Source organism: Schistocerca cancellata, chromosome 1, assembly GCF_023864275.1.
Source record: "Schistocerca cancellata isolate TAMUIC-IGC-003103 chromosome 1, iqSchCanc2.1, whole genome shotgun sequence".
NCBI classification, from domain to species: domain Eukaryota; kingdom Metazoa; phylum Arthropoda; class Insecta; order Orthoptera; family Acrididae; genus Schistocerca; species Schistocerca cancellata.
In genome coordinates, this window is record NC_064626.1 from 286,603,034 (window position 1) to 287,123,319 (window position 520,286).

General features: G+C 43.1%; 1 protein-coding gene, 1 non-coding gene and 1 pseudogene across 3 annotated transcripts; all 3 read left to right on the plus strand.

Moving 5' to 3' along the window:
* The first annotated feature begins 14,144 nt into the window (after positions 1–14,144).
* On the plus strand, positions 14,145–454,883 carry LOC126171414 (uncharacterized). Of its 2 annotated transcripts, none has more exons than XM_049920798.1 (4): positions 14,145–14,415; positions 439,333–439,500; positions 446,445–446,561; positions 453,766–454,883. In XM_049920798.1, exons 1-4 carry the CDS (start codon positions 14,269–14,271, stop codon positions 453,850–453,852), a joined length of 519 nt encoding a protein of 172 aa, XP_049776755.1. In that variant the 5' UTR covers positions 14,145–14,268; the 3' UTR covers positions 453,853–454,883. The 2 variants fall into 2 exon arrangements, with proteins under 2 accessions (XP_049776755.1, XP_049776754.1); XM_049920797.1 differs by lacking the exon at positions 14,145–14,415 and adding an exon at positions 172,866–173,116.
* On the plus strand, positions 225,447–225,521 carry Trnat-ugu (transfer RNA threonine (anticodon UGU)). The gene has a single exon. It is a non-coding gene; the product is annotated as a tRNA-Thr (tRNA).
* LOC126104865 (5S ribosomal RNA) lies at positions 447,498–447,615 on the plus strand (annotated as a pseudogene).
* Positions 454,884–520,286: the final 65,403 nt, after the last annotated feature.

The following is a 520,286-nucleotide window of genomic DNA, read 5'->3' on the forward strand; positions in this document are numbered from 1 at the left end:
TAACCTAAATTTGAACGATCACATAGATAATATTGTGGGAAGAGCAAACCAAAGACTGCGATTCATTGGCAGAACACTTAGAAGGTGCAACAGGTCTACTAAAGAGACTGCTTACACCACGCTTGTCCGCCCTAGTCTGGAGTACTGCTGTGCAGTGGGGGATCCGCATCAGGTGGGACTGTGGATGACATCCAAAAGTACAAAGAAGGGCAGCTCGTTTTGTATTATCGCGAAATAGGGGAGATAGTGTCACAGACATGATACATGAATTGGAGTAACAATCATTACAACAAGGGAGTTTTTCGTTGCGACGGGATCTTCTCATGAAATTTCAATCACAGTTTTCTCCTCAGATTGCGAAAACATTCTATTGGCACCCACCTACATAGGGAGAAATGATCATCACGATAAAATAAGAGAAATCAGGGCTCGCAGAGAGAAATTTAAGTGCTCGTTTTTCCCGCGTGCCTTTCGAGAGTGGACCGGTAGAGAGAGACAGCTTGAATGTGGTTCATTGAAACCTTTGCCAGGCACTTTATTTTGAATAGCAGAGTAATCACGTAGATGTAGATGTAGCGGTTGGAGCCAGTTTTATAATGCGGAGTTGTAACAATAAAATTATTTTGCGGCTCACTTCTGTTCCTGCCCACCCAGCTGGTCACACCTGCCGATGGTCTTGTCTTACCAGGGGTGGCGGGAGAGCATAGCCGGCACCACACCAAGCTTTGGGGAGGCAGCGCAAGACAGCAGTTGGCAGTTGGAAGTATGGAGCTGAATCTGGCACACCACCTGCATGCCAGCGCCGGAGACGAAGTGCAGAAGTGAGTGACAATACCGTGCTGCATCGCCGAGTGCAAGTCATTATCTTGGCAGCAGAAGTAGTTTGCAACAGGTGCGCTGGCCCACATTGTGCCGGGCCGAGGGATCCGCAGCTGTGGAGCGGAAACAGTGACACAGACTTGAGCCAGCACCGAAGGCCGAGGTGGGCAGCAACGGACAAGTCGTGGCTCACCAATGTAAGCTCCATCCGATACGTCATTGCTGAGCCTTTATCTGTGTCTCATAGGAAATGAGGTTTTCCCTTAATAGCTTAGGCCTGACTGGCTTCACATGACTACGAAGCTTGGCATGACTACTTGCTTGACGGTATTTACACAGCAGTAGCCGACTCTCCCCGCATTGCACATTGCTTTCCAATTTTAGTACACTTCTCGGATTCTTTTGTGAAAGGTTTCACTGAGAATATTAACAGCCGCTATAAAACGGTAATTGTCTCTCCAAGAGCTGTTGAACGCAGTTACAAAAAGTATACAGTTCCATTAAGAAATACACGTTTCGAGGACTCAATTGATACCAGAGCTAATAGCATTATGCGCACCTCAGCACAGTATCAATCGCAGAAAACCTCATTTCGATATCTGGAACAGTTCACTACCAATTGCGTTGACAATTGGTCACTAAAAACTTGATCGTTTACAGCCAAGTAATAAACTGCCAGATGTTCATAAACAGGTCACTGAGCCAGTACTTTGCAGAGCTATCGCAGTTTTATGTATTCTCAGCTACTCCAGTAAAGCAAACATATTTGTATTTAGAAGCACAACACGAAAATTTACTTGCTATGGAGATTCGTGCCAGGACCTAAGTGTAGGACACGCTGGCCAGACCTCTGTTGCTTTAGTGTGGCTGGCCCAAGGATTTATCATGGGTCGCATTTTGGAAACGGCAGAGTGGACTGGCGGTTCACTGAAGCCACCAGGAAAAACAGACACTGGGGAAACAGATTGCCATGGAGCCAAGACCTGCGTGAAAGTGCAGCAGTGGGCCGCAGTATTAGGCGTGGGATGTACCTGGCTGTAATGCAGACATCATCATGCTGTGGTAGAAGCCGGTGTCTTGCTTCTGATGTACAGAAGAAGATGGCAGCTCATAGACCGAAACCACACTACAATAATAAGTCGACGGATCTGAAAGAGAAGTAGTGATTGAGAAAGGAACGAGACGGACTTGTAGCCTACCCCCAATGTTTATTTAGTCTGTACTTTGAGCAAGCAGTAAAGAAAATAAAGTAGAAATTTGGAAGGGAAGTTAAAGTTCAGGGAGAAGAAACAAATAATTGCTAATTAGCCGATGACATTGTAATTCTGCCAAAGACGGAAAGTCTTGGATGAGCAGCTGGAAACAAAATTAATGGAATGTAGCTGAATTACACTACTGTCCATTAAAATTGCTACACCAAGAAGAAATGCAGATGATAAACGGGTATTCATTGGACAAATAATGTATACTAGAACTGACATGTGATTACATTTTCACGCAGTTTGGGTGCATAGATCCTGAGAAATCAGTACCCAGAACAACCACCTCGGGCCGTAATAACGGCCTTGATACGCCTGGGCGTTGAGTCAAACAGAGCTTGGATGGCGTGTACAGGTACAGCTGCCCATGAGGCCTCAAGACGATGCCACACTTCATCAACAGTAGTGACTGGCGTATTGTGACGAGCCAGTTGCTAGGCCACCATTGACCAGACGTTTTCAATTGGTGAGAGACTGGAGAATGTGCTGGCCAGGGCAGCAGTCGAACATTTTCTGTATCCAGAAAGGCCTGTCCACGACCTGCAACATGCGGTCGTGCATTATCCTGCTGAAATGTAGGGTTTCCCAGGGATCGAATGAAGGGTAGAGCCACGGGTCGTAACACATCTGAAATGTAACGTCCACTGTTCAAAGTGCCGTCAGTGCGAACAAGAGGTGACCGAGACGTGTAACCAATGGCACCCCATACCATCACGCCGGGTGATACGCCAATGTGGCGATGACGAATACACGCTTCCAATGTGCGTTCACCGCTATGTCGCCAAACACGGATGCGACCATCATGATGCTGTTAACACAACCTGGATTCATCCGAAAAAATGACGTTTTGCCAGGTTCGTCGTTGAGTACACCATCACAGGTGCTCCTGTCTGTGATGCAGCGTCAAGGGTAACCGCAGCCATGGTCTCCGAGCTGATAGTCCATGCTGCTGCAAACGTCGTCGAACTGTTCGTGCAGATGGTGATTGTCTTGCAAACGTCCCCATCTGTTGGCTCAGGGATCGAGACGTGGCTGCACGATCCGTTACAGCCATGCGGATAAGATGCCTGTCACCTCGACTGCTAGTGATACGAGGCCATTGGGATCCAGCACGGCGTTCCGTATTACCCTCCTGAACCCACCGATTCCATATTCTGCTAACAGTCAGTCATTGAATCTCGACCAACGCGAGCAGCAATGTCGCGATACGATAAACCGCAATCGCGATAGGCTACAATACGACCTTTATCAAAGTCGGAAACGTGATAGTACGCATTTCTCCTCCTTACATGAGGTACCACAACAATGTTTCACCAGGCAACGCCGGTTAACTGCCGTTTGTGTATGAGAAATCGGTTGGTAACTTTCCTCGTGTCAGCGCGTTGTAGGTGTCGCCACCGGTGCCAACCTTGTGTGACTGCTCTGAAAAGCTAATCATTTGCATATCACAGCATCCTCTTCCTGTCGGTTAAATGTTGCGTCTGTAGCACGTCATCTTCGTGGCGTAGCAATTTTAATAGCCAGTAGTGTAAGTAAGACGCTTCTTAGGGACTTAGTTTAGGAAATGAGACGCTAAAATCTGTCGATAATTTCTTCTGTTTGGGGAGAAAAATAATAGATTATGGCGGAAGTAGAGAGGATATAACATGTAGACTGCCGATAGCAAGGAAAACATTTCTATAAAAGACAAATTTGTTAATATTAAACATAAATTTAAGTGTCTGGAAGACTTTCTGAAGATATTAGTCTGAGTGTAGCCTTGTATGGAAGTGAAACGTGGACGATGAGCAATTCAGACAAGAAGAGAGTAGAAGCTTTTGAAATGTGGAAGTACAGAATAATGCTGAAGATTAGATGAGTAATTCGGATAAAAGAATTAGGAGGAAGTGAATAAAATTGGGAGAAAAAAATTAATTGCACAAATTGATTAAAAGAAGGGATCGGTTGACAGGACACATCTTGAGTCATCAAGAAATAGTCACTTTGGAAATGAAGCGAGGTATGGAGGGCAAAAGACAGTAAAGGAATACCTAGGCATGAAATAGGAAGGAGGTTCAAGTAGATGTAGGTTATTCAGAGATGAAGAGTCTTGCACAGGATAGAGTGGCGTGGAGAGCAGCAAAAAAAACAGTCTTTAGACTGAAGACCATGATAAAAACGACAACAATAACAACATTGTGTATTAAAATGTGGTAATGACAAGCTACTACGTTATTAGCCAAGGGAATTAAAATTGCGAAGTCCAATTGGTGAAGCGTAAATTTAGGCGAGAGACAGCCCAACAAACGAGTTAAAATGGTTTATAAAATTTTAATATCCAAGAGTAAGAGACTTGCGGATGCTGCGTGAATACGGGACCCTTTTCTTTTATCCACGTAAACATCCAATATAGATAACTACCCAAATAAAACAGCACAGACTTAAGTTAGTGATTTTAAGCTACAGTTAGGGATTTAGCAGCACACGTAAAACGCAGAAAGTCTCAAGCGCGCAGTTTCTCCCTGAACTCGATGACATCACGTCACGGACTAGGGGATCGCCTGGGAGCGGCTGTAATACGCCTAATGGCCTTCCCATCTCCCACCGGCTTGTCTCACAGTTACACAGCAGCACTGTGACGTGTTCGTGAAGGCTGGATCAATTAGACTGTAATAAACGAAAGGAACGCAAGGGATCCCGTTTCCGGTAAAGGCAGCAAATGTGATCACTTCTACAGGCTAGTCATTGTATCTAGAAGCCATTCGCATGCATTATAATGACTTTGGAAACCCAAGTTCCTCACCTCAAGATGCACCACAGTATTTGAAAGCAAAACTTTTCGTTCTTAAAATGTCCACGGCTATCGTTTGCGAGGGAACCTCTGATATTGTATGCAATGTGGCAACAGTGCAGGATTGGGAGCATGATTTGCGTGTATCCCACAGCTCACAAGCTTTCTGGGAACCTTGCTGCAGCAGCCGAATTGTAGAGTTGCAGTCGTGGTTGTCAATGCTTCAGAATTCGAAGTTTGCCAATTACAGTACTTTTATTTTTTAAGGATTTTCGTTGTAATTATGTTCAATACTACGTATGACTGGGTTTTGGCACAAGTCTGCCCATCGCGCTCTGCAGGATTTAACAAAAAGTTATGACCAAATTTTCAGGAAACATCCCTCATACATAGAGGAGTAAAGTGTGTTACATGGACTTGGGTCCGGAAACGCTTCTTTCCATGTCAGAACTAATTTTATACTTCTCATAATCGCACTGATCACGGAAACACACATAAACGGAACGTACCAGCACTGAGTGAAACGTTTTCTTACATTAAGTGCTCAAAATGCCTTCTGGCTTACGTTTGGTTGGATCACCGCTAGTGTTTGCAATTCCAACTGAACGAAGGTAATGTTGATATGTGACATACTTCTTTGATTGTGTTGACATGTGAATAACTTAATTGCTTGTGCTGACATGCGGCTAACATCATTGCTCTACTAGCATCATCCGTTTTAGCGCCCATCGCGAATTGTGCACGCCTGTAGCATCAGCTGTTTAGTGTTCATCAGCTGCTTGATTTCTGGTACATTGCAAAGCAAGTGTCCTCAAATGCGGTGTTCGCAGATGCTCATTTGCTCTACGGTTTAACTGAAGGGTTACGGCCGTGGCGTTCAACGTTTGTATCGAGATTTCCTGAGCTATGATGCCCCGAAGTGAGGACGTATGAAACAGTTGATCGTCGTCTTAGGGAGCATGGGACGTTTAAGCCTACTACTCGCGACTGGCCTAGGACGAGGACAACTCAGCTGGAGGAGGAAGTCCTTCAGTTGGCGACAGCCCTAGTGTCAGGGTAAGACAATTAGTTGCAGCAAGTAATGTTGACTACATGACTGTCTCGAGAGTGTTACACGAGAACAGCGTGAGCAGTCACTAGCATCAGCTGATTTTCCTGTACGAGTACATTTCTGCGAATTGTTCAGTCAACAATGTGCCAACCATTACGTCAGTGCAAATGTGCTGTTCGTGGACGGCCGGCCGTGCTGGCCGAGCGGTTCTAGGCGCTCAGTCCGGAACCGCGCGACTGCTACGGTCGCAGGTTCGAATCCTGCCTCGGGCATGGATGTGTGTGATGTCCTTAGGTTAGTTAGGTTCAAGTAGTTCTAAGTTCTGGGGGACTGATGACCTCAGAAGTTAAGTCCCATAGTGCTCAGAGCCATTTGAACCATTTGAAGCCTGTTCGTGGACGAAGCTGTGTTTCGTTGCTATCAGATTGTAAATTTTTACTTCCCCCATGTTTGAGCTGTCGAGAGTCCTCAAGAAATTGTGCAATCACCTGATCAACAAAGATATTCTGTCAACGTTTGGGCCAGAATTTTGAACCTTTCATTAGGTAAAGTGTTTCACACTGCGCTGATACTTTCTTTTCCACTGTGTTTCGCACAAATTAATGTGTTGAAGAGTTGTAGAAACTGAGCTTTAACATGGAAGTAATGCGTTTCCGTTTCATATAACTTATTTTGTTCCTCTACGTGTTTCCTGAAAGTTCGGTAATACCGTTTTGTTACACCCGGTACATGTGACACATAAAGATACTGTCCAAAACAAATTTCAACACAGTTGTAAGTATAACAGCATATTACAATGGAAAATACTGAAAGTAATGGGATCAATATTGAAACAAGAAAAATTACAGTTTAACGTTCCATCAGAGATGACGCTTTTAGAGACGGAGCGCATGTTCAGATTGGGGAAGAATTTAGACTGTGTTGTTTTGAAAGAAAGCCTCCCGGATAAGTCCTTGAGCAATTTACAAAAAACCACGCTAAACCTAAACCTCGATACGCAGACAGGCGTTTGAAGCGCCCTCCTCTATAATTTGCGTCCATTGCTTTCACAATGCGCCTCCTCGCCCGATATCGACTCACAATTAGCGTCCAGGATGATTTTCGTCAGTGTCAATAAATGCTAGTGAACGCTGAATCATGTATCTGCGAATATTGCGCGACGTGTCAGTGCCAAAGGCAGTCATGGCTACTTCAACGAGTACTGTTATCTCACATACAGTATCTGGTTGGTTTCTGACGAAAACTCAGAAATACTGGTAATGTTAAACATTACCGTAATGTGCTGCTAAACGAAGTTAAGAGTGCTATTTCAGTTTTTAAATATAATTTATTTTAGATATACTCGGCTCGACATCCAGCAGTTTTAGCAGACTATTATCAGAGGATTTCACGCAAACGAAAGGCCGTTAAATATTTAGAGGAAGAGTTCTTTTGTTTTAAAATTCTACGGCACATCGCATGGCAAGAACTTGCGAAAATTTCAGAACATTATGTATGTAATGACTGAAGCAGTGCTGTGCAAAACACTGGATTCATATTCTACAGAAATTGATCTCAAGTGCTTACCCAGCCTTCCTGATTTCTGTCCTGTTTTTCTCTAAATCAAATCTATTGAATACCGAGCTAATTGATTTCACCCAGTTTGTCGACATCACCAACCAGAAGATACGCGATCTGGTGTAAATCATTTTTTTTATGTTAGGGATTCAAATTCCATGAAGTCAAGATCGCACATAAAATTTTCTTTGTTTGGATTGATTACTAGTTTCGGCTAACAATCTAGCTGTCTGCAGATCATAAAACATTTTCGATTAGTGTTGGAACAATTACGGCTTCATATATCGTTAAAATCTTTCTTAAAATGACAAGACCCATACATCCTGTAATTAAAAACAGCTTTTCATCGTTCGTGGCCAGTGTAATTGAACGATAATCACAAAAACAATGGCGTCATGCCAGTACAACTTTGTACTTGACACAATCACTATTTATATCATTCCGTAATAGAGAACACCATATATACATTGCTGTAACGTGGAACATGTGAATGGCAGGGCAGCTGATGTCCATTACAAACTCCAAGAAACGCAGCGTTCGGCATATACATAGTATACACATGCGTGGGCAGCATTGTGGTGAAATGGGGATGCCACAATGAATAGGGGAGTTCTCCATTTCGCCACAGTAACCGGCCACATATGCGCATGCTATGTGTATGCCAAATGTTGCGTTTCTTGAACGTTGTAATGGGCATCAGCTGCCGTACTATTCACATGTACCATGTTACAGCAACATATATATTACGAAATGACGTAAATACTGACTGTGTCAGATCCGAAGTTGTAAAGTCATAACGCTTTCGCTTTATGACTATCGTTGAAGTGCACTTGCCACGAGCGATGAAAATCCGTTTGAATTATGTCATGTATGGATCTTGTCATTTTAAGAGGAATTAAACGATGTATGAAATCGTAGTCGCAGCAACACCAACCAAGAGTGTTTTACGATCTGAAGATTGCTAGATTGTTAGCCGAAACTAGTAATTCCAACCAATAAAGAAAATTTCATGTACGATCTTGACTCAATGGGTTTTCAGTTCTTAACATAAATAAAAAATAATTTATTTTACTTGAAAACCCCTCTAATTTCGGGTATCCCTCGGTACTGGGCTATTGTTTGCCACGAACATCTATATGCGGTAAGGTAAGAAAGAATACATATTACTGCCCCACATGCTTCGACTAACTGTAAGGGGTCTGGGTGATATCTGTGCAGCGCACTGGGACGCACTGGGTGGCACTGCGTGATAACTTATCAGCTCACGCAGTTCGAGCGACAAGGTGGTGTGGTACTTGCTATCCATAATAGCGTTTACGTGGGCACGCCTGTGTGCAGCGAAACCGCAACGGATAGCAGCTACTCGCAACGAAACTACAGAATTTTTCAAACAAGGTTCAACTAGCTTCTCTGGGTTATCTTACTGCTTGCAGTTATACTACAGTTACTTACCACTCACTTTCATGTTTTCTACTCTGTGCCCGTTAGCTCTTGTGTAGTCACTAGATTAACATAATATACAAGTTTACAATTGACTTGTATTGAGTTCATCATAAATGTTGAGTAATAATCTTATAACTGAAGATGACCCAAATTTATTCCCAGGAAACACTGCATGTTTCACAGTGAAATTTGTGTGGCCATACAATTATCATTTGCTTCACTGTAAATCTCAAATTGAATCCATATTTCTACATTTCCAAAAGGTTTTTGACACCTTTCTCCACATGCAGTTTCTAATCAGATTGCGTGACTATGGGGTATCGTCAAAGGTGTGCGGCTGGTTTCGCGATTTACATCTACATCTACATCCATACTCCGCAAGCCACCTGATGGTGTGTGGCGGAGGGTACCTTGAGTACCTCTATCGGTTCTCCCTTCTATTCCAGTCTCGTATTGTTCGTGGAAAGAAGGATTGTCGGTATGCTTCTGTGTGGGCTCTAATCTCTCTGATTTTATCCTCATGGTCTTTTCGCGAGATATACGTAGGAGGGAGCAATATACTGCTTGACTCTTCGGTGAAGGTATGTTCTCGAAACTTTGACAAAAGCCCGTACCGATTTCCTGTCATAAAGGACACAGTTCGTAATAACTAACGGAAAATCATCGACAAATAGTATCTGGCGTTTCCCAAGGACGTGTTACACGTCGTCTGTTGTTTATAATCTATATAAACGATTTAGGAGACAATCCGAGCAGCCATCTTACATTACTTGCAGATGATGCTGTCATCAATCGTCTAGTAAAGCCATGAGAAGATCAAAGTAAATTACAAAATGATTTAGGCAAGACACCTGCATGGTTCGAAAAGTGACAGTTGACTCTAATCAATAACAAGTGCGAGGTCATCCAAATGAGTACTTAAAGGAATTACCCTGCGAAACTCCACGTGTGAGTGAAGGTAACTGTACAAAACTAATCGTGATGCAGGCACACCCTTAAGACCGAATATTGGAATAAATATACCCGCCGGAATGATTAATGGTATGAAAGATCACGGCCATAGCAATGAATCTTAAGGTGGGAAATACGTATTCAGTCATTCATAAATATGAAATATGACCAAGGAGAAATTATCTACTCGAATCAAAGAGATGATTTAAATATACTCTTTAGTTTATTACAAAAGAGGCATCAGAATGAAGAAGAAACTAAATAAATCATTACATCACAAAAAATACAAACATTAACTAAGAGAAGTAGGTAAGTGAACTACCTGTTGGCAACGTTACGTGGTAGCGGTCGGAATTAGCTCTTTATCGTATACCTGAGTTTGTGAAATTTAATTTGACCTGCCTACGAACCATTTGCAGTGATTATTTTGTCTGACCGTAGAAAATCAAGCCAAGAAGAATGCGCTGACGAATGTGGGAAAGTGAATTCCAACATGATTCTGAATGTCTTGTTTGCGATGGCTCTAACATGCCGAAGCTGGAAGCTGTGCTCACCTTTATCGTCGGTGCGATATGGGCAGGTCAGTGTTACCGTGTCTGGTTGTCATCAAGTACGTCGCCAGAAACTCTGGACCCCACTCTGCTAATCGAGTCAGTTGTTCCAGTTGAGAGTGAAGGCTGTGGATCAACACGTTCAGTGTGAAGGCGAGAGACGAATTCCTTTTCTTCCAGTCAGCAAAGAACTGACCGCTCACTTACTCCCACCAAGAATCTCGGCTACTATATCAGTTATGCCAATGGCGTATTTATTTCCTTATAATGAAATCTCCCGCCAGAAGAGACGAAACGTCGAAATCCAGTTCTCTCGATTACCTCGCCACTTCTGCTAAAAATTTCGCACAGCGCGTTATGTTCTCCTGGTGTCACATCAATTTCACCATACGGTGCCTTCCCAAGCAGCAGTTAGCCTCGCATCACAGGCACAGGGAAAAGCTAGAGAACTGTGTTCAAGGTTGTCCGTCAACTCTGCTGTATCTTCTGAACCCGTAATACATCAGAGCTGTTTCGGCTTGTTTTTTCCGACAGACTGGAGAGTTTTATCAGCTGAATGTATTTTTCCTAGCGCAGCCTGGACGCGCTCTGCCTGCCACTCAGAGTTCTATACTCCGGAAGAACCGGTTTCAGCTAGGCCGACCAAAATGGACAGTGCAATAAACTGCGCAGTAGACTGGGCGCTAGTATGATGCTAACCTAGGCGACTTTGCCCAAGACAGCGGGAGGACAGCTTCTACTTGTCGATCCTCTTGCTTGTTACACACGCACCCTCGGAGCTCAAAATATGAATGAAAAGAGAGACGTAGCGAGTACCTTGGTGTTTGTCATCGTACAGAAAAGACTTCCTAACATAAAAGTTTGTATTCGATGTTAATAAATGCCTCTCTTTCAGAAACGATTTTGCCGGCCAGTGTGGCCGAGCGGTTCTAGGCACTTCAGTCTGGAACCACGCGACCGCTACGGTCGCAGGTTCGAATCCTGCCTCGGGCATGGATGTGTGTGATGTCCGTAGCTTAGTTAGGTTTAAGTAGTTCTAAGTTCTAGGGGACTGATGACCTCAGAAGTTAAGTTTCATAGTGCTCAGAGCCATTTGAACCATTTGTTCTAACACAGAGTATGTAATAGCGCTTGCCTCTATAACCACGTTTCATTAATAGCCTCGTATTTAATCACTGGTGTGAAACGGTGTGCTACATACATAAAATGTACCGACCGACCGCAGTACCATCCTTCGCCAATGACGTTACTGGATGCAGGGTGGAGGGGCGCGCGCTCAGCACACCGCTCTCCCGGCCGTTGTCAGTTTTCGTGACGGAGCCGTCACTTCTCTATCAAGCAGCTCCTCAATTGGCCTCCCGAGACTGAGTTCACCCTCTATTAGTCCTAACACGAAGGAAAAGTCCCCGGCAAAAAAATGGCTCTGAGCACTGTAGGACTTAACATCGGAGGTCATCAGTCCCCTAGAACTTAGAACTACTTAAACCTAGCTAACCTAAGGACATCACACACATCCATGCCCGAGGCAGGATTCGAACCTGCGCCCGTAGCTGTCGCGCGGTTCCAGACTGAAGCGCCTAGAACCGCTCGGCCACTTCGGCCGGCTAAAGTTCCCGGCAATGCAGGGTCCTCTGCACGGCAGTCAGCCACCTGACCACTTTTTTCCACTCTCTCTCTTTCGTTCTAATCGTCTGTGTCTTCGTCATATTTCGTCAGCAGTTCTGTGCGCATGTTGCGTGACACTTATAAAACACCATTAATGAAAACTTCACTCAGATTTTGCTATCGCAGAGGATGGCCAGTCCCTTGACCGAATGTGCTGACCTACCGTTCTGGCGACCTCTCAGCTACGGTGGCGGACTTATGTGCAGGCTACAAAAAAGTACACATACAAAATAGATTGTTTAGAAGAGATAAAAATAAACATTCTTTTCTATGTGACATAAATGTCGCAGATGCACCTTTTCGTGGCTTGTTCTGCGTGCTAATGATTGTCTGACATAATCGAATCAAATGTGTTTCACGGTTAATGGGTACAGATGAGCAACCAGCTCTTCTGGAAAGTGTATCGCTGTCCTGTAGATCGTATTTTGTTCCTAAAAAGCTCGATGGAGGAAGTTACCGTATCCTTCTCCGTGAAGTACTACCGGAAATGGCGGTAGGCAACGACTGTGATTCCGCCATGACGGGGGCGCACCACTCTTTCCATTGATGTGAGAGAACGTTTAATGTTTTGCCGAATTGTAGGACTGGGAGGGATGCAGCGCCGTGGCCGCCACCTTCCCCCAACCTTCCGCGCTGCAGAAAAGCTGGTTATCCTTTTGGCTGAAGCTCCAGCCGTTATTCGTGAAACGGCGGTTGTTTTCATCGTGTTAGGACGCAAATGCCAATTGTGCTTTATTGTAAACAGACGACGTTTTCAGGAACATCTCTGAAACTACACAGTCTCTGAACACCACTAATGTCACAATTTACGTGGGTGCGTGGTGGAAAAATGGTGCTCCTGTTGACATTTTTATCACATAAAAAACTTGATTTAATGGAATTTCATTTTCTTCGTTAAGGATAGAAACTGAAGTAATGAATTAAAATTTGTGCCTCGGCCAGAACTTGAACCTAAGTCTCGTGCTTACTAGGCAACATATTAAGCACTACACCACTGTAGCAAGAGACCCGGGTCCTGACTCTGGCACAAATTTTAATTCATTACTTCAGCTTATATCGTCCGCCCCGATAAATGCGTGGTCAGCGCGGCGGTCTGTCACGCCACGGGGCCCTGGTTGGATCACCGGCTGGGTCGGAGATTTTCTCCGCTCAGCGACTGGGTGTTGTGTTGTCCTCATCATCATTTCATCATCATCAGTGGAAAGCAACGGGAAACCACCACCGGAATATATCAGTTCATAACATCCAGTCTTACAAATTTACTGTCTCTGATGGACACACGTCCAGATCATCCGCTCTCAAAACTCCGCCATCTCTCTCCCCACATCCACCATTGGTGGCGGCTCACCTCCAACTGCGCAACGCTACGCGCTTTTAACAGCCAACTGCCCAACGCTACAATGGCGAATATTCGAACAATGCAAACCAGCCACAAACTGCACACAGCACAGTCAGTGATTTTCATATAGAGCGCTACATGGCGTTACCAACATAAAAACCTAAACAGCCTACTTACAAGGTGAAAGAAGTGGTTCATAACTTTCTGAACAACATGGCGGCGAGCTGGTTTGACATGGGCATGCAAAAACTGCCACAGCGTCTGCAAAAATGCATAGACAGAAATGGTAATTATGTCGAAAAATAGCTAAATGTTCAAGCTGTAAACTGATGTAAACCATTGTAGAAATAAACAGGTCTATGTACTGAAAAAAGTAGGAGACCTTACTTTTGGGATTGCCCTCGTAGTTTTGTACAAGCTTTACTTGATTTCGCCGCACTTCGCATCCCCTGCGGGAAAGAGGTGCAATATTGGTTGATTTTGAGCCGTAAGACGACACGAAACGCCGCAGATCACTTATTACTTGTTGCCCTCATAGCGCGCTGGTGTCGGTGCAGCGATGCCAACTGTACTACCTGGGTTGTGGCGGTGTCGGTCTGGTGGTCTCAGGAGGAAAACACTAACAACCGTGTCGGCTGCAGCGGGCGGTTGCGCAAAAGCTGCCCCCTCCCCTGCCTTCCCTGCTGCTGGCCTAGGCAGATCTGGCTCCCCCCGCTCGCAGTACCTCGCCTCCGCTGCTGCTGCTATCCTGCCCGCAGCGAAAAGCGTGGCCGCGAGCAGTGGGCCAGTAGAGGGCAGCCGCGCGCCGCGATAACCCATCCCGTCCGCTCGTCCCGCGTACTGCGTGTTGTAGTGTGCGCGCCATGATGGCCGAGACCAAAGTCACCGTCACGACGGGCACCGCCCAGGTGAACAGCGACCCGGGCCCGCAGGGCGCCAGCCGCCTGCCCTTCGGCATCAACGTGCCCTACTTCAAGACCACGCCCGGCATCATCAAGCTGGTGCAGCTGGTGAGTCCAACTCGTGCTGACGCCAGCGCAGCGGTCCCGAGAAATTCGCGCCTCAAATGTCGATATCGATTAGCTGTTATGTTACAAATCTCACAGCGCTATATTTCTGGGTGCCGAAGATGATCAGTGTGGGGGCAGCGTGAACAGTCCTCGGTCCAAAAGATTTTTTTCCGTGCCTAAATGCGCTTATTTCTTGACGTAGTTCTGCTTAGATCAATCGACGATGTATCACAGAATTCAAGGATTTTTGTATGTCCATCCTTTTAGCAGAAAGTCTCTGGGACGACGGCCGTTTACTATCGCGACAAGTAAATAAAAACACCTACAGCCGTCGTTATGAGTTTATTTTATTTTGTCGCTACCAGTTTCAACGCAAAAAGTGCGTCATCTTCAGGCTGTTTATGATGCGGTACAGGCTGATATGAGCCCCATGCACACCACATCCGTTGTCAGCATTACTGGATACACAGATAATGTGTGCAGTTGATGGTTGGAGTGCTGACACGTTATCTGCGTATCCAGTTATGTTGAAAACAGATGTGGTATGCATGGGGATTATATCAACCTGTATCGCATCATAAACAGCCTGAAGACGACGCATAGAAGCGTTGAAACTGGTAGGGACAAAATATAATAAAATCAAATCATAAGGACGGCTGCAGGTGTTTTTACTTACTTGTCACGACAGAGTTCAGCGGAGTGGACTCCATTCCTGAAGAGTGATTCCAGACGATAAACAAAATACTTATGAACCGCGCTTGTTTCTCAAATAACATTATAATAGATATGTATCTGTTACGTATCAAAGAACGTTGGTGGTTCACAACAGCAACTATTCGGTTTATTTTCTTAAAAAAAAAAAAAACAACGTTACAGTTTTCATCTTCAGATGGTTTACATGTTTTCATCAAAACGCGTGAACATCGGTTTAAAGATGAGCTGTCGTGAAATCACCACCAGGAACATTTATTTTTATCGTCTGTCTAGAAAGAATAATACTTATGATGTACTTCGTAATTACATAAACACACTGCCGCCTATACAACTATTTACTGGTCAACAACACTTGTTTTGACTGACTCATATCAGATGGGGAAATAATCTATGTTGTTGCCCAACGAACCTGAATCATAACGAAGAACATAGTGATTGTGTGCAAACATGAATAACAACAAAAATGTTTTTCTTACAAGACAGATGATAAAAGCAAATGTTCCTGGTGGTGAATCCAAGGCAACTCATCTTTAACCCAAGAACACCAAAGCGGGGAATGTGTTTCATTGCTACTAAAGCGTCGTAGAGTGTACTATTCAAAGTTTTATCCAAAGTAAGTCATAATTTGTACGTTTTGCATTGGCTAATTGCAATTATTATATCTGCAATGGTTTGTTACGTGCGAAATTAAGCACAAAATGCCCAGTTTTATGTCCTACAGCTATCATCAATTGTACGAGGGTTCAGTAACCTACAGTTAATTCAGTGTTCCCGTGTATTGATAAAAACATGTAGCCGTGTCAAGGTGAATGATCATTTAGAAAACGACAACTGTGTTTTTAATGAACAAACAAAATAAACTTTTGGTTGGTTGTTACTTATACAGTTAACATTCTGTACCTGCCACAGCATCTGAACTCAGACTCGGATTCTTAACTTTCGCAGGCAGTGCTTTTACCGACTAAGCTAATCTATGTGCCGGCCGCGGTGGACGAGCGGTTCTAAGCAATTCAGTCCGGAAACGCGCGGTTCCTACGGGTGCAGGTTCGAATCCTGCCTCGGGCATGAATGCCTATGATGTCCTTATGATAGTTAGGTTTAAGTAGTTCTAGGTTCTAGGGCACTGATGACCTCAGATGTTAAGTCCCACAGTGCTCAGAGCCATTTGCACCATTTTGTCTAATCTATGTGCTTGCTTTTTTGGACGGAGAGCCTCCTCCCGTCCAACACAACCCTTCCTCTCCCCAGGTTTACCAACAATGGTGCCATGCCACAGTTTAGTTCTCTCGAAGCACTAATCATCATTCCTTCTTTCCACACTGTTACTGTACATAAATTCCTTTATTTAGTAGCTCTCAGTTAAGCTGTCCTTTCCTGTTTTTAGATCTCAGAAGAGATAAACCGTTAAATGTTTTGCATATGTTCATTATTTTTGTCGTTATTGATGTACAAATATTAACATGCTACTCAGAGTATAAATTTTAGTGTTCCACAATTAATTAGTACACAGCATAGGAGTATATAGTTCGTTTGTATTACATCTATACAGGTGCAAATACAAAAATGGACTGAAAATGCAATAACATTCCCGGTAATGTAGCATCATCGATGAAGAAATCCAGATTGTCTGCAGGCAAGCTCCTCACGTGTTCGTAAACATAGGAATCACCCACGTCATTTTTATGACAACCATGAGCCGTCAGTTTCCGCATATATGTCTGTCCAACCATCGCTAAGAACTGCACATTTACAGATACACCAGTCCAAAAGACACGGGACTACAGTTCATAGTATCGTGCTTATCCATGTTGAGGAAACATTTTAGATTACCACTTGTCCAAGCCAGACTCCCTATCGTAAAGAGTAGTGCTTAATCTGAGAAACTTCTTCGACTGTCCAAGCAGTAGAGATGCAGTTGGCAACCTACGCACCCAACCAAGTTCCATGAAAAAGGCGACAGAGAACAGATTACAAGGTGACGAAAGCAGTGGTATGAACGATTGGCGTTGTGGAATACTCTTTCTATTAGTTTTTTAATTTGACGCTATGAAATGATTTCAGCAGGTTTTAACTACTATTTCGCCGACTTCCCCCCGCTCCCTTATTCCCTCTCACCGTATTCTCTCAAAAAATGGTTCAAATGGCTCTGAGCACTATGGAACTTGACTTCTGAGGCCATCAGTCCCCTAGAACTTAGAACTACTTAAACCTAACTAACCCAAGGACATCACACACACCCATGTCCGAGGCAGGATTCGAACCTGCGACCGTAGCGGTCGCGCGGCGCCAGACTGTAGCGCCTAGAACCGCTCGGCCACTCCGGCCGGCCGTATTCTCTACTCGAAATTGCTTTAGCATTATATAAAACAAATTATGGAATTGATTTTTGGTCGCTCACTGTCAAATTTCCCGTAAATTTATGATAACGATGAAAGCTATAATGAACTGTTTCTCTATCAGTCTCAGGACAGCAGATACTCTAAGGACAGGAGAAACACTAAGGACATAATAGAGTTTCCGCTGGTTGAGCAATCATGTTACTCTGACATTTCGACTACCTAGATGCGGTCGAGAATTTGTTTATACACCTTGTCAATCTTTACCTATTTCAGTATATGCTACAGCCAACTCACTTATCTACATTCTAAGAGTTCTGCTACTTTTAATGCCCTATAAATTGTATTAAACTGTCCCCTTTCTTTTAAACTTCCCAATGGATGTGCTCCAGAGACATATTTCTGCCATGTTCTATGTAACAGCTGTTCATGTCATCCTTCATCCAGCTTCCTAATTTTCAATATAACTCTGTATTCCCACATTCATGTGGCTTATTTTTCTTACGAGAGGTGTTTGAGGGATTACACGATTGAAAGCACCATTCAGTCACCCTGGTCTAGGTTTCCTGTGTCCATTACAACTTCAGGCGAATACTGGGCCGGTACTTGCAACAAGGCCATAGCCCATTTGTACCTAGGTGAACTGTTGCTCCTTAGCCTCAGCGAGACGTTAGCTCCAAAGCTGCCGTGTGCCACATTGTCTTCATTTGGAGTACAGGGCCGTAGGCTTGCTCCCGACATTCTATTTTACTGAGCTACCCGTTTTTTTAAGCTTTTTCCGTTGCACTGTAAAACGTGGGAATTTCCTTTTTCATTAACTGACTTATGAACTAATGCAGGAATCTCATAGGTCATTCTTTGTAAGACTTCAGTGGATACTGTATATTGATGAGTCTAGTTTGATGAAAGGTCTGCGTCTACACTGTTGTGGCCGAATTTGGGATAGTACGAAGGTTGAAGTTAAAATCAGTGCCAGCACGCAAGAACTGCCGATCTTGAAGTCCGCATTCAACAAATGGATCATCAGGAGCAATATCTAGTGACCTCTCTCGTTAAAATTCGGCTGGTAACTTTGACCCAGCTGACAGCAATTTGTGCAGACTGTGGTGGTGAGCGGCACTTTAGACTTCCAACCTGTTGCCTCTAGAACAATGAATATCTGAAGGCGCTCGCGTCTGATGAGTGAAAATAGTCAAATAAAATAATACACGCCCTCTGGCTGTTTATCTCTACAGTCTTGGCCGGATTCCCTTCATGACGTCACGACTACCCCCCCCCCCCCCCCCACACACACACACACACTACGGAATTCTTGTATTCCATCCGTCTGCATCGGGAGTAAATGGCAAGTTCAACTGGAGAATTCTAAGTGTTTGCGTGGCGTGTATCGTAGGCGAGCTATGTCGGCGATTGCTGTGCAAACACTTTCTCCGCGTACGTGTACACCATAATTACTCTACCACGCGAACTTGGGGTTACATACACTCGTCTGGTGCGAAACGTTCCCGGAAGGGGGGGGGGGGGGGGGGCACTGGGGGCCGAACCGTACGATAACCCTGGGTTCGGTGTGGGGCGGCGAAGGGGTGAGTGGACTGCTGCAGCATGTTTTGGGGTTGTGAACCACTGAGGCCTACGGCGGGAACGAAGCCTCTCCGTCGTTTCTAGGTCTCCAGTTCCATACAATACAAAACAAAACAATTGGAGGTGAGACGCGAATAACGGGCCGGTATTTACCTAGATAGACTTGCGAAACAACCCAAAAACAAAAGTCAGACCTGTCGGCTCACAATAGCGTTCGTCCTTAATCAACGAGTCGGATTTAATACGGGGCAGTCACGCCTCCCCGTAACCTGGAATCGACGCTGTGATCTGTTTTGTTCCTGTGCCGCTGAGATAACGCAGAAGAATCCCACACCGTAGTATTCACCCACCGTTTGCAAGATGGAGGGTATGAATGAAAAAAGAGAAAAGTACGGTCCCATGAGACACCAAACGAAATTTGTGACTGCACTGACGGTTTTTTTTTATAGGAAGGATGCAGTATGTTTTCTGAGATAGAGAGTAATCGTCAGATGTAGAAGTGGGTTGGGATCTTCGGAACAATGTTAATAGTAACCTCAGTCTTTTGCAGATTATGCGGTTATGTGTAATGAAGTATTGTCTAAAGGAAACTGCCTAAATATTCACTCAGATCTTGACAAGATTTCAAAGTGATGCAAAGATTGACAGTTTGCTTTAAATATCCAAAAATGTAAAACTGTGCTACTGTGCTCTTCACAAAACCCTATGAGTATTATGTCAATGAGTCACGATTGGAATCGTCCAAAATATACAATTATCTGGCTGTAGTACTTCGTAGGGATTTTTTTTCTTATTTCGGGTTATCAGTCTTCTGACTGGTTTGATGCGGCCCGCCACGAATTCCTCTCTTGTGCCAAACTCTTCATCTCAGAGTAGCGCTTCCGACCTACGACCCCAACTATCTACTGGATGTATTCCAATCTCTGCCTTTCTCTACAGTTTTTGCCTCTAGTGCCCCCTCTAGTACCATGGAAGTTATTCTCTGATGTCTTAACAGATGTCCTATCATGCTGTCCCTTCTTGTCACCGTTTCCCACATGCTCCTTTCCGATTCTGCGCAGAACCTCCTCATTCCTTACCTTATCAGTCCACCTAATTTTCAACATTCGCCTGTAGCACCACATCTCGAATGCTTCGATTCTCTTCTGTTCCGGTTTTCCTACAGTCCATGTCTCACTACCATACAGTGCTGTGCTACAGACGTACATTCTCAGAAATTTCTCCCACAGATTAGGGCCTATGTTTGATACCAGAAGACTTCTCTTGGCCAGGAATGTCCTTTTTGCCACTTCTAGTCTGCTTTTGATGTCCTCCTTGCTCCATCCGTCTTTCGCTATTTTGCTGCCTAGGTAGCAGAATTCCTTAACTTCATCTACTTCGTGACCATTAATCCTGATGTTAAGTTTCTCGCTGTTTTCATTTCTGCTACTTATCATTACTTTCGTCTTTCTTAGATTTACTCTGTCAATACGCTGTACTCATTAGAGCGTTCATTCCATTCAGCAGATCATGTAAATCTTCTTCGCTCTCACTCAGGATAGCAATGTTATCAGCGAATCGTATCACTGATATTTCACTTTCAATCTTAATTTCACTCCTGAAATTTTCATTTATTTCCATTTATTTCCATACATACTAAACAGTAGGCGGGGAAGATTACATCCCTGTCTTCTACGCTTTCTAATCCTAGCACTTCGTTCTTGGTCGTCCACTCTTATTAGTCCCTCTTGGCTCTTGTACATATTGTATATTATTTGCCTCACCCTATAACTAACCCCTATTTTTCTCAGAATTTCGAATATCTTGCACCATTTTACATAGTCGAACTCTTTTTCCAGGTCGACAAATCCTATGAACGTGTCTTGCTTTTTCTTCAGTGTTGCTTCCATTATCAACGGCAACGTCAGAATTGCCTCTCGGGTGCCTTTACCCTTTCTAGAGGCAAACTGATCGTCATCTAGCACATCCTCAGTTTTCTGTATATTATTCTTGCAAGCAACTTGGATGCATGAACTGTCAAGCTGATTGTGCGATAATTCTCGCACTTGTCAGCTCTTGCAGTCTTCGAAATTGTGAGGATGGTATTTTTCCGAAAGTCGGATGGTATGTTGCCAGACTCATACATTCTACACACCAACGTGAATAGTCGTTTCGTTGCCGCTTCCCTCAATGATTTTAGAAATTCTGATGGAATGTTATCTATCCCTTCTGCCTTATTATTTGACCTTAAGTTCTCCAAAGCTCTCCTAAATTATGATTCTAATAGTGGATCCCCTATCTTTTCTAAATCGACTCCTGTTACTTCTTCTATCACATCAGACAAATCTTCCCCCTCATAGAGGCCTTCAGTGTACTCTTTCTACCTATCCGCTCTCTCCTCTGCATTTAACAGTGCAATTCCCGTTGCAATCTTAATGCTACCACCCTTGCTTTTAACGTCACAGTCCTTCCGACAATCATTTCTTTTTCAATTCCTTCACATTTTTCCTGCAGCCATTTCTCTGAGCTTCCCTGCACTTACTATTTATTTCACTCCTCAGCGACGTGTATTTCTGTAATACTGAATTTCCCGGAACTCTTTTGTATTTCCTTGTTCCATCGATGAACTAAAGTATTTCTTCTCTTAGCTACGATTTCTTCGCAGTCACTTTCTTTGTACTTCCGTTTTTCTTTCCAACTTCTGTGATTACCTTTTTTTAGAGATGTCCATTCCACTTCAACTGTACTGCCTACGGAGATATTCCTTATTTTTGTATCTGTAGCGTGTCTTGTCATCCCTTAGTACTCCCGTATCCCCCTTTTTTGCGTATTGATTCTACCTGGCTAATGTCTTAAACTTCAGCTTCCTCTTCATCGCTACTACATTGTGATTTGAGTCTGTATCTGCTCCTGGGTACGCCTTAAGTCCAGAATCTTATTTCGGAATGTCTGTCTGACCATGATGTAATCTAAAAGAGCTCTTCCCGTATCAAGCGGTCTTTACCAAGCATACCGTCTCCTCTTGTGATTCTCGAACCGAGTATTCGCTATTACTAGCTGAAATTTGTTACAGACCTCAATTAGTCATTCTCCTCTCTCATTCTTTGTCCGAAGCCCACATTCTCCTGTAACCTTATCGTCTACTCCTTCTCGTACAACTGCATTCCAGTCCCCCATGCCTATTTGATTTTCATCTCCCTTTACGTACTGTACTACCTTTTCAATATCCTCATATACTTTCTCTATCTGTTCATCTTCAGCTTGCGACGCGGTGTGTATACCTGAACTTTCGTTGCCAGTGTTGGTTTGCTGTCTATTATCATAAGAACAGGCCTATAATAGAACTGTTCACTGTAACACACTCTTTGCCCTACCTTTCTATTGATAACGAATCCTACTCCCGTTATATCAGTCTATGCTGCTGTTGATATTAGCCTATACTCATCTGGCCAGAAATATTTGCCTGCTTTCCATTTCACTTCACTGACCCCCACTATATCTAGACTGAGTCTTTGCATTTCCCTTTGCAGATTTTGTAGCTTCCCTACCACATTCAAGCTTCTGACGTCCCACGCCCCGACTCGTAAAACGTTATCCTCTGATAGATTATTCAATCTGTTTCTCATGGTCATCTGCCCCTTGGCAGTCCTCGTCCGGAGATACGACTGGGACACTATTCCAGAATCTTTTGCCAGTGGAGAGATCATCATGACACTTTTGGAATTACAGGGCACATGTCCTATGGATACACGTTGTGTGTCTTTAATGCAGTGGTTTCCATTGCCTTCTGCTTCGTCATGCCGTAGATCATTGCTGATTCCTCGGTCTTTAGGGCAGTTTCCTACTCGAAGGGCAAGAGGATGCCCTGAACCTCTGTCCGCTCCTTCGCCCTCTTTGACAACGCCTTCGGCAGAACGAGGTTGACTGCTTATACCGGAAGTCTTCGGCCGCCAATGCTGTTTATTAATGAAAATGTGAGCAGTGGCGTGTTTCAAACCCAGGACCGAGGACGTTTTGATTACTGATCAAAGACGCTATACCTAGACCATGGTTAATGCAATGGAAAGATCAGATGGGCCCAGTCGTGGATAAAACAAGTGGTAGAATTCGGTTTATTGGTAGAATACTGGGGAAATGCAATTAGTCTACAAAGGAAGATTGCTTATAAATTCTAGAATATTGCTCAAGTGTGTGGGACCCGTATCAAATAGAACTAGCGAGGGATATTGAACGTAGACGGAGAAGTGCAGCACGAGTCGTCACAGGTTTTTTTGACCCATGAGATAGTGTCTCAAGATGCTGACAAAACTGAACTGGCAGACCCTTCAACATAGACGTAAACTATCCCTACACAAAGTACCAACAAAGTTTCAAGAACTGGCTTTAAATTATGTCTGTAGAAATATATAACCCCCTATGTATCGCTCACATAGGGTCGGAAGGACAAGACTGGATTAATTACAGGAAACACAGAGGCATTTAAACAATCTTTCTTCTCCGTAGGTGAATGGAACGAGAATAAACCCTAATAACTGGTACAATGGGACGTAACCTGTGCCATGCACTACACGGTGGAGTGCAGAGTATAGGTGTAAATAACAGTATTAGCAACGCGGTGCCAAGTAACACGTGTCCTGACTCAGTAGCAGAGTTGGCCGAGGCCAGCAGATGGCCCATACCGCGCCACTGTCGCATCGCCTGGATGCGCCGGACGCCTTCATCTCTGTTTGACAGACACCCCAGCCGTGCACAATTTGCGCCGCTGACACGCATTACAGAAGCAGAGGTGACGCGCCGCCCGGGATCGTTTGCCAGGTCCCTGAGGCAACGTTCCAACCAGCCCGCGGCTCTGACATCAGAAGCGGCTAGGCACACCTCTCCTCGTGGCGTCCTACTGCGTAAGACCGACACTCCCTCACTCGTTACCGTGTATTCTTGCGCGAAGCGGGGCCTGAAGACATGCAAAACGGTAAATTAACTAAACGGTGCAGCAAAGCCAATATCAAAAACATGGCTGATTATTATTTCTCAAGAAAGGGCCGCAGTCATCTTGCATTTCATTGAAACTTCAGTACCAATCTTTGTGCTCGAGCTCACCAAACCAAGCCACTGTAGTGATAACTGCCCAGGTGGTAACTGGGCCGATCCTCTTGGGAGAATAAATGTTAACCGTGTGAAACTTCAATTCCTCTCGGCTTATACAACGTTGAGGTAACTCACGGCAATTCAGCCGTATGGAGACGTAGACAACCGCCGAGGTTTCAACAGGTACACACCCTCTCATTTTCAAGACAAAACTGCAGCAAACAAGCGTTACGCAAGTGAATTTGAATCCTAGGTTTCCAGAGTAATTCCGGAGAGATAACTCAACTCAAACCCACACACACACACACACACACACACACACACACACACACACACACACACATACACACACCAAACGTTAACGCCACCACACAACCAAATATGACTGACGCCAGAAGTTATCGATAGTAAAAATTTCCAAACAACTCGTGGGACAGCATTAACTCTGTCCCTCTGTCTTTGGACAAGGGAAAGAGCAGGATTACACGAAGAATCTCTGCCTCTATTTACACGGTGACTTTCTAATTTGATCTCATCTGCTTCGGTAGCAGCCCTATCCAAATACCTAGAAGTGCATGCCAGAATCTCCGTGTTACGTTCCATTGGACAACCGGTACCAAGACAATGTTCTGCGTTTGCAGATTTGCTCGGCTGTTGTGTGAGTGACGCTTAAGCTCAGTGCACCGGTACTCCACTGCCCTGATAATCTGATCTGCAGTATATATGACATGCCAAAGCTGTAAGGAACACGATAGACGTCTGCCTTACGCCAACCAAGATCGTCCTTAACGGAACTTTATAGGACCCTAATCTTAAATGGAGCTCGGAAAACGCATTTCACGTCACATTTCCGCAAAATACGACCAGTCTTGTTAGACATCCTCCCTGCGTAAAGCAGGAAGGCACAGTCCTTGGTGCCAAATCGGTACTATCATCACTCATCCGACTGACAAACTGTCAGAGTCTGAAATGACGTGACCGAGGTACGAAGCACACCTTCACACTCAACCGGATTGTGACAGCTATCAGCCTGTAGATACAAATCAACGTGAGTAGGCGTCCTATAAACAGCATGTCCCAATGTACCATCAGCCTTTCACCTGACGAACACATCAAGGAAGGGAAGGCAACCGTTCTTTTCCATCTCCATCCTGAAACGAATATTCGGGTGTAGATGAATTCAGGTGTTCCAAGAAGGCGTTTAAGTACTTAACTGCCACGAGGCCAAACGACATATCCCCCACATATCTGAAAAAAAAAAAAAAACACTGAGGTTTCAAAGCCGCCGATTTCAAGACAGTTTCCTCGGAATCTTCCACAAACAAAATTGCAGTAGTAGGTGACAAGGGCTTCCCATCGCAAATGCATCTGTGTGCTCATGGTACTGGTCATTGATTAAAAAGTCAACACATGTCGAAATGTGTTCGTTAATTCAACACAAACTCTAACGTCGAGGAACAGAGTTAACGCTACGTCACTTGTTGTTTACAAATTTTTACTATCGATAACTTCTGGTGTCGGTTATCTTTGGTAGTGTGTATGACACTAGTCTTTACATTGTGTGTGTGTGTGTGTGTGTGTGTGTGTGTGTGTGTGTTACCTTGCGGAATTCACTTGCACATTACTCACTTGCTGGAGTTTTCATTGAAAATGATAGGTTGTGCACAGGGGGGAAGTAACGGCGGTCGTCGACTACGTCACCCAGCTGCATTCCCGTAATTTATTTGAAATGTTAATGGTGATGAGCTGTCAACGGAAAGCTTCTGAACATCGGACTGTTCACTGATGCCTTGGATCCAATCCTTAACATTTCCAATTTATCTTACAAAGAAAGGACATCAGGCATTTTCAATGATCATCCGTCTATTAAGATGTTCCACGCGAAATAGTTGCGTCAGATCTTCCAAGAGAAGGCTGTCTTGGCCTTTCGTTTACACAGAGTGATACGTTACGCAGATCATACAAGTAAAGGATGAGATATATCTCTGGCTGAGACAACCATGTCAACATGATCTGTAGGACTTTTGACTGCTGCATCCAAATTCCTCACGACGATGGTCTTTGAGAAAGAGGAAATGAAATCATGTCGCCACTGGCGGAGCAAGTAGTTATTCTGTTTTTGGCTCCAATAAGGGAACCAACTTATACCACAAATGACAGCAAAACCCATTGACGACACAGTCAGGAACTTAACCTCTGAGAAGCATTATAAATTAATAAGTGGACGTACATATAAAGTAATTAATTTCCACACTCAGTCCATTGATCTTGCATTTCGTCTCCCCCCACCTGTCGTTTGTTCTGACTCCAACAGAGTTCTATTTTTTTTTATTAAGTTACAACTGGTTGCTGAAGAAGTACAGGTAATGTAACTGATGATGATAAACAGAAGGCTGAAATTCTAAACCTAGCTTTCAAAAACTCGTTTGCGGTAGAGGACTGCAGCACCATTCCCCCTTTCAGTTATCGAACAAACGCAAGGATGGCTGACATAGTGTTTACTGTATCTGGGATTAGACCTCAGGAAGGCATCTGGCCCAGACGGTATGCCCGTAAGATTACATGTTGACTATACTACAAATATAGCACCATTCTTATCCATCATCTATTAGAGATGCGGAAAGTTCCACGGGACTGGAAGAAAGCCAAGGTCATAGCAATCTATAAAAAGGGGAGAAAATCGGCTGCACATAATTACCGGCCAATTTCACTGACATCGATTTCTTGTAGACTCACGGAACATATTTTGTGTTGAGACATAATGACCTCTCTATACTCTGAGAAGCTCATCTGCAGAAACCAGCACGATTTTAGGAAATAGCGGTCATACGAGACACAGCCGGCCCTCTTTGTGCATGATATACAACAAGCTCTAGACACCGGCTCCCAGGTTGATGCCATATTTCTCGACTTTCGAAAGGCGTTTTACTCAGTTCCGCACTGTCGCTTGCTCCAAAAAGTGCGCGCTTACGGTCTATCCGATGACATATGCGGTTGGGTAGAAAGTTTTCTAACAGACGGGGAGCAGTATGTCGCCCTGACCAGGGTGACTTCCACAGAAACAAGCGTAATTTCAGGTGTGCCCCAGGGCAGCGTAATAGGTCCGGTGCTTTTTACACTTGACATAAACGATCTGGTTGATGGTATTGACAGCGGCATTTGACTGTTTGCCGATGATGCTGCAGTGTACAGGAAAGTAGTATCACACGAAAGTTGTGAACAAATCAATGAGGATTTGCAGAAAATAAATGTGTGGTGTAATGACTAGCAGTTATCTCTCAATATTAGTATGTGTAACCTACTGCGTATAACAAGGCGAAAATCCCCATTAATGTAAAAAAAAATGGTTCAAATGGCTCTGAGCTCTATGGGACTTAACAGCTGTGGTCATCAGTCCCCTAGAACTTAGAACTACTTAAACCTAACTAACCTAAGGACATCACACACATCCATGCCCGAGGCAGGATTCGAACCTGCGACCGTAGCAGTCGCGCGGTTCCGGACTGCGCGCCTAGAACCGCGAGACCACCGCGGCCAGCCCCATTAATGTACGAGTACAAAATAAATGCCCAGTCTTTGGAAGCGGTAACATCCGTCAAGTATCTGGGTGTGACCATTCGAAATGATCTCAAATGGAATGATCAGATTACACAAGTAACGAGCAAGGTGAACTCTATATTGCGGTTTATTGGTAGAATCCTGTAGCGATGCAGTCCTTCAATAAAGGAAATAGCTTACAATGCGTTAGTTCGTCCAGTCTTAGAGTATTGTTCGTCTGTATGCGACCCTTACCAGTTGGGTCTGATTCAAGAGATTGAGAAGGTCCAAAGAAGAGCGGCAAGATTCGTGACTGGTACATTTAGCCATCACGAGAGCGTTGCAAATCTCATAGAAAGATTGACGTGGGATACACTTGCAGATAGACGACGCGCTAAACGGAAGGGGCTGCTCACTAAATTCCAAAATCCGATCTTCGCAGAGGATGTAGAGCATATATTATTACCACCAACTTCCAAATCGAGCAGTGATCACCATTCAAAGATAAGGGAAATTAGAGCTCGTACTGAGGCGTTCAGACAGTCGTTTTTCCCTCGCGTGATCCGCGAGTGGAATGAATAGAGGGGGGGAATAGGACTTTGGAGCGAATTGTGCCCTCCGCCACACACCGCTTGGTGGCTAGCGGAGAATATATGTAGATGTAGAATCGTGATCATTTCCTCACTTCCTTTTACCCCATTGTGATGAGATTTTTCTTTGGAAACTCCAAAAAGCAACTAGTGTTTGTACAAAATGTCTTGAGGGGGATGCTTTCCTCCCGGTTAATTCTACCGCGTGCACCAAGTGACAAGGTTAACACTGCGCGAAACGAGAGAAGCGAGGGAATTCTACACGCACCCAAAAACAGACTGTAGTCTGCCTCGTCATGAAACCGTCACGCTATACACGTTTCGCGGTGGGGATCGCGTTCGCAATACGCGAAACTGTTGCGCGAGACAGCTTCGTATGTTCTGAACGGACTTACAGCTCGAGAGAAGCAGGTTTTATGGCAGAACTGGGTTTCACTGTTTCCCTCCCATTTTTTTAGCACATCATCTTCACTTCAAGCATTAGGCCCGTTCTTGTTTTGCCTGTTACAGTTCCCATAGCTTCCCCGGTCCCAATCGATCTTTTGCCTTCTTCTCCCAACAGGCTTACACCATTCTTTCGAGGTGTTCGTTCCAGCTTCTAATATTTTCATGTATTTTATTGACGATATTAAATATATTCAGCTCTTACCTAGTTTCCAGATTTCAAAATGTGTTGGCTCTTGCGCATCCCTCTACTGCTCTTAGAAACATCTCTGTTGCTTGTATCGACTTTCTTGATGTTCACTTATAACCCATATTTCACTTATATAAACAAGCATTGAAACTGTCACTGTCTTGTAAAATTTCCTTTTTTTTATCTTTCTTCGTCTTATTTTTTAGACATCTGTTTATTGCTCCACTTATATTCCTGAACTTAGCTAATTTCCTCTGTCTTCGTCATACTCATTTGTGATGTCACAACCTAAAGCGTTAAAATGTTTGTCCTGTTCTATTAATTAACAATTTTTGTCCCTACAGGACGCTTTTCTTTAAAAGCGACTGATTTTGTCTTTTTTTCTGAAATCTTCAAATGGTACTCGTCAGAAATCTTACTTACTAAACGTAGTCCCCTTCCTAGGACATCTTTATTCTCCGCCAGCCGGCCGAAGTGGCCGTGCGGTTAAAGGCGCTGGTCTGGAACCGCAAGACCGCTACGGTCGCAGGTTCGAATCCTGCCTCGGGCATGGATGTTTGTGATGTCCTTAGGTTAGTTAGGTTTACCTAGTTCTAAGTTCTAGGGGATTAATGACCTCAGAAGTTGAGTCCCATAGTGCTCAGAACCATTTGAACCATTCTCCGCCAACAATGCGTAATTTTGAATGTAAATGGTGCTCTGACATAGCTTAAAGACAAAAACAAACAACTTACACAAGAATGCAGCATTTTCCCCCCACACTTCTTAACAATTATCAAGGTGGCGCGGTTCGATGATTGAAAGAGGTTTTTAACGAGGGAATTAAGATTAACGGCCGGCCGGAGTGGCCGTGCGGTTCTAGGCGCTACAGTCTGGTACCGCGAGACCGCTACGGTCGCAGGTTCGAATCCTGCCTCGGGCATTGATGTGTGTGATGTCCTTAGGTTACTTAGGTTTAAGTAGTTCTAAGTTCTAGGGGCCTGATGACCTCAGAAGTTGAGTCCCATAGTGCTCAGAGCCATTTGAACCATTTTAAGATTAACGGAAATTGGCGCTTGAACTGTCTTTATTTCACACACATATGTAAAACACAAACATAACTTTAAACCGTGTAGCTCCTCTAACGAGTATTGAGCGCTGAATACTGATATGCTGACGTAATAGCTCGACCAAGAAGAGGGTATTCCCGGTTTCAAAGCACTATTGACGCAGAATGAAATACCATATACCGTGCTTGTAAGTCACTAGCGTCAATGTTTTCTCACCAGTAGTCATTCTAATTTACCACTGTTCTACAATTACTCGCAGCAACAGTTCTGGTGTGCCGGACGAATACCGGCACTACATGCAGTCTACCTCTCTCCGTACTTAACGGGGTTGTAGGTAATATCCACATCGCGGCATTCGGCTATGGTTCGTCAGTCGAGCTATACAAAGCGCTCACTCGTATAACAGGCTTATAATTGAAGCAGATACACATTCGTCACCCTACACTGATGAAAGGAATGGCGGCCTACCAATGTACTTCAGTATCTCTCATTACCACCCGCGAATATTTGACGGAATTAGAGTTCGAGCCAATAATTAAAAATAACTGCAAGGGGAATACCTCACTCATATATAAAGAGATGTTGCACCATTGCTGCCATTCATACACTATTGTACATTTTACAATTACGTAGTTTACGGAAGGTGTTAGGTCTGATAAGAGAAGTGAAATATTCGGTTAAAGCTGAAGGATACGAAACTATTGTTAATGTGGCTTCGTTTCTCAGAAACGAAAAAAAGATGACACATCGGGTGTATGATTACGAGCGCAATCGAGCTGGATTTTTTCTGAGTGTTAAATGATTTTCATGACTAACATTAAAAACTAATTTCAAAGTTGTAACAATGTGAGAGTACCTGCTTCGAATGTACCAAACTGTGATCGAGAACATAAGGTATTCCCATCACGAAGAGGTCTCAAATTTGATCTCTCTAAATGTGTGGGTGGGAAATTAGGGAGACATTATTATAGCAATGAATCCCCATTATTGAGGTTTAATTTTTATATAACGATCTTTCCTGTGACTCAATAAACAGATTTTTAAATGGTAACTGTACACATCTAGTTTTTTTTCTTTCCTGCAGCATCTTCAGAGGCCTGCAACACATGATTTACTTATATAAGAGATGTGTCTACATAATTTTAAACATTTATTTAGTTTTTAGTGTCCGTCTCTTTTCATAAGCTACGCCACTTCTTTGACGAGTTTGAAATCTTATTAATTCTACTTACGACTTCTTACATCGTCTATTTACATCCGTGATGTAGTGCACTGTTTGTTGTTGGTTTGTTCAGTCTAGCAGAAAGTTCCTTGATCATTTGCCCAGTATTTTAAAAACTTTTGCATTCCACGTGCCACCAGCTATGTCTATGTCCGTGAGTTTCTTGTTATTTTGCTGGCAGTGCTGCCAACTGTCATATTTCGGTGCGCTGACGTCCATTGTTGTTTACGCGGAGCGAATTTTTTGAAAACTGGAAATTTGTGGTAAGGACTGTGGGACCGAATTGCTGTGGTCTTCGGTCCCTAGGCTTAGCCTATGAGCGCACGCGAATTTGTTGTTCGCATTACGTTGTGTGTGTGTGTGTGTGCTGGTGAGATATCTTTTTGTTTAGTAATTGTGTAGTAAGTGTATTGGTAAGAACTTTCTTTTACGATTTATTGTGGAAACTAATTGGAAGTACCCTACAATAAAGATAACTACAGTGTACTAATTTATGAACAAAGGTTAGACAACTTACAGAGCGCTGTGTGATTCAGTATAGCTGTGATGATTCCTCAAAATCTGATACTGGCACATCTTGTGTTTCTTGTTCATCTAATAAGTTGTTGGGCCATATACAGCATCGACGTCTGCATCAGCTACTCAGTTTTTATTCTCGAGATCGAAACTTCAGAGGGAATACGTTCTGTTTATTGCTACATTTCTGTCTCTGTATGGATTTTATCTTGTGGATTTTATTTTACATCCTTCAACTCTGTAATTTATTCGTGCATTTTCAGTAGATTTTACCTCCGTTTAAGGTATGGTAGCTGCTTGAACATATCGATAATATCAGTAATCAATTCAGTGGGAAGAGCAACGTTCGTTCGTTTATTTAAACATGTACAAAATGGTGCGACAATGCAACTTCAGTGACGTTTCCTTTGCTAAACTTCAGTCAGTTCGTTGTGCCATGATTCGCCAGTTGTGCTACCGTTCCGTCATTGATGATTTGATGTTGACAGATGCCTATGTTACATGGACAGGAAGGAAGACTCTAGGATGCACACTGATGCTTTTCGCGATCGTAAGTTTTGCTATACGGTCATCTAAGCGAGTCTCAGTCGTCCTATGAGGCTTGACAACAGCTGGCACTGCAGAACGGAGATAATGCATAAAAGTTGAGTGGGAGAAAGGAGGGGTGGGGGTGGCGGTAGGGATTATTCTAGGCTACGAGTGACTCACGACAGTACACGCGCCGGGTCTTCTCCCAGAACGACAGAACTCGTCACGAGGACGACCTTGCAGCAACACGGAGGCTTGGCGAAAGCTACTGCCTGTTGGCACCAGAGGTAGGAAGGGTCACGTGGCAGAGCTATCCCTGAACAATAATGACTGTATTTATAATCTCGTATCCGGTACAACATCACGCAGCAATGAAAATATTTCAACTTATGCCCCAGTCACAGCGTTCTTATTTTAACCATTACGGGTTTCAACGATTACGCCATCGTAATTACATGGAAAGCCTCGTTTACATAACTGTTGTTAGTGGAAATTCATCCCATCAGTATGTAGTATACGTCGTGTCTTACACTAGTAATTAGCACACCAGAAAGAAATATGGTTAGCGTCTTAAAGATGTGGTCGCAACGGAACTCTGTAGGTGGTGTAGCAGTGGTGCTAGAGGGTCTGGTGATCCTCCACCGCTGACAGTGATGGCAGCGACATGGATGTGTGTGTCAGTCAAAAAATGGTTCAAATGGCTCTAAGCACTATGGGACTTAACACCTGAGGTCATCAGTCCCCTAGACTTAGAACTACTTATACCTAACTAACCTAAGGACATCACACACATCCTCCCCGAGGCAGGATTCGAAACTGCGACCGTAGAAGCAGCGCGGTTCCGGACTGCAGCGCCTAGATCCGCTCGGCCACAGCGGCCGGACGTGTCAGTCGGTTGTGTGGAGTCAGCGTCACAATGCCGTTGACCGTCGAACGTACCGTGTTCAAAGATTTGGATGTCAGTACGCCGATGCTACATTAAGCTTTCTCACACCATAACACGTGCACCACCAATACGATCATGTTTGGTAATGTTCCTAGGTGCACACCTCTTGCCACGCGAGGGTAAATCCAGCATTGTGGAACTTGGTCGTTTTGGTGGTTCAGGTTGTTCTCGTATGGGGAAGCATAGTGTTACATGGAGGTACTGGTCTACAAATCATCCTCCTTTCCAATGTGCGTCTTTCAAGGGGTGCATTCGTCCCTGATCACATATTAACGGATGACAATGCGCGTCCTTGTAGGGCAACACAGTTGCAGGAGCTGTGGTAAAGCAACTACATTCGGTGAATGGGCTGACCTGCCCGTTCTTCCGCTTTAAAACCCATCGAGGACGTGTGGGATGCCTTGGGGAGACGTACAACAGCACGTCAAGATTTACCAACCAACAGTGGTCAACCGCGCTGGTGAAGGAATGGGACGCCCCACCAAAGAATCCCTTACCAACCTTATGGCCATCATGGGAGCACGTTGCAGCGTAAGTACTGCCATCCATGGTGATCACACGCCCAGTTAAGAACTACGCCCCGCCGTTTGTAATGTTCTTTGAATAAAAATGACGTTTATGCTCGTCTCATTGCGTAGTTCTTCGTTACCTTCTGTTCTATATTGCAGTAGCTCTTTCTATGTATGGCTCAAGTTTCATCGAGCTATTTTACCTGGCAGTGAAACATCAATCGGAAGTTAGTTTTGCCGTAAGTTGCACGCCAGGGTGCTTCTTGATATGAGACAAGCGAACCCGACCTTGGAACGACTTTCCCAAAAACCTCAGGATTTACATACCTTTTGGTCTTCAGAAGACGGTTAATGGTGCTCCCTCACATCACAGCAGCAACACTATCCTTTAATTTGACTGCAGCGCGTATAGCTTCCATTTCCACTTCTTCACAAAGCTCGCCACTGTTTTTCTTTGGCGAGAAAGCATTTGATATGATTGTTATTATTTCAACTTTGTTTTCTGTCATATTCCCTTCAATTCCTGCGAAGTGTAACAGGATTTCAGGAAACTAAATGTGCCAAGCAATGAACATTTGCTTGCTGTGGTCGAGCTACAACGTTTCTGTCTCAAAGCAGAGGTTCTAGGATCGAACTCAGCGACCAAACATTCCTTTAATATGTTTATTCGATGTAGTTACTGCAGTTTAACTCATGACTTGTGTTCACGCGACGTAGAGAAGACAAAAAAAAAAAAAAACACGAAATAAATTGGTGTAAGTAAATACAATGTGCGTGATGAGCGAATGTCTAGATGGCAGAGATACAAACACTGGTGTGCTGTCTATATGGTGAAGTGGTCAACTGACAATCTAAAAAAAATTGTGAAAATGTCAAGAATTTGCACCTGAATACAGAGAATTACATTTGTGTTTTTGGAAAAGCGTCGAGGAAATAGTGAGAGACCGAAAAGACTAGACGAGGACAAATAAGTGCTAAAGTTATAGTGAAGGAACTTGGTGACGCGTCACCATGTTGATGGGGCCTATGAATGATGCTAATATCATTTAATATGTGATAAAATACTACATTTTACTGTGATTCTATTCGATCGCGCCATACGGTGTTCTTCGAACAATAACACTTCATATTTTTAAGAATAGAATTCTATTTAATGTGTTATCAGGATCTGTGAAAAGCTTCCATCATGTATATGCTATATCAAGCGATGGAATCTATACTGCTTACTTCCCACGCCACAATTCGAAGTTTTTAGTTTTGATTTAACACCGACTAAACAATTAATATATTATTATGTAGCTGTTAGAGAGCCATTGTTACCTTAGAACAATTACAGTACATCGAGAACTGCTGGAATGATTGATAAGGGGTATACTAGCCGTAGTGCCGAATAATAAACGTGTCGTGTAAGAGCCAAGAACCGTCTGCTGCGAACAAAAGACACGAGGTAAATATTGTACTAACAAAGAAACATCACGAACTTGACCTCTATTTTTAAGAAGAAAAAAACACACTAGCAAGTTATTAGCCACAGAAATCGATCCCGCTCGAAAACTTGAGCCATAATTCTAATGGTACGCAACTGACCTTTTGAACGCACAGCTTTTTAACTTTCGCGTACCGTTTGGTTGTAACTCACTCCGCCCCACTGCAGCCGCCTAGCGCCCGAGCGCGAAGTACTGCACAGTGTAGTGAGGAGGTGGTTTGTGAACTACGGCTCTGACATTCGTAACATGCTTTGTTCACTTTGTCGAAGCGAGCGGTTTCTAACTTGTAGCTGGTGCCAGAGGTTTCTTTGCTTTGGACATTTTTATGTTGCAATTCACAAATGAAGTGTAAATATTCGGAACGAATGAGTGTGTAATTAAAGAAGTAGCGCACCACTGTTTAATTACTGACATAGCTGTTGTACGTTAACTTATTTGGCTTTTAAAGCTGGCACTGTCAAAATGAAGTACATCTGTAGTAAATGCGTTATTCTTCAACGTGATTATGATGATTAAATTGTAAATCGAAAATAATTGGCTTCATTTCACATTAATTCTTCAGATGCTTTATTCGTTTTGATTTTGAGGTATAGTACAGCTGCACAGTGTCAATACCTGAATATTGTAAAAAGTCTACTTAATATGCACTCTAAGAAAGAAAAAGAAGAAAGAACGTCGCACTACGAAGGAATTATCCGAATGGGACGTACAATCAAATAATTACAATGTCAGAAAAATTAGAAGATTTATTAAAGAGAAGAGCTTTACAAATTGAGTAAGCCAAGCACGCGTTGGTCCACCCTGGGCCTTATGCAAGGAGTTATTCGCTGGGCAAAGGCGCTCATTTCGAAGCGGAACTCATCACTGAAGACCTGCTTCGCTCAATCAGATTTCAGGCCGAAGATGTGTCTGGAGACGAGCCGGACACCGGTGGGCTGCCAGCTTGACTGCCGCCTGCCACGAGGCCCAGAAACCAGGAGTGACGGCTTAAGGCGGCACTTCCTTTCATGGCACGAACTCTCTGGTTGTATTCTGCGGCACCCTAGCAGCACAGCCCTTCGTGACAAGCCATCCTGGGCTTACATTTCAGCGCGGTAATGCACGCCCACACATGGCAAGAGTTTCTGCCGCTTGTCTTCGTGCTTGCCAAATCCCACCTTGGCCTGCAAGGTCACCCGATTTCTACCTATTTGAGAAGGTTTGGAGCATTACGGACAACCGACTCGGGATTTTGACGATCTAACGCGCCAGTTTGACAGAATTTGGCACGATATGCCTCACGAGGACATGCAACAACTCTGAATGAATGCCAACTGCTTGGATAAGGTCAAGAAGTGGACGGACGCGTTGTTGACTTGCTCAGTTTGTGCGGTTTTTCTCTTGAATAAACAATCCAAGTTTTTCTGAAATCGTAATCATTTGTTTGTCCGTACATGTACACCAAATTTACCGACTTCCGTCCCATGAGAATAATTCCTTCGTGGTGCGTCGTTCTTTCTTTCTTTCTTTCTTTCTTTCTCTCTCTCTTCCTTTTTTGTCTTAGTGTATATGTGCGTCATGTTGACGTATTATGTGCTCATATTACTATTTTTCGCCTAATAGCATTTGTTCCCGAATAAAATTCCAAAACGCGTTAGGCCGATGTGTCCCCCTCCTTTTCCCTAGGTTCCACCATCCCGCAAATGACAGAGTTCTGGTTGTCTCTCCAATGTACAGTACTTCACGCTCGGGCATTTGGCGGCTCGAGCGGGACAGTGACAAATAGTGTGCGCGAAGTGTAAATACTGTACATCCAGACGATCATAAATGCATACTGTCAGAATTGTAGCCCGGATTTTCGCACTGGGTAAATATCTGGGGCCGATATCTTGCTAGAGCGCTTCTTTCACCTTAAAGTACGAAGTCGTGTTGTAACTGAAGCGGAGTCAGTGGCCAGCATCCAAGATGTATCGAGCGCTGCAAAGTCCTGGAAATGTGAGGGTTCCTCGTGGAGGTCTGTTCTATAAGACCTGCTGTGGCCCTAGTATATTGTGCTTGAACTGTGCCACCAAGCGAGGTGTCGCAATGGTTAGCACACTAGGCTGACATTTAGGAGGACGACGGTTCAAACCCGCGCCCGGCAATCTTGATTTAGGTTTTCCGTGATTTCTCTAAATCGCTATAGGGGAATGCCGGGTCGGGCCTTTCGAAGGGCACGGCCAACTTCCTTCCCCATCCTTCCCTAATCCGAGCTTGTGCTCCGTCTCTACTGCTCTCTTCGTCGACGGGACAATAAACACTGACATTCTCCTCCCTCCTCCTTGAAATGTACCAATATAGTGTCTTGGATTTCAAGGGGAGCATATGTTGGTGGTGGTCGTAGTGTGTGTAAGAACTTCTGCTAAATCGCGGGATTGACGGGCAGTATCAGCACTTGAGTCAACCCCTGCGATGTAGTATATTTACGCTCTATTTTCAAGCAATGAGATGGCCATTAGAATCGGATGTGGGACAGACATATGTGGGATGATACTCCTACCTGTCTGAATACTAGTGGTTATTAATTCTAAACATAAGTTCTAGCCGCGTGGTCTAAGGGCGCCTTGTCACGGTTCGCGCGTCGGGTGTTCAAGTCCTCCCTCGGGCATGGGCGTGTTTGTTGTCCTTAAGTTAATTTAAATTAGATTACGTAGCGTGTAAGTTTAGGGACTGATGACCTCAGCAGTTTGGTCCCATACGATCTTACCACAAATATCCAAAAATATCCAGAATGCTTAAATAATTCCCGGGTTCGATTCCCGGCGGGGTCAGGAATTTTCTCTGCATCGTGATGACTGGGTGTTGTGTGATGTCCTTAGGTTAGTTAGGTTTAAGTAGTTCTAAGTTCTAGGGGACTGATGACCGTAGCTGTTAAGTCCCATAGTGCTCAGAGCCATTTGAACCATTTTTTGTTTAAATAAATAACAACAAAAACAACTGACATCGTGATAAGTATATTAATATTCTGATATTGTATACCACAGTAAAGCCTATTCAGTATAACCTGTAATGGGAAAAAACTAATTTCTCCTTTTTTAAAATCCGTCATAGTACAATTCACACTCTTGTTGCTTCTTCCAACAGTTTTCTCACGGTCCGCATTCCAAAACCATACAACGTTATGGTCCAGAGACTCGCTTTTATTTGCTTCTTTATCAGTCTCAAGTCAGTTTTTGGTACAACTAAATATGTATTTGTTCTGAGAAAGCTTTCTTTAGCTGCTTGACTTCAGGTTCTGTTTGGGCGCATTTTATAATTTTCATTCTTCAGTAGTAACTTAAGCATCATTTAAATTGACGTTCTGCCGCTGTAAAAGGTATTACACGTTCAAATGCGAAAGTTCGGTTACAAAAGTAAGCATCTTACGAAAAACCTTACGTAGTATGTCCACCGCTAAACAACGCAACAGAAATGATTTTGGCATGTTAACGAGATCCCTTCTTGCGTTGCACACCATTAAGTTAATTGTGCAGTCAAACTTTTAGGATAACAAATGATTGCTTCTTTTGGAGATCCCAATGTGACTCTTTCGTTGTTTCGTCATTTCATCTAGTTAAAGAGGAATCTCGTGTTTGCCATCATGCGCTATTTCGAAACTTTCGCGGAAGTGTGTAGCAGGCAGACGCTGAGAACACTGCAAGAAATACGATCATCTGCATTTAGACGACGTTTGTTTTCCTGTAGAGTGCACTGTGGCCTTGAGAAGGCACGTCCGAACTGTTTCTGCTAACAAATCCAGCTACGCTAGCCAAAGGCATTTCTTGCGGCTAGTTCGGCAAAATTAGACCCATTGTACTGATGCAGGAACGTAGCAAAATTGATAGCCTTGCGTAGTAGGAGAGCACTAATGCGTATCGGTAGTAGAAACGTGTAATTTGTTAGTTAAAATTCACAATGATTCAGTGTGACAAGGAGCTGTCTTTTGCTGGAAACATTTATCAGAGCGTCAGTAATGAAAAATGTGAGCTCCATCCCGCATGAATGACGAACTGCAGCTGACTGAGTTGAGGAAACATTCTCGTACTTGCCTTCTTGCCTTACAACGTGACCACTTAACGATTCTGCGACCAAATAAATCTATAACATCACACATTTCAGATTTCTGTGGTGGAGCAAAAGGAAGTTTTAAATGTAGCGGGAAATAAAAGAAAAAGAGGCGTCAGTTCTACTGTAAGATGTCAACAATTCGAATGTGCTCCGAACACCTTTTGGCTGATTGTAAGTTTGATTCTACTTTACTGCTTTATCACGCATTCCACTGTTGTTCGAAACAACGCCATGTGACGAAGGAGAAATTCGTTAGATACTACAGTAGCGAACGCGGCACTGCCACGCAATTGCTAAATACGTGTATGTCCTAATCTGTTTCTCCCACCCCTCACGCTTCTCTTTGCCCATCTTCTCCTCCCCCCTCTATCTGTCCACCTCCGCTTGCCACTTCTCTCGAACCTTCAGTCTTGTTTATTGGTATAGCAAACTGAACCTTGATTGGAAATTGAGGCCGTTTGAAATGAATGGGTAAATCATTTGGGATCGTTGGTATGTACGGTATGGGAGAGATTTCTCCAGCTGCTGGGCATGTGAGGATAGTACCTTCAACGACAGTAGTTCACATAATTTCATCTCCGAGCAGGTAGGATTAAATTTTTTTGGACAGTTCAGATTCCGTGGTAGCATTCTAATAAGCTGATAAGCCATAAATACAACTTTAGTATTTTGTGTTACAACTGATAGCGAGGAAGAAAATAAATATAGCACATTGTTATGTCCACAATTTTTGTTTAGATTATATATAAGGAGAAAGAATGTATATAGGAGAACAATTTGTCTAATGGTAAATGCCCTGATGTCGTAGTTAAACCTGTCTGCGAGAGAGACAGAATGAAACTGGAAGCCTCCCATTGTCGTTTAAAAAATTTTTAACCTATAACTTTAAACATAGCTGTGTGCAGCAACCGTGAAAATATTTTTTTCGGTAAAGGCAGACTATAAAATCCAGTGGGCTGTCTTTACTATGTAAAACAAAAAAAAAATTAACCTATGTCCATCCAAATGTTTCTTAGAGCATCTTGTAAAAATTTGAAATAAATCGATCAAGAACTTTCCTAGGTTTTTGGTAACAACGTTAAACGTAATCTTGTCCATAAACAGTAGTAGAGTCTAACCAAATATTTCAGTGCATGTAATTCATAAAATGAAATATCCCAACAGTGCAGAGGCCTCTTGAACTTGGCATCATTTGCTCAGACATGCCACTATGGATGATAAATGACGAATGATTATGTAAGTACTCCGAAAGTACAAACTGATGTTTCCGTGTACAAATGCACCTATTTATCAAATTACCGTTACACATTTTTTACGTGAAGCGAGGTATTGCTTACCAAAATTACTTGTAGCCACTCAGTGTTTGGAGACACTTGCTCTGAATATGACATTTTATTGCTCTCAACAGGGAATTAAACTTAGTGTTTTAACAAGATAGTATAAACTTCTGGATATTACATGCGTCTATTTTGACAACAGAAAGATGTGTACAACGTAAAGAATAAAATTACAAATACAATGTTGTTAATGATACTGCTTTTGTTGGAAGATATGTGTATACTAAATGCGCTTTCATTACTTTGATTTATTAAAACAATCAATATTATGTTACCACTGCAAGAACAAAATCACAAGAGAGATGGCCAAATTGGTAGTTTATGTGAACACATCTTTCGGTTACATCGGAGTTACCTAAAGATGTATTGCAGTTCTGTGTTGATCTGATAGATAGTTGCTTCAGAGACTGTTTGTGAATGACATAGAGTTCATAACCAGAAAAAATAAATACTGCTCGAATGACGTACAGATCAATGATACACCTAACTCCAATATGGCGCACAACGGAGACCTGCAGGCACGCTGATCAGAGGCCAGAGTTTTACATCCATATAGTATAGAGCAGGGATGGCGGTTATCGGTGAAACAACGTTTTTTTTTCAACGCCTGTTTAAAAACCGCACAAAATAACCAATTTATGAACTAACCGACTTTGGATTATTTATTCCCATTATTTCCTGTAATATACGTAGAAACCGAACAAAGACTGAAAAATTTTGACTTCCTCGGTTTCAAGATAAATAGAACGAGAATATTAAATTAAATACGCGAGTAAAAGTATTCTTAGTCCAACCACTGTTTGCAGCTTTTCGCTATAAGTGATAAGTGGCTGAATACCACGAATATGACCAGTATTTTGATTCTAATTTTTTGAAATTCTGCTCAAAATGGTGCTATAATCGAGGACCATAGCACTGTTTGGGTATTACGAATAGTCAGTGCTTAAGGATGAAAACAAGTCTGAAGAACTATATTTTTCATGATAATTCGTCCGTTTTCCAAAACAGCACAGACAGGCATATTATGTAGACACAGGGAAAAGATCAGCTACTTTCTATTTTAATTATAAGCTATGAATGAGCTGTTAAGTTTTTCTTCTGTTATGATGTCACAAGTTTATTGTGGCTCACACCGTTCTTAATTTTCTAAAGCAAATTTCCTTGATACCGCAGTTAGTAAAATACTGCCAGACAAGGGATGGTGCGACCCTGTAATAATGTCCGACTACGACAGCGAGAAACTACCATATAGACCAGATGGAACAAGTCTCACACATAACATGTAAATGCGTACCATTCATTAGACCACGTCACATGGTAACAGGTACATTACTGTCTTAGCATAGCTGTACCAATTCTTATGCCTTGTATTTGTTGCTCGTTTCTGTCAGAATTGTTATTAAAATGCCACTGGTCGCTTTTCCCATTTTCGATAATAACGTAATATTTCAAATCAGTGGAAATTTTCCGAATAAAAATTACTGGCCTTTTAAGTGTATCTAAAAACCAAAAATTTTAGTTCTTTTACCCGATGACACAAAAAATACATGTTATAACAGAGACCAAACAAATACCTAAAAATAACGATTATTCAAAACGAAAATACCGGTGTCGGATTTAACCAGTCGGTTTTTCCCAGCCGTAGTACAGAGATCACTGCCCACATACCATAGAGCGAGCAATTATTGCTTTACAATCGACATACAGAGAAAATTATCTTACATAACGTACTTTTATGGAAGTAGTGGAAATTAAAGTAAGTGAAGCAAAGCTATAAACTATCGTATGCACTGAAACTTCCTGACAGATTAAAATTGTCCCGAGTTCGAGTCTCGGTCCTGCACACAGTTTTAATGTCAGGAAGCTTCATATCAGCTCACACTCCGCTGCAGAGTGAAAATCTCATTCTGGGATCGTATGCACTGCCTTACAAAAAAGTAAAGTACCCAGAATGGCAAGAGGAAGCTAAATGAAACTTCACGGGCTGAGAGAATATGCGATGTTATCTATTAAAAATAGAGTTCAATTTACTAAGAGCTTGGCACTATGAACCATCCATTAGTATGGAGTTGCCATCCTTTCTGGTCTGCAAGCACACACTGATTCAGTTGGGAAGTCGTTACTGAAAATATTTGTATGGAGTGTAGCCATGTATGAAAGTGAATCATGGACAATAAATAGTTTGGACAAGAAGAGAATAGAAGCTTTCGAAATGTGGTGCTACAGAAGAATGCTGAAGAATATATGGGTAGATCAAATAACTAATGAAGAGGTAGTGAATAGAATTGAGGAGAAGAGGAGTTTGTGGCACAACTTGACTAAAAGAAGGGATCGGTTGGTAGGACATGTTCTGAGGCATCAAGGGATCGCCAACTTAGTATTGGAGGGCAGCGTGGAGGGTAAAAATCGTAGAGGGAGACCAAGAGATGAATACACTAAGCAGATTCAGAAGGATGTAGGTTGCAGTAGGTACTGGGAGCTGAAGAAGCTTGCACAGGATAGAGTAGCATGGAGAGCTGCATCAAACCAGTCTCAGGACTGAAGACCACAACAACAAACATCTTACTGCGCAGATTGCATACAACGGGCTGGCAAGATATACGCAATGAATGTGAACAAATAAAACACTAAAATTTAATATAACATATGTTTTGAGTGGGGTCCACCTTTGGCAAAACACAATTTTTTTATTTTGTCCCAGTCATGTTTCACTGCAGTTGCAGCATTAACAGTGATTGTTTTTTGCTAACGGCGGACTCCACTCAAAACATGTGTTATTGTTAAAGCAAACGCAGACAAAAGAGCTTCAACATCAAGATGATTATTTGTTATTATTGTTCGAGTTAAAGAGAAAATCGGCTAACTTGTTAGTAATAGAATGCTCTGTAATTAAAGAGTTATTTAGCTTTGTAATTTATGTATTCTTGTAAAACTATGTTTTCTGTGTTTTGGCAACGTTATAGCTATTCTTTCGACCTGTTTGGTATTCCGAAAAGTTTTCAATGATTTGTTAATCTAAATTCTGTAGCTTATCCTCTGAAACTGTTCAACTTTTAATTAAAATCATCAAAATTATTATGTTAAGCAATTTAAACAGCTATGTTACGACTGTTACGATCTATATAAGGCACTGCACCAAAAGCCGGAACCAGTCAGCTTTGTAACAGGTTTCGAAGCAGTCTTGGATCAGCTTTTGCAGCGTGTGTGCTACGCCATTTTGTGACACAGTAAACGTTTTATAAACAGATCGATATGTTTCGGTTACATCATTTCATAGAAGAAGATCAAATACGATATAGATGGCCTAACCGTACGGGAAATCCAGGATCTAATTTTCATATGGAGCAAGGTGCACCGAGCAGATGCACCCCGAATCTTTGGATATCGACAGTGAAATTGAGTGTTTTGAGCTGGGTTCCTAAATTAAACTGTTAAGGTATACGATGGACACGAGTACCTCGGAAAACGCCGTTGTTCACAGTGGCACATAAAACTGCGTGTATTCAATGGACGAAACAACTCAGAAATCGGACAGTGCAGTCGCCATTTTATCTCCTTCAAACGCTATAAGGCGTCGAGTGCGCCTTTGGCCCAATGATGAGATGTAATTCAGCCTGGACCTAGTTCTGGGAAGTTTAGCTTGTGTTTCCCGTACCGTGACTTGGTCGCACGCATTCACGTTACCATGAACATGAACCACGATATTTACTGCAACTTTATTGCTGGGCAAGTGTCGCTCTTTCTTTTACATCTTCAGTTCCTGGTTTGATCAACGCTTAGACAGCCTACCGTACCTCAGCAGGCCCACTAAATCACCCGATCTTAATCCCACAAAAGATATCTGGTACTGAAATTGAAGCTATGAGGACGGGTCGTGAGTCGTGCTTGGGTAGCTCAGTTGGTAGAGCACTTGTCCGCGAAAGACAAAGGACCGAGTTCGAGTCTCAGTCCAACACACAGTTTTAATCTGCCATCGCACACTCCACTGTGGAGTGAAAATCTCATTCTGGATATCTGGTACTGTTTGGAACAGGTAGTGAAACGTACAACCAACATCCAAGCAGTCTGATAGTTCCGCGGGATCTGAAGAACAATGAGTGGCTTCAGTTGGATATGGCATTCCTGAATAACCTGTGGACCCTCTTCCTTGGCGAACTGATTGTATACCCAATTCTACACCCTGTTCGCAGCTAAGTTCGTCCCTATGTTAACTAGAATCCATCATAGATCTCGCTAAGAAAACAAATGTGCCCAATTGTTGGAAGAAAGCACAGATAACACCTTCCTGCAAAAAGGGTAGCAGAAGTGAGCCACATAGCTACCATCCAATATCACTGACATCCTTTTGTTGTAGTATTTTCGAACATATTCTGAGCTCAACACGATGAGGAACGATCTCCTCCGTGCCAACCAGCATGGATTCCGAAAACATAGGTCATATTTCTCACATGACAGCCTGAAGCCATGGGTCAAGGCAGTCAGGCGATAGAGTATTTCTCAATTTACAGAAAGCATTTGACTTAGTACCACACACGCGCGTGTTACCAAAAGCACGATCATATGGCGTGTCAGACAAAATACACTCCTGGAAATGGAAAAAAGAACACATTGACACCGGTGTGTCAGGCCCACCATACTTGCTTCGGACACTGCGAGAGGGCTGTACAAGCAATGATCACACGCACGGCACAGCGGACACACCAGGAACCGCGGTGTTGGCCGTCGAATGGCGCTAGCTGCGCAGCATTTGTGCACCGCCGCCGTCAGTGTCAGCCAGTTTGCCGTGGCATACGGAGCTCCATCGCAGTCTTTAACACTGGTAGCATGCCGCGACAGCGTGGACGTGAACCGTATGTGCAGTTGACGGACTTTGAGCGAGGGCGTATAGTGGGCATGCGGGAGGCCGGGTGGACGTACCGCCGAATTGCTCAACACGTGGGGCGTGAGGTCTCCACAGTACATCGATGTTGTCGCCAGTGGTCGGCGGAAGGTGCACGTGCCCGTCGACCTGGGACCGGACCGCAGCGACGCACGGATGCACGCCAAGACCGTAGGATCCTACGCAGTGCCGTAGGGGACCGCACCGCCACTTCCCAGCAAATTAGGGACACTGTTGCTCCTGGGGTATCGGCGAGGACCATTCGCAACCGTCTCCATGAAGCTGGGCTACGGTCCCGCACACCGTTAGGCCGTCTTCCGCTCACGCCCCAACATCGTGCAGCCCGCCTCCAGTGGTGTCGCGACAGGCGTGAATGGAGGGACGAATGGAGACGTGTCGTCTTCAGCGATGAGAGTCGCTTCTGCCTTGGTGCCAATGATGGTCGTATGCGTGTTTGGCGCCGTGCAGGTGAGCGCCACAATCAGGACTTCATACGACCGAGGCACACAGGGCCAACACCCGGCATCATGGTGTGGGGAGCGATCTCCTACACTGGCCGTACACCACTGGTGATCGTCGAGGGGACACTGAATAGTGCACGGTACATCCAAACCGTCATCGAACCCATCGTTCTACCATTCCTAGACCGGCAAGGGAACTTGCTGTTCCAACAGGACAATGCACGTCCGCATGTATCCCGTGCCACCTAACGTGCTCTAGAAGGTGTAAGTCAACTACCCTGGCCAGCAAGATCTCCGGATCTGTCCCCCATTGAGCATGTTTGGGACTGGATGAAGCGTCGTCTCACGCGGTCTGCACGTCCAGCACGAACGCTGGTCCAACTGAGGCGCCAGGTGGAAATGGCATGGCAAGCCGTTCCACAGGACTACATCCAGCATCTCTACGATCGTCTCCATGGGAGAATAGCAGCCTGCATTGCTGCGAAAGGTGGATATACACTGTACTAGTGCCGACATTGTGCATGCTCTGTTGCCTGTGTCTATGTGCCTGTGGTTCTGTCAGTGTGATCATGTGATGTATCTGACCCCAGGAATGTGTCAATAAAGTTTCCCTTTCCTGGGACAATGAATTCACGGTGTTCTTATTTCAATTTCCAGGAGTGTATATGCCTCGGTTGAGGATTTCTTGGTAGGAAGGACGTAGCACGTTACCTCTTCTGGAGAGTCATGACAGATGCAGAAGTAACTTCGGGTGTACCCCAGAGAAGCGTGTTGTGTCCCTCTCTGTTCACGTTGAATATTAATGATATTGCGACAGTATTAACAGCAAACTCAGACTTTTCGCAGATGATGCAGTTATCTACAAAGCTGTACATATACTCAGTCAGACCTTCATAACTTTTCAAAGTGTTACAGTGAATGGCAGCCTACTTTAAATGTTCAAAAACGTAAAACTGCGCACTTCACAAAACAAAACCACATACTAATCCCATAAATATAATATTAGTGAGTCACAGATGGAAACTGTAAATTTATACAGATACTTGCTTGTAACAGTGCAGACTACGAGTTATTGTTAGAATACTAGTAAAATGCAGTCAGTCTAAAAGGAGACTTCTCTCAAATCACTCATGCGACCGATCCTAGAATACAGCTCAAGTGCGTGGCACCTGTATCAGATAGGACTGACAGGGGATACTGGACGTCTACAAACAAGGACAGCACGAATGGTCACAGGTTTGCTAGACGCGCGGGAGAGTGTCACTCAGGTGTTGAAACAACTGAACCGGGAGCCTCTTGAAGACAGTGGAAACTATCCCGAGAAGGTCTACTAACAAAGTTTAAAGAACCGGCTTTAATTGATCTGTATATGGACACATATACAGTTGGCGGTAGAATCGCATACACGAAGTATAAAAATGGCAGTGAACTGGCGGAGCTGTCCTTTGTACTCAGGTAATTAATGTGAAAAGGTTTCCGACTTTATTATGGCCGCACGAAGAGAATTAAGACTTTGAACACGGAATGGTAATTGGAGTTAGACGCATGGAACATTCCGTTTCGGAAATCGTTAGAGAATTCAATATTCCGAGGTCCACGGTGTCAAGATCGTGCCGAGAATACCAAATTTCAGTCATGTGCCCTCGGAGTCTTTCGCGACGGCATACATGAATAAAACGTTCTCGGTTTTCAAGCCGCGTCAATTCGAAAAAAATCCTCGAGCTTTCGATGACAATCTGCGCCATCGTCGTCAGGAGTTCACTGACTGCCGGGGCTGCTACGGTTTCTCGCTTATATAGGCATGATATCATCAGCAGCCAATCAGATAGACCCAAAGTGGCGCGCGCACGTAAGTCGACCCGGGCAGCAAGCGGAGCTATTGCCCGTGGCAGCACCGGTGACGTCAGGTGGCGCCAAGTGGAGGCGCCACGTTTGAAACTGCCGCTCCCGCGTCGCGTATCTGTCTTTGCTTTCTTTCGATGTCCAACGCCCGCCCCAATGCCCTGCTGAGTGTGTACCCCTGGTCTCTGTTGTTGTTTAAACGAATGTCGCCCACTTCTTTTATAACGGAGTCCCAATATGTAGATGCATGAGCCAACACTTTTGTATTTTCGAACTGTATTTTGTGTCCGTTTTCTAGGCAACCCTCCGCAATGACCGACTTGTCAAGCTCCCTTTGTTTTATGTGGCGCTTGTGCTCAGTACAACGCTCCGCAACCGTGCGAATTGTTTGTCCGATATACATGCTGCCACATTCACAGGGTACACCATACATATCTTGGGGGCGGGTCGGAATACTGGTCTCAGCCCATGTTTCTGCAGCAGACGTCCTAACTTGCTGCTAGTTGCTCCACAGTATGGCAGGAATGCAGTCCGTTTGGCCTACTGATTCACTAGGTGTCTTTCGTCGGCGGCCCTTGAAAGCGTTTGCGATGTCTCTTTTGCTGTATCCATTTTCTCCGAAAACACGTTTTAAGTTCTGCAGTTCAGACTGTAGGTGGTCGTCGTCAGAGATAATCTTGGCTCCAGACACCTTTCTTATGTACAGGTTGGTGGAAACTATTGGCATTCAAGTAGCGATAAGTGTGTGTTGGTTTCCGGTACACTGAATGACCAAGCTGGCCTCCTGCCTTCCGCTCAAACAAAACATCCAAGAGTGGTAGCTTGCCGTGCTTCTCCATCTCGACAGTAAATTTAATGTTGGAATGGACTCCATTCATGTGATCGACGAACTGCTGTAGTGTATCTTCACCATGAGGCCATATCAGGAAGGTGTCATCAACGTATCGTAGAAAGCAAGACGGCCATAATGTCGCAGTTTGCAGAGCCTGCTCTTCAAAGTGCTCCATGAAGAAATTTGCGACTACTGGAGACAGTGGTGATCCCATGGCTTTGCCGTCCGTCATCTCATAATATTCATCCCAGTACAAAAAGTACGTTGTTGTTAGGACGTGACGGAACAACTTAATGATTCCAGATGGAAAATGTTGGGCCAAAAGATCAGCCATTCTGTGTCAGCACGGACAACGCAGTGGCCGACGGACTTCACTTAACGACCGAGAGCAGCGGCATTTGCGTAGAGTTGTCAGTGCTAACAGGCAAGCAACACTGCGTGAAGTAAACGCAGAAGTCAATATGGACGTATGACGAACGCATCAGTTAGGAAAGCGTAGCGAAATTTGGTGTTAATGGGCTATGGCAGCAGATGACAGACGCCACTGCCTTTGGCATCACCTTCAGCGCTCTCCTGGGCTCGTGACCATATCGACTGAAAAACCGTGGCGTGGTCAGAAGTGTTCCAGGGAAAAAGCCTTAATAACCGATACAGTCGGACATTCCCACTGCCATGCACTTTCCGTTGGTTTACAGAGTATAGCTGTAGGCTTCATGCGCTATAGCGGTGATGCACGGTATTAGCATTATATCTCCTGGAGTGCTTTTGGTCTCTCCAGTGTGCTTAAATTTATAATGGCGGACGACAGCAATATGGGGGATTACTGGCTGAGTGTGGGAGAGGAAAGAGCGTCAGCTACCGATGAGCCACGGGTAGGTAGACTGTCGCCCACTCCACACAATCGGCGTGGCGGCAGCGGCAGCGGCAGCGGCCGGGTTTAGCTGTCTATTTATATCAGCGCTGACCACAGTCTGGATACACGCCCACCCGGCGCCACTCGCGGTTCAACGCCCCTTCTCTATTATCTCGTCGTCGATTCCTTATTTTCACGCGAGCAGTAGCTGGTTGCTAATACTTACATCTTCGCCAATACTTTCCTCTTATTAATAGATCCTGGCGACGAAAAGTTCTTCTACCAATTGGATTCGAACGGGTTACTCCAAGTCCAGCACCAACAACTTGCGGGACTAAGGCTGCTCATGCAGGTCCACATACTTACAGCTGCTCCGCATCCTTACATTTGTAACATCCTTCCAAAAAGACCATGTCGGCGGTTCATACGCTGCTACAAGACATATTATGTGCCACCCTACCGTATGCTTACTTCATGAACTCCTCTTGTCCACACAGCCCATTGCCTCACAACAGAGATTAAGTATTGTAATCGTGGTTGTTGTATGTCCCAGCCCAGTCAGTGTTCATTTGTACACCAGAGTTTGGCGCCAAATTTGAATATTGTTTACATTTGATCTGTGTGTGTGTGTGTGTGTGTGTGTGTGTGTGTGTGTGTGTGTGTTTTTCTATACGCTTCTGAGCTGTTTCTGTTGTCTTCTACGTGGTGTTCCTCTTTAGTGTGTAAAATGGATGAGCCCTTTGCAGAGTGTAGTGTATTCATTTACCTTGGGACACCACGTAAAAGACTACGCAAACGGTTAAGAAGCGTACGGAACACACACACACACACACACACACACACACACACACACACACACACACGCGCGCGCGCACAGAGAGAGAGAGAGAGAGAGAGAGAGAGAGAAACAAAATTCAAATTTGGCGCCAAACTCACTAGTGGACAAATGAACATTGACTGGACTGGGACACACAACAGCCACGATTACAGTGTGTGTTTGGTGAAGAGTTATGTGCTCTTTACGACCAAATTTCTGGAAATATGTATTATATTTACGTGTGCTTCACAACACGTCAGGATGCTGAGAAAAAAGGGCTTGCCACACAAAAACGCAAATAAAACCGAATATATGCGCGAAATATCACGACAAAAATGGCTCAAATGGCTCTGAGCACTATGGGATTTAACATCTGAGGTCATCAGTCCCCTAGAACTTAGAACTACTTAAACCTAACTAACCTAAGGACTTCACACACATACATGCCCGGGGCAGGATTCGAACCTGCGACCGTAGCGGTCGCGTGGTCCCAGACTGAAGCGCCTAGACCCCGCTCGGCCACTCCGGCCGGCAATATCACGACAAACTGATAGATTAACTCACAACAAAATTTCTCATCAACGTCGTTCGGTAGCAGATGACATACTACCAGTGCGAAATAATACACAAATGTTCTTGCAAAACCATGCAAACCGAATGTAAAGGTATTAACTAACAGAAACAAATAGTTGTTTGAATTAAATAGGTCTGTAATTTCGTAATCATTTAGTAAAAATGTTCACATTACAGATTAAGTAAAACAGAAAGCCACTGATGATGGCACAGAGGTGCTGAAACATGTTTGGGAACATTGAAAAAACTGTGTTTTGGATAACTGGCGAAGCTTACATCCAACAGTTTTAACTTCAAACACGAAAGATACTAGAGCTTTAAATCCAAATGATGAATAAAACAATTGCACTTCGATCCTCCGAAAGCTAACTGTTCGGTGGTGGGACCAATCGCAGTGACCACAGCAACAGTACATTAAAAACACTGATAATCAGAATTTCAACGTTAATTTGTGATAAGACTCCGACTAGGCCAAAGACGGCTCCATTAGCTGCTATCTTCAGATTTCTTTTAGAGTCAGGTGCAGAGTCGTCGTTGAGAAGCGGGAAAGCTTGGTGACAGTGGACCGTGGTAATATGAAGTATAATGGAACAAATGATTAGCTTACACAGAAACAGGTATCGTACTTCGTAATAAGAAATTTACAAGGTTCGACTTACAAAACGCAAATGTGCATTTGATGGCGTGATGACGATTTAGATAACATTATTACTGTAAGAAAAATTACAGAGAATAAGGAAATGCATCTTTACATGAAGACGTGAGACAAAAGGTTATGAGATCTTACGTGCATGAATTATATTGAAAAATATGAAAAACGAAATTACAAAAGCGATGCTAATCATCTGCAGCGATGTAGATTATAAATTGATCTCTGACACAATGAGATATATTAATTTGTTACAGTACTTGTCGATTCCTCGTAATCGAAACACAACGCCTAATTCACATATTACCCGTTCTGTGCCCTTCCATTAAACAAAAACATTTCTACTTTATTTTTACTTGTGCTGTACCCATCCATTCTACCGTCGTGAGAAACAACCCCACGTGACGAAGTAGAAAATTATGAATTAGATACTGTATTAGTGAAATATTTCAGTGCAAGTAATGCGTAAAATGAAGTTCCCTAAACAATAAAGTCGCCTCTCGAACAAAATTGGTAAGGTTTGCTCAGTCATGCTACTTTGAATGAGAGAATTACTAATGAATTATGCAAGTAGTCGTTAAATAAACTGCTTGACAATTGCTGAGCTACAACTGTAGATTGCTATGTGCCCATGTAAGGCGTGTCGTTCATACGCGTGTGTCCAAGCGTACCGCGGCGTGGTGGAGAGCGCTCTTGTGGATTAAATAAACCAGTAATTATCAGGTTTACTTCAGCATCGCCGGACAGTAAACATTTTTGTTTTATTTTTAGTCTTCCAGAAAAGTTTATACAATTTGTAATTTATTTGCTGCAGTGATTCATTAAATTTGTTTTTAGCAATATTTTTCACTAATATGGTTAATTACATTAATATTATTTAATAAAGCGTCATTTTTATTAAACCTATTCACAGAATTATAACATTTGCTAAATTCACCTAGAAAACACTGCGTAAAAGGTAGATTTACAGGAGGGAGGCAGGTGGTGTAGGGAATAGTAGCTTTCGCTGTTCAGCAAGGGACTCTGGTCTTAAGTGTGCGCCGGGGCGGCGTCAGGTGGCTTGCTCGAGTCGAGCACTTGCAAGAATTTCAGATTAAATTTCAACAGAGGATATAATGAAAGATCATTTGAACGTCACTCATTAAATTTTCCTATGCTCTCGCCTTGTTGTATAACTGAGAGCCGAGCAGCAGCCTGGAAGATGTGCAGTTCTAATTGTAGAGTGGGAGAAAAGGGTCTCATAAACTTTGTCGAAGGTTGCCTGAATCCCTATGTAGACTATGTGCGCTACATTCTACGACAAAACTGGACTTTGCCGGAGACATAAATTAACACGGAATTCTCCTAACAACGGCGGATCTCGTGCTGGGTTTGGCTCGGAAACAGACCGTTTACTGTCGTCCTTATATACCGTCGGTTCCGGATCAGTGTGGCTTATTGTGACACTTTGTACACTGATCAAATCGTAATATACAGGGTGATTCAAAAAGAATACCACAACTTTAGGAATTTAAAACTCTGCAACCAAAAGGCAGAGCTAAGCACTATCTGTCGGCGAATTAAGGGAGCTATAAAGTTTCATTTAGTTGTACATTTGTTCGCTTGAGGCGCTGTTGACTAGGCGTCAGCGTCAGTTGATGCTAAGATGGCGACCGCTCAACAGAAAGCTTTTTGTGTTATTGAGTACGGCAGAAGTGAATCGACGACAGTTGTTCAGCGTGCATTTCGAACGACGTATGGTGTTAAACCTCCTGATAGGTGGTGTATTAAACGTTGGTATAAACAGTCAACTACCCGAGGCGATGGATCGGCCGCCAGGCAGCCCGTGACAGAGCACTTCATCACTGGCCTCCAAGAAGCCCTGATCTTACCCCCTGCGATTTTTCTTATGGGGGTATGTTAAGGATATGGTGTTTCGGCCACCTCTCCCAGCCACCATTGATGATTTGAAACGAGAAATAACAGCAGCTATCCAAACTGTTACGCCTGATATGCTACAGAGAGTGTGGAACGAGTTGGAGTATCGGGTTGATATTGCTCGAGTGTCTGGAGGGGGCCATATTGAACATCTCTGAACTTGTTTTTGAGTGAAAAAAACCTTTTTAAATACTCTTTGTAATGATGTATAACAGAAGGTTATATTATGTTTCTTTCATTAAATACACATTTTTAAAGTTGTGGTATTCTTTTCGAATCACCTTGTATTTAACCGACAGCAGTGCTTAAGAAACGATATGCGAGCAGCTACTTCCCTCTGTAATTGTCGTCTTACGAAAATCTGCGCTCCCGCTAATTTACTAAAGAACACCACTCCGTGCTTTAGTATTAAAGAACGAGGAGTGTATGTCTCAGAAATCATCAACTAGGTGTGCTAAATGCTAAAGAATTTGCTGTAATTGAAACAGAGCAGCAGGTCTAATATTGCTAGGGCACTCAGCACCAACAACTGTGGCACATTGATTAGACTTGCTATCTGTCACTCGTTGTCGGAAACTGAAGAAATGAAGTTCTGCCGCGATGACGGGGTGACTATGTTCGAGGTGAGAGGCACGCTCCGCAAGGCACTTGTTCACCAATTACTGTGCGCTTCCGCAGCAGTCTCTCGTTATTCTTTACCGTATCAAATGCGCTTTGTGTTTAGATCACCAGCGTTAAATTTTATTGTTAAATTCAATGACTACGCTTTTTCTTTGAGGTCCACATGCGGTATCTAACATGCGTATCTGAGTCTACATCGAGCTCCATACTTCCGCCAAAAGCATCGTTAGTTTCAAGTGTACTTTACTTCCTGGTGGAAGGCCGCTTAGGAATGATGGGATGAGCAGCAGGTCTACAGCGAATCAATCATATGCTGACGTGACTCCAGTCTATTCACTACTGCAGCAGTTATGATTTTGAAGTAGAAGGCTCCAAAGACGTCTAAGTGAAACTTCCTGGCAGATTGAAACTCTGTGCCGGACCGAGGCTCGAACTCGGGACCTTTGCCTTTCGCGGGCAAGTGCTCGACCGACTGAGCTACCCAAGCACGACTCACGCCCCGTCCTCACAGCTTCAATTCCGCCAGTACCTCGTTTCCTACCTTCCAAACTTCACAGAAGCTCTCCTGGAAAACTTGCAGAACTAGCACTCCTGGAAGAAAGGATATTGCGGAGTCATGACTGGGAGATGTTTCCAGAATGAAATTTGCACTTTGTAGGAAGCTTCATATCAGCGTACACTCCGCTGTAGAGTGAAAATTTCATTCAGGAAAGTTGAGTGCTGTCGTCGGAATATAACTACGTAAATTGTTGGACTTTTCCTTAGCTCCTGTATGGAACAGTTTCGTGTATATATGAGTTCTTCCTCGTGATAAATAACTTGTAAAAGTGTAACATGCCTGATTAAATTTTTAGTTGATATTATCGCTCAGCACCCACCATTACGAACACGTTCGTCTCGCAGCGCACGTACCAAAGTAGGAAGTCACAAGAGTTAAGTAAAGGACACAGAGTCATGCGCGGGCATATGGAAGTGGAACATCATCATAAAAGGCAAAACCGCCTAAACGTGTGGCACCAGTAATCTAAATGGACTTGTGTCTGAGCTCCTATCTAGGTGTGTGATGTTATCGTGTGATGCAATAAAACTGTAATAACACAGATTTATGCATTCAGGCTACATCTTTTTATAGAAGAAAATTAACTAAGATATAGATTGCCTGACCATACTGGAAAACCAGGCTCTAGTTTTCAGGTGAGCAACCTGCAGCTACCTTCAAGAATCTACGTTCAGTATAATTTTACCTGATTCAACAAAATTCTTATTTTATAATGTCAAAAGACTAATTAATGCTCAATCATCATGAGACTGAGCCATGAAAATTCCCACTCAAAGCTATGTCTGTGTCCAGATGTACGAACATACCTTACGAAATGCCCTTATAAAAGAAATTTGTTGCTCGCAAGGAACAAAGTTACCATCCAAACGGCGATGCTTCTCCTGTAAACATCATAGTGAGCAGTGGTGGTAGAGCACATCCATAGACTAATAGTCGAATAACTGCTTCACTGAGGGAACAGAAATTGGTCAAAGGTAAATGCCAAAGGAAGGGAATACCACTACAGCCCAAATGCATATAAGTGATACGGAGGAAATCACACAACAGGATACAATTGTTGCAAAGACGTGCGAGATAGTATTGTTCAGACAAACATCAATAATTCGAAGAACAAAAAACTTTTCCTACTACGTGTATAAATACTGCATACAGTTCTTCCCCAAATGAAATCACAATGAAAATACAACAGTTGTGTAACATAGAGTGATATGAATATATTCAGTTGAGTACAATGAAATAAAATCTACATCTACATGATTACTCTGCTATTCACAATAAAGTGCCTGTCAGAGGGTTCAATGAACCACCTTCAAGCTGTCTCTCTACCGATCCACTCTCGAACGGCGCGAGGAAAAAACGAGCACTTAAATTTGTCTGTGCAAGCCCTGATTTCTCTCATTTTATCGTAATGATCATTTCTCCCTGTTTTCGCAATCGGAGGAGAAAACTAGTCATTGAAATTTCATGAGAAGATCCCGTCGCAACGAAAAACGTTTGGTTTAATGATTGCCACTCCACGTATCATGTCCGTGGCGCACCCTCCCATATTTCGCTATAATACAAAACGAGCCGCCCTTCATTGTACTTTTTCGATGTCATCCGTCAGTCCCACCTGATGCGGATCCCACACCGCACAGCAATACTCCAGAATAGGGCGGACAAGCGTGGTGTAAGCGGTCTCTTTAGTAGACCTGTTACACCTTCTAAGTGTTCTGCCAATGAGTCGCAGTCTTTGGTTTGCTGTACCCACAATAATGATAAATACACAGTGAATTAGCTGTTATGGACGTTGTAAGGTTCACCTGAGTGAGATATACTTTGAACCACAACGAGTGAGCTGTATTAACATTGCCGGAAGTTTATCATCAAAGTCACACTACAATGTATAAAACATCGGCATGTAAGCACGTTTATAAAGAGATAGTTCCATTGTGAATAGGCAATCTCTCATAAAGTTCGATCCCGCCATTTAGAATGAAAGAAACGTGTTACATTTACAAAGATATGGAAGTGCTAACAAAATAAACTGAAAATATTAGCCGATGTAAGAATCGATTTAGTATCAACCAAGAAACACAACTTGTAAGTAGGTTGTTTATGTTTTCTTTATGTAAGTAGGCTGTTTATGTTTTCTTATTGGCAACGTTACGTAGCGCTCTATATGAAAATCACTGGCTGTGCTGTGTACTGCCTGTGGCTAGTTTGCATTGTTGTCTGCCATTGTAGTGTTGGGCAGCGGCAGGTGGATGTGAACAGTGCGTAGCGTTGCGCAGTTGGAGGTGAGCCGCCAGCAGTGGTGGATGTGGGGAGAGAGATGGCGGAGTTTTGTAATTTGTCATGAACTGCTATATATATTATGACTATTAAGGTAAATACATTGTTTGTTCTCTATTAATATCTTTCATTTGCTAACTATCCCTATCAGTAGTTAGTGCCTTCTGTAGTTTGAATCTTTTATTTAGCTGGCAGTAGTGGCGCTCGCTGTATTGCAGTAGTTCGAGTAATGAAGATTTTTGTGAGGTAAGTGATTTCTGAAAGGTATAGTTTAATGTTACTCAGGGCCATTCTTTTGCAGGGATCTTTGATAGTCAGATTGCGTTGCGCGAAAAATATTGTGTGTCACTTTAGTGAATGTTTGAGTACGTTCAGTTTTGCTCAGCTGTTTGAAAAGCAAATAGTGTAAGAGGTTTATCAGCACAGTCGTGTATAATTGTTCTAAGGGAACGTTTCAAACTCTCATCATAAGAGTTATACGAGGATATAATCCAATACAGTTCATGACGTAGTAGAGAGACTGTGCTGCGGTTACAGGACCAATTATTATTGAGTCCATTCAGCCGGAACAAAAACACAGATATAGTTAATACTATAGATAATCAACACTCAATACAAGAAACAAGTGAGAATATAAAACAATGTAAAACATAAAATGAAGAACGCTACCACGACATCACGTAATACTGCTGGTTCTTTAGAGTTAATTTATATAAGATTTCCAGATATCGTATGTAACAGTAAAAACATTAGCTCTGAATGCTATTTTACATTATTAAAACGCATTTTCTATATTAGAGTTAAATACACCACTGGCCATTAAAATTGCTACACCACGAAGTGACGTGCTACAGACGCGAAATTAAACCGACAGGAAGAAGATGCTGTGATATGCAAATGATTGGCTTTTCAGAGCAGTCACACGATGTTGGCTCCGGTGGCGACACCTACAACGAGCTGACATGAGGAAAGTTTCCAACCTATTTCTCATACACAAACAGCAGTTCACCGGCGTTGCCTGGTGAAACGTTTGTTGTGATGCCTCGTGTAAGGAGAAGAAATGCGTACCAGCACGTTGCCGACTTTGATAAAGGTCGGATTGTAGCCTATCGCGATTGCGGTTTATCGTATCGCGACATTGCTGCTCGCGTTGGTCGAGATCCAATGACTGTTAGCAGACAGGCATCTTCCGCATGGCTGTAACGGATCGTGCAGCCACGTCTCGATCCCTGAGTCAACAGATGGGGACGTTTGCATGACAATAACCATCTGCACGAACTGTTCGAAGACGTTTGCAGCAGCATGGACTATGTAACGGATCGTGCAGCCACGTCTCGATCCCTGAGTCAACAGATGGGGACGTTTGCAAGACAATAACCATCTGCACGAACTGTTCGAAGACGTTTGCAGCAGCATGGACTATCAGCTCGGAGACCATGGCTGCGGTTACCCTTGACGCTGGCCGACCGGAGTGGCCGTGCAGTTCTAGGCGCTACAGTCTGGATCCGAGCGACCGCTCCGGTAGCAGGTTCGAATCCTGCCTCGGGCATGGATGTGTGTGATGTCCTTAGGTTAGTTAGGTTTAATTAGTTCTACGTTCTAGGCGACTGATGATCTCAGAAGTTAAGTCGCATAGTGCTCAGAGCAATTTGACCCATTTGAACCTTGACGCTGCATCACAGACAGGAACACCTGCGATGGTGTACTCAACGACAAACCTGGGTGCAAGAATGGCAAAACGTCATTTTTTCGTATGAATCCAGGTTCTGTTTACAGCATCATGATGGTCGCATCCGTTTTTGGCGACATCGCGGTGAACGCACATTGGAAGCGTGTATTCGTCATAGTCATACTGGCGTATCACCCGGCGTGATGGTATGGGGTGCCATTGGTTACACGTCTCGGTCACCTCTTGTTCGCATTGACGGCACTTTGAACAGTGGACGTTACATTGCAGATGTGTTACGACCCGTGGCTCCACCATTCATTCGATCCTTGCGAAACCCTACATTTCAGCAGGATAATGCACGACCGCATGTTGCAGGTCCTGTGCGGACCCTTCTGGATACAGAAAATGTTCGACTGCTCCCATGCCCAGCACATTCTCCAGATCTCTCACCAATTGAAAACGTCTGGTCAATGTTGGCCGAGTAACTGGCTCGTCACAATACGCCATTCACTATATTGAACTGGTATCGTGTTGAAGCTGCATGGGCAGCTGTACCTGTATATGCCATACAAGCTCTGTTTGACTCAATGCCCAGGCGTATCAAGGCCGTTATTACGGCCAGAGATGGTTGTTCTGGGCACTGATTTCTCAGGATCTATGCACCCAAATTGCGTGAGAATGTAATCACATGTCAGTTCTAGTTTCATATATTTGTCCAATGAATACCTGTTTATCATCTGCATTTCTTCTTGGTTTAGCAATTTTAATGGCCAGTAGTGTATATTATTCAAATAATTTTAATATTTTTAGTAAAATAGCTACTGAATAGCTCTTTGCAGTTCTTTGAGTTATTAGAATTACTAACCGTAAATTTATTTGCATCTTACAGACCTGCATGTTGTCGAATTTTTGTTTTTGCTGCGTGGGTTCTCGAGTGAAAGAGGTTGTGGTGCCACACACAGCATCCGACAACACCGCCGCTCGGCTACGTGAAGAGTGAATAACATTGATTCGTCAAACGTAGAAGTGCTTTATGTGCTGTGACAGCGAATTACGACTGGACGAAGAGACACGTGTGCATAACACAAAGAGTAATGCAGGCTCCTTACAACACTGTGCAGAGCATATTCTTTATTCGATGAGCAAGCAGCAAGAAATGGAAGCATCACACTTCCTACACGTGGTAACCCACCAAATAAATTAGGCATGTTGTCTATGCGTAAATCAAAGTTTAAATTCAACGTCGAGACGACGTGCACGTGGTTCCGCGCGTCTTCTAAATAGACAATTGGCAGTTCGAACGTTTTCAAGCCTTTGTAAAACCTAGCTTAGTATTCCCTCTTCGAAACTATCTTTGGTCGGTACACGTGTACAGTCGTTTAATGAGAACTACTTAAAACTGATTCCTCTACAGAGAATAACTTCTCCGAATCGCCCTATGATAATTTTTTTTTAATTGCTTCAGATAATTCGCCAACCAGGTAGAAAAATGAGGCAATAAGTGACCATATTTCGTTAAAACTTCTGTATGTGTAAGAAATAAAAAGCACAAAGAAGTTTAAACTTAATGGATGTAAAACTTCATGCCATGAATACATGATTTTATTCAACGTTGAACTATAAATTATGAACTAATCAATTGACTGAAGTAAGCATGTAAATCGCAAAACTTGAAGTTAAAAAAACTGGCTTTTGGATAATCTAATGGAATTTACAAATATATTTTAGACGATTGAAAGATCAGTCACATTAGAATTACCTGGAGTCAGAAATAAACAATAATTTTCAGCATTTTGTGTAATATTTTTGCTCTTTATTTCTTGTACCTTAATTATGTGGTCTCTTATTGCCCGTCGTGTGCGCTGTTGGGTAGCCCAGAACCGAGTTCATTTTACGCCATTGTCCTCAATAAATGGCGTTGAGCCGTCCGCTGTGGCCGTGCGGTTCCTGGCGCTTCAGTCTGCAACCGCGCGACCGCTACGGTCGCAGGTTCGAATCCTGCCTCGGGCATGGATGTGTGTCATGTCCTTAGGTTAGTTAGGTTTAAGTAGTTCCAAGTTCTAGGGGACTGATGACCTCATCTGTTAAGTCCCATAGTGCTCAGAGCCATTTGAAATGGCGTTGACGATTACGTTTTTGTTTTAACTGGAAATGGACAGAAATAGTCAACGGGCGAGAGTTTTTCCACGTTTTCAGCCAGCACTTGGATTGGTTCTTACGCTGATGTGGTCAGTACCCACTAGAAACATTTCGATTTATTGAGATCATTCGCTCTAATAATATTTCTTAGGATATCCTTCACCTGTAAGGAATTTTAGGGTATTCATAAAATCGGTACAGATGGCAACAGTGATAGTAACAGTAATTGTTAAAGTTTCTTCTTCCAAAATCAATCATTCTCCACAAGATTCCATAATCTAGGCATTTTACATTAATATGTATGTTAGAAGATTCCGCCTCACAGCAGTAGAGAAATAACAATTTTATCTACACGATTAAATTAAATGATGTCCCTTCTTATCCAAAGGCTGTGGCCTTTTATTTATTGGAAATGCGAACTGAATTGGAAACTCGGTGGTAGCTAGGAGATGTAAAACACTAATAGTCAGTGGGATGCCTCGTGGTTTTATTGTATGCTATCAGAAAAAGCACGAAAAATAGTCGTTCATCTGAACAACAAAACTGTAGTTCACATTATACACCAAAACAGTAGATCTGTACGTGGCACTACGTCAGAACTTCCCGAGGGCCTGAATGACTTCAGTTAATATATTCTAAAATAATTTGCTGCAGTAGAGCAAATAGTTTTCAAATGAAATTATGGTTCCAGAGAACTTTCAAGTCTGAAACATCTATGATTTATATATGCGGACTGAAGTGGCAAATCCCGACCTTGGTACAAATTTCCATTTGTCGCTTCAGTTTACTAATATACTTCAAATACTTCTGCTTTTGTTTCTGTTAAAAATATGTGTTATGAACAGTATGTAACTGAATTTAAACGTTGTAACACTAACAGTGAAACACCCTATCACACTGAATACTTATTACTGACTTCAGCCTGCATAAAGTCCGAACAAGTCACGCAGTCATTTGCACAAGTTCGGCAAATTTCAACGGTTTCCGTACAAACAATGTTCTTTTTTTTCTTGTTACATAACACATTTACTAATCAAGCAGTTTAAACATAGAGAGTAATTACTCAACACCGATTAGCCCTACCGTTGGCGATTGTTCGCTTCACTGTTACTTCTACTAAGAGAAAGACGTTGCGATCTTGAACCTAGAATTGCTGCCATCGCCTGAAGATTCACTACCGAAATATTGCCAAGTTTTACGAACGCCACCTGTCACAATTCCCGAGCGATACAGCGGTAGTACAGAGTCTGCCGACTACAGAAGTAGATGTCGAGGATTGTGTTTTCTTACCACCAGAGTAACCACTAGCGGCATAGATTGCATTCTAAACCACTGTGCGTTTCCTCGCTGCGGACGTTACGCTATCGGCAGAGATGCGGCGAGAGGCAGAGGGGCTGTACAGTGCTGCACAACAGGACTAGGTTAGGCCCGATCAGTCACGGTCTACCAGTGCATCTGCGAGGGGGCAGAGGGATAATGAGGAAAAGGAAGATTGCAGCCGCACGCCCCGAGGGCACGGCAGTACTCCACTCGTCATCCGCATTACAAGGGGGCGAGGTGGCGCAGCGCTCTCGCTTTTCTGACGACTGCGCTTCACGTCTTCGGCCTATTATCCAGCTACTTCTTCCAGCGGTTTACCTAAATCGTTTAAGGGAAATGCCAGCACGGTTCCGTTGAAAATGTTACGACTTTTCTTTCCCACTCTGAATTTGTGCTCCTTCCTAAATGGCCTCGTTGTCGATGGGATGCTAATCGCTAATCTTACTTTTCTTGGACCTGATGGGATACCAGTTCGATTTTACACAGAGTACGCGAAGGAACTTGCCCCCCTTCTTGCAGCGGTGTACCATAGGTCTCTAGAAGAGCGTAGCGTTCTAAAGGATTGGAAAAGGGCACAGGTCATCCCCGTTTTCAAGAAGGGACGTCGAACAGATGTGCAGAACTATAGACCTATATCTCTAACGTCGATCAGTTGTAGAATTGTGGAACACGTATTGTGTTCGAGTATAATGACTTTTCTGGAGACTAGAAATCTACTCTGTAGGAATCAGCATGGGTTTCGAAAAAGACGGTCATGTGAAACCCAGCTCGCGCTATTCGTCCACGAGACTCAGAGGGCCATAGACACGGGTTCACAGGTAGATGCCGTGTTTCTTGACTTCCGCAATGCGTTCGATACAGCTCCCCACAGTCGTTTAATGAACAAAGTAAGAGCATATGGACTATCAGACCAATTGTGTGATTGGATTGAAGAGTTCCTAAATAACAGAACGCAGCATGTCATTCTCAATGGAGAGAAGTCTTCCGAAGTAAGAGTGATTTCAGGTGTGCCGCAGGGGAGTGTCGTAAGACCGTTGCTGTTCACAATATACATAAATGACCTTGTGGATGACATCGGAAGTTCACTGAGGCTTTTTGCGGAAGATGATGTCCTATATCGAGAGGTTGTAAAAATGGAAAATTGAACTGAAATGCAGGAGGATCTGCAGCGAATTGACGCATGGTGCAGGGAATGGCAATTGAATCTCAATGTAAACAAGTGTAATGTGTTGCGAATACATAGAAAGAAAGATCCCATATCATTTAGCTACAATATAGCAGGTCAGCAACTGGAAGCAGCTAATTCCTTAAATTATCTGGGAGTACGCATTAGGGGTGATTTAAAATGGAATGATCATATAAAGATGATCGTCGGTAAAGCAGATGCCAGACTGAGATTAATTGGAAGAATCCTAAGGAAATGCAGTCCGAAAACAAAGGAAGTAGGTTACAGTACTCTTGTTCGCCCACTCCTTGAATATTGCTCAGCAGTGTGGGATCCGTACCAGATAGGGTTGATAGAACAGATAGAGAAGATCAAACGGAGAGCAGCGCGCTTCGTTACAGGATCATTTAGTAATCACAAAAGCGTTACGGAGATGATGGATAAACTCCAGTGGAAGACTTTGCAGGGGCGACGCTCAGTAGCTCGGTACGGGCTTTTGTTGAAGTTTCGAGAACATACCATCACCGAGAAGTCAAGCAGTATATTGCTCCCTCCTACGTATATCTCGCGAAGAGACCACGAGGATAAAATCAAGAGATTAGAGCCCACACAGAGGTATACCGACAATCTTTCTTTCCATGAACAATACGAGACTGGAATGGAAGAGAGAACCGATAGAGGTACTGAAAGTACCCTCCGCCGTCAGGTGGCTTGCGGAGTATAGATGTAGATAACTGTGTAGGCCTCGGCGGCCAGAATCAATTGGCGATACACAGAAAACTATCGTAACGCGTCGTAAAGTAAAAAACAGTTTCTCGCCTGCAGAGCAATGCGCCACGTGTTATTGGTGCGGCCTGTCAGACTATGAGCGCGGGCAGCCAGGATGGAGCAAGGCTGTATCCACGCTCTCTGTCCATGTTGTCCTTTGTAGAGCCTAGCACATCCTGGATCTTGCGGCTGCTGTGGTAGACAGATTGGACACGAACCCAGCGAACGAATTTAACAGTTTGGTCAATGACATTTTTCGCGTAAGATAAAGGCGCTGCTGGCTGCAGTTTGTCGATTTCTTGCCTACATCGCTTCTTTTGTTTGTCGCCATGACTCTCTCGCTTTATGGTTGTAGCCATTGGTCATGTACATTGTACGCAGCCTTTTATGTTTTAGCATGCGCTTTGCACAGATAGCCAAACAACGAATAACTGAGTTTTTTGGGCAGGGTAGTGGTTGGATTGGGCGTCCAGGGCACTTTTCTCACTGAATAGATTGGTAAACTCATTCGTGGGTCGATGTACAGCCTTAGGTTCGAGAAGGATATGGTAGATGATTTACACGCTGCAGGTATGTACAAAGTGGAATGTCAGTATAGAGAAGTATACATCGGTGAGGCCGGCAGGCCGATAGCAACGAGCATACGAGAACATGAACGCTGCATTTATCTGGGGCAACATAGTAAGTCTGCAGTGATCGAACACCAACAAGACGGCGGCAAGGATATCAAGTTTAAAGGAACCGGTTTACTGGTTAAGCACGCCCGATCAGAGAAACCGTGGAAGTAATAAAACACCATAACAACATGAACAGAGAGGGTGGATACAGGCTTGTCGCATCCTGGCTGCCAGCGCCCAGAGTCCGACAGGCCGCATCAACAACACATGACGCGTTGCCCTGTCGGCGAGAAGCTGCCGCCGCGCCGCCTGCGTCTAGCATGAGGGAAACAGGAGCCCACGCCTCATTCACCACAGAACAACAATCACGGGAAACAATGCATGAAGCAATACACAATGCAGATCCCCACTCCCTCCAGCGTAGCAACCTATTATAACAAACTTCCCGCTCCTTCCGCCTCAAGTGTCCAACGCAACAACCATAATTTAAAATTATAATGAAACGTCACGCTCATTGACCAGCAATGACAAAATATAAGCAAGTCCACATCGTTAAAACACATGACCAGATCCAGAAGAAGGCCACTGTAACCATGACCGAATCATTAGTTTCTCCATAGTAGTTTTTTACATTATGACACATTCTATCGGAGTGAAAATGGAACCCAGTAGGATATAACTGTGCTCTTGAAGCACGAGCGCCGGGAAGTACGCCTCCCCTCCCCCATCACCAAACCGCCCTTCCGGATTACGTATTGGCCAGAATAGGTCATTCGCCGCTAACGACGCCACATACTACCACTTTCAAAGACTTAGCACCATACTTCATGCACACCCGTACAGTCACTACCACGGAATCCCCAAAGGAAAGAACTGTGCGTCGATAAACAATACCGGAATCATGACAACGGTCACATAATAACAACAATCGTAACTTCTGCGGATTTAGTGGTAAAGGAAGCTTTGGAAATACGACTTACAGATGCTCAACTGGAACTGGAAAGGGAACTTCATTTAAACGTGTATTTAGTCTTTGTTCGCATAGGTATTTCCTAGTCTTCGCTCTCAAAATAATTGCTATTCTGTCTTCCCTGAATGACGCTCGTATCTAATGGCTCTTGGTATGAACTCTGCACTCGTAGTTTTATCTTTAAAAAAGTAAGCTTTATTTTGTCAGTGCCACGGTTTTTCATTTGTGACGTAAGTCAATTCCACTACCAAGTAGGGGTACGTATGACACAATCTAGTCGACTCAACGAGTAAAGTAACATGCTTTCACACTTGGAAATAATCTGCTGCTTCTGCTTTCCAGTGCCTGTAAGTTATTAAAGAACAGAAGAGGAAGTAATGATGTTCCATATGCGTGCTTAAAAATAATGAAATATTCTAACTGCCAAGAAAACTTCAAGAATCAGTAATCAAATGTGCCACGTAGGCCCGGATGATCCCTCTACAACACTCTAACGCGCAACCCCCCTCCCCCCCCCCCCCACCCAAAAAAAAAAGTCACCGCTCTCCGTTGCACAATAATGTCACCACGCCCCACACGGCACGTATAGGGCATTTGCTCTTTTGGAAGATCCTGAAACGATAACATCTGTCTGTTACTGCATGGTCCCACCTCTATTTTTGTGTCTTAAGATGCACAGGTCTTTCGCTGCGGAGTCACAAAGGCAAATAGATATGATCGGTGGCGTGTGTTCCAATACGCCTCTGTCTTCTGCATGCATTTTTCCGCTTCAAAACACACCATTTTGCTACTTACTTCCTGTTACCGAGGAACCAGCTTCTGACGTCAAAGTTCTTCCAGTGCTTTATCCTGCTGTTGACCAATAGACCACCTCACTTAACATAAATGGGCCTTGGGGAGGGGGGGGGGGGTTTGGAGAAAAAGAAACGAAGTCGATTGACTTCCGCGTTTGGAGGTCAATCCGTGGAAGTGTCAAGCATCTATGACTATCTTTCCAGAGAGATTTAAAGTAGAATGGTTATAAAATATATACTACCTGATCAAAAGGATCTGGACACCTACTGCTGGACAGCAATATGGGGGGGGGGGGGGGGGGGGGTGTCCGCAATTCGCCTCTACGACGTCTTGCACTCTGTTGGTGGCACATTCAATGAGGTTTATGGATGTTTGTGGAGGTGTGGTTGCTCATTATTCCACAAGAGCCTAAACATGAGAATGAAGTGATGTTGGACGTTGAGGTCTGAAGCGATGCCGACGTTCTAACTCGTGCTAAACGTGTTTCGTTGCGTTCAGATATGGACTGTGGACAGGCTAGTCAGTTTCAGGAATGTTATTTGTCCACATATCATTCATCTGCTTTATGACAGTGTGCATTGTCGTGTTAACACAAGCAATCACCGTTCCTCAGCTGGTCCCAGTACACAACGCTGTAAAATTTGTGCCTATCCTTCCGCATTCAGCGACTTAAGCCCAACAAGGGGACAACACCCCAATCACGAAAAACACCCCCGTACCGCAACGCCACCTCCGTACTTCACTGTTGACTCTACACAAGATGGCAGGTAACGCTCTCCAGGCAATCGCGAAACCCAAACCCTTTCATCGGATTGCCATGGCTTGACAACGCTCGACGTTCGCTATCCATCAGTCCGTGAGGCTTGCCTGCTCTTGGCTTAAGCCGTGGTTGTTCCTTCGCGTTTCCACAACACAACCACATCAGAACGGTCGCCTTGGCCAGCTTTAAAAGGGTTGAAATGTCGCCACAGATTTGTTTGCACAGGTGACGCCCCATGACCAATCCACGTTCGAAGCCACTGAGCTCTGCTGACCAACCCATTCTGCTGTTACTGATTCTCTACTGATGACTTAACACTCTCCGCCTCATTTAAGACCTGCGGGCCTGCCTCTCGTGACATCCAGTGGTCAGTTTCGCATTACTTAGGAGTGTCTCCTTACTTCTCATCAGATGGTGTAGACAGGAGAGGGAAGATAACATACTCATAGTTATACTGTCTGGGGTTGATGAAGGAAATTCTGCGCTCTTCGTCAATGATTTTTTTAGCTCCAGTGTGTGTTTGGGGGGGAGGGGGGGGATGTCGCACAGCTCAATAAACGGCAGTGGGAAATGGTTACAGGGGTTACTGGAAATGCAGTGTGCATCGGTGAGTGGTCAATGCATTCCAAAATTCCAGCAGGCGTTAAAGTACGATGTGCATTCAAGTTCTAAGGCCTCCGATTTTTTTTTCTAATTAACTACTCACCCGAAATCGATGAAACTGGCGTTACTTCTCGACGTAATCGCCCTGCAGACGTACACATTTTTCACAACGCTGACGCCATGATTCCATGGCAGCGGCGAAGGCTTCTATAGGAGTCTGTTTTGACCACTGGAAAATCGCTGAGGCAACAGCAGCACGGCTGGTGAATGTGCGGCCATGGAGAGTGTCTTTCATTGTTGGAAAAAGCCAAAAGTCACTAGGAGCCAGGTCAGGTGAGTAGGGAGCATGAGGAATCACTTCAAAGTTGTTATCACGAAGAAACTGTTGCCCTTCCCGGAAGTTTTTGTTGCAGTGCAGGAAGGAATTTGCTCTTCAAAACATTTTCGTAGGATGCACCTGTTACCGTAGTGCCCTTTGGAACGCAATGGATAAGGATTACGCCCTCGCTGTCCCAGAACATGGACACCATCATTTTTTCAGCACTGGCGGTTACCCGAAATTTTTTTTGGTGGCGGTGAATCTGTGTGCTTCCATTGAGCTGACTGGCGCTTTGTTTCTGGATTGAAAAATAGCATCCACGTCTCATCCATTGTCACAACCGACGAAAAGAAAGTCCCATTCATGCTGTCGTTGCGCGTCAACATTGCTCGGCAACATGCCACACGGGCAGCCGTGTGGTCGTCCGTCAGCATTCGTGGCACTCACCTGGATGACACATTTCGCATTTCCAGGTCGTCATGCAGGATTGTGTGCATAGAACCCACAGAAATGCCAACTCTGGAGGCGATCTGTTCAACAGTCATTCGGCGATCCCCCAAAACAATTCTCTCCACTTTCTCGATCGTGTCGTCAGACCGGCTTGTGCGAGGCCGAGGTTGTTTTGGTTTGTTGTCACACGATGTTCTGCCTTCATTAAACTCTCGCATCCACTGTCGCACTTTCGACACATCTACACTCCTGGAAATTGAAATAAGAACACCGTGAATTCATTGTCCCAGGAAGGGGAAACTTTATTGACACATTCCTGGGGTCAGATACATCACATGATCACACTGACAGAACCGCAGGCACATAGACACAGGCAACAGAGCATGCACAATGTCGGCACTAGGACAGTGTATATCCACCTTTCGCAGCAATGCAGGCTGCTATTCTCCCATGGAGACGATCGTAGAGATGCTGGATGTAGTCCTGTGGAACGGCTTGCCATGCCATTTCCACCTGGCGCCTCAGTTGGACCAGCGTTCGTGCTGGACGTGCAGACCGCGTGAGACGACGCTTCATCCAGTCCCAAACATGCTCAATGGGGGACTGATCTGGAGATCTTGCTGGCCAGGGTAGTTGACTTACACCTTCTAGAGCACGTTGGGTGGCACGGGATACATGCGGACGTGCATTGTCCTGTAGGAACAGCAAGTTCCCTTGCCGGTCTAGGAATGGTAGAACGATGGGTTCGATGACGGTTTGGATGTACCGTGCACTATGCAGTGTCCCCTCGACGATCACCAGTGGTGTACGGCCAGTGTAGGAGATCGCTCCCCACACCATGATGCCGGGTGTTGGCCCTGTGTGCCTCGGTCGTATGCAGTCCTGATTGTGGCGCTCACCTGCACGGCGCCAAACACGCATACGACCATCATTGGCACCAAGGCAGAAGCGACTCTCATCGCTGAAGACGACACGTCTCCATTCGTCCCTCCATTCACGCCTGTCGCGACACCACTGGAGGCGGGCTGCACGATGTTGGGGCGTGAACGGAAGACGGCCTAACGGTGTGCGGGACCGTAGCCCAGCTTCATGGAGACGGTTGCGAATGGTCCTCGCCGATACCCCAGGAGCAACAGTGTCCCTAATTTGCTGGGAAGTGGCGGTGCGGTCCCCTACGGTACTGCGTAGGATCCTACGGTCTTGGCGTGCATCCGTGCGTCGCTGCGGTCCGGTCCCAGGTCGACGGGCATGTGCACCTCCCGCCGACCACTGGCGACAACATCGTTGTACTGTGGAGACCTCACGCCCCACGTGTTGAGCAATTCGGCGGTACGTCCACCCGGCCTCCCGCATGCCCACTATACGCCCTCGCTCAAAGTCCGTCAACTGCACATACGGTTCACGTCCACGCTGTCGCGGCATGCTACCAGTGTTAAAGACTGCGATGGAGCTCCGTATGCCACGGCAAACTGGCTGACACTGACGGCGGCGGTGCACAAATGCTGCGCAGCTAGCGCCATTCGACGGCCAACACCGCGGTTCCTGGTGTGTCCGCTGTGCCGTGCATGTGATCATTGCTTGTACAGCCCTCTCGCAGTGTCCGGAGCAAGTATGGTGGGTCTGACACACCGGTGTCAATGTGTTCTTTTTTCCATTTCCAGGAGTGTATAACTCCATCACCACATGTCTCCTTCAAAAAAATGGTTCAAATGGCTCTGAGCACTATGCGACTCAACTTCTGAGGTCATCAGTCGCCTAGAACTTAGAACTAATTAAACCTAACTAACCTAAAGACATCACACACATCCATGCCCGAGGCAGGATTCGAACCTGCGACCGTAGCGGTCACGCGGTTCCAGACTGAAGCGCCTTTAACCGCACGGCCACACCGGCCGGCCCATGTCTCCTTCAACTGTCGATGAATTTCAATTGGTTTCACACCATGCAAATTCAGAAAACGAATGATTGCACGCTGTTCAAGTAAGGAAAACGTCGCCATTTTAAGTATTTAAAACAGTTCTCATTCTCGCCGTGGCGGTAAAATTCCATCTGCCGTACGGTGCTGCCATCTCTGGGACGTATTGACAATGAACGCGGCCTCATTTTAAAACAATGCGTATGTTTCTATCTCTTTCCAGTCCGGAGAAAAAAAATCGGAGGCCTTAGAACTTAAATGCACCTCGTACGTTAAGAGACAGGTTAGTTTCACCCCAAACACATTCACGTAACAGCCGAGGCGGTAAATTAGAACATATTTGGGTTTTTACGCAGGGTACCAATGTTGTCTTTCCGCGTATCTTCCCCAAACAGATTAAGATTCACAGAATGAAGGGGAAAAGGGGGGGGGAGGGGAGGGCGGTAATCCTGATGATACAGATTCCCTGCCGCAGGAAGTTCACAGTTCGTCCAAGTGGCTTAGACAGGCAATCTTCTCATTCTCTTCACATTACATCATCCTGTATGTAGGCGGCCGCTGGTAGCCGAGCGGTTCTAGACGCTTCAGTCTGGAACCACGCGACCGCTATGGTCGCAGGTTCGAATCCTGCCTCGGGCATGAATGTGTGTGATGTCCTTAGGTTAGTTAGGTTTAAGTAGTTCTAAGTTCTAGGGGACTGATGACCTGAGATGATGTCCCATAGTGCTCAGAGCCATCACCCTGTATGTAACGTTGTTGTTGTCGTCGTCGTCGTCGTCGTTGTCGTCGTCTTCAGTCCAGAGACTAATCTGATGCAGCTCTCCATGCACTCTATCCTGTGCAAGCTTCATCTCCCAGTACCTACGCAACCTACATCCTTCTGAATCTGCTTAGTGTATTCATCTCTTGGTCTCCCTCTACGATTTTTACCCTCCACGCTTCTCTCCAATACTCTGTAGCACCACATTTCGAAAGCTTCTATTCTCTTCTTGTCTAAACTATTTATTCCGCGTTCACTTCCACGCATGGTTACACTCCATACAAATACTTTCAGAAACGACTTCCTGAAACTGAAATCTGTACTCGATGTTAACAAATTTCTCTTCTTCAGAAACGCTTTCCTTGCCATTGCCAGTCTACATTTTATATCCTCTCTTCTTCGACCATCATCAGTTACTTTGCTCCCCAAACAGCAAAACTCCTTTACTACTTTAAGTGTCTCATTTCCCAATCTAATTCCCTCAGCATCACCCGATTTAATTCGACTACATTCCATTATCCTCGTTTTGCTTTTGTTGTTGTTCATCTTATATCCTCCTTTCAAGACACTGTCCATTCCGTTCAACTGCTCTTCCAGGTCCTTTGCTGTCTCTGACAGAATTACAATGTCATCGGCGAACCTCAAAGTTTTTATTTCTCCTCCATGGATATTAATTGCTACTTCGATATTTTTTTCTTTTGTATCTCGCCTGGAAGGTGGCGCGTGGGTCTGCTCCTATGATCTGCAAAATAGGCCGAATGAAGGAAGCGAGCAGGAGCAGGTGAGGTAAAGCACTTTGGTACTGCTGGTAAAGTAAAAGCACATTTACTATAGGCAGTAACTAGTTAATAAGTGGTTACATAACTTTGCGATGATGGGCACGTAGGTGCGAAGCCGTATTCCCGTCGTAAGTAGTACAAAGTCTCAATAGCGAGCCAACACATTCTGAAGTAGAAGCGATGTATCCAGGCCGTCTGCTCTTGATGAAAATGGGCAGAAAGCGGGGTCGCTCGCTGAGCTCCACAGCGTCGGCTAGAGGGCACTGTGGTCGGCGTCGTTTGTCCGCTCTCGTAGTGCCAACCTACGAGCGTGCACCTGTGCTGTGGCATCGGAACTATCGATACCACAGATTGAATAACAGGCTGCAACCCTGTCTCACTCCCTTCCCAACCACTGCTTCCCTTTCATGCTCCTCGACTCTTATAACTGCCATCTTGTTTCTGTACAAATTGTAAATAGCCTTTCGCTCCTTGTATTTTACCCCTGTCACCTTCAGAAATTGAAAGAGAGTATTCCACTCAACATTGTCAAACGCTTTCCCTAAGTCTACAAATGCTACAAACGTAGGTTTGCCTTTCCTTAATCTATACTCTAAGATAAGTCGTAGGGTCAGTATTGCCTCAAGTGTTCCAACATTTCTACGGAATCCAAACTGATCTTCGCCGAGGTCGGCTTCTACCAGTTTTTCCATTCGTCTGTAAAGAATTCGCGTTAGTATTTTGCAGTCATGACTTATTAAACTGATAGTTCGGTAAGTTTCACATCTGTCAACACCTGCTTTTTTTGGGATTGGAATTATTATATTCTTATTGAAGTTGAGGGTATTTCGCCTGTCTCATACATCTTGCTCACCAGATGGTAGAGTTTGTCAGGGCTGGCTCTCCCAAGGCTATCAGTAGTTCTAATGGATTGTTGTCTACTCTCAGAGCCGTGTTTCGACGTATGTAACGTAACGGTCCTTATTCAGATGGTAGCGGATCAGTGGTAATGCTCTTGCCTGTCATCAAAGATGTTAGTTTTCGATCATGCATCCTCTCAGTTGTAAAGAACAGCGCTCGCTTCGGCCATCGTTCCGTAACGCCTTGACGGCGTAAGTTCGCCAAGAGTTTACCAGGGCAGACAGGAAGTCATGACTGACACGTTATCAGTTCCAGCCACTCGAACGCTAAACTTTCTTTCCCGCTCCCCCCACACCCCGCCGACGAGTTATCAAGGGAGCGGAACCGGCAAAAAACGACCGACGCAACTTCGCTAGTAAGATGCCTGAAATAGCCGCTACGTTCAGCTAGGGCGGACGTTTTTCTTTTGCTGTGTCCTCCTGTGCCATACACCTTTATCTTCTCGTACTGTGTTACCCTGTCGAGGCGTCTGTGTACAACAAAAGAATACGAGTTACGTTTTACTTTACCAGTTATAAACGATCGGCATCAGTTAACCAGCACCTGTACACTCAACTTTGTGCATCTAGGCTTTAAACAGTTACGCTTATTTCTGGGTTAATGGACGTTTTATCACTTACACTGACGAGCCAGTACATTCGACCAGCTGCTAAATAGCGAGTTGGTTCGGCGCTGGAAGGCAATGTAGCTCCGATTTTTAGTGACATGGATTCGCCAAGTCCTTCGCAAGTTTCCAACGGTATATGACACAGATGCCGATGCACCGCTCACGCAAATCTCGTAAATTATGCATCGGTGCTTCGTGGGCGCAGAGCTGACGCCCGATAGAGGCCTAGACGTATTCCATGAAGTTCAGATCAGGCGAATTTGGTGGAGAAGACTTCAACGCGAGTTCACTTGTATGCCCATGAAACCACTAAAGCACATTTCCGGCCTTCGGATACCGACAGTGAAGGCGTCAAGCATGAAGCGATGCAGTAGGTAGGCAATAACGTAGTCCACAGCTTTCGTGGTGCCTTCGATTATCGTCACAGATCTCATGGAAGACCAGGTGAATGTCACACACAGCACAATACTGATCCTACCCGCCTTTTGCGTGGCACGGTTCATGTTTCGAGCAGATTTTCGCCTAGGTGAAAACGTAACAGGACACCCTCCACGCCCCTCGACCAGGTAACAAGAAATGAGTCATATGACTAAGTGACACGTTTCCACTGATCCACAGTCCGATCTCAATGATCCCGTCCTCACTGCAATCTTAACTGACGACGTCATTGGGTCAACATGGATAGGCATAGAGGCCAAGGTGAACAACATGCTCTGAGCGATGTGTTCTGAAACACATGCGTTCACACCAGCGTTCCACTCTGTCGTCAGAGGTCCAAGTTCGGTGTTGCAGCGTGGGCATCCAACATCTCTTCGCCCTCTCGTGATTTCGCCGTCCTTCAACCAATTTTCCGAAGATGTTATGACAGTACCACGAAAACAGTCTACCAGCCGCTCTCTCTCTCAGGTGCTCGCCGCCACAAGCCGTATAATGAGAGTCTGCCGTTTGTCAAAGTCGTTTGTGTCAGTGGATTTCCTCATAGCGGTCAGCGTCGTTCCTACGCTACCAGGCGACATTCAGTCTCGGGATGGGCAGTGGGCATAATGTTTTTGCTCCTCAGAGTAAGGTGTTTGTTGTGATTTTCCTGCTAGTCAGATAGTTTTCCTACTTCCAGCGTTACAACAACTCTGTTCGCAGTTTTCCGTCACATCGCAAGGTTTAATTGGATCGATTTGCAAAGGAGGAGGTTTGAACGCACTATCGGCGACGAGCGTACTAGACACTAAGCACATGCTCGTATTGGGGGTGCATGCGGAAGGAAATCAGCCGTGTTCTTTTCAGAAAGAATTATCTCGCGATTTGCACCAAGCGAATTAGGGAAACGACGGACAAATCTAAGTACGGAGTGCTGGATGCATATTTAAACCTCCGTCCTCCGTATGTGGAGACACGTGTCTTCCGCTGCGACACCTTGTACTTCTCCCAGTAGAACGCTTCGATGCGTTCTTTTAATCCGTCCTGGTACGGAAATGGTGAGGCTCAATCAAAATGCTAAAGCTCAATCTAGATATATTGGGGTCATAGAAGTGAAATTGGAAGAAGACAAGGCTTTGCGGTCAGACGAGTGTAGGATAATATCAGCAACAACAGCAGCAGCAGCAGGTAGTATAAAGGGAATAGGATTCGTTGTGAATAGGAAAGTAGGGCAGAGAGTGAGTTACTGTGAACAATTCAGTGACAGGGTGTTCTCATCGTAATCGACAGCAAATCCACACAGACAACAATAATTCAGGTATACATTCTGACGTCACAAAGAGAAGATGAAGACATGTTGTTGTTGTTGTGGTCTTCAGTCCTGAGACTGGTTTGATGCAGCTCTCCATGCTACTCTATCCTGTGCAAGCTTCTTCATCTCCCAGTGACACATGTCTTCTCTATGAAGACATAGAGAAAGTATAAGAGGACACTGAACGTTTTATTCAGTACGTAAAGGAAGATGAAAATCTACTCGTAGCTGTGAGAGGGAGATTGGGAGGCGGTTGTTGGAGAAGAAGTAGAAGAAAGAGTTGGCTTGGTCGTAAGAATGAGAGAGGAGAAGGACTGACTTCCGCGATAAATTTCGTCTAGTACCACTACACAACAGGAGAACATACACTTGGAAATGTCCAGGAGGTACGGAAAGATTTCAGTTAGATCACACCACGTTCAGGAAGGGATTCCGAAATCACGTATTGGATTGTAAGGAAGACCCAGGAACACTCGTAGACTCCGATCACAATTTTGTAATGATGAAGGGTAGGTTGAAGTTTGACTCCGAAGTATCACTGCGTAAAGAAGTGAAATATGGAAGTACTGAGGAATGAAGAGATATGCTTGAATATATTCATGACATGGTTGGTCTGGGAGCAATCTGCAGTGTATGGTAACTGAAGAAAACTTCACAAGCAAGATCGTTAAAAAAATATTTTATTGTATGAGCGGTTTCGAAGGAGCTACGCTGTCATCATCGGTTCTTATGTTTTGGTAGGGAAAATGAACACTTGCAATTGGCGCAATGTAGTTATGTTTATGTCTGTACATAATACTATTGCATAGCACAGAGTGCAGTTGAGTTGAAGAGAAATGGACATCTCTAAAAAGAACGATCACAGAAGCGGAAAGGAAACATAGGTACAAGGAACGTAACTGCGAAGAAACCACGGATAACGGAACAAATACTACAGCTGATCGACGAAAGAAGGAAGTGCAAAAATGTTCAGGAAAATTTGGGAATACAATACCTTCTCTGCAAAATATGGAGGACAACGCTTGAGTGGTGCTGTGTGATGTGGTAGAGTTCATAGTCACCGCAGATGGGAACTTGCAAAGTGTCTACCATTATGAGCCAAATGGTCCTGCCAAGTCAATGCGCACTCGTTGCCATGGCGACTGAGTCTTCGGCCAAGCTGAGAAGGTCTGTGTCGGAGCAGATTGGTTTTCCGCGCATGCGCGACACTGTGACGTCATCTGTTCAATGTGGGCGTCCACACCCTGCCAAGTACAGTTCTGTCGCGCTAACTGTTTAGTGCGAACAATTCCCCGATGTCGTTGGTAGAGAAACAGCAACACATCCTTTTGCAACACTTTCAGAATAAGCACAAACGATTCCCCACTGTCATTTTGAACGAGAATCACACCCTGTTGAATTGTAAGTTTATGCCGACGTGCAAAACATCGGAGCACAGCTGAGTTCTGGATACAGTTCAATGGGCGAGGCGAATTTAATGCAACAAAATCTTGAGATCTCGCTCTACTTCCATAGCCTGTGCTATTTTTGTGTAGTGCAAGGGAAAAGATTGCGGCAAATCAGAGTCTGGGCCAAACGGAAGGCAAGACAGGGCGTCCGCATGGTTTGCCGTAGGTCTGTAAGCAGTTTTATACTGATACTGCGAAAGCAACAAGGCCCAACGTTGCAATTTTTGAGCAGTGAATGTAGAAACCGGCTTTGACGGATGAAACAAGGACTGCAAAGGCTTGTGATCTGTCACTAAATAGAACTTGCGACCATACAAATAGTGATGATGGAATGTGGTCGTACCATACACAATAGCGAGAGCTACTTTTTCAATTTGTGAATAATTGCACTGAGTATGAGTGAACACCAATTACGCGCGAAAGCACAGCGCCGAGTCCGTATGAAGTAGCGTCGACTTGCAAAACTGCTGTATTGGTAGGGTCAAAATGCACTAAACATCTGTAACTGAGAAAGCATTTTTGAGTTTCTGAAATGTGTCTTGACAGTCTTTAGTGCACACAAAAGGTACATTTTTCCGATTCAAGCGATGCAGTCGAGCCGCGATCTGTGCGGATTTGGTATGAACCGAATGTAGTACGTCATTTTGCGTAATACTGACTGCAGTTCAGACACATTGCGGATTGCAAGCACATGAGAGTGGAGGTGTGCACACCCTGACTGTTTATCACATGGCCTAAGTAGTGTAGTTCAATTTGGAAAGAGTCACACTTTTCGAAACGACACTTGAGTCCTGCTTCTGACAACAGTCGAAAAAGAGTACGCAAATTGCCATTGTGTTCCTCTGGTATACAAAGTGAGATGACAATATCGTCAAGGTGGTTTGAACAAAAGCCGGCCGCGGTGGCCGAGTGGTTCTAGGCGCTCAGTCCGGAACCGCGCGACTGCTACGGTCGCAGGTTCGAATCCTGCCTCGGGCATGGATGTGGGTGATGTCTTTAGGTTATTGATTGGCGACTCCATGGAGTGTTCTGTGCACCACGACCAAATATTGGATAGAATTGGAAGGAGAATCAGCATTGGTCGTATTTTTTTGTTTTATTATCCGCAGAATCGATTTTCGGTCACTTAGTGACCATCCTCAGTGCTGTAATATACAATTAAAATTGGTAGGCACTGGTATCAACAAGCTTAGAGCGATCACATAAACGTTGAAAAATGGCGAGTGTGGAAGCACTGCCGAAGGGCGAACGTAAATACTTTAAAGTCCTAAATGTGTATTACAACAAACATTTTCTCTGTTTCTTCATCCAATGGAATCTGCTAGTTGGCATCACGCAAATCTCTCTTAGAAAAGTAACATCCTGCACCAAGTCTGTCCATGATTTCCTCAGCGCGAGGTAAAGGATATGTGTCAGCTAATGCCTGTGGGTTGACTGTAGATTTGCAGTCAACACAAATGCGAATGCGACCGGAAGGCTTAGGCAACAAAACGAGAGGACTTGCCCATTGACTAGCTTGAATGGGAGCAATTACACTATTATCTTGCAGTTCTTTCAATTCTGAGACACCCTGCTACACCCACAATACAGGACAGGTAGTTTAAGTTGTGGAAAGGGGCCAAAATAAGCGGCTGTCAGTTACACCCGAACTTACAACCTTTTATTTGATCAAACATTACAAGAGCCAAGAATTAAAAAAAAAAACACAGCTTTAGCTTTGGAACTTAATTAGCGGCTGAATGTGCTGTACAATCTCAAGCCTTAAGGGCAAGACCTTTTTATTTTTAAAACGGCTGAAAGCCAATAACTTATAGCTCAACCAAAATCAGAAATTTAAAAGACTAAGCCTTTTCTTAAAACAGTTCCTTAATTAGGCTGAAGGCCCAAAGAATCTGACACTTTAAGAGCAAACAACTTAAATTCAAAATCCACTGAAGCCCTAACACTTAAGACTCAATAACCCAACCGACAGACAGTGAACGGACCCACTGACAAGATAACCTCCGCTTCGCCCGACCAGCACACAACAGGGAGTTCAATGGAACAATGTAGAAGGTATTGGCGCCCACAACCAATTATACAGGGTGATTCAAAAAGAATACCACAACTTTAAAAATGTGTATTTAATGAAAGAAACATAATATAACCTTCTGTTATACATCATTACAAAGAGTATTTAAAAAGGTTTTTTTTTCACTCAAAAACAAGTTCAGAGATGTTCAATATGGCCCACTCCAGATACTCGAGCAATATCAACCCGATACTCCAACTCGTTCCACACACTCTGTAGCATATCAGGCGTAACAGTTTGGATAGCTGTTGTTATTTCTCGTTTCAAATCATCAATGGTGGCTGGGAGAGGTGGCCGAAACACCATATCCTTAACATACCCCCATAAGAAAAAATCGCAGGGGGTAAGATCAGGGCTTCTTGGAGGCCAGTAATGGACTACAGCATCTGGAGATGTTAGAGAATTGGCTGTTCCCTCAGCTCGAACAAGAAGCACAACAATTCATATTTCAGCAGGATGGAGCGCCACCACATTGGCACTTATCTGTCCGTAACTACCTGAACGTCAACTACCCGAGTCGATGTATCGGCCGCCAGGCAGCCCGTGACAGAGCACTTCATCACTGGCCTCCAAGAAGCCCTGATCTTACCCCCTGCGATTTTTTCTTATGGGGGTATGTTAAGGATATGGTGTTTCGGCCACCTCTCCCAGCCACCATTGATGATTTGAAACGAGAAATAACAACAGCTATCCAAACTGTTACGCCTGATATGCTACAGAGTGTGTGGAACGAGTTGGAGTATCGGGTTGATATTGCTCGAGTATCTGGAGTGGGCCATATTGAACATCTCTGAACTTGTTTTTGAGTGAAAAAAAAACCTTTTTAAATACTCTTTGTAATGATGTATAACAGAAGGTTATATTATGTTTCTTTCATTAAATACACATTTTTAAAGATGTGGTATTCTTTTTGAATCACCCTGTACATTGAGCTGTCAAACTACACACCATGCTGGACAGCGACAACATGATGAGGAAAATTTACCGCTTGAATTTGCGTCAACGGCCAGGGCAGGTAACTGGAACGTTAACGGCCACAAGGCATAAGATTCCGCTGGAGCACTTCAATTCAAATAACCAAGTACAATTAAACTCCACCGGAGGGTCGCTAAAATTTGCCAACTTAAAAGCACACGCTGTTGCTCGCGGGAATGTCCCAACAGTCGACAGCGAAATCCAAACGAAACAATGTGAACAGTCGTGACTTGCTGGTAGATTAAGGGAACAGCACCGCACACTACGACACCGCATAGAGGCAGCCAGCGGGCCCGGCCAACTACGCCCGTGGAGATTTCCTCTCTCCTCCACGCCAACCGACCAACTGCCCGCACACAACCCAGCCGGAAACTATAAGCGCCGGGCCAAAGATAGTCCAAGGTGATACACACCGCTGCTACCATCCGTGGAAAGAGAGCATAACAGCATAATCGCGATAACTGTGGGAGACTAAACGCAGAATAGCAACCAAGGTTTAATCCAACGCATAGCATGAGCCAGCCACGCCTCAAATTCATTGGCCACTTTGTCTCTTAAGGCAACTGGGACGGAACGGAACCAGAAAAACTTAGCTGTGCATTGTCTTTCAATGAAACATGCGCTGCAAAGCTATTAGCTTTTCCCATTCCTTCTGAAAATCGTTCAGCAAGTTAGCGACACTGTCTTTTGGCGCAAAGGTCGATACTGAAAGAACACTGGCTTCGATGCTAAGTCCAAATAAATCAAAGACATCTAAACCGAATATGTCCTCACTGTCTCTTGATTTCAACACAGTAAAATTCACTGTCCTAGTGTGAGTGCACTGTCCAAGCACTGGAATTTCCTGTCCGTTGTAAGCAGTGAGGTGCTTGCTAGATTTAAAAAGGTGTGGTGAGCCTAATTGTTCGTAAGTGGCACGATTAAGCAAAGTTACCGAGGCACCTGTGTCTAACTGAAAGTTCACACGACGGCCAGCAGTTCGTAATGAGATAATTTGCTTGTTAGAACGTCGTCGCACAGCACTACAGCGAGGAGGCGGCACAACCTTAATCTTACTTTTGTCAGAACCTGTCGTAGATTTTGAAAATACGGCGTTCACTGCATGAGCACGAGCCTGTTTCTTCTTGGAGTGGGCACAATTGGCGTTTTTGTGCCGTTGCAAACAAACTGTTTGGATATGGCCTTGTTTTCCACATGTGTAACACGTTGCGTGACTTGAAAGGCGGTCCTGTCTTTTATGGCGAGCAAAACATTGAAGCATCCCCAACCTTTTTCGGTACTCCACGTCGACGTCTGCTCGTAGATACGTATCGTCGGTAGGTTTTCCGACTTTACTTCCCGACGTGACAGCGACGACTCTCCGATGAGGTGCGGGCCTTGTGTTTTGCTATTACTGCGAATCTTGTAAATATCGCTTTTATTTAGTCATTTGCCCCGCTAAAACTCTCCCCTTTTATGATTAAGACAGCCTGCGCCACCTTTCGGAGGAAGTGGGGACGTCAGAGAGTCACAAAAGTTCATATTAATCAGTCCGTAAAACACGTACACGTTCACTTCAGTTAGCGTGTTACTTAATGCCTACGCTTTCCGCTAGATGGTGCTGAGTTACTGCTGAATAGCTTTGGTTCCGTAAAACCTTCACTGATTAGTACTAGGTAAATAAAACATGTACAACACTCTTGTATTTCACTTTCACTCTATATTCAAGGATTAAGATGGATGATGGTCTATTTAAAAGGTTCCTAGCCTGGAGGAATCTAAATAGTCTGCAAATGCCGATATGACCGCGCTCTACGTCCAGATTCGCAACTAACGGCACACAACACTTTCAAAAGTCCACACGTTAATATCTGAATACCGGTAGCTCTGAATTCACTCGTATCAGCAGATAATTTGAGTTTCTGTCGTCTATATGTCCGTAAAGTTCCAATCTAGCACTAAAGTCCTAAAATCCCCTTAATACTCCGTTGCTACCAACAGTCAGAGATCGTTCACAACATCGCTTTTAATCTCCGTAATATTCTTAACAGTTTATCGTGAATCTTAACACGATAAAGTCCAATCTAACTATTGTCTCGCTGACTGACACGGGTTCCCCGCCCTTTAACGAAACAATCAAGGAAAAAGGCGGCAATAATGACGATCAACCCTTTTTATAGGTTTTTCATCACAAGAGTTTAACGTCACTGCCTTCTCCATGACGGAGCTTCCGTGGCTTTGTTGTAGTTAGACGTTAAACTACTTGCTGATATACTATAATTTTGATCTGCAATTACCGAACTCTGATCCTACACTATTTTCCCCTCTAAAAATTCTATTCTTAATTTTAAATTATTCTTTCTACAGCTTTTATCACTGTAAACTGAACCGAGGTGTTACAACATATAGGGCGAGACGTCACTAAACTCGCAGGCCTGTTTGCCTGTCCACGTGGCTGCCCAGCGGCTGTGTGCGCGCTCGTTGTTGTGGCTGCTTGGGGCGGTCGCGAGCAAGGAGCCACTGTACCCGACAAAGCGGGTTCCGGTCAAACCTATCGGCCGCTATGGCATCTAAAATTTTTAATACTTGACGAAGTGATGGCTATGAGTACTTCAGGATCTGTTCCCGTATTCTACTATCTGGGACATTGAATGCTATCGCTTCCCGTATCATGAGATCACTGTAAAAGTTACCATAACTACACTTAAATTTACACTTCTTAATCATGCACGTTAATTCTATGTACTACTGGCGGTGCGTCTGTTCCGGCTTTTCTGCAAGCGAAAGAACTGATTCCTAGCTGCAGCTACATCGACTTGCTGGTCATAGTATCGGGTTAATGCAGCGATTACTTGGTCACAGACTAGTTCGTCGAGAGACGAGGTTGGGAATAGTTTTTGTATTAACATGAATACTGGGGACCCCAAACTCGAAAGGAATTTTTGTAACGTTACAATACCTTGAACACGACGAACTTGACAATGTGCTTGGAACTGAGTCAGGTATTCATTCCTCTTCTGTGTCGTTAAATTGCCGGAACGTTGGTACGCTGGTGGGCGGCGGTTGTTGGGCTGGTTGGTTGGTCGGTTGTGCGGCCGACGCAGGCTGTGCAGCCAGTAGTTGTTGTACCGTCGTCATTAGGCTAACAATTTGTTGGTTCTGAAATTGAAAAGTTTGTGTTAGATCCATTACATGGCCACCTGCGGCTGTGGCGCGGGGGCAGATGGTGGAGGGAGCGGGGACTTCATGGTTTACACGAAAACGTTCTAGCAGAAAAAACAAGCAAAGCTTTGATAGTTCTGCGGCTCCCTCCTGGAATACATGCAACAACACAACAACAAATTGGCAAACAAAAACGAGTATCCCTGTAAGCTAAAGCACAAGAGAAGCAAGCAAAATCTTCGGCCAAGTTGATTGTGTGCGATCGCCACTGAATTAACCCCATCGCCACTGTCGAGTCCTCGTCGCCACTGTAGAGTCTTGTACCATGGAAGCAAGAGAAAAGATGTGGTTACAGTTGGTCGGTATCCTCTTTGTGCAAGAGAAGTGCACATGTGATTAATACAGTTCATTTACATGATCTGGGTACTTAACTTTAATAGAGTGCGTGTCTTGTGGTACAAGCTCTTCAATAATAGTCCACGATAGCCTCACTGCTGGTGAAGTACAAGTCCCTCTATAAACACTACTCTAGTCGGTATGTACTGCTGTAGGCAAACTGGATGCAAGATAATGCGTCAGTGACTGAGACTCTGGTCGCTATGTACTGCTATAGCCAAACTAGAATGCAAGTTAATGCATCAGTGACTGAGACTCTCCAGTCAGCAGGGGCAGCCTAAATACTTGTCAAGAACGCGTTGGCAGCTTGTTGCTTGCGAGTCTGTCTCTGGCCTCTCTCATGATAAGCGCACTTGGTCCAGCGCCTACTATCGATCTTGTTGTGTGGCCTGTGTACGTATGCATGTTGATGTCGGGGTACATGCGCAGGAAACAGTGGCGTTTTGTAGCACTTTTGTTTCGGGACGGTTTCCTCAGCTTATCACCAATACCATGGACTTACAGATCTGTGTCGTGTGTGTACCCTATGTGCCTATGCTATTAGCGCCAAGTTTGTGTAGTGCCACGTTGTGTGGCACCACATTCTGCAATTATCCTTAATTTGAGCATGAATGTAGTATAACACAAAAACGCCCTCAATGGCTAAGTGCAAATAATTGTAGGTAAACTTCACAGTACATAGCAAATGCAATTTGCAACAACAGTCTGTTGACTGCTAAGAGTTCACTATACGACGTTCCCTTTCTAAGTCAGTCGTGGACGATGGTAAATAACCACTAGGGCGAGAGCTGCTCTTCTACCTTCCGATTAGGCTTCTGTCCCTTGTCGTTCGGTCATTGGCGAATTGTATTCGTCCGGAAGTTGGTCAAGGCGAAGTCGACATCTTTATCCTCTGCGCCGCCCGTGGCGCTGGTGGAACTCACGCAAGTGGCGAGTCTCTATGGCACTGGCATCAGCTCGCATCTTTGCGCCTGTGGTTCTTTTGCCCTGGGTGTATCTTGTTCGGACGACATGGTACCATGTATGGAACGGTATATCAGAATATAATTCGCTGATCTTCCCAATGATTGTAATACAGTCAACGTGAGAACTAATGTCATTAATTGTATACCAAAATGTTCAGGAAGAAACACTCCTGGAGTCCTACAATTTTCATCTTACTTGGAGTTCATGTTGTTTAATTAGAGCCGTGTAAACTTTATGTAAATTGATTGTATTTTTCCAAGCCTTCAAAAGCAAGTTACCTTAAGGGTATAAGTGTAAATGATGATATACATAGCAGGAGCGAGAGGTCTGAGACACTTCGTTATCGTATGTTTGAGAAAGTACACGAGAGGACTTCGACAGAAATTAAGAAGTTAAAGAGAAACACTCTCAGATTTGTGCTATGAGAGAGGTCATGAGGTGTAGTCGGAATGTTCGATTGGTAAACGTAATGCCTGCAAAGTTGCCTGCACACGGTTCTAATCTCTTATGAAACACTAAGTTTTGATTTTATTTTTCCCGCCATCCCCAGGCATGTGCCTGTATTGTACATACTTTAAAGAGAAGTACGATTGATTTGGGTAGTAGGAGTGAAGCACGGTGTACCCGTGGGTAGGTCAGGCGTGCCTTACGAGCGCAGGCAGGTCGCGTTCCGCCGACCGCTGACCACATCCCTCTAATTTGGCGGCGACCTCCCATCGATCTGAGTTAAACATGCAGCGCCCCCCACCTCCCTGACATTTCACGAAGTTCGCCCCCACGGGGTAGCCTACCTCCAGAGTGAACGAGTCCTGTCGATATCCGCGCCGGAAGCTTTTAGACCCTCGCTCTCCGAGACGGTTGACCGCCAACAATGGACGCTTCCCGCATCCTAGAGTCGAACTCATAATCGGGAGTCTTCCGCCATTAGAAACCAAGGCGGAAGGGTGGGGCGCGGAAATTTGGACTAGGGTAAAGCAAAGAGAGAGAAAACGGCTCACAATTACAAGAATACAGATTTACGTAAATAGCAGGTACTTGAATCAACAAAAACAGTAATCAATATGAAATTGCTTTGTACATCAAACAGTTTTGGTAGCTGTGATCATATAGCCCCTGGCGATAACAACCCCCTGAGAGGTACAATGAAATTTATTGATAGGTAAAACCAGGAGTGTGTTTCTGTCACGAGACTAAATTATTTAAAGAAAATCATTACTGTTATCATTATTTCCTAAGACTGTAATACTGATTACATAAGTTACCAATGGCTACATTAATAAGCGAACTAACTGACAACACAAAACAACCGTAACTATGTAAGGTCTACTACATTGCTGAAGGGCCTACTCATTATTATTATTATTATTATTATTACTAGTGGCAGTGGTCAGCAAAGCATTGGCATCCTGATAGCTTCCAGGTTCTGCCATTTCAGAAGTAGTGAGTCCAGAGATCAAGTTATTTACACACTGAGTATAGTGCACACATTTTAACTTGGTTGCTTTTAAATGGAGTTCCTGGCTGTGGATGAGGAAAGTAACAATAGGGAGAGGTGTGGTGCAGAGGGCGTACGTTTTGTAGCAAGTGTCTACCCTCAATTTGGATAGTTTTATTTCGTTACTGAGGAGCACTCGCGATGCGCTGAGAATTGCTTCATCCTTCTATAAAGAAAATGTTGTTAGAAAGAAGCGGTACCAGTTGTCTTACTGATTCAAAGGTTCGCGGTTTCATAAAACACCCACAGAAAACTAAATATCATTTATCTTTTGTTGTTTTAAAAATGAAAGTGACCAAAGAAAATTCGTTTTCATTCTGGAGTTTTACAGTTACAAGCTAATGTTGATGGTGGGCTGAAGGGCGGAGGGAGAGGGGGGGAGGGTTGGGGTGCACTCAGGGTAATGGTGGCAGAAAGGTTGGGAACCACTGTTGTAGCGTGTGTGTATGTGAAAATAACTTAAAGTATATTTCAGGAGGATATCACAGAACTTTAATTTGCTGATTTGCACAATAAATACCCTAGTGGATATTGTCGGCAGCTCCATAAGGCTGTTAGCGGATGGTGCTGCTATATAGAGGGTATTCGGAAATTCCCCTTACGAACTTCTAAGACTTACAGAGGGGAGTGAGTACATAATATTTTGAATAGGAACCCATGTCCGGAAACGTACCGTTTTCATACTACAGCAGTTTGAAAACGTGTTTGCTAGGTAAGTTTGCAACAGGATAACAGGAGAGTCATGGTGTCGGGTGGTTACGTCGTTTCGGGTGATGTTATTTTACGTCTATCCTACCTCTCTGACGTGGTTGGAGCCTCATTCACGTGTCTTTGAGCGTTACAGCAACATGATTGAGTACATGTTTGCAGAAAACACCGACATGATCCTTCTGAACGGCGCAGCTCACGGTAATGGAAGAGGGTCCGTCTCCATCGCATACCCTTTTCGTCATAATCACGCAATCGCTTCGAGAAAGGATACCTTCACCGTCAGCAGGCGTGACTGTTGTGCGCCAAGGGGACGCCGCATACCGGAACTAGAACAGGCCGTACCGCATGGCGTTGAAGAAAACCCATCAACGAGTATACGAGCAATTTCTTTGGCTATTAATGAATGGAACCGTAAAACAAGTGATGTACTGGGTCACGCCTAATCAGTTACTTGTAAGCCGGCCGGAGTGGACGAGCGGTTCTAGGCGCTTCAGCCAGGAACCGCGCGAACGCTACGGTCGCAGGTTCGAATCCTGCCTCGGGCATGGATGTGTGTGATGCCCTTGTTTTGGTTAAGTTTAAGTAGTTCGAAGTTCTAGGGGACTGATGACCTCAGCTGTAAAGTCCCATAGTGCTCAGAGCCATTTGAACCATTCAGTTACTTGTAAAAGTGGTCGCTTCACCAACGTATTACCGAGCGAGGTGGCGCAGTGGTTAGCACACTGGACTCGCATTCGGGAGGACGACGGTACAATCCCGCGTGCGGCCAACCTGATTTAGGTTTTCCGTGATTACCCTAAATCGCTCCAGGCAAATGCCGGGATGGTTCCTTTGATAAGGCACGACCGACTTCCTTCTCCATCCTTCCCTAATCCGATGAGACCGATGACCTCGCTGTCTGGTCTCGTCCCTCAAAACAACCCCAACCAGCATATTTTCAAATGGTTGTAGCGCGGAAAGGATACGTTTCTGGGTACAAAATATTACCTACTCACACCCTTCTACAAGTCCTAGAAGTTTGTAATGGGAGTTCCCGAAGACCCCGCTATGAAATCTGTAAAGCCATAAAATTGTAGCGATATGCACGAACATCTGCGGTTTGGTGTAGGAGACAAATGTAATGTATTGAATACAAGTGAGTTGAAAGATTTGCGATTGTTCGATTACATGATTGATGACCAATCAAATAAAACAATGATAATTGTTGAACTTTAGGAGTATGCTATCTGTGAGACGTAACATGGAACAACCATACAAAACGAATTATGAGGATGCCAGAACGAATCTTCAGAAAATGTGGTTCACTTACGAAAGAACTGGTTTCGTTCAGTCGGTTCTATTGTCAGTCCGAGACAGAGAATAAAACACGTTTCGTCGCAGGGTCGTTAACAAGAATGAAAGCGTTACGGAGATGCTTGGCAAACTCTAGTGGCATGGTCTACAATGGAGGTAATGTGCGCATCACGGAGGGTTATATACTATATGACATTCGTAGTGTGTACGTTCCAATACTGTTCAAACATGATATTTCAACGTACGAATTCAGAAAGTGAGCTGCGCAGGTCGTCCCACGCTAAGACTGTCACGCCACAAGAGTGACGCATTATGAGAAAAGAATACATATTCTGCGTTTCCTATAGACACAGTTGTGCTGCGGTGAGGTTAACAGACACATGAGGCTGTGGGAGCGGAATGGTGCCGCAACTGGAAACATACTCCGAAGTTGAAGTTCACGAGACAGTACGATTCTCGGGGCTCAAATGGTTCAAACGGCTCTGAGCACTATGGGACTCAACTGCTGTGGTCATAAGTCCCCTAGAACTTAGAACTACTTAAACCTTACTAACCTAAGGACGTCACACACATCCATGCCCGAGGCGGGATTCGAACCTGCGACCGTAGCGGTCGTGCGGTTCCAGACTGTAGCGCCTTTAACCGCTCGGCCACTCCGGCCGGCCGATTCTCGGGGCAAATCATGTAAACTGCATACACAAACACCGTGAAATTCCAGTGGTATATGGACCAAATGGAACATCGCGTCCAGCCGTAGTCAAATGCTGCCAGCTATTTGAGCAAGGTCGCACAGACGTAGATGGTGGTGATCGGGAAGTCCAGATCTTGTACCATCAAATCAGCAAGTTAAAAGAACATCTGGGGGTGAGAGAGATTTTCCATCGATGAGAAGGTTCACACAGCGGTTTTCAACTGCCCCGTGACTAAGGGGCGGATTTCTGTCGTCGAGGAAATGGATTGGTAGAACGTTCTGAGAATTGGTGGCTATGTTAAAACAATCGTTTCAAGTACACTCCTGGAAGTGGAAAAAAGAACACATTGACACCGATGTGTCAGACCCACCATACTTGCTCCGGACACTGCGAGAGGGCTGTACAAGCAATGATCACACGCACGGCACAGCGGACACACCAGGAACCGCGGTGTTGGCCGGCGAATGGCGCTAGCTGCGCAGCATTTGTGCACCGCCGCCGTCAGTGTCAGCCAGTTTGCCGTGGCATACGGAGCTCCATCGCAGTCTTTCACACTGGTAGCATGCCGCGACAGCGTGGACGTGAACCGTATGTGCAGTTGACGGACTTTGAGCGAGGGCGTATAGTGGGCATGCGGGAGGCCGGGTGGACGTACCGCCGAATTGCTCAACACGTGGGGCGTGAGGTCTCCACAGTACATCGATGTTGTCGCCAGTGGTCGGCGGAAGGTGCACGTGCCCGTCGACCTGGGACCGGACCGCAGCGACGCACGGATGCACGCCAAGACCGTAGGATCCTACGCAGTGCCGTAGGGGACCGCACCGCCGCTTCCCAGCAAATTAGGGACACTGTTGCTCCTGGGGTATCGGCGAGGACCATTCGCAACCGTCTCCATGAAGCTGGGCTACGGTCCCGCACACCGTTAGGCCGTCTTCCGCTCACGCCCCAACATCGTGCAGCCCGTCTCCAGTGGTGTCGCGACAGGCGTGAATGGAGGGACGAATGGAGACGTGTCGTCTTCAGCGATGAGAGTCGCTTCTGCCTTGGTGCCAATGATGGTCGTATGCGTGTTTGGCGCCGTGCAGGTGAGCGCCACAATCAGGACTGCATACGACCGAGGCACACAGGGCCAACACCCGGCATCATGGTGTGGGGAGCGATCTCCTACACTGGCCGTACACCACTGGTGATCGTCGAGGGGACACTGAATAGTGCACGGTACATCCAAACCGTCATCGAACCCATCGTTCTACCATTCCTAGACCGGCAAGGGAACTTGCTGTTCCAACAGGACAATGCACGTCCGCATGTGTCCCGTGCCACCCAACGTGCTCTAGAAGGTGTAAGTCAACTACCCTGGCCAGCAAGATCTCCGGATCTGTCCCCCATTGAGCATGTTTGGGACTGGATGAACCGTCGTCTCACGCGGTCTGCACGTCCAGCACGAACGCTGGTCCAACTGAGGCGCCAGGTGGAAATGGCATGGCAAGCCGTTCCACAGGACTACATCCAGCATCTCTACGATCGTCTCCATGGGAGAATAGCAGCCTGCATTGCTGCGAAAGGTGGATATACACTGTACTAGTACCGACATTGTGCATGCTCTGTTGCCTGTGTCTATGTGCCTGTGGTTCTGTCAGTGTGATCATGTGATGTATCTGACCCCAGGAATGTGTCAATAAAGTTTCCCCTTCCTGGGACAATGAATTCACGGTGTTCTTATTTCAATTTCCAGGAGTGTATCTTTGTCTCTCTGAAGCATTCAATGAAAGTTACCTGGCGCGTCATAGCAATGTGTACTTATTTTCTGAAGTTTTCTCGTACACCCCGTGAAATGGCCATGATGGAAAAATCAGTGTATTACAGACCCTGAGGCTAATCGACAGCCGTTCTTTCCGCGGACTATTCCCGAATGGATTAGGAAAAAAAGGGGGCGGGGTGGGGATGATAGTGGTATCTGAGATCACCTGGTCACAAACCGTAAATTGTCTTGCGCAATGTCAGTGTAGGTTTAAATATAGATTGCTTTAGAAATGACTAACTTTGATATATATAACAGACTTACACTTAAATAACTTGAATACGAAGTATTTTTCCACAGCTAGACAGATAGTCCACACAACTTCACCCGAGAATTTATAGCTGTACAAATATATGTGGCCTTTTGTGACTACATCGATACAAGACACAAGCGTGATGTAATACCTAAAGAGATAATACCTAAAGAGACTCTGAACAAATAAATCGTATATTACAGCATATTCAAATATTAATGGCACAGGCTTCTATGTCATATGGACAAATTGTTGAATGTGACGAACAGATCGAATAAAGGGAGGGGAAGGAAGAAGTCTATGGAACGTAGGTGTGGAATATTTATAACAAGCTTATTAGCTAATGGTGAGAGGAATAGTAACTGGCTGCTGCTTTAACAAGGGTGAGTAATGGAACTGTGTTTCTTCATTAACGACCAGGTGAGGATTGTTTGATTGGTGTTTATTAATGGCCAGAATTGTAAGCAATGTTAGTTTTCTCTCTTTAGTTCCTTTATGAAGAATATCACATTTCGCATCATAGAAATGACATTTAATCAAAGCATATTCAGCAAAGGCGGCCCGCATCTCGTGGTCGTGCGGTAGCGTTCTCGCTTCCCACGCCCGGGTTCCCGGGTTCGATTCCCGGCGGGGTCAAGGATTTTCTCTGCCTCGTGATGGCTGGGTGTTGTGTGCTGTCCTTAGGTTAGTTAGGTTTAAGTAGTCCTAAGTTCTAGGGGACTTACGACCACAGCAGTTGAGTCCCATAGTACTCAGAGCCATTTGAACCATTTGAGCAAAGGCGGAATCTTTCTTTTTCAGTCTCCAACTCCTTTCATGCTCAGTCAGTCTAGTAGTTACGCCATACCTGATTGACCTACATATAATTTGCCACACAGATTGCAGGAGATTCTATACATTCCACTCTGTTCCAAAACTGGAATCTTATCTCTACCGTTGAACAGAAGGTGGGCAGCATTATTCCTAGTGTAAACAGCTGGAGTATAACTCCAGGATTTTAGTTTCCTGCCAAGAACCTGTGAAGTCCTACCCACATCAGCATGGGAGCCCACTGTGTTGTCTGAGATGGACAAAGGAAAGCTGTTATCCTCTGTTTCTTCTTTTTGCTGAGTATGCTGTCAAACAGTGTAGGATTATAACCATTACTGTAAGCTATTTTTTTAATTATTTTCAATTCATTTTCAAAATCTGATTTGGTTTGGGGTACAGATAGTAGGCGGTGCACCATGGAGTGGAAGCTTGCATGTGTTGTGTCGAGGAATCTTGCATTACTCGGTTCGCTAGACAATCAATCAAACAACTCGTTTGAATGAGTTTTATCACAGTTAATCAGATACGATACTTAACTTTGGCAACCACACACATGTGTCGCAAGCAAAGGGCGACATACGAAATTGCATTCCCTGTCGTTCCCAACTGGTGTGCCGGCGCCGTAACCGCATGTTTATTTGTTACACTTTAGCCTGGTGTATAAACCACGCCCTCTGAGAGAGACCACTATGATATAACGAACCCCTCCGTTTCCTTCAGTCATTGGAAACGATTAGTATTGCTCCTTTCTTATGGACGCAATACTTTTCCTCTTCTTTCTTCTGAGTATTACCTGACCACGATATTATTGCACTTTGCCTCCGTGACCGTTAGCGGAAAAACGCGGTAAAGTTACAGTAAACAAGTACATTGCTGACTAAGAGAAACGCGTCGCATTGTGAATGATTTCAAGACAGTTGTGCATATACTGTCAAGTGGTTCAGGGCAGCCATCTGAAATGTCGCAATAAAAACTAACGATAAGCCGACCGAAACACTCTCACTGCCACGTGCAATATTATGGTCGTATCCGCTAAATACTTTCGAGAAACAGAGAGCTACATACAAACCACAATGTAAATTTCTTTTTTTAAACGCACACGAAGGATACATCAAGAGAAAGTTGCATTCAAGACCAGAAAGACACTACAGAGTATCGAGAAGCCAATCTTTGGATTATTGGCGGCAAAATTTTGTACATTGTTAACCCGCGTCGTGTTCCTCTTCAGATTTCTGCTTCACAATCGACATTTCTGCCCTATTCCTAAAGTCTTCAGTATCGTATATTTCCGGTTTGGTCTATTACTCTGAAAGTTAAATAACATAGCGAACGGACAACAGGTATCGAGCATCGCTTAAATAATCGAAGTTTAGTGAAAAAGGTTTACGGTTACGAACAACAAATATTGTAAAGGTAGCTGAGTCAAGAAATACACGAGGCGCCGATTAGTGAAAAAAGTGCATAAGCACTTCTTCTAAAATTTCCACTATAATTATAATATTCTTTCAAATCTACAGATTACGAATATGGTCTTGGAGAGGAAAGGTTACACGATAGACGAGAGCTGAAAAAAATATTAAATTTATGCAATTCCAATGTTATGTTGACCTGGTGTATGAACAAGTCTTCTTACATCAACATACATACTTCGCAAGCAACGTATGATGCGCGGCGGAGGGTACCCTATGCGACAAATAGTCACGTGCTTTTTGTTCTGACTGTCTATGTGCCTCTGTGCGAGCGCTAATCTTATTTTATCTTCACGGTCCTTACGCGAAATGTAAGTTGGCGGCAGTAGAATCGTCTGCAGTTAGCTTGAAATGTCGGTTCTCAAAATTTTCTCAATAATGTTCCTCGAAAAGAATGTCGCTTCCCTCCAGTGGTTACCATTTGAGTCCCCGAAGCATTTCCGTTTGTTCGAACCTACCGGTAACAGGTCTAGTAGCCCGCCTCTGAATTGCTTCGATGTCTTCCTTCAGTCCGACCTGGTGCGGATCCCAAACATCCGAACAGTATTCAAAAGTGGATCGCAGTAGTGTCGTATATGCGGTCTCCTAAGGATGAACCACACTTTCCTAAAATTCTCCCAGTAAACCGAAGTAGACTATCTATTAAGTATCACATGAAATAATTTATATACTTCATTTCTCCTTTCGTTCCAGTAATTTTTCATTTTTTCCCTATATTTTTCTCTTCTTCCTTCTGTCCGTATTGCATCCGTCTTTTTCTTTGTCTTCTCCCGGAAGCCCTTGAAACCTTTTACTTTTACTCTGAACCTTTCTCTTTCTCCTATTTCTTCCTCCATTACCTCGATTTCTCCGAGCTCTGCTTTAACTTCTGTTATCCGCGTCATTGATGTTTTGGGGATTCTGTCAAAGAAGCTAATAATTATTTTTGTTGCCCTGTTTTCATCTAGCCTTTTTAGGTGGCCATAGAATGCGACTGTTCTCTTCTTCATCCCCAGTCTCATAATTTGATCCCAAGATTTTCCTGATTATTTTTCTTTCCTTCTTTTCTGTATCACCTGACTGCTTGGCTGTACTTAACGTAAGGCATTCTGGTTTAATGACAGTATTGTAGTGCCGCAGTTTTGCATTTATTGAATTGGATTTCTTGGTATACATTTTTTTTTTAGTTGAAAACCCACCTTGCTCTTGCTAGGATAGCTCGTTTGTCTAAAGCATTTGGTTGTATTATTACACCTAGATACTTAAATTTTGTAGCCTTTTTTTATTCTGCCATAATCAGTTTGCATACATTTCGGTGCCTCCTTCACATCTATCATGTACTCTGTTTACTCAAAAGATCCATGTAGGCCTACTTTTGAAGCTGTCTCTTGTAGCAGGTATATCTGCATTGTTGTATATACTATAGATTCAGAAAACATGGCAAGATCATTTGCAAAAGCCAGAGAATAAAAACTCAGATTATCCCCCTTTCTCCCAGTTGCGATTCTCCTAATTCCTTCTTCTGTTCTTTTCCTACATTCCCTGATTAACTTTTTTAGCACACAGCTGAACAACAATGGGGACACTCCATTCCCATACCTTATGCCACTTTTGATTTCAAAAGCCATGGAGGTTTCGCCTAATACTTAGTTTTGCATTTTACATTTGTTAGCGTGTCTTTTATGGTTGTCACCGATTTGTTGTCAGCGCCAAACTCTTAAGGTGTTAAATAATGTTTTCCTGTCAATTGAATCAAATGATTTTTTAAGCCTACAAATGGTTTCTGATATCACTCTTCTGCATCTGATTATGAACTTCAGATTTAAAATCTGCTCCACACAGGATCGTCCTTTTCTACACCCTCCTTGATACTGTCCTACTTGTTGATCCAGTTGGCTTTCCAGCGTGTTTTGTAATGATTTTGAAAGAATTCTGTAAGTCACTGGAAGGATGGATATTCTTCTATAGTTGTTAGGAGCAGTTTTATCTCTTTTTTTGTGGGTTGGATGAATTAATGCTGTTTTGCAATCTTCTGGTATAGCTTCTGTTTCCCAAGTTTTTTTGAAAGACTCCATGTAGCTTCTTGACTGTTCCCAGTACAGCAATTTTCCACATTTCAGCAGTTACTGTATCTTCTCCGGGGGCCCTGTTATTCTTCAGACCTTTATGACATTTTGGATTTCATCCATGCTGGGTGGTCCTGAGTTTGTGTGAGTGTATCCTGGATTTTGTTCTGGAAAGTTCGCTCTTCGTTCCTCATAATTGAACAACTTATTGAAATAGCTTGCTAAACTTTCATAGTTTTTTGTTATTGTTTAGGGTTAATTTGTCCTCTTATTTCTTGAAGCACAAGGTAGGTGCTTGGTATGTCTAGAGGCTTTGTTCAAAAGTTTTATGGAAATTCCTGGTATTATTCTTTTGGAAGTCTTCTTCAGTTAGTGATAGCTGGTTTCTTTCAAACTTACTTTTGACTGCTCTTACGTTTTTTTGATACTTCAGACTTTTGTTGTTTAAAGCTGGTAAAGTCTTCACTTGTTTTTGTGGATTACCATTTCTGCCGGGCTGTAAGTATGAATGCATTTTAACACAGGTCATTCCAACATCTGTGCTTTTTGTGTCTTTTGGTGGTGCTATTTCAAGGGTTGTTGCTTCTCCCAGTCTTCTGAGTCCATATTTAGCCGTTCGTGAAGTTCTTGTTTCCTTACTTTCAAAGTTTCTGTATCTATTTTATGAATCGTGTGTCCTTGTCTTGGAGTCCTTGTTTGTGGAATAAATTTGATTTTTATTGTGGTTAAATAGTGATCTGTTTTCAACATTTGGGCTAGGTTAAACCCTTTGCTTAGTTCTAATGATCTTTCTACTTTTTTTGTGTGTGCTGGAAAGTCTCCAAAAGTTTTCCCGAACTTTCTTTCTTTTCCAGTCTGCTCATTGAAATTCCCTAACAAAATTATAACGTTATTCAATGGAACCTTTGATAGTTCGTGTTGCAGTGACTCCCAGAAGCTTTACACTTTATCTGGATTCCTCGCAGAGTAAGAATTGAGAGCCTTTCGACTGGGAAATAAAAATCCGTGGCCGAATTTACTGTTGTTCTGTTTACAATGAACCCTGTTCGTAAAAGTGGAACATTTTTTAATATCTGACTCCAGTCTTTCTTTCATTTGAGAATCCTATAACCCTCCGATTCTTTGATGGCTTCCTCGGTGTCTAGTTTCCTCAAAATCCAAGAGCTGTATTTGGTATTCATGTAATTCTTTTATTATTTATTTTAGTTTCGCTATTTTCAAAAGTTAATTTATGTTTAGGGTACCCAAAAGTACTTCCTTTTTGTTCTTAACTGATATGTAGGACTTCCAGAGCATTGAGAGTCCTTCACTTTGAATGCTGTTCCGCGCTGTCCGGAATCCGATCGATTGGTTGCGCCGCTTTCTGCGACAGAGGATTTCCTTTTAAGGTTACCTCCTGGGGTATTTCCATTTGGAGAAATTTCCATCATGCCCCTCACACGTGGTACACACGCTGACCGAAAGCCGCCCGATAGGGGAAGAGTCACGTCTGGATTTTAATCTGTAGCTTTTATATTGACCCTAAAAGCAGGGTTGCCTCTTCCGCCAGTTCTGCCATACCGACGATCTTTATCTCCGTCTTGACTGTCGTTGAGGTGTTCGCCGTTTCCCTGGCAAGGGGTCCTCACGAGGTACTACCACCCGGGCCAGGTGAACCAAGGTTTTTTAAAGAGGTGTTACTCCTCCTACCAACCCCCCCCCCCCCACCCCTCTCACTCTCTCCTTTGTCAACCGGGCTTGGGACCGGCTATTGCGGAGTTTGTTTTCTCTACTCAGCTGCATTAACTTACATTTTTCTACCGTTGGAGCTAGCTGTCATTCCTCGCATTAACTAGATATTTTGTCTGTCTTGTATCATCGTACACACACTCAACTTCGACATCTTCCCATTCACTGCAGCATCATTAGCAAACAACAGCAGGCTGCTGCTCACCGTGTCCTCCAGATAATTTATATATATAGAAAGTAACAGTGATCCTATCACACTTCCCCGGGGCTTCTTTTTTTCCCATTTTGTTCGTTGTTGATCGTTGTGTTTGGTCGTTGCGGACGTCACATGACATCCGTTAAAAGTTCGTTTGTTGCTCGTTCCACTCAGTTTTTTTAAAAATTTTTTTTTATTTTTTTATTACAGAGGCCAACCAGCCCTCTGACCGAACACGCTGAGCTAGGCAAGGGCTCTCGTGACGATACCCCTGTCTGATGAATACTCGATTTCAATATAATATTTGAATTACGCATAATCAAACGTATGAAATGCAGACAATGGTTTAAGAAAGAAATTAAGCGTTCGAAGTTAATCATAAAATACGTGCAACTACGATGAAAACGTAAATAAATAATAAATTATATATTCCGGCCGCAGTGACCGAGCGGTTCTAGGCGCTACAGTCTGGAACCGCGCGACCGCTACGGTCGCAGGTTCGAATCCTGCCTCGGGCATGGATGTGTGTGATGTCCTTAGGTTAGTTAGGTTTAAGTAGGTCTAAGTCTATGGCACTGATGACCTCAGATGTTAAGTCCCATAGTGCTCTGAGCCATTTGAACCATTTTTGAATAAATTATAAATAATCTCGCGAAAATGTAAATGGTCTGTCGGTGTAATATTTGAAGTCTCTAAACACTGCATAAGACAGGGGCAGATGCGGCACTGATAGAGAATAGTGAATGTAGGCTTCCTCGGTCAGTTTCGTTGATGAATTCTTCATGGGTGGCTTCACTACAAGATGTCAAGTGAAATAAGATAAATATTGCGTAGGCGAGAAAAAAGAATGTGTATATCTTATAAATATCTGCGACAGAGCGCTGCGATTTGTTATCGGTTAATTCATTCTGGATCTAGCTTTATCACTGTATAAATAGTTCTATCATGCCATCTACTATCAGGACTTTCTGCAAGTATCGCATCCGGTATTGCATTAACACAGTCGGCTGAAACTGTGGCAGAAACACTTGACTGTAGCGGTTTCGCTGCCCACGAGAGCCTCTCTACTTTGAGGAAGTTTTCCAATCTCGTCTGGCCGCTTCCAGTATCGCTAACTAATAAGTACACTTCTCTCCCTCTGAAATAATTCTTTTTTCCATTTCCTCGTCTAATTTATTTTTAATCCGACGCAGAAGTAGACCAGCATTTCTCTTGACTTGAAGATCCAATTTAGAAACAGCGTGACTTTACTGAACGGCATTTCCTAGAAGTAATAAGCAATACAATGAAGGCTTTCATGGCCATACTTTACTCGATTTAAAACTTCCTGGCTGACAGGTCATGCTCCATTCACCGATGTTTCATCCTCGTCTACAGAAGACATCCTCAGAGATAAATCGACAACTCCCGTTTGCTCTCCATCCACATGTACACTCTGCGAATCACTGTAAATATATGGCGGAGCATCTTCTTTACTGTACCAAAAATCAGTTTTTCTTCTCATTTCATTCATGGATGGACTGTAGGAATAATTGCCTTTATGCCTCTGCGCAAGCTTGTATTAGCTAATTTTACCTTCGCGATCACTATTCAATCCTTACGTAGCAATCTGAGTAATATTTATGGAATCTGTCCTGATATCTGGTTCTTATTTTCTAACCGGTTTTTTGACAGATTTGCGGCATTTGTTTTGAATTCCTAGAAGTTTGAATTGTTTTCAGCATTTCAGTCATATTCTACCGTCAGTCTAACAAATTCGTAGCCAGACGTCCTGTTCTTTTCATATGCTTCGATGTGTTCCCTGTGTCCTACCTGATATAGATACCATTCACTTCAATGTTACCCCAGCATCGACAAATGTTTTTTAAGCTATCTCTTCCAGCGAAAAACTGCATTTTACAGATATCTTCCCAAGAAATCACAGCATGCCATAGACAGAGTAAGCAATGTTCACTTTTTTTTCCATCGACGAGAAAATATTCGAATTGCATTAAGAAGCGTGTAATATCCCCTGTTCGGCACATCGTATTCAGCTGTTTTCATTGTCTAACAGGCCCTCATGACCCTAGTTGTTTTTGCGCCCTGAAACAAAACAAGCAGTTATCTAACAAGGCGACCAGCAGACCTCTTAATCACGGATTCTGATGAGTTTTAGATCTGTTGGAGACGGAGCCATCCTCTGGATGTAGCTAGCGACTTTTCATGCGAAGGACCCACTTTCCAAGTAAATACACTATGTGATCAAAATTATCGGACACTCCAAAAATCATACGTTTTTCATATTAGGTGTATTGCACTGCCACCTACTGCCAGGTACTCCACATTAGCGACCTCAGTAGTCATTAAACATCGTGAGAGAGCAGAATGGGGCGCTCCGAGGAACTCACGGACTTCGAACATGATCAGGTGATTGGGTGTCACTTGTGTCATATGTCTGTACGCGAGATTTCCACATTCCTGAACATCCAGAGGTCCAGTGTTCCCGATGTGATAGTGAAGTGGAAACGTGAAGGGAAACGTGCAGCACAAAAGCGTACAGGCCGACCTCGTCTCTTGACTGACAGAGACCGCCGACAGTTGAAGAGGGTCGTAATGTGTAATAACCAGACGTCTGTCCGGACCATCACACAGAAATTCCCAACTAATAAGGATCCATTGCAAGTACCATGACAGGCGGGAGGTGAGAAAACTTGGATTTCATGGTCAGGCGGCTGCTCATAAGCCACACATCACGACGGTAAATGCCAAACGACCCTCGCTTGGTGTGAGGAGCGTAAACATTGGACGATTGAATAGTGGAAAAACGTTGTGTGGAGTGACGAATCAATTTGGCGATCCGATGGCAGGGTGTGGGTATGGCGAATGTCCGGTGAACGTAATCTGCCAGCGTGTTTAGTGCCAACAGTAAAATTCGGAGGCGGTGGTGTTATGGTGTGGTCGTGTTTTTCATAGAGGGGGATTGCGCCCCTTGTTGTTTGCGTGGCACTATCACAGCACAGGCCTATATTGATGTTTTAAGCACCTACTTGCTTACCACTGTTGAAGAGCAATTCGGGGATGGCCACTGCATCTTTCAACACGATCGATCACCTGCTCATAATACACGGCATTATATCCCTGTAATGTATTTGCCTGCACAGAGCCCTGATCTGAACACCTTTGAGATGTTTTGGAAAGCCGACTTCGTGCCAGACCTCACCGACCGACATCGATACCTGACCTCGGTGCAGCACTTCGTGAAGAATGCGCTGTCATTCTCCAAGAAACCTTCCAGCACCTGCTTGAACGTATCCTGCGAGAGTTGAAACTGTTATCAAGGCTAAGGGTGAGCCAACACCACACTGAATTCTAGCATTACCGATGGAGGGCGCCACGAACTTGTAAGTCGTTTTCAGCCAGACGTTCGGATACTTTTCATCACATAGTGTAGATGTTGAAATCCTGTATCCGTGTGGTCAAGTGTCTTTCAACCGAGAGACCCTAATGCAGGAGCTACGTCTCACAGATAGCACGCTGGCGGAACGGGTTCGGAACTTGAACGTGTACAGTCTTCTTTTTTTTTCTTCACTTTCATCGTACAGAGTATCATTAAATATGAATACAATATGTCATGCAAAATTAGTCAAAAATAGATATCTTCACCGCAATAAGTACATTAATAAATAAATTATAGCAAACTTTCTTAAAGTGTATATTCCGTTTGTTAAGTAATGGGTTACAGAATAGTCTTGCTATCGCTTGCTGTCTTAGAACAGAATCCCAGATAGTATTTGTCACTGAAGCAACCGAAACACAAATTCTTGTACCGCCACGCACATTTAGTGAAAGCTGCTGCCTTGCAGGCTTACGGCTGGCCGGTGTGGCCGAGCAGCTCTAGGCGCTTCAGTCTGGAACCGCGCGACCGCTACGGTCGCAGGTTCGAATTCTGCCTCGGGCATGGATGTGTGTGATGTCCTTAGGTTAGTTAGGTTTAAGCAGTTTTAAGTCTAGGGGACTGATGACCTCAGATGTTAAGTCCCATAGTGCTTAGAGCCATTTGAACCATTTTTATGCAGGCTCGCGATTTTTCAAATCAGAAAGATTGTTTTTATTTCGATCAGTTTCGATGCCAACCACGCGTATTTGAAAATTTTAGTGAAAGCAGAATGTATTTTTATGGATCTACTCGCCAAGCGGTTTCTCTGTTAGTCTTTAGCAAGTCGGGAGCATTTTGATTTTTTTCGTGATAATATTAACCTGCCTCTAAAAATAAACACCATGGGATCAGCAATGTGAAGTACATTTGGGTGGGATAGCTTTTACGATGCAGGTGCGTGCTTGTCTTTCGTGTACAAAGATTTTGTCGTAAAGTGTCTGATCAGTCTACGCTCCACGCAAATCAATAATGTAAAGAAATTTTTCTTGTCCCACGTACGGAGTAAAGATTTTAAAAACTCTTCATACAGCACGTTCCTGAACGTCCTTGATTTCATGTAGGCCATAATCAGACTTTTTTTAAATTTACTAGTCAACTTGTCAACTCTTTTTCGAACAATGTGATCAAATTTCTGGAAAGGTTCTCGCATACAAGAAAACGTAAGGGAATGTTTTCCGTGACGCGGTTAAAGTATACTATGCTGTGAAGAAACGACTAATCTTGTTCAAATCAGTTTTCGCAGTTTGTTCGGCAAGGGGTGTATTGGCTGCCGATGGGCAGCTGGTAGCTGGTTTGATCGGTTTGAATTACATAATCGAGGTCAAAATCAGAGATGAGTACTTTAGCAGTACCTGACACCCGCAGCTACTAATATTTTGTCCATCGTGGAGAACTCCTAGGAGCCGTCCAAATAACTGGAATTACGAATAACCAACGAAATACACATTTGAAGGAAGAGTACTGTAATGACTGATTTATGAATGAAATTACTATGGCGAAAATAACTATTTTTGAACAATTTTGAATGACATTGTACCTATATTTATTGACATTTTGTACGATAAAATTGAAGAAAAAAATATGGTACACGTGCAGGGTTTGGACCTGTACCGCAAGCATGGTAGCCATATATGATACCTTCCTGCACTAAGCTCGCTCGGTCGAAACTCATTTGACGTTACGAGCATAGGAGGTACGCATAAAACTTCAGCATCAATTTTCTCGTAAGCTGGAGGCCGTCGCATGAAAAGCTGCTGCCTTGCTAGCCAGATAGTCAGGACAGAACCCTCCGCAACGTACGAGAGTTGACCAGAAAGTAATGCACCGCATTTTTTTCTCAGCCCAAAACAATGCTACGAATGCGAAACGTTACGTATGTATTTCTTGAAGTCTCCTGAGTCATCGCGTCAAGTTTCCGTCACTTCCGACAGTTAGCGTAGTTGTAGGACAGTTTCAAATGGTTCAAATGGCTCTGAGCACTATGGGACTTAACATCTATGGTCATCAGTCCCCTAGAACTTAGAACTACTTAAACCTAACTAACCTAAGGACATCACACAACACCCAAGCATCTCGAGGCAGAGAAAATCCCTGACCCCGCCGGGAATCGAACCCGGGAACCCGGGCGCCGGAAGCGAGAACGCTACCACACGACCACGAGCTGCAGACAGGACAGTTTCAAAATGGCGTCTGTAAGTCATGTGCGTTACAAGCAACGTGGCATCGCTGATTTCTTACTGCAGAGAAAGATACTGTGGGGAATATTCACAAACGCTTGTGCAAAGCCTATGGAGCATCTGCTGTCGACAGAAGTACACGTATTTCTAGATTCAAAAAACTTTACCAACAGACGTATATTTTGGGTTATTTTATTTTATATATCAAATGCTTCCAGTTTCGGCAATTCAATATTGCCATCTTCAGAACCCATAGGCTTTTTTGGTATGAACAAGCTTATCGTATGGTGCCATAAAACTGGAACCGTAAATCCGAACCGTTATGCAACTGATTCATGTGAAAGGGTGACACAGACGTGTCCACAATAAGTAGCGGTTGGGGAGACTATCCACAGCTTTCACACCTGACACACCTCGGACTTCCACTTGTTTGGGCCAGTAAAGGATGCCATTCGTGGAAGACATTTTGAGGACGCTGAGTAGGTTATTCACACCGTGAAGCACTGGCTCCGCAACGAGAACAAGGATTGGTATCGACAGGGCATATACGCCGTTGTTTGACTCAGGAAGATAGAAGAAGATGGAGATTACGTGGAAAAATAGGGTCTGTAGATAAAACACCATTCTTTCGTGTGTGTAATTCCCAGAACGGCCGCTGTGACCGAGCAGTTCTAGGCGCTTCCGTCTGGACCTGCGCGACCGCTACTGTCGCAGGCTCGAATCCTGCCTCGGGCATGGATGTGTGTGATGTCGTTAGGTTGGTTAGGTTTAAGTAGTTCTAAGTTCTAGGGGACTGATGACCTCAGATGTTAAGTTCCATAGTGCTCAGAGCCATTTCAGCCATTTGTAATTCCCGTTATGTACAATAAAGAATTGTTGAAGACAAATGTGGTGCATTATTTTCTGGGCAACCGTCGTACTTACAAAGATCCGTGATTAACAAGTTTGATAGTTGCGTTGCAAGATACACGCCCTGTCATCTTTTCCTCCGACACGCTCTGCTTTCATCTTCTGTTCTTCTGTTAATAACGTCGCAAATTTCTGTGAACGCATTTCCCTTAATTGCCTGTTAGTATATAGACCATGAAATGACAGCGTGTGTCAATGGAGATGGATTTCATGCGAATCTAATCATCTAACCAAGTCTAATTTCTGCTACGTCCTGGTCCACACTGCTCTTTGTCGATTGTAACCACCTTTGTGTTGGTCCACCTTTGGAACGCAGTATAGCACTGATGGTACATTGTGTGGATTCGCCAAGTCCTTGCTAGGTTTCCGGAGGTATCGCTACCAGATTTCAACGCACAGATCACTTAATTCTCGTAAATTATGGGTCGGTGTTAACGGGCGTGGTGGAGTTAGTACCCGACTGTGTCTCAGATGTGTACCATCGGGATCGGCGAAGATGGATTTCATGATAAAAACCTCAGTTTGAATTAATACTAAATCCCGCCTTTCCCTAAGTACCACGTCTCAACAACGTGCTGCCGAGAGCGGTCGCTGTTGCATATTACGGATTCCTCACTTCAACAGGCAGGGCTCAATACAACAAATCATTTATTAATTCAGTACTCGACAACAACCAGTGAACGGTCACGCAGTCCAGATTCTCCTCCTCGTTTTGAGTTACAGCACTTAAAGTATCCCTCGTTCACAGAGAGTGCTATGGGAAGATAAGCGCCACCACTGGACGCTTGAAACAGGAGCGAAAGTCACCTAGACTGATGACTTGCTGTACAGGTCGATAAGCGTCAATAACCTGATACGAGTTCATCGAAAAGTACATGTGGACGATGCATCCCGTTTGTCAGCATGTCTCGCCATTTCGGCACGTAGTGGAAACATGCTCGTGTGCGGGTTACTAACTGCGGCTGATGTGGAGCCCCTAATGTGTTTTGTATGGTCTCCCACCGTCTAACGATGTCTTGCCTAACGCATTACTCACGGCCTTACGTAGTAGTGATGCGGAGGAATTGACATTAGCAGCGAAACAGGCTGTGGATTGGAAGTGGCAGAGAATTCTGAAAGCATAATTGTAATAAAGCAGGAATAACATTTATCAAAACCATTACAATCAAAAAATCATTAAAATATTAACTGTCTCCAAAACCAATTACTTAAAAAGAGCACAATAATTATGAGAGAAACCTTACTAGTTCAAATTCACTAATAACAATATCGACACACTAACGCCCAAAAATGTTCAGTGAGATAAAAGTGAAACTAAATTACTCGTCAACGCATCTTACAACATCTCACGATTCATAAGTGAGTTCTGGCTGTGCATTCTAGAAACAATCAACAAATAACTCAAAAAGTTGCTACTAAAATACCAACCTAAGAGGCATGAGGTATCACATTTAAAATCTAAACTACACACCTTAATGTAACCAGGAAGCTATCGTAATGCCAGACTCAAAACTTGTTAATTTAAGAAGCAACGTTGTAACAGTATTAACACGAATCTGCCTTGAGGCGGTCACAAAAATAAGCTGCGATCAGGCAGAAGGTACGCAAGATCTGTGTTCTAACAATATCAGTCTTTAGTCGCCTGTCAGTACCCCAACAGTGAGAATAAGGGGTGTAAGTAGGCTGTTTAGGTTTTTATGTTGGTAACGCCACGTAGTGGTGTGTATGAAAATCGTTGACTGCGCTGTGTGCAGTCTGTGACTGGTTGGGCTAATTGTTGGAATATTCGCTTGTGTAGTGTTTGGCAGTTGGATGTGAACAGCGCGTAGCGTTGGAGGTGAACCGCCAGCAGTGGTGGATGTGGCGAGAGAGATGCCAGAGTTTTGAGAGGTTACTATTAGCGGACGATCTGGACGTGTGTACGTCAGAAAAAGGAAATTTGTAAGACTGGATGTCATGAACTGACATATATATTATGACTTTTGAACACTATTAAGGTAAATACATTGTTCGTTCTCTATCAAAATCTTTCGTTTGGTAACTACGTCTATCAGAAGTTATGTTATGTTATGTTCGCCGGGGACCTAGAAACGATGGAGAGGCTCCGTCCCCGCCGCAGCCGCAGTGGTCCACAACCCCACGACGACTACCGCAGTCCACTTCACCCCTCCGCCGCCCCACACCGAACCCACGGTTATTGTGCGGTTCGGCCCCCGGTGGACCCCCCAGGGAACGTCTCATATCAGACGAGTGTAACCCCTATGTTTGCGTGGTAGAGTAATGGCGGTGTACGCGTACGTGGAGAACTTGTTTCCGCAACAATCGCCGACATAGTGTAGCTGAGGCGGAATAAGGGGAACCAGCCCGCATTCGCCGAGGCAGACGGAAAACCGCCTAAAAACCATCCACAGACTGGCCGGCTCACCGGACCTCGACACAAATCTGCCGGGCGGATTCGTACCGGGGAGCGGCGCTCCTTCCCACTCTGGAAAGCCGTGCGTTAGACCGCACGGCCAACCGGGCGGGCTATCAGTAGTTAGTGCCATCAGTAGTTAGAATCTGTTATTTAGCTGGCACTATTGGCGCTCGCTGTATTGCAGTAGTCGAGTAACGAAGATATTTGTGAGGTAAGTGATTCATGAAAGGTATATGTTATTGTTAGTCAGAGCCATTCTTTTGTAGGGATTATTGAAAGTCAGATTGCGTTGCGCTAAAAATATTGTGTGTCAGTTTAGTGATGATCGGAATAAGTAAAGAGAGAACTGTCCGAGTACGTTCAGTTTCGCTCAGCTGTTTGAAAGTGAAATAACGTAAGAGTTTTTCCAGCACTGTCACTCTTAATTTTCTAAGGGGACGTGTCAGGCGTAAAGCTTCGAACACACGATTAACACACAACTGAACAGTCACCAAGACACCATGAAATCCGTATCAAAGATTGTTAATTGAGTGCTCCAGAATCTGAAAGCTTCCTAGTGCAATCCTGTGTATGGAACACTCTTCAAACAGAGTCTTCCCGCGATCCAGAAAATCATTGTCTGGGCCACTGTTCACGTGTCTGGCACCACGCTCTCGGTGTAGACTGTAATCAGCTGCCACTCAGCTCCGGAGGTGCACGCTTCCAGTCTAGACTGTGCCGTTGTTCTCCAGCAGACTCCTCGACCGACATCTCGGAACCAAACATCACCACACACCTCACGCTGGTGCGCTCGGCGCCGCTTTCCGTAAGCTGCTCGCAGAGATCAGACCATTTGGCAGGCAAGACAGCACAGACTGGCGCGTCCCAGAGCATTCGACACCGCTTTCTCCTCCTCTTGTCTGACAGCAGCGACGAGACACTGGCATCAAGCTCTGATCCGTCGGCAGCCAGCACAAAGCTCCGGAACCAACCACTCCGGAACGACGACAGCACAGGATACCGCTCTCTCTACGCTTCCGAAGCTGCTCACGACGTCCCGCCAGTCAGCTGCCGCCTACGGGCGCGGCACTGGCTTCAATTTCCGGCTGGTGGCTGGTCCGACCCCCGTTCGAAGCAAGACTTCAACGCTGTCGCGTTCGCCCGTTTCCCCACCTCCCGTCGCGCTGAGCTCGGCTGCTTTGTTGCTTCCCGCCTTCTGCTGCGATTGACAGCCACCAGCTGCCTTGGGGCCAACTGCGGAGCGGGGAAGCAAGTTAACTACGTCACGTAATCACAGCACGCTGAAGTATCCGTCGGATGAGCATACTCCCACTCTGGTTACGTTTACCAGAGCTTGAATGCTTTTTCACAGTTTTCAAAGTTCCAGAACAAATAACCATGTTTATAGAAGCTTGCGCGTCTCGCGTTTTCACAAAAAAATGGTTCAAATGGCTCTGAGAACTATGGGACTCAACATCTTAGGTCATAAGTCCCCTAGAACTTAGAACTACTTAAACCTAACTAACCTAAGGACATCACACACACCCATGCCCGAGGCAGAATTCGAACCTGCGACCGTAGCAGTCCCGCGGTTCCGGACTGCAGCGCCAGAACCGCTAGACCACCGCGGCTGGCGCGTTTTCACAAAATGGTTCAAATGGCTCTAAGCACTATGGGACTTAACATCTGTGGTCATCAGTCCCCTAGAACTTAGAACTACTTAAACCTAACTAACCTAAGGACATCACACACATCCATGTCCGAGGCAGGATTTGAACCTGCGACCGTAGCGGTTGCGCGGTTCCTGACTGAGTGCCTAGAACCGGTCTCGCGTTTTAATGTGAAGTACTATCACATAGAAATCCCGACCTTAATAACGGAAACACTGTAACAAGACATTATTCGGGCACTCTTAAGTCAATTTGGAAAGTTACAACACCGTCTCGGGCTCTTCTAAAACCGTCGAATCACAATCATCTGACAGTCTAACGAGTTAACAGTGAGTAAAAGAATAGCAGTGTCCTAAGCGTCATATCGCCCAGAAAAATCGAAGTCCTGGAGCGAGCGGCATGACGATCATCTTGTATGGCTGATGCCACGTCGAAAGCGAGCCCCTGACTGTGAGGTAGTGCTTACAGCACTCGGTGCTTGGCCCAGTCGGCTCGTTCCGACGGAACTGGCTCACTGTGGGTAGTGCGTCGATTTAAATAGTCGCCGGGCAGCAGGATACATGGCGAACTGTTGGGTTGGTGCGTAAGTTCGCACTGCTTTTCCATAAGTACAGGGTGTTTATAAGTGAATATCGGGGTTTTAACGCTTTATGATATTTATTATATTAAACTTACAGTTGTAAATGATATGTCAAATGAAAGAGAAACTCAAAGAGTTTTACCAAGAACCTTATAAATGTTCAACGTGAGCACCATTTGTCACACGGCACATATTAAGTCTATAGCAGACTTCTTCCCAAACATTGTTAAATGTGTCTTCAGTGATTGTAGCAACAGCTGCTTCAATCCGGTTTCTTAATCCAAGGAGGCACGCACACACGATCCTTGATGAAGCACCAAAGGAAAAAATCGCATGGCGTTAGGTCGGGTGAACGTGGAGGCCATGCAAAGCAAGCCCTGTCATTGGGCCCCTTGCGGCCTATGCAGCGCTTGGGTACAGTGAAGTTCAACCTCAACCAATTGCGTACTTCACTAGGCCAGTGACGTGACGCACAATAAGGTTCTTGGTAAAACTGTTTGAGTTGTTCTTCCATTTGACATGTCATGTATAACTGTAAGTTTAATGTAATAAATATTAAAAAACGTTAAAACCCTGACATTCTACACACCCTGTATAATAAACACAGCAGATACACACAACTCTGAGCTTAGTCAGCAAAAATATATTCACCTTTACTTTTTACAACGGTTTGAAAACGTTGGGGTAACTTTTCGTATCCGCGACTGTATAAATTACGTCGTTTTGAGGCGAAGAACTCGTCGAGCCATGTTCGGAGTGCATTTTCAACCGGAAGACGGTTGGTCGACAGAGAGCGGAACCGGTGAAAATCTGAGAGTGCGAGATCAGGACAATAAGGTGCGAACGGAATGACTTCACAACCCTTGTATAGTGTGTTTTTTTCAGTCTAGCAGAATGCGAGCGGGCGTTATCATGGAGTACCATCGCTTTACGCAATCTTCCTGCTCTTTGTTCTTGGACTGCATCTGCAAGAACGAAATTAGAATTACATTAATACCTTCAGCTGCTGACGGGCGTTGGTATATATCAACGGGGACAGGTGAAAATGTGCATCCCGACCGGGACTCTAACCCGGGATCTCCTGCTTACATGGCAGACGCTCTATCCATCTGAGCCACCGAGGACACAGAGGATAGTGCGAACTGCAGGGACTACCTCGCGCACGCCTCCCGTGAGACCCACAGTCTCTCCTTATATGTCTACACACTACATTCGTAGTGTCCCACCCCAACACACTCATTACTCGTGGAAGACATTCTTACCAAGTCCCGTAAGAGTTCGGGGAATATGTGTGCATCCGCACAGAAGGAGAAGGTCATGGCCGGTATTGCCAGAACTATATACTTATGTCCGAAAGAACAGACACCATATCCATATAAGTATATGCGTCTGCAAGACGTCTCATTTGTTGGAAATAAATGTCAACAGCCATGGTTACACCTCGGAGAAGTAATTCTGCACATGGTCTGGAGTGTGTGCTGTACGAGGCCTGCCGCTGTGAGGACAATCCTCAATATTGCCGTGCCCGCTTTCATCACGTAACCTGCTCGTCCACAGACTAACTGTACTGCGATCGACAGCAGCATCTCCATACACCTTTTTCAACCTCTTGTGGATGTTTCCAATGTCTCGTTTTCACAGTACAGGAATTCTATGACAGCACGTTGCTTCTGACGAACGTCAAGTGTAACAACCATCTTGAAGACATGCTGTGACGGCGCCACTCACGGGAACAGGTTGAACAAAGGTTGAAAACAAGCGGGAAGGATGTATCTACACATTGTAATACTTTCACACATGCGAAATGAAAACTGTATGTTTACCTACACATTGTAATACTTTCACACATGCGAAATGAAAACTATATGTTTACAAAAATAGTGTGCATTTCTTTTGGAGTGACCCTCGTACATCGTCGCTGTTCTACCAGATGCATAATTACTTTTTATGATGCGCGCCGGTCTTTTTACGGGGAGTTGCTGCTCTGTTTGGGCTCAACCACTCCTTTCGTTTCCTTGGGTTAGCGTAAAGACACCATTTCTCGCCACTACTAACGATACAGGATAGAAATGGTCGGTGTTTTTCACAAGGCAATTTGTGAAGAGCAAGCGGAGATGCATAAATTTCCACCCAGTAACTTTTATGATTTTGGCTTAGAGCATGCGGTACCCATACACCCAATTTTTGAACCGTCCCCATTACATGCAAATGTCGCAAGATCGTGGAATGATCACAGTTCATCACATTTGGCAGTTTTCGAGTACACTGACGTGAGTCAGCATTTAAACATTCGTCATCAAACCTCGAAGGTCTTCCTGAACGGGGCGAGTCGCTAACGTCTAAATGATCCTACTTAAAACGAGCGAACCATATTCTTGGCGTGCTCTGTCCAGTGGCATTATCCTCGTACACTGCGAAAATGTTTCTGCCTCTGCTGCTGTCATCCTTCTAATGAGTCAAACAGAAGAATATGTCGGAAATGTTCCGATTACTCCACTTGGTACTCCATTTTTTGGAGGCGGAGGCGATCTGCTGTTCTTCACTGTCGTAGCTCTGCCGCCGGCGGAGGACGACCCGTTAACTCATTCCGTGCGGCGGTCGTGTTGCTAGCGGCGTTTCGAAGCACCGCAGCGCACTACTTGCCTACTTGCGGTCTGCCAGCGTGCAAACTCACGTTTGTTGCCGAACGGGCGTCCTGGCGGCAGGATTTGGCCCCTACAACTTGTGCACTGTGTGGCTTCGTTGCACGACGTCCCTCGTTATGGTTGCGTTTTATAAATTATGCGTGTCCTTTGGAAGTCAGGTCTGGAAGCTGGAGAGACTGAATAAGAGTCCCTAACTTGTCGTCTTCTAAAGTTGTGTCCCCAGCGCAGAAGACAGCTCAACTTGAACCTGCTTTTTATGGGATGCTACCTGCCCAGGTTAGTCTCCGTATCTACAGAGGGCAAGATCTGTAGTGCTCACAATGATGGTAGGCTGCACTTTTCATTACTGTATCCTGTTTGCTTATTATTTTAAATTATCACACTTTTTACATTGTCCTTTACAAAACTCGACATAGCTTTCTTAATTGTACGGTAACCTTTCTGACAACTTCCGATACAGAGTACGACATGTCCGGCTTTAATGATCGTCCGAAACAGTCTTACACGTCCGGCCCTCCGAAGGACCGAAACAGTATGGCTAGCGCAGCCGAAGTACGTCGTCTCTCGGGCGCGCCAAAGCGACCCGAATGTGTCCGAAGCACTTCGGTTGCAATATCGTTACTCTTATGTTTCTCAAAACTAGTGAAATTTAATAAACAAAAACGATAAACTCGTAGGGTAACCATGAGAGATTGTCATACTGAAAACTAGGTTAAATACAATTAAAAGTATACAGGGTGGTCAGAAAATGTGTGAAATGCTTGTAGGGATGTTACAGGGCAGGTTGTACTGAGACATAAATGTTAAGAAAGAAATTAGATACGTTGCGCCGCTTCCGAGTTATTTAGCATTGAAGTTAGCCAATCAGATCGTCGCGCGCGTAAATTCAAGTTTCAGCTAACGAGACAAAGCACTCGTTGGGCAACACCGCCCCTGGCAGGCCGCTTGAATGCGATTGCGCGACGCTCCGATTGGCTAAATTCTATGCTAAATAACTCGGAAACGGAGCAACTTATCGAATTTCTTTCTTCTTAACATTTTTGCCTCAGTACAACCTGCCCTGTAACATCCCTACATGCATTTCTCACTTTTTCTGACCACCCTGTGTAAATAATTAATAAGAAAAGTTAAGCATTTTGGCGCCTAGCACCCGAATGTGCCGACCAATCAGAGGCAAGTTCAGTACGATTGGCGGACTCTCCCATAGGAACGGTACATACTGTACCATCTGTTGCTTATACCGCACTCCACTTTTGCACCATATGCTACTTCACGTATATTAAGCTACATAAAGCTTGGTCGGCACATTCGGGTGTTAGGCGCCAAAATCATTGCAATGGTAATACAAATACGATTCAGGGAGTTTGAGAGAAATAGAACAGAACGTAGGAAACATACCTCATCTAAGCGAGGTGAGTGAAAAAATAGATAATATGGAAGTTTATAACGATATGTTTACGTAATGTGTATACATAAACATACAGTTATAAATGTCCCCGTTCCTAGTCTCTAATTATAACAATATGTTACTTTTGTGCTGTAACATATAGCTATAATCAGCGGTGGAAACATATTTGCGAACGCCGACCGTGTGCGGCTGTTTCTTGTTGGATCGTCTGATCAGTCGGAAGTTGCATTGCATAGGAGAGTAAATGCCTATTCAAAATATAATTATTTTGGATAGCTCAACATGAATTTCCTAAGGGACCGTAGTTTATCATGCATTTACCAGTAGAATATGGCGCGGATAAAATATTTCGCCGCATGCAACTTCCGTCCGAACTCGAAGAAAGAATTTGTGACTGTGAACTCTCTATTTGGCAGAAACATATAGAAAATTAAATAATTTCATGAAGAAGTGCGACATAGATTCTATAGTAAATGAATAGTCCATACACCAGTTCCATTTAACTCTGAATTTATGGCAAGTAATAGACAAACTTACACTGCAATGACGGATTTAACATGGATGCCGTTTTGACTGGCACTTCTCTTAATGGAAACAATTCCTTTGACGTTTTCACATACACGTCGCACAATAAATCTACTGCTAGGCACTTTTAGTATTACACATTTACTTTACACTAGAACGATATTAATTTTAACAATAATAATACGGCGGCAAGACATGCGCGTCCGACACAAGTTACGGGAGACAAGAGAAGAATGAGTAACTGTTCATCGAGAATATCTCGTACCTCCAAAAAAAAAAAAATGTCTTCTTCTGTCCGTTTTTCGCGCCGCGGTTTTCAAAGTCAATAACTCACTGCATCTCTGACGGCGCTTCGACAATAAACAAGTTACGTCACAGGTCGTTCACCTTTTACATTCTCGCAACATTATTTGCTAACTGTAGCTGTTGCCGAGCGACTGCTCGATTAGTGAATGATTTAAAATGATAAGACAATCACATAATGTTACAAGTTGCGTTAAAACAGAAACTCAAAACGTGGATTCAACAGGAAAAACGTATGGATGTTGTTCATATTAATGAAGTAGTCAATAATGCCAATGCTTACAAATTTCATAACTTTTCCAGCAAAGGTAATTTACATACCGTTGCTTTCATTCGTCAGTTTGAGGGCATCATACCTGACAACATGTCAGAAGAGCAGAAAATCGAATTTGTAGCCAGTCATTTTGAAGGGGACGCAATTTCATGGGAAACAGGAGCCAGTAACACATGTAAAACATACCAAGAATTTGTTAGAGCATTCTTAAATCAATACTGGTCCACAAGTACACAAAACACTATAAAAACAGAAATATTTGAAGCTACGAGCTTTGAAAACAATGGCTACAATAGTTATTAGGAGTTCTTTCAGCTCTACTGGGAAAAGAAACAGTATTTAACTGATCCTTTACGTGAATGTGACTTAGTGGAAATAATAGGTCTCAAGTTTCCAGTGTCTGTACAGGAGAAACTAACTAATGTCAACAAGAGTGAAGCTAACAACCTGGTGCATATATTAGAACAGCTGGACGCGCTTTCAGGCAACAGGCAAGTGCCAGCACGCTGGCATAAAAACAGGTGGCGTGCAGACTTGCGCAGCGAAAACCTCTGGGGGCAATAGCACTCTTTGCATTGCTAGGCAGCCGACGCCCACCAGGTACCCGAGTTAACTGACAGTTTACTTCCTTTCTTTTCACGCTGTTAGTTCTTCCCTCTTCGTCATTCTCAACTAAAATCTGTTGTCTATCCTTCTTCTCTATTCAAGATAAGAGACAAAAAAGGGATCAACTGAAACAAAAGACATACTAATTGAACAGTTATGCAACCGATCATAGACTATACTTGTGTACCACAAAAGATAACATGCAACATAAATTTTGCAAAACAAATACAGAATCTAGGCTGTAAGATCTAAAATCATCTGTACAGGCAGGTGTTATGAAACACAAAGAAATTACGTATGCAAATATACAGAGAAAACAATCTTCTGTATTTCTTTATTTAGCTAGCTCGCAGCTGACGGAGAGAAAAAGGATTGCGCCAAACCAAGTAAGTGGACACAATTAGAACAAACAATACACAATAGTTCTGAGATGATACATTAAACTTTATTAGCAACGATTGGTAGATGGTACGCGAGTGATTACAATCAGTGATGGGGTTTCCGCTGCAATACATATATATTTAGGCTAGGATGAGTTCAGCCACTGTTAAAATGATGGGGAAAGTGTTTTGGATCGACTGAGAAGTCGACCACTTGTTATTTACAGACGTGCCAACTCTCCCGATTTAAGCGGGAGACTCCCAAGTTTTCCTTCTTCCTCCCGATCTCCCGACAGTGAAGACCGATCTCCCGATTTTCAGAGCAGTTTCAATACTTTCATACTATTTGAAAATCCTGCGCCTTCGATATATTGGTGGATGACAATGTATGGCTGCTACTTGTCTATGTTAACTTGGTAGATTGGTGCGGTGGCTGTCGGGAGCGGCAGTAAGCGTAGCTAGCGCTTCGTATCTACATGGAAGTAAGGAACTTATCGTAGGCTGCGTTCGGAGACAAATGAATATCTTTCAACTAGTGCCAATTTCCTCCGCTTCTGGTAGCACCAGCGCAATCGTGAAGTTATCGTGGACAAGGTGTAGTCGATAGTTGTTCCAAGCGAAGTGATTAGCGTTGTTGTGTCTAAAAGGCAGTGTTGCCAAGTTAGGGGATTTCCCCCTAAATTTAAGGGGAATTAAGCTGCGTAAGGGGAAGTTAGAGAGATAAATGTTTCAGGGGGAAAAATATTTAGGGTTACTACCCTCCCCTCCCCGCCCCTCCACACGACAATTTCATTCGTGACTCCCTTTTACTGCCCCATCTAACCCGCTTGCTTACCCGGCGGTGTGATAAATAAAAAAAATGGTTCAAATGGCTCTGAGCACTATGGGACTCAACTGCTGTGGTCATAAGTCCCCTAGAACTTAGAACTACTTAAACCTAACTAACCTAAGGACATCACACACATCCATGCCCGAGGCAGGATTCGAACCTGCGACCGTAGCGGTCGTGCGGTTCCAGACTGTAGCGCCTTTAACCGCTCGGCCACTCCGGCCGGCAGGTGTGATAAATCGTTTAGGGGAATTTGAAGTGCAATGTAGGGGGAAACGGTGCGCGAGGGTTGGCATCACTGCTACAGCCTAACATGAACATCCTGTATGATTTAAATTTGTGAAAGATGTCTTACGGGTATAAGATGCCATTCAAATATGGGTTGCATTATGAAATGAAAACGTGTGATCGTTTAACAGTGATTTGTTCATGCAAAAACTGTGCTAATGTCTAAACAGAAATCTAATATACGTTAATTTGTTTCCTCGGATCGTAATTTCGAACTGTAGTTCTCTCGAGAGTGCTTCATTTGAATGTGTGCGAATCGAAAGAAACCTGCAGAGCTCATCATTCATATTGTTCAGCATGTTGAATAATAAATTATACAGTCCGAAGGCTCAGGTATGTCCAGTATTTAGTATTTACATGTAAATAATAAAGCAAATTAATTGAATTGTTACAGTTATTGAATCGTCAGGGTTGTGTTGTAATTCACAATAGTACACCGCTAAAATTCTCCTGATTTTTCACTTTTGAAAGTTGGCATGTCTGCTTGCATGTGATGATAGGGAGTAGGAAGGAAATAAGCAACGTGGGAGTCGGCCACGCATTAAGGGATTAGAAGGTGAGGTGTTTCCGCCGAAGCATTATTATTAATCCTATCACGATGCAGAACTGTTACTCAGACAGCTAATGAACACATGATATGAATCTCACATAGAACACTGACAACAAGTGCTGAGATACAAATACATAAAGCACATGAGAAACGTTTGTTATATTCATAGTGTTTGCTTGTTGGAGCAGCAAAGTCCATAACAAGCTACAAGCGAATTAAAGCAACAGGATTTGTTTCGTTATTTTTCTCTGTCATCACGATCTAGGATATCTTCAGTTCTCTCAAAAGACTTGTGAATTTAGTTTGAATGCCTAGTTAAGTTATTGAATGAAATGAAAATAAAACCTGAAATATAAGATGAGAGCTATTCTCACATCATTTCCATTTTCAATAGATAGACGTAAGATAACGGTGCGTCGAGCGCCGTTATTAACTTGAATGAAAATGAGCGCTGATTGGGATGTCTCATCAGATGGGTAATGGCAAAATAGTAACAGGCGGAGCGAGAGTGCGCTGACTGATGAGTCAACGTTGGGATCATTAGCCGCACGAGGAGACAATTAAAAAAAAGCCCTGTAGTCACCGTAGCAGTAACAAAGACTTCGTAAATACTATAGTATAGTATAGTATAGTAGATACTAGAAGGTATCAGATAGACTATATAATGGTAAGACAGAGATTTAGGAACCAGGTTTTAAATTGTAAGACATTACCAGGGGCAGATGTGGACTCTGACCACAATCTATTGGTTATGACCTGTAGATTAAAACTGAAGAAACTGCAAAAAGGTGGGGATTTAAGGAGATGGGACCTGGATAAACTGAAAGAACCAGAGGTTGTACAGAGTTTCATGGAGAGCATAAGGGAACAATTGACAGGAATGGGGGAAAGAAATACAGTAGAAGAAGAATGGGTAGCTTTGAGGGATGAAGTAGTGAAGGCACCAGAGGATCTAGTAGGTAAAAAGACGAGGGCTAGTAGAAATCCTTGGGTAACAGAAGAAATATTGAATTTAATTGATGAAAGGAGAGAATATAAAAATGCAGTAAATGAAGCACGCAAAAAGGAATGCAAACGTCTCAAAAATGAGATCGACTGGAAGTGCAAAATGGCTAAGCAGGGATGGCTAGAGCACAAATGTAAGGATGTAGAGGCTTATCTCACTAGGGGTAAGATATACTGCCTACAGGAAAATTAAAGAGACCTTTGGAGATAAGAGAACCACTTGTATGAACATCAAGAGCTCAGATGGAAACCCAGTTCTAAGCAAAGAAGGGAAAGCAGAAAGGTGGAAGCAGTATATAGAGGGCCTATACAAGGACGATGTACTTGAGGACAATATTATGGAAATGGAAGAGGATGTAGATGAAGATGAAATGGGAGATACGATACTGCGTGAAGAGTTCGACAGAGCACTGAAAGACCTAAGTCGAAACAAGGCCCCCGGAGTAGACAACATTCCATTGGAACTACTGACAGCCTTGGGAGAGCCAGTCCTGACAAAACTCTACCATCTAGTGAGCAAAATGTACGAGACAGGCGAAATACCCTCAGACTTCAAGAAGAGTATAATAATTCCAATCCCAAAGAAAGCAGGTGTTGACAGATGTGAAAATTACCGAACTATCAGTTTAATAAGTCACAGCTGCAAAATACTAACACGAATTCTTTACAGACGAATGGAAAAACTAGTAGAAGCCGACCTCGGGGAAGATCAGTTTGGATTCCGTAGAAATACTGGAACACGTGAGGCAATACTGACCTTACTACTTACCTTAGAAGAAAGGTTAAGGAAAGGCAAACGTACGTTTCTAGCATTTGTAGACTTAGAGAAAGCTTTTGACAATGTTGACTGGAATACTCTCTTTCAAATTCTAAAGGTGGCAGGGGCAAAATACATGGAGCGAAAGGCTATTTACAATTTGTACAGAAACCAGATGGCAGTTATAAGAGTCGAGGGACATGAAAGGGAAGCAGTGGTTGGGAAGGGAGTGAGACAGGGTTGTAGCCTCTTCCCGATGTTATTCAATCTGTATATTGAGCAAGCAGTAAAGGAAACAAAAGAAAAATTCGGAGTAGGTATTAAAATCCATGGAGAAGAAATAAAAACTTTGAGGTTCGCCGATGACATTGTAATTCTGTCAGACACAGCAAACGACTTGGAAGAGCAGTTGAATGGAATGGACAGTGTCTTGAAAGGAGCATATAAGATGAACATCAACAAAAGCAAAACGAGGATAATGGAATGTAGTCGAATTAAGTCGGGTGATGCTGAGGGAATTAGATTAGGAAATGAGACACTTAAAGTAGTAAAAGAGTTTTGCTATTTGGGGAGCAAAATAACTGATGATGGTCGAAGTAGAGAGGATATAAAATGTAGACTGGCAATGGCAAGGATAGCGTTTCTGAAGAAGAGAAATTTGTTAACATCGAGTATAGATTTAAGTGTCAGGAAGTCATTTCTGAAAGTATTTGTATGGAGTGTAGCCATGTATGGAAGTGAAACATGGACGATAAATAGTTTAGACAAGAAGAGAATAGAAGCTTTCGAAATGTGGTGCTACAGAAGAATGCTGAAGATCAGATGGGTAGATCACATAACTAATGATGAAGTATTGAATAGGATTGGGGAGAAGTTTGTCGCACAACTTGACCAGAAGAAGGGATCGGTTGGTAGGACACGTTCTGAGGCATCAAGATATCACCAATTTAGTATTGGAGGGAAGCGTGGAGGGTAAAAATCGTAGAGGGAGACCAAGAAATGAATACACTAAGCAGATTCAGAAGGATGTACGTTGCAGTAGGTACTGGGAGATGAAGCAGCGTGCACAGGATAGAGTAGCATGGAGAGCTGCGTCAAACCAGTCTCAGGACTGAAGACCACAACAACAACATAGTATTATGTTCAAAGCAACATTGTGTATATTGTAAAACTGTGTAACATCTATGTATGAATATTACGTAAGTAAAATCTTGAAGGCAAAGGGTTTCTCTCTGTGTTTTTATGTCTCCCAGACAATAGGTAGTTTCTTGTTCAATGCAAAAGACAAACAACCAGCCATCACAAAAATTTGGGTTTATAAAATCACATGCTGCGAGTGTCAGTCTTGCTGCATTGGCAACACGTGGAGGTCAATCTGTACCAGTCTTAAAGAACGTCACAGAAGCTGGAGATTAAAGAAGCCTGATTCAGCCTTTAGAGCTTTGCCTGAACAAGAACCACGAATACATAATAGATGTACAAGTCTTTCATTCAGAGGAAAAGGGGGCCAGACCCAACCAATTAGAAATTTTAAACATTAAAAGACATATGTGTATATCCCCAAACCCAATTCAATTATTCACCTCTTTTACATGAGATCACAACCCCAGGATGAAAGCAAAACTTTGGGCCCCAGTCCATCGTAGTTAAAAAGTTCTTGGCTGATGCATAATTTTAGTCCTGTCACTGTAGTGTCATTACTGAATTGTGTAATAATGTATGATATCTGTTAAAAATTGTCATTGACGTAATTATTCATTAAGCTATGGATCGATACCTTAAGAAGTTGAGATGATTATCTTTGTCTTGTCATCATGTTTATCTGTGCATTCTCATCTTTGGGAATCAGTAATATACTTGAAAATGGGCTTATAACACGAAACCGAGGTTGTGCAGTAACATTAATAATAAAATTGTGAAACAAAGCAAAAAACAGTGTTTGTTGAGTTAAATGTCATTAAATCGATCGTAATCAATAAGAGAGATGACCAGGGCGTAATAGGTTACATTAAAAAAAAAAGAACTCTCAGAAATGATCGACATTGTGCAACGACCTTTCCGCCCACAGTGAGAAATTCATAATTTTTCCCTTCCTGGGAAATGTTTCTTCTTCTGTTGGATAGATATAACTGTAATGTCTCCTTCTTTGTAGACTATAGTTTGCAATGAAAACTTTTAGATACAGTGGAAAATAGTCGCTACTCGTTTTCCAATTCAGATGTCTATAAATTAACCTGCATCAATTGCCCATGTTATCACACTGGTCAAACAGACAGAGCTGTGAGTACAAGTCACAAAGAGCATCTGTTAGGGAAGAAAGGAGAAAACATACATAACCCTAAGTTTGCTGAACATTACTGATTGCCAGCCACACTCCGAAAAATCTGGAAGACACAGCTATTTTTCACAGAAGTCAAAGGGCTTAGGATGGACTTTTGCGAAGAATTAGATATATAAACATCTAGAGCGCATAGATGGAAATTTACTAAATGACCAGCTGCAGCTCACCAGTAGACAATTTTTCGATGGTTCCTAATCCATACTGTTCGTAAAAAAAAATATCTTCGTACGAGTGCCGGCAGCCTTTGCGAGTTGGTCATTTCCTGAAAATTCTATTATATCATTTTTGCGCACACCGTTTCGTTTGTCAGTTTACGTTCTGCTAATACACTGATGCCAGCCACTGTTGCTACGTTTGCCACTATACAGGGTCCTATGAATTTTTGCTGTTTACTGTCATTATGTTCAATAGCGTGCGTATGCACTGGCTTTACTACTTTTCGTACGATGATGTACTGGAGGTCATATTAATCTGTTTACTTTCATTATGCTGGCATTAACGTACTTATATACAGACATCATTATCTTCGTATGACATTGTACTGATCGTCCTATAAGGATCTTAATGTATACTAGTATATTTTATTTTGTAGTTATCTTTTTCAGTATTTTAATCCATACTCGTTTATTCGCATGGTATATTTCCGTGATTTTGGTAGTAATTTCAATGTGCTTATGCCTGTTGGTTGTTTATGTCGCCAAACGTACATGTTTATACGCACATGCGCCTCAGGTTTGGTTTCCTGGTCCACGCTCTGCACTCTCCTTCACACGACATGTAGCTATTAACATGGTCTGGCATTTTATGTGACTGATTTTAGTGATGTGACAAGTTCTTGATTCTAGGAGCTTTAACTTTGACAAAGAATGATCAGATTGTTGCCGATACATTTCATGTAGAGATGTTAGATCCCTGTACTGACTGGTTCAAATGGCTCTAAGCATTACTTAACATCTGAGGTCATCAGTCCCCTAGACGTAGAACTACTTAAAATCCTAACTACCCTAAGGACATCACACACATCCATGCCCGAGGCAGGATTCGAACCTGCGACCGTAGCATGACTGACTGGTAATGTGAAGTTTGTAAGCTTACTTTCCTTTGTCGTTATATATCGTGTTGTTTGTGACATCGCTACACTTATTGTAGGGAGTAGTTTCTGTATGACACGTAATATTGTGTTGTCGCACTGTATTCAGGTTTCTTGTTCTTCGAAGAATACGGGTTTAAACCTGTTGAAACCTTGCTTGATGTTAACTGAGTACAACCATTTACTGCAGCCGATTGGCTGTCTTATTCATCGACTAGACTAGGTAGTTTTGGTAGCTGTTGGACCTAGCAGTAGTAAATTACTGGCGGAGCTCCAGGGTAGCAGAGGTAGGTCCTGCTGCGATGTTATTCGTTTATTGCACTGCGTTTATATTACCTGATTGTTATGTACTACAGATGGAGAGTGTGAATATTGTTCTTTCTGTCGTGTGCTTCATGCCCGCCTCTACGATACAGGAGCTGAGACAAATTTGAGTTGTAAATATATTGTATTGCTTAGCAAGTTATTTACTTTATTATTGTGTTATGCCCATTTTTACTGAAGCACTAGCTCTGTGCACAACATTGTTTACCTGTTATTAACTGACCAACATTCTACGGATGCCACTGTGTATGTGTGAAAGTTTATGATCTTAATAAATGCTGTCATACACTGTCCTCTCGCATTAATGTGACCACTTGTCAAAAGTCCGAATAACCACATTTTGCAGGATGGAAAGGTGCGAGACGTGCGGGAAGAGGTTCAGTGAGGCTCCGGAAGGTACAGACAGGGGTGTGCAGCCACGCCGACTTCAGTCCCACGGCCAGCAGCGCTAGGTTTCTCAGTTGAGGATACATGTCGCGAACAGCCTGATCGAGTTGTTTTCACAGATTCTCGATAGAATTTAAATCCATATAGTTTGGTAGCCAGAGTAATGTACGATGGCTATTCGGAAAGTAAGGAACGATAGGTCGCGAAATAGAAACCACTGTGAAAATCAAAACTGTTTTGAAACTTCCTGGCAGATTAAAACTGTGTGCCCGACCGAGACTCGAACTTGGGACCTTTGCCTTTCGCGGGTAAGTGCTCTACCAACTGAGCTACCGAAGCACGACTCACGCCCGGTACTCACAGCTTTACTTCTGCCAGTACCTCGTCTCCTACCTTCCAAACTTTACAGAAGCTCTCCTGCGAACCTTGCAGAACTAGCAGAAAGGATATTGCGGAGACATGGCTTAGCCACAGCCTGGGGGATGTTTCCAGAATGAGATTTTTTGAGTTTGGAAGGTAGGAGACGAGGTACTGGCAGAAGTAAAGCTGTGAGTACCGGGCGTGAGTCGTGCTTCGGTAGCTCAGTTGGTAGAGCACTTGCCCGCGAAAGGCAAAGGTCCCGAGTTCGAGTCTCGGTCGGGCACACAGTTTTAATCTGCCAGGAAGTTTCATATCAGCGCACACTCCGCTGCAGAGTGAAAATCTCATTCTCAAAACTGTTTTATTTGCAACAGTTAGCTACATCTTCCAGCTACTTATCTCCATAGTCACCGATCCGACTTCTGACGTTTGTCGTAGTGTTGTAGCAACTTTCCAATACCCTCGTTATGGAAGGCAGCCGCACGTGCTGTCCGCCAATTCTCTACGCTGACCAGCAGCTCGTTGTCTGCGCCAAGATGTTGTCTTCATAGCCAGCGGTTCATGTCAGCAGAGATGAAACTCGGAAGGAGACAATTACGGGCTGTATTGTGGGTAATATAATTGAAAACGACGCAGGAGCATCTTCATTGCCCCTGCAGAATGCGGATTAGAATTTTATTGAAGAAGAAACCGCACGACAGTTATGTAATGTTGGTTGCATAGCTTCAGGCGAAATTTCTCACCAGGCCCTCGTATTTGGAGGGAGACACTATTGTTCTAGGTATCTTTAGGTGCTCCCTGAGTGCTCAGAACTAAGAAGCACGACGTAATGCGATCGGCGGACATACTAGAGACACCACCCAACACACCTGTGCAAAACTTCACCGGATTTTGACTGTGGTTTCCGTTTCGCGACCGATCGTTCCATACTTTCCGAATAACCCTCGTAGAAGCGCGCGACTTAAGGTAAGCCAGACTTGCTTCCCTACACGCCTAAGGTCCAACCAAGTGGACTGATTTATCGTCCACAGCGCCCTTAAGGGAAGCTGAGTCTTGAGCAAAGCAATGCCTACCGAATCGAAGCATGTAGGAGAATAGTTTGAGGAACACCGGACTGACATAACAACGCATGCACTCCGCCCCCCCCCCCCGCCGCCTCCACCACTCACACCACTCACCCCCCCCCCCCCCCCCTACGCTCAGCTCACTTTATCGGGTATAATCCTAATGTAGTCGACAAAATACACGGAAAAATGTAAGGTTCAAATGTGCAAAGGGAAATGAACAAATAACATCAGCGAAAGTAAAAAAAGAAAGAAAATTCGTTACACTGCAATACATAGGAAATATTTCTAATATAACCTCTCTAAATCAAATGTTCAAGACATTCTGCAGAATGTTCTGAATAAGAAAAAATGGTTGTACTTGACTGATAAGCAAGAAGCGGACAGTTATTTTCTGAGAAAAAAAAATCACGACGGGTGACGAGACTGTTGTCAATATGAACCGACCACAAAATGACAAAGTGCAGAAATTCACGTGAAGAGCCAACGCTCTGATGATCAAGCCATCGTGACGTGCGACTTGAACAACACCCCAGATGGTTCAAATGGCTCTGAGCACTGAGGTCATCAGTCCCCTAGACTTAGAACTACTTAAACCTAACTAACCTAAGAACATCACACACATCCATGCCCGAGGCAGGATTCGAACCTGCGACCGCAGAAGCAGCGCGGTTCCAGACTGAAGCGCCTAGAACCGTTCGGTCACAGCGGCCGGCGAACAACACCCCAGACAAGAACAATTTCACGTGGTGATATGAAGGTTCTGTGCCCTGTACTCGGGTTTCTCACCATCTTAACTTTCTTTTTATTAATTCGGCCTCGCAATTTTCTGGGCCGACGGGGTACACTGTGCAAATCTTACACCATATTACACAGAGACTGCGTACGCCTCATTTTCTGCTGTGTTACTGTTTGAAAGAAGCGTCCATGTCATTTGGCGAAGGATAAATGCTGAGGTTCTGTTATTAAGCGTTAGGCGAAGAGGCGGCATCAGTTACAGTTTTACTAATTTATAGCTGAGATCAAACTCTGATTATGACAGATGAAGGCCGCCCGATTGGCCGTGCGGTCTAACGCACGGCTTTCTGGGCGGGAAGGAGCGTCGGTCCCCGGCACGAATCTGCCCGGCGGATTTGTGTCGAGGTCCGGTGAACGGGCCAGTCTGTGGATGGTTTTTAGGCGGTTTTCCATCTGCCTCGGCGAATGCGGGCTGGTTCCCCTTGTTCCGCCTCAGCTACAATATGTCGGCGATTGCTGCGCAAACAAGTTCTCAATGTACGATATACCACCATTACTCTACCACGCAAACATAGGGGTTACACTCATGTGAGACGTTCCCTGGGGGCGTCCACTGGGGGTCGAACCGCACAATAACCCTGGGTTCGATGTGGGGCGGCGGAGGGGTGAAGTGGACTGCGGTAGTCGTCGTGGGGATGCGGACCACTGCGACTGCGGCCGGGACGGAACCTCTCCGTCGTTTCTAGGTCTCCGGTTAACATAACATAACTTGACAGATGAAACAATTATTAGCATTACATAAGTAGTAGACCTACAGTTAACCCAGTTTCTGCAAAATCCCCGATGTTAGTGCGGTGATCATTTTTACATTTGACAAGGTGAAACGTTGACAGTCAGTTCACTCTGTGCTGACAGTTTTTCAGTGATTTGGTGCACTTGTTACGCTGAGAGTTATTTAATTCACTGCTCCCACAGGAGAAGACAATATATAGTTTAGTAGGCTGCATTTAGTTTTCTGAGGATTTTTGACAATGTTTTATTGTGCTTTTCGAAGGAATGGCAGTCGTTCCTGTCAATAATGTCCGGTTCTAATACACAATATTCGTTTGTATTTCATAGCTTTTGTTTGATCTGGTACCTAAACTATATCAATATAACATGCCTATTACATTAAAAAATGCTGAATATACAGAAAAACTCTTGCAGTGAGCAGTATTAACATGCTGTTGTCTCAGAATCTTTGTCATTCAACGAGTTTTAGACCAGAGGACCAACCAACTCTTACCATTCAATTAGTAATATTTAGATGCCTACAAACATGCTTGGATACGTGTAGAAGACCATTGGCATCTGCTTGCTAAAGATACCCCAAGTTAACTTCAGTCCGTAAATTCGTTGACTCTCGACAATTATTTTTGTGAATTGCTTTTAATACAACTTTACTTGTAGAACGAAATATTACTTCCTCTTATATGCAAAACTGTGGAAGCACTATGAGATCATGCTAGAGCATAAATGCTGATGCTAATCAAGGTGGCAGAGTTGTATTTGACTACAAACGGCACGTATTTGATGTGCTCAGTACGTTGCTAGTGTCTGTCGTGGTCACAACAGTGATTTGCGTAGTTGTGACATCATTACGTCGGACCAAAGCGAATTCGAACGTGGGCAAATTGTTGGTGGTCGTATGGTGGGTACTTACGTAACCAAAGGCGTCGAGGTGGTTGCTTTTGAGTGTGGCATCGCATCGAAAATTTATATCACATATAGGGGAGGCAGAACATCATCTGATAGTCAACGCGCGAACGAAACTGTGTGTTTAGGATCGTGACAGGTGGTCATTGAAGAGGACTGTGACGAAAACTAAGGAGGCGACAGCCGCGGAATTCGCTGCAGAACTGAATGTCGCACTCGTGAAACTTTTCAGCGTCGAAACGACACGAAGGGAGCGCCATGAGCAGGGATTGGCAGGGCGGTGAACTGAAATTTTCAAAACCGCACATCACTGATGCAGATACCCCTAACTGGAAAAATGTGGTGCCGTAACCATAAAACCTGGACTCTGTGGCAATGGAAGAAAGTCATTTGGTCGGATGAGTCTTGTTTCACACTGTTTCCAACTTCTCGCCAAGTTTACGTCCCAAAAGTGAAACATGGAGGCGTTCGGTGACGATTTGGGCACCCATGTCGTGGTAATCCATTGGCCCCATGCATACTTCCCAAATGTCACGTAACTGCCAAGGATTATGCGAGCATTCTGGCTGTTGTGGTGCGTACTATGGTACAATGTTTCTCCCCAATGGTGATGCTGTGTTCCTAGGCGACAGGGTTCCTGTTGACACAGCTCGCATGGCCTAAGACAGGCTTTGTGAGCACGATGATGAATTGTTACATTATCTCCTGGGCATCGCAGTCACAAAATCTCAGTATTATCGAGCCTTTGTCGTCGGCTTTGTAGAGAAGAATACATAATCGGCATCCACTAACATCCTTACCAGATCTCGGCACTAGTTTTCAGGAAGGATGGTATCAAATTCCCTTGAAAACGATACAGGGCCCGTATTTATTCGTTCCGAGACGACTGGAAGTTATTATGAATCCCAACGGTTTTCCTACACCGTATTAGGCATGGTAAAGTGCTTTTGGGTTCCCTATTTTTGTCGAACCTCTGTATCTTTCGACGCAATTAAACGCTACACGAGATTTCAACACTGTGTTAAGTTACCCTTACCTGAAATACTACAATAGCGATAAATTGAAGAGTAAGCAAACTGAACAGTAAGTCAGCTGCAAATAAATTCCGCGACTAGTCATGTGATCGTATCGTTGAGTTCAATATAAAGAAGTCATACGTGATCTGTATCAGCTGTGGTGTAAGGTATAAGCCATTGCAACTGGCAGGCGGTACATCCCATTGTTGCTTTTATTTCCTAGAGCTTCTTTCCGTTCCATTAAGATATGGAACGTGGAAGGAATGATTGATTAAATGTGACTGGGCGCGCTTTAAACAGTCTAATCTTGTCAATGGGATCCTTAATGGAACTAAATCGACATATGTAAAAGTAATATCGGGGGTACCACAGGGAAGTGTGATAGGACCATTGCTGTTTACAATATATTCGAGGGTTGGAACTTTAATAGTGGCGACTATTTATTTACAGCTCGTACAAAATAGATATGTGTTTCAAAGTTTTACTGGCCTTCAAAGTAGTCACCAGCTTTGTGTATAACCCGTTGCCAGTGATATGGAAGTCGTACGATACTCCTAGCAGTGCCATTTGTGTTGACAGTTCGAGCGGCGCGGTCTATTGCTCGTCGTATTTGTAGCAGTTCTGAAGCGAATCCCGTGAAGTATTTCCTTCAGTTTAGAAATCGAGTTGAACTCACGAGGGCTTAAGTCAGGGGAGTGCAGTAGGTGATACAACACTTTTGCAGCCCCATCAGTGAAACAAATCAGTAACAGCTTTCACTGTACGTGCTTGAGCATTGTCCTGCAGTGTTCCTTAATACCAAATCTCCTACTTGGCTAAAATGCCTCTTATCTCCTGTTATAATTTTTTCATGGAGCCAGGTGCAGATTCGACATTGGGGAGTGGAAAAACTTGGTAACGGAGAACCTTGATAACATGATGTATAGTGCAACGGAATGTTGTGCATTACACAGAAGCAGTAATCGACTTCTAAGGAATGCAGATGTGCATATAATGGCGATATCTCAGCTTAATTACTCTTATTATTATACTAATATTACAGAGAGCAAGAATAGTGGCGCGCTGGCGTGTTGCAAGACTTGAGAAAAACAATGAAGAGCACGAGATGGTTCGTGCCTCAATTATTTAAAAAATGAAAATCGAAACTACTTAAAGGATGAAACACGTTAGTTTAGCATAGGGTATAATTTGATCTCTGATTCTGAGAGAATTTAATTTATTACAATGTGGATACTCCTCCTCAGCCAGTGCTGATGCTATCACCCTTTGCATTTAATTGCCCGCATCTCGTGGTCGTGCGGTAGCGTTCTCGCTTCCCACGCCCGGGTTCCCGGGTTCGATTCCCGGCGGGGTCAGGGATTTTCTCTGCCTCGTGATGGCTGGGTGTTGTGTGCTGTCCTTAGGTTAGTTAGGTTTAAGTAGTTCTAAGTTCTAGGGGACTTATGACCACGGCAGTTGAGTCCCATAGTGCTCAGAGCCATTTGAACCATTTTTTGCATTTAATTCTTACGCTCACAGGTAGATGGCACTATTACCTTTTCTCTCACAGGTGCACAGTAGTGGTTGTTGGAATGGGAAACAAAAGTAAAAGCGGGGCTTAGTTTCCACTTCCTTAACTTCTACATAGCCTAAGAATGAAATGTTAATTTTTTTGTTATAATATGTCATGTGTGGAGAACTTAGATGAAAATTATTCTGAATTATAATACGCGCAGTTTACATCAGATTTTCCAAATCCTTTTTAAAAAGCCCAGAAATAGTGTTACCTTACACAGTTTTTCTTAACTGTCTTCAAGAGACAAAACTAACACTTGCAGTCAGTAAACACCTTGTTAATTGTAAGACAAACAACTTTCTTATTGCCAGGAAGCAAATGTGAAAACAGAATTCTGTTAGTGGAAAGATTTTGTCACTACTAGTCCGCACTAGTCCGTAACTAACGTAACTCCCGGAGAACGTCTTTATAATAACATCGTTTTCTACCGATAGCGCAGCCACATTGGTTAACCTCTCCTGATAATAAAGTATTCTTAAAATAGCTGTGGATTCTTTCTGTGAAAGGAACGGCTATTACAGCAGAGCTATCTTTCGTCTTAAGCTAGAGATTTGTATGAAATAATTATTAATTATTGACAGAAGATAACAGCAGGCTAATGACTGTTATAATTATTACTGTCATTATTATCAGCATAGGAATTTGACTTCCTCGCTCGTATCCAAACAATAAATACGGATTTATATTTACGTAACTCGTGTGACACGGGAAAGTTAAATAAGACACCGTATTAATAATGTGCCTGTCGTAGACGATTACTGCAGCAGCAAGTTAGGAGGAACTTCAGTGGTAATCTACTTTTTAATACATCGCCGAGATTGTTCTGTAGCCTAAACATTCTATGTGATTTGACCATAGTACAGCTGACATTCCTCAGCCAAGAAAACTGAGAAAAACCACGAGTAAATACGGACAGCATCAGGAAATTTGCTCAAGATAGGATGACAAGTGGGCCACTTTTACTGAAAAATGAGAATGCTCTTCTCTTTCGTCAGGCAAAAATCAAATTGTACTTTAAACATATAAGGAAGGATGTTGGTGCCTTGCTTTGGTACCGGTACCCTTTAATGGACAAATTCGATCCATCGGCAGGCGGGTTGACGCGATGCGCCGTGTGTATGGAAGCTAGGGATCCTTAATATGGATAGCAGCCTCGATAACATCGTGAATATTCATTGGCGAATAATCGAGCAGGACCATAATTTAGAGGGGGCGAGCTTCTGCCATTTGGTGACAAACTGCCACCAGCCATAGTTAATAGAAATATACAACTCCGGCATTAATTTATTGCTTCCATTATCGCTTCTGTTAGAGATTACGTCAAACTGCGTCGGTTTCTTTCCATCGCGCTTGAATTCCTTGGTAGGAATGGCAGAAGCAAAGCAAGCCTCTAAGTAGTAACGCTTTTGTAGGTTCAGCCAAGAAACTTCCAAACGGTACAGACTCTTTTCGGCTGAGCCTTTGCATCAAAACTTCTGTTGTTGCTATTCAATCTCCTGCTTGTCATCAACTGGCACGGCATGTGAACAAACACAGGATTTTTAACTGGGTCGCAGAGGCAAAATGTTAGATTGTGTGAGTATTTCGCCTCACCTAGATTACAGATTACCCTTTTATTTCATAAACATTACCTTCACGCTGAGAAGTAATGTAAACGAAGGTCTGACTCATTTCAGATGAAAAAAAAGAGGGAAAGGGACGCTTGTGCATAAATAACTCTTCTTTAACTGTCACAAAATTCGTGGAATTTCAAAAACAGAAGCACAAACGTTGGTTTTTATTGCTTTTCTGAAGTTTCACAGAAGCAATCAAGTGAAAGATTATTCGTCATGAATTGACTCACTATATATAAAGTGCACAAAAATGTGGTTAAAACAAGAAGCACGAGTAATAAGAGATTTTCGTGGACGTGTAAGTACTAATTTCCAATGAAAGGCTCGAAGTTATTGTGATGAACTTCTTAGCGCATTAAAAGAGAGTGACGCAAAGAAAATTTCTAAAAAGTGCTTTCGCTCCTTTTACTTCAATTTATTGTGAAATGCCATTGAAAACGGTATTTACAGAATAATGCACAGATTTCTTTTCAGTGATAAAGGTATTCTTAGCCAAATGGCTACCGTATCTCTCTCTAGTGTTTAGATCGCAGGACTGCTTTTTTTTCCCCTGAGTTGTCCCATGTCGTGAACTACAAATCCCATGAGACGTTATACAGTATACACTGAGACAGCAGTGCTACGTGTAGTTGCTAGACGCTTGAAGAATATACACCATGAAGCTCAGGTCTAGCGCTGCAAGTCGTACTGATAGCGTTGTTCTTTATCCATAATATCCTTCGTGAAACCGCAGTGTTGCCCCAAAAACGAGGACGTAACTGGGAGGAATCACAGAACGTGAATAGGAAAATCGGCAAATTAAACAATCTTTCGAACTTTAGTATGCAACGTATTTATCAAACAGAATATCATGTTTATATACTACTTGTCCTATCTCGTGCTAATGTTCGTAAATAAATCTGACGTTATTGCGATCTAAGTTGAAATGAATGTTCGGAAAAAATCTACTCCAAAGTTGCAGGTTCAGTATCGCGAAGCAATTTGATGGCTACATACTGATTTAATACTTGACCCCACGCTCTACAACATCAGCGAAATAAAGTTCCCTATCGTGCCGGTTTTCAATTTGCCACTTTATTTCTGTTCAGCATTAGTGTTTGGGTTATTTGCTGTCATATACTCAGAAATAATCTGAATTCACTTAAACATCATTTGTTAAAATGTAAATGATACAAACAGATTTGTCAAATCTACATTGCGCAATACAAACGATCACTTTTCGAAACCATCTGGTCACCTCCCATTGCAACGCGTAAGTTAGGAATTTAGCCCAAAGGTGGCTACAACCTTCCTTTGTAATGCTGCAAAAGCGGGCACCGTGCAACGTCACTCCAGGCCTCGGCCACGCTTCAGAAGTCAAAGTGTCGACATATGCGACAAAAAAGGCCAGAGTTTGGAAGTTCAGTGACGTGTAAGGTGGGTTAATGATGCCGCATTGGGACAAATTTTCACCAAAATTCTGTCAAACGCAGCAGTGGACCTGTCGTACGATGGGGAGGCCATCGCAGCAACTCTTACCCACATTTTATCCCTTCTTCTGACGCTGACGTGATGGAGGTTAGAACCGCGACGCCCAGCTTTGTAATCCCGCGGTTGGTTTACGTGCGACCTACCTAAACTTTTAAGACGCATCGCCGCTCAGAATCTACACGAAAAGGCCTCAGGGGGTAGCATAAAGCAATGAAATCATCCCTTCCCTTGCGGTCGAAAACGACAGTTCGCAGAGTGACGAGCAATAAGACAACACTGCTGACGCCCCGTGGCCGCTTCAAACCTGATAGAATGACATTGCAGACCAGCAGTCGCACCCATATGGAGCGCAATGCTGCTGCATTTTTTGCTCTGCTGTATAGTGTGGAACACCTAGGGAACGCTCAAAACCATCTCACGAAATTTGAACGGGTAAGAAACAGCAAAGGATGCTTATGCTTTCCCAACTCTCCTGTTTTGTGGCCTCCTGTAGCGTGATCACGGTCGCGTAGTGGAATTTGGTGCCAATGTGACACCATTAATCTCTAACATTTCTAAGTGTCCCGCCAATAAAACTCAGTCTTTGGTTAGCCATTTTCTATGTATTCCTTCCTATTTAAGTTGTTCGTAATTGTAATTCCAAGGTGTTCAATTGAATTTACGGCCTCTAGATTAGATTTATCGTGTAACCGAAGTTTAACGGATTCCTTTCAGCACTCATGTGGATGACCTCACATTTTTCGTTATTTAGGGTCAACTGCCAATTTTCGCACCATTCAGATTATGAAACGTCCCCTTTGAACAATTATACACGACTGTGCTTAACCTGACACACAATATTATTTAGCGCAACGCAATCTGACTATCAAAGATCCCTGCAAAAGAATGGCCCTGACTAACATTAACCTACACCTTTTACAAATCACTTACCTCACAAAAATCTTCGTTACTCGAACTACTGCAATACAGCGAGCGCCACTATTGCCAGCTAAATAAAAGATTCAAACTACGGAAGGCACTAACTACTGATAGGGATAGTTAGCAAATGAAAGATATTAATAGAGAACAAACAATGTATTTACCTTAATAGTCATAATATATATAGCAGTTCATGACAAATTACAAAACTCCGCCATCTCTCTCCTCACATCCACCACTGCTGGCGGCTCACCTCCAACTGTGCAACGCTAAGCGCTGTTCACATCCAGCTGCTGCTGCCCAACACTACAATGGCAGACAACAATGCAAACTAGCCACAGACTGCACACAGCACAGCTAGTGATTTTCATATAGAGCGCTACGTAACGTTGCCAATAAGAAAACATAAACAGCCTACTTACAAGATATGTTTTCTAGATCGTTTGTTTTGATCTTCTGATGACTTTATTAGTCGATAAACGACAGCGTCATCTGCAAAAAACCTAAGACGTCTGCTCAGATTGTCCCCCAAATCGTTCATATAGATAAGGAACAGCGAAGGGCCTATAACACTACTTTGGGGAAGGCCAGAAATCACTTCTGTTTTACTCGATGACTTTCCGTCAATTATTACGAACTGTGACCTCTCTGACAGGAAATCACAAATCCAGTCATGTAACGGAGACGATATGCCATAAGCAAGCAATTTCACTACAAGTCGCTTGTATGGTGCAGTGTGAAAAGCCTTCGGGGAATCCAGAAATACGGACTCGATCTGAAATCTCTTGTCAATAGCACTCAACACTTCATGCCAATAAAGAGCTACTTAATCCACCTTACGGTTCCCGTGCGCTTTTGACCCCCCCCCCCTGCCTTTTTTTGTCGATACGTCGACACCTCGTTGTTTGAAGCGTCACCAAACCCGATGGTGACGTCACAGTGCACCACGATTTTGCACCATTACAGAGGAAGTTCGCAGGCACTTTTAACCAAATTTCCCCGTCGCAACGGGAAATAATCACTGGGTACCGAAAAAGTGATCTGTGTTTTTTTGTTGTGCAGTGTAGATGCTGGCTTGACCGATAGACAAAATGGGGTCTTTTTGGTATGCGACTACCATTTTATTAATTCCTTTATATAGCTTTTGGAAAAGAACAGCTGCAAGGAATCTTATTTTCCTGCGCATACGTGGAAGGCCCTGAAGAATTGCACTGCTTTCAGGTGCTGTTTTCTTCATAGTAAAGAGCTGTTACCCTAATTCCAAAATTCTATGTTACATCTATTTCGTAATGAAATCATGCAGAGATCGGACATCGACATCGTCAGTTAAAAAAGAAATAGAAATAAGAACACACGAAGAACACAGGCAGCAAAATAACTGACGACGGCACAAGTTAACGCAATACCAAATTCTGACTGGCAGTGGCGTTTCTGAACAGTGATTTGTTAAAGTGGAATAAAAATTTTAATGTAAGAAAATTTTCTGGAGGTATCTAGCATATAGCATTATACGGAAATGAATCGTGTTCATCACATACAAGAAAATTATTTTGAAATGTAATATTTCAGAAGAAAGGTGAAGGTACAGGTTGATCAAGTAACGCATGAAGAATCGAACAGTTCGGAAAACAGTTCTATAGCACAACATGATTAAAAGGACGGATATTTGATTTAACGTGTTCTCAAACATCGAAGAATAATTAATTTTGTGTTGGAAGGTCGTGTGGTTTAGGGGTTGGGCAGGGGTACAAATTTATGTTGGGAGATCAAAATTTGAGTACAGTAACGATGTTTTAAGTGGATGTAGGTTCTAATCGTTTTATAGAAATGAAGTTGCTTGTACAGATTAGAGTTGCATTGTTAACTTCATAAACAAGTCTTCAGACAAAAAGAACAAGATCTACTGCACAAATTTTATTTTTAAGTCGTGCAGCCATTACTACAATTTTATTATGTTTTCTGCAGATTTTTCAGTTTTTATGCATTCTCCAATTACGAATGTTAAATGTTCTCATTCTGGCAGTGCAAATAGTTTTTTTTTTGGTTCAGTTCCCTTTGGATCAATCTATAACGTCCAACTTTTTACAATAATGAAGTACGATTATTGAAAGCCTAAACAATACTTATCTACTGCTGGCACAGCTTACTCGATTCAGGACCTATTTTACTCACAAGGGAACCTCCCCATCGCACCCCCCTCAGATTTAGTTACAAGTTCGCACAGTGGATAGGCCGTGAAAAACTGAACACAGATCAAGCGAGAAAACAGGAAGAAGTTGTGTGGAACTATGAAAAAAATAACCAAAATACACAAACTGAGTAGTCCAATGCGCAACATAGGTAACGTAAGGAGAGTGTGAGCTCAGGAGCGCCGTGGTCCCGTGGTTAGCGTGAGCAGCTGCGAACTCAGAGATACTTGGTTCAAGTCTTGCCTAGAGTGAGAAGTTTAACATTTTTATTTTCAGACAATTATTATCTGTCCATCCGTCCGTCCGATGCGACTGTGAAACTGTTGCATTCATTTGTTGCAGTTTATGTGACAAACTCTTATGTTTTCATCACTTTTTTGGGAGTGATTATCACATCCACAAGAAAACCTAAATCGGATAAGGTAGAAGAATCTTTTTACCCATTCGCCAAGTGTACAAGTTAGGTGGATCGACAACCTATTCCTGTCATGTGACGCACATGCCGTCACCAGTGTCGTATAGAACATATCAGACATGTTTTCCTGTGGAGGAATCGCTTGACCTTGCGACCAAATGTTTTCGGTTCCCATTGGAGAGGCGCGTCCTTTCGTCTACTAATCGCACGGTTTTGCGATGCGGTCGCAAAACACAGACACTAAACTTATTACAGTGAACAGAGACGTCAATCAACGAACGGATAGATCATAACTTTGCGAAAATAAAGAAGGTAATTTTTTCACTCGAAGGAAGACTTGAACCTAGGACCTCTCGTTCCGCAGCTGCTCACGCTAACCACGGAACCACGACAATCCTGAGCTCAGTCTATCCTTGATGTTGCCTACCTTGCGCATGGACTACTCAGTTTGTATATTTTGCTTATTTTTTTCATAGTTCCACACAACTTCTTCCTGTTTTCTCGATTGATCTGTGTTCAGTTTTTCAAGGCCTATCCACTGTGCCAACTTATAACTAAATCTGAGGGGGGCGCGATGGGGAGGTTCCCTTGTCAGGATGTTGTTCAGTCCCAACATTCTTTAGATGATGAAACGGGGCGACGTCAGAGTGTATCAAAGGTGGCGCACAGTGTGGACGTGACTGAAAAAAGACCTCATTCCATACCAATTGCACTCCCAAATTCTTCTAGACTTAAGATCTATGTTCATAGTGATAAGTGAAATACAGTGTGTCCATAAAGTGAAAAAATGATGACTTGGAAGTTATCAGCTCTCGGTCCGCGGCTCGTGGTCTCGCTTCCCGAGCACGGGGTCCCGGGTTCGATTCCCGGCGGGGTCAGGGATTTTCTCCGCCTCGAGATGACTGGGTGTTGTGTGTCCTTCATCATCATTTCATCCTCATTCACTCGCAAGTCGCCGTAGTGGCGTTAAAGAACTTGTGGAGCGGCGGCCGACCGCCCCGCGAGGGGTCTCCCGGCCATCAATGCCATACGTTCATCATCATCAGCTCTCGAAGTTTTTCTTTTCCCTTTGTTCTTTGCTGCAGACTAACACTATGGTTTATCGCCATAAGACATAAAACAAAATCATTTACACTCTAAACATTTAATAAACGGGCAAGAGATTGAAAATACGGACGATAGCCTTGGCTCCGGTGGGTGGACACAAGAAAGCACAATATCAGACTTCATTGTCGAGACGGCCATACATGCTCCATAGCGCATGATAGGTACAACCAGCTAGCTGTGAATATTAGATAAGCGAAACGAAACCCTGAGGCAAATTAAATAGCTTCGCGTCCCCCACAAATCTGTGGCTGCTTCGAGGGCTCGTGCTTGGCACTTTTATGTGGTGCGACTGTGGAAGACGGTTGCAACAGAAGCTGGAAATTCTGAGCCGAGATCAGCCTCTACACTTTGCTTTAAGTTGAAGACATCCCTCTCTGCAGTTCTTTGCAACGACCTGGGGGAGGTGTCTTCCTCCATCTTTCTGCAGCAACAGCGTCCTCACAAGGGAACCTCCCCATCGCACCCCCCTCAGATTCAGTTATAAGTTGTCACAGTAGATAGGCCTTGAATAACTGAACACAGATCAGTCGAGAAAACAGAAAGAAGTTGTGTGGAACTATGAAAAAAAAAGTAAAATATACAAACTGAGTAGTCCATGCGCAAGATAGGCAACATCAAGGAAAATGTTAGCTCAGGAGCGCCGTGGTCCAGTGGTTAGTGTGAGTAGCTGCTGAACATAAAAGTTCTTGGTTCAAGGCTTCCCTCGACTGAAAATTTTACTTTCTTTATTTTCGCAAAGTTATCATCTGTCCGTTCGTTCATTGACGTCACTGTTCATTGTAATAAGTTTAGTGTCTGTGTTTTGCGACCGCACCGCAAAACGGTGCGATTAGTAGACGAAAGGACGTGCCTCTCCAATGGGAACCAAAAACATTTGATCGCAAGGTCATAGGTCAACCGAGCCCTCCACAGGAAAACACGTCTGATATATTCTATACGACACAGGTGACGGCATGTGCGTCACATGACAGGAATATATTGTCGACCCACCTAACTTGTACACTTGGCGAATGGGTAAAAAGATTCTTCTACTTTGCCCGATTTAGGTTTTCTTGTGGATGTGATAATCACTCCCAAAAAAGTGATGAAAACAAAAGAGTTTGTCACATAAACTGAAAATAAAAAATTTAACTTTTCACTCGAGGGAAGGCTTGAACCTAGGACCTCTCGTTCCGTAGCTGCTCTCGCTAACCACGGGACCACGGCGCTCCTCAACTCTCATTGTCCTTGAAGTTTCCTGTATTCGCATGGACTACTCAGTATATTTTACTTATTTTTTTCATAGTTCCACACAACTTCTTCCTGTTTTCTCGATTGATCTGTGTTCAGTTTTTCAAGGCCTATCCACTGTGCCAACTAATAACTAAATCTGAGGGGGGTGCGATGGGGAGGTTTCCTTGTCAGTGTTGTAAGGTGAAGAGTGTTTTGACTTTGCTCTATGAAACTTAGCTGGTTTTGCCAAACTCAGAATATTACTGACCAATTTTAGCAGACCTTGAGAATTCTGACCAAAATAATTTTCGATATTACAGATACAATGTCGTTCAGACTTAAGATGCAATGTTCCTTCGGACATGCATTCATATCCGAAGGAACACGTACTGCGGCTACTACAACCGTTATAAAATACAAGAAATGTGTTCACAGTTGCGATAATGGATGCCCATCAGCTGCACAATGGATTGACGACAACGAAAATTTGTGCTGGATCGGGACTCGAACCCGGATTTCCCGCTTATCGCGAACGGTCACCTTACCATTTGGCTATGCGCGCACGACTCACGGCCAGACCTACACTTCCATATGTCGTCAACTATATGCGTAGCACCTAAACTCGTACATCCATAATGTATATTCCCATATAGGGATGACATTTAATTTGAAAGTCGTTTGCCTGGTGTCGCCGGATAGATGTGATATTGCAGTGCCTTTCTTATTCCAAATTACGATGCAATGTTCCTTTGGATATGCGACTTTCAATTAAAATGTCTCGCCTGTACGGGAACACAGGTAATGGATGTACGAGTACGTGCTATGGTTGACGACGTATGGAAGTCAGGGTCTCGCCATGAGTCGCGCTAGTGTAGCCTAATGGCTCGTGATAAGCGGGAAATCTGCGTTCGAGTCTCGATCCGACACAAATATTTGTTGTAAATTTGTTGTACAGCCTGTGGCTGTCCATATTCCAACTGAAAATACATTTCTTGTAATGGTAATTTTATAAACAAGTATAACAATTACCTATTCACACGAACATTGTCATGGTTAGCCAATAAGATACGGTGCAGGAAAGAAGGCAGAAGATCTCTCCGACTACGTGACACATTTTCAGCGATATATTATTTCCATAATGCCAATATCTCAGGGAGTTCCGAAGTTGTGAAAAAGCATTTATCTTGTTTCATGATCCCCTAGAAAGTTTTTGTCTAGGTGGAAAAATATATAAAAAATCCGAGCTAAGTGGTGCAGTGAGAAGACATTGCGGCTTAAATCCTTGACCGCCTTCTAGATGTAGGTTTTCTGTAATTTCCCTATGTCACTTACAGGATAAATTTCGGGGCGCTTATTCGAAAAAAGCACGACCGATTTCCCACTCATCCCTGTCTTGTACGTCTTTGATCACTTAGTCATCGACGGGAATTTAAAACTGAGCTGTGGTCGATTTACTCTAAGATTTGGAATCAGCTTACGTTGTGCTCTGGTTATGTTACTCTACTCATATTACTTTACTCAATTAATCACAAGCACAACAAAATTACTTAAGGCAAAGAATAAACACTTAAATAGAAACACAGAATTAATAAGGATAAGTGATTAAACGAATTGTCTTTTGAATTAAAAAGAATTGTTATATGAAACATTTACAAAATTGATTAAAGAAAGGGAACTCGTGAAATTAAATGATTAAAATACTGCATTCAACAAATGATTCTAGGTGCGGGAGCAACTAGTTACAGGCTATCACTGAAGCTCAACACCCACCGCACCCATCGCCTTAGATCAACATTACAGAACAATTTACTACAATATGGACAGAAATTTCTATAAAAACACAGAAAATGAGCCGGCCAGGGTGGCCGAGCAATTCTAGGCGCTTCAGTCCGGAATCGCGCGTCTGCTGCGGTCGCAGATTCGAATCCTGCCTCGGGCATGGATGTGTGTGATGTCTTTTGGTTAGTTAGGTTTAAGTAGTTCGAAGTTCTAGGGGACTGATAACCTCAGAAGTTAAGTCCCATAGTGCTCCGAGCCATTTGAACAGAAAATGAAACAATTGTTGTTGTTGTGGTCTTCAGTCCTGAGACTGGTTTGATGCAGCTCTCCATGCTACTCTATGCTGTGCAAGGTTCTTCATCTCCCAGTACCTACTGCAACCTACATTCTTCGCAATCTGCTTAGTGTATTCATCTCTTGGTCTCCCTCTACGATTTTTACCCTCTACGCTGCCCTCCAATACTAAATTGGTGATCCCTTGATGCCTCAGGACATTTCCTACCAACCGATCTCTTCTTCTAGTCAAGTTGTGCCACAAACTTCTCTTCTCCCCAATCCTATTCAATACTTCCTCATTAGTTATGTGATCTACCCATCTAATCTTCAGCATTCTTCTGTAGCACCACATTTCGAAAGCTTCTATTCTCTTCTTGTCCAAACTATTTATCGTTCATGTTTCACTACCATACATGGCTACACTCCATACAAATACTTTCAGAAATGACTTCCTGACACTTAAATCTATACTCGATGTTAACAAATTTCTCTTCTTCAGAAACGCTTTCCTTGCCATTGCCAGTCTACATTTTATATCCTCTCTACTTCGACCATATCAGTTATTTTGCTCCCCAAATAGCAAAACTCCTTTACTACTTTAAGTGTCTCATTTTCTAATCTAATTCCCTCAGCATCACCCGACTTAATTCGACTACATTCCATTATCCTCGTTTTGCTTTTGTTGATGTTCATCTTATATCCTCCTTTCAAGACGCTATCCATTCCGTTCAACTGCTCTTCCAAGTCCTTTGCTGTCTCTGACAGAATTACAATGTCATCGGCGAACCTCAAAGTTTTTATATCTTCTCCATGGATTTTAATACCTACTCTGAATTTTTCTTTTGTTTCCTTTACTGCTTGCACAATATACAGATTGAATAACATCGGGGAGAGGCTACAACCCTGTCTTACTGCCTTCCCAACAACTGCTTCCCTTTCATGTCCCTCTACTCTTATAACTGCCATCTGGTTTCTGTACAAATTATAAATAGCCTTTCGCTCCCTGTATTTTACCCCTGCCACCTTTAGAATTTGAAAGAGAGTATTCCAGTCAACATTACCACACATAAAGTATGGGATGTTCAAAAAGTCGCTCCGCAGTGCCGTATGATTGTTAGCCGCCCCTGCCGTATGATTTTTCGCCTGCCTGGGTTACTTCCCTTCAAGTGGACTCTCCCAACATTGCACTGTTTAGTTTATCTCAGAAAAGGCTCTGAGCACTATGCGACTTAACTTCTGACGCCATCAGTCACCTAGAACTTACAACTAATTAAACGTAACTAACCTAAGGACATCACATACATCCATGCCCGAGGCAGTATTCGAACCTGCGACCATAGCGGTCGCCCGGTTCCAGACTGTAGCGCCTAGAACCGCAAGGCCATTCGGGCCGGCAGTTTATCTCAGCCAGCGTCAGTAGTATCGTTGGTGCGTATCGTTACGTGTTGACGTGAACGTTTAAGTTTAGTTTCTTTGTTAGTTTGTTTCGTTTTTGTCACTGTTAAAATGCTAACCATTGAAGAGCGAGTGTTTTTAGTCTAAGTAGTGTTCAAAGCTGGCGGTAAATACAGTTACAGTTCGTCAAACATTTAATTCAGTTTTCCCGGAGACAATACTCCCAAATCGCGATACTGTGCGAGATTTGATTAACAAATTTCGAAGTACTGGCTGAGTGACAGATGCACCGAGAAGTGGTCGTCCTAGCCTTTTTGTCTTAGGATAAACTACTCGATATTTCCGATAAAATGTCCATAAGTCCGAATAAGTCAGTATAAAAAGTCGCCGAGGAAATCGATGTTAGTGTTGGAACGGCCCACACAGGTGTAAGGAAAAAATTAGAACTTTTCCCATGCAAAGTGACAGCCGTGCAAGAACTGAAAAATAGTGATCATAGCAAGAGACTGCATTATTGTCAATGGTTCAAAAATTTCGTTCAACAAAATGGAAGGGATATTCTTAATGAAACGTTTTTCACTGATGAGGCGTGGTTTTATTTATCCGGGTACATGAACTCGCAAAATTCTCGTATGTGGAGTACTGCAAATCCATTGTTTATTCATGAGGAACCACTACATTCTGTGAAAACAGGCGTTTGGATTGCAATTTCTAGACGTCGGATTGTGGATCCCATATTTTTCAACGTAACAATAAACGCACAACGATACTGCAGTGATATTCTGTACCCATGCATAGGAGAACTTATTAAGTGAAATACTGAACGGTTATTTTCAACAAGATGGTGCAACCGCGCATACAGCTGGCGTTTTAATGTCACTGCTTGTTGCTGTTTTTGGTGGTCGCATAATTTCACAGAGACTTTGGCCTCCACGGTCGCCTAACCTTACACCACCTGACTTTTTCTTCTGGGGTGTAGAGAAAGCAACTGTCTAAAAAACCGTCCAAAATCCATCGATGAATTGAAAACTGCAATATCCACTTTCACTGCTTCTGTTACAGAAGAAATGTTACAGCTTGTGTTTGGAAACATGATTAGACGAACTGAATTGTGTATTCAACAACAGGGGGGACACTTTCAACATTTAAGGTGAAAATGTGTAAGTAAAAATGAATATTCAATGAATTAATAACTTGTATTTCACTGAGTTTCAATTCTGTATATTCACTTTGGCATACGGCACGCGCGGCCAACTATCATACGGCACTAGGAGAGACTTTTTGAGCACCCCGTATTTCAGTAAGCCACTGATTTAATTTAAAACACCCTTTAAAAGAAAACCCATCTGAGTATGGGACTGTATGTTGGGGTTGGGTTGTTTTGGGGGAAGAGACCAAACAGCGAGGTTCAAATGGCTCTGAGCACTATGGGACTTAACTTCTATGGTCATCAGTCCCCTAGAACTTAGAACTACTTAAACCTAACTAACCTAAGGACATTACACAACACCCAGCCATCACGAGGCAGAGAAAATCCCTGCCCCCGCCGGGAATCGAACCCGGGAACCCGGGCGTGGGAAGCGAGAAAACAGCGAGGTCATAGGTCTCATCGGATTAGGGAAGGTTGGGGAAGGAAGTCGGCCGTGCCCTTTCAAAGGAACCATCCCGGCATTTGCCTGGGGCGATTTAGGGAAATCACGGAAAACCTAAATCAGGATGGCCGGACGTGGGATTGAACCGTCGTCCTCCCGAATGCGAGTCCAGTGTCGGACTGTATGTGACGCTGAACCAATAAATGGATAAATAATAAACACCACTTAAACGTGTTAAAATACATGGATTGCCCAAATTTGCAGAGACTGACATAAACTTCAAAGACGTATCTATAATATGAAACCTTAAACCAGCAATTAAAATTAACAGCTCAAATCTAAACTTCTAAACACTTACACTATTAGCCGCTCTGTTCTCAAACGAATTACAAGTAGGCACAGTTGTGAATTAAATGTGCGAGAATATTCGTTAAATTCATAACAGACATATAAAGTTGCACGCAGCTTGGCGCCCGCTGCTTTACGAGCGTATCATTCAAAACGAATAACGATGCAAAAGTGTCATAACAGCACACACAAGTATTTTTCTAACAGCTCATTACAATTAATTCATAACACTGATTACATTAAGGGTCAGCATCACTTTCAACGAGCTATCTCACGGCGAAGGCAAGAAGTCATTTGCGTGTAAACCGGTCGATGCTCGCCGGTTTCAAAATAAAGCTCTGCATAAGCTCCACCAATAGGTTCCATGAGCAATTTGTCCGTCCACTGTGAATGATCGACCGCCGTGTAGACAGAATTTAACAGACGTCCCCATTTATTCAAATCCAATCCATCAAACTCGTTTTGGACCGTGAACGCCACCGCACACAGCAGCTATACCAGCCGGCCCCAGCAAAGTTCGATGTGGCAATGGACCGTGCCCTGTTTCAGGCCCCACATCATAACGAGCCTGGTGCGACTTCGTCCACTCAAAACAGAACTATTAAAGACTGGCTAACATATCAGCCAAGGCACGAGGCAGAACGTGCTGACAGACTCTCCCCGAACCAGCCTGCATACCAAATTTAACTATCGATGGAAAAATTCTCCCGCCTCCTAGCGACCAGCGATACTATGCATCCTAGAGGTGGATGCAAATCTTTGGGATGGACTGCAGACCGGCTCAAAACCCTAATCTTCTTCCTTTCCCCATTTACATAAAAAACTGGCAACGCCCCCTGATATATCTGGTTCCGCAGAGATATCCACTAAAGATGAAGGTAATCACAATAAAATAAGTCTGTTTCTCTGACCCACAGTTAACAAAATCCTCAGTGTATTACGGAGGAAAAATTTCTTAAAGTCTGAAATGAAACAAAATTCGTTCAAAAGCGAACAAACAAACAATCGTTCTTCAAAGATAAACGAACTTGAAGTTATCGACTCCCAAAAACGAGTAATTAATCACATCTCTCTTGAAAGACGAGCGAAATTTGAATAAATTTCAGCATGAACTAAGTTCCTCAGTTCTTGGGTTTGATAACAAATTTAACAAATTCCGCACTCTAGCTGAAGTCTTGGAAACAAGACTCAACCTATCTTACAGTACTACTACACAGCAGAAACATCGACGGTCAGACAAGTTAGAAAATTTTCTAAGTCGGGATGGGTGGACGTAAAAATTAAAGTCTGGTCACTGTCTGATCGGGGAAGAAAGAAAATTGCAGAAATTATACCAATCCCAGCCAGTACGTCGTCGAGCACACTTAAGCCGTCGGCACACGGACCGTGCATCCGAACGTTGAGCGTTGAGCGTGCCGAGTTTCTGACGTCATAGCGTGGAATATCACGCTCGGCAGTCTTTCCGAACGTGCAGAGCAGTATCTGGCATGTCAGATATTCCGAGCGTGCGTCTGAGCGTTGACCAACGAGATGGCACAACGCCACCTACGTCACACGCACACCGTCTCCCTTCAGCACAGAGTTGTGAGGCGCCATATTGACATTCATTTCAAGCCTATATGCATATATGCCGTTTCTGAGCACCAGCAAATTGAGAATCACTGCAAAACCGGTTGTTACGTGTGTGATTCGTTCCAATAAAATAATGAGAAACAGTATATTCGTGGCAGAAGAATTACAGTAACTTGCGTATTATGAGAGTAGGCTATTGAGCGTGCCGAGTTTCTGACGTCATAGCGTGGAATATCACGCTCGGCAGTCTTTCCGAACGTGCAGAGCAGTATCTGGCATGTCAGATATTCTTGGTACAATTTGTTATAATTAAATTTCAATCAGTAACATATCTACCATTAACCTTTTCAGCGTGGCGTAACACAATATGATTAGTTATAATAGATGTGACGTTGGTTTAGCGTAATGAGTAACGTCAGTGTCCAGTATAGAATTGTTGGTTGGGGTGGTGGTTCGCGTCTTGACTCTTCCAAATTTTTTTTCTAACATTCGCGTTTTTATTATACTTTATTATTAGTTTAATATAAGTATATGCTACAATATTTGATGTTATGTAAATATAGCTTCACCTTTTTTTGAGGGGTGACTTTCTTCGATTGGCTTAATCTACAGGACAGCTTGCGCTACTTGTATATTTTGCTCCTTTTTCTTTTACGCTTCGTAATTCACATGTTGCAAAGATTCTGCTACTGGATAGAAACAGTGATCAAGCAAGACTGACTTTGGGGTTTTACTAAAATGTGGCAATGATGAAATAATGTTTATCTCATGCGGAGAAGTATTCCAACAGTCCCCTAGAACTTAGAACTACTTAAACCTAACTAACCTAAGGACATCACACACATCCATGCCCGAGGCAGGATTCGAACCTGCGATCGTAGCGGTCGCGCGGTTCCCTACTGAAGCGCCTAGAACCGCTCGCCCCGCACTGTTTGTAATCGAACTTTTATAAGCCTATGTCCTTACTGATTGGACATTGTACTTTCCTTTTCGTGGACGATGAAGGAAATGTGCGTTTTAATAGAGCTAACGTGGGAATTTTACGCGCGCCCGTTGAGTAAACAGTGTGATTTACGAACTAGAAACATTCCGCAGCTGCCGCTGAAGTGCGTTGCGATCGCGTATACCACGTTGGGGCCCACGTACCGTATGCACAAGTCGCATCGTTCCTGAGCGTTCAGGAGAACGTTGAACTTGGCACGCTCACCGTTAACGTTCGACAGCACGGTCCGTGTGCCGACGGCTTTAGAGCACTTAGAGCCTAGGCGGAGTCAACGTGTTGTCCCGGAAGATGATGGCAGTCCAGAACGAGATGTACCGGAGATTTCTCTGTCGGTTGCTCGCTGCGGTGGAACTGCTCTGCTAAGCTCGTGCGCCAGTCTAAACAGCTGCCGTGCAGGAGGATCCATGCTGGCGTGTTTTTGGCACAGGATCCTGCGGATGCAGGAAAAGGTGTGGTACGACGACGACGACGACGACGACGACGACGACGACGACAACGACGACGACAGCGGCTTCTACTGCCGTCGTGCACACCTCCTGGTGGCCTGGCTTGAATGCTACTGTACTGCTCATTATTTAGTTGCATGCTTGGGTAGCATTCACACAGTGAGGGCCAAAGATATCTGATAAAGTGGACTCTACCAAGAAGACACCATAATGTTTACAACTGTTATGATCACACAACAGTAGTAATTAGTAATTGGTATTTCAGTCACTTGATGTGTTAGGAGTAGAGTGAAATTTATTACCTTGCTGTTTAGTCACACGGTTCGATTACTAACAAAATAATGACGCAGAAATCACCGTTAAGATACTTTATTCCGGGTCTGATAATTAACACAAAACTAAAGTTCGTTCGTCCTACCGATGCCACCAATGATTTTATGCGAGTGCACCATAAATGTTTCGCTACGCGGGTGCCTGTTGGTCTCACGGTATCATATGCCAGCGAAAGTATCTCCAGTCGTGAATTTTAGTCTTAGAGGTTACAATTGTCCTTTAATTAAAATTGTCACTGAATTATGATAAAAGCCACGTTTGTTGGTCCTGTAACCTTACCGACGCGACTAATTGATGATCTCGTGACACGACAAACGAATGCAGAAATTTCAGTTGCCATAACACATCACCAGTTTGCACCCGTGGTCTATGTGTAGCGTGTTTGATTAGTAACCCAAAACGACCTGGATCCGTACGAAACTCACCACCGCTTAAATTTTGATTCGCCACTGGTGGCGGAAGACTTCCGGCATAAGAAATCACCCACTTTCTGCCAACGGCCTTGTCAAAGAGGGCGGAGGAGCGGATAGAGGTTCGGGGCACTCTCTTGTCCTAGGGGTGGGAAACTGCCCCTAAAGGCGGAAGAATCAGCAGTGATCAACGGCATGAGGATGCACAAGGCAATGGAAACCACTGCATTAAAGACACAAAACTTTTATCCACAGGACATTTGGCCTGTAAATGAAACAGTGTCATGATGATCTCCCCATTGCCAAAAGATTCCATAATAGTCCCCCATTCGGATCTCTGGGAGCGAACTGCCAAGGGGGAAGTGGCCATGAGAAAAAGATTGAATAATCAACGAAAGGATAACGTTCTACGAGTCGGGGCGTGGAATGTCAGAATGTTGAACGTGGTAGGGAAAATAGGAAATCTAAAAAGAGAAATGCAAGGACCCAGTCTAGATATAGTAGGCGTCAGTGAAATGGAGTGGAAAGAAGACAAGGATTTCTGGTCAGATGAGTATAGGGTAATATCAACAGCGGCAGAAAATGGTATAACGGGAGTAGGATTCGTTATGAATAGGAAGGTAGGACAGAGAGTGTGTTACTGTGAACAGTTCAGAGACAGGACTGATCTTTCCAGAATCGACGGCAAAGCAACATCGACACGATAGTCCAGGTATACATGCCGACGACGCAAGCTGAAGATGAAGAGATAGAGAAAATATATGAGGATATTGAAAGGTTAATACAGTACGTAAAGAGAGATAAAAATCTGTTACGGGTGACCGGAATGCCGTTTACGGGAAGGAGTAGAGGAAAAGGCTACAGGAGAATATGGGATTAGAGCAAGGAATGAGAGAGGAGAGAGACTAACTGAATTTCAACTAGTAATAGCGTATGCTCTGTTCAAGAATGACAAGTGGAGGGTGATACGGGAAGATTTCAGTTAGAGTACATAATGGTCAGGGAGAGATTCCAAAATCAGATACTGGATTGTAAGGCGTATCCAGGAGCAGATATAGACTCAGATCACGTAGCAATGATGAAGAGTGGGCTGAAGTTTAAGAGATTAGTCAGGAAGAATAAATATGCAAAGAAGTGGGATACGGAAGTACTAAGGAATGAAGGGATACGCTTGAAGTCCTCTAAGGCTATAGACATAGAAATAGCTCAGTAGGCAGTACTACAGTTGACGAGGAATGGACGTCTCTAAAAAGAGAAATCACAGAAATTGGAAAGAAAAATGTAGGTACAAGGAAGTTAACTGGGTAGAAACCGTAGGTAACAGAAAAAATACTTCAGTTGATCGATGAAAGAAGAAAGCGCAAAAACGTTAAAGGAAACTCAGGGATACATAAATACAAGTCGCTGAGGAATAAATAGGAAGTGCAGTGTAGCTAAGACGAAATGACTGCCGGAAAATTGGAAAGAAATCGAAAAAGAAATGATTGTCGGAAGGACTGACTCAGCATGTAGCGTAGTTAGAACAACCTTCGAGGAAATTAAAAGCAAAAGTGGTAACATTAGGAGTGCAACGTGAAATGGTTCAAATGGCTCTGAGCACTATGGGACTTAACTTCTGAGGTCATCAGTCCCCTAGAACTTAGAACTACTTAAACCTAACTAACCTAAGGACATCACACACATCCGTGCCCGAAGCAGGATTCGAACCTGCGACCGTAGCAGTCGCGCGGTTCCAGACTGTAGCGCCTAGAACCGCTCCGCCACCCCGGCCGGCTGCAACGTGAATTCCACTGTTAAATGCAAAGGAGAGGCGGATATGGAGAAGGAGTACACTGAAGCCCTCTGTTAGCGGGAATGTTTGTCTATGTTGTAGAAGAAGAAACAGCAGTCGATGTAGAAGACACAGGGAAACCAGTATTAGAATCAGAAATTAAGAGAGCCTTGGAGGACTTAAGATGATATAATGCAGAAGGGATAGATAACTTTCCATCAGAATTCCTAAAATCATTGGGGGAAGTGACAACAAAACGACTGTTTACGTTAATGTGTAGAATATATGAGTCGGCGACATACCGTTTGACTTTCGGAAAAAATATCATCCACACAATTGTGAAGACTGCAAGAGCTATCAAGTGCGAGAATTACCACACAATCAGTGTAACAGTTCATGCATCCAAGTTGTTGACAAGAACAATATAAAGAAGAACGCAAAAGAAAATTAGGCCTTGGATGATGATCAGTTTGACTTTAGGAAAGGTAAAGGCACCAGTGACGCAATTCTGATGTTGCAGTTGATGATGGAAGCAAGACTAAAGAAAAACCGAGACACGTTCATAGCATTTGTCGACCTGGAAAAGGCGTTCGACAATGTAAAATGGCGCAAGATGTTCGAAATTCTGAGAAAAACTGGGGCAAGCTACCGGGAGAGACGGGAAAATATATAACATGCACAAGAGCCAACAGGGAATAATAAGAATCGGGACGGACGTCCCATGACACTCGTTCAAGTTCATCGTTGATCCATTCACTAAGTTTGTTTATAACAGAGAGTAGCTTACCCTCTGACCGAACACGCTCAGCTACCATGCCGGCTATTCCTAGACCACCGGTGATTCGTACCAAATAAGTTAACAAACCACGGAACTGATTCCCCTTGGAATACAAAAGGGTCAGAACACTGTCGCAGAAACAATGGAAAAAAAGCATGCCAAATTCAAACGAACGCAAAATCTCCAAGCTTGAAGATCTTGTACAGAAACTCGAACTTTAGCGCGGACATCAACGCTAGATGCTTATAATAGTTTCAACAACGAAACCTTATCTCGGAACCTGGCAGAAAATCCAAAGAGATTCTGGTCGTATGTGAAGTATGTTAGCGGCAAGATACAGTCAGTGCCCTCTCTGCGCGATAGCAATGGAAACACTTTCGATGACAGTGTTGACAAAGCAGACTTACTAAACACAGCCTTCCGAAATTCCTTCACCAAAGAAGACGAAGTACATATTCCTCAATTCTAAACAAGAGCAGCTGCCAACGTAACTTAAAAGTTAATATCCTCGGAGTAGTTGAGCAACTTAAATCACTTAATAAAAGCAAGTCTTCCGGCCCAGACTGTATATCAATTAGATTCTTTTCAGAGTATGCTGACGCAATAGCTCCATACTTGACAGTATATACAACCGCTCGCTCGACGAAAAGTCTGTACCTAAAGACTGGAAAGTTGCACAGGTCACATCAACATTCAAGTAAGGTAGTAGGAATAATCCACTTAATTACAGGCCCATATCATTAACGTTGATACGCAGCAGGATTTTGGAACATATATTGTGTTCGAACAGTATGACTTACCTCGAAGAGAACGATCTATTGATACACAGTCAACACGGATTTAGGAAACATCGTTTTTGTAAAAAAACAACCAGCTCTTTACACACACGAAGTGTTGGGTGCTATTGACAAGGAATTTCAAATTGAGTCCGTATTTGTCAATTTCTAAAAGGCCTTTGACACTCTACCACACAAACGGCTTGTTATGAAATTGCGTGCTCATGGAATAACGTCAGTTATGTGACTGGATTCGTGATTTCCTGTTAGAGAAGCACAGTTCGTAGTAATTGATGCAAAGTCACCGAGTAAAACAGAAGCGATTTCTGGCGTTGTCGAAGGTAGTTTTATAGCCCATCTGCTCTTCCTTTTATATATAAATGATTTGGGAGACAACCTGTTGTTTATCGTCTAGTCAACTCGTCGGAAGATCAAAACAAATTGCACAATGATTTAGAAAAGATGTCTAAATGGCGCGAAAATTGGCAATTGACCCTAAATAACCAAAACTGAGAGTTCATCTACATGAGTGCTAAAAGGAATCCGTTAAACTTTGGTTATACGATAAATCAGTCTAATCTAAGGGCTATAAATTCAACTTAATATCGTGGAATTACAATTACGAACAAATGAAATTGGAAAGAACACATAAAAATGTTGTTGGGAAGGGAAACCAAAAACTGCGTTTTATTGGCGGATTACTTAAAAAATGTAGCATCTACTAAAGAGACTGTCTACACTACGCTTGTCCGTCCTCTTTTGGAGTATTGCTGCGCGGATTGGGATCCTTACCAGGTATGATTAACGAAGCCGATCGAGAAAGTTCATAGAAGAGCAGTATATTTTGTATAATCGTGAAATAGGGGAGAGAGTGTCACGGAAATGATCGGGATTTGGGACGGACATCATTAAAACAAAGGCGTTTTCCTTCACGGCTAATTCTTCTCGCGAAATTTCAATCGCCAATTTTCTACTCCGAATGTGAAAATATTTTATTGATGCCGACCTACATGGGGAGAAACGAACATCATAATAAAATAAGGGAAATCAGAGCTCGCACGGAAATATATAGGTGTTTGTTTTTTCCGCGCGCTGTTAGAGAGTGGAATAATAGAGAATTACTGTGAAGATGGTTCGATAAACCCTCTACCAGTCACGTAACTGTGATTTGCAGAGTATCGGTGTAGAGGTAGGACAATGAAATGTTAGATTACGTACAGAGAGGCGAGTCACCTACATTGCTACAAGCTAGCCGCTAACCACTGCTGAAATCAGCGCGTGATAGAGGTGAAACGTTGACAAATAAGAACCGAATCAGGAAGTAAATGGAGCAAGAGAATCTCGTATGCGGATTCAGTATGCAAATAGGATAAAATGTGAGGAGAAAGGCCTGAAACAGGCCGCCGTCTCACAACGGATCAAAATGTTCGCATTACTAAAGAGGCACCAGATGTCCTCCACACCAGGCTGAAGAAATACTGTAAACAGTATGACATGCCCTCGTTCTACACTGAAGAGCCGAAGAAACTGGTACATCTGCCTAATATCGAGTAGGGCCCCCGCGAGACCGCAGAACTGCTGCAGCACGACGTAGCATGGACTGGACAAATGCGTCAAGTAGTGCTGGAGGGAAACACCGTGAATCCTGCAGGAATGCCGATAAATCCGTAAAAGGTACGAGAGGTGGAGATCTCTTCTGAACAGCACGTTGCAAGGAATGCTCAAGAACGTTCATGTCTGGGGAGTTCGGTGGGCAGTGGCAGTGTTTAAAGTCAGAAGAATGTTTCTGGAGCTACTCTGTAGCACTTCTGGACGTGCGGAGTGTCGCATTGTCCTGCTGGAGTTGCCCAAGTCCGTCGGAATGCACAATGGACATGAATGGATGCAGGTGATCAGACAGGATCCTTACGTGTCCCCTATCTAGACGTAAGTGTCGTATCTAGACAGAACGCTAATGTACGTGTCACCTGTCAGAGTCGTACAGTATCTAGAGGTATCAGGGGTCCCATAACACTCCAACTGCACACGCTCCACGCCAATACAGAGCCTCCACCAGCTTGAACGTCCCCTGCTGACATGGAACGTCCATGGATTCATGAGGTTGTCTCCATACCCGTACATGTCCATCCGCTCGGTACAATTTGAAACGTGACTCTTCGGACCAGACAACATGTTTCCAGTGATCAACAGTCCAATGTCGGTGTTGACGGGCCCTGGCGAGACGTAAAGCTTTCTATCGTGCAGTCATCAAGGGTATATGAGTGGGCCTTCGGCTCCGAAAGCCCATATCTGTGATGTTTCGTTGAATGGTTCGTACGCTAACACTTGTTGATGGCCCAGCATGGAAATCTGCAGCAATTTGCGGAAGGGTTGCACTTCTGTCAGGTTGAATGATTCTCTTCAGTCGTCGTTGGTCCCGTTCTTGCAGGATCTTTTATAGGCCGCAGCGATGTCGGAGATTTGATGTTTTACCGGATTCCTGATATTCACCGTATACTCGTGAAATGGCCGTACGGGAAATTCCCCACTTCATCGTTACCCTGGCGATGCTGGGTCCCATCGCTCGTGCGCCGACTGCAACACAACGTTCAAGCTCACTTAAATCTACCTTTGTAGCAGCAGTAACCGATCTAACAACTGCGCCAGACACTTGTCTTATGTAGGCGTTTCCGACCGCACCGCCGAATTCTTCCTGTTTACATATCTCTGTATTTGCATAAGCTTGTCTGTATCAGTTTCTTTGGCGCTTCAATGTATAAGACACGGTCACGAGCTTCGGGATGTAGCTCAGAACGGAGAAACTCGACGCCTATGATCCCCTAGCTGGCAAAATACGGTGGTGAAATTTTTGTCGTCCAGCGGGAGTCGCACGAGCTACTTCAGAACTGACAGTCGCTGTCCTAGCGTACGTTAACGGCGCCTGCAGCGGAGGAGGGAAAACACGCTGACACAAAATTACAGCCTGCTGTGCTTCGCTGCTTTACTGTAACGAGACAGCTCTCGAGGATGGCGGGAAAGATAAACGCGCCTTTTAGCACGCTCTTTCGCGGCCTGACGGGACCCAGGTGGGCCAGCAGCCGGTGTTTTACTGGTAGGAGAGCTGCCGCAGCAAACGGGGCGCTTCTCTGCTTACCACCACGGAGTCCCTCTCAATGCCGCTCTCATTCGAGGATGAAGCAACTGGCACTTCAGGCGAGCTGTGCCGAAAGAAACATAAACAAAGCAAAAGGGAAATCTAATAATGCAGTTCACCTACTCTCATTTCAACATCGTTTTTACTTCGCCACGCTGTATTTCGAAGCACAGCTTCATCGTCAGGACTTCACTAATTACGGAAGGACCTCCATTCCGATGTCAACATATTAGAAACTTATCTCTGTGGGAGTTACGGTTCTATTTTAATTGCTGTTTACGAAGGTGTGGTGCAAGATTCACAGAATATGTGTAGAATTTTGTTAAAACTTATAGTGTGTTTGCGAATCTCGATGCTTGATATTGTATATGACAACACACTGAAGTAGTTTCCACACGCTTTTACACGGCTACACAAGTATACGAAGTTTTCAAATATTAATGAGAACAATCGCAGCTGTATTAATACACATTTGTTGTGCCATATGTACCTCAACTACGTATCTTATATCGTGATGTAGACACAACTTGGCAAACTAGTGATGTTCTACCAGGCCGAAACCGGTACCGACAAAATAAAAGATGTATCAATACAGCTGTGGTGGTTCCAATTAATCATTAATATTAGTATCAATCAGCTGTGGACTTCAAGAATGATGAAGACAGTTTTCAAAGATGACATGGCAGTTTTAAGGAACACCACGAGTTTCACAGATATTTCCGTGGTACAGAGATAATAAATGACTTAGATGTTACACAGTACAACTAAACCTTTACAGACACACTAATTAAGATACCTTAACGGTTTACGCCATTTGTGTTTCTCTCCCCACCATTTGCTCTCTCTTACGAGTTACAACGTTTCTCGTACTACTCCCTCTTGTTACATGTATGCATTCATTATTAATATGTGTGTTAATTTCTCATATTAATAAACTGTTATTGTATAAAAAGTTTTTTGAACATTGTACTCCAACAACGTAAACTATTGTTTGTTCTTGTACGTAAGCTACATGCTTGTTAAATAATTCACTTTGGTTTTGTGATAGAGTCATGTTTAATTTCAGCCATTCACGAGAACGGCGGATAATACTACTTTTTTCACAGAAAATGTAACTAAAAGCACTTTTTTGAAGTTGTGTTGCATAACATGTAAATTATCTATCACCTTTGCATTATTTAAATATCTATGAAATTCGCGATGTTCCTTGAAAATTGTCACTTCATTTTTGAAAACTATGCATATTTATATAATAATGTATACAACATGTGGAAACTGTTTAAGTGTGATGTCATATACAACAGAAATCACCATAATTCGGAAGTATAAATTTTAAGAAAAAGCTGTATATTGCTGTAATTCTTCGTAAATCGCAATTAGTGCATGGGGGCTTAATAAAATGTAATGCAAATAATTTTTAATTTTCTGTCTGTCCGATTACGCAAGTCTCGTAAACGGCTGGCCCTGACAACTAATTGTTACGCTATCTGACTGCATAGAACAACAACAAAGAATGTAAGGAAATTTCTGTTAGCACAATTAATTAACTAAGTCCCCAGCAACTATAAAACCTACGAAACTAAAGCACAAGTATAACTGTTCTGTGTGTGGGAGTGTGACTCAACGTACACATCTGGCACGGTTCTTCTTCAACAAGACAAGAAATTTCAAATACCATTTATACTGACGTGATAGAAAAAAAATTAGAAATACTATAATTAGTCAAGAAACCCAGAATTACACTCTAATACAAGGACACACGCCAGATGCTTTGTTGACTGAACCTGTAATGAAGCATTATTCAGGACACACAAATAATAAAAAAATAAAGAACAGTAGTTAGTTACCTTAATTTATATTGACGAAAAGCACTCAGATCATTACAATAGCTCCATTGGATCAACATCTGCTATCTCTCCCATCAAACCACTGCATAAAACATGGAACAACACTCTGCACTACCACATCTCATCTCAACTTCCGCTACAAGCAGTGTCCACCACAACTGCTCGGCAAGAACTGCCTGCCGCTACCTCTCAACACGCACTGCCAGTGGAGGCGGCGGAACAATACTCTCTCTGGCGCGATTTTTGGCGCTGTGGCTCAGTGTAGCCACCTTTCATATGCCCTTCCTCCACGGGCTAGAATTTGATGGTATTTTTGCCAGCATTGGTGGTGAAAATACCACCAAATTCGTCAAAAAAAAATACAGACAAAAATAAAAGATCATATTAATACGTAAATATCATATAACTAGATAAAATTTTGGCTTTGCACTGACCTTTCAATAGCCTAATAAAATACACTAAGCAATACAAATTCTTTCATACATGTGACTTTACATAATAGTTTACAGAAATATCATGTGGTTAAACAATTCAATCGATAACGTCAGCAATGACGAATATGAGCAGGTAAGAGTCTTATAACTTTCACAAACAGTAATACACAAAAAATCAGTTAATACAAATATTCACAACAAGTAGTTCACAGTTCCAGCAGTAGCACCCAGCACTGTTGAATAGGTGCTGACAGCAACAAGTGACATCATCTCAGTAGAAGCAGTCCATCAGTGGCACCCAGCATTGTGGAACAGGTGCAGACTCCAACAGGTGACATCATTTCAGTAGAATCAGTCCATCAGTGATACCCAGTAATGTTGCGTAGGTGCAGACAGCAAGAAGTAACATCATTTCAGTAGAAGCAGTTCGTCAGTGGCACCCAGCATTGTGGAGTAGGTGCAGACTCCAACAGGTGACATTATTTCAATAGATGCAGTCCATCAGTGGCACCCAGCATTGTGGAACAGGTGCAAACAGCAACAGGTGACATCATCTCAGTAGAATCAGTCCATCAGTCATACCCAGTAATGTTGCATAGGTGCAGACAGCAAGAAGTAACATCATTTCAGTAGAAGCAGTTCGTCAGTGGCACCCAGCATTGTGGAGTAGGTGCAGACTCCAACAGGTGACATTATTTCAATAGATGCAGTCCATCAGTGGCACCCAGCATTGTGGAACAGGTGCAAACAGCAACAGGTGACATCATCTCAGTAGAATCAGTCCATCAGTGGCACCCAGCAATGTTGAGCAGGTGCAGACACCAAGAAGTGACTTCATTTCAGTAGAAGCAGTCCATCAGTGGCACCCAGCAATGTTGAACAGGTGCTACAGCAACAAGTGACACCATTTCAGTAGAAGCAGTCCATCAATGGCACCCAGCAATGTTGAGTAGGTGCAAACACCATCAAGTGACATTATGTCAGTAGAAGCAGTTCCATCAGTGGCACCCAGCATTGTGGAGTAGGTGCAAACACCATCAAGTGACATTATGTGAGTAGAAGCAGTTCCATCAGTGGCACCCAGCATTGTGGAGTAGATGCAGACCCCAACAAATGACATTAAACAACTATCACTGATTACACTGTTCCTAAGCACAAATTAAACATGTCCTAGTGGCACCAATCATGTAGAAACAGTAGAAGTAACAGTCCATAATTTCGTCCCTACTCAGACAGTTCAAGCATGAACAATAGTTTGAATACACTTACAAATGCTTTTACACTAAACATACAAATCATAACAAACACACAAATGATATCAGATAATTGTTATATTACTATTACAAATACACAAACATCAGTTAATATTTTTGGGTGTCAGTGCAAGCCACTACAAACAAATAAAATAATATTTAGGAGATAGGTGGCTAGGATTAGGAAAGGAAAACACACAAAACACACTCACTCATCTTTCATCCACATTAAGTACTACTGTGTAATTGTATAGTGTTAACTGTCTGAATCCACTTCTGTCGAATTTCATGTTCATCATGTGTATCAAGTAGTAGTAACAGCAATGTATAACAGTCAATAATAGTTAAGTCAACGTCATAGTCATCATGTCAAGACCAATGTTTGCCAAGCCAGATCAAAATGTACTGTTACTGAACAACTGTCAGTGTGCCAAGATATGCAACTTCCTCTCTCCAAAAAAATACATACTGCTTAGTGATTTAACAAATTGTGTGTAGACAATCTTCCTTCCATTTTAGTGTTCTAGTCTGCTATCTTCATCCTCCTTGTTCCTTATAGACCAACAACACAAAAAATATGCACCTCACTTATTTTACCTCTTATACCCATACTCCAATCAACTTCATACAATCTCAATACCTCCATAATACCTCTTCAATACGTCGACATATAAACCTTAGCACCAATATCATTTCACTTCCATAACAACTCTTTCCTCAAGTCAGTTTCGTCGATAAAATCCTAATGCAAACCTCCTCATCCCATACAATCCGAAGACACACTGTCAACACACAACCTCTGTGTAATCCATCTGACCAAAATCTTCTACTCATTATGAATTATAAACAAAGAATGCATACATGACCTCTAACAGACTTAGTTCGAATAACTCTCAGTAATTAAGTACGATTACGGAGTGTGAATGATCCTAATATTTCACAGTGTGTACACCACTTCAAGAATTATGGCAAACAGAAGCAAACATGTGGAGTATTTCTTGTGTCAAGTGTCACTTCCTATTTCAATTGCTCACGAAAAATGCAGTGTAATAACTGTGTTGGTATGTCATGTCGTTAGCTTCCTTCCTATTGGCATACATTTATACAGCTTTCCTAAAACCTCCAGCTCATGTGAACTTCTATGACGTTTCTTGTACTAAAGTCGCTCGTCGAATTACTGCAATTCATTTTCTTATGTTAAAATATAAAGCACTGAGCGTAAGCAAAACAAGCAATAGCGAGTAAATATACCAGTAGAGAACAGAATGTCAACAAGTGGATGCAGCACAAATCTTACAACGAGGCTCTGCCAAGCGAACAATCTGTAACTAGTACCATAGTGTAACCTAAACTCTATGTTCATACACAGTATAATAGCATTTCTATATACAAAATTAAAGAGTAGTTGTGACAACAAACAGAGATGTATAAATGTGCAATCCATACGCATAGCAGTAAACATATCTTACGTAATAAACAGGTCATCAGCATCGTATAACCGTAAGCAAATAAATGTTCATATGTAATCTAATAAATAAACATGAAGGCGCAAGCAAATAAGTAAACATGAAGGCGCAAGCAGATAAATCACAAAGTATAACTTACATACCTAACCTCATCAGCACAATTTATCAGGTGACAATTATAATTTAAATAAATAGGCACAGCAGGCACATAATTAAAAATATGACATCAGTGAAAAAGCAGTGCAGCCAAGCGATGCATAATATACACAAGTTACAATCCAGTACATTAATAAAAATTGTCAAAATCAGTTAACGTACGCAAGCACGTCGCTTCACAAGTAATTTCACAGAACATGTAATTAGCACAAAGTATGAATCACGTAATCGCGAGCAGCAAATTACGTCTAAAGTACGTACCTAAGTGGAAATATGTTACCTGAAAAATAAACTCAATTAATAGTTACCTTTTTTAGTTTATTACTTTCTTCTTCGAAATGACATTTTTCCTGAAATTTTCTCGATAGCAAGTCGTCTTAACGTCGGACACGCACAGAATTTACCTGAAGTTCTTAAATATCTTATAGAACCGTATCCTGAAAAATACTGAATGTTAATAACAGAATTTAACAAGTCACTATAGCTTTATACTGAATTTAGTCGGAGAAATTAGACTGTGTATTTATTTACGGTTGTCAGTGCATTCGCACTGAGCGCTCGATCAGCTGTAGGCGCGTGACGTAGGAAGTGATTGTTTGCGGTCAACGACTGCCTTTAGCGGCGCGCAGACTTGACTGTTGCTTTGAGTATGTGCCGCCGCCAAAACACAGCGCGGTGTCCTTGTACTCTCCGCATGTTTACATGTAGCTGTTGGTTTCTCACAAGTATGTCATTCCACAAAAATTTTAACGTTTGATATATGATGTATTCCTTTAGAGCGTCGTGACTTAAGGGTTTCTACTTCAACAGTGTTATCATGAATAATTTTGCGAATCCTATATGGACCGTTATAAAGCAGAAAAAATTTGCGACACAAGCCTTTTCCTTTGTGAGACAAACGATGAGACTTAATTAACACCTTCTGACCAACTGACAAGATTTTTAAACGACCAGGACGCTTCGCTGATCTCTCTCTTCTAGCAGCCGCAGACGCAATATTTTGTAGAGCCAGGTTGACAACTTCAGAATGCCGCAGTTTCCGTGAAGGCGGAAAAGGAACGATTTCAGATATGCGATTTGTCGGTGCTTTGTTTTTTAATATCAGTATAGGCGGTAAAGAAGTTGAGTCATTAGGAAGTTCATTCAGAATGTTTTGAAAAATATGAAGATACTGATCCCAAGTTCTGTGATTCTGATGACAATAAAGACGACACAATTTATTGATTTCCTTCATCCATCTCTCTGAAGCGTTAGATTGAGGGTGAAAAAGTTAAATGAAAATTGGTTTAATTTTACGACGCCGTAGAGTACGAAGCCAAATTTTAGAACGAAACTGTGATCCATTATCTGATATAACCTTATCAACATGGCCCACTTCTTTAAGAAAATGTTTGATGAAAGCATTAGATACTAAACGAGCTGTTGCTTTGCGTAACGGTGTAAAACACACATATTTTGATGTCAACTCCACTGCTACGAAAATGTACGCAAAACCATTAGTAGATCGAACCACTGGACCGAACAAATCAACTGCAGCCATGTCCTTTAATTTTGCTGGAATGATAGGAAACAACGGTGCTCTGTGAGATACTGTCGGCGGCTTAGCCTTTTGACATAATTTGCATTTGGCAAGAACAAATCGAATACGTTTTTCCATATTATTGAAGTAGCAATTTTCTCGTAATTTATGAAAGCATTTTCTGGGACCAAAGTGTGCATAACTGAAATGCGTATACCAAATCAGCTTATTAACCCACTCATCAGGAATACAAACTAACCAAACAGAGTTGTCGACCGATTTTCGTTTAAAAAGAATGTCATTGCGAACTAAATAATGCTGTCTAATCGCTACGTTTTCCTTTCTCTTCCACTTCTCCTTAATGTCCTTCCAGATTGGATCCTTATTTTGCTCCTTAGCGATGTCCTGGAGCGAAGACGAAATAAAGTTCTCAAACGCAACACCTTGAATATACATCAAACAATAATTGTTTTCCTTGCAGTCCTCTTCAGCACTTTGTTTCAAACCCATAGGTGCACGTGATAAAGCATCAGCAACAATATTTGAAGAACCCTGTATGTAAACAATACTAAAATCAAATTCCTGTAGGTACAACGCCCATCGTGACAATCTGCCATGAGTTAATTTTGTTGACATAAGAAATTCCAGAGCTCGATGATCGGTGTAAACCTTAGTATGTCTGCCAAACAAGAATGTCCGAAATTTTGTAAAAGCCCAAACAACAGCCAAAGCTTCAAGTTCCGTAATCGAATAATTCTTTTCTGATTTCGAGAGAACACGACTTCCAAATGCAATAGTCTTTTGTACTACAACGCCGTTTTCTTCTATCTCTTGAAATAAATGTGCACCTAGTCCTTTGTATGATGAGTCCGTCGCCAAACAAAAATCTTTAGATAAATCCGGGTGTGAAAGAAGTGGAGCAGCAACTAAAGCATCACGAAGTTGTTCAAATTCTGATTGAGCTTCCTCATCCCAACACCAATTAGATTTCTTTCCAGATAGTTCACATAAACGAGGCGTGGCCAAATCGTCCAATCTAACAAAGCGTCTAAGAAAATTACAGACACCAAGGAAACTACGTACATCACGTTTTGTGGTAGGAACAGCATAATTACGAATAGCGTCTAATTTTTCTGGATCAGGAAGAATACCTTCTGTAGAAATAATGTGACCGAGAAATTTCACCTGTGAACGACCAAATTCAGATTTTTCTAAGTTCACCGTAATGCCAACTCTTGCAAAAATACGTAATAATGAATCCAAAATTTTGTTGTGCTCACTCCAAGAATGTTTAGCAATAAGAATATCGTCAACATATGAAGTAATACTGTCACGAAGATAAACAGGTAAAATTTCATTTAAGCTACGAATGAATGCTGCCGAAGATACAGTAAGTCCAAACGGTAATTTCCGAAACTGGTAACAGTTACCAAAGGCTAAAAAGGCCGTGTATTTTCTACAATCAGGGTGGAGTTCTATTTGCCAAAAACTTGCGCGCATATCAATCGTGGATAAAACTTTAATTCCATGGAAATGTTGAAGAAGTTCATCTAAATTTTGTGGGCGGTCAGTTTCAGGAATGATGATATTATTTATCTGTCTGGAATCCAGAACCAAACGAATTGACCCATCCTTTTTAAGAACAACGTGTAATGGGCTAGTATAAGGACTGACTGCAGGCTCAATAATGCCCTGATCTAACATGTACTGAAGTTCATTCTTAACCTTGTCTCTGTAAGCCAAAGGAATAGCGTACGTTTTCCCCCGAAATGGTGTGTGTTCTTTTACTTTAAATAAATATTGTAAGCCTTGTATAGTTCCCGTGTGATGACTAAACACTGTAGCATGTGAAGTCAAAATTTGGTGCAGCTCTTCTCTTGCAGCGTCATCTGGCACTTCAGCTTTCTTAACCTTTTCATTAATCAGTTCTTCGCTATTAATTATATCATCCATCGCGTCTCTGTGTCTATTGTCATTGTCATGAATAAACACATTGTCGTCATAATGCTCAACGAAAACATCAGAAGTAAGAAACCTTAAACATTTTGTATCTGACTCAGATCTTGTTAAACACTCGAAAAATTTCAAACATTTCGGCATTCCGTCAACAGTCAAATTCACACTTCCTTCCTGAAAGTTCAAAATTGCCTTATGTGCGTTAAGAAACTCCATACCTAATATAATTTGTGTACTGAGTAATGGAACAATAATAAAATTAGCACAAAATTCGTATCCTTGACAATTGAAATTTAGGTTGGTCTGTTGTTTAACTTCTACACCTTTTCCAGAAATCGCTCCTCGAATTGTAGTTTTAGAAACAGGTAACACAGGACAGGCAATAGTCCTTTCACATATACGAAAAACTGATTCACTAATGACGTTCAATGGGCTCCCAGAATCTAAAACTGCAGTGAACTTATTCTTACCCACACATACTTCAATAACAGGATGTAAAAATGCGTCTACATTATTTTCCTTTTCGTCTAACAAAATGTCTCTCATGTCTTCCAGGCGTACGTAGTGTAAAGTCGTAGTGTCATTACTTTCTGAACCGTCTGTATTGCTGCCAGAAGCCGAAGCTGCTAGTCATTGTTGATTGTTTGCGTCACGTCTTTGATTATTCGCGTCATTTCGCGGATCCATTTCTACGATTTGCACTTGTCTCTCTGAAGTTCTGTCACGTGGAGGATGCCAATTAGGTCCCTCCTGTCTGTTAGATACAAATTCTTGGTTGTGTCTGTTATTAAAATTTCTGTTTTCCTGTCTGTCTGCATAACTACTTCTTGTGTAATTTCGACTGTCACTTCTGAAATTATTGTTGTATCTACTACCCGGATTATTTCTGTAGTAAGAATTTCTATTACTGTTTGAATAATTTCTGTCTTGATAATACCGATTACTGTTTCCGTATGATTGATCATTCCGGTACGAATTACCGTTATTATAATTGTCTGTGTAATTTCTGTTAGAACGTCTGTTATTGTCATAAGGCTGGTATCTATTGTCCTGTCTGTTTCGTCTGTCATTCTCAAAATTACCGCTATAACGTCCGTTCCGATCACTATCCCTTTTCTCTGAAAATCTATCATAATTACTGTTACTGAAAAAATTACAGGTAGTCCCTTCGTCATTGTCGTACTCGAGTTCTTGTAGCAAAGTCTTAAAAGTCTCAATGTCGTCTTTACATCTTCCGGCTAGAGCAATTTGTCTTATGGATTGTGGCAGCTTGGTTAAACAAATGCGAATTAATTCAGTCGGGCTATAAGGGTTGGAAAGGAACTGATTCTTTCGAATCATGTCTTCAAAATATTCCGCTGGCGTGCGGAACTCAGACTGTTTGAAATTACGCTGCATAATAAGACTGTGTTTGACTCTGTCTTGCGTGTTTTCGGACCAATATGCCGATAGAAATGCATGATAAAAATCATTTAGGCTATTACAATCTCTAATGATTGCGCGCATCCGCGTCGCCGGTTCGTTTTCTAAATACCCACACATAAATTCCAGTTTGTGACTTAGTGGCCAATTTGGTGGAAGTGCGTACATAAATTGATCTAACCATGAACATGGATGTATGTCATTCTTAGAATTGCGGAAGATCTTAAATTTCCGAACAGTCAAAAAGTGTTTATAGTCAAAGTTTTCGCCTCGTGGCGACAAAGACCTACCGCGTTTGTCCCAGTCCCAAGGTCGATTATTGTCAAGTTCGCGCGCCTGGCGATCTCTTGTTGCATCCCGTAAATGAAACAAATTATTTTCTTCAAACCCCTCTGATATCTGTGATTCTAAATTTCTTCTACTGTCTTTACCTACAATTTCGCCTTCAATTTGTTTCACTTGCTTTCGTAATGCCTCAACTTCCCTTTTAACGCGTTCATTAAATTTTCCTTGATTTTCAACATGTTTACTTATGCTCTGGTACTCTTCGGTTTCTGAAAATGGCAATGGAGCTGTGTCATCTGAATCTCTGTCCCCATTTAAACTAAGATTTGTCAATTTATCTGAAATCTCCTCCACTCTTTCCGATAAATCACCTATTTGTTCTTTCTGTTTATTTACTTCTTCCGTAAGTGTCGCGACTCGGGTTTCGGTATTGTCACCTTTAGTAGTTAACTGTTCACACTGTTGCGTTAAGTTATTTATTCTGTCACTTGGTACGGATTCCTCGATTCTCTCAAATATTTCTTTTTTATCGTGTGCACGTTGTAAATTTAACTCTGAAAATTTCTGTACTATCACGCGATCTTTTTCCTCCTGTTCTCTATCCTGTTCCCTTTGTCTAATCTCTACTGCAATTAATCTATTATTGTGAGAATTCAAAATCGGTTGTACTTCCTCTCTGATTTCCTTCTTCAATTCATCTTTCATATTTTTGAAACATGTCCCTATTCGTGAGTCTAGCCGTGTTTCCATTGTTCCCATATCAGTTTCTAATCGTGTTGCCAAAGTTCCCATCTCTGTTTTTAATTCAGATCCTAACTGCGATCCAAGTGAGTCTAACCGTTTTTCCATATCAGTTTTAATTTCAGATCGTATCTGTGATCCCATTGTTCCCATTTGTGATTCTAACCGAGATCCCAGATTTAATATTGCACTCATTAGCTGCTCCGTGTTAAGTTGTTCGAAATTCTTTTCGCCCCTAACATTTCCCACAAAACTAACTTCCTTCTGCCTTGCCATAAAGTTATCTGTGTTCGCTACTATTTCAGAATCTTCTATCGTTAATCTCATATCCTGTGAATTTTCTGATTGAGAAAAATTTTGAAATGGTTCCGGACTATTTTCCCGACTTATTACATTGTTTTCCACTTCATTATCCATCATACTGTTTTCCTCTGTTGGCGAGTTCGCCATGTTAACAATTTCGTTATTCTCACTATTCATCATTTTTGCCTTTTTCATTGACCGCGTAATCATTTACAAAACATAAAAATTTCGTCACTGTACGAAAATTACACACAATGTCTCTTTATCTCCATCAATATCCATCACACGAAATGTTTCCTTCAGACACGATTGACGAACAATTGAAATAATTGCACTAAATTGTCAAACGCGTATACAAGACAACAAAAAATAAATTTTGAAAAATACCATTAGAAGAATGACAATTACAAAATCTACACATGCAATCTAGACTACAATTACTAAACTACAAATTACTACAACAATTACTACTGTCTACTATTTTTACAATCAGAAGAATTCCAAGGGACGATCCGAAGCAGCGGTCGCCACGTGCATGGGGGCTTAATAAAATGTAATGCAAATAATTTTTAATTTTCTGTCTGTCCGATTACGCAAGTCTCGTAAACGGCTGGCCCTGACAACTAATTGTTACGCTATCTGACTGCATAGAACAACAACAAAGAATGTAAGGAAATTTCTGTTAGCACAATTAATTAACTAAGTCCCCAGCAACTATAAAACCTACGAAACTAAAGCACAAGTATAACTGTTCTGTGTGTGGGAGTGTGACTCAACGTACACATCTGGCACGGTTCTTCTTCAACAAGACAAGAAATTTCAAATACCATTTATACTGACGTGATAGAAAAAAAATTAGAAATACTATAATTAGTCAAGAAACCCAGAATTACACTCTAATACAAGGACACACGCCAGATGCTTTGTTGACTGAACCTGTAATGAAGCATTATTCAGGACACACAAATAATAAAAAAATAAAGAACAGTAGTTAGTTACCTTAATTTATATTGACGAAAAGCACTCAGATCATTACAATAGCTCCATTGGATCAACATCTGCTATCTCTCCCATCAAACCACTGCATAAAACATGGAACAACACTCTGCACTACCACATCTCATCTCAACTTCCGCTACAAGCAGTGTCCACCACAACTGCTCGGCAAGAACTCTCGGCAAGAACTGCCTGCCGCTACCTCTCAACACGCACTGCCAGTGGAGGCGGCGGAACAATACTCTCTCTGGCGCGATTTTTGGCGCTGTGGCTCAGTGTAGCCTCCTTTCATTAGGAAGGATCTATAACTCTAACAGATTAGCGTTACTGGTGTGTTGACACCGCAGTGAAGGTCCTCCGGTAACAAGTGAAACCCAGATGATGCAGTGATTCGGAATGTTTATTGGTAAAATAAAAAAGATATTGAAAAATTCAGTAGAAACTTTTCATTAGAAAGCCTTCCATTCATTTCAGTGAACAGAGTACGACAAGAATAGCCAATAAGACTACCATAATAAATTAAAGAAGACTTTTATTTCCATAGTCACGCAGTTACCATGCTAAAGTGGAAGTGCTGAATGTGAAAAAAAAAATTAATGGCACAACATGACTATTGGAAGGGATCAGTTAATAGGACAACTCTTGAGCCATCATGGTACCAGTCTGTTAATGAAGGGGAATATGAGTGGTAGAAATTTCAGCCCTGTTTGCAGCCTTCCTGGTATCATTCCAAATTGCCTTTACAGAGACACCTTTCATATCCAGAACACCTGAACCAACTTTAGGATTGTCTTACTCATTCCCAAAAAGTGAATAAAATTGTGTAAATGAAGCTCTTAAAATTCTAAGAGTTTTTACTGAAATGTGATTTTACCGATGAAAGTCGATCTTCTGATTAACACTTCATGACATACAAAATGTGGCTTAAGCAACTAGAAAGGGCATGTTACATGTTTTGGGGCACCAACAAATTTTTTAGTGCATTTTTGGAGCTGTTCCCGGCTGATGTCTGCTAGGACCATTGGATGGATACAGGAAGACCAGTTGCATAGCTTTGCACATTCGTCCACTGCATTTCAATCTGTTTGGACACCTGAGAGAGTTTACCGCATTTCGTGTTCCTCATGGAGAGACTATGAACGATTCATGAAAATCTGCGAGATTATAAATACCATTTGAAATTGTCAATTGCTTCACAAATTAATGTGTTACTAGTAGTAACAGGAAGACGCTTTGAACCTTTACTGTGAGTTGACATTTTGAATTAAACAGACGAAAAAAACCACCAAAAATAGTTAATATTGCACAAAGTCAGTCAGTAGAGGGACGGTAATGCTGGTCGTGGATGACACAGGAGTTATTATCAGGTGAAGTTTCATATGTGGTCGATTGGAGGCAGATCTGGTGATCGAGCAGGCCAAGGCAACATGCCAACACTCCGTAAAGCATGTTGGGCTACAACAGCTGTACTGTGGGCGAGCGTTATCCTGTTGGAAAACCGCCCCCTGAAATGTTGTTCAACAGTGGCAGCCAACAGATCGAGTCACCAGGTTCAGTCTGGGTGCGTAGGATAACCACGAGAGTACTCCTGCTGTCATACCAAATTGCACCCAACACCATAACACCAGGTATGGGTCGAGCGTGTCTATCACGACTACGAGATCCAGTGTGTATAGCACGCAGAGAGGTTGGTTGCAGGACTTTAACTGGCCTTCTCCTAACCAACATATTGTCAGCACTGGCACCGAGGTAGAACCAGCTTTCATCGGAAAACAACAAATCTCCCTCTACTCTCAGATGAGCTCCCGCTTGAGACCACTAAAGTCGCATTTGCCGGTGGTTTGGAGTCAGTGGAATGCACGCTACAGGGATAGGATTTGCCCTTGAAGTAACCGATTTGTTAGAGTTCGTTGTGTCACTGTGTTGCCAACTACTTCTCAGATTGCTGCTGGAGATACATTAAGATGCTCCAGAGCCATATGCCGAACACAATGCTCTTCCTTGTCGGTCACGTGACATCTGGAGCCCAGTGTGCTTGCGACCGCACATTCTGGTGACCACCGTTGCCAGCAATCACGTACAGCGCTGCATTCCTGCCAAGTCTTTCTGCAGTATCGCAGAAGGAACATCCAGCTCCTCGTAGCCCTATTACATGACCTCGATGAACTAAAAAAAAAAAAAAGTTCAAATGTGTGTGAAGTCTTATGGGACGTAACTGCTAAGGTCATCAGTCCCTATCTTACACACTACTTAACCTAAATCATCCTAAGGACAAACACACACATCCATGCCCGAGGGAGGATTCGAACCTTCGCCGGGATCAGCCGCACAGTCCATGACTGCAGCGCCTTAGACCGCTCGGCAAATCCCGCGTGGCCCTCGTTGAACTCAGTGAAGCGTTGATGATGGCGTCTTTGTCGCCTTAACGGCATTTTTGACTAATGTCAACTCACCAGGTCCAATCCCAAAGGTAACTAATGCTCACGACCGTTACAGCGAGTATTTAAAGCAAACCTGATTTGCATCCTCATAGTTGCGGTACTAATGACATCTTACGAGGCTGGAGCGAAATCTGAATAGACATCATCTTTTAGATATAGAAACATGCCTACCAACTTTCGTTTACGTCGCCCAGCTCCTTCTAGGTGTTTTGATTTTTTTCCCGTCAGTATATTTCTGTGAGCTGTTATCTGTAAAAAGTAATATGCTTCCAGTGCTAACGAACAAAATGAGAAACATTCACGGTCATACAAAAATCACTGGAAAAGTAACACACATTGCACCGCAGCTGGCAAGAAATAGAGAAATAAATTTTATAAATATAGCATTGGTACTTCATCTCGTCACTTGAATCTAATTTGTGTTTCATATTGTTTCAGGTAAGCCATCGCGGACGATCAGTGACAGCTACTTCTCCAACGTGCAGTGAGTTCCACCACAAATACGGGGACAGCAATACCCAGTCACAGTCAGCTGTTGCCAGTCTATAAGAACATTCCAGTGCAATGAAGTAATGTTTCCGATGGCTTCAGACGTTACAACCTGTTGATATTAGCAGTTGGCTGCGTTAATCTCAGTCGATGAAAACGCCTCCGACATTGGTAAATGTTTTCAAAACAAAATATTCATTGCCGCGAGAGAGATCGTGGAGCAGACAGGAACAGCAAAAAGGTTTATATTTATTTATCCCAGTTACGGACCTTGATATTTCATACCAGATACTCAATTTCGGTCTCTAGTGACAGTATTTTTTCAGTGTTTATTGGCTTCGGACAGGATCCGCTCAGCCAGCCTTTGATACATGAAATGCAACCATTTAAATGACATATGCGTCCTCACCCATGAATCACCTACAATACTGACATTTGCTGGAAACATAGTAACCATATACTGATATGCTCAGTCGATAAAGCCTTATATATGTGTTTGTACAGTGACATATCAAGCGCTGTGAGTAGTGTCTTATTTCTCGTGGAAGAAATTGGTCGTCGCGTGGTGTTTCAGCTGACAGCCGAAGACAGGGAGGTCGATGTCCTCCTCCGCGCGACAATCACGTAGGGATGAAGCAGTCACAAGTAGCCAATAGAGATGAAGCAGGAAACGTCCCTGTTTAAAGCAAAGGCAGAACGTGGTGACCAGAAAATTTCTGTGGTATGTATCAAGCGCTCGGTAGTAGGGTTACATAAGAACCCCGTAGTTGAGACATTAGGCGCCACTAATTGTTCCGCAACATTTTTATCTGCCGCCTCATGTCTTGCAGAAGGTCCATGGTCATGGAAATGGAAATGCCGTGTGGCTAAGGCCTCCCGTTGGGTAGACCGTTCGCCTGGTGCAAGTCTTTCGAGTTGACGCCAGTTCGGCGCCTTGCGTGTCGATGGCGATGAAATGATGATGATATGGACAACACAACACCCAGTCCCTGAGCGGAGAAAATCTCCGACCTAGCCGGGTATCGAACCCGGGCCGTTAGGTATGACATTCCGTCGCGCTGACCACTCAGCTACCAGGGGCGGACAAGGTCCATGGTAAGGAACATGTTCATACTTCTTCGTCCCATGGTTGATAACAAGAGCGTCGACTATTTCATTGCCCCTGGTTCCATGGCGCCCCTTTACTAGTGATAATATTCAGACCTGAGTTCAAACAATTTTCGAATCACACCGAGCGAAAATACAGGGTGTTACAAAAAGGTACGGCCAAACTTTCAGGAAACATTCGTCACACACAAATAAGGAAAAGATGTTATGTGGATATGTGTCCGGAAACGCTTAATTTCCATGTCAGAGCTCATTTTAGTTTCGTCCACCTACGCTCAATGGAGCACGTTATCATGATTTCATACAGGATACTCTACCTGTGCTGCTAGAACATGTGCCTTTACAAGTACGACACAACATGTGGTTCATGCACGATGGAACTCCTGCACATTTCAGTCGAAGTGTTCGTACGCTTCTCAAGAACCGATTCGGTGACCGATGGATTGGAAGAGGCGGACCAATTCCATGGCCTCCACGCTCTCCTGACCTCAACCCTCTTGACTTTCATTTATGGGGACATTTAAAAGCTCTTGTCTACGCAACACCGTTACGAAATGTAGAGACTCTTCGTGCTCGTATTGTGGACGGCTGTGATACAATACGCCATTCTCCAGGGTTGCATCAGCGAATCAGGGATTCCATGCGACGGAGGGTGGATGCATGTATCCTCGCTAACGGAGAACATTTTGAACATTTCCTGTAACAAAGTGTTTGAAGTCACGCTGGTACGTTCTGTTGCTGTGTGTTTCCATTCCATGATTAATGTGATTTGAAGAGAAGTAATAAAATGAGCTCTAACATGGAAAGTAAGCGTTTCCGGACACATGTCCACATAACATATTTTCTTTCTTTGTGTGTGAGGAATGTTTCCTGAAAGTTTGGCCGTACCTTTTTGTAACACCCTGTATATAAATATGTAACAGTCGAAGTAATAAGCTAAACAAGCTTCGTGGCCTTTCTATAAAAATGTAAGGACCATGCTCTATTCTAACAGACATACAGATTCTCCAGGGCACTCTTCAGAAATGTTTCATAAAGTCAAGGGAACAAAACTTCACGATGTTATATATGTACACGACATCTGTCTGCAGGAGGTCATATCTTCTACTGTGTACTAGCCACTTCGTGCTCCTAAGCATAAACGTAAACTTTACTAAGTGAGAGTTGGTTACAAGGGAATCACAAATAAACAGTGCTGTAATGTGATGTACATACCTGTCACGGTAACCTAAAGAATAGCAGGTGCTCCATTCTTAGCGCTACATACGCCGCCTTTTAAAAAACCGTGTTACAGATCAGTAGGAACGATGGTCATCGGACGTCGTATTCAACAGTGTAGCTTACTGGTCACAGAACACCAAAGTATCAGAAGTGCAAGGCCCGTCTTACGACACGGACACAAGACGACAGCAGCGCTGCAAGTGGCGTGGCAGTGAACTTTGAATACTAGCAACATGGCGTGGAAATCCATATTATTGCTAGGTGATAATACTTTTCATTTATATTTTATGTGTGGTCCTGGTAGTCTGGTGGTTGAGTGTATTTATTTGTAAAATCCAATGTTGCAATTTCGTGCGTGTGGCTGTTATCAAGTGGAAACTTTACTCCTGATTACCACCGTCTTGCGCGTATTGCACTTTTGTAATTGCTACGTAAATATGCTCCTCGTATTCTGCTTAGTTTTTTTCTCATATGTAATACTGGGTGGGATAAATGATTCCGTATCCGTTTTTATTTCATATGAAACAGAAACTGGTTTCATCACACGGTATTCTGTGCACTCGTGTGATTTATTACTGCTTACGAGTTCGTTTATGAACTGTTCGATTTAAATCCATTGTAAGTATATCGCTGGTATTCTATGTCTTTTTTGTTATTATCCGTTTTTATTATTCTCGAATGTAATGAAGGCCATCGAAATTTTCATCGACATCTGCTAAAATGCATTGTTTGCAGTATCTGTTAATAACGTGTGAAACCATTTGCGTAACTACTGTCGCATTTTTAGCTTTTGCAAGGAAGAATGTTCTGGTCACTAAGACTACAAAGCGTAGGGCTTACTCATCTACATCTACATCCATACTCGGCAAGACACGGTAAACTGCATGCAACATTATTCAGAGCAATATACAATTAAGCTGAATACCAATACCGTCAAAACCTACTCATATGGAAATCTCCATTAAATACGAAAAAGTGCGGAAAACGGCTGCGAACAAAAATAAAGTAGAATGAAATTTTCACTCTACAGCGGAGTGTGCGCTGATATTCTAGAAACATCCCCCAGGCTGTGGGTAAGCCATGTCTCCGCAATATCCTTTCTTCCAGAAGTGCTAGTTCTGCAAGGTTCGCAGGAGAGCTTCTGTGAAGTCTGGAAGGTAGGAGACGAAGTACTGGCGGAATTAAAGCTGGGAGGAAGGGGCGTGAGTCGTGCTTGGGTAGCTCATTCGGTAGGGCACCTGCCCGCGAAAGGCAAAGGTCCCGAGTTCGAGTCTCGGTCCGGCACACAGTTTTGATCTGCCAGGAAGTTTCAAAAATAAAGTAGAATAGGAGCAATATACTTACAATGCATATAAATCGAGCATTTCACACTGATTCGTAAGCAATAATAGGTACACGTAAGTCCGCTGAATACCATGCAACGAAAGCAGCTTCTGTTTTACACGGCACAAAAACAAATTTGGAATCATTTACCCCACCCAACATTACGAATGCGAGAAGAACTCATCAGAATACGTGTAACACATTTACAAATGAATTCAAAGAGTGCAAATTGTGATGAAACCTATTTCTGTTAACTATGAAACCAAAACAAGCACGGATAGCTAAAAGTCAAACAATAAGAAAGCAATATGAAGAAATGATAAACTTGCAGTGCTCCAAGTAGCGTGACAGCGAACTAAGCGTGTGTTACCAGAAATCTTTTTGTGTTTCACTATCGTCTTATTGGCCACTGGGCGCGCTGCTGCAGCTGCGTATAACAAATATTAGCAGGAGCGTCGCGACGGTATGTGTTAGGCTGCGGTCACAGTGACTTCGACATCGGTGGATTCCGCCGTTGATAGCGCCCAGTGGCCAATATATATATATTAAGATGGTATCTGTTTTTTCGGACATGTCCGAAAGAACAGATACCATCGGTGACCATGCAGCTAATTAGAATGAGCGTCTGCCATCTGCCATGTAAGCAGGAGATCCTGGGTTCGAGTCCCGGTCAGGGCACACATTTTCATCTGTCCCCGTTGACGTATGTCAACGGCCTGTAAGCAGCTAAGGGTGTTCATTTCCTTGTAATTTCTTTCTAATTAGCTGCATGGTCACCAATGGTATCTGTTCTTTCGGACATGTCCGAAAAAACAGATACCATCTTAATATATGTCGAAAGTATAGTACTCGTCACGTTCTTTACGAGATAGGAAAGGTCATTCGCATGCATTCGGCGTCTCTTCAATATCAGAAGCCACTATGCAGCACTTGTATCCAAACACAGAGGCGTCGTGGTATCCACCCCACCCTAAAAGATTAAAATCTAACCTACTTCGTGCATAGAATAGATTCTAACCTAACATAATCTCCTTTGACCCTGCCAAAAACTGACAAAGGAAATCGGACGCACTATAACCACGCTAACGGCCGACCTCTGGCGACGGCGTATGACGCGAGTTGTCGGTGCCACTGTGAATGCAGCCATAGGCTGTGGAATATACCTTCGTTACAACACGGCTACAAAAAACGCTGTCAGAGCAGGTCTCGAAAGTGCAGTGGGAGAATTAAACGTGCGCCCTGCCACGCCCTTCACGGAGGTGTGCAGAGTAAATATGTAGAAGCAGATTTATCCTAGTACTTAGTACCGGCCCGGGTACTCGCGCAAAAGATCGCCGTTATACGGCTGCGGGTATCTGGCCGTACCTGCGTACGCCGCTCAACAGGTGCAGCCTGGCGTCCGTGTGGTCGCGTTTACCTGCGCGCCCGTCTCTCCAGTGGGCGGGGTATGAGGAGGGGAGGGGGCTCTGCGCCACCCCTCCCAGTGGCTGTTGCTGGTGGGGCGCGCCGCAGCGCGACCAGTCGCTGTCCAGACGCGCTCCGAGGCTCACGCAGTCACCAGAGCAGGCGCCAAACATGATGACCGAAACGACGGTAACCGTGTCGACGCAAGATGCGGCGCCGGGCCACAACGCGAACGCTCAGCAGCAGCAACAGCAGCAGGTCCCGCACGTGAAGACGGACCCCGGACAGCAGGGGACGCCCATCTTTTCGCTGCAGCGCCTCAACCCCAACTACTTCCGCACAGTGCCCGGCATCATCAAGCTCGTCCAGCTGGTGAGTGCGTGCTCTGTGGCGCAGCCGCTGGCTGTCTGCGACGCGGCGCCAGATACTTTCAGCATGTGTTGTGATGTGTGGGTGGTACCACAGGTGTGTCACTGCATCGGAGCCACGCAAAACGTGTTGTGCACAACTACCAAATATAGGTCATTAGAGGGTTTGACCAAGGAGCCACTACAATTATGAACAGAGCGCAGTGATATGACAGGTCACGTTTTCTCGACGTGCTTGATCAGTGCTGTGGTCTCAAGTGTTCAGCCAGGTTGTTGATCCGTTTCATGCACAGACGTCGACGACCGTCCCAGGTCGTCTTCTTCAGGTGCTGCAAGTCGTGCTGTTATTCACACCCACTTCCTAGACGCCAACCGAGCAGTGAGTCCGTAAAATAGCACAACCTGCAGCATCTGAAGAACGTACCGGGGTCAGACATCGAAGTACTGTGCATAAAACGTAATCAACAACTCGTCTGAGCACCCTAGAGCACACCTTTAAAGTGCACTAAGGATCGCCAGAGGCACACCCTAGAGCACACCTTTAAAGTGCACTAAGGATCGCCAGAGGCAAACACTGCTTTTGCACTACAGGATCTTACCGTTTGTCGGGCTGAATACCTGCAGTAGTGCAGATAACATAACCCCTGGGACGTATTCCAACGAGACTGCTACACGATCAAGCGGCCAAGATCGATGGTGAACTTGACAGTAGTTAATTTTATCAAAGATCCTGAGACATAGTGGACGTAATTAATTTGGTACTCGAGCGTAAGTTCAATACTTTCTACAGTAAGCAGCAAAAGTGCAAGTGTTGTGTCAATGTTTGCTCTAAGACACTTTCGGTACTCACAGAGCACACGCGCTGCAGTGAACAAAAACGCAGAGTCAGTGTTGGGATCTTGGTTAAGGTGCATAGTTTGTCTGTCGTCTATCTTAGGATGGGGGTCTCTATCTCTATCTGTCTATCTATCTATCTATCTATGTATCTATCTACCTATCTATCCACCCATCTATATACCAATCTGTCCTACCCATATTTAACTTTCCATCATCCCCACTTTTCTTGCATCACAGATGTCTACAGTTATAATAATAAAAGATATATACAAGTTTAATATGAAAATAATAATTTGCAACTGCTGTCTGCAACGAACTTTATACAGTTCAGTAGCGCTTGGTAAACCCCTTTAGCGTAACTTACGAAGAGCTGCAGTTCAAAGAAATAGAGCATATGAAAAGCATTCATCCGAAAATTTGAGAAGTACACGAATCATGCATTTGATTCAAGAACTATAATACCAAAAAACTATCCCGACTTTGATAACGCTGAAATACATCCGATATAAAGTCCAAGTGTGCACTCGTCACTGCCAAGTCTCCAGAGTATGGCTGGGAGAGCGAGTAAATGAAGAGTATTCATTCAGTATTTAACGGTTCAGGAAGTCAGTCTTTGTACCATTTTAGTGGGGGTCTTTCCGCATCTGCTTTGACGTACTCAGCTGCCTGTGGTTTGCCGGTCCTAACTGTTGAATGCTTGAACTGTAAAGAGTTCCTTGCAGGCAGCAGCTACCATCCCTCTATGAATGGGCGTCCATAACTGCTTTCACAGACGGTCAGAAAGCAAGCGGATATACCTGGGGGAGGAACGTAAATTGTTGTGTTACGCATAGCTTGTAGTTTGTAGAATTGCTAGTCACGTTAGTTGTACTGTTACTCTATTCTTCGTTAACTATCCGAGAATATATAAGCGCTTTCACTAAAATGTAATTTTGGGGAATGGGGTGCAAATTGGTCGTGATTCTTACGAGCCCTTCCTCTCTCCTCCGCTCTCTCCCCCTCTCCCACTGGATCTGCACCTGGTCAACATTTGTGACAAGGTACAATGCATTCCGATCTCTGATTTGTAATCTCTCACCATACCTTCAAACGACGCAAAAGTTTTTCTGCAATATTGCATAACTAGCGTACTGGAAGAAAGCATATGCGACAGTTACACTCTAACTGCATCCTGTATGAGGTTTGGAATGAATGGAGAGAGATTAGTGGAAAAACTGAAGGTACTAATCCGTCACAGAGGCGTGTTCCAATTGAGAAGCTAGTGCATGCACTACAAGCGAAAGACAAATATCGCGCTACGACTCCTATTCTGGCACGCACTTTTGCCACAAATTGTGAATGATGACAGAATGGCCTTGCTGTGTTGAATCAACAGTGAATAAACACTGTAAGATACACGACAAATAAGAATGCCCGTCTACAACTGAACGTGCTACAATGGTCTGGTTAGTATCAAGGTATCGTGGCGTAATGTCTTTCCCTTGCAGATTCCCAGGCTTTCCAACCTTCTCCAACTAGATGCCTTATCTTGTGTATGAGCGTACTTGTTTGTATCCTTCTTTGCCAACGCAAATAGCTTTCATGGAACTTTATAATTCTGGCGGCCACAGCCGTCAGACTTCATGATGAATGGAAGTAAAATGAACCGCAAGACAGCTGTGATTGGTGATTTCTTTATCCTCACGACCGGCATTAAAACAGCATCCACAGATGAAAAACAGCATCACGTTAGCCCACCAATACGGCCGCAACGTTCGCAGTCAAAATTCAAACCCCTCAAGAGGGAAATTCAAAGTAAGTAAAGCAGGACATCGGGGTGAATACTGCGGTGGCGCATCTGTTGTGTTCGCAAGGGTTGGGCGCCAAAGACGGTCGGGTGTGTTCTCACCTCCGGTACCGTTCCCTTGCAGCCACCACGGATGTGCCATCGCACTATTCGTCCCGATATCCTCTTCAGGGCTCTCATTTTTTACTATGAACGGTGGGGGGGGGGGGGGGGAGGCTTCTTGGTGCGCTAATGTGACACTATTTTCACTTGACGCTGCTGTTTAAAAGCAGCGAAACCGGTTGTGATAGTAAAAAAATCATCGATTACAGCTGTCTTGCCGCCAATTTTCCTTCCATTCATTATGCAAACAGCTTTCTTCTCTAGAGTATATTTCACTACCTGATATATTGATACATTGTTTAACGCAACAAATTTAAATGTAATTTCCTATCCTAGTCATCTCACATATTGATTACTATCAAGTAGGCTACTGGATGGTCTGAATGCCTTTTTTTAGTCTCTCTTTCTTTAGCGATGTGATCAATGATTTTGAGTTGGACAGGACGAGTGAATGCTTGCCTGTGTAGCTGAAATCTCTGTTCTCAAATTGATGGCGTCATTGCTCTATTTAATTTGGACTCATTTCGTCACATTGGTTCCCAGAAACCGGGGCCATTGGCACGTCTGTGTTACAGCTCGCGAATACTGTGTCAGTAATTTTCAGAACTGTAGTTCAGACAGAGAGGTCTGTTCTTAGGTCCGGCTCTATGATTGTGCTGCAGAATTCTTACTCAGACAATACATGTACCTGGTGGACGCAGATGAACATGCTATATCATGGACAGCGTCCCAATACATCGCAAGAGGTGGAAGGTTCGTGATAAACCAATATCATGCAAGTAGCAGCAAGTTTCTGGAAGTCATCCAGAAGGCCGTGCCATAAGTAGTTTCCTTTCAAGTGCAACGGGGCATTTTTTGCGGTCAAAGTCACAGACAGCGTGAAACATAAAAATCACCACAGAGAAACTGCAGTCATTCGCATAGTTCTTTGCTTCGGAAACCTTGACTCGTGCATTGTATTTATCTCTGGCAGGACATTTCTTTCCTATTTAACTTAGCTGGGTTTAGCAGTCACGTAAAAATACTTAAATGAAATTGTGAGCGCCTTTGGCAGCAAAATCCTCACTGCAGTTCCGGATATGTGGCCATTATCTGATGGAGTATTAGGAAATTGTGCCTCCACACTTGTCTGAATCTTAAATATCGCAGATGTATTTGTCATAATCAGTTCGAAATGTCAGATACTTAATGTTACTGTTCTTTGACATAAAGCACGTCGAACCATTTCATACACTGTACATGAGTTGTGGTTTGACGTGATTTATGCAAAATACGATAATAACGTCAGCATTAAATACCCAACATAACGAAGTGCTAGTGACACATATAGGATGAACCACAACTCCACGGAAAAACTTTCAGAAGCCGTTAAGCAATGCCTTCTGAGTATTTTGGTACAAGGGACCCACGGTCTCCGGCGACTCGTTACAGACTAGTAATGTAATAACGGTTTATTCGGTTTGCTACTGCAGTCACCATTCTTTCTATGAAAATACCTACACAACAATGAAGAATCCTGTAATATCTAACAACCACAATCTACAACATACAGTACAGAGTAATACAACAACACTCATACAAAACACTCTTCTGCAACGTGGTTGCCGTCGCTGCGCCGTAAACGTACTATTAACACTCCAGTAAAAATGAACTCAACACAGAACCAAGAACAACTGAATGCTAGCTTGAGGACGAAGAATAAAATGGCTAGTACTGTTGTCAACAACAGTTACACTGCGAGAATGGAAACTAGGCACACAGCGCATACCGTCGACATCTGCACTGATCTGCACTGTTTCGAGTACAATAAAGGTAGAAAGAGAGACACAGTGACTCTGTAAAGAGCTGCCAGAGACCATTGTTGTCTTATACGAGTGCCAAAATACTCAGAAGGCAGCCCTGAAAAGGTCTGAAAGTTTGTCGGTGGAGTTTGGGTCAACCCGTAAATTATTGTAGGACAGTATATGTATATAAAAGCCTACGCAGCCTCATAAATGCAGAAATCGTATTAGAAACACTTGTAAAGGTATCCGTGAACATCAACTGAAAGTTTGTCGTTGAACAACTTCTCATGGTCGGGGTTCACAGTAAACAGTGCACATGTGAACAGTGTATTATAATATTGATTAGTAGAGATTTATGTGAATGATGTTAACATTGGCAACATTTCACGTAATTTACATCATTTCCCAATGTACAGAACTTCGCACTGGCTCTTGTTACTGGGTTTCTACAGTGGAAAGGCTTATTTTTGACGATTACATGTGTACATGTCGGAGGATTTTGAAGTGATGATGTGCTGAAGCAAAATCTGTTCTTGGAAATGGTCCGAAAGGTCGAAACTACAATTGTGAAATAAATAATTGTTGCAGTCAGCCGCAAACATGATGTCCTTTAAACAATTTATCTCTGAAGTTCTACACGCTGTATACATGTCCAGTATTGTTTGTTTTGGCATGCCGAATCACAATTTCGCAGTACTTCATTTGATAATGAAATTGTAATAGTATTATAAATTAATAATATTATTCAAAGGTGTCCATAGTGACCTTTAGGAACTCTTACCCACTTGATGGCCAACAACATACTTTTTAGCTCTCCCACATGTGACTGGCTATACCAGTAGTAACGAATATATAATGGCCACATTTAATTCTTGACGTAAATAAGAACAACACAGAGATTCGATAACCGATATACATTGATTTTTCTTGTTTCTACACTAGAAAGAATGGGAAATCCATAAATAAATAGAATTAATGTTCTGTTGGAGCTAATACGAATTAGCAGAAAAGTGCCTGAAATTTCTTTTATCGGAAGGAGTTGGTAGAACTGTGATCGATTATCCAGTTGGGCGCCACAGGACGTATTCGACAAACACCTTGTCTTAATGGGCATTTTACATTTAAGAGCGTCTGACGATGAGGCTGCTTATTAGCATCGACTCGTTATACAACACGGTTTGCTCGGGAAGCTTCCGAGAAGGCGGTTAAGATGTCTTTCGTTTAGGACGTACACACGGATAGAAGTGGCGCCGAATATCTTCTACTTATTTATTCATGAGCAAGTTGTGCGTATTCCATGTAAACAGTCAATATAACTTTGACGGGCTGAAACTGTATTAAAATATGACTTTTTGGTTTACTGTATAACTTGTTGCCAACGGCCTTGTCGCATTGGTAACGCCGGTTCCCATCAGATCATTGAAGTTCAGCGCTGTCGGGCTTGGCTAGCACTTGGATGGGTGACCATTCGGTCTGCCGAGTGCCGTTGGCAAGCGGGGTGTATTCAGCCCTTGTGAGGCAAGCTGAGGAGCTACTTGATTGAGAAGTAGCGGCTCCGGTCTCGGTAACTGACATTCGGCCGGGAGAGCGGTGTGCTGACCACATTCCCTTCCATATCCGCATCCAGTGACGCCTGTGAACTTAGGATGACACGGCGGCCGGTCGGTACCGTTGGGCCTTCATGGCCTGTTCGGGAGGAGTTTCGTACATAACTTACATAACTTAACTTATATAACAAAAAATATTTTCTCTCCAACATTGGCGATTCAGCCGTGTGGGACAGAGTGTGAGAAAGTTCGCTATAATGGAGATGATATAAATGCTTGTGGAACTGTCTGCTGTGTCGGCTGTTTGGTATTCGCAACAGTCGAAATTTGTTGCTTCTTTCAACCAGCTACGTCCACACGTTCTACATTTTTACATTCCGCTGTATTTGATCATAAATGTCTCGTTCCTGCCGGCCGCGGTGGCCATGCGGTTCTAGGCGCTCAGACCGGAGCCGCGCGACTGCTACGGCCGCAGGTTCGAATCCTGCCTCGGGCATGGATGTGTGTGATGTCCTTAGGTTAGTTAGGTTTAAGTAGTTCTAAGTTCTAGGGGACTGATGACCACAGATGTTAAGTCCCGTAGTGCTCAGAGCCATGTCTCGTTCCTAACTATCTCTAGACGTTGTAACGCGCAGGTGTAAAAGTTTGCAGACGTAAAAAAGTAGTTACATGTTGTGGTTTTCTCTTTTATTGCTTTACGGAGGAAACAGTGACGATTTCATTCGTTGGTATGCATTGCTCTTACCTGCACAATTAGAATCAAAATGACGATTTACGTTGAAGTTGGATTTCTGGTGAAGCATATGATAGGCAGTTCCCATTTTGGCTTGTCTCCATTCATTCATCAAGGAAACGAAATTGAAAGTATGTAGAAAACACCAGATAAAAGGTAGCTGGCGACCCTTAGGAGCAGCACCGGTTCTTGTGAGAGTGAACACTGCGTGCAGTAGAGTTCCGCCAAAGGGACTCAGTCGAGGTCACGGAAACGAGACGTGCAAAACGCAATACATCCAGCAGCAGGTTTCAGTGACTAAGAAGCGCAGTAGTGCAAAAGCAAATTGTGCGCGAGAGCCACAGATATGCATTCTGTCCTACACCGAAGCTGAAACGTACTGTTTCGAGAAGTTGATATCTCGGTGGACAGGGTTACGAAGTGAATCACCTGAGAGTTTTCATCTCTACTTCGGCATCCGGATGTTACAACAGCCACTTTTCGTAGAACTACGCTTCGTATCTCCCTCCGCTCGCCCATCCCCCTCCTCCCTCCTGATTTCCATGAAGACCACTTACGTAATTTCATTCGAATTATTTCGTTGTTGTAAATGTTATGCTATCTAGTCAAGCTCTTTCCCGATATTGATATGTCGCCTAATGTTTTATTACCTGAATTGTGTTGGCGATTCAGTCTGGAACCGCGCGACCGCTACGGTCGCAGTTCGAATCCTGCCTTGGGCAGATTTAAGTAGTTCTAAGTTCTAGGGGACTGATGACCTTAGATGTTAAGTCCCATAGTGCTTAGAGCCATTTCAACCATTTTTGTGTTGGAGAAGCTAAAATCCAAAATACTTTCTTTTTTACTTTATTAATCGCAGCAGTACTGACAACGATGTGTTACCACTTGATGCTTTAAATGTAAGCCGTCTTTGAATATATATATATATATATTGCGTAGGAACAGAATAGTACACGATTACATTACAGAATTAATGATAAACTTCTGGTGCCCGCCGCGCCGTTAAACACTTGGATGTAACATTAAAAAAGGATATAAAACTTATTTTTGTAATTTTAAAAGAACTTTTACTGTAATTTTAAAAGAACTTTTACTGACTTTTCCAGAATTTCCGTAGAAGGAAAATTACGATAAAACAGTTTGTATATAGATCTTTAGCTTGAAGCATCCTTGTAAATAGATGTTAGAAACTACTAAAACTACTAAAATAAATTGAAATACTAAACTTATTATTCTTGGTAATTTTAGTTAGTAGAGCCATTAGTTAGTAGAGCCATTTCATAAAATGGAAAAAATAGACTGCGAGTGCTCATAAAATAATTCATTTGTTTTTTAACCAGTTCTTGGTGTACGAGATGTTAGAGGGCAGACTAACGTCTTCAAAACAGTATAGATGAACAGCACCTGCAAAGGCATTACAATCTGATGGTTGTTGGATAAAACTGAGTGAAAATAATATTTCTCCGTTAGACCATGAAATGGCAGAAATCATTAAAAGTAAGCAATGAATAAATAACGTAAATGGGATATTATTGGGGGAGGATATAGTGCGAGGAAATTTAGGTTTAGTTTAAAATTCTGTTGCTATTAAAACGAAATTTAAGAATTAGTAGGTAACTACTACTATAATAGAATAAAACAGATATATGCAAATAAAGGTGAAGAATGTTGTATAACTGCAGAGGAGATATACATGTGGTAAAAAAACACACTGCTTTGGAATTTGGAAAAGAACACAGAACAAAGTCGGTGGGCTTGATGGGACAGGCAGTGTGCGGAATTGGTTCAGGTGATTAGGTGTGGTTAAGGAGAGAAGAGAAGTGATCAGCTAAGTTTGCTCCTTTAAGGCCATTTGACCTAAGTTTCAGCCAATATAACCAACATTTACTTCGTACATAAAGGACGACATCGTGGAAATTGCATTAGCAGCAACTATTTGCTTTATGAGGCAGTTCAACGGTCGTTTCTCACCACCCCTCTTCGGTTTTTTACCCAGGTATTTGCAAATCAGTTGTCAGAGTACAATGATTGCCTCGTACCAGGCGATCCTCCTGCCACAGTCATATAATATTGTGGTTGCTACGGTCATGCGGAAGAGCATAGGACAGCTGAAATGTACATTCGATATATTATGTGCCCGATAACCAGAGATTTTGGTAAATTAATAGTACAATAGCCGTTCTGCTCGGTACTGGATGGCGAGCGTTCGCTGAGGTTCGATGTAATGGAATGGTAGCTAAGTACTGTGATGCTCGGCGCCCTTGTAAATGGCTGACAGGCGCTATTTCTGATGCCGTGCAGCAGTGTTTCGATAGGAGCGAGTTGGCTTCAGAGTACAGTGGTATGCTTTTCATGCAGTCCGCGATTTAAGTGGTGTTTTTAATGAGGACAAGCCTACTGTCGTAAACTGGACCAGACAGGAAGTGTTGGAACTATGTCCATTAGGAAAAACATTCCACGACGCAGTTTTCCGTCATTCTGCCTGGTTTGGACGATGCATGTCTTCGTCAAGCGTACTCAGTTTGTACACTGCTCTGGCTCACATAAAGCAGTTGAACCCAGTATATGTCGAGGACGTCCTCAGAGGCTTTCGCAATCGCTCTCTCGCCACGGACGTTTTCTTAAATCGCTATAATTGCTTGATGCGGAAAGAAACGTTAACGGGAGTGCGCAGTGGAATCAATGCAGCGTCATCTGAGTGCCTTTACTGAGCCGAAGTCCGCAGCTTTCCGACTGTAGTTTGTCAGAACTCTTTCTGACAAGTGGGACGGGCAGGTGGAGTGGTGGACTGTTAGTGATGTCGCTCTATGGCAAAGTTTTCTATCGTGCATAATAGGGGCAAATTGTATTAACTGGGTGGCTGGGTCTGCTGCATCCTGCCACACTAAGATACCGTACTCTTGGACCCACTAGCTCCCACCAGCGACTTGCACCTGAGAACGCCGAGATGTTCAGATAACGGTGGTATTGGGTTCAGTAGAGATGCAACTCAGCACCTACCCGACAGTTTCTGTACATTCTGGAGCCACAGTACATGAGTGTCCAACGTGGCTAATGGTAGTGGAAAGTTGAAAGCATGCGGCAGAATCTTCATTGATGTTTGAAACTAATAATGGTAAAGCTATTCACAGCCCATAGGCTTGTTTGAACAGTGCAGTGCTTTACTAGACATTGTCCTGTTGGTATTCCGTTGTCTAGTTCCCACCTGCAAACTGACTCACCCAGACAGTGATAGGAGGACCTACAATTTAAGGTAGACTATGAACCACAGTGCTAATCGGCATTGCTCACATCCACAGATCGTCGTCAGAATCGAAAGAAGTGAACAGTGAGACACAAACCTTGGTGTGAGTGGGTTTTTAACCCAAGAACTTTCTATTTCTAACCTGACACTTATCCCCTGTGACATCCAGCCGCACATTATAGTGACAGAGTGCGTTAGATCCAATGACTATAAACGCCTTGCTGTAAAGAGGCTAGAAATCACGTACGTGGATGCCCGAAACACATTACAACAGTGATATTCTTGCGGAGTCTGCAGCTTGATAGTCAGTCATCTAGATACAAACTTTCCGAGATCCATCTAGCAGCCATCTTCAGGGTGAGGAAGCTGTTTGCTATTCCCGCCGGAACCTATTCGAACCGTGAGCGACGGCCCCTTAATACGCCACGGAAGGCGATCAGCGCGTGCGCCATATATCGTCGCTGCTAACCCCAACGCAAGTAAAAGTACGGCGCCCGAGTGGTGAAAGCTGTCAAAATCGATTAATCGCTGTCGAGTATCACTGCCAGTACATTCTGCCGCCCGAGTCAGCTAAAACAGAATTCCAGATTTTACCTTAAGGGTAACTCTTGTCTCCATTTATAATGTTGTATGCCAGTCTAATTTGAGGTAGTTCCTTTAAAACACAGTCTCAATAACGGGACGTAGGGACATTCATTTGCGACTCATCAGATAACGTTGTGTCCCTCGGTAAGACAGTTCTGCGCCAACGCAGATGTCTCAGGCTGCAGCAATCGTGTGTGGCAATGGTGCTTAACATATGTCATGAACAGTGGTATTTGTTTGACCAATAAATGTTTTCCCACAGTGACAAGGTATTTTGTAAATGCCGGGCTTCCTCAAATCTAGGTCATGCTTTAGCGTGCCTAGGAGCGCTCCGATTTTGGTTCGAATGGCTCTGAGCACTATGAGACTTAAACATCTGAGGTCACCAGTCTCCTAGACTTAGAACTACCTAAACCTAACGAACCTAAGGACATCACACACATCCATGCCCAAGGCAGGATTCGAACGTGCGACCGCAGCAGCAGCGCGGTTCCGAACTGAAGCGCCTAGGATCGCTCGGCCACAGCGGCCGGCTTCTGATTTTGGCTGGCGGACCAAATACACTCTCGCTGTTATCTCTTTCTAAAATCCGCCCTATCTTTGAAAATATGTCCCCAACAAATAGTACGAAAGCCACGTTCTACATGCACCTTATACTGGTTTCGGCGAAGGTGCAAACTGGAAGGCATGACGGATCGGTTTGTCTGTTTATGCCTTGTGCTTGAACACGAGCTTAGGTGCTCCAGCTCTAGTGCCAAGCCTTATTCGTCTGAGGTGGCGTACGTCTCTTTGCCAACGACTGTACGACCCCACTGCGTTGTAACGGTGGATGAACATTCGTTGCGGTTTTCGATAAACACTCTGTCCCAGAATCCCATTGTCCTTCCAGTAAACCAACAGACTAGAAACAGAAGCTTTCGGTTCGTTACAAAACATTCAGATAACTATATTTGACTTTCAGAAAGAGTGCATTGTTGTTCCGAGCATGAGAGTAAATTATTAAACATTGTGGACTTGTAAGAACGCAGAGGAAGAGGACAGCGCGTGCTGTTAACTAAATTTCAGTGACCTGCATGAGACTGGTTGGGCTTTTCTGAGGATCGTCCAACTCGATGGAGCAGAGTGCGTAATGCGTGTCATTGTTGACACCCATGATTTCTGTCTCTGGACAGCGGCGACGTACAGCTTCACTTCTGTACAGTCATATCAGACGAGCTGCCATTACTAACCACACGGCGACCGCATGCCACATTTGCAGCAATGTGGCACCCGGAGGTACAGCTGGGACCACTAGCAACTGTTTTCTGGGGCAAGAGCACTGCTGACTAGGCATCCTATGATAAATACAATGGTGTGGCGTAAGAAGCTCTCATATGTATGCGTGGTGTCTGTTCTTTCGGATATGAGGACTGGGGATAGGTGGCTCGAGACGGAAGTGTGGATCAACCGGGGAGCGTGCCGATATAGTCTGCACATTTGCGATAAACACTGTGTGCAGATGCCGCACAGTGGTTTACGCAGCTGCCCAGTGAGCAGGAGATCCCAGGTTCGAGTCCCGGTCTGGCACACATTTCCGCTCGTCGCCGCTAATACCGCGTAATGCCCCGATGCAGCTGATATCATTAGTTCCTTTCCTTTTTCTGCCTTTCCAACTTCAATTTAAATAATAGGAAAGAAGCGCATTACAGAGGGATGGAGTCTCAGTCTGCTTGGACAGGAGTGTAGCGTAGATCAGGGGAGCGGTAGATACAGGGTTGAGTGGTAGGCACATGCAGATGTAGCTCTGTCGTCATGGTGTCGGAAGCAATAATCTACATCTGTGGTGCGCCTCGAGGAAACAACATAGGCTTGTAGAGCGCGTGTGAACAGACCGTTACAAGCGTCCTGTCTCTGACGAGATCATCAGAGCGCTAGCTCGGGAAGGGCACGGCGGTGTACGTGTTTGGAATCATCCTAGGATTCAGGTAACCGATGTACAGAAAATCTAGATCGCTGTACCTAGAAGAGGATTATAGAACTCTGACCCTCTCATAAGCCCAGTGCGCTGCAGCACTTCTGTCGATAAGAATGGGTAAGATGTGATGGGACGGCGTCTGGCCCGATCTGTGTTACCTGTAAAACCCTGGCTATTTGCGATCGCAGGTAGACGAAGTCTAGATTTCCGAATGTGACAATGCAGTGGCTATGAAGGGTTGCGGATATGTACGTATACAGATGGATATGCCGGTGAGTGGGCTCGTGCTCTCGGATGTCAGAGGGGTGGTGACGTCACAGTCGTGGCGCCGCTGACTGAAGCCTGTCCAGGTATGCCACGGAGCGGACGTGATGTCACGACGAACCTCCGCTCCACGTATTTGCATCACGATCTCGCTGTATTAGCGCTGTATCTCTGCGTTCTCACGGGTCTGCCCTTTGCGACGCGTTATCTGCAGATAGCGAGGCTAATAACTTCCTGCGCTGCGTGTACTTTTCCTTATCTCTAGGCGTCAAAAGATTTAAGCGATTACTGCTCGTGACTTTGGGTGAGATGGACCACTTCTCGTTATCGAGACTCTCTCGCGAAGTAAACACCAAATCAGAGCAGTGTGATAATATCGACAGAGCACCTCCGCCTATTGATTCAAATTTAAGTTCACATTCAGCGTATTAGAATCCAGAATCGCATTTTCTCCGACCAGTAATACAGCTCCACTGTGAATAATCTGACTTTTCCGAAATGTTGGCCGGCCGAGGTGGCCGAGTGGTTCTAGGCGCTACAGTCTGGAACCGCGTGACCGCTATGGTCGCAGGTTCGAATCCTGCCTCGGGCATGGATGTGTGTGATGTCCTTAGGTTAGTTAGGTTTAAGTAGTTCTAAGTTCTAGGGGCTGATGACCTCAGAAGTTAAGTCCCATAGTGTTCAGAGCCATTTAACCATTTTTGAACCGAAATGATGTACTATTGACATATATCAGTAGTAATATAGGCTCTTACCTGTTACCTTTGAAGTCTTTGTTATCTGCTGCGAATGGTTTTGGTTGGGTTACCTTGCGGAAAAGATTACGTGAAACTGAATATATTTCGAGCAGTTTCTAGATAATACTCGACAGGATTGACCTTTCGACGTACGTAGAAAGAATCATAAAAATATGAAATTTGATTTTTCTTAAGACGTGCTGTGCTTTGTCGGCAGAGCAAGTGTCATGACTGAAAATTAATAAAACTTAACCTTGCATTAGACGACGGTTCTAGGAGCTATTTCTGCTATACATCGTGATTTAGAAATCTGGTCCTGCTTACATAAGGTATATACAGTCAGGTTAATTAAAAATTCAGTTGTAAGTACTTAAAGTTTCTGAATGTGCTGGATCACAGATTGTAGGAAAACAATGGTCTCAAAATAACCTTCTGGTATCGTGTAGATCGAATGCCACATTCTCAGTCAGTCATCTGAGGAGTCGTATTTCCAGTTCTGGTCTGCGAATGACTCTCTTTGATGTGAGTACGTTTGACCGTGCGGTACTTGAGCTCTTGACACTCTGTGGCTGACCTCCGCAAGTGCCAGCGGGGCTGGGGTACGTGTTATTATGTGAAGCATAGAAGCGAATGACGTGAGAATTCTGCACAGGATACCGGACGCTTGACTCATGGACAAGACAACGAAATTAATTCTAGGGATAGATGCATTTCGGGTTCAAGTAAAAGAGTAGAAATTTTGTTTGGACTTCTTTGCGCCATGTTTAGATGGAAGGAAGAAAACTTCTGGTACACTTTTATTCTTCGAAAAAAAAACTTAACTTCCGACGGTACTCCCTCCGCACTCATCTCAACCCTCTTCATTCCTCGTTCGCTGTAATCAGCTGCTCACTTACTGCACAGCTTCTCCGTAGCGTTAAAAGTCCATTCATTATCAACTTTAGAGTCTCACTGTTCTCACACGCAGCTTAGCGGCGACTATGGTGTAATACGGCGGTTGTCTGGAATGATCGATTGAACAATACACGTCTCGAAATGCCTGCTTATTAAAGAAAAGATTGATACCGATGTACCGGACGGTTACAGTTAAACGGACGGTGTTCAGTGCTGCAGTGCATGCTATATACATCGTAGGACGACGAAAAATAAGTATGTTCATTAATCGGTGCGCTCGCTAAGAATATTGAAAAAAAAAAGGTTTCAATTTCTGCCATCAGGTGAAAATATAGCGCTGTAAGCAGTCACAATGCGAAATGTTTCCTGTTTTGACGTCAGTACGCTGTTTGTCGTTTGGCGTCGCGTGTTGATTTCCTTTGCGAAATTACTGTGGGTGTAAAGGGGAAGAATGTTGACGTTTTCCGTAAAAGCGCAATGGCTGTTAAGAAGAAATACCGTGTTGTTTTATCAGAACGACAGCAATAGCAGCGCTGCATTGCGGGAGTATCGCAGACGGAAGCAGCTGCGGAGACGCCCCATGCCAATAAATGGGCTAAAGAATACGATCGAGAAATTTGAAGAGACAGGTGAATTAGGTGGTGCAGCAAGGAGAGGGAGGCGGCCATTTCCATAACAGTTGTTGACGAAGTTGCTTTACCTATTGCCGAATCTCAAATTCTGCTGCCTGTGCTCGAGCTGTGTCACAGCAATTCCTTCTCCCATGGCCAATAGTTCAAAAGATTTTGGGTATAACTACAAGATTCAGGATGTGCACCGAATGAAGCCCCAAAATAGGCTACTCCCCGTGACTTTGCCCTTCCTTATTTGGCGTAATGGAAATGGATGACATGTGGCCGATTGGATGGAAGAGGAACATTCTGAACCGTGCCAAGAATGCACAGAACTGTCGCATATTGGTTTCTAATCCGCCATATGTTGTCCAGGAACATCCACTGCACTCACCTTATCTGACTGTGCAACACATGATTCGAGCTGTGCAAGAACGCAACTGTGTCCACAACAGTACTTTCACCACACGTTGCTTGCTAGATGAGAGATTTGCTTCGAGAAATCTTCAGTAAGGACCGCATCATCTCTTGGCAATTTCAAGATGTGTGGCTTTCCAGATCCCCCGACCTAAACCCATGTGACTTCTGGTTGCGGGGACATCTGAAAGATCGTGTCTATCAAGGATGTATAAGGATTCTTCCTGATGCGAAGGACAGCATACGACGAAAACTTGTCTTGATTACTGAGGAGCCGGCCGGAGCCGAGCGGTTCTAGGCGCTACAGTCTGGAACGGAGCGACCGCTACGATCGCAGGTTCGAATCCTGCCTCGGGCATGGATGTGTGTGATGTCCTTAGGTTAGTTAGGTTTAAATAGTTCTAAGTTCTAGGGGACTGATGACCTCAGATGTTAAGTCCCATAGTGCTCAGAGCCATTTGAACCATTGATTACTGAGGATATGCTGTGAGCAAGTGTCGACCACGACGTGTTACGGATGCAGCATGCTGCTGAGTCGGGAGACCGTATTAAAAACATGCCGAAGTTTGTGACCATACCCTAATAAAAGTGCCAGAACCACCGTTATCATATGTTTGATCGTTCCTCCACTTTTCCTGCACCCTGACCACATTCTGACTGCTTACGACGCTGTGTTTTCATTTGATGGCAGGAAGTCTAATTATTATTATTATTCATTTTTTTAGCATACTCTGCGAGCGCACAGATTGATGAATATATCTACGATGTTTCGCCGTCCTACGCACTGCAGCACTCGCAACACTGTGTTTAATTATAACCACCTTCTATATGCTCATTATGAATTCAACAGCTGCGGCACGTGTACACTAACAAAAAAAAAGCCTTATTCGGTGCGCACTTTAATGATATTTTGAAACTAGGCTCCGCATAAGCAGTCTGACTGTCCATGACGCTTTCCTACTTAGCGAGGTGTTTGGAAATATGTGTCCGCCTCGATAGCTGAGTGGTCCATATTCGCTGCTCGGCCGCCGAGCCGGACGGACGTGTGGCGGCAGCGCTAGGAGGGCTGGCCTAAACAGCGGCTGTGTGGCTGTTACGAAGGTCAGTAGAGCGCTTTGTTTACTTTGCATCCTTCAGTGCTCTAAAATGACAAAATGAACGAAATTAACTGTGAAAGAAGAGATACGGTTAGATTCACTTTTGATTGGAGCTGTAAAAGACCAAAGGCTTTTGAGATCAAAAGGTGGCTTTCAGAAACAGTTAATATCACAGGAGACGAAATTATTGGCGTTCATCTTTCTTTTCTTTGCAATTCTGTCTTTTTGAAATTGATTTCCTCTGATTTGTGCTCCTCGATAGTTGACAAGTGTGGTGCAAAATGAAATTTAATCATGCAGACGGAACCGTTAGTGACGTTCTTGTTTCCCATGCTGGGCTAGGCATTCGAACAGTGAGAGTTTTCGAACTGCCGTTCGAGGTCCCTGCCGGAGCAATCAATGCTGCTCTTCAGCCCTATGTTAGGGTTATATCTAATATTGCAGAAAAATGGTCGGAACAATATATGTTTCCAGTTTTGAATGGAGTTAGACAGATTGAGCTCTTACGACATATCCCATCTTACTTGAATATCTGTGGCCATCGCGCTCTCATAATTTATGATGGGCAGCCACGGATTTGTGCGTTATGTAACGCTACAGGGCACGCCAGAAGTGAGTGTAGTAGAAGGCGTGTTCCTCAGTTACCGACTAACGAGGCGGCTGTCCCAGGACAAGTTGTTAGCATGCAAGTGACGTGCGCTGCCGCGGCAGCTAGCCGGGCCCCCTATCAACAGAATATGGCCGAGCAGACGGGATCTTCCGACGCGCGCACGGAAACGGGAAGCACCGCGGAGTTGACTAACGGTGACAATCAGAATCTGGCCAGTAATGACGTCACTGAGGACCCACCGCGCTTTCCCTCTGAGTCTGACAACTCTTCCAACGAGCAACAAGCTTCATCGATAATACCTGATGTAGACATGGCAGAGTACGAAGCGGTAGTTACACACGATAAAGGGCCAACATCCCAGTGGGAACTACAGTGGATGGACATAAAGAGGAAGTGAAACAACAGAAAACTGACAACCACACAGATGACAGGACACCACAGACAGGTTCAGGAAACGTCAAAGGAAAAGGAGGGGCACAAAAAGACGAACCAATGACACCACCCGTCTCACGTGTCGTAGAAACAGCAGCAACGGCTCAAAAATCTTCCGCTACGAAGGCGGGACAGGTGACTTCTCCTCGACCTTCCATGGAGTCGCCGGGAAGTTCACCAAAGATTTCACTGACGATTTCACCGAAATCATCAAAAAATTAAAAGAGACGAAGAGCACATCAAGCTGCAGAGAATTTGGCCCCTCCTTTAAGAGAGCGGCTGAGGAAGATACAGGAGACCGAAAAGAAGGACGAAGATACACAAAAGGAAGCGGTCGGCGAGTCTTCGGATCGGAATAAGGGACAAGAACGGGATGACACGCCACACGAAACATATGAAGCCTTGCATGACAATACGACATCAGATATGGACAATGAAACCCGACTTGGACAAGGACATGGACACGACATCACCGAGCCACGATTTAACTGGGCGGACGAAAAGGAGGATCAGACCGATGCAATGGGGGCGGAAGGGGTTTTTGGGGAAGAATTTTTTAATTAAAAATTGTTACACCGAACTCTAAGAAGAAAGAAAAAAAGAAAAACGAAGGAAAACCGCCAATGGAATAAAAGTAAAATAAAATAACTCTATACATATCTAACCCGAAGTTATTGTACGCGGCTCCAATACCGTGTCCTCTGTTTACTGTCTTGTAGCGTCTCACAGTGGAACATAGATATAACGTGACCACCTTAAACATAAACAAAATTCAGAGTCAAGCAAAGGTAGCTGCACTGAAGGACTTTCTGTATCAGTCAGATACAGATATCGCCTTCCTGCAGGAAGTTAATGTCAAAGAATTGTATGTTTCAGGGTACAAAGAGGTTTTGAATGTGGCTCCAGAAAACGCGTGTGGAACAGCCATCCTTGCTAAAGAAGGGATCGAGATGACAAACGCGTGCCTTTTAGAGTCGGGGAGGGGAATTAGCTGCAAAAATTTTAACACCACTTTTATAAACCTATACGCACCTTCAGGCAACAATGCGAGACGAGAGAGGGCAGCCTTTTTAAAAAGTGACATTTTATTTCTACTCCATGAAAACCCTGCAGAAATTGTCATTGGTGGAGATTTTAATTGCGTTCTAAATAAAAAGGATCAGCGACCAAATTTTAACTTCTCGCAAGAACTGCAGGCGTTGGTCACCAACATGAAGTGGTTTGACGCGTGGGAAATAAAATATCCGACGCTAGTTCGCTTCACATATATTACTGGTGCTACACAGAGCAGAATCGACAGAATATATGTCACCCCCACTTTAGACACTAAAGTCAGTGTCTAAACCGCTACGGTCGCAGGTTCGAATCCTGCCTCGGGCTTGGATGAGTGTGATGTCCTTAGGTTAGTTAGGTTTAATTAGTTCTAAGTTCTAGGCGACTGATGACCTCAGAAGTTACGTCGCATAGTGCTCAGAGCTACTTTTTTTTGTCCATGTTGTTTTATGTGGTTTCTCTGGAACCCCTTTTACGGCTTTTGAACACAACCTTAGAAGGCATAACAATAGCTGGGCTGAAGACGGTTACTAATGCATACGCTGATGATGTGGGAGTTCTAGTAAGGAGCGATGATGACTGTGCCCAGCTAACAGACAAGTTATTGCTTTATAGCAGGGCAAGTGGTGCGAGGATAAATGAAACGAAAAGTTCCTTTTTAAATTTACCGGGCCTTGACAATGTGCAGCTACCGTGGGCACACAGGGTGGAGCGTCACACTGCTTTGGGCATAACTTTTTACAGTTGCTCATTAAGAACAACGGCTGCTAATTGGAAACAGGTGTTAGGAAAAATCAGAGGCAGCTTAATACTGCATGAAACGAGAGACTTACATATCAAGCAAAGAATTAAACTAATAAACTGTGCAGTTCTTTCGAAAGCTGCATATGTCGCTCAGATTTTACCAACACCTCCAGACATAGTGAAATCTATAATGAGCACAATCTGTCGATACTTATGGAAAGGCCATATTTTTAGAGAAGCAGTAGGAACGACTACATCGAGACCCGAAAACGGAGGCCTAGGGCTGACAGACCTTCGGAGGAAAAACACTGCCCTCTTCATTAAAAGAACGCTAAAACTTATAGACACACAGCCGAACAGGATAACTGCCGCTCTATTTCACCTTCTCAAACCCGGAAGCATGCAGCCGCCTGTAGATGTTCACAACATAAATTACAACCTAAAGCATATTAAGGATTTTTATGTAGAATTAAGCTACTTGACATGCATTTTAACAGACAAAAATAAGAGGACAAGTAAATATATAGTAGAGAAGTTACAATCACGTGAAAACAAAAAAAATGGAGCTGAAGTATCCCAACAAAAACTGGGAAAAAATATTGACTAATATAAATAACAAAACACTGACTACAGAAGTGCAAGCGTCATGGTACAGTGTTGTCAACAACATTATTAGTACCAATGCAAAACTACAAGCAACCAATGTGTGCCAAAAATGTCACAATTTGGACTCCTTAAAGCATCGCTTCATCAGTAATGGATACAAGAATATTTGGAATGACATTCTATTGCAAGTCGCTTTTCTGAAACGGACCGATGGAAGAGAAATCACACTTAAACGGTATACTCTTCCCAGAAGAAATTTCCTTTCCACCACAAAAAAAAAAACAATGTCATCTTGTGGCTATTCGGAAATTTTGTCAGTTATGTTGTTAACAACAAAGGCAATGACAATCTACAAGAATATCGAGAATATATGAAAGACGAATACTTCAAAATATACCGGAACAAAGACCACAAAAAGAAGTTCGGAAATATGATGCAAAATTTTGTTTCAGAAACAAGGCATCGGTTAATACCTAAATAATATGAAATCGACCGAACAAGATAGACTGCCAAAGTAGGGGATTGCTGTTGAGGGTGAAGTACGGTGGGGACTTCGTGTGCCCCGGGACCGATACGGTAGCCGTGAAGGCCTCAACAGAACCCCGAAAAAGCATGTTTTCCCAAGAAGTAACAGGAGTCATGCCACAGCACAAGAATAGTAGGGAAAAACTATTCTCATGCAAAAGACGTGCATCACTGAAGAAGTTTAATTTCGTATCTTACTTTTTACTTTGCTTCTCTCTCACTTTTGTTTAAATTCTAATGGAAGAACATTTTGCGTTCCGTTAATGCAGTCAATAGTATTATAGAGAGAGTTATTTTCACCGTAATCAATTCGGATTACAATTTACAATTTTCTAACATTGTCTTCAAGATGCAATTCAGTTTCATAACCCATTAAAAACAACAACAAAAAAGTGGGGCATTGAAGCTCGCCGAAGAAGGCGCATGAAGGAGAGCGAATGGAAGGGCTAGAAGGGGAGATGGGAGGCCCTAAAAAAAAAAAAAAAATGTAGTGGTCAGCGTGACTGATTGCCGTCTTACGGGCCCAGGTTCGATTCCGGCTGGGTCGGGGATTTTCTCCGCTCAGGGACTGGGTGTTGCGCTTTCTTCGTCATCATTTGATCCCCATCCGGCGCGCAGGTCACCCAGTGTAGCGTCTAATGTTGTAAGGCCTGCACCAAGGCGGCCGGTCATGCCCCGCAAGGGGCCTCCCGGCCAATGACGCCAAACGTTCATTTCATGACGTATGTTACTGTTTCGATTCCCAGATTAATTTACTTTTCAATGGAGATGGGAAAAGTCTTCATTTCATATTAAAAAAAAACTGTCTTCGCTACTTTTGTGTATTCATAATTCACGAAAGTCAATTTCATTATCAATGAATGAATGCTTTACTCTTGTGGGGAGTGTCCTGATTGAGTCGTGGGGAGGGAAAGGAAAAGAGAATGTGAAACTCGATGCCGCCACATAGCTTGCTCCTCCTCAAAAGTGCGAGGGACACTGCCGAATCTGACGCACCTATACAGGAGGAGGATCGCCATCAACATTGTTTCGTTACCCCACTCCATGATACTCCGTAAAAAGCTTCGGAATTTAACCCAGGAAAACTATATTTGGATGTCTTCCTTTGATCATCGAATAATGGTTGGTTCAAATGGCTCTGAGCACTATGGGACTCAACTGCTGAGGTCATTAGTCCCCTAGAACTTAGAACTAGTTAAACCTAACTAACCTAAGGGCATCACAAACATCCATGCCCGAGGCAGGATTCGAACCTGCGACCGTAGCGGTCTTGCGGTTCCAGACTGCAGCGCCTTTAACCGCACGGCCACTTCGGCCGGCCTCATCGAATAATGGCGACGATTTTTTTTTTCTCCGACCAATATGCGAACCAGCTACACTCAGGTTAAGTACTACAACACATCCGTTAACGACTTGAACACGATGCGATTTATACAAATATTACGCATATTGCTTATGCGCTTCTTTCCCTGAAGACAAGAGGCTAGTATACCTGAATGCTGTTCTGACAACATAACCAGAATCCTCTGTTTCGGTGGACTTCTTTAATTACCTGCTGGGAAGACTGATACAATATCCACTCGTACTTATTACGATAGTCGAGAAGCTATTTGAATAAAAAGCAGCGGCTTTGGCTTCTTAAGTGGATATCAAAAGTCCAGAGAGCAATTTTCTGATAATCTGCCTCTGTAATAATGCCGACCACTGCCGTAAGGGCAGGGTATGATTGGCTGAGCAGTGTCTTTCATAGAAGATTGTGTCAGGAGCTTCAGTCAGAAGAGACTTAAATATATTTTGCCATCTACTAGTATACCAAACTGCTATGAGTGTTTTGAAGTATTGAGTGTATTTGCATTTTCTGGTTAATTTACGAAAGACCGAGACAGTTACGATATAAACAAATCTAGTGATCTAATCTTACTGCCGAGTGGTCAGCGGGACGTAGAATCTCCTTTCCTCTGAGTATTATCAACGCAACAGTTCTCATTAGCGTCTCAGCGCGATGTCTATATAATTGTAAATGCTCGTTCGTACAAAATCATAAATCTCCGACAGCTCTTCAATGATAGCTTCGAAATTATGACACAGCGTTGTATTTGAATACGGGCGTGCTTTTCTATGCCTCATTTTAAAATGTATATTCTATAGAAGTAAATGAGTAATATATAAAGATGAAACCTATTACCAAAAATCTCGAAAAGTTCTCGACAACTGTACTTCATATTTTCACACAATACTTTAATGAACATTCCGACGGACATGGGCTATATATTTTTAATATATGTTGTTGTGGACTGGCAAAACAGCCAATCCAATAGGAGGAAGCCGAAAGGCACGCGTTTAAGCTCACGCAAGCTGGCGTGAGGTCTGGAACAGGACACGGAAATGAGAATAGCCAAAAACGTACGTAGCTGCTGGAATACTTAACTTTAATTCATAATTGGTGAACATCGCTATTGACGGTACATCTTTTACAGCATCAATAGTAACTGGTAATGGCGCCTTGCTAGGTCGTAGCAAATGACGTACTATGCTAACTATCGTCTCGGCAAATGAGAGCGTAATTTGTCAGTGAACCATCGCTAGCAAAATCGGCTGTACAACTGGGGCGAGTGCTAGGAAGTGTCTCTAGACCTGCCGTGTGGCGGCGCTCGGTCTGCAATCACTGATAGTGGCGACACGCGGGTCCGACGTATACTAACGGACCGCGGCCGATTTAAAGGCTACCACCTAGCAAGTATGGTGTGTGGCGGTGACACCACATATGTAATATACACTGAAGACCCAAAGAAACTGGTACACCTGCCTAATATTGTGTGACCTCCAGCGAGCACGCAGAAGTGACGCAACACGACGTGGCATGGACTCGATTAATGTCTGAAGTAGTGCTGGATGGAATTCACTACGAATTCTGCAGGGCTGTCCATAAACCAGTAAGAGTACGAGGGGTAGAAATCTCTTCTGAACAGCACGTTGCAAGGCACCATTTACCGGCGTGGTGTATGGCTTATGAGCAGCCGCTCGACCGTGAAATTCACGTTTTCTCACCTCCCGCCTAACTGTCATAGTACTTGCAGTGGATCCTGATGCAGTTTGGAATTCCTGTGTGATGGTCTGGGTAGATGTCTGTCTATTACACATTACGACCCTGTTCAACTGTCGGCGGTCTCTCTCACTCAACAGACGAGATCGGCCTGTACGCTTTTGTGCTGTACGTGTCCCTTCACATTTCCACTTCACTATCACATGGGAAACAGTGAACCTAGGGATGTTTAGGAGTGTGGAAATCTCGCTTACAGACGTACGACACAAGTGACACCCAATCACCTGACCAAGTTCGAACTCCGTGAGTTCCGCGTAAAGCTCCATTCTGCTCTCTCACGATGTCTAATGAGTACTGAGGTCGCTGATATGGAGTACCCGGCAGTGAATGGCAGCACAATGCACCTAATGTGAAAAACTTATGTTTTGGGGGTGTCCGGATACTCCTGATCACATAGTGTACCTGCCGTTCTCTCTTGTAGAATTCAGTTTGTTCTTAGGCACTAAATGTATGCTGTCAAAAAACAAACATGGTGTAGTCACACTGTAACAGCATCACTATCAAATATCGCCATTCAAGATGGTTGATTCAGCCATCTAATAACATCTTCGTCCGTCTTCTCCGAGCGAAGCCTCTGTCACGTTATGGGTACTACATTTTCATGTACGTGATTGGAGGACTACTGCTTTATGTGACCATCTACAACTACCAAAACGACACAAAATTAATATACCAGCTGTAAAGACAACACAAGATAATACCTTAAACGTGTTCGATAGTATTAATATCTGGTGAATTCAGTGGGACGGTCATCAATATGTATTGAGAGAGCGTAGACTTCCGCGGCCGTTGTAGTCTTTAGTGAAGCATTTCATTTATGTTAATACATGAGCCCGGTAAAGCTCGCTACCAACAATGGATGAAAACTGTTTTTATTATCAACATCAAGACGCGGTCCGACACTCGTAAACCTTTTCTTGAAAACCAGGTAGTATTTATCACATACTCCTCGACCACTGTAGCGCAGATCTGACCTTGCGACATGTGGGAAAGAGTAAGAGTTTCAGTGTCAGAGAAGGCCGATGCTTACGCACGCGTGAAATGCGGGCGGTCTATATCTGTGTCAGGTCTGTTTACATTGGCAGCGCGCTTCGACCTTGACAAATGAGGGAGTTTTGTTTTCCACGTGAAAAATGTTTTTCACCCATTTTTCAGTCTGGTTTCATCTCCGGAATAGCTCTAGAAGAGGACCACTGTATCTGTGGACATGTTGCTTTATTTTTAGCAGCGAATGTTTCAAAACAAAATGTTGTAGATATTCAGAAGAGGTCGGTCGATTGTGTGCGGGCATTATTCTTTTGCACTTTACCATAATTATCAGCCGGCTGCCATAATTCATCTGAGAGTGAATTCGTCAGAATAGGATAGACTTTGTGTTTTGTAAAATTGAATTTGTTTCGGGATTACATTATCGTTGATTTTTTTTAAATGACATGTTCGCAGTAGACTATATTATTTATTAATATCCACAGTTGCAATTTTGACCTTGTCATTTTTAAGTGATAAAATGCCAAAAAAATAGATGTTGTCCACATTAATAATATGAGTAAAATGGGTGTGAGCCCCTTTGACCCACGTCAGCATTCGTCACATACACCATCGGTACGTAACAGATGGAATTAAATCGCTTGAGACTAGATCCGTGGTTTCTGCACATGTCAGTAGCGTCTACCGTACAGTACGGTATACGTTACTGACATGGGCAGAAACCACGACTCTGTTCTGTGGTTCGAGTGTCTCCAACACAACGCCACCACGCCCTGTGACTGATGTTTGCGGATACATAGAGAAGCGGTTCATTCTCTGTAAATCATTATCTTTCCTCTCTGGAGATGAGCGATCCATTTTTGATCAGTTCTACTGAGCTTCTGTAGATGTGTTTTCTTCGAAACACTAGGAACAGTAGTGTTGTCAAGGTACCTGCTACAAATTCGCGATAATACATCTAAGAAACAAATTCTTCATGGTGAATGTTACGTAAGGGAACAAACTTTAGGGGATGATACCTGACAAGAAAACGAACAAAAAAGTTCGTATCGATACATGTGTGATAACGGACTTTTGAATCCGGACTTATACAGTCGGTACTGGAACACTTCAGTAATATTGCATGGTACTAATTGCTTCCATGTTAAAACAAGATTCGAGTGCAAACGGTTACGCGTCGCATTGTGGACTGACTCACTCTTTCGAATGTTCTAGGCTGCATTTGGGCTACACGGAAACGCTGTTACGGTGTTGAAGAGTTTTCATAGCAGCAAGTGATTCAGCATACACAACACTTTGTAGAAGCCCCCGTAAGTAAAAATCTTAGGGATTTAAGTCTGGTGTTAGAAATGGCTAGTTACAAGGCCCTCCTCATCACATCCATCTCCTGGGGGAGAAACGGTGTTGAGTTGTTGAAGAACAGTGAAAAGGAAGTGGACTGGTGGTCCACTGGCCATATTAACTGGCGTATCACTAGGAGCACGTTCTCCAGCAAAAAACGGTGCAGTCTCTCGACCGGTTCCACGTACTTGAATGTAGATGAAAAAATCTCGCCTTGCTACTGGAATAAAAAACGGATTATTGTGCTTAGGCTTGGATGAAACCACACAGAGAATAAAGTCGTCAACCAGCGGCGTTTACCTTACCAAGTATGCATAAATTAAGGCCATGTATTGTGTAACTTAATATGGCAGTCCTAATTGTTTTACTGCGAATTCACTGTCCATTTATGGATATATGTTGGTACAAACATTTTTCTTTGTCTTCTTGTCAGGAACACCTCTCTTAGTTCTCATGCATCATGTATATACCGGGTGATGTTGATAAATGGGAATTGACTGCACGAGGATGTCCATCCACTTGGCGGTGGAGATAAAAGGTGTTGAACACTGTAGAATATGACCTCGGTATCAGCACAGGGCAGGTGGTTCGTCAGCACGGGGTAAGACCAACGGCAGTGCGGAACATTCTCCACGACAACTGCCGCTGTCCGTATCACTTAAAACGATCGTAGGTCCTATTAGCCATGGACATGCCTCTGTGACGAATTTCTTGTCGCTGGTTCATCGCACAGACCACCACAGCGCTAGGATTTCTGTCATCCGTCCAGTTCACATATGAGACTACTTTAACGTTGAGCGCTGTCTTCAATCTTCGGCCGGCCGCTGTGACCGAGCTATTCTAGGCGCTTCAGTCCGAAACCGCGCTGCTGCTACGGTCGCAGGTTCGAATTCTGCCTCGGGCATGGATGTGTGCGATGTCCTTAGGTTAGTTAGGTTTAAGTAGTGCTAAGTCTAGGGGACTGATTACATCAGATGTTAAGTGCCTTAGCGCTTAGAGCCATTTGAACCTATTTTTCTTCAATCTTCACAGCAGTCTCCTGTGGCTATACGGAGTCCCTGTGGTATGGTGGTAGCGAACCATCAGCACCGTTTCAATCACAATGTGTGGTCGGTGATTGTTGGTGTCTGCCTCTTGAGTGTGGTGCTAAGACAATAGTACCGACATAATATACCCATTACCCTAGTGTGTTTTCATGTGTGGTTTGAATAATTGAAATCTACACTGTCAAAGATCTTTTATCTTCACTTTCAAATGGGTGTACCTGCTATGGAACACATTGCGTCCCAGATGTCTCTATGACCTTTTCTGCTCCGTCACCTCTCATGGGTAGTTTCCTGTATTTGGCCCTCATTTAGAAAAATCGGCCTGTAGAAGGTGACAGGTGAGGTAGTTCGTTCTCTGCGGCGCGTGGGAAGTGGCACAGTGGGTAGGCCAGTGTTTACACGGGGAGGAACAATCGCAGCTGCAGACGCGTATTTCGGCGCCCGCGCGCCCGCTCGCTATAAATACCGAGCAGCGGCACCCTCGCCCCGCGACGGCCTGTGTGCTGCCGCTGCCTGCTCTCTCCTGGTAGCTCTGGTCACTGTGCCGAACGTCACGACGGAGGCTACCCCAGCATTTGCTCCACTCGCCTTTAATGGAGCGCAGTAGTTTTCGTACTGTAATACAAACGCAGTTGTGACAAGTAGTTTTACAACTAAGTACACTACTGGCCATTAAAACTGCTACACCACGAAGATGACGTGCTACAGACAAGAAATTTAACCGACAGGAAGAAGATGCTGTGATATGCAAATGATTAGCTTTTCAGAGCATTCACACAAGGTTGGCGCCGGTGGCGACACCTACAACGTGCTGACATGAGGAAAGTTTCCAACCGATTTCTCATACACAAACAGCAGTTGACCGGCGTTGCCTGGTGAAACGTTGTTGTGACGCCTCGTGTAAGGAGGAGAAATGCGTACCATCACGTTTCCGACTTTGTTAAAGGTCGGATTGTAGCCTATCGCGATTGCGGTTTATCGTATCGCGACATTGCTGCTCGCGTTGGTCGAGATCCAATAACGCTTAGCAGATAATGGAATCAGTGGGTTGAGGAGGGTAATACGGAACGCCGTGCTGGGGCCCAACGGCCTCGTATCACTAGCAGTCGAGATGACAGGCATCTTATCCGCATCGTGCAGCCACGTCTCGATCCCTGAGTCAACAGATCGGGACGTTTGCAAGACAACAACCATCTGCACGAACAGTTCAACGACGTTTGCAGCAGCATGGATTATCAGCTCGGAGACCATGGCTGCGGTTACCGTTGACGCTGCATCACCGACAGGAGCGCCTGCTATGGTGTACTCAACGACGAACCTGGGTGCACGAATGGCAAAACCTCATTTTTCGGGATGAATCCAGGTTCTGTTTACAGCATCATGATGGTCGCATCCGTGTTTGGCGACATCGCGATGAACGCACATTGGAAGCGTGTATTCGTCATCGCCATACTGGCGTATCACCCGGCGTGATGGTATGAGGTGTCATTGGTTACACGTCTCGGTCACCTCTTGTTCGCATTGACGACACTTCGAACAGTGGACGTTACATTTCAGATGTGTTACGACCCGCGGCTCTACCCTTCATTCGATCCCTGCGAAACTCTACATTTCTGCAGGATAATGCACGACCGCATGTTGCAGGTCCTGTACGGGCCTTTCTGGATACAGATAATGTTCGACTGCTGCCCTAGCCAGCACATTCTCCAGGTCTCTCACCAATTGAAAACGTCTGGTCAATGGTGGCCGAGCAACTGGCTCGTCACAATACGCCAGTCACTACTCTTAATGAACTGTGGTATCGTGTTGAAGCTGCATGGGCAGCTGTACCTGTACACGCCACCCAAGCTCTGTTTGACTCAATGCCCAGGCGTATCAAGGCCGTTATTACGGCCAGAGGTGGTTGTTCTGGGTACTGATTTCTCAGGATGTATGCACACAAATTGCGTGAAAATGTGATCACATGTCAGTTCTAGTATAATATATTTGTCCAATGAATACGCGTTTATCATCTGCATTTCTTCTTGGTGTAGCAATTTTGATGGCCAGTAGTGTTTATACTCTGCAAGTGTGTGTGTGAAGTATGCGGTGGAGGGTACCTTTTGTAGTATCGAACAGTGGGTAAGAGACGCCACCACAAAGACATCCCCTGACTATTTCTTCTTCTCCTCCTGGTAATCCAGGATTAGGCATTATGGCTTGTTCTGGCCCCACCTTCTCTTAATCGGCCTTCCCACCCTCTTTTTCAAATTATTTTTATTATTATTTGGCACTTGCACGAGTATGGTTTTGAAAAGACAGTTTGTATTATTTATAACCTGATACAATGCTGTTTGTGCTTCTACCTGCTAAGGCGGATGTGGAGAATTTAGTGTAGCACGCCGTCAGATGCGGCATCCTACGTGAGTGCAGGATAGACCAGCGGAGGTACGGTGGTAGGGTGCTGTGGAGTGTGGCCCGGCGGGGCAGTTAACAGTAATTTGCTAGCAGGGGTCGTACATTCACTCTATCTTGTTCGTGGCGTTGCCTGTCAGAGGCCGTGCTGAGTGCGCATTGCACGAAGGCGCAGAGAAGCACTTCAGCGTCCGGTGAGGACTGTGCAGGCGCTGGTTTCATTTGCTGACTATGCCTATCAGTAGTTAGTGCCTTCAGTAGCTGGAATCTTTTATTTAGCTGGCAATATTGGCGCTCGCTGTATTCGAGTAACGAAGATTTTTGTGACTGGGAGATGAAGAAGCTTGCACAGGATAGAGTAGCATGGAGAGCTGCATCAAACCAGTCTCAGGACTGAAGACAACAACAACAACATAGGTTATTGTTAGTCAGGGCCATTCTTTTGTAGGGATTATTGAAAGTCAGATTGCGTTGCGCTAAAAATATTGTGTGTCAGTTTGAGCACAGTCATTTATAATTTTTCAAAGGGGACGTTTCAACTGCTTACACCACGCTTGTGCGCCCTGTTCTGGAGTATTGCTGTGCGGTGTGGGATCCGCATCAGGTGGGACTGACGGATAACATCGAAAAAGTACAAAGAAGGGCGGCTCGTTTTGTATTAGCGCGAAATAGCGGAGATAGTGCCACAGACATGATACGTGAATTGGAGTGGCAATTATTAAAACAAAGGCGTTTTTCGTTGCGACGGTATCTTCTCATGAAATTTCAATCTCCAGTTTTCTCCTCCGGTTACGGAAACATTCTGTTGACACCCACCTACATAGGGAGAAATAATCATCACGATAAAATAAGAGAAATCAGGGCTCGCACAGAAAAATTTAAATGCTCGTTTTCCCGCGCGCCGTTCGAGAGTGGAACGGTAGAGAGACAGCTTGAAGGTGGTTCATTGAACCCTCTGCCAGGAACTTTATTATGAATAGCGGAGTAATCACTAGACGTATATGTAGATATGTTCATCAGAGCATTCTGCAACTAGTAGAGCTGACGTTCTACCGGTATCCGTGATGCGGATGGAATGGCTTTACTCCGAGAGTTAGTGGAAAAGAGGCGAGTACTTTATAGCAGTCGATGACGTGTTTCCCCCACTACGGATGACCGAAAGTGCTCTCGTTTACTGAGCGTGTCAGCGCTCTTGGCTGGCGTAGTACTAAGCTTCGCGGTTTCAGAGCGTTCCTTGATGCAAAATTTGCAGCTCTCGTGTCAACCCTAGGTGGAGTTACAAAATGTAGCCTAGTTACGGAAGAGTGTTGTCTGGTCTGCAGTGTTGTCTAAGTGCTGAATCAGGGGTTCCTGGCTTCCTCTCTCACACATTAAGAGGCAGTAAGTCCCAACCGGTTTTAACAAAACTTTATCCCAAGACTTAACTACTATTCTGTTGTGCAACATATGATATTGAGTATGCCTACATACAGTGCCTGTTTCGATACCTACGACAGAAGAGTATGACTTGTAAGATCGAAATTAGCCAATCGTGTAATAAGCATGAAACGTCCCCTTAGAAAAATTATATATGACTGTGCTTAAACTGACACACAATATTTTTTTAGCGCAACGCAATCTGACTTTCAATAATCCCTACAAAAGAATGGCCCTGACTACCATTAACCTATACCTTTCACAAATCACTTTCCTCACAAAATTCTTCGTTACTCCAACTACTGCAATACAGCGAGCGCCACTACTGCCATCTAAATAAAAGATTCAAACTACGGAAGGCACTAACTACTGATAGGCATAGTTAGCAAATGAAAGATTTTAATAGAGAACAAACAATGTATTTACCTTAATAGTCATAATATATATAGCTGTTCATGACATCTATTCTTACAAATGTACTGTTTCTGATGGACACACCTCCAGATTATCCATTCTCAAAAATCTGCCATCTCACTTCCCCACATCCACCACCACTGCTGGCGGCTCACCTCCAACTGCGCAGACCGAGCGAGGTGGCGCAGTGGTTAGACACTGGACTCGCATTCGGGAGGACGACGGTTCAATCCCGCGTCCGGCCATCCTGATTTAGGTTTTCCGTGATTTCCCTAAATCGCTCCAGGCAAATGCCGGGATGGTTCCTTTAAATGGGCACGGCCGACTTCCTTCCCCGTCCTTCCCTAATCCGATGAGACCGATGACCTCGCTGTCTGGTCTCCTTCCTCAAAACCAACCAACCAACTGCACAACGCTACGCGCTGTTACCGGCCAACTGCCCAACACTACAATAGCCAACAACAATGCAAACCAGCCACAGCCTGCACACAGCACAGCCAGTGATTTTCATACAGAGCGCTACGTGGCGTTACCAATATAAAAACCTAAACAGCTACTTACAAGCACTAAATAAAAATACCAGCAAATCAAACAGTAACAGCCCAGAAGTTAATCATGTTAACGTTAAATATATCCAGAAAAAATCAACATATCGAGAAGCGGTTTTCGATAAGCTGTAGCGGACATAGTGGCGAATTTTCTGACACACAGAAGTAATCCTTGAAGTTTACAGCTGGCAGCACATTGACTTCTTTTAAATACAAGTATACAATTTTTTCTATGGCGTTGGAAACGGCATTCGAAGGAAGGAAGGAAGACTGGGTTTAATGTCCCGTCATTAGAGATGTAGCACAATCTCGGATTGCATCAAGGATGGGGAAGGAAATCGACTGTGCCCTTTCAAAGGAACCATCCCGGTATTTGCCTGGTGCGATTTAGGGAAATCACGGAAAACCTAAATCTGGGTGACAGGACACGGGTCTGAACCGTCGTCCTGTCAAATGCGAGTCCATTGTACTAACTGCTGCGCCACCTCGCTACGTATGAAACAGCTTTCGAAGATGTCATCAGTAGCAAATCACGTGTGGAGCTTGATCAAATACTAACAACAGCGCCGCGAGAAGCGTTCGCAGTTCTAAGCACAGGACGTGCACTGTAACAGCAGTGGTCCTAGAACGAAGCCGTGTAGGACTGGCTGTGTGTTCCGGAACTGGACTGGCCACGCCGCGCCGGTCGGTGTTTTGTGTCGGGAGGGGGCGTTCCCGGAGGCTGAGCCCGAGGGAAGGAATGCAGCCGGGCGGGCTCGTGACCTTCCTGCTCCCAATCTGCCGCAGCCCTACCTCTGTGTCTGTCTCTACCCCTCTGGCTCACCTCACCTCTACCTGCTCCTGCGCAGAGCCTACGCCACCTGTCTCGCCACGGACCAGTCCGTACTTTGTCTGGAGAACCAAAACTGTTGTCAGTCGTCTGGAATTGCAGATACTACCATTTGATCTGTTCTGTCCGGGCGTTAGTTACCGTTAGCCATAACAACCATCGGTAGGAGTGGCCCAGACTGCGAGTTTACTAACCATCTTATCTACTTGGTACAGAAGTCCCCATCTACAAGTGACATTTCATTAGTGCTATTCTCTGTCATCTGACTTCACTACAAATACTACTCTTTGGTGTCAGGTCCAATGCTACAGTATCAAAAAACTCAACGTACGAAAATTACAGCTTAAAAGATCAACATGGAGTCCAAAAATTTTTAGGCTCTTTAGTAATCCGAGAAGAAAGAAAGTAACTGTAAGTTTTGCGTGTGTCCTCCCACTTCAGAGGTGAACGCCAGATACCAAGAAGATAAGCGCAATTCAGTTAGCTGGTAAATTACGAGATGGTTTGAAAAGTTCTCGGAATGGAGTAGAAAAAAGTACTTACGTCACCGAACTTTGTTCATTTTTCAATGTAGTCTCCTTTTAGATTGATGCACTTGGTCCAACTACACTCCTGGAAATGGAAAAAAGAACACACTGACACCGGTGTGTCAGACCCACCATACTTGCTCCGGACACTGCGAGAGGGCTGTACAAGCAATGATCACACGCACGGCACAGCGGACACACCAGGAACCGCGGTGTTGGCCGTCGAATGGCGCTAGCTGCGCAGCATTTGTGCACCGCCGCCGTCAGTGTCAGCCAGTTTGCCGTGGCATACGGAGCTCCATCGCAGTCTTTAACACTGGTAGCATGCCGCGACAGCGTGGACGTGAACCGTATGTGCAGTTGACGGACTTTGAGCGAGGGCGTATAGTGGGCATGCGGGAGGCCGGGTGGACGTACCGCCGAATTGCTCAACACGTGGGGCGTGAGGTCTCCACAGTACATCGATGTTGTCGCCAGTGGTCGGCGGAAGGTGCACGTGCCCGTCGACCTGGGACCGGACCGCAGCGACGCACGGATGCACGCCAAGACCGTAGGATCCTACGCAGTGCCGTAGGGGACCGCACCGCCACTTCCCAGCAAATTAGGGACACTGTTGCTCCTGGGGTATCGGCGAGGACCATTCGCAACCGCCTCCATGAAGCTGGGCTACGGTCCCGCACACCGTTAGGCCGTCTTCCGCTCACGCCCCAACATCGTGCAGCCCGCCTCCAGTGGTGTCGCGACAGGCGTGAATGGAGGGACGAATGGAGACGTGTCGTCTTCAGCGATGAGAGCCGCTTCTGCCTTGGTGCCAATGATGGTCGTATGCGTGTTTGGCGCCGTGCAGGTGAGCGCCACAATCAGGACTGCATACGACCGAGGCACACAGGGCCAACACCCGGCATCATGGTGTGGGGAGCGATCTCCTACACTGGCCGTACACCACTGGTGATCGTCGAGGGGACACTGAATAGTGCACGGTACATCCAAACCGTCATCGAACCCATCGTTCTACCATTCCTAGACCGGCAAGGGAACTTGCTGTTCCAACAGGACAATGCACGTCCGCATGTATCCCGTGCCACCCAACGTGCTCTAGAAGGTGTAAGTCAACTACCCTGGCCAGCAAGATCTCCGGATCTGTCCCCCATTGAGCATGTTTGGGACTGGATGAAGCGTCGTCTCACGCGGTCTGCACGTCCAGCACGAACGCTGGTCCAACTGAGGCGCCAGGTGGAAATGGCATGGCAAGCCGTTCCACAGGACTACATCCAGCATCTCTACGATCGTCTCCATGGGAGAATAGCAGCCTGCATTGCTGCGAAAGGTGGATATACGCTGTACTAGTGCCGACATTGTGCATGCTCTGTTGCCTGTGTCTATGTGCCTGTGGTTCTGTCAGTGTGATCATGTGATGTATCTGACCCCAGGAATGTGTCAATAAAGTTTCCCCTTCCTGGGACAATGAATTCACGGTGTTCTTATTTCAATTTCCAGGAGTGTATGTTTCAGTGGCTTGATCCCATCACGAAAATGCGTTTCCCCCAGGCTTGCAAAACAGTTGCCAACTCCGGCTATCAATTCTTGGTTTGAAGTGAATCTTCGTCCACCAAGAAAAATTTTCAGTTTTGGGAAGAGATGGAAGTCTGACGGAGCCATATCAGGTGAATACGGCGGGTGTGGCAACAATTCATACCTTAGTTCGTGTTATTTTGCCATGACGACGGACATGTTTTTGATCCAGCGTCAAGAGTCGCGGCACTCATCTTGCAGATAATTTTTTCTTTTATAATTCTTCAGTTAAAATGTGATATGCCTTTCAGACGACATTTGGCAAGCGTGAGCAATTTCACGCATTTTCAGTCGGCGATCCTCCATGATCATTTTGTGCACTTTTGCAATGATTTCTAGAGTAGTGACACATCTCGACCGACCACTGCGTGGATCATCATCTACGCTCTCCCGACCAAATTTAAATTCGTTTGTCCACTTGGCAACAGTTGAATATGAAAGAGCTGAGTCCCCCAATGTATTCTGGAAATCGGCATGAATGTCCTTTGCTTTCATACCTTTCTATACGAAGTACTTAATCAATGCTCGAATCGCGATTTTTTCCATCTTCTCAACGGGAACAACAACAGAACCACGTCACCGCCATAGCTCTCTTCCAAGAGCACTGACGTGGAACGTGTTTACAGGCAACAGTCCAATGAATATCACGTGAACAACTTGTTGCGCTAGCGCTGACCTCTCGGGGTGATTCCGAGAACTTTTCAAACCACTCTCGTGCGACAGTAGATTTACCTAAAGATGGTAATAGTTTTTATTAGTCAAAGAATAATATTTGAGGGTGTAGTGCACACAAATTTTGATCACTCGTTACTTCGTTACTAATCTGTTTATGCGCATTAGGCAAGCATTAGTTAAACTTGAATTTCTGTCCACTGCTGAAGAGGTCACTAAAATAACTATTCACCTGGTTGTTCATAGGTGATTTGTTGACGCATTTCGGAGATTAAAGTCTTCAGAGAGAGTATGTTGTCATATGCATCAGTCGTTAGTATCAGAAGTAAGTTCTGATACTGATGGGAGATACATTCTCTATGAAGACTCTGTTTTTAATTTTGACATGTCTGGTGAAGAACAGAGCCCAAAATGAGCCGATAAATGACTTCTTAACAGCAAGGTGAACAGTAATTTTAGCGACATCTTCTGCAGTGGATAAGGCTTCAAGTTTATAGAGTAGTCGAGTACCTCCTACGTGATGTGGGACCTTGAATGACTAGACAAACTTGCGCTCACAAAGACACTAGTTTGAAAGTGAACGAAGCACTGAAAAGTGATAATACTACAAATTGCAGTATCTTCGTTCTTAACAATAAAACCTTAAATCGTGAACTCTTTAAGACTGTAAATGCATTGAACTATGTTACAAGTAAACTGTAGAACTATTTTTGCATATTACTGTATTGTAGGTAATATATACAAAACACGGAAGAGCAAATTAAAAGTATGTGCTTTTCAAAAGCATATCTGACGTCACTTGAAGAAAAAAAGCAACCACATACGTTTTTTGTAAACTTCATATTGGCAAGATATGTTTTAGATTATTACGTATTTGTCAAGCTCAGTCAGCTAAACAAAAAACTGCAACATTAAGATCAGTAGTTACCCTGACATCGTCATTGTAGAGAGAGCGATCTCTTATTTCAATGAACGTTGATTTTTTGTGGAATCTTTATTAACCAAGATCGCATAGGCCTACAGAAAAATTAATAACTAGTTTCGACCAATTCCAGTCATCTTCAGATCAGAATATAAAAAGCTGTGACTATGATAAGAGGCCACGTTTTAGCAGCCAGATAACAAAATGACCTCTTGTCTTAAACTTGCCTTTTTATATTCCGACCGGAAACGATCCACATTAGTTATCTATTTTCCTGTACGACATCTTGGTTAATAAAGATTTTACAAAAAATCGGCGTTCATTCCTTTAACAACTACTGAAGCAGTAAACCTTATACATGGTTTCATATTTCGATAATGTAGGATCATTTATTAATTCATAAAAAAAATTGTGTGAAGTAAATAGGAAACTATATTTTTGTAAATGCTGTTATTCTTTCCAGTCAGATACTGACATGGTATTCGCATGTCAAAATGATATGGCTAAGATCGGTCACTTGGAAATGATATTCGAGACAGTACGGATCAAACTGTGGAAGTATGCTGGAGTATCTCTTAGGCGAATCAGTTTTTGGGTTATAGAGCATCTTCAATTGTCTTACTGGTGTTTTCATTTCTCCTTCACTTATCAGTTGCATTCAGAATGCTACAGATGACTTGTGCTGCGGTTCTTTCTTCCACTGTTTGGCATATACACTCCTGGAAATTGAAATAAGAACACCGTGAATTCATTGTCCCAGGAAGGGGAAACTTTATTGACACATTCCTGGGGTCAGATACATCACATGATCACACTGACAGAACCACAGGCACATAGACACAGGCAACAGAGCATGCACAATGTCGGCACTAGTACAGTGTATATCCACCTTTCGCAGCAATGCAGGCTGCTATTCTCCCATGGAGACGATCGTAGAGATGCTGTATGTAGTCCTGTGGAACGGCTTGCCATGCCATTTCCACCTGGCGCCTCAGTTGGACCAGCGTACGTGCTGGACGTGCAGACCGCGTGAGACGACGCTTCATGCAGTCCCAAACATGCTCAATGGGGGACAGATCCGGAGATCTTGCTGGCCAGGGTAGTTGACTTACACCTTCTAGAGCACGTTGGGTGGCACGGGATACATGCGGACGTGCATTGTCCTGTTGGAACAGCAAGTTCCCTTGCCGGTCTAGGAATGGTAGAACGATGGGTTCGATGACGGTTTGGATGTACCGTGCACTATTCAGTGTCCCCTCGACGATCACCAGTGGTGTACGGCCAGTGTAGGAGATCGCTCCCCACACCATGATGCCGGGTGTTGGCCCTGTGTGCCTCGGTCGTATGCAGTCCTGATTGTGGCGCTCACCTGCACGGCGCCAAACACTCATACGACCATCATTGGCACCAAGGCAGAAGCGACTCTCATCGCTGAAGACGACACGTCTCCATTCGTCCTTCCATTCACGCCTGTCGCGACACCACTGGAGGCGGGCTGCACGATGTTGGGGCGTGAGCGGAAGGCGGCCTAACGGTGTGCGGGACCGTAGCCCAGCTTCATGGAGACGGTTGCGAATGGTCCTCGCCGATACCCCAGGAGCAACAGTGTCCCTAATTTGCTGGGAAGTGGCGGTGCGGTCCCCTACGGCACTGCGTAGGATCCTACGGTCTTGGCGTGCATCCGTGCGTCGCTGCGGTCCGGTCCCAGGTCGACGGGCACGTGCACCTTCCGCCGACCACTGGCGACAACATCGATGTACTGTGGAGACCTCACGCCCCACGTGTTGAGCAATTCGGCGGTACGTCCACCCGGCCTCCCGCATGCCCACTATACGCCCTCGCTCAAAGTCCGTCAACTGCACATACGGTTCACGTCCACGCTGTCGCGGCATGCTACCAGTGTTAAAGACTGCGATGGAGCTCCGTATGCCACGGCAAACTGGCTGACACTGACGGCGGCGGTGCACAAATGCTGCGCAGCTAGCGCCATTCGACGGCCAACACCGCGGTTCCTGGTGTGTCCGCTGTGCCGTGCGTGTGATCATTGCTTGTACAGCCCTCTCGCAGTGTCCGGAGCAAGTATGGTGGGTCTGACACACCGGTGTCAATGTGTTCTTTTTTCCATTTCCAGGAGTGTATTAAATAGCATTCATCATATGCAGAAAGGATGGATGGATGGATGGATGGAATGAATGAAGGAAGATTGGGGTTTAACGTCCCATAGACATCGATGTCATTCGAGACGGAGCACAAGCTAGGGTTATCTCAAAGACGGGGAAGGAAATCGGCCGTGCCCTGTCAAAGGAAGCATCCCGGCGGAGTGATATTGGGAAATTACGGAAAACCTACATCTGGATGGCCGGACGCGGATTTGAACCATCGTCCTCCCAAATGCGAGATCATTGTGGTAAGCACTGGGTGTTTCATAAATACTTTTACAGAATTCGGTGGCAGGTGCCAAAACAAGGAAAAGTGTGTATACACATATACCCGAAATTCGTTTTGTAGTTATTAATGAAAGTTTACAGTTTAGGTTATTGCAGCTCATTAACAGATAAATTCATAATAAATGCTCGAATGTTACCTCTTGCTTCTAAACACGCACGCATTCGGCGAATCATGGACTGTCGCACCCTTTCAAACACTTCCTGACGATTTCTAGGTGCCAGTAAGACCTACTGGAAGAACTATGGGTCTTCCACGCTGATCTTCGAGGTGTGTGACATGCCAGGGCCACGTATCTTGCGCCGTCTTCTTTGAAAGGCGGTAGAACGTGCTCTTACTCGACCGGCAAAAGAGCAACATATGGGTCGTCCTCCATCCGTAGTGTGTGGTGCTACTGATCGTTTCTCGGAAATGCGACGATACACAGCATCGAGCATAGGACGACTCGGCTGTCTGCGATCCGGAAACGCAGTCTCAAACAGCCATGCAGCGTCGTGTTCATCACCATTCGCTATGTCTTACCTGAAAATCATGTCTGCCGACTCACGAAATGTTTGAACTCGCTAGCTGTAGTACATGTATACAATGGACACGTTGAAGACAAACGAATGTAAACAAGTTTCGCTGGCAATACAAAGGAATCTGGGGAAAAATGAGTTAGACGGCTGCATAGATAAATAAAGTTTTCATGAACCTGGAAAGCAGTTGAACGTCAACTTTCATCAATAACTCGAAGGCGAAAATTTTCGAAAACATGTTTATATTAACATTTTTTTCTTGTTATGGTATAAGTGTTTCTGGAGCTCCCTGTATGTACATGTATGCCCTTGGGCATGGATGTGTGTGATGTCCTTATCGTAAGTCAGTTTAAGTTAGATTAAGTAGTGTGTAAGCCTACGGACCGATGACCTCAGCGCCGGCCGGAGTGGCCGAGCGGTTAAAGGCGCTACAGTCTGGAACCGCACGAACACTACGGTCGCAGGTTCGAATCCTGCCTCAGGCATGGATGTGTGTGATGTCCTTAGGTTAGTTAGGTTTAAGTTGTTCTAAGTTCTAGGGGACTTATGACCACAGCAGTTGAGTCCCATAGTGCTCAGAGCCATTTGATGACCTCAGCAGTTTGGTCCCATAGAACTTACCACGAATTCCCAAATTTTTGTGTGTACTGTACACTGATGCACACACTCTTTGTTTACAATTGCAGTGCACCATTCGACATGTACTCTGCTTACAGGTTTATTTTAGTTACGGCTCAGCATGTGCCATGTGACTGACATAGTAGTTTGTCTTGTTTCTCGGACGAAAAGAAACGTGTCAATAGACACCTTGGCGTGTGCTGAGCTAAGCTAAAACAAACACGTAGGCAGAGTACAAGGTGAATGCTGCATTGCAGCTATGTATAGTGTATGTAGTATGTTTCAACAGTAGAAGGAGAAAGTATTGACAGCAATTTGAAAAAAGAACACAGTGTTCAAAATGCACACAAATAAAGACGAAAAATATATATGTACAGGCTGGAGATGGATGTGGCTGGTCGCTACATTTCGTCAAGAGACGTGTTACGTGGACACTTTCCTCCACGACAATTATCGTAAATAAAATAATGCCTGGAGGTTGTTGTTGTTGTGGTCTGCAGTTTGATGCAGCTCTCCATGCTACTCTATCCTGTGCAAGCTTCTTCATCTCCCAGTACCTACTGCAACTTACATCCTTCTGTATCTGTTTAGTGTATTCATCTTTTGGTCTCCCTCTATGATTTTTACCCTCCACGCTGCCCTACAATACTAAATTGGTGATCCCTCGATGTCTCAGGACATGTCCTACCAACCGATCCCTTCTTCTAGTCAAGTTGTCCCACAACTCCTCTTCTCCCCGATCCTATTCAATACCTCCTCATTAGTTATGTGATCTACCCATCTAATCTTCAGCATTCTTCTGTAGCACCACATTTCGAAAGCTTCTATTCTCTTCTTGTCCAAACTAGTTATCGTTCACGTTTCACTTCCATACATAGCTAAACTCCATACAAATACTTTCAGAAACGACTTCCTGACACTTCAATCTATACTCGATGTTAACAAATTTCTCTTCTTCAGAAACGCTTTCCTTGCCATTGCCAGTCTACATTTTATATCCTCTCTACTTCGACCATCATCAGTTATTTTGCTCCCCAAATAGCAAAACTCCTTTACTACTTTAAGTGTCATTTCCTAATCTAGTTCCCTCAGCATCACCCGACTTAATTCGACTACATTCCATTATCCTCGTTTTGCTTTTGTTGATGTTCATCTTGTATCCTCCTTTCAAGACACTGTCCATTCCGTTCAACTACTCTTCCAAATCCTTTGCTGTCTCTGACAGAATTACAATGTCATCGGCGAACATCAAAGTTTTTACTTCTTCTCCATGGATTTTAATACCTATTCCGATTTTTTCTTTTGTTTCCTTCACTGCTTGCTCAATATACAGATTAAATAATATCGGATAGAAGCTACAACCTTGTCTCACTCCCTTCCCAACCACTGCTTCCCTTTCATGTCCCTCGACTCTTATAACTGCCATGTGGTTTCTGTACAAATTGTAAATAGCCTTTCGCTCCCTGTATTTTACACCTGCCACCTGGAGGTATGGGGTCGCAAATACAAGATTGTGCTCCTGCTACGTACATGAGACGACAGACATTCTAACTGAAATAAAATTTTACTGCTTTAACACCGGAGTGTGGCCCATAATGTTATTGTTAAACTGTCTACTGCATTATGCAATGTATTCTTGTTTTATCAAAGGCGTCCAGGAAGTACACAATAAATAAGTTATTTTTGTGGGACGGTGTTTTCGAGCTTGGTTCTACGAGCCATTCCAAAAGCCAGCGATATACTTTTGTTACTTTTCAATGTCACTAGTTTAAATCTGCCTCTGTGAAGCTACCTTTCGGTTTGCCACCACTGCCTTATCTTGAAAAGGGTCGGCCGCTTGGCTGTGCGGTACAAGGCTGGCATGCAGCCCGCTGGCGCCCTTCCTGGGAGAAAGTGGCAGCACATCGCGGGAGAAAACGAATCGTACAGATTTAAACGCTGATGCGAAAAAAACAAAAACAGGGCGCGGCGAGGTGAGGTGCGGTGCGGACCCAAAGAATAGAAAGCTGCGGCTCTCGCTCCCCACAGACCGCGCCGAAAGAAGCACGCAGAGGGTGAAACCCTTGTAGGGGCGGGGGGGGGGGGGGGAGTCGTGTATGTTTCGTGAGATGGGGGTATGGTGACATCTGAGATAAAATTCCTTGTGTAAACGTGTCCACTTTTCGTTTGGCGCGGCGATAGGACTGCTTCGATTTGATAAGTGCAGTTTCGGTGGTTGACGCGTATTGCTGAAACAGGTGGCTAGCACTTACGACTTTGATGTTTGAATCGAAACAGGGTGTAGTTTTATGTCGACGGTTTGTGGAAATAAGAGTGTCTAAAGCAAAGGCACATTTCTCTGCACATTCTACGTTACCATGGTATTTCTTACAGGTATTGTATTGGACACGCTCTTAATCTCTGGCAAGAATATTGCGTTCAGTTTCCTAACTGGACGGGACTAACAAGAGTTTACTGGTGTTTACATCAAAGTTTGTGCAACTGGTGCAGTTTCCCTACACACAATTTTTTTCTAGACGTGCATCTGAACGAAACATTGATGCAGTCAAAGACATTTTCAGTCGGCAGAGTGTAATTTGATAATAAGGCGCAAATAATTCACTACGTATTGTTATTCGATATACGAAAGAATGAAGCCGTTATCACGTCAACATGGCTTCCATCATTTTCATAGTCGGCAGCCGAGACATTGTCGAACGGTGCAGAAACTCGAGCATCGAAATTTTGTTGACGGTCAGATGCTTACCCCAAATCATTTGATCCGTGCTGTTCGCTGATGAAGTAATCAGCAATAGCCGTAACTCTCGTCTGAAGTTCGACAAAACTTTATATACTGTTGTCGAGACAAATTCTCAACGTCGCCTCACTGTCCACAAACGATTCAATGGATGTGTTGGTTGTGCTTGACGTAGCGTCTCTGTAAACCTCACGTACAAAGGTGGCAGATTTCGTCCTCACCTGTGTCCCAGAGCTTCCTCTCCGTCAGTAATGAACCAAAAGCAAGCGGTACCAAAAAAATCCATTCCTCCTCCAACTATGGAACATATGCTTTGCTATCAACAGAAAATACGACAGAATAGATCTTAAAATCCCGTAGCCGTTGATGTTATTAGAGAACAACCGGCAGCTCTGTTGAACAAGGATGGGGAAGAAAACAGAAGCTGCCTTATTCGAAGCAACCATCGTAGTATTTGGCCGAGGCGATTTAGTCCATCTCCCTTGCCCAGTGGTTGCCGCCATGCTAGCGTGTAATAAAAATTGATTAAACTTGTCATCGTTGCACTCTGAGAGATGTCACATGACATCCTCACGGAACTGGAGAAGAAACAATTTGTTTAGGAGCTCACTCAACGTGTAAATGGCTGCGAAAAAATATTTGACCTCTTAACAAAAAAAAAAACAAAAAAAGGTTCAAATGGCTCTAAGCACTATGGGACTTAACATCTGAGGTCATCAGTCCCCTAGACTTAGAACTACTTAAACCTAACTAACCTAAGGACATCACACACATCCATGCCCGAGGCAGGATTCGAACCTGCGACCGTATCAGCAGCGCGGTTCGGGACTGAAGCGCCTAGAACCGCCCTGCCACAGCGGCCGGCACCTCGTAACAACAAATAATCCTGATGAAATACGAAACATCATGACAGATGCAGGAATTACTGACGGTAAGGTTGTTGTAGCAAGACTGGATACCACAACATCCAAATCCACCTAAAGTAAGGGCAAAATATACTGTATTTTTTTTCTTTAAAAAAACCATAAAATTTCACTTAATACCTTCTTAAGAGACAACCTCCACTCCTTCCCAACTAACTACGTATGTGGCTTAAATTCAGGTAATATCTGCGGCAACTGACAGACATATACCGTATAAATTAATAAGAGATGGAACTGATCCCCCCTGGTACACAAGATACTTCAGAATATTGTTGTAGAAGCAACAAGAAAATCGTGCCGAATTTAAAAGAAAGCAAAATGTCCAAAATTTGCGAATTATTACTGAAGCTAGAATCTAAACGGGGCCTTAGTACGGATTCTTTTAATTTTTACCACAACGAAACTCTTGTCTCGAAATCTGGTAGAAAATCCAGAGAGATTCTGGTTGTATGTAAAGTACACTAGCAGCAAGACACCAAGACACGATTAGTACCTTCAACGGGCGCGATACCACTGGCAATATTACCGATGACAATGCCAATAGTGAGCAAACACAGTTTTCCGAAATTCCTTCACCAACGGAGACGAAGTAAATGTTCCAGATTTCGAATTAAAGCTACTCACATGAGCAATTTAGAAGTAGATGTCGTCGGCGTAGCGAAATAGCCTAAATAATAAAGGCAATGGCTGCGGGTCCAAATTGTTTACCAATTAAGTACAATAGCTCTATATTTAATGGCGAGGTACTGAATAGAATTGGAAGTAGAGGAATTTGTGGCACAACTTGACTAGAAGAAGGGATCGGTTGGTAGGACATGATATGAGGCATCAAGGGATCACCAATTTAGTACTGGAGGACAGCGTGGAGGGTAAAAATCGTAGAGGGAGACCAAGAGATGAATACATTGGGCAGTAGGTACTTGGAGATAAAGAAGCTTGCACTCGATAGGGTAGCATGGAGAACTGCAACAAACCAGTCTCTGCACTGAAGACCACAACAATAACCACAACAACAGCTCCATATTTAACAGACATACACAAACGCTAGCTAGTCGAAAAATCCGTCCCTAAAGATTAGAAAGCTGTACAGGTCACTCCCAATACTGAAGAAAGGAAGTAGGAGTAATCCGAAAATCGATATGACTGACGTAGATTTGCAGTAGTCTTTTGGAACATATACCATGTTCGAACATTATGAATTACTTCGACGAAAACGATCTATTGACAGTCAGCACAGATTCAGAAAATATCGTTCTTGTGAAACACAACTAACTCCTTCTTCTCACGAATACAGAGTATGTCAAACTGATTCCGTATGCCTAGGTTTCCAGAAGGATTCTGACGCCGTTCATCACAAACTACTTTTAATCAAATTGCGTGCCTACGGAGTATCGCCTGATATGCTGAGTGGATATGTAGTAGATGTAGACGAAGAAACAGACAAAAAGAAAAGAACAAGAGGGAAAAAATATAACAGCGAGTGTGGCTCCCATGTGGAGCACACGGGTCGAGTTCCCGGAATTGTCATGGACTTTCCCTTACTGGAAGGATTGGTATGGGTACACACAGGCTCGTGATGCCAATTGAGGAGCTATATGACCGAGTAGCAGCGCCTCAAAGGGCTGGAAAGTCGCAATGCCCAGCACGCAATGCTTAGCACGTGCCCTTCCATACCGCATCCGCTTCACGTCACGTGACAGAGGATGACACGGCGGCCGGTCGACGTCCCGTATTTTTCAGGTTTCTATCGCGTAATGTTTCTTTTGTTTTTTTAATAGTCTCGTGGATTTGCTCTCTCATTCGTCGTGAATACAAATCCAGAATCCTCGCTCAACATGATCGATTTAATGCGTCTTAACAATTCTCGTGTTTTATAGTCCGACCAAATAAAGTGCGTGTTTGGAAAAACAGCTGCTGTATTATCTGACCACTGAATCTTGTTGCGTTACTCTTGAGAGCACTCGCCACGTTTTAAATGAATCGAGCTTAGCGGGGTGACTCTTGATGTCGTATGAACGCACAAATACCTGCTCTTCTTCCTCTCCATGTCCAACAGAGATAAGAAGTATTCAGCCTAACTGCCAGGGGGCTCCCTTCGCATAGACATGAAGTAGCAAATATTCGTTTCCCTTTTTGGGTCTGCTAGTATGTCTTATTTGTGACTAAATTTAGCCCAGTTTGGGGAGAGTTCTGCTTCTTTCCTTTTTAAAACTGTCCGTCGTTTGCCGTTTATCGTCACAATAAGATAAGTGGTAACAACGATTTCCTTCTGTTACGTTATACGCTTGGCTATGAGGCATAATTTTTTGTTGTACTGAGAGAAAAGAGACGTTTAATATCTCCTTGGCGGATCCTTGTGTCGGTCGACGTCCCATCAATCCCCTGTTGGTGACTGGCAGCAGTTTCTTTAGCGGACAGAAAAATCGAAGACGAAGAATTCTTACATAAAAAGCCTAAAGTGCCTATCAGTACTACAGGGGATATGCAAAATAATGTGAATAACTGTACTTACTTGGGATTCGTTTGCCCGCGATTCTTCTTGGAATACTGGCATATAATTATTGTATAGTCTCCAGTGCAATGTTATGCCACTCTTCGATCAGAATCTCTTCTAACTCCTGTAGTGATGAGGGAGGCAGAAAACTGCTCTGGAGCCTGCACTCCAATACCGCCCACAAGGGTTCGATTCTTTTCAAATTTGGGGACTGTGCTGGCCAGGGAAGACGCTACAGTTCAGTTGCATGCTCCTCATACCGCGATTGTACTGCCCTGGTTGGGTAAATGGGTCCTGAAATATGGCATCATTGTTGGGAAACAACATGTGAATCATGGGGTCCCCCTGACCACCTAAAATGTTCACACGGTCACTGACTGTAACACAGCGTTTGAGAATAATGATGGGACCAGCAGAATACCATGATACGGCTGCCAACACCATCACACTTCCACCTCCATGCTTAACTGTTGGAATCAAGTAATCAGGATTGTAGGTTTCTTTTGGAGTTCTCCAGACGTAAACCCGGTCACATGTTAGAAGTAACGAAAGCGTTGACTCATCGGATCCTATGACGCGTTTCCACTGATAAGCCGTCCAGGATTTATGGTCCTGACACCATGTTTTACGCTTCTCTGCGTTGGTTATCGTCACTAGTGGTTTCGGTATAGCAGCTCGTCCATGAATACTCGCTTTATGGAGTTCTCGGCGGGCAGTATCGGTAGATATGGGGTCTCGAAGATGGCTACTGTGCTCTGCAGTCACTTTAGCCCGTCGCAGTTTTGTGTTGTTTCGACACAATTCGTGTTAGCGTGCGACGTACTCTGTTATTTAGTTTTGATTTGTGCCCACCATTACGTTTAGACGACGATGACTTTCCATGTTTCGTGTAGTCTGTTATAACTGTTGAAACAGTTGCTCTTCAAACAGTGAATAAGTTGGTTGTCTTGGTTGCCGATGCTCCAGCTAATCGGGCCCCCACAATCTGCCCTCTTCGGTACTCTGTTACGTCTTCAATTGCACACCTACCAAGGCCTCTGAATGCAAATACGAAGTGTACACTATTCGTAATCAACCTGCAAAATGGTTCAAATGGCTCTGAGCACTATGGGTCTTAACATCTGAGGTCATCAGTCCCCTAGAACTTAGAACTACTTAAACCTAACTAACCTAAGGACATCACACACATCCATGTCCGAGGCAGGATTCGAACCTGCGACCGTTGCGATCGCGCGGTTCCAGACTGTAGCGCCTAGAAACGCTCGGCCACTCCAGCCGGCCATGTTTCAGTTAACTTGTATTATAGATACAGCCCAAATTCTACGTAAATCTGTATTCTTACTGTCGCATTTTTTTTCGAGCTTTACACTGTAATAATACGCAGGCAGTCCAGTGCAGCGGTGTGCACATTCCGCTTTTAACCTGTCCATGCACGCCCGATAGCAGGACGGGCAGGCTGCTTTACTCTCACCCAAGCCCAGCTACGCCCAACCCAAGCAGGCTAAAGGTATGTTGCTTGCCTGCCAGTGTTCCCGTTGTGTACGCTACGTACGGTAGCAATGTATTCTGTACATTTTCATTGTAGTGTCGTGATCATGCTTCCGAAGTTGATGAAAAGCTTTTTTTTTTCTGAGTATCACAAGACGAGGCTCACTGAAATATATATTAATTTTTTGTCATTGTAGGCCACAAATTGCTGGATTTTATTTTCAGTGTTTTTTTTCAGTGTATTTCGTTCTTATTTATTTATTACGATATGAACGATATGATGATAATATAAAAAGTATATATGTGAAAGAAGAAGCTTTTCTTTCATGCTAAGCTTTTTTCGCACTACATTGCTTACCATCAGAATGTGGTTTTTAATAGCCACTGGGCCACATTTTTTCCCTATTTTCATGAACGTTTGCCTATAAGTTGCTAAATGCCTCAAGTCTTCAGGAGGCATTTCCACACGCTTGCCAGCCACTAAGTCTTTTTCCTCCTTCAAAATATTTTTGGAGTGAGGAACTACTGGTCAAATTTACGAACATATAACATACTCAATGTTCCCAAACGAATGTTTAGCGACTTTTTACAGAGTTTGCATTGCGAGGCACCTACCGATTTTTTGAAGCTGCCTGATAAACACAGAACTTTTTGACATTTGGACTTGGGCTCCGTTTCGTGACATATATATTCCCCAATTTTAATTTCTCCATAATCTTCTTTATGTTTGGTTTGTTCATTTTGCCGTTCTCACTGTTATGATAAATTACCTACGCTAACAAGTACCAGGCTAGTTGTGATTAAAGCTCTGTTTAGGGAAAGTACGGCCAACTTTCCAGTAGCCGCCATTTTGGGCCCACTGCGCAGCTGGTGATTCATGTATCAGTGGGCCCAAAATGGCGGCCATATGCAAGTTGGCCGTACTGTTGCGATGGACTGATAGTGCAACCTGTTGTCAGGTGCAGCAGTCTTAACATGCTACGGTCGCAGGTTCGAATCCTGCCTCGGGCATGGGTGTGTGTGATGTCCTTAGGTTAGTTAGGTTTAAAGTAGTTCTAAGTTCTAGGGGACTTATGACCTAAGATGTTGAGTCCCATAGTGCTCAGAGCCAGAGCAGTCTTAACAGGTCCCGTGAAGCTTGACAGACTCGCGGAAATCCAAGCTGGCCCCTTTCAGTACACGTGTACTCTCCTGTCTCGGTTGCGGCAGGTTGAACTGCTTTAGTGGTAGCGGCAGGGACAGCAGCAGGCAGGCTGGAAGGAGAATTTGTACATCTCTGGTCCAGTGCACATAATTCCAGTTGTTGCAGGGTTGCTGGCATGCCCTGAGAGACAGGTAGGACTAGTTTCTTAATTTTATCCATTCCTGTCAGTTTTTCTTCTAAGACTGTATTACTTTCGTGAAATACAAAACAACTGCCTTCAGTCACAATCGTGATTTTATTTCAATTCACTATACATTTCGATCCCTGGGGGATTTGGCAGTCTACATAAATTTTTTCCCAAATTTAAGGTAATTCTGGTCCTGGCAGGATTACATTGATATATTACAAAGTGGCACATTGTGAGTATAAATTTACAAAGCTAAGAGAGATCGAAAGATAACACACTGTTTCCAGTAGTGGATACGTGATTTTTGAAGTATGAGTAGACATGTTTATGTACGTATATGCACTTTCCATCAAAGAATTTCAACTGTAAAGATGCTGCATTTCTACAAATAAACACGTGTTACTATTTCAAAGAATAAACAAAGCTCTTATATTATTGGTTACACATAGATATCGTTCATGAAACAAATATTTGTATGTCAAATGCGACTGTGTTATCAAATGGTTGTACTATTAAGTATTTGTTTATTTAGGAAAACAAACTTTTAAAATTACTGTAATAACTGTGGCTATTAAACTCAGTTTCTTCATTCAAAATGTTAACAGAAGTTTTTTCTTGTGTAACATTATTCCCAATTGTCCTAGTAGTTCAAGTTTCTTTAATCACAATTTTCTGTGTGGAGTTCAGTTAGGCTGTGGTGGATATAACTTAGTCAGTATCTGTTGAATTATATGTGGTTAGCTATTGTAGATTTATCGAAGCCTAAAAGCATCAGTGTGTTGTTTGTAATGTGTATGGAGAGCTCTTTCTATTTTGCCTCTGTATAATTAGTAATATAATAGCTTTGTATATGCTTTGAAATCATAACACCCGTGTATTTGTAAAAATGTAGCATCTTTATATTTGAAATTCTTTAACTTGTTTTGATTACGTTATAAAATGTGCTGTAGAATGGAAAGTGTATATATGTACATAAATATGTCTTCTCGTATCATAATCATAACCACTTATCAACTGCTGGCAACAGTAAGTTATTTTTCGATTTGTCTTAGTTTTGTAAACTTATATTCACATTGTTCCTCTTTGTACTACCTTTGTCATTGTAATCTTACCAGGACCAAATTAACCTGAATTTGAAAAAAATTGTGATGTAGTTTATCAAAGCACCTGAAGATGAGATACCAGGAATCGAAACGCATCGTGCATTGAAGTAAGATCACGACTGTGATTGAAGGCGGGTGTTCTTTATTTTAGGACTTGTTTCACATCATTCCGAGCGTAATATTCGATTCGTTCAGATTTCACATTCAAACCAAGTCAGAGTTAATCAACAAACTATACCCCAAGTTTTTAAATAGTGGCTGGGTTCTTTTGTTGCTACGACTTAAAGAAACCAGCTTTATCCAACGGTCTCGTAATTAGCTGCTGGACAAGTGTTCTCAGGCCCGTATCAAACGGATTATTCAAAAAGAATGAAGTCTTAGTTCCAGTTTTCAAATTGTCCAAGTCTTTCTCAACTAGGCGTTCGATAAAGCGTCGCTTGTTTGACTGCGTGCCGCGCCTCGGGGCGATCCCCACGTGAATGATTGAAGGCGGCGTGCCCTACTTGCGCCGTAATGAGCAGCAGGTACTGCGGCGCCGTGGGAACAGATGTTGCATAAGCAGCCGGTCCCGTTGTCCCCAGACCAGCGAGTCCGTCCGCCAACACTGTCGCCGCACATCAAGGTACTGCGTGGCGCACCGCCACAGGCCGGCCGGAAGTACCGAAGCAACCGGCGACCCGACTGACAAATTTCTCTCATTTAGTCTGCAAATGAAGTGTGACACTTCCTTTGTGCATAAACTCGATAAAATGGACTTCGCATAGCAAAACTCAATGAAGACTAATTTACCCTGTCACTGTCAAACGACAAGTAATGGTTTATATATGAAGATGCTATCTGTTTTTTTCGGGGCAGCTGTCCGAAAGAACAGATACCATCTTCATATACAGTTAAGGCTAACCGGCCATCGACATCCTTCTTCTGTGCTGGATACACACGCATTGCTCGAACTCTTACGGGACTCGGTAAATTTGTTTGCCGCGAGTTATCTACATCTACATCGATACTCTGCAAGCCATCTGACGGTGTATGGCGGAGGGTACCTTGAGTACCTCTATCGGTTCTCCCTTCTATTCCAGTCTCGTATTGTTCGTGGAAAGAAGGATTGTCGATATGCCTCTGTGTGGGCTCTAATCTCTCCAATTTTATCCTCATGCTCTCTTCATGAGATATACGTAGGAGGGCGCAATATACTGCTTGACTCCTCGGTGAAGGTATGTTCTCGAAAATTCAACAAAAGCCCGTACCGACCTACTGAGCGTCTCTCCTGCAGAGTCTTCCACTGGCGTTTATCTGTCATCTCCGTAATGCTTTGGCGATTACTAAATGATCCTCTAACGAAGCGCGCTGCTCTCCGTTGGATCTTCTCTCTCTCTTCTATCAACCTTATCTGGTACGGATCCCACACTGCTGAGCAGTATTCAAGCAGTGGGCGAACAAGTTTACTGTAACCTACTTCCTTTGTTTTCGGATTGCATTTCCTTAGGATTCTTCCAATCAATCTCAGTCTGGCATCTGCTTTACCAACGATCAACTTTATATGATCATTCCATTTTAAATCACTCCTAATGCGTACTCCCAGATAATTTATGGAATTAACTGCTTCCACTTGCTGACCTGCTACATTGTAGCTAAATGATAAGGGATCTATCTTTCTGTGTATCCGCAGCACATTACACTTGTCTACATTGAGATTTAATTGCCATTCCCTGCACCATGCGTCAATTCGCTGCAGATCCTCCTGCATTTCAGTACAATTTTCCATTGTTACAACCTCTTGATATACCACAGCATCATCCGCAAGAAGCCTCAGTGAACTTCCGATGTCATCCACAAGGTCATTGATGTATATTGTGAATAGCAACGGTCCTACGATACTCCCCTGCGGCACACCTGAAATCACTCTTACTTCGGAAGACTTCTCTCCATTGAGAATGACATGCTGCCTTCTGTTATCTAGAAACTCTTCAATCCAATCACACAATTGGTCTGATAGTCCATGTGCTCTTACTTTGTTCATTAAACGACTGTGGGGGACTGTATCGAACGCCTTGCGGAAGTCAAGAAACACGGCATCTACCTGGGAACCGGTGTCTATGGCCCTCTGAGTCTCGTGAACGAAAAGCGCGAGCTGGGTTTCACACGATCGTCTTTTTCGAAACTCATGCTGATTCCTACAGAGTAGATTTCTAGTCTCCAGAAAAGTGATTATACTCGAACGTAATAACATAATGAGTGTAATGGGCAGGGCACTACGAATGTAGTGTGTGGGCTTTAAGTTGGGAATGTGTGTCTCACGGGGAGCGTGCAAGGGATAAATCTCTGCAGTCGCACTGTCCTCTGTGCCCTCGGTAGCTCAGATCGATAGAGCGTCTGCCATGTAAGCAGGAGATCCCGGGTTCGAGTCCCGGTCGGGGCATACACATTTTCAACTGTCCTCGTTGATGCACATCAACGCCTGTCGACAGCTTAGGGTCTTGATTTACTTATCATTTTATTAATGGTTTACGTCGCCCCTTCAGAGAGGCACTGCCCTATTATGCACGGTTATTCATAAGCACCTCCTAAATTTCAGAAGACAGTTGTGCGAAAACAATATACAAAAAATACACAAATTTGTGGATGGACATCTTGGTACAAGGTGTCTTAATTTACTTACTCGAGTCAAGAGCATAACCGTAGGATTTTATAAATTTACAATTTCTACACTCCTGGAAATGGAAAAAAGAACACATTGACACCGGTGTGTCAGACCCACCATACTTGCTCCGGACACTGCGAGAGGGCTGTACAAGCAATGATCACACGCACGGCACAGCGGACACACCAGGAACCGCGGTGTTGGCCGTCGAATGGCGCTAGCTGCGCAGCATTTGTGCACCGCCGCCGTCAGTGTCAGCCAGTTTGCCGTGGCATACGGAGCTCCATCGCAGTCTTTAACACTGGTAGCATGCCGCGACAGCGTGGACGTGAACCGTATGTGCAGTTGACGGACTTTGAGCGAGGGCGTATAGTGGGCATGCGGGATGCCGGGTGGACGTACCGCCGAATTGCTCAACACGTGGGGCGTGAGGTCTCCACAGTACATCGATGTTGTCGCCAGTGGTCGGCGGAAGGTGCACGTGCCCGTCGACCTGGGACCGGACCGCAGCGACGCCCGGATGCACGCCAAGACCGTAGGATCCTACGCAGTGCCGTAGGGGACCGCACCGACACTTCCCAGCAAATTAGGGACACTGTTGCTCCTGGGGTATCGGCGAGGACCATTCTCAACCGTCTCCATGAAGCTGGGCTACGGTCCCGCACACCGTTAGGCCGTCTTCCGCTCACGCCCCAACATCGTGCAGCCCGCCTCCAGTGGTGTCGCGACAGGCGTGAATGGAGGGACGAATGGAGACGTGTCGTCTTCAGCGATGAGAGTCGCTTCTGCCTTGGTGCCAATGATGGTCGTATGCGTGTTTGGCGCCGTGCAGGTGAGCGCCACAATCAGGACTGCATATGACCGAGGCACACAGGGCCAACACCCGGCATCATGGTGTGGGGAGCGATCTCCTACACTGGCCGTACACCACTGGTGATCGTCGAGGGGACACTGAATAGTGCACGGTACATCCAAACCGTCATCGAACCCATCGTTCTACCATTCCTAGACCGGCAGGGGAACTTGCTGTTCCAACAGGACAGTGCACGTCCGCATGTATCCCGTGCTACCCAACGTGCTCTAGAAGGTGTAAGTCAACTACCCTGGCCAGCAAGATCTCCGGATCTGTCCCCCATTGAGCATGTTTGGGACTGGATGAAGCGTCGTCTCACGCGGTCTGCACGTCCAGCACGAACGCTGGTCCAACTGAGGCGCCAGGTGGAAATGGCATGGCAAGCCGTTCCACAGGACTACATCCAGCATCTCTACGATCGTCTCCATGGGAGAATAGCAGCCTGCATTGCTGCGAAAGGTGGATATACACTGTACTAGTGCCGACATTGTGCATGCTCTGTTGCCTGTGTCTATGTGCCTGTGGTTCTGTCAGTGTGATCATGTGATGTATCTGACCCCAGGAATGTGTCAATAAAGTTTCCCCTTCCTGGGACAATGAATTCACGGTGTTCTTATTTCAATTTCCAGGAGTGTAGTTTCAGGTAAGGAAACGGAAGGAGTTTGTACGTATGCGCACATACAAAATTGAAATCAATCTTCGCCCAGAAACAAGCATTTTGTTGTGCCATGAAAAAGTCATTCTCGTTGCAAGACTCAGGAGGACAAAAATACAGACACAGATGTTTGTGTGTATTTTTCCACATTCACACAGTGTCGACCCTTTACAGTATCTCCATTTCACCAGGTTGTCAGATTTGTCAACGCACGTTCGTAATTTGTTCAGTAACCATATTGCTGCTGGCTTTACCCCCGGCTAGGAGAGGACTCATTTTGGCTGCCACACGTTTTCTGTGGCTTTCTTGGTTGTAGTATTTAGTGCATATGTTGATCCTAAAACGATCTTCCTAGACTTCAGCAATGGGGATAGGAACTGCAGCCGACCACAAAGTTAAAATAAAATAAAAATTCTCAAATCCTGAGAACAGCTGACCCCATACCCTATACGAAAGGATAAACAACGCTAGGGAGGGGAGAGAGAGAGAGAGAGAGAGAGAGAGAGAGAGAGAGAGAGAGAGAGAGAGAGAGAGAGGAGGGGGGGGGGAGTGAACTCGTATTAGGCCGAGAAGAGGAGTAGTGTTGTGGCATAAAGTTTTTCATGGAAGATGTGCCACCAATTCTGCAGTGTCTCCAATTCCGCACTGTCTCATATAATGACATCTGAAACTGCTGATACAGTGCTGGTGCTCGTTGGCCCCCATCTGATATTCGAGAGGAACAATGTTATGTCTCAGCTAGAACTCTCATTCTCTCCCTACTGCTGTCATCATCATCAAGTTTTGTATTACGGACATCCTCAGCTGTAGAAGTGAACCGTGATGAACAAGACTGCTTCAGCTGTATGATGAATCTTTATTTCTGACCCAACTAGTTTCGCGGCGCTAGAGCCACATCTTCATGGATACAGATCTATTTCACAGTTTATTCCAAACGTAAGCAGTACTTGACCCAACATTCTTATTCAGTTGTGATACAACTTTTTAAGCATCAAGAGACCGGTAGCCCAATTTAAAATGTTCCCTGTAGTCTGCTCTATTTTAAATTGGAGTATCGACATCTTGACTGTAAACAGTTATGTTCAAATGGTTCAAATGGCTCTGAGCACTATGGGACTTAACATCTGAGGTCATCAGTCCCCTAGAACTTAGAACTACTTAAACCTAACCAACTTAAGGACATCACTCATCCATGCCCGAGGCAGGATTCGAACCTGCGACCGTAGTAGTCGCGCGGTTCCAGACTGAAGCGCCTAGAACAGCTTGGCCACCGCGGCCGGCGTAAACAGTTATGTCAAATTGGACAAAGAATGTTGAGTATCTACTACTTATGGTTTGGATTAAATTACAAAATAAATCTGTATCCCTGAAGATGTGGCGCAAGCGCCGCGAAACTAGTTGGATCAGAAATAAATATTTATCATAAGCTGAGGCAGTCGTATCCATCATTGATCTTCATCATCAATAGCAGCACCACCATCCTCACGTCACTACAACACATGGGCATAACTATCAGTCATATAGACGAGACCACTACGTTCAAGGCTCCTGACGTACAAGGCACCCAAAGACATCAGTCTTAAAAAAAAAAAAAAAAAAAAAAAAAAAAAAAAGAAAAAGAAAAAAATGCACCTGCACTAGACTATGGGCCACGCCAGTATATTGATTCAGTTTTCTGTAAAATTTATCTCTCTGATTTCTCATTTAGGATATATGTCCGCCATATGTATGTAGTCGTAACCTCTTAAATGCCCGCACATAGCTATGCATAATTTCCGTCGCCAAGGCAGCTCCGTTGAGGTCTTGACGAGAGCTAGAATAGTTTGACATTGGTCATCGCGAAGTTTCTTTTTTTTCGAACTTTATAGAGTATGTTCCACTTCAGACTTTCAAATTGTCGAATATCATTGTAGGGAGTATAGCGTGCCAGTGAATGCGTAATGGTTTCAAATGGATCTGAGCACTATGGGACTTGACTTCTGAGGTCATCAGTCCTCTAGAACTTAGAACTACTTAAACCTAACTAACCTAACGACATCACACACATCCATGCCCGAAGCAGGATTCGAACCTGCGACCGTAGCGGTCGCGCGGTTCCAGACTATAGCGCCTAGAACCGCTCGGTTTCACTTGCGGGCGAAATATCAAATGCCTATGGGAGAATAACAAGAGACTGCCAGAAACACTCATGGGGTGCAGAAGGCTAGGACTGTGACTGCTGCAAGAACAGAGGCTAGCAGGGAAGGGTCGACTCGGCAGTTAAGATTCGCGGCACGCGACGCATCGATCTCGGCGTTATCGCAGCCCCAGCATCAGCAGTGTGAACGAACTCGCCACAGGTTGCACGCTCGCCAACTACTGTGCTGTGTTCTGTGCGGCCCAAGCTTCTCCTGCCGACTTTCTCTTGTTCCTTGTTTCTAGGTAATGGTTCACAGTAGCAACGTGTAACTCATGTTCCGGTTTCACCACGGGCAAAGAGCACAGTCATTAGCGGTCCAACTCTTCTCAGCCCGGTTGTCACCATATCCTTTACAGTGTGTAAACTTTTAGATGGCAGACCTCTCCCTAGTCCTGAATCGGTAGAAGTCGGTAAACGTCGGGAGGCTTCGGTAGGCACGCAGTTTCGACTGCTGCCAACATTACGTAGCTGACTGTGTTGTACAAGGTAGCCATTGTCGTCTGCTTCGTTATTGTTTTGCGCTGTACTTTTCTGCGTGTTTTTATAGTGCAGTTGTGCTAAACATTATCAAAATGAGTGAAGAGGCAGTTGCTGGCCCATCTCTGGAGTCGCCAACAACCTCTACTGGTTGAAGGTTAGAAGGAAACGAGTACTACGTAGCGATGCTCGCAAAATTATATTGCGTGTGATTGAATGCTGCGAAAGGGAAAGGGAGCAGAAAAAAAATGCTTCACCCCATTCACAAATCTTCAGTGAGAACTGCTACATACACAGGACAAAGCATGCGTAGCATTGGAAGATTCAAACAGTTTTCCAATAATCATCCTGGCGTATTACCACAAACGCCTGGCAAGAAAAGGTGAGCTTCCATTTCAGATATTTTGTTCGCGATCACTTTGAAGGAGCCCCCTATTTCGTCCGAATTACCTTATATTTCAGTTTTCCTTGCTACCGTATCGCTTTGTATGGAAACACCACTGGTTACTGATTATTTCGAAACACATTCATATTACAGTGCATTTCCAAATTCAAAAAATACATGCAGTGCAGAAGGCATTTTCTTATACATCTTTCTCTCTCTTTTAACTTAGGAAAAGAAGTGGAGAAATCGAAGTAATGATCGATGATTTCGACCAGCGTGTCATTGAAACATTGTCCATTACTCTTTTCGGGCGTTCTGAGAACAACTCACCAAAGTTTCATTGCAATCTGATGAATGGTTTGTGAGCGCATAATAGACAAACATATACATACATTCATTTTTATATATATAGATTTTAATGTACATGACGACTTCAGTTTCGTTTACGAACAAAATTTAAAGCGAGTTTTACTTCCAAGCCTTTCGTCTGCTTTCGTGTAAGCATGACGCGCAATTTGTAGTGCCAGTACTGCAACTGGTAGACGTGCCTAGCCCCCCCAACGGCTCCTTGCCCCTCGCCAGCCAATGCTTGCTTCCTCCTCTCCCCGCACTCCCCTCACAACTCAGCCGTCTTACAGTTAACACACTGTAGTTGACGATGTTGCCGTGACTCATGATAATGTTACAATTATGATCAGAGGTATGCTTTCATGCGTTATCGCATTTACACTTCTGAATACAAAGTAGACACAAGTTACCTACCAATTTCTCCTCTTTTTATTTTCACTGAGAGAGACATCACAATTACGTAGTTCTACAGCCATCTCAAAGGGATGTAATCATTGACTCTGCGGACTATGCAAGACATTGGCGTAAATTGGTCATTATGGGATTAGGGAAAAAAGCTCAATGGTTCACTTCATATCTAGAAATTAAGGAGCGGAAGTACCCCATATGCCCCCCAATTTCAACAAGCAGGGAAGAGATTTGAATCTGTCTGTACAGAGGAGGCTGACGCAGGGTTCTGAAACCGTTACTTTCGGTGACCTACCCATCTAGATTACTTCCGTGTCGCTAGTTGGAGCCGAACGTTAAACCGACTTGATAGCTAACTCTATCGGCAAACATTCAGTGTACTTAGATGCACGTCCGTACTCTGTCACCATTGTCAAGAATGTAGCATTTCTTCAGCCTCAAGATGAGTACATTATATTTATTTAAAGTGCACTCGTGTCAACCAAACTTTTGCTTGCCTGTTCAGATTCCTACAGTGAAAGTTCCTTTTTCCATCTACCACGCGCTTATCACTGGCAACGAGAACATAACATTAGGCTTTCGTAACATAACGGTTACCGACTCGTATGATAACATTCAGTACTTAGTATGGAATGATGACAGAAAGCTTTCTTGGAAAATCAGATTCAGAGTGGGACTCTGTGCGAGACATTCCATTTCAGGGATGTTGTTGTTGACAAATTATTGCCTCGCAGATGGCGCTTTGTGACCGTGTGCATTGTCACGCTGATACATACTGACAAGGGAACATCCCCATCGCACCCCCCTCAGATTTAGTTATAAGTTGGCACAGTGGATAGGCCTTGAAAAACTGGACACAGCTCAATCGAGAAAACAGGAAGAAGTTGTGTGGAATTATGAAAAAAATTAATAAAATATACAAACTGAGTAGTCCATGTGCAACATATGCAAGATCAAGGAGGCTGTAGCATAAGGAGCGCCGTGGTTAGCGTGAGTAGCTGCGGAACGAGAGGTCCTTGGTTCAAGTCTTGCCTCGACTGAAAATTTTACTTTCTTTATTTTCGCAAAGTTATGATCTGTCCGTTCGTTCATTGACGTCTTTGTTCACTGTAATAAGTTTAGTGTTTGTGTTTTGCGACCGCACCGCAAAACCGTGCGATTAGTAGACGAAAGGACGTGCCTCTCCAATGGGAACCGAAAACATTTGATCGCAAGGTCATAGTTCAACCGATTCCTCCACAGGAAAACATCTGATACATTCTATACGACACTGGTGACGGCATGTGCGTCACATGACAGGAATATGTTGTCGACCCACCTAACTTGTACACTTAGCGAATGGGTAAAAAGATTCTTCTACCTTGCCCGATTTAGGTTTTCTTGTGGATGTGATAATCACTCCGAAAAAAGTGATGAAAACATAAGAGTTTGTCACATAAACTGAAAATAAAAATTTAAATTTTCACTCGAGGGAAGACTTGAACCTAGGACCTCTCGTTTGGTAGCTGCTCTCGCTAACCACGGGACCACGGCGCGACACCCATTGTCCTTGATGTTGCCTATCTTCGCATGGACTACTCAGTTTGTATATTTTACTAATTTTTTTCGTAGTTCCACACAACTTCTCCCTGTTTTCTCGATTGATCTGTGTTCAGTTTTTCAAGGCCTATCCACTGTGCCAACTCATAACTAAATCTGAGGGGGGTGCGATGGGGAGGTTCCCTTGTGAGCTTTATTATCTTCACTACAGGCGTAACCTCTGCTCTCTCTCAAACTAAAGCACGAAGGCTTGTTCAGCTTATTTGTATTCTATTATCTTTTATGCTGGTGTATTTCGGGACAACTCCATGCGGTCGTCAAAAACATACTTTGATCAGAAAAGAGCGGTCATAATGGTCCGTAGTGTCCGTTCTCACTCACTTCGTGTAGGGCGTTCTTCAGCTGTCGCGGAGTCCCAGCTCGGCCGTCCCTTTAGACACAATCCCTCGTGGAACTTTCAGTTAACAATAGTGACTCATTCAAAAGAAATTGCGAAATTCATTCAGTGAACATTGGACAGAAAATCCGGTATGCTCGTGGATAGGCCTTTCTTAAGCACTGTTCGACAGGTTTAGTTTTCAAAAGGTTTCCACAGAAATGAAAAACTAGATGATGAATCCCAAGTGTTCAAATCCTAGCCGAAAAGTTTGCTTGTGGCGTATTCATCCCATTATGTACAGCAGTTTCTAGGTGTCATTCACAACTTGCACCTGTCGTGTATTATGTATTCGCAAACTCATAGAAATTTTTTGTGTCCTTAATTCTTTTATTAATTTGTTGATAAACTTTTTAACTAACATTCTGTAAGATACATACTGAACAGATCTCAAATAAAGCTGCGTGGTTGTAGAGACCTTTTCAAGTCTCAAACTTCTGCGATGTACGTATGCAGACTTGCGAGCTAACATCCCTGAGATGTTCTGGCTCTCATGCGGTTCCTCTTCGTCGAAATGTCGTGGCTCAAAGTCGTCTAGGGGTTGAATCGCATGTGTCGCATTACTCGCCCTAAATTAGACGCGTGTCACTCTTTGGTTAAATTGTCTGGCTGATGGCAAGCTTGCGAACTACAAATATAGCATATAATAACAGTAATAATAATATAGGGAAGTAAATTAACTACCCATAAATGATGTAGGCCACACAGTTGCTATTTGGTACCGGTTGGAGTGGCTGGGCGGTTCTAGGCGCTGCAGTCTGGAACCGCGCGACCGCTACGGTCGCTGGTTCGAATCCTGCCTCTTGCATGGATGTGTGTGATGTCCTTAGGTTAGTTAGGTTTAAGTAGTTTTAAGTTCTAGGGGACTGATGATCTCAGAAGTCAAGTCCCATAGTACTCAGAGCCATTTTTTGTTAACAGCGCTACTGTTTGTAACGATTGCAATTATTCTCTCGGCAAATGTAAACGGAACGTATACGCATGGCTTAACAACAGCATTCTTTTACAGTGCGACGTTACTGGGATCTTAGTATTAGGACATTGTTATTATTGATTTTCACATACAAATGATATATCGGATCCTCACTCGTAATGCAGTACGGCAATGGCCATAAAAATTCTCATAAAATACACTTATCACGGCGGGACAAGTAGCCTTTAGTCTATTACCGGTTATTACTGATCTGTTGTGATCATATCTACAGAACCCCTCGCCCTGTTGCTCTTCATAAATTGTACTGTTGGCGGCTCATCGCTCTGATGTCTGCGCGCTCTGGAAGAAACTTTCACATACATTGTCGAAAGACGGTTATACTGAGCGTCCCGCCGCCGCCTTAACCTGAACTGAGTGCTGTTACTGTTCGTATCCCTTCGGCCGGACACGACTATTTGCCGTCTAAATGACTGACGAACTGTTACAATACTGCTTCGGCGAGCGCACTCAAGCGTGGACGAGCTGTAACGGTGGATGGGGCTAGCGTTTTTCCAAAACCGACAATACACAGGAAATGACAACATCGTTCCGCCCTTATCTGTAACTAATGGCCAATTTCAGTTGCGAAGCTATTTGAAGTGCATGAGCGCAAGTCGAAAGCCATCCGGCCTTCAGGATGTATTAGATAATCGTTAAAATCTATCAGAAGCAGACGTGCTTAACGTCGCAAATCACTACACGAATGATAATATTAGGTAATCGGAGACTATCGTAACAAACGCAGTGTTTTTTATGTGCAGTGGGTAACGAGCGATGTAGTGTTACGTGGATCACATTGTGCCCGTAAATGTTGCCCTAATGGAAGTACGTAGCCAACGGCTGCCGGCAGGACGGGTGTTCGATATGTTGGCGTAAGTTCCTGTCTAATTGGCGTGGTCACAAAGAGTGCTTGTGACATACGGAATTGTATGTACGCCGTTTTAGATATGTGAGGAGGAGTATGATATCGAATTTAGAAAATAAACGAGGTTAGAGTTTGTCTCAACAATTTTTATCACCCTTCCTCGAGAGTCGTAGTCTTCTGCTACGCTTATTTTGAAATTATCGTTTCCCAGCGTAGCTTCCATCGCCTCACCTTCCCAAACCATGAAATTATCCTCGAAAGCTACCCATCTTATCAGCCAAAACTCTCCTTGTTTCTTCCGTTTCAGTAAAGGTTCCCAGCTGTCACCAACCCTTACATCCACTCATTAATTCTTTCCCATGAACATACATCATTTTTCCTTTAATATGCTCTACAATCCAACAAGTTTTCCTATGCGTCTCATCAAGTCTTTTGCGGAGTCCGTATCATCTTCATTTCCAGATAACAGAATGGTATGTGTAACGAATAACTGTTTGTAAACCTGCGTATGTAATCGAATTTCTCTCATGATCATTTTCTGGCTATCTGTAGGAGGAAGTAATATGTTACTCGATTCCCTTTAGAACGGGCGTACTGGAAAATTTTGTTCAAATGGTTAAAATGGCTCTGAGCACTATGCGACTTAACTTCGTAGGTCATCGGTCGCCTAGAACTTAGAACTAATTAAATCTAACTAACCTAAGGACATCACACACATCCATGCCCGAGGCAGGATTCGAACCTGTGACCGTAGCGGTCGCTCGGTTCCAGACTGCAGCGCCTAGAACCGCACGGCCACTCCGGCCGGCCGAAAATTTGGAAGTGATGCACAACGATCCTCATGTAGCCTGTCACTGGAGTTAGATGTCCATCTTTGTCAAGATCTCGTGCTCAATAAATAAATGAGTGAAGAAACGCGGTGGTCTCTCTATTAATGCCAACTGGTAAGGTTCACAAACTGACGACCAGTACGCAAGAATATACCAAGCGAGTGCTTTGTAACCTAACTGTTTCGTGTGTGAGTGATATTTCCTAATGGTTCTTACGAGGAATCTTTGTCTGACATCTGCCTTTCGTAAAGCTAGCACTATTCGGTGATTCCACTTCAGTTCGGTCTGTAAGCATACCCCTACGTCATTCACAAGAGACTGGCCGGAGTAGCCGAGCGGTTCTAGGCGCTACAATCTGGAACCGCGTGACCGCTACGGTCGCAGGTTCGAATCCTGACTCGGGCATGGATGTATGTGATGTCCTTAGGTTAGTTAGGTTTACGTAGTTCTAAGTTCTTGGGGACTGATGACCACAGCAGTTAAGTCCCATAGTGCTCAGAGCCATTTTTGAGCCATTCACAAGACACGTTAATTGTTGCAGCGGAGTCTAATTGTAGGACTTGCCACTGAACCGCACTGAATTATTGTTGTAGTTCGTAATGGTGACTGGATTTTGTTAATAATTTTGTTAATTATCATTTAATTTTATTTGCACTTGAGCAAGGATTTGGATAATAAAAGGATTGGGAGCTCCACCCGCTGAACCGATAACTGACAAAAGGCCTACGACTGACTGGAGGTCTAACCCCAAACGTACGAATTCATATTTTGGCACTTACTGAGCCAACGAGTAACGTGAAAAGAAACGTGATTTCCGTACGCTACAGTCAGCTTCAAGGGATCGGGGGTCCTTTCTACTCAGTGTTTGGTTTGTGTGCTGGATAATGACTTTCTGTCCTACTTCGGGTTGCGTTCCACCTCCTCTCAGCGGGAGATTTAATAGCATGACGCGTTTTAAAGGGAAGTTGCAGCGAGGTGTGACTGCACTAAAGAGGACGTGATCCTCCGCAAGATGACTCACAAAGTCAGCTCTGCGGCCACTTCTGCTTTTGGCGTCTCGTGTGCAAGCGTGGGCTGCGGCGAGTGTACCTGGCCGGTCTGCGTGACGTAGCGGCTGGCGGCTTCTCTCCTTACACAGCTGGTCCGCCGCCACCAGGCGCCGGCAAAGTGACCTTGCGGCACACTTACGACTCCTGCAAGCGGAAGCAGGCATACCAGCGTACCGCGCAGTCGTCTAGAGCGTTTCTGTAGCGCTCTTTCCTTTTGCTGGAGACGTTAAAAACCAGCTCCTCACCAATTATAGAAATGAACAACTGAGACATATTTTTGTGTGTGTGGCCCTGCATTCGAAATCGTAGATTAACGGCGTCAAGCGAATTTCGAAATCTGGAAATCAGCTACAGGTAAGAAGCATAAGCTACGTAATCATACACAGGGCCGGCCGGTGTGGCCGTGCGGTTCTAGGCGCTTCAGTCTGGAACCGCGTGACCGCTACGGTCGCAGGTTCGAATCTGCCTCGGGCATGGATGTGTGTGATGTCCTTAGCTTAGTTAGGTTTAAGTAGTTCTAAGTTCTAGGGGACTGATGACCACAGATGTTAAGTCTCATAGTGCACAGAGCCATTTGAACCATCATACACAGATAAACGTTTGTTTCGACTAGTAAAACCTAAAATGGAAAACAGAATTCTCAGCCACTCTATTGTCACTACACGAAAACAATGACTTACATCACATACTCGTTTTGATGGGTTTGGATGACACCTGTGGTAATAATGGAAAGCACCACGGCCGCAGTGGACTACATGAACATTACTGCGGTCCACCTGCACCACGCCTTGCTTCATATCTGTTAGCGACGCCATCTTACAGCATGGGTTTCGAAAAAGACGGTCCTGTGAAACCCAGCTAGCGCTATTCACCCACGAGACTCAGAGGACCATAGACACGGGTTCCCAGGTAGATGCCGTGTTTCTTGACTTCCGCAAGGCGTTCGATACAGTTCCCCACAGTCGTTTAATGAACAAAGTAAGAGCATATGGACTATCAGACCAACTGTGTGATTGGATTGAACAGTTCCTAGATAACGGAACGCAGCATGTCATTGTCAATGGAGAGAAGTCTTCCGAAGTAAGAGTGATTTCAGGTGTGCCGCACGGGAGTGTCGTAAGACCGTTGCTGTTCACAATATACATCAATGACCTTGTGGATAACAACAGAAGTTCACTGAGGCTTTTTGCGGATGATGCTGTAGTATATCGAGAGGTTGTAACGATGGAAAATTGTACTGAAATGCAGGAGGATCTGCAACGAATTGACGTATGGTGCAGGGAATGGCAACTGAATCTCAATGTACACAAGTGTAATGTGCTGCGAATACAAAGAAAGAAAGATCACTTTTCATTTAGCTACAATATAGCAGGTCAGCAACTGGAAGCAGTTAATTCCATAAATTATCTGGGAGTAGGCATTAGGAGTGATTTAAAATGGACTGACCATATAAAATTAATCGTCGGTAAAGCAGATTCCAGACTGAGATTAATTGGAAGAATCCCAAGGAAATGCAATCCGAAAACAAAGGAAGTAGGTTACAGTACGCTTGTTCGCCCACTGCTTGAATACTGCTCAGCAGTGTGGGATCCGTACCAGATAAGGTTGAGAGAAGAGAGAGAGAAGATCCAACGGAGAGCAGCGCGCTTCGTTACAGGATCATTTAGTAATAGCGAAAGCGTTACGGAGATGATAGATAAACTCCAGTGGAAGACTCTGCAAAAGAGACGCTCAGAAGCTCGGTACGGGCTTTTGTTGAAGTTTCGATAACATACCTTCACCGCGGAGTCAAGCAGTATATCGCTCCCTCCTACGTATATCTCGCGAAGAGACCATGAGGATAAAATCAGAGAGATTAGAGCCCACACAGAGGCATACCGATAATCTTTTTTTCCACGGACAATACTAGACCGGAATAGAAGGGATAACCGATAGAGGTACTCAAGATACCCTCCGCCACACACCGTCAGTTGGCTTGCGGAGTGTGGATGTAGATGTAGATGTAGATCTTCCAGCAGGATAACTGTCCGTTGTCATAAGGTCAGGATCGTGTTGCAGAGCACACGTTATTGTCTTGGCCATCAAATTCACCTCATCTGAACCAGCATGAAGTGAACACATCTGGGACGCTACCGCGCGCCAGCTCCGCTACCACAAACCGCTGTCCTGTATCACCTGTGAGTTGCGTGACCTGTGTGTAGGTGCCTGGTGCCAAACGTGTCTGAAAATCAACCAAGGAATTTCGAATCCATGCCACGCAGAATCGCTACTGTACTGCGTTCCACTGATGGACGAACTGCCTGTCATAATGTTCTGGTTCATCAGTGTGCGTTTCGAGTTCAGTCCGGTGAAGATGCTTCACAACAAAATTAGGTGAAACGTCTATGGAAAAATATAAACATTGGACAAACATAACGTCAAAATAATTTATATATAGTTATTAGCAACAGAAAATAGACAGTTCAACAACGTTAAAAATCTTTCACACTGAAATCGCTTCACGTGCAGCAAGTATATCTTGCTTATTAAAGCATCCATTTCAAGAAAACTAAAAGCATCTCTCATTAGCTACTCTTCCTACAATTTACCCGATAATGTTGAAGCAAGAAATGAAAAGCTCTTGTAGCCACATGGACAGCAGTAACATTCATTCCAAAACTGTTGGCAAGCATTAATGTTCTGTGTGAGTTGGCTACCATCTCCACCAGTTAAAATATTGCAAAATTTTACACGAATGAAGTTCTCAAGTGTCCCAGATTGGTATTGTGAGCGGCACAACACAGGATGAGGACCGGTTGAATTTAAAAAAAAATGTAACTTGCATATTGCGATTTGATAGCCGCCCTTTGTCGTATGACTGATTTGAAATACTCGGAATTATTTTCGGTATGACTGAAGTCTCTGGTCGTACAATAAGTAAAAATGGTTCAAATGGCTCTGAGTACTATGCGACTTAACTTATGAGGTCATCAGTCGCCTAGAACTTAGAACTTATTAAACCTAACTAACCTAAGGACATCACAAACATCCATGCCCGAGGCAGGATTCGAAGCTGCGACCGTAGCGGTCGCTCGGCTCCAGACTGTAGCGCCTAGAACCGCACGGCCCAATAAGTAAAAAATGTTGTTGTTGTTGTTGTTTTGGTTTTGAGTCCTGAGACTGGTTTGATGCAGCTCTCCATGCTACTCTATCCTGTGCAAGCTTCTTCATCTCCCAGTACCTAATGCAACCTACATCCTTCTGAATCTGCTTAGTGTATTCATCTCTTGGTCTCCCTCTACGATTTTTACCCTTCACGCTGCCCTCCAATGCTAAATTGGTGATCCCTTGATGCCTCAGAACATTTCCTATCAACCGATCCCTTCTTCTAGTCAAGTTGTGTCACAAACTCCTCTTCTCCCCAATTCTATTCAATACCGCCTCATTAGTTATGTGATCTACCCATCTAATCAGAAGAATGCTGAAGATTAGATGGGCAGAAGTAAAAAATGAAAATTGCAAATTAATAATGAAATCACACCGATGGTGGATCGGTGCCACATCGAAGTGTTGGTTCTTCCCTGCGAGAAAGCTCAAAAATAGAACTCGTAGTACATTAAATACAAATGATTCAAATGGCTCTAAGCACTATGAAACTGAACATCTGAGGTCATCAGTCCCCTAGGCATAGAACTACTTTAACCTAAAAAACCTAAGGACATCACACACAACCATGCCCGAGGCAGGATTCGAACCTGCGACCGTAGTCGCAGTGCGGTTCCGGACTGAAGCGCCTAGAACCGCTCGACCACAGCGGCCGGCCATTAAATACAGAGATGAACACGCGACCTGGTGGGTTAACTCAAAATAAGTTAGTATATTAGAAATTATTTATAACTACAGCCCACGAGGCTTACATTAAGATAGCTGGAAGCAGAAAGGCAAAGGCGAACAGCCAGGCTTCTCCTAGCCACTCTAACAAAAATTGGAAGGCTGCACCTTCTGGTATTACATAGATAATGCAAATATGAGCACCGACTCTGTCCGCAAGTCCTTACGCAAAATCTTACATAAAAATGATCCTTTTCAGGATTTACCAATGAGGTATTTACTTTGAAGAATACCAGTGTAATCAAATACATATTGAGCTACCAATAGGGGATAACCATCAGCGACTTTCTTTCTAGTTTGTGTGATAAAGTGCAGCTGATATCAGAATTAACATCATAGCAATAATTAATTGTTAATACAATTTCCCGTGTCCAAGTTAAGTTTCTATAATTTCCTAGCTTTTATTAATACATAATTTCATTCTTTCCACATCGCTGAAGATTCTCCTTCTTGTTAAGGTCTGCGAAACACAGTGATTAAATGATAATAGGAATATCTGAAGTTTAACCGAGGTAGGTAGGGCAAAGATTAAACCTTCGAATCGAAATCACTAGAAAGTTCTGGCCATCCTGATTTAACTTTTCCTTCATTTTCGTAATTAGATTATGGCGAAAGGCGGGTTAGTTACTTTTAGGAGGGCACGGCCAAAATTCTTTCTCGTTCCTGCTTTGTTCTCCATCTTTCCTGGCCCCATTCTCGATGGGGATCTAAACGTGTTCCGACAGATACCAATGGACTGTTTAACATAAAATGACAATAATAATCTAATCTAGAATAAAAAATGCAGTATTTATTGTAAGGTCAGAAGATTTCGTGAAGTTTCGAAGAAAAACAGAATTTTGCTAGTGGAGAATGTCCGGAATCGTCATTTAACCTTACTTCGACATCGTGGGACGCAGAATACTCGCAATTTTCATCGCGGTGGACTCCGATGGTAAACTGCTGTCATCGTAACGCTCGGAACAGAAATTCTAGTTCTTCCAATGCCACAGCTGATGTCAGCCAATTTATTGACTTCTGCCTGCGATCTCGCTTATAAATCCACTAGTTGAGCGGAAAACTGAGTTACGGGCGGCAGAAACCTTGGGAGTGGTTAGCCCACTGGTAACTGGATTACACCGCAGCGCCTGCTCTGGATGGAACGGTAATTCCTCCTCCTCCCTTCTGCGTCTTTCTCGCGACATCCATTTCCTCCACACAAGCTTCCAGCGAGGCACATCGCGTCTTGTCTCTCTTCAGTTACTGTATGTTCGCGAGTAACTTGTAATTCGGTTTCTTTCTGTGTCGCAGTGCGAAGCGACAGAGGAATTATATTGGATCGCAGATCGCACAAGATGAACTGTACAGCATTTTAAGGAAAATCCTAAGTCTGCGTGAGAGTTGTGTGAACGACAACATTTTATGGCCATTCCTTATTTCCGCCAGGTCCATGGACCTGTGTCATCAATGCTCGTTGTCTAATTCGTTGTAGGTATTCTAATAGTACCAATAAAAAACGTATCTTAGGTACTCTCAAGCTGGATTGAAGTCTCGCATTGCCTAAATACAAGGATATTATGTACCTTCGTTCGACTTGTCTTCACCAAAAGAAAAATTTCGGGTTTTCAACTGCGCTAAATCTGCTAAATATTCGAGTGTAAAAGTAACGGACTGGTCTCAACAGCATTGCACCTCGTGCATGATTAGACAAAAAACTGAATTAATCGTCATTTTGCGGCTAATGGTAATAACTAGGAGGTTCCTGCTTAATTGCGTAGAGTTATCAGTTTTATAGCCGAATTAGAACTGTTCGTTCTTGCAGACAGTATAGCCGGAGCGGGTTATTAACATATACGGATCTGACACCAGCGGATGTGCTCTATCTGATGTATTTGACATCTGTCTCTTGCTGATACAGTTATGGCTTTTTTTTAGGGTACTTAATGCTGCATGGAAATGTGTTTTCTGTGAGTTTACCTCCATGTTTTCGATGGCCAGATGGCAATGTGCCACACGTGGGACCTTATAATTCACGTGTCCGCTGCTGATCTGAAGGCGGAAATATAACTTTGCTGAAACTTGTGACCAGGATACGTGTCAACTACGATCTGGGCAATAAAACTTCTATTTTGGAAGCTTCGTCACATTGATACAAAGATCGCGCTCCTTCTGAAAATGTTAGGTAATTTAAAGGAAATCTTCTGGATACGAAAAGGTTAATGTATAATTTCTACAAAAGACGTACCAGCGCATAACGTTAAGTAAATAACAAGACATATTCGAGGTAGTAGCTCGGGTTTCTTCACCACTCAAATATCACACCCTAAAATGCACCCAGATAATGTTACTTTAAGACACTGTGGATTAGGTTCCACAGTGCTCGTTAGGACGAAGAAACTTCACACTAGCACTAGCCTAACACTCTGTGAAATCCACTGGAATTTGTGGTGTTGTGAAGTACACTGATGTCCATTAAAATTGCTACACTACGAAGAAGACGACGTACAGACGCGAAAGTTAACCGACGGGAAGAAGATGCTGTGATATGCAAATGATTAGCTTTTCAGAGCATTCACACAAGGTTGGCGCCGGTGGCGACACCTACAACGTGCTGACATGAGCAAAGTTTCCAACCGATTTCTCATACACAAACAGCAGTTGACCGACGTTGCCTGGTGAAACGTTGTTGTGATGCCTCGTGTAAGGAGAAGAAATGAGTACCATCACGTTTCCGACTTTGATAAAGGTCGGATTGTAGCCTATCGCGATTGCGGTTTATCGTATCGCGACATTGCTGCTCGCGTTGGTCGAGATCTAATGACTGTTGGCAGAATATGGAATCGGTAGGTTCAGGAGGGTAATACGGAACGCCGTGCTGGATCCCAACGGCCTCGTATCACTAGCAGTCGAGATGACAGGTATCTTATCCGCATGGCTGTAACGGATCGTGCAGCCACGTCTCGATCCCTGAGTCAACAGATGGGAACGTTTGCAAGGCAACAACCGTCTGCACGAACAGTCCGACGACGTTTGCAGCAGCTTGCACTATCAGCTCAGAGACCATGGCTGAGGTTATCCTTAACGCTGCCTCACAGACAGTGGCGCCTGCGATGGTGTACTCAACGACGAACCTGGGTGCACGAATGGCTAAACGTCATTTTTTCGGATGAATCCAGGTTCTGTTTACAGCATCATGATGGTCGCATCCGTGTTTGGCGACATCGCAGTGAACGCACATTGGCAACGTGTATTCGTCATCGCCATACTGGCGTATCACCCGGCGTGATGGTATGAGGTGCCATGGTTACACATCTCAGCCACCTCTTGTTCGCACTGACGACACTTCGAACAGTGGACGTTACATTTCGGATGTGTTACGACCCGTGTCTCTACCCTTCATTCGATCTCTGCGAAACCCTACATTTCAGCAGGATAATGCAGGACCGCATGTTGCAGGTCCTGTACGGGCCTTTCTGGATACAGAAAATGCTCGACTGCTGACCTGGCCAGGACATTCTCCAGATCTCTCACCAATTGAAAACATCTGGTCAATGGTGGCCGAGCAACTGGCTCGTCACAATACGCCAGTCACTACTCTTGATGAACTGTGGTATCGTGTTGAAGGTGCATGGGCAGCTGTACCTGTACACGCCATCCAAGCTCTCTTTGACTCAATGCCCAGGCGTATCAAGGCCGTTATTAGGGCCAGAGGTGGTTGTTCTGGGTACTGATTTCTCAGGATCTAGGCACCCAAATTGCGTGAAAATGTAATCACATGTCAGTTCTAGTATAATATATTTGCCCAATCAATTCCCGTTTATCATCTGCACTTCTTCTTTGTGTAGCAATTTTAATGGCCAGTAGTGTAGTTTTCCAGAATCTCCGGTTCTCACTTCACTTACCCGTTTCACAACCACAAACAATGTAAATGTTTTATGTAAGAGTATGTTTTGCCTAACAAGTAGGAATTCCCCGCTCCACCAATAAATTACATCCGAGTTACGTAGGTCGGCTGTGAGATGAAGCATTCGGATGACGCGTAGTAAACGTTCTGTCTTAAGGCTCGTGTCAACAATCTCCCTGTTGTTTACTGAACGTCCTTTGTTGCATACAAACACCAAACTAGCCCGTGGACTGATAGTTTCTCGAGCAATGTTATTTCTTAGGCATGAAGAATTTTTAAGCCACCCGTCGTTCAAATGCGAGCGAGTTGGCACACAGCTAAGACACGGGACTCGCTTCCGGGAGGACGACTGTTCTTATCCGCGGCCCGCCATCCGGATTTAGTCTTTCCGTGTTTTCCCTATATCGCGTAAGGAAAATGCCGGGATAATTTGTTTGAAAAGGTCACAGCCGGTTTCAATCCCCACTGAGAACTAGTGCTCGGTTTCTAAATACCTCATCATCAACGGGATGTTACGCCTTAGTCTGCTTTCCTTTCTTCCGTTTATAATGGTACTATCGAACATCTATTTCTATAAGCCCACACTGAATACCAGCTAGAAACATCGTCATTAGTAAGACAAGTTCCTGCTATTGCAGTTTGTTTCGCAACCTCCTATTTCCGACAACGATTACTACACTCCTGGAAATGGAAAAAAGAACACATTGACACCGGTGTGTCAGACCCACCATACTTGCTCCGGACACTGCGAGAGGGCTGTACAAGCAATGATCACACGCACGGCACAGCGGACACACCAGGAACCGCGGTGTTGGCCGTCGAATGGCGCTAGCTGCGCAGCATTTGTGCACCGCCACCGCCACCGTCAGTGTCAGCCAGTTTGCCGTGGCATACGGAGCTCCATCGCAGTCTTTAACACTGGTAGCATGCCGCGACAGCGTGGACGTGAACCGTATGTGCAGTTGACGGACTTTGAGCGAGGGCGTATAGTGGGCATGCGGGAGGCCCGGTGGACGTACCGCCGAATTTCTCAACACGTGGGGCGTGAGGTCTCCACAGTACATCGATGTTGTCGCCAGTGGTCGGCGGAAGGTGCACGTGCCCGTCGACCTGGGACCGGACCGCAGCGACGCACGGATGCACGCCAAGACCGTAGGATCCTACGCAGTGCCGTAGGGGACCGCACCGCCACTTCCCAGCAAATTAGGGACACTGTTGCTCCTGGGGTATCGGCGAGGACCATTCGCAACCGTCTCCATGAAGCTGGGCTACGGTCCCGCACACCGTTAGGCCGTCTTCCGCTCACGCCCCAACATCGTGCAGCCCGCCTCCAGTGGTGTCGCGACAGGCGTGAATGGAGGGACGAATGTAGACGTGTCGTCTTCAGCGATGAGAGTCGCTTCTGCCTTGGTGCCAATGATGGTCGTATGCGTGTTTGGCGCCGTGCAGGTGAGCGCCACAATCAGGACTGCATACGACCGAGGCACACAGGGCCAACACCCGGCATCATGGTGTGGGGAGCGATCTCCTACACTGGCCGTACACCACTGGTGATCGTCGAGGGGACACTGAATAGTGCACGGTACATCCAAACCGTCATCGAACCCATCGTTCTACCATTCCTAGACCGGCAAGGGAACTTGCTGTTCCAACAGGACAATGCACGTCCGCATGTATCCCGTGCCACCCAACGTGCTCTAGAAGGTGTAAGTCAACTACCCTGGCCAGCAAGATCTCCGGATCTGTCCCCCATTGAGCATGTTTGGGACTGGATGAAGCGTCGTCTCACGCGGTCTGCACGTCCAGCACGAACGCTGGTCCAACTGAGGCGCCAGGTGGAAATGGCATGGCAAGCCGTTCCACAGGACTACATCCAGCATCTCTACGATCGTCTCCATGGGAGAATAGCAGCCTGCATTGCTGCGAAAGGTGGATATACACTGTACTAGTGCCGACATTGTGCATGCTCTGTTGCCTGTGTCTATGTGCCTGTGGTTCTGTCAGTGTGATCATGTGATGTATCTGACCCCAGGAATGTGTCAATAAAGTTTCCCCTTCCTGGGACAATGAATTCACGGTGTTCTTATTTCAATTTCCAGGAGTGTAGTAACAAAATACGCTACTGGATATTAAAAGTGCAACACCAAGAAGAAACGCAGATGATAAACAGGTATTCATTGGACAAATATATTACAATAGAACTGACTTGTGATTACATTTTCACGCAATTTGGGTGCATAGATCCTGAGAAATCAGTACCCAGGACAATCACCTCTGGCCGTAATAACGGCCTTAATACGCCTGGGAATTGAGTCAAACAGAGCTTGGATGGCGTGTACAGGTACAGCTGCCCATGAAGCTTCAACACGATACCACAGTTCATCAAGAGTAGTGACTGGCGTATTGTGACGAGCCAGTCGCTCGGCCACCATTGACCAGATGTTTTCAATTGGTGAGAGATCTGGAGAATGTCCTGGCCAGGGCAGCAGTAGAACATTTCCTGTATCCAGACAGGCCCGTACAGGACCTGCAACATGCGGTCGTGCATTATCCTGCTGAAACGTGGGGTATCGCAGGGGTCGAATGAAGGGTAGAGACACGGGTCGTAACACATCCGAAATGTAACGTCCACTGTTCGAAGTGTCGTCAGTGCGAACAAGAGGTGGCCGAGACGTGTAACCATGGCACCTCATATCATCACGCCGGGTGATACGCCAGTATGGCGATGACGAATACACGTTGCCAATGTGCGTTCACTGCGATGTCGCCAAACACGGATGCGACCATCATGATGCTGTAAACAGAACCTGGATTCATCCGAAAAAGTGACGTTTAGCCATTCGTGCACCCAGGTTCGTCGTTGAGTAGTACACCATCGCAGGCGCCACTGTCTGTGAGGCAGCGTTAAGGATAACCGCAGCCATGGTCTCCGAGCTGATAGTGCAAGCTGCTGCCAACGTCGTCGGACTGTTCGTGCAGACGGTTGTTGCCTTGCAAACGTTTCCATCTGTTGACTCAGGGATCGAGACGTTGCTGCACGATCCGTTACAGCCATGCGGATAAGATACCTGTCATCTCGACTGCTAGTGATACGAGGCCATTGGGATCCAGCACGGCGTTCCGTATTACCCTCCTGAACCTACCGATTCCATATTCTGCTAACAGTCATTGGATCTCGACCAACGCGAGCAGCAATGTCGCGATACGATAAACCGCAATCGCGATAGGCTACAATCCGACCTTTATCAAAGTCGGAAACGTGATGGTACTCATTTCTCCTCCTTACACGAGGCATCACAACAACGTTTCACCAGGCAACGCCGGTCAACTGCTGTTTGTGTATGAGAAATCGGTTGGAAACTTTGCTCATGTCAGCACGTTGTAGGTGTCGCCACCGGCGCCAACCTTGTGTGAATGCTCGGAAAAGCTAATCATTTGCATATCACAGCATTTTCTTCCTGTCGGTTAAATTTCTCGTCTGTAGCACGTCATCTTCGTGGTGTAGCAATTTAAATGGCCAGTAGTGTAGGAACGCGTTATTTGCGGTCGTTGGTTTCTTGACTGTGTTCGTCCTGTGAATTGGTTTGTTGACAATGGATGAAATACGATTTCATTATACATTATCCGATCAAATGTATCACGACATTTCTGCGTAGTGTGGAGCTGACCACCAGGTGTCGAAAGAGGCGGAGGGAACGAGTAGTTCGTTGTCAGTAGGAAAGAAGTAACAACAGAATGAGTCGTGGAACTCACTGAGTTCGAACGTGGGCTGGTCATTGGATAAAACCTGAGTAGCATATCCATCAGGGGAATTTCAACCCTTGTAAGGTTGTCGAAGTCGACTGTGATTGTCAAGTGGGTACGTAAAGGAACAAATTCCGATAAACAAACACCAGACCGACCTCACGTGGTAATGGACAGGGGCCATCGAGCATTGTGGAGAATGTTTGTGAAAAATCACGTGACATCGACAGAAGGAATCACTCGTGAATTGTAGAGTGCTACCAGTAGTCTACCTAGCGTAGGAAGTTAAAAAGAACGGGGTACGATGGTCGACAGCTCCTCATAAATCACACATTCCTGTTGTTAATGTCGGGGACGCTTGAGATGGTGTAAAGAGCAGTACTACTGGGTAGTGGATGACTGGAAACGACTGATCTTGGATGACGAACCATGCTACCACCTGTGGCACTCGTATGGAAGGGCTACGGTTTGGCGAAAGCATGGAGAACATTACCTCACTTCAGGTGAAGTGTGAACAGCGAAGTATGGAGAGGTGGTGTTAAGGTATGAAGGGGTTTCTCGTGATTAGGGGGTGGTGTCGTTTTCGCGCTAAATGCAGAAGGATATGAAGACACATTTCAGCATTGTGTACTGCGTACAGTAGTGAAATAGCACAAGATTATTGATAGTATCACTATGACACTACACATTGTCATAAAGCAGAGTGTGTGAGGCAACTGTTTGTGGACAATAACATTCCCGAAATTGACTGGCTTTTCCACGCTTCTGACTTGAATCCAATGGAATACCTTTGGAATGAGTTAGAACTTGACTGCCCTCCAGACGCCAGCCTCCAAAATCACTAGCTTCTCTGGCTTCGGGTCAAGCAGAAGGATTGACTGCTGTTTGTCTACGAGCACTGACACCACATTAAAGTGTTTCAGCAGAGTTCAAGCCATCATAAAGGCGAAGGGTGGACACATCCCATGTTAATGTCGACTAAGAGGTGTCAGAGTATTTTTGATGAGATGCAGTGTGGAGTGTCACTATGATACTAATTAAATGAACAAAGGTCAGAAAGAGCTGTTTTAATTTTAGCAGCTGCGAGGCTGTAAAATCAAAAGCGAGATCCATACTGCTGCGCCTAGGAAATTGTGAGAGTATACTTCCTTTCTTTTCTTCATCCAATCTTTCAGTTTAAATGGATTGTTTGGTAGCGTTTTATGTTAAGGGGAGCCGGAACGATGAAAATGACAAAATTAACGTTTTTTGTTTTTTTTATTATAAAATAATTTGGAGTTCTCTGAATAAAACAAATCAAGTTGCACCCTTCTAAGTGAATTGTAAGCGTGTTTTTTATCGCTGCAAAGTTGACACGCCGCGTTTTATGTTAACTTGTCATCACTTATCTTGATTGAACGTTTTGCCTCTGGTTTCTGTAGTATGCAATAACTGCTGTGCCTGCTTAGGCCTAATAGTATTTATCCCGTCAATCTTCATCTGTTAAAGCTAATCTTTCATTCTTAACTTTCTTTTTATTTTAACTTATCATTCTGTTCGTTTATATCGTCTGTACCCTTCAACGTCTATTCTATGTATCTTCTGCGCACACGTTTTTCATTTCAATTATTTTCTTATTTATTCTCTATTTACGATACTCTGTCATGCCTGTTTACTATGCCTTTCCTTTTCGTGAATGCACATTCTGTGAATTTATTTAATAAATTATTACACTGTAGGTCTTAGCTTCAGCAGATCACTTTATATGTTGCTCTTTTTCTAGAACAGACTTTAACGCAGAGTCATTTACGCCACGCCTACTCTTAGCTTATGTCCTTTCCACAGTAGTGAGGACGTTTTAATATCTAAGTCGCCTTCATCGAAAGTAAGTTTTGATTGCAGAATTTCTGCACAGTTGCTTAATCATTAAGTCGCCCTATCAGGAATGAGAGAAGGTTTTGTATTTTACAACCAATTTTCAGTCCCCATTCTCAAATCAGGAAGCTCTTCTTGTCTGGGGTTCGCCAGCAAGTCCGGTTTCGCCAGCAAGTCGTTGTCGTCGAGCGGAGAAAACTGCAAGCTATCGCTGTAGTTGAGACACAGGTCTCATATACAAGATGAGTGTGGCTTTGCCGCCCGTCCGACCTTCTTGATACGGATTCCTCATAGTTCGTAATTACCTCATGTGAATTCTGCAGTGATGCCCTACACAAACTGCTACACGAGTTACTTCCGCATCCTCGTCCAAACAAAGATGATGCTGCGCATCTAGTGATCTCGGTGACGACGAGACGTTACATTCTACCTTACCGTCGCCGCGCAGTCTGGGGCGCCTTGTCACGGTTCGCGCGACTCCTCCCGTCGGAGATTCGAGTCCTCCGTCGGGCATGGGTGTGTGAGTCCTTAGCGTAAGTTAGTTTAAGTTAGATTAAGTAGTGTGTAAGCTTAGGGACCGATGACCTCAGCAGTTTGGTCCCATAGTTCTTACGACAAAAAAATTTTTACACTGCCTTCCTTGTTCGATCGAGGTAAGCAGTAGCAGTCCAGAGCGAAGGCAATAGTACAGGCCCCACAGCCTCGCAGAACAACACACGTTCGAAAACCACGCACCTTAAGTGCCAGTTACAGCAATTCTAGCTCTTGCCTTCATTTACCTTCAGAGGCGCAAACGTGTTTTGCAGGCTCTCACTTCAGTGCAAGAAACATCGGGATAATTCAGTTCGCGACTTTCACCTCTCTCTTCCGCCATTCGCCAGCGGGGAACTCTCCCCTGTCATGTTACTGAATACAGACAGTTAAGAGTAAAAACTTGAACCGCTACTATTAAAGACAGTTTGAACCTGAGACTATTTAAAGATCACATAGGGACGCCAAATCTTGAACCTTTGTTCAGGAATTCTAAAGCACTGCAACATCCTTTCACAGCAATTAATCTTGATAGCATATACAAAACGTTAGCTGTAACAAAATGTTATGGCTGAGGAAATGCTAAATTATTCTGAACTGTGTTCTGTTCACTGCCCTGACAGAACTACCGAGTGAGATGGTACAGTTGTTTACACAATGGATCGAATTCCGCAGAACAGTAGTTCAAATCCTCTTCTGGCCATCCAAATTTCTGTTTTACATGGTTTCACTACATTGCTTGAAGTAAATTCCAGGAAGAGGATGCGTCCGATTTTCTTCTCCCAATCCACGCTTGTACTGAACTACTTTTGCTCTAACAGAACTACCAGAAGTTAGCCCCCCACCCACCCACCCACCCACCCACCCACCCACCCACCCACCCACCCACCCACCCACCCACCCACACACACACACACACACACACACACACACACACACACACACACACACAAGCGCACCAGCATCTTAAGACATTTAAAAAATACCTACTTGACGTACAGAGAAAAGACAAGGAAATACACGAGTGCTTAGTAACGTACATGTCACCGATTATTATTATTATTATGTTTGTTACGAAGTACGCTGCTGTGCAAAACTTATGAACTAGAATAACTTTCGGCCGGCTTCGGTGGCCGAGCGGTTCTAGGCGCTTCAGTCCGGAACCGCGCGACTGCCACGGTCGCAGGTTCGAATCCTGCCTCGGGCATGGATGTGTGCGATGTCTTTAGGTTAGTTAGGTTTACATAGTTCTAAGTTCAGGGGACTGATGACCTCAGATGTTAAGTCCCATAGTGCTCAGAGCCATTTGAACCATTTTTTAGAATAACTTTCGCATAACGAATCACTGCCAAGTAAAATAGCTCGATGAGTCTTGGACCACATGTAGAAGGAACTAGTGTAGTACAGAAGGTAACAGCAATCTGATTTCGCAGGACAGAGCAGATCAGGTTGTGGAAAGGGGCCGAGGCCAATTACTGTTAGTTATACAAGAACACACACAACTTCATTGCTCAAACCAATGCACAGTTTTCTCTTTAAAACAACGAAGATCAGTTCACGGCTGAGGGCCCAAGTAACTCCTGCAGAATAAGTTTAAATGATTCCTTTTAAAATAGCAGGATTTAGAGTAACGACTGAATGCCTTACTTAAATAAAATTTCAATATCTTCTCGGCTAAAGCCGGAATAATATTTCAGATCAGCTACGGAAATTCTTTAAAAGCGAAGCACTTACAAATTTCGGCTAAGGCCATATTAAGGAAAATTCAAATTAATTCTTCGGCTGAAAGCCCAATAAAAAAATTCTGCATAATAAAAGAGAAGCTTTAAAGATAAGCTTTTACACAGTACAACAGAAAAACATCTTGAGAAAAATTAAATACCACCTTAAGATAAACATTTACAGAACACTGCTGAAGGCCGTTTCAAGAATTCAAGATAATAAAGAGAAACCTTACAGACAAGGATTTACATATTAAAGTCACAGATTCTGAAACAAACGCGGCTGAAGGCCTAAAGACAGGGCAACAAGCATTTTAAATAAGTCACGGCTGAAGGCCTAATCTTAAAATAGTTGTCATGAAGTTCGGCAGAAGGCCATATACTAAACATATGACAGACAACATTAATACGCGGCTGAAGGCCTGACATAGTACCTGCGACCAAATAAAATGACAATCACTAACAACAAAGTGATGCTCAGAAGTGTTCGAAGGGTCGGCCTACAGAAGCTACACATAGTTCGACACACTTACACAAGAACTCGAACAATCGTAAAAGCAATCACTGTGGAACAACAAGGACGAATCAATTCGACACACAGAGAGTTTCTACAATCGATCGGCGACCAAATACACGTCGTCCAATGAGACGACCGACCGAATTACCAAACCAGGTCGTTCCCACTGAAGTTACGTGTCGGCGACGGTCGGGCGAGTCTTGGCTGTCCGAAGCTGACTGCAGCTCCAACCTGACTCAACTCCATGTCCGTTCGGAACTCGGAGACTCGGCGACCAGAGCACCCTGGCTCGGACCCATCCATGCTGAGGTAACTCTTGCCCATTGGCCGCGACATCTCTGCACAAGGAAGGAACGGACCCTCGTCCGGCAAGATGACCAAGTGACGAGACCCAGAAACTGTCAAAAGACAAAATACACGTCGCCCGATGAGACGACCAACCGAACGACCGACCAACGGTCGTCCCTCCCCAGTCTCCTTCCGTCTGACAGTTCATGTGTGTCGCCAGTGGTCGGCGAGCATTGGCTGTCCTGACCTCACTGGCGCTCCGTCCCTCACAGACGACGACCCGGAAATTCCAGCGGTCGCTCCAGAGATGGTAAGACCGTGCACTTATCGATAAGCGCTGCTGCTGCCACTCACGGGCAAGCAAACCAGCAACCAAGTGACGCCAGTAAATCGAAAAAAGAAAAAACGGGGCGAAAGAACCACAGAAACAAGATCCGAGCAATAAACAGCATGACCTCGAGCCGCGCACGGCTCAGTAACTAAAAGAAATACGCAATGAGACGAACTGAAGTGACATTTCTATACAAAGATGATAGTCCGTTGGACATTGAAAAAGACGGATATGGTTGTTAACAGGATGTGTGATCACCACAGACAGTAGTGCATGCTCTCTTAACGTGCAACCACGCCTACCACGGGCCTGGTGAGAGTTCTTGTGGTAGGGCGTTCCTTTCCTCTGCCAGCGCGGTTAACAGTTGCTGGATGGCCGTTGGTTCACGGAAATGTGTTGCACTTCATCTCCCGACAGTTCCCACATGTTCTCAATGGGATGTAAGTCCATTCGCCGAATATCCTCTCGTTCCAAGCACTCCTTCACCTGCACTGTACAATGCGGTATTGCTTTTTCGTCGATAAAATGAAGTCAGGGCCGAATGCATCCTCGCCGTAAGAGGGTACTTGGCAGTACTGCGGGACATGATCATTTTGGTGGTCCACGTGTTACGGTGAGGGGAGCCCTAAGTTGCACCGACATACAGACCTCCAAATCTCTGAATACTCACTGGTCAACGTTTTGATGGCACTGTGTTCCTTCCTCACTGGCATCTTTACAGGTATGCATTTGGCCCTGACTTCATTTTTAAGGGTGAGATGTTGCATGGGGGCTTAATTATATAAAATGCAAGTATTTTTAGTAGCTGTATGTTCGGCTACGAAGTCTCGTAACCGGTTGGCTCTGAGTAGTATTAGTACGCAATATGACTGCATAGAAAAACAATAAAGAATGAAAGGAAATTTCCGTTAACACAATTAATTAAGTCCCCAGCAACTACAAAAGCTACGAAACAAGAAAGCACAAGTGTAACTGTTCTGTGTGTGGAAGTGTGATTCAACGTACACATCTGGCACGGTTCTTCCTCAATACGACAAGATATTTTAAGCACCATTTACAATGAAGTAATTAAAAAACCAGAAATACTATAATTGCATATAGAAACCAGAATTACACTCTAATACATGAACACAAGCCAGATGCTTTGTTGACTGAACCTGTGACCAATAGGCATTGTTATTTAGGAAATTAGAAATAAAAAAAAATTTGTTACCTTCATATATATTGACGAAAAATACACTGTGATCATTACAACATCCCCAATCGAACAGCATCAGCTGTCTCGCCAAACAGAACAACTGCACACGACATGCCCTCAAATAGTACTGCTATCGACATCCTCTCAACAAGCACTGTCCATGGCGACCTCTGAACTACCACTGCCGCAGTGGAGGCGTCTGAATAATACTCTTTGGCGCAATCTCTGGCGCTGTGACTCAGTGTAGCCACCTTTCAATGTGCGACCGCGTCTAACTGCGCAGGTGGCGGAGTCCGTGGAACACCTTGCGAACCGTGTGGCCAGCATGGGAGCACACGGGGTATTGCCGTCCGTGGTGATCACACATCCTGTTAAGAAACACGTCCCGCCTTTCGTAACGTGCGGGGGATCCTGTAAATCCCGGTGGTTTCATTGTGATTATTGTCTTTGAATAAAAGCATCAATCATTTCTGTTCGTCTCGTTGTGTGTTTCTATCAGTTCCCTTCTGTTCTATACTGTAACAGTTTTTTCTGTGGCTGGTCCAAGTTTCATCTAGCTGTATTACTTGGCAATGACACTTCATACGAAAGTTACTTTCATCGTTAAGTTTTGCACACCAGCGCACTTGTCACCTCGAAGGAACCCCCCACTAACAGCAAGAAGAGTAAGAAAAAAATGCAGGTTTATCACTGGCAAATATCATAGAATGAAACGTAGGCATTAAAAAAAAAAAACACTTGAATCGAATGCTAAAACTAAGATATAACTGTGAGTCTTAAAACAACCAGACATTTTAATATCAGTTTCGTGAAAAAATTGCTAAACCATAACACACTGTGTCGGATACTTTTGTATCCCGCCTGGATAGGCGGTGCGTGGGTCTGCTCCCGTAAACTGCTTCTGTAATACAGGCCGAGAGTGAAGGAGCGAATAGGAACAGGAGAGGTCAAGCACTTCGGTACTGCATGTAACTTTAACACTTTTAATAGAGTCAAAAACACAAGTAAATATCAAGTGCATACATAACTTTGGCTAGGATGAGCACGTAGGTGTGAAGCCGTAGTCCATGTCTAATCCTGTGAAGTTAGGATGGCTGTTCTGCATAATCTCAAAACTACCAAATACTCGTTGCTGTCCAAATTGTAACTGAACGTAACTAGTACAAAGTCTCAATAGCAAGCTAGCGCGGTCGGCAGTAGAAGCGATATTTCGAGGCCGTGTGCTCTTGATGCAATGGGAGATCAAGACGGCACTCCCTGAGCTCCACAGCGTCGGCCAGAGGGCGCTGTGGTCGGCATAGTTTGTCTTCTCTCGTAGTGCCAACTTACGAGAGCGTGCACCTACGTTGTGACATCGTAACTATCGATGCCACAGATACCAGTTCGCATTCAAGTAATTTCAGTTTTGGGATAAAATTTTCTCACGGAAAATATGTTAATATAAAAATATTTGGTATTAGTTTGCGCTTGAAAACTGAGAAAAAAGACATCTGGACCGTCTAACGTAGGTCACATAAACTGTCTAATCTGGAGATAAGATAAACATTTTTCACAGATGGCGATTATATCCATTTCAAAGCGGCATCAGGAATGAACAAACTGTATTTATAGGTAATGTGTAATAGTGTTTCCCTTAGGCGCGGCCGATTTTGCCTGTTTGTGAAAGACGCTCCAGATCACGCGCTACTAACAGACTCGGACGATCCAGTCGTTAAAATAAGCGTAACGTTGGAGTCATAAGCACACCTCGTGGAACAATGAACCTCCCACGGTTGAAACGGACTAGCGCCCTGTGCGTACTCTGGACTCGCTGGTAAGAGGCAGCCAAAAGGCAGAGCACTGTTCGCTGGCGCAAGTACCAGAGGGAAGGGTAGCCCTGGCGGCCTCCGGCAATCAACGTCGCCCCAGGAGGCGCCAGTTACCCGCCGTCCTTAATTAACACTGGCGCCAGCAACGACGCTCTAGCGTCGAGAGGGAGTTAGTAGCAGCGCTACTGTACGGTACAGCAGCCTCACACACACTTAGTCTGAGCTTACTTTTGCCATCCAAATACGGCAGACGGTCGTTGTACTTCATGCAGTATTCGGGCCAGTAAACCGAAATGCCCATCTCTCACTACTATCACAGACCAGTGACGTGTCAACTAATATTCCGCGTCCGTGCAGAATTCAATAATCGCCGACGCGGTAAGAATTGTATGGAACGTGAATAAGGACCAGTAGTAATGCTGCTGACTGGCGACACTCAGTATGTTCAGGAAAGTTTATATTGTGGGTGTCCACAGCCGTAGAATTATATCGCCATGAAAAAGACTGCTTTTGCTGTGTGATAAATATTTATTCATGTTCCATCTACGGGTCCTTTTCATGGAGTTAGAGCCACATCTTCAGAGATATATACCGGGTGATCAAAAAGTCAGTATAAATTTGAAAACTTAATAAACCACGGAATAATGTAGATAGAGACGTAAAAATTGACACACATGCTTGGAATGACATGGGGTTTTATTAGAACCAAAAAAATACAAAAGTTCAAAAATTGCACAGAGTGTATTGGATCGTTTACTGCTACTCGCTTGAAGTAAGTTATGAAATAAATATGTATCCCTGAAGATGTGGCTCTAGTGTCTTGAAGCTATCTGGATCATAAATACATATTTATCTTACATCTGAGGCGATTTTTTTCATCAAGATATCATCCGCGAAGTTCTTACTCTTCACAAGACGCAAACTTCTACAATAGATGTTACTGTTACTTTGGCGCACGGACCAAGGACGGTGCCTTCTGGGTCGTGTCTCTCACGTATGCACAATCTCCAAGCATAGTAGCAGTCTCCAGGGATTCGCTTGGATGTAGCGATCGAACGCAGGAAGGGCAAATGTTAAAGTAAAGAAGTTACAAATGTGGGCAACAGCATCAGCGAAAGAGAAATTAGCTTTAGTTGATAGCACCACTGTCCACTCCTTGGGTTCGAATCTGAATTCTTACTTTTACAATTTTCATTCTCTTCTCATAAAGATAGAGCGATCTATTGGAGTTTTGATCCACTGCAGCGGGGAAAGGAGCTTTTAACTACTTGGTGACCTGAAATTGTGGTAGGGGCAGTCTCCATTGGAATTATTTGGGCACGGGATTCTCAGTTCCGACATTTACCTTACATTCAAGGATAACCTCCAGAAAACCTTGATCAGAACCACGGCTGGAAAGTAATGGAGACAGTTGACTGAGAAAGGTCTTCTTTTGCGTTTTCACAGTTTTTTCCACGGGAGTCGACATCGTTATATGCATGGGTTTTGGCAGTGTTACCGACAGCTGGTGGTCGCACGCACTTTCTGACGCCATCACTTTCCGCAAGAAGGAATCTGTGTATCCCATCGTCTGCGTCTAGGGTAAGTCTATGTTGAAGCACGAGACTGTTTCTCTAAATGTTTGCATTTATCTAAGATGGAACGAGGGTACCAGCCATATATTTACCTTATTGGATGTGGGAGACCGCTAAAAACCACATCCAGACTGGTCGGCCGCCTCACCAGCCGTCGTCGTTCATACGCCGAGACGGGTTCGATCGGGGGCAGGCTTACCTCCCGTATCCCGGAAGCGATACTTTCACGCGCTCAGCTATCCTGGCGGGTCTGGCAGTTCAGTGAGTACTGTAACCATCCGGAAGGATATACGGTGGAATGACCACATAAAACCTGAAAAGTAAATACCAGACTGAGATTCATTGAGAGACTCTGAAAGGAACTGAATTATTACACGAAAGAAGTGACTTACAAAACACTTGTAAGAATGATTCCTGAGGTTTGAATATCAGTCTTGAATATCAGTCTGAGACTCTTGCCACGTTGGGTTAATAAAAGAGATAAGGAAGATCGAAAGAAGAGCTGCAATTTTCATCATGATTTCGCATAGTAAGTATAACAGAGTCGTGGAAATGCTCGTCAAACTGCAGTGGTACATTCTTAAAGACAGGTCTTGAGCATTACGAAGAGGTTTACTGTTAATATCTCGAGAGCGTACGTCCAAAGAAGAGTCTGACAACATACTAGTTCCTTCTAAATATGAACCGAGGGAAGTGGCGCAGTGGCAAGCACACTGGACTCGCATTCGGGAGGACGACGGTTCAAACCCGCCTCCTGCCAGCCTGATTTAGGTTTTCCGTGATTTCCCTAAATAGCTTCAGGAAAATGCCGGGATGATTCCTTTGACTGGGGCACGGCCGACTTCCTTCCCCATCCTTCCCAAAACCGATGGGACCGATGGCCTCGCTGTGTGGTCCCTTCAAAAATGGTTCAAATGGTTCTGAGCACTATGCGACTTAACTTCTGAGGTCATCAGTCGCCTAGAACTTAGAACTAATTAAACCTAACTAAACTAAGGACATCACACACATCCATGCCCGAGGCAGGATTCGAACCTGCGACCGTAGCGGTCACGCGGTTCCAGACTGAAGCGTCTAAACCGCACGGCCACACCGGCCGGCTGTGTGGTCCCTTCTCCCAAATCAACCACTCAACCTAAATACGTCTCGCGAAATGACCACAACGAAAAAATTAGAGAAATTAGAGCTCACACGTTTACCGACAATCATACTTCTAAAGCGCCAAGCACGAATGGAACAGCTAAGGGAAAAAGATAACAGTACCACAAGCTTAGGTTGGCTTCGGGATTAGTAGATGTAGATACCGGTATATTTTGTTTAATTCTCGGAGGACATGTCACGGAGAAAATATAAGAAAGCGTTCGTGTGGGCGTTCTTCTAAAAACGTTTTCATGAATGCAGCTATGTAAAAATTGTGACTAAAGTGGCAATTTCGGCTCTATCTGGTTCGCAACTGTCTCAGTTTGTTTACCAGATGGAGGGGGTAAAATACCTACGTTAGCTCTACTAAGTAGCAAATTTCCTCCCTTCTCATGTTGTGCTCTTTGTAGTGTGGATAAATAAAAACTTCAGCACCTTTGAACATCTTAGAAGACAAAAAGGAAGTTTCATGTCCAGTCAGTATGGACATAAGCTTATAAAAGTGCCATATGAAGTCATGATAATCTTCCACAAGAGGTGAAAATTATTTCATCATTCTCATATGTTAGTAAAACTCTGAGGTCGCTCTCACTTGATCGCTGTTTCTATATAGTAACAGTACCTTTAGAACATGAGAAATAGAAGTGCATAGTATCTCACTGCAAGTAGTGCAAGTTCTTTTGTGGTTGAAGCCAACAGAACAAACTAATTTCAGACAAAGAGTGCACTTATAACGTAAACTTTTACAGAACATACTTCTATTAAATTAACAGGAAAGCCCCTGAACGCTTTAGAAAAAGCGAAGGTTAACAAAAAATTAGATTTAGTAAGACAAAAACCAGCTACACATCTCACACATCACTTGATAACTGAACCTCTATTCATGACATCCTCTGAACTTCCTAAACATGCGAACAAGTGTTGTATCTTACCATCTCCGGAGATGTTTAATCGCCGATATGTTATTAACTGGCACTGAATTACAGCAAATCGTACCAGGAACAACGCATTTTTTTGTGACTCCTCAGTGTACCGATGCCTTAAAACGGCATGCTTGCAAGTATGAATACGAAAATTTTTAACTTCAATATGGCATTTCGCGATATTTTATTACAACAAATCGTGCCAATAACGAAGCGTTTTCGAGATATCTTCAATTTACGAGTGATTTGAAGAGGCATGTATGCTCAGGACAGAAGTTGTTATAAGAACCCGCCAAATCTTGGCTTCAACTGAAATGCGATATAACCTCTCCCACCTCTGAACTGAGAAGATAGAGGGCGTTGTTCCATGTCACTGATCTGCGTACAGACACACATGCACAATATCTGCGATGTTTGATATTGCACATGTTGAAAAGATTCCCCAATGTGATTTTTTCACTCACTGACGCCAGAAATTCAGCACTCTCAACGTTGACGTTCGAATCCACGGTTCCTATGACGACGGCGTAAGGCAATGTTTTTCAGATGACCAATAACAGTGTCCATGGGCAGCTGCGGGGTGGAAGAGAGCGAGGGTAGGGACAGTTTCCTCACTCCCCACCTCACCACCGCAGGCATTCTGAGCTGCCTACTGCACCTACGACGCTGACAGTCGCTGACGATGCGACGAACTCCTTCTGTGGCAACAGTCTGTAAAATCAGCGTCGAAAGAGGCTGTAAATAACTGCGGGTTGGGTCTGAATAGGCGAAGTTCCTTTGCTATGGGTACACATAAAGAGGAAAAACGGTGATGTTATTTGTGGGACGGTGTTGCCTTCGTTTACTTTGTACACGGAGGCTGGTGCGGCACGTGCGCTGCCGTCGCCGCCTCAGAAAACGCCCCCCGCCGGCCGGTTACAGAGTGCGGAGCCGTGTTTACGCGCCTGCCTACGGTGCGGTAGCGAGCGCCTGCCAAAGGGCTGAAGGGCTGACGCCTGCTGCTCGCCGCGCGGGCCCTACAGCGGAAGCTCCTTAGGGCACTGAGGCGAGCACAGCAGGGCGCAGTTCGCCGACTTTGAGGACAACCCCGCCACTGCCGCCAGCCGCAAAATCCCTACAAAGAGAGGCAGCATGTGCGTGTGTGTAATAACCGCCGGTGATAGCTTGCTCCTGATACCCTAGATGAGTTCCCCGGAGTTCTCGGGTCATAGCTGTCACTCACTGTCAGACGCGGTTAGTTTCCTCTGCCTCTCAAACGCATCTAGCGAAGGGGTTTAATCTCCTTTTAGCAGCGCTCTTCCTCTGACGCATCGTTCGCTAATTTTATACGTCGTGTAGGCAAGGAGTAATAGATTGAAAGGTTTCTTTGTGTTTGTAAATGTCGTGTGCTTTCTCCAGCTGAATAGACGAACTAATTGTGCGACTAAGTCGCACCCCAGCTCAGGACGAAGCCACCGATATAGTATGTGGCACAATCAGGACGCTAAGGACAATATGTTTTCGTTGTCCTTTCCTTTAATTAACCTTTATAACGGAGTCGAGAGGAAGTAAAACCTTATGCCGTCTCTCCGTTTAAATATTATTTTTTCTGTAAAGTTAAATTTGAAAACTGTTAATTGTTGCTGCAGATTTTTGTTTGACGCAGTTAATAATGAATATTATTATTTACCGGCTAAGCTCACGTATATTGCATTTAGAATATTACATATTGCAATTTTTACGTAAGGTGTCGAGAGGCACAAATATTTGCAGAGAAGCATACAAGATTTGCATTGGCGTGCGTAGTACTTCAAAAATGGTTCAAATGGCTCTGAGCACTATGCGACTTAACATCTGAGGTCATCAGTCCCCTAGAACTACTTAAACCTAACTAACCTAAGAACATCACACACATCCATGCCCGAGGCAGGATTCGAACCTGCGACCGTAGGGGTCGCGCGGTTCCAGACTGAAGCGCCTAGAACTGCTCGGCCACTCCGGCCGGCCGTACGTAGTACTGATTTAGCATTTATAGTAGTACTGACTGCGAGAGAAATACTTTACTGTTTCATTGACTTTATACAGAAAAACCCATTGCTGTCCACGAAAATATTATAAGCGCCTACGTTAGTCCAGGCCACGTCTCAAGTTGGATTTTATGTCAAAATTCAGTAAGAAAATGTTAAGAAATTGTGCTGCTCAGCTTCTCTGCTGTTCTGAAAATGAAAGATTAAATCGTTGCAGGCCGTGCGCCTCTTTCATGGTTAACTTAAATTCATATTTGCCGCATAATGGAAGCGGCTGCAGCTCGTCAGCGATGATGCTCGAACAGCTAAAAGTGCTAAATGCCGAAAAATCTTAATGAATTATACATAGAAGCGTATTTACAGTACTAAAATAATCATGTATTGAAATATTTAACAGATGTAAGCGCTCTCTCTCTCTCTCTCTCTCTCTCTCTCTCTCTCTCTCTCTCTCTCTCACACACACACACACACACACACACACACACACACACACACACACACACGGTGTTCTTTTATTAATAACGAAAATTTAAAATGGCCTCTGATATCTTTATAATGTAAGATGCATTTTTAATATGCAGTTATTCTTTGATAACTATATCAATTTAAAAAAATATTTTTGATAGGGTGATATTACATTTTCAACACACAATGATTCTTTCCGTTTTCTAAATGTTTGTTGAAAAAAGTTCACGTTATTGTTTATTATTCATCGTTCGTAAGGACATGTTAGAACCTTCGTGGTTGGTTAGGGAAGGTGTTGAGGAACAGAGAATGGTCTCTAAAATACGATATGAATTCTTGAATTGTTTACCATTAAACATAGTTACATGCCAGGTGTCTAACCAATAAATACCTTAACACGTATGCATCAGACTTACTTGATACCAAATTTGACTGTCGAACACCTTTCACTGCGATTCCATCCTATTAGACACGGGCTTCCCATTTTCAGGAGACAAATCTTTCCTGATGGACCATAGCTATAACGGTTTCACGGATGAAGTCGTTCCACTCCAGGGTACACTGTTGGTGCTATGATTTTTTCTTTATTTTCTGTAATGTATTTTACAAGCCAATGTGGCGCCTTTGTTTATAAATGGAAGGTGCTCTCGTAACGATTGTGCGATTCAGGCACAGTATTATTCTAGAAGTAAAAAATCAATAAAAAGTCTGGATCCCGTTTTCAGGTATTTTATTTGTTGGCAATCGGTTTCGACCGTTTTCTCAGACCATCTTCACTCTTACATCGCCATTATGGCTTCTGGTGGTTGCAGACGGAGCGAGATCCTTAGGAGTATGTTTGTCACTGCTCAGCAGCCATAATGGCGGTTTAAGCCTGAAGATGGTCTGAGGAAAGGGCCGAAACCGGTTGCCAGCAAATAAAAAACTGAAACGCAATCGAGATTGTTTTCATTGATTTTTTAATATTGTATACCGATAGTTGTGCTCCATTGAAGAATGCTTTCTACGATTTTATTTCCAGAATATTCTAAGAAAAAAGCTAGACTCTGTCGAAACCAGTCAGTGAAGAAATAATAAATTTCAACCCGCGATCTCGGCTGTAAACAGTCTTATTTATCACCTATCTGTTGTTGCTGCATCTCCCAGAGTGGTACTGTCTTCTCGTGAAGTGTTGCTGCTCCGTCGTAGGCTACTGCTTTCAAAGACACCCTCTCTCTCTCCCTCTCTGTTATTACTATACTCTGCTATTCCGCTAATCTCCTACTGACTTGATAACGGCTGCGGCCGTCCTTTTATACGTGTATTTAGGACATTTTTCACTGGGGTCTGAATGCGTATGAGGCTCTTCACTATTTCTCTGGCTTGCTGGAACATTCCGTCTCCACGTGACAATCTTAATTTTCAGTCTGACTGCCAAGATTCTTAGTCGGATTTTTCTTAGCGTGCGCGTGGTCTCGAAATTACGTCTCCTTGGCGTTTCGACGAATGGACCCACATGTTTCTGCCTCGGCTTGTAGTGGTAACTCGGTACATGTTGTGTCCAAGCGCGTTACCTTTCTCAAATGTCCTGTATCTGCCATTGTGTCGCCTCCCAGCACGTACAGACCTGCCCATCCAGAACTAGCCCGCTGGCGTGTCTTCCAAGAACTTGACTCTGAATCTTTTCTTCTTATAATAGTCTTTATAATAGTCATGAGATGTGTTAACACATTCGAACATATGCTAAGCAAATCTGAGAGCAAGTGATGTAGTGCTACGGTATTCGGGAGGTGCAGTGATCAAAACCTGGTTCTGCTACACATTAAATATCTCTCGTAGGTTGTTGTGATTGTTTTCGAAAATAACTCTGTTTGTTGGCGATGAAATTTGTACACTGGTGTGTGTGTGTTATTAAATTCGTCTTTACTTTCTCTTTGTACATTTCCAAAGCCAACTCGTGTACTAGAAATTTACCCTCGAGATGAATAACTCGGAGTCAGTTAAGCACGAGTAAGAAAGCGTTAGTCATCGCTGTTACATTACCACGAAAGCGTAAGCCACATGCGACTGCCACACTCGCAGGCGCCATAATTTACGGCACATTGTAAATTGTGTGCGAGTGTGGCGTGACGGCAGGCAGCGGTCCGGGCCAACGAATCGACTACGCGAGCGAGTGGCTCACCCATCACCTGCCGCCCACCAGCCAGTGGCGGGAAATGAACCCGTCCAAGCAAGCGACCGATATCGGACCTCCAATGCACAGTGGCAGAGGACGTGCAGTCTCAACGGCTCGAGGCGGGGCGCTGAGTACGAAACGGCATATCAGTGATAAGATTGGCTGGTGACATTGCTATCCTCAGTGGCGGAGGAGTTACAGGACCTGTTGAATGGAATGAAGGCTAACGAACGCACACTTTGTGTTGAGAGTAAACAAAAGTAAACAGGAGTAGCAGAAAAGATTTTGGCGATACAGCTAAGTAGGAAGCAATTCTGCCACCTTGAAAGCGAAGTAACACGTGACGGACGAAGGTTGAAATGGCTGTGAGCACTATGGGACCTAACATCTGAGGTCATCAGTCCGCTAGAACTTAGAACTACTTGAACCTAACTAACATAAGGACATCCCAAACATCCATGCCCGAGGCAGGACTCGAACCTGCGACCGTAGCAGTCTCGCGGTTCCGGACTGAAGCCCCTAGAACCGCTCGGACACCGCGGCCGGCTTATTGGGGAACAGTCATTGCTGATGGTACCGCGACCACCATGTAGCGCCAGTTAAGGCAAGCAAGCACTGTAAATGATGTGTCACGTGTGCGTGAATTTCTGCATGGTGAAAGAACATCAATACCTTAAGAAGGTAAGGACAGTAAGGAAAGGGGGAAGAAACAACACACTAGCAGACATCATATCCAAAAATGATGTGCATTCTGATAGCACTTGACTAAATAAATTCTTTTCATGTGTTGGGCTATGTATGGAAATAATGTTCAGGTTCAACGATTTTATTTAAACCAATATGAACTTTTACGTCCTTTCAATTAATGTGTTCTTTCTGCGTAATTAATTTAAGAATGGACTCCTGGTCGGTATAGCTTTAGGCTGGGCTAGTGGATGCCGCGAGTTGCTGACCTCCACCGATACTTTGTATTCGCCTGCGTCGCGTCCTCCCGTTCCAGCTGGCCGCTGGAAGCAGGGCGCGGTTGCCCCACATTCCAGCGGCTGGGCCGGCCTTGCCAGCACCTGTCTGTCCCTCCCCTCCCTTCCTTGCCATGTCCGCTGTCGCCCGAACGTACTCGCGGAACTTTATAACGGGGATCCTTGAAAGGAAGACACCATAGTTATTGCGAAATCCTTTTGGATAAATTCAGAAAAACCAGTGTTCGAAGAAGACCGTGCGATCGTATCATCTACACTGATAATGATAGTTATGGTGCATTTACACCTGAACTCCTTGCGGCTAGCCGGCCAGTGTGGCCGAGCGGTTCTAGGCCCTTCAGTCTGGAACCGCGCGACCGCTACGGTCACGGGTTCGAATCCTGCCTCGGGCATGGATGTGTGTGATGTCCTTAGGTTAGTTACGTTTCAGTAGTTCTAAGTTCTAGGGGACTGACGACCACAGAAGTTGAGTCCTATAGTCCTCAGAGCCATTTGAACCATTTTTGAATCCTTGCGGCTAGTCATCGTCCGGCTGTGCTTGCTGCACACGCAACTAGAGGCACATGTCTCCCCGTCTGGTATGGGGAGACTCCTGTGCGTCCGTAAGCACAGTTCAGAGGCATGCGCGACTTTCGACTGGTGCATGTACATCCTTGCTTCTTCTTGCAACGGCTGCGTACGCCTAATGCGCTCGGAAGGTCGCGAATATGTCAGCGCACCCTTAAATACTAGAGATCAGGATATATGCAGACGCACATATTATTCCCTCGCTCGACACGTCAATAGAATAAGAAAGGAAGTTGGTAATTATGATAAGGTTGGTTGATTTGGGGAAGGAGACCAGACAGCGTGGTCATCGGTCTCATCGGATTAGGGAAGGATTGGGAAGGAAGTCGGCCGTGCCCTTTCAGAGGAGCCATCCCGGCATTTGCCTGGAGTGATTTAGGGAAATCACGGAAAACCTAAATCAGGATGGCCGGACGCGGGATTGAACCGTCGTCCTCCCGAATGCGAGTCCAGTGTCTAACCACTGCGCCACCCCGCTCGGTTATGATAAGGTATACCCTCCACTGTTCGCTCTTCAGTGTCTTGCGGATGTAGACGCACAATTTACTAGCAGCAAAAACGGTGGAAGATGCAAGTAATGGAGTTCGTAAGACGATTATAGCCTTTTGAGCAACCATCTGTCTGTCCACTTCGAAGAACTTAACATTAGAAAGGATGAATCTATCGGAACGGCTTGTTGTTTAAGTCTGCATGTGGTAAACACTGAATTTCTCAAAAAATAAATAAATAAAATGTTCAAATGTGTGTGAAATCTTATGGGACTTAACTGCTAACGTCATCAGTCCATAAGGTTACACACTACTTAACCAAAATTATCCTAAGGACAAACAAACACACCCATGCCCGAGGGAGGACTCGAACCTCTGCCGGGACCAGCCGCACAGTCCATGACTGCAGCGCCTTAGACCGCGCGGCACTGAATTGCTCATTAGCTGGAATAACAGAGTTATTAATTATCCGCAGTGGCTTAGAGAGTGTCCCTTAGGCGGCTGAGTACCACTTCACCTGCAGCGGCGCCGTCTTAATCCTGTGGTGCATCAATTTCAATGCAGTGGACAACTTATAATGGTCAATTTAATCAGTCATGAGGCTGCAAATGCATGCAGGATACAAGACCAATAGGGAGCGCCCACTGTAGTGAACTGTGTGCATTTGCTGCCTCAGGACTGATTGAAAATGCCAAAGAAGCGACCATTAACAGCTGTCCACTATGCGCCACCGGGTTAATTCACCACACTCGTATTCACAAGTAACGGACTACGTATCCCACACTGCGGCTTTGACTTAGGTCTTGGGTGGTTTCACCAAATCACTTCATCTGTGTGAGTTCTTGTGTTGAGAAGTCTTGTTATCATTAAAATATAAGAAGTACACTGCTAGCTGTCCGAGCTGTTTGGAAATGTGCTACGTGCTTGGTTTTAAATGATTATCATTTCAGCATAATCTCACAAAGTAGGTAGCGGGAACGGCACCTACATTACATATGTAAGAAAAAGTTCTCATTCAGAAATCACATTGTTTGTGAGAGGATCGTGTCATCGCACGTATCTGTGAATTCCACAGCGCCAGAATAGTATTTCATAGAGACTGCGGTATATCGTTCCGCACTATCGTTGATCGCGTTAGTCGGAATCCGATGACTGCCATGGGGATATAAAATCGATAGGCTCAGTAGGCCCATAGCGAACGCCACGCAGGATTACAACGGCAACGGGCCACCAGCATCCGAGAGGACAGACATATTCTCCGTTCTACTGTGCAGTATCGTACATCAGCGACACGTACTTTGAGTCAAGAAACGGTCTTGTTTGCCGCAAGACAAGTATCCATCCACACGGACGTCTCGAGCATCAGTCAGTATGGCGGCCATTGGCGGTAAATGGGACAACATGCGCTAAATTTCTACTCTGTTGAGGCCGTTGGCTACGGCCAGTCTTTGATGTGTGCGATCTGACCGCAGACCGTGTTTGTTCGTGTATGTGTGGGCAAATCGATCGATCTTCGTGATTTCTCCGCAGACCCACGACTCCAGTGCACGCTCGATAGGCCAGAGGCCATGGCCGAGGAAGTTCCGGAGTTGCGGTTGTGTCTTGCCTCAAGTAGATTGTACAGTGCGTCTTTTTATAGGCATTTCATTTATTGTAGTACGTTTTCGCAATTTGAGACGTGTTTAAACTCAGAAGAGTGTTCCTGGAGCCACTCTGTACCAATTCTGAACGTGCAGAGTGTCGCATTGTCCTGCTGGAATTGTCGAAGTCCGTCGGAATGCACAGTGGACAGGAGCGGATGCAGGTGATCAGACAGGATGCTTACGGACGTGTCACCTATCAGAGTCGTATCTAGACATACCAGGGGCCCCTTATCTTTCCAACTGCACATGCCCCATCCCATTACAGAGCCTCCACCAGCTTTAACAGTCCCCTGCTGACATGCAGGGTCCATGGATTCATGAGGTTGTCTCCATAGCTCGATACAATTTGAAGCCGCGCGGAGTGACCGAGCAGTTAGAGGCACCATGTCACGGACTGCGCGGCCCCTCCCGCCGATGGTTCGAGTCCTCCCTCGGGTGTGTGTGTGTGTGTGTGTGTGTGTGTGTGTGTGTGTGTGTGTGTGTTGTTCTTAACGTAAGTTAGTTTAAGTAGTGTGTAAGTCTAGGAACCGATCCGATGACCTCAGCAGTTTAGTGCCTTAGGAATTCATACACATTTCAACATTTGAAAAATTTGAAACGAGACTCGTCCGACCAGGCAACATGTTTCTAGTCATCAACAGTAGAATGTCGTGCAGTCATGAAGGGTACACAAGTGGGCCTTCGGCTCCGAAAGCCCATATTGACGATGTTTTATTGAATGGTTCGCACGCTCACACTAGCTGATGGCCCACCATTGAAAAATAGTTCAAATGGCTCTGAGCACTATGGGACTTAACATCTGTGGTCATCAGTCCCCTATAACTTAGAACTACTTAAACCTAACTAACCTAAGGACATCACACACACCCATGCCCGAGGCAGGATTTGAACCTGCGACCGTAGCAGTCGCGCGTTTCCGGACTGAAGCGCCTAGAACCGCTAGACCACCGCGGCCGGCAACCGCCCCCCCCCCCCCAATTGAAATCTGCAGGAATTTGCGGAAGGGCTGCACATCTGTCACGTTGAACGAGTCTCTTCAGTCGTCGTTGGTCCTGTTCTTTCGGCCGCAGCGATGTCGGGGATGTTTTACCCGATTCCTGATATTCACGGTACACTCGTGAAACGGTCGTACGGCAAAATCCCCATTTCACCGCTACATCGGAGATGCTGTGTCCCATCGCTCGTGCGTCGACTATAACATCACGATGAGACTCAAATCTTGACAACCTGCCACTGTAGCAGCAGTAACCTGTCTAACAATTGCGCCACACACTCGTTGTCTTATATAGGCGTTACCGATCGCAGCGCCGTATTGTCCGTGTTTACATATCTCTGTATTTGAATACGCATGCGTACACCAGATTTTTTGGCGCTTCAGTGTACATCTCTAAAGAAAAATCGCACAAAATGGGTAGAAAAATAAATTGGCGAACGGCAACATTTCTGGTATACAGATCGGATTCAAAATCATGGGCATTCTTCTGAGGAACATTAAGATTCAGTATGCTTGAAACAGTCTTTGCGAAGTACAGTAGTCCGTAGTATCCGCAAAGTAACGGATGTAACTTAGTTATGGATAATAGGCGCCTACAATAATGAACGTAAGGACGAGTAGAAGCAACATTTTATTGGCGCTTACTGTAACGTTGGTTTATAGATCTCCTCATCCCATCTTCTCCCTTTTACGTTTCTTACAAGAGACGCACACCTTTCTGACATTATTTATGAAATCACTGCCGGCCGCGGTGGTCTAGCGGTTCTAGGCGCTCAGTCCGGAACCGCGCGACTACTACGGTCGCAGGTTCGAATCCTGCCTCGGGCATGGCTATGTGTGATGTCCTTAGGTTAGTTAGGTTTAAATAGTTCTAAGTTCTAGGGGACTGATGACCTCAGAAGTTAAGTCCCATAGTGCTCAGAGCCATTTTTTTATGAAATCACTGAACGAATTTTAAATGCGTGTTTGCAACTACAACAAAATATTTATATTTGTCACTAAATGGGTTTCGTTTTATTCAAATGAAGCTTCATCAATGGTCTGTACTGAAGCACATTCAAAATTTGGTTTCATTTCTACATCTAAAAACAGTTCGTCACGAAAGACATAGATGTTACTGAAAAACATTTATATAAAGGGAGTCAGATGTTGCAGGAAAACAAAAGCGATGCAGATGCGTGTATTTGCATATTTGCACGTGCGTCTGTCGGTGCCATTGTACTTTCCAAAGTTAAGTGCTCATTGAAAGCTGTGTGAAGACACTGCCAGTAACGGGAGGTATTTGGAGAGAAACTGGTTTGGTCCGGTTTCTCCACTCAGGTGTCGTTCGACAAGCATACAGTAAATTGAAGCGAGTCCAGACGGACACCATTTCCGTAGTTGATAGCTACGCGGTGAACGACCCAACATGAAAAGTGCCTCCACTTGTCTTGCAGTGTATACACACACACGCACACACACACACACACACACACACACACACACACACAAACACACACACACGGTGCCACTTTAAGTGTTGCTTTTCATTTAACGCTTAAAAGATCTTTTAGAGCACTCTGGAGATACAGTTCTAGCGATGTATTTCCCCGTACTCATTATGTGATACTAAATGACAGTGTGTAGAAAATTAAAGTCAGAAGACCTCCATGTGCAGTCTTCTGATACATAAAGCTTGAGACAATATCTACAGAAGCTAACTCTTCACGTAAAGTGAATATGTTAATTACGCTGATTCAGTTTAATAACAGCCGCAACTTCTAAATATATACAATCGAAAAAATAGTTCTGCGGAGCTTCTTTGAGTAAAGCAGCAATGAATTAACGGTGAATATCTGTAAGGCAATTGTAATAAATACTTTGGCTCGTGCTGTAGCTCAAATACAACAGTGGCATCGCCAGAAAAGGAATAAGATGTCGGTCTTGACTAGACGAAGAACTTGATGTGCCCTTCTCGAAGGAACCACGAAAGCATTAGTGTCGCATGACAGAGACACCATGAAAGATGTGATGTATCTCAAGCCAAGTTATCCACTTCATAATTATAGATGTATTACAAACGTTATTTTAAGCTTCTTTTAATGAATAGCGCACCAGTCAGGCTATAATTTTTATTACTACATTACGACGAGCTTTTCGGGAATTAATAGCGTCGTGTGCTCACGTATCTTCAGACACCATGCCAAGTTCATGACTGTCACACTTAGCGAAATGCTGAATATTTGATACTTTCGTTCGCTGATTATGTTAGTTAACAGCATAATTATTCGTTGTCATGTTACACTTACAGCGCATGACTCCGTATTTCCACCTAGCTCTTGTCGTTGGCCGCTACCGACTGTATTATATTTATCATGACAGTCCTACCGAGCGAAGTGTGTGTCTGGAGATAAAAGTAGCGCTGTTCAGAGTTGTGTTCTGGACGGAAACAAATCATGCTGTTCAAGCACAGACAATAAATAAAAACTGTCAACTAAGTGGAGTATTTCTCTCTTGTTTGGAGAACAGAATATCAAAAGAAGGAAACCAATGACTGTGCAAACTTTATCATGCGTTGCTGCTGGCAGTATCCTTGTCACACCAAGCAAATCCTGTGCTTGGCTCGTCTGTAGGCTGTCAGGGGAAACAGGATCGCTCTCTTGAAATTTCCAAGGTAATTCCAAATGCCACAAGATTAATCCTTGCTGATCAAGAATTGTGAATTTCTTTTACGCCCCGTGATTGGTCATAAGATGCGAGAGGTGCGAATCTTATACAGAGTCACAGGCCTCGCGATTGTCGATAGGTGACGAGTCGCAAGCTGGACCGTAACCAAATGCCTCGGTGACATTGCACGGTATTGTACAGTGCGCGCAAAATACCATGGCCGCTAGATGCGCAATCGGCTGGGGAGGCGTGGGAAGAGCGGCAGTAGTGGGGGGATCGCTCAGAGCGCTGTAGGGGAAGTGCAGCTCCAAAATTAAGCCTACACTCACATTTTTTTTTGTAAATATTAAGTGGCGTCCCTCCACATTCACACTTGCATGGTGACCATTAAAAACTTGTCACCTATGCTTTGGTCAGGATCTAAAAGGAATTCCGCCGAAAATGCAGCGATTTATTTTGGCCTGGGTTGTTAACCATTTGCAACTTTCAGAGAAGCGTCATGAGTAGCGAATTGTGAGAAAAACCTGACATTTCTACGGTTGCCATGTCAAAATTTGCTTCTTTTGCCAAAACACGGTGGAGTTCACACTATCTCACCTCAATAGCAAAGAATGGTTCAAATGGCTCTGAGCACTATGGGATTTAACGTCTGAGGACATCAGTCCCCTAGAACTTAGAACTACTTAAACCTAACTAACCTAAGGACAACACACACATCGATGCCCAAGGCAGGATTCGAACCTGCGACGTAGCGATCGCGCGGTTCCAGACTGTAGCGCCTAGAACCGCTCGGCCACACCGGCCGGCCCTCAATAGCATGTTGGGCAGACACAGTTGCGAGAGAATTCTGAAACAGTGCTTTGTTAGCTTATTAAGTGAGGAACTGAGGAAAAGTGAAGTCAATAGCTTATGAAAAAAACACATCAGCGATACAAAATAAAGGTCTAATGTCTTCACTTATGTTGTTCCAAAACCAATAGCATTTCCCATTCCACCAGCTATCGATGGCGCTTAAAAATTACATTCTTTCAAGGAAAAAGTCTGTAGTTATTGGAATAACACGGTAGATAATGAAGTTTTACATAATAACGATATGGGAAAATACTCTCCTCTTTGCGTGCTATAGTTTTTCAGAATCTCATCTCGATATCTAAAACTGTTGATGAAATATGAGGAATGTTGTGAATATTTCACAGTGGTTTTGCGATACCTTTAACCAAGTCTGAACAAAAATTCAATATGTTAGCTAAATTTCATATACAACAACGTATTATGTAATATGCACCAAACGCAAAATCGTAGCGACCTCTATTTTTCATTGCACACTTCTCCGAATTTCGCGCAGTGTATTGCTTTTACGTAAATCTCACAGTAACTATGACCATTAACGAAATGATGGGCCCATCATCATGAATCTGACATATAAAGCTATAAGCAAAGCAAAAATGAAATTTTTTTACCAAATAGTTTCCGTAAAATCGTTTGAGAAAGTCTGGACTGTGCGCGCCTCGATTGTGTCATCGCTCACTTAACGGCCTCCCCTTCCGAACAAACGAATGAACTCGCCCAGCACTATGGACGAAAATTGGTCACTGCGCATCGGCCACTGTATTCTGCGCGAGATATACGCAGTGTATCAAGTGGCACGCGTGCCATGCCGCGGCGGTAGTGAGCGTGAGCACGTCCGCAGCAGTGCGTGTCCGTGGGAGGCGGCTACAGTAGCTTTTCGCTCACGTGGCGCTGCCTGCAGTGGCTCGTTAAAAGGCTCTTCGGGCGGCTGGCTCTCAGCTTTGCGCAACACCAGACGCCACTGTTTCCTGATCGGCTGTCGGCGGCGCAGCGGGGGATTTCCCTCCACCGTCAGTGTTGCAACCTCACGAAACTAAACCCCTGGAATGAAACAAGAATATTTTGTTCAGTGTTCAAGCGTCAGAAATATCCTTGACCTTTCCTGTGAATGCGGGAGAAAACTGTCGAATAATGGAGGTTTCTATTTGACGGAAAACGGTAATGTAACAGAGGAAACTACGTACAGGCGTGTAGCAGCCACTCTCCCCCTCACGACGGCAGCGACGCGTCTTGATATAAAACTTCGAGAAGTGTCGAAAGCATCGGGGAGCCATCTTGATCCGCGGCCGCTCAACCATCGCTTAAATCTCACTGTACATGGTCGGGACTGGAGCCTGGGCGCACTCTTCGCTCCACGGTCACCCAGATGTGCTCGATAGGTTGTGTGGCACTCGAGTTTATACTTGTGGTGTGCGTACTGTAAGACCTTCAGTACACACACCATCAGATTATTGGACTTGTCGCTCTAACGAAGTAGGCGAGTGTCAGCAATATGTCTCGTGGTCTTATCGTGGCGTGTTTATCTTCTGCCGTTAGGTCAGACGATAGAAATGCCACTTGCACGCTTAGAGTAGCAGATTGACGGTAACCAACTTTAAACAGAACTTGATTAATTTTCACACACATTTATTAAAATAATAATAAGCATAAAAATTACTTAACTTGGTTTGGGATGCTATTTACAATTGACAATCTGAAGTTCCTTTGGTATTGGTACGTTAATCTTATTCTCACATATATCTCTGCTACTTGACAAAAGTGTCTATACATTTATCTTCGTCGCTATGTACAGGAATATTGTAATCTTATTAGGCGCAGACTGAAACTTGACTATAGACTGGTACATACAATTGTAGAACTCGTACAGACTAATGCAGAACTCGTACAGACTAATGCAGACTGGTACAGACTGATGCAGACTCACTAATCGGAGGTCTGTACACTCGTTATAATACGTTGCGCGTTCATGTATCACTGCACGAGTGTGATCTGCGAGGAGAAAAGGTCCTACGTTAGCAGCAATCTCATTGGCTGCATTACATATTAATACTCGGATCGGCGGAAGCAGAATTTGGTCCGTCTCTATGGCAGCGCCATCTCGTAGTGCGGAGACGGACGAGCGCTGTGCCTGCGCTGTTGTGCTTAGCGGGGCGCGCTCTAGTGGGGAAGTTGTGTACGTGCTGACTACGCGGAACTATGTACACAACAATATCTATGAATTATTCCTCGATCACTTCCGACCCAGTTCGAGAGTGAGTGATTGTTCATTGTCTTGTTGAATGTACAGGTCGCCAGTGGGATGCTGTGCGTGAACAAACCAATTCACATGATCTGGCACAAAGTTACTCTATCGTTGCCAGTTGAGAGATGATGGTAGATCTGTTAGGGCTCTCATTTGATGCTATGTAAACATCGCGTGAGAACATTCCATTCACTTCGATAAAGGATGCTATGTTGCAAAAAGGATAAAGCCATGCAACACTAGAAATAACATCCTTCGCAAATTGAGTGGAGTCAGTTGGAATATACAACCACTGTTCCTGAGAACTACCATGTGCTGCTGTGGCACAGAGTATGCCTGCCCTGTATCGTACAGATCCAGTCACGCTAAACATGTTGACACTTCCCTGAATGAAACGTGTCGAGTTACCGCTGGCTGCTTGAGACCGACACTACGTAATAAAGTTTACAGTTTGGTGGGAATGACGCCACCAGATATTACAAGATCTAAAACACTTGCCTCACAAGCACGCCAGTTGTATGGATATCAGTTTGCCCACCAATCGAGGCCTTGGTGTAGTTTTCTCCGTACAACCGGTGATATAACCGAAGCTCCTGACACTGTAAAGATTATGGACGACGAGAAACACTCATCTTGCTGTTTGTATGCTGCCAGTCAAACATGTCACCCCTTACTCTTCCTTCCAAGGACATGAGGAACACTGATCCACCTGGAGATCGTTAAACAGGCTTCTGATTGGTGTTGGTACATACAGAACAAGTACCTTACAGTGGGGGTCCTTAGTTCATACATGATCTGCGAATGTGGCGAACATCAAACCACAGGCCACTTGCTGAGAGATGCAAAGTGAAGGACCTGGTGGCATCCACACCTAATGCCCGTGATTTTACAAATTTCTTGTCAGACACTGTTCGATATGTTTCATGTATTTTGTCACTAAGAACCATTACGTAATTCAATTTTGTATTTGTATCACTGCTTTTGATACGCATAAATAAATAAACTTTGCCGTTAAAGTTATCTGCACGGAGGAATGCGGATGGTGTGTGATGTGCTGTAGGCCTGCCGGGGTGGCCGAGCGGTTCTAGGCGCTACAGTCTGGAACCGCGCGACCGCTGCAGTCGCAGGTTCGAATCCTGCCTCGGGCATGGATGTGTGTGCTGTTCTTAGGTTAGTTAGGTTTAAATAGTTCTAAGTACTAGGGGACTGATGACCTCAGAAGTTAAGTCCTATAGTGCTCAGAGCCATTGGAACCATATGATGTGCAGTAGAATGGCAATATACCACTTGAAACTTTAGCCAGTAGCTGCCCCGTCTGTCTGTAGGTCAGGTTGCGCTTAGGGTATTCAGCGTTAATTATTAAGTTACTTTAGATATGACGAAGGTAATTACACACTGCATTGTTCGTCATGAATATCATATAACAAAAAGTGATAAAAAGTGACACCGATCGTTCTGTGAACACTCATTTTTATAGGGAGAGCCAGGAGCAGAACCAGTGGCACAACGTGGCTCTTACTTCATTGTTCCCAGTTACCATGGTAGGCGATGTCTGGAGCGTGGAGCATAGAACAAACACTTGCGACGTCGCGAAGTATCTCCACCTCTCTGCGAAGAACGTATCGCGCATCCTGCTTCTTATTTGCACACCACTCCCAGCATGTAGCAACATGCACAACAACACATTAGCATTGGCGAGACTTGTCCATGCCTCTAGCGTTCAATAGAGGAGGTCCAGCGTCCAAGCATGTTTCTGTCTCCTGTGACGGGTGTTGAGTAGCAGTGGTCATGTGGAGCTCCTCACTTCTGTACACCATAGTGAGGAGTTAACGGCTGCTATCCGGTGGCTGATAGCTAGTTCTGAATTCACGAGACGTTGGCTGCTCTGTGGGCCGTCTCTCAGATCCGCGTCAAGGCGTTGTGCGACTTCCAACTGTCGCAGACTGGTCTGGGAGCCCTTTACACCAGTCGATGAGGACGTGCTGCAGATGGCCACGCGGTCTAGGGCGTCTTGTCACGGTCCATGCGGCTCCCCACGTCGGAGGTTCTAGTCCTCCCTCGGGAGTGTGTGTGTGTGTGTTATCTACAGCGTAAGTTAATTTAAATTAGATTAAGTACTGTGTAGGCTTAGGGACCGATGACCTCAGCAGTTTGGTCCCATAAGACCTTACCACAAATTTCCAATGCTGCCGATGGCACGGAGCATGTAATACGGTCGAGCCCTGCGGCAGTCCACAGTTGGCATGTGAGGGGTACACATTCCGCTTTTAACCTGCCCATGCTCGCCTGTTAACTAAGCAGGAAAGGTGCCGCACGGTATCAGCAGAACGGCCAAGCTGCTTTACTCGCATTCAAGCCAAGCAAGCAGGCTTAAGGAACCTTGCTTCCCTGCCTGCCTGTCCGTGCTCTTGCTGGGCTACGCAGCAGTAGGGTTCGGAAGTTGATGATAAGCCCTTTTTCGTCCGAGTATCGCAATTCGAGACTCAATGAAATATATTTTCATCTAGGGTCATTGTAGGCTAGAAAATGGATTTTATTTGTCTCTTTTTACCGTTTCGGCATATTACCCGCTTCTTTATTTATTTCGATATAAACCATTTTCTCTGTACCTTCGCCTTCTTTCGACTATTGCTGGCTATTCTCAATTCAGGTCACCTCTAGTACGTCTTCTGTAGTAAGCAGAAGCATCTCTAAAGGCACCTAAGAACCTGAAGATGTCTATTATACTGCAATGCCAGCTAAAGTACGGTTTTGGAAGTCTAGTTTCTATAATCTTTAAGTGTTTCAGCCAAATATGAACCCTGTGATACTACTTTTAATTAATTTTTCCAGGATGTGTACTGCGGGTTCGCTGAATTCATTCTAAGTTGCCAAAATAGTTCATTCTAAATGCCGCAAATTCATTTTAGCAAACACAAAGTTCGTTTTTCATGTGATGTTAGTCTGAAAAGCGCAAGTCTGGATGAAGAACCTTTTCTTTATTTCTAAGGTTTCTTCGCACTAGGTTCCATACCACAAGAATGTGGTTTTTAATATCCATTAGCCTTATTTTTTCCTGTTTCAGTCAATGTTTGCCCTAAATATAAAAGGCCTATATACTGCTAAATGGCCTCAGGTCCTTAGCCCGAATTTAGACACACTAGTCACTAAGCCTTTGTCTTTTTTAAAATATTTATGGAGAAAGGAAACTGCTGGTCAAATTTATACACAAGTAGTAACATACTCGAGGTTCCCAAATGAGTGTGTTACGAATTTTTTCACAATTTGCATTGCAAGGCACTTACCGATTTATTTGAAGCTACCTGATAAACACAGAAAAACTTTTCCCCTGCTGGACTTTCGCTCTGTTTCGTGACTGGTGTATATTCCTAAATTCGTAATTTCTCCTCAATCTCTTTTAAGTTTGGTTTGTTCTCTTTGCTGTTCTCACCGTTATAGTAAATGAGCTGCAGTTGAAAGTACCTACGCAAACATGTGTCTGGCTAGTGACGATGGACTGATAGCGCAACCTGTTGTCAGGCGCAGCAGGCTGAACCGGTCCCTTGAAGCTTATCTGGCTTTCGGAAATCCAAGCTGGCCTGCTTTAACCGGTTTCCTTCAGTACACGTGTAATCCGGTGCGGCAGGTAAAACTGCTTTAATGGTTGCGGTGGAGATAGGGGCAGGCAGGCTGCAAGGACAATTTGTACAACTCTGGTTTGCATTCCATAGATGGTACAGCTACTGCAGTTACCTGGCTATTGCGACTGACTATAAGGATTTACATTCAGCCGCAGATCAGCAACAGACACCAGAGATGAGATCAATGTTTCAAAGTTGCCATACAGTCGAAATTTTTTAACCGTAGAAGGATTTGCACCGTTACCTTTCCCAGACTTCGGGAAATTATATTTTCATAGAAATAAAAATAGTTTCTTCATGTGTCGGTTCACAGCATCAGCGAAAGTTTGGAAGGTTAAAACCGTTTTAAATATCCACCGTAGGCTGTCAAATTCCTAATACGAGATGGCCTTGACGGCATCATATATTACGCTACATTACTGGCCATTTTCGGTCTATGGCCATTTTGAAATGCCTTTAAGGAGAGGTTTACTATCTTCAAAAAATCGATTTTTTTAAATTGATTTTTGGATCCATAAAAGTGTTTAGAATCCATCCCTGAAACGGTTTTTCCGAATACAGAACGGACATGTTTGTTATTCGCGGTTGAACAAAATAATGCAAAATCGGCCTTTCTCACGCATCAGTGTTTTTCTTTCGGAGAACGTGTTATTGTACCGGTGTTTGGGAGGAAACACACAAAATTCAAATGAAAGTTTGAACGCGTGTGTTTGGAAGTTAGCCCCCAAGCATTTGCATTCTGTTGCGAAGACTGTGGAGATTGCGACTTCCCTGACAGTGAGCAGCTTGAACGAAGGGTATTCAACAATTCTGAAGACCATGACAACGATGGAAGTCACCCTGGGACTCTAATCGACGTAGTTCGCCAAGCATTCGGACGACCACCGGATTCAAGCGGTACAACTCCTAAAGAATCTTATATATTTCGCAAACGTCAACTCAATTTTGATTTCAGACGAGCCAGCTGACCTGTGACATACCGCGCGTGGAAGTCTACATCGAAATTTTGTTTCTTTCCGACGGTACCTCCGATTTTGCTCTTCGACATTTCCGGTCGAAAAAATTCCAGTTTGTAGAGGAAATATCAATAAACATTTTGACCAAATTTGACATTGATATCTATAACACATCCAGAGAAAAAGTTCCTTAAGAACATGCTTTTTCGGGCCAAAGATAGTAAACCTCCCCTTAATACCTGTAAAAACAAATTATAAAAGTAAAACACTCTTTCTGACTGGTGTTATACTACTTGCATTTCCGTCTGTGATATGTGCCCTCATTTAAAAAGTATTTATCGGTACATGGGAGCAGCGGGGAGCACTAAATAGCTTTCAACTGTGACGCGCTTATCACTGATGCAACTGTAATTAGTGTAACAGAAATTAAAACGTAACAGTATGAAAAGAGTGCTTTATCTTCTTACTTTACTGGTATTCTTATTACAGGTATATGTAAATGACCATAGACCTAAGTGGGCCAGTACTATAATGTAGTGCATGGTGCCTTCAAGATCGTCTTGTAAAAAGAATTTGACAGCATATGGTGGATAGTGCTTTTAGCACTGAAAGGCAATTATCACACCCTGAGTATGTAAAAATATTAATAAGCACAGGGAAGAAGATTTTAATCACGAATATCTAGAAGGGACGATGATCCATTTCTGAGACTAGATGGCTGTTACGATGTTTCGTTGAGGCCTTTACTGCTATAGTTACTTATTTAATTAGATGGCTGAAATTTCATATTTTTATCTTAAACGTGTTAATCCGGACTCGTTCTAACAAAAAAAAAGTCATCTTCATAGACCCCATACAACTACTAACATTTTCTTCTACACATTAATCAAGCGTTCAGCGAGATACGTGTGACGTATTGTGTGCAAACCATGGCATGTGATTGAGAGAAAGGGAAACGAATCACATACTCCGCTTCTTACATGTAGAAGGGGATAAGAGGAATATACGATTGTGTGTGAATAGCGCTGAAAGCGGCTTGTATTGCGCTGTACAGCGTCAGTAGCAGTAATGCAGTGCACTGAATAAGGATGACAGAGAGGAACTGACAGTCCCCCTCCGCGACTCCAGAAGGCTCGCTATCTTAATTACTGACCCAGATGCGTCGACACTGCTGCCTTCCATTCCTGGCCAGAGGTCACGCGTCCTATATGGTCATGGCTGACGTCATTCCCATGTCCCGGAAAATATGCGCCGCTGCCTTTAAAGGCTTGTGTTGAAATATGTGTTTTCTGCGAAAGGAGGCAAGTCTAATAATTTACACATTGCTAAACACATTCTACCCGTATTTTTGAGTGGCGAACTGTAAGTATATACACAGGAAATGTCTATAACTGTAAAGTTTATATCAGTCCGTGTTCACACAGTTTTTATTTATTGGTTTTTTATTCACTGGTTTTTACCTTGCAGCCATTATCAGTATAGATAACAGAAAATTCAAAGCCGTTCTAGTCAATAAATAAAAATTGTGAGGTGTGGGCTGATATAAAATTTTACTCAAGAGTTAATGATTTCACGGATGCTCTCTGCTAATAAGATGGCAGATATGAACAAAGAAAGATTCTGTCTACACCTGTCATCCGGCGTCTTTCGTGTGTCTGGTGCGTTTACATTCGCTACGTTGATTATTTGCTAGGATGGACACCTAAAGATGCATAAACCATAAGCGCCACAATTGTCAGTTCAATACTAGAAACAAAACGAATTCAAAATAAGATCACAGACGTGAATTACAGGTAATTCAGGACAATAACGACATAATAATACAGAAAAGTACTAAATTACTGGAATACGATTTCTGTAAATCAGCTATGACACGCCTGGCGAAGCAGTAATGTGGACAGATCGAGTGTGTGACGTCCGGAGTACCACTCGTGTGCAGCTGTAATGTTCTGACATATCTTCGCACACAAAACACTGCAGGTAATTCTTCTTGTTTTCACATTCGTTACCTTCGGCAACTCACAACCAGAATGCCACATTCCAACCTAACCTAAACCTCGGGCTGAGCTACAGATTAGTTTGTGGCAACAATCAGGTTTTCTGCTTTTATTTTCCTTTTTTTCATTTTGTTCGTTGTTGATAGTTGTGTTTGGTCGTTGCGGACGTCACAATGACATCCGTTCAAGTTCGTTTGTTGATCCATCCACTCAGTTTTTTTATTACAGAGGCCAACCGGCTCTCTGACCGAATCACTCAGCTACCGGGGGCGGACGACGTTACACAACTTGCTGGCAGGTGTAGAGCGAATGTTGTTGTTGTTGTTGTTGTGATCTTCAGTCCTGAGACTGGTTTGATGCAGCTCTCCATGCTACTCTATCCTGTGCAAGCTTCTTCATCTCCCAGTACCTACTGCAACCTACATCCTTCTGAATCTGCTTAGTGTATTCATCTCTTGGTCTCCCCCTACGATTTTTACCCTCCACGCTGCCCTCCAATACTAAATTGGTGATCCCTTGATGCCTCAGAACATGTCCTACCAACCGATCCCTTCTTCTAGTCAAGTTGTGCCACAAACTTCTCTTCTCCCCAATCCTATTCAATACTTCCTCATTAGTTATGTGATCTACCCATCTAATCTTCAGCATTCTTCTGTAGCACCACATTTAGAAAGCTTCTATTCTCTTCTTGTCCAAACTATTTACCGTCCGTGTTTCACTTCCATACATGGCTACAATCCATACAAATACTTTCAGAAATGACTTCCTGACACTTAAATCTATACTCGAATGTACGGAGCTCATTTCTGACCTCTAGCGCGGACCCGCAATGTCAGACGCAGGCACCCGCAGTACCTCGAAGACTTGATCCGCTGGTCCGCGCCACGCCGCTTATCTGCTGCTGACCCACAGCAGAACGGGCCATTCATGTGCAGGCGCTGCTCGTGACGTCACGTCGGAGGCAGAGGGCGGGGACCCCGTTCCGCTGGGCAGTCCGCGTCACGGCGCCTCCCACGGCGTGACGTCATCCGCCGCGATCTCTCCTGCTTCCCGGTGGGGTCTCAGAAAGGAAGGCTTTCTACAGCGGCGGACTACAGTCGCAGGAGCCTCTGATTCGTATTCGAATATGACCAGTTACGTACATCATCTGTGGCCCCTGGGCTTGACTACATTTCGTCATATTTATTGAGATTCTCGGAGGAGCCATCTGGAGTGCGAGATATTTGAGACGAGGGAAATACTATCAGACGTCAAGACGAATGTAAAAATTCTAATTCCAAAGAAGGCAGGTGCTGGTACTTATGAATGTTATCGAAGCATAAATTTATTAAATCACTGATGCGATATACTACCACAAATTATTTATAGAAGAATGGAAAAAAAAGGTTGAAGACGACATCGGAGGTCAGTGTGGGTTTCGGGGGGGAAATGTAGGAGCTCGCGTTGCGATATTGTGCTTACAACATATCTTAGAAGATAGACTGAAGAAAGGCAAACAAACGTTTGTAGCACTGGTATATTTGCAGAAATTTAGAAACTAATAGGGAGCATAAATTTTACATACCACATGTACATAAGTTAGACTGCTGTCATAAGAATGAAACGAAATGAAAGGAAAACAATACTTCCGAAGGGTGTGTGATAGTGTTGTATGGTATACCCCACGTTGTTCAATCTATACAGTGGGCAAGCAGTGAAGGAATAAAACTCTGGGAGACGAAATAAAAGTTTCGAGATTTGCTGGTAACGCTGTAAATCTGTCACAGACAGCAAATGAGTTGGAAGAGCAGCTGAATGGAATGTGTAGTATCTTGGACTTCAATAAAAGTAAAACAAGTTTAGTGGAATATAGTCTAATTAAAGGGTGCGTTTGTAAGTTAGGCTAAACCTACGTGCTTGTATTTTTCTATGTCTGAAGATGGTCAATACTGATCAAAATTAATAAACTGATTATAAATAAATATTGTGATAGAAGATCGGAATTATAATAATAAAAATTGCCCGCATCTCGTGGTCGTGCGGTAGCGTTCTCGCTTCCCACGCCCGGGTTCCCGGGTTCGATTCCCGGCGGGGTCAGGGATTTTCTCTGCCTCGTGATGGCTGGGTGTTGTGTGCTGTCCTTAGGTTAGTTAGGTTTAAGTAGTTCTAAGTTCTAGGGGACTTATGACCACAGTAGTTGAGTCCCATAGTGCTCAGAGCCAATAATAAAAATTAAATAAGGTGGTGCTGATGGACTAAAACTATGAAACGATACACTACAAGCAGGGGATGAAAACTGTTGTTTTGGGCAGGAAAATAAGTGACGACGGCGGAAGTAGAGAGTATATGATATGCAGACTGGCAACTCGAAGTATTTCTGAAAGTGGGAAATTAGCTAACGTCGAATATAAATGTAAATGTTAGAGACTTGTCTGGAGTACAGCCTTATACGGAAGTGAAACGTGGACAAACAGTTCAGAGAAGAAGAGAATAGTCGCTTGTGAAATGTGTTGATACCGAAGGTGCTGAAAATTGGATGGGTAGATCAAATAACAAATGAGCACATACTGAATCACATTCGAGTAAAAAGAAACTGGTCCACTTGAATAAAAGTAGGAATGGTGGGAAGGCAGGGGGGGGGGGGGGTAGAGGAATGTCATAGGTTTGAGTACAGTAAAAAAGTTCAAATGAGTTTAGATTGCAGTAGTTATGAAGAGATGAAGATGGTTTAAATGGCTCTGAGCACTATGAGACTTAACTTCTGAGGTCATCAGTCCCCTAGAACTTAGAACTACTTAAACCTAAGGACATCACACACATCCATGCCCGAGGCAGGATTCGAACCTGCGACCGTAGCGGTCGCGCGGTTCCAGACTGTAGCGCCTAGAACCGCTCGGCCACCCCGGCCGGCAGCCCGTCACCACATGAGGTCTGCGTGGTCTTAGATTATCTGTGGTTGCTCCTTCAGGTTGATATGTCTCTGGTGGGTTTGTTACTCAGGTGACGTGCAACGACTAATTCACATTCGAAGTCAATGAGCTCTCCGATCCAATCTGCTCTTACCGCTTCTCTACTGACAACACAGTACTCCTCACCTCCATATATGCTGGCAGGTCCACCTCCCGTGACATTTGGTGGTCAATTCCGTATTACATGGGGTTTTTCTGGCCACTTTTGATCAGATAGTGTATGGAGTCTATCCTACGACACACCCTGATAGCAAATAAGTCGCGCGTATTACGGAATAGGCTACAGTTGGTGGACAACGAAACGGTGTTATCGAAACGTGCTACCGGAAACTGTTATCTGTATTATAAGGGAGTCTTTCTGAAGCCCACTGGTAACATCCCTTCTCACTACTGTAAGAGCCGTCACTTGCAAGTGTGAAACCGCTGTGGGGAGGCGTCCTGAAGTGAGAAAATAAGGGCAGACGTAACGTGTGTGGCCGCACTGTAGTGACTCCCGCTGTTCGGCCGTGCGTGCAGGATGGAATAGTGCGGCCATTGTGCGGCCGATACAGGCGCGGCGTCTGTGGCGTGGCTCTATTCTCCTTATTTCGGCCGGACGCTGAGCCTCCCCGCAGGAAATTGCCTCGGCCCGTAAGATTACGTCCTCCGCGTCGTTACAGCACAGTTTCGGCGGTAGCAGACGGTCGGATTCAGGACGTCACGACATAAAATTTCATATTCGAATTGCTCCTGTGGGCGTGACCCTTCTGACTGCGACCGATATTACCGATCGAGGCGGTGCAGCATTTGAGATGCGAGAGTAGGTTCGTATTGACTCCATATACCGATACGGACATTATGATTTTGACTTTCGGTGGTGATAAACAACCAGGCTGAATGTGAGGAAAGATCTTTCAGCAATTTACCAGAGATTTATTGTCTAGATCGCATTAATTTTAAGAATTTCCCTATGAAGAGTTTCAGCCTAATCTGTTGTTTCAATTATATTTTACGATATTCAGTTGACTCTTATCTGTGGACGGCATTATTAGCTTCAACAAATGTTGTAGCTGTAGTTTTGTGCCTTATAGTTATTGCTTTGTATTTTCTTACAGTATTATTTCCTATCCGGTGTCCTACATTGTACTACTTCCTCCTTACATCTGTTCTTCCAGTACACAGATCTGATGACGGTAATGCGAAGTGGGTCACACAGAATAGTATTAAATAAAATAACTGCTGCTCGTTTAAAAGTTCTTTGTGTGAGAGTTAAGAACGATAGCTGATTACTTCACGCTTTCTTTTTCCTTCCGTATCGTCCTTCAACAAAATCATGCGAAAATCTTTATATCGCGATGCTGTGCCTTAAATGACCTTCATTTCGATGTAATTTAATCCGCCCTGATGCTATCAATATCGTCACGTTTAAACCACAGTCAAGTCCAAATCCGAAGACAGGAGCCGTCATCGAAGTTCAACACTTAGTACTGGGAGGACATTTATTGTTGACGCCAAAGTACAGCCAGATCAGGACAAAAAATGGTTCAAATGGCTCTGAGCACTATGGGACTTAACTTCTGAGGTCATCAGTCCGCTAGAACTTAGAACTACTTCAACGTAACTAACCTAAGGACATCGCACACATCCATGTCGGAGGCAGGATTCGAACCTGCGACCGTAGTGGTCGCGTGGTTCCAGACTGTAGCGCCTAGAACCGCTCGGCCACTCCGGCCGGCAGATCAGGACATCTGCACGGAGAGTGCAGCTATTGCAGAATATGCAAACATTACAAATATAAGGCATTGCCAGAACCTTCCAGAATAGTTGCTTTTGCAGGGAGTTGCTATTAATGACAATATATGATTATTTTTGTAAATACACTCGTTGTTGTTGCGGTCTCCAGTTGGAAGACTGGTTTGATGCAGCTCCCCATGCTACTCTCTTCCGTGCAAGCCCCTTGAGCTCCGAACAACTACTACAACTTAAATCTTTTTGAATGCGCTTACTGTATTCACCTCTTGGTGTCTCTCTAAAATCTCCCCCCCCCCCTGCCCCCCCTTTTCATATTTTCCTCAAATAATAAACTGGTGATCCCTTGTTGTCTCAGAATGTGTCCTATCAACCCTATCCCTTCTTCTAGTCAGGCTGTGCCACAAATTTCTTTTCTCCCCAATTCTATTCAGTACCTCTTCATTAGTCACGTGATCTACCTATCTAATCTTTAGCCTTCTTCTGTAGCAGTACATTTCAAACGCCCCTATTCTGTTCATCGCCCATGTTTCACTCCCGTACATGGCTACACTCCATACAAATACTTCCGGAGAAGACTTCCTGACACTTACACCTCTTCGTCCATTCCTTGATGCCTCAAGATGTGTCCTATCAATCGATCCTTTCTTTTCGTCAAGTATGTTACAAATTTCTTTTCGTCTCCCAGTTCGATGCAGCACCTACTAAGTAGTTATTCGATCTACGCATCTAATCTCCAGCATTCTCCTGCAGCATCATAGAGCAAAAGCTCTTAGTCTCTTCTTGTATGAACTTTTTATCGCCTATGACACACCTATGTAAAAGACTGCACTCCGGAAAAATATCTTCAGAAACCATTTCCTAGGACTTAAAGGAATTTATTAGTGTCTAAATATATATTTATTTGCTGTTGCCAATCTTCATCAATATCCTCTCTACTTCGTTTCTCACCTTTTATTTTGTTGCCCAAATAGTAAAACTTAACTACAACTTTTAGTGTCTCATTTCCTGATCTAATTCCTTCATCGTCGCATGAATTACGGGGATTTTCTGCTCACGCGTTTTTTTTCTCTTTTTGCATATTTTGACTCCTTAAAGTCTTAAGAATATATGATCAAAAGCATTTTTGCGGGAAATTGTTCTTTATCTGTCAAAATCACGTTGCAATGGAAGCACACAACCGCCCATTGCGCCAGTTCTCTGGGTTTTGGCCATTTGCGATTCCGATCGGTATCTCTTTCTCTGTAAAGCTATTCTAACGTTATGGCTCGAAGAAATTATCGATATAAGTGTTGTACTGGGCCACCAGATGTCTCAAGTATCTGCTTTCGACAAAAGTGAGATGAAAAACGCAGTTATGGCAACACTTTATTAAAGGAGTTCAACGAGCGACAGTTCGCAGCACGATTACTATTAGAGAAGTTGATGTAAATGGAAGCGAGCTGAGATGGCCCGCCTGGATAGCCCGGCGGTCTAACGCGCTGCTTCCCGTGCGGGAAGGCGTGCCACTCCCCAGCACGAATCCCCCGCCGCAAACATTTGGGGCTACACTCGTCTGGTATGAGACATTCCCGTGGGGGTCCACTGGGGGCCGAACCGCACAATAACGCTGGGTTCGGTGTGGGGCGGCGGTAGGGTGGGTGGACTGCTGTAGCCTGTTGTTTGTTTGTCAACCACTGAGGGCAACGTCGGGACGACACCTCTCCAACGTTTCTAGGTCCCCAGTTTGATACACAATACAATACAGGTTACCATGCGAAAATGATCGAATAATCAACAAAATAACAACACTCTACGAGTCGAGGCGTGGAGTGTCAGAAGCTTGAATGTGGTAGGGAAACTAGAAAAATGTGAAAAGGAAAATGCAAAAGCTGAATCTAGATATAGTAGGCGCCGGTGAAGTGGAAAGAAGACAATGATTTCTGGTCAGATGAGCATAGGGTATATCAACAGCGGCAGAAAATGGTATAACGGGAATAGGATTCGTTATGAATAGGAAAGTAGGGCAGAGAGTGTGTTACTGTGAACAGTTCAGTGATAGGGTTACTCTTATCAGAATCGACAGCAAACCAACACCGACAACGATAGTTCAGGTAAACATGCCGCCGTCGCAAGCTGAAGATGAAGAGATAGAGAAAGTGTAAGAGGATGTTGAAAAGGTAATACAGCATGTAAGGGGAGATGAAAATCTAATAGTCATGGAGGATTGGAATGCAGTTCTAGGGGAAGGAGTAGAAGAAAAGGCTACAGGAGAATATGGGCTTGGGGCAAGAAATGAGTGAGGAGAAAGACTATTTGAGTCCTGTAATAAATTTCAGCTAGTAATAGCGAATACTCTGTTCAGGAATCACAAGAGGAGGTATACTTGGGAAAGGCTGTGAGATACGGGAAGATTTCAGTTAGATTACATCATGGTCTGACAGAGATTCCGAAGTACTGGAAGCAGTTAATTCCATAAATTATGTGGGAGTACGCATTAGGAGTGATTTAAAATGGAATGATCATATAAAGTTGATCGTCAGTAAAGCAGATGCCAGACTCAGGTTCATTGGAAGAATCGTAAGGAAATGCAATCAGAAAACAAAGTAAGTAGGTTACAGTACGCTTGTTCGCCCACTGCTTGAATACTGCTCTGAAGTGTGGGATCCGTACCAAATAGGGTTGATAGAAGAGATAGAGAAGATCCAACGGAAAGCAGCGCGCTTCGTTAGAGGATGATTTAGTAATAGCGAAAGCGAAAGGAGATGATAGGTAAACTCCAGTGGAAGACTCTGCAGGAGGGACGCTCAGTAGCTCGGTACGGGCTTTTGTTGAAGTTTCGAGAACATACCTTCACCCAAGACTCAAGCAGTATATTGCTTCCTCCTACGTATATCTCGCGAAGAGACCATGAGGATAAAATCAGAGAGTTTAGAGCCCACACAGAGGCATACGGACAATCCTTCTTTCCACGAACAATACGAGACTGGAATAGAAGGGAGAACCGATAGAGGTACTAAGGGTACCCTCCGCCACACACCGTCAGGTGGCTTGCTTAGTATGGATGTAGATGTAGATGTAGAAGTAGGATACTGGATTGTAAGGTGTTCCCAGTATCAGAAATACACTCAGATCACAATATAGTAGTGATGAAGAGTAGGCTGAAGTTTGACGTTAGTCAGGAAGAATCAATACGCAACGAAGTGGGATACAGAAGTACTGAGGAATGACGAGATACGCTTGAAATTCTCTAAGGCTATAAATACAGCAATAAGGAATAGCTCAGTAGGCAGTACAGTTGAAGAGGAATGGACACCCCTGAAAAGGGCGATAACAGAAGTTGGGAAGGAAAACATACGTACAAAGAAGGTAACTGCGAAGAACCATGGGTAACAAGAAATACTTCAATTGATCGCTGAAAGTAGGAAGTACAAAAGTGTTCGGAAGACTCAGGAATACAATAATACAAGTCGCTGAGGAATGAAATAAATAGGAAGTGCAGGGAAGATAAGATGAAATGGCTGCATGAAAAATGTGAAGAAATCGAAAAAGAAATGATGGTCGGTAGGACTGACTAAGCATACAGGAAAGTCAAAACAACCTTTGGTAACATTAAAAAAAAGCAAGGGGGGGAGGTCCACTGGGGGGTCGAACCGCACAATAACCCTGGGTTCAGTGTGGGCGGCGGTGGGGTGGGTGGACGGCTGTATCGTCGCGATACCTGGCAGCAGTTAAACCTTGCCGATTCAACGTACAATTTCATGAAGAAGTGTTAAAGTGGTCAACATAATCCCTGCCCTCACCATTATGGATCCTCCTTGATATTGGTTTCCTTCTACAATGTTTGGATTCTGAAATCTGTTTCCCGTTCCCTCCAGAAGTGAATGCGTCGAGAATCACTCTCCAGGCCAAATCGGGACTTATCTGCGAAAAGAACATTGGCCCACTTTTCGACAGTGCAGGTGGCATGTTGACGACTCCGATCTAGACGATCCCTTCTGTGAAGAGGCGTCAGAAATACACATACAGAAGGTCTCCGACAATAAAGGCTACGCTGCCCGAGCCTTCTGTACACCGTTTGTCAGGACACAACAGGTCCAGTGGAAGCTGCGACATCAGATGCCAGTTGCCGTGCAGTACTAAAACGAAATTGTCGTGCCCTTACGGCCAAATAACGCTCCCCTCTTTTTGATATCACACGTGGTCATCCCTGTCCTGGTTTTCGGGATGCTATTTCGATTTTTATAAGTTGTCGCCATATCCGAGAAACAACAGAACGATTCACATCAACCATTCGGGCCATATCAGTTTACGGCAGTTCTGCTTCCATTCTTCTTATGACCCTTCACCGCAGAGTATGTGGTAGGCGACTTCCTTGTGCCATACTGCGCCCTCTGTGACTATATGCAGCGATTGTGGGTGTGGGACTACTCGGCAAACACCAACCCGTTCGACAGGTGCCCTGTCATCATCGTTGAGGTGGTTGTCCATTGACCGGAATGCCATCTTCCATGCAGAACACGACTGTACGGACATATATTGATACTGTGAATTAGACGCAACAGGGGAAAATAGCGGATTTTTGCTTTAATTTTGACCATCAGTGCAGTGTTTCAGAATATGTATTTTTGTTTGGTAAGAGATTCATACTAAAAATCAATTTTTACAAAAAACGAAGGGCATGAGCATAAAATACAGCTTAGAGGCCGGAAAATTCCTTTAATTCGGCTACATTTCATTACCCTTGTTTTACTTTCGTTCATCTTCGATTTACGCTACTGGCCATTAAAATTGCTACACCAAGAAGAAATGCAGATGATAAACGGGTATTCATTGGACAAATATATTATACTAGAACTGACATGTGATCACATTTTCACGCAATTTGGGTCCATAGATCCTGAGAAATCAGCACCCAGAACAACCACCTCTGGCCGTAATAATGGCCTTGATACGCCTGGGCATTGAGTCAAACAGAGCTTGGATGGCGTGTACAAGTACAGCTGCCCATGCACATTCAGCAGGATACCACAGTTCATCAAGAGTAGTGACTGGCGTATTGTGACGAGCCAGTTGCTCGCCAACCATTGACCAGATGCTTTCAGTTGATGAGAGATCTGGGGAATGTGCTGGCCAGGGCAGCAGTCGAACATTTTCTGTATCCAGAAAGGCCCGTACAGGACCTGCAACATGCGGTCCTGCATTATCCTGCTGAAAAGTAGGATTTCGCAGGGATCGAATGAAGGGTAGAGCCACGGGTCGTAACACATCTGAAATGTAACGTCTACTGTTCAAAGTGCCGTCAATGCGAACAAGAGGTGACCGAGACGTGTAACCAATGGCATCCCATACCACCACGCTGGGTGATATGCCAGTATGGCGATGACGAATGCGCGCTTCCAATGTGCGTTCACCGCGATGTCGCCAAACACGGATGCGACCATCATGATGCTGTAAACAGAACTTGGATTCATCCGATAAATGAGGTTTTGCCATTCGTGCACCCAGGTTCGTCGTTGAGTACACCATCCTGGGCGCTCCTGTCTGTGATGCAGCGTCAAGGTTAACCGCAACCATGGTTTCCGAGCTGATAGTCCATGCTGCTGCAAACGTCGCCGAACTGTTCGTGCAGATGGTTGTTGTCTTGCAAAGGTCCCTATCTGCTGACTCAGGGATCGAGACGTGGCTGCACGATCCGTTACAGCCATGCGGATAAGATGTCTGTCATCTCGACTGCTAGTGATACGAGGCCGTTGGGATCCAGCACGGCGTTCCGTGTTACCCTCCTTAACCCATGGATTCCATATTCTGCTAACAGTCATTGGATCTCGACCAACGCGAGCAGCAATGTCGCGATACGATAAACCGCAATCGCGATAGTCTACAATCCGGCCTTTTTCAAAGTCGGAAACGTGATGGTACGCATTTCTCCTCCTTACACGAGGCATCACAACAACTTTTCACCAGTCAACGCCGGTCAACTGCTGTTTGTGTATGAGAAATCGGTTGGAAACTTTCTTCATGTCAGCACGTTGTAGGTGTCGCCACCGGCGCCAACCTTGTGTGAATGCTCTGCAAAGCTAATCATTTGCATATCACAGCATCTTCTGCCTGTCGGTTAAATTTCGCGTCTGTAGCACGTAGTCTTCGTCGTGTAGCAATTTTAATGGCCAGTAGTGTATATCTTCCAAGACACTCCGCGTTCCATTCAACTGGTATTCTTTTATTACCTTTTAGTTACTCATCACTTAATCCCACGAGAAAGAGTAAACACAGTCCAGATTTGCGCACTGGCTACGGACAATCTGTTGGGATCTGCGCTCCAGTAGACCACGTAGGCGCCTGCTTACCTCATTGGTCACCAGTCGCGCGCAAAGACCGATTTTTCCCGCAGAGAGTGTAAAAGGAAGAGGTTGCCTGCCGTAATGTCGTAACGGTGGCCGCCGCCAGCAAATTGAGCGCGCGCGGTCCGGTCCGGCCGGCACCAGGTTCAAGGAACCCGCGTCCATACTCACTCAGCCGGACCTGGCCGGCGGCTCCAGCGCCAACGGGACCTCGCTGATCGCCCGCAACTCTCTGCCGTTCGCCGTTCCAGCGCGCTCCTCAAACCAATACCGACGGCATGGTGAGATAGGCTCCTGCCAAGGGCGTAGGTACAGAGGGAACGCAAAAGCTGGCCGAAATAACTAACAACAACAAAAAAGCTAGAAGAGCTAACCGTAAGCGGTACATCAGTTCTCCTACCGTTGTTGTGGCTATCGCCTTCCACCTGAGAAGATGTAAATACACACTGTTGTCACAGTGTCATTTCTAAAAAAATGGCTCTGAGCACTATGGGACTTAACATGTGAGGTCATCAGTCCCCTAGACTTAGTGCTACTTAAACCTAACTAACCTAAGGACATCACATACATCCATGCCCGAGGCAGGATTCGAACCTGCGACCGTAGCAGCAGCGCGGTTCCGGACTGAAGCGCCTAGAACCGCTCGGCCACAACGGCCGGCTGTCATTTCTAGAGTCAGTCATCACACGTAGCGTCCTAACGAAATTATACTACCTAACAGACGTATATGTCGCTAATAGTGCTCTTGGTTCACACCGCTGCCACCCACATAGCTCGCTCGTCTTCAACAGTGGAGACATCGCTGCAACTTCGCTACGATACTGCAGTATCTCAAAGGTCGGTGAGCATACGTTGCTTAACTCTAGGTTTCCGATTTTTGGCGATTTATGCCGACTAAGAACTGAAAGAGTTGCGACGGTGGGAGAAACAAGTTAAAAAGGTAGAGGGAATATGCAAGTTACTAGGTCCTCCATACAGTACTTTTGGTGATCCCGGGTTTCACTTCGTAAGACCTGCTGTGTAAATAAAAACAGATCCAAGAAGTAACCTCCAATTGCTGATTAATAGTATTACGAGAGTTCTCAGGCGTTGTGCTTATAGACAGTTAAGCTCTGTTGATCTACGCTGAACCTCTTTATAAACAAACGTGTGCTCTGCCACTCATCACCGGCTGCACTGCTCTAGTATACGGTGTCATAAGACAACTAAAAAAAATGGCTCAAATGGCTCTAAGCACTATGGGACTATGGGACTTAACATCTGAGTTCATCAGTCCCCTAGACTTAGAACTACTTAAACATAACTAACTTAAGGACATCACACACATCCTTGCCGAGGCAGGATTCGAACCTGCAACCGTTGCAGCAGCGCGGTTCCGGACTGAAGCGGCAAGAACGGCTCGGCCACAGCGGCCGGCTAAGACAACTAAAAGTAGACCTTGCTTAGTATTGTTTTACTTTATTCTAGTGTGACACTTGCGAAAGCTTCTTTGCTAATCATATTGATAGCCGTCGTAATTCTTGTGTCACATCTTAAGGAGCAGTCAGGTTCCCTGGGCTTCATTTTTGTTAAACCTACTTACAAAAATCTGTTAAATATGCGTAGGAAAAATGCAGAATTTCCGGGGGAGAGCAATTCTGCCAAGGGTGCAGGGTCATCTCGGTACGGTTCGCCCTCCCCCAACGCTTTCCACACATCACGAACCTAATCTACGAATACAAAGCACAGAAAAATGAAAGAAAAAGAAAAAAAATCGAGCTCTGAATGTCTACCTCCCTAAGGTTTTCGATTACTTTGCACTTCATTCATAACTAATAAAAGCAGTCCGGTCACCAAAAATATGTCCAGAACGAGTCAATACATCGAGGTGCGGTCCTTGTGTTCATATGCGCGCCTAAAGCCTATCATTCTTCGCTCTGCTGGTGTAGCGATCACACAATGTGCTCCTGAAGCTATTCAGACTTTCACGATAGTCAGAAAAGTGGATATGATTTTCGTTTATGGCTAATGTCGCCAAACTGTTAGACCAACTGTGCGATTGTATTCCTTACATTTGGTTTAGTACGGCTGAGTTTTCGGGATCTCTTCATCTGATGGCAGGACAGTGGTTTGCAGTGCTATTACCTTGTTACTGTTTGATTTATTCCCACACATATTCGTCTTCGAAGGGTCTTTATAACGCCACAGGTAAAAAATATAAATCAATTTAAAAAGCCAAATAGTAATTCAGCAGCTATAGACTTGAAAAATTACTTGCGATGTGCGAAAATTCGCCATATTGTTTGCTTTAACCTAACGAAAACTGCCTCTCGATAAACGTACTACTGGGCAAATTCGGGGTGTCAGGAGAGCTGCCTCACCTGTAAAGAAACGGGTTCGACAGGAGACTGAAACCAGAAACCTACTGTCTCACCCTGAATTACACAAATACTGCATGGTTCACCGTCCCTTCCAACATTTACCTTCCTCTAAAAGTTCTACGACGTGCTGTATCAGCCAATTAAGTTCTTACGCTTCCTCAATCATGTTTAATACTTCCCCTAGCTATTGCTACTGCCGCTAGTAGTGTTAATAGTAGTAATGACATTAATAACAGTAATGATAGTGGTAGATATAAAAAGAATTTATAGGTGTACAAAATACACTCCTGGAAATGGAAAAAAGAACACATTGACACCGGTGTGTCAGACCCACCATACTTGCTCCGGACACTGCGAGAGGGCTGTACAAGCAATGATCACACGCACGGCACAGCGGACACACCAGGAACCGCGGTGTTGGCCGTCGAATGGCGCTAGCTGCGCAGCATTTGTGCACCGCCGCCGTCAGTGTCAGCCAGTTTGCCGTGGCATACGGAGCTCCATCGCAGTCTTTAACACTGGTAGCATGCCGCGACAGCGTGGACGTGAACCGTATGTGCAGTTGACGGACTTTGAGCGAGGGCGTATAGTGGGCATGCGGGAGGCCGGGTGGACGTACCGCCGAATTGCTCAACACGTGGGGCGTGAGGTCTCCACAGTACATCGATGTTGTCGCCAGTGGTCGGCGGAAGGTGCACGTGCCCGTCGACCTGGGACCGGACCGCAGCGACGCACGGATGCACGCCAAGACCGTAGGATCCTACGCAGTGCCGTAGGGGACCGCACCGCCACTTCCCAGCAAATTAGGGACACTGTTGCTCCTGGGGTATCGGCGAGGACCATTCGCAACCGTCTCCATGAAGCTGGGCTACGGTCCCGCACACCGTTAGGCCGTCTTTCGCTCACGCCCCAACATCATGCAGCCCGCCTCCAGTGGTGTCGCGACAGGCGTGAATGGAGGGACGAATGGAGACGTGTCGTCTTCAGCGATGAGAGTCGCTTCTGCCTTGGTGCCAATGATGGTCGTATGCGTGTTTGGCGCCGTGCAGGTGAGCGCCACAATCAAGACTGCATACGACCGAGGCACACAGGGCCAACACCCGGCATCATGGTGTGGGGAGCGATCTCCTACACTGGCCGTACACCACTGGTGATCGTCGAGGGGACACTGAATAGTGCACGGTACATCCAAACCGTCATCGAACCCATCGTTCTACCATTCCTAGACCGGCAAGGGAACTTGCTGTTCCAACAGGACAATGCACGTCCGCATGTATCCCGTGCCACCCAACGTGCTCTAGAAGGTGTAAGTCAACTACCCTGGCCAGCAAGATCTCCGGATCTGTCCCCCATTGAGCATGTTTGGGACTGGATGAAGCGTCGTCTCACGCGGTCTGCACGTCCAGCACGAACGCTGGTCCAACTGAGGCGCCAGGTGGAAATGGCATGGCAAGCCGTTCCACAGGACTACATCCAGCATCTCTACGATCGTCTCCATGGGAGAATAGCAGCCTGCATTGCTGCGAAAGGTGGATATACACTGTACTAGTGCCGACATTGTGCATGCTCTGTTGCCTGCGTCTATGTGCCTGTGGTTCTGTCAGTGTGATCATGTGATGTATCTGACCCCAGGAATGTGTCAATAAAGTTTCCCCTTCCTGGGACAATGAATTCACGGTGTTCTTATTTCAATTTTCAGGAGTGTAGATGTTACTGGACCAGCTGAGAATAGTGGGAGAAAGTAACATCTGGTTTGAAAGAATGGTGTACAAGGGTAACGAGTGCGTGAAAGGACAATAGTCATTTTCTTACAGCTTCGTTGGTGCTAGTGAGTATGTCAGCAGATAAAGATTTGACGGAAGAAATGTGAATATTTCTTATTCCCCTCTTTTACCTGATACCAGATTTACATGTTGACGTTCTCAGATGCAAATGGATTTATCTTCAGGTACCTTGCAACGATGGAGGAATCACGTAAATCGGCTGTAACGGCAGCACAATTGCGAAAACAAATTGATGTCTGCGTCCTTGCGAGGTGCCTGAATCTGTAGTCATTGGTGGCTGCGGTTAGTATCATGTAAACCTGACGTCAATCATTTCCTTTTTACGGTTCTGTACGTCAGTCGGTAAAAAAGGAACCCTTATAGAGGGTGTTCGGAAATTCGCGTTACAAACTTCTAGGATTTGTAGAGGGCAGTGAGTACAGAGTATTTTGAACAGGAACCCATGTCCTAAAACGTACCGTTTCAATTCGGATATGTAACAATTCCACTTCTGCTAAGGGAAAGAGTAAAGTCTCATAGTTAATTGTCCTGTTATGCAATAGAGCAGACACGATGACGTGTACTACGCCAGACGTTCACCTGATGTTACTTAACGTCCGACTTGCTGCGAGATACCTGTATTGACAGAGGAAGATCTGCTGGCACGAGTTCCGCCCTCTACAGTACAGACGAGACACCAGGTGGGATGGAGAATGTATACGTGGATGTGCGCGACGTTGGTGGTCGCTACATCGAGCCGCCGTTGCAGTGCATCAGTACTGTTTCTGTACGTACAGTATGCTGGGCTGTTTTCTTTTTTGGAATAATGTAAACACTTAATGTTCGAATTTAATACAAACGTGCTTAAGTGATAAATGGATGTTCCATTACGTTTCGTTTTGAATTGTTACTTAATAATTGTACTGCATCTCGTCTAATTCAATTGCGCAAGCAGAAGTGAATGAGTTAAACATTAGAACTGAAGCCATCGCAGAACGAAAACGATATTTTCAAATATTATGTGCCGGCCGCTGTGGACGAGCGGTTCGAGGCGCTACAGTCTGGAACCGCGCGACTGCTACGGTCGCAGGTTCGAATCCTGCCTCAGGCATGGATGTGTCCGATGTCCTTAGGTTAGTTAGGCTTAAGTAGTTCTAAGGTCTAGGGGAGTGATGACCTCAGATGTTAAGTCCCATAGTGCTCAGAGCCATTTGAACCAGTTTGAACCAAAATAGTATGTACTCACTCCCCTCTAAAAGTCCTCAGACTTTGTAACGGGAATTTCCGATCACCCAGTAGGATCACTTTGTTGTCTGTCCACCTGTCTTCCTCTATGTGTATCCGAATGTTAAGACCACTCTTACTCATGTATGGGTTGACGTATCAAGTTGAACTTTGTCATGTACCAAGGTCAATGGTCCCTTGGCTATGTACAAAAAATGTAAGCTTCTAAATCAATTCAGTCAAAAGATACGGCCATTTATGTGACATTATTATACCCACAAACTCCCCCATCAAAAGCCATATCGTACGTCTCATAGAATCGTGAAATTTGGGGAGAAACAAGGTTTCAAAAATGGATCTGAGCACTACGGGACTTAACTTCTGAGGTCATCAGTCCCCTAGTCCTTAGAACTACTTAAGACTAACTAACCTAAGTACATCAGACACATCCATGTCCGAGGCAGGATTCGAACTTGCGACCGTAGCATTCGCGCGGTTCCAGACTGTAGCGCCTAGAACCGCTCGGCCACCCCGGCCGGCAAGGTTTCCCAGCACTTATGAATACATAATCACCCTCTGGATACAACTGTTGTAGTTATATGTTTATAGGACTGCTTTTTTCCGGGTCCAATATCTTGTGCTGGTATCGGTGTCAGTAACAAACAAAATCGTTGAGATTTTCGATACCCGCGTTGGATGAACTATCTAAATGCATAATTAAGTCTGTGCGGTACCCTCAGAGAGCGAGTCCTACACGTTTTCTTTCTCCTCACGCTTGTCGTGAGGGGAAGCAAATCTGGTTATTTTCTTCCTCGAAGTTGCCAGCCCAGTCAGCTGGTGAAGGCACGCAGATACGTGGCTGAGTGACCAGTGCAGACGACAGCGTGTGCTCAGCTCGGCAGCGACGCAGCCCCCGTGCCGAAGACGAGTGTGTGTGTGTGTCAGTGGTAGGTGGCCGCCCACCACGCCTCGCTGCAATTGGCCGTGATTGCCTTGCAGCGAGCGCGTAGGACAGCGCAAGAGGCGCGCAGACGCGTGGGACTGGCTACGAGCAGGAACAGCTGCGACTCTGGCGCACGCATGCGCACTGCCATCCTTTATCTGCGCCGCTGTCTATCACGTCCCAGCTGGTACATTCTCTGCCCTTCTCTTAGAAGGGTAACGGCAATTATCACTGCGCACTGAAATACTGCATTTATTACGTATTCCAGTGAGAAATAAATAAAATGCATGGTTACTATCATTAAAAACAAATGAAATGGAAAGTCATACAGTGTAGGCTTTCACGGCCGGTGTTGTCTTCAGTTGAAACTTCCGGGCTGAGAGGCCGTGGGCGGTGTATAAAATTTCCACCTGGCGTTTCGTCTCCATCTGCGGGAGACATCTTCTGAGGTCGTCCGGCTACTGCCACTGAGGCTCCATGTACTCTCGCATTTATAGAGCGCATAGAGGGCACCACCATTCGTCACGTGATGCCGACGGTATGCCTATCTTTGGAAGGCGTCATCATTCTCGATTAAGAGTAATCGATTGTCATTCTGATGGCGCAACGTCGACATCCATATTTTGGCCAACTGTAAAACTTCCTCTTTTCTATTAAAATTGTTATGGTGTTCGTGCTAGAACGCTTGTCTCATTAAATTTAATTTCGTGATTCCCATCTCGAAAAACGTGCTCAGCTTTGGCCGATTTACGATGTGTCCTAAGCGACAGTTTCTTTTATGTTCGGCTAAGCGGGTGTTTACACTTCTTTTCGTTGTTCCAATATGTACTTGTCCACAACTGCATGGAATTTTGTATACCCCAGGTGTTGCTAGGGGATGTCGGGCGTCTTTTGCAGTTCTTAAATATTCCTTAATCTCCTTGGTGGGTCTGAAGATTGTTTCGATCCCATACTTGGCCAGAACTTTCCTGATACGGTCCGTGACCTTATTAATGAACGCTAGGAAAACTTTTACAGTAGGTGACCGTTGTTGCTCTGGACTTCTGGCTTCTTTTATGGAGGGCTCGATGAATTTCCTTGCTGGTATATCCGTTTTTGATGAAGGCTGATCGTAGGTGATTTAGTTCATCTTGTAAGTAACCCGGCTCGCAGATTTTGTTGGCTCTGTCCACCAAAGTTTTCGAAACACCTCTTTTTTGCCTAGGATGATGGTTAGATTCCTTGTGGAGGTATCTACCCTTGTGGGTGTTCTTTCTATATAACTTATGGCCCAGCGTCCCATCCACCCGTTTAATTACTAACACATCCAGGAAATTGAGTTGACCGTTGCTCTCTTTCCCCATCGTAAACTGTATCTTTGGGTTAATGCTGTTCAGGTGCACCAAGAAGGCATCCAACTCTTCTGCACCATGAGTCCACACGACAAACGTGTCATCAACATAGCGGTACCATTTAGCAGGCTTTTTACTGGCAGTCTGCAGCGCTCGCTGTTCGAAGATCTCCATAAATAAATTGGCAACAGCTGGGCTGAGAGGGCTTCCCATCGCCACCCTGTCGATCTGTTCGTAAAACTCGTACTTTACGACTGACATGGTGGCTTTATTTAAACACTGCCTGACGACATCTTATTTCCAGTACAACAGCGAGTTTTACGAACAGATCGACGGGGAAGTTTCAACTGAAGGAAATGGAAAGTGTTGTATATTGTGTATGAAACCGGAGATTAGAAATGACGGAGAGGCTCCGTCCTGCCGTAGCCCTTCGTGATTCACAACCCCACAACAGACCACAGCAGTCCACCCACACCACCGCCGCCCCTTAACGAACCCAGGGTTATTGTGCGGTTCAGCCCCCAGTGGACGCCCCCACCCCCCTTCTCGGGAACGTCTCCTACAAGACCAGTGTAACCCCAGATTTGTGTGGTACGGTAATTATGGTGTACGCGTACGTGGAGAAAGTGTTTGAGCAGCAATCGCCGACATAGTGTAACTGAGGCGGAATAAGGGGAACCAGCCCGCATTCGCCGAGCTAGATGGAAAACCGCCTCCAGGCAAAGAGACCTCAGGAAAACGCCACCAACTGTCAGGGCACACTCGAAAGGTCGTTATGTCGCCGCCATATTTGCACACTAAATCAGGTTCATCGCTCTTCCGAAGACTCGTCTCCAGAAGCTCAAAACTGAAATGTTACAGCATATATGAAATATGAAACAATAACAGGCCAAGACCGTTACTAAACGTACGCCTCTTCATATAAAAACGTTTTTGAACAACCTGACTTCAATAACAGCATAACACATGCAGCAATAACAACACTTACTGTGCACCGTCTTACTGGAACTTTACTCGCCACTCAGATGTTGGTTGTCTTCAGGGGCTTGGCAGCAGCTTGCATAGCGGCATCGAGTAATTCTTCCGTCGCTAGCAAATGGTGCACGCTTGACTGACACAAAAGAAAGAGCGGTTTACGAAAGCGTCACAGCTCGTGGAACTCCAACGGCGAGGCGCGACTTGATGTCGAGGAAGCTGCTGGTTGCCAAGTAATATATTTCCCTGTTAGGTTTTTTTAACGGAAAACTATTTTTTTTACACCGAAACAACAACCTTTGCAGGAGTCAGCATGCTGGCCACTTTGTTTATGACCAAGCATTCAGACATTTTCGTCTCGACATGTGTTACCAATGCTTTTCTAAATCGTAATTCCATGCTGCATGAAAGTTACTGCAGTGTTACGTTTCTTTCTTCGTGGAATGTCTCTTTAAGTTACATTCTTAAATGAGCGAAACTCAATCGATCCATAATATGAAAGAAAGTAAAAGTGACGTGGGTGTCTAAACCAAGTTTATTGAAAATACGTTTGCATCTTCTTGTTTCATTTTTTGAATTTTGATTTAGAGCACTCTGAGGCATCAAAGGACACAAGTCATCCGATCTCCCTAAAAAAAAAAGAAAGGATTTACCGTTACGTGAGCATTATTCAACTGGATAGCCGCACGTATTAGCACGCCTCTTGCGGGATACAGGGAGGCCTCCCGCCGCCGGCCAGGCTGAATATGGTCTTTAGGTGGTTTCCCACATCTGACTGGGTGAATATCGGGCTAGTACCATCATCCAGCCCCAGTTACGCGATTCGCAAACATTTCGAAGACGTTCTCGCACTTTCACGCTAGACGCAGACAGATTGGTTGCACAGATTCTGTCCTGGGGGGAAGGAAGGGATGGCTACAGAAAGGGCTTCCGGCTACCCTCTGTCACTAACATTGTCAAATCCACAATGACATGCTCACTCCCTGATACACAGGATAAAACAAGCAAAAAGAAGTAGTATATGTTCATTTGTGAATAAAAGAGATTGCTTTCTTCACATTCACAGAGTAATCAAGGAACCACGTCACGAATAATGCTTTTTTTTCTTTTTTTCTCTCTAGCTGAATCCATTCGTTGAGTGATATGTAGTCGACAAATATGTCATCATCATCATTTTCCATTAACATCCATTGTTGGTATGAGTGCTGCTCTAAATATTTTGTGCAGGCGGTGTCCGACAGCTTATTAGTATTTTTAAAAAGTCATATTTTGTAACTGCCAAGGGCTGCTGTTAAAATAACTCTTTACTACTGTTTCGATCTTCTGGTACATTTAGACATAAAAAATCAATAAAGTGTTGCCAAGTAGGCCGTTGCTAATAATATTTTGATGCCTGATGGCGTCCGGAAGATCGAAACCGCTAGTAAATAATTATTTTAACAGCAGCTCATGGCAGTCTTAAAATGTATTTTCCGCACCTACTCAACTCCTATTATATCGTCATTTCAAGTGAAAATAGTTGGTGGATTACAGCTAAGTGGCGAATTGGGACTCGAATCTACAACCTTATCTGCAGCGGGCAATGATCTTTCCAGCTTAGCTATCCAGGCACGATTGTTGACCCTTCCTCACAGCGTCACTTCCGCTTCCCTGCATTTCAAACTTCGGAAAAGGTCACACTCGGGACTATCAGGCCAGGAAGAACGGAAATCAGGAGAGAGGAAAAAAATTGGAAATTTGTGGTAAGATCTTATTGAACCAAACTGCTGAGGTTATCGGTCCCTAACCTTACACACTACTTAATCTAACTTAAACTAACTTACTAACGACAACACACACACACACACACACACACACACACACCCATGCCCGAGGGAGGACTCGAACCTCCGACGGGGTTAGCAGCGCGAACAGTGACAAGGCTCCTGAGACCGCTCGGCTACTCCGTACGGCGGGGGAGAGGTAATGGTAAAAGTGAAGATATGAGAGCGGGACGTGGGTCCTGCCCGGATAGCTCAGCTGTTAAGACCATGGTTCGCACCAAATAAGGTTTCGGGTTTGAGTATCTAGCACGCACGTCTAAACTCCCAGGAAGTTTAAAATCAGCGCACACACTGCTGCTGACTGAAAGATTATATCTGAAACGAATTCGAAAGCCAGGAGATGTGGCTCAAATGAAAGATAGCAAGCAGAGAAGTCCAGCAATCGTGACCTCGATTGTCTTAGCACGTGGGAATTAAACTTTTCGCCGCGCGGGATAGCCGCGTGGTCTTGGCGCCTTGCCATGGTTCGAGTCCCTTCCCCCATAGGAGGTTCGAGTCCTCCCTCCGGCATGGGTGTGTGTGTGTTGTCCTTAGCGTAAGTTAGTTTAAGTTCGATTAAATAGTGTGTAAGCCTGGGGACCGATGACCTCAGCAGTTTACACCCATAAGGAATTTATCACAAATTTCCAAATTTCTGAAAAACTTGCCAGTCTGACGTCTTTACCTTAATAATCTTTCTCTAGCGAATTAATTAAATCTCGTAGACCAAACAATGCGTGTTCATTTCTATATGGAATGAAGCGAGAGTTTCATTCAGGCTGTTCGGCTATGTGAATTCACAAAACACGTTCGATTATGCATAAGCGCTTTAAGCAGCCGTTGTATAATGTTTAGATCTTGGGGTGCGCAGTTTTGGAGCCGGATTTATTTCTGCCACCCTGTATAACAGCACTTGCATAAACTTTTAAATACATTCACTTGTAAGAAAATATGCACCTCTTTAAGGCGAGAACCAGTCAATTGGGTAATGTGAAGCATTACACCAAGTATGAGGACAGTGTGCACACGAATGCGCTGAAACTTGTCTTGGTGACTTAATTAATGAAGAGAAATGATACGGAGAGGAAATTATTCTCATTTATCACCAGTTGTGACGTTCGCTTGATGTATCCAGGAAGATTTTTTCACTATCGATTTGATAGTTTTCGCTTTACTTGGAAGACGCGTCTTTGTCGCCATGACAATGGCAATCGACTAAGTAAACAGTAAAAAGCTTTTCTGGTTAGTTTTCGACTTTTGTTTGCGAGTAAAAGACTAGAAACAAAAGCGCCATTTAGCAAGCGCAAGCAGAATGGAACAAATACATCGAAAGAGAACGAGTTTTGTTTGATTTGCAATTCACAAAGATCGCCGGAAGATTCGATAAAGAAAAATACCGGTTGTTATTGAAGAAGGAAAAAGTAAAGAGAATTTTGGATGCCCTGTGGATAGCTGAGCCTTTTCCGTAATCGAGGTGACCAACTCACGAGAATATTCTGTATTCTATCCTGAGATAGCCGGTTCGAATTCTCTTATGGAGGTGAAACTGTTGAGGGCGAACTGTTCAGCATATAGGGACGTTAGCCTCCACAGCTCCTTTTTTTGCTGTTAGAGAGTATCAGGCTGTATGCTAACACCTGATCTCTCTCTCTCTCTCTCCCTCCCTCCCTCCCTTGTCCCCTCTCCCTCCCTCCTCGGTCCCCTCCCCCACTCTATCGTTGATCCATAAGAGCATAAACACTGCACTGCTCCACACACAAGCACTTCTCACTAATTAAAACGATACAGACACACAACTGACACAGGATTAAATTTGCTGATAAAAAATGGATGAAGATGAATTGAGCGTAATGCGATGATATGAAATCATTTGAGTAGACTCAGAAGTGCTGATCTTCATTGTGTGAAATATGTCGTGACTAATGAAAATTTGCGCTAGCCGGAACTCTAACAGGGTTCTCCTGCTGAGGTTTCCATTTCTTCCGGATAATCCAATGCTCACCCGTGATGTATGCGGCAGTAGCAACACTGGAAAAACGGGTCTAATGGAGGAACGTGGTTTCCCTGTCATAACGGTGTATACCAACTAAATTAAATTCACTGAAATCGAAACGAGTCTTTGCGACCGTAGTCAATTAAGATGCAATGAGTTGAAGTGAAATCAGTGCAAAAAGGTTCGAAAATGCTGTACCTCCAGTGTAATAAATATTACCGTATATAGAGGATTAGTTATAATTTATGCAAGATACGGACTTGACTTCGAAGCAATCATTCAGTTGGTAGAGCGGGACAAGGAATACGTGAGCAAGTTTCTGGCAGTGTTTCCCGGCTTGGCGCTGATGTCGCATCGGTTGTGAAACTTCAGCACCTCACTTAGAAGGGAGTGTTTAATTTGTGACACGGGCGATGACATCAAGGCAGCGTTAAGCATTTTAGGCGCTTCGTCGGAACACATACAACACGTGGAGTGGAAAGGAGAACACACAGCTACCAGAGTGTAAACGCGTCAGTTACCGCATAACCGATGTTAAAGAACAGAAATAAATTTTTCCTTTTTCCGCCTTCTTCTTTACAGCCCACACAATGATACCTGCATACTTTCTCCTAGTACGTACTAATCAAGTGGCACTTTTTTCAGGAACGGTACTAATAACGATTACTATGATCTCCTTCGTTCGTGTGTTCGTATGGGGAGCGATACGTTTTAAGTGATATCACCGTCATAATAAATACAGAACAACGTACTTGTATTTATTACCTTGATCTTTCACGTCTTCTAGTACTGATCTGCCTGTTAATATCACTCACCGCTCATAAATTCGGAATTTTATCCATTTAATTTCACTTTTTTGAGTGACTCAGTGCCAAGCATAGCACACTGTCTTCAATAAAAAATCAATTTTGCTAATGAGTGAAACACAGTGTCTGGATCACGATTTTTTTTTATTTATGGGAACCGGTTTCGGTCTCAATAGCAGATCATCTTCAGATCTGAGAAAAGGAAAAAATGGTTCAAATGGCTCTGAGCACTATGCGACTTAACTTCTGAGGTCATCAGTCGCCTAGAACTTAGAACTAATTAAACCTAACTAACCTAAGGACATCACACACATCCATGCCCGAGGCAGGATTTGAACCTGCGACCGTAGCGGTCACGCGGTTCCAGACTGAAGCGCCTTTAACCGCACGGCCACACCGGACGGCCGAGAAAAGGAAAAAAAGAGTCGTGTTGTTTGTCAGTAGTGGAAACAACAACATAAAACTAACATAAAAAATACATAGCATGCAATGGGAAAGATATAATTTCATTTCATTCATACACAATAGTGACAAACTGCATCTCTTAGGACTAGGTATGAATAAATTCGGGACGTTTTAATGTTATTTCTAGAACTACTGATGGAGTTTTTCATTTTTATACTGTGGCGTCTCCTTTTTCCTTTTCCCAACATAGATCTGAAGATGGTGTGCCGGTCAGATCGAAACCGGTCATCATTAACCAAAAAAAAAAAAAAAAAAGCGTGATCCAGGATGCGACTTCTAATAATTATATCAACAGAGAATGCCGTTTAGTGAGGCATGCCGTCAATGTTATGAGAGCATTTTTATTGTTTACAGCAGCTCTTGGCGGTTTCCAAATATGATCATCTTTCAAAGATTGCACAAAAAAGTATTGATTGTTTTTGTCGACCTGAAATCAGTAGTTCCGACTCTGGACTCTAACCGGGGGGGGGGTTCAAACCCTCCACCTACAACTCAGATTTAAGTTTTGCATGGTTTCTGAAAATCAGTTAGGGGGAATTTAGGAGTAGTTCCTACAAAATGGACACGGCCGATTTCCTTCCATAACTTTCTTCTTCAACCTGAATAACCTCGCCATCGGTGAGACAAACCGTAGTCTTCCTTTCGATTGTAGAGGACTGACTTCGAAATGTGAAAACGTGAGAACCGTGGTATGGATGGGATTATTTTGATTTCGTCACTGTGGAAACACTATTTCTTTGTAAACAAACATCGCAGATGTTGTATTGTCCTTATCATCATCATTTCATCCCCATCGACACGCAAGTCGCCAAAGTGGCGTCAACTCGAAAGACTTGCGCCAGGCGAACGATCTGCCCGACGGGAGGCCATAGCCATACGGCACTTCAATTTTAATACGGCAGTGTGGATTTGTTGAAATTGATAGGGAGCCTGGGAAATGGAAGGTGCGGTTAACCAGAGGGCTGTTCCAGAAACGTACTGCACGCTATCGAAATTGTAATGTCAACCTTTAGGATTAAATGTTTCTGGCCGGTGCTTTTTTGCAGCAAATACCTCAAGAATCTGCTAGATGTTTGCCAGTGATCTTATTAACGTTCCATAACGTCTCTCGACTACTTCTTTTAATTTGTTTGTCATATGAATTCCCTGTGTTCGGACCGTACTGCCCGCTGTCAAGTTACCAGTTTTCAGCCTTTGGTTTTCGTATTAAAGGGGGACAGGAAATAAGCATTATGATAGGGGAAATTATATAAATGATGTGCTGGTGTTTTCGCGTAGTGGAGGTGATGGTGCTGTTGGAGATTCTTGATAACTGTTTGGTAAAGACTCTGAAACATGAAGGTAATGAGGATGTTCTATGTAAAATAAAGTAGCAAAGTAGGATATACATGAGGGAAGGAAATAATGAGTAGTAGCAATTACAAGGTGGGGCTGGATTTCAGGCAAGTAGAGAATAAATTTGATACTTCATATGGGATGAAATTACATCTATATTCCGCAAACCACTTGACGGTCTTTGGCAGGCGGTACTTCTGGTACCGCTCTCATATTCTCCCCACCTCTTGTCCCCCCCCCCCTTCCAGTTATTATCATTGCAGTCTTTCTTTTGTGTAATTGATAAATGAGAACGTGAAGTCGGTGGCAAGCTGAGTGTTAGTCGGATGCATTTCGGTTAAGCGGACTGAACGCTTGTGGATTGTTAGTCCTGGGGTCAGAAACACTGGCGGTCTTTCCTCTCATTATTGCCTATGTTTCTTGCATGGGTTGATGGAGAGCTGTTAATGATTACACTTAGTTGTAAAACTGTTGAGATGGAGTTGAATTTACGAGTATCATTAGTCTGAAAGCATTGTGGTGGACAGCTAGGAAGGCAGTGTAATGAGCATATTGGAGTAGGTACGCGGGAGGAGAAGGTTTTGGGATACTGGCAGTGTGTAGAAGATAAAAGAAACGTGATGAACAGATGATTGTGGCACGTCTAAAGTTGGGGGTGAAAAATGGCGCGGATGTCGTTTATAATAGCGTAGGATGGGTGACTAGCCAGTTGTCTCAATCTGAAGTACGGAATCAGCAAGCACTATCCAGTCCACGTCTTATGAGCGGTAGGATGATATGTGTATAAATGTTGTGGGAATACAAAGAGGCAGCAGTTAATTTTGATATGTCAGGGCCACAGCGTCATGCAAGCATAATTGGCGCGTTATTTGACACTACTATATCGTAAAATTATTAGCAATGTGTTGTCTAACTTTATCGTTCGTGCTGGCGCTATTGTCAATGAACAGCTCTGTTTACATTTATGTCGAGCAAGTCACAGCGAGTTTAAAGCTGAAAGTGGCCAGCGAGCTAGTTCACGCGTATTTAATAAACGCGGTGTAGGCTGTAAAGAAATTTCAGGCGAGACTTTGAAACCGTTTCCCTCAGGTCTCCATGGGGAACGTCATCTCGCTTCTCGCTGATATCTGTTGGGCGCCAAGATATACACCAGAAGCTGATACAGAGTAAACGCAAAGCTCCAGCTTTTCTCGTTAGGTGCTTAATTAAACGGGATGTTCGTCTTAATTGCAGGCAGTACGTTGCGCTTAGCAGCTTCTGTTCAGAATATGTGGAATAAAGTCGACATCTACAGTTCTCCGATATTACTGGTAATGACAAAGTCGTGCCAAACTCCCCGTAAGTTTCCAAGGAAGTTTCTGACTGTCGAAAATGACACGTGTTACAAACTCTGAGATCTCTATGAAGCAGCTATCCTTCGAGAATTAAAGGTGTGCAGAGAATCTCTACTTGCTGGAAGGAACTTCCAGAAGGACTTACACAGTAGTTTCTTCCATCCAAAATCTAATATTTCAGTTAGAGGTAACAGCAGGTGAATCGTTCCAACTGGCCATTCCCTTCTAACAGTACTGTAGTAAAGCAGGCAGTAATATATGGAAATAAAGAACTGAAAGTATTCTTGTCTTACGAATTATTGTGTGTGTGACGGAAAACGAAAGAAGGGAGGAAGAGTACAGTTTTACGTCCTGTCAACGATTTGATTATTAAAAACTATGTGTTAATAAGAGGTAGAGGATGAGGCTAAAGTTGAAATAAACGAGCAATATTATTTTCAAAAGAACTGTGTCGGTGTTTACCCTAAAAAATTTAGAGAAGCCAAGGGAAACACAAATGTGGACAGCCAGATGAGGAATGTATGTCATGCGCCTTCTGAATGCCGAAACCACTGTGCCACCTGTGATGTTACGTATTGACGTAATTGAAAATTAAATACAGTCTTCATCTGAGTTGGATACCTATGACCAAATCGTATGTGAAAGTGAAGTATGTGTACTGTTATTTACTACATAAAACGAAGGAAAGAAGATTTGGAATCATTAGAAACGAAGCTCTAGCTTAGATTAGAGAAGGTTTAGGAAGGAAAACGGCCGTGGCTTATACAAAACAGCCACCTTGGCACTTGCTTAAGCCATTTAGGGAATATATGGAAATCCTAAATTTGTGTGTCTGGACTGGGATTTTACCCCCATTTTCCATGTGCGGGTACGGTATTTCATACACATACGTTTCCAAGCTACATTCTACAAACCAGAGGGATTCACTGTTTTGAATAATAGCCTAAACAGTGATACCCCTCTTGGTGCTGTACAAAACGGCAACTTTTATAACAAAATTAACTAGTCTTCACTTTTTAATTTTTTAAATTTTTTTAAGGACATAATAGTCGCCGTTGCCTGTAGAAATTATTTATTTCATAATTCACTGTGGTGTCACCTTGAGGATGCCATGTATACATGAAGACACATGGATACATGTCGGAGGATTTTGACGTCTGACGTGTTCTGAAGCAAAATATTTTGCAGTACCACTTGAAAATGGCCCGAAGGCCGAAATGCAATGGTGAAATAAATAATTTCTATAGTCAACGGCGAATATGATGAGCTTTAAAAAATTCTACATGGCTGTGAACCCCGACCATAAGAGTTTAATTAGCCTTTTGCTGTTTTTGTCTACTCCGGAACAAATAACCCTTTTCCTTTGTATTCGCTAGCGTGAATTTGCTGAGATCAATCAGTACATGACAAGTAGGTTCACGGGGCTGATCTTAAAGTTGCCTTTTCTGATGAAGTTCTGAAACGGCCGGTCATTAAAAGAACTCTAACCTCGCGAGAAGTTAGGATGAGGCATTCGTTTCCTCCTCTCTGTCAGGGTTTATTAAACGAAAAGAAAGGGTTCCTCTCAGTAACATCAAATATGCGGAAAAGCGTCTAGAGATTCTGACAGCAGATCGTCATGAGGAGTGTGGCTATGAATATAAATTATTGGTGCTACCATGCCCATCTTAAGATAGTTAATATTTTCAGTTACATAAGAAAAGAACATACTAAAAACAATTTCTACTATTATCATCTCAGAGTGCAAACATTTTTCTTTTATTAACATGTTGCATTTTGCACTTCTCACACGTCATCGTTGCTCTGTCTATATCCTTGGCCAGTAACAAATGAATGATAACATTGTATCTTTGAATCTTTGCTTAATGACAATCTTTGCATTGTAAACAAAAACATCAAGAATATAACATATGTGTGATGTTCAGCATTGGCATTAAGAATATTATGAAGTGTGCCACAGTAATTTATTTACAATACGTGGAATACAAAACATACACATCCACCTGGAAGACAACAACGACCACAACACAACAAATCGCCGTCTGCTGGAATTTATGTAAGTGAACACATCTATTACTTATCATATCTGAGTAAATGCAAGCACCCTGTCGTGTTTTAATTAACGAAACAACTTATAAAGTGACACTAAGTACTCAAATATTCTTGTACAGTGTGGGAACAGACGACATGCTGTTGATCAAAACGTCTATGTAACTGAAAATATTAACCATCTGAAGATGGACACGGCAGCTCGAATTGGGCTATGGTACTAGAACAAAACATTTAGAAGTATTTTTAGCAGGTTGCGTCGTTCACCAACTATCTTTCATTTAGGCTTTATCGTTGTCACAGATTCCATTTTTCTTCCACAAGGATTTTTCAGCTACTGTACCACTCAGGTGTCCACCCTCCAGCCCGCTATATTTAAATCCAAGTCTAAATTCATGACATGCAACCAAACTCAGAAAAACCAAAAGGAAATTTTCATGTTGTTCCAAAAAACTTAATCCACACCGCCGCCTTTGATAACTATCGCCACCATTAATGAACGGAAAATGATGCCAACATCAATCATTATGTAGCCAGTGAAACATCGTCCTGAATGTGGACGGGAAGCCTTGCCGGTTGTGCCTTGTACGCTCTGTCATCAACCACCTCTTTACTTGGCTTCCAGCGAGTTGAGTTTCCGCCGAGGTGAGGTTAGCAGCAGTGGTGGCATTCGTTACGAGTCGTGAAGCTTGTCCGGCTGACGGATGAGCGGCGGAGATGGAAACGTCATCCGCGCTGAGGTCCCGGCGCCACATTACTCTTTCGAAATGAGTTAGCTGGCCTTCGCTGGTGGGTTTTAGCTCTCCTATTTTCTTATAGGCAAGGATTAATTTTCCTCTACCAGAAATAGAGAGAAAGAGGAAGCTAGTTAATGATGTACAAGCGTTTCAATAGCAAAGTATCTGTGTGTCGTGCTTTGGTGGATGTGTTCTTTCCGTAAAAATTGCTCCAACGTGCTATAAGTAATGTGAAACGGCAGACATCTTTTGTAGATCGCTGTATCAGATCTCTGGTAATTAACCCTCTAAATACTGAAGAGAGTCTAGTCCATTTCTGACATGGGGAAGCGACAGAAAAAGTGGTTATCTTTCTAATACGAAATTAATTCACCGATTGCGCAGTATTGGACATCAGTCGTATGAGTTATAAATGTATTACCTGTTATTACACATGAAAATTTGTGTCGGACCCGGCCTCGAACTCTGATTTCCCACTTTTCGCGAGCGCTCGCCTTAATCAATTTGGCTATCCGCGCACTCTACCTGGAGCGATCTAAACTTGCATATACCACTCTCTCTACATCCCACCCTCGCAACATAACTTGGATTCCCGCAATAGGGAGACTGAGACTACGTATTCAACGGTATTATCCTCATTTTGCCCGTTGAGGCTTGTAATACTTTATTTTGCAATGTCTGCAGGAAAGACATTGTAAAATAAGGGTTATCTTTCTATTGCTTCGTTACTTGCCTACTTCAGTTAAAGACACAGCAATTACTACATCGTTATAAATGTCGAAAGCCATTTCGATTGCGACGTTAATGTATACGAACTTTTATCGCATACTTAATAGGTCGCTGCTGACTTTTGAATCGCCTACATAAAACTGAAACATCGTTTATTAATAGCGCTGAGTCATTCACTTGGACATTATGAATTATTGATACCACAATATCAGCTAGTGAAGAACTTTTAGATAGAATACAACGTCGTTCAGCAGTGAGATCCTCTTGTTCGCTTGTTAACGCTACCCGATGCTAGTGACACAGTGCAGAACGAGGCAGCGATTTTCTTTATTCTTCGGTGTGCTTGAACAGAAATCGTCAATACCGGAATAGGATTCAAGCCACTACTTGGCCATTCTGATTTAGGTTTTACGTCAGAAGTGGTTCCTCCAACAAATCCCCGACCGATATTCTCTCATATATCTGTCTAATGGAGTTAATGCTCTGTCATTAAAAACCCTGACATCGATAACTGTTTAAGTGAAACCTTCGTTTTTCCTTGTTAGAATGCATGGTCAGTGATACTGTTCGAGAATGAGACTTCGCCAAAGTGGGTGATTTAGGGTACTTTCAGGTCGATGTTGCCGAAGACGGGCACTGATTTTTACTTGCAAGTATCATGTATATTTACAGTACGACTGATCTCGAATGTTTAGCCAGTTATTCAGTTTGTTGTGTTGTTTCTTCCGTGAATATCTTAGTTTTTTACGTCTAACTAATTCTGCAGTATGGGTACAGACAGCATCATTGAACGATGAGCTAGTTCCGAGTGACAGCTGACGAAATGACAGCTGACGTAACACAGCACTGCCGACGTGCCGCATCCACGTATAGAATGTGATCTCAGTGACACGCGCTCCTCTTTGTCGACATTAACACTAATTTCAGCCTGCGTGTAGCTGAGAGACTCTCACTCTCTCCCGGTGTGTGTGTGTGTGTGTGTGTGTGTGTGTTTGCGCCCCAAGGACTCCCGTAATTACGAATAATTGCCGCACTAATGAGGCGGTCATGGAGGCTGTTGGCGCGTGACCACGCCCACAGGGGCTCAAACTGTCAACCACAGACACGCGCCGCCTACGGGAGTTCTGGAGCTCTTGGTGGTGGCCGATGTTGGAGCAGACCGGAGGCACGCGCGCTCTGACCCCGGGTCACGGTGTCAGGTTAACCGGAAGCACGTCTCGGATTACCACAGGCGTCTTCTTCGCCTGCCCCTCTCAGCAGGTGGTCGTCTTCCGCCGTCTGAGCCGCCCATTATCGTCTCTAATGACCGTGATGTCGACAAGGCATTAAATTCTAGCACAGCTACTACAGTCACGTAGCGCTGTACTACAGAAGAGAGAGGCTGCTTTCCGCAGGTCTGCTGTAAGAAAGTAAGGAAGGGCGGCAAATTTCACGACCTGTTGACGACGAATTTAGTAAAGATAGAACATAAGCTTGGAATCCACAAGAATTGGGAAACACATCGGCTGTCTGCTTTCTGAGGTAATCAAACGCTGTTTTCTCTCAGTTAAGCTATTTACCTAGTTATTGTTTTTTCATACTTTGTGTTAACCTTGACGGGTGTAGTCCCAACATCCGTATTATCAAAGGGGTTTTATCTTCATCTATACTCCATAACTTACCTTACGGTGTGTAGAGGAAGGCACTCCTTCCTTGTCTAATTCACATATACTGCGCATCCTTCTTGTTTGGCTCGTAAGCAAAGAATTTCTAATTGAAATTCACGTTGAGATGGTTAGCCAACAATAGACAAAAAGTAATATTCCCCTTTGCTTTTGCCCCAAGCCGATGTGCAATGGCTTATATATACTTTTATTTATTTGTATTAAGTCTCTATTTACTTGAAATTCTCCTTTCGTGAAACATTCGCATTCATAGCTAGGCTCGTTATCTTTTTGCCATCGATTCGTTTTGAAACGGAGTGAACTGCAGCTGACGTTCGTGAAGTCCGTAACACCTACTTCGTTCGCCGCCACCTCCTACCATCATGATATGAGGTCTGAAGACTGCCAGAAACTGACCGAAACCGGTAACCACAAAAATAAAATCTTATAGCGGTTGAAACTGTTTATGTTCATTTTAGGAAAATGAAAATAGAGCAAAATGGCACCTAACAATGATTTCGTTAAAACTGCGAATCGATTCAGTTTATGAAAGACGACCACATTTACATTTACTCAAAAAATTATTGACCTGACAGGGAAGATAACTTTAAATCAGTAACTCGACACATACTTAATAATTTGATTGTTATTTCAATAATATTAAGGATGATGTCCAAGACAATACACGAGGCTAATCAGCTTCAAATGGCTCTGAGCACTATGCGACTTAACTTCTGAGGTCATCAGTCGCCTAGAACTTAGAACTAATTAAACCTAACTAACCTAAGGACATCACACACATCCATGCCCGAGGCAGGATTCGAACCTGCGACCGTAGCGGTCGCTCGGTTCCAGACTGTAGCGCCTAGAACCGCACGGCCACTCCGGCCGGCTTAATCAGTTTCACAGTCAGTAAGTGACAGCTCAACATTGACAACGTTATAGGTTTCATAAGTTAAAAACAAAGATCATTTTTCGTGGTGTAATCGCACTTACTTTGCATTTCTGTATCTTTGTGGGTATACAGGGTGATTCAAAAAGAATACCACAACTTTAAAAATGTGTATTTAATGAAAGAAACATAATATAACCTTCTGTTATACATCATTACAAAGAGTATTTAAAAAGTTTTTTTTCACTCAAAAACAAGTTCAAAGATGTTCAATATGGCCCCCTCCAGACACTCGAGCAATATCAACCCGATACTCCAACTCGTTCCACACTCTCTGTAGCATATCAGGCGTAACAGTTTGGATAGCTGCTGTTATTTCTCGTTTCAAATCATCAATGGTGGCTGGGAGAGGTGGCCGAAACACCGTATCCTTAACATACCCCCATAAGAAAAAATCGCAGGGGGTAAGATCAGGGCTTTTTGGAGGCCAGTGATGAAGTGCTCTGTCACGGGCTGCCTGGCGGCCGATCCATCGCCTCGGGTAGTTGACGTTCAGGTTTCCTAACTAACCTTTTTCGTAGGACTCTCCATACAGTTGATTGTGGAATTTGCAGCTCTCTGCTAGCTCTGCGAGTCGATTTTCCTGGGCTGCGAACAAATGCTTGCTGGATGCGTGCTACATTTTCATCACTCGTTCTCGGCCGTCCAGAACTTTTCCCTTTGCACAAACACCCATTCTCTGTAAACTGTTTATACCAACGTTTAATACACCACCTATCAGGAGGTTTAACACCATACTTCGTTCGAAATGCACGCTGAACAACTGTCGTCGATTCACTTCTGCCGTACTCAATAACACAAAAAGCTTTCTGTTGAGCGGTCGCCATCTTAGCATCAACTGACGCTGACGCCTAGTTAACAGCGCCTCAAGCGAACAAATGTACAACTAAATGAAACTTTATAGCTCCCTTAATTCGCCGACAGATAGTGCTTAGCTCTGCCTTTTATCGTTGCAGAGTTTTAAATTCCTAAAGTTGTGGTATTCTTTTTGAATCACCCTGTATTATATTAATTATTGTCGTACAATATTTGTTTTATAAAATATATATGTTATACATGAAAAGAAATGCTATAGTATGAAGAATGATTACTATTGGTAGCCTCTGTTCCAGCTCTAATTTGTCTGATATTATCGTCATGGACTCATGGTCATTTCGTGAGAAATATGTGAGAGGAAGTAATACTTCCGACTGTGATTGGAATTTAACTTTATCTTCATTTTTACAGTAAACTGCCGTAGTGCAATATTCAACTCTCGTAGCGACTGCGATTGGAGCATCATCGTAAAACTTCTGCGTTTGTTGAACGAACCTGTGACGAAATGAGCCACTCTTCTTTGAATCGTACGTTAGTGCCCAGGCTGAGGATCAGTACTCAAGATTCGGTTGAAGGATTACTCTGTAAACCACTTCTTTAGAGGACGAATTAAATTTCCGTAAAATTCTTCCAATCAGTCTGTCATCTAGCTTTGGTAAAACTAGTTCTATGTGGTCTTTCCGCTGTAAACCAATCCGGGCGATTGTGTTTCACGGGTGTTACTGATCCCTGACGTTTACCAACATAATGTAATCTCACTATAGTCGACATAATCGCCACATGATATATTAGCAACTCTACTGATAAGAATACAATAGGGTTCTGACGCAACTACCTAGCTCTGAAGATGATCCACGAAGATGGAAACTAGCCATACTGTATAAAAATTGTGCCAGTGAGACTGAAAAATAAACGATATATTTGAATTTTTTTAAAGCAATTGATGTCTTCGCCTTTTTAATTCCATTTAGTGTGAACTGCATTTTCTGCGGTTCTTTTATTTCTATACGTTTTGTGCTATCTCTGTGCTGTCTAACATTGTTACTTTGAGGAATGTTTTATGATAACTAGTAAGTAAATAAGGCCATGCAATGAACTTGGTTTACAAAAATATGCATGTTACCACATGTACGTAGTTTTTGACCACTTATTTCCTTTAGGACACTTAAACTTGTTGATACTTTGTTAGCAGTATAGGCTTTACAAATCCTGCTTCTCTTTGTTTCAGGTGAGTGCCTCTCCAACTTGACTTGCAGTTAACAGCAGCCATAACTGGATTGGTAAGACGTCTTGCACCCCTTTGTTTCCTTTGTAACAAAGCTAAAAGTTTTCAAGTGGACGTAAATGCCTTCCTTATTTCAAGGCAAAGCATGAACAATGGAAAAAAGACATCAGAATTAAGTATTTAAAGTTGGTCTGAGCTGTCGAACCCATGTATATCAACAGCAGGTACCAAAACACCCCGAGTCTCACCATGCCCTGATAGCAGAGCAGCTACCCTCATTTGCAACGAAGACGCTTGGTCATACACTGAAGAGCCGAAGAAACCGGTACACCTGCCTAATATCGTGTAGGGCCCCCGCGAGCACGAAGAAGTGCCGAGACACGAAGTGTCTGAAGTAGTGGGCCCCATATCACTCCAACTGCACACGTCCCACACCATTACAGAGCTTCCAACAGCTTGAACAGGCCCCTGCTGACATGCAGGATTCAAGGATTCGTAAGGTTGTCTCCATACCCGTAAACGTCCATTTGCTCGATACAATTTGAAAGGAGACGCCTCCGACCGGGCTACATGTTTCCAGTCACAACAGTCCAATGTCTGTGTTGACGGGTCCAGTCGAGGCGTAAAGCTTTGTGTCGTGCATGTTATTCTCAATGGAGAGAAGTCTTCCGAAGTAAGAGTGATTTCAGGTGTGCCGCAGGGGAGTGTCATAGGACCGTTGCTATTCACAATATACATAAATGACCTGGTGGATGACATAGGAAGTTCACTGAGGCTTTTTGCAGATGATGCTGTGGTGTATCGAGAGGTTGTAACAATGGAAAATTGTACTGAAATGCAGGAGGATCTGCAGCGAATTGACGCATGGTGCAGGGAATGGCAATTGAATCTCAATGTAGACAAGTGTAATGTGCTGCGAATACACAGAAAGATAGATCCTTTATCATTTAGCTACAAAATAGCAGGTCAGCAACTGGAAGCAGTTAATACCATAAATTATCTGGGAGTACGCATTAGGAGTGATTTAAAATGGAATGATCATATAATGTTGATCGTCGGTAAAGCAGATGCCAGACTGAGATTCATTGGAAGAATCCTAAGGAAATGCAATCCGAAAACAAAGGAAGTAGGTTACAGTAAGCTTGTTCGCCCACTGCTTTAATACTGCTCAGCAGTGTGGGATCCGTACCAGATAGGGTTGATACAAGACATAGAGAAGATCCAACGGAGAGCAGCGCGCTTCGTTACAGGATCATTTAGTAATCGCGAAAGCGTTACGGAGATGATAGGTAAACTCCAGTGGAAGACTCTGCAGGAGAGACGCTCAGTAGCTCGGTACGGGCTTTTGTCAAAGTTTCGAGAACATACCTTCACCGAAGAGTCAAGCAGTATATTGCTCCCTCCTACGTATATCTCGCGAAGAGACCATGAGGATAAAATCAGAGAGATTAGAGCCCACACAGAGGCATACCGACAATCCTTCTTTCCACGAACAATACGAGACTGGAATAGAAGGGAGAACCGATAGAGGTACTGAAGGTACCCTCCGCCACACACCGTCAGGTGGCTTGCGGAGTATGGATGTAGATGTAGATGTGCATTCATCAAGGGTACACTACTCATGAAGGATACACTAGCAGGCCTTAGGTTCAGAAAGCCGATGTCCATGATGTTTTGTTGAATGGTTCGGACCCTGACACTTGTTGATGGCATTGAAATCTGCAGTAATTTGCGGAAGGTTTGCACTTTGTCACTTTGAACGATTCTCTTCAGTCATCGTTGGTCCCGTTCTTGCAGGATCTTTTTCCGACCGCAGCGATGTCGGAGATTAGATGTTTTAGCGGATTCCTGATATTCACGGTACACTGGTGAAATGGTCGCACGGGAAAATCCTCACTTTATCGGTACCTCGGAGACGCTGTATCCCATCCCTCGTGCACCGACTATAACACCACTTTCAAACTCATTTAAATCGTGGTAACCTGCCATTGTAGTATCAGTAACGGATCTAACAAGTGCGACAGACACCTGTTGTCCTATTACATGCGTTGCCGACCGCAGTTCCGTATTCTGCCTATTTACATACCTCTGTATTTGAATACGCATGCCTATACCCGTTTCTTTGGCGCTTCAACGATGTTACTCAGTTGAGTTCACAATAGGCTCCAAATAAGAGAAATACACTAAAATCTGCGTATCTCAGTGTGTCTGTAATGTTGGTCTTGCGTCTTAGCATTGGCGATATTAGGTACAAGCAAACACAAAAATTTTCGTTCTCTGAGTTGGTGAATTATTAGCGCATTTCTTTATTTCATTTCGACAATCGCAGTCGTAGAATTCGCCTGCAGTCTTTCTTAAATCGGTGCAGTATAACCCTGGGCTGGGACCACTGCTGTGATGATTAACTGCCATCAAGTAAGAAAACGTAATTAAATGCTTATGGTATTTGTCGAACGACAGAAGTTTTTCAAGATGATAAATTTTAACAGCCCCTTGATCTCAGATGTCGAATTTTGTATAATTCGACCGGGAGAAAAATGTTCTAGGACTTTACCAAACGTGTGCTGTTGCCATGTTTTCTTAGAATCCGCAAAAAATACTTAGCTCATCGATCATAGTGAAAAACAGATATACTACTACTTGACAACATGTCTTCAGCTCGTAGCCCAAATTGCAGCCTTCTTCTTGATTGTGGGATTTTGAACATCTTTCCGCATCTCTTAAACGATATAATCTTATGACTTTCTTTTAACGTGAATCAACATTTGTCATGACTTTCACAAATGACGGCAGGACGTTCCGAAATAGCTACTCTTTGCTAATTTTCGTGCTATTGCTCAGTTTCGGCGCATAGTCGTCTAAGATCTCTGACGTCCGTTAGTCTTTAAGACAATGACTCTTCTTGACAGTTATCTCCGCGCGGGATTAGCCGAGCGGTCATGCGCTGCAGTCATGGACTGTGCGGCTGGTCCCGGCGGAGGTTCGAGTCCTCCCTCGGGCATGGGTGTGTGTGTTTGTCCTTAGGATAATTTAGGTTAAGTAGTGTGTAAGCTTAGGGACTGATGACCTTAGCAGTTAAGTCCCATAAGATTTCACACACATTTGAACATTTGACAGTTATCTTGAGAACGAAATTTTACTGGACTTATCAGGAATTTGTACGTTCGATTTCTTGTGCAGTAAAAAGATACTTAGTTGTTATTATTTCTTGGACAGTGTGACGGCCGTACTGTCTTAGTTTACAGTGTTGTGGTGAAGGAAACCCCCAGTCGTATCCTTGAAGCAGCGAACGCACATTCACAGCGAGTGAGTCGACGAAATCTACGGCGCTCTCAGATCGCAACGGAAATTTGAATACAGTCGATGATAGATTCGATACTTCACAGATATTCCATCTCATTACTCGCCCCATTCACGCATTTCATTCGAATCTACCTTGACTCTTCGATTCAGAATCCGAGAGCTACGAGTACTGCTGGTGTTCTAGGTGTCGTGAAGTCGTGTTATACCTTCGTATGTGCTTGCCTTTCCAGTTTCCGCCACACTTATGGTATAACGAGGGGACCTCCAAGAGAGCATTCAGAATCTGCTGAGGAACTGCTTAATGACAGGTATTGATCCACCATGAGCGTATCGTTCAAATCATATTACGGGTGGAAAACTACTAAGACGACCCACGTTTCGCCATTTCCTGCTTGTTGCGTGTGTATGGTTATTTCCACGTGAGATCCAGATGATGTAACATCTGGATATTTACCGTGTATCAACTATGTATTAGTCTCAACTGCTATTTTACCTTCCACGGCGCACTTTCACTCTTAGGGTAAGGTATTAAATAATAACCAACCACCTCCAGCCAATTAGTTTTTCGCTTCCGGGTTGACATTCATTCCGCTTCTTCAAAGCAGAACTGCTTCCAGATTGTTTTAGCCTTTGAGAACGCTTCAATAATGCAAACGTATTTTATAGTTTGCGTGTATTTATAGAGGATATCTACGCAGGAACAGGGAAGTCACCAATTGTCGACCTAGTTGGTGGCCACGTCCGGCCAGCTAGGGCGTGGAAATTAATTCGTAAATTGGTGCTTAACTATAATTTATGCAATTATCACGCTGTTAGAGTACGCCCTTATTAGGGAATAAATTCTTCGAAAGACGCGATGAAAGTTGATAAGGTGAAACTGTTGCCTACGAAATCGCCGAGGTATATCAGTATTATACGCCTAAAGGCTGTAGGAAAGTTCTTGGAGGATTTAAATACTTTTGGATCAAAGGCACCTTGTAGGGGGCGGGTGAGTGTGTTTTACTGTAGCTTGTCAGAGGGTAACTCCGACAGGTAGCGGATTTTCGGTGGTGGTCTCCTTTAATTCGAAAGTATTTGCACGATTGAAGGTGAGTCGTAAACGTCTTTGCTCGACTACTTCATGTACTTAAGACTCTTACCTTTGTGGACCTGGATCGCGGTCAGCAGTTTGTATTTACCACAAATTTCCAATTTTCTCACGCTCTTGATGTATGGACAAAGTATGGACGAAGAAATGAACCAAGAAGGTAATTTTCTCTAAGAAAAATTTTAAACGCGGAATTTTACCTGGCAGGAGCACTGATATGTTTGGATATCGTGATATTGGTTCCCCATCCTGAAATCTTGGGTGTGGTGACCAGACAGTAGCGTAGCCCGAATTCCAGGTTAGGTTGAAAGTGATAATTCGGTTGAGAGCAAGTGAGTGCCATCGAGGTTATGGAAACATACTGACCTACAACGTGACGTAAAGTTTACGGTAGCGCTTTATTTAAGCACTTACCGCAATTTTGATCATAAAACGTCAAACTGAAAAGTAAATTCAGAAAATGTGTATTAGATGATAGACAATGCTCCGATAAGTATTTTGAAACATATTGTACCCATACTCGTACATCGTACGTAAACTACAAAAAATGTAAGAAAGGTTGACTGTGTAGCTTTTAACAAATGTGTAGCAATAGTGTTTCCAAAACACGGATTCTTTTGTCTGAACTACAATCCACTGCTAAAATTTTGCGTGTATATTCAAGTACTGCACTTAAACTATTCCCAATGTCAACTTTTAACTGTAAGATGCGTACTTCTCACTTTTTGCACTTGCGTATCGTCTACCTTAAAACACATAAGAATGGCATTATTAATTTAATAGTATGGGACGGTTTTAACATGAGACGGTTGACATTTTCATTTCACATTTATCAAGCATTTCAAATCGCATAATGATTTCAACGACACACTCTTGAAATATGCAGTTTGCACACTTTACGGGGAGAAAATACCATTTCCGTTGTACAATGGCCAGACATACCAGTTGGCACATATACTTGCCAGTGCTTTAGTTGCCATTTGTGACCAATCACAGTTAAAATCGCTGAAAACGCATTTTAAAGTTGCAGAGGGATATACGGTGTTAATTCGTAAACTGCGATTGTAGACAGTGACAAATCGCAACTAAAGACCGCAGTTACCGAAAAGTAACATTCACAGAAATCAGTAATTCGGAAAGGCACAGTCTAGTCCCTTCCTACGACGGATTGCTACGACAGCGTAACTTGCGGAAACAGCTGTAATTAAATTTGCATACAGACGGGAAGATGTTTCTGTGGCCTCCGTGGAAAACAAAGAAGCAGAACAAAACTTGGAACCTGAAAAGAAATTTGTACGTCTCTTTTGGAGTGACCGTCACAGTGTTTAGACGTGTAACTGGCGGCCACGTGTCGCGGTAGATACGAGGTGCATTCAAGTTCTAAGGCCTCCGATTTTTTTTTTCTAATTAACTACTCACCCGAAATCGATGAAACTGGCGTTACTTCTCGACGTAATCGCCCTGCAGACGTACACATTTTTCACAACGCTGACGCCATGATTCCATGGCAGCGGCGAAGGCTTCTTTAGGAGTCTGTTTTGACCACTGGGAAATCGCTGAGGCAATAGCAGCACGGCTGGTGAATGTGCGGCCACGGAGAGTGTCTTTCATTGTTGGAAAAAGCCAAAAGTCACTAGGAGCCAGGTCAGGTGAGTAGGGAGCATGAGGAATCACTTCAAAGTTGTTATCACGAAGAAACTGTTGCGTAACGTTAGCTCGATGTGCGGGTGCGTTGTCTCGGTGAAACGGCACACGTGCAGCCCTTCCCGGACGTTTTTGTTGCAGTGCAGGAAGGAATTTGTTCTTCAAAACATTTTCGTAGGATGCACCTGTATCCGTAGTGCCCTTTGGAACGCAATGGGTAAGGATTACGCCCTCGCTGTCCCAGAACATGGACACCATCATTTTTTCAGCACTGGCGGTTACCCGAAATTTTTTTGGTGGCGGTGAATCTGTGTGCTTCCATTGAGCTGACTGGCGCTTTGTTTCTGGATTGAAAAATGGCATCCACGTCTCATCCATTGTCACAACCGACGAAAAGAAAGTCCCATTCATGCTGTCGTTGCGCGTCAACATTGCTCGGCAACATGCCACACGGGCAGCCATGTGGTCGTCCGTCAGCATTCGTGGCATCCACCTGGATGACACTTTTCGCATTTTCAGGTCGTCATGCAGGATTATGTGCACAGAACCCACAGAAATGCCAACTCTGGAGGCGATCTGTTCAACAGTCATTTGGCGATCCCCCAAAACAATTCTCTCCACTTTCTCGATCATGTCGTCAGACCGGCTTGTGCGAGCCCGAGGTTGTTTCGGTTTGTTGTCACACGATGTTCTGCCTTCATTAAACTGTCGCACCCACGAACGCACTTTCGACACATCCATAACTCCATCACCACATGTCTCCTTCAACTGTCGATGAATTTCAATTGGTTTCACACCACGCAAATTCAGAAAACGAATGATTGCACACTGTTCAAGTAAGGAAAACGTCGCCATTTTAAGTATTTAAAACAGTTCTCATTCTCGCCGCTGGCGGTAAAATTCCATCTGCCGTACGGTGCTGCCATCTCTGGGACGTATTGACAATGAACGCGGCCTCATTTTAAAACAATGCGCATGTTTCTATCTCTTTCCAGTCCGGAGAAAAAAAATCGGAGGCCTTAGAACTTGAATGCTCCTCGTAAGAAACCGTGAGCCGCACAGTGTCGTGCAGGCGCGAGCAGCGGGCCAGGCGGCCGCCGTGACCCGCTTCTCAGGAGGCGGGCGCCGCGGTCACGCACGGCGCCAGGCCCCTCCTGGTCACCAGCAGCGGCGGCCGCTGCCACCACCTCGCCATGGTCGCCGCACGCGGTACACACGGCCTCGAGGCCCACTCGCTGTCGCCTGATAGCACGCTCACGCACCTGGTCGACACGCTACACACGATGCTGAAGCAGGAGACTCGACTAGGAATCTGCTTTCTGAATAACCACTACACTTCCAGCATCAGTCGGTTGTCGCCAAGTATTCATCCCCGTCTGTAATAGGCAAGCCACCTTATGGTGTGTGGCGGAGAATACTTTGTGTAACAATGTCACCCCCTTTGTTTTTCCCGTTCCTGTCGCGAACGGTTCGCGGGAAGAACAGCTGTTGCTGAGCTACCGCTCGAGCTCGAATCTCTTCAGTTTTCTTGATCTTGTAAGTAGGCTGTTTAGGTTTTTATGTTGGTAACGTCACGTAGCGCTCTGTATGAAAACCACTGGCTATGCTGTCTGCCGTCTGTGGCTCGTTGGGCTCATTGTTGGAATATTCGCTATTGTAGTGTTGGGCAGTTGGATGTGAACAGCGCGTAGCGTTGCGCAGTTGGTGAGCCGCCAGCAGTGGTGGATGTGGGGAGAGATGGCGGAGTTTTGAGAGCGGTTGTTACGGACGTGTGTCCGTCAGAAAAACGAAATTTGTAAGACCGTATGTCATGAACTGATATATATATTTGAAAGCTATTAAGGTAAATACATTGTTTGTTCTCCATCAAAATCTTTCATTTACTAACTATGCCTATCAGTAGTTAGTGCCTTCAGTAGTTAGAATCTTTCATTTAGATTTGAGTAGTGGCGCTCACTGTATTGCAGTAGTTCGAGTAACGAGGATTTTTGTGAGGTAAGTGATTTGTGATAGTTATAGCTTATTGTTAGTCAGGGCTATTCTTTTGTAGGGATTATTGAAAGTCAGATTGCGTTGCGCTAAAAATATTGTGTGTCAGTTAACTGTTGATCAGAATAAGTAAAGAGAGAAATGTCTGAGTACGTTCAATTTTGCTCAGCTGTTTGAAAATCAAATAATGTAAGAGGTTTACCAGCACAGCAATTCATAAAAGTTTCATAATCTTTTCGCGTGATACACCTAGGAGAAACACAGGCTCGCAGAATTTTCACAGTAAACTAAACGATGATGCGCAACGCCTCTCATGCAGCGTCTGCCACTAGAGTTGGTTGACCATCTCCGTGACGCTTTTGCGCTTGCTTAATAAGCCTGTAAAGAAACTCGCAGCTCTTCTGTGTATATACTCTATTTCCTCTATCAATCGTAACCGGTTCGTATCCCATACTGGTTTTGTAAGCTACCTCGTTCGTGAGTGGACAGACCTCCCTGAAAATTCTTCCAGGTACTGTCTGTCTGGCATCTGCCTTTTAGTTTTGTGTGACAGTTCTACTTTAAACAGGTCCTTACGCATATTTATAGATATTTTATGAGTGTGACTGCTTCCAGTGATTGTTTTGCAGTAGTGGAGGAATTCAACAAGGGTTCTTTCTATCTTTTTACGCGCAATAGATTACATTTGTTTATTCTGAGAACCAACTGCCAATCACTGAACCAAGCGTCTATCCATCGATGTCTTCCTGCATTTCGCTACAATTTTCGCGCGTTACGATAACAGCACCATCTGCGAAATATCTCGTGCATTTTCGACGTTATTCATTAGGTTGACTGAAAAGTAATGCCTCCACCTTCGTAACTCTTCAACAGTTGGCAGCATTGGTATGCGGCAGGTACTGACTTGGGGTATGTAGCCGCTTCTCTACAGCTCCATATGGCGGGAAGCCTTAGCACTGAACGGTTGTGTTGTTGCAGTGTAAAGTATGGGACCCTGCGCAGACGGTAGGTCAACGCGATTTGAGCAACGTGCAGTCATTGAATTCTTGACAGCAGAAGGTGTCACCCCAAAGGAGATTAATTAGAGAATGAAAGCAGTTTATGGCGATTGTGTTGATGTTAGTATTGTGCGTCGCTGAGCGAGTAAGTTTAAAGATGTTGAGGCGGGAACATTTGACCTGCGTGACAAACGAAGAGTTGGACGTCCTGTGACAGCAACCACCGAGATCCACGAGCAAAATGTTGACAGACATTCAGGACGATCGTCCTATCACAAAGACAGAAAGTGTAAGCACAATCGGCATTTCACAAGAACGTGTGGGTCACACCATTACTTTGCTTGCCTATCGGAAAATCTATGCACGTTGGCCACCCCGGATACTGACTCCTGAAATGAAAGTGCACAAACTTGAAATTTGCCAGGAACTCCTCTCGCGTTACGAGAATGAAGGTGACGCCTTTCTCCATTTCTCCATTATGCTTCTGATGAAGACGTTGAGAGAACTGCGAGACTATGGTTGCGGAAGCAGAGTGTCGACTTCTTCCGTGACGGCTTCAGAAAACATTTTCATTGTTGGCAGAAAAGTATCCAATTGCCTGGTGATTAAGTGGAAAAGTGAATATTGGCAATTAAAGATCACATTTTAGGGATTATTTCTGCATTTGATTTACTAAAAAATTCCCGCCCAAACACAATTAACGAAGGTGGAGACATTACTTTTCATTCATCCCCCGTATTATAAAAACTAACAGCCCTACACCACTCCTTCGAGTTACGCCCGAAGTTACTTTTAAGCGTGAAGATTTTCCTCCGTTGAAAATGCCTAGTTCTGTTTGCTAGAAACTTTTCAGTCGAGTCACACAGGTGGTCTAACAATCAACACGTTCATGTTTTGTTGATTAGGCGGCAGTGCTGAAGGGTATCCAACACCTTCCGAAAGACAAGGAATGCAGCATCATCCTGGGTCCAGTATTTATTACTTTCTGGGTCTCGTGGACGTACTGAACGAGTGGGGTTTCACACGATCTTTGCTTTCAGAGGCCACGTTGATTCCTACAAAGACGTAAACAGAGCGTTTCGGGATCACTCTTCTCTACTTCATGTGTCGACATATGTGTTCCATATCGAATTATAACGCAGTCACGGAGTCTGTGTTTATTCGCAGTAATTAAATGTGTCTCCCACGTTACGTCTTAGCTTAGAAGATGGACTAGGTACACAGCATATGACATCATTGGTATGAAACCAACGTGTATACTAGCTGTTATTGAATACCACTTACGGAAACTTTCAGTGCAAAATTTAATGTTTCTTTATTGTAATGTTTTCACTCAAAACTTTTTACTGCAATGGTTAAGTCTCGTGAAGCGTTCTGTTGCACGGCAAATATCTGAGGGGAAATAATATTTCATTCACAAGAAACGTTGTTTAAAGAATACCAAAAATTTTGCTGCACATTTTTGAGATCGTATTGAAGGTACGATTGATCTCATTACAAAGCAGTTGAAAATGGCATTCTATCTAAGAATATTTGTATGTGTACACATGGTACAATTTTTTAAAATTGTTCTCATACACGTACATGGAAAAATTTATTATTAATTAAATTGACTTTCCTTTTTTCCTGTACTGTTACCAACTTCCTAACTTCTTTCTACGTAATCATCAGTGCTGGTTAATTTGCCTCCATTGCGATTAAAGATTTCTAGATCGTTTAATACTGTATTTTAAATTTTCAAAAATATAATGATCGCAGACTCGTTTAGTGAATTTATTTCCTTTATTATTATATAGCTAATAGTTTTCGCGTTGCTTAAGTGCAAAGTGATGTTTCGATCTTTGAACTGAAAAGGAAACTTTTTTATGGCAAATGACTATACAAAGCTATGCACTAAACATTTATCGTTTATTTGCCACTGAGACGTACGATATCTGAAGAAAATTAAGACCTGTTAACGTGAAATCAATTTGTAACTTTTCTCTCTATGTAGCTCACATGAATCATCTGTATCGAACAGTAAGATGTAAAATGTCTTTCTGTCTATACTTTCATCGATGTAATTGGACAGAAAATTATGTTTCACAGTCTCAATACCTCAAACTACATTTAGTTGAAGTTTGGCATATTTTGAACGAAAATTATGAGAAACACCATAGTTGTTGGTCCTTATACAAGAACTGCTATTATGTTAAGTCAGGTTGTTGACACGGGAAGTTCAGTAGTAGAAAGTGGTTATACATGCTCGTATAAAAATTGTTTTTACTTTGTTTTGAGAATCAGTGCAGAGACGTGGGACTTCTGTTGCTCTTCGTGATCTAAAGTCGATGACAGATGAAGATAACGAGGCCACAAAATGTTAATATTACCTGACTTAAAACAGTTTTCTTAATAGCAAGGTTGTTTAATATATTTTCCTTCTTATTAAATATTGTTCAAGAATGTGTACTGAATTTAATAATAATATTCGTCAAATATAAACGCTGGCTCGTATTTTTCATAAAAACTCGACATACTAGATGAAAGCGGACGTCAATTCTGTTAACAGAGTTAAAATATTTTATGTCTGTATTTGAAGACACGATGGTAAACGGAAGTTCTTCATGCCATCTGGTTACGTTGTCGTTCAGTTCTGTCTGATCGGTGTAACAAAATGGGGACGTCACTGAAAGAAACGTAATTAGTTGCTTGTGTTATGTATATGCAGCAACAGCTGTGTTACGCCTTACTGGACCGAATTAATACTGAGAATTTCGTAGAAATAACGTTAATTACAGCGCTACATATTTACAACTAACACAACACGTCGCTCAATTCTTAACATCAGTCCTCGGTGTCAGCTATAAATGAGCAAAGCTTTTGCTTTCAGCTTTACCGCGCATCGCACGTAATGCGTGGACCAGGCTATATTCCATTTTGATACTGATTTCAATGCTTAACACTCCAGAGCAGAGACATGCTGCCCGAGAATTACATGGTGGTGTAGTGGAACCCCTGACAAAACGTGGCATCATACTTACGTCAGTGTGCCGAACATGTGTTTGGTGTCACAAATGACGTTTAATAAAATCTTTTACTTACATTTGAATCTCTGGAGAATAAATACACCGCTTTACGAGTTTTCACTGACGTTACCATTGGTGTGAGTGGAACAGGCCAAAGATTCTTTAATATAACTTTTCTTACACCTGAGAAGTGAGGACGTATATGTTTGTTGACATAAAAATGACGTAGCAGCTGAAATTTGAGCGTGCACTGAAGTGGGTATTACCATTGCACTGCTTGTCAACTAGCCTTCTACTGAACGCCATACTGGGAATCTAACGGCCTTCATATCCTAAGTATTTCTTTCACAATAATGAGTGTCGTGCATAATATTCACCGACTGAGATTTATATTGACGGTTTGCGCAACATATTGAAGACAGAAAAGCTTTAAAAATATTGACGTTTCGTTAAATATCTTGTACCGTGTAATGGTGGTATTGCGGACTACTTGTCTGTTTCCGGTGAGACCGAGAAACATTCACTTCACTCCGAACTGAATAAAGTATAGTAAATGACAAAAGATCAAGAAGTGACCTGGAAGATTTATATGAAAGAACGATAAGGTACTTTGACAAAACGAAGTTCCTACTTTATCAAGAAACGCCAGGTTCATCGTTGTCTACAATAGCGGAGGAAACTGAAGATCATACTGTCGTGACAGAAATCAGGAATATTTATATTACTTGTCGCTGTTCTCAGAATAAGCAAAAAATATCACGTCGTCTGCCCAGTGAGAATACTTATTTCACGTGCAACAATTTTCGCAGCACACACACATGAGATCATGTAAGCTTTCAATCAGAATAATTATTTTATTTTCTTTGTTAAAAAAGAGCACATGAAAGCCATAAATTATGCATTTCACTTGTTTCATTTGTAAGAAATTGCTGTAGTTTACGTATCTATGCTGCCGTGAAGGAGCCCGTGGTCCATTGAAATATTCAGACTGCTTCACAGGCTTGTTTCGCCCGGTCTGCATAAATTCTATCCGTTTTTTGAAGACGAGCAAATCAATCGCAGTACACGAGAGTTCCACAACGTCGGGCGCCGACATGTTCACTGGGAAGGCAGAGCTGTTGACGGGTTACAAGCCTTTGCCTCCTGTCGTACGCTTTCAGGACATACATTGCCCAATATTATTCACATTATAACGTAACAGGGCGCGAGTGTAGGCAATTATTTCGTGCTTAGGACACGCACATCGTATCAGATGGGTTCTCCACGAATGGGCGGATTCACTCTAGAGGCGTAACAAACGCCGCCTACGTTATCTCTTCCTGATGTAATGCTACAATGGACACGCCACCTTGAAAATTCAAGCTGTAGGGAACACCACTAAAATTTCCACAAGTTTCATTGTGTCAAATATCTGGAGAGACAGTGCAGAGTTTTACGGCATACTGCGAACTTACTACAAACACTGCTTTAGCTTCTGTGCAGCGTAACCGACTTAGAAAATGAACGTGTTACGTATTATTGATCACGTATTCTTATTGACACCAAGGATCGATCGCACTCAGGTGAAGGCTAAACGGTTCGTGACGGTTTGATGTGATGACCTGAGAATGTTGCACTGCGTGAAGTTACGTAATGTGACGCTGCGTTGGCTGTATGTCGATTAAGTACGACCACTAAGAGTTTGCTTTGCAATTTCCACGGTTACAAAGAAACTCAGAACCCGAAGTTTATGAAAAATGCACGCCCTCTAAAAAAATGTGATAGATAATTTCGTACTGAATGTTGAATTTGTGAACTAAACTAGAAATCTAATAACACTGGAAGAAGAAAACTCTTTCTGGACCGAAAACGGAGTAATTTCACAAAAAATATTACTAGGTGAGCTGGTAGAACAGTACGGAACTGGCCGCGTACAATACATTGTCATTACAGCGAATTCAAACCAAAACGAGACGGACGGATTTCATAGATGCTTCTGAAGTCGGCATTTATTGCGTATGTTCCAAAAGAAACAGCATTAGAGCTTTCATGATACATTACTGTACACCATGGTGTCAATTACAATCTGTATACTTTCGTACTTTTACTTTATCAATTATATAAAGTTATTGGGAAACAACTTGCTTGAATAAAAACTTACTGCACCGAGAGACTAAGTAATTTACCTCACATTATTTTTTTTTACTACATTGTGATTTTTCGTTGTAGAGTAAAACAGGGATGCAACATACGAAATAGTATTTCGCTCGTAAAAACGGGTCTCGTCGACAATGTAATGTGATCGGGTAAAGCCTCAAAGCATTTGAAAATGAGAATAAGGTGCCCTAATGCTCTGTTGTTAGAGCATTTAAGCAGTAATTACAACGTAAATTGCACAGAAATCGTTTGTTCATAACGAGGATAAACGTACTGAGAGTTTGAAATTATCTTCACTTGTCAGTTATGCTCGGGAAGAAAATTTTGTGTTGCTGTAGCCTAAAAATAATGGAAAATTACCCGAACGATGTAGTGTTTTTTTATTATTATTTTTGGTGCAGTAATGTGCTGCAGAAACAGATGGGAGCGAAGTAAAAGGCGGGTCTATGTTCACACGGTACAAAAAAAGACGTTTTGTGTAGGATTCAGGGTAGATATGACAATATCACTACTGAGTTATCGTCCAAGGTGTAACAGAATTCAGCCGTCAATACCGAAACTCTTAGATTTCAGTCTGAATAACTCGAGATAATCAGAACATTAACAATTTTTCGCTATGCTATCCAAATGTCGAAATACCTCAGTTGCATATACACTACGTAATATGATGTACGAATCATTCGATGAACACAAAGTACGGACTTTCGTAAGCTACAAACCGTGGGTTGTGGACATCGCTAAGTGGATTCATTCACTGTCGCAGCGAATGTATGGTCCAGTCGTACATCAGAGGAATCTGACGTTAATTGTGTGGGCATAAATTGTAAAGGAGTCAAGTGACAGCAGTATTCCCTAAACGAACTCGACCTATAAATTTCCTTCTACAGAGAGGCATTCTTGTAAACTGGAGGTGACACTCTACTATTTGATAAACAGCACATCCAGTCTCAGTTACACAGTGTCGCAAACCTTTGAGGTTTGAGGCTTCGCACGGGTGGTACTTCGCGTCTGTGGCCGGACACACATTTACAATACGTTGTGAGGGGCGAGATAACGCGTGACACTCTCGATCAGAGTTGCGTCGCGTTCCGCTTTCAGAGGAGGAGGAGATGTGTGTTTAACGTCCCGTCGCCAACGAGGTCATTACAGAAGGAGCACAAGCTCGGATCAGGGAAGGATGGGGGAGGAAATCGGCCGTGCTCCTTCAAAGGAATCATCCCAGCATTTGCTGAAGCTATTAGGGAAATCACGGAAAACATAAATCAGGATGGCCGGATGCAGGTTTGAACCTCGTCCTCCCGAATGCGAGTTCAGTGTGAAACGTCCCCTTAGAAAAATTAATGAATTACTGTGCTGATAAACCTCTTACATTATTTGATTTTCAAACAGCTGAGCAGAACTGAACGTATTCAGACATTTCGCTCTTTACCTATTCTGATCAACACTAAACTGACACACAATATTTTTAGCGCAACGCAATCTGACTTTCAAAAATCCCTACAAAAGAATGGCCCTGACTAACATTAACCTATACCTTTCACAAATCACTTACCTAACAAAAATCTTCGTTACTCGAACTACTGCAATACAGCGAGCGCCACTACTGCCAGCTAAATAAAAGATTCAAACTACTGAAGGCAGTAACTACTGATAGGCATAGTTATCAAATGAAAGATTTTGATAGAGAACAAACAATGTATCTACCTTAATAGTGTTCAAAAGTCATAATATATATAGCAGTTCATGACATCCAGTCTTACAAATTTACTGTCTCTGATGGACACACGTCCAGATCATCCGCTCTCGAAACTCCGCCATTTCTCTCCCCACATCCACCACTGTTGGCGGCTCACCTCCAACTGCGCAACGCTACGCGCTGTCAACAGCCAACTGCCCAACACTACAATAGCAAACAACAATGCAAACCAGCCACAGACTGCACAGAGCACAGCCAGTGATTTTCATATAGAGCGCTACATGGCGTTACCAACATAAAAACCTAAACAGCCTACTTACAAGTGTGCTAACCATTGCACCGCCTCAGTTGGTCCCCCGCTTTCGGAAGAAGTTTTCAAAGACGGAGTTAAAGCTTGATGTTCTCGATCTTCCCGATGTTCAATGGATTCTTGAGACCGCGTTGAGAAAGACTCGACAGTTTCCTAGGCATTTTTATTCATAAACAGAACGAAATCGAAAGGTCATAAATAAGCACGCAAATCACAAAGCAAACTCAATAAATCCATTTTTCCTAGCCACGAAGTCAAATATAAATTAAATATATCGAAACAAGCAAAACAGTCTCCTTAAATTTTTGATACACAAACCGAAATTAGAAAATCTGTATATCGTAGCCAAATAAATTTAATATTAGTTTGTATTCGTAAAAATAAGATTTCTGCGCTTCATTTTGTCACCAACGTAAACTTCCGAAAAGACTTCTTTCAATGAGGTAAAAAACAAGAAAAAAAGAAATGCGCCATCTATTGGTTTTTTTCTACACTGTGACGATCGTGTGACAGAGGAAAACATCCGAACTGCTAAGCTGAGCAAACTCCTAATACACTGAATTAAGATTTTTCACCTGTAATCCGATTTTGATGAAATTAAGAAGGTATATCGCCCTCAATCTACGTTCAAGTTATCTATGAAAACGAAAGGAAATTCGGCTAGCAGTTTTGGAGATCAACCTGTTCAGGCAGACAGATTAAATTTTTAAAAATAATCTCCGGCCGGTGTGGCCGTGTGGTTCTAGGCGCTTCAGTCTGGAACCGCGTGACCGCTACGGTCGCAGGTTCGAATCCTGCCTCGGGTATGGATGTGTGTGATGTCCTTAGGTTAGTTAGGTTTAAGTAGTTCTAAGTTCTAGGGGACTGATGACCACAGATGTTAAGTCCCATAGTGCTCAGAGCCATTTGAACCATTTTTGTTTACAGCTCACGATTCGTTGTCGCAGATGGATCATTAAGCGTTACACGAACTTACGGAGATGCTTTTAAGCCATGGTACAGCATTACACAGTGTAAAAAACGAAGCCGAACGAGTGTACAGAGGCGCCATCCTAACTTGAAGAAATAGCGACCGCTGTGGATAGAAGCGGACGAAAAACTTGATCGTTCAGGCGACAGAGAGCTGGACAAGGATCTCGACAAACAGCTGTTCGCATAGTAGAATTTGAGGAAGCGAGAATCATTCTTTAGCACCCGCCAACTTGCCCGTGAAACGCCCCCTTCAATTAATACAGCGTGTAGAGTTCTGGTGGATCATCTATTACGCCACTAACGTGAGCAAGCATTGGGGCCAAATTATTGTGAACCAAGAGTTTGTTTTTTGTCAACGGATTGTCCTGTAATGCATGAGTTGAGACTGTCGGTTGACACTGTGAACAATAAAAATGAAATAAGCCTATGGTATCGCTGGCCGGGAGGCCCCATTCGGGGAAGTTCCATCGCCAAGTGCAAGTCTTCTTTCGGTCGACGCAACATTGGGCGACTTGCATGCCGGTGATCGGGATGAAATGATGATGAGGACAACACAATACCCAGTCTACGAACGGAGAAAATCCCACCCGGCTGGGAATCGAACCCGGGCCTGCTGCGTGGGAGGCAAGTACGATACCACTCAGCTACACAGGCGGACAATACAGTACAGAAAGTAACTGAAATAAATATGCAATGAAACAAACACAAATGACACTTTTATTCCACGATAATAAAGCATTAATGTCAATGCGGTTCATGATGGCCTTGTGGGCATTTCAAACTGTGAGATATGGTTCTTAATAGTGTGTCTGAGCATCACGTTCTGGAGTGCATACTCTGCAACGTGCTGCCAACCTGGCCACAATGTTGGTAAGGAGTTCTTTAGAGAGGGAAATCTGATCCTCCACCAGCGTTGTTGACACTACTGAATGGGCCCTCTGCTGCTCGATGGGATTTAAGTGGAGGGGAACGGGATTCCTGGGTGCGTTACGTGCTATTATACGAAGGGAAGCGGGAACAGGTAATGCACCCAGGAACGTTATGGAACATGATCGTGGTCCAGCTGTTATGGTGTGGGGAGGCATAATGCCACTTGGGCGTATGGACTTCCAAATCTTTGAACACGTTGCGCTCACCCCACGTGCGTTTTTACAGGCTGCATTCGGCGCTGACTTCATTTGTATTGATGACAAACCGCGTCAGCATCGAACAGTACAGGTGGAGGACCTCTTGGAACGAGAGGATTTCGGCGACATGAATCGCTTCGAGCACGTGTGGCCACGTTGGGGATACGTCACATGCACCAACGACCATACAGCAACCGCGCTGGTGGAGGAATGGGACTCCCTATCATAAGAACTCCTGGCCAACTTTATGTCCAGCATGGGAGCATGTCGCAGGGCATACACTGTCGACGTGGTGATCACACATACTATTAAGGACCATGTTATGCCTTTTTTTTAATATCCAGGGGACTTCACGAATAGCTGTGACTTTAGTACAATTATTGTCTTCGAAAATAAGTGTCATTTCTGTAAGTCTGCAGGCTTTCGTGGCTGTTGTCACTGAAGTTAAAATCTTCTGGGTTACTAGCCGCGTCATGTTTTTTTCTAAAATGATGCATCAGAGCAGGAATATTAGCCTATCACTATGGTAGCCATATGAATTTTAACCAATACTGTCACTTCTCCAGCACGAATGCGTGAAAACCCCTCTATAAGAGGACGCGACACTCGTCTCTGACAGTGTTCTAGCAGTAGTGGACACAAGGAGATCCTGAGTAAGATCCCAGCAGAGGGGCCGAAACGTTGATTATTTTAGAAGAAACATGACGCTGCCTAATACCATAAGATTTTTACTTCAGTGTCATTTCTGTTCGTCTCTACGCGTATTTCTTTCAGTTACCCTCTGTACTGTACCGTTCTGTAGCCTTCTATGTGTAGTCAGAGTTTCATCGAGCTATGTTTCCTGATAGTGACACATCATGTGAAAGTTACTTTCGTCCATAATTTTTGCACACCAGTGTATTAGTTTCCGTCTTTACGTACTTAGAGATAAGGACTTACTTTAACAGACTACAACATTATTTACTTAGAGCTGTGGGACACGCTGTGTAAGTCGGTTCCGCTGCCTGTAAACCTCTCGGCAACGTGAGGTACGGTCTGCGGCCGCGCCTGGGCGTCTCACCAGCGTCGCCCACTCGTCGTCTCGTTGCTTAAGACGGGGGCCGCCGCCCACCCACCGTGACGTCACGCAAGGTCGCGGGCGGCGACCCGTTGCGTCCACGGGGGGCAGAGAGGCTCGGCCGCGTCTCGAAGACACACGTTGTTGGTGGTTCCAGTAATACCTGCACAAAGTAAGGCGTGCTACTGAACATCTGCAACTGCGATTCGAGAAGTACTGAGATGTACGTTAAAGTGCACCGTGAAGGAGTTACAAACCTGATGTAGCGAGGTAAAGAAATATTTTAGAAGAACAGCATGGGAGGTATACTAGATGATGACTTGATGCCGAAGAAACGAATCACCCTTAACTTTTTAACCACAGGGGAAATAAAGAAAAGAAACAATTTCTTCATGGCATTTCTAGATCTGGTGAGACTTCCTGCAAATGCATTGTTGAAGTAAGTATTCGAAATTCCATGAATAATGATACACAGATTAACGATTAATTTACGTGAATGTAAGTTGATATAGAGAAATATCCCCTTCTGTGTCTCGTCAATGTTGCTAGTGTTGCTGACGAAACACTAGTTTGAAGTGAGCGTCAATAAATCGCGAACGTGTTCTTTAGGTTCTGTCTTTGTATGAAGTACATAGGGGAAGTCGATTTCCGTAGTGATTATGCTTTTGTAATTTTCCACTGCATGCGTTCAAACCCTTCTGGATGTACATTAAGTAGTTATCCCTAATTTATAATGAGCAGTATGGCAGTTACTTTTGTTTACGAGGAGTGTTCAGTAACTAACGCAACAATTTTTTCTCAGTCAATTTCGGTTGAAAAAAAGGCGGAATTTGTTGTGAGACATCTTGCAATGTTCCCACTTCAACCTCTATAGTTTGATGAAGTTCCGGTTGGTGGCGACACTATATGTAGCCTTGAAAATGGCGTCTACGACCGCTGTGCGTTCCAGGCAGAAAACTGTCACCAGAGAATCGGAGATATTCAGAGGCGTTTGCAGTATGTCTAGAGAGACCTAGCAGTGAACGAAAGCACGTTGAGTCGTTGGGCGAGACTCTGTCACCATCGCACCAAGGTCACGCAAATCTGTCCGATCTGTCATGTGCCGGCTGGTCGCAAACAGCTGTGACAGCTGCATTGTTGGAACGTGCGGACACTCTCATTCCAGGAGACCGACGGATCGCAACCAAACACCTCGCTGTTCAACTGGACATCTCTGTTGCTAGTGCTGACACAGTCGTCCACCAGTTTGACAACTCCAAGGTGTGTGCCCGCCTGGTACCTCGCTGCCTAACAGAAGGTCACTAAGAGCAACGAAGAACCATTTGTGCGGAATTGCTTGCGCGTTACGATGCTGACATTGATATTTTCTTGTCGAAAATTGTCACAGGTGATGAAACATTGTTGTATCACTTCGAATGGGAAACAAAACGACAATCCATGGAGTGGCGCCGCACCATCTCTCCTACGAAGAAAAAGTTCAAAGCCGCACCTCTGCTGGTAAAGCCATCGCGACGGTCTTCTGGGACACTTCTAAAATGCTACTCCAGGCGGTTGTAAAATGAATGTGCGCAACGGAAAATAAAAAACGCTAAAACGAAGATTTGGCCCTGTCTGACTACCCCATGAAGCAGATTTTAGGATCTCTTAATTCTATAAATTACAATCTAAACTTAAATGAATGACGAAGGAAACGTTGTTCCTGCTTATACATTTATTGTAGATTAACAAAAACTTTATATTACAAAGTTTACATATCCGAAGTAAAATTGCTAATCAATTGCCCAACTCTGCCCCTTATTATGACTGCGCGATCTAATATCAATAACGCGAAATGATTGACATCATCTACGTACCAAACACTAGAAGACACTATTTCAAATATGATCTACGGTGGTGTGGCACCTCAGTGGAAATAAACTAACGTGATCACAGCTGTTAAGCTTTGTAGCCCTAATAAGCCGAAGCAATTTGCGATACCGCCATATGTACTGCGTCCGGCTCGTCGAAGCGATGGTTCTCGTACTCGTCTGCGACGGTGGATGAACTCCACCCTCAAAAAAACTCTTTCAAACACCAGGACGGCAGAAGGCGGTCCTCTGACTAGTATACTCTAATACTGTCTTCTCCTCTCTGTGTTCTATAGACGAGAAACGTGAACTCCCAGCCACAAGGACGGAGTTCAGATAACGTTTCAACGTAAGTATAGGCAGAGGAAGTGCTCTTACGTACTGAACGCTGCGTACTCAACGACGACTTCCAACCGGGAGGTGAAGTCCAGAATCGTATAGGTTCGCAACAGTACAGTGCCTAACTTCTAACTATAAACTCTCCTGAGAACAAAGACAGCAACTCCGTCCATACCAACAAAGCTGATATTGAGCGACCGTCAAAACGGAAGACCTCGTCTCTCCACCGCCGGCCTCCCAGCAAGGCTCAGCTCCCCACCATCGTAATTCCGAAAACTAATCATCTTCCCGAAACCACGGAATATTTTCCCTCTGTACAGATTCTTCCGAAAGCCGACCAAACATATTTCAGTCTTTTGTAGTCCAGGAAAAATCTATACTCGTACAATGCTACGCTTCTGAGTAAAAATCCTTGGAAATAACCCAGCCTACGTGGTTTCCGAGGTGCCGCTTCTTCATTCCTCTCACCTGCGTCCAAGATATTCAGCGTTCGGAAGTATTATCCGGTTTTCCTTCCGGCCTCTGCTACAATAGCGGCCGGCCGTCACCCTATTGTGCTCCAGAGCTCGGGTGCCACGACGTCCGTCTAGCTACTTCCTGTGTTTAAGCAGGACCAACACCTGTGCAGGCCTTCCAACCAGAGCTTGAGTTCTGCCTGCCATTTCATTTCCACTGGCGTTCCAACCTCTACTAGTATAGTCAATCATTCACTACGCCGTTTTTATAATAAAGCCACTCCGTCACCTTTCATGCAATAAGCGTTAACAATTATTTACAAGACGCATGTGACAATGTCAGTCTCCGTTATACAGGGTGTTACAAAAAGGTACGGCCAAACTTTCAAGAAACATTCCTCACACACAAATACAGAAAAGATGTTATGTGGACATGTGTCCGGAAACGCATACTTTCCATGTTAGAGCTCATTTTAGTTTCGTCAGTATGTACTGTACTTCCTCGGTTCACCGCCAGTTGGCCCAATTGAAGGAAGGTTATGTTGACTTCGGTGCTTGTGTTGACATGCGACTCATTGCTCTACAGTACTGGCATCAAGCACATCAGTACGTAGCATCGACAGGTTAGTGTTCATCACGAACGTGGTTTTGCAGTCAGTGCAATGTTTACAAATGCGGAGTTGGCAGATGCCCATTTGATGTACGGATTAGCACGGGGCAATAGCCGTGGCGCGGTACGTTTGTATCGAGACAGATTTCCAGAACGAAGGTGTCCCGACAGGAAGACTTACGAAGCAATTGATCGGCGTCTTAGGGAGCACGGAACATCCCAGCCTATGACTCGCGACTGGGGAAGACCTAGAACAACGAGGACACCTGCAATGGACGAGGCAATTCTTCGTGCAGTTGACGATAACCCTAATGTCAGCGTCAGAGAAGTTGCTGCTGTACAAGGTAACGTTGACCACGTCACTGTATGAAGAGTGCTACGGGAGAACCAGTTGTTTCCGTACCATGTACAGCGTGTGCAGGCACTATCAGCAGCTGATTGGCCTCCACGGGTACACTTCTGCGAATGGTTCATCCAGCAATGTGTCAATCCTAATTTCAGTGCAAATGTTCTCTTTACGGATGAGGCTTCATTCCAACGTGATCAAATTGTAAATTTTCACAATCAACATGTGTGGGCTGACGAGAATCCGCACGCAATTGTGCAATCACGTCATCAACACAGATCTTCTGTGAACGTTTGGGCAGGCATTGTTGGTGATGTCGTGATTGGGCCCCATGTTCTTCCACCTACGCTCAATGGAGCACGTTATCATGATTTCATACGGGATACTCTACCTGTGCTGCTAGAACATGTGCCTTTACAAGTACGACACAACATGTGGTTCATGCACGAGGGAGCTCCTGCACATTTCAGTCGTAGTGTTCGTACGCTTCTCAACAACAGATTCGGTGACCGATGGATTGGTAGAGGCGGACCAATTCTATGGCCTCCACGCTCTCCTGACCTCAACCCTCTTGACTTTCATTTATGGGGGCATTTGAAAGCTCTTGTCTACGCAACCCCGGTTTCAAATGTAGAGACTCTTCGTGTGCGTATTGTGGACGGCTGTGATACAATACGCCATTCTCCAGGGTTGCATCAGCGCATCAGGGATTCCATGCGACGGAGGGTGGATGCATGTATCCCACATAGTAATATGAAATGTAACATTAAAAACAGATTCAGCTCTTCTGTATTTTGTATGTAATTTATTTATGCGATTAGTTACGGCATTTCATTACGCCATCTTCCGGCCCCGTGACCAACGTGGAATTCAATCTGACGTGCAGTCGGAATACGGGTCAGAATTAAGTAAATGGTGTCCGTAGACTCCTGATTTCAAAGACGCCACCCCGTCGATGAGCGAAGTAATGGCGTTGTTGAAACCAGGCGTCTACGGACACCATTTACTTAATTCTGACCCATACTTCGACTGCCCATGAATTTTGACTCCTCCTACGCGTTAGTCGGGAGGCCTGAAGATGTTGTAGTAAAACGCCGAAACTGGTCGCATAAATACATTCAGTGGCTAAAGATCTTCTAATTTTAGATTTTATACTGAAAAGCAGAATTCCCTCAACCAAGTTGTAAGAAGATGAACTTACAGATTCACGTAGCAATATTTTGTTCTCTCTAATTCCGGGCCCAGCTGTTCCTCATATGTCTCCCACGCTCATGAGATTTTTGAACGTTTTATCATTCTAACATGTGCATTGAAATTAATTAAGAATATATCTAATAAATGAAAAGCAGCAGTCTGCTTTTGTTCTATAGTATTACTTTTATTGTGTTAACCAGTTTTCGACTTCCAAAGCCATTTTCAGACGTTTACTGGGTATTCTCACGAAAGATGTTACAACGTTTGTAAACAACATTGGAAGTGAAGTTACACGTGTACTTTGAAGCGGAAACATACAGTAACATCTCTGACAGTGTGGTGGCAATGCAATGTAAAGAGTAAAAAAATTGAACGGTATATAAAATTAAAAAAAAATAAAAACGGGGCAGACAGGAAAAACTTTAACACAAAATAGGAACAGCATGTCTACATAAGTTTCTCTTAATAAACAAAAGTAATAAAATAAAATTAGTACTTGACAAGGCTACTTCAGGAGGTATAAAACATGGAGAGTGATACGCAAACCAATTAAAAGAAGAAAGAATTATCACTGTATCCCTACCGATGTACCGGTATGTGACAGACGTCGACTATCAAGTAATTTTAATCGGACTACAGTTAAGCCGCTTTTCTATGCGGGTTGTTTCTGTGTCGTATGTCGAGTCGCACTGCGTGTTGTACGCCTCAGTGAGAACCGCCCCTTAGTTGTGAGTGAGGCTCTGTTGCATTCGGTGCCCAGCCGGTTGGACGATCCATTGTTGCTGGTAAGTACCAGCTATAGGCACTACATTTCGCACCGTGTGTGTTTCCAAATCACTTACAAATTCAATAGTACATTGCTTCCACTATACGGTGTGCGCACAGTAAGCAAAATTTCGTTTCTGCCGTCCTTTGTGGTAGTGCAGTTGCAGTGGCCGCCATTGCAGAGGCCTCGTCTGCAGCTGAGCGGTCCAGCAGCGCCGGGCTCGTGGCCGCAGTGCTACAGCGCCGCGGCGCAGAGGGCAGCTTTGTTTGTAAACAAGCGCGGCAGGCAGAGGCGCGCGCAGCCTGCCGCCTTCCGGCCGGCCCTGCCCTGCCGAGCCCCGCGACAACGCAGCGGAACAATTGCGCTGGGAATGCGGGCCCGCGCCCTCGCCCTGCTCAGCACGCTGCTCAGCGCCGGCCTTGGCGCGCCGCTGCCTGCTGCGCAGTTGCACGAACAACTGCGCACGCGCCTGGGGCCGTGGAAGTCCGCGCCGCGGGGCCAAGTGTTGCATCTCCTACATACATGCACTGGACTTCACATGGGCACCAGTGTTGCACTTCTGATCTTCAGTTTGAAGGACTGTTCCGTGCAGGCAACCACGCTACTCGCTAGTTTATCCGGTGCAACTCTCTTCAACTCTTCTGTTAAACAAAATAGCAGCAGCTGCTGAATAATCTTTCATTACTACAACCGGTCTCGCAACCTGAAGTTGCGTCATCAGATACTTAAAAAAAATACCAGACTGGACAATGTTTCGAGACACACACAAATTTATACTTGTATCTGCTGGTGGGCATTGATTTACATCAATGGTGAAAGTTGAAAATTTGTGCCAGACCGGGATTTGCACTCGGGTCTCCTGCTTACTGGCCACGTGCTCTGACCACTTTTTTTTTTTTTTTTTAGTCACATTTTGTTCGTTATCATTCGTTGCATTTGTTCGGGGCGGACGTCCCATGACACCCACTGAAGTTCATTGTTGATCCATTCACTCAGTTTTTTTTTTATTATAGAGGGCAGCTATCCCTCTGACCGAACACGCTTTTTTTTTCTTTCATTTTGTTCGGTATTGTTCGTTGCGTTTGGTCTGGGCGGACGTCACAAGACATCCGTTGAAGTTGATCGTTGATTCCTTCGCTCAGTTTTTTTATTACAGAGGACGGGCAGCCCTCTGACCGAACACGCTGAGCTACCGTGCCGGCCTAAACCGTCCGGACACAGTGGTGATTATATAATTAAAGCGAGACTAGCCAATACTCCCTTCAGGGAAGGTGCAAACCACTCTGGAACTCCTGCGGGAATCGGCCAAACGCCGCGAATAATGAAGATAGTGCACGGACTAACCCAGCACGTCTCTCGTCAGAGCCAAATTCTCAACTTTTCCGCACACTACTGGCGTATTGCCCTTACCCACTGCCGGCCGGGGTGGCCGAGCGGTTCTAGGTGCTACAGTCTGGAACCGCGCAACCGCTACGGTCGCAGGTTCGAATCTTGCCTCGGGCATGGATGTGTGTGATGTCTTTAGGTTAGTTAGGTTTAAGTAGTTCTAAGTTCTAGGGGACTGATGACCTGAGAAGTTACGTCCCATAGTGCTCAGAGCCATTTGAACCCTTACCACTATCTTCATTATTCGCGGCGTTTGGCCGATTCCCGCAGGAGTTCCAGAGTGGTTTGCACCTTCCCTGAAGGGAGTATTGGCTAGTCTCGCTTTAATTATATAATGGCCAGCGGTACTACGTCAGTGGTGTGCAGATAAGTTGAGAATTCGGGTCTGACGGGAGACGTGCAAGGGTAGTCTGTGCAGTTGCGATGACCGCTGTGCCCGAATGGTTTGGTGGTCTAGCATCTGCTTCCTAAGCAGGAGACCCGGGCTCGAATCCCGGTCTGGCACAAATTTCCACCCTTCCCCCACACATGTACATCAATGCCCACTAGCAGCTACATGTAGTTATTCCTTTGTGCCCTGATTGATGATGGCTGCAGGATCAGAATGGTATCTGTTATTTCGGACATGTTCTAAAGAAGAAACACCACATGTATCAATGATTTTAGATATCAAATGTACGAAACGGGCAATAACTCTCAAGAGAATCTGGTATGGAGTAAGAAGAATTTTCATACTCAAGTGGTTTACAGAGAAACGTAAAGATATTTGACACCCACGTCACTCTATCAAGATGTCCTTAAAAGGAGTGGCGGTCAAAATAAGAGTTGAGAAATGAAGGTGCCGTCCATAGCTACGCCTCAAGTTCTAAAAGGAAACATAATAAAAATACATCAACCGGACTAAGGAACGGGTAAAACCCATAAAATTTTACTGTGACATGCTGACTCGCAAAAATAACCATAATTATCATCTAGGGCCATCAAATCGACAATGTTGTAAAAGTACTAAAACATATAAAATGTAATGAAATACAGGAACCCATAAAGAAAATCAGTAGAAGGATAAAAATCCTGGTTGTTGCCGTATGCATACGACTTACCACGGCGAGAACAAGCAAGCTTATGGGTCCTTGAGAAATGGAAAGTTTCATTGGTGTCTGATGAATGAGAAGTTGTGGGACTTGAAGATACAGTGCCTCGAGTTCAGAGAAAGCTGCACTTGCTGGTTATTCGAGAGATGTTATTGTAAAACTTTATCGAGGTAGATACAGCATTTAACAAAATGACAAGCTGTTGGTATACATGTGGAGGACAGTGGGAAATTATTTAGAAACTGGACAGCTATTTACCAGCTCAAGCGCCGGCACAACAGTGGTTTATGTGAGACTCCCCCTGATGACCGAGCTCTATATTGTTGCACAATGGGCTGTTTCAGCACCAGACACTACACCACATGATGATGATTCTTCAGCTGCAGTGAGTTCCATACTTAGACAGATGGAGCAGTGTGCGCGTGTTTTAGTATCAGCTGACTAGGGCTATGGATCCCATCGTGTGTGGTGACCAGGATGGGGACTAGCGACACCAAATGTATCGAGTCAAGCACGTACTTAATAGGACATCTTGTTGTAGCGTATATACAATGAAAGACGGAAGTTTTTCAGATGACACACACGCGTGGGATTCTTCCGTATATTGCACCACTGGCTGTAGAACGACATAGGTCTCTGATAGGCACATTAGAGGATGGTTCGGTCGTAAGGCTATACTTCCTGCTCGGTCTCTGCCGGCAGCGATGTGGCGGCCGTAAGCAGAGCGCCCTCCGCAGCGTCGGGTTGCCACTTGACCTCTGGCCTGGAGGTCGTCGGGCTGCCCACGCTGCCCGCGCAAACACCGCCGCCGCTCATTGGGGCCAGTTAGGCATCCGGAGCGGTCGGCACGCGTCGCTAGCCTCGCGCCTCATTACCGCACGCTCCACCCGGAGCACGCTCGCAGGCCCTCCGACTCTTGCTCGAGGCTTCCGAAGCCTCCAGTCCCAACATTAACTCAGAGTGTCCCAGAAGGTGCCAATATCGAGGGATATGATAGGAACGATAACTGGAAGTAGAGAAAATGGCAAATGTGGTCTCTAGCGTGCATACAACATGAACTATGAACAGTTGTTCAGTACAACAGATGTGTTTCACAGTAATAAAGATGAACAAGTGCTCATAGCCCTTACGGTATGCATTTTAGAACCCGTGTTTACCAGAAATTTTGCTTATAATGAACATTCTTGAAACTTCCTGGCAGATTAAAACTGTGTGCCGGACCGAGACTCGAACTCGGGACCTTTGCCTTTCGCAGGCAAGTGCTCTACCATCTGAGCTACCCAAGCACGACTCACGCCCCGTCCTCACAGCATTACTTCCACCAGTACCTCGTCTCCTACCTTCCGAAGGAAGCAAGCACGACTCACGCCCCGTTCAAAAATGGTTCAAATGGCTCTACGCACTATGGGACTTAACATCTGAGGTCATCAGTCCCCTAGAACTGAGAACTACTTAAACCTAACTAACCTAAGGACATCACACACATCCATGCCCGAGGCAGGATTCGAACCTGCGACCGTAGCGGTGGCGCGGTTCCAGACTGAAGCGCCTAGAACCGCTCGGTCACACCGGCCGTCGTGACGCCCCGTCCTCACAGCTTTACTTCCACCAGTACCTCGTCTCCTACCTTCCAAAGGAAGGAGACGAGGTACTGGCAGAAGTAAAGCTGTGAGGACGGGGCGTGAGTCGTGCTTGGGTAGCTCAGATGGTAGAGCACTTGCCCGCGAAAGGCAAAGGTGCCGAGTTCGAGTCTCGGCCCGGCAAACAGTTTTAATCTGCCAGGAAGTTTCATATCAGCGCACACTCCGTTGCAGAGCGAAAATCTCATTCTGGATTAACATTCTTGTCAGATACCTGCATGCTGACTATTCTTCCGTGGACACCCAGCATATTTAAATTATTTTATTCGTATTACGTCAGCCACTTCCTTTGTGTGATGTTTCCGTTAATCAAGAATGGTTTGAAAACCGCAAAATGAAGGGTGTGACATTCATAGCTCTCCATCGCCTATGATCCGATTAATCTCTGACCCTTCGTGCATCTACACTATAAGAAAAGACTACGCACTAACCATGGCTGTCAGAGGTCACCTCAAAAACAACATGACTTTTGTATGTTGTATTCATCAAATTAGCTTGATGTCAAACTTATAAATGTGGCAGGAAGAGAACCTCCACCACCAAACAAGATGTTTTTATGAGGTCGCTGGTTTGCACGCAGCACTGTAAAGAAACGTCACAAGGCCGAATAGGGTTAAGCAACAGCTATGGCACACAAAAATAGGCGAATGGCTGGGGGCTTCCTCTTGCGGTGTTCGACCGCCTGGTGCATTTCTTATGTGATGCCACTACGGTGATATGCGCGTCGATGATAATGAAATAATGATGAGGAACACACACACACACACACACGTGATGATAATGAAATAATGATGAGGAACACACACACACACACACACACACACACACACACACACACACACACGTACGGTCTTGAGCGGAGAAAATACCTGGCCCGTGATCGAGAGTTACCAACACTAATCACAAGACCACAAACTGCTGACTTGTGGCACAAAAATAGGTGCTAACACAGATTAGCAACAATTTACAATGGCGTAATAAAATAGTTTTACAGTACTTAACTGTATTCAGTCACTTACGGAGACGGATGATTTGAAAATGGACTCAAGTCCGAAGCTGTTCACCGTCAATAAATAAAGGAGACTTCCTAATACAACTTACGACTGTATTCCAACCAAGTCTTTAATTAGAGATAATGTTGCGGACCGACTTCACCTCTGCCACACTGGAGACTGTAGGCCTGTAAAAAGTTTTACAATACTTAACTCGAGCGCATAGATGGTGCGTGGAAATAAATTTGAATGTTCATCTGAAGTTATTTGTCTTTAAACACTGATATAGTCCCAAATACAGTGAATAGCAAACTGATACCACTTGCATAATGTCCAATTTGGGTCTTCTAGATGGTGGCTGTGAATAAGTCCTGAGACTTTCGCTGAGACACTGCCCTGACACTACCTTAGGGGACTGTCTTTTCAGTGCAGCTGCGTGTCTGATTATATTCACGTCTGGCGGATGGATGTCCACTTGGGAGCTATTTGTGTCTGTAAGGCGGCAGTTTAGCATAGGCCTCGTCGCGTTCCACCTCTCTGGAGTCTGACTATAAATGTGCAGGCTGTGTCCCGTATCTTCTCGAGGACAAAGCATTTGCGAAATTCTAAGACGGAAGAAGTAAATAGCAAATATCGAAAAATTGCCTACCTCAGGGAAGCATACTGCCACCCCCCTCCCCCCCTCCGGTGCTGTGAAATATTTATACCAATGACCAGCCATTACCAGATGATATAAGTATGAACTCTACCTTCTGGTTCATTAGCCTTCCTTCTGTACTAAACGATTTTATAGAAAAATAGCGAATGACAAAATAAATTTCGCATACGCTGATGACCAAGCTGTGGTTGTCCAAGGCAGTCGGTTTGAGCAGGCTGAAACGAGGCTGAACAAAGCTCGATAGCAGTACGAACAGTACTATGCCCGCAACCAACTGAAACACAACTCAACAAAAACCTAGGTTTCTGCCTTTCTTTTCGGCAACAAGAATGCGTCCAAAGGACTCTATATCACTTCAAGAGGGACGCTGTTGAAAGAACTTTTGTTCGGTCTTATAAAGAAAATTTTGGAGCAACCGATGCTCCAATCTTAGGAACGATGACTCGAAAGTGATTTGTAGAGCATTGACCGCCGTAAGTGTCAGAGACGTATGAAACAAGATGGAGATCCGTCTTGCATCACGATAATCTTCCATAACGGTGACACTTCAGAGTACCGACTAAAATTTTGTCCTTGATATCGATCTGCTATGGGTTTCAAAGATCCCAAGCTCTGTCCGTGTATGTTGTTGTTGTGGTCTTCAGTCCTGAGACTGGTTTGATGCAGCTCTCCATGCTACCCTATCCTGTGCAAGCTTCTTCATCTCCCAGTACCTGCTGCAACCTACATCCTTCTGAATCTGTTTAGTGTATTCATCTCTTGGTCTCCCTCTTCGATTTTTACCCTCTACGCTTCCCTCCAATACTAAATTGGTGATCCCTTGATGCCTCAGAACATGTCCTACCAAACGATCCCTTCTTCTAGTCAAGTTATGTCAATAACTTCTCCCCAATCCTATTCAATAGCTCCTCATTAGTTATGTGATCTACCCATCTAATCTTCAGCATTCTTCTGTAGCACCACATTTCGAAAGCTTCTATTCTCTTCTTGTCCAAACTAGTTATCGTCCATGTTTCACTTCCATACATGGCTACGCTCCATACAAATACTTTCAGAAACGACCTCCTGACACTTAAATCTATACTCGATGTTAACAAATTTCTCTTCTTCAGAAACGCTTTTCTTGCCATTGCCAGTCTACATTTTATATCCTCTCTACTTCGACCATCATCAGTTATTTTGCTCCCCAAATAGCAAAACTCCTTTACTACTTTAAGTGTCTCATTTCCTAATCTAATTCCCTCAGCATCACCCGACTGAATTCGACTACATTCCATTATCCTCGTTTTGCTTTTGTTGATGTTTATCTTATATCATCCTTCCAAGAACCGTCAATTCCGTTCAACTGCTCTTCCAAGTCCTTTGCTGTCTCTGACAGAACCACAACGTCATCGGCGAACCTCAAAGTTTTTATTTCTTCTCCATGGATTTTAATACCTACTCCGAATTTTTCTTTTGTTTCCTTCACAGCTTGCTCAATATACAGATTGAATAACATCGGGGAGAGGCCACAACCGTGTCTCACTCCCTTCCAAACCACTGCTTCCCTTTCATGTCCCTCGATCCTTATAACTGCCATCTGGTTTGTGTAAAAATTGTAAATAGCCTTTCGCTCCCTGTATTTTACCCCTGCCACCTTCAGAATTTGAAAGAGAGTATTCCAGTCAACATTGTCAAAAGCTTTCTCTAAGTCTACAAATGCTAGAAACGTAGGTTTGTCTTTCCTTAATCTAGCTTCTAAGATAAGTCGTAGGGTCAGTATTGCCTCACGTGTTCCAACATTTCTATGGAATCCAAACTGATCTTCCCCGAGGTCGGTTTCTACCAGTTTTTCCATTCGTTTGTAAAGAATTCGTGATAGTATTTTGCATCCGTGACTTATTAAACTGATTGTTCGGTAATTTTCACATCTGTCAGCACCTGCTTTCTTTGGGATTGGAATTATTATATTCTTATTGAAGTCTGAGGGTATTTCGCCTGTCTCATACATCTTGCTCACCAGATGGTAGAGTTTTGTCAGGACTGGCTCTCCCAAGGCCGTCAGTAGTTCTAATGGAATGTTGTCTACTCCCGGGGCCTTGTTTCGACTCAGGTCTTTCAGTGCTCTGTCAAACTCTTCACGCTGTATCGTATCTCCCATTTCATCTTCATCTACATCCTCTTCCATTTCCATAATATTGTCCTCAAGTACGTCGCCCTTGTATAGACCCTCTATGTACTCCTTCCACCTTTCTGCTTTCCTTTCTTTGCTTAGAACTGGGTTTCTATCTGAGCTCTTGACATTCATACAAATGGTTCTCTTTTCTCCAAAGGTCTCTTTGATTTTCCTGTAGGCAGTATCTATCTTACCCCTAGTGAGATAAGCCTCTACATCTTTACATTTGTCCTCTAGCCATCGCTGCTTAGCCATTTTGCACTTCCTGTCGATCTCATTTCTGAGACGTTTGTATTCCTTTTTGCCTGCTTCATTTACTGCATTTTATATTTTCTCTTTTCATCAATTAAATTCAATATTTCTTCTGTTACCCAAGGATTTCTACTAGCCCTCGTCTTTTTACTTACTTGATCCTCTGCTGCCTTCACTACTTCATCTCTCAAAGCTACCCATTCTTCTTCTACTGTACTTCTTTCCCCCATTCCTGTCAATTGTTCCCTTATGCTCTTCCTGAAACTCTGTACAACGTCTGGTTTAGTCAGTTTATCCAGGTACCATCTCCTTAAATTCCCACCTTTTTGCAGTTTCTTCAGTTTTAATCTACAGTTCATAACCAATAGATTGTGGTCAGAGTTCACATCTGTCCCTGGAAATGTCTTACAGTTTAAAACCTGGTTCCTAAATCTCTGTCTTACCATTATATAATCTATCTGAAACCTGTCAGTATCTCCAAGGTTCTTACATGTATACAACCTTCTTTTATGATTGTTGAACCAAGTGTTAGCTATGATTAAGTTGTGCTCTGTGCAAAATTCTACCAGGCGGCTTCCTCTTTCATTTCTTAGTCCCAATCCATGTTCACCTAGTATGTTTCCTTCTCTCCCTTTTCCTACTCTTGAACTCCAGTCACCCATGACTATTAAATTTTCGTCTCCCTTCACTATCTGAATAATTTCTTTTATTTCATCATACATTTCTTCAATTTCTTCGTCATCTGCAGAGCTAGTTGGCATATAAACTTGCACTACTGTAGTAGGCGTGGGCTTCGTGTCTATCTTGGCCACAATAATGCGTTCACTATGCTGTTTGTAGTAGCTTACCCGCACTCCTATTTTGTTATTCATTATTAAACCAACTCCTGCATTACCCCTATTTGATTTTGTATTTATAACCCTGTATTCACCTGACCAAAAGTCTTGTTCCTCCCGCCACCGAACTTCACTAATTCCCACTATATCTAACTTTATCCTATCCATTTCCCTTTTTAAATTTTCTAACCTACCTGCCCGATTAAGGGATCTGACATTCCACGCTCCGATCCGTAGAATGCGTTTTCTTTCTCCTGATAACGACGTCCTCTTGAGTAGTCCCCGCCCGGAGATCCGAATGGGGGACTATTTTACCTCCGGAATATTTTACCCAAGAGGACGCCATCATCTTTTAACCATACAGTAAAGCTACACGCCCTCGGAAAAAATTACGACTGTAGTTTCCCCTTGCTTTCAGCCGTTCGCAGTACCAGCACAGCAAGGCCGTTGTGGTTAGTGTTACAAGGCCAGATCAGTCAATCATCCAGACTGTTGCCCTTGCAACTACTGAAAAGGCTGCTGCCCCTCTTCAGGAACCACACGTTTGTGTGGCCTCTCAACAGATACCGCCCCCCCCCCCCCCCCCCCGTTGTGGTTGCACCTATGGTACGGCTATCTGTATCGCTGAGGCACGCAAGCCTCCCCACCAACGGCAAGGTCCATGGTTCTTGGGGGGGAGGGGGGGTCCGTGCATGATAGTGTTCAAAATCTTCGTTTTTCAGCTGAAGCGTGCCGGAAACGATCCCAAGAAAGTGGAACCACAACATTCGATTATAAGTATTGTAACGCTCTCCTCCCTGGTTCCCAAAGACTGAGTTCAGCCATGACCACGTAAATACTAAACTGCTGCCCGACCTTACTTGGCATAAACGTAACTATTTACTACAAGATTCGTCATGAAATAGGGTGAGGTTCCTTTGAAATAAAACAAGATGTGCTTCAACTTCACCTACTCATGCTCAACAGTGGAAAATATTCCTATGGCGCACTCATTAACTTTGATGACACAGAAAAATTTTAAGTTCAAGCGCTCCAAACAAATCCTTGGACGATTTAACTTTCTTATTTCAACAAATTATTTCTCTCATTACAGTATTAGACACTGTATGATGCAACTTCTTGTATTTCTGATACGGAACTCTCACTATACGTTCAGTCGACTGAGTCTGCCCTACTACTACTTCAAGCGCTCGCTGCTAACTGGCATTTTGATCGTGGCATGAGAGTGGCCTGTCCACCAGAAAGGCGGGAGACTGAAAGATGTTCTAGATGCTAAGGCTCGCCAGCCAACGCTTCTGGCTATGCAGTTCACTGGCAAGGATATCGATTACGATATTCTTACATTATGTCCCGGAAGAAATGCATTGGCGATTATTTACGAAAGACGAAACGATGCAGAGAGCGGAAATTACAAATGGAGCCTATAGAGCAGTTGACCAGGTGATCAAACCGATAATTGTTTGCACGTAATTACGAATCTCACCATTAATAACGAAACATTGAAATTGATTAAAATCTAAAGAAAAGTCCATGAATTATTTATTAACTTTGCTATATTACTTACTTCAGTTTACTATTTACCTTTTGTTCCTAATACTTTTCAATTTCGAAATAAGAATTTCAGTTTTGTATTTAAAATTATTGGAAAGTAAAGAATTTGCGTTATTGGAGTATGTTGTTTTGGAGCCTATCTAGCTCTGCTGTGCTAAATTTTTGTGTAGGAATTGGAGGAATTTGCGGCTGTTCTGGAAAATTTTAGTTCTACACAATATGACACTGGTTTAATGACACTCCCGTTGATTTCCACTACTTTATATTCCAGTCTTTGACCTCCTACAATTTTCGCCAATTACTGTAAATATTTATTTTTTGTTGTTTTTCATAGTAATCCATTGCTTAGACCTACTGTAAGTAAAATCTATAATGAGTTGGAAAGTCTCATTTCAAAAGTCACAACTGCGTTCTCTTGGGTATGATTTTTGAAAGCTGCAGAAACTAAAAGAAAATGTGCGAACAGAACCGAGGCGCTTTCTTGCGTCATCAGTATGCATAAATGAAACGGACAACACTTGCAGCGAAACAAGAGCGAGCAACAACGGAAACAAGCTGGAGAGAACCGCTGTTTATCGGTCCCTTAGTTGATAATGGCCGTGATATGCGGCCTTAGTGCTACTGAAGGCCAGTGGTAGTGGTTGCGTGCCGGGCTGACATGCTACTGCAGCGTGCAGTCTTTCCCAGGCGCGACCTCTGTTGCGTGTCGCACGCGGAAAGCACTCGCGAAACAAAGCAGGCGTGCCGGCCTTCTTAGCAGACTGCCATGCGTTCACTCCAGGATCGGTAGCGACCGCTGTCCCGTTGTAGAGAAAGAGTGACCAACAGAGAAGCTCTCACCGAACAAAAAATTGCTCACCTCATGGGAGACTATGCTCGTACCGCTTAACACCGTCTGAAGCCTTGGTAACGCTTCGATTAGGCGGGGAAAAGTGGCCACACGTTCCTTCGCGTATGCTATATGCAGCTGGAAGTTACTGATGATTGGCTACCAGATTGTGGGATGTTAAAATCTTAAACAGGACTGTAAATTCAGCCACTGTGCGACGGTAAAGTTGGAAATGTTGAAAAATCAGTCAGCTAGTTGCAAGTTGCAAATAATGGTTTATTTTAACCCCCTGATCTAGATTTCGACAATTTAAAAATTGCCTTCTTCAGAAGGTGTAATAGGTACTAAAAATTCCATTAGTGATTACAGAAATATTTTGAACAAAATAAAGAAGTAACAACTGTAGACGGAAATTGAAAGACAGCGTATGTCGATAAAGTACAGTGAAAAAAGTCAAACGACTTATGTCATGTGAGACATTCATCTTACGGAAACAAATGATCACAAGCCATGACAAGACTGCAGCAACATAGTATTTCTGGTATAAAGATTAAATGCCAAGTGTAGCGACCATTAACATGAGGCTTTGCCCTCTGCATATAGCTTTCCACAGCGACAGAATTTTTACATTTCGGCAGTTGACTTATACTATTTGTCATATGCACACGGTTTTTATCGAGTGCCATAATTGTGTTTTACTGTGTGTAAGTCAACTTTTACGTCGGCAAGATAGAGCAGCGCGGTTCCTTTCTGGGATTAAATCAGAACCTACCGTACTGCGACTCGCACCAGGCTGCGTCCAACGTAACTATTCTAAAAATCGGGAAAAGATCGTAATTTTGAATGAAAGGTGGAAATACTGGCAAAACTTCGGTATATTCTGAAGTTTAGAATTACAAGTTCACTGCCAACCCGATGCTAATCCTAACACAGTCATGCACAAACCCTTTCATTCACGTTAGCAAGTTTGTGGTAACGTATTTCCCGAAATCTGAAGAGCTACTAAGCACGGATTGTTCTTAAATGAAAATGCTCGCCATACTATTACGTTTATCAGTGTCTAACGCACTCAAGTTTTTAGTCACCGATCTGCTCAATATGCCACGCGGAATTACTGTCTCTTCTCATACATAAAATTACTTAAAAATCCATACTTTCTAAAAAAGACACCGGAATAAATATGCCTTTACTTTAAAGCACTTTTGAGCCATGCATCACAACTAAAACCGGCGAACTATAACTTCCCTCGTAGCTTTTGCTACACACGACCGTAGCATTGAGCCGGCTGCTGTGGTCGAGCGGTTCTAGGCGCTTCAGTCCGGAACCGCGATGCTGCTACGGTCGCAAGTTCGAATTCTGCCTCGGGCATTGATGTGTGTGCTGTCCTTTAGTTAGTTAGGTTTAAGTAGTTCTAAGTCTAGGGGACTGATGATCTCAGGTGTTAAGTCCCATAGTGCTTAGAGCCATTTGAACTATTCGTACCATAAGGCTGGGGTTCGACTACCTTACACTGCTGTAAGCATTCACAATCTCCAAGACAAAAGACGCGCGAAGAATACTCGGTTCTAATTGGTCAGTTCTCTTCAAGGCCAGTAGAAAAATATTATTCTTCCGCGTTAGTCCGCGATTTGCACAACTAATCAATCAACAAATAACACACTTTCGAACTGTTCTTTTTCCCGAAATAAATATTTAACATTCTGATATTGTTTATACGTTACGTTATTAACTATTTTCATTTGCACTCGAATTTGCTTTCCTTTTCTGATAAACTTACTTAACATAATATGATACAAAAGTCCCCGTCGTCAGCATTCACACTGTCTTAAAAATTTCTCACGCTAGTTCGTACAGCGTTATTCAGCATAACAATGGTCTACATATTTACTTTAGACCACATTCACGTATCATTCACACTACTAAAACATATACAAAACTGCGAACATAAATAAACAACAAAGTCTTCAAGAAATAAACAGAACAATTCACAAAAACATTCTCTTGACCTGTTTATTGAATGTCTGTCAGGTACTGTAGGAAATTAGAAATACGTATTCTATTGAACCCGCTTCAGACCATCTGTCATTGTCCACGCATGAATAGAGATGTGGCCCCTCCACGCCCGCACCAACGTGGTGACCAAACCAAAAGTTCTACTGTCACCTCCGTCAACATGTTAGTTGTCTAATAGGTGGATCACAGGATGCTGGGCTGTGATGTTATCCGTGCGTCTGGCTAAGACTACGCATTAACATGGTCTATCATGTGATAGATTCTGGACGAAACGCGAATGAGTGTAGCGATTTGAAGAACAGAGGGAAAAAAGTGCCAAGGCTCGTGCCGAGGGAAGAAAACCTCTGCGACAGTGGGGTGGGTAGTAAGAGCAGTAGTGGCTTACTAGTTGCGACAGTTCATGCAAGGTTGGGTTTGTTAGTGTGGGTATCATGCATCATTACCGTGGTTAGGCGATGGCGATGTATCCCGGTTTGCTGCAGCCGCTGCATTCCTGGAGCAATCAGGATCGTTATATATTAGTGGGAGATCGGCCATAGATGTGTGTGGGGAAGTGTGTGTAGCTTGTCTGCATGTAGTGTACGGTAGGGCTTCCCTGCGTGGTGCCAGTTTTTCGGTAAGTGTGTTCAAACTGGATATCCAGTAATGGTGGCTGATTAACAGGGGCTCACCTGTACCGTTGTGTTTTCGTGTACTTGGCCATAGATGTTAGGTCCTTACAAGTATGTCTTTTGGTCTGTTATTTTTCCATCTATGGTTGTGATCGTAGTTTCCCAGATTCAGAATGAACGGGTTCTGCGAATGTCTGGAGTTTCTGTACAGTCTTGTTCAAAAATGGCTCTGAGCTCTATGGGACTTGACATCGGAGGTCATCAGTCCCCTAGAACTTAGAACTACTTAAACCTAACTAACCTACATACATCACACACATCCATGCCCGAGGCAGGATTCGAACCTGCGACCGTAGTAGTCGCGCAGTTCCAGACTGAAGCGCCTAGAACCGCTCTGCCACAAAGGCCGGCTACAGTCTTGTGGTGAGTTTGTGGATTATCTCCGTGAGAGTCTCAAGTCGGTATTCCCGGTGAAGATCCGCGATGCGTGTGTATCGTGGATCATTGCTTATGATTTTGAGTACTTTGTTTTGTATGATCTGCAGGCGTGTGGGCGCAGCGTATCCCCAGACAGGGGCTGCTTACGTCATCAGGGGTCGAATAAATGTCATGTACATGGACCTCGACACCCGTCTGTTCAGTGTGCTATGCCTGTTGACCATAGGGTAGAGATGTTTGAGCCTCGCGCTTGCTCTGTTGGTCATGTGTTGTATGTGGTCCCCCCAGAGTAATTTGCGGTCCAGCCAGACACCAAGGTATTTGGCTTCTCGCGGAAACGTATTGGGCGTGCATGCAGATGAGTTATTCTCCCGATACATAGGCTACAGACAGGAGCGATATAAAGGCGCCACGCCTCAAAGAGCCTGTGGACTGCCCACTTGCATACGAATGAGCTGCTTGTTCGTGGCCGAGTAATATCGGAAATTTTGCTATTGACAGACCGATTAAGATGAAACTTTGCTTTATCAGACATCACAGGATTTGTTAGAAACGCATCATCCCGGTCCATTCCGCCCAGTAATCTTGTGCAGAAATTGCGACTGCTCGCTTTATCTTGCGGCCATAACTGCTGAGCCACTTGCAGCTTGTAAGGATGGAAAATTAAATCCTGTTTCATAATTCTCTGCAAAGAGGGATCTGTAATGTTCTGAGTTGACGACGGACAGATTATTGTGACCTTCACAGCAGACCTGTACGATCTCGTCAGACATTTTCCGGTACTAGAACTGTCATTTCAGACCCTTTATGCTTCGCGTTGGTTACGGAACCCGACTGGGACCATTGTTTTACCCATTTAGATAGTGTCCTTCAGTGTGGAACGCGGGAAGTCTCGTCCAAGGCGATGGCGTGTTGCGAATTAAGACAGCCGCAACGCTCTGCACAAGACGTAACACCTCCACTGTCTCAACGTACCCCCCTCCCCCGCCGGCCCCTATGGCCAAGGGGAGCGGTTCTAGGAGCTTCAGTCCGGAACCGTGCTGCTGCTACGGTCGCAGGTTCGAATCCTGCCTCGAGCATGGATGTGTGTGATGTCCTTAGGCTTAAGCGGTTTCAAGTCTAGGGACTGATGATCTCAGATGTTAAAAAGTCCCATAGAGCTTAGAGCCATTAGAACACAGCCCCGCACTGGCCAACGCTCCTTACTGAACTGATTGGCATTCCTTGTGGGTCTGGCTAGATGCAGTAGATGGCGCGAGTACATCTACATCACGTACTATTTCCCGTAGGCTATCCTGTATTTTTACGCAATTCTTTTTTGTCGAGGAACTGACAATGGCTGTATCATTATGAAGGGTACTAGTGTTTCGTGTCTCGTCCGTCTTATTGGCTAGAGCTTTTCCTCAAATTAAACAAGGATGTGGGAGAAAAGTGGCCGTCATCACGTCTTGTTACATGTAAAATGTGATCCCCCCCGTCGGAGGTTCGAGTCCTCCCTCGGGCATGGGTGTGTGTGTTGTCCTTAGCGTAAGTTAGCTTAAATGGATTAGGTAGTGTGTAAGGGACCGATGACCACAGCTGTTTGGTCCCGTAAGAACTTACCACAAATTTACAATTTCATATGTGATACCATCTGTCTGCATTTGCCGCTATGCTGGATTTCACACTATTATTGCATATGCACTGTGCACAACTATTCCACCCAATAATGTTCATTTTCCTACAAATCTCCATGTCTTTATACTGATTTCCGCTACTTTATTTTCCAATCTCTGCATTTCCTGACAATTTACCTCCTCTTCTACTGTTGAAGTTATCCTACCATTCTGACGCTTCTTCTAGTTATTGTTTTCAGCATGTTTCCTTCTTGTCAATTCTGCGAGAAGCCTCATCTCTTATCTTATGAGTCCAATTAATTTTCATTGAAAGACTTTGGAACAAATAAAATGTTTTAGTTACTTAGTAACTTTGATTACAGAGAATGGGAACTGTATGAAGGAAATAAGAAGTAGAATGTCGCAGGGTAGACGAGCGTTTGAAAAGGAGAGGTGTTCGTTGACGACAGAAAGAACCCCATAAAACTGAAATACTGATTCTTCAAGTGATTTTATGTGGCATGTGGTATCGTATGACAGCGAATCGTGGGCGTCGACAAGAAAGAGGAAAAATATTTGGATTAGTGTTGAATGAGGCTCTGGAAAAAAAAAAATGCTAAAATGGATATGGACCGAGAGAATGGCGAATGGACTTGTACTGATAAGAACAGGAGCCGGCCGGTGTGGCCGAACGGTCCTAGGGGCTTCAGTCTGGAAACGCGCGATCGCTACGGTCGAAGGTTCGAATCCTGCCTCGAGCATCGATGTGTTTGATGTCCTTTGGTTAGTTTGGCATATGAAGTTCTAAGTTCTAGGGGACTGCTGACCTCAGACGTTAAGTCCCATAGTGCTCAGAGCCATTTGAACCATTTGAAGAACATGAGAGAGAAGAAAAGCACTGCGAATGAGGAAAACATCTTGTCTGGAACGTATACTGCGAAGAAACTGCCTCCAGTGAAGAGCTAATGGAGGAAATACCGCATGGAAAACAGGAAGAGGAAATAGATTTGGAATGCTGGGCGACATTAAAAAAGGACGAAGTCAGCAGCAGGGTAAAGAAGTAGTACAGGGCGGAAGAAAGTAGAGAGCGTCCAGTTGGTACCTTTCAGTACAAGTATACTGAAGAACAAGAAGAAAAGAAGAACGTGATTAAGAACAAAAGTTTTCAGCATCGTCCTGTAACGTATTTCACAAATGCTTAGAGTCTCTTCTTTCCAGGTTTTGTCCACGTTCCAATACTTGTAACGATGTCTTCCAGAGGCACATTCTCGGAAATTTATTTTTCAAATTGCACCCTGTGTTCTGTGCTAGGGCTGAGACTTCTCATGGCGAACGATGCTTACTTTGCATGTAATAGTCTGCTTCTTATGTGTCCTTGCTCTGTCCGTCCCGAATTGTTTTGCTGTTGTTGACATTGCATATTACAGACCAACAAAATGAGCAGATGAAGGTTCAAATGGCTCTAAGCACTATGGGACTTAACATCTGAGGTCATCAGTCCCCTAGACTTAGAACTACTTAAACCTAACTAACCTAAGGACACACATCCATGCCCGAGGCAGGATTAGAACCTGCGACCGTAGCAGCGCGGTTTCGGACTGAAGCGTCTAGAACCGCTCGGTCACAGCGACCGGCCAGATGAAGGAATTGTCAGCTTTCTTGGGACGCTACATAACCTGCTGACACCAGTTTCAGTGCGACTGCACAGCAGAAGCTTGTTTGGCACGTGTATTCGCGGCTACATGGACAGAGCCGCGGAAGTGTGCAGACGTTCCGGAAGGCGGCGCCGCAGCAGGGGCGTTAGGCGGAAGTCGCGCGCCTGCAGGAAGCGGGGCCCGTTCTGCAGCTGCGTGAGCGGTAGGCGTGCGGTACGCCCCCGCCACTCCCCGCATTGCCGCCGCCTGCCGGTCACTGGGCGAGCCCTACTTACGGAGTGGCTTAATTAACTCTACAGAGAGACCTCGTACGCGCTGTTGGCTGAGACATGAACGGGCGCTTGTATTTCTAGCCGTTCCGAGGCGACACGCCTCTGATATTGGCTCTTGGCCCTGAAGCGTAGCAGCGTGCAGATCAGGATATTGCTGTGATAACATGCACGGGGATATAGAATCGTTAGAGTACCAAAGTCAAGGCTCAGTTGATTGATATCCATTGTAACGTACCTTTCCTTACTGCCAGAAAAAAATTCGAAAAAAATATTTAGATGTTACAAATTCGTATGCAATGCATTTAAGAACGGTTTGCCTCCGGAAAGTTTAGTCACAACAGCGATGACACAATGTAGTTACCACTCTAACGTACATCAAGTAGAAATGAATTACCGTGAATAACCACGTCAGCTTCTTCTTTACCACACAAATGCCATCGCATCGACCTTTCGCTTTTGATGTATCGGGCCCTGTTGGCTGTTGTACTACTTAATTGTATGAAAGCATTCTTTGGTCGCGAAAATGCCACATTTACTTACAGGTAAAAAATGTGGTAACCAGTGTCAGATCGCTCTTCAAGAAAAAATATATGTAGGTCCGACTTTGTATGAAAATAATATTTAAACGAAACGACGTGGCATAGTATTCGGTCGTTCTGCTCTCCAACAATGAGTGCACAATCTTAACACATGTATTTGAAACGTAGAAAAAAAAAAGAAACCACACACACACACATACACACAAAAAAACTAATGCGATCAACTGCAGGATTCTACAAATGACTTGCAGACACCATTTTAATCAAATTAAACTCATTATTCAATAAATAGTACAATATACAGAGAGACAGCAGAGCTGACATACCAGAACAGGAAGTCTTCTTTACACAATATTTTCTTTCAAGAAAAATGAAACTGTCACAGAGAACGTGTTTGCAGCTTCTCGCTTCCAATATCTATGCACTACATTTAATATGGACTCCTAGACTTTTAATATATTGCGTATTTCATGAAATATTTCTCCTTACATAGTAATTGGTTCATCTTAAGAATGTACCAAAGAAGTGAAAAATTAACACATTTATTATAAGATATACTTCATCATCAGCGAATAAAGGCTTCCTTCAAGCTTATCCACCCACGACAATCTATCATCGTAAATGACTGAAGCAATTTGACAGATTTGCTGAAGCTATATTATTAGAAATATTGCCACAGGACTTGCAAACACAAAGAAAAACTCAAAAAGCTTTTTTTAACATGTTTAAAGTGCTCCATATGTGCCCCTACTGATTCGCAGATATCAAGTCGATCTTCCCACGTTCGGCGCAGAATGTCCCTATCAATCTGTTCAAAAGCACTGTTGATGCAAGTTCGCAATTCCAGTAGGAATCTTGGTAGATGAAGCGTAAACGTTGAATCTTTCACGTAACCACACACACACACACACACACACACACACACACACACACAAAATCGCAAGGGGTTATCAATTTCATGTTTAAGAGTTCACGAACGTCGTTATAGAAGTGAGGTGCAGTATAATGCTGTTGGTAGATGAAGTCCATACTATTGGTTGTGGCACGAGCCAATTTTCCAGTATGTCAGATACACGTGTCCTCTAACGATCTTTTCGCAGAAGAAAAAGAGACTGTAAACTATAAACCGCAGGCTGTATAGAACACACGATAGCGGGGCGGTTCTCTCTTCCCCAGATTCGTACACTGTGCCTGTTCAGTGTCACTTTGCTTCATCTCTGAAAGTGAGTTTCTCACAAAACCGATCTTCTTCCATAAGCTGTTGCAACTGTGTCTAAAATTCGAATCATCTGAGCCGCACGGGGTAGCCGCTTGGTCACAGGCGCCTTGCCACGGTTCGCACGACTACCCTCGCCGAAGGTTCGAGTCCTCCCTTGTGTGTGTGTGTGTGTGTGTGTGTGTGTGTGTGTGTGTGTGTGTGTGTGTGTGTTGTCCTTAGCGTAAGTTAGTTCAAGTTAAGATTAAGTAGTGTGTGAGCCTAGGGACCGATGATCTCAGCATTTTGGTCCCATAGGAACTTACCACAAATGTCCCAAAAAATTTTCAAAGCATCTGACTTTGTCATTCTAGTCAGCGCTTGTAGCAATTAAAACGGCAAGGCGTCAGCTTCAGTCATTTTTGTAAAATCTTCCAAACGGTCGGTAGTGTTATGTTCACCTCTTGTTTGCTCTGTTTGTCGATTTCTGTGGGCTACGTGCAAAACTCGCCCGCACGCGGTCATTCGTTTCTTCATTTACTCCAGGCTGGCCCGTTGATTTATTCTTGCAGAGGCGTTCTGATACTTTTTACCGCGCAGACCATCGCCGAATGGAATTGGCAGTTGGTAGATCTTTGAAAGTGTCGATGCACTGTTACGGCAGACTGATGTGTGCATTTCAAGCATAACAATACATTTAGTTCGTTACAAGTCTCTGACAGTAAATCCCGGATAACATCTCTCGACTGCTCCCCGAGTTACCCTCACAAGGTATTAATTTTTAAATTTGATGTCATACATCCTAACCCAAAAACTGTGTGCAAATTGATCATTTGCAGCGCGTTCGCACTCTGTAGTTTGTAATGGTACTTGAATTACGTAACCATTATGGTACCTCACCTGAACCTCTCGATACCAGTAATATTCTACTGTATTCCTGTTAACTACTTAACATATTTCTGAGACAACATTCAGATTTGATTTCACTTTTGATACATCGATATGTTTATATTGCAATGATATTATTCTTATGTGTATTCTTTCTTTTTGTCACTATGATCTTTGACGTACTTGTAGCTCTGATTTTTGGGCACGTAAGCGATTGTTAGTTAGTTGTTAACTTGTTAGAGTGTCGAACCTTGAGAAAGTCAAGTCTTGGACGTCATGTTGTAAAGATGCATATTGTAGTTGGTTTATAAAATGTGAGGAATATGTTTTTAAGTATGTTTTGTATTGTGAAGTGATGTTTGTGTGTCAATTGAAATTGCAATAAAAGCAATTAAAAGGAAGTGTAACTTAAATTCGGAGTGCTGATTATTTTTTTTACATCACTATTGTGCTAACTTCGAAAAGTTTAATCTCCAAGAATGGTTTGAGAAGCGCATCTACAAAACTTTTGAATATAGCAGGATAAAACCTAGGCCTCTTTGCATCCGAGCTTGGAATCATAACCACCTAGATTTTCAACGATTGAGCCATGATTTTACGACAAGACCAGCGTGGGAAACACAAAAAGATGAGTGCCTAGTTTTTTGATTATTACATGAAATGACTACTAACTGTGCTCTAATGACACCTGCCACATAATATGACTGTTGTTGCCCGAAAATGCAGTATTTAGCAGCGTGAGCAACACCACAATCGTTATTAAATGCTGACCTTTGTTGTGGTAGGGTTGTTAGAAGTTCTGAATGTATAGGCCTACTTCCACTCAAACAATAATTCAGAAAACGAATTATCTGACAAGATAAATCACTTCCATTCTGACAAATGGCAAGATATACATATTGTATTCTACTTGCCGCAGCGCATATCCGGTTGGGACACCACTGCTCGCCGTGGAGTCTCGCAACTCCCTGCCTGCTAGCGGTCGACAAGAAATCACGCATGTTACAAATCGTAAGTGAATGAGAAGTCACAGTTTTCACAATAACAACTTTTCACTGTCTGTCTGTGATTTTAGTCACAACTAGACGTAATGAGTAGCAGCGAAAAGTTGCGTTTAAAGCCGTGTGTCATCTGTTATCCGAAGTTCGTTCTTCTTTCCAAGTACCTTGTGTCTCGCTATCAAGTATCGCCTCTTATAATAAAATTTCTACCCTTCCCAAGAACAGTAAAAGTCACAAGTAACAAATAAAAGTATCATTATAATAAGCAACACCGTGCGTCTTCTGTTGATCGACGTTCGTACTTCGCTCTAAAGATCTCGTGTCTCACGTTGTCGATGTGTAACCTATATGTGGTTGAAGAAATGAAGCAAGAAGTAAATTTGCCATGAGAAAAATTTTATACTTCATGTTTTCACCTGCCATGAAGTACTGAAATGTTTGATAGAGAGAGATATTGGACTCCACTCCTTGAAATCTTGGTTGTGGCGACAATGACGTGTAACACTGTGTAGGTTAGATTGAATGGTTGGTAGTGAGCTGCCGAAGCTAACGAATGTGAATGGTAAGTAACGGATTTGGTAATAGACTGACCTGCAGCGTAGCCTAATCTTCACTTTCGGGCCATATTTAAACCTATTTAAGACACGAATAAAAACTAAAACTGTATGGTAAATGCAGAAAAGGTATGTATGTTTGATAACGTACAGGACTTCGTCGAGTAGTTTGATGCGCATTATGCACAAACCTCGTACATAAACTACAGAGGGAGGCGCCAACACATAACTTTTACCAAAAGTTTAGCAGTAGTGTATTAACAAGACGGGATTTTTTCAGCAGTACCATGTACAAGTAAACTTTCGAGTGTATATCGGCCAGCCGGAGTGGCCGTGCGGTTCTAGGCGCTGCAGTCTGGAACCGAGCGACCGCTACGGTCGCAGATTCGAATCCTGCCTCGGGCATGGATGTGTGTGATCTGCTTAGGTTAGTTAGGTTTAATTAGTTCTAAGTTCTAGGCGACTGATGACCTCAGAAGTTAAGTCGCATAGTGCTCAGAGCCATTTGAACCATTTGAGTGTATATCCAGTTATTGCACTTAAACTAAACTTTTCCCGGTGTCAACTTTTGGCTGAAAGATCCATATTTCCGACTCATTTCGTTTGTATATTAGCAGCCTTAAAACACACAACCAAGCCGTTACCAGTAACTACATGGCAGAAAATTTTGGAGACATGGGACTGCTTTAAGGTAAGGTTTACTATCTTTGGCCCGAAAAAAGCATGTTCTTTGAGATTTTTTTTCTCAGTATGTGTTCTAGATATCAATGTCAAATTTGGTCAAAATGTTTATTGATATTTTCTCTACAAACTGAAATTTTTTCGACCGGAAATGTAAAAGAGCAAAGGCGGAAGTGCCGTCGGAACAAAACAAAATTTCGATGTAGACCTCCATGCGCGGTATGTCACAGGTCAGCCGGCTCGTCTGAAATCAAAATTGAGTTGACGTTAGCGAAATATATAAGATTCTTTAGGAGTTGTACCTGGCTTAAGTTATTTGGACCATAGGAAACAAAATGGCGGCCATTTGAAAATATAGGGTTTTTTTAATCGATTTTTCGACTTCTTCGGCCAAGTAAAAATATTTATAGTTGATGGATCGGAATAATACTGGTACAGCTCCTAGGCAATTTAGTTAGCTTCGTCGGCAACGAAGAATCATGCCAATCGGTTCAGTAGATTTGAAGTTACCATGCCGCGCGATAATAATAGCGTCATTTCTAGAAAAACTCGTTTGAAGTTTTGACTACATATAAATGCAATATTATGCAACGTACGTTCAATCTGCTATTCAGGGTCCATAAACTAGTCCTTTCTCTTCCTCATAGCGTTCTGCTCGATCTGGGCCATCCTGCGCTGCTCCAGAGCCGCTTGTATGGCCGGTGACAAGCGATTTTCGGCCGCTTGAATCCGGTGGTCGTCCGAATGCTAGGCGAACTGCGTCGAATAGAGTCCCAGGGTGACGTCTGTCGTTGTCAAGGTCTTCAAAATTGCTGAATACCCTTCGTTGAAGCTGCTCACTGCCAGAAAAGTCGCAATCTCCACAGTCTTCGCAGCAGCATGCAAATGCTTGGGGGCTAACATCCAGACACACTTGTTCAAACTTTCATTTGAATTTTATGTGTTTCCTCCCAAGCACCGGTACAATAACTCATCATCCGAAAGAAAAAAATCTGGTGCGTGAAAGAGGCCGATTTCAGGCAGGTGCATTTTTTTGTTCAATTCCAAATAACAAACATTTCCGTTCCGTATTCGGGAAAAACAGTTTCAGGGGTGGATTCTAAACACTTTTATGGGTCCAAAAAATGCAATCTAAAAAATCGATTTTTTGAACCAAAGATAGTAACAGAACCAAAAGATAGTAACAGAAGAGGAACCGAATTTTCATTATTCAGTCAGAGACGTTCACGTTTATTTATTATCCCCTTCAGATCGCATAATTACTTCAATCACACACAGTTGATGTACTTAGTTGGCACACTTTACAGGCGAGAACGTACCACTTACGTTGCATTCGCACGGTTCTCATGGTCAGGTATACCAGACTGCAGTAACAATTTTTCAGTGCAAAATGGTCGACATCAGCGTTCTGTGATACAATTCTAGAATGCAGAATGTGAAATGCCTATACGCGTTCACGGAAGACTTAAAAATGATGCAACAGTGGACATTAGCACTGTTAGACGATGGATTCATCGCTGTAACGAAGCTGAAGGACAAACACTGATCGCTGACGAAACGCGGAGCGGCATGCCGGTGACTGCATTGCCTCCACACAACATTTAGCGAGTCGATGACATCATTCGTGGTGACCGCCGGGTGACTGCAGATGATCTGTGCGGCATTACTTCCCTGAGTAAAGTGGACACTGAAAAGTTTTATGAAACATGGGTACCGAGAATGTTAACCGACCAGAATAGAGAGACAAGAAAAACAATTGCCTCCCAAATCTGCAGGCAGAAGAGAATTTCTGGAAAAAATTCTAACCGGAGATAATTCATGGGTTCATTTTTTAAAAATCCAGAATCAAAGATGTAACTGATGAAATGTAATCACAGAAATTCACCGAAGAAAAAAAGTTCAAAGTTGTGCTATCGGCGAGGAAAATTATGGCCACAGAAGGTGTGATTATACTTCATTTTTTGAAGGAAAGGGATGCGCAATAAATATTGTACAATACATCAGAACTGTCGAACGGGTTAAAGCACGCCGTCTTCAGGGAGTTCGTCCAACAAAAGCTATATCGGATGTTCTTAAATTGCATGACAGTACTAGTCCACAAAGCAGTCGTCACACCACTCAAGAGATTGTGAAAATTGGATGGGAAGGCTTGCGTCATACCCCACACAGCCCTCACACAGCACCATCAGACATCTACCTGTTCGGGCCGCTAAAAGAAACTCATCGTCGGATTCACTTTGTAGATGAGGTCGTAGAAACGTCCGTGCGTCGCGGCTTCAGACGCAAGATTGTGCGTATTACCACACTGGAGTATATGTCCTTGTTAAGAGCTGTGCCAAAACTATTCACGGAGATTATATCAAAAGTCATAAATTCGTCGTCAGTGTTGGCGTATTCAAATTATGTAGTTGAATTTGAAAGTCTTAACAAATAAAGAAAGTAAGATGCATTACTTTTTGACTAACTGTTGTAATTTTAAGCCATACGACTTAACCCCCCGTCTTTCAAACCCACACCATACCAGGTGCGACAGTAATGAGACTGATGTGAAAAAAAATGTTGCTTTCCGATTTAGTCAAGTTTAGTGTTGTTTCCTTCAAAGTAGTTCCCTTCTGATTGCACACACTTTTTTCAGCGCTTCTGTCATTGATGCTAACATTTCTGGAACTATCTTCTGTAATATCCTCCAAGACGCAGCTTTTTGGAAATCTTGTGTTGTTTGAAAATGGTGTCCCTTGACTACTGTTTTGACTCTAGGAAACAGAAAAAAGTCACAGAGCAATATCTGGTGACTAAGGTGGCTGTGATAGTACTGAAATTTGTTTTGTGGTTACAAATTGCAGTACTTACAGAGCAGTATGGGATGGCCCATTATCGTGATGCAGAATCCAATTATGAGCAATGTTGGCACGGACACTAAGAACTCTTTTACGAAGTCTTTCTAAAATTTCTTTGTAGTAATATTGGTTAACTGTTTGTCCAGGAGGCACCCACTCTTCATGACCAATCCCTTGGAATCAAAGAAGCTCACAAGCATGCATTTCACTTTTGACTTTGACATGTGAGCTTTTTTTTTTGGTCTGTGTGATCCCTTTGAGCACCATAGCGAAATTTGGCGTTTTGTATCTGGATCGAACTGAAAAAAAATCTTTCATCACCAGTGATAACATGGCTCAACAATTCTGGATTGATTTCCGTTTTCTCTAACAGATCGGCTGCCACATTTTTCCGTGTTTCTCGCTGTCGTGGTGTGAGATTTTTGGGGATCATTTTTTCACAAATCTTCATCATACCAAGATCTTCCGTTATTACTAGACGAACCGTTTCTCGATTGATGTTCAGTTCTTCTGCAATCATTTTGACGGATAATCTTCGACGAGATCGTACAAGTTCATGCACCCTGGCCAAGTTGACATCTGTCCGTGAAGTTGATGGTCGTCCACTGTGATCTTCATCTTCAACATTCGTTCTGCCTTCACTAAACATTTTATGCCAACGAAAAACTTGAGCTCTTGACACGACCTCCTCTCCAAAAGCCTTCTGAAGCTTACCGTATGTTGTCGTCACGTTTTCACCCAGTTTAACGCAAAAAGAAATGGCATACCATTGCGCAATATTATGTGGTTCCATTTCCGTGACAAGAGACACAAACACATGTTAACTTTTTACAGTACAACTCATGACTGAGCAGTTGCATCGATGTGCCGCTTGGACTAGAAACAGCTTTAGACCAAGGTCAAAGATATTGTGCCTACGCAAGCCTGCAGTGTTGCCACACCTTGCAAAGAAAATCAATCTCATTACTTTATTGTCGCACCTCGTAAATTCTGCAACACCAGCTTCTGATATTTCAATAGTTATCGCCAGAAGAAAACTTTCAACACTTACCCAACAAGCGGCATCACAGTCGTTAGAGGAAACATTTCCTAGGAAACGCTGAAAAACGATTCGGAACAATGTATAAATTTCGATGTCTCCCAAGCCGTGTAAGTGCCTTTAGATATGAGGTGGTGAGACATACGATGCCCACAGGGAGCGGCTGTACGAAAAGCTCTAGGCACCAGACCTAAACTCTACTTCCTACCACTTACGTGACATAATTGGATGTCTTCTGATTTTTACAGATAAAAACAAAATTTTGAATTCTGTAAGTAAAATCTTGCACTTACACGTCGAACCGCCCACGATCAAACAAGCCTAGGGTATACCTTGCTCCTGCATTGGTTCCTGTTTCCCCCGGCGAAACGCAGAAGTAATAACTTGTTGCCGGGAGGGATATTTTGTGCACTACAGCGTCTCATCCGAATTATCGGATCCAAAGGACTTCCATGTGCCACAGCAAAAAAAGGAGACAACTGCACTCAATAATTTCAGAGATACCTGTGTATCATCGTATCATCGACACAAGGCTAAAAGAAAAAGGAAAATAATACGCTACGACATGATCGTTATTTAAATTTGTTTAGCTAAAGACAATTAGAAAGTAACTTTAAAGCGACAAATTTTTAAATGTCGCTATTGTAGTTTCTTTACAAACATGTTTGGAAGTTTTTTCGACAGCTTTGCTAATGAAGAAGTTCTTATGTTTGTAACAAGATGAAACTTCTCAAGAAAAGACTCCTTCTCAACCGAGGAACACTTTTGATTTTAATGTAGTCTCTGTAGCCTCTCTAGACTTCTCGGACAGTATGAAATGCATTCGTAAATTGCGAATACAGTCGTACAAGGCTGTAGGATGAACCAGTAACTTATGGAACTGTGTGCTAAAGCGGGATTGGAAGCCGATGTCCCGCTTTACGCGAGCGGTCGCCTTAAGCGTTTCGGCCATCTGAAGTTCGTGTGCCTCTAAGACAGACCCAAACTTCCATATGCCCTAATGGCTACGTTCCGTAACGCTCGCATACAAATTGTATGGTATGATTCCTGCACAAGGTGGAACATTGTTTTGCTCGTCAGATGGCCTTACTTTGGCATGGAAAGCAGTAGGGCAGTGTCTGTATTTTACAACGTCCGTATAGTTCGATGTTACGGCGACCGCTCGTGTAAAACGAGAAATCCGGGTTTGAGTCCCGGTGCGGCACTGATTTTCAAGTGCTACTAGTACATCGTATACCTGATGTACAATCGTATTCGCAATTTGCGAATGCATTTCGTAATTTACTACGGTTGTCAATTGGCAGAGTGTCTGTTCCTTCGGTCATGCAGGCATGTCCGAAGAAACATTGCACCGCAGTACACATACACTGTAAAATACAGACACTGCCCTATTGTATTCTCGGAAGGTCCGCATTTTCATTTCCATTTTTCTAAGAGAAGGATTTAAGTTTGTTCTGAAGTGTACTAGTGTCACAAATGCTTTTTATCCTGGCCAACGAATGCAAGCTATGTTTGTTTAATTACAGAATGTACGTATAATGCAGCCGAGGTGGCTATACGTACATTCTGTAATTAACTTAACGCACGGTTGCTGGACTTCGGCCTATAACAATGTTTAAAATTTCTATGTTTGTTTCTTTCTCTCTTTCTTTTTTTTAAAAGCGCTTTTTTACTGTCAAGGTGGTTTTCTAGAAAGGGCCGTGTAATTTATCCTCATGAAGTACTAGAATCTTCGTATTTTTAGTCTAAAAATAGTTGCAGGAAAGTTTCCCATTCTGTTCTCTCAGGACAATCCTCAAGACAGGATCCCCCGTACAGGATCGCCGAAGTCTCTATGACTTCCTTGTTTACTTGCGCGTGAGCTCACTCGCGTTTCAGTGGCGTGTTTGGCTACGTGGTGTGTGGTATCAACGAAGACACACCGGCGGTTTACGACGATAGAGGAGAGAGCCATGTGGTTAGATGTTGAGCACCATAGGCGACACCATTTTAGAGTTTTTTATATTTTGACGACTATGTGGAGATGCACCTTGGAAGACACGGCTGCAACAAGGGAAGTAGCCACGATGTTTTAATTTTATTAGCAATTTTATTGTGCCTGGTGCATGTTCCATTTAGCGAGTTTTAACAGGTTCTTTTATTTTTTATTATTCTGATGATGGAAGCTTGACTTCCGAAACGCGTCAATCTTAGTGTTTTACACTATAAACAAGTGGTTGAGCCGATATATTTTTTAACATTGTACTGCTGGAAGTTCTTCATCGGTGGCTGGACCGGAGAGGGATGCACTCAGCCTCGTGAGGCCAGCTGAGGAGTTACTCGAATTGAAAACAGCAGGTCCAGCGCTCGAAAAGCTTACAACAACGGTCGGGAGAGCGCTGTCTTGACTACCTTGCCTCTTTCTACAGCGTCCAAATGACGATGTTTGCCGGAGGACGACGCCGCAGGCGACTGGCGTATCGCGCGATTCTAGGTACTCGATCGGGAAGTTACTTTCTTTGGTGCTATGCGGCTAGAGCAGTATAAGTTGCAACACGTCAGAGGAATTCGCTTCGCTTCCTGAAAGCCCACCAACGGCCGTGGATGCGGTCACGAGCAGTTGCGCAGCGCGCGCAGAGGAACGCACTGGCGCCGCTCGGCGCGTGCTGGAGACTGGAAGCTGGAGGCTCCGTTACGCAAGCAGAGGCCGCGCCGCACGACCCCGACACCTGACTGCGCCCTGGGACTCGGCTGTCGTCTTTCGCAGTCCCTCGCCGTGTTTCATTACTGCTACCGGTGACTTTGCTCCGACTACACAGCCCAGTCACTTTAAAGCGACCACCACCGGTGTTTCACATCAGCTTGCGATAACCACTCACAGGTGGCAGTACTAGCAGAGGAGGGTATACAGGGTGTTACAAAGAGGTACGGCCAAACTTTCAGGAAACATTCCTCACACACAAATAAAGAAAAGATGTTATGTGGACATGTGTCCGGAAACGCTTACTTTCCATGTTAGAGCTCATTTTAGTTTCGTCAGTATGTACTGTACTTCCTCGGTTCACCGCCAGTTGGCCAAATTGAAGGAAGGTAATGTTGACTTCGGTGCTTGTGTTGACATGCGACTCATTGCTCTACAGTACTGGCATCAAGCACATCAGTACGTAGCATCAACAGGTTAGTGTTCATCACGAACTTGGTTTTGCAGTCAGTGCAATGTTTACAAATGCGGAGTTGGCAGATGCCCATTTGATGTATGGATTAGCACGGGGCAATAGCCGTGGCGCGGTACGTTTGTATCGAGACAGATTTCCAGAACGAAGGTGTCCCGACAGGAAGACTTTCGAAGCAATTGATCGGCGTCTTAGGGAGCACGGAACATTCCAGCCTATGACTCGCGACTGGGGAAGACCTAGAACGACGAGGACACCTGCAATGGACGAGGCAATTCTTCGTGCAGTTGACGATAACTTTAATGTCAGCGTCAGAGAAGTTGCTGCTGTACAAGGTAACGTTGACCACGTCACTGTATGGAGAGCGCTACGGGAGAACCAGTTGTTTCCGTACCATGTACAGCGTGTGCAGGCACTATCAGCAGCTGATTGGCCTCCACGGGTACACTTCTGCGAATGGTTCATCCAACAATGTGTCAATCCTCATTTCAGTGCAAATGTTCTCTTTACGGATGAGGCTTCATTCCAACGTGATCAAATTGTAAATTTTCACAATCAACATGTGTGGGCTGACGAGAATCCGCACGCAATTGTGCAATCACGTCATCAACACAGATCTTCTGTGAACGTTTGGGTAGGTATTGTTGGTGATGTCTTGATTAGGCCCCATGTTCTTCCACCTACGCTCAATGGAGCACGTTATCATGATTTCATACGGGATACTCTACCTGTGCTGCTAGAACATGTGCCTTTACAAGTACGACACAACATGTGGTTCATGCACGATGGGGCTGCTGCACATTTCAGTCGTAGTGTTCGTACGCTTCTCAACAACAGATTCGGTGACCGATGGGTTGGTAGAGGCGGACCAATTCCATGGCCTCCACGCTATCCTGACCTCAACCCTCTTGACTTTCATTTATGGGGGCATTTGAACGCTCTTGTCTACGCAACCCCGGTACCAAATGTAGAGACTCTTCGTGCCCGTATTGTGGACGGCTGTGATACAATACGCCATTCTCCAGGGCTGCATCAGCGCATCAGGGATTCCATGCGACGGAGGGTGGATGCATGTATCCTCGCTAACGGAGAACATTTTTAACATTTCCTGTAACAAAGTGAAGTCACTCTGGTACGTTCTGTTGCTGTGTGTATCCATTCCATGACTAACGTGATTTGAAGAGAAGTAATAAAATGAGCTCTAACATGGAAAGTAAGCGTTTCCGGACACATGTCCACATAACATATTTTCTTTCTATGTGTGTGAGGAATGTTTCCTGAAAGTTTGGCCGTACCTTTTTGTAACACCCTGTATAAAGCGTTGGCTTTCGGGTCAAGGTCGGAAGTTCGTAAATTGTTCGCCCGCCGCCATGGTTGAAGCATACCGTGCCGAGGCAACTGTGATGCAGCACGGGCCATAGACGACAAGGGTGAACTACGGCTGTACGGATGTATACGACCGAATAGACGTTGTAATGCACCTCTTTCTCCGGGGGACAAATATTAATTATTATCAGTAGTAGTATATTAAGCTACAAATTATCGTTTTAAACCTGTGTGGTCTCCCTGGTGTGCCTAGTCGACCACAAGTACCCGTTACGCTGTTCACTCTAACAACAGAGTACATACAGGGTTGAAGACATGGAGAAAGAAAGGTATATTCACAATTTGAATTTAGAGTAATATAACTTTCTTACCTTTATTGGTCGTTGTTGCACGCTCGTGGTCCAGTGATGAATCTCGCCATCCGCTGTTTGTTAAATCAATTTGAGGTCCAGGGTGTGTATTCTGCTGCGTAAGAACTGACACATATTTAAACTTCCAACTTTTATTTTATAAATGCTGATCGTGACGATATTCAATAATTTTCAATGTAACAGCTTTTTCAATACATCATTTCGTTCCATCTATCCTTGACCTTCTCAAAGCAAGCGTATTACAAGACGTCTCAACACCTACTGCCCATTGTCTCTACACCCGCCAACCACCGGCTCCTATTCACAGAGCTTACAAATTGTGGAGTACTGCCAACCTTGGTTGTATATCGATATTTTACACATTGCACGTATACATATATGAAAAACATAGTATGAAAAATGAAAGCACTCCGTCTTCAGGCCACAAGTGGCCATCGGGACCATCCCACCGCCGTGTCATCCTCAGTTGAGGATACGGATAGGAGGGGGCGTGTGGTCAGCACACCGCTCTCACGGTCGTTTGACCGGAGCCGCAACTATTCGGTCGAGTAGCTTCTCAATTGGCATCACGAGGCTGAGTGCACCCCGAAAAATGGCAACAGCTCATGGCGGCTGGATGGTCACCCATCCAAGTGCTGGCCACGCCCGGCAGCGCTTAACTTCGGTGATCTCACGGGAACCGGTGTATCCATTGCGGCAAGGCCGTTGCCATGAAAAATGAAAAGTGTGTATAATATAGTTCTGTGGCAATATACCTCATATTAACAGTTTTGTAACAATATAATAATATGTTTATGTTTACGTAGTGAAAGTTCACTTGCTCCTTCAAGTTGATTGACGGCACCGCACAGCTCGCCAGCCGGTGGTATCGATAGTTTCAGTAGTCCGTTGCATTACAACGTGCAACTTAATTGTAAATAACGTAGTAGGGTGGTAATAGCGATCTATTCTTCATGATCAATTAGAAAAAAGAGTCAGGATTGAAGAAGACCTCATTTCTTAAAATGACAGGTTTCGGCACGTTTATACGGCTAGCTTCAAATCACGAGCACTCTAAAGATATTAAAGTGCTTGTTAATTAGGGAAATCATCTTTTTCATGACGTGCTATTTGACTAGAGCTTTACATAATTTGTATAACAGATGAGAAATACTGTAGCATGGTGTTTACTTATTTGGTTAGCTGCCGACGTGGTGAACAGCTGCCTGTCGTCACAACAGTAATTGCTGCTAGTGGCTATTCTGCTACGCGTTAAATAGAGTGCGGAGCATTACGTCAGTGGTAGCCAATGGGAGCTTAACTTACGTTAAAAACATTGTAACTTCTGAATAAAATGTAAAAACAATAGGACAATTGTATTATAGCGTTATGCAAGTGCACCTGTTTAAACAGGTCTTTAATAATCTTTTATAAATTCACGAAAGGCTCTAAAATACAAGCGCCAATAGAAACAATTGCAAGACCTTTGAACAGCAGCTGGTGACGCTTGTTGTTTACTTCTAGCGACGCCATTTCATTGGAAATATCCAGTGACGGGTATTCGTAATCGAAGATTGTGCTGTAAGACGCCATTTCCATGGAGACGCTGCATAACGGTCGCAGGCGACCAATGATGTACTTTGAGGATGCTGTTATCAGGCAGTCGTCGTTCAGGTGACCGTTAATAGTTAAAGATGTATTTATCGGACGCTGTTCCCATGGAGATGATGTAGTTGCAACAGCCGCAGGCCCGCCGTAGACGCATGTAGAAAACAACAACTACAATGAAGGCACTTTGTATTTAATAAATAATACGTTTTGCAATCTTGACTTTTTTTCCTAATTGAGATGTGCACAGCTGTTCATCTGCTGACCGCCCAGATGAACCAAAGGGCAACCAACAATGTTTCCTCAATGACTGTCAACGAGCGTTGCTGCCTTTCGGCCCCCACAACAGTCTCCTGATCCACGTACCCATGCTGGCTACCGTACGTCGCCAACAAAGGCTGGAATCTGCACGGCATGACCTTTCAGATGAAACACGTTTTATGCTCCTTCGGATAGATAGCATTTGGCGTGTACGGCAACAGTCGTCGGAGCGTTATGGTCTGGGAAACGTTTTCGTTGCGTCCGTGGGTAATCTCGTCATTTAGAAAGGCACAGTCGATCATCACACGTATGCATCTATTCTTGAGGATCATATCCACCGTTACATGCAGTTTGTTTTCCCTCGGCATGATGGCATCTACCAGCAGGACTATGCAACTGTCACACGGCTCGCAGTTCATCTTACCTCCCATAGCCACCAAAGACCCTGGATTTAAACCCAATCGAGAATTTGTGGAACCATTTCGACCGGGCCTTCGCGCCATGGATCCTCAACCGATAAATATAGCACAGGGTGAAGAGGAATATGCAGCTTTTTGCTTACGATACTGTGGTGTACGGGAAGGTGTCGAAGCTGAGTGACTGTCAGACAATACAAGATGACTTACGCAAAATTTCTAGTTGATCTCATGAATGGCAGCTGGCTCTAAACGTAGAAAAATCTAAGTTATTGCGGACGAGTAGGGAAAACAAACCTAAAATGTTCTGTTGACACAGTCACGTCCTTTAAATATCTAGGCGAACGTTGCAAAGCAATATGAAATGGAATGAACATGTGAGGATTGAGGTAGGGAAGAGGAGTGCTCGACTCCGGTTTATTTGGAGAATTTTAGAAAAGTGTGGTTCATCTGTAAAGGAGACCGCATATAAGACGGTAGTTGCTACCTACTCTTGAGTAGAAATTCTTCCAATCCATCTGTGGCATGAATCAGCAAACCAGTGTTTAGTAGTATTAGTTTAACACAGTCTTGGTTGCAATTTTAGTTTTTTTTATTTATCAACTACGCATTTCACCTTATTTAGGAATCTTCAGGCTGATCTTAATTTGGTATTTCTTAGGATGATCCTTTAGACAATGTAGCTAAAGGGCATCGTCGAGTACATCAGGCCTGCATCGCCTTCGTTAACCTCAATAAATACTTCCTAGATGGAGGTGAGTGTCTCCAAGACCTGCATAACGCGTACACGTCAGTACTAGCACACGACGTTGTGGTGCAGTATGCTAACTACTGAAGTCCCATCTTGTTCTATAATTTGCTCCTGTGAACGTGTACGCGTTATGCAGGTCTTGGAGTCAATTATGTCCATCTAGAAAGTATTTGTTGAGGTTAACGAAGGCGATGTTGGCCTGATGTACTCGACGATGCCCTTTAGCTACATTGTCTAAAGGATCATCCTAAGAAATACCAAATTAAGATCAGTCTGAAGATGCCTAAATAAGGTGAAACGCGTAGTTGATAAATAAAAAAACTAAAATTGCAGCGAAGTCTGTTTTCTTGAGTACTTCTCGAGTGTTTGGGACCGGATTAAAGGAAGACGTCAATGCAATTCAGAGACGGGTTCGTTCGAACAACACGCAAGTAAGTGTTACAGGTATGCTTCGGGGATACAAATGAGAATCCCTGGAGGGAAAGTGACGTTCTTGTCAGGGAACACTAGTGAGAAAATTTAGAGAACCCGCATTAGAAGCTGGCCGCAGAACAATCCTATTGCTGCCAACATACATTGCACATAAGGACCACGAAGATAAAATTCAAGATAGATCTCTTACGGAGGCATATAGACAGTCAGTTTTCGCTCACTCTGTCTTCGAGTGGAACAGGAAAGATAACGACTGATAGTAGTAAGGGTACCCTCCGCCGCACACAGCACGGATGCTTGCGGAGTATGTATGTAGCTGTAGAAGTAGCAGCAGACGTCTAAGCTCTCTGGTTTTTCTACCGTAAACAGCAACACACCATTACTGCACCAGCGTTACCTTTATAACTCAAGGGATCTCATCACGGGCTATTATTTAGTTCACATTCTGATATTCTCAGTACTTGCCATATGCGGTACAGAATAACTGTTACAAACAATGGCGTGTGTGCAACTACATTATGGAAATGTCTGGTTATAAAGTTACAAGAGCTAAGGCTTTGTTTCGGAATGTTAAACCAGTCATCCAAAACTCCATTTCCCTATTACGTAAATGTATTTGCATACCCCCTTTCCTCCGCTAGAATCATCAAATAACGGATTTGTTTGAAATTTGAATGTAAACTGATATGAATAATTTTTGTTACGCATAATAAGATTGCTTTAAGTGTTGGAACTCTTTAACATGAGAGATAATACTACTGATACTTACTAGTGCGACTTAAAAAAAAAAAAAAAAAAAAAAAAAACTGTCCAGTGTGGCCTTGCGGTTCTAGGCGCTTCAGTCCGTAACCGAGCGACCGCTACGGTCGCAGGTTCGAATCCTGGCTCGGGCATGGATAAGTTCTAGGGGACTGATGACCTCAAATGTTGAGTCCCATAGTGCTCAGAGCCATTTGAACCATTAAAAATAAAATTCAATGCTTCCAGTTACGAATTGAACATTAGACTTGTATAATTACGAAGCCTTTATTTGAACAAGAACTGCATTAACTGCGACTGTAGACACAGCTAGGTCCACTATCGGCAATGGTGAAACAAACACACTCTTTCATGAGATCGTGACGGAGTGCAGCTGTATTTCTGGGTCATTATACCTGCATATAATCAGGTTCTGAATCCGTTATGTGAAAAATACTTTAAAACTTCTTCTATCTGAATTCTTAGAGGACAGAATAATATTTATTTCCCCAGCCCTGCCTGCATACTTACCTATAACAGAGGCACCGTAATAAATTTAGACAAAATGCAGTACCTATTGAACTGTATACCCAACTTCCTTGAATGGAATGGCATGTGTCGTTGTTATAACGCACGATGATCACTGTAGTGCAAGTGGAGATGCGATGTAATATTTCTGCTCACTATTCGCTGCCACATCTCGCCGTGTACTTGGATTATTACTATTAGCATATTTCCATTTTTACCGGCTACCCGGCGAATGCTGCCTTAATTATGTCGCAACCCTGGAACTGATTGCGTTTCCCTGTGCCAGGAAAAGAGCCTGCCAGGTTTATTTTGAGAGCAAATCTTCCAGCCGCTGTACGCTTAATCGCTCTGCGTGGGAAGCAATAAAAGTTATTTTCCACCTTTTCGTTCACGTGGAGGAAGAAGACACACAGTGTGTGATATCGAGCAAGGGAAACACGTATATGAACGATCGAAGTAGTCCGGGTCCTATCGTACAAATTTTTTGCATAGTGCAGGAGGATGAATAACATTACAAGGGAAATAGGTATCAGTGTAATGGTTTATACATAACAAATGTAAAGACTTCTCAAAAGAACTGATGAATGAAATGGGCAGGCTGCAGAGCAACGAATTTAGAGTGAGAATAAACGAAGTTAAGGCGAAACTAAAGAATAACGACGTGTAGCAGCCACTCGGTACACACAAAAACTAGAAGAGATATAGTACCAGACATACAGAAAGAATTTTCTTATTTTGGAGAGAATATCATACATGTTGCTACAAGGAAGGAAACAATAAGTAAATAAAGCTAACCGATCAAAATTTTCATTGCTGAAGCGCTCTGCTGCTACTAAATATTGACGTGTCTGGTTCTTATAGATTCTTGTACCGCAAGGAAGCAAGGGAGAGGATGTTGTTACAGGTTGCCGGTATCCTCTTTCTACAACACAAATGCACACGTGGATTAATACGGTTCTTTATTTACATGAACGTTACTTGAATAGAGTCCATGCATCATGGTACAAGCTGTTCAGTAATAGTCCTCTTGCAGTCTGATGTGAAGCACTAGCCCTGCTATCGTCACTGATCTGGTCACTATGTACTGTCGTAGTCTGTGACGTGAACTGAGCCTGCTCAGCAATTTACTGACAGACGCCAAACTGGAAGAGTAAGTCCGTGAGGCCCTCCGGTCAGCAGCGGCGGCCTAAACGCGCTGTCGAGAGGACGTTGGTGGCGTGTTGCTTGTCAGTGTGTCTGTGGCCTCCCTCGTGATAGGCGTGCTTGACCTAGCGCCCACTACCGATCTTCGCTCATCGTCTTTGCCGACCGGTGTGCTGGCGACAGCTTACACCACCACAGTTCTACTATCAGCTTTGTTGTTAAAAAACAGAAACTTGGTGACTATGTATATAGGGCCACGTGAGAGTGTGATATCCTTCTCTAATGGAACTGGGCACCCCATCCGTTGCTTGTCCGATTTTTGCGTGTGTTCGCCCCTAACAAACAACTTACAGAGAAATTGGGAGTGGAACTGTACCCCAAAATGGATAACGCTAGATTTAAATGTGGCCCTGTCACCCCTAATTAATCTGCGGTGGTAGTGTTGACGATAAATCACACCTATTTTTACTTCCAAACATGAACGATCACGAACACTTAGGGTGTTCAATGACATCAAACACATACACAAAAATAAAATAAAGCAAAAGGGTGAATTCACGATCAACTACTGGAAGTAAAGGCTCTACTGAATCACAATAATTTTATTATAACCTTCAGCTCAATGCTGAATAAAACACTATGAACAATTTACAAATTATCCTCCTAACTGGCATTGGCAGTAACTGCGTTAGAACTCTTATAACATATATACGAAGAACCACTACACTCCAAAGTACTGTGAAACCTCTGTGGAAACAGAGGCCGAAGCGGGAGCGATCTCACCGTAATATTCCTGTTGTAGCGGCGGTCTCTGATGGCGACGGCGCGGCCGTGCGATCGGCGTGTGGCCTCTCAGAAAGTACAATCCTACAGTATTCGAACACCAGACTGCTGTCCGTAAACTTCTCTAATTGCGACAATGTTTCCGTCAGCAATGAGCTGGCGCGGCTAACGTCCTCTCAGAACGAAAGACTAAGAGGGGAGAAAAATTGGCTAACGTCCTCTCAGTACGAGAGCCCAGAACGGAAGACCTCGGCCGAGAGTCCAGCAAGATCGCTCTCTACCTTTGTTTTCTCACCTCAACTTTTACCGAGTAAATCACATTGCTAGAAGCTCTCAAAATACCCAGTTTGCCAGTGCCGACCAACGTACGGCTGGGAATAGAACTCTTTTCCACAATTCTTTTATTTCTACAAAATTTCACAACCAAACTCCGCCCTCGCCGGCTGGGAAGAACCACAGCTGTGGGCAATAACACGTTTACTGGAAGTTTTATCCCAAGAGACCACTCGAGATTCCCCGAAGTAGCGAACACAGATTCTTGCATTGAAAGTTTGTTATTCGGAACTCCTGGCCTGCCCCACTTGAGTTACTCGAAAGCATAAAATTAGTGGGACATAGGCGAGAGCACGCACAGGAAAGCCCGTCCAGCTATCCACTGCTCTGTTTTGGTAAACACTTGAACACATGCAGCCGCGCGTCCCTCAGAGTTTGGCGGCCGCTGTGGCCTCTCTAAACGGATTACAGAAATCCCCCAGTTCACCATTCATACCGTCAGGCTGTGGCCTTCAGCGATTAGGCTGGGACGTAGCCGAGCTCTGTCACGCGTACTGCCTTTCCGCGAAATCTTATAATTCCAAAATCGCGGAATTCTCGCGTGCCGATTCGTTTCCACATAGATTTCCTACACTGTAATTTATAGTATTACTCCAACAAAACCTAAAGTGTCATGTTAAATGGACTCATGGAAGGTGCAAGGCCGTTGCCACCTTACAGAGCACAATATATTTTATTATGTGTGTCCTGTAAATTGTCATACTGCGCCAACGATGCAGGCTGGCAATGTATTCTACGTATTCCTCCACCCCCCCACCCCCCGCATGCACTGCACTGACATAAATAGTACACTGAGGTGACAAAAGTAATGGGGTATCGATATGCACATATACAGATGACGGTAGCATAGCGTACACAAGGTATAAAAGGTCAGCACATTGGCGGGTCTGTTATTTGTACTCAGGTGATTCACGTGAAAGAGTTTCCTGTAGCTGCACGACGGGGATTAACAGACTTTGAACTCGGGATGGTAGCCGCAGCTAAACAAATGGGACGTTTCACTTCGGAAATCGTTAGGAAAGTCAATATTCAGAGAGCCACAGAGTCAAGAGTGTGCCAAGAATCCAAGAATACCAACTTTCAGGCATCACCTCTCCTCATAGACAACACAGTGGCGGAGGGCTTTCACTTAACGACAAAGAGCAGCGGCGTTTGTGTAGAGTGCGTGAATAACCGCAGACGTCAATGTGGGACAGTTAGGACAGCGCAGCGAAATTTGCCGTTAATGGGCTGCAGCAACAGAGGACCGACGAGAGTGTCTTTGCTGAAAGCACTATATGCCTTCAGTGCCTTTCCTGAACTCGTGGCCATATCAATTGGACCCTAGATGACTGGAAAACCGGGGCCTGGTCAGACGAGCCCGATTTCAATTGGTAAGAGCTGATGGTAAGGCTCGAGTGTGACGGAGACGTCACGAAGTTATGGACCCAAGTTGTTAACAAGGCACTGTGCAAGCTAGTGGTGAATCTATAATGGTGTGAGCTGTGTTTATATGGAAAGGACGTGGTGTTCTGGTCCCAGTGAAACTATCATTGACAGGAAATGCTTATGTTCGGCTACTTGGAGACCATTTTCAGCCATTCATGGACTTCATGTCCCCAAACGACAATGGAATTTTTATGGATAAAAATCCGCCTTGTTGCCGAGCCACAAATATTCACAATTGGTTTGAAGAACATTCTGAACAATTCGAGCGAATGATATGGCGGCCCAGATCATCCGATATGAAACCCATCTAGCGTTTTAATTTCACAAAGTGGGCAAGTGATTAGTGAAGCTGAACAGCTCAAATTTCTAGGTGTTCAGACAGATAGTAAACTGTCGTGGAAAGCCCACGTTCAGGATCTTGTTGAAAGACTTAACGCTGCCATTTTTACTATACGAACAGTACCTTAAGTAATTGATAGTTCGACACGAAAAGGAGTCTACTTTCCTTATTTTCATTCGCTTATGACGTATGGTGTTATATTTTGGACTAACTCTTCCCATTCTCAAAGAATATTTTTGGTTCAGAAACGAGCGGTTCGGGCAATGATTGGTGTAAGTTCTCGAACCTCTTGTCGACCCCTGTTCATTAGACTGGGTATTCTGACATTGGCCTCACAATATATATATTCTTTACTGTCGTTTCTTGATTCCCGAGAATTAGCAGCTTTCGCTCATTTAATACCGGGCAGAAATCCAGTCTGCATTTGGATTCCACTACCTTGACTCTTGTGCAGAAAGGTATGCAGTGTAGTGCTGCAACCTTTTTGAGTAACCTACAACAAAAATTCAAAAATCTTAGCAGTAATCCATGCGCTTTCGAATCGGACTGAAGAGTTTCCTCATGGGTCACTCCTTCTGTTCTGTCGAGGATTTCCTTAAAAAATTGAGCTGATTTGTGTGTTATGTTGTTGACTGCGTTTACATATAATTATGGCTTGTCTTTTTTGGCCTAATAAAAATTTTATCTTATCCGTTGTTACTTTTATGTTGTAATTTCATGCCGGCCGGAGTGGCCGAGCGGTTCTAGGCGCTACAGTCTGGAACTGCGCGACCGCTACGGTCGCAGGTTCGAATCTTGCCTCGGGCATGGATGTGTATGATGTCCTTAGGTTAGTTAGGTTTAAGTAGCTCTAAGTTCTAGGGGACTGATGACCTCAGAAGTTAAGTCCCATAGTGCTCTGAGCCATTTGAACCATTTTTGTAATTTCATATAGTGACACGTTCCATGATCTTGGAAATTTTCTCCTCAATTTGGTTCTGCTAAACTAGACGTCTAAAATAATAAATAAATAAATAAACTTTGAGACCTATAGGTCAGTTCGTGCACAAAATTCTGCACCGGCAGCACTTTAGAAATTATGAACTGCTTTTGGGGCAGCATGGATCAATATTTATGCAGGAGACTTCCAGCGACTTGTTGACTCTATGCCATGTCGAGTTGCTGCACTACTCTGAGGAGGAGGAGGAGGTCCGACACGATATTAAGAGGTATCCCATGACATTAGTCACCTCAGTGTAAGTTACATAGAGCGTTTAATTTGCTGTTATACTCATTTGTCACTCACGTTAACTTAGTTATAAAATTTGAACAAAATTTGTGTCATGGGAACACACAAATTAATATGGGACAGTGATATCAATATACAGTTTGTGACGGTTACTAAGTTCATGTCCGCAGCTCGTGGTCGTGCGGTATCGTCCTCGCTTCCCGCGCCAGGGTTCCCGGGTTCGATTCCCGGCGGGGTCAGGGATTTTCTCTGCCTCGTGATGACTGGGTGTTGTGTGCTGTCCTTAGGTTAGTTAGGTTTAAGTAGTTCTAAGTTCTGGGGGACTGATGACCATAGATGTTAAGTCCCATAGTGCTCAGAGCCATTTGAACTAACTTCATCGTTGTTATGTTTGTCTGACTAATAATATGTGACAAGCTATAAACTGTAAAATCTTATTGCTGTTAAATAATAAAATAACAAAATGTTGCAAATTGTTTTAGAACATGCAAGTGATCCGATAATGAATTATTGTTTCAGTACGTACGTGTCCTTCCGTATCGTCGGTAACTTCATTCTGTAATATTTCTAGCGGGATCATTCAACTAAGACCTTTACCTACAAAATGATACAAGAGCACTGCACATATCCCACATAATTTGCCAGAAACAGCCGATAGTAGGCGTGGTAAATCTTGGTAATGCAAACTGTACGGACATGCCTGTGTTGGCGTGAGGGGTATGTTAAACAGCGTATAAACAGCGCATCAAAAGCACATTTCATTTCGGAAATAATTGCCGTGTCAGCTTTAGACGGGCCACACGTTGTAGCTTCTATGAAGCAATAACAGAGCTCCAACTAAACTCCGATGGAAGCAAATTCTGTTGAAGTACTGCTGGGTACGTGGAACTGACACTGAAGTGCAAACACAGTTAAAAAGTGCATCGCCGGCCGGTGTGGCCGTGCGGTTCTAGTCGCTTCAGTCTGGAACCGCGCGACCGCTACGGTCGCAGGTTCGAATCAGCTTATCATAGCCCTATTACACGACCTTGTCCAAACTCAGTGAGGTGTTGATAATGGCATCTTTGTCGCCTCAAAGATATTTTTGACTAATATCAACTCACGTTGTCCAATCTCAAAGGTAACTAACGCTCACGACCATTACTGTTTAAAGCAAACCTGATTTCTATCCTCATAGTGGCGCCACTAGCGCCACTCTTATACGGGCCGACGCTGAGTAGACATTATCTTTCAGATGCAGAAACACGTCTACCAACTTTCGTTTATGTTCACAGCTCCTTCTTGGTGGCGCGATTTTGTTGTGTCAGTGTATGTAAAAGTACATTGAATTTTGGTCTCATTTCAAGGCAAAATTAATACACTGAAGCGCCAGAGAAACTGGTATAGGTATGAGTATTCAAATACAGAGATATGTAAATAGGCAGAATACGGCGCTGCGGTTGGCAACACCTATATAAGACAACAAGTGTCTGGCGCAGTCGTTGGATAACTGCTGCTACAATGGCAGGTCATCAAGATTTAAGTGAGTTTGAACGTGGTTTTATAGTCGGCCACGAGTGGTGGGACACAGCATCTCCGCGGTAGCGATGAAGTGGGAATTTTTCTGTACGAACGTTTCACGAGTGTAGTGTGAATATCAGGAATCCGGTAAAACATCAAATCTCCGACATCGCTGCGCCCGGAAAAGATCCTGCATGAACTGGACCAACGACTACTGAAAAGAATCGTTCAATGTCACGGACTCGTGTACCCTTGATGACTGCACGACACAAAGCTTTATGTCTCGCCTGGGCCCGTCAATACCGGCATTGGACTGTTGACGACTGGAAACATGTTGCCTGGTCGAACGAGTTCGTCCTCTTTGAAATTGTATGGAGCGGATGGATGTCTACGGGTATGGACACAACATTACGAATCCTTGAGTCCTGCATATCAAATGGTTCAAATGACGGAGCACTATGGGACTTAACATCTATGGCCATCAGTCCCCTAGTACTTAGAACTACTTAAACCTAACTAACCTAAGGACAGCACACAACACCCAGCCATCACGAGGCAGAGAAAATCCCTGACCCCGCCGGGAATCGAACCCGGGAACCCGGGCGTGAGAAGCGAGAACGCTACCGCACGACCACGAGATGCGGGCAGTCCTGCATATCAGCAGGGGACAGTTCAAGCTGGTGGAAGCTCTGTAATGGTGTGGGGCGTGTGCAGTTGGAATGATATGGGGCCCCTGATACCTCTAGATATGACTCTGACACGTGACACGTACGTAAGCGTTCTGTCTGATCACTTGCATCCATTCATGTACATTGTGCATTCCGACGGAATTGGGCTAATTCCATCAAGACAATGTGACACCCCAAACGTCCGGAATTACCACAGAGTGGCTCCAGGAACACTCACTCCCCTGAGTTTAAACACTTCCGCTGGCCACCAGACTCCCCAGACATGAACATTATTGAGCATATCTGGTTTGCCTTGCAACGTTCTATCCAGAAGAGATCTCTACCACCTCGTACTCTTGTGGATTTATGGACAGCCCTGCAGGATTCATGGTGTCAGTTCCATCCAGTACTACTACAGACATGAGCCGAGTCCATGCCACATCGTGTTGCGGCATTTGTGCGTGCTCGCTGGGGCCCTACGCGATATTGGGCAGGTGTACCAGTTTCTTTGGCTATTCGGTGTATAAGCTACATGGAATCGAATAGTGGGTAATTTTTTGACATGCTATACAAGAATAGTGAGCCATGCGTAATTAAAAAATGCCGAAGGCATTAGTCCTCTATGGCTTGTCTCAACAAACGTGTTCCCATCGTCTGAAAAGTCTACTGGGTGAAATAACCCTGGAAATACGAGGGCAGTTCAATAAGTAATGCAACACATTTTTTTTCTCGGCCAATTTTGGTTGAAAAAACCGGAAATTTCTTGTGGAATATTTTCAAACATTCCCGCTTCGTCTCGTATAGTTTCATTGACTTCCGACAGGTGGCAGCGCTGTACGGAGCTGTTAAAATGGCGTCTGTAACGGATGTGCGTTGCAAACAACGGGCAGTGATCGAGTTTCTTTTGGCGGAAAACCAGGGCATCTCAGATATTCATAGGCGCTTGCAGAATGTCTACGGTGATTTGGCAGTGGACAAAAGCACGGTGAGCCGTTGGGAAAAGCGTGTGTCATCATCGCCGCAATGTCAAGCAAGACTGTCCGATCTCCCGCGTGCGGGCCGGCCGCGCACAGCTGTGACTCCTGCAATGGCGGAGCGTGCGAACACACTCCTTCGAGATGATCGACGGATCACCATCAAACAACTCAGTGCTCAACTTGACATCTCTGTTGGTAGTGCTGTCACAATTGTTCACAAAAATCTGAACGAACTTCTCCTTTTTCATGACAACGCAAGACCTCGCACAAGTCTTCGCACCCGAGAGGAGCTCACAAAACTTCAGTGGACTGTTCTTCCTCATGCACCCTACAGCCCCGATCTCGCACCATCGGATTTCCATATATTTGGCCCAATGAGGGACGCAATCCGTGGGAGGCACTACGCGGATGATGAAGAAGTTATTGATGCAGTACGACGTTGGCTCCGACATCGACCAGTGGAATGGTACCGTGCAGGCATACAGGCCCTCATTTCAAGGTGGCGTAAGGCCGTAGCATTGAATGGAGATTACGTTGAAAAATAGTGTTGTGTAGCTAAAAGATTGGGGAATAACCTGGTGTATTTCTATGCTGAATAAAACAACCCCTGTTTCAGAAAAAAAATGTGTTGCATTACTTATTGAACTGCCCTCGTAAAAGAACTAGCGAAGTTCGCGAGAATGAGGACAAGACGCAGGCAACAGAGATCTTCATGCAGGTAGGCGACCTGCAGGATGTGGTGTTGCTGCATACATGCATGAGGTACACTTGTTACCGTCTGTTTTTCAACCGCCTGTGCCTTATTTACCGCCAGTCTCTTTACTAAGTAGCATGGAGCTGATATGCCTCACTTCTCTTCTGTCTGCGTGGCGTGTCTCTTCTCGACAAACGCAACCATCGTTGAAGGAGTGTTACGGTTATCGCTGTAGCAATGAGCGTTTGTACCCACACGCAGCATTCGCGAGCTGCGCTTCGTCTGCATGTGTTCTCTGGTAATGTCTCATCCCAGCAACATTGTGATGGATCAACCATATGAAATTGTCGATAAACACAGCATGCCACCAAAATTGCAACAGAATGAAAGCGGAGTGAAAGAAATTTCAAAATGGCTGCTTGTATTTGCAAACACTTAGCGATTCAGTGCAACTGTGAAACGTTTGTACAGGGTGTTTCAAAATTCATATTAGCCGCTTCTAGATCTTGCAGAGGGAATTTAGAAGATCAAGTATTACACGGGAACCCATGGCCGGAAACGTCATCCAGCGACGCTACAGAACGTCAGTGATTCCGTGATGAGGTTACAGACCTTCTAGGATGATGGAGAAGGAAGGATAAATGTATCTATTTGAGGTTACGGTTCCTATACCGGAAACAAGCTACTCGAAAGTTATAAGCGAAAAACCATTCTGATATCTGTGACAATGGAATACATGTAGTGGTAAAGTTGTTGCTAAGACTGTAGGGTAGGCAACTTTCAGAGGTGGTACTATGGACGAAAACAATGAAAAAATGTCTAGTAAACGTTGGCTCTAAGATGCATACCTTAAGAGCTACGAGCAAAAGTTCAATAGAGGAAATGTGCTTAACAGTAGCGAAGATAACAATTGCTCATAGTTATTGATTACATTGAAATTATCAGTTTTTCTATCATTGTTCTAGATTTCCTTTTGTCGTTCTAACGTAAGGAAAATTTGAATTAATCGGAAAATACAGTTTTAATGATACCCCATTGCGAAACAGTGTTGCCCTGAAGTTCCTACATGAGAGTTTCATCAAATAATAACTTCAGTCTGGTGATACAATGTAGCATGTATGAGGTAATATACAGTGCATTTATGTACGACTTCAATGTTGCCGGTGTTGCAGCACGTACGAATCCTTCTTCCCGTTGGTCGGTAAATCTGGGAAAAACTGTCTTTAGTGCAAACACAATTGTCAGTTGCGAGGCGGATAACAAAGTGAAAGTTACTCTCTGCTTAGATCTCACGGTTAAGTCGCAGTTTCCTTAAGGTCGAACAGTCGTCCCCATCTTATGCTTTACGTAATTCGCAAAAAAAAAATACAAAAAAATAAAATACCTGCTAATAACAGACGCTGCAGATTACGTGTTCATGTTGCATAACTTCACATACCTAACGATGTCGTACTAGTGTTTAGTTTCATTGTCGTTATACCCCGAACAATATCTAACCCACGATCGAACCAAACAACAGTTCCATCGCATAATATAGCACCAACTCCCCTCTATTACTGCCGTGAAGAGGATACTATGACTTTAGTGTTGCAATCAGATTGAAATCGCTTTTACTACGTTTACGTATAGAAATTCAGCTACTATATCTCCGTTGTACATCTTTTTCATATATTTGGAACACATCTATTATACACTGAGATAACAAGAGTCATGCGAGAGCGATATATAGGTATACAGATGCCGGTAGTATCGCGTACACCAGATATAAAAGAGCATGCATTGACAGAAAGACTATTTGTACTCACGTGATTCATGTGAAAAGGCTTTTGACAAGATTACGACCGCAATGGGAATGAACAAACACTGAACGCGAACCGGTAGTTGGAGCTACAAGTATGGGACATTCCATTTCGGAAGTCGTTACGGTCTTCAATATTCCACGATCGACTGTGTCAAGAGTGTGCCGAGAATACCAAATTTCAGGTATTACCTCTCATCACGGTCGTTGTTGTTATTGTGGTCATCAGTACTGAGACTGGTTTGATGCAGCTCTCCATGCTACTCTATCCTGTGCAAGCTTCTTCATCTCCCAGTACCTACTGCAACCTACATCCTTCTGAATCTGCTTAGTGTATTCATCTCTTGGTCTCCCTCTACGATTTTTACCCTCCACGCTGCCCTCCAATACTAAATTGGTGATCCCTTGATGCCTCAGAACATGTCCTACCAACCGAACCCTTCTTCTGGTCAAGTTGTGCCACAAACTTCTCTTCTCCCCAATCCTATTCAATACTTCCTCATTAGTTATGTGATCTACCCATCTAATCTTCAGCATTCTTCTGTAGCACCACATTTCGAAAGCTTCTATTCTCTTCTTGTCCAAACTATTTATCGTCCATGTTTCACTTCCATACAAATACTTTCAGAAATGACTTCCTGACACATTTCTCTTCTTCAGAAACGCTTTCCTTGCCATTGCCAGTCTACATTTTATATCCTCTCTACTTCGACCATCATCAGTTATTTTGCTCCCCAAATAGCAAAACTCCTTTACTACTTTAAGTGTCTCATTTCCTAATCTAATTCCGTCAGCATCACCCGACTTAGTTCGACTACATTCCATTATCCTCGTTTTGCTTTTGTTGATGTTCATCTTATATCCTCCTTTCAAGACGCTGTCCATTCCATTCAACTGCTCTTCCAAGTCCTTTGCTGTCTCTGACAGAATTTAAATGTCATCGGCGAACCTCAAAGTTTTTATTTCTTCTCCATGGATTTTAATACCTACTCCGAATTTTTCTTTTGTCTCCTTTACTGCTTGCTCAATATACAGTTTGAATAACATCGGGGAGAGGCTACAACCCTGTCTTACTCCCTTCCCAACCACTGCTTACCTTTCACGCCCCTCGACTCTTATAACTGCCATCTGGTTTCTGTACAAATTGTAAATAGCCTTTCGCTCCCTGTATTTTACCCCTGCCACCTTTAGAACTTAATGACCCTACAGCAGCGCCGTTTGTGTAGATTTGTCAGTGCTAACAGACAAGCAACATTGCGTGAAATACCCGCAGTAATCATTGTGGGACGTGCGACGAACGTTAAATGAGCTATGGCAGCAGACGACCGACGCTAGTGCCTTTGCTAACAGCACATCGCCTGCAGTGCCTCTCCTAGACTCGTGACTAGGTGAGATGAGTACTGATTTCAGTTCGTAAGAGCTGATGGTAGGGTTCGAGTATTGCAGAACGCACGAAGCCATGGACCTAAGTTATCGACAAAGCACTGTGCTTGCTAGTGGTGGCTCCACAATGGCGTGGGCCGTGTTTAAATGAATTGGAGTGGGTCCTCTGGATGTTTGGTTACTTGGAAACCATTTGCAGTCATTTAATGACGTCATGTTTCCAAAAAACGGTGGAATTGTTATGGGTGATAATTCGCCATGTCATTGGGCCACAGTCGTTCGCGACTGGTTTGAAGAACACTCTGGACATTTCGAGCGAATGGTTTGGCCGTCCAGACCGCCCGACATGATTCCCATCGATCGTTTATGGGACATAATCGAGAGGTTAGTTCGTGCACAAAATCCTGCATCAGCAACACTTTCGCAGTTATGGACGGCTATAGAGGCGGTGTAGCTCAGTATTTCTGCAGAGCACTTCAAACGACTTTTTGAGTCCATGCCATGTCGAGCGTACTACGCCGGGCGAATGAAGTCGGACACGATATTAAGAGGTACCTATCCCATGACTTTTGATAGGGTAGTCAGAAACAGTCCGAAGAGCTAGTTCGGGTTCGATCCTTGCTACCACCCTACGTCCAGTTTTTGTATCGCTGTCTTGTTCGGTTTTATAGGAAACCACACGAAGCACACGTTTGGCGACACCTTCCCTGGCGGGCCGCTTGAATTTACGCGCGCGACTGCTTAAATGGGTAACTTCACTGTTATGTAACTGGGAACGGCGCAAGCATCAAATTCTTTTTCCTTAACAATTCTCAACACAGCCCTGCTACATCGTTACAGACTTTTTCTGACCACCCTTTATATGCCTGTGAATGGGTTCACAAGGAACGCAAGAGAGAGAGAGAGAGAGAGAGAGAGAGAGAGAGAGAGAGAGAGACCTGTTACGTCAATTGCTTTGTTTTCTTGAGTTATTGTTGCTTATGTGAATTTCCTCAATTATAGGCAGTGTAACTGTGAAACTTTTTTTCGCAGTAAGGAAAAAAAACTTTAGATATTGTGTATATGAGAAGTAGTCATTCCTACCAACTTTAAATAAAATTTCATAGCTCTTTTCCACTTGCCTATTAGATTACTTAGGAGAGATTAGAGATGGCCTCGATGTGAAAATGACAGAAAGACGCGACGCAGGAAAGGGGATAAGAAAGGCTGGTGGATTCGCACGCGAAGAACAGATTAAGAGCCGTTCCAGACGCTTGGTTCCGCATGTTGGACGGCCAGGTGCGCGTGACCATATTACCTCATAAGGTGGCAGTGACGCGGTGGGACGAAAGCGTGGGGCGTGGCTGATGAAATACGAGAACTGCTTTCCTCGTACTTTGCAAACGGCTCGTGAATATCTAGAGGCCGCAGTGTTGTGTTTCGCAGAAATAATGCTTCTTGGGAAGCGCGACTTTATGCAAATAGAAGAATAAAGGCTGTAATATATATGTTGCCCAGGAAAGAAAAAACATGGAAAATCAAACAGGTATGTTGAGTTCATAGTAGCAGCTTCAGCTGTCCATCTGTTAGAGGACTAAAAGATAGAAGAATGAGAAATATGAAAATATAGGGAGCACAAAAAATTTGAAAACACTGATCAGTTAGGAATTTTTCATCTACCTTGCCCATTAATATTTTGTTTACATGCAGTGTAAACCGATACAGGGTTTGAAACACTTGGATTTAATTTCGTGTTAGTTTTCTACGAGTAATTACGCACACTTCGATGTGAGATCAAACTTATGCCATCTGCAGCTCTTTGTTTATTTATTTACTTATTTTTAATTTTGTCACTGACACATTTTACCTAGCACATCTTCAAACGACGCTATTCTTTGTGGTTTAGTATGCACCATCCATTATCTTGTTTACACTCTAGCCTGCCCACTTTCTGTAACTGCGTTAATTCTCGCAATATAACAATTTCCAACAGTCACTGGATTCTGCTGTGTATATTAAAATGTTTATTTAATACATAAAGGATGGTTAGAATAGATAAGTTTTCTCATTAAGATACGCGACTAACTTTGGTGCTTGTCGTATTTCCTTCCGCAGTTACTGTTCTCAGTGGTATAGTTGCTTAGTTGATGGTACCATACTACATGAAGATATCAGGATTTGTATATTCGTTACTTACTATTTGTTGGAATGAAATTTTTATTCTTTTATTTCTTTTTACACAGATTTCAGCTTTGTGCAAAATACGCATCCCCTATGTCGGAATTACACCCTTTAACTGCCGCCAATAAATTACATGTGATAAGAGTTCAGAAGTGGCAGTCTCAGTTAATTCAGAATTTGACACCATAATTAGTTTCTAACATAAATACTTTTGTATTAATTTTGTTCACATAAATTTATTATTTCTTTTACTTTAATCATGCGAGTTTGATATAACTGATGCCAAAACGCAAAAATTGTGGCTCGAGTGGTCATCAGTACCAAACATACTTCCAAGTAAAGTAATAAAAATATTTGAATTTTAATGATTTCTTGTGTCAGACAATTGAATGTCATCATTAGTACTAAGGTGTACCTGAAATTTACAGTAATGACATTGTACAAATTTACCGTACAAATGGGGATTTTATTTAAGATACAACGTAATTTTAAATTCAACATATTGATTAATTTTGTTCACCAAAACTGACAGTTATTAAAACAATATGATACAAATACTCTCTACATATGTAGTAAATGTTAGTTTTTCACTTGACTACATGTGAAGAAATTCACAAAACGTACTGTTTTTGCATTGTAAGGGAAATAATCAATATCTTACGATGAAAATATACAAAATGCAATCAGAAAGTGTCTTGCACATAGAAACGAGATGTACATAAAATATGTGTAGCAAAACGTCCAGTTTCATTACAACATCGCCACACCATACTTCTGATAAACCAGCTGCTTTACCCACAATCGCATTACCTTGGCGGCTACCTAAAATTGGCAGCTGCTGAAGTGGAAAATTATGAAAGACAAATTTGTATTGTTTAGGTTTTATGCCAAAGAAGCAAATCGAGAAATCCAGAATAAGATTGTCTCCATCCGCAGTTGAGGGCTCGGCGTATGGGATTGCGTAGCTGTGGAGTATAGTAAGATCACTGGTTGCTCTTAGGAGCTGACTAAGTTTCATTACCCGTCATGCATGGGAGATACCGACAGCATACTAAATTTGCACAACATAACTATTCAGAAAGCCGCTACCTGTTCTCGTATATTTAATCGCTCCGTAATTCTATACTTTCACGTATAGAACGGCATGCCCTGTAACTTCCGAACCATTTATACGTTTACTTCTTACGAACACAGTTTTCATTAACAATATTCAGTGATGACAAGTATGTCGGAGGAAATGATTCTTCCTATTACCTCACTGCCACATGAAGACAGAGTGCACACATTTATCTATGTACGAGTAATTGGTTATATGTAGTGTCTTAAGACGACTTTCAATTCCTTTCTCATTTACGGAGAACACATCACCCACGCGCATGCCTGCGTCGTACTGAACTTGAAATGTGCACTAGTGACGTGGTTGTAAGTGGAATCAACCAAATATTCCATGTACCTTCATTTGACTGCTCAGCCGCTTAGTAATCAGAACATCACATAATGGCGCATGCCACTTGTGGCCTCTGTCTCAACTCTACAAACACAGATTGGTTCTAGGAGTAATCACAGCCACTCAAGATTTATGCTAGTCGATGCCTTAAACTCGTCTGCTATAGGAACCCCGAGAGTAGCATTCAGTCCTTACTTAGTGCGTCTGTTTCAAATGGATATTTCTTAAAATTGTAACCAATATTCTTCAATCATGTGAACGACTAGGGAATTGTGCTAGCTATGATTATTCTAATAGCACGTCGTTCATTTAAGTTTATTTACCTGACACGCACCTGATGCCAAATTAGCGAAGGAAAACAATATAATTTAATTTTGAAATCTTAAATACGCATTAGAATGTTAAAAAATGAGAAAAAAATAAAGGACGTTCTGTCAGATTTTCAAGTTACTGCAGACCAAACGAAATCCAAGTTAATAAGTAACAGCTGATTTCAATGAAATTACTAATGAAATGATTAAGAACTGTCATTTGCTTGAAGCTGATCTTCATGACTGAATGTATTTGGGAGTTTTTATCATGTAGGCCTACTACTCGTAGAGCAGAGATAAACTGGTTTAAAATAAAGTGATATGATACGTGATACAAGAATTAGATCGTGTTGCACATTTGGAGAGTCGTGTCTCATTTAAGCATGCTATCGCTTTTGAAGTCAGTTGTGTCCGTGGCTTTATGTGGATGCAATACCTCGCAATTATATTAGTTTTGTGGGGCTATAAAGTCATCAGTTCACCTGGATCGTGGCTTGTTCAACTCTATTTAATTTTCATCACAGTTGTAAATCGTCTTCCATTCCTATTTGTGCCCTGGTATCTTTGTTTTCTTGTATCGCCAAGTAATTATCATCGTTTATCTTCGCAGCGCTTCGCGTGTAACTATCAGTTTTTACCTGATTTTCACGCTGAAAGTCGGAACTAAAAGCTGATTGTAAACTTTAAGTTTCAGACACACTGGAAGCATAGTTTTGAACACAGACCACCAAAATATCAAAAGTGCATGTTACGATACGGAAACAGAGCAGTAGCGCTCGTAGTGGCCGACCAATGAACGTCTAATTCGGGAAAATATGGCGGGATAATCTGTATTCCTGCTTTGTGAAATAAGAGTATTAGACGATAAAATTTTTCATTTATACCTTATGGGTGGGTCCGGTAACATGGTGGTAAAGTGCTTGTAGGACCCAAATTGTAATTTCGAGGATGTGGCCGTTATCAAGTCGAAATTATATTTCTCATTACCTCTTTCTTGTATGTGTTGCTCTCTTTGAATTGCACTGTAAATACGTTGCTCATATTCTCTTAATTTTTACTCTCGTCCGTAACATTGGACGGAGTAAATGATTCGATATTTGTTTTTGTTTCATATGAAACAGGAGCTGATTTTGTCTCATAGTATTCTGTGGACTCGTGTCCATTGCTGCTTACGAATTAGTGTGTGAACTGCTCGATTTAAATGCATTGTAAGTATATTGCACGTGTTGTAAATTATTTTTGTTCCCATCCGTTTCTCGTTTTCTGTTATATAACTGAGGCCACCGAAATTCTCATTAAGTTCTGCTAAAATGTACTGTTTGTAGTACCTATTAATAACGTGTGAAAACATTTGCGTAACTACTGTCGCGTTTTTAGTAGTTGCAAGAAAGAATGTTTTAGTCACCAAGACTATAAAGCTTACTTATCTACAGTTACTTCCATACTCTGCAAATCACTGTGAAATGCATGGCAACAAGCGACGCCGTGACAAAATATAACATAATGATCACCACTAGTGTCAAAATCTACTAACATGGAGTTCTCCATTAAATGCGAGAAAGTGCGGTAAACATGATATATACTACCGATATCGCGGCGCAGCACCACCTACCAGTAAAAATGTGCCTGTGGCTCTCGTTGTTGCTATAAACCGAGAGTAATGGGTCAGTGGGACTTTAGCAGATGTGCAGGATCCCTTGCAGACGTATACGTGAACCGTACCGTCAAGTCAGTGAATTTGAAAGAGAGCGCTTTATTGGCACGAGATAATGTGATGCATCCATCCGGGAAATTGTTGCTCGTGTGGGGCGAAGTGTTTCGGCAATGCGACGGGTGTGTGCAGAATGGTTCACGGAGGGCCGCAGAGTACGACAAGGTGGGCCACGTTTGTATATATATAGTGTCGAAGATATAATGATGTTTTGTGTGGTGTGTAACTTGGCGACAGAATCAAAGATTGATTGAATTATCTTATAGTAACAAGTCACTAAATACCTGACATTCTTTGGACATGGAGCAGCAGATTAATTTATTTGAGATTGGTAAGAAGCAACATTATCATTCCATCGCGTTTTCATGACCGCGATGCAGTCATACCCGGATCGACACTAAGAGACTAAAAGATTTGCTGAATTTAAAACAAATCAACACTAGACAATTGAAAAGGATGTTTCAGAAATGATAGCAAAACGATAATGTTCCACCTGCCTCAATGCTGCATTCGGTCCATCAGCGTGATCGTAATTTCTGAAGACAAACTGATACAAAATGATTAAATGGTTCAAATGGCTGTGAGCACTATGGAACTTAACATCTAAGGTCATCTGTCCCCTAGAACTTAAAACTGCTTAAACCTAACTAACCTAAGGACATCACACCCATCCATGCCCGAGGCAGGATTCGAACTTGCGACCGCAGTAGTCGCGCGGTTCCGGACTGAAGCGCCTAGAACTGCTAGGCCACCGCGGCCGGCAAGCACGACAAGACGAAATCAAAAGTACGCTCTGTTGAAAGCAGTAACTGTTAACTACGAAACTAAAAAGAATGTGGAAGACCAAAAATTAACCAATAAGAAAGTGAAATGATGGATTGATAAACTTACAGCACTGCCAGTGATATGGCAGCGAACAAGGTCGTGATACAGGAATTTCCTATTTGAGTTTCACCCTTGTAGTTTTGAATGTATATAATTGTCAGTACCGAGCGAGGTGGCGCAGTGGTTAGACACTGGACTCGCATTCGGGAGGACGCAGGTTCAATCCCGCGTCCGGCCATCCTGATTTAGGTTTTCCGTGATTTCCCTAAATCGCTCCAGGCAAATGCCGGGATGGTTCCTTTGAAAGGGCACGGCCGATTTCCTTCCCCATCCTTCCCTAATCCGATGAGACCGATGACCTCGCTGTCTGGTCTCCTTCCCCAAACAACCCAACCCAATTGTCAAAGGTTATAATTATCAACACGGCTGTAGTCAAAGAGTAAGCCAACTTTGTAAGAGCTATCTGATAGAGACTGAACTGACAGCATCGAACGTTCACTATCCGATCGACGTGCCCTCGAATTTTCATTATTTAAATTCAGTTCGTAGGCTTGAGTGTCAGTGTATACCACTGACATGAATGTACTTGTAAGATAGGACGTTATCAATAAACGAGGGTCAGTAATCTGCAAAAAGAACTCTAGTGTAGTGAGACTACACGGTTTCTTTGTAAAAGAGACATTAAGCAAAGATCAATGTCTCTGTCGGCAAACTCTAAAGTATCACGACACAATCGGCGAAACTCATCTTGTTCGTCTAAGAAAGAAAGAATGCCATAGGCAAGGGTGTGAGTCGAAACCGTTTCCTTGACGACAAAAAAAGGAAAAGTAGATGCCAGTTGGGATTCATTAGAAGAATCTTAAATATATGACATTCATCTACGAAGTAAGTTGCTTACAAAATACCACTTTGACCGATTCTTGAGTATTGCTCACCACTCTGGAACTGTTATCAAAATTGTATTAGTAGAATGGAGAGAGAAGATCCAACGAAGAACGGCGAGTTTCGAGACTGGATCACTTAGCAAGCACGGTAGCGTTACGGATATGGTGAACAGATTACATTGGCACATGCTACAACAGAGGTTTAATGTTGAAATTGTGAGTGCGTACAGCCGAAAAAGAGTAGTCCTACATATTACCTCCATCAACGTCTCGCGAAATAACCACGCCGAAAAAATCATAAAAATTGAATCTTCATGCCTAGGAGTATCGACAGTCATTCTCCCCAAGCATCATTCGCGAATACAACAGCGATCATGGTACCATAAGTACGCTCCGCGCTGTAACAAGCAAAGGAGAAAGCTTCGCTCTTTTCCGAAGCTGTGTTTTTGTTAGGAACGACCTGTGCACGCGCTCCCAGCGAGTCGGCGTTGCGGACGTTGCCTTCCTGGTGTTCGCTTTCCCTGTGCTCCGAATCGCCGCCTGGTGCGTCTCGTCCGTGTCGCAGAGAGGCAATGTGTGTCACGCTGACAAGAGGTGCGCCGCTTTCTACGTACGCGCTGCGTGCGGAACGACGCATGCGACGTATGCCTACAAGATACCACTTAAGCTTTGAAGGATCTCGGCGAAAAACTATCCACCTCCGTAGTCGAGTTCATTAAAGCTGTACTCACGTTCCCTTGGACGCGAAAGTAGATGCATAGCGTGACGATTGCGGTTGCGCCATAACGCAGAATGTTAATAACAGAAGTAAAAGAAAGTTCATTTTTCTAAATGTTTACTAGTATAGCCTGGACCAATACGATGTCAGATCGATTTCTGGGTCACGGACAGGACAGAGCAGACGCCATACTGGAGTACATCGTTGTGAAGTGAATGTTTATGGTGCATTTGAAATACGCCCTACAGTGCTACGTAAAAAGGGTTACGGTAAAGATACACCGATGAAGCTTTATTTCGGATATTATTTGCTACAATAAAATGTCAGGAAATGGTATTACGTTGGTTCAAAGTACTGCCGGCCGCAGTGGCCGAGCGGTTCTAGGCTCTTCAGTCTGGAACCGCGCGACGGCTACGGTCGCAGGTTCGAATCCTGCCTCGGGCATGGATGTGTGTGATGTCCTTACGTTAGTTAGGTTTAATTAGTTCTAAGTTCTAGGGGACTGATGATCTCAGATGTTAAGTCCCATAGTGCTCAGAGCCATTTCAACCATTTTATCAAAGTACTACGATATCTTAAAGTTCAAAGTCGTTCATAGGAATATGAAGTTTTTCAGAATTTTTAGCCAATCAGTGATCACATTACAAAATCCAATCACTTTCTGTATAGCTTTATTTGTAAGAAGACGCGTTTCGGGCTTTCACCAATCTTCGTGATACGCAATACGTCAGTTGAAGGTGGTCGAAAGCCCTAAAATGTACTGGCGTAAGTAAAGCTATGAAAAAGTCTGGTTGCTGTATTTCATAAGGTATAATTCAAGCCGCAGTCCCGGAGCCCAGCAACCATCAACATGGATACATTGATGGTCGTGTGCATCTCACTGATTATGTAAAAGTCAAAACTCAGACGACATTGGAAAACTTGGTAGAAACATTGAAAAGTTATAAGTCTAATTTGGTTTATGAATTGAGCATAGATATTGTAATTAGTTGCATATGAATGGTGGCACCAATTATGACATACATCGCGCTCCGTTATCCATATTACATCAGTTATCCTCCATTACTATTTCCTTGAAATAATATACGTCGGGTTTAAATGATTATTGACTTTTATTAAAAATGTAAATACCAACGTTGGCTTGAGCACAGGCTCGGCTCAAACTGAAATTAAACCTTTTATATAATTTCATATTTTACTTTTTTTTATATTGTCACATGGATTACCCTGTGCTTCTTGCCTTTGGTAGCCCCATGCTGCACCTGCTGTGACGTAACGATGTCTGCCGACGACAGCCATCCGCCCAAACCGCCCAAGAAGTATCTCTGATGCTTACAGAGAAAATTCCAGAATTTAATTCAGCCAGATTCTGTACCTGCATTCACATTATCTGTGAAAGACAGGGCTCTGGGTTTGAATCCCTGTCGAGCACACAAATTTAAAATGTTTAAAGCTCTTTTAGTATATATCTATACTGCCATAGAGATTTTTTCAGTGGAAAGTTGGAATATTTTATATTCATCCTTTCAAGCTGATAAATACTCTTGAAATCACTAGCGAATCTTCCTCCGATTATATTGCACAATCGTTTAGGAGCTTAATTACTGGCTGCTTATACTGGATGGATAGGTGAACGGCCTTACTAAGGAACATCAGCTATCTAAAACACCAACCAATGACTTTTGTCCCTGTACGATCAGTATCAAAAGGCATTGCACTGTATTTAACATTAATCACGTGGTTAGTCGATGTGAAAGTAGCTACGTGACTTCAGTGCTTACCTGATATTGTCATCAGGACAGCGACTTCTTATTATGAAAAATACAATATTCTTGTTACAAAAGTTTTATGTGCCCAGTTCTCGGTAATTACACATATAGACGACTATTTCGGCAAATTTTAATTGCCATCTCAGATAATCTACATACATCAGATATTGTGCCAGTACTGTGCACTACGTAGAGATGCACAATATTTGTGCAGATGATCTGAAGAGGGCAATTAAAATTTGCCGAAACTAGTCGTCTATGTATGTAATTACTACGATCTGGGGAAATAAAAATTCTCTGACAAGAAGAGTACATTTTAATGGCTTTAATGTTGTAATCGGATTTTAATAATTCAAATGGTTCAAATGGCTCTGAGCACTATGAGACGTAACATCTCGCTACGGTCGCAGGCTCGAATCCTGCCTCGGGCATGGGTGTGTGTGATGTCCTTAGGTTAGTTAGGTTTAAGTAGTTCTAAGTTCTAGGGGACTGATGACCAAAGAAGTTAAGTCCCATAGTGGTCAGAGCCATTTTTGAACTTAACATCTGAGGTCATCAGTGCCCTAGACCATAGAACTTCTTAAACCTAACTAACCTAAGGACATCACACACATCCATGCCCGAGGCAGGATTCGAACCTGCGACCGTAGCGGTCGCGCGGTTCCAGACTGAAGCGCCTAGAACAGCTCGGCCACACCGGCCGCGTTTTAATAGTTTTTACTGTAAACAATCCTGTCGGAGAAACATCCCCAACATCAACCTGAGGTTGAAAATACCGCTGCAGCTGTAAGGTTCTCTAATTTAACACACGACCGGTTTCGGACCCTTATACGTCCATCTTCAGGTGTCGTGATTTGGTGCTGTGACCCCGAGCGCCGCAGTGGACTTGTACACGGGCGTATAAGAGCCAGAAACCGGTCGTGTGTTAAATTAAAGTACCTTACAACTGTAGCGGTATTTTCAACCTCTAGTTTTTACTATGTTTACACATAAATTATTTAGGGACGAGGGTCGTTCAATAAGTAATGCCCCACATTTTTTATAAAAAGCCATTAACATACATAGACATTGTCGATGCTTCACATTTGATGTTTGTTCTTTGCGCTGGTGAAGTTTCGAACCGTTCTGGCAGATGGCAGAGCCGTAGCACAGCGTCAAAATGGCGTCTACACGTGACTCACGTTACAAGCAGCGTGCTGTTATTGAATTCTTGTGTGCAAAAAAAGAAAACATGGTGAATATCCATAAACATTTATGTGCAGTGAATGGCGATGCTGCAGTTGATAGGAATACATTTGGCGATGGGTAAAGAAAGTTACAGTCTCAGGAAATGCAGGAACAGAACTGCATGATCAGCCACGCTTGGGACGTCCTGTCACAGCCACTGCTCCAGACGTGCTGAATCGTGCGGGTGCCATTATTCGTGCCGACCGCCGCATCACAACTCGACAGTTGGCTCTTCAGTTGTCGATCAGCACTGGAAGTGCGTTTGTAATGATCGAGACTCTCGGCTATTCAAAGAGGTGCTCGCGATGGGTTTCACGAATGCTCACAGCGGACCACGAGATTCAAAGAAAGGCCATTTCATCTTAATTGTTGGAGCTTAAAGATTCTCTACAGGGAACACGCTATGAAGATGACGAGATTATCAGTCATGCAATGAAAACATGGCTACTCCTACAGGACAAGAGCTCTTACCAGCAAGGAGTACATGCTCTTCCACAACGGCCATAGAACGTGATGGAGACTACGTAGAAAAATAGGATATGGACATGATATATTGATGTATATTGTCACCAAACTCTGACTCTTAACAATAAATATGTTCTGAGAAAAAAAAATGTGGGGCATTATGTATTTAACGACCTTCGTACTATGAGTAAATCCCTATTATACAGGAAATTTCAGTTACAGAGTACTAGGACTCGAAAAGGGGACTGAGTACATGCTATTTACGAGTAGAATGGAACGCACGTCCGGAAACACACTGTTTCCGTTCTTCAACCATTTCAGATCACTTGATAAATTAATCACCTGTGATAACTTTCGGAAACAAAATGTGTGTTAAACATCCTGGCAGATTAAAACTGTGAGGTGGGTCGTTAGTAGTGTTTGGGTAGCTCAGTTGGTAGAGCTCTTGACCGGGAAACGTAAAGGTCTTGAGTTCGAGTCTCGATCTGGCACACAGTCTTAATCTCCCAGGAAGTTTCAGATCAGCGCACAGTCCGCTACAGAGTGAAAAATTCATTCTAAAATCTGTGTGGTTTGTACGCACTATGTAGCAGACATCTGCCACCAGAGGGCGCTGTAGTTGTAGATAACGTTGACGAGCATGGGCCGTATGAGGTGATAGAAGGCTTCTGAGCGTGCACGAGGTGCAATGGGAAGGATGGCTGTACGCTTCACGCTAAAGTCTTAGTTCCGTGTGACGCAGCTCGGAATCCTGGCGATGGAAGTTCTATACAGTGTGGCCAGTAAGAAAATACGTGGTAACTAAAGGTCGTGTTAATGCCGTGTGCTGGTGCCTTGGGGTAAAATACAAATCTCTCCACACTGTATTATGGAGTGGAGGCATGTGACACGGTTGGTCATGCACCAAACGAAACACCACTTGTGAAATATTTTAATTGCGGTTCGATAATAAGCTAAAATGGAGTCAACACAAAGACAAAACAATTCCGAAGCCTAATTTCCGATTCTTTAGGCTTAAAAATATTACCCACTGTGTTGACCTACAGACGAGCGCGTTAACAAATTTCTCAATATCTCATTCCTTATTTTATTCTGAAATTATCTTCTGCGGCAGCGTAGCGGGTGTAAATAAACTGTTCACTCAGCAAATGCGAGGAAAATGATGAGATGAAAGAAAGATGTATGTAATAAAGTAATATAATCAAATATTTTGTAATTCTACTACTCACTCACCAGGACATTTATTCCTTAACGGAATTTGTGGCAAACAATAGAAATGAATCACTTTCGGATTAAATGCAGTTTACATAACTGCAACCAAAGATAAATATAATTTCTATGTAGTCTATACACAATGTTTAAGTTCCAGATACCAATTTTTTATTCTACTTCAAAGGTCTTCAAGAAACTCGTACCACCATAAGGCCAGAAATAATCTGAAAGTCTCCAGATTCAAACTGAAACAGAAAACTAATCTTATTAGCTTCTCCTTATGCAAATTCTCTGAGTATCTACATTAAAAAAATCAAAGTTTCCTATTGACATAAATGAGAAGTAACGAAGTTCTATATAAACCGAGCGAGGTGGCGCAGTGGTTAGCACACTGGACTCGCATTCGGGAGGACGACGGTTCAATCCCGCGTCCGGCCATCCTGATTTAGGTTTTCCGTGATTTCCCTAAATCGCTCCAGGCAAATGCCGGGATGGTACCTTTGAAAGGGCACGGCCGACATCCTTCCCTAATCCGATGAGACCGATGACCTCGCTGTTTGGTCTCTTCCCCCCAAACAAACAAAGAAGTTCTATATAAACAGGTCTTTACTCTTACAACAGGCCGGCCGTTGTGGCCGAGCAGTTCTAGGCGCTTCAGTCTGGAACCGTGCGACCGCTACGGTCGCAGTTTCGAATCCTGCCTCGGGCATGGATGTGTGTGATGTCCTTAGGTTAGTTAGGTTTAAGTAGTTCTTAGTTCCAGGGACTGATGACCTCAGATGTTAAGTTCCATAGTGCTCAGAGCCAATTGAACCATTTATTACAACAAATACGTAACTATTTTTATTTGACAATCGTGTTTAATCATGTAGATATTAAGCTTGTGCTAGCACAAATGATACGTAGCTGTAGGTAATGCGGTAATTCATTATTACTATAGAGAAGGTAAGTTTCTAATAAGTATTTCCTTTTGTTAAAGTATATCTTCTTTCATATCCTCGAAGGTTGTCTTTCATGGTTGGATTTACGGCATACAATGAATGAATGAATGAATGAATGAATGAATGAATGAATGAATGAATGAATAAACGAATGAATGAACGAATGCATAGCAACTAACCAGTAAAGTCTGTGTTAGTATGTCTGCACAGTCGACTATCTACAGAGTGTTATCGAGTTCAAAATAAGCGCTAACTTGACTTTTCGATCGCGCTATATATGTAATTTGTCTGCGAGCTTGTAATGAATGAAAATCTGTCGCCTATCGAAAGACGGTAATAGGGTATTGAATATCAGGAACTACGTGACGCTGTCGTGTTACTGCAGACAATATACTCGAGTAGTACAGCTTAGAGGGCCTGCCAGCTTGGCGCCGTGCTTCGTCGTTCTCGCGTGGCTTGTGGTTCTTGCGCCCTAGTTTGAAGATAAGAGCTGTTTGGTGGGACGATTTACGACGGAAAAAGGCAGCGCGCTGCCGCTATCACCGCCGCTAATTTTAAGCGCTGCATGAGTTGTAACGAGGCTGTTCCTTAATTGCTTGTTGGCTGATCCTCTTCTCACCGGTAACTGATGGGCGAAGATAGTGACTTGTCGAGCGGCCTTCACATCAATGATTATTCTGACTGTGACGGAAAAATATATTCTGATCAATAGATGCCGTGACTGATTCTCAGTGATAGGAATCAGATTAGAAATTTAGATGGGAGTACTTTCGCAAAGATATAACTAGTGGGCTATTGCTAACGTACCCTCCGGATGACTGATAAAACCCCATCGCTCATCACATTTTGCAATTCGGAAGCTGATTCCTGTTGTCGACAATGAGTGGATATTGTGGGAAATAGCCAAAGATCGTGAAATGATTGTTGATGGTCACGTAAAACTACATTACAGGGTTATCTTGTGTGATTATTCTGTTACGGTAAACACATCGTGTTCTCTTTTCTAAAAGAATTGGGAAAAATTAAAAAAAAGCCGATAAGAATCATTATTTCGCGTAAGTGGACGTTGCACTAATGGATAACAGTGGAATTTTGCCCAGTAACTTCAGAGGCCACCTGTTAATGTTAATTAATATCTGTTCTTTTCCCTTAACTAGATACAGCACCCCTGTTTATACTTCTCAGATGTGGTAATTCAGTCGTTCTCAGAAACATGAAACCTGGAAGTGCTTTCCAAGACTCACTTTGATTTAGAATTGGATCATAAATGCATCGAAACCATTTGCATTTAGGAGTAAGGGAATTGGAAACAGTTTCGGTGTAGTGAATAGATAGCTTACTGCGCTTCTCAGCCACTACAGACAGATTTTCTTTCAGTCAAACGAGCAAATGTTTAATGGTAAATGTCGTAATGCTAGGAAGCAGAGAATTGAAATCCACGATCCGATAACTTCGAGGTTGTTTGATATGGAGACCAAGCTCAAATGGACAAGGATGATTGAAGGTACCCGCTTTCGCCATTTAAAAGGAAATACTCATTTTCGCCAGATATAATCGAAGAAATTCATCGAATGCTTCTGTCACATTGTTCAAAGATGGCTTTCAATCCGTATTCTCCCGAATATTAGTGTCTTTATCCCTTTGCCACCCATATGCCTGCAATACTAAATTCATTTATGTTGTTGGGCATCTTAATTCTTTCTTGACATCGACATCTACACCATACTCCGCAAGCCACCTAATGGTGTGTCAAGGACGGTACTATGGGTACCACTTTCTGAACTATCCGACCCTGTTCCACTCGCGAATAATGCGTCGGAAGATTGATTGTCGGTAAGCCTCTGTATTGGCTCTAATTTCTCGAATTTTTCTTCATGATCAATACACGAAATGTAGGTGGGGGGAAGTAATACGTTGCCCGATTCCTCCTGAAAAGTGCTGTCTCAAAATTTCAATAGTAAATCTCTCAGTGATGCACAACGCCTCTCTTGTAACGTCTGCCATTTTTTTTCTCCGTTACGCTCTCTCGCCAGCTAAACGACTCCGTCAAGAGGCGCGCGCTCTTCGTTGTTGCATCGTCTCTATCCCGTCTATCAGTCTTACCTGATAGGGATCCCAGATAGATGAACAGTACTCAAGAATGGGGCGAACACGCGCCATATAAGCCACTTCTTTCGTGGATGAGTCACATTTCCTTAAGATCCTTCCGATCAATCTGTCTCGTGTCTGTTTTTCCCACTATCTGTTTTGTACGGTGATTCCACTTAAGGTTGCTCTGGATAGTTACGCTCAAATATTTTACAGCAGACGCTGTCTCCAGCTGTTTGTCATCAATAGTGTAGCTGTACAGTAGTGGATTTATTTTCCTACGTATGCGCAATATGTTACATTTATTTATGTTTAGGGTCAACTGCAAGAGCCTGCACCATTCATCAATTCTCTGCAGGCCGTTCTGCGAATTCTTACTATCTTCTGGCGTTGCTACTTTGGTACAGACAACTGCATCATCTACGAATAGCCTTAAACAGAATCCGACGCTTTCTACTTGATTATTTATATACATTGTAAACAGCAAGGGTCCTATCATACTTCCCTGTGGTACCCTGGATATTATTAAAATTCAGTGTGATGTTATTTTGCTCGTTTAAGAACACTGGTTGATCTTGACTAATGGCGGGAGAGTATGCCCGCTATGTAAATTTAGCGGAACTTGCGGGCAATGTGCTTCCTTCATCACCGCTATCATGAATATCTGTTTCTTTTCCTTCGTGGAAAAGCCGTCCTGCATTTACTTCAGGGCGTGAACCTGGTAACTTTCTTCTCATGATGACTCAGATACTTGTCCCTGAACGTGGTCGTCACACAACTCTCTCTTACGCGTAAAAAATCTGTGAAGAGGAGCCCCATTTACACCAGTCTTCTGCGAATTGTGTGACCCATACTCCGCATGTTTTAGACCTATCAGCTGGTGGTGTGTTTCTGACACGTAAATGAGATACCACCAGGAAAACTGACTTGGAGTTGGAAATTGTCCGGAAGCGACTCCGAGTCTAACGCAATTATCAAGTAAGTGGTTATTAATCCTGCTCACTGATACGATCGTACTGTGTTTACACACGTTTGTCCTATGGTGGACCACTGCATCTTTAGCAGTAAGATCAAATCTTCTGTACTGACACATTGTACAATGACTGTGAATGGACCATTAGTCTTAAGAACTGAAAATAAAACTCTTCTCGATCCCAACAACTTTCTTGATACTATGTACCGCGAAGCTGAAGTTTGTGGTTAATCGATTTTAGTATACGAAATCAAGCGAGGTGAATAAGAAAAGTTATTCATGAGAAACAGAAGTCGCGAATCACGAGTTGTAATTCTGCTTGAAACTGAAACCATGTTTCTTTTCTGTCTTTCTTTTTAAATCAGTTGTGAAATGTTGGTCAGTATTTTCAGCCTGCATATAATTTTCTTGTATATCTCCTCCCTCCTGCATTCCTGTGTAGAGTGACACTCAAGTGCACGGTAGCGACAGGCGTGGCCACAAAATAGGGAATCTTTTGACACTAACATCGTGTATCTACAACGTAGTATAGGTTACGGTCAATCCTTATATCCTGAACTGTGGCTGAGGTACCTCAGATCTGGAGAAGCGGGAGTCAAGTAGCCATTTTGTGACCCCCATTTTAGGACCTTTTCGTGTTCGCAAACGTAAGTCATATAAGGAGGATTCCGGAGCTGTTTCTTTGAAGAAGACAAGGCCGACTTCCTGCACCAGTCCTGCTCTAATGACATAATAGATGGCGAGCCATAAACCTTCCTTTTTTCATTTACACAAATCAAATCTAGATCATTGCTGCTACTTTTCTTAAATACATGTGCAGGATAACATCGGTACAGTTCATAAAACTAGCGTAGACCTGTCGCCGCTTGTTTGGTGCTGTGTTTTATCGTAACATCATGAAGAGGCTACGGTTTGTTCGCGTCCGAAATGGTGCCAAACATCAGTGCTTTCGTAATGGAACGTCTGTAGGAAATACGAAGATTAAAGAGAGACTGTTGTCCGCCACTGGCTGTAAAATCGTTGATACAATGTGTATCGGCTGATTTGATTTTCAAACTACTCTCCCATGGAAAAATGGAAATGAGCGTTTGGCGTCATTGGCCGAGAGGCCCCTTGCGGGGCATGTCAGGCCGCCTTGGTGCAGGTCTTGTTACATTCGACGCCACACTGGGCGACCTGCGCGCCGGATGGCCAGTCCCTGGGCGGAGAAAATCTCCGATCCAGCCGGGAATCGAAACCGGGCCCTTAGGACGGCAATCCGTCACGCTGACCACTTAGCTATCGAGGCGGACACTACTCTCCCATAACGGTCTGACACATTGTGTATGTGCAGTTCGACGCTTTTATGTCGCCTGTGATATTGAGAGCTTTGTTGAGGACTGCACTGACGTGCTGTCTGCGTCACTACCGTGACAATTCCCTTTTCTATTATCTTCTTGAAAGAGTTTTTGTGTTTTTAGAGGGCTAGTACAGCTTATAGGCTACTGTAAACTGTATGGTACACAGGGGTTGAACAAAAATGAGACGCCACGAGCAATGCATGCTTGAACGTAAACGCAAACGCTAGCCAAGCCTGCAGGTTGCGCTGTCGTATTTGACCACGAACGGCGCCTGTGCATTGTCGTCAGTACGTTGCAGGAGACAGTCATGGCCGCAATTGTGTTCTGTGTAGTTGTGAGTGAACCATGTCGGAGCTAAACCTTCGAAATCAAGGTAGCGGAAGTGTTTGGTGTCTCAAGTTGCACCATATCGAAGATTTATACCGCATCAAGGAAAAGTGGGACAATATCACGTAAATCGCAGCGCGGTCTAAAGTGCCTATTAGGTGATCGTCAGGGCGGCCATCGAGGAACACTGCTATGAAAAATAACCGAACGGCATATGCAGAAATGAGTCACATTCGCCAACCCTATCAGATCCAGAACAGTACACAGCTCCATATGCAGGAAACTGCAGGGCGAGCTGGAATTAAAAGGCCACTCATCAGTGATGCAGATGCTCGAAACAGAAACACGTGGTGCCGAAGCCATAAAACCTGCACTCTGGAGCAATTGAAGGAAGTCATTTGCTTCACACTGTTTACAACTTCTGGCCGAATGTACCTCGAAAGAGTGAAACATGGCGGGGGTTCGGTGATGATTTGGACAGCTGTTCCATGGGGTTCATGGTTACTCCACAAGATTTCGTTACTGCCAAGGATTATGTGACCATTTTGGCTGATGAAGTCCATCCCATGGTACAATATTTGTTCCCCAGTGGTTTTGCCGTGTTCCAAGACAACAGGGGCGTCCGTTCACACAGCTTGCATCGTCCAGAACTGGTGCTGTTTGCACGAGGATGAACAGTCACATCCCCGTGGCGACCACACCAGATCTCAATAGTACTGAGCCTGTGTGGTCTACTTTGGAGAGAAGGGTTCCTGATTGCTACCCACCTCCATTATCGTTGCCTGAACCTGCCGCTATTGTGCAGGAAAAATGATGTAAAATTCACTTAGAAACCATACAGAACCTGTATTTATACATTTCGAGATGACTGGAAGCTTTTTTGAATGCCAGCGGTTTTCCTTATCGTATTAGGCATGGTAAAGTGTTGTGTTTCTGGTGTTTCTATATTTTTGTTCACCTCTTGTATGTATGAGATGGTTTTACACAATTGGTCGGGAACGAAGGCCGTCCTGGCTAGTAACGTGCCTGATTTTGACGTCAAGGTATTGTATTTCGATTCCCGGCGACCACGATTCCCGGCGGGGTCAGGGATTTTCACCTGCCTCGAGATGACTGGGTGTTTGTGTTGTCCTCATCATTTCATCATCATCCAGGAAAGTGGCGAAATTGGACTGAGCAAAGGTTGGGAAATTGTACGGGCGCTGATAACCACGCAGTTGAGCGCCCCACAAACCAAACATCATCATCATCATCATTCCCGGCGACCACTTTAAATTTTTCTGTGATGGAGATGTTTAGAACAGGGTTTACTCAGCTACGTTACACTAAATGAGAAACAGAGCGAGGTGGCGCATTGGTTAGCACACTGGACTCGCATTCGGACGACAGTTCAATCCCGCGTCCAGCCACCCTGATTTAGTTTTTCCATGATTTCCCTAAATCGCTCCAGGCAAATGTCGGGATGGTTCCTTCGAAAGGACACGGCCGACTTCCTTTCCTAATCCGATGAGACCGATGACCTCGCTGTTTGGTCTCCTCCCCCAAACAACCCAACCCCACTAAATGAGAAACCGCTTGAAAAAACAAGGAATAACACGCACGACAACAAGGTGGCGTCAGACAGAAAGAGACTTGCTCCAGACTGGTTGCCACACGACTTGGGAACGACAGGTTAATGGAAATCAGCAGATATCATAGTACTGTAAAGATTTTACAGCCAGAAAGGCGTGACGTTTTTAAAATCATACACTGTGGTTGCAAAAACAAAAGTTAAGTAAAAGGTAAGAAGCATTACGAAATACAGTTACCAGTTTGCATCAGAGTGTGGTCGTCAACAGACTGTGAAAATACACCTGCTGCAACGGATGACGTAAGTTTTTTTTATACTGTCAACATAAATGTACGTACCTCACCAATTGCAGCATGTGAATTTCAAATGGCTTGGAGCGCTGTGGGACTTAACTTCTGAGGTCATCAGTCCCCTAGAACTCAGAACTGCTTGAACCTAACTAACCTAAGGACATCACACACATCCATGCCCGAGGCAGGATTCGAACCTGCTACCGTAGCGGTCGCGCGGTTCCAGACTAAAGCGCCTAGAGCCGCTCGGCCACTCCAGCCGGCTGCAGCATGTGAATTTGGATGGTCAGTTGTTCACTGGTCAAAATCGGTTACTGTATTTTGAAATGTTTTATGAATGTTATCGCAAGAAAATAAAAGAAAATAATTTGTCGATCACTTCGTCTACGTTAACAGTACGTCATTTTTTCCAAGGATGAGAAGGTGCCAGAGAACTCGTATAAGGCATGGAAGGCAGACAAGTCTTACCGGTGGGATGACCTTGGCATTTGCGATCCTAATTTTGGTAAACAAGGAAAACTGAACTACACTGGCTGGACTGGCACCCCTCTTCTCCCAAATACTCCTCCGGTGCCTTCAGCAGTGTTCCCAGCTCCGCCGGCAGTCTCCAGGAAGCGAGGTACGAGGTACGCGACGAGTGATAGCGCAGCACACACACCGTCCCAAGGTCGCCCCCGGCATTTGAGCCGGCAGCAGACTCGCTTCGCCCCAAGGCATCCGCCTACCTGCTGGCGGACTCGTAAACACCCGACAGCCTTACCCTACAACTGGTCGTAGCTCGAGCTCGCCTAATATACGAGGTACTGCTTCTTATTCATCTAGGATCCTACATCTACATCTACATCTACACTCTGCAAGCGTCGTTATGGCGTGTGGCGGAGGAGACTTTGTGTACGACTGTTACCTCCGCCCTTTCCTGTTCCTGTCACGAACGGTTTGAGGTGAGAACGATTGTCGTTAAGCCGCCTTGTGAGCTGTTCCAACATATTCTTTTCGCGAGGGGTACGTAGAAGGAACCAGTATATCGATTGAGTCTTCTAGGAACATGCTCTCGTAACGTTGACAGTAAACAACACAGTGATGCAAAATACGAGGTGCATTCAAGTTGTAAGGCCTCCGATTTTTTTTTCTAATTAACTACTCACCCGAAATCGATGAAACTGGCGTTACTTCTCGACGTAATCGCCCTGCAGACGTACACATTTTTCACAACGCTGACGCCATGATTCCATGGCAGTGGCGAACGCTTCTTTAGGAGGCTGTTTTGACCACTGGAAAATCGCTGAGGCAATAGCAGCACGGCTGGTGAATGTGCGGCCACGGAGAGTGTCTTTCATTGTTGGAAAAAGCCAAAAGTCACTAGGAGCCAGGTCAGGTGAGTAGGGAGCATGAGGAATCACTTCAAAGTTGTTATTACGAAGAAACTGTTGCGTAACGTTAGCTCGATGTGCGGGTGCGTTGTCTTGGTGAAACAGCATACGCGCAGCCCTTCCCGGACGTTTTTGTTGCAGTGCAGGAAGGAATTTGTTCTTCAAAACATTTTCTTAGGATGCACCTGTTACCGTAGTGCCCTTTGGAACGCAATGGGTGAGGATTACGTCCTCGCTGTACCAGAACATGGACACCATCATTTTTTCAGCACTGGCGGTTACCCGAAATTTTTTTGATGGCGGTGAATCTGTGTGCTTCCATTGAGCTGACTGGCGCTTTGTTTCTGGATTGAAAAATGGCATCCACGTCTCATCCATTGACACAACCGACGAAAAGAAAGTCCCATTCGTGCTGTCGTTGCACGTCAACATTGCTTGGCAACGTGCCACACGGGCAGCCATTTGGTCGTCCGTCAGCATTCGTGGCACCCACCTGGATGACACTTTTCGCATTTTCAGGTCGTCATGCAGGATTGTGTGCACAGAACCCACAGAAATGCCAACTCTGGAGGCGATCTGTTCAACAGTCATTCGGCGATCCCCCAAAACAATTCTCTCCACTTTCTCGATCATGTCGTCAGACCGGCTTGTGCGAGCCCGAGGTTGTTTCGGTTTGTTGTCACACGATGTTCTGCCTTCATTAAACTGTCGCGCCCACGAACGCACTTTCGACACATCCGTAATTCCATCACCACATGTCTCCTTCAACTATCGATGAATTTCAATTGGTTTCACACCACGCAAATTCAGAAAACGAATGATTGCACGCTGTTCAAGTAAGGAAAACGTCGCTATTTTAAGTATTTAAATCAGTTCTCATTCTCGCCGCTGGCGGTAAAATTGCATCTGCCGTACAGTGCTGCCATCTCTGGGACGTATTGACAATGAACGCGGCCTCATTTTAAAACAATGCGCATGTTTCTATCTCTTTCCAGTCCGGAGAAAAAAAAAATCGGAGGCCTTAGAACTTGAATGCACCTCGTACCGCTGTTACAGCGTCTGCCAGTGGAGCTGGCTGAGCATCTCCGTGACGCTTTCGCGCCTGCAAAATCAACCTATGAGGAAACGTGCTGCACCCCATCTGGAACGGATCACACACTGACGATCAACATTCATGCATTGGTCGAACGAGGTTTTTGTAAGCTACCTCCTCTGTAGAAGGAATACACTTCCTGAGGATTCCTCCAATGAATTTTTCTGGCATCTGCCTTACGTGCGATTAGTTTTATGCGATCGATTCACTTTAAACTGCTCCTTATGCGAATTCAAAGATATTGAATTGCTGCGTCTGCATCGTCTAATCTTTCAATAATTACCTTTTCTGCTGGTTTACGGGCAATGCATTATAATCCCTGTACGAAGTGTTGATCCTCTACAGTGCTTCCCTCATTTCCTATAAATTCCCGGCTTTGCAACTTTTCTACTTACAATAGAAGCATGCACGAAAAGCCTCATGGAATTTTCGACATTATCCACCATGTCGTTCATATGCAATGTGAAAAGTATTGGTCTTATAGCATCCCTTTGCGTACGCGCTCACACACTTTGAACATGATCAGTTGACTGGGTGCCTCTTGTGTGACTAGAGCTCCTCGACAGAGGACACTGTTGTTCTTGTCTTCAGTCCGAACTCTGGCTTGATGCAGCCCTCCAAGTGCCCTATCCCATGCAAACCTCTTCTTCTCTGCATAATTACTGCAATCCACTTCCATCTGAACCCGCACATTGTATTCATTCATCGGTCTCCCTGCGCAATTCTTTTTGTCCCTCCAAAAAATGGTTCAAATGGCTCTGAACACTATGGGACTTAACATCTGAGGTCATCAGTCCTCTAGAACTTAGAACTACTTAAACCTAACTAACCTAAGGACATCGCACACATCGATGCCCGAGGCAGGATTAGAACCTGCGCCTAGAACCGATCGGCCACACTGGCCGGCACCCTCACACTTCCTTCCATTTCCGAAGTGATAATTCCTTCAAATCTCAGTAAGTGTCCATCAACCAATACCTTCTATTAATCACGATGTGCCATAAATTTAGTCACTTTGTGAAACTCAGTACCTCCTTATCAGTTACTTGATATACCTACCTAATCTCTAGCATTCTTCTGCAGCACCATATTTTAGAAATTTCTATTTTCTTGTTGTCCTCACTGCTTATCGTCCACGTTTCACTTACGGACATATCTATACTCCAGAGAAGTGCCTCCTGAAAAGACTTTCTGACACCTCCATATATTCCTACTGCATCCCCTGATTTCATTCTACTGCATTCCATTATCCCTGTTCACCATGTAACGTGTTTTCGAGGCACTATTCATTCCATTCAGCTACTCTTGCAAGTCATTTGCTACAGTGTCATCGGCAATCAAATGTTCTATTTCTTCGTCCTGAATTCTAATTTCCTCTCCAAATTTCTCTTTGATTTTCTTCACTTTTTACCACGATACGGCTCCCCAAATCATCATCGAAACCCGCCATGCTTCACTGTTGGGATGTAAACTCGGCCAGAAGTTGGAAGCGGTGTGAAACGGGACTCATTCGCCAAACAATGTTCTCCCGATGCTCCATAGTGCACGTTTTATGGCTTCGGCACCACGTTTTCCTGTTACGACCATTTGCATTCCTCCTGTGTGGTTTTGGTATTCCAGTTTGCCCTGTAGTTCCGTTCTTATTGAGCTCCCCTCGAGTCTGTTTGGCTCAAATGGTTCAAATGGCTCTGAGCACTATGGGACTCAACTGCTGTGGTCATAAGTCCCCTAGAACTTAGAACTACTTAAACCTAACTAACCTAAGGACAGCACACAACACCCAGCCATCACGAGGCAGAGAAAATCCCTGACCCCGCCGGGAATCGAACCCGGGACCCCGGGCGTGGAAGCGAGAACGCTACCGCACGACCACGAGATGCGGGCTGTCTGTTTGGCGCTGGCAGGGTTCGCGAATGCGACATTATGTTCTGCAATGACAGTCACAACACTGTTCAAATGGCTTCTTACTTACCAACACATGGCCATAATTGGGAACGAGGCAGAACCAGCTTCCATCAGAAAACGCATGAGACCTCCACCATGTCCCCCCTCCCTCCCCCCAGTAAGCTCTCTTTTGACACCACTGAAGTCACTAATGGCGATATTTGGGGTCAGTGAAATGCACGCTACAGGCGTCTGGGTCGGAGCTGTCTTTGAAGTAACCGATCTGTAAGAGTTCGGTGTGTCACTGCTGCTCATATTGCTGCTAAAGTTGCAGTACGATGCGCCAGAGCCATATGCCACACATATAAATGACCTAGGAGATAGTGTCGGAAGTTCCATGCGGCTTTTCGCGGATGATGCTGTAGTATACAGAGAAGTTGCAGCATTAGAAAATTGCAGCGAAATGCAGGAAGATCTGCAGCGGATAGGCACTTGTTACAGGAAGTGGCAACTGACCCTTAACATAGACAACTGTAATGTATTGCGAATACATAGAAAGAAGGATCCCTTATTGTATGATTATATGATAGCGGAACAAACACTGGTAGCAGTTACTTCTATAAAATATCTGGGAGTATGCGTATGGAACGATTTGAAGTGGAATGATCATATAAAATCAATTGTTGGTAAGGCAGGTCCCAGGTTGAGATTCATTGGGAGAGTCCTTAGAAAATATCGTCCATCAACGAAGGACGTGGCTTACAAAACACTCGTTCGACCTATACTTGAGTATTGCTCATCAGTGTGGGATACGTACCAGGTCGGGTTGACAGAGGAGATAGAGAAGATCCAAAGAAGAGCGGCGCGTTTCGTCACAGGGTTATTTGGTAAGCGTGATAGCGTTACGGAGATGTTTAGCAAACTCAAGTGGCAGACTCTGCAAGAGAGGCGCTCTGCATCGCGGTGTAGCTTGCTGTTCAGATATCGAGAAGGTGCGTTTCTGGATGAGGTGTCGAATATACCACGAATGTAAAATTAGAGAGATTCGAGCGCGCGCGGAGGCTTTCCGGCAGTCGTTCTTCTCGCGAACCATACGCGACTGGAATAGGAAAGGTGGTAATGACAGTGGCACGTAAAGTGCCCTCCGCCACACACCGTTGGGTGGCTTGCGGAGTGTAGCTGTAGATGTAGATGATAATGGCGCCTTTGTCGCCTTAAAGACAATCTTGGCTAACATCAATACGCTACATCCAGTGTCGAAGGCAACCAACGCCCACGACTGTTACGGCGTGTATTTAAAGCAAACCTGATTTAAATCCTCACAGAGGCGCTAGTGGCTATGCGACTGATGCTAAGTCTGAATACACATCGTCTTTCAGATTTAGAAAGACACCTTCCAACTTTAGTTTACGTCGCACAGCTCCTTCTTCGTGTTGCGATTTTTTTTTTAATTCAGTGTAGAAGTGCACTTCTTAAGAAGCCTGCGTTTGTTCAATTTGCTTTATGTAAAAGATACGTTGCTCTGCTTGCAGTTAGATATTTTGCACTTTCTTGCTCCAAGATTTGTATTCCACATGTTGCAAGAATTCTGCTGCTTATCAGGAGCAGTGATCAAGTAAGAATGACGTTAGGGTTTTACTAAAAAGTGAGAATGATGAAATAATTTTCATCTAATGTGGAGAACTACTGCAAGTTTGCGTAGTGCTATTTGTAATGGAACAAGGTGCGACTATAAAGTAATGAGACTGATTTTCTTTGCAAGATGTGACAACCCTGCAGGCTTGCGTAGGCACAATATCTTTGATCTTGGTCTATAAGTTGCTTCTAGTCCAAGCGGCACATTGATGCAACTGCTCAGTCATGAGTTGTGCTGTAATAAGTTAACACGTGTTTGTGTCTCACATTACGGAAATGGAACCGTATTATATTGCGCAACGGTATGCCATTCCTTTTTGTATTAAATTGGGTGAAAAAGCGATGACAACTTACGGTAAGCTTCAGAAGGCTTTTGGAGAGGAGGTTATGTCAAGAGCTGAAGTTTTTCGTTGGCATAAATTTTTTTAGTGAAGGCAGAACGAATGTTGAAGATGAAGACCGCAGTGGACGACTATCAACCTCACAGATAGATGTCAACTTGGTTCAAATGGCTCTGAGCACTATGGGACTTAACATCTTAGGTCATCAGTCCCCTAGAACTTAGAACTATTTAAACCTAACTAACCTAAGGACATCACACACATCCATGCCCGAGGCAGGATTCGAACCTGCGACCGTAGGAGTGGCGCGGTTCCAGACTGAAGCGCCTAGAACCGCTCGGCCACCGTGGCCGGCGATGTCAACTTGGCCAGGGTGCGTTTATTCCTGGACAAACAGTTAACCAATATTACTACAAAGAAATTTTAGAAAGACTTCGTAGAAGAGTTCTTCGTGTCCGTGCCAACATTGCTGATAATTGGATTCTGCATCACGAAAATGCGCCATCCCATACTGCTCTGCCAGTACAGCAATTTTTAACCTCAAAACAAATTTCAGTACTACCACAGCCACCTTATTCACCAGATATCGCTCCGTGCGACTTTTTTCTGTTTCCATGAGCCAACACGGCGGTCAAGGGACACCATTTTCAAACAAGATGTCCAAAAAGCTGTGACGGGGGTCTTGGAGGATATTACAGAAGATGAGTTCCAGAAACGTTACCATCAATGGCAAAAGCGCTGGAAAAAAGTGTGCAGTCAGAAGGGAACTACTTTGAAGTAGACAACACTAAACTAAAACGGTAAGCAACATTTTTTTTCACATCAGTCTCATCACTTTATTGTCGCACCTCGTATATATTTTTTTTGACTGGATGTGGTACTTTTTGCCTTATACCATGTTCGTGGACATTGAAATTTTTATTTGTGATACCATAGGTAGAACAATATGACTATCATGTAGACCAGGGAGAAAATAATATAGCTAATACAGGATAGGAATTTTACGCCCGTCTATTTCGTTAAGAGTCTAAAGCCGTCGACACACGGACCGTGCATCCGAACGTTGAGCGTTGAGCTGCCGAGTTTCCGACGTCATAGCGTGGAATAGCACGCTCGGGAGCCTTTCCGAACGTGCAGAGCAATATCTGGCATAACAGATATTCTGAGCGTGCGTCTGAGCGTTGACCAATGAGATGGCACAACGCCACCTACGTCACACGCACGCCGTCTCCCTTCGGTACAGACTTGTGAGGCGCCATATTGGCATTCATTTCAAGCCTATACGTATATATGCCGTTTCTGAGCACCAGAAAATTGAGAATCACTGGAAAATCCGTTGTTAACTGTGTGATTCGTTCCAATAAAATTATGAGAACCATCATATTCGTGGCAAAAGAATTATTGTGAGTTGTGTATTATGAGAGCAGGCTATTTGAACGCAGCGACACACTGAAGATCCACCAAAATGCATTGTCCTTCGTACAACTTATTATAAATAAATTTCAATTAGTAACATATTTACGATTAAGGTTTTCAGCAATGGGTAAGATACAACGGATAGCAACAACCAGGGTGTTGATAGTGTAGCGCAATGAGTAACGTCATGGTCCCAAACTAACTTATTTGTTGGGGTGGTGGTGCACGTCTTGCCACTTCCAAATTTTTATCCTAACATTCGCGTTTTTATTACGTTCTCATACTTTATTATTACTTTACTATAAGTATATGCTATAATATTTGATGTTATGTAAATATAAGTTCACCTTTTTTTTTTTTTGAGGGGTGGCTTTGTTCGATTGGCTTAATTACAGGACAACTTGCGCTACTTGTATAAAGATATTTTGCTCGTTTTTCTTCTACGCTTCGTAATTCACATGTTGCAAAGATTCTGCTACTGGGTAGGAACAGTGATCAAGTAAGACTGACCTTGGGGTTTTATTAAAATGTGGGAATGAGGAAATAATGTTTATCTTATGTGGAGAAGTCTTCCAAATTTGTACCGCACTGTTTGTAATGGAACTTTTGTGAGCTTGTGTCCTTATTGTTTGAACATGGTACTTTCCTTTTCGTGGACGATGGAGGAAATGTGTGTTTTAATAGACCTAACGTGGGAATTTTACGCTCGCCTGTTGAGTGAACAGTGTGATTTACGAACTAGAAACATCCCTCAAATGCCGCTGGAGTGCGTTGCGATCGCCTATACCACGTTGGGGCCCACGTACCGTACGCACAAGACACATCGTTCCTGAGTGTTCAGCAGCACGTTGAACTTGACACGCTCAACTTTAACGTTCGACAGCACGGTCCGTATGCCGACGGCTTAATTTGCGGGCCAGTTACAGTCTGCAACTGCCGCCGGAGCGCGCTTCGATCGCGTATACCACGTTGAGCCACACGTTCCGTATGCACAAATCGCGTCGTTTCTGAGCTGACTCGGCACGCTAAACGTTGACGTTCGAAAGCACGGCGGTGTGCCAATGGCCTCAGGTGAGCTGGTGAGACAGGCGGCGGCGAACTGTGCTTTTGACCGCGCAGCGCCTTCCACGGGGCTGTAACGGTTTCCGCTCGCCCCTTGGCGCACACCGTTCTACTCGCTAGCGGAACCGAATACCTCTACACTTGCCTCCTCCTCCTCTTGTCCTGAGAGACGGACGCGAAGTACCGTAATCAAGCTGCGTGCTTCTCGGAACGCAGAGGCGCGCCGCGAGCGCGACACGCTGGAGATAACGACCGGCAGCTACGCACGGCAACAGACCACACAGCAACGCTCCCTGCGTGCCTCAACGCCTCCGGGCACACATTAAGAAGTTCGTTCCGAAGAACCCGACCACGTAACTAACACCGAGTAGACGTTCCTTAATCTGTGCAGTCCAATCTCGACAGGCGAGAATTAGAGGAACCAGGAATATTTTCCCCTTTATACTCAATAAGTATCCATGTAATACCATGCCCTACCTAATACACTACTGGCCACTAAAATTGCTACACCACGAATATGACGTGCTACAGACGCGAAATTTAACCGACAGGAAGAAGATGCTGTGATATGCAAATGTTTAGCTTTTCAGAGCATTCACACAAGGTTGGCGCCGGTGGCGACACCTACAAGGTGCTGACATGAGGAAAGTTTCCAAACGATTTCTCACACACAGACAGCAGTTGACCGGCGTTGTCTCGTGAAACGTTGTTGTGATGCCTTGTGTAAGGAGGAGAAATGCGTACCATCCCGTTTCCGACTTTGATAAAGGTCGGATTGTAGCCTGTCGTGATTGCGGTTTATCGTATCGCGACATTGGTCGAGATCCAGGACTGTTAGCAGAATATGGAATCGGTGGGTTCAGGAGGGTAATACGGAACGCCGTGCTGGATCCCAACGGCCTCGTATCACTAGCAGTCGAGATGACAGGCATCTTATACGCATGGCTGTAACGGATCGTGCAGCCACGTCTCGATCCCTGAGGCAACAGATGGGGATGTTTGCAAGACAACAACCATCTGCACGAACAGTTTGACGACGTTTGCATCAGCATTGACTATCAGCTCGGAGACCATGGCTGCGGTTATCCTTGACGCTGCACCACAAAAAAAAAAAAAAAAAAAATGGCTCTGAGCACTATGGGACTTAACATCTATGGTCATCAGTCCCCTAGAACTTAGAACTACGTAAACCTAACTAACCTAAGTACAGCACACAACACCCAGTCATCACGAGGCAGAGAAAATCCCTGACCCCGCCGGGAGCTGCACCACAGACAGGAGCGCCTGCGATGGTGTACTCAACGACGAACCTGGGTGCACGAATGGCAAAACGTCATTTTTTCGAATCAATCCAGGTTCTGTTTACAGCATCACGATTGTCGCATCCGTGTTTGGTGTCATCGCGGTGAACGCACATTGGATGGATGTATTCGTCATGGTGTATCATCCGGCGTGATGGTATGGGGTGCCATTGGTTACACATCTCGGCCACCTCATGTTTGCATTGACGGCACTTTGAACAATGGACGTTACATTTCAGATGTTTTACGACCCGTGGCTCTACCTCTACCTCTCACCAACTGAAAACGTCTGGTCAATGGTGGCCGAGCAACTGGCTCATCACAATACGCCAGTCACTACTATCGACGAACTGTGGTATCGTGTTGAAGCTGCATGGGCAGCTGTACCTGTACACGCCATCCAAGCTCTGTTTGACTCAATTCCCAGGCGTATCAAGGCCGTTATTACGGCCAGAGGTGGTTGTTCTGGGTACCGATTTCTCAGGATCTATGCACCCAAATTGCGTGAAAATGTAATCACATGTCAGTTCTAGTATAATATATTTGTCCAATGAATACCCGTTTATCATCTGTATTTTTTCTTGGTGTAGCAATTTTAATGGCCAGTAGTGTAGTTAAATCTTCTATTGTGCATGTTCAGATTTTCGCGGCGCCGAGACTGTCCCATAAAATTTCGGACGTGCAGCCGCATAAATTCGACCTCTTCTTGCAATATTTCGGCTGAATACCGTCCAGCCATCTTCAGAGTGAGCCGAGGTGACTGACGCTCCAGCACTTGCTCCGTCCTCTTAAATCCGTGGACAGCACTACTGCGCATGCGGCCACAGATACACAAGGCGCCAGAAACGTTGGCCGGCGGCAAAGACGTATGGCATATGCATGGAATTAGATCTATGGCTGCGCGGTCGATCCACACGGTGATATTGATGTCAAACGTCGTCGAACTGTTCGTGCAGATGGTTGTTGTCTTGCAAGCGTCCCCATCTGTTGACTCAGGGATCAAGACGTGGTTGCACGATCTGTTACAGCCATGCGGACATGATGCCTGTCATCTCGACTGCTAGTGATACGAGGCCGCGGGGATCCAGCACGGCGTTCCGTATTGCCCTCCTGAACCCATCGATTCCATATTCTGCTAACATTGGATCTCAACCAACGCGAGGAGCAATGTCGCGATACGATAAACCACAATCGCGATAGGCTACAATGCGACCTTTATTAAAGTCGGAAACGTGATGGTACGCATTTCTCCTCTTTACACGAGGCACAACAACGTTTCACCAGGCAATGCCGGTCAACTGCTGTTTGTGTATGAGAAATCGGTTGGAAACTTTCCTCATGTCAGCACGTTGTAGGTGTCGCCACCGGCGCCAACCTTGTGTGAATGTTCTGAAAAGCTAATAATTTGCATATCACAGCATCTTCTTCCTGTCGGTAAAATTTCGCGTCTGTAGCACGTCATCTTCGTGGTGTAGCAATTTTAATGGCCAGTAGTGTAAATAGTTACCCGGCGACGCCGGGTACCCAGCTAGTTCAATTAATAAGCGTTATCGTGGTAACTGAGTAACATGTGTCTCCGTCTCGCAGGAGGTTTGGAACGTTCAGACGGCCACGGTGTGCGCTGAAACAATAACTAATACTACTGAGGCACTTTCACGAGCGTGTGCGCCTACCGTGCATGGGCGGGCCCGCGGCCGGGCGTGTCCGCCACGCAACGTAACGAAGCATTGTGGCGCAGCGCCGGCCGCCGCGCGCGCTCTGCCGCCGCGCCCTGTCGCTGCTGCCCCGGTCTCTGGTCCTAGCAGGGCAGCGATGAGTCGCCTTCCTCTGGGGAAATCTGCAGCCGCCGGGAAATTGAGACTCCGGCGCAGCACCGCAAGCAACCGTATGTTGTTAGAGTGGTCAGTGCAGGGCCGTTCACTGGAACAGCTGCCGGAGCGAGGGCCCCTTGAGACTGCACGCTCACTACTTTCACTGCCTTTTCTTTTTAAAGTTACCAGTCATTGACCTTGTCTTGTACTGTGCTGGTCTTCGCATCTTTGCGAAACTACACGGATGGACATTAAAATTACATCACCACAAAAGGATAGCAAAATGAGAAGTTTCACCTACTGTTTAACTAGCCTTTTCCTGCAGCTTCACGCACATCTGTGTTCGACACATATATTGAACACATTTCCTCCTCCTCTTCTGTGGCCACCTCTTGCTACATCTGTCTGTCCACATCATCCTCCATCAGTTTATCTCCTCATCCCAACTCTCTCTCTGTCTGTTCAGCTCCTCCTCCTCCTTTCTTTGTCTCTCTCTTTCCATTTCTGCCTCACCCTCTTCCTTTTCCTACCCGTCTACACTTTCTAGCTTCTTCATGCATCTCCCCCTCCTCCCTTCTCTCTGTTCATTTCCTCCTCCCACTCACTCTGTCTATCCCCTCTTCTATCCATCTCGACCTGTCTGCAGCCATGCTCATTCGCAGGTGTAGCCCCTGCAATATACTGTAGTTCAATAAAGCAGGCTGATACTAGTCCTACAATACATGTCATGCGCGAAAACTCTTTCTTGCCCCTGACAGGCTGCCCTGCAAAGCAGATTGATTTGGCAGACCGATACTGTTCCCACACAACATGCCTGTCACCCAGGGCAGCCTATATCCCAGGGGCTAGAAAAAAGTTTTTGCCTGTATCTCAGCTCCTGTTGGACCAAGGAGGTTATAAAATCCACAGTGCTGATACTTCATGTAAGATCTGTAATAGAATCCTCAACGTACATGCAAATAAATGCAGATAAAAAAATATAGCTGCTCCATTTGCATGTAATGTTCAAATAATTCAAACAGTGTTTCTGTGTCAAGTTTGGCTGGAAACGACCCAGGAGTTTTGGAGGAGATCCAAGAAATACACACATACACTCTCCTTTATACATACAACAGTTACAGTAAAGCAGCAAAATAATAATAATAATAATAATAATAATAGTCATCTTGCAGGCGAATTTGGGGTGTACAGGATGCAAAATTTAATATGAAGATCTGCTATTTGTCATAGCAAAAATGGCTTTAATATGGCTAGGCATCGAGTCAAACCCAGGTGGGGTGACAGACACAGGTACATCAAATCATTCCATGCTGCTTCAGTTCCGTGCCAAACTTCATTAATCATTGTGACTGACAACTAATGGTATGCCAGTCTTTCAGCAACTTATGACCAGATGTCTTCAGTGGATGAGAAATCTGGAGAATGTGTGGTCAGGGCAGTAGTAGAACACCCTCTGTACCAGGTTATGTCAGGACAGCATGGTCTCATGTTATCCTAGTGAAAGACAATGTTATGGAGAAAGCAGAACACAGCCAGAAGCCTTAACAATGCTGCTGTCCAGATTACCAGCTATGTGAACCAAAGATGATCTTGTTGTGTACCAAATGGCACTACATTTATCAACCAGCCAGGTACTCGATCCATATGACAATGACGTATGCTATCGGGTAACGTTCGTTCTGCTGGTACATCCATTGTGATACTGTACACAAAATTGAAACTCGTCTGAAAGAATGTGGGACCATTCCTGCCTACTGGTTTGTCATCACTGTCGGCGCTTTTCTCTGCGGTAAGGGAAGCCACGACTATAGTTGCTGCCTTGACAGCCCAAGGTGTTCCAGATGTCGTCCTGCTGTCCATATGGGTGTACTGGTCTTTACAAACAAATCCATTTCCTGACTGAAGGTCGTGGCGTGACTGTACGATACTGCATTATTGAACAGACGATATGCCTGTTGCCTTGGACCATCGAGAACATATATGGCGCTGAGTAAGGGTTTCATAAATTAACTGAGTCCTCTGTAGGATCCAGGCCAATATGAGTGGCAACATCACGGAACAATAAGCCACAGTCTTGATAGGTCACGATCCTGCCGCTTTTGAATTCCGAGAGTGAATGAGAAATCCGGAGTATCTGTTGTTCAGTGCACGTTCTGTATCAGGATAGGTCAAGACAACATGGGCAGCATGCGGTCTAGCACTATCCTAGTGAAAGATAACGTCGTGGAGAATTCGAAAGTAGGACACAGCCATAGGCTGGTAGATGTATCTCATTTTTACGCGAGACATAATGCGTTCTTTGCACAAAGAACCAAAATTCAAATGCACAAACAAAACTATTGGCTTGTACCTCTGACGCCGGTCTGTTGTAGAATTGTAGAACATTTTTTGTGCTCTGACTTATCACATTTCTGGAAACCGGAAGTCTCCCCTGTAGGACTCAACATGAGTTCCTAAAACAACGATTGTGTGAAATCCAACTGGCTGTGTTCGCCCAGGCAGATGCCGTGTTCCTTGACTTCCGGAAGGCGTTCGATACAGTTCCGCACTGCTAACCCAGTAGACATTGCGTATTGACTTACAAAAGGTGGAGTAATTTTGATTTACAGGTAAGTTGTGTACACTGCCCCTCTCGTTAAAAATCCAAGTTTTACATCTTCTTCCTCTTGTCAGTTACCCGCCATCTGGAAAAACCACTAAGAAATGCCACTTTTTCCAGCTTTTCTTCAGTAACTTGCTTCCAGTTCATTTTAGGTAAAAATAGGCCATTATCACTTTTAAAGAGCGCTAAATTTCCTGCAAGTTTCATATACAACACGTTGAATTCGGAACAGCTACGAAGATACAAAGCTGTGAAAATCTGCAAAATTGTCAAGAAATCGCAAAAACTTAGATATGTCAGTGGTTTCGCCGTAATAAAGCCTTGACGGAATTTCATGATATATCTTAAGTGTGAATGAACCCTAGATTCGACCTCTTGCGGGAACCACGCTCAATGCTACGAGCATCGAGAATGGTGGACACGGGAGCACTACGTATGTATTGTGCGGCAAGTTGAGTATTAAGCCCGACGTGAAGCGTGCTCAGTTAGCGGAAGCAGTTAAGGCGACCGCTCGTGTAAAGCGGGAAATCTGGGTTCGAGCCTCGATCCGGCACAAATTTTCACTTGTCGCCACTGAATTATTTCGGTGCGCTCATGCGGCTGACGTAGGTATCTCACTTTCTTCATGTGTGTATACGGTCGCAGAACCATGAATACGTGGTGTATGTTCTGTGGAATGCGACTCCGACTTCTTAAATACTGTGCCACCTCACTCGATAAATTACATAACTCAAGATTTTCAAGAAAAAAATGTTGTTAGGTTTATCCGTATGTAATGAACAACATGAGTTGTAAAATCAACAATTTTTCCACTCCAGTCAATAATTATACGAAACAAATCAAAATTTCTGTGATTAAGCAATAATTACTAAAGCAAAAAAAAAGATTGAAACCAATTAACCAAAGGAAATTGCGAAAATTGAGTTTGTGTCGCTCCACTGGATCTCATATTTTATGTTCTAGCATTATATCCGAGATTTGCACTGCTGGACATAAACATATGTTCAGAGTGAATAATACTGCGTCTTACGAGTGTAGATGCAGGCCTTCCCATTCATCCTTCATTATGGAAGTTCGTCTGAATCGCATTAATAATTTTAACAATAATAATGATAATTATTTATAAACGGTGGCGAGCAATTTTGTAGGACATTGTAAGTCGTTGACCGTACGGTTTTACATAGTGAACTGAACTGATGAAAGAAGCCATGCGGACCATATTTTAGCAGTAATGATAGCCATTTCTCTCAATTATCGCTTAATGGACGGGTCTTGTCGGCGCATCAGAAGCCCATAAAGAATACTGAACCATGACGGCGTTAGCGTATTTTCAATTTTTCTGCTTCGGTCTGCTCGAGCACGCGCTACTGAAGTGTAAATATTGCTTATTGCAGGCAGAAATGGACTGCATAGCTTTTCCACAACAAAAATACGCAATGACACGCTTTTAATTATTTTTGTTTGAAACTGGCAATCAACTAGTTATTTTAGATACACACACGTAGTAACAGCACATCTAAAGCCCACATCCATTACGAGACAACACAATCCTGCAATTCACAGTTTACGATTTATGAGCGTTTCAGTTAAGTCTTATCAGTTTCTCCCGCCACCACCAAATATACTAATAAATGCAAGCGTGACTCAAAAACTAAGATAAGAAGACCTCTCAAACACAAACTCTGTCCCGCTCCGATATTGTAATGTGGCAATTATGCTAACAGCTTTTCAGCACATCACCATGCTTCTCCAAATGTTGGTTTTCTTTGGTTCACCGATGCCCCACTGGCTGTATACATGGCGAATTGAGCGCTGTGACACACTGAACAGTTGTAGAAGGCAGCAAGCAATAAGGAACAAACGACTTGGAGTACCATTTTACTGCGCTATGAAGCCCGACCACACAATCTGATAACTAACGGGCTTTGGTGTCGCTAAATCGTTGGTACTGAGACCAACCTTTCGCGCTGTTCCAAACTGGAGGCTAAAAGTTCCATCTCTCTGCAACACACCAGATACGAAATTTCAACACATATTCCTGACGAGCCTGTAGGGGCTTCACACAACTCACTTTTACACAGGAATCGGCTCCTTGGTGTACCATTGTAGCAATCGTTTCGACAAGCATAACTAAAGAAGGCACTTACGCATTACTTGTTAACTGTATTCCTGCTCACAAAATAAAGTTAATCTATGAAATCATAGCTTCTTGAATCGTTTTTGTACTTTCGTAATTTCTGTTTACGATTTTTACCTCTTACTTGTGACCCAACATATACATTCAGACTATTTCATATATGTATAAGTACATAAAAAATACTAGATTTTGGTTCCATATCTTTGTGTGTGGCCAAATATAACATCCACATAAACGCACAAAGTTTCAAATGACTCGTTTGTGGAATTTTTGCAACGTTTCTTCCGTTCTGAAAGTGTACAGCGAACCCTGAAATTCAATGCAGACAGCTCTGTCCAAACCCGGCGAGTATGCTTCGTACTGATAACCACTTTCACACTATCCTGTTTCGAAATAATTTCCCTCGCTGTAGCGAAAGGCTGCACGGGAGTGTTCCAACCAGAGAGATTCGGGGGCTCTCACCTCCCCGCCCTCCAACTGTCACACAGGAATCTCTCAAACTTTCGCTGTGCAACGCCTGCGTGCTGTATTTGTCAGAGCTGTGTAACGGCTGCATGCTGTATTTGTCAGAGGTAGTGATACCACATATACACTGCTGGCCATTAAAATTGCTACACCAAGAAGAAATGCAGATGATAAACGGGTATTCATTGGACAAATATATTATACTAGAACTGACATGTGATTACATTTTCACGCAGTTTGGATGCATAGATCCTGAGAAATCAGTACCCAGAACAACCACCTCTGGCCGTAATAACGGTCTTGATACGCCTGGGCATTGAGTCACACAGAGCTTGGATGGCGTGTACAGGTATAGCTGCCCATGCAGCTTCAACACGACACCACAGTTCGTCAATAGTAGTGACTGGCGTATTGTGACGAGCCAGTTGCTCGGCCAGCATTGACCGGACGTTTTCAATTGGTGAGAGATCTGGAGAATGTGCTGGCCAGGGCAGCAGTCGAACATTTTCTGTACCCAGAAAGGCCCGTACAGGACCTGCAACATGCATCTGCATCTTGCAAACGTCCCCATCTGTTGATCGAGACGTGGCTGCACGATCCGTTACAGCCATGCGGATAAGATGCCTGTTATCTCGACTACTAGTGATACGAGGCCGTTGGGATCCAGCACGGCGTTCCGTATTACCCTCCTGAACCACCGATGTCGTATTCTGCTAACAGTCATTGGATCTCGACCAACACGAGCAGCAATGTCACGATACGATAAACCGGAATCGCGATAGGCTACAATCAGACCTTTATCGAAGTCGGAAACGTGATGGTAAGTTTTTCTCCTCCTTGCACGAGGCATCACAACAACGTTTCACCAGGCAACGCCGGTCAACTGCTGTTTGTGCATGAGAAATCGGTTGAAAACTTTCCTCATGTCAGTACGTTGTAGGTGTCACCACCGGCGTCAACGTTGTGTGAATGCTCTGAAAAGCTAATCATTCGCATATCACAGCATCTTCTTCCTGTTGGTTAAATTTCGCTTTATAGCACGTCATCTTCATGGTGTAGCAATGTTAATGGCCAGTAGTGTATATATATATGTGTGTGTGGGGGGGGGGGGTGAGGGGAGGGGGGAGGATCAAGCAGACAAAGGAATGTGGGACCCCAGACTTGTAAAGCCACATTCGCGTCATGGACTTGGGGAAAAAATTGCTGCACTGTTAAAATTAGGTATATTTTTCTGGCGTTGGGCATCTTTCCATTCTGGCCGCAGGAGTATTTTTTCCCCCCGTACACCTTCCTTTTCCTTCTCCTTTGCACTGCATCTGCATCTACATCAATTCTCCGCAGATCACTCTATGGTGTTCGGGGGGGGGGGGGGGGGGTCGGAGGAGGGGGTATACAGTGTCCAATACAGTTTTGTCTCCGTGCTGTTACATTCGCGGATAGGCAGGAGCTGCTGTTGGTACTCCTCCCTATTATCCCGAATTCCTCTAATTTTGACGTCACGGTCGTTACGTGATATGTGCGTCAGAGGATGTAATACTCCCTTCGGAAAATATACTGTCGGTATTTTAATAGACTGCCGCACATAGTCTTCAATATATTTTACTGGAGAAAGTTGAGAATTTTTATGATACGATTATCAAAATAAAATAAGGGGAATCAGAGCTCGCACGGAAAGATGTAGGTGTTCCTATTTTTCCACCGTTGTTCGAGAGTGGAATAACAGAATTATTGTGAAGGTGGTTCGATAAATACTCTGTCAGGCACGTAAGTGTGATATGCAGAGTAGCCATGTAGATATAGAGATGTAGAACTGTAGAGGAAGACAGGGGTTGGAATATAACCAACAAATAATTAAGGAATTTGTGTGGAAGTGCAATTCTGAAATGAAGGGTTTGGTATAAGAAGGGAATTCGTGGCGGGCCGCATCAAACTAGTTAGAAATTGGAAGAAATACGTGTCCCACATTGACAGACAATAATCTAGATTCGAGTGGACGAGTTGTATGCAGCCTCTTTCGTGGACGTACTTCACTTCAACGTTCGTCACATTCAATCTGGTACCTGACATCTCCACGATTAGATTTGTATTGTCGTTTCACCTTTTATTGCTCCAGGTGGATGTTGCTGTTTTGGTAGCCAAGACTGGTTTGATGCGTTTCGAGGCTTTCTAAACGTTTTATAACAATCTTACCTATTGTTTGCATTTGGCTCTCACAGACAACTGCGCTCAAAACCGCTTTCATGACTCTTTTTCTAGTCTCAAAATTTACATTCTTTGATGTCAGCAACTGTTTCACTTTATAGAAAGCTTTTTTGCCTTGTGCAATGCTTGCAACTGTGTCCTTGCAACTATCTCCTCCTTGCGTTTTCTCTCTTTATCTGTTGTACTCGCCAGGTAGCAAAATCCACGTATTTGTGTTGGTTTTTTATTGACGTCAGTACATACTAGATAGCTGCAGTCAAACAATAGCTGGTTTTTCTGCCTGTTTATGCGCGTGACAGCACTTACGTTATCCATTTAGCACGCTTTCTCTGACATTTTGAAACAGTACCAAGATGGGTCATTCAATAATTAGCGAAGTTCGTTGTTGAAACTAACATATTTTTCAGATAACCGTATTCCAGATTTGCTCTTCAATAAAATGCGCGCTGTCTTAGATGCTTCTGTACATGCAAACATGGTATACGGACGAAACTTAAGTGCCATTGTTATTTTTTCTCCTCCTGTTTTAGTAAAATAATCCAGCGGATAACAATCTCTGTCATAAGACGCATGCACCGACACTTTACATAGTTCAAGGGAATATTTAATTTCACGACGTTTGACATTACTACTTGTAGAAGTTTATAAGTTAAACTACGGGTTGTAGGGTCCCCGGCGATGATACCTGGGTACGCATTTCTCAGAGGTTCCTTCTTATGGTTGCTTCGGTTAGGGGTGTATGACACACCAGTCCCTGACACCCGAGGATTCCTTCTTTGGAGCCTTTGCCGCGTGAACTGATGTCAAGCTGTATACGTGTGTAAAGTTAATATGTGATTTTGTTTGACAGCCGCACATGTTTCCAAGATTGTGCAGCTCAGCAGTCTTGCTTTCGTTCACAAGGCCAACTGAAATTCCTCTACAAAACTAATACTCGAAACTAGCGTGAGCCGACGTATTACTATCATCCTCCAGTTTGATACAAATAAACTTACAGCAGGAACTGGTCTTGTTTCATCCGTTGTGGATACGGAAACTTGCTTTTGGTAGCTATGTAGTTCGTCATATATGTTTCGGCTTTAAGTCCATTTCGGATATCATGAGTTACAATTTAATCTCCCAGAGCCACTCGTATAGCACCTCATAAAAGTCTTATCTCTGAAGTTTCCATTCTTCTCTTATCTTGCGCCTTATGCTCATGATTCACTTCCATAAATAAAAGAGTAGATTTTGAGATGAAGTCTGCTTTTTAGTTTTAAGGTGTTACACCCTCTATCTCCTAACGTGTCTTCTAATGCATTAACTGAATTTGTTGTATTTTCTAGATATAATACGGTTACTCAAATTTCTTTACAGACAAAAATGGGCCTGTTTAAAGGAATTTCCGTGGTATTTGCATGGTGGCCGTTGTTTTAGCATTCCACAAACATTTTCCATGGATCACCATTATTTTCGACTTGTTATCCGATTTATTCACGATTCCTAGTACTCTGTTAAGTTGTGCTACATTCCTCTGCAGGTTGACCCCAGTACCGTCTACCGGAACAGCACTTGATCGTCGAGAACGAGTTAGTCGTAATGAATCTGATGTGTACGTTTTGAGTACGTCTCCTTCCAGTCACGTAAAATATTTCTTACACAAAAATTTCAAACAAAAAAGGTGTTCGGTCACAACCAAGGTCATACAATTGTCGTATTTTTGTAAAAATTCTCGAACGTTTTGAAAAATATTGTATTTGTAGTATATTATAAACTACATGTACTGCCTAAAAAACTGATTTACAAGAGAACTAGAGTAAAAACATCAACAAGATTTTCTATCTACGATTCAAATTGAAAATCTACTTCTCCCTTTTTGGTTTAATACAGAGTAACCGTTGTTTTCTGGACCCTCGTTAATACATTCTGAGGCAAGAAGTGCTCCATTCAATGTACTGGTGTCAGTCGGTTTTTGATTTTGGTTTTCATGAGGTTTACCTGAAATTTAGCTTTACTACGATGGTTGTTTGTATTTAACAATTCCACTAGGGATTCCAGAGTATTGTTAATTGTTTTCCATACAAGAGAACATTGTTTGAAACGACATTTTAGCGCTTTGAGATTCAGGTGGTCGCTCTACTCCTGAAACTTAATAATCCGAACTCAGTGCAAAATAAAAGTGATTCGTTATAGTTAGCTTTTTGAAAAATTTTTTCCAGGGTCAGGCTTTGAAGCCTCGTTCTCGACTTCAATTGTTGAGCCATGGTCAGCCGCTCTGCACTCAGTCTCTCCGGCTGAAGTTGGTGATTGACAGGGACCACATTGTCCTTAATCAAGAATCCGTAAAAACTTACGTGCATTTCATTAAATATATCCAGTGTATTAATTATTTCCCCAACAAATGTGTATAATGTATATCTGATAAACATTTAGAGCTTAGACAAAATTCTCGTATGTTTGGGTACGATGTTTGCTTTTGCCTCGTACCTCGCACAAACGATGAAATTCTCGTATCGCACGAGAATCCTCGTACATATCACAACCCTGCTCACAACACTGTCTTTGACTTTGTTTTATTACTATGAAATCCTTACCTGTAAATATTTTTCTAAACGTTCAGGCTTCTGATACATTTAATTATATTACCGTAAAATGAAGAACAAACTGCCTTCAGTCGCAACAGTAAATAAACAAAACTTGTGACTGATGGCGGTTTGTTCTTCATTATACGAAAGTAAAACAGTCGCGGACGAAACACTGGAAAACAAGGGATAAAATTAAAATTTAATTATATTAATTTTTTATTTTCGTGGTATCTTCCACAATCTTGATCGTATGATCCTGTTGTATCCTCCTTCATAATCTAAAAATGACATATAATCTGATAGTGCATGTTCTCTGCGTTTCTGTAATATGTACTTAACTGTAAGGATACATTATTTCCTTTTCGAAAACTTTGTTGAGGTTTGAGAAGTATGTGTTATGGGCTACAGTCTATTTTACATTACTGTTGTACAAATTTTACTGACGGGGTACATAAGTGACATTGCCCTACAGTTGCAGGTAATATTTTTATATCATTTCTTTTGATTATTGATCGTGTTTCCCACTGTCCATTCCTTTGGAATCCTTTCTATATTCCACACTTCAATGACAAAAGAAATGAATGTCTTCAGGTCTCTGCTTGGTGTCAAGCGTTAGACTGAACGCCACTTCGGTGGATTGTGTTTCAGTTTCGCTACTCATTTTAGGCAGGTACTTGGATTTTATGAGGTTGACTGGACCCCTTTTCCAAACCTTTCCGCCACATAGAAATCCGAGGTCATCGTGATTCCAACCTGGGGTCTTCGCATGACTAGGCCTAGTCACTAAAGCTAACCACGGGGGCAGCCTATCTTAATGGTGGTCTGTACCATCCATATTTTTCCCCAATAACTGCTGTTCACTCCATCTCATTTTACAGCTTTACATGTTTATTTTAATGTCGGTGAACCCTGCGTCTTAGTCGTTTACTGAAATTGCGTTCCATTGACGTGTACAACTCTGTTCTTCAAGTGGAACAGGTTATATCCTCGTCTTCATGTCCCCTGCCTATTAAAGTTTCCAAAACATTTAAAACCAATATATTATCATTTCCTAAATATAACTGATCTGCATCTGACTGCTCGTTAGTCAGAGACCTTCCCGTTCTGTTTGTGGCTATACAGATAACAACACTGGAGATGAGATACCGTTTGTAGTTGACGCCCTGTTTCTAGCTCAATTGATTGCAGTTCCCTTCTAAGATCTCAGTCCGCATCCGCACCTGCTTTTTTTTCTGAAATACTTACATTCTCAGGCGCCGACTCCATGGGGCCTGAGGGGGCCCGAGCCCCCTCAAAGAAATTTAAGAAAATTGTTAGTTATATTATGCTTTGTAAAATTACAAAATTATGTGAGAATTTTTTATTTTCCTTGTTTGACGGCAGTTACCTTTCAAAATACATTCAGTAATGAGTTAAAACAAATAATTATTATGGTAGCAAGTTAACTGAAAACGACTGGTGTGAATCAAGATAGTGTTACGGTGCTACGGGCACACTCAGAATTTGTCCCGGTGCGCGAAGTTTCGGGTAAAGTCTGGCGCCGGCGCGCCAGCTCTGCGGCTGCGGCGACATCAAAAGGACTGGAGCAGAAGCGCCTTGACGCTTCGAGACATTACGACGTCGCGGCTATATAAAGCCCACCCTGCTGTCGCAGTCATTCAGTGTGGATAGTTTCGTTCAGTGCATGCTGCAGACGTGTTTAGTGTTCCGACTTTAGTGTCTAGTGGACTAATTTATAAGAATGTATTTTATTTGTGTACTTTAGTCTCTTCGAGTGTTGTGAATTAAGTTTAGTCTCTTGAGTGTTGTGAATTAAGTTTGCAATGGATAAATTTGTTACCAAAAAAGGCGCGCTTGGAAGTTGATGATACTGCAAGTCAACCTTCAACAATTATTGTGTCGCCAATTGCTTCGTCAGGCGAGAACCGTTCACAACCGAAACGTGGACAATCCAGTAAGGGAAGATCATTTCAGAAGTCTTGCTTGATACATGGCTAGAATATGAAGCATCTACCGAAAAAGTTTTTTGCAAAACCTGCAAAGAGGCAGATGCTAAAAATCTATTACACTTTTCTCCAAAAAAAGATGCGTTTTTTGGGTTTTCTAATTGGAAAAAGGCTTTGGAAAAATTCCGTCTTTGAAAATACGTTTACGCATAAAGAAAGTGTTCTAAAACTAAATTCTATCTCTAACCGAAGTGAGCCTCCCAACTGAATGAACAGTTAGGTAGTGATATGAAGAAAGGCAGTTTAGCTCTTGAGACAATTTTTACTACCGTGCAATTTCTATGCTGACAAGGACTATCTATTAGAGGACACTCTGAAAGAATGACACACCTGAGTTAAAGATTGGTTAGGGCGTTCGGGGTATAAGTAGACGTCCCACGATATTCAAAATAAGATTGTTGATCTACTAGGAAAGTCTGTCCACTTTCAAAACCCCAAAAGAATAGTACAAAGCTATTTACATTGAAGTTTGTGAAACGGTGCAATCTTGCGTTAGTGAGCGGTTTGCTTCAATTGGACTCACACAGGTCATTGCAGTTGAACAAGAGTGCTTGCTTTTAGTAAACAGAGGCGAAGCAAATTTGGACAAATCAACTGAGTTTATCAAAAATGCCCTAGACATCGAGAGACTGCGCTTACACTTGAATAGGTTAGTCGATATCGCTAATAAAAAACAACTGGTCTTAAAAACATGCGTGATGTAAGAAAGTACATTACGCAAGAGCCTGAAGTTGGAGAAATGTTAACGGAAGTAGTGTAGTGCATTAAGCTTCTCCAAGTGGGTTCCAATCACGGTAGCAACAGCAGAACGGTCACTTAGCGCCCCTAGACGTCTGAAGTCTTATCTCCGATCAACAATGGGACAGAAGCGATTGAACAACTAGGCTGTTCTTTTATGGTGTAAGACCCAATTAAAACCCTCTATTTAGCTACATACTTTTTGACTGAAAGTATTAGGCATACTGTATTGACTTTATTAATTGTATTAAAGCATTAACTTCGAGATATTTTTTTTATTTAGTGAACCCTGAGCCTTATTCAAAGTAAGCTTCAATTAGCTATTTCACTTAAAAATGAAAGTGCCATTACTGTGCGACAGCAATATTTTATGTTTTATAATTTTAATAATAGTTTAGGATTTAATTAAATATAATTTCAGTCTTTTCAGAGCTATGTATTCACTGCTCTGTAATAGTCTATAAGCGTGATTATTACTGTAAATTAAATTAGCTTTTTACGAAAATACCGTGCGTGTTTATGTTTTGTTTCTTTTTTCAAAGCCAAAAAATGTGTCAGGCTTGTCGACTTTCCTGGAGTGTCGAGTTATCGAGAGTCCAGTTTTCGGGGTTCTAATGTTGATCATATGACTCTAAAATGCTTTAATAAAACTTTAAAACTCACTATTTTTCATCTAAAATTTAGAAAATTTCCCGGGACAAGACCACTAGTATGCTCTCCCCCCCCCCCCCCCCCCAGAATGTTTTATAAGTCTGCGCCCCCGCTTACATTGGTAGGTATCAGAGCATAGTGGTATCTGCTAATTTGCAAGAATCGAATTATTTGCGCTGCTTTGTAGATTGCTATACTATTACTTCGTGAAAAGCCCATGCGTTGTCCTAATAAGGCTCCTATTGCAATAAGTTCTTTAAAATATAGGAAAGATATTCTTAGAAAAATCAATATTTTTTTTGCTTTAAAAGTTTCACCGAGCGTTCCAGAATATTTAAAAGTGAATTACCGTACGTGCAGACATTGGCATATCGTATCATCGAGGCCAGCGAGCTACTTGGCCCCATCTTAGCAAAATCGTACTGTAATTATTGATAACGTTACGTGTATTTCGATCGATTCTTTACGAATTATAGCAAAAAACAGGCATAAAAAGCTTACACTAAAAAATTTCGGTAGTTATGGGATAAATAAAACTGTTTCTAAACCATCTAATAGTCAGGAAATTAAGGGTGGACCACGGCGACAAGTAGATTTAGACACTACCCATACAACACATATCGATAAAAGCTATTTCCTGGCACCAAAGTACGAGTTCAGTCGTAACATAGACGGAAATTGTGGACGATAGTGAAGAGTAAAATGGTTATTGATCCGCAAGCTTTTGATTCGAAAAGCGGCATTATTTTGAAGGTTTATGAATTCCTAAGGAGAGAGTCTTTTCTGACGTTTCCTGGTGTTTCCGAGAGAGACCAAATGATGAGTTTGTCAGCTCAGTTGCTTGTTTACTCCTTAATTAACAATGCCGTTAAGGTTTTTCTCTGAGAGGTGTCCGTTTCTTCGATTTTGACGTCGCTAGACGCTAATTAAGCTGATTAGGAACTTTTTTCCAGCTCACTTCATAATTGTCTACATGAGCGCGTTCGCTGAATTGGTTTGGTTCTCAGCAGAAGTTTTCCCAAATCAGATTACAGTATCGACTTAACTTTTTCCAGTCGAATGAACGAACTGCGACCTTAAGAGTTCCTAAAAGCCAACCTGGTCCCCTCTTACACAATGGTCCAGGTCGTGTGACTGACGTACCCGAACATCTTCGAGCCATAGCTGTGATGGGAAGATCCACTTCTCAGACCCCAAAACCGTTGAGCTTACGAAGCAATAATTCCCACGACACGTTGGGATAAAAAATAACTGGACGGAAAAAGAACAACAGCGCATTTTCTGGAGATGGGTCTTGAGGTTGGTACCGGATCTTAAACGTTAATAAACACCACAAACTGAAGCCCGAAAAAATTAGGTGAACGAGCACCGATGACATGCGAGCTGTGTCATAGAGTTCGGAAGCGCATCCAATTTAATAACCCGTTTATTACAGAAATACAGCTGCTAAAGTGTAGCCCAGACAAATACTAACAGAAGGTTGTTAGCCAAAGCCAAATGGTTAAAGCCGGCCGCGGTGGCCGTGCGGTTCTAGGCGCTCCAGTTCGGAGCCGCGCTGCTGCTACGGTCGCAGGTTCGAATCCTGCCTCGGGCATGGGTGTGTGTGATGTCCTTAGGTTAGTTAGGTTTAAGTAGTTCTAAGTTCTAGGGGACTGATGACCACAGCAGTTGAGCCCCATAGTGCTCAGAGCCATTTGAACCATTTGAACCAAATGGTTAAGTAGCTTTTCATAAATTCTATCAACGACTTCAGTGTGCCTTCATCTTCTCTTGAGAGTATTATGTGTAGTTCTTCTGAGACCGGCTTGGAGTTCTTGTATGAGGGCAGCACTATTCACAGTCCGAGCGATCAATCATAGACATCATCTTGCAACCACCTCCAAAGGCAAAACTCGAAAGGGGCAAGGTCTGGAGAGCTTGGTGGCCAAGAACGCGATCATTTATGCCAATCCATCTGATCCATCATCTGGACCTAACATGCCCCGTAAGATGGATCGGCAGAAATGGTCGCAAAATTATCTAGAATATTGTCTTAAGGAAACACAGCGATCGGTAAAATTATATTAAAATCATTTCGAAAAACAATCATGATCGCATGTACGTTGTATATTTCGTTTGGTGACCGGTTTCGATATTTTATAAGACCATCAGCAGACCATTTTTTACTACTTGGTGGCACCAGGAGCCAGTGTTCAACACTCCTCCAGAGCGGGCTGCTCCACGCCACCGGCGTGGAGTAAAAAAAAAAAAAATTGTCTGATGATTGTCTTATTAATGACCGAAACCGGTCCCAAACGAAATACACGGCATACATGCGATCATGACTGTTTAGAGAAATAATTTTAATAGAAATGGTAACGTTTCTTGGTCACCACGATTAGACTTTTGCCTGTGGGAATGTTTGAAAGGCGAAGTCTACAGAAAGGAGTAATAAACACAAGAAAGGAACTGATCTGCTACCCTCATAAATTAACTCCAAGAAGACTTTATAGAGAATTCGAAAGTGCGTTGTAGTCAGAGGTGAAATTTATGAAAATCAACTTGGAACTCAATCGTTTGTCTTTGTTTAAGCCGCCTCCATAGGGTTCACCGTGCCTGACTGCTATGGGAGGACTTGTGTTAGATTTCCAATACTGCCAGGGGTTTTTCCTGGCCGGAAGGACTGGAACGGGGTGCACTCAGCCTCGTGGTGCCAGTTAAGAAGCTACTTGTCCGAGTAATAGGGCTCCAGGTTACAAAAAGCGACAACGGCTGGGAGAGCCCTACGCCTTGCCATACTACATCCAGTGACGACATTGGCAGAGGATGATACGAAGGTCGTTCGATACCGATGGGCGTGCCAAACCTGTGGTCGAAGTTCATGTTTACGTTCCGCTCTTTATGCCTGTTACATTGTAACAGATATAGCTAGCAAAAACTGTACAAATGTTATACGGAATGTTAGTCTATACTGCTACTTCATAAAATGTTTACTATTCCCCCTGAAATGCCTTACACGTAAGAATGAGGATGGAGACACTCGGAATGTTACACTTAAGAGACACCATTAACTTGTCTACGTATAGTCAACATGTCACACTGCGCATATTATGAGCTACACGTGTGTCTCATATCAGCTTGCATAGGATGACTTATGATGGAGCGTGTCCAATGTTGCAGGTGCTGGGCATTGTGTGCATGGCGTGCGCGTCACCCGCCTTGCTGTCGGGCACCCACTGGTTCCTGTTCGTCGCAGCCGTCAGCTTCACAGCCACACTCATCTGGGTCTTCGTCTACCTACTCAACATTCGTGAGGCCCTCAAGCTGCCCATTAACTGGATACTCACGGTCAGTTTCACTGCCCTGCAGATCAGCTCATTTACACCTTTTCATCTCTGTGTACCTTTTACACTCGATTGACAATAGAAATAAATCACCCAGTTTGACGAACATACGAGGTTTCCTTTTCAAACTTTGCACATTCAGCCAGTCACAGAAACGGAAATGTGGAACATGTCCATATATATTACAAAAGTGTGTGTGTGTTCCACATCTCCTAAATCATGGGACTGATGTCCATGAAACTTGGTACACATATCACTTACTGTCTGGAAAGCACCAGGTATAAACCACCTTCCTCCCAAAAGGATGGGGGTAAAGTGCAGTTAAACTGCCGCATGAGGCATGAATTTTTGATTTATTACTAATTTCTTTACTACCAACTCTACTCACAACACATTTCACAGTATCCAAATATACTGCTGGATATATCTGCAAGATAATATCATTGTACCACACATAGTCCAGCATATGCTGTATAAAAACGAAACCACAGTGCGAAATTCGCTACACGTAGAGATGATGTATGTGTACAAACATGAGTGAAATATGTTAAATATATATAAAATATATGTGACAAGTGTGTACATGGGCAAAGCCTTTGGTAAAAGGGTCATTTTAAACTTCTAGATAAACCAAAATTGAGATATAAATTCGATACGTAGAACAGACAAACAATAAAAAGTACTTCTAATATACTGCATTTGTTACAGTCTTCACTCCAAAGGCTGGTCTGATGCAGCTCTCCACACTAGTCTACTCTGTGTGAGCCACTTCATCTACTTGGAATTAGTCCAACATACAATTCACTTGACGTATTTACTGTAGTAAAGCCTCAGTCTATGATTTCTACCTCTGACACTTCTCCTTCTCTCTGTGTTGTAAAGCGCTCTTGTACCCAATTCAATAAAATATCTCCTCATTAGTTACTTGATCAACCAAGCTAATTGTTGTCTTCACACCACTTTTCAAGACACTGTCCTTTCCATTAAATTGATCTTATCAGTTCTTTGGCCTGCCTGACAGGATTACAATTTCAGTGAATATTAAAATTCTCATTTCTTATGTCTGAATTTTAATTTACTTTGCAAATTATTGCTTACTCAATGCATTTCTCTATAAAGCATTCAATATGCATGTGGTATTTTTATAGTTCTATTGGAAAAACTTTTCTGCACTAAGTGAAGTTCAGCAACATGTTCTTTGTTGTACAAAGGAGGCAGCATGTGTACAGTAATTCCATGGCAGCAAAAGTAGTTTTTTTACATTACACTGATAAGGTGGCAAATGTGTAATAGTGTAAGTGGACAACGTATAGTCGAGCTGACTTGACCACAGTAGTTCAAGGATATTCAAATTGGGTAGTTGTGTAGATTTAGGAAGCACATTCTTATTTTATCCTTGTGAGAGTAACATTGAACATCGCAAGCCATGTCAGTAGGAGCATTATCCTCTTGGAAGAAGTCCTACTGGGAACAATGCCTTCCTTGGTCACTAACTATGGCCACAATAAATGTTTTTATGGAATGTGCCACTTATCTTTCCTTTCAACATGGTTATGTAACCAACTGAAAAATTCTCTGTGACCTTCTAGATTGCTACAGAACTTCTTTGAAGGTTCATAGTTTAAAGAAGATAATTTCAACTGAACTCTTCTCCTGGAAGAATTCTCAGATCTCTGCAGATGTGTCCTTGCAATCTCAAATCCTCGTGTTTGTGATGTTACTTCATTGTTCTTGTACTCTTGCACATACAAAGGGTGATTAGGAATCATGCTGACAAATTTTGTGCACAGTAGGTTTTACGATAAATGGCAGCATCAGTTGGCATCATAGTGCCCTCTATATTCCAGAGCATACAACATGCAGACATCAAATACAACAAAAACCATCAAGTGAAAATGAAAGCTTACATAAAAGTAACCTTTAAAATCACATGACGATTTTTACTGTCAGAAGTCTTAGAAAAACTTTAAAAATGCAGTATAGGCATAATAACTTTTCTGTATCTGTTATTATGAAATTACTATGTGCTTTTACATTAGATATATTTCCATAAAATTTTATTTTGTACTTTACATCAAAGGGTATAACTCCTCTGTAAATTTAAAAATTATTGTAAGCACTAAAGTGAAGATGTCTGTTGGAAGTAATCATCACAGTACATGTTACACCTCATAGTAAATGTTGTGCTATTATGATATGGGGCAACAAAGTTTGAATATGAAACTTCCTGGCAGATTAAAACTGTGTGCCCGACCGAGACTCGAACTCGGGACCTTTGCCTTTCGCGGGCAAGAGCACTTGCCCACGAAAGGCAAAGGTCCTGAGTTCGAGTCTCGGTCGGGCACACAGTTTTAATCTGCCAGGAAGTTTCATATCATCGCACACTCCGTTGCAGAGTGAAAATCTCATTCTGGAAAGTTTGAATAATTTGCTGTGTAGGAGAATCTGTATATTTGTGTATATTTTTCTGTTTCTGTATTTTTTTGATGGTGGCTATAAATAGGGCCTCATTTGTGTTAACATCCTGTTTTAATCTGCCAGGAAGTTCCAACATCCTCATGTCTGATGGCTTGTATGTATTTTTAACACTGAAGTTGGTCACACAGTGCCCAAAATTGATCTGTAAAATAAAGGATTTCAATATTTATGACTGATGCTGCCATTTATCCAAAATATATTGACAATAATACTGTCCTGGTGCACACAGTTCCCAATGGAATTAGGCATCAAAAAAATTTTGTTGAGTGCTAGGTCACACACAAAGGGTCGTAATTTTTTATAATAAAAATAAATAAATAAAAGCACTCACCCTTCTTAACCCATTGTTTATGAATTACTAGCGATCTGCCTCGGTTTTGCATGGGTATCAGCATCAAATTGGCTGTTGTAGTGGTAACAAATTATACTTACAAATCTTTCTGATGCATCAATCTATCTGTTAGTCCCTACAGTAGTTCCTGTGAGTAGTGTTCATATACAGTCAGAGAAACGTGGAGATGGATTTTCGTTTAAAATATGTATAGATGTGGATGAGATGTTCATACTAATTCACAAATTAATAACAACAATGGTAAATAAATTACTATACATTTTATTAAAGGCAAGCTAGGGGGTTTAATGCTCCCTATGAGATCGTTAGAGGTGAAACACAAGCTTTGTTTGGGGAAGAAAATCACTTGCGTCCTTTTGAAAGAACAGCAGAAAACCTACATTTGGATGGCAATATGACCACCATTCTGAGTTGGGGTCTCCCAACCAGTAATACCATATGACCTTTTATTTTTCTCCTGCATATGAGTGCAGTGTCATACCTGTGCTCCTCTCCCCTCAATCCAGGCCATCAGCTTATGTCTGGTGGTGCTTGGAGAATTGCACACTACACTCTTCACATGCCCCTGTACAAAGGAGCATTGTACAAAGTGAAGGCACTGGCTATACAGCTGATTGAGATTGACCTGTTCAGCATTTCCTACAGCTGGCAGTTAGCTGTACTTACACATAAACACTGAAATTTTTCCCAACTCCATCTTGCTGGAATAGAGGGCACATCGATAGATGTACAAGTTGACATTGCTTTGGTTGTTGTTATTGCTTGTGTTGCCCATTATTCTTTTCTAAAAAAAATAGTCTATCAAATGCAATGAGTGGCTAAATGCCACACTAAATAAGAAACGAACTATTGAACAAAAAAAAGAAAAATGCCAGTCAGACTAAAAGATTTGGTGAATAAGTTCCAGAGTGTCCATGGATATGTTTCTTTTAAGTAATTATGTTATTATTGATAACTTTTTTGTGAGATGGAATCTTAATTTTGGTAACAAAATCTATGAAAACTTAGAACATTGAAAGTTAAAAATGGTATTTATGGTTGATAACAATAGTGAACATAGGATGAATTCAGTACAATAGTAGAAGAAGAAGTAATTTTCATATGTGCCAGACAGCCCTCTCTTGCGTTCAGAATGAAGTTTTATGTTTGGGGGAAAAGTCTGTAACAGGCTGCAGGTGAATATCTTGTAGGAAATTGAAAATCCCCAAATATTCAAACACAGACAAAAATAATATCTTGTTAGCCACTTCTACAATACAATTGTATTGGAATACATCACCTTGGGAATGTGACATCTATGCAACTCTAATGTTTGAATTAGATAGATCCCAATTTCGCTAGGATACTGACAGCTAATAGTGGTCTGTATAATGTTAAAATGCTTTGCTTGACATGAATAACACAGCTGAGTAGTGCTGGAGGAGGAGCAGAGTAGTTTTGCAAAATAGCTCTTTTTCTTCTAATATGTTTTATGGGGTATTCTAGGGGTAATAACCATAATTATAAGTTTGAGTAGATTACACTAGTTATAATTTGTTGTTAGTATATACACTCCTGGAAATGGAAAAAAGAACACATTGACACCGGTGTGTCAGACCCACCATACTTGCTCCGGACACTGCGAGAGGGCTGTACAAGCAATGATCACATGCACGGCACAGCGGACACACCAGGAACCGCGGTGTTGGCCGTCGAATGGCGCTAGCTGCGCAGCATTTGTGCACCGCCGCCGTCAGTGTCAGCCAGTTTGCCGTGGCATACGGAGCTCCATCGCAGTCTTTAACACTGGTAGCATGCCGCGACAGCGTGGACGTGAACCGTATGTGCAGTTGAGGGACTTTGAGCGAGGGCGTATAGTGGGCATGCGGGAGGCCGGGTGGACGTAACCGCCGAATTGCTCAACACGTGGGGCGTGAGGTCTCCACAGTACATCGATGTTGTCGCCAGTGGTCGGCGGAAGGTGCACGTGCCCGTCGACCTGGGACCGGACCGCAGCGACGCACGGATGCACGCCAAGACCGTAGGATCCTACGCAGTGCCGTAGGGGACCGCACCGCCACTTCCCAGCAAATTAGGGACACTGTTGCTCCTGGGGTATCGGCGAGGACCATTCGCAACCGTCTCCATGAAGCTGGGCTACGGTCCCGCACACCGTTAGGCCGTCTTCCGCTCACGCCCCAACATCGTGCAGCCCGCCTCCAGTGGTGTCGTGACAGGCGTGAATGGAGGGACGAATGGAGACGTGTCGTCTTCAGCGATGAGAGTTGCTTCTGCCTTGGTGCCAATGATGGTCGTATGTGTGTTTGGCGCCGTGCAGGTGAGCGCCACAATCAGGACTGCATACGACCGAGGCACACAGGGCCAACACCTAGCATCATGGTGTGGGGAGCGATCTCCTACACTGGCCGTACACCACTGGTGATCGTCGAGGGGACACTGAATAGTGCACGGTACATCCAAACCGTCATCGAACCCATCGTTCTACCATTCCTAGACCGGCAAGGGAACTTGCTGTTCCAACAGGACAATGCACGTCCGCATGTATCCCGTGCCACCCAACGTGCTCTAGAAGGTGTAAGTCAACTACCCCGGCCAGCAAGATCTCCGGATCTGTCCCCCATTGAGCATTTTTGGGACTGGATGAAGCGTCGTCTCACGCGGTCTGCACGTCCAGCACGAACGCTGGTCCAACTGAGGCGCCAGGTGGAAATGGCATGGCAAGCCGTTCCACAGGACTACATCCAGCATCTCTACGATCGTCTCCATGGGAGAATAGCAGCCTGCATTGCTGCGAAAGGTGGATATACACTGTACTAGTGCCGACATTGTGCATGCTCTGTTGCCTGTGTCTATGTGCCTGTGGTTCTGTCAGTGTGATCATGTGATGTATCTGACCCCAGGAATGTGTCAATAAAGTTTCCCCTTCCTGGGACAATGAATTCACGGTGTTCTTATTTCAATTTCCAGGAGTGTATTACAGAAGCAGCCAACAGTGTTTAATGGTAGTCAGTGTATAACTTGACTCATTCCTCATTTCTGAAGGCTCTCCGTCACAATGAGATTGATAGAACAACATGATGTGCAAGTGAATGAGAACAAACAAGAGATTGGCAGAGAGGGGGAAGGGTGGGAGTGGGGGGGTGGGGGGGGTGGAGGTGGGGCCATGGGTGAGGACACTGTCTGTAAATCCACCCATGCTAACAAGAACTTACAAGGAACTGAACAAAAATGGCTTAACAGTTGGTTACTTTGCAGTCTATTCCACAAAGACAGCATGTTTTTGTAAGGGAACACATCCTCTTTAATCCTTCATTTATGAGATATACAATATATATAGTTTTTAATCTACCATTCCTGAAACGTTTTTCACTGAGGTACTGAAACATCCAGAAGCATAGCCTGAGATGACACACATTACGTTCTGTGAGATCACATAATGTACACCCAAAAAATGTTAGGTGTTAAACCTGTTCCGTGTAATTTGTCTGGTGCTATCACATTGTCTTCTTTGTGTAAACCAGAAGCACAGAAATCCAGTCAGGGTGCAAATCCACAAAAGCACTGACAAAAATAATGGAATGGTGTGAATTGGAGAACACAAATAGTTTCAAGCCTTTTAGCTCTGCCTGCTCTGCAGTTCATGTAGATCAAATGGACATAACACCTAATAATCTGCTACCCGGAAAAGCAGCTGTAATATACCTAAATTATGACATGAAACAGTATGCAGACAACAGTTTTTTTTTATTTCACCTAAAAACTGTAGAGTTACAGCTTTCAAAGGGAATGATATACGCAAGGAAAGTATATGCTGTGTCTTGTTTTGGATGACACAGCTTTATTTTTAACTTTGTACCAGACTTATTTCCTTTACCCTTATTTTTTTGCTAGGAAAAAAGTGAATTCATAAAATAATGTTTCCATTAGCTTCACACTCACTTCCTTCACAGTGTATTGTTTGAACATTTTTCTGTGGGTATTCGGATGAATATTAGTGGTAAGACTTAATGTTAATGAAATGTAAAACAAACATACTTGATTATAGAAGATAAGAATTTGGTGCCAGGTAGACAATAGTAGCTCTTCATGTTTGTAATGTGAATATTATTCATTTCCAGGAACTGCTGAACACTGCACTGATGACACTGCTGTACTTGATCGCATTCATTGTGCAGCTTGCCATTTGGTCTGAGTTTCACTACTCCTCCTGGAAATCCAGTAATATTGCTGCTGGGGTGAGTATTTCTTATGCATAAGCCATACAGATATTAAAGAAGAGGTTGTTTCCTCTTGTGATGGTGTACAACTGGTTGTTTAGCTGTTACACACTGTATAACCATAATATGGGTCCAGTTTAATGTGAGCAATTGGAAAATGGGTGAAAGGTTCATGGAAGAGAGTAGAAGTGAATTGCTGTGCTTCCTACATTCTAAACCTCACCTTTGCATTACTCAGCATGTGACTCCTCATAACATAAAATACAATAAGTGGAGGTTATATCACTGTTGACATAGGATATGGTTGTATTGTTGACTACATTTAGTGTGACAGATTAAAAAGTAAAACACAGCAACTGATTGCCATTATGTTATTGGGACATGGAATCTGTGAGATGACATGCATCTATACCCAGTAACATTCAACAGTTTTAATGAGTTAGAGCATTTCTTGTGCTGATGACAACTTTGTGGGGTACCGGTAATGAGGGAAGAAGACATGTGTGACCTTATCAGCTATGTATAACTAACAAAAAGATATAGTTAATGTTTTGTGGGTGAACAAATTCTCTCCCAGTAGACTTCACACAGAGATACTTCCGGGGTGTGGGGAAAACAACATGGACCAAAACTTAATCTCTAGGAATTCCTGTTCCTGTTTATAGGTCATGTCAGCCTTTACATCTACATCTGCACCCATACTCTGCAAAACAGTGTGAAATGCATGGTTGAAGGTGCTGCCCACTACACCAGTTATTACAACTTCTTCCCGTTTAATTCATGTATGGGGAGTGGGCAGAATGATGGTTTCAAATGCCCCTGTGAGCACTGCAATTAGTTTAATCTTGTCCTTGCAATCCCAATGGGAGCAATATATATGGTCTGCAGTATATTCCTAGATTCAACATTTAAAGCTGATTCTTGAAATTTTGTATGCAGGCTTTCTTGAAATAGGGCAACGGCCTTTCCGCAGTGGATACACCGGTTCCCGTCAGATCACTGAAGTTAAGCGCTGTTGGGTGTGGCCGGCACTTGAATGGGTGACCATTCAGGCCACCATGTGCTGTTGCCATTTTTTGAGGTGCACTCAGCCTCGCGATGCCAATTGAGGAGCTACTCGACCGAATAGTAGCGGCTCCAGTCACAGAAAACCATCATAACGACCAGGAGAGCAGTGTGCTGATCACATGCCCCTCCTATCCGTGTCCTCAGCTGAGGATGACATGGCGGTCGGATGGTCCTGATGGGCCACTTGTGGCCTGAAAACAGAGTGCTTTTTCTTGAAATAGTTCCGTCTTTCTTCAAGTATCTGCCAGTTCAGTTTTTACTCTGACATTCTTCAATGGGCGAGACAAACTGGTGAGCATTTGTGCTGACCTCCTCTTTGTACATTCAGTCCCCTGTTAGTCCTATTTGGTACAGGTCCCATACATTTGAGCAATATTGCAGGATGGTTTGCTTGTGTGTTTTGCAAGCAATCTGCTTTTTGGACTGATAGCATTTCTCTAGTATTCTACCAATGAACCAAAGTGTGCCACCTGCTTGACCTTTGACTGAGCATATATGATCATTCCATTTCACAGCCCTATGAAGTGTTACACACAGGTATATGTATGAGTTAATCAATTCTTAGTGTGATTCACTGATATTGTTGTCATAGAATACAAAATTTTTTTCATGTTTTGAAGTGTACAAATTTACATTTCTGAATATTTAAATCAAGCTGTCAATCTTTGCATCACTTTGTATAACAGTAATGGAAATTTATGGATGGAGCAGTACATAAAGGGAAAGGCAACCACTCACCTATAGTGGACCAATCTGTGGGGCACAAAGACATGAAAGAGGGGAACAAAGACATGAAAGAGGGGACAGCATTAGCTTTCAAGATCTTTGTGTGTGTGTGTGTGTGTGTGTGTGTGTGTGTGTGTGTGTGTGTGTGTGTGTGTGTGTGTACACACACACGCTTCCATTTCTGAAAAAGTCTTTGACTGAATGAGTCACCTTTATGGTGAGTATCAGTCTAACTTTTCCATATATTGTTAAGTTAAAGAAAGGCAAACCTATGTTTATAACAGTTTTAGATTTAGAGAATGCTTTTGACAATGCAGGCTGGAATCCACACTTTGAAATTCTGAGGGTAGTAGGAATAATGTATAGAGAGTTAAAGGTTATTTATAACATGTATAGAAATGTGTCTGGTGTATAAGAGTAGAAGAACAGGAGAGGGAAGTAGCACTTGAGAAGAGACTGAGTGTTGTAGCTTATGCACAGTGTTATTCAGTCTGTACAGTTTCACTGATACCAAGGAGAAATTGAAACAAAGATTAAACTTCAGAGAGAAGAAATAAAAACTCTCAGTTTTACGTATGACATTGTAATTTTGTCAGAGATGGCAAAAGACTAGATAGAGCTGTTAACTGGCTTGAATAGTGTCTTGAAAAGAGGTTCTAAAATTAGCAACAACAAAAGTACAAAAAAGTGTTATTGAATATAGTCACATTGAATCAGGTGATGCTGCAGGCATTAGATTTGGAAATGAGACACTAGAAGTAGATCAGTTCTGTTATTTGGGCACTAAAGTGGCTGATGATGGCTGAAGTAGTCAGAATATAAAGCACAGATCGATAATAATAAGAAAAGAATTTCTCAAAAAGAGAAATTTGTTAGCATCAGATTAGATTTAAATGTTATGAAGTTTTTTGTGAAAGTATTTGTCTGGAGTATAGCCTTGTACAGAAATAAAACATGGACAATAAACAATTCAGGCAAGAAGAGTATACAGGCTTTTGAACTGTGATGCTACAGAAGAATGCTGAAGGTTAAATGGGTAGAACATATATCTAATGAAGAGGTGCTCCCAATTTTTATCCAAAACTTCCTGTCTCTCTGTCCTTTCCACGTCCAAGTCAGTGCCTCCCATAGTTCCCCCCCGTATTCAGGAGAATGACATTCCATGGGGCTTTGTATTGAGTGTCTCTCTATTTTTAGTGGCTATAACGGTCTAGCAGCAGCTTTAGGGCCATCGGTCTCAGCTTCTCTGTATGTGGATGACTTCTGCATTTTGTACTGCTCCTCCAGTACTGGCATTGCTGAACAGTGCATACAGGGAGCCATTCACAAGGCGCAGTCATGGGCTCTAGCCCACAGCTTCCAGTTTTCAGCCGAAAAGTCATGTGTCATTCATTTCTGTCAGTGTTGCACCATTCATCCAGAACCAGAACTTTACCTTAATGACAATCCACTCACTGTAGTGGAGACATATCGATTCTTAGGACTGGTTTTCGATGCCCAATTGACTTGGCTACCTCACCTTCATCAGCTTAAGCGAAAGTGCTTGCAGCATCTCAATGCCCTTTGCTGCCTGAGCAACACCAACTGGGGTGCAGATTGCTCTACACTGCTGCAGCTGTGCAGAGCCCTTGTTCAATCCCGCATTGCCTGTGGGAGTCTGGTTTATGGTTCAGTGGTGACTTCAGTGTTTTGTTTACTTGACCCAGTGCACCACTGTTGGATTCGCGTAGCGATGGGAGCTTTTAGAACGAGTCCGGTGACCAGTGTCCTGGTGGAGGCCGGAGTCCCTCCATTGAAGTTTAGGCATGCACAACTGCTCACCAGTTATGTTGCACACATACATAGTTCTCCTGCACATCCAAATTACCGTCTCCTTTCTCCAACCGCGGCGGTTCATCTCCTGCATCGACAGCCCAGGTCAGGGCTTACAATTGTGGTTCGCGTCCGGTCCCTTCTGTCTGTACTGGAGTCCTTCCCATTACCACCTCTCCTAGAGTTCCATTCACGTACACCTCCATGGTGTACAACTAGGCCACAGATTCTTCTGGACCTTTTGTATGGCACTAAGGACTCCGTTAACCCTGCAGCTCTCCACTATCCCTTCGTCTTGATTCTCAACATGTACCAGGGCTGTGAAGTGGTTTACACCAATGGATCGATGGCTGATGGTCGTGTAGGCTTTGCTTATGTTCATGGAGGATGTATAGAACAGCACTCCTTGGCAGATGGCTGCAGTGTTTTCACTGCAGAGTTGGTGGCCATATCTCGTGCTCTTGAGCACATCTGCTCATGCCCTGGCGAGTCATTTCTCCTGTGTTCTGACTCCTTGAGCAGCCTACAAGCTATTGACCAGTGCTATCCTTGTCTCCCTTTGGTAGCATCCATTCAGGAGTCCATCTCTGCCCTGGAACAGTCCCATTGGTTAGTGGTGTTTGTGTGGACCCCAGGACACGTTGGAATTCCAGGCAACAAACTTTCTGAAAGGCTGGCCAAACAGGATAAGCGGAAAGTGCTTCTGGAGATGGACATCTCTGAAACTGACCTGCAATCTGGCTTACACCGCAGGGTTTTTTGGCTTTGGGAGACGGAATGGCATAACAGTATGCACAACAAATTGCATGTCATTAAGGAGACCACAAATGTGTGGAAGTCTTCCATGCGGTCTCCCGCATGGAATCAGTTGTCCTCTACCAGCTCCAAATTGGCCATACATGCCTAATGCGTGGTTACCTCCTCCATCACTTGGACCCACCTCGGTGTCGCTGCGGCTCACAAATGATGGTCGTCCACCTCGTGCTGGATTGCCCACTTTTAGCCGTTCTGTGGCGGACTTTTTACTTTCCCAGCACCCTACCTTCAGTGTTGGGTGACAATGCCTCAACAGAAGCTTTTGTTTTATGCTGTATTCGTGAGGGTGGGTTTTATCATTTGATCTAAGTTTTGGCGCATGTCCCTCTGTGTCCCCCACCCTAGTGCTTTTAGGGTGGAGGTTTAAATGTATTGCAGAGTGGCTGGCTTCTCCATTTTATCTCATGGTCAGACAGCCATGGTAAACTACTCTCTTGTTTTATCTCTTCTACTTGTTTCTTGCATCTCTCTGGTTTTCTTGTCTGATTTTGTCCATTTTAGTGTTCATTGCTCTTCTGTCATTCTTGTGGTTTTCACCTTTCTTCCAGCTGTGTTTTGTATGTCTCGATTATTTTACTCCCATCCTTGTGGAATTATTTTAATCGGAATGAGGGATTGATGACCTAGCAGTTTGGTCCCTCTCCCCCTCTTTTAAACCAACCAACCACTATTCTAGGTTAAATCTGATTTTGGCACAGAAAGCTGTCAATTATGCTGCCACAAGATGAATTTTTAGATATGAAGTAGTAATTTTGTGTGTGTGTGTGTGTGTGTGTGTGTGTGTGTGTGTGTGTGTGTGTGTGTGTGCGGGCACATGCATGTGCTCGCACACGTCTAAAGGAAACTTGTATTAAAGTGAGACATTCCACATCATTACAAAATGTCATATTCATTATCTATGGAACAAGTATTAATGTAATATAATGCTAGTTCTTTCACATGAAATAGATTTTGAATTTCTATAAATAACTTTCTTTACATTATTTCTAGCTTTTGATTATGTAATGGGTATCTATGTAATTGTAGAATCATTGAGATTAGTCTATAAATGAAGTTAAATACTGTAAGTAATTATTAATATTTAAATAAAAAATGTTGTCATTTCTTTTGACGAAGTAATTGACACTGGTCTGCTGTAGCCAGTTCCAGACTTTATTTATGTTACGGAATTGCTATTCATTTACAATCCAGCCCACTCCTACACTTTGGAATGGCATGGTATGCAGAAATTACTACAGCCATACAACTCTGACATGTGATCTGTAATTATATACACAGTCAATCTGAAGGTGATAGGTAACACAGGGCCATACCAAGAAGGGTATACTTCTTTGAAAATTCTCACTTGCTCAACAGTAATTCCCAGCCCAAAAATGCACCTTCTGATCATATTAAGATTGCAGCACTTGGGTGAGAGGTGCACCAGCATCCAGTACACTAATTTGATTTTACACAATCAGGTTCTCATGTACTTCATTCACTACTGAAAGCCACATTTTTAACCCGATTCCAAAGTTACACAGGGTGTGCCTACAAAGCTATATGCTTAAGTCTACGGAGTTCAATGAACAGAGATTTTTGAAATTCATTTACCACTAGGAGAAAAAGAAAAATGTAATATATAGATTGAAAATAGCTAAGAAGGTGAAACTATAGTGTATACACTAGTGTTTCATCAATTACTTGTCCAGTACAGTATACTTAGATTTTTAAGAATTTTTTGTGTTTTGATGAGTTTCCTGCATATTAATTTATTGCCTTGAAATGGTATGGTATGAGACAGTAAACTTCTATTCTATTCATTTGTTGCCCCTCTGACATACTGTTTATATATTAGCTATTTTTATGTCATCCTATCTATTTTTTTACTTCATTCCTGTCAATATTTTGCCCACCTTTCATAGCCACTCTGTGATTCTTCTTTGTCCAATGGTTTTTGAATCATTCCATTTCCATGTAAGTTCTCATTTTATGTTTGTGGAATATTCCTAAGACACCATTGTAGTAGCCACTTCATCACTGTAGTACACATATGGCTCACAGATAACATGATATTTAGCATAATTTGTGTCCTGCATTCAATTACCACTGAACAGGATAGCCTTTTAGCTTGGATGTTTGTATGCATTGTTTCTTTCCCATGGTTTGCATGAGTCCAGTGTGATTTAGTGAGTGGAAGTCTTTAACGATAAATATTTATTTGTACAAACCAGTTTTGAGATGTCATGTATTTATAATGTGTGCTTATTATTTTACCTATGTGATTTATTTAAATCATATAAAAGCACCAGTCAATAAGTTGGTTAACAATGCAATATAAAATTAATATGAAATGCACAATCAACTACTTGGTTCACCACAGGCATTGACAAGCAGACAAATTTAATAAAAGGAACTTGAGTGTATGATTCGCTGTCATTTAATGTAATACCATTTTCCACTGTGTTATTCAAAATTGGTTTGTGTAAACAAATATTTTAGTTCATAATTGGTAAACATATCTTAGATATTAATAATGAACCTCACTCAGTAGCTTAGCTAAGAGAGAGGAGGACCCTAAAAAAATTAAAAGAAGAAATGTGTGATATACTTTTCTGCAGCTATCTCCATTGTAGCATCAGTAAAATAACGTAAAAAATTGTAAATGGCTTTTGATTTGGTAGAAATGTAAATCAGATCAAAATTATTGTAGTAAGTGAATATTTGAATAATTGCCTTTTAGTTGTTATCATTAAGACTTTTTTGACAACTGTAGAAAAATCATTCACTAAAATTAATGACTAATGAACTATGATTGCAGGTGTTTGGATTGTTCAACTTCCTGGCCTATGCTGCAGGAGTTTACTTTCTCTTTGTGGAGTGGAAGAACAGCAAGAGTGGCAACTAGTAAGATGATGGTTGCAGTGACTGAGACAGTGCTTAGGCTCTGTGAGCCCCAGATTTGCTGCCTGGTCTGTACAGATGCTAGCTCCAAGGGAGTCAAAGCCCTCATTAAGTAAGCTATTTATTGTTCAAAGAGTGTGGGCTTGCTGGAAATGTATGACCAATGATAACACAGTGACTGTTTTAGCATTCTCATTAAATCTTGTAATGCTCTTTGCTGCATTTTAAACTGTTAAAGGAACAAAACATATTACAACAGCATAAGTAAAATCATTAAGATAAATAAATAAAGTATATCAAATCAAAATAATCATTTATTTCACTTTTAAAATGTAATGCATATCAGAAATTCATGTCACATATTAATCAATGTTTAATACTTGGCTAGTTATGTCTCAGTTAAGTACACACATGAGATATTCCATCTTTAAACATATGTAGGTGTCAGTGTTGCACATTGCTGAATTATTTTGTACATATTGTTAAAAATTATGTTTCATTGAGGCAGTGGTAACAAGACAAACTGTAAAAGAACGTTAATACATAATGTTGTATCAGTTTTCAGACACATCATGTACAATGTAAATTATTGTTATTTGTGTTGTAAAATGATATTGTTTACATAATTATGAAAAGTGGCTTTATTCTTCACTTTATGGCTCTTGTGAAGTCTGTAGAAATTTAAATGCCATATAGGATTCTGTTGTCGATGATATGTAATATGGAACCTGTTATCACCTTGCTAATGTCTAGAAACACTTTTTTATCAGACAAAAACCATCTACATTTTTCTCAGTGTTTGTGTGTCTGTTGCATACAATATGATTACATCTTTGGTTATGATATAAATATTTAATGTAGTAATTCAAAAACAGTATTTCAGTCAGTCAATCAAGCCAGTATTTGTGTTAATACTTGTAATATGATAAGAGCAATCACACACGTACATATTTGATTTCATTTAATGCCAGTGTAAATAACTCCTGTTATACTTATGTATGTAAACATTATGATAATTAAATTTTTTTGAACAAATCAGTAATGCCTTATTCTGTCAAAATAAAGCAAATATATGTTAACAAATAATATGCATCATCTTATGCAATAAACATACAGTTAAAACCATGAACTGTGTAACATCTTAGGTTTAGAGAAAAATCATATCAATAATTTTGTGTTGAAATTTGATGTGGCTTATCTTCAAAAGGATAGCGTACCAATAGGGACAAGAAAGGAGGCATGAAGGGCGCCAAAAACAGAAATAGCAATCATCCATTTATTGCACCATTACACACGCACATCATGATATATGAGACATTATAATTGCCATACTCAAATCTATAACAAACAATATGTATCACGAAGGGCACACACAATGGAGTTTAAGAATTTACAATGGCACATCAACTCCGCTATGACAAACAGTGTGCAAAATGGAGACCGCACAATTTTACCAACGTAAGAAATTAAAATAATACTAGCATAAAATTAACTAAAACGCCGTGAAGGAAATGTTTATGAGAAGAACACGATGGGGCTGCAGTGGAGGAGGCAACACAATAGTTAACTCAGGTGCACCAAAACAAACAACGGACACCAGGCCGCGCCAGCAACGGACACATAAGGGACGCAACTACTCTCTCCATTGTGGTTCCACACGTTCCACCCAAGTAATAGCTACTTGAAACATTTTAATACTTGGAACAGTACACCAGTGATCAGCAAATTAAAAAAAAAACAATAACATGACATAAAAATACAATAATTGAAGAAAATCACAGCATATGACTATGAGCTTAAGGTATTTCGGTAATTAACAGATTACGAAACAGGTAAAAGGGCATGTGCCACTATTAAATCTTCCGTAATTACACTACTAAATTTCTCATTACCCAAGTTGCAATTAACGCAATATGAATTAAATCATTTAAGAGATAATGTTACTTTAAAATAATAATAAAACCATTTCATACAGCAGAGGACCAAGAATGACCTGATCAGTACTCCCCAGTGAAGCAGTTCACACAAATGGTACTCCATGGCTCCAAGCACACAGCCCCATACAAAATGCAACACAACCACAGCAACCCAGTGTACTACCAGAACCACCCGGCAGTAAACCAAAATCGTACTAAGCCAAAACAAGGACCGACTTTTAAAATAATGAGACCTAGCCCGGGCCGAACAACAGACCAAATGCCGGGAAATCCATAAGAAACCTCAGCCAACTTAATACCAAGACAACAATTTATGAACAATATGCAAAACACAAGACCTCACAGTCCAAAGGCTTCTGTTTAGTCGTGAAGGTGGCTCCGATCCGCCTGCTGAGGTGCCAAGTGTCGTACGGAGTGTCGAATCAAGCTTAACCTTTGTTAACAGAAAGAGGAAGCACCACAAGACAAAATAAACTCCAATGTAACTGCACAAGGCAAACTCTAAGGAGTGCCACTCGAAGACTATGCACTTGAAGATCAAACATAAAGCACCCAGACTAACGTGCCGCTGAACAAAGCACTTCCATCACCAGCATCTAGTAGAGTATGGAGAGCAGCGTACCCCATCGATATACATCCATGGGACGGTAAACGAGGATAGCAATCCCAGCGACGGAGAGACAGGAAGACGAAATGACATCCCGCCGCACATAGAAGGTATTTCAAACTCAGGCTCGACAAACTACAACAGGCGAGAGTTTGCTCCCCTTGTGAATCAAGTAAAACGGCACGCCGCTGTCCACACTATTAACCGTAAAATCACGGTCCGGTCTTCCCATCGGGCCCCACTTGGTGTTCAGACGCAAACAACCCCAGCCGAGCCAAACTGTCTCCACACCAAGGCAGCCACCTCTTTCCTCCTCACACGCCTCCAGCTAAGCTGCAGTCAGTGATCACACACAGAAACAACTGCTTAACGCCAAAGTGCCGTCTGAGTGAAGACTCAGCACTAAGATCGATACGGACTTGGAAATAAGCGAGCACTGTAACAAAATTTCTTCACATAATAGATGAAAATATCTCTTTTGATGCACATAAGTTACAAGGCAAAAACTGTAGTCAAATGGCATGGGAAAAGACTTATGTTCATTATGACCTACTTTGGAAAAATTAAATATTCCATTGAGGTCAATGTGGATCGCAGTCCCAATGAGACATGTTCCTTGTTCTAGTTCATCAAACTTTCTCTCTCTGAACCAACAGCACTACCTGATGTTAATCTCATATATCCTTCAACAAAGGTAATGAATGAGTGTTGAAACAAAAGTGGAAATTGATTTCCACACTAAAAGTTCCTAACTTTCATTATTATCGTACGTCAAATGAAATCCTGTTAATAACTTCACAGAAGAGAGTAGGTGCCTATGTTGCTACAGGGAAGACTGCCAAACAAATACAGTGACAGATGAAGAATAAAAATGTACAAATATGTGTTCAGCAAGGACTTCTTTAAAAATTCAGTTGTGACTTGCATCATTCCTACACATGCCTAAAATAAGTCTTTAATATGAAAGGATACATGCTACTAACCACATAGAGGAGGCACTTAACAGCAGATGGGCACGATGAAAAAGTCAGTTGGATGTTATTCAATTGTCAAAATAAGTTCTTCATCAGACACAGACAAAAAACACTCGCACACAAGTGCAACTCACACTAACATGGTCACTGATGTCTCCATGCTCAAATCTGACTGTGTCTGAGGTGAGCAGCACTCTTTGCTGCGGCGGGCAGTGGGGCTACAGAAGAGGGATGAGGCAGGAATGAGGAAGGATGCGAGGTAGGGATTGGGGGAAGATGCCTGTGGGAATATGCAGGGACATGATGGGAACAGAATAGTGGACTGCAAGGTGCAGCACTTACAAGGGAACCTCCCCATCGCACCCGCCTCAGATTTAGTTATAAATTGGCACAGTACATAGGCCTTGAAAAACTGAACACAGATCAATCGAGAAAACAGGAAGAAGTTGTGTGGAACTATGAAAAAAATAATCAAAATATACAAACTGAGTAGTCCATGAGCAAGATAAGCAACATCTAGGATGACCTGAGCTCAGGAGCGCCGTGGTCCCGTGGTTAGCGCGAGCAGCTGCGGAGCGAGAGGTCCATGGTTCAAGTCTTCTCTCCAGTGATCAATTTAATTTTTTATTTTCAGACAATTATCAAAGTTCAGACACTCACACATAATCAACTTCGCTCTCCAAAATTCCAGGACATGTTCAGATTTGCTTGGACATAAACAGGAATTGACGGACTACACACGGAAAAATTTGAAAACGTTAAAAACATATGTTTTGACAGAGCACAGGGAAAACTGTGCGACTGTGAAACTGTTGCATTCATTTGTTGCAGTTTATGTGACAAACTTTTATGTTTTCATCACTTTTTTTGGGAGTGATTATCACATCTACAAGAAAACCTAAATCAGGAAAGGTAGAAGAATCTTTTTACCCATTCGCCAAGTGTACAAGTTAGGTGGGTTGACAACAGATTCCTGTCATGTGACGCACATGCTGTCACCAGTGTCGTGTTGAATATATCAGACGTGTTTTCCTGTGGAGGAATCGGTTGACCCATGACCATGCGATCAAATGTTTTCGGTTCCCATTGGAGGGGCATGTCCTTTCGTCTACTAATCGCACGGTTTTGCAGTGCAGTCACAAAACACAGTCACTAAACTTATTACAGTGAACAGAGACATCAATGAAGGAATGGACAGATCATAACTTTGCGAAAATAAAGTACGTAAAAATTTTCACTCGAGGGAAGACTTGAACCAAGGTCCTCTGACTTCGCAGCTGCTCACTCTAACCACGAGACCACGGCACTCCTGCACATCCAGGCTCCTTGATGTTGCCTGTCTTACAGATGGACTACTCAGTTTGTATATTTTGCTTATTTTTTTCATAGTTCCACACAACTTCTTCCTGTTTTCTCAATTGATCTGAGTTCAGTTTTTCAAGGCCTATCCACTGTGCAAACTTATAACTGAATCCGAGGGGGGTGCGATGGGGAGGTTCCCTTGTTAGAAACTGTGGTGGCAGCAGGAGGAGTGAGGAGGGCAAGGAGAAGAGAAATAACTAAAGGTGGTGAAAGGATTATGCAGGTGCACCTGGTGAAGTAGAAGCTATGTGTAGGGCTAGAATGTGATCGGGTGTTGGGATAGGCAAATGGAGGATACAGACCAGTCGAGGTTGAGGCCAGTAGGGATTACAGGAACATTATTTATGTTGCATGGAGGGTCCACAGCTGCCCAATTGAGAAAAGTTCATGCTGGTGAAACAACCCATATGGCACAGGCTGTGAAGCAGTCATTTCCGTGAAACACATCTTGTTGGGTGACATGCTCAGCAACTGGGTGGTCCATCTGTCTCTTGGTCACAGTTTGGCTATGGCCTCTAATGCAACTCTGTGCTGCATTTTGTGTGGGCATGGTAACTAACAAGCTTCCTGTCTGCACAGGAACCTTGTTAGTTACCATTCCCACGCAAAATGCAGCACAGAGTTGGAACTTGGTTGATAGATCACATTGCTGACTTCACAGATGGTTGTGCATTTATGGAGTAGAAGTTGCCTGAGAGATGACTCAAGTAGGTGGTGGTGGAAAGATGTTTGGGACACCTGTCTATGTCTAATGCCTGTTCCATTGAGGGCATTGCTTACGAATAAATCTGTGATACACCAATGAGCACCCACAAAGCAGAATCATTTGCTACCCTATTCAAGGATCATGCAGAGGAGTCCTTCCTCACCATCCAGAATCCCACACATGCCACTTGGTTCATGTTCATTGAAGACAGCTTGATGATATAGACTGAGGGTGAGGTTCTGACTTCTCCGTGTGCTTTCTACATTGGCATGACAGGTAAGAAACTGTCTGCATGAATGGTCACTGCCTAACTGTGGCCAAGAGACAGCTAGACTTGATGAACACACCACCCAACATAACGTGCTTTACTTCAATGATGACTTCACAGCCATTTGGATCTTATCACCTACTCCAGCTTTTTTGAAATGTGCATGTGGAAACTCTCCATGCAAAATATCCCCTTTCCTCAGCCTTTACTATGCCCTGTCCTTCTCACACCTGTCCTCTTCCCTGCTCCCACTCAAGCCCTTATACACACCATCTGTCCCACCAGCACAGCCTCCCAATGTTGCACTTTGCAGCCCACTGGCCTCTCTTCACCTTTACCTGCTCCACCTCATCAATCCATGCAATTTCTGCACCACCAAAACCCACTCAGTTCAAGACTGTTGCTCACATCAGATGTAGCCACAGTTGGGCCTCAGTGCACAGAGTGTGGTCATGTGTGTTTGAGTTGTGCTTGTATGAGTTTTGTTGTTTGCATTCAATAGACATTGATAGTTAAATAATACCTAGAAGCCTTTTTCATTGCACCTGTTTATCACTGATCTAGAGGACTTCTTCCTAACTGTCCAGAATCCCAAACCTGTCACTTGGTTCAGATTCACTGATTCATGAATGGCCACTGCCCAACTGTGGCTGAGTGACAGCTAGATTTTCTGAACATGCCACCCTACATGATGTGCTTTACTTCAGTGATGACTTCACAGCCATGTGGATCTTACCACCTACACCAGCTTTTTTGAAATGCACTTGTGGAAACTCTCCCTGCATGATATTCCTTTCCTCAACCTTCACTAGGCCCTGTCCTTCGCATGCCTATCCCCTTCATACTGGATTTTCCACTGCTTAATGAAAATCCTTGGATCCCAATTCTCTTCCTTCTGCATCAAGACGTCTCTCCTCTGTTTTTTTAATTTTTTCATTACCTTAATTACACAGTTGCACATCTTTATGTCATAGCAAATACCTCCTTCTGCAATTTATCCTAATTTAAGCCAACTTCAGAAGTGGAAGTGAAAGATATCTGTGCCACAAGTACACATGAATGAATCATAGCTACAGATAATAGATTGCATAATTTGTCCATCAACTCTAAAAAGGAAGTCTGATTCAGCTGAAACCAGAATACTGAGGAAATTTGTCTTGTTACATAGTTTTATATTGTGTTGTTCAAAAGTAAAATTTGAATGTAAATTTGATGCAAGATAGTGGAAAAAAAACAACAGGAAAATGAAGTGTAATGAAAGATAGTAGAATTATGCATATTAGTATTATGCATGTAGATATCACATGGAATTAATCATCCAACACACCACTGATGAAAATATTTTGGATTTCAAGCAGATGACAGCTTAGAAATTTCATGGTCATTTGATGAATGTCACACCCATAATTTTTTGTCAAAGTGTCAAGATACCGAAGCCATCCTCCTATTTATATATCAACACAGGAAGGTGTGACACTGCCACACCGGTTGAAGAAATGTCCATGTCAAAGCTATCATTGGCTAATATTTTGTTTTGTTGGACTTCCTTAATAATGCAAAGTCACAATTGTCATAGTATGTATAATCCATTATTGCATTATGTATTTTTTATTCTTAGCTGCCTTGCAATAAACTTATTTATTATTTTATTCATAGCTGTAATTTTCTGTAACTGTTGTATATATTTCAGAATAAAATTCAGTTGTCAGTTGCAACCATTTTTTTCACTTCACTGGTTTCAACAAATTAATTTGTTATCTTCAAAAGCCTACAAAATTACAGACTTATAAATCTTTATACCTTGGCTATACATTTATGTCATTTATAAGAAGTATGGTGTATATTACAGAAACTTACGTAGTAATGTTTTGCAGAACATCTGAAAATCAAGAAACACACTCTTCCATCCTTGTTTAACATGGAAATTTTACATATAGTTGATAAGGGCTACAAAATGAACCTTTTAGAACAGTTTGAAAGATATAAACATTCCCACCTAAAGCAAAAGATTAATTGAATGATAAACTTGCATTGAAAAAATAGACACTATTTTGCATAGCATCTCTTATAAAATGTGAAAACTAGCCCATTTCTTTTATATATTAGAAATATGTAACATGTTTTTTCAAATGTATTTTATATAACTTTTTATATACCTTAGTTACACTTTTATATAAGTTCTTTGCTGCTGCCACAACAGCTTGACATGGACATAGATGTGTATCTGGTACAATATGCACACTTTTGGACATATAGTGCAGGTATGCTTCTAAGCGTAAGATGTTGACATCTGCTAAACTAACACTAAAGAAGTGTCTGTAATATACTTCTTTTTACATGAATGTACAGCCAAGGTCTAAAGATTTATAATATCCCTAATTTTGTAGGCTTCTGTAGGTGACAAATTAATTTGTCAAAACTGGTAAAGCAAAATAAAAATATTTGTGGCTGATGATGAATTTTATTTGAAAATTATTTATATTTAGATTTTGCATGATTATTCACTCGCGCGAAAAATGACAGCCTTCCATTTATGACAGATATTTCAACTTGTGCTACTGTATGTAACACATTTTTCAGTGTTCAGATTGGGCACCTAATAGAAAAACAACCAACTTTTCTAAGAATCGAGTGCCAGCTATAACAGAATTTTGTATTAGGACCAACCTATTTACGTTTGGTATGTTTCACTAAAGTCTTCTTACTATTGAAAGAACTGGCACAAATAACACATTGCAGCAAAATAAAATTTTCATTCAAGGCATTTAATCCTGAAGGGTGATTTTTATTAACTGCTGGCCTCTGTTAAAGAATGCAAAGTCAGATGTTGGCTATCACACATGAGAAAACAGTAATCGTGCTATACAAATTTTTCATATTTTTACAATATTAAGACATTTTAATATACTAATAAAGACACTTATGGCTGTACTAGTAACCTGTAAACTGTTTACAAACATATGCAGTAAACAAAATCAAACCTCACTCATTTGTCCATAGACCTAAACAAAATTTAAGTTCAACATATTCCAAGTCTTACAGAGACACTGCACTTTTTCAGTGCCACTTCCTCTTCATGTTGAAATTTTGTCTTTGAGATTTTATTCTGTGCTGTAGCTCCACATTATCTCTTTTTAGAAATCAACAGCAGTCAGCCATCATCCCTTCATCCCGCCTGCCTTGATAACATGATTCTATTTCTGTCATGTCTTCATGAGCCCTTTCTCCATGCTCTCTGCTAACATCTCAAAGACAGTTGAGGAAAAAGTCAAGATGACTATGAAGAAAATGGTTTGCAAGGCTCATATTGCATCCTAAATTTATCAGAGCTATCAACATATTTTCCACCATGGCTCTGAAATCTGGCTATTTCCTATTCCCTAAGAAACTGTCAACCACATTTTAAATCCTGTCAAAGACAGTCATTTTTCTTTGTTAGCATATTTTCCAATACTTCATCTTTCATCAAACTTCGTAAGTTCAGTCCCACAAATATTCCTTCTTTAAGTTTAGCCACAGGCAGAAAAAAATGGAACTTATACACATAAAACAATCACCATCTTTAGACAATGCTTTGATGAAATGCTTCATGATTCCCAGTCCAATACCAAGAGGTGGCAGGATGATTTTCTCTTATTTCACCAGAGATTCTCTTACCACACTTTTCTGACCAGGATTCATTGTTGTTCTGGTAGGATATTCTATTCTATTCCAATATGATTTACAGGCATGACTATCCCAGAGGCACAGGAAACAAGGAAACTTTGTAAGCCTTACTGTTGTCCCAGCAGCATTCCTATTTCTTTCACGTCTCCACGTACAACCCATTGGTATTTTGAATAGTTTAATACCTTCAGCAACATCTACATGTTTTCATAGGTATCATTTAAGTGCACAAAATATGCTAGTGGTACTGAGCCATACTGATTTCCAGTATGTAGAAGTATGATCTTGAGGTTTCTTTTGTTAGAAACTATATATAGTTCCCATTCATTCATGTTGTAACACTATATCTTGAAAACACATCTTCAGTTTTTACAATAAGCAAGGGAGCCTTCTATAGTGAAATGCTCATGCAATTCTGATTCTCTTGATCGAAAGCAGTAGAATGTTGTACCTGGGGTAAGCAAATGTTTTTTCTATAATTGAGACCCCAAATCTTGTATCTATTTCCTCAAGCCTACAACACACGAATGACAAACAGTATGCAGTGCAGAAGTTGTTCTGGTCTCCTAACTTTATACCAAAATATGATGGATACATTTTTTGACAAATGAGGTTACCTTCTCTCTCCTGTCTTTGAAAGTCAGAGTGTCACAGATATCAAAACACATCAGGTTCATTCACACATAATCTTCCTGATGAAGTCGCCATTAATAAGCTGATGTGAAGTGGCATGATAACATTGACACATGCATATTTCTCTTCAAATTTATACTCAAATGGCTGTTGATGCATTTGTTTACTTCTAAACTACCCAAGGTATCAATCTTTCCACAGATGATCATGTTGAATCACTTTACAATATATTCCAGTATCTATCGCGTGTGAAATTTAAAAATAGGAAGTTTTAGGACCTACATGTTGGTCAGGGTAAGGTTTTGTTTGTATATTGTTTTTTCACATATCACTTGGTTATTGACAATATATGCACCTTTTTAGTGCCTTGATTATATTTCCCCTTTTCGTTATTCCTTCCTTCCTTTGTTGGCATTCTAATGAGTACAGTTTTATTGACAGTATGAACTTTCATAATATTTTATTTTCCATTTTACTTCTTTTTTGGTAGAAGTATAATGAGTATGATTATGAGTAAGGATGGTAGACCTTAGGTAGCCACATTCATATTCCATTTTATGTAATTAGGGATGCAGTAGTGATTGCACATGGCATACTTGCGATAGTCATAGGTTCTGACTGTATATAAGCATTTGAGGCTCTGTCTCTCTCTCTCTCTCTGTGTGGTTTTTTGTGATTTATACCACATAGTATTTGCCTCTATCATACATATATTACCATTTGGTCACTTACTTATTTGGGTGTTCCCATTCATGCAGTATCATCGCACTGTTTCAGTTGAACCTTACCTAAAGTAGGTATGAAAAATGAATATTAGCCTTTCATATTTTGACATCTATGGCCATACTGCTGTCATGAGTTATTACATAATATTTGCCCATTCCTTTAAGCACTAATGGTGATTAGCAATGACAAGTCCTCAACTATTACTAAAATAGATTACATATGTCAATGTGGTTTTCATGTTACTGGTCTTGTAAATTGTAAATTTATATGGCTTTACTGCCTATGGTACATCAATGGGTATAGTACTGCACATGTAACAGAGGGACCTATGTTCCTACACAATACTCAAATCATTAGGCATGCTACTTTTTGAGGACTTTGAACAGATTATGTAAGTTTCCTGATGTAATTTGACACAATATAATAGAACCACTCTTACTGCCTCCATTATCTTGTCTAGTCGAGTACATGAGTTTTCTCCTTCACTTCTGACCCCTTATACGTCATCTCTCACATCAAGTGCTCCTCCTTTCTACGGAGGTTACACACCACTTGGGTCTCCACAAGTTTCATTGAACTGCCAATTCTCATATAGACAGCCTTACGATCTCTGTAGCACTTTATGTGCTGATGACATGGGTCTAGTTTAAAAATTTCAAATTTCAACAGTTTATTATTAATGATTTCTAACACAGAAATCCTGATAACACATGATGTTTTCAATCTGATATGGATATACTTTTTTCTCTCTGCTTTTTCCCCTTATTTAGTCCATGCCAGTGTGTTAAACATTCTTTCACATAATGGGTTTTATACCATAACTGCGGTCGATGTATTGTACAAAACGGTCTTTCTTTTTCCTTTTATGATAAATCTATTTGAAATACAGAGGTTAGTTTCCCATGTATAGTTGTAGACTAATGTACAACAGACTGGAGGTTTTAAATGTCTGATCATTTTAGTCATTATCAATTAAAATGGGGTTCCACTTCACACCTTAGTTTCCTGGTTATGACTCAGTGCTGAGTACGTTTTTGTGTGTACTGCACTTATGAGACCACTCTAGGAGGAACATGTAACTGTATTTGTGACCTTCATACTTTTCACTAACAATTTCTTACAATAAACATGTAACGACACACAATACTGTTTTTACTGATCTTCAACACGTATTTTCTTTACACATATTCATTAATTGGTCACAATGTCACTTTTCTAGGCTGCACTACAGTCAAGTGGTTACTGTTCTTCAAATAATATTGATGTCATTAGCTTTTTGGTAGCTTCCTAGTTTTTGACAATTCTTGGGTGATGTCGGTTAACAATGCCTCCACCTACTTACTTGCTCACCTTCATTCTCCAACATGTCACCATATCAGTTGCTGCACTACATTGGCTGGTGTTATGGTGTTAGTGTTGTGAGTGAGTTTTTTCCCTCTTTACATTGTTTTTATATTACTTGATGAGTGTTAGTTTTCACACAGTTACTAATTTCATTAGTTGACATTGGTGTCTATTCAGGTTACTCACCTGCCTTGATAATACCTGACACAGTGTTCTGATATATTCCTTGATATCATCGATCTCAATTAACCATCTAATCGCAAAGGTCCTAAGTGACATATTACACATTGTATGGTATACTCCAACACATGTGCTCTGGGAGTTTTCTGTCATATGTCATACTATCTTTTCTCTTTTCTTGTTTAAGGGCTACATGACATGTAGAGGCAAATGCCTTTGGTTATTCTGTTTGTAATTGTCTTTTTGAGATACTGTGTATGCACTGCAACACTTTTCTTTTAGGCTTATTCCATAACTTATGATTTAGTGTCTCACATATCCACATGACTGTTACTGGCAGACTTATCACTCTTGTGATAATGTGGTTTTATCTCTTCCAGATTTCAGTACTTACCACTTAGTGGGAATTTGTTACAGTATATTACATTGGATTCATAATTTGATTCACTAGAAATGTTTTATTACATTGTTGAATCTTATGAGTTGTGTTTGAAAAATTGCACTGATGCTGTTTTATTCTCCTTTTATTGATTACTAGTTGTTAGTGATGATACAGATAGTTATGGGGTTGTCCTCCAGTAAGAGATTTACTAGTATATGACAGAGTTTTACTAGTATATGACAGCTTGTAATCAAACATTTTATGTTCAGGCTGAATTCGTCAGTATATGACTACATTAATTTTACTCTAGTTGTTTCATGGGCATTGTCTTAGCATTATACCATGATTTTCTATGCCTAACATGAAATATTGACCTCCATTTAGTAGATTCCTTTCTTACGATTACATGATGTATATACTTTGCTAGTTTAAGTTAATATGGTGTGCACTGTTTCTCTTAGCTAGTTTTATTTCTTAATTTATCTGTAACTGTACATAACTTCCTATACTGGATGATATTGTTATTGTTACATTACTACATATTACCAATGTATATAAAACTTGCACCACATCCCCTTTTTTTGGTTATTTATTTCATACTGGTACCATTGTTGTCTGTACACGGGGCCTGAGGGTGGCATAATAAAGGGCCAAAACTGGTTGCCTAATAAAATAAGGTTGAAAATTGATGGCTCAATGGTGTTTAATTTGACATCCTCAATCTAACAGTCGAGTCCCACGACCATCACTAAAAAGATGGACATACAGAGACTCACATAAAAACTAAGGGAGTCAGGAGAAAACAGAGTACATTTTCATAAAGAGCATTAAGAAGCCACTCTTAACTGACCTGCTTTCATGTAGAGTGCTGAAACATTGCAGTCCTGTGTAATTAATGTCCAATACTTCATTGTGTTCCTTTTAAGATAATTGTAACACATAGTTCAAGCTGTGTATGTTATACATATTGTAATTAATAGCTACATGAGAAAAAATGATTTGTATTTGTATTCGTATTTTATTCATCTCATAACATACATTTAAAGATCATCCGATCATGCTGTATAGGAGACATGTCAGTTTTAGCCCTAATGATATACATAATTACATAATTCCCAGTACAGGATGATATTGGGCATAGTAATATTATTAAATTGTTTTTCTTATGAACGAACAGTGCATTATCTTCATATACAAGGGTGGTTTAAAAAGTTCTTGGAATCGCCACAAGAGGTCAGCACTGGTGCAACGAGTTGTTCACGTGATATTCATTGGACTGTTGCCTGTAAACAAATGCCACAACACTGCTCTTGGAAGAGAGCTGTGGCAGTGATGTGGCTCTGTCATTCCAACATAGTGATTTGTGAAGATGGAAAAATCGAGATCCGGGCCGTAATTAAGTACTTCGTAAAGAAATGTATGAAAGCGAAGGACATTCATGCTGATTTCCAGAATACATTGGGGGACTCTGTTCCTTTATATTCAACTGTTGCTAAGTGTACAAATGAATTTAAATTTGGTTTGGAGAGCTTAGATGATGATCCACACAGTGGTCAGCCAAGATGCGTCACTACTCCAGAAATCAATGCAAAAGTGCACAAAATGGTCATGGAGGATTGCTGACTGAAAGTGTGCAAAATCGCTCTTGCTTGCCAGATGTCATCTGAAAGGGTATATCACATTTCAACTGAAGCATTAGAAATGGAAAAATTGTCTGCAAGATGGGTGCCACGACTCTTGACGCTGGATCAGTGTGTGCCTGCACACATGTGCCATCACCATGGCAAAATTACACAAACTAAGGTATGAATTGTTGCCACACCCACCTTATTCACCTGATATGGCACTGTCAGACTTCCATCTATTCCCAAAACTGAAAATTTTTCTTGGTGAACAAACATTAACTTCAAATGAAGAATTGATAGTCAGAGTTGACAACTATTTTGCATGCCTGGACGAAACTCATTTTCAAGGTGGGATCAAGACATTGGAACATTGTTGGACCAAGTGCATTAATCTACAATGAGACTACATTGAAAAATAAAAAAAAATTCAGTGATTTTAGTACTCTTTTTTTCTATTCCATTCCAAGAACTTTTAAAACCACTCTTGTATGTATACAATATTATACACAATGCAATAGCATTAAACAGTCACATTAAATGAATGATGGCCATAGTAATATTATTAAATTTTTTTCTTATGACATAACAGTACATTATATTTATATATGTATACAATTTTATACACAATGCTACGATATTAAACAGTCACACTATTCAAATCATGATTTCATCATACATAAATTCCTGAATTGAATAGTAGCAAAAAAATGGTTCAAATGGCTCTGAGCACTATGGGACTAAACTGCTGTGGTCATCAGTCCCCTATAACTTAGAACTACTTAAACCTAACTAACCTAAGGACATCACACACATCCATGCCCGAGGCAGGATTCGAACCTGGGGCCGTAGCGGTCACGCGGTTACAGACTGTAGCGCCTAGAACCGCATGGCCACACTGGCCGGCGAATAGTTGCATTTTTCCACGAGGAGGTCATATAGTTTTCTCTTCAGTGAACCTATTGCCATGCTCAGTACATCTCTACCCTTGAGTTTATCGTAAATTTTCATTCCCATGTACTGGGGTGTCTGCTGGTAGAGTTTTAAGCAATGTTGTAGAAGCATGAAATTTTCTTTGTGTCTAGAGCTGTACATACATTTGAAATGGTTTTCTTCCATTAGCTCAGGGTTACTATGTAAAACGATGATAATTTGAAATATGTGCAATGCAAGGATAGGTAATAATTTTAGGTTCTTGAATAATGGGTGAAAGGATGTTTTTGGAGGGGCAGCACACATTTTTCTACCAATTCTTTTTTTCAAGTAGCAGGATTCCTGACATGTAGCTTGAATTTCCCCAAAAAATTAAACTGCATCTAATTATGGATTCAAAGATGATGTGACTTACCAAATGAAAGTGCTGGCAGGTCGACAGACACACAAACGAACACAAACATACACACAAAATTCAAGCTTTCGCAACAAACTGTTGCCTCATCAGGAAAGAGGGAAGGAGAGGGAAAGACGAAAGGATGTGGGTTTTAAGGGAGAGGGTAAGGAGTCATTCCAGTCCCGGGAGCGGAAAGACTTACCTTATGGGGAAAAAGGACGGGTATACACTCGCACACACACACATATCCATCCACACATATACAGACACAAGCAGACATGTCTGCCCAGGTCTGCTTGTGTCTGTATATTTTTCCTTCATGGAATGTTTCCTTCTATTATAATTATGGATTCAAAGTGACTGTGGTACACCACTTTTCTGCAGCTTGTCTGTTATGCCAGAAAGTATATCCATTGCAAAGGCAAGGCTGTTTAATTTTGTAGTTAATTAATCTATATGTGCTTGCCAGCATAAATTTTTGTCCAAGTTTATTCCCAAGAATTTAAGACTGAGCTTCGTGCATAGCTTGATTTTTTATGTACAATACTGGTGTCACTGATTTTTGATTGTTTGGTTCTAAATTATCTAAACAAGGTCTTTGAAAAGTTAAGTTTAAGGCCATTTTGTTGAAACCATGTATCTAGGTTGTTTAGTGTGTTTCTAACACCATCCTGAATGTCTCCCACATTTTGTTTTTCAAGAGATACTGAAGTATCATCAGCAAACATGACAGGCTGGGCATTGATATTAAGAGGTAAATCATTTATGCAAAAAAGAAACAATATTGGCCCTAATATAGAGCCCTGAGGGATTCCCTGTGATATGTATCCCACTGAGATGCATAATTTATGGTGTTAGATTATATAATTTCCCTTTGTTTCCTGTTTGTCAGAGAAGAACTGAGCCACTCAGGGCATTTTATCTGCTGCCATATCTGCCTAGTTTACGAAGCAGCATGGTGTGATTCACAGAATTAAATGACTTTGTAAGGTCGCAGAAGATACTTGCTATTTTGTTACTTTTGTTTACTGATGAGCAGTTTTTTTCAATGAATTCATTAAGAGCAATCATGGTGCTTTTCCCTTTTTGGAATCCATATTGGTTTTTAAGAATAACACTGTGTTTCTCAATAAAATTTGTTATCTGGACTGCAGCTATTTTTTCAAATACTTTGGATAGCATTGGGAAGATGGAGATAGGGCGGTAATTTCCCATACCCTCCCTTGATTCTTTTTTGTGTAGTGGTTTTACCTCTGCACACTTAAGCACTTGGAGAAGTTGGCTTGTTCAAATGACTAATTTATTATTAAGGACAGAGAGTGTGCTATTTTATCATATACAAATTGAATTACTTTGGTGGGTATTTCATCCCACCTTGCAGCATTTTTGTTTTTTAAGGTCATACTAGCATTTTTTACATCTTCTTCTGAGATTTTACTAAATGTCACAAGGGTGTCACTGTTCTGGTCCAGGCAAAGAAATTCACATTATTTTCATTAGTCGTCACATTTACATCAGATTTTGTTATATTTATGAGAAACTATTCAAACGTTGAGTTTTGTTTGATTTTTGAAATTTCCTGGTGGTTAACTGGTGTACCTAATTCTGATTTAATAACAGACCATATTGCTTTAGACTTATATTATGTCCTAAAATAAATTTCTCATTTGACAGTCTTTCAGCAGCTTTAGTTGCACTTTTAAATACAACTTCATAATGTCTCACATAGTTAACAAATTCAGGGTTTTTATTGTGCCTCATTTCTTTATGTAGCCCTCATTTTTGAGCACTAGATGCTTTTAATCCTGGAGTAATCCAGTTTACTTTACTTTTATCTTTTTCGTGCCAGATCCTAGGTAGGAATGATTCACTGAATACCTCTAGAAAACTTCTTAGATAATGATTGAGGTTCTCAGTACTTGACACACCGTTACTTATGGGCCATTTCATTGCATCTGTCTTGTCACAGAATAGGTTCAAGTTTTTTTACTTGTCTCTTTTCATGAAAGCTTTCTTAACATTTGGATTTTTTTTTCCAGGAGCTGAATAATCAGTGCTGAATGGTCAGAAATTCCTAATTCTAAACAGGACTTGTTTTTACTGTTGAACACATAATTTGCTAAGATGTTGTCTATACAAGTAGCTGAATTAGCATTTTCTCTAGTGAATTCACAAAAATTTGGTTTAAAACCAGAGTTCTGATTATGTCAACTATTTTGAGCCACTGTCTTGAATTATCACATTTACATTAAAATCAGCTGCTATGATGATATTCCCCCTCCTTTCTTTTTTAAGTTTATCAAGAAGACACTGGAGTTTGGACAAGAAAGTGTTAGTTACTGCACTTCCCGGAATTCTGTAAATTGATATGACTATTGTGTTCATGTCTTTTAGTTCAACATGACTTCATTCAAATCTGTCATTATTTTATATGTTATGCAGGCATCGTGAAGTATGGTTTAGCAATAATGCTTTGATCATAAATAAGGATAAAATGGTATTGGTGAATTTCAGTAATATTAAAAGTAAAGCTAGAAGAAGAGTAAAAACAGAGTTAGGGAACTATGTTATTGCACAAGCTCTATACACAAAATTCCTAGGTATATGGGTGGATGAGCACTTGAGATGGAAAAAACATCTATAAGTTTAGAGTAAAAAACTAAGTAGATGTTGCTATGTGCCAAGAATGCTTCAGGACTGTTGCAACACTGAATCATTGCTGTTTGCCTATTAAGCTTATATGAACAGTTTGCATAGATATGGTGTGATCTACTGGGGAAATACAGGTATGGCAATAAAAGCTTTAAAACTTCAAAAAAGGGCTGTTAGAATAATTAAAGGGGTTCCCTGTAGAGTGTCATGCAGGAAAATATTCAAATAGTTTAAAATAATGACTCATCCTAGCATATACATCTATGAATGTGTCTGCTTTTTGAATACTCGCCAGGAATTTTGAACATTAAATAATCAGGTCCGTAACCACGGAACAAGGAACAGAGATGATTTTCACAGAGATACCCACAAAGGAGCACTCTACCAAAAAAGTATAAACTACCAGCCCAAAATACTTTTTACAGCATTGCCTGCAACAATAAAGAAAATTAAAGAATTTCATAAATTCAAGCTAGATATTAAACAATTTTTACTAACACACAGTTTTTATAACATTGAAGAATATCTGAATATGGAAATGTAATATTGTCACATAGACGAAGGTGTAATTAGATGAATGACGAACAGTAACTTCACTTAACAAAGATTTATTCAGCACTTGCACATACAAGAGCGCGGAGCGAACTGCCTCCGGTGAGAACACATACGGTATATATACAGTTCCAGAACATTCCACTGCAATGATTCTTGACATTTGTGGATACTTCTAGAATGTACTCAAACCAAGTATAGAAATTAAAGTTTTACATTTCAGGTGAGTTTTGAACTCACAACCTTCCATACAACAGTCTAGTATCATAAACACTACACCATGGTGACTGTGCTACTCAGCTTCTTCTGTGACACTGCTCCCTCCTTAAGAGAACAGTGTCTCAGTGTCACATCCTCCTAGCACAGCAACGAGTGAATGGTCCTGCATACTCCGACTCCCGATGACAGATGTTCGCCCTGGCGGTGATCTTCTTAGAACTTCCTTTGCCACCATGCTCTTCGTCACCTTTCTGATTGTTGCCTGTTGCTGGAGCTTCAAATTTATGCTGGGTTGCAGGATCCTTATAGGGCTTCATTCGAAGGACATGGACCATATCTCTGATCTTTCATTGTCTTGTGTCAGGGCTGAAATCTTCAACTTCATTAAGTAAAATCAGACAACTGTTTTACAATATTATGAGGTCCAAAGTGGCACCTGAGGAGCTTCTCAGAGAGACCGAACTTCTGAACAGGAGTGAAGATCCAGACAAGGTCACCAGGCTGGTAGACAACAGGGCAGTGGCTTGCGTCATACCTTCAGCGATCATTTTCTTGAGCCTGCATTGTGCGGAGTCGAGCTAACTGCCGAGCTTTCTCAGCTCTGGTTAACACCTGGCCGATGTAGTCATCATCCATGACATCAGGATATAACAGAAACACAGTGTCCGTTGTCGTAGTCATCTCACGCCCCTGCACCAGGAAAAATGGCGTAAATCCTGTGGTGTCTTTTTTGGCAGTGTTGTAGGCAAACGTCACGAAAGCTAGCACCTCATCCCAGTTGCTCTGCTCAACACTGACGAACACTGATAGCATGTCAGCCAAGGTCTTATTAAGGTGTTCAGTAAGCCCGTTAATTTCTGGATGGTAGGTAGCCATCATGTGATGAGTAATGTTGCACCAATGGTTTATCTCTGTCACAAGATTCAATTGAAAAATTTTCCCTCGATCCATAATTAATGACCTTGTGGCACTGTGTTTTATTACAATGTCTTCCATGATGAATTTGACTACCTCAAATGCTTTGGCTGTTTTCATGGCTTTTGTAATGGCACAGCATGTCAGATAATCAGTGCAAACAATAATCCATCTGTTGCCACTAGCAGACATTGGAAATCAACCAAAGAGGTCAATCCCAAAATGCTGGAGAGGCGTTTCAGCTGTTGGTATTGGTATGAGTCGTATGTCTTAATAAATACTAAATGACTGGCCTCAGGTGTGTAATGGAATTTCTGTAGAATATATAAGCGCATGTGTTTAGGAATCACTGGTAGCCACCTCTTTCCAAAAGGATCCTACTTTTTCTTGTGAAGTAATCCATTAACTACCTTAAATTGTCCTTTCACACCCTCTGACCAATTTAAGGCAACCATAATTTGAGATATCTTGGCGACCCTCTACTGCTCAGCAGAGAGATCCTTGAGTGCAGCAAGACAGTCACTATCTTCATCAAAGTCTTGATGGTATTGCACAGGGTTTCTTGAGATACAGTCGGCATCTTTGTGTTTTCTTCCACTTTTGTACACTATGGTAATGTCATACTCTTGAAGACTTAGTGCCCACCTGGCGGGTTGTCCTGTTGGATCCCTAAGATCTGTCAACCAACAATGTGAATGATGGTCTGTAGCAACTGTGAATGGCCTTCCATAGAGATACTGTTGAAATTTTGCACATGGTCCAGATCACAGCAAGACATTCCCTTTCTGTAGTTGAGTGGTTTCTCTCGGCTTTTGTGAGTGTCCTTCTCTTTTCCATCCGAAAGTTGCACTAGAACAGCACCGATTCCATACCCACTGGCATCTGTGTGTAGTTCTGTAGGTTTTCTCTCATCATACAGACCAAGTGCAGAGTACAGGGTCAGTCATCAGAGCTTTTCGCAGCACATCAAAAGAATCTTCTTGAGCACCACCCCGATAAATTTAGCATTGGCTTTTTACAACTCCTGGAGTGGCCTGACTTTGATACAAAAGTATTTGATAAAATGACAGTAATAAGACCATAATCTGAGGAAGCTTCTCAGATTTCTAATACTTTTAGGAATAGGAAACTCCATTATAGATCTCACCTTTTCTGGGTCTGGCCGCACACCTTCATTTAACACAAGGTGTCCAAGTATTTTGATTTCTTTTGCTCCAAAGAGACACTTTCTTGGATTAAGTTTCAGTTGGCCTTGTTGGAGATACTTAAGAATGGCCCTCTGTCTTTTTATGTGTTCATCAAATGTCTCTGAGAACACTATATTGTCATCTAAATAACAAAGACACGTCCTCCACTTCAGGTGACTTAGAAGGCTATCCATCATCTATTCAAAAGTTGCTGGTGTATTACACAAACCAGACAGCATTATCTTAAACTCATCCAGGCCCTCAGAGATGATGAATGCAGTTTTCTCATGGTCAGCATCGTCTACTTCGATTGCCAGTATCCCGAATACACGTCCATGGTTGAGAACAACTTAGCCCCCTTCAGACCATCTAGAGTATCATCAATTTGTGGAAGGAGGTAATCGTCCTTTTTAGTTATCTTATTAAGCTTCCTATAATCAACATTTTGCCAACTGCCATCCTTCTTCCTGACGAGAACCACTAGTGATGACCATTGGCTCTGCGAAGGTTGAATGATGTCATTCTTCATCATTTTCTCTACCTTGTTGCGAATTATTCGATGTTCCATTGCTGACACACGGTTTGCTCTCTGGCTTATTGGTTGATGGTCTCTCTGGTACCATGCACCGTGGAATTTGAATCCGTGCCAGACGTCATGGACGTTGAAGAGCCATAGAGGTCTCTGCACCATAAGCTGTGGCGATGCGCACCTCCTGGCCCGCTTTTAGTGTGGGGGCGCCACAGTGGAACACGTGGTCCCAGCAGCCAATAGCGGCACCCCCGAGAGTGTACTTAAGTGCCAGCCACTCGCTCATCCAGTCAGTCTAATCTCGCTTACATCAGTTTACACCTCGCTTGCACTGGACTGCTTTCTTCCTGGTTCGTGTATGAATTTGTTTCCTTGTGACTCTGTTGTTTGGTCGTGTCATATTAGTTCTGTCCTATGTTGGTCATGTCCATCCTTTTCCATTGTGTCGTTATTCGTGGGCCTCTCTGCGGGCCTCTCCGCGGGTCCCGCTGCGCCTCCCGGCAGTGCTACCCCACGACCGTCCTGGTCACAGTTACAACAATCTCCAGCACTAATCCAGTGCTTCACCCTCGATTTGTCTAATTTGCTCTTCACCTGTGGATTGAAGCATTCAAAGAACTCTTGAAGAATGGAAAGTAGCTTCTTCTTTGTTCCTTAGTGAGATCTGGTGATAGTCGAGCTAGAAGATCTTGTCTCGTAGTGGTAGCACCAATTTCGCCCGCAGATTCGGCATGGGAGATTTCTATGATGCTCAGCTGTTCAGCAATTAATGGCTCAGTGATTGCTATGCACATGCATCTTGCAAGGGTCTGTGGTTCTCGGAAACAGTTAACTATCCACAATTCACTGAATCCATTCTTAAATGAGACGAGAGAGGCTGGGGTCACCAAGTTATTATTCAGGGGTATGCTTCTCTTACATTCCACTACAAGATCCATGGGCTGATGCATGGCATGACACATGACAGTTACCTTTCTAGCACTGACTGCAGCATTGATCACTTCATCCAGCACACACAGTCTCCACACATTCGGATGTGCATCTTCTTGTCCACAGTATTTCATCTTGTCTAGCATAATCCATGAGTGACCACAATCTGTAATTGCCTGAAAGGCTTTCAAAAAGTCCCATGCAAGAATGATGTCATGACTACACTATTGTAAGATGATGAATTCTAAGGGCTGTGTCATCCACAGTGGAAACATACTAGTTGGTTATCCTATGACTTCCAGACATCAGTCTTCTTTGGTGCCCAAATAGATTCCTCATGCAGCATTGTAGGACCATAACTTCGCCTGGATCTTGACTTTTTTCACTGTTTTAAAGGGAAATGAAGGACGAGAGATTGGATTCAATGTCTCTTCCAGTTCCTCCCTTATGACCTCTTGAAGTATCTCGGTTGTTTGCTTGTCATGCAATCCAAGTGCCTACTGAACTTCCTCTCTCACTAACTGATGAATAACACTTGTGAAATCAGTTGCTTCCTCCATCACAGACATTGATACAATGTTTGGAAGTTGTTCGAACTTCTTGCATGTAATTCTTTTTTGATGCATTGTCTCCATATACTGTCACCATTTTATGAAGTCATCTGTTGTCGAAGCCTCCTTCAGGAGTAGGGCTTGATACATGTCCTCAGCAACACCCTTCATGAGATGTGCAACCTTATCTTCCTCCTTCATTCTAGGATCCATTATTTTACACAGCTCGAAGATATCTTGAATGTAGGATGCTGTAGTTTCTCCTGGACGCTGTGCCCTGCACTTTAATTTATCTTCAGCCTTGCACTTCTGTCATGTGTCGCCGAAATACTTCCGCAATTCCGCCTGGAATAATTCCCAGCTTGTGAACTTCTCCTCGTTGTTCTCATACCATTGATTGGCAGTGCGCTCCAAGTAGAAAAATACATTAGCCAAACGCGAGGTGTCATCCCATTTGTTAAATTTGGCTGTAGGCTCATATACCCTCAACCACTTGTTAGGATCTTGGCCATCATAACCAGAGAACCTGGAAGGATGTCTCATGTAATGGCACACAGTTGCTGTCATTATAACATCCTCTTCTTCTTCTGTCTGATTGAAATCTATTGAATATGGCTCGAACATAGGTTTCTCAATACATAAACAGCTCTGTGGTGGCCTGATGGGAGCCACTGTGTCGTCGATAATGTGCACTATCACAAGTTCCAATATAATAACCAGAATAATGTCACATAGAAGAATGTGTAATTAGATGAATGACGAGCACTAACTTCACTTAACGTAGGTTTATTAAGTACTTGCACATACAAGAGCATGGAGCAAACTGCCTCCAGCCAGAACACATACAGTATATAAACAATTACAGAACATTCCAGTACAGTGATTCTTGACATTTGTGGATACTTCTAGAATGTACTCAAACCAAAAATAGAAATTAAAATTTTACATTTCAGGTGAGTTTTGAACATACAACCCTCCATGCAACAGTTTATTATTATAAACACTACACCACAGTGACTGTACTACTCAGCTTCTTCTGCGACACTATTATTTATATATACTGATATAAAATATTTGTATTTATTATCCTAGTTTTTGAAACAAATTAAATATCAGAAATTTCATTGTAATTGCCTACATCCATACAATATATTTTGTTAACGGATGAATAAAGACATTGATTGATTGATACGTATGAGGCCCCATGGGATCTTTCTTTTCTGAAAAAGCTGCTTGCTACATTGAAATGTTCCAGTTTATTAAAAAGTTTTATGGAGTCACTAGTTAGCCAATGCTCATTTAAACAGGCAACTTTGATATTTTTGCTTTGATTGAGGATAATTTGCAGTTTTTCAATTTTGATACGATCTTCCTTCAGACCATTTATATTTCAATGTGTTAAATAGTTTTTTTCACTTTTCTTTATCTGTTTAAGAACAGATTTTCATAGATTTTTTACCTCAATGTTTTCTTCATACCAGTTACTAATAAAAAAAACCCTTAAACCCTTAACATGGGCTGGTGTTGAGACTCTTCTCTTGTTAAGAAGACAGGCAGGTGACTCCTGTTGCTTCTGCTATTGTTGATGTAGTCTCTGTTACTGGTGTTGTTTTTCTCCTTCAGCTCGCTTCATTAGATACTACAACTGGTGCTGTTTCTTCCTCACTTATTTCCACAGGAGAGGCTGGAACTGCTGCTGCTGTTGTCAGGGTGCTAGCATTACTTTTTGTGTGACATATTCCTTGTATGGTATTGCTGTTGACACTATATATATATACTGTCATTCTCCGAGTGATCTTTTAGTTTTGTTTCTGAGGTTTATGGAACAGTGATAAATGGTCCACTGTCAGTCTTGAGAGATGTCACTTCTATTACCATATGTTGTGTCTAGACAAGACAGCCTAGACACAATGAGAGGAAGCCAAAAGGCACGCGCTTAAACTCACGCAGGCTGGCGTGAGGTCTGAAACAGGATACGTAATGAATGCTATAAAGAAAAGCACGTAGCTTCTGGAATACTTAACTTTAATCCACATTTGTAGAACATCGCTCTTGATGATACATTAATAGAATCTCAATATCAATTGAATACGGCACCTTGCTAGGTCGTAGCAAATGTAGCTGAAGGCTATGCTAACTATCGTCTCGGCAAATGAGAGCGTAGTTGTCAGTGAACCGTTCCTTGCAAAGTTGGCTGTACAACTGGGGTGAGTGCTAGTACGTCTCTCTAGACCTGCCGTGTGGCGGCGCTCGGTCTGCAATTACTGACAGTGGCGACACGCGGGTCCGTCGTATACTAGCGGAACGCGGCCGATTTAAAAGCTACCACCTAGCAAGTGTGGTGTCTGGTGGTGACACCACACCATACATTTCTTTTTTATAGAATTAGACACAACACATTTGTTGTTGAGAGGTGTGGGTACCGAGATGTCCTGCTTTAGGTGTAATTTTTGTCCTACTACTTCTAAAATCTTGCAAATAATGAATTTCTTTCCCACTCTGTTGAGATGGAGGCCGTGATTTGTGTGGAATCTTGTTTCAAGTCTACTTATATCCACGAATGTTCCATTTTCAAACTGTCTGCAGATATTTTGAATGTTTTGTTTGCTTTTCGTACCTCTTCATTTACACAAGACTAGTTTGGTAGATCATGACATTGTGCAACTGAAAAAACTCATTTCTGTGTTTCTGAACTCAAGCAATCTTTGCTTAGGAGAAATTGTGAGTTCCTTTGTATTGTTTGTTGCTATGTCGTATGTTCCAGTGAGGAAAACAGAGAAATCATCACACCAGCTGAGGATAACTAACTGGGACAAATTATTTCAAAACTGTGATTCCACTGCCCAAACAGTTTATGTAACATTCCACAATTACTTAATAAGTACTTTAAAAGCCCATCTTGTTCAAAAGAAAGATCATAAAACAAGAAAGGGTAAATTGTGGTTCACCAAAGAACTGGAGAATCTAAAAAATAAGCTACTGCTGTTGAAGCGCCTATTAGATCCGGCAACGTACCGAAAACTTGGCGCAGATCCGACGCAGTGTATCACACGGAATACGAATCGATTAATCAAGGCGTCTTCTCTGCCAGCAGACATACAGAGAAACCTGCCCAACACAGAAGCCCTACCATCTCGGCTGTATGGATTATCCAAGATCCATAACAACAACGTTCCACTGAGACCGATCGTTAGCGCTCCTGGCTCACCAACGTATAAACTGGCAAAACACTTGGCCTCTCTGCTCCAGCCACACATGGGGAAACTGACACATACATTAAGGACTCAGGACATTTCATTGAGAAGCTGAAGATACTGAAACTTGCACCAAACGATATCCTGGTCAGCTTTGATGTTGTTTCATTATTTACGAAAGTGCCACTCAGTGACGCTCTGAGCACATCGGTTCTATGTTCCCGCAAGACATCAAAAAGCTCTTCCATGCTTGTCTCACCATGAGCTATTTCAAGTGCAATGGCGATTTTTACGAGCAGCTGGAAGGCGTCGCCATGGGTAGTCCTCTCAGTACAGTGGTGGCCAACTTCTTCATGGAACAATTCAAAGCACAGGCACTGGACTCGGCGACTTGCAAACCTAAGGTGCGGTACAGGTACGTCGATGATACTTTTGTGGTGTGGATCCATGGTGAAGAACAGCTTGGTGACTTCCTAAGACACTTGAACAGCCTCCATGCCAACATAACATTTACCATGGAAGTAGAAAAGGACAAGAAACTGCCATTTCTAGATGTGCTGGTCACAAGGGACGGCAAAAACCTGGGACGCAGCGTGTATCGAAAACCGACACACACAGACCGATACCTGCACAAACTGTCAAACCACCACCCAAGCCAGAAAAGAGGCATGATTAGTACGCTTGTAACAAGAGCAGGACAAATATGTGAGCCGCAGCACTTCAAACGAGAAATGCAACACTTGGAAACTGTTCTGAAGAGCTATGGGTACTCCACAAATTACATTAGAAGTGTAACAGAGCCAAGCACTTGGCGAAGTAAGGAACCAGAAAAAGAAATGTCGGGCACAGCCTTTTGCCATAAATTCCCAGAGTGATGGACAGAATCGGCCTATATTGCGCAAATATGGCGTAAAGACGATTTTCAAACCGACAAGGAAGATCAAAGAGTGTCTTAGATCGGCGAAGGAGAAAAGAGACCCACTTGCCATATTAGGAATATACTGTATACCATGCACATGCGGAAAAGTTTATGTTGGAATGACTGGACGATCAATTAACACCAGGATCAAAGAGCATAAGCGAGATTGCAGGTTGGGGCAGGTGGAGAAATCTGCCATGGCAGAGCACGCACTGAATGAGACTGACCACGTAATAAAATTCGCCGACACAGAAGTTCTGGCTGTAGAGAAGCACTATCACACGTGTTTGTTCAGAGAAGCTGTAGAAATACAAAAACACGCAAACAGTTTCAACAAGAAAGAGGAAAGCCTTAAGGTAAATGGATCCTGGCTTCCCGTACGGCAGCGAACGACCGTCGCAGGTAGCAAGAGGAGAACCGCACCGGAAATGACCCCAGAGAAGCCCTCGGATGTTGGCGCACCAGCTACATATAGTCTGCGGCCGCGAGCTCGGGTCCAGTTCACCACCGGCAATGGAGGGTGAAGCTTTGACAATGCTAGCCACTTGTGCTGGCGAAACATCAGAAAAATCATTAGATGAACTTCGGCTGAAGAACCTGAGACAGAAGCCAATAGGCATTCCCCATGTACATGGTCTGTCTGCTACTGAATATTATCTCATTAAGTACCCACCTGATTCCTACCTATGACATTCTTCCTACTCACCTTAATCAACTTTTTATACTTTCAACTGCTACTTCACTTTTGAGCGGCAGACATGCAAACAGATCAGGGATACGGTCATGGGAACCAGGATGGCTCCTTCCTACGCCAACCTTTTCATGAATTGTTTGGAAGGGGCTTTCCTGGGATCCATGTCTTCAGCCCCTGGTTTGGTTTAGATACACTGATGATATCTTTACCATATGGACTCATGGTGAGACTGACCTGCTAAAATTCCTGGAATCCCTGAATTCTTTCTTCCAATTAAAATTCACATGGTTCTATACTGAATCCCATATCATTTTCCTTGATGTTGATCTTGTCTTCACCAAAGGCCAGCTACACATTTTCGTTCACATTAAACCTACCAATAAAGAACAGTACTTACATTTTGACAGTTGCCATCCTTTGTCAAATATTCCCTCCCATACAGTCTTGGCATCTGAGGCAAACATATTTATTCAGATGCAGACTCTTTTTAGCAATTCACCACCATTCTCACCTCAGCCTTCACTGTATGTAGTTCCCCCACCAGCCTAGTTAAATAGCAGATTTCCCGGGCCATCACATCCATTCCTGGTACTGCTGATCCTTCCAAAAAACAGCTTCAGAGCACAGCATTGGTGACTGAGTATTATCCTGGTCTGTAACGTGTTAATCAGCTACTTCAACAGGGCCATGACTTCCTAAAATCATTGCCTGAAATGAGATCCATTCTATTTTAAATTTTGCCCACCACACCTAGAACAGCTTTCCGTCATCCTCCCATTCTCCGCAATATTCTTGTCAGACCATATGCTCCTTCTGCTCCCATCTCCCTAACCTATGGCTCCTACCCCTGTGACCATCCCCACTGCAAGACTTGCCGTATGCACTCTCCTTCCACCACCTATAATAGCCCTGTAACTGGTAAAACATATACTATCGAAGGGAGAGCAACCCGCAAAATGACACTTGTTGTATACCATCATATACCAGCTATTATGTAAACACTGTTCAGCCTTCTACACAGGCATGACTACCACCAAATTATCAAATAGGATGAATTGGCATAGGCAGAGGGTATGTACTGGCAACTCACATTATCCTGTTGCAGAGGCTGCTCTACAACATGACATTCATGACCTCGGCACCTGTTTCACCACACGCGCCATCTGACTTCTTCCCCCAGACAGCAGTTTCTCAGAACTCCCCAGGTGGGAACTAGCACTAAAACTTGTCCTTGGTTCTCTGTCCTTAATTTATGTTAATTTCTTCCATCTCAGCTTTTCTTCACTGTAACTACTGTTTGCTTCACTCCATTTTAGTTTTCTACATCTTTTATTGTCTTTCCCATCTATTTTTCACCGCCCTTCCCACCTCTGTTATGTGCAATGCATTTAGCTTCTTACTCTTATTAACATATGCATGATGTTTTAGTAGTAATGTCTGTCTTGCATATTACCCTATCTTCCGTCTTTAAGTTCTCAGGTTTTCAAATCTGGTCCAATGCAGTCCCCAACAATCAGTCTTTCCTTCCCATTCTGTATGGTAAGTCTCCATTGAGCCACAGTTCTGGGTGACTTTCCCAAAATCTACTCCTTTTCCTAGACCTCTCCAGTCCTTTTCCTTCACCTTTCTTCCTTTCCCTTCAACCCTTCTGCCTGAATAAGGAGTTACTGGCTCCAAAAGCTTGCCAATGATAACAGTCTTTTATGTGTGTGTTCTGCCGCTGATTGGTGATAGACTTTTTTATCCATCCAATTAAATAATTTTATCAATAATTGATTGTTTTCGAATTACTATGCTAGCTAGAACAGTACTTTACTGGTCTTGATATGTGACTGTGCCATATATTGTACCATTGTGAACTATTGTTCTGTGAGATTGTTAAATGTAGTTATTCTAGAGGTGTACCTAGTCTCATGTTTTTTTTATGTCGTGAGTTAAGACATAACTGGTGATGATACTGGGCATTCTCAAATTTGTTACATAACCATGGACACTGGGCAACAGGCTATCTTGCAAGGTGTGTTGATGGAAGTCATGCTATAGTAATTTCTGCAGCATTAGTTAGAGGGGCAGAAATGTCAGGAAGCCTTGTTGTCTGCTTTGCTCTCCCAGCACTTGACACCAAATCCACCACCTTAAGAAAAGATGGTGCAAGAGTGGGAAGCATATGAGAAGCAGCACTTTGCTGTCTTCCAGTAACAGTCCAGTCGTTATAAAATCATTTTTCCTCCCATGGAGCTCACCCAGTAGTACCAGCTTTTGTACAAAATAGTCCCTCTCACAGAATCAGCACACACCTGACCTTTGGTGAAGTGTACGCTCTGTTAACTACCTATGTCCACTGACACTGCCACGTCATTGCATCCCAGTGGATTTTACCAGTGCCATAAACAGCCTAATCAGTCATACCAAAGATGGGCAGCTGAATGGCTGGGACTCAGTAGGAAATGCCATTTTGTGAGTCCTGTAAGTAAGGCATTGTATGCAGAGCAGATGATTAGGGATAGAATCACTTGAGTGACTCTGGATAAGGAGGTGTGTGAGAAAGCTCTACAATTTGAGGACCCTCTCTTGGAGGATATTTTAAATTTGGCCATATCTTTTGAAGTTTCCCAGGCTGCAGTCCATTGATTAGAATTCTGAGATGAAGCAGTGGCTGTCACATCAGATCTGGGAGAGGGATCCAACTTTTATGAGACAGAAAATGTGGTAACAGTAAAGCACAAACCCTGCCACATTCGAGCTCCATCTTGTGAAGGAGAAAGAAGTTTCGGCCCCCTGATTAGCACTAGTTTCTATCATGACTGGACTGTTTTCAAACATATGTCAGAGAAGACTGTCCAATAGGTGGGCATGCTGAAAGGAAGGACATTTCCCATCTGTTTGCCTTGCTCTGGAAAAAAAAGAAAAAAAAAAACATTCACCTCAACAGGAACTAATGGACTTTAATGTGATTTCATCTGAGTCTCAAATCATAGTGGTGTCACCTGAGAAACTGTGCATCAAGCTTGATTTATGAAATAAACAAGTTCAGCTGCAGGTTGACACCATTGCCTTTAAATCTCTGTTAAACATTCAAACATATCTTCAGCTGGAAGCACCACCCCTTCATTTCACAGCTTGACACTTAATAGCATATAACAAACAACACATTCCACTGAAAGGAAAACTCACAGTCACAGCAATGTACAAAAACCTTGTATGGCACCTCACCTTCCGAGTCATTCACAGCACAGGTATGGAGAATCTATTTGGTTTAAATGCTTTTCCAATTTTTGGATATGTCATCAATGATTTAGTTCACCTAGTCTTGGAACAAGACCTGTTGTTTGAGCTACACTGCAAGAGTTTCGCTGGGAGGCCCTTACACATCCCCTATACTGTACCGATCTCTCTCCATGTGATTTCCATGTTTTTGGAGCCCTGAAGAAATGCAGTCATGGCTGTCAATTTGCATTGGATGAAGAGATGCATGCTTAATACAATCATGGTTCACAGGCAACTGCAAACATTTTTCATGAAGGTATTAACTGCTTTGTTTCACAGTGAAATAAATATACTAAAAGTGATGGCAATTACTTTTGAAATAATAAACAATTCATTTACTTTTTTTAATCTGCTCATTTTCATTTGGCACTCCTTATATTGTTTCGTCAGACATGTCACTATTGCATTGGATAAATATTCTGTAAGTGCTTTCAATGTACATCTGATCTATTAAGGGGATGTTACACCTAAGACCCTCACAAAATATATGAAATCTTCAGTTTAAGCCATTCACTCAGCTTTAGACCAAAGGTCAATGGTCAGTTCTATAGCCAGTGCTATAAATTGTGAACTATGTTTTCATTTCATAATTGAGGAGTGATCTTCTCCACTTCTGAAACCTGGGAAACAGGGGATCATTGGTGCCAACATGAGCAACAAATTACATTCTGCATTCAATAGCTGCTGGAAGAGCTCATGCACATCTTGGATGAAGCATGATGGCAAGAGAATTGCATTTCACTCTAAAATTCCTTACCGACCTATCTGCATTTCCATAAGATGCTTCATAATTCACTTAGCCTTCAAGTTCCCAATAATGAACAATCCTCCCTTCATGCAGGACCAGACCTTCCAAAAAAGTTTGGTATTAGTCCTAGCACCTGAAGTGGGTTATGCTGACACAGAGGTAATTTTAACAACGGGCAATGCCTAATTTCTGTGGTTAAGGGGGAAAGCCATACATCCAGTACTGCTATTTTTCCTCTGCTTAAGATTCTCAGCCACATTGCTAGCTGCCTTTTATCCTAAGGTGATGTTGAACTGCCCGGATTAAGCACATCAGAAGATGCAGTGATGTCGGTGATTCTAGGGAACACTAACAACACTGCACTGCACTGCAGCACAAGACAGTAACATGAAGATTGTCAGTCAGGGCCAACACAGGTTCTAGATATTTGTGTTCAAGTTGGTGTCGATCTTTCCTGCATTTACACAGTCCATAGGCATCTTTCACTATTAAAGAAAACTAATCAAATATGTGAAACAATTAAAATGATCTAAGGCTGTGTGATATGATAGTCCATGAATTGACAAGGAAATATAACCACTTTGACCTTGCATTTTAAGAAGAGAAAACCACACAGTGATCAATCCCAAGCAAAAATTTGGGCCATAATTCTGACCTTCTGAAAGTAAAGCTTTTAAACAGCTATGTTAATAATTGAATAATGCTATGTTACTTCTTTAATGACACACTCATTTGTTGCATTCATTTACACTGTATTTATGAACTCCAACATAAAAATGTTCAAAGCAAAGAAATGTCTGCCTCCAGTTACAGTTTAGAAACCAAGCATTTTGATAGAATGAACAAAGCATGATACCAATCTCAAAATTGCATTTCAAAATCTCATACGCATTCCACTGTACAGTATTACACTGTATGGCGTTAAGTAACTGCAGTGGAATCCAGAAAATGGCAAACAAACGGTGATTGTAAAAGTTCAAAAGCTGTATTCTTGAAAGGTCATAACTGGGTACTATCACAATTATGGCTCAACTTTTTATGTGTGATTGATTGTTGGGGCTGATTTCTTGCTAGTGTGCGTTTTTCTCCTTAAAAATATGAGGTTAAGTTGGTGATGTTCCTTTGTGAAATACAGTAACTATGACTAAAAACAGTAACTATGACTAACAACAACTGAACAACTGTACATATCCAAGATCTGATATACTGCCTTAACACTCCTAAAATATACAAACAAGTAGGCTAAAAAATGAAATATTGCTACTGAACAGTGAAAAAAGAAACAGTTACTTAACTTACACACAGAAGCACAAACTAAAATAATTAAATTAAATGCTCTGTACTATCCAAATGTCAAAACTACTGATTATTACTCACTGATTATGAGCTGGTACATTATTGACAATCTAAAAGAGTCACTAATTCATACAGAATCTGAAATGGAAAAAAAAATCCATTGAAGAAATCCTATTGGATATCAGCCAAAATATCCTCCCAAAATTCCCCTGTTTGATACTTCTCAAGCATGAAATATACTTATAGAAAAATGCTCATTCAACTATGAGACTACCTTTTTTTCTTAGAAAGCTTCACATTTAGTTCAACAAAGTTGAAAAAAGATGTGTTTTGAAAGCTATATTTCTTGGGAAATTGCTTGGATAAAATGTAGCACAAGATCAGAATTCGATGAAATGCATATGACAAATCTTCCAACCCTCAAACTGATCAGTGGAACTGACTCTCAATGACCTATGATAGCACTAATGTAGACCTCATCTCCTCAGTGTAATACATTGTGCAGTCGTGCCAAATGGACTGCGCAGTTAGGAAACGATACCTGCATGTTGCACAGAGATATGTTATCTACTTACGGCAAATGGAGTACACAATTGGCAACAAGATGCCTGCAAGTTGCACAGTGTCGAACAGATTGGAGACTATGACCAATGTTCTCAAAAGATCCACATCTGTCACGACTGAAAAACACCACTGAAACCACCTACAGCCATGGAAATGCTTTAGTTTACTGTGAACAGCCTGAGATTCAAACATGTAAGTTATGTAGAATGTGCTAAAGACACAATGTTTCTTGTAGTATTCAACATTGCAAAATTTGTGATTTAGTTGTGTAACAAACAGTAATTTCTAGAAAATGAGAATTCAGTGTATGAATAAGAAGTCTGTATCCCAAGAGGGGCAAGTGCCCCTCTTTCCCTTCTGTATGGACACCTATGGCAGTAAGATTCCATGGTCCAATGGTGTAACTGCCAAGTTCTATACAGGATCTATGAATGAATTAGCTTCATTATTTACCATAATTTCTACAGAGCATAAAGTGGAAAAAGTTCCCGGTGATTGGGAAAGAAAACAGGTAGCACATATCTACAACAGAAAAGATGGAACTAACTCTCAGAACTACCACCTTATCTCATGTACATAATGATGAATGTGGAACAAAATAAACTTTGTGATGATTCACTTTCTATATTTTCCATGGAGTCAATGTACTGCCCTGTCATCCTGGCTGAAAAATGGGGTGTGGAAGTACAACACTGACTACTAAAGTTGTAGCCGACAAGTACACATTTGCTTTTCACAGTCATTTAATTTCACTTTTCACACCCCCCTATATACACATTTAACATGGTCAGTGCATTATTGTTTAACTTTCGGTAAGCCTCATTAATAGTTTTCAGGTGATAATCCACATACTCCTATAATAGTTTACTGTTGAATATCTATGAGCAGTAAAAAACATAACCACATAATTCACAGTCCTTTCAGAATAATCAGGTAAATATGGAACAGACACTGTCATTGTTTTAACATGCGGCCTAATTGCATTACACGTATTTCACGTTTACGTTGATGCATTGTTGTTGTTCCAAAAAACACAGGTTTTTTTGTCTGAAACTTGGCTGTGGAATGATTGTCTCAGGGCCAAAAATAGGGCGCTTACATATCCTCTCAGTAATAGGTGCTGAAACTACACATTGTTCAATGTTTAATTTACAGAAATTACAATTAAAACTTAACTCATTAAATTAACTGAACACATCGAAAAATTCATTCCTTTTAACAATTTCTTCTACTACAAGGATTAAGCCAAATTATTTGTTTAAATCACAAAATTAACAATATAGTTATGCAAACAATACTTTTGACAAAATTGTTAATTACTTTGGAGTTAATTAAGGGCTGTCTTTGATAACATATTTTTGAACAGAGCCAAATAAATATTTAAAGAAGGCTAGTTTTCATTTTCCAACCATTTATAATTATTATAGAATTTATATTTGTGCATAAATCAACAATAGAATTTAAGTTACAAAACAATTACTGATTTCACCCTACAACAAAAAATACTAACTGGGCATAATTGAAATAAATTAGAAAATCAATTACATACATAAAACTAAGCACCAAATTAGATCTGGTATTAAATTCTTTAAAACTGAGGGCCAAACTTTATCTTTTATGAAAATTCAGATTATACTCACATATGTTAATGGTAATTAATTAAAAAATGAAAAAATGTATTTTGAGGAGGCAGATGGCAAAACAAGAGGGGAAGTAAAAATATCCCAGCTTGCTTCATCACATCATCCCCTCATTGGATTGACCAGATACATATTGCAAATAGCTAACTGGGCAATTCAATGACCACAAGTGACCCCAAATATTGGGCTTAACAATCTACAAACAAAAATATTACATAAACAATCTTATCAAAAACTACAGTACATATGGGTTTTTCAAATTTGTACTTATATGAATTGGCTTTATGAAAATCCCCATACAAAATATTAACATACAGTGTATTGTACAATGGCTCAAAGTATCCACAAGTTATACTTTTAATAAAAATTAGCCATCTTCATCATAAGTGATGTCCTTTTTGGATTAAACAAGGATTACATTCAAAGATACATATAACTTTGTACAAGTCCTGTCTTGCTAAACAAAATAAATCCTCATGGGTTGCGTGAAAGTTAAATTACACTGTGCATTGCAGTTCACTGTGTAGACAGAAAATTTCACTTCTTCAATGTTTAGTACTTTTCACACTTTTAATGAGCTTTAACAAACTTTCTCACCAAGCTGTCCACACCTTCAACAGGTCCAAGTGGCAGTTAGCAAGGAAATGCACTGTGATCAGTTCCCTTGGGTGTGGTTCTCCTCACCACAGTACATGAAAGAATTAGATAAAATATCCTACTTTAGTACACTTACTTCTTTTTCTAACTTAAGTCTAAGAAAAATATGTTTCACACTAAAAAGTAGTCATTACTTCATAAATATATATACTACATAGTTCTCTTAACATTACAGCAATTAACACTAAAACTGACTATAGGTGGTGACTATAAATTTTTTTAAAATCAAGTACACATTACACTACAAAACGTTACTCTAAGTCATATATGTCTGAAACTGGTTACACTTGAAAGACTTTTATTTCTTTTCTACTTGCAAAAAATCACCTTAGTGTCAAAATATGTACATTACCTCTAGTAAAAACTCAAGATATGCAGTAGCATAGATTTGCTGATCATTACGTCATGAAAAAAGAATAGTCACCATTAAAAAACTTAATTACTACTCAAATCAAAATTAAAGGGACACAAATTGGACCAAATCATTGCTCTGTTTATCCTCTCATCTCTGAGCACTACTCTCATTCAACCAGAAAATTAAATCCTCGCAAAATACTACCAAATAGTTTACCTGACAGAATATTCGCATCACTCTCACACCACAGCTATCACTTAATCAGCAAATTTATTGTTCTTCATTCCAGTAGTACCACTTTAAGCACACAATTCCTCAGAACACAAATAGAAGTTTTCAGATAACCTATAGATCCAATGATGCAGCAATATGTGACTTGTACCTCACCAAAATATTGCTCTTTCTGTTACACTCTCATTCACAGTTGCAGTGTCATGAATTGCACAATATATACAGTACTCAATGTTGCCTAGTTCACAAATAGATCCTCAATACAGTTACACCACATTTGTTTGTACACAGTTATCATTTTCATTACTCAAGCATGTCTGTCAGCTCCATTATATTACTTACCTTTCTCACTTAGTTAACTACTGGAATGCATTCTCAAAAAATATCCCCACTGCAGAGACGGTCTCCCTGTAACGCGCCAACTGGCAGTACTCAAGATTGAACTCTCAGCGACAATGGATCGTACTGTACCAACATTGCTATGCCATTGATGTATGGTTTCCTGCCACGCAAAATACTTGGGTGAGCCAATTGACCACAACAGCTTTAATTTGGTACAGTTTTAATTTTACAGTCACTGTTAGGACTGTGGAACACTATCAGATTTCAGAAGATTCCAGTTGTAGCAGAGTGCCTGGCACCTACTCGAAGTCTAGCTTGTACTGTAATCACACTCTCAGGGGACAAATTGAAGACAGATCAACCTTAGTATAAATACTACTGCAGCAACCACAACCACTGACTATACAGCTGGCTCGAATATTGAGTAATGAAAGACAGCTCCCTTACTATACGTCATGATCGAACAATGACACGATTACACTATGAATAGACTCATCCAAACATTCTAATGAAAATGACCACCAATATCAAGCAGTACTTACGTGATAGGCCAATTTCACTAACAACTCCAGTTATCATACTACGGGTCGAATCAAAGCATCAAACCTCTTTAAACACAGTACCTGTTTTTGATATGTTGAGATAAATGTCACATCCAGCTTGCAAGTGTTCTCCCTAAACAAAAAAATTCTCACAATACAGTATATTATCTCTGGAAGAGTCTCATAAATTTTTAATTACTTACAAAATTTCTATTCGATATATCATCATGTTATGACCAGTTTGTATTAAGACTCCTCCTCCAATATCAATAAGAATTAAAATAGTTTATGCTGCCACTAAATCTCTTTCCTCTTAGCCCAGCATTGCTATGTAAATAACATGACATCACGTACTCCACAGATGTTCCATTCTCTTTTATCAGTGTAATCGTTGACTTTTCCATAATAAATTTTGACAACTTCCTTTCAAACACTCTTTCCATCAATGAAATCATTTTAACTGTTTAACATACCTGACCTCTGTATATTTAACATAGATCAACTCGATTGATGAACTTTTTTGATCAGGCAATACTTACAAATATCATCGTATACTTGTGTCCTACAAAGTGTTTAAGGTTTCTGTTAACCTGAGAAAAGTTGAATGTATTCTCTCCAGGTGCTTCAATACACTTTTGTTCATGTAAGTGCATGAGGGCCATCAAAAACTTCTACACCCCAACAAAACAGAAATTCGGGGGGAGGGGGGGGGGGGGGGGGGGACGGAACCATAGGTGGCACCGCCACTTTAAATTTAACCTTAAATAACAATTTTACACAAATCTGAACCTCTTCAGGCATTGACAACATGCGTCTCGCTAAGTTCCCTTCCTTAAATTTGGCCACCTGTCACTTTGGCTAATCAAGTTATTGTTTAGCTGCATGTTGCTTGTAAAATGGTTCCTTTATTTTCAATGCTTATCAGTTCCACTACTGGTGCAATATATTATACTGTGGAGAAACAGTTCGAGTCTGTACGAGCCCGTGCTAGGTCCACTGTAGGATTATGGTACTTAAACAACAACAAAAATGTTTTTGAGGTTTCACCTTCTTGGCACACACACCAATCACTCCCAAACAACTCCAACCAGACAGCTAACAACCCAATTACCTCTGGGCAAGCTATGACCAATAATCATACACCATGGACCGGATATCGGTTTCACTGATTCCCAAAATCTCAGCACCTCCAAATCTACTTCTCGCTCTAACCAGGCTCACACTGGATTTACCTCAGCAAACTATTTCTTATGACTGAAATTGTCCACAAGATGACAATCAATTGATAGCCCGAGCAGCTAAATTCGCCAAAACCAATGTATCACCAGTGACTATTCATAAAATCACACAGAATTCCTGTACATTCTGTTGCTCAGCGTTGGGAGGAAATGACCGTCACAGCCACGTATATGAACAGGGGCCTAACAGACTAAATAGCCACACTGCCTCCGTGAGCTGCACCAAATTAAAATGCTGGGTCTACCAATCAAAACTTCTTTCCCTCTCCCAAGCCTTAACAGCCAGCTGTGGTGCCTCGATACACCACGCAATGGGTCACTCATCTATCAGATGTAAATACACCGATATATCCACTTAGTCAGTGAGAGGTCTACTTGGGAACTAACTAACTCTTTATGTCATACAATAGGAACCATTTTTACGAATAAACACGCAGCACCATGCCAGCTTTTAACAATTAATTAATTATTCATTGATGCTGTTGGTCATCTAAGACAGTGGCTGGCTGCTGCACGTTGCTCAGGCATCATCTATGGACCCAGTGATGGCGAGTTGGTGCATCGCTGACGTCGCACATGCTCACCCCCTGTAGTTTTTTTTCTTTTCTTTTTTTTCTTTTGTTGATGCTCTCAGATCATCTACAACATATTTTTTTTCTTAACTCATTGTACACGTATATTTACAGTAACCACACAGTGCTATTATTAAGTTATTGGGTAGGACGCTCAGCACTAGTAAGGGCGAACATAACCTGTGCATTTTGACACAGCACGTCACTAACCATTAAGATGCTAACATTATTCCTTATTTTATTATTTCATTATTGTTTCATTATCTAATAAATAAACACCTGCTCTGCTTACAAAATTGATTCTACAGAAAAACACTCCACAGTATCAAATCCTATGCTAAGGCTAACTTAACTCTCATTACTGACCAGACATAATTATCACTTAGAAAAAGTATTATTTCACTGTATTCCATCAAATTGCTTAATATTCTAGCCTGTAGGGCGATATACATACAAATCTTGCTTTTTCTTTCCACACACATTACTCCAGGCAACTATGTTTAAAGTGGTATTGCCTTAATGTTAGAAGAGGCTGTACCATGACACACTTCTATAGGTAGATAGCTATTTCAATAGAGTGATTGAACTGAACACAAACACTTCTATGACACCACAATTAATATTAAGATCTCATATTTAACATGGTTTTTACTGCATATTGCTTCTGCTGCTGCACCAATGACCTGATTACCGGTACTTCAGATGTTAATTATCCTCCACATATGCTGACATCTTTCATTTTCTGTTTACCGCACCTCTTTGTTTAACAGAAATTCTTTAGTCATGTTACTAATTTACTTTCTTCCATCCTCCTATGACTCCATTACTTACAACTAACACAACATAATACATAAATATTCCAACAAAGAGACAGAGGGGCTGGCCAGTACTTATCACAGCTCAGTACAGCCAATAGATACACAAAACAGAACAGAAAAGTTATGTATCCTAGCTTTTGGAACTTTGTTCCTTCATAGGGAGGAGAGAGGGGAAAAAAGGGGAAGAAGGGAAAGTGGATTCAGTTACTCACAACCCAGGTTATGAAGCAACAGGGGAAAGGTAAACAGGGAGGGTAGCAAAGATGGAGGCATGGGTGTCAAGGGAAGCCAAAGATATTCTACTGTTAAGTACTCTACCAGCTTCAAACCAAAGAGGATACCAGCTTAGTTTAGTGCATGGACGGGCACAGACGAACTGTCCGCCTAGGAGATGTCCAATACCCAGTAGCAGAGCATGCCCTCCAGCACAATTCTAGGGACCTAGGAACCTGCTACACTGTACATGCCATTTGGCTTCTCCCACCCAACACCAGTCCCTTGGAGCTGCGGAGATGGGAACTTGCACTCCAACACATCCTTTCATCCTGCCATCCCCCTGGACTGAACCTACGTTAACCAAGCTCACTCCCATTTACTCTTCAATCTTCTCCTCTTTCCCTTTCCTCTTTAGCCATCCACACATCTTTATACTATATACTATATACCTCTTTACTTCTGTATGCATCTTCTTTTATCTTTATACTATATACCTCTTTACTTCTGTATGCATCTTCTTTGGTTTGAAGCTGGCACAGTACTTACAGTAGAATATTTTTGGCTACCCTCTGACACCCATGCCTCCATCTTTGCTACCCTCCCTGTTTACCTTTCCCCTGTTGCTTCATAACCTGGGTTGTGAGTAACTGAATCCACTTTCCTTTCTTCCCCTTTTTTTCCCCTCTCTCCTCCCTGACAAAGGAACAAAGTTCCAAAAGCTAGGATACATAAATTTTTTGTTCTGTTTTGTGTATCTATCAGCTGTACTGAGCTGAGCTAAGTACTGGCCAGCCCCTCTATCTCTTTGTTAGTATTTGTTTCACATCTTTATATGAGATTTTCCATTAATCATTTAGATCACCTATATAAATATTCCCAAACTAAAAGTATCCTGCTGTACAAAATCACCTGAAAGTTGAAGATAGAATGTCTCTGATTGACTTAAAAACTACATATAGGATAGGAGAACAGTTTGACTGCCTTAGGAAACATGAAAAATGAGACAGACAGGTGGGGTAAGCATTATCACCACATAATGAACCCCACACAGAATGCTGAACCCCCTACTTGCTTGTAGGTCTTATTTCTGGTTCAATACACATTATAGTAAGTTCCTCCTCTCTTTTTACAGGATAAACATTGCTACCCACACCATCATTCAATTTCTCACTAGAATTAGAAACTACAATTGTCTTACTACTATCATTTACATTACCCTTACCTGTGATTACAGCACATTTATATACAAGTGGCTTTTCATCGCTACCTGCCTGAGTATGAGCCAAAACTGAAGCATTATCTAGTTCAAATGGTTTGATCCAGAATTAAAGTCATCTCCTCCATTTCTTTTACTTGAATTTCTCCTACCACTTCTGTGCCCATTCTGACTATCCTCCACCCCACCATTCCTTGAATTTCTACTGTAATTAGTCCTGTTCATCCTATTTACCTGAAATTCTGTCCCTGATTAGGTATTGTCTTCTAAATTCCTCCTACAATTTTCTACTGAGTGATTCCTCCTCTCCATTTTATCAACATAATTCAAGCAATTCTCTAACTTTTTGAGGCAACTTAGTTTCTAAACCCATAATTATTGATTCACTACCTAGCTCTTTGTCCAAATACTATAGCTTGTTTATCCAAAGCTGACAGAAATGTTTCACAGTACCCTTCCTAGAGTCAAATCTCTCTCATCCCCAAAATTCACTCAAAATTCTCTGCTGCTTCTCTTTGGACCAGTATTCATCTAAGAATGCTTTCTCAAAGCTTTGCCAAGAAGTACAACTGTCAGCTACCTGAGCTGCCCATCCATAAGCATCCCCCTTCAAAAAGCCTCTCACAAATGACATTTTCTTTTTGTCACTCCATGTTTCAGGCAAATAATTAAATTCTCTAATGAAATCCAGTGGATGCACATCCCCAATGGTTCAAAATTATTAAATTTCTTACAACATACTCTATGCTACATACTCTGTGCTTTTGATTTTGTACCTCTTCCATCTTTTTCTCCATTTCAGTCAATTTGGAATCTACATTTTTTTTACTTTTGCCAGTTTTTCCTCTACCACTACTGCACACTTGGTTCTACCTCTGTTTCTAAATCATTTTTAATCTGATCAGTTTGGTTCTCAAGTTTAACCCTGTTTTCAGCACAACATTTCCTGGCTACTTTGACTTCATCTTTACACTGTTTTTTTTACACATTTACTACTCATTAATATTAATTTCTCATTAGTATTCTGTTACACTTTCTTTATCTTTCCATCCCAATCTTCAACTAGTGCTTCAACCTTCTTATTTAATTCTAAAAGATTAGAGCTGACTACCTTAATATTCTTTTTAATTTCTTTCTTCAGTTCATCCTTTATCCTTTAAGTAAACCATGTCAGTTCTAATGCTATCAGTTTTCTTTTCCACCCTGCTAATATCTTTTTCATACTACTTTCCACCCTACTGATGTCTTCTTTCATACTATTAATGTCTTCCTTCATACATGTACTACTCATAATTTGCATTAACATCACTTCCACTGTTCCATCTGCCATAAACTTTTACCCTTGCTGATTTTCGCTACTAGGTTCCTCCTCCATAACCTTAATGATTTCATCCACTTCAGTACTGTTTTCATCCATTTTGCTCACATCACCATACAATGTATATGATGCTTTTATCATTCCGTCTACAATAGGACTTTCGTCCCCATCATTCAAAGCTACATTCATATTTGATTTAGAATCACTATCATCTACAGAACCAGTCCCACTTAGATCTTTCTGTTCATTTAAGAACTTAACCTCTACAGATTTGTTCTCAGTCACACTGTCTCACTCATTAAGGTCACTCATTATGTATCACTTCACACAAAACAGCTTTTGCAATGAATGACCTTGTTTTTAATCACTCGTCTGTTGCTACTCTGCTGTGGTTGTCATTTCAACTCATTGTTTGCTGCAAGTTGTAATTCACTTGGCAGGGCATCTTGTTTATCTTGGTCAGCTGTGTCCACCTGTGTGGTGCTTGGCTGCTCCTGTACTCATTGGCTGCTTCCAAAGAACCTGCTTGCTGATTGGATACTGTCCTACTGTGGCCATGAAACCCCAGAACTGATTGGCTGTAGCATCTCTTCATTTGAGTCACTGTAAACCGCTCGACTTCACACTTCACTGTCAAAATTCGTGAGTCCTAGTTTATTGTGCCCACATACAATGTGATGCTTTGCCTTCTTTATTGTCCTTGGACTTGACGTACTGCATTGTGATACTGGCAGAAAAATGGGGTGTGAAAGTGCAACATTGACTACTAAAGTAGTGGCCGAAAGGTGCACATTTGCCCTTCTCAGTTGTTTACTTTCACTTTTCACAACCCCCCCATTTACACATTTAATATGGTCAGTGCACTGTTGTTTAACTTTTGATAAGCCTCTTTAATAGTTTTCAGATGAACATCCACATACTGTTGAATATCTATGAGCAGTAAAAAACATAACCACATAATTCACAGTTCTTTGGGAATAGTCAGGTATGTATGGAACAGACACTGTCATTGTTTCACAGTTACATTGATGCATTGTCGTTCTTCTAACCAACACAAGTTTCTTGTCTGAAACTCGGTCATAGACTGACAGTCTTGGGACCAAAAATCAGGTGATTATATATCTCCTCAGTAATAGGTGCTGAAACTACACATTGTTCGATGTTTAATTTACAGAAATTACAATTAAAACTTAACTCATTAAATTAACTGAATACATCAAAAAATTCATTCCTTTTAACAGTTTCTTCTACTATAAGGATTAAGCCAAATTATTTGTTTAAATCACAAAATTAACATATATAGTTCCGCAAACAATACTTTTGACAAAATTGTTAATTACTCTGGGATTAATTAAGGGCTAGCTTTGAACATGTTTTCGAATAGAGCCAAATAAATACTTAAAGAATGCTAGTGTTTTGTCTTCCAAATGTTTATAATTGTTACAGAATTTATATTTGTTTATAAGTCAACAATAGAATTTAAGTTACAAAACAATTACTGATTTCACCCTGCAACAAAAGATACTAACTAGGCATAATCGAAATAAATTAGAAAATCAATTACATACATAAAACTAAGCACCAAATTGGATCTGGTGTTAAATTTCTTAAAACTGAGGACCACCCTTTCTCTTTTATGAAAATGCAGATTATACTCACATATGTTAATGGTGATTAATTCAAATATGAAAAAATGAATTTTAAAGAGGCAGATGGCAAAACAAGAGGGGAAGTAAAAATATCCCAGCTGGCTTTGTCACAACTTCTCTATGGAAATCAGCATAGATTTATAAAACATCCGTCATAAAATTCACAATTTACAGGGGAAGTTAGGATTAACTTTACCTATTTTTTTTTTTTGTTCCCTTGAAAATTTACTTAAAAATTGGGTATTTTTAAAATTTTAATCTTGAAACTGGAGAAAAACATATGCAGAAAGTACAGACACTTCCATTTTTTCCAGTATTTTACACAGATTTTAAAAAAAAAAAAGCCCGAGCCATTTGGACCATTTAACCTCATGATTCCATGGCAGCGGCGAAGGCTACTTTAGGAGTCTGTTTTGACCACTGGAAAATCGCTGAGGCAATAGCAGCACGGCTGGTGAATGTGCGGCCACGGAGAGTGTCTTTCATTGTTGGAAAAATCCAAAAGTCACTAGGAGCCAGGTCAGGGGAGTAGGGAGCATGAGGAATCACTTCAAAGTTGTTATCACGAACAAAATGTTGTGTAACGTTAGCTCGATGTGTGGGTGCGTTGTCTTGGTGAAACAGCACACGCGCAGCCCTTCCCGGACGTTTTTGTTGCAGTGCAGGAAGGAATTTGTTCTTCAAAACATTTTCGTAGGATGCACCTGTTACCGTAGTGCCCTTTGGAACGCAATGGGTAAGGATTATGCCCTTGCTGTCCCAGAACATGGACACCATCATTTTTTCAGCACCCGAAATTTGTTTGGTGGCGGTGAATCTGTGTGCTTCCATTGAGCTGACTGACGCTTTGTTTCTGGATTGAAAAATGGCATCCACGTCTCATCCATTGTCACAACCGACGAAAAGAAAGTCCCATTCATGCTGTCATTGCGCGTCAACATTGCTTGGCAACATGCCACACGGGCAGCCATGTGGTCGTCCGTCAGCATTCATGGCACCCACCTGGATGACACTTTTCACATTTTCAGGTCATCATGCAGGATTGTGTGCACAGAACCCACAGAAATGCCAACTCTGGAGGCGATCTGTTCAACAGTCATTCGGCGATCCCCCAAAACAATTCTCTCCACTTTCTCAATCATGTCGTCAGACCGGCATGTGCGAGCCCGAGGTTGTTTCGTTTTGTTGTCACACGATGTGCTGCCTTCATTAAACTGTCGCACCCACGAATGCACTTTTGACACATCCATAACTCCATCACCACATGTCTCCTTCAACTGTCGATGAATTTCAATTGGTTTCACACCACGCAAATTCAGAAAACGAATGATTGCACGCTGTTCAAGTAAGGAAAACATCGCCATTTTAAGTATTTAAAACAGTTCTCATTCTCGCCGCTGGTGGTAAAATTCCATCTGCCGTACAGTGCTGCCATCTCTGGGACGTATTGACAATGAACGCAGCCTCATTTTAAAACAATGCGCATGTTTCTATCTCTTTCCAGTCCGGAGAAAAAAAATCGGAGGCCTTAGAACTTGAATCCACCTCGTAAAAACTGATTGAAACAACATTAGTAATGTTAAACATACATGTAGGTTTCACTAATGAAAAATCGTAGAAATAACAAAACTAATGCACAATGAATTTAGTAACATCAGGTTGGATTTAAACTGTGTGTCCATAGCAAGCCCTTGTGCTGCATATTTGGTTGTGTAGTTTGGCAATTATTTCATTTGAAACTACAAAGGTATTATCTTCTTCTGTGGCTTCAAGTTTTATAGTAAAAATAACTCCCTGATAAAATTTTACTTTACAGCCATTATCATAAATTTTAATGACTTGAGCAACATTATTGCAACTATTTGTGGCAAATTTCTCTTGTACTTTGACTATAATAAAGTCTCCTGTCTGCAATGTTTCAACATTTTCATCAGCACTTGACAAGTTAGCATCAGAGGCATCAATGTACTTGACATGATCAGCATCTTCAGAGTTGCTGCTGTTCTCTTCCAATATTTGGCAACTGACCTGAAGCTTTACTTAATTTATTTCACACTGATTTGACAACTACTTTGGTCTTCCATCTTTTGTTGCTGCCTCTATTTGTTGTATAACTGTTGTAGTGGTGAGGACACTTGACTTCCCTTTCTTTCTACCTCTTGTTTTCTTGGACCAGTCTTCAGATACAGCCAGACTTGAACTGGGTGTGTAATTTCTGTCTGCTGTTCTTCTGACTGATGCCCAAGATTCTCCACATTGTCCTCTGCTGGTTTGCTTACATCTCCTCCCAGTGAGTCATCTGCTTTTTGTTGCTGAACTGGCTCAGGTCTGTCTGTTACATAAGATGACAAAAGGACTTGGTCAGTAAATATGTTTGAATTGATAGGTTCATTACCACTGACACTAAAGCCTTTCAAGATGTTGAAGACAGCATATCCCAAAGGATATGCTACACCTGCAATGTCATAAATGATAATACTTAGGGCAGTGGCAGGTGTTCCTGTGAAGTTAGCCATGAAGTCAGAGCAGCCACTGTTAGATTTAGCCTTTAGACGTCCAAACATAGTCAAATCTAATGGGTACATTTTGTGACTGGAATCAGTTGGAAAGGTTAACAAAACAATACCATTGTCTTTAGCATAGTTCAAGAAAACAGTACTGCAGTGTGATTCTTGATTGACCAGAATTATTAATTTTGGCCGGCCAGAGTGGCCGAGCGGTTCTAGGTGCTACAGTCTGGAACCGCGCGACCGCTACGGTCACAGGTTCGAATCCTGCCTCAGGCATGGATGTGTGTGATGTCCTTAGATTCGTTAGGTTTAAGTAGTTCTAAGTTATAGGGGACTGATGACATCAGAAGTTAAGTCCAATAATGCTCAGAGACATTTTTTAAATTAATTTTAGTCATTCTTTGTTGGAGTTCACACTTCAAAAATGTTTTACTATAGACAGGAACAGCTTAACCATCATCCATCCACTTACATTGGCTCCTGCATCACTTCCAGTTGGGGCACCTTTGAGTCTGTGGTCTCAAAAATTTTTCCTTGGAAAAATAAAGAAAGCTGGAACTACTTTTCCTGTAACTGATACAATTACTGTTATAGACACCAAAACCCATAATTCAGTAGTCGTCATTTGATCTATTTCTTTCTTTTCCATTTCAGTCAATATTTTTGAAGGCCTTTGAACTGATAAGGCCCTGTTGTCACTCCCATCTCATCGAGATCGTAAACATCTTGTGGACCAATTTTATATTTTGTCTTTACATCCGTTAGATTGACAAAGAACACACTTATGTTAGTTTTATTGAAACTCAAGGGCCTGTTCAAGGACATTTGTTCTGACATTTGTAAGCTCAGATTATTACGTTTATGAATATCAGTGAACCAGCCTTCTGCCACCATTTCATTTTCTCTTGATTTGGCTGGATTTTCTTTTTGCTTGCCAATGTAAGCTCATAAGAAAGGCACTTTGCTGAAGGTTTTGTTAAGTCACAATGAACATTAGAACATGTTTTAATATAGTCTATTGGCTGAAGCTCTTTATCCCTTGTAAAAACTTTTAAATGTTCTTTTTGTGGACAAAAGTTAAATTTTTATACATCTTCTATAACTATGAATTTCCTGATGTAGCATTTCAATACACTCAAGGAAACTGTTGTGTAGTGCAGCTTGACAGCCTGACATTTCTCCATTTTTTGATGACTTCACAGAATTTTTTAGGTCTTCAGCAGAATATGACAGATTTTATGTTGTACACACTGTAGATATTTTCTAGGAATTTTCTGGAAGGAAGTAAGTGAAGTTGTAAGAAAAATGGTTTCCTTCTCTAAACTGCAAAGTTTGGTGATGTATAATTTATTTCATGTTTGTATCAAATCTGTTTTCTTTCATCAGAAATTTTCTGGGATTAACTGGACCAGTCCACTTAATCTCAAACTACACTGTAGGTAATAAACAACAAATATATTAGATCACACAGTACAGCCAACCTATGGAAACGAATTTACAGTATGAAAAAAATAATTTTCCCTCTCGAATTGTTTATCAATGAAATGGTCCAGTTAACCTCGAGGTCCAGTGAACCCCAACTTTCCCTACTCTTTGCACATGATTTGCAAGGGGATATTGAATATATATAGAGAAGGGCAGCACAAACAGTCACTGGTTTGTTTAATCCATAGGAAAGTGTCTCAGAGACACTGAAGGAACTGAAATGGCAAACTCTTGAAGACAGACAAACTATCCCTAGAAAGTCTGCAAACAAAGTTTCAAGAATTGGCTTTAACTGGTTACTCTAGGGATATACTACTACCCCCTACATATCGCTCACATGGGGATTGTGAGCATAAGATTAGAATAATTACTGTACACACAGAGGCATTCAAACAATAATTCTTCTCATGCTCCATACATGAATGGAACAGGAAGAAATGATAATAACTGATACAATGGGACATACCCTCTGCCATGCACCTCACAGAGGTTCGCAGAGTACAGATGTAGACATAGATGTAGATGTAGACAATATTCTCAGTGTCATATACAGATGAACTAGGTTGTTTTAGTGTCTACAGATGTTTAAAAAGTTTTTGATTCAATAACAAATCTACACCTTTGACAGAAAATACATTGTTATGGGATATTTGACAACGTTTCTGAATGGATTAAAAATTTCTTGACAGATGGGATACAGAATATTATTATATATGGATAATCATCTAGGAACACTTAAGTAATATCTAGCATGCCCCTGAATTGTGTAATAGAGCCATAACTGCTCATGTTATACATTAATAACTTAGCGAATTGTATTAAGTGAAATCTGAAACTTTTAGCAGATTATTCACTTATCTATGAGGATATTTTACCTCATGTAGTTAGACTGAAACCAAGTGTTAGACTGGTACCAAGAACATGACTAGCTCTTTATGTAGAAAAATATGAATTTGTATAATTCGTAAATACTGTGCCTTTGACTACAGGCTCAAGAAGTATAAACTAGTGTCATACAATAAGACTCATTTTGTTATGTGCTCCTTCTAGAGTTTGCAAGGTACTGATATAGATATTTCTAATCAATAACATTTTCAGCAACTTAATACAATGTTTTACAGTTGGTTACAAAATATTCAAAGTAATTTGTAATTGCTTCAAGATTACCTGTTTCCTTCCACACTCACCTCTTTTGTCTGTGAGAAAGTCTTAACTGGAATGCATTCCTGTATGAGCTGCCAGAGATGGCAGTCATGTGAGTGTGAGGTGTGCTTACTTGTGTGAAAGAATGTGTGTGTGTGCGTGTGTGTTTTCTTTTCTGAAGTTCCTTGTGTCTTTCTGCAACTCAACATGTCATCTTTATGGTGGGTAATGATCTATCCTTTTCCTCTTATTGTTAATATATTTATTTGTGTAAACTATTATTTCTAAAAAAAAAAAAATTGACTCCTATCAGGTGACACCTAGATCTTAAAAATTTTATCTATATTCTTTGCTGATTTCTTAACATGTGGAATCAATCTAAACAAATTTTGTCTGGATCTCTTTATTTTTTATTAGCAATTGTATGTATTCTATTATATCATTGTTATTCTTCCTCACATCTTTAGTCAGTACACAATTTTAAAAACACACACATAATGAAGTAAACTGTAACACGTAAAACATGGAAACTTATGTATTTCATTGTACTTTCTCTCACAACCTATTAGGGGCATAGAAAAAGAAATGAGCTGGAGGCATAATTACAGAAACCAGTACCTGTATGTTAAAAGTATTGTCCCTGGCTGTTGAGACACTGGTCCCACTGTGACACAAGGTGCTGAATGGCTGTCTCATAAAATTCCCTCAAGGGGGCCAAAAATGATGTAATCACAGGAAGAGATGTCCAGACTGTATGGAGGGTGGCTGAGAACCTTCCATTTGAATTTTTGCAAGAGTGCCATGACTGTGTTGGCCGTAAGAGGGTTTGCAATGCCGTGGAGGAGAATGATCCCACGGGTGAGATTGTCTGGTCGTTTTGATTTCATTGCTTGGCAAAGGATGGTCAAGGTTTGTGAGTAACTCTGGGCATTCACTGTTGTCCGTGCTGCAGGAAGTGAATCAGAAGTGGGCCATCTTGGTCAAAGAAGAACGTCAGCATAACCTTTCCTACACTCTTGTGGATGACGATGTCCAACTGTTCGTGCAGAACTGATTAACATTGCAGCCCCAGGAATTTTATGAGACTGTCATTCACTGCCTTTTGTCACAGTGGGACTAGTGTCTCAACCATCAGGGTCAATACTTCTAATATACAGGTACTGGTTTCTGTAGTTATGCCTATGGCTCGTTTCTTTTTGAATGCCCCTCATAGTACCATATTTACTCACAGAATGAATCTTACACTTTGCTGTGGAGTGTGCATTGCTGTGACACAGTATAGAACATACAAAGCATTTTGCTATAGTCTGATGAGACAGTGCAGGTCAGGTATGAGATTAACCAAATTAAGACAAATGGTGGTTACATTGAAAACCCTCATAATAATTGTGAAGCTACTTGTGCTGTCATTAACACAGTATAGGGTAGAAGTAGAAACTGTCAGAAGTTGCAGATGATGTTAATACTACTGCAGATGAATTTTGTCTCTTTTGTGTTAATGTTTGAGGTTCCAGTTCCCCAACTCATAATGAACTCTGCTTATGATGATCAGTTTTTACTAGATACTGTGATAACTTGTACATGGAACAGAGTAGAGGTGTATGATGTCATTGAATGAATGGCAAAACCCAGCTGTTTGAAATATAAAGACATTTGTGGCATGTCAGATTTTATGATTAAAATATAATTGGATTTAAATATGTTCTTTTTGCACATTAACATACTGGATCATTGCAGGTGGTTATTTTATAGATTGCTTAAAACAGATGGCAGCTGTACTCTTGTGCAAAAGGGTGACAAATTTTGTAGGAACCATCATCATCCAGTTTCTTTATTTCCTATATTTTCCAAAGTAATAGAAAACCACATAAGAAAGCAAATATGTCTGCATTTGTTAAACAGTGTTATGTTGATGAAGTCCCAGTAAGGTTGTTCAATGAACAGGCTAAGCTGTTAAAAAAGTTATTTCTTTTGTGTAAACCTCTTTTGAATCAAAGTTATCTACTGAAGTAATATTAGTTGATGTGGATAAGGCCTTGCTGGAGGAACAATGGTGTTATGACATCAAGAACATGAAAATGTTCCTCACTATTTATTATCTCACAAGGGAACCTCCCCATCGCACCCCCCTCAGATTTAGATATAAGTTGGCACAGAGGATAGGCCTTGAAAAACTGAACACAGATCAATTGAGAAAACAGGAAGAAGTTGTGTGGAACTATGAAAAAAATAAGCAAAATATACAAACTGAGTAGTCCATGCGCAAGATAGGCAACATCAAGGACAGTGTGCGCTGAGGAGTGCCATGGTCCTGTGGTTAGAGTGAGCAGCTGTGTAATGAGAGGTCCTTGGTTCAAGTCATCCCTCGAGTGAAAAGTTAATTTTTTTTATTTTCAGACAATTATTATCTGTCCGTCCATCCGTCCGATGCGAGGTAACTGCAACTTAGTATGGGGACGCTACACCTAAATAAACGTTAAAAACATATGTTTTGACAGAGCACAGGGAAAACTGCATGACTGTGAAACTGTTGCATTCATTTGTTGCAGTTTATGTGACAACTCTTATGTTTTCATCACTTTTTTGGGAGTGATTATCACATCCACAAGAAAACCTAAATCGAGCAAGGTAGAAGAATCTTTTTACCCATTCGCCAAGTGTACAAGTTAGGTGGATTGACAACATATTCCTGTCATGTGTCGTACATGCCGTCACCAGTGTCATATAGAATATATCAGACGTGTTTTCCTGCGGAGGAATCGGTTGACCTATGACCTTGAGATCAAATGTGTTTGGTTCCCATTGGAGAGGCACATCCTTTCGTCTACTAATCGCACGGTTTTGCGGTGCGGTCGCAAAACACAGGCACTAAACTTATTACTGTGAACAGAGACGTCAATGAACGAACGGACAGATCATAACTTTGCGAAAATAAAGAAAGAAAATTTTTCACTCGAGGGAAGACTTGAACCAAGGACCTCTCGTACCACAGCTGCTCACATTAACCACGAGACCACGGCGCTCCTGTGCTAGTCCTCTCCTTGATGTTGCATATGTTACACGTGGACTACTTAGTTTGTATATTTTGCTTATTTTTTTCATAGTTCCACACAACTTCTTCCTGTTTTCTCGAGTGATCTGTGTTCAGTTTTTCAAGGCCTATCCACTGTGCCAACTTATAACTAAACCTGAGGGGGGTGCGATGGGGAGGTTCCCTTGTCAGTAGCAGAAAACATGTTGTAAATTATGATAATCAAAAGTTGATATTTTAGAATGTTTCTCTGTGTTTTTCCCAAGTATTGGTGCTTGAGTCACTTCTGTTTATAACAATATAATTGATATTCCATTAGCATGACATGTAAATCCATGCCTTATGCAGATGACACAGTTATCATAAATTCTGAAAAAGATGTGAGCAAACTGAAGTCAGAAAACGAAGTGTACCTTACACTATCAAATATCTGATTTGAAGCTAATGGATTATCTATTAAGTGTGAAAAGACTGGACATTATTTTCTGTTTTCCAATGCTGACTGTGAGTGCACATCTGTCAAACCCCATAGTATGTACCTGAATATTCACTTAAAAAGTCATCATATGTTATTTATCTGTTGTACAAACTACAAATACATGTTTCTGAAAAGCTGTGTGTTATGCTTTGTTTCACTTCACATAACATATTATTTTGTGAGGTATTTCTCCTGAGGCCAGAAAAAAATTGTACTTGGTAGAAGAAATCCATTAGGCACTTATTTGGAGTTTCAAAAACTACCATTTATTGCTTTTTATTTATTTATTTTGAACAGTTAAATATCTTAATAGTTCCACCTCTCTGCATATAAAGAAGTTTTTGAATGGAATACGAAACCATAACACATACAGCTGAAGGAAGTCAAGAGCTATGCTTAATATGAGTCACCACCTATTGCCAATGATGGAATGGCTGCTGACATGTCACCTTTTGGCGAATATATTCACAATTTTGCTGTTAGTTGGTGAAGCCAATGGATGTTTTTCACATAATAATAATAAAAAAGAACTGGTTATAGTGACACACTAATCTCTAGCTTAGCCTGAGGTATAGTTTAGGTTTGAAGGCGACAATCTGGTTATGAATTGGTAAAGCCAATGAATGTTGTACTAGAAAGAACCTAGTTATGGTGACAAACTGATCTGTATCTTAGTTCACTTGAAAAAACTGACAATAGCATCATGCTATAGTTATCTTTTGTTTATGGCATTTATCACATATTTCCAATGTCACTGGACAAAGCTGACAACTCATATCAAACATTCCTTTATATCTGCCTAAGGCAATCTGTTCCTCAATGTAATACTCATCAAACATTAAAGAAAAATATATGTAGCTGTCGGCAGACAAGAAAACACAAGTAGTTATGAATATCTACATATAAAGCTATGAAAAACATCAGAGACACTTCATGTCCTACAAAACATCATAAAAATAAAACTCAAATACAGCTGAAAGGATGGGTTTCTTACATTTATTTGCCAAATTGTTTATAATTATGAAACCACTACCTGTGCATCTTTACATGTGCATTTTTTACCTTATTGTATATATTTTAGTAAATAATTTTTAGCATTATACACTATGGAACTACATTTTTGTAACATGCCAATCCCTACTATAAAAGTCATTTGTAAATTACTCATGGCAACATTAACTGTATGCACATGCTTGAAGATGAATGAACAAATAAAGGAATTAACTTACTGTGATATTAAAAGTGTGTTCCAGACTGGGACTGAAGCCTAGAGAACTGCCTTTCACATCCAATCTCTTGTACCAATGAAAATACCCAAGTACAATTATTGTCCCACTGCAGAGTCTTCATCTGCCTGCAAAAACACATATTTTTCTCACATGACATCCTGAATACCATAGATTAAGGTCATTAGGTGGATGCAGTAATTCTTAACTTCCAAAAAGCATTTTGCTGTGTTGTCCGAATAAGAGACAGCAAGGGCAAAAGCACCACAGGTGCAATGATGTGAAATGGTGGCAGTTCCATAGAGACTCACAACTTGTGTGAATTCCACCAGTGCCAGGGCGGCCTGAGGACAAATATGTTAATTTAGCCTCGGCAAACTGACAGCTGAGTGCAATCCGCCAATGACCAGATGACAACTGCCAGAAGCCTACACAGAAGACAGAAGAGCAGCTTTCGCCCACTTGGTTATAGGTCATCATCCAGGGCTGACTTAGAGTTATTGTACACTTCAGAAAATGCAGAAAAGGTAACAGCTTGTGATTACAACATCAATGAGTCACAACTAGGACCAATCAACACATATATGTACACGAATGTCACAATTTGTAGAGATATGAAATGAAATAGTCACATAGTCTGCACTGTACAAAAGGCAGGTGACAGACCTGGGTTCACTGGCAGGATAATATGAAAACGCAGCAAGTCTTTGAAGGGGTCTGCTTACAGATCACGTGTGCACTCTATCTTAGAGTATTGAAAAGGTGTGTGGTATCCATAACAAATATGATTAATAGGAGATATTGAATATATCCTAAGGACAGTACGAGTGCTCACAGGTTTGGCTGACCAATTAGGGAGTGCCACAAAAATGAAAAACTGCAATTGGCAAATGATTGAAGGTAGAAGCCAATTATTACATGAAAACTACCAGAACCATTATCTGGTGAGGAATCTGAAGGTATTCTTCATTCAACTACACTCTAAGACAAAAAAAAGCACTGATGCACTACAAAGGAGTTAACTGAATAGGCCTGCATCATTAGACATGATGTACATATACAGACAAACAATTAAAGATAATTTCAGAAAAGCTGGATGATTTATTTAATAGAAAGAGCCTCACAAATTTAGGAAACCACTAACGTGTTAGTCCACTTCTGGCACTTATGCAAGCAGTTTTTTGGCTTGGCATTGACTGACAGAGTTCTTGGATATCATCCTGAGGGATATCATGCCAAAGTCTGTCCAATCGGCGTGTTAGATCGTAAAAAGTCACGAGATGGTTGAAGGATACTGGCCATAATGTTCCAGACGTTCTCGACTGGCGAGAGATCCGGCGACCTTGCTGGACAAGATAGGGTTTGGCAGGTGGAAAGACAAGCAGTAGAAACTGTGCCTGCGTGTGGGAAATTTAAGCCCAGGATGGCTTGCCATGGAGTACAACAAAACAGGGCATAGAATATCGTCGATGTACCGCTGTGCTGTAAGGGTGCCAGAAATGGCAACCAACGAGGTCCTGCTATGAAAAGAAATTGCACCCCAGACCATCACCCTTGGTTGTCGCGCCATATGGCGGGCGACAATCAAGTTGGTATACCACCGTTATCTGGAGCATCTCCTGACACGTATTTGCTGGTCACGGTGGCTCAGTCTGAAGAGCGGCTCATCACTGAAGATAATTCGACTCCAGTCAATGAGATTCCAGGCTGAAGACATATCTGGAGATGCCCCAGACAGCAGTGGGATACCAACCAATCTGACTCTCACCTGTCATACAGCTTGACACCCAGGAGTGATGAAGTGGGCCAACACGTTCCTGATTTGCTCAATTTTTGAGGTTCTTTCTCTTAAATAAACCATCAAGCTTTTCTGAAATGAGATTCCAGGCCAAAGACATTTCTGGAGATGCCCCGGACAGCAGTGGGATACCGATCAGTCTGACTCTCACCTGACATACAGCCCAGGAGCGATGATCTGGCGTGCCATTTCTTTCATGGCAGGATCCCATTTGTCGTCATCCGCGGCTGTGTTGACGATATTCTACGCCCTGTTTTATTGCCCTTCATGACAAGCCACTTACTTTTCAACAAGATAATGTCTGCCCGCACATGGCGAGAGTTTCTACTGCTTGTCTTTGTGCTATCCAAACCTTTTCATGGCCAACAGGGTCGTCGGATCTGTCCACAGTTGAGAACTTGAGAGCAATATAGGCAGGGCCCTCCAACTAACTCGGAATTTTGATGATCTAATGCGTCAATTGGACAGAATTTGGCACGATATACCTCAGAAGGACATCCAACAACTCTTTCAATCAATGTCAGGCCGAATGAGTAAGGTCCAGTGATGGACCATTGCGTTATTAACTTCCTCAATTTGTGAAGCTCTTTCTCTTCAATAAATCATACAATTTTTTTCTGAAATTGTAATCATTTTTTTCCAAGTGTATGTATCGCTTCGACAGGAACCTCGAGGACAAAATTAGACTAATTACGACAAGAACTGACACATTCGAGCAGTTGTACTTTTTCTGCTACATACACAGTTAGAATGGGGAGAGGGGGGGGACACTAATTCATGGTACCACACAAAGTGTTCTCTCTCATGAAATTCAGAAGGGTTTTCAGGACTTGGATGTAAATGTAGAACAGTCAGGAGGTTTCAGAATGAGATTTTCACTCTGCAGTAGAGTGTGCGCTGATATGAAACTTCCTGGCAGATTAAAACTGTGTGCCGGACCGAGACTGGAACTCGGGACCTTTGCATTTCGCGGGCAAGTGGTCTACCATCTGAGCTACCCAAGCACGACTCACGCCCCGTCCTCACAGCTTTACTTCCGCCAGTACCTCGTCTTCTACCTTCCAAACTATACAGAAGTTCTCCTGCGAACCTTGCAGGACTAGCACTCCTGAAAGAAAGGATATTGCGGTCCCGAGTTCGAGTCTCGGTCCGGTACGCAGTTTTAATCTGCTAGGAAGTTTCATATCAGCGCACACTCCGTTGCAGAGTGAAAATCTCATTCTGGAAACATCCCCCAGACTGTGGCTAAGCCATGTCTCCGCAATATCCTTTCTTTCAGGAGTGCTAGTCCTACAAGGTTCGCAGGAGAGCTCCTGTAAAGTTTGGAAGGTAGGAGACGAGGTACTGGCGGAAGTAAAGCTGTGAGGACGGGGCGTGAGTCGTGCTTGGGTAGCTCAGATGGTAGAGCACTTGCCCACGAAAGGCAAAGGTCCCGAGTTCGAGTCTCGGTCCGGCACACCGTTTTAATCTGCCAGAAAGTTTCAGTCAGGAGGTTTTTGATAACCGTGCAGGCGTACACCCCACCGCATAGTGAAGGCGTCATGCCCCACCATGTATCTTATTTATGAAAAACTAGCTTAAATGTTACTGTTCGCTGTTAAGAAAATCGGATGAACCGAAAAACTGGATCACGCTTAGTTTTATCTTCGGTGTACGAGTGTGCGGACTTTCACTACGCTAGTTCTCAAGAAGAGTTCGTCGAAAAGTCTTCCAAAGTAGTAGCAGTAGATCCGTTGCAGGTTTCCTCACACAAACATCAGCTGGGATCGCAGTCTCGCCTCCACGAATGTGGGCGAAAATTATGTGCAGGTACGTCTATCAGAACAGCTGGCGGAAAACAAAAGGAGCAGGTGATGCAGTAATCCGGATCGCGCTTTGCATTGGCGCCGTCGCCCGCTGAGCCATCCAAGGCGAGAGGCAGGCCCGCGACCGTGACCAACTTGCTGTGCGCTGCGCCGACCGGGGCAGCCGCTGACGTCATCTGGGACAGCAGCAGGGCGCCTCCAGCATTCCTGCACTCTCACTCTCGAGCATCTGTAACCGAGAGCTGTCTCGTTGCAGAGTTTGCTGACGTCCGAGAAGAAAACAGATTGCTGCTTATAAACACATTGTGGTCACATTCTCTCATTTTACACTTCTTACAACAAGTAACATCAAAGTCTTATACCAAATAACTCGCCATATTAGGAATATTGTAACCTGTAATTCGAGGAAGTTTACAGGAATACGATATCCATTCTTCAAGTTTACACAAATTGCTAGGAAAATAATAACAGATAAAAAGGTTTCGACGTGAAATCGTGTTACTCCTAGGCATGACCGTCCGGGAAAAATTGCATTACGAAAATTATCTTGTCCGTCCTAAGCTACTTCTGATAAATTATAATTAATACGGGCTGCAAAGTAATAACGCGAATTTTTTACAGACGACCTCGGGGAAGATCATTTTGGATTCCGTAGAAATATTGGAACACGTGAGGCAATATTGACCCTACGACTTAACTTAGAAGAAAGATTAAGGAAAGGCAAACCTACGTTTCTAGCATTTGTAGACTTAGAGAAAGCTTTTGACAATGTTGACTGGAATACTCTCTTTCAAATTCTGAAGGTGGCAGGGGTAAAATACAGGGAGCGAAAGGCTATTTACAATTTGTACAGAAACCAGATGGCAGTTATAAGAGTCGAGGGGCACGAAAGGGAAGCAGTGGTTGGGAAGGGAGTGAGGCAGGGTTGTAGCCTCTCCCCGATGTTATTCAATCTGTATATTGAGCAATCAGTAAAGGAAACAAAAGAAAAATTCGGAGTAGGAATTAAAATCCATGGAGAAGAAATAAAAACTTTGAGGTTTGCCGATGACATTGTAGTTATGTCAGAGACAGCAAAGGACTTGGAAGAGCAGTTGAACGGAATGGACAGTGTTTTGAAAGGAGGGTATAAGATGAACATCAACAAAAGCAAAACGAGGATAATGGAATGTAGTCGAATTAAATGGGGTGATGCTGAGGGAATTGGATTAAGAAATGAGACACTTAAAGTAATAAAGGAGTTTTGCTATTTGGGGAGCAAAATAACTGATGATGGTCGAAGTAGAGAGGATATAAAATGTAGACTGGCAATGGTAAGGAAAGCGTTTCTGAAGAAGAGAAATATGTTAACATTGAGTATAGATTTAAGTGTCAGGAAGTCGTTTCTGAAAGTATTTGTATGGAGTGTAGCCATGTATGGAAGTGAAACATGGACAATAAATAGTTTGGACAAGAAGAGAATAGAAGCTTTCGAAATGTGGTGCTACAGAAGAATGCTGAAGATTAGATGGGTACATCACATAACTAATGAGGAGGTATTGAATAGAATTGGGGAGAAGAGGAGTTTGTGGGACAACTTCACTAGAAGAAGGGATCGTTTGGTAGGACACGTTCTGAAGCATCACGGGATCACTAATTTAGTATTGGAGGGCAGCCTAGAGGGAAAAAGTCGTAGAGGGAGACCAAGAGACGAATACACTAAGCAGATTCAGAAGGATGTAGGCTGCAGTACTTACTGGGAGATGAAGCAGCTTGCACAGGATACAGTAGCATGGAGAGCTGCATCAAACCAGTCTCAGGACTAAAGACCACAACAACGACACATGCAATATCATTAGATCATTTTATATCTTAACATATTAATTACATACTTCCTCTACACAGTATCCTGAATGTAACTAGCGAACAACTATGGATCAAGACAGTCGAATAGATGAAGTATTTCATTGCTTCCGAAAAGCATTTGACTCGATGACACACCAACGCTTATTAACGGAAGTACGGTCCTATGATAGTATACGTATCGTAAAGATACAAACGAGCCACAACTGGAATCAGTCAACTCGTATAAGTACCTACATGTAGCAGTTCGTGGACTTTTGAAATTGAATTGTCGCATAGGATCAATCGTAGGGAAAGCAACTGTCAGACTTCGCTTCATTGATAATGTACTGGGAAAATACAATCAGTCTACGAAGAATGCTTACAAAACACTCGTGATCCATCCTACAATATTGCTTACACGTGCAGGACCCATAGCGTATAGTACCGACACTAGATATTGAACATTTACAAATAACGACAGCGTGAATGGTAACGGATATGTTTAATCCGCGAAATGACGCTAGACACGAACTAGCAGACCGTTGAATATAGGTGCCGACTGTCCCGCGAAACTTTTCAGTGTAACAGTTAGAAGTAGGAAGAAGTGAAGAACGAACCACGACGCTGAGCAGCACCCATAGCGTGGTATACTGACGGGTCGAAAACAGACGAAGGCTCTATGGCCAAGGTAAATGGGGTAGTCACTCGCGAATGAGACAGGAACTGAAGTTGAGGGTAGCAAAGCAAAAGCTGCAATGCTTAACTCCGTTTTCAAATGTTTCTTTAGAAAGGGAAACACAGGACCGTTGTACCAATTTAATCCTCGTAACACTGAGAAGATGAGTGAAATAAATGATAGGAATCTCTGCCTGGAACGTAGCGAGGGAAAGTTGAGAGCTCTTCTAAGATAAAAAATTGAAACTGGAGACTTGCAACTAAAATATCACCTTGAGAACACTACAGCGAACGCCACTTACATAAGTAAAACAACGTGTAACGAAATTATTTCATGTTGTGAAACATTGATGTTGTCGAGAATACTGGAGGAAACCAAAGATTCTCGTTATTACAGCATAATCTTCGATGAGGCTACGGACATCGCACCCATCGCCCAACTGAGTTTAGCTGCAAGATAGGTTGATTGTAACGGCAAATTTCACGAATGATTTTTGGGTTTCTTTGACATCCATAAATACAATGATCGTAGTATAAACATTGACGATGAACCTCAAAAGTGTCAAGATGAAGAGCATAGCGTTACTGGTGAAGTATTAGGTACTACGATTCTAAGGAGAATGGAAAGCCTTTCTCTGTCACTGGAGAACTGTGTATGTATAGGCTGTGATGGTTGCTCAGTTAATATGTCAGAACTGAAACGAGCTGCGGCTACAATAAAAAAAGAAAACTATCGACGCGCAAGTAGCACCGTGTCGAAGTCATTATCTCAACCTCCCTGTCTCTCGCAGTTCCAAGGTTACAGGTGTGACAAACTCTCTTGGCACTACTGAAGACGAAGTATCGTTCATTACAGCGTGTAGTAAGCGGTTCGCAACATTGAAGAGTCACCTGAAACACTCGCTGCAGTCGCATTGCCAAACGAGATGGGTTGAGCGACATCAGTCAGCAAAATCTTATGAGACCCTAGCTTGGAAGTCGCGATGGCAAAAGCAAAATTAGATTCGACATTCAAGGTGTACGACAGCATGAGAGCTAATGCTGTTAGCTACTTTGCTTGTATTGTTGAAGAGGCGAAGGCACTTAATGGAAGAGTTAGACGTGGAGATGAGTGTTCCTCGTCTTACGGGCAGACAAAGACACAGGGAAAACTGCGATCATAATGATGATGCTATGACCTATTGGAAAAGAACTGTGGGACTATGGGACCAAACTGCGGGGTCATCGGTCCCTAGGCTTACGCGCTACTTAATCTAACTTAAACTAACTTACGCTAAGAACAACACACACACACACACACACACACACACACACACACACACACACATACATGCCCAAGGGAGGACTCGAACCTCCGACGGGAGGAGCCGCGCGAACCGTGACAAGACGCCTCAAACCGCACGGCTACCACGCGCGGCGAAACGGTTTAAGTGCAATAATACTAAACAGCAGACAGAATGACGCCTACCCCTTAAGTTGATCTTAGATGTAAAGACTCGTTGCAATTTTGTTTATTATATGCTTGAGAGGTACAAAAAAATGGCTCTGAGCACTATGGGACTTAACTTCTAAGGTCATCAGTCCCCTAGAACTTAGAACTACTTAAACCTAACTAACCTAAGGACATCACACACATCCATACCCGAGGCAGGATTCGAACCTGCGACGGTAGCGATCGCGCGGTTCCAGACTGAAGTGCCTAGAACCGCTCGGCCACCCGGGCCGGCTGAGAGGTACACTGAAATGGTCCTCTCGTACACTAATTTTGATGCTAAATACGAAAGCACGACATACCCTCTCAGTTTCAGAAATGCTGAACGTTAAACTGTTGCTTAATATTTTGAAACCACTAGAACACGTCGCCAAAAGAGTTATCAGGTGAGCAGTGTGTGACTATAAGCAAAATTATATCAACGGTCTACTGCTTGAAAGAGCAGATAAATGATTTAAGTAAGCTTTACGACAGCAGTGTAATAGAAGCAAATGTTCTTTCGTTTTAAAAGCTCTAGTTGCCCCACCCCCTATCTGCGGACGTCCATGCCTAAACAAGCAACTAGAACGCGTATTTGGACAAACTGAAGATAATAATTTGACTAGGATATCCTGCTTGTTTGACTCAAAATTCAAAAACATACATTTCAGGTTTCCAGAGCTTGTGCTGGGGCAATAACTACAATAAGGTGCTTATTAGCGACTAATCTTGGTGCTACTGCTGACACCAGCAGCAACGAAGCAGATAGTGAGTCATCTCTTGAAACGATATACGACTTTTGCAGTCATCATCGTAAGATATTCGCACACAGCAAACATATGGGAAAATACGGAGCAATCGCCTCTTTCGAACATGCTCTGGTTGATCAAAAAGATGGAATGAGCCTATATTTGTCAACAACAGTGTAACCGCTGTGAACTAATGCTTTAAAGAAATGGGTGGGTATGTGAGTTTTAATACCCTAGTTGTACTGGCTAACCAACGAATACCTGACAATTCAACCTCTTTTTTTTCAGAGGCAGGCGCCACATTACCGAAGTCACGTAATAGATTATCAGGGCAACGACAGGGTAAAACGTTGCCTCTGAGTGACAGTAAGGAGGAAGAATGGGAAATTTAGGCATGATTTAATTTATTTGCCCGCATCTCGTGGTCGTGCGGTAGCGTTCTCGCTTCCCACGCCCGGGTTCCCGGGTTCGATTCCCGGCGGGGTCAGGGATTTTCTCTGCCTCGTGATGGCTGGGTGTTGTGTGCTGTCCTTAGGTTAGTTAGGTTTAAGTAGTTCTAAGTTCTAGGGGACTTATGACCACAGCAGTTGAGTCCCATAGTGCTCAGAGCCATTTTTTTAATTTATTTGCTTTTGGATACTATTCAAATATTCTGCAATTTCATACTGCAAATCCCAAATTTAACTAAAATAAAAAACATTGCTTTATTTAAAACTTGTATTGGTCTATCTAAAACTTGTGAAAATCCACTGCCTCTCTATTAAAGATGGATTTTAAAAACAAAGATGGAGACGAAAGGAAGGCAAGAGAATTACGGCTTAACGTTCCGTCGAAAATGAGACCATTAGAGGTGGAGAGCACAAGCTCGGATTAGAAAAGAAGGGGTAAGGTAATAGGCCGTATCCTATTCAAGGAAACCATCCCAGCATTTGCCTTAAACGATTTACGGAAATCACGGAATACTCAAATCTGGAATATTATCAGATCGGCACAGATTGTAATTGATAGGAAAACCTCAAGGTATCGATACATTTCTGTCAATAATTTAATGAGTACAATATTTTTCTTGGTATACCATTCTTGAGTAAAGTATCGATACTTTTCATTCGATACCATTCCTTACTTGTCTGTTTACCGCACATTTCTCTCGCCGCTAATTCTGCGGACAATCTCCTCTCATTCCTTACCTTATCTATCCACCTAATTTTCAATACAATTCTACAGTATCACATAACAAACGCTTTAATTCCCTTCTTTTCAGGTTCTCTCGCTATCCAGGCGACCACGTAAAAATAAAAAATTCCTCGAGTTAAGGACTATGTTTGATGCTATTGATAACGGTAAATGCTCTCTTCGCCTATGCTAATATGCTTCTTACATCCTCCTTGTCTCGTTCGTCTTGCGTAATTTTGCTTCCAAGGTAGCAGAATTTCTTCACATCGTCTACTCAGGGTCCCAGATCTAATGTTAAGTGTGTTACTAACCTTATTGCTGCTGCTCCTCATTGCTTTCAGCTTTCTCTGGTTTACATTCTGTCTATACTCTGCGCCCATAAAACTATTCATTCCGCGGTACGATCAGCTAATTCTTCCTCATTTCCAGTACACAGTTAATAAATCAGCCCATACTTGAAACACCAGAGAAACGTTCCTATTGGGGAGCAAAAAGAGGCGAACATGGCCCTATTTAAAAGACTGTGAAAATTGGGATACCAGCTGCCTCATTCTATCTTCTTCAGCACCTTTAAAAATTTTCTCTCGAATTTTGGAAATGAGAACATATTCGCGCTGATTTTAACATACATCTCATCTCTCACTCGCACAAGCTCCCTTAACTGTAATTCGCTCACACCTCCTAGTTCATTGCCGTAGATCTCTCATCCTGGTCACTCCCACTTGCTCTTCTCACTCTCTCATTCAGCCCAACTCATTATCGTTATCTGTGTCTCCCTAACTGTCACTGCCCCTGTCTCACAGCCACTGTCCTACTCTTACTGTTTCTTCTCACCGTCACATTCTCGCTCTTGCTCTCTGTTACTGCTACTATCTCATTCTCTCGTTCCCACCGCTGCAGTCTCTTCTCCGTTCACCTCTCTCTTCCTCGTTGTCATTGTCATAGACTTTGTTTCTCACTATCACTGGCTCTAAGACACTTCCATTTGCTCCTTTTTCTTTGTTTTTTGCTCTCGCACTGGCTCTTGTCTCCTTCACTCTTTCCCCAGAGCTGTTCTGTCACTATCAACTGTGTTCCAATGCCACTGCGTCACTCTCTTTTTCTCACATTGCCATTGTCTCCTTCGTTCTTTCTATACCACAACCACAGCCTACTATCTTTCAGTATTTATTACTTTTCCGTCTCTTTCCAACTACGATTGTCTCCTTCCCCCTCAGCATAAAAAGGCGCTTATATGTTCGTATGCCAGAAATTTTGGGAAAATTTTTAAGATGCTGAGGAAGGTAGAATGAGACAGCAGGTACCGCCCTTTCCAGTCAGAGTCTTTTAAAACAGGAGTATGGTCGCGTTTTTAGATCTTTATAATTCTTCTGTTTTTACACTCAAGACCGAATTTTACGTGCAAAAAAATTTTGCGTTTGTGCTTCAGTACTACAACATTGTGGGGTCCCAGAACCCTTCTGATGATAACATACGTCTTGGTCACTTTATAAACTACTTTTTCGCCTCACACCGGATATCACGAATGTATTTTACATGTAAAAATTGGGTAACTCTGAATCTGTATTCTCGGAAACGGATAAAGGCTTTTTCGAGATCTTGCTCTTAGGAATATACCGTAAAAACTACAGCCATTTGCTCTATACAGCCGACTTGGAATCAGTAGATCGGTTCGGTTTTGGTAATCAACACTCATGTTTTGGAGTGTTTCTCGACAACGGATAAGGCTTTTTGAAAAGCGAAAGATGGCGCTTCTAGTAAATGCTTAAAGAATATACCGTTAAAATTTGAGCTATTTTCTGCTGTTAGTTGTTTAGATATAGATATATATTGGGCTTTTTTAGGGTTTTCCCGGGAAGCGTCCATATCCTAAATGGTGCCTTTATAAGCCCATTAAGGCGCGCCGTACACTACATCTAACGCAAAAAGAACCAACCAATTTGCTCAATTTGCCTAAGCTGGAGAAAGTGTGTAATTTTCAAAAACTGACCATGTACTGTAGGATAGCTCAGTTAAATGTTGCTTCTGTTGGGTATAAAAATTGTCCGCAGGCAAAGGGCTATCCAAAACACTCGACTCTGCCTTCGTGTCACCAATGGAACCCGAGGTATGAGCCCCGTAAAAATCCCATTTTTGTGCGCGGCGTTTTGGAACATATTGGTAGCGCATGATGTCGCAACTGTGGTCAAATGTGTGAGATACATGTCGGGTCGAACCTATGGCTAAACATTAGCGTATGAAAAGAAGGTCCCTAAGAATGGACTTTTGTTTGTCTGTCGAGTGAGAAACAGGAATATTGAAATACATTAACTGGCACACACT

Coding starts and splice junctions, on each gene's coding strand:
- LOC126171414 (XM_049920797.1), top strand. CDS start 172,916: ATGATGACCGAAACGACGGTAACCGTGTCGACGCAAGATGCGGCGCCG. Junction 173,117..439,332: donor TCATCAAGCTCGTCCAGCTG/GTGAGTGCGTGC, acceptor CCAATGTTGCAG/GTGCTGGGCATTGTGTGCAT. Junction 439,501..446,444: donor CCATTAACTGGATACTCACG/GTCAGTTTCACT, acceptor ATTCATTTCCAG/GAACTGCTGAACACTGCACT.